A 557,929-nucleotide genomic window follows, 5' to 3' on the forward strand; every position below is an offset into this window, starting at 1 on the left:
ATGGCAGTCCTACAAAATGATAATTTTATATATTTTATATTAATCCATATATTTTATATCACACTCACACACAAAGTCTAACTGGTCTCTCTAGCACAAGTGTAAAACTAGGGTAACAGAGTGGAAAATCAGACCTATTGTCTTTTAAATACTCCCTGTAATTATAATGGATGTAGTCATCCATTTCAGCTATTAAGGCTATTCATAGGGAATTATGGTTCTTATTGTGCAAGACCCTGATTTCTCAATCATCCAGGAGTTTCAGTGGAATCCATCATCACAGTGAGTGGATTTGTCTGCTCCAGTGATGGCACCCAGCAGTTTATCAACAGCATGCTTCATTTAGTTTCAGGACTCAGCTATGCCAATATCAGTTTCTGTTCAGGATGAGTAAACCTCAAAAGATTTCAGTAGTTTGGATGACTTCCCAGGACTTATTTGAACTGTAATAATGCAAGCCGAGGAGGAAACAGTGTGTGAATAGGCTCTTGTCAGATCTCTACTAGATGTTGCTTCTGCATGGTTCATCACTAGAAAATCTAGAGGCTCGCAAACATGTTCACTACTCACCAGATCCAGTGATAAGATACCTGCTGTGCACCAGAGGTGGAACAATGAATGGTTCAGAGACTTTGTGATTTTGTTGAGTGATTCAGCTTAGAAAAGAGATTCTCCCTTTGAAAGGCTCTGATTTTAAATTCGTTACCTTAATACAGTGGGAAGAACTGCTTCCCCTGCTCTAGTCTACTTTGTACACCTCGGCATCAGGGTTCCTTTTCGGGAGTCATTTAATATTTAATAGAATATCACTTCCTTTCCATTGCTTTTTCATATGAAAAGAGAATGTATTTAGAATGCTTAGGGCCTGAATGTGAAATTCTTGGCACCAATGCACCGTAAGTACTCCAGATGAAGTCAAAAGGCCTCACCTCATTTCCATTGCTAGAGTGAGATCCTAAAACAAAGGCTTCAGAGGCACGAAAATTCATGGTCCCCATCTCAGAACTCCTTCCATTTGTTTCTATTGCTAGAGTCAGATTTGTTTTCTTACAGAACAGACTATGGGCCATATCCACAAATATCAGGGAGTGCACACTAGTGGAGACTCCTGCTTTCACCGCTACCTTCTACAAGGTACAAGAAAGCAGAAAAAGCAATATGCCTAAGGTGGAGAAAACAGCATGCTTCCTCTCAAGTTTGCCTCTACCCAGGGGAGAGCCACTTATCCTTCACTCAGTAACCTATTCAGTCCCTGCTGTCTGGCTCCCAGCCTCACAAACGGTGTGTAGATCAGGGTGATCAAAGTACTTGCATAAGTAAATTTACTTGCACATTAATTACTAGCCTACAAGGCCTGCGAGGCTCTTCAACTACAAGGTGCTATAAAGAATGATTGATCTGTAGGACGTATGTTGCTACATGGCATATATAATAAAAGATGTATGAATGGGCTGTAGAACAATGACAAATGCACAACAAACAACCACAAGTGACAAAGAATCTGTCTTTTTGATAGCTTCGATGCATTTTGCCTTTTGGTGTCAGTTATATCTTTATATCCAGTTAAAATGATGCACCTCCAAAGGAAAAGATGTCTTAAATGAGAGGGCCTGTTAGGCTATCTGATTCATTTGATGAACTGCATCTGGCCAGGGATAATTATGTATGGAGTAGGGTTTTGTCAGCTATATTACTTCATTTTAATTGATCTTTTCTAGACCTGGTGAATTAAACATAGAATTAAACGTATAATAATACATGGTTATCTACCATAATTATTCAAATGGAGGTTTCTCTCCATTCTAAATGGTGGGAAAAGACTGTCATCTTGGATTCAAGTACAAGGCAGAGGGGATAGTAGGGCAGGTGGCTCCTGTGCTCTGGCATCCACTGGGGCTCAAAGTCAGAGCTGCTGCCCCTGCCCCTCTACTGCCTCTGACCCCCACCACCTCCAACTCCCCTAAGACTCTGCCTCAAGCTACCTCTGCTCTGGCCTGCCACCTCCTCTCCGTACCAACTCTGCCCTTCCATGCCACCTGCCTTCCTGCCCTCCCTTTCCCCCACCTCCCACTGAGTCCCAGTCCCAGGTCCAGCCCTGCTCTGGCCTAGGGCACAGAGTACATGCTGTCTTTGGTGCTCACCTGGTGCAGTGGCAGTGGTGGCACCACTCTTGCCCTAACCCAATTCTGGCTCCAAGCTGGTACCAGGGCTAGGACAAGAGCTGCCATTGTCACTGCCAGTGCTGCTGGGCTGAGCAGGGCCCAGGGCTGAAGCCAGAGCTGGAGATGAAGCCATGACTTGGGCACAGGCACTGCAGGGGGGGCTGGCCTAGGCACAGCAGGTGCAGGCAACATGGTGGGCAAGCTGTGGGGTGGACAGGCAGCAGGGGGCAAGGGGCAGGGGTCAAGCTAATTGACTCCCCTACCACCTGCCCCCCAACCACTACTTTCTCTGTCAGAGTGGGGGGGGGACAAATTTAAGATGTCCTTCCAATAATGATAAAAAATTACAATTGGTTTGTTGTCTTAAATTCGGAGTTATCTTGGATTCAGGTAAATACAGTACCTTTTTCTTTTTCATTCTTATGAGGCCTGTGTAGGAGGAACCTTTCAAAGATCTGACGCTACTCAGTTCTTTAATGCTTGGCTCTCTGAACTGTTTTGAAGCACAGATCATAAAGAGAACTTGTAAACTGTTGTTGGCTAAAGAGGTAAGGAGAGAAAATATTCTAAAGCCTCTGGTTTTTTGCTTGCAGGTACAGCTCAAGCAGGCAGTGAATCAGTATTGCCATTTGTGGTTAAAGGTGAATCTGAGGAGGGTTACAGTCTTGGGTTTACACAGAAAAAGAGGGTTGGAATGTACCTATACTTTGGGGTGCTCAGGAAGACATAATTATACAAAAAAACCCAAATGTGTTAAGACTGCATGGAACAGAAATGAATAGGCTTGAGGCTTCTGCTTGGAGAGCAATGTCAGCCCTTTCAGCTGCTGGCAAAGGTGTTTAATATTTCTTGATTTCTAGCAAAAGCTTGTTGGGATATGTCGGATTGCTAGTTATATGACATTGGAAAGTGACAGATATTGATGTACGTAATTTGACAGCTGCAAGTACCAGGTACTAGAAAGTGTCATTTCTCATATGTACAAAGAAATAATGGGTCATTATTCCCTGACAGATTAAAAATAAGCTACTGTGAATATATGAATGGGTAATCCTGTTTACCTTGAAGAAAAAATAGCATATTGTTTTTCTTGCTCAAAAGTACAGGTGATTTCTTTTGCTCTCACCCCAACCTGCCCCATGCCATAATATATGAGAAATTCACTCCCCACCTCTAATCCATGGATGATTTGGGCTGGTTAAAAATTCCCAGTTAGGGAGTCCATACCTCTAGGTGTGGCACCTTGCATTTTTAGCTCCGCTAATCCATGGGTTGTTGGCTAAAATGGCAACCATGGTGAGGATACTTCAAAACTTCTCAGCCTATGTTGCAGATAAGCTTTGTCTTCTGTTTCTTTAACATGACATAAGGATTTGTGTCATGGGTTATTGCTACAACTGACTGGAAAAAAAATCCAACAATGTAGATTTGTTGTCAGGATTTGCAATTGGTTGAACCTGTAACATTCCACAGAAACTATTTCATTTCAATTAAGTTCTTATGGGACCCACACCGGTACATAATGTTATAAACTTGCCTACCAGGAACTGTATCTAAACAGTACTTCACAAGACGTGGTTCCAATCCCATAAGAAGCCTCTAGGTATTACAACAAGATGGAAAATAATTGACAGGTGGGGAAGAAAAATGATCTCTGAAGCTGTTTTGTGGTAAATTGTTTATGATAAGTAGGCTCAGTAATTGAGCTGTGCTCCACATAGCTCAGGACAGAGAGGACAGAGAAAAAGGGTATGAATATGGCTGTAAGCCACCTTCAATACTTAACATACCACCTAGAGTCTGTCTATCTTTAAGGGATGTTCCCAGAATAAATTAATTTACACTAGATTCCAAGACACTGGGGCTCATACTCAGGGTGTAAATAAAATCCAGACATACCTCCATTGCTTTGGCCTGATGCATCTAGAAGTGGGCCAGTGGTCAGGACAGGAGTAAATGGCTTTCTAGTACCTGAGGATTGCCCTGAATAAAGGGAATGTTCAAATAGCCAGGTAAACAGTTATAAAAAGAATTTTAAAAGAATTATAAAAATTATTTATTCATTTATTTCAGCATCTTTTTAAATATTCATGTATTAGAGTTGAGGTCAGACAGCATAATGGTTATGTCTGACTTCCTGCAAAATAAAGGCAATAACATTTCACCCAGTAATTCCACCAATAATAGAGGAGAAAACTATCTTCCTTTCTACACAAATGCAATTCAAAAGGTCAAAGGCCAAAAGTTGGGTCAATTTGGGGGTATCCTGTGGAGCAGAGCTTGAATTCATACCTCCAGCAAAATACCTTAACAGCTCTGCCACCGTGTATGCATTAAAACTGAATTGCTTTGGGTTTTGTTAACATTTAGTATATTCCTATTGATTGACATTCTTTTTCATTCTGCATTAACAAAATAATTTATAGCATTCTGATGTTTAAATGCTAGGTTTTGCATTCAGTTTTCCTGAGTTAGTAGTTATAGATCTAAGGCAATTAAAAAACAAGAAAGGCTGTTGGACAAGCTACTAGTGTCCTCTAGGGAAGAAAACGTGTTTGTTACATTTGGAGTACAATCAGCACAGTAGCCTCTTGATTTCCCACTGGGTCTCCTAGGTATTACAGGAATACTAGATGAACATCCGAGACAGTACCAGCACAACAGTACTGGCATCATATACTAGCAATTACCATGTGGTAACTGAAAGGAGGGGAAGCAGTAGTGATTACTTGTTTACTTGATCCTAAACAAAGGCACACATACACATGGATGCAGGTACACCATGTGCACATGAGAAGAAACAAGAGGCCAGAATTTCTCTTAAATGCACAGATTAAGGGTGAGGTTACAAATTAGAATTAGCACGTGCTAACTCTAAGGAACGTTAGGCTGTCTTTAAGGTAGCAAAATGAGTGTGAAGGGGCCAGTCGGAGGATGGGGGTGTGATTCTGAGTCCAGTGGGAAGCAGAGGGGGTAACCCAAGCAGTCAGAAAGTACTGAAGTGGCAGAGGGACAATCCAAAAGTGTAAGGGGCAGTTTATGGGATGGAGAAGGAAGCAACCCAGCAGTTACCCAGTCCCTCTCCCTCTTCCCCTCTCCACTCCTGCCCCCTCCCTCTAGTCCCTCTTTCACCTCTTTCCCCTTCCTCCCTACTCACCTAGCGGACCCCCGCTGTCAGTCTAGGGCCACAGAGTCCTGGATGATAGCTAGTCAGCCTGGGAGCAGTGCCTCCTGGGATACTAGAGGACCAAAAACTGATGGTTTTAGCTCACTTGAACAGTCAAAAGTAAACTTAGGTAAAGCTAAGTAGCATAGCTCATGGATAATCCTTACCCCAAATGGCTTTAAAATGCCAGGAGGACACTTTGCACTTGTTAACAAGCCTTAATGTGTGATAGTTCAGATTTGAAGTGTACTTACCATGGTCTGATTATAACGTGTACTCTTATTCTCTGAATGCCTTACTACACAGGGATAGTAGTCATTTAGATCAAGGAAGGAACGAAACTCTTTCCCTCCAACGGCCAGTCTCCCGTGTTTGTCAATTAGCAATTGTTCAGATTTGCAGGTTTGCTTTTGTAATGTTTTTCTGTCTCTGTCATACCTGTCATCAAGCTAGATTGATAAAGCTGGATTTTTCTTACATCCTTAGGTATTTGTCATCAGCTTAGAGCTTAGTCTTTGTAAACTGTGTCATGCTATCTATGGATTTATACAGTGCTAGCCTTGTTTGGAAAAAAAAATTCTTCTTTGACAGTTGGTCCTTTATGTACTATAATTTTAGCTGCAATAGACTTTGTGAGCAAGCTGTTGGGAAGTGTTTACCCAGTCTACAGATGACTTAGGGGATCATTGAGGCAAGATATGAAGATCATTGAGGTGGTGGGTAAGCTGGTACAGATGGTTCGAGTGACTGTACAAACCTTCTACACGCTCTTAAACTCCACCGTAAGCCAAGCAAAGTGTGAAGTAGCTATTCAATATTTATATGGCAGTTACTATTATTTATTATATTTTATTACAGAATGCCCAAACTTCTCTAGACACGATGCCTCTGCCATGAAGACCTTACTGGCTAAATAATTTGTGAGTTCCCAGAGAACAGAAGTCAACATGCTCTGAAACAATCCTAATGCAAGCAGGACAACAAATGAATCATTCTCCTATCTTGGACCCAGTTTTTATAGTAGCCTGCTAGTTCCATAGTTCAGCAACCAAAATGCTGATCACCACAGTCTTCCAGCATGCCTAAATGTGGACTTTGAACCCTAACATGAATTTTCCTTTTTATTAAGTAAAACATGGCACACCAGTAAATTTCAGTCGCTCCTTTAAGGTCTTGTCTCAAAACAATTTTCCATTGCGATAAACTTGTTCAAACAAGAAGTACCTCTGATATGGGTTCCCTAATAAAGCGTTCTGATGGTTTATTCTCAACACTGGGAGCATCTACACATTCATTAATATGCAGTGATTACCGCGCATTTAATTTAGATCTTGTATAATCAAGAACTAAACAAACGTGCCGTAACCGGAGTTACCACACAGTAGCACCAGCAAATGCTTTTTAAGTGATGCTACTGCGCAGTATCCTAATGATACTGTGCAGTAGCATATTAGCACTGTTGTTGTGTGACACAGTATGGTGCAGTATTATTAAGCTACCGCACTGTTAACATCTCATGTAGATTTGCCCACTGATATACAACAGTGTTGTAGCAGCGGTTTACTTTGTGTAAGGCAGAAAGAATCTGTAAAGAAATAACTCAAAATATTATATATAGAGTACCAGTGAAAGGACTTAGATTGTGTTGGCAGTGGCAGCCTAGTAGGAGACTATCATACCATAATGAAAATAGCTGTCTGCCAGCACCATAAAACTTTAGGAAATGCTGTGGATGATGAGTTGTTACACTTAATGTGTGAAAGTTGGCCTGTCTGAGTCTGGGCAAAGTAAACCTTTTTACTTATTGCTACTCATGTGGAGAAACTACAGGACATTGTGGGACTGATTAAAACTCATAAAAGCCAGAAAGTTCAGAGCTGGAGCTAGAACTGTGGCAGTGACTGTCTCTTTCTGTTTGGGTGTCATTGTGTGAACAGCTGAAGTCAAATGAAAAGGACCAGGAAGCAAAGTGTAGACTGAGAATGGGAGAAAACTAATGGGAAAAGCAATTTAGTCAGGAAGGAACACTCAAGCATATATTATAAGGCACCTGGGCTCTTAGAGATTTGTTTTAACTTATTTTTCTTTCACATAGTTTTTAAAACCTTGCTGGCCCCTGAACAATAACAATGGAATGGTCCATTGAGCAGACATTCTGCAGCACACCATAATGTCATCTTCCCAAAAACAAGCGTCTGATTTCTACTTCTCCAGCACTAACCTATGTGGCTGAACATCCTCCAGCTTTATAATGCCTTTTAAAACAAAAAGTAAAGCTGAATAATAGCTGAGAGGATATGCTAATTTTTCTGATCCTGAAACACTCTATATTCATCCAGAACTAGGTGTTCAAGATAGACATTTGAAACCAAATCAACCGTGACTGTAAATCTGAGGGTTTGACAAGGATTAAAACCACCCTCGTGATATCTAGTAGAGCAGTTTAAAAGTTGTCTTTGTGTGAAGGGTTTTTCTTAATGCATTGTCTGTGAAGTAGATTTGAAAGCCAAGGAAGGTGGAGGGGGGTTGTTTTGTTTAAAATTTTATAATTTTAAGCCTACTGCTTTCAGCAAGCATAGCAAAGATAAATATTTATATAGCGCCTGTCAACCAAAGTTCTGAAATCACTTAAAAAACTCGAACTATATATACCGTGAATACTTTGCAAAGGAATGACAAAAGAGCTCTAGGGTGAAAAGTAGCTTCTAGCCTATAACAACACTACAAAACAGAAAGAAAAGATGATCTCATCCAGTTGAACCTAAAAAGAACATTTAATTAGGAGGAAAAATGAATTATTCAGATGGAATTCTGGCTGGGATGGGGGGCTTAATATCTTCACCGTTGCAATGTGTCAGGACTTTCAGATCCCAATTTTGAAACCTTTCACAGCCAGGGTGGAAATCCTGGATCTATTGAAGTCAAACAGGAGTTTTATCAGTCATCTCAATAGGGGGGGAGGCACAGTTTCAGTACCAAAACTGTGGGATTTACACTTGAACAGAACTTGGTAGAATCTCTAAATGACCATAGGTGACTAAAAGTAAGGCTATGAAAATCACTGGGTTTTTTTTCGCAGCAGCCAAAAGAAAAGAAAAAAACTTCAGCATCCTTCAGTCTTAATTAAAAATGGAATTCCTAAAATGAAAAGCTAAAAAATAATATTTAATTCTACATAAAATTCTTCATTTTCTGGAGTCTTAAAAAATAAAAAAAATGAAGGGCTTTTGCTGCTGCTAGATTCCTGACCCAGAGTATGAGATAAAGTGGGTTCAGTCCCACAGTTCCCTGCTTCATCCTTTTGGAAACAGCCTTAACCATCTGCTATAAGAAAAAGTGCTTTAGCTCCTTTAGATGCTCCTCCACTTATTACAAATAAGTGTGACAGACTTACCCAATAGAGCTCCAACGTGTCCAGGGGCTCAAGAATCCTCTGTTCCAATTGGTGGACCCAATCCACCGATCAGAAACAACCTGGGGGAAAGCAGGCACTGCCCCTTTCCTGAAGGGAGGGGGAGGAGCTCTCCGACTGGACTGCGGACTGCAACATGGCAGGTCCGCCAGGCTTCAGGGGTGGAAGCCTCAAAGTGTATAAAAGGAAAGCGTGCTTGGCATGCTGAGGGGCAGATGTGAGGGGTGGTAAGGAGAGAGGAGCTCCAGAGAAGACTGTCATCAGGACCCCACCTGAGCTTCAATGGTGAGCGGATAGGCCCACGGCACTCAGGTTCTGGGAGCTGCTCAGAGAGAACCTGGCAAGCGGCTGCGTGGGCAGTACGTGGATTGGTGTACAGAGAGATGGCCCTGGGAGCAGCTTGAGGCTGCTCGGGTCCCACATGGTGTGCAGGTTGGTGCAGGGAGAGTTTACCTCGAGACCAGCTCGCGGCTGCTCAAGTTAGCCCCAGCTCTAGGCCAGGTAACCGGAGCCCGTCAGTGTTGCTCAGCATTAAACTAAAAGAGCCCCTGTGCCCAGAGCAGGGCCTGGGAAGGGGAAAGACCCTTGGCATGAGGCAGGGGAACCAGAGCCAGTAAGGTCTCAGCTCCTATAGGAGTGCCCTGGGGCACCAGGCCATCGAGAGGAGCCAGAGGTCCTTGTGGGACTGGCCACCAGGGGATGAGCCTTGTCTGCTTCAGAGCAGGAGCATGAGCTGCTAAGGAAATGGGTCCTACAGGGGAGGCGGGCTTGGGAGAGGAGAGTGTGCAGCCTCTACCCTCCTCCATTGTGGGAGGCATGTCCACATCCTGGGGCTCTAATGGGGAGGGGCTCCAGCAAACATCCCGTGGGGTGCTGAGTGCACCCCATATTTTGTGATTGATGCTTGCTTCATACTATAGATGTTAATATAGTTATGGGTACTCCTTAAGGGGGTTTATATGGGTTTACCTGTCTTCATTACCTATATATGTTTACTGCCTATTATCTGAACCTACCTGTATTGTTGCCTGTGTAAATCTATTGCTTTGCTACCTCAACTTACCTGGGTTTATCTGAGTTGATGTTTATATGTGTTTATTGTGTTGATGCCTTGACTTACCTGTTCCAGGGTGTTAATCTTCATCTGTGCAGGGAGTTTAATTATTGCTCACACTGTGGATTACCTGTACTGAGTTCCCAGTTTCCTGTTCTATGTTTTGCTGTCCCTCAAAGTTGTGCAATGTGTTAACTGCAGGTTATCGTATATGGTGTCGCATACCAATTCTACTGTAAATATTTAATGTCTCTTATTCATATTTATTTTTGTATAGCAATACATTTGTATAGAGTTAAATACTTTGTCCCAGCCTGGCTCTATAGAGGAAAGAGGGACCTGCTCCCTGGTGGCAGGCACCTCTCACAGCACTCTTGCCTGACCACCCCATCCCTTCCACTTGTGTACAAGGCACACCCCTGGGTGTACGTGGGCTACATAAGAAAGAATTAACTTGAGCAGGGAGTGGAGCCCAGCTGTCCTGCCTCACAGGGGAGTGTCCTAACTACGAAGCTAGAGTCATTTGAACTCCCTAAGGGCTTTGTTACCCAGAGCAGTTAATGTGTGTTAAATCAGTGCTGTTTTAAAGTTAGAATATGTTCTGAGCAGTCTCAGGGGGCACGTATATGCATCCTATTAATTTGCAGTAAACTGCACCTCAGAAGGGGCTACATGTGCTCTCAGCAGGAGCAGTTGAGACCAGGGGTGCTTCTGCTCTCCTGCAAAGCCAGGGGCAGCTCCAGGCTCTGCAGGGGCAAAGGGCCTGTTCATATGATCCTTATCCCCATGTTGGGGGGAGAGCTGTCCCAGCAGCCAGAACTGCTATCCCAGGACTGCTGTCTCAGCTGCCTGGCAGCCATGTGGGGATCAGCATCCCCAGTGAGTGGGGAGGCCTCTCCCAGCCACATGGGGATTGTGATCCTCCTGATCCCCATGTGGCTGGGGTATAGAAGACCCTGCTACAGAACAGCTCTCCCAAGCATGTGGGGATCAGGATGGACCAGATCCCCACGTCACTGCCAGGGATGCCTCACTAGGTATGTGGGGGTTGGGAGGATCCCAATCCCTACATGGCTGCCAAGCAGCATCCCCAGCAGCAGAGATGCCTCTCCCTGCCAGGTGGGGATCCCCAGCTACCAGGGCAGCTCTCACATGCATGTGGGGATCAAGACAATCCTGATCCCCATGTGGCAGGGGCACAGCTTCCCCTTCAGCCAACACAGCTCCCCCCCCTGCAAGTCAGGGCTTAGCCAGGCAGCAGTTGGTTTCCTGCTGCCATGGCTGACCAGGAGCAAATTGTTCCCAGTGAGCATCTGCACAGTAGCTAATGTGCAGTTAATCCACTACCTATTTTTACAGGTAGCAGAAAACTGCTCATTAGCCTAATTTACTGTGCAGTACATGGTAACCTGCCTTACTGTGCAGTAAATTAATCTACTGTGCAGTAAAGCATCTTGTATAGATGCACCCAAGGTAACATTTACTATACTCCTTAACTGGTACAGCTTGCTGACTGTCATTCCCACCCCCCGCACCATATCAGATTCTTGAACCAGTCTTGATTGACAGGCCCAGGCCCAGGACCCTGTAGGACTGTGGGCACCTGGCTTTCAACTTGATCCTGGAGGAATCTGACAAGTGAAAGATCCAAAATTATTCCTCCTGACGTGTGAGTTTCCTCTTTCTACCTGGAGGGTTGGTACAGCAGAGGGGTCCCTGGTTGATGTCATGGGTGGGTGAGGACCGCAAATTGCATATTATCTCCATAGATAGCTGAACATGTATAATGTAATACAATCTGGAGATGCTCCTTTCACATAAAGACATAATTTGCTATAATACAAGTATGCTTATGTGTTTTACTGCTTGAATCATAGAATCATAGAAAATTAGGGTTGGAAGGGACACCATTTTGAATGCACAGTAGCTCTCATTTTAGGTGCATTTAACATATGCTAAGTATAACACATGGCATAGCCCTAACCAAAACATTCAAGTGTTCCATGAAGAGTGCAAGAGCTCTTCCTGGATGGATTGAGGAAGTCCTGCTTCTGAAATATCCAGCATCAGGAGAGGAACTTCATTTTAGAAACAAAAGACAAATACTGACATTGTTCTGGAAATGTATATGACAATAAAATTAAACTTAATTCTTTTCCATTCCCCTCTTTTTTTCCTTTGGACGAAGAGATGTTTCCATTTTCAGGGGAAGGCAATTTTGTTAAACACCTTAGAGCTGATAGCTCTGTATAGTAAATGATGTATACAATATATTGTATACATTCTCAAAACAAACTCTGAAGGTGTTTTCAGGGCTCCTATTTCCGTAAAAAAAAAAAATCAACTGCACAAACATTATTGGAGATTCTGAAAGATGCGTTGCAATAATTGTAGAGAGTCATGCCTCTTTTTCCAGAGTTAAGAGGTGTGCCCAGATCCACAGGAGCATGTAGACCTAAGTTCAATTTAGGCAGAAGTTAGGCACTTAAGTCCAAGTGAGCAATACACAAAAACCCTGACTAAACTCCTTAGGTACCTATGGACTCTTGGAACCTTACTTTGGTCAGTAACGTTACTCACTGCAATTCCCCAAAAAAGGCAGCATCATGAGCGCGTAGCTCTTGAGAGCTATCCTGCACCAAAACAAAGGACATTGACAGAAGTGACATTTATTGTGTGATTGGCCCCCTGAAAGCACTCTACAGCCATACCCTGACAGAAATGCATGGCTGCAGATAGCTTTAAAGTGCCTGACTGCATGACAAATTAACCCTCATATAATGAGGGTTCAGATGAAGGGATTCCAAAGTGGAGCTCCTTGCTAGTCCCTGTGTATGATGCAGCCCAACCTCCCCCAATGCTGTCTGCAGGATGGGAGAGGAGAGAAGAGAGGCAGAGGGAGCTCTGGGCTGGGGTTTGCCCAGGGTGAGCTGAAGCAGGGGTAGGTGGGATTGAAGTCCTCTGCCTTGTGGCCCCCACCAGGTCCCTCTCTTCCCTGCTCCCTCCCCTCCCTTCTCATCCCACAGACAGCACCAGAGCAGGGAGGGGGTGCACAGCTAGGCAAGAGAGGCTGCAGGCAGAATCCTTTGCTCAACTGGCCCCCAATCCTGATTATGATGCATTTAGTACCTGTCATTACAGGTACTAAACTTAATGCACCATAATTACAGCACATTAATGAACATGTAGATGCACCCGCTGACATTCATTCAGATGTGTACAAAGCACAGCAAACATGGTCATTTTCATGCCAAAAAAAAAGGCTGAAGGAGAAATTGCTTTTGCCTTGCTTTTATAAACTAGCTTAACAGTTAATACAGTTGCCATAGCAGGAAGAAAGCACAATTTGGTTCCTCCTCAAGCAGAGTCAATTAACACTCGCATGTTCCCAACTCTCGAGTGTTCAAACTACCAGGCTAGCAGCTTAGCTGGGGTAGTGGTACTAATCCTTTTTTGAACTTGGACCACTCTACAGCAAGGAATACAAAAGTCAGGTGCCAGAGAAAGAGCGCATGGGAGGCCAAGTGGCAGACTATTATACAGGGATGGGCAAGGATAGGTGGCAGCAGCCCCCAAATTCTTCTCTTCCTCCAGCCATCTTTTAAAAGAGCAATGTGAACTAGCCATCCATATCCAAATGGATGAGTTTAAGCACCTAAATTTAGGAGGAATTTTCGATGGTAAATGCCAGACTCATATAGGCACCTCAGTTTAAGGGAGAGGTTGGATGTAACATTTGGCTAACTTAAGTATTTCCCTCCCAACCGTACTCTTAACATGCTGCTGTTGTGAACCCCCTTCCTAGATACCTAATTCTCCCTATACATTGTTCTAGGAATGGAGGTGCCTAATTTGTGTTTGAATTACAGTCCAGGAAAAAGATGTCTAAAAGTCAGACAGGAAAGCACTGAACATTGCTAGGCTGAGGTTGCTTTGTGGATTCCTTAGTGTATTACAAGGTAAGGCCTTTACTCAGTGTTCTCACAGAGTTAATGTTACAGAAGAAATGCATGTTGCTCCTAAAAAAAAAAATTCTGGCACAGATTTTGACGGGCTAGTGAAAATGTTTCATTACTGAAAACAGAAATGGAGTTAAAGAAAATAAAAGTGAAAAAAAATTGTCTTAAGCTCAAAATAAACCTGCTTTTCTTCTAACGTAATCAGGCTGGACATGTTTGTTTCCTGACAGCTACTTTGAAATGGGAAAGAAATGTTTTCTTCAGACTCTTTCTGTGAACCAAATGTTTTATTGATGCAAATGTATCAGTTACATGAAAACCTTGCCAAAAATCACCATGCAGGAGGTGGTGGTGCAGGTTCCCCCCCCCTCTTTTTGCCACTATGTTTTTACAGATGTGATGTATGGTTTAACAAGCCAAAGCAGACAAACATACTTTGATTCTGCTGAATAATCCAAATGTGAAACGATTCCTGCTCCCCCAACACCATTCCTCAAGTCACTGACACACATGCACATGGACACAAAGAATCTCCAAAAGCTATCAGGCTACAAATAAAAATTCATGGATCCAATTCCATAGTTAAAACTATTAATAATCATAAAAAATCCTTCCCTTGCAAAGGTTAGAAGTAGAAAACAGTTCCATTTGTTGTTACCATACATGACTTGCTAGCATTTTGAGATGCTAACCCTTGCGATATTGGGTATTTGTATGCCACCTAGTGGATGTAGCTAACCTCTTCTCTTTGGGAAAATGTGGTTATTTCATGTTCACTGTTTATGTGGAATTTTGCACGTTGTATCAACATCTACATTAAAGAACAATATCTAACATAGGGCATATCCTGTAATGTTATCCAACTAGTGTTAACTTGAGTTATAGCCAAATTTAGGAAGACTAATCCACTGCTAGTATTCCTGAGTAAAAATGTGTAAGCTTTCTACCAATAAGGAAAAATGTTTTCGCTCGATCTGTTGGAAGTTTTATTCCTTTGAAGATAGGACAGGACATGGGTGAGTCAGGTCATACATTTTGTTACTTGAATGATCAGTGAGCAACTACCTGAAACAGATTAGCCCTTTTTTAAAGCTTGTGATACCTCTCTCGCAAGTATGAGGATAAGTACTCGTTCCAGCTTTACCTTGCTTTTCAGAACTGAGAATTGACTATTGCCGGCTATTCAGATAAAATATCAACACAGACAGAGCTACGCTACTTGAAATGAAAGACTTGGTTTTCGTTGTATATTGCTTCTGTGTGTACACAGGACAATTAAGCTGACAGCAATTCCTAATATGGCTATTCCTAGTGACTGACTAGCTCTGTACTTGTCCCCTAGCATGTCATGGGGTGAACAGGAAAGAATGGCAGGAAGGAAATTACACTTGGCCAATCAGCATATTTAAAAAGTCAGGCCCTGAATGCAGGATTCTCTGCCAAGTACCGCAGTTCTCCACCTTTTCCTCTTGACATTTGTCATCCTAGGGATCCTCAGAGAACCTGGAGTAACAGAAGTGGGTGGAATTCTGGGTCTGGGCCAGAAGAACAAGGGTTTCAAGCTCAAGAAATGTTTCTAAGCAGAAAAATCTTTATGTATCTATCAGGAAAGAGAGTTCCTGAACTACTGGACAGGTTGGGGGATGGCAAAGAAGTGTCTGAGATGAAGCGGTCCTGGCCTGTGCGCTGGGGGGGATGAATTCTACTGGTCAATGAGAATGTGAATGAATGGGTAGATTGCGGGGAGAAGAGAGGATGGTATGAAAGATCTACACCAGCGGGAGAGAAGTTGAGATGGGAACAGCAGGGGAGAAGAGCTCTTGCCAGCTCAGGCTAGCAAGGAGTCAGGGCTTGAGGCCATGCCCAGTAGTCCCAGGGCTGAGAGAGCCAGTGAGTGGGGAGATAGCAAGGCAGTGGTACAATGGCCCAGAGGGGGACTTCGAGTATTTGAGTTTGAAATGGTTGCTTGCATTTTTGTTTTAAGGGTAAAAGGAGGCCACAGGAGTGCCTGAGGGGCATGAGAGGCTTTGAGTCCTGTAAGAGGCGGGGACACAAAACAGAAGCAGGTTGAAGCTGTGGAGCCTGACCCTGAGAGTGAACCACAGGCAAACCGAGTCCAAGAACATCAGGGCCTGCCCCTGAGAGTGCAGTGACAGAAGAAGCCATAGTCCAAGCCCAGAGGAGACAGCTGAGGTAGCTGAGGCCAGTGAGAGGCTGAGACTGAAAGGCCAGGCCAGAGCCGGTGGGCCTAAGCTACCAGTCTTTAGCCTCAGTATCCTGTAGACTAAAGCTAGGGAAAACAGCAACAGAGCGACACCCATGAGGCATGGGCATGACTATGGGGTGGTTAGAGGCCACAGTTAAGGCCCCTAAGGCTTAATTAGGGTTAGTAGGTCCACGGGTGGTAACCACTGGCTCACAGTTCCAGCCAGGGATGAGTAGGTCCACCGATGCACGTGAAATACCCATGGAGAACTGGGTAGTTCTGGCTAGTGGGTAGAGGGCACAGAAACCATATGTCAGGCACTGGTAAGAGGTACTCAGAGGCAGCCCCCTTCCCAATCAATATCAGAAGAACATCAAGGCATGGTAGGCAAGATAAACAGAGGAGGTTATATAGAGGACTAGGAGTGCAAGCAGGATTAGGGCAGTGCTCTAGGAGATGCCACAGCTGCTCCAGGGCCCATCTTACCACAGTCCCCTTTCCATGACCAATATAAATGCAGCATTTTCATTTTAGAAAATACTCAGCAGTCAACCTGCAGAGGAGGACAGGTGCTATAGCGAGAGATGGGAGAAAAGAATGCAGACATGGAACCCTAATCTTAATGAAGTAGAGATTTTTTTTTAATGATATGGAGCTCTACTATTCCAATGTGTGTAACAGAGAAGTAAACTGAGATAGAGAGAAGAGAGTCTGGTCTTGGTTTTGCCACTGTTTGCCATGTCACTTACGGAACAATTATAATTTATTTGTATTATGTGCAATGTACACATCTTCATTTGTATTATCTGCAATGTGCCAGATACTGCTAATTCATATACAAGTTATACCTTATGCAGGAGATAACATTAGATGATCACAGTAGTCCCCTATGGCCTTTAGTACCTGAAATCCCTCAGGACCAGGACCACCAAGGAGATTTAGGCTCAGTACTGCAGCATGTTATTTTCCCTCACTGCCTTCCAGGCCAGGCTCCCTGTACAGTATGTGGGAAAATTTCAGGCATCTAAGAATGGGACCCACAGAACCAGACACTGAGCAGGGAACTAGTGAAGCTAGTCAATAGAAATGCTGAGAAGTTATGCTTCAAGTTCAACTCTTATTCAGGAGCTAAGTACCTAACCCAAGCTAAAAGATAACTCCGCTCTCTCATCAGGATTCACAATGCTGAAACAGCTCTTGGCATTGGGTTTTTATGCCAGTCCTCCCTTACAAAACACAGCTACTACTGCTGTTGCCCATTACCAAGTACCTAAGTGGCTTATGTACCTGCTCAGAATGCAGAAAACTGGGGTTCAGTTGGAGAAATATGTAATTGCATGAGGTCCCTTCCAGCCCTTAACTTCTGTATCTATGCAGAATGAGGGGGGCAAAAGAGAATGGAAATGCTCAGTGGTGTCAAGACTGAGCCATTTCTGGACATGGGCAGAAGCAGAATCGTAGATGCCTGACAAACTTTCTGTGGGAAACATATATCCCTAAGGTCAGTAGTGCCTTTGGACTGAGGCGGCAGATTTTGTGTTCTAAATTTTGAAGCTGGGTTCTTAAATCTCTTTGTACACCTAGCCATAAATTCTTACTCTCTCTGAGGAATTATGCTTGCCCTCATTCCTAAAGTGATTTAAAAGTTGCTTTTATACAATTGGTATGTGGTCTTTAATCAATGATTATTTTTTTCTTATATTGCCACCGTAACCAAACGCTCCAGTCAAGCCAGTCTTATTGTGCAAATTGCTGTATAAAAGCCTAGGAAAACAGATGTAAGGGTGTAGGAAATAAGTCACAGCCTTGTGACCTGTGTGTTGTGGTAGCATTACTGAAAATTTGAGAAGAGGCCCGCTCATAGTCTAAACACTTAATGTTGAATACCTGGGACACTGAAAATTGCCAACCAGATTTTAACATTCTGCCCTAATGATAGCACTATTTCAAGTACTTAAATAAAGAGGCGGTGAGTAGAATAGGTGCCTAGCAGTCTGTAGCTGCTGGTAGTGGAGAAAAATTGTGGATTACAATGGCCAGGTTTGTGTTTGATAAGATGAGATAGATTTCATAGACATTACGGCTGGAAGGGACCTCGGGAGATCATCGGGTCCAGCCCCCTGCCCAAAGGGCAGGAAGTCAGCTGGGGTCATAGGATCCCAGCAAGATAAGCATCCAATTTACTCTTGAAGGTGTTCAATGTAGGTGCTTGAACCACCTCCGCTGGCAGACTGTTCCAGACCTTGGGGGCTCAGACAGTAAAGAAATTCTTCCTTATGTCCAGCCTGAAACGGTCTTGCAGGAGTTTGTGACCGTTCGACCTCGTCATCCCTTGGGGCGCTCTGGAGAACAAACGTTCCCCCAGATCCTGGTGGTCACCCCTGATAAACTTATAGGTGGCCATCAGATCATCCTTGAGCCTACGCTTTTCCAGGCTAAAGAGTCCCATGTCTCTCAGCCTATCATCGTAAGATCTGTTTTCCTGACCTCTGATCATGCGCGTGGCTCTCCTCTGGACTCTCTCAAGCTTCTCCACATCCTTTTTGAACTGTGGAGCCTAAAACTGGATGCCGTACTCCAGCTGCGGCCTCACCAAGGCCGAGTACAAGGGGAGAATGACGTCCCGGGATTTGCTCGAGAAGCATCTATGGATGCAAGCCAGCGTTTTGGTCGCTTTACTAGCCGCAGCATCGCATTGCAGGCTCATGTTATATTCTGGTCAATGACAGACAGAAGTATCAGAGAGACCCTCCCAAATGGGGATTTTATAAATGAAGTAAAATTCAGCCTCTGTTATCTAGTCTTCTCTGTTATGGCTGTATATGCATGCTTATTAAATAAAATGGAGCTGTATAGCAGAGATCCTTGGAGGCAGAGGAACAATAATAGCCTATGTGGGGTTTATGCTTCCTTTGCTCTCCACAGCCTTGATGTTTCTGCTTTCTATGCTTCCATTTTTCAATTTGTAAAATGAAGTTAAAAGTACTTTACAAATGAGATATTAGAATTCATAGTATTTCTTGAAAATGCAGTCATTAAAATATTTGTAATGGAAGCCACTGTGAAGTTTGATGTTTTATTATCTAGGCAGAGTTTCCCTCCTATTTTCATAAGCATGAAAAAATACTAAAAATACACAGAAATTGAAAGTTTGTTCTTGATTTTATAAATCACAAGTCTTCATCAAAAGAAGGTCAGGAAATAGCTTCTTTGATGACTAGCAAACTTTCTGTGGCTGACCTCAGAAATATGGAATTACAGCCATGTTTAGCCAAATTCATCACCCTAATTATTTGGGATGGTATCTTTCCATGGTACAATTACACCAGCCTGACCACTAATTTCTACTGTCTTTTTAAAAAAAGCTTCACTTAAACCACTTAGCAATCACTTGAAGCTACCAACCTACTGTACTGTACATCAGCACTTTGTGTAAAAGACTGGCTCGTTAGCAATTTAACCTACATTGGCAACTATATATGGAAAGGAATTATTCTTGATGGAAAAAAATGTAGCAGCTTAGGAAATGGCAGGAAAGGAAAACTATAACAGTGTCTTTAGTCCACACAAGCACACACATAATTTCAGTTTCCTTTGCAGAGTAATATGGGACTTAGTAAAGGGACCTAGCCAACAATCACTGAACAGGTGACAAACCTCTTGGGTGTTATATGCATCTATAAAAAATGTATTTAACACAATAAGGCAGCTTTCCTTATCAATCTGATCTAAAGCAGTTGATTCCCTCAAGCCTATTAAGCAATCTGAGGAGAGAAAATTTGTTTTGGGGGGTTTTTTGTTCACCTTGTTGAAACTGTTTGGACTAAGACAGGTTGTGTAATCTTTAAATGATGTGTTCCATAGCAAAAGTTGGATCATGAATAAATTGTTCCTCTCACTGTGCAAGCCAGGAACTTATGGCAGAGATAGAAATCCCCGCAAGGTGCTACATGCTTATTATTCATTCTCCAGAAGTATTTCCCTAATGAAATACAGTGTAGAAGAGTTACCAAAAATTGACTGTCCTCTACTAATGTTCACATATGTCAGTGTCTTGCCAGCCAATTAACCACCTGGGAAGGAGATGCAGAGCATTCATACTCCTACTGTCTTGGTTGGCTTATACCATATATACGTTCAGATCCTAGGCTAGGGCCAAACTGCAATTGCAAGTAAGATAGGCTGTGTCTATAGGCCAATGGCCCCTTACCAAGTGTTGCTCGCAGGCTCCTAACTTATACTGGTTGCTAATGATTCTAGGCAACCAACAATAAAATTGAGTCAAGTGCAGAGTGCCCAGCCACAACATTTTTCTTTCACCCAAGTTCCCCCTGTCCTGTTATGCCAGTATGTAGATGATACTAAGCCTTAAGTTGATTAATGGTGATATGGTATAGCATTTGCTTGGCCAAAGTCGGGTTAAGAGAAGAAGAGGTAAAAGAAATGATCAGGCCAGAGGATGTCACAACATGCGAGCCATTTTAGAAAATTCAAGAAGGATGGAAAGGAACAAAACCCCAACTAGGATAAAGGTCTCACTGGAGGTTGCCTAAAATACATTTGGTGATTAAACAAGGCTAATTTTAGAAAAGCTGTAGCTTAGAGAATGAATAAGAATAGGCATATGAATATTAATTAAAGTAATACCTGTTAGGGATGCTTTTTACCTTATTTAATAAGTTTTTTTTTATAAATATTTAAGCTAAAACCGTATTAAAATCTGGGTTGATCTAGGAATCTTTGCCTTGAACTACAGTTCTTGCTGAATAGTCCATTGGCAGATGAACTAAGATAAGAGCTTTTTTAAAAGCAATTTGAAACCTATGTGAAAAGTGTTTTTCCCTAACAGGCGGCTACCTATTAAAGGCTTTAGGAAGTAGAAATTTTAAGATGAATTTGCTTCCAAATATCAAGAAGATTGTTATGCATTTAGATACATTTTTAAAAGTGTAATCAGCTGTGTGATAGGCCTTATCTGTACTGTTTAGTCATGTATGTCTTTTGCATTTCATTATTAGATTTGATATTAACACTTACCTACATTTATATTTGTGGGTATTTAATTTTTGCAGGACTGGCTCTTTGTACTCTTCTTGGTTCTCAGACTATATCCGATGGTCAAGAACCTATATGTCACTATGAATCCCTGGGACTCTGGAATGATTTCCTGGGAGAGACTACCTATTTTTTTTGAGAGAGAGTGTGTTTGTGTGCGCGTGCGTGCATGTGTGTGGAAGCTGGACTACTATGAGTGGAGTAGAGCTATGAAGAGACCATACCAAACAGTATTTGATGCTAAGGTGGGAGAGAGCAAGGCAGAACTTGGGCATAGACATGGTGGTGTCTGGTGTTTTGTAGCAGAGTTGTGGGAGGAAGAAGTCGTCAGTATTTGAGTGGGAGAACAGAAAGGAACAGAGCTGCCACCAAGCCCATTGGGAGATGATAGCTGGTCTGGGTCCTGGAGAAGGAGAGCCTTGTGTCAGAGAGGAATCACAGATGTAAGAATACAGCACCAATTGTTATCTTTCTAGGTCCTGATTTTAAGCTTGCTGCAAAGATACTTCAAAGCTTCAAGGGCCTGTGGTGGCCAGGCTCAGTCATGGATCCTGGTCTAGATTTTTATACAGGCTGCTGCTATCTGGCTCCCAGGCACAGATTTATATGTGCTTACACCTGTAAGGGGAGGGGCTGACCACACTACAAGGTCTGCAGCAAATCATGGGCTACTAGGCCTTCTTTCACTTGCTTGTGAACACTTTAAAGGTGTTTAATAGTACACAGTTGACCTGTGCAAAAATGGGAGAGGAAATGAAAAATACTGTGTCCATGAAGACTGAAGGGAAATTCTGAAGTAGGCAGAGAGTAATTACTTTAATTGGAATGTGGCCAAGACATCAGGCTTATTTTTTTAGAGTGTTTCATGGGAACTGTAATGACTTGCATGGTCAAACCCTTGAATTTGCATAAAAACATGGTTCCATTCCTTTCGCTTCGCAGCATGTTAACCAGGAAGAATCTACATTATTTACACTCACTGAAAGCAATTCTGAAATACAGAATTAATTGGTGTTTTGCCTTAGTTAAGTATGCAGGATTGCACCTACTATTTTCATTCAGTGAGCCAGCTCTAATCTAAAAATGTAATCATTAAACCACAAACAAACTAAAATCCATGCTGGACTTATTTGGCATTAGCTGCCTTACAGCTCCTTAAGGAAGACAGCCAGCAGAACTACCTTGCAGGGGAAACAAATTTCCAGTTCTGAGAATTCTTTAGTAAAGAGTTTATGATACTAAAATAATGTGCTGCAACATTCTTCTTCAAAAACAATGCAGAACTACTTGGTAGATCCTACACTGGACTTCAAATGCCATATCTCAGCTGTGACTGGTAAAGTTACATATCTCAAATCATTCACTAGTGACCCTTAAGAGTTAAATGGTAAACTTATGATCATATACAATATAATAAAATCATTGGCATTGTACAACATGTCCATCTAGTTTTTATGGTACTGTAAGTGTGTTTTATTTTAAAAATAGAGTCCAAACTTCATTTTTAATAAGGTACAACATATGTATACCATTTTTTACAATTAAAAACAAGTCAAAACAATATTTATTACTATTCACTCAATATATAGGGGTCTTGTACACTTCCTGAAGAGTATTGTTGTCTGCTTCATTCCACCATAAAAATTAGCTGTTATTACAGTGACAGTCAGAGAAAGGTCTGGTGAATATTACCCATGTTTTGCACAGTAACAAAGGCCTCCTGGTGCAAATCAGTGCACTTACAAATCACAAGTTGGGTATAACTGAGCACAGTTCACACATAACAATAGTATAATACTAGACTTCTGGTATTTGAAGATTGTATTTATCTACTCAGTTCAACATCATCTTAGTCCAATAACTGGAAAGCCAACATTGAACTGTAGTTGCATATATTGAACATTATGGCTAGGTATAGCTGTTCGCAAAGATAAGGGGAAGGTTAGATCATGTTAAAAATGGCCACCTGATCTAAATTCACTCAGGTTCAGACTTTACACTTAGATCCCTAGTTAGGTCAACCAAAGTTCAAACCGTACATAAGTTTTGGAAGTTTAGACTGGTTTAGAAATGGCCAACTCAATCTAAGTTAACCCTAACTTAGAGGTAGTCTAACTTAGATCAGGTCTAGCAAGACTGATCTAATTAATGTTCTGTATAGTTCCTGGACCAGTTCCAGGGCTGAGAAAGCCCAGCTGCTGGCCCAAGCACCAGGGCTGCATTTTTATGGCCCTCCCCGCCTCTGGCACTAAGCTATTTTTAGCGCCCAAGCCCCTTGCCCTACCCCCAGAGAGATAACTCCATATGCAGACCAGCCAACCCCTCCCAAGCCTGCCAACCCCCCATTCCAGAAGCTGCTCTCAAAGCCAGTTTTCCTGACATTTGCTGGTGCTGGGAGTCAATGGAAGTAAGTCAGGGTGGGTGGAGGGTCAGGCGGGATTGAGGGGGTTGGGTTGTAGGGACAGGGGGTTGTTCATCTGGGGATGGAGAGGGTTGGGGGTTAAAAACAGACCCTGGTCTCAGGGGAGAAAGAGCCACCCATCATGTTAACCACTCCAGAGTCACCATTTCCCCCAGTTGTCTGCCCACCCACCCCAACTTACTTCCATCAGCCCCCTGAGATCAGTGAATGCTAGTAAAACAAGCCCTGGGGGCTATTTTCAGGATTGAAAGAAGTGTGGCAGCATCAGGGGGGAGGGGGGTGGGATGGGGGACTGAGGGGACCCATAGTGGGTTGGTGGGATCAGAAAGCCTCTCCAATCCTGCCAACCCTACCCCCAAATCCTCCCAGACCTCCTCAATGGACCCTGGTAGCCTCTCCAATCCCACCAAACCCTCCTGGATCCTACCAAGCCCTGAGCGGACCCCACTTGCCCTCCTGATCCCCCAAGCCCCTCAGTGGACAATGCATGCCTCCTCACTTTTTGCCAACCCCCCAGACCTCAAAAGCCCCCCAATCCCTTTCCAACCCTCCCTGCAGACCCTACTTGCCCCCCTAATCCCCTCAAGCCCTCCCCAATTTACCTTAGATTGGGTGGCCATTTTTAAATTGAATCTATCCTCCCCCTAACCTCCCTGGATATCTGTATATACCCAAATGTTGAAATGACTACCAGACTCTATGACTACATCTTCAGATCAAAGGAATTTGGTTAAATATGTATGACTGAGATCTATATCTGTACCCATTACTCCTGAAATGCATTTTGAGCATACTATATATTGATAGAAAACACTGACTGAGAATAGTGTGGTAAAGGGCTTGTGAAGGGAATTAGGTAAGATGTAATTTATAACTCCAGAGATGGCTACACTGCAAGAAAGTGTGTTCTTACCTCAGTTAAAATAGCAGTGAAGACAAGGTAATCTGGGGATAGGTGATCCCTCAATACTTGGAGTGCAGCCCTGGCTCTGAGCACAGCCCAGGTGAGCAGAGCCCAGTAGTGGGAGACTCCGCAGCCCCACGGAGCTGAGTCTGGCAGTGGGAGGTGGGGCAGAGCCACTTGCCAGGGCTGTGCTCTCAGTGGCTCCTCCACTGGCTCTCCCGCTACCTCCCACTGCTGGGCTGACTTCCACAGGGCTGGTGGAGCCGCTCGGAGCACAGCCCTGGCTCTCCCCCACCTCCCGCCACTGAGATGTACTCTGAGTGGCTTCACCAGGCCCACAGAGCTGAGCCTGGTGGCAGAGTTAGTGGGAGGCAGGGGAGATCCACTGGCCAGGGCTGTACTCCGAGCAGCTCCGCCACAGGCTCTCTACCACCTCCCACTACCAGGCTCAGCTTAATGGGACTGTGGAGCCTCCAGCAGCTGGGCTGCGGTCAGAGCCAAGGCTGCACTCCAAGAACCAGGACTCTCCTGCTTTTCTTTTCCTCTGGCTTCATATATCCCTCTGGTTGGCCAGCTTTTATGAGTTAGATGAAGGACACAATTGGCCCTTTCTAGCCCACAGCCTAGTGTTTAGGGCACTCTCCTGAAAAGTGGGGAGCATGAATTCAGATCTCCTCAGGGTGATGGGCACCTTTCTCTGGGCTAGTGCCCTAACCACTAGGGCTAATGGATGGTGAAAGGTATGAGAGAGAATCCAATCCCCTTCCCTCCCCACTACCCATCCCATTTGTTTTTCTCTGACCATACTTTTAGGGCCTTTTACTGAGATACATACTTTCCCAGTTGAAAATGTTTAACCATAGAGTATAAATGGCTTTAAAGAATCCCTTCCACACATGCCCATAAGGAAAAATTTAGTCCCACAGGTGGGAATAGGATCTTATATCTGTGCAATTGGCAGTTAAATGTCTTTAGGCAAAATAGGATTTTTGAGCCAAAATGCCAACATTTTGCATCTACCCTGACATCAAATTTGGAAGGTTTAGCACTGCCACCTGAATGCACTCAGATCTCTTTTCTACCATGAGCTTTTAAACCTACATTTATGTGAAGTTAATTGAAAAAGAGGATAACGACAACAGCAAAAGCAAAATATTAACTGCTTTTCTGACCCCTTGTCCAAAGAGGGTGCTGTGGAGGGTTGCAACTGGGATTCTATACATGGCACAAGCTGCCTTAAAAAGTGGCAATTTTAGTCCTGTTAGGGTAAAGTAACCTGTTAGCAAATGCAGACAGTTGCCAATTAAAGGATAAGAAATTAAATGGGAGACAGAAAACACTGCAGAGTTTCTCTTGTCTGTGGAAAAAATGTTTCTTTTGTTGACATTGTGGAGAAACACCCGACTCTCATTTAGAGTCAGTGGAAGCTGGGTTTCTTTCCTCTGTGCTTTTACACATTTCTCCCATGGACTTTTGAAGTCTCTCCAGGGTAATAGTAAATTACATAATACTAAATACAGTACCAAAAAATGCAAAACCTGCATAGAGAAATAATGAATCTTTACAAATCAATTAGTTGCTGCATTTCAAACACTAGGTACAGAGAACTGAGTGACAGAATTGCTGAACTACTGGTATGTAAGTAGAATGGCTTCAAGCAGGGGGCAAAGGACAAGAGGGTAACAGGGTGGTGAACTAAAGTGCATTCTTGCAGCTTTAATTCCACCTGAATTTCATATTAATTTTTACAAAAATAGATGGAAATGACAAATTTTTCCATAAATAGGATGATCTTTTTTCTCATGAAAATACTTCCGTATAATTCTGTAGCAAATAAATAACCATGACTTCAGTAACAAAACAATCAACACGACTCCTACACACTTAGTTCTCTAGTTTAGACCTCAAAGCTTGCTTACGTATAAATATGTTTTCGAGTCTTCACCTCTGTCTAGTGAGTTGTTGTGAATGTTGGTGTACTCCTCTGGTGCCCCTGGCTGGTTGTTGCCACACACCATATTACTTACACCTCCTCCATCCATGCCAAGTCAGCTGTTAGGAAACTCATTAAGGAAACACAGCTTGATTTTTGCAGCTGTATAGTTTCAGAATTGCCTACCTGATTAAATTAAGTGCCATCCTGCATTCACTCCCCTGTCATGACTTGGGCCTGTCCTTACACACTTTTTTTTCTCTTTAAACAAAATGAAATGCCATTCGTAGCCTTTACATTACTCTGGAAGAGATTCCTTCAAAGTTATTTCTTTCCATCTCCTCTTACCAGCCTAGTTAAACATGATAGATTCAGGGTCCTGATTTGCCATTTGAGCCATATGTCTCAAGACATCCTTTTTAGTTATAATGCCCAGCAGCCTCCTGCAAGAAGAAAGAAATGAAAGAAAAGGTTGCAGTTATCCATTTTTCCTGTCCTGCTGTAGGTGCATTTTTAAGAGCTTCGATACATCTCATATGAACCTGCACAGCTGTCATTGCTCAAAAAGAATGATAATATGTAAAAAACAAAATCCTAAATAATATGTTTTTCACTATTTTGGTTATCATTGTATATTATAAAAATGAACTGTCATCAGTTTCATACATTTTTGTATGAGAAATTATATGGGGTAAAAATCACACCATTCACTCCCCACCTGCATACCCTGGTGCAGAGGGTGAGCAGCACAAGATGCCATACAGAAGTATCACTTACATTGTTTAAGTGGTGCCTAAGACATTTAGCCTGGCCCAGAATGCCACCATGTATTCTGTTTTAAAATTCTGAGAGCCTTACTCTCACTCAGGAGTATCTTACTATTCAGGGAGGTACTCTGACTATTGTGAAACTAAATAAGAAGTTGCTACTCAACAAGAGGTATCAAGTTTTGGAATTTGGCCCTTAATAGTCCTTAATTAGCAGGGCAGAGGCTGCCAGTATCTTCATGAATCTTGAGGGGCCAGAAAACTTCCTAGCTTTTCACACTTCCAGGAAGCAATCTTTCCCAGCTCATGAACCTTACTAGAATTGGAGCTTGGAACCACATCATTCTGATAGCAATCTTGCCTTTCACTTCAGTCACAGAACATGTGGTTAATGCTTTAAGACTTGCTAGAGATAAAAACCAAGAATGAGTTTTTTCCAGAATCGTGAGTCCCCAGCGAAACACTTTAGACCTTATTTTGACAGCTACTGGGCACACGCAGTCAACTAACAGACACCGATATTTGGCACTTCTGAAAGCAGCACTTATTATTCTGCTGCCTAAACTTTAGGCACCCAAGTTTGAAAATGATAGCTCAAAACTTGATAGCCTATTTGCAGAAAAGGGTAATCACTAGATCCTGAATTGCAGTGTGTCTCTGGGAGGTTTTAAGCATGTCCACACAGGGCATCTGTTCATGTGCTCTGGGGGGAGGGGGGTGTTTTTACTTAGAGCAGTCCTGAGAGCTACTCTAATAAAAATGCCTGCAGTGTCTCATGTATACAGCACCCCATGTTTCAAGATGGCAGCAGGGGCACTGTTGAACAAGCTTTAGTTAAAGTGTCCCTGCTGCCATCTTGAAACACAGGACACTGAATACATGAGACGCCGCAGCATCTAATCAGAATGCTCCAGCAGACTCGATAGATTGAGTCTGCTCTGACACATCCTGTTTACAAATCACCAGAGCACCTGCAAAAGTCTCCAAAGTCTCTGTCTGGACCTAAACTAAGCCCCACCCACTGATTCTTATTTGGGTGCCCCAGAGACCAGAAATTACATGAGCAGAGGCTATTGGAGCGTGCAACCCAGGGCCCAGCTTGACAATTTAGCCACAAACAGGCCTTCATATCTAGCAGAAGAAATAGAACATCCAACTCTAGAAATGTTTCTGGGAGAGGGAGCAGTTTCAGCCTGAAACTCTTCCCCTCTCTTCGTGCCCCCCTGACACTGAGGTGATCCTGGTCTGAGGGAAGCACAGGGCGTAGGACTTGCTTTTGGTCTGCAGAGTGAGCAAGGAACAACACGGAGTTGGTCTTCCACTTGACTTCACCACCTTCATGATACATCTTTGCCACCCCTAGGTAGGAAGCAGCAGTGGCCAAGGGAAACCAACTGGGACCAGGAACCAGACTTGGGGACACAGCTTCCCCATGTCAGATTATCAGTCCCCAGGTTTTGCAGTCCCTACCACACTCCCTGGCTGTCCTTGCTGCTCAGCTGAGCAAAGCCAGAGGGAGGTGCTCCCACCATCTTTTCCCCATATCAGAGACTGCCTGGTTTGAGAAGGAGACAGGGAGCAATGGGGAAAATGACCCAGCCCATTCCCCAAACATAGTCCCCAGCTGAGGAACAGTCTGGGAGCAGCTGTTGCAGATCCCCTCTCTTCCTGGACCAGACCAAAAAGGCAGCATACAAGTTGCTTTGCAAACTATCTTGAAACCTTCCAGATTAAGAACTCAGGAGAAATTCAATTAATACTTTCATATTTCTCATTTGTACCAGAAGAATGGTGATTCTCCTAATAGAAATGTAATATGGCTTCTGTTTTAAGAGGGTGTAAGAGTAGTACAAAAAGGAAGCGAAGGGTCAGGGGGACTTGTCTACTGAAAGCTGCTCTGGGCTGCTACAGGTCATGTACCCAAACAGAAGCAAATGCGCTGTCCTAAGGTTGGGAGGAAGGCTGTATAGATCTCTAAAACCAGCTTGATTTATTTGAGAGAACTTCCCTAATGCAGACAAAACCATTTTTTCACCCATTTGATTCTATTATTGCGCCTAATCTTTTTCCCTCATGTGCTTTTTCTGGACTTTTAACTCAAGGACTTCTATTTTCACCACAATCAAACTGGACAGATTTATTTTCCTTTGTTGCCATCCACATTGTGATAAGTACTTCGTACCCATCTTAGCTTGCCTGGGAATCTAGGAGCAAACAAAGTATTTGCAAGCAATGCCTCCAAAAAAATTAAATAATATTTACCCGACTGATTTCTTAGGTGATGGTTTAATTAGTTACTGTCTATAAATTACTTTGAACAGAGAAAACACTATGTTATTAGTGCTTATTATTATAGCAAATTGGCTATTACCCTTTCCTCCACTTTTAAGGGTACTTGATCATTCTGGCTCGCGTGTACATGCACTTACCCACTGCGAGTGACAAGACACTGTCGGAGTCCAAGTTTCCGAAAGATGTCCACCACTGTCTCCATCGGTGTGTGGTCAGTGACGGTGAAAGGACTCAGGTTGAGAATGCGCCGTAGTTTCAGAGGATGAGGACTGTTGGGTGGGAGCTCTGGGGGATCTTCTGTGAAATGCACAATGGAATTGCTCACTACTCCATCCTGACGCTGTCGTGCATTCTCTGTATGACAAAGAAAGAAGGCAAAAGCTAAACCAAAGTCAGTAATAACTGGCACATCCCCTCTTTGCTCTTCACATGCCAAGGTGCTAGAATAAGGAAATACAGAACAATCTTTTGCATCCCATGGGACCACTGTTGTAATTGGATTAATATTATGATGCAAATGGAATTGGAGTCATTAACATGCCCCTTTTTATTCTGCTGGACTTTCTCTTTTCCAGTGTGTTATTTCTTGTGTTAGGGCAGACCTGTCCAAATGGAAGCCCATGTGGCCCATGGGCCCCTGCAGCCACTTCTCCTGCTGCTTCTCCCACTGAAGCCCACACAGTGGGGAGCCTTGTGCTGCTGGCTGTGTCCAGCAGGCAGGGGAGCCATGCACCACCATTGCTTCCTGGGAGCCACTGGCATTACCTGCACAGTTAGGGGCCATGTGCCACTAATGCACCCCAGGTGGCAGGGAGGTATTCTGCCCCTGCAGCATGTGCTCTGTAGGGTCTGGCCCCCAGCTATGCTAAAGTTAGACAGCCCTGTAGAGGGTATTGGTCATTGTTTGAAAATTCAAGATTTTGACACTATTAGATTTACCAAGCTACACAGTGCAACCCCAATGTACAAAATTCACTCAGGGCATCCAGGTAGGGGGGGCTCTGACATGGCAGAAATGTGGAACTTGTTGAATACTTAGTGAGCAGTGTCTAATGTGCACCTGATTCAGACTGACGTGGAAGGGAGGGAGTAGCCAGTGGGCCTAGACCACTATACAATAATGTGGCAATGAACAACCATTCAAAGAGTGTGTAGGAGACAAGGCTATTATAACTAAGCTGCCATTTGCCCTGCCCGTAAGATATGGAACAGATTCTGCTTGCCTCAAAACTCTTCATATGAAGCTTAGGCATCTAGGCTTAGTGTGGGAAAAGTGAGGGGAGATTGTATTCCTGCTTTTAAAACAGAGTAGCAATAGTAGGAAAAATGAATTCAAATACATTATGTATTTTACCATATTGCAATTCAAAATCTATTGCTGGCACCTTGATCCAACTACAAAGCGAAACTGGCAGCATGCTAGGCTTTTATGACTGTTCTGTGCCTTTCACTTTAATGTATGCCTTTAACAATTGTTGTTAGAGTAGAAACGACTGATCTTCTTCGTACTTTTCTCCTCACTGGCTGCTCACTTCCTGTTCAGCTACATGTGGTGCTAACAACATGAGAGATGAAATCCCAGGGATGATGATAGACACCACCTAAAACATATCTTATGGGTCTTTTTTTCATCCCAAATCTTAGAAAATGGTTAGAATGATCCCCTTTGATTGATTCAGGTTGCTTCTACTCTTGAGCAGTACAGCAGCTCATACTCGATGCAAATGTATATATTCTCAGAGCTCATTTCCATCAATCAAAGTGCAGAAACCTACTTCTTTGACTTGTAATATGCGGACAGTAATGATTTCCAACATATTCAGCTGCATTATTTTTCCTTTAAAGATCATTCTGTTGTAATATTGTTGAAAGCAGAACTTCTCTGGTTCAAATCTAATATCACTGTAGCATGTGACTTTCAACCATCTCACCCTACATATTACACATCCAACTGCAATTTACAGGAACAACGTTAACTTTGCCTTGTCTTGTTTTGATTTATTCATCTCATTTTCAAGAGTGGATGTGTCTGCACGGGTCTTTGTCATATTATGTCATGGTAACAAGTTTTGCATTCACCTAACTGAAGATGGTTTATCTGACCCAAATAAGAATTGTTCCTTATGTAAGGAAGTTTGAATAAACCAGCAAGTTGCTTACCCTCCTTGATCTACACTCAAAGCAAATAACACAGGGATTTCAGTTACCATTTCTTTAGAACCAGTACCTCCTGCTTGCGAGCTAGCTGTGACAACAGTATGAATGACATTGAATGACCAACGTCCTGATTTTCCACCTGGAAGTAAAATTTCTATCTAGATAAAGTGTTTCTGTAAATAACAGAGTAAGACTGAACCAAATTGAGTACTACCACAACAGTGGCAATATTTATACAGTTTAAAAGACTTGGGAAGTCAGAGAAGTGGTAAAATGGAATAATTGCACCTATTCTTGCAGTTAGTGCATATGCAAAGCAAACCTAACATAGCCTAAGCAGCAAAGCAACCTCAGTTCTAGTGACTCTACTAAAATGGAGAGATTTATAGGAAAAGACTCTCGTCTAGAAAGCAAATGAATTCCTTTAAATATGGAAATAAACCAAGTCGTAATCACATAAGCCTCAAACATCACCCTACCAGATCTAGGTTATTCTCAGATTGTACACTGACATATTCTCAGCAGCCAAAAAAAATGTACTGCACTAAAAAGACATGCTTCCAAAAGTAAAGGCAATCACATTTAAGACATATTACCTGGTCATGGCCAGGTAGTGTGATTACACTGATGTTGATAGTAAGAAAATGGGAATAGCCTCTTCACTTCTTTTGCAACCAGAAAAAAATCTGTTTCTTTCATAACTAGTATGATATCAGATATTATGTCCGTGGTGTGGAAAAGACCAGTCATGTATATGTGTTGTTTAGTTGGTTATAACTGAGGTGGCTAATGAGATCCTAAATGAGGGAATACATGGGGCCATGATTGAAAATGGCTTGAAATCCTTCAAAATACCCACTGCCCTAGAAGTCACATTTGTAGAATCCGTTTTTTAGCTAATTTGTTCATCTGCAGCCTTGGAGACTTCAAAAGAGATCACAAGCTAAAATGCTAGTACTGTACTGTGCAGGTGACCCACAGCTTTCTCTGTCCTTTGCATAATCATCCAGGTAACATTTCAACTTAAATCAGAATTTCGATATACAAAGAGACAAACCTTATGCATAGAGCAGCACCTAGAATCAGTGTAGTGTGAACATGAACCTGACAGCAAGTTTCTGATACAAATGGTGTGATGTGAGATCAACTGTGTGGTTTCCAAATAGCTGCATTTGCTCCCCATTGAGGTCATCATTCAGCAAAAGAGGAAAGGAAAGTATCACAATTAGACAAGTCCTGGGTATTTTAGGAAAGCGAAATCTCTGAAGAAAAGATTGATAAGAAACTCTTATTTGGTACATCTGCACTTTCCCAGGGCATTAGGATTTGTCTAGCTCAGGATGGCTCAACTTCTAGCCCACGAGTCAAATGTGACCAGCAGAGCCATCACATTGGGCCCATGGGTCTTCCTATGGATAAGGAAGTTTGGTGGCAGGGGAGTGGTAACCATTAATACAGCCACCTTCCCCTCTGCCAAAATCCCAGACTCCAAGCCCCATGTGCCCAGTTGGAGCCTGACTATGCACCATTCCCCTATGGGGCCAGGTCGTCACCCCCCACCCCTTTGATTCTGGATTAGAGCTGGGCCATACCCCTTCACCACTCAGGGGCCAGGCTAGGGCAAGGCTATGTCCCTTTCCACCCATGGGGCCAGGATGGGGCCAAGCTATGCCTCCTTACCCTGCAGGGCTGAGTTGGAGCCAGGTCATGTCCCCTCCACTCACAGCACTGGGTTAAGAAATTAAGTATAACTATTCAGGAGAAACCAGGTGGAAAAGTATGTCCCCTATGATGCTTATTGAATCAACTTTTTCATAATTAAAATACTGTAAGGGGATATCTAACAATGGGTTTGGAAATGCTAATGATCAATAAGAGAATGTAGGAAGGGTGACAACCCAGCGACTCTCCCCTGAAGTGGTGGGTAAGAGCCTCTGCTGCTCTACCGGTGAAACTGATTTGTTTGTCTACATGTAGGAGACTTTAGGGGCCTGAACGTTCTGCCTCCAATAAAGATTTGAATAACAAATCTCTGGGCAAGGCTCTGTTTTCTTGCCATTGGTGAGGGTGGGGGTTCTCATGTAATAATTCTTAATTGATTTTTAATTCTTGATTCTGCCTCAGACCTGTCAGGCACTCTTTTTCATGGAGCTGATCAGAAAGCATTTTTTTTTACTTATGGACAATTTGGGGATCAAAGTAAGCAATTTCCAGTGGGGAAATAGTTTGGCTCGCTTTGTGCCCTAAGCTATGGGGTGGGATACCATATCAAAGGCCTTCCTGAAGTCCAAGTATACGACATCCACCCCTCCTCCTGCGTCGAGGCGTTTTGTGACCTGGTCATAAAAAGAGACTAGATTGGTCAGGCACGATCTACCTGCCACGAACCCGTGCTGGTTTCCCCTCAGCATAATTTGTCCTGCCGGGCTCTCACAAATGTGAGCCTTGATGATTTTCTCAAAGATTTTGCCAAGGATGGAGGTGAGACTGACTGGCCTATAGTTACCCGGGTCCTCCTTCCTCCCCTTCTTGAAAATGGGAACCACATTGGCCCTTTTCCAGTCCTCCGGGACTTGACCCGTGCGCCACGAGCATTCAAATATTCCCGCCAGTGGCTCTGCAATGATGTCGGCCAGTGCCTTCAGTACCCTCGGATGGAGCACATCCGGGCCTGCCGACTTAAAGGCATCCAGTTCCTCCAAGTGACCCTGCACCACCTCAGGGTCCACGCATGGAAGTCTGGTGCCTTGCTGCTGCCTCCCTACACTCCCAGTGAGAGATTTGTCATGCCTCTCGCTTAGGAACACTGAGGCGAAGAACTCGTTGAGGAGTTCAGCCTTGTCCCCTCTGTCCGTCACCAATTGTTTCTGCCCATTTAGCAGGGGTCCTATTCCTCCCTGGGCCTTCCTTTTACTCCCTATATATCTAAAAAACAATTTCTTATTGTCTTTTACTTGGGTTGCCATCCTCAGCTCCATGGTAGCTTTGGCCTGTCTAACTGCCTCCCTACAAGCACGAGCAGAAGAGGTATATTCCTCTTTGGTGATCTCTCCCTGTTTCCACTTTTTATGTGCTCCCCTTTTGGCCCTTAGTCTGCCCTGGATTTCTCTGGTCAGCCAGGGAAGCCTCCTGGCCCCTTTCCCTCTTTTACCTCGCACGGGGATCGTCTCGCTTTGTGCGAGAAGGATAGCTTCCTTAAGGCACAGCCACCCTTCTTGGGCTCCCATCATTTCAAAACTACTACTCTGCAGTGCATCCTTCACTAATCGCCTGAGTTCGCTGAAATCAGCTTTCCTAAAGTCCAGCACGTTCACCCTACTGGTTACCTTACCCACTCGACGCCTTATGTTGAATTGTACTTTTAGGTGATCACTGTCCCCCAGATGGCTACCGATCTGTAGGTCCCCTACTATGTCATCCCCCGTTGCCAATACCAGATCCAGTAAGGCATTCCCCCTAGTGGGACCATGTACCTCCTGCGTCAGGTGGAGGTCCTGTACACAGGTTAGAAACCTGCGTGAGCGGTGGGACTTTGCTGTCTGTGTCTCCCAGCAGATGTCCGGGTAGTTTAGGTCCCCCATGACCACCGCCTCTTTAGCTTTTATGGTCTCTGAGAGTTGCCTCAGGAGCCCCAAATCTATTTCTTCCCCTTGATGTGGGGGTCTGTAGCAGACCCCTACCACCAATTCCTTTTCTCCTTGCCCCCCATGTAGCCTAACCCACAGTCCTTCTACTTCCTCATCCTTTGATTCTGTCTTGATGAGGGTTGATGTATATTGCTCCTTAACATAGAGCGCAACCCCTCCCCCACCTTTTCCCCACTCTGTCCTTTCTGTACAATCTATAGCCCTCAATATGTACCGCCCAGTCATGGGATGGATCCCACCAGGTTTCCGTCAGCCCCACTAAGTCGTAGTCATTTAGGGCAACCAGGAGCGCTAGTTCATCCTGCTTGTTCCCCATGCTCCTAGCATTAGTATATAGGCACTTGAGCCCTGTGACTGGTGCTTTTGCTACCCCCTCGCTCCAAGTCCTAAAGGGCTTTTTGTCTCTAACCTTCCCGTTCCTTACCTGTGCCGTATTGCTGTCCACCCCCTGTCTTTCACGTTCCCAAAGCTCTCTTTCTTCAGGCTGGGCTGTCCTTGTGGGTGCCACCTGGTTTGGTGGTCCACAGCCTCCCCCACCCTCATCTTCCCCTCCCCCCGACGAGCCTAGTTTAAAGCCCGCCGGAGGAGATCCGCCAACCTGGAAGAAAACACACGCTTACCTCTGAGGCCTCCACCCAGACCGAGCCCATGGGGGAGCTGATGTCCCCCTACCTCCCGGCCTGCGGGGGATCCCCAGCAGGGCCGGGGGGGGCAGAGATTGGGAGCCCCCACACCTGTCCGGCAGGTGCCCGGCTTAGGGCTCTGGAGGCACAGGTGAGGGAACTCCGGGAGGAGGTTAGCAGGCTGAGGGGAATCAGGGAGGCGGAGGAGGAAATTGACAGTTATTTCCTTTCCCTGCAGGACCAGGCACCCAAGGAAGAAGCAGCCCAGGGAAGGACCTCCACAGCAGAGTGGCAGACGGTCACAGCCAGGACCGGAGCGGCTCGCAGCGAGCAGGTACAAGCTTCTCCAGTCCGACTGGAGAACAGGTACAAGGCCTTGGCGACTCTGCAGGAGATGGAAAGGGAGGAGGAAACCCTTGGGCAGGAAGAAATGCCACATTCTTCACACTCCAAACAGATCAAGAGATCCGAGAGGACCCAGAAGAGGAGGAGACGCGTGCTCGTCATAGGCGATTCCATCCTGAGAGGTACGGAAGGGCCCATTTGTCGCCAGGACCCTTCAGCACGAGAGGTCTACTGCTTGCCTGGAGCTAAGATTCAGGATGTGACGGAGGTAATCCAGGCCAGGATCAAGCCCACCGATTACTACCCCATGGTCCTTGTCCATGTGGGTACTAATGATGCGGCCAGGAGAACCCCCGATCACCTGATGGCGGACTACCAGGCTCTGGGTGGCGTGCTGAGGGAATTTGGTGCACAGGTGGTATTCTCTTCCATCCTACCAGTGAACGGACGCGGAAGACGGCATGAGAACTGCATCCGAGAGACCAACTGGCGGCTTCGGAATTGGTGTCTCGAGGCAGGCTTCGGCTTCCTGGACAATGACCCACACATTACAACGAGGGACATGCTCAGCTGGGATGGGCTTCACCTGTCCCCCAAAGGTAAGCGTGTGTTTTTTGTTGTATAATGTCGTATACTTGGACTTCAGGAAGGCCTTTGATATGGTATCCCACCCCATACTGGTGAACAAGTTAAGGGGCTGTGACTTGGATTACTGCACAGTCCGGTGGGTGGAGAATTGGCTGGAGGGTCGCACCCAGAGAGTTGTGGTGGATGGGTCGGTTTCGACCTGGAAGAGTGTGGGCAGTGGGGTCCCGCAGGGCTCGGTGCTTGGACCGATACTCTTTAATGTCTTCATCAGCGACTTGGACGAGGGGGTGAAATGTACTCTGTCCAAGTTTGCAGATGACACTAAGCTATGGGGCGAAGTGGACACGCCGGAGGGCAGGGAGCAGCTGCAAGTAGACCTGGACAGGTTAGACAAGTGGGCAGAAAACAACAGAATGCAGTTCAACAAGGAGAAATGCAAAGTGCTGCATCTAGGGAGGAAAAATGTCCAGCACACCTACAGCCTAGGAAATGACCTGCTGGGTGGCACGGAAGTGGAAAGGGATCTTGGAGTCCTAGTGGACTCCAAGATGAACATGAGTCGGCAGTGTGACGAAACCATCAGAAAAGCCAATGGCACTTTATCGTGCATCAGCAGATGCATGACAAATAGGTCCAAGGAGGTGATACTTCCCCTCTATCGGGCGCTGGTCAGACCGCAGCTGGAGTACTGCGTGCAATTCTGGGCGCCGCACTTCAAGAAGGATGCGGATAACCTGGAGAGGGTCCAGAGAAGGGCCACTCGTATGGTTAAGGGCCTGCAGGCCAAGCCCTACGAGGAGAGATTAGAGAAACTGGACCTTTTCAGCCTCCGCAAGAGAAGGTTGAGAGGCGACCTGGTGGCTGCCTATAAGTTCGTCAGGGGGGCACAGAAGGGAATTGGTGAGTATTTATTCACCAAGGCGCCCCCGGGGGTTACAAGAAATAATGGCCACAAGCTAGAGGAGAGCAGATTTAGATTGGATATTAGGAGGAACTTCTTCACAGTTCGAGTGGCCAAGGTCTGGAACGGGCTCCCAAGGGAGGTGGTGCTCTCCCCTACCCTGGGGGTCTTCAAGAGAAGGCTGGATGTGTATCTAGCTGGGGTAATGTAGGCCCAGCACTCTTTCGTGCTTATGCAGGGGGTCGGACTCGATGATCTATTGAGGTCCCTTCCGACCCTAGCATCTATGAATCTATGAATCTATGAATCTATGAAAAAATGTTGGCAGCTTTACTTTTGATTAATTTCTTAATTAATGGTGCAGAATTAGACAGGACCACACATTCACCTCTCCCAGCATACAAAGCAGTCAGATTGCTTGTTCAGCAGCAGTTTCAAAAGGTTTTACTCCTGACATTTCAAACCCATTTTAGAGGATCCTTTTAAAATAATCATACAGCTTTTCTACTCACTGGCATGATTGCAAAATAAATGGAAAAGAATACCAAATCACAATGGCAGCTAGTGTAACACGCATTACATGGCTACACAGGCTAAGTACAGGCAGTCAAAAAACCTGAAGCTGAATTGATTCAGTCTTTACCAGTTAGTCTAAGCTGCATAAGCAAGTGAGCAGATATTTATTTTGATTCTGGAAATGCAGCCATATGCCTGCAGGGGCTCAGAACAGAAGCTGAGGGGTGCTAGAGCATGCCTCTGCTTGGCTGGAGCAGACAGCCTGGGCCAAGCCTAGCCTGCCCACCCTCTGAGGGAAGGTTTGTGGAAGAGGTGCAAAGTATCCAGGGACACTGGGGGACTGTGAGTTAACTTGAATCTGGAAGGCACTTGCCAATAAACCAATTTAACTTAAATCAATTAAGTCTGATACTGCATCCATCCAGGTTTATCTGAAACCTGTTTTGGCCATTTTGAAAGTGGTTTATGTGCACTTAACTTTTGTTCTGTTACAGATGTGAACTGGTTTCTGATTATTTATACCAATTTGTGTGTAATGTCTGTCCCTAGCTACAAAGTGCAAGAAAGCCACAGAAAAGGCTCTGTGTATCCTAGACTTGTACTAAGGTTCTGTAAGAGAGTACAGAAGACATTTTTTAAATATTTAGAAAGAAAACAATAAGATGCAAACTTTAGGCATATTATAATGTATATAGAATTATTAAACTCACAGCAGTAAAATGATGTCCAAATGAGATACAGAGTTTTTCCCTCCCTAATACTTTATATTTTTGGTATCACAGCAATGATAATAGCTTTTCTGGGAGGGGGAAGTGTGGGAATCAAATGACTGAAGGATACTTATTAACAATCAATTTAATTTTAAGGTCTAATCATTTAGGCAATATCCCTTTAAGTACAGAAGAACATTTGAAAAAAAAGCATTTGTCTTTCAGATCATGTGTGCTATCAAGTTTTATTCTAGCTTTGGAAAAAGTACTTGTACATAGGAATGAATGCCAATTATCAAAATAGCTCATATTTTCTATTTACAGATTCTTTTTTTCCTAAAGAGCTCAAGAACTTCCCCTGCTCCATTCTTTTGAGTGCACAGGGTCTACAGGGTCACAGCCTCTGCAAGATTTAAATAGACCTATTTAAAGGGTAATCTCATTTCAAGATTTCGATACGTTGCGATTTGGTTTAATTCCAAATTGAAATGAAATGAAATCCAAAAACATCAGCATCCCTGAGAAAGGGAAAGCCTTTGTGTCCAACTCCTGCAAAGTTTTCCTGGCTTGTCTCCACTGCTGCTATACACCTGGGAAGCCTTGATGGTCCTGAATTGGGAGCAAACTACCAAGGTAACTGGACCAGACCTATGGAACATGGAACACCTGAGGACTCAGGCTACTGAGGAGATGGTAGCTTGGAAGCCAGAACTCACATTATCCCTATCAGGCAGGGTCCTGAAAATCTGGGCACCTGGAAACCTGTGCTTCAGAGGAACCAGGCAGCAAACTTACCTTAAAACAAGAGAGGTTTCCATTAGACCTCTGCCTGCTACATCAGAACCATCCCTTCTAAAAGTGTAGACTTTGATGAATCAGCATTTTCTGATAGACAAGCTTTCTGCTGGAAAGTTTCTAACCAGCATTGAATGCTTCCAACTAAAAATAAATGTGACCTGATGTGATAACAGAAACTAATGCACCATGGCACCAATGCCTTGCATGTAGTAGCTAGGCTCACAGCTACCTCTGGACTCCCACTACAGAAGTCACTAGATACTTTATATAGCTGGAGAGTAGAGATTCTGTTAGTCAGGTTCTGATTTAATTTACACCATCCTGATACTGGTTCAACTCCATCAAATGATCCCAGGTTCATACCAGTGTAACGAAGTGCAAAATCAGGCCCTGGAGATCTGCCAACAGGTATGTTGTAACAGAGAAGCTACTAAGCATGTTTCTACATAAGGACTCATATAGCATTCCTCATCCTGGGAGGAAAAGTTTGGTTTGACTTTTTATTTAGCCATTGCTAAGGGTTACATAACTTCACTAACCTCCTGTTCATTCCCATTCAAATATGTATTGCATCAATACTGATACATTTTACTCACTTATTGCCAGAATCAATTCTCGTCTCTGTGCAAATCCAATGAGGCGCTCTGAGTCTTTTGAAACCACCACTGGGAAGCCATTGTAATCAGTCTCTTTGATTAATGTCTCCACATCCTCCACTGTCATGCTATCCTGTGTCAAAACAGAGAGGGCAGGCTCACCACGCCGAGGCCTCATGACATCTGTTGCCAGTGTTCGGTGTGTGAACTCATCTTTAACATCCAGAAATGGGTAACCATTCAGGTGGATATGTGCCTCATAGATCCCTTCCTTTCCAAATGCATCTGCTACCCACTTGCTGGTTACAGCGGCAGCCATTAGAGGAACAATGTATTCCAGACCTCCAGTTAACTCAAACATAATCACCACCAGGGAGACGGTCATTCTTGTAACTCCACCTGCCAAAAGAAAGATCATTCAGGCTCCCCCTCAAAAATAAGTCACATTTTGGTGTTTTAGTCTCTTGTATTCATAAGGGTATAAAATGATCCAACCCCTTCCCTTTACAGTGTAAGTAATGTTGTCTTTTTCACTTGCTGGAATTTCATCTGCTGGAATTTTGATTAGAAATGGCTTCCAATAGGAATGCTCAGCCCAAACTCTCTTAGTATTAGAAAGGCAGGTAATAAATACTTGGAGATCATTTGAATTAAATAGTCTAACACACCATCAGAGCATGCAAGCCTAAACTCCTAACTCATACAAGCGTAACTAGGAGAGGACCAGAGGGGACCCAGCCTTAGATTCTAACTTAGAGGGGTAAACAGAATGATGCCAACCCTTCATTTTGGCTGCGGCATAAACAGCCCTTCATTGCCCAGTTAGAGCAACTAGACTGGAGCAGCCTGTATTACCTGACCAAAAAGGTGGGCTTAAGCAGCCTGCACTGCCTGACTATACAAGTCAGGCAGATTCATAGATTGTAAGGGGATGGAAGGAACCTTGCAAGATTGTCGGGCCCAGCACCCCTGCACTAGGCAGCAAAGACAACTAAAATCAGGTGACCCCAGCAAGGTGACTGTCCCATCTCCTCTTGAAGATTTTCAGGGTAGGCAATTGCACTACCTCTGGAAGAAGCTTATTCCACAGTCTGGACATCCTGTGTGAAGAAGTTTTTTCTAGTGTTAAGCCTGAAATGGTCTTCTAAGAGTCTGTGACCATTACTCCTGGTTTTCCTCAAGGGTGCCTTGGTGAACACTTGTTCGCTGAGCCCTTGATGTAATTCCCCTGATGTAGTGGTAAGCTGCTACCAGTCTCTCTCAGCCTTCTCTATTTTAGGCTGAAGAGTCCCAAGTCCCTCAGCCTTTCCTCATATGGCTTGCCTTGCAAGGCTCTGATCATATGGGTGGCTCTTCTCTGGACTCTCTCAAGCTTTTCCATATCCTTGTTGAAGTACGGTGCTGAGAACTGGATGCAGTACTCCAGCTGTGGTCTCACCAATGCTAAATAAAGTGGAAGAATCACTTCCTTGGTTTTGCTTGAGAGGCATCGGTTGATACATGCCAGATGATTGTTTGCCCCGCTGGCTACAGCATTGCACTGATGGCTCATATTTATACTATGGTCTATTATTACCCCTAGGTCCCTTTCAGTCATGGTGATAGTCCGTTTGGCACCACTGAGCCTGTAAGTATCTTGGGGATTGTTCATCCCCAGATTGAGCACTTTACACTTCTCAATGTTGAACTTCATCTGGTTCCAATCTGCCCAACTTGCCAGCTTGTCTAGGTCCACCTGTATCTGCGGCCTATCTTCAAGCATGACCAAGCATGATAACTTGGTGTCATCCACAAACTTGATACAGCCCTGCACCATGTGGCCAAAGAAGCTGGGCAGATAAAACCTGAACCACCTAGCTGGAGGAGCGGGGTACAGGAACCTGGGGCGGATAAGACAGCCCTCCCTATCCCCACTGCTTCGGGGGCAAGGAATTTTTTCCCGGGGTGCAAAAGTAATTAATTATACTTCTGATACAAAAGGTTCTACACATAAACTACTTATCCTTTCTTTTTTTTCTAAACTGGAGATAACATGCAAACACAGATGCTATTTATTTCATTATTAACTTTTTCACTAATGTACAATGGTCAACAGGCATGTTTGCTAATTTGAAAATAAAATGTTTAAAATGAATATCAAGAAAATGGAAAACTCAAACAAATTATGTTAATGTAGTTGAAGTGCATTATGATACATTATGATAATGTAGTTCTTTCCTTGTATGACCTATGCAACTTGGCTGTCATCATGTAAGTGGCTTCCACAAAAGACATTTGTGAAGCTTTGTGTAACTTAGCTATGAATCCCTGTATAAGAAAATCAGTCCTACTTATGCCATCTTTCATTCTAGTCTCTTTGGCTTCCTATGCATGTGCTCCAATGCATTCTAATTAGAATGTGTCAGAGCTAGAACTCTGCAACGTTGCCACAGCATCAGATATGTTTAAAAATGGCTATGGGACTCTAACTAAACCTCATCAAAAGAGGTTTAGATAAAACATCCTGTGGCCATTTTTAAATGCACTGGGGCTCAATACATGTGACACAGTGGCATTTCAATTAGAGTGACTGCCCGGAAACCACTCTAATTAAAATGCCCCTCCCTTCACCCCCAACACACACAAACACCTCCAAGCACATGTTTAGGCAGTTTTTGTGGTCATTTTATAAGTAATTTGCTTCCTGATTCAATTTATGATATAAAATAAAAATAATGTTGTAACCACAGTTTATTAACAACTGTGTAGGTTTCTCTGTATTGTTAAGTGATGTTGCTGCATCAGCTCAAAAGATAATTGTAAGGATTTGCTACTTTAAGCCTCAAAATACTTCACCATTTTAAGGACGAAAAAATATATCATTAAAAGCTGCTTTTTATATATTGGTACAGATACGGCAATGTAGCTATAGGGTGCTGACAGGTGGGCAGCTCCCCATTATAACTCATAGTACTTCACAGAAAGTGCCATGAGTTACAGCAACCCCCCCACCCCAACCCAAAAGACATTCGCTCCACTTTGGAGTCATCCAGCAGAGAGTGGCTACATGTCTGCAGCCTCTCTTCCTTTGCCCTGCCCCTCCCCTCCCAGCCTGGGACCTGTCTTCAGGGTGGGAGAGGAGAGAAGGCAAGCACATGAGGTGGGGGTGAATTGAAGCCCCCCCCCAGTCACCACCAAGTGCAGGCTGGGCAAACCCCAGACTGGAGCTTCCTTCCCTGCCTTCTTCCCACTCCTGTCCTGAAGATAGCACCATGGGGGGTGGAGGCTGGGATGATGCAGCCCAGCCCTGCTTGCATGCAGGGGAAAACAGAAGTTAATGACAGTGCTCTGCTTTGGAACACCTTCATCTGAACACTTACTAAATGTGGATTAATGCCTTCATGCAATCAGACACTTTTGAAGTGCTCTGAAGCCGTGCACTTTTGTCAGGGCATGGCTGTAGAACACTTTCAGGGGGCCAATAGTGCAACAAATATCACTTCTGTCAGCACCCATAGTTGTTACCTGGTAGTTGGTGGCATTATAAAAAAAAGAAAATGACTGCTTGCTAATGGATGAACAAGTAAAGAGTTTTTGATTATTGATACTGAAGAAAAATGTTTCCACTCTAAAATTAAATCTATTAGAAGATGACATATGCTTATTGACCAGTTCTGATATTAGCATCCTTTGTTCCTGATGTCACATAATATCTTAATTGGCTATAGGAAACAAACTGGAATTTTCAGGCTTGTGCTCTGAGCTCAGTTTTCATTTCAGTGCATTAATCCTAATTCATACATCTTTCTGTCACAAGTCTAAATATCAAATAGAAGTAGAATTTGTAGGAGATACAGGACATGAAAGACTTGAAAAGCGAAATAATGTGATCAGGGTTGATGTTCACACATTTCCATCAAAGTGAGCAATGTTTTTGGGATGGATTCAAATTCTGTTTTTATTATGACCTTCTCCCTAAGATGTTAAAATTAGGATTCTTTTTGGCCAGTTTATTAGAGAGTACTAAGTGTGAATAGGCATGGAAAACTAACTACCTTCTCTCCTGCAGAACATCTGTTAAAGTATTTTCATATACCCGGTCACGTGATTTTTTCCCCCTAGGATTGTCAGCACAGAACCTACCAAGAGCATGAAATTCTATTAACAATTTTAAAAAGCTAACAAGATGTCTGGATGTCAGCTTTTTTACTGCATAAAACAAAGTCTACCACATGCTATACCTAGGCATGCCGCAGCTCCCACCATAGCATAAAGTCCTGGAGTGACACAATCTGCTCCTGGCCTGCACCAATTCCTGAAGATGATCCAGTCATGATGGTGATAGGCCACCTGCTCCACTCCAATTCCAACCATTCTTCCAGCCATAGCTCCTACCGCCATACTAGGAATGAAAAGGCCTGAAGGGATCTAGAATGAAATACAGTAAAAATTTGACAAAAAATGTCTCAGCTGTGTACTGGGGTTCCTTGCTGGAGACAGTACTATACACCACAATTTCCTCAAGCCATGTTGCCATTGGTCTGAGCTAGCCCTCAATAAAAACTACTAAATATTTTTTCCCCTCTAAGTTTTGCTTTTTAGAATGAAATTATAAAGAAATAAAATACATTAAAAGGCATGTACTGATAAAATATTACAGATAAGCTTTTGGTTTTTTTCAAAATGCTGCCCATGTTTGTAGCTTCATAAACTTTTAATTGTATTAAACAGTAAACTCAAAGTTATGATTCTCCTAACAAGTGTAACTTAACTATACTGTATTATTTCAAAACCTGAATTTAATAGTATAGACATAAAAACAAGATGCCAATTATTTCTAAGTGAACTAAGGTACAGTGGCAACAGAGATCTCATTTATAAAGCTGCATGAGGACAACTGAAAGTTACAATTTGAATTTTGCAACATGAATTAACCATATTTTTCTTCAGTGAAGAAATCAAACAAATCTACAAGATGCACCAAAGACCCTATCCCTGTAACATTAGCATTGTAACCAATGCAAGTTTATGAGGGTTTTAGGAACATCTTGCATTTCAAAATTAGTGCATTATCATGGACATCACTGGCCTCATTCCAGGTGTCTATAACCTCCATGGGAGAGACTGTAGGCTCTAAGCTAAAGTTCAAATTTGACACTAAATATGGATTGCAACAATGAACTTTATATCAGTCTTTAGTTTACCTTCATGCCAAAAGTAAATATTGTGATGATGATTTTAAAAATCAGAGCCAGGGCCAGCTGCCACATTGCAGTGTAGACTCCAGGACCTGCAGGTCTGTCAGGAATGTCATCTACAGGTCTGGTCATATTTGGGTCATTGATATAATCACAGAGTTGTGAGGACTCCAGAGCACCACAGTCATTGAAAAGCTCAGAGATCAGCTCACTGGTACTTCTCCTGGTGTACGGATTAGGATAGGCGATGATGGCAGTGATGGCAGTTACCACAATGACCTCTAGCACTGGATACTTCCCAAGTCTGGTGGTCTTGCGCCTCCTGCACCAGGCAATGTTGCAACGGATAAAGAGTGTCCCCCACAGCCCTCCAAACACTCCGAGAAGAATGAATGGGAAAAGTTCAGCCATATACCAGGGGGTATGGTATTCCACATAAAAAAGGACCAGTCGACTGTTTCCAAATGGATTGATGGACCTCAGTGTAAAGGCAGCCACAAGAGCAGCGAAAAATGACCTCCAGAGGGTTTTCAGGGGAAAGTAATAGCTAACCTAAAACAAACAGAAACAGTAAATACTTAACTTAGTGGAACTTAAAATGTTTGCTTTATTACCCACTTTTATGGTGCACTGTAGGCAACCATAGTTTGTTTAGTCTGTAATGATACACTTGATGTTAATGGGGCTCCATAAGTGTGTCTCCAAAAAGAATGTGGTCATCTGTGTGTAAGGCAAGGCATTTTCAAACGTCAGAAGGGGACTGTTAAAAGTGAAAAATGAACATAACTCTATAAGCAAGCCATTGAACAATGCTGGTTTACCTGGATATGTTGGCGTTCTAATTGTTACACATGCAACAGCATGGTTTTGCAGTCTTTGTTTACAAATTTCAAGGAACACAGCTGTTTGCTTTGTGATTATATTCTGAACACACACACACACACACACACACACACACACACAATTGTTTGGTTGACTCTGGAAGACTCCTCTTCTTCCAGAACGCTGGTAAGAAAAAATACCAAATTACTTCTAGTAACAATTAAAGATTTCGTGTATTTCAGTAAACACTAAAATAAAAAATATTGAGAAAATTTTAAAAGGAAGTCAATGAAAGTGGGGTTTTCCTGTTGATGAAGAATATTGATAATGGATATTGTGATAACAGAACAGTTGCCTCTTACCTCTTCCAAACTAAAAAGGACACCGCCAATTGGAGCACCAAAGGCAACAGAAACTCCTGCAGCAGCTGCAGCTGAAAGCACCTACAGAACACAAATATTTGTTAGACCAGGCATATGTCCTTTGAGGGGAAGAGTATATTTAAAGTGTAAAATGCCAATTTGAACCCATGCTTACCTCTCTCCTCTTTCCTTCATTCTTGCTGTACTTTGAGAAAAGGCTGCTGAAGAAATTACCACAGCAACAAGCCACATGTACTAATGGACCTTCTTTTCCAAGGCTGAGGCCAGAAGACACCACCAGCACCAAGGTAACAGTTTTGATTAAGAGTGTCCACTTCCCCAAGTAGCCCCTAATAATGAAACCACTCAGGATGGTTTTTATCTGGAAGGCAGGAAGAATAAGTTGAAGAACTAAATACACTTCTTCAACTCTGATTTTGCAAAACTGATTTAAAAGCTGTAATAGTAAATCATTCATTGCTTGACTGAAGCCAATGGGAGAATGAGCAAAAATTAAAGTGACTTTCCTGCAGGGATATCTAAGGCTATAGACATGTGCATGAAGAAGCAACAGCTTAAATGCATAGACATGGGGCAACTCACACCACAACACCCGTGCACAAATGAGCAGGTTGTGAATTTAAAATAAAGAAAAACAAACAAGTTGTGCACTGAAACGCAGGCATTTGAAAGCATAAGAAAATAGCCCCTGCATCACCTTTCCATAACTTTTTACAATTGAGGCAGCTTGACTTGCCACAACTCATTTGTGGATCCATAGCCTGTGTAGATATTACCAGACACAACTTTACAAGCTAAGTATTGCTAGCAGATTGCTATACCCATGCAGGTGTCTCATGGATGTCAATAGGTGTCTGCAATTCATATGGACAGTTTATAGAGCTAGTGTTAGTGAGATGCAACTGGGTGTTCCTTCCCTAACAAACTATCAATCCTTTATTTCCAACCATCATCAAAATACAGAAATGCTATGAAATTGACTTACTAAAGTGTTATTTTTAAGATAAAATTTAGATTTGCCACAGGCAAAAAAGTGATTTGGAATTTATCCCTCAAAACCTGCCTAAAACCCTCTTGTATATGCACCCCCAGCCAACAGTCTTAGAGCATTTATACACATACTTTTTTTCCAGTGACACGCCGGAGATCCGCTGCTTCAGAGCAGACTCAATTAATTCAGTCTGCTCAGCACACGAGCTGAGGCCAACTGCACTGCACTGCGTGCAGTTGTATAAGTGACAAAATTCATGTCAGCACACAGAAAATTGCAGCGATGCACTTTTTGAACTAAAGCACTTCCAAGATATTTTAGTTCAAAAGTGCACCACCGCCATTTTCTCAGCCTTGGCGCACATTTCATCACTTGTACAATTCTGTGTGTTGCAGCAGCGGGCACTTTTCAAAACACCCAGTGCTGTGATGCATACATATGTAAAAATGTCCTTAGCTTTTAGTTATTTATTTATTGTCATCTGAAGAGGCACAGCTTTTCGTGGGTACTCTTTGGCTGGCTGCAATGAAAAAGAATTGACTGAGAATGTTCAAGTGAAACCAGATTTAAGCCAAGTCTATGCTGCATCCCTGTTGAGTCTGAGACTGCTGCTAAGAAACAGGGCCTACCCACTCAGCTCTGCTCTCGCTCCAGAGTGCAGCAACTAGAGTAGTAGGTACGGATCCACACCATTCTCAAGCTTTCAGTGTCATGCATCCAAACTTGAGCTTTTTACCCCCTGACTTAACCAGTGAGTTTGGGTGTAGGTAGAATGTCTGTGATCATCAGTAATCTCCAGGCCTACTAGGCAGGAGTACAGATGTAGCCTTAGAGTGCTGTGTAGGCTTGAAGCCCCTGGAAGCACAGTCTGTAATTTAAAATGTATTTATACAGTAAACTTTATGACTTGGTTAAAAGTCATAATATTAATAAAAAGAAAGGAATGATTAGATATATACTGGACACATCTACACAAGATGCTTTACTTAAGATTAGAGCAAATTACTCTGCAGTAAGCATCACCATTTACATGTCTAGATGCTCACTATGCAGTAATTTGTTTTAATCATGAGTAAACTTGCTACCTGTAAATACAAGTAGCAAATTTACTCACAGTTAGTTACTGCGCAGTACAGCATGTTTACATGGCTGACTGAGAGCAAACTTGCTTCCGGTCAGCTGGGCAGTATGGGGTGGGAGATTGCTCCCTGACCCCAGGAGCTGCCTACTGCTGGGGCAGGCTCTGCCACTGGAGCCCAGGTGGGGACAATGTTCCTCTGCCGTGGTACCAGGCAGGCTCCCAGCTCCCAGGCCTGGCTCCCCAGTCACAAAGTGGGGGCTGGGAGCTTGTTCCTAGCCCCTGTTTCACAATCTTGATCATGGAGCTGAGGCTGGGAAAAAGCTGGGAGCTTGTTCCCAGCTCCTGCTCCATGATCATGGAGTGGGGGCTGGGAACAAGCTCCCAGCCCTGCTCTGCTATTGCAATTATGGAGCAGGGACTAGGAGCTCCCTGCATAGAGAGAGTTACCTGCTAAGACTGGAGCTGGCTGTGACCTGTCCCTGATCAGGACAGTTCCCAGCCAGCCCTAGGTTGAATGGGAAAGTCTGCACATGCAGCCTGGAGGTGGCTGAGGACTGTCCCATTTCAGGTAATCCCCAGCCAACTCCAGGCTGCACTTGCAGACTTCCCTGCACAGCTCATGGCTGGCTGGCAACTGTCCCAGTCAGGGGCATGTCAGCCTCATGCTCCAATTGGGTGATTGAGGTGTGGGCTTAGAAAGAGCTGTGGGGAGGGGGCAGGTCCCAGCCCCCAGGTGAGTGGGTAATCCCTGCCTAGTCGAGGGCTCACTGCTAGCTGCCCCACTGGAGGATCAGGGTAGAGGGCTAAGACCTGCCCCTCCCCTGCAGCTCCTTCCAAGCATCCTTCCCCCAGTTGCCAGGGCAGGGGGACATTATCCCTGCCCGGGCTCTGCTGATGGAGCCCGCCCCAGCAGCAGGCAGCTCCTGAGGGCAGGGAGCACTCTCCCAGCACCCACCGGAAGATGGTTGTCTCCTGGCCCTGTGATCCCTGCCAGCCCCTAGAGCTCCCCCTGGTTGCTGCAGGGAACCAGTGCAGGGCTAGAGGTGATGGGAGCAGACTGCTGCTAGGAGCTGCAAATCTGCTCCTACATCCCCACACATGTAGACACCTGTCCAGGGTGGGTTTACTCTAAAGTAATTTACTCTAGAGTAAACCCACCCCACAGCATTTGCACATGTTGATGCACCCACTTTTTATAAATGATCCGTCTAAAAACTAAGGCTAAGATTTTCAAAGACTGAAACTTACATTTATGCTCCTAAATCTTAAGTAGTATATAGATCTTATATAAAGATTTTTAAAAGCAAATGCCTAATTTCCAAAAGTACTGAATAATTTTGCATTACCTCTTGATTAGAAGATCATACAACTGTAGACTTAAATGGCCAGCTTGAAACACTATATGGGGACCTGATTTTGAATGGTTGGGTGCTCAGTAAATGGAGCTTTAAGGCATCCCAATCACTGGATACACAAAAACTCCAAAAAGGTTGTTCTTGTGGAGCCCCAACTTTTTATTTCTTTTATTCTTGGCTTCTAAAATGTTATCTATTTCCTTAAAACTGGATCAAGTAATTGCATCTGCTGGATTTCTAGGCACATGTTTGTGTAACTGTCTCAGAAGCATGTATAACAAGTCTCTCAGTCTACAGAGGACTGGAGTCTCCTGCAACCCCCATCTGAGAACCTGGCCACTACTTCAAGCTGTACCATTTCAGAGATCATTGTTTCACCCATCAGTTTTTAAACATACATCATCTAAAAGAAACTCACCTCTGGGATTCCAGAACCACAGGCATAAGGTGCAAACACCCTTACCAGGGAGACTGCCAGGAAAGCAAAACATAGAGCCCACATAATGTAGAGAAAATAGTTTAGGATGTAAGCACTTGCGCCCTAGAAAAATATAGTGAGAAACATTATTAGATAAATGTAACACAAATAAACCTCCTGGGTAGAATTCTATTTTACATAGGAGATGACCAAAGCATAACCTGGGACCAGCTCTGAATTAAATTGCTATAGTATACGAGTGATTCTCTTACCTGCTCTTGGCATATATATGCCCCCATTATAGGAATAGACAGACATCTGCTTCTATAATAGGGCCATTTATGTGTCTGAATAGGTAATAGTATCACTCCTGCACTATAGTCAGGTAACTCAGAGTTGGTCCCAACCTACACTTTGGTTTTCTACTAGGTGAAATAAAATTCTGTCCTATACTTCTACTAGGACTAGCCAGAGAAATGGAGCCACTTCTGCTCACTGACCACAGTACTAGTAGTATGTTTGATACTGGTTTGGCTTCAGTAAACATGAACATTTCTATTATATGTGTTCCAACCATTCTATTGTATATGAAAAGATAGACTGCTTTGGCTCCTTAACGTATTTAAATAACGTTATCTTTTATAAGGAACTCAACTACTGCACAAAAACTATTATAAAACAAACACTAAAGGGTAGAGGGAGGACAGAGAGAAGATAACCACGCACGTAATTCAAACCATATCAAAGTAATCCATCACAAAGGCACACCAAATTACCATAAGAAAAATATACCTTCAAAATGGATTTCCAGTGTACTTTAAAGCCAAGCAGCAAAAGACTCTGAAGGCCTGTCTGGGAAACTATTGAGATTATCAAAGTTGTATAGGGGATGTGGCAGTACATTCTGCTCATTTAAATGTTAGACCATTACTAAAAACAGATTAATCCCAACTATTTGTACTTGTCAGGCAGGAAGAGATCATAAGAAGTGATCAGTCAAGTTCTAAGGGTTTAGATTACAAAGGGGTTTTCATACTAATTTTGCTACTTAGATTATATCCTTTGGTGTATTAATATCCAGTTCAGTTTGCAGAGGACATGCATAATTGAATCCTTCACTCTATCTGATACAAAAATACATACATTTCTCATTCTGCAATTGTTGCAGCCTCTACAGGAATTTTGGAAGGAGTCTGGTTGAGAACCCTTTAGAATTATTCACTTTGATTTCCTGAAAGCAGAAGTGATCTTAGTGAGGTGTATGAATATGAATATACAGATGGATTTTCCCGATAGCAGAGAGTTGGTGTTCCCTGTTATAATACTGGCTTCCATTATGAGAAAGGAGTCAAGGGTGACCAGTGACCCTATACTGCCAGTGAAGCCATATTTCCCGGCTAATGAACTTTCAAAACTACTAAAGTTTTCCTTGAAACATTTCTCCCTATTTTTAAACCTGACCATAATCTTTTGCTCCTGAAACAAGCAAAGCTACTTGACAGCCATACTACTCTGTCCACTGGTCCATTTGTACTGACTCTCTAGTCACTCACACCTCATGGTGAATGTTATCAGTGGCTTCTTAATTAATAAGGATTTTTTTTTCCTTTACATGAATAAGAGGAAATTGCCAAATGGAACCAAATGTATTTAGACCATGGAGACAATGACTATGGAGACTGACTGTACATAGCCACCATGTACTGGCAGTATTCACCTCAGAATAATGCTACATCTAATAAGAAACTGCTTGTTCTGTCACCCAGGTATAACACTGACACCTGCAGAAAAACATATAAAAGGGGTTTTTAAGCATTACAAGTTTCAGAGGTTACTGGGTTTATGATCCTGGCACAATATTTAAAACACCCTTAAACATCTACCATACTATATGACGTAAAATACATGTTGCATCTAATGTGGATGGTGGTAACAGGTAATTCTTTTTACAATGAAGTAGTGAAACAAGGGTGGGGCACCAACTCTGGGTACCAATTTAGAGGGGATGGCCATGCAGTGGCAACAGCAGCCAGAGTGTGAAATTGTTAGCTATGCCTCTGTTAAAATATATTATGCAGAACACTTTTAAGCCAGTCTCAGATAATGTTAAATTAAAGACCTATTGAGCTAAAAATGATCCTTGTGTCCTATGTCTTTATTATTTGAAAGCAGAATAGACTTTGATGAGACCCTGAGACTCAGAGCTACCATCCAAAAGATAAAGGAATTGGGACTGAAAACTGTCAAATGTTATTGCTGAGCACACAATATCTATCCATATAAGAAGACCCTTTGGATAAAGAAAGCTGTCAGGTCTCAGAGATGAAGAGCTGATTTATATCAAGAGAGAAGCAATGACAAAGAGAAATTCTGGATACACACCAGGGCAAGGGACAGACAGTCAAAAAGTCTGAGCCTGAATTGATTCAATCTTTGCAGGTTAGTCTAATCTAACTAGCCTAAACCTAGTAGTTTGTAACTGCACAGATATCCCAGCACATGCCTGCAGTGGCTCAGACTAGAAGCTGAGGAGTGCTAGAACAGCCCACTCATCTCTTCCACAGGGCTGATTAGCCCAGCAGGGAATTGATAACAGTGTTTATCACCCCCTAACTCAGTATTATCACCCCATTAAGAAACAAACAGAAGGACATTACCAGCTACCTGTTGATTCTGCCTCTTGATTCAGCATAGACCATAGCCAGCATGTGCTCTGATAGCCAATACATGGACACCTCCTCAGCAAGCCAGAGGGGAGTGGCAGGGAATTCCTGCTTAGCAGGGAGTGGTGAGGGGGGAGGGGGAGCACTCTGCAAGTCTCTGCCTGAGCTGCAGCCAGGGATCAGAAGGGAGGGACCAGCCCTGCTTGAAGCAGAGAGCTCTGCCCAGCCCAGAGAGCATACTGGGATGCTGGGAGTGTCTGGTTTATCTTAAACCAGCAAGCCATCTGGAACAGATGTTGCATAAACTGGTTTAAGACAAATCAGTTAAGTCTCATACTACATTCAACCAGGTTTATCTCAAACTGTTTTCAGTCAAACTGGTTTATGTGCCTTGAACATCTGTTCTGTTACAGGTTTAAATCAGTTTCTGATCACTTAAACTGGTTAATGTGTAATGTCTGTCCCTAGCCCAGAAGGTCAGAGCAACTATTGTTGATGTCACAGAAGTTTGAAAACTCTACTAAAGAAAGCCAGATAACCTGAAAGCCTGGTAATGTTTCAAGAATTACAAGGAACTGCTTTGACTATCTGTTGGCTTCATGAAATTTAGTGCTTTTTATGTGCCTTCTGCAGCTAATTTATGTAACATCTTTAATTGGAGAAAACACAGGACCTAGGTGCACCTCTCACTTCTGTCCTGGCTTCAATAAATAGACATTCTGGCTTCAATAAATAGAGGTTATGGATGGGAAGTCAGTGCATGTAGATTTGTATTCCTTTATAAACTTTTCACAAACATCTACGTACAAAAACTCTGACCTGAAACTGTATTTAGTTACTCTATAAGGTTCACATAGGCTCATGACTACCTCAAACTGCAAGGCATTGAAAGGGAAAGGCGAGGAGAGGCAGTTGCTATGGGTGATTCGTTGCTTTTAATCTGAAGTAGAGGATGAAAATGGTGACATAGTGTTCCATGTGTGACAACCAAGGAAGTATCTCTTAACCATTCCCACGTTCTTCTAATTCCCAGTGCTGACAAACCCATTTTCCAACCTTCTGAAAGGGTAAAGCAAGCCTGGCTCCCTGCTTGCCAAGTAGGTAATGACAGGCTTTTAACAACATTTACTAGCTCCAACATCACTCCCCAGGCTTCTATCCAAATAAAGAGTAGAGAATGCTGCACCAACTTTGTGCTACTTGTCTTGAAGAATGTATCTGGGGGAAGGAAAATTCACTGATTTCTCCTTGTGCCCTCAAATGTCAGCAACTGGTCATGCTGATAACAGCAAAGAAGCAGCCTGATATCAGCCCCCATGACCCAAAGACTAAGAAGTCACGGATTCCATAATTACCATGACTGACACCCATCTATATTCATAATGGATCTTTGTTGCTACAGCTGAAGTGTATTTGTTTCATTTCCTCATGAATGTCTTTTAGTGCTTTCAATTAGAGACAGCTATGGCAATATTCACTACTCCCCTAGAGGATAGTCTGAATTTGCTGCCCTAGGGCCAGATTCTTCTCTCAGTATGAATCTGGATTAGCTCCAAAGACCACAATTACTAGCAAACCCAATGAGAATTTGGCCATAAAACTTCAGGTTTAAAGCTGTGATTTTGCTTCTTAATTCAATAGACAGAGTATAATAAAGTCATTTCTTTGTCTATCTTCCTTGTTGAGATGTAAACTGAAAATGCTGTCATTATTTGCTACGTTACACAAACTCTTCACTCTCACTGGTTGGAATCAGTGATGAAATTAAAGTTTTGGAAATTTCCCATGAATTAGAAACATAAGTTGTTTCCTAAACATGATATATTCCACAAGATGCTGGTAGCATACTGAAGCTGACATTCTAAAAAGATTATCTCAGTGATACTGAACCAGGATGCCATGGCACCCTGAGGTGCTTTGAGATGCTTTTGTGATGCTGCAGGATGCCACACAATGCTAGTACTCAGAGATTTCAAATAGGAAACCATAGTGTTAAAAATGTTTTGATGTATCATGGTCTTTCTGAATTCTCTGAAACAAGAATTGCTCTATTATTTTTCTGTATGCAAAAAATGAGTGAAAATTAAGAGTTGGCATTTTTTTGAGGGTGCCTACAGTCTAATGAAGGATGTCTTCAGTCTAATGAAATTGAGAACTATTGCACTAGATGGACTCTGTTTAGAGTGGAGATGCCAAGGTTTTTGAGCTCTGTGGCTGGGAGATCAGATTCTCAAATCTCCCTGCCTACTTCATCTAGGTACTAGTGCAGGTTCTCAAAGGGCTTTCAGGAATGCAAATCTCCATGCCAGATAGCTGAAGGCTGAGCTCCAGTCAGAACAAAGACTCACAAGTCTTTCAAATTCCCAGCTCCCTGACCACAGGCAAGCCAGACCCTCCAGCCAGGGGGCAGTCTGCATGGCAGGGCAGGGCAGCATTGGAATCCCAGGGTGTTCAGCATCCTGGCAGAAAATGAAGCTGTTTCCTACATGAAACCTGCATGTGATTAGATAAAAATTCCTGGAGCCAGAGATGTTTTGGGGGGAAATTTCAGGTCTAATAAATGGACATTTTCTGATGAAACTCTCATGCATCAGAAAAAGGTACAATCAATATAATTGGCCTCCCTACAGGGAGTAGGAAAGAAATCATAATATGGTGTATGCCTGGCTGGCGTTCATGTTTTCACATATCATTTAAATCATGAATTGGCTTTTGGAGGAGTTCTATAGAAAGATGATAATTAAAACACCGTTGATGGATTTCATAAGCTGTATCCAGATTCTCATGGCCAACTTACTTAAGCTGAAAGCAGCCATAATGCTGTCAGCAGGGTCCATCTAGCTTCTATAGTTATTGTTGTTGAGTTTCTGTTGTTATAAAAGACACAAACATCCTGGAGGATATTCTCTGTTTACATTTTCTCCCACTGTACTTGGCCCTGGTGAGGCCGCATCTGGAGTACTGCATCCAATTCTGAGCTCCACAACTCAAGAAGGATGTGGAGAAGCTTGAGAGAGTCTCGAGGAGGGCTACGCACATGATCATAAGGGCAAATGGGCCTTATAAAGAGAGGCTGAGTGCCATGGGACTCTTCAGCCTGGAAAAGCGCAGGTTCGGGGTGACCTGGTGACTTCCTATAAGTACATAAGGGGTGCACATCAGGATCTGGGGGAATACCTGTTCACCAGAGCACCCCAAGGGATGACAAGGTCCCATGGTCACAAACTCCTCCAAGACCGTTTTAGGCTGGGCATTAGGAAAAACTTCTTTACTGTCTGAGTCCCCAAGGCTGGAATAGACTCACTCCAGAGGTGTGCAAGCACCTACTCTGGACTCCTTTAAGAAGTGTTTGGATGCTTATCTTGCTGGGATCCTTTGACCCCAGCTGACTTCCTGCTCTTGGGGCAGGGGGTTGGACTCGATGATCTTCCAAGATCCCTTCCAGCCCAAATGTCTATGAAATCTATGAAAATTTCAGGCTAAGAATGTTCCAGGGACTTGCTGATGGTCCCCCATACAGTACCTAAAATAATAAAACTTTTTTCATCTCTTCTCCCTTCCTACCTCTTCTCCAGCTGTGCAGTTTCTAATAAATTACAACTTCTTTACAGCTTGGCCCTTGTTACTGGGACAATGTTTGCTTTGATTGTTACAAAGAAACAACTCTCGATTTAGGACCTCTGTCACGGCACTTGAATTTGACACGGTTCCAAGTGCCATATACAGTAAAGCTTAGCGTTGTGCATCTTTAGCTGTACACTGGAAGTTCCTGCTTGGCATCCAACAGGATAAACTTTCAGAAATACTGATCAGCTCACAGTTCCTGTTGTTGTCAGTCACAGCTGGTCCAGCTTGGCATATCTGGAAAACTGGGCCATAAACATCTACAGATAATGTAATCCAGCATCAACAGCTTTGAAGTTAATGTGAAGAATTATTAAACTACTTCTGTATAGTAATGAAGTGGCTCTTAAAGTCGCCAGAGCGCCAGAACTCTACTGCTAAACTGAAGGAAGAGCTGGGGGAGGTCTCACTGACTGATCAGTAACAATCCCTTCTCTGAACCCTGACTCCCCATGTAAAACACAGATGACTAAGCCCTGTAGCCCATAAAAGTGCCTCAACCCCATGCTACTTCCAATACCACCACCACTTGTTTTTTTCTATTTTGAAAGGATCAAATATTATCAAATGTTAGATATTTTTAAAACAAATTGCTGGTGGAAAATAATCCCACCATTTTAGTCAATCCAGTTTCTCTCCATATATACCATTCTTACCCCACAATTAAGTTGTGACTAATAACACTAGGCAAAAATTTTTGACAAATAGTAAATTTGCCAAGAGAATGTGGCTTTGGCAAGACCCAGGTTATTCACAAATTTGGAACAAAGTCGGCACAGAGGACTAAATTAAAGGAATCATTTCATTTTGAGTTGAGCAAAAAGTCTTCGGTTGAACAAAAATGCATTTTTTAAAATTTATTTCATTGAAAAATTCCATCTTTTCCAAGATGAATGCTGAACTATGTCCATGATGCTAATCAGTAACTGAATCCTGGATTGTCATAAGAAGGTGATTTTCCAAAGCCGAAAAAGCATCTTGTATCCAGCTCCAACTTATTCTTTTGTGCCCTTTTCATAGCTCTGAGGATTCCCCTCTCATGTAATTTCCAGAAACATGCTATATTTTATTCCAGAAAAATGCTTTTAAAAGGGAAAGTTTGGTTGCCAAGTGGAGTCGCCTGCTTTCTTGGTCATGGATTGCTTTTTTAGTAAGTATACAGAAGACAGACATTTCCATTCCTGTGGGCCTCCCTTCTGCCATGCATGCATCACTGAGACATGGTTCTTAGCCAGGCTAACCAGCAAACGTTTGTGGGAATGCCTTTTTAACATATTGGCAGCTCATTACTGTCTGAATTGGAAGAATAGCTTGGAGAGATTGTCAGAACAAAGGAAAAAGAGTAGGAAAAAAATAAATGTTTCTAAGGTTGTTTAGTTTTTCCCATTCCAATCCTAAGTGGTTTACCTCAGACTGATTAACTAGAAGCTCAGACCATTTCTGCCACTGGGGACATTTGACCCTGTCTTCAAATGTGGTTTCATTAGATGTCCAGCAGCATTGCTCATGGCTGTACCAAAACGCGGATAAGCAGACACCTTCTTTCAGGTCTGTCATCCAGTCCACAGCTAAATCTATAACTCCAGCTAAAGTGCCTGAGGAAAAAAAAATCAGGAAATAAATAATGACAGGAACACCACAGCTAAGTAGAAAATACATCCAACTAATTATAGTATGTGAAATGTTTGATCTGGAGGCCCATTACAAGGTAAATGTAAATACATCAGATACCTATGGTTAGTAGATACCTAGCAAGTTAGTAGGGGAACTCAGCCAAACCAAAATGTCTGTTTCTATATTTTATTTAGCAATGTTTCTTTTTGATACCATGATACACACCTTATCTCAGCACCTGACAAAAGGGAAATCATGTTGCATATACAAACATAAGACCCAATGCTGCAATTTGATCCATGCAGGTGTGCTGATTGGCCTACCACAGCTCTAGAGAGGTCAGTAGTACTCACACAAACAGAAGGGTGCACATGTTCATATCAGATTGCAAGATCAGGGAAACAGTTCTGCACTGCAGATGGTGGGTGGGTGGTGGTTGCACATACACCCATTAGACTTTCTATGTACATGCTGATATACAAAGAGAGTGACCCAAGTAGTAAAATGAATACTAGGGGAGAAATCCTGCTTTACTAAATCTGTTGCAGAAAAGCCAGTCACTCCAAAGGGACCCAAACATCGTCACTTGTGTATATCTTGAACAGTAACTTAATTACCAAGAATAAATATTTTCAGAAAATCCTCTCTTCATGTGGGGCAAGGTTCTTTGGGCAGATGCGATATCTTTTATTTGACCAACCAAGTAGTTGGAACAAAGTTCTTTGCAAGCTTTCAGGCACAAGTTCCCTTCTTCAGGCATAGGGAGACTCTGTTGTTGTTCTGAGATCTCCAAGGATCTCTTTATGAGACTTATTTTTCATCCCACAGACAGCTCTTCTAAATAATTATACAGAGTAACAGTGACATCCAGTGGCCAACTGACACGACTACATAGAGGCTTGTTACATGGTAATTTGTGGCAGCTCCTAGTGCTCTTAACACCTGGATGGTCCACATGTTAACACCTGAAATTAGTCTGAAATACTCATTAGGAAGCTCAAAGTTATGCCACTCCAGGGCAGGATTGTCTCTGATCCATGTTACTCAGCTTGTGTTATACCAAGGTGTAGCTGCTCTAGACTACACATTAGTGTAAACACTTCAACTGCACCCCTACCCTGCTAGCCTGGATTAAACCCACTGCCCCTACCCCACCACCCTCCCTGCTCACTGCCCCCTTCCTGACTTACTTGTAAGCAGGAAGGAGTGGAAGGAGCCCCAAGGGTGGGGGAACCAGGAGAGGCCCAGGGAACAGGGGGCTGGAGGGAAGCCCAGAACTGGTGAGAAACAGGGATTCTTACCTTTCAGTCCTACGGGCCAGGCTCCTGCTGGCCTGAACCTCTGACTGCTGCAAACCTGACCCAATACTCCCCCACCACAGCCACTCTATGCCCCCTCCCCCTTGCTCCAGGTCTGATCCCGCTCCACCATTGCCTGGCCGCTCCGGGTCCTGCCCTGCTCTACCCCACCTACCCACCCACCCACTGCTCTGCATCTGCCTGGCCCGCACTGCCACCATGATCCCTGGCTTTGTCCTCAGCCAGGGAGGCGTGGGGAAGCCCCGCTGCTCAGGCAGCTGGGGCATGTTCGTCACTGCCACGTATCGTGGGGTAGCAACTCAGACTTGGGCCCATGCAGCCCGAGCCATACAGCTAAGCACTGCCCACCCTTTTGGTGGCAGACACATACAGACAGACTAAGCCTTTTATTATATCAGATATTTAGCTAATCATTTATTCAAAGAAAAATGCCATTTCAGGTTATCCAATCACATTGGTGAACGAGGGTCAAATTAACTGAATAATTTCAATAGAAATTAAATGAACAGAATGTTTAGAAAATCTCAAAATGTTTGCTCCGACAGTTCCAAACTGCTTAGTTTTCATACACTGGTAATAAGCTAACATGGAAACCTGAGGCTGGTGATAGTTTCCTTTTACCAAATAGTCCTCTGGTTACAGCTGTCAGCTGACTTCAATTCTGAATTCATTTGATTCAAGACATTTTTTTTCAGTTTCTGTTTCAACAAAAAAAGAAAATGAAAAATTACTCAGGTGGTAATGCAACTTTTTTTTTTTTATCAGTTTGGTTGCTGCCAGCCTTAATCAGAGAAACATTTTATAATTTTAGCAAGAGCACTAATGCTTATTACCATGGTAGCAAAAAATGACAATACTAGAGAACTGCTGCCTCCAGTCTATAGGAAAGCACAGATATGCTAGTCAGAGTCGCATGAAATCGCTAGAGTTGTGTAGTGGGGGAATGGAGTTGCAAAGTGCCTACTTTTGTAAAGAGCTTGGGTTTTTGCTGTGTGCCCTTTCCAGTTGCTTGAATTTTAGTCGAAACTCTGAGCCACGTCCAAGATTGCTGTAAATCAGTGTGATACTGTTGATCTTAACGTATTTGACTAATTGCATTTTGCAGGAGATTATAATTCTTTAAATAATGCCCAAATGATCAAAATTGCCCAAATGTAAGAGCTGAGACTGACACAAGGGACCTTCTGTATTTGTCCAAAATGTGCACAGTTCTGGTCTTACCCCATCTACTAATGGACAATCAAGACTCCCTAAAAGCTTCACTTAGAAATGCCTTCCAACATGGTGTAGCTGGTAAGTCAATAGCTGTGACACTTTTGGAGGGGGTAAATGAAGGCAGGCTATCAGATTGTTTTGCCTGATAAAGTGACTCTTGCAGGTCACAAAGGGAGTTTGTGGCAGGATTGAAGGCAGACGTTCATATCTCTGAATGATAGGCTCACCTTTCATTAATTACACTATAATGCTGCTCAGAAAATGTGTTTAATGGTGCTATCTGCAAAATTAAGGTACTCACATTTAACCACTTCTATCTGTCTGTAAAACTCAAAGCCCCGACGTCACACAAGTTAAAATTATTATTTATCAGATAAGAAAAATGAAACACAGAAGGCCTAAATAAGCCACCTGAGCAGCATTTTGGGGGTAACAAGTTAGTTATAGGTCTATGTGCCCTTCTGGCCTCAAACATCTGGTCACGTGCCGCTCAGGCCCAGAGGTTTGGAGGTGTTCGCCTGTCCGTCCCCACTGTTACGCCTAGTGGGTGTCTCCTCCCAGTGTAGTCTTTCCCCAATCTTGCCTGCCACGACTTCAGATCTTGCTTCAGTGGTTGGTGTCTGACTACTGGGGTTCTCTTGACTACGGGACAGTTGCCAGGTGATCTTCTTTGAGGCTCCACCTCCCCTATACCTCACCCTTACACCCAGCCTTGAGGGGTCAGTTGCCCTTCAGGCCAAACTCCCGACCGTTGAGCCCCTGACCCCCCTTTTTTGAGGCCGATGCAATCTGCCCTGCCTGCTGTATGGGCCACCTGGGGCACCTACTGAGACTACGAGACCACCGCCTTCCCCCCAAAAGCTAACAACACTTGTAAGGACTTAATAATGCCCAGGCTGCCTGCTCCAACCCTCAACCCCTCCTAAAGTGGGAAACACAAAACTCTAAACCAAAAAGGAAAAACTGCAGATACAATCTGGGGGGAGGGCCTCCATCCCCTCTGTCTGGCTCCTCACAACTCTCCCAGACCCTAAGGTCTATTTTCGGCTTGGTAGGTGGTCGGTGTCTTTTGCAGGCTCTGCCAGCATTCCTCTCTCTTGTCATCCCGCCTTGGGCTTCTTTGGGCCACCGGTGATCCTCCACTGGGCGTCTGTCTACCCAACCCTCGCTGAAACCCCACCACATCACCAGAGGCCATCCTTTGCAGCCTCTCCCAGTGCCCTTGCCTCTAGTCTCCCGCCGGGTGTGCCTCTTTGGCTTCCCCGGTGCCCTCTATGGTCCCACCTGGATTGGTGTCATCAATCACGTCGGTCTCTGTAGCCCCTCTGCTGTAGCAGCTGACATCGGAGCCTGTCTGTGCCCCTTTAATCTCTTTTCCGGGTCCCCGGACCCACGGAGTTATCTTTGGCCCTAGGCTCTCCCTGCGGCAACCAGCAGTCTCTGGCTTGCCGCGTACTCTGCCGTGTTCTTCCCCGCTGGGGGAATCAGCTTCTGGCTCCCCTCAGCCCTGCAGGGACTCTGGAGCAACACCTCCTGCTGGAGCTCTGGCCAGCGTCCATCCTCCCTCTCCTTGCCAGCAGCACCTTTTATTCTCGCTGGCCGGCTCCTGCCACTGATGTCACCTGCCAGCCACAACTTTATAAAGCCACACAGGCCCCGCCTCTAGCTATGCTGTGGATCCTGCTGCAGGTAAGCAGTTTTTCTTTTCTTTTCTTTCATTTTCATTTCCTTCCATGGGTTCCTGACCCCAGGGCTCCCTTTGGGCTCTTCCCCTTCGTTTGTCCCCATGACAGCCTATATACTAAAAGACTATAGGGCAGATTTTAATAGGTGCTGATAACCACTCACAACTGCAAGTAAAAGTCAAAAGGAAGATGCAGCTGATCTCTTTAGATCAGTAGTGCTAAAATCTTTCAGCCCTGTAGGAAAATTAAGATCCCTTAAATCTTCCAGGCTAGAAGAGCAGCACAGGGCTGGTCTGCAGACTGGATCCCATGTACAAGGTTGGTCTGAAGGTGCAATGCAGCATGCCAGTTGGGTCACACACTGGCCCAACTCTGCATATCAGATCCAACCACATACCAGTCCAATCCCACACCTTGAATCTGGTCACAGACTGACCCCATGCACCGGCCCCCACCATACACAGGCACAATCACAGGGCCACAACATCCAACCCCAAAAATTTGGCAGCTGGGAGTGGCTATTAATTTTGAAACTGGTCCCCAAATTTTGGGACCCATGGGAAGGCCTGCAGGCCAGATGACATGGCCTTCTGGGCAGGATCTGGCTTATGGGCTGGGCTCTGAGCACCACTGGTTTAGACAGCTCTGCATAAAAAGGGGGAAGACAATATATTTATCTCCACACACCTCCAAGAGAGAGGTGGAGTCCAACTGCATATGCTGATATAGTCCTCTGGAAATATACAACTGTATGTAACTTGTCCTTTAGATCTGAACTCACAAAGCGAAAAAGCTCAGAATATTGAATACAAGAAAAAAGACACCTTCTTGTAAATACTCCAGATATCCTGCCATGAATAATAAATGAAGATATTGTACAAATCACTCCAAACTCAGGAAATTCTAGAATTCAGATGTCATCCTTCTGTTACCTGAAAATGCCCCAAACTGTCCCTTCACAACCTCTGATCAGAACACTAAATGACTAAATGTATGCTTTTAAAATGTATTTTTCCATAAACATTTGGAAATGGCTTGCTATGAACTGGATTGGTGAAATAACACAAGAAATAAATTGGGAAAAAATGTGATTTCAGCTGAGATGAATTCATTTAAACATTGAACGTTAAAATATTTTCATACATCTTAGGAAAAAAAACACTTTCTTGTTGGGTTTCTCATCTCTACATAAAATATACCTTCAGCTGGTATATTTTATGTAGACAGTTTTTGCTTGTCACCAGGTTGGCTTAACCACAATAGAAAACAGGGGTGAGCCAGAGAAAATATACTAATACTTAGAAAGCAATATATCAGTATTTAGTTCATCACCTATGCCCAAGGTCCTTTAGGACCATTTTCCTTTCCTCCCATGTAACATTACTACATGGGACTACCATTCCATTTTATACATGGAGAACTGAAACAGAAAGAGATTTTGAAAGGTGCTAAGGAGGTACCAACCCTAAATGAGTTAGATGGGATTTAGACCTAAATAAAACAAAGCCCAAGTACTTTTAAAAATCTGGACCTAAGTAACTTGCTCTAAGTCACACAGGAAGTCTATGACAGAGTCTTCAAACTCTACCATACCCACTGGCTTATCTTCCTCCCCTTTTTTTACATCAAACCATGCCTAATAAGGATGGCAGGGATAAGTACATCCGGAGCACAACTGCCAGTGTTACTTCGGTATGTTTGGAGTTGGCATCTTGCTAAAGAGAATATTAGAAGGCTGACACCCCTATAGGGAAAGGTTGCAATGTGTGGTCAGTGGCATACCAGTCATCGAAATGGAGTGGGGGTGTTATTGAGTAGTTAATAGGTGATAACTAATGCCAACCCTGTAAGACCTGTCCTGAAGAGGCTTCTGGGAGGAGGCTAAATTGATGTCCTGCAGGGGGGGTCAGACCAGCGGAACCCGGAGGCCATGGGATAATGACCTAACGCATCTGCGGAGCCTGCTGAAATATAGAAAAGTGACCTGCACTTAAGTAATCTAATGGTTCTGGAAAAATACCTAAACTAACATCTCAGAATAGAGGAACTGCGGCACTGCCTAAGTATCTCTGCCTATCACTCAGAAAAAGGGGGAACTGCAGGGGGGTCCAAGGTGACCCCTCTTGCTTTGCAGCATATGAGGCTTGCTCTAATCCATAAAAGGTGATAAGGCTAAAAGCTTTGTGTGATTGGAGGAACCCAGGGGGATGGGGGGCAGAAAGGTATAAAGGTCATAAGAACAAAGCCTTGGGTGGTACTACTTCAGGGAGGACAAGGCTCAGGACCCCATAAAGGAGGTAGTCTCACCACCCTGGACACAGGGTGGGGTTCCCAAGATCCATCAGGTAATAGCACAGGGGTGGGGTAGGGTGGGGAGTGCCTTTCTGCCAGCCCAATGCGCTTGCGAATTTAAAGCATTGATTATATGTTGATTTAGTAAAATTTGAATCTATCATCCAATAAAGAACTATAACTGGGTTTTACCTTGATGTGTGACTTGTGGGTTACTCACCTTCTTCCTTGGGAAGGGAGGGAGCCCCTAACAAATCTAATTACAATTGGGTTACAATTACAATTGTGAGCAGAGTCATCCCAGTGCCTGAAGAAGGTTGTGTCTGAAAGCTTACAAAGAAGTTTTTTCCAACTCTTTAGTTGGTCTAACAAAAGAGATCACATTTACCCAAAAACCCTTGACTGCCCATGGTCTTAGACCAACATAGCTACAACCAACAACCTTGCAACCTAATTGCAATATTTTCCTGAGTTTAGTTCCATCAATTTAACTGTTTAAGGTAAAGGGTGTTAAACTGTAGCCGTGCTGTGGAAAAGGGTGAATTTATCTAATAAATGATACAACTTACTCTCAACCTCTTTTCTTAGCCTAGATGTACCACAACTAAAGCTAGCAGAAGACTTTTTATAGCAACTTTCAAGGATTCAGGATTAATTTTCATTCTACTTTGGAATAAAAGAGATCTTTCTAAGTACTTTTATAGAAATAGGAATAAGTACAAAAATACCTCTGTATGAGTGCATCCAGATGAGAAAGCACATGCATTTCCCTGGGGACAAATAGCAGTGGCATATAGCTGTGATGCTGCTACTTGTTCCTGGAGAACACTTGTGCACACACCCCCTGGTGTGCAGCAATTGTCGCAGGTGGTGCAGAGGAAGCTGGCGCCAGGACCTGGGCTGGCCCCAACAGCTTTACCTGAAGTCCTGGGGGCTTCACAGGACTCTAGCAGTAGCCAGGATTATTTGGGTGGCCCCGCTCTGCTGCCACAAGCATCCTCCTTCCTGCTCCACTTTTTTTCAGGCACAGGTTTTCTTGACTTGGTGTCAACCCCCGCCACCCCCACTGTGCTGCAAATTAGTAGCATGGCAAACATCTACCTGTGCAGTACATGTGGTTTGTAGCACCACCATGGGTGACTGCTGCCTCCTGAGTCGGGGGGGCACCAAATTACCAATGGGGGGGGCAGGGGAGAGGGTCCCCCAGTGGCCGATCGCTAAGCCAGTGGCAAAACCAGAAGTGCACTTCTGGTTTCATGGCTGGTGCTTCCAGGGGGTGCATAGCTGATCTCAGGGGGTGTACATGCACCCACTATGCATTGCCACTGGGCACCACAGATAGGTTTGCAGTGCTATAAACTGCAAATGCATGCTCATCTAGATGTACCCTATGGCTGCACCCACACATGCATGGACTGTTTCCCTGGGGACAAGAAGCAGAGTCACACCTTGTGCCACTGTTACTTGTCTCCAAGGAACGCCTGTGCCATACGCCCTCTAATGTGCAGCAGATTACCCCAAGTGGGATAGAAGAGGCTAGGGTCAGCAATTGTGCTGGCCCCAGCAGCTTTACTTAGGAACCTGGGGGCCTTCTGGGGCTGCAGCAGTGGCAATCCTGCCACTCAGAGCCTGGCTGGCAGCCATAGCATGGATCTGGCTGACCAGCTCTGGTTTTGAGTGGCATGCACTGTTTCTGCATGCGCTGCCTTGCTTTTTTTTGGATGGGTGTTTTTGACCCCGGGATCTCCCAGGGTCAAAAAAACCCCTACCTGCACTGCTACCTTGCACTGTGCAGAACACCTGAATGTGCAGTGCATGGTGCCACAGAAGGGTCTGTGGTGCCACATACTGCACGGCTGCTTTCATCTGGATGTTGCCTATGTGGCTAATTTTGCATGTTAAAGCGAAGTAGTCACACTAGCTTTTGCAGGAACATTGAATCATTCTGTTACTGAGAGGGCTGATGCAGGATCACACTGACATAATTGAAACATCATTAGAAAATGTTAGAGGCAGCTGTTTCAACTTGATAATGTGAGTGCAGCCTTCCAAACTGGAAGTCATACTAAACTGAGCAGGAGACAGGGCAACTCAGGAAATCAATGAATTTCCCATCCAAGTTTGAGCAGGTTGTTAAATATGTAATGTCTGACTGGTTTGGGAGCAGATCTGAAATTTAGTCAGAAACTCTGTTTTCCTTTCATGTACATCTAAAGAGATAACTCTCGGTCTACAACGAATCTAGTGTATTACAGAGCTATGTTTCACCAGTATACTGCCAAATATTCTCCATCCTGCATCAAAATATCTATTCATAGAATTAAAGTAACCAGGGTCAAGAATAAAAGAACATATGATTCAGGGTTTGAGAGTCAAAACCATTCCTCAAGGACAAGGCACATTCACTCAGCTTGTATTCAGAAGTAACACAGAAATCACATTACTCGTTAATAGCCTTTTTTCTAGGTCAGCACTCAGCGGGAGACTTTCTAAGTGAATTTTTCGTTAAGCACTGTAGATGCATGGATGCACAACTGTCTTTTTTATCTCATCTGTCTTTAAACACTGGGGACTGGAGAAAGTTAGTGAAACATAAGCAGATGTCAGTTATAAAGCTACAAGACAGACATTTAGACACACCACTTTGGCTAATAGGCACAGACCTGCCAGGAGTCCTATCTTAAGCATCACCACCCATCCTGACCAGGCATCCAACAAGCTCTTGATGAACTCCCATATGGATTCCTTACTTCTGCTTGTAATCTGAAAGATATACATATAGAGGCTAATTCAGACAAACTTAAATTTTGTTGTATCATGTTCATAAGGCAAGGCAGTTATTAAACAACTCATCAGTATCCCCATCAAATCAATCAGGTTTTCTTTTCTTTTCTTTTTTTTTTTTTGGTCTCCAGTGCATTTGTTAGCCAGTGAAACAGTTGTTTAAGGTGAATTTGTCAGCCAAAACAATTACTCAGTTTAGCTCTGAATCTTCACATTCAGTAGGTTTTTTCCCTCTCTTTTACTGGTATTGATAGATGAAATTATGAATTCCAAAAGGTAAATTATTCCCACCTTTTTGTATATCCAACTCAAAATATTTTTTAACAATGCTGGAAATATCATTTTTCTGCTTTAGGGATAAATATTACCAAGGCTTTTGTTGGTATGTTCATGTGTGTGTTTATGCCTACGTCTCTTACTTTTCTATGTCTGTCGGTGTCACGGGACTTCTCTCTTAGCCAGTCAATGGTGTGGAAGTCTTCATAAGTCCCAACATCAGGGAAAGGTTCATCCAGAAAATCCATCAGATTGCCAGAACCATTCATGTCTCCTGCATTAACCATATTAGTATCTGTAGAAGGGAAAAGCAAAAATTGTAGTAAGTCCTCATATCTTTTCCATGTTACTGAGCATATTTCCAGGAACCCTTCAAAACCTTCCCCTAAGCACTACATGATGAATACATGAGACATGGTTTCTCTGACAATGGACACACACTACATGTGTACCAGTGGAAAAAAGAGAAACAGATGATGTGCCATCCTACACCTCTGTAACTTAATTAAGTCTGGTGTACAACAATCCCGGGAGAAATCAAGGAACACAATATATATGTTGTATGGCTGAAGCTTACCCCAGGGTGGCTGTTTTGCTCAAAAATACAAGCTTATTACCAGCTGCCCTGCCACCAAGTTGCAAAGCACTGTAAGAGTCACTACTGCAAGCAGTTGTACCAGGATAGCTTGTTAACTCTCCACTCTACATCCCAGTATAATTTATACTGAGTAAATATGGCAGGTGCCTAGGATGTTAGAAGCACTTTCATTTTTAAATGAGTTTATCATGCATGAAAAATAAGTTTTTAAAGCCAACTTCAACAGCTAAATGTATCATCCTATCTTTCCTTTTTCATGTCCTTGTGACACAGTATTGAGCAGAATTCACAGATTTGTTGGAATCTGACAGGCTGGGGCATAAAACACTTCTACTATGGCCACAAACGTGCAATCTCTGGCCTATCAACCCTACACCTTAGTGCCCATGACGCCCCATCCCTCAACCACTCTATCTAAAAAAGTACATTAACATGACTAAAAAGATTATGAATTCCCAGCGCATTTAAACACATATACCCAGCCAAAACAGGATGGTTTCAGGATTCTATTCTGATGGTGCCCATTGGCCAACATCTAAAAAAGAATCCATAGTCTTAGCAACTACATGAAAGGACACTAAATAGTTGAAAGGCCAGACTGGAAAACAAATAGGGGGTAATACCTCCCTGCTCTTGCTAAATCCACTCACAAGTGGCAAAACAACGCACATAATGCATTGTGCAAATATTCATAACATGAAAATTACTATTTAGACCTGCATATTTCGAATGCCAATGAAATAGCTAACAATTTTGATATTTGTGGGGTGATTGAAGGGATTCAGATTACCCGAGCACTGAGGACATGATGTCTCCTTTGGAATGTTAGTTTTAAGGCCTCTGCAGCCTCCAGCAAACCTCACAGCATTAGTTTATATAGTCACATCTTAAAGCATTCTTTAAGGACCGGGGATCTTCTAAACTTAGATTTTGTATCACAGGGTGTGGATATGGTGTTCACCTTATACAACGGATTGTAAAGGCTATATCTTCTCCAAGTGTTTTACTCAGCACCTAGCAGCAGAACCAGGACTGCTTTGCTCCTGCCTCTTTGGGAACGCAATGAATTGCCTTCTATCTCACTGGAATAACTTTTTAAGTTGCTTCTGAGACCTTTGGAGATGAGCAGTAGCCAAATACCCCATTGATTTTCTAGAGAAATTTCAGAGAGGTCTCTCTGCCCCAGGATAAAGATGATAGCCCTCAATTTCCAGAAGGCATTTAATAGAAAATACAGGGCTTGGAAGTAGGCATGGTGAACTTCAGGCCACCTCCACAGAACATTCAAGGACCTGGGCTGACATATATATAGCTGCATTAGAAAGTAGAAAAACCAAGGTGGTTTGTAGAACATCAAGTTCTAAACACATTATTGCCAAGCTCTGGAAGCCATATCTGGTTTAGGTAATTCACACAAACTGAGCATAAAAGAGTTCAGACATCACTGCTGCACATCACTCTGGATGATAAACTTCAGCAGTGACACTCTAGATGGGCCTGTGCACATATGGCTCAGGTTCCACTAATATGGCAAGTTGTTATTGTGACCACTAAGATAGCAGACCAAAAAAAGAAATAAAGAAATTAAAAAGGTTCCACTACTTTTGAGAAGTTCTTTGTAGAGCGCAACAGCACTCTGGCTCCAGATGCTGCCTGTATGCATGCTTGAGACACATTCCCAGGACAGTTCTACACCAGGGGTGAGCAATTATTTCAGCTGGTGGACCACTCAATAAGTTTTGGTGAGCTGTTGAGGGCCATGTACAAAAAAATCTTTCAGAAATATCATTTTAACAAATTACAGAGAAAAAAGAAATCATATACTAAAAATCAAACATCTACTATAACATTTTAATTTTATTGCAAAAAATATTCTGTCTCGATTTATGTATTTTTGAGTAGTATATATAAAGGCAATTGCATAATAGCTCAAAATAAAGTCTTACTTTTTTATATTGTATGTGGGGGGGGTGAGGTGTGTGGGTGGTGTGGGGAGTAGGGACGGTGGAGAGGTATGAGGGGTGGAGGGGAGCAGGGCTGGGCATGCGAGTTGGGGTGGGTCATACACAGGCCATATTTTGCCCACTACTGTTCTACACCAGGGCTGCTGTGACCCAGCTCATTGGGCAGTGCAATGGGTGCACATGTAAAATGCAGGCCCAGGACCTTCCCAGGAGCAATAAACTGTGAAGCAATAAGCTTCCCAATGGCACATGCAGATGCACCCACACTCACGAACATTTGTTCAGCTCAGAGGGTGTCATAAGGCCCTAATTCTCAGCTATTGTCTCTTGTAAGTGTGAACAGTCAGAAGCCGCTCAAGTCAATCACTGCCTTACTAAAACAGACATGGTGTAATGTAAAGACATATCAAAATTATATTTATAGCCAATTTAATATAATAAATATATTTATATCCAATACATATAGATATGAAAGTGACTAAACTTAACCTACTTGCCCACCGGCTACAAATAGAGACTAAACACCACAGGTTTAAAACTGATCTAGGAGATTACCCATGCATGTCACACAGTGAACCCTAAAGGTTCTGGGGTGAATCCATGACATAGGGTAAGAACCACTAGACAATTGTAATTTACAAGAAAAATTTGGACACAGGGAATGAACTTCAGGTTCTGTAACTATCCTGACTGTAGCAGTTCTACATCTACAAATTCCTTTAAAGATAGTAAGTACTTTTAGGGCAAACTGATAAAGGTAATAAATCCTAAATATCTTCTTTCAGATTGTTACACTTGAACAGCAAGTAGATTTGAGGTGGCTTGGACAACAATAATAAATGAGATCTCAGACCATTCCAGTCATATAGAATACTAAAGCAAAATGAAATAATCAGATACATTACATATGGGATGAGTAGTCTATTGCTCAATGACACTGCTGGCCAGATTAAGTTGTCAGGCAAGGGGGCTTCAGCGCATCTGCATAGTGGTGTCTTTGTTGTTATGTACTCAAGTTGCTTTCCATATAACCTCTTCTTTTATACCTCACAGTTCCTTGTTTGCCGTTAACCAATCAAATTCTACCATCTCTTCAGTTGTTGATCCTTGTTCATGTTCAATTTCCATGCGTCTTGCGGCTGTCTCCTTTTATTTCTCTTTTTTTCCCTCTTGCCCTTATGCAGTCAACAAGCCAATAAACTTATAACAATTATATGCAAGTTATTTCCAGATCACAAAGGGGACCCATTATGGTCAGCCTAGATTTGTACTATTTTAAATGCAGATATTTCCTTCTTTTGTGGCCAGCCTAGACATTCACATAATACCCACTGAGCACGTCTACATGTGATGCTACGTTGCCATAGCAATGTGCTACAGCAACACAGTGACCACGTGCATTGACATGTGACCAGCAGCTACTTCATCATAGTGGCGCGTTCCCTCATTATAGTGCACACTACAGTGAAGCAGTGCCTAAAAATAACCGTGAGCCCAGCGTACATCGCAGTACTCCCAAAAGGTCACATGTAGATGCACCCAATGGGTATTATATTATATTATAGTCATGATGGGTGCATCAACATGTGCCCATGAAGTGGGCATGCAGTAAGGCAGCGGCCCTAGATTTTAGGAGGGCAAACTTCAGCGAGCCAAGGAGGATAGTTGGAGAAGCACTGAGGACCTGGAAGGGGGGGAGCCAGGTATCCAAGGAGAGTGGTCGCTCCTTAAGGAGACGATCCTCCAAGCCCAAAGAGAGGTAATCCCAACAAAATTCCCCACGAAATGACGTACCCAACTATAGAAGGCTGAGGGGGGATCTCGTGGCCTGTTATAAACTAGTCAGGGGGGATCAGCAGGCATTGGGGGAGTCACTGTTCCCCCAAGCACCACCAGGAGTGACCAGGAATAACGGTCACAAGCTGGCAGAGGGTAGGTTTAGGTTAGATATCAGGAGGCGCTACTTCACAGTCAGGGCGGCTAGGGTCTGGAACCAGCTTCCAAGAGAAGTGGTGCAGGCTCCTACCCTGGGGGTGTTTAAGAGGAGGCTAGATGAACACCTTGCTGGGGTTGTTTGACCCCAGTACTCTTTCCTGCCATGGCAGGGGGTCGGACTAGATGATCTGCTCAGGTCCCTTCCGACCCTAGAAACTATGAAACTATAAGTGGTTATTTTTAGCCACTACTTCATCAAAAAGAAGTACTAAAGCAGGGGTTGTCAACTGGAGGTACGTGTACTCCTGGGGCTACTTGGGAAAGCCCCAGGGGGTATGCAGCAACAGCACAGAAAAACAGGGGGTGGGGCTGCCAACACGTTGTGCTGCTGTGCACTGCCGGCACTTTTTTCACCAGCATTTCCATCGCTGGCACTTAAGGTTTTACCGCTATGGGCACACGAGGGACCCTCCTGTCCAGTTGTTGATTGGGTACGAGACCCCCCCCCACTCATTGATTGGCCACTGCAGAATACACCCCCACCACCACCACTTGTCGACCAGTTGCACACTGACCAAAAAGGTTGAAACCTCTGTACTAAAGCATGGTGCAATAGCAGCATGTATTGCACCATAGTGTCATATGTCACCGTATGGGCATGTGCAGACACATCCATCATGACTTTAACTTATTAAAGACACATTAGTCTATGACCAATCTTAACTGTGATATTATAATTTCTTCTATATATATTTTCCTCACTCTTCCTTTTTGTAGAGTCCAGACATATTCTGTCTGTGTTAGTACTCAATGCTGCCTATAGTTAATGGTTAGTCTTGTTTCACATCCTACAAGGGTTTTCAGAAGGTTACTGCTTTGCCAAAAAAAAGCAGCAAAAAGCAGGCTCTGCTCTCCCAGAAGCCTTTTAGCCTTGACATATCTTTCAAGAGCCTATAGTTACTTGCAAAATAAGGAGCATAGCCTACAAAATAATAGTGGCTATTAACAGTGAAGAGAGGATTTTGCCCCTTGTATTTTTCAGGACATTCCCTAATTATCTCATTAAAGCAGGCAAAAAAGTAGTTTAAGTACTCAGCTGCCTATGTGCTTTTACCTGGTATGATCCTTCACACCTCAGACTACTTACCTATAAATTGGAACTAGTATTATTTTAATCTTTCTTTTTCCTATTCATTTTTTCCTATTGTAACTACCAGTATTCAACTAGCAGACAGGTAGTTTTCAATTGTCCTGTCTGCTAGTAACATGGATCTTTGGGGTCTACATAAAAAAGTCATAACATACCCCCAAGCATGACATTAGTAACTGTTTACTGGAAGTTGTATTCCCTGGCTAGATACAGACAGTCAAAAAGCCTGAGGCTGAATATCTTTGCAGGTTAGTTTAAGATGCACAGATTAAATTGAAACAGGAGTGAACAGACATTTACCCTCGATTCAGGAAATGCAGCCACATGCTTGCAGTGGCTCAGGCCAGAAGCAGGGCAGGGTGGGGTGGGGTGAGACAGGCAGGGAGGAGAACTAGAGCATGGCTCTCTGGCTGTATGTTCAGTTCCTAATCTTGCTGCCCTCAAGGGATCTGGGATTTGCACTGCAGAATTAACAAGGCAGGACTCTGCAGGGTTGCTCATCTCTTCCTTTTCCTGATTCCAGATGCCTCTGGGATTTTAGGTCCACAGTTTCAGCCAGCAATAAGTTTGAGTGGGGGAAGGGGTGTAATGTGGGGCCCTTGCAGGATGCCACAGGAAACTTGGTCGTCACACCAGACAGCAAAGCTAACATGTTTAACAATTTCTTTGCCTCCGTCTTCCTAAGTAGTGACCAGAACAGCCACCTCCCTGCTGGGCCCCCTCGGGCCCTGGGGGAGGCACACCTGGGCCACGGGTTAGCAAGAATTTAGTTAGGGAGCTTTTGGAGGGGTTGGACGTGGTCAAGTCAGGTGGCCCGGATGATCTCCACCCTAGAGTTCTAAAGGAACTGGCCGAGGTCATTGCAAGTCTCCTGGCACAACTTTATGAGCACTCGTGGTGCTCTGGTGAGGTACCGGAGGACTGGAAGAGGGCCAACGTGGTCCCCATCTTCAAAAAAGGCAGGAAGGAGGACCCGGGAAACTATAGGCCAGTTAGTCTCACCTCGATCCTAGGCAAGCTGTTCGAGAAAATTATGCTGGCACACATCCAGGAAGGGCCAGCAGGAGATTGCATGCTGAAGGGCAACCAACATGGGTTCATCAGTGGCAGGTCCTGTCAGACCAACCTGGTGGCCTTTTACAATCAGATCACCAGATCATTAGATGCAGGGGTAGCAGTGGATATAATCTTCCTGGACTTCCAGAAGGCTTTTGACACTGTCTCTCACCCCGTTCTCATTAAGAAACTGGGGGGCTGTGGTGTAGACACCCACACAGTCAAATGGGTCGCCAACTGGCTGGAGGGCCGCACCCAGAGGGTGGTAGTGGATGGGTCCTTCTCAACCTGGAAGGACGTGGGCAGTGGGGTTCCGCAGGGCTTGGTCCTCGGGCCCGCACTGTTCAACATCTTTATCAGCGATTTGGATGAGGGGGTAAAAAGCACCCTGTTCAAATATGCTGATAACACTAAGATGAGGGGGGACGTGGGCACGCTGGAAGGATGCAACAGGCTACAATCAGACCTAGACAGGTTACAAGGGTAGGCAGACGAGAATAGGATGGGTTTCAACACAGACAAGTGCAAGGTGATGCACCTGGGGAGGAACAACCGGCACCATACCTACAGTTTAGGGAACTCCCCTCTTGTCAGCACGGAGGCGGAAAGGGACCTGGGGGTCACCATTGACTCCAAGATGAACATGGGCCAGCAGTGTGGGGAGGCAGTCAGGAAGGCTAACCACACCTTGGCATGCATCCACAGATGCATCTCGAGCAGGTCCAAGCAGGTGATCCTCCCCCTCTATGTGGCACTGGTCAGGCCGCAGCTGGAGTATTGCGTCCAGTTCTGGGCACCACACTTCATGAGGGATGTCGACAGCATGGAGAGGGTCCAGAGGAGGGCCATTCGTATGATCAGGGGACAACAGGGCAGGCCCTATGAGGAGAGGCTACAGGACCTGAACCTGTTCAGCCTCCAAAAGAGAGGGCTGAGTGGGGATCTTGTGGCCTGTTATAAACCAGTCAGGGGGGAATCAGCAGGCATTGGGGAAGTCACTGTTCCCCCGAGCACCGCCAGGAGTGACCAGGAATAACAGTCACAAGCTGGCAGAGGGTAGGTTTAGGTTAGATATCAGGAGGCGTTACTTCACGGTCAGGGCGGCTAGGGTCTGGAACCAGCTTCCAAGAGAAGTGGTGCAGGCTCCTACCCTGGGGGTGTTTAAGAGGAGGTTAGATGAACATCTTGCTGGGGTCGTTTGACCCCCGTATTCTTTCCTGCCATGGCAGGGGGTCGGACTAGATGATCTGCTCAGGTCCCTTCCAACCCTAGAAACTATGAAACTGTCCTGACTGGGCTGCATCCCCCACCAGGCTTGCCACCCCCTCATCTCCATGTCAGCCAGCCCTCACTGCTCCAACTAAGGAGCAGAGGGGCAGGGTCAGCACTGCTTTCTGCACCAGATAGCACAGTCCAGCCCAAGGCTGCAAAATGCTGGAGGACTCTGATTTAACTAGAACTAGGAAGGGGTCTGGAACAGAAGTTTTATAAACCAGTTTGACCCAGATCAGTTAAATCTGATACTACATTCAACCAGGTTTATCTTAAATCAGTTTCAGCCATTTTGAAACTGGTTTACGTATGTTGAGCTTTTGTTCTGTTACAAGTTTAAACCAGCTTCTGATCACTTTAATTGGTTTATGTGTAGCTTCTGTCCCTAGCCCCAGTGTTTCCCATATATTTTCTAAATTTGAATATTTTTACCATGTTGTGGTAGTAATCACGTGATGTTGGTAGCCATAATGGTCTAAGAAGTATACAAGAGGCAAGGAATTTGTGTGTGTGATATCTTTTATTGGACCAACTGCATGGTTGGGTTAGACAAGCTTTTGAATGTAATGCACTGCATTCAAAAACTTGTCCAAGTCTTCTATAAATGTATCACTGACAAAAATTCTCCCCTCTTGACTATTTTAAATTATTTTTTAAAACACTAACAAAGCAAAGTGGACTTATGTGAAGTTGACAGAGTCCAGTGTTAACAAACAAGCCAAAAGAATTCAAGATACCACAATAGGCACGTATATTCTGGGGGGTGACATGCACATGACCACAGCAGACCAATGAACACAAAGATTGTTCTTATCATGTGCCAATTTCAATTTTTGGGGGTTCTGAGGTGCTCAATGGCTAAATTTAAAGAAAAGTTCTATAAATGAGTAATAAACTGCTTAGAATTAAAACAAACTGGTTTTTTTTGTATTGATATAATTTGTGCTAGAAACTAGAAGGTTTGTATCAGTGAAATGAAGTTCTAGGTAGCATATGGATTGATACTATGTGAAATGTATTTCATGTAGCAAGCACAGACTAAAATTAGAAAACAGAGCAAGCTGAAAAGCATACTGGCTGTAGAAATTAGCTGAATAGCTGTCAAAGGAAAGTGCCTAGTTCCAGCACATAAAAAAAAAGTTAGTTCCCTGGTACATTCTCTTCATCCTGTTTTCTGTTTTAATTGGACACATGAGAGAGCAGCAGACGTATTTTTATTTTATGAAATTTCAACAAGTTTCAAGTTACTTTCAATATATCAGAGTTATTCAATGACTTCTATACCTATAATATTTCTATCAACAAAAAAAATCAATGATGTGATTACATTTTTATTCTATTTTCCTTGAGGGAAAAAAGTCTCAATTTAACTCTATGGAATTTGCTCTTCTGCAGATTTCAAGCAATTAGGCCTAAAATAATCCTTTGCTTTAAAAAGTAGGAAATGCAAGGGGCTGGACCTGATGATCTTGCAAGGTCCCTTCCAGCCCTAATGTCTATGAATCTATGAAATGAGACTGAAGAATGAAGGGGCAGGACTGAGGAAGCTGAGGTGGCATTGTAGGCTTATGCAATTCGTATTTGTTTAGACCAGGGGTTCTTAACCTTTTTTGTGCCCTGGACCCCTTTGGCAGTCTGGTGAAGCCTATGGACCCCTTCCCAGAATAATGTTTTTAAATGCATAAAATAAAATACAAAGAGGTTAGTGAAAATAAAGATGTAATTTTTTTCGCATCCAAGTTCACGGACCCCCTGAAATCTATCCACAGAGCCCTTGGGGGTCCGTGGACCCCAGGTTAAGAACCCCTGGTTTAGACCTTCTTCAAGGCATAGAGAGCCACCATATAAAACAAATGTGGCAGTATTTGGCTGTTACAAATCAGAACAGAGCAAAGGATGCCTTGGGATTTTTTCCTGATACAGTGCCAACAATTACACAATAGTTTATTATAGTCAAAGCTCTATTAAAAGCAAACTCCCTTGAACCACTGCTACACAATCAGGATTTTAAATGACCTCTGGGTAGTTGTGACTTAATCCGTATTAATTTACTGGATGGCAAATATCACAAAGCATTTTGCATGTTGATGGATGACTGTCATTCTGAATTTGTTGAGGAGATCCTTTATGCTTCAACTCTACTATTTTTAGGCTCAGAATCTTAATGAAGAGGCCACATATTATGCTCTGTCACCTCCACCTCCTCCCCACCCCCCTGCTACACATGGCAAAGTTTCCTGCATGTGAGCCACAGGCTGTTGATAGTGATCTGCTTTAGCCATTATAACATTCTTTGGCAAAAATTCAGGAATCTGTCAAGGAAAAGCATCTTTCATTTCTGCGTATTTATAAGTTGTTCTTTCAAGGGAAACAGTCTTAGTCCTGCACTGAGTCTTGTAATATTTTCAGTCTCTGTGGTACATGCCCACATTCACCAGATACAAAATATTCACTTGGGAATTTCTTTAGCAGGAAACCTATGAGGGGCATCCAACTCAAGATCAAATCAATGCACCTTACATATACAGCTAAAACTGAAGTAGGAACTCATCAATAAATAGGACCAGGACACTACGGCTAGGGACAGAAGTTACACATAAACCAATATAAGTTATTAGAAACTGATTCAGATCTGTAACACAACTGAAGCTCAGTGCACACAAACTGCTTTCAAAATGGCTGAAGCTGGTTTCAGATAAACCTGGATGGATATAGTACCAGACTTAACTGATTTAGGTTAAATCAGTTTATTGACCTTTTGTCCCAGATGCCCTCCAAATTCAAGTTAACTCACAGCCCTCCAGCATCCCAGGATGCTTAGCACCTCCCCTGTAAACCCCCCCCCCCAAGCTGGGCGGGCTAGCTTTGGTTCAAGCTGTCTGCTTCAGCCAAGCAGGAGGTGTGCTCTAGACCTCCCCAGCTTGTGGCCTGGATCACTGGAGGCATGTGGATACATTTCTGGGATCAAAAGTGAATATCTGTTCATTTGCATATTGGTTCAGTCTACACAGCTTAGACCAACCGGCAAAAATTGAATCAACTCAACCTCACTTTATGACTGTCCATACTTAGCCTATAACAACAGTAATGACAAGAGGTAATTAGCTATTTTAGTTGAAGGCAGGCAGAAGGCAGGGCAGCATCTAATAGGTACAATAGCATCTAATAAGGTAAGCAATCACCTATGAAAGTTTATGCCTCTCTAAACCAACAGAAATGGATTCAAAGAGATGATGCTTGGTTTGGCTACCGGGAGGATTGTGTGTGTGGAATCAGGAATCAAATAAATTCCTCCTTTGCTTTCTCCTGTTAGGAACTCTCATCTGGTTCTAGCATGGGCAGCTAACAGTATCTTTATAGGGTGGGTTTACCATGTGTTTCTAGAAATCTGGGAGAGGGAGTTCCTCTTAAACACAGGTGTGTTTCTGGAGATGCTTTCTTTACTGGGTTTACTTGTGCATATAGTATGAAGCTTGTTGCCAGATCTCTTGTTCCCCTATGCCATTCCAAGCTGACCCAGAACTCAGTTACACCATTTTTTGAATGATCTCCAGATCATTCATATTTGGCCACGTTTCCTTTCATGTTTGAACATGTTTGGAACTCCTAAACAGTTCCCAGGTGAGCTGCTGTTGCCACATGTGCTCTGCCCACCCCAGCTGTTCCTCTTAATGCAGTATCAGCAGCAGCAGCTGCCAGGAATAATTTTGGAGTTCCTGGCTTGAGTATGTTCCTGGGGTACAGACTCTGTGGGGGTAAGGGGGTGATTCAGCACCTGTCCTAACTTGGCACCCAGAGAATGTGCCCCTTTTACCCACCTTTAGTTATGTTACAGCTGTTGAGAATCATTGTCAGAGATGGACACAGGTACTGGTTTTATTGAACAGGGTGATGATGTTAGGAGCCTGTGCAGGACTGGGGCTACAGCATCTAAGCTCTAGGACTAGGAAACTGCTCTAGACCTGTAAGAGAACAGAAATTTGACACACAAACCAGTCTATACCCATAACAACGGAAGTGTGGCAGAAATAGACTGGTTTAAAAATGGTGGAACCCAAAGATTTGCTCCCTCCACCAAAGGGCAAATGTGTGTTCTGTTTACTACTCATCTAAACTATACTGCTTACACAAAATCATGTAAATTAGATCAATTGTGTCTCAGGCTTTAGCATAAGTACTAAGGTGTCTGGTGTTACCAGTATTGAGGTGGTTGGCATCAGTTCTTCAGGCCTTCATGATACTGCCTGACTGCAGGTATAATGTGTGCTCAAACAAATGTTAGCCAAAAGGCTTCTCTAGCTTCTCTGTGATAGGGATTGTTATTTTTTTGGTTGGAAGTTGCTCTCACAGAGTGGTCTAGCAGATGTAGCTTGAGATGAGCAGCCTTAAATTGTAGGTCCTTGAAGAAAATGACTGACAGAAAAAGCACCTGTATTGGAAGAAACCCTTATGCTGGATTAAAAAGGCACTAGGGATGGCGACCAGTCTGCTGCAGCTTCTATAAACACTTCTCAAACTTGTTAGATATTTTGATTAACTTCAATCTCAAAGTGGCATGAAGATTATTATCTGACCATAACTTTTAAGAAAAACTAGTCTTTTTAACAAAAACTCCCATATCATGCACATGCACACACTCATGTATAAGAGATAAAGTAATAACAGCTGCTTGACACCTCATTACATAGAGCATTTTGAACATAAAAGTTTATAAAACATGTTTCTAAATATAAAGAAAAATGACACTGAATAATGATTTGCAAGACATCTTTTGAGAAGGCAAGTGTGCTGAATCACTGACAAGTTAAATTGCATTTTAATCGGTTTGAAAAGTACTCATGGGCAATGTAAGACTATTTGATTAATTTATTGACCTTCTGTCTAAACAATGCTGTTCAAAAATGTTTAAAGGCTCTTTATAACTAAAGCAGTGAGTTGCCACCTCAAAAAAACCTATAGTCATTTACAATTGTGATATAGCATAAAAAGTAAAGACCAGTTAGGTTTGGGGAATCCAGGGGAAAATCAAGAGATTTAAACTAACAGTACTCCTAAGAATAGAGAGGGAGGTAGTGGTGTTTGTCTAAAAGTAGCCAGATGGTAGAAGAGGTTAGTGCCTTATAAACTCATTCAGAGAGGCTTGAGGTTTCATGAACTACAACCTACTTTGTGAGATGCTATGAAACGTCACAGAAAATTTTATAAGATCAATTTTTAGATCTATGGAACTGATTTTTAGCCCACAAAAGCTCATGCTTCTCTGAATGAGTTAGTCTATAACAGGGGTGGGCAAAATGTGGCCCATGGGCCAGATGTGGCCCACCAGGCCATTCTATCTGGCCCACGGGGCCCCTAAAAAATTGAGAAAATTAACATTTATCTGCCCCTGGATGCCTGCCATGCAGCCCTTGATGGCTTGCCAAAACTCAGTAAGTGGCCCTCCGTCCCAAATAATTGCCCAGCCCTGGTCTATAACATGGGTTTTCAACCTTTTTGGGTCAGTGTATCCCCAGTGGCCGGATGGCGTGTCACCCACCCTTAGTATCCAGGGCTGCAGGCAGATGCTTCTCTCCCATCAGGGTTCACAAACCCTCCCTGAGGTTCTGCTGTCTGTGTTTTCTTTTAAAACAGCTGACAGAGAAGACAGAAGTTTCTGTCTTTCCTTACTTCAAATCCCTTGTTAGGACACTCACCACTATGTGGAAGACTCAGGTTCAATTCCTGCCTTGACCTGCAAGGATTCAAACTCACTTTAGTCCATGTCTATTTAAAATAAAATGTATAAGCAGTCCTTGAAGCATGGCCCAGGCCTCAAGAACACCCTTTTAAAAGTGAGTGCCTTACCCACTAGACTACATAACTTACTCTCATTTGTTCCCTCTCTGGCCCAGTGAACCTTGCATTCTTTTTTGCAAAGTGAAATAGGGCTGTGGAGGGCCTCCCACCCAAGCACTTATACAGCCTAGTGGTCAGAAGACTGCCAGGAAGTGAGAGATGTGGATTTGGAATCGTCCGAGACAGAGGATGGAATCGAACCCAGAAGTATATTATTTACTATTAGTTTAAAATTAATTTTGACATGGAAATAAATAACAATTCTAGAGAGAGATGGACACCTGTAATTACTTGTTTCCGTAAGGCAGAAGATTGGGAATATATCCTCCCCTCCTTCAAGTCATGGTTGACTGTGTGACATTAAGTCATCCTGGGAATAGAGTATCTAGGAAGTGTGCCATGCCAGGAGAGCCCGGGTGAGGCCGCAGGAATCTCCACACTAGGAAATTTCTGGTACCAGCTGCCTCAGCCAGACTGCCTCCTGGGATGCCATGCTTCCTGGAAACTTTATGCTCTCAAAATTACTTATTCCATGTAACACAAGTTTAGGCCCTATCCCTTTGCAAAAGTAAGACTATTAGTTCTTTATTACAAGTAATTCTTTATATAAAAGTTCCTGTAAATAAAGAGCTACTTCCACATCAAAAGCCTCATCAGGATACTACCAGGACTTCTCTTGCTCCTTCAGGCACAAGCTACAGTGCCCAGTCAATAGCTACAGCTGAAAGAGAGTTAACACAAGACTCTACCCCTTTAAGCTTGTTGAGCCAGACAAGTGGCAGCTGCATGTCATGCACATCTCCAGGCATGCTTCTGTTCCAGCAAAGACAACAGCTTCTTGCTTAACCCCAATTTGGAAGGGCTGATTTTGAGAGAAAATGATGCAAGTGTACACAAACAAATATAGTACTTTGTAAGGGGTAATAGAAAGCTATTAGTAATAGCCAAGTTAGCTATTATACCTCCAATTTTACATAGCCAGCTTTATTTCTTCCTTCTCTTGGTGTTTTAAAAGACAGCTGCCCCTGCCCTTCATGTGAAGGCTGATCCATGAGTACGCTCAGAAAAAGAACACCATTCGGAACATGCAAAAGCAAGCCTAGGTTCTGAATTTTGAATGGGCTTCGGAGTGAGAGAATCACTCCCTGGAAAGACTAAGATGCTTTTGGGCATGCATAGAAACAGACTGTAGGATTAGGAGCTTTAAAGGCAGTTACAGAATTTAGGTGCCTCAGACTCAGATGGGCTGGGTGGGGATTTAAGATAGCAGTTCTTTACTTATGCACCCCAATTCCACCCATTTTCCCCTTTAGAAGCCTAACTGAAAACAGAAGTTTTCTTTCCTTCTTTCCTTTTTAAAATCCAGTTGAGCATATAATTCGCTTGATACCTTGTCTTGTCATTCTGGTGCAGAAAAAATGCCTGGCTTAGATCTGCTGGGAGAACTTTTGTTCCCAGTAGATGTCATTAATTAATTCAAATATGGCCACAGAGGGGGCAAGAAATTACATTTCTCTTTTAAATTGTGGGGCATCTTTTAAATTTGGCAAAAAGCCATAGTAGTGGGTGACAAGCACTCTGGCATTTTTGAACAGGAATATAATTAGCAGTTTAAGTGAGAGAGAGAGAATTCACACAACTCTCTCAAATTTCAGAAAGGGCTGGAAAAAATAAATCAAATGTCGGTAAGACTGGAATATACACTGGAATATAGTGTGATCTCAATAATATAGCAGTTGAAAATTTGTTCATGTTGGTTTTATCCTGAAGTGCTGCAGATGAAAGATCTCTTTGGAAATTAAATAGAAGAGCTTTTCTCTATCAGATTTGCTGTTAAGAGTTTTCTGAAAGGCATATGGAGCCCAAATCCCTTGTACTTCAGGTTTTTAATACTTTACAGGATATTAGTTTAAAAAATGAGTGATAGTGTATGGATACTTTTCTATTTACTTTGAAATGTAAATTACCTCTTTCACTAGGACATAGAATACATTTAAAGACATAAGAAAGCTATATTTCCCACATTGGGGTATATGTACACAGCATCAGTCCTGTAATGCTTTATGTGCACTGTACATGGTCAAAACATTGCATGACCAAATAACGTGAATTTGAAGGGCCAAAAAAACTTCTCATCTACTGACTAGAAAGTCACCTGATCATTTGCCTGCTGCGGCTGTGGCTGAGTCATCCTCCATTCTCTGGCAAAGACAAGCTTCTTAAAAATGCATGAACACAGGTTTATTTTACTCCTGATCATCGTGCACTTCAGAGTGATTTTTGATTTCTTGCATCTTAAAACTCCCAGCAACTGCAATTTTAGTTAAATAAATTTTTTAATGAAGTACAAACACCGTAAAACAGCAGTCACCTCATTCTATCAAACAGTCTTCATATATTTGTATTCTCTATGTATTTAAGAGAAGATAAAAAAGATGGAGTTAGTTTTTTTCTGCAATTTTTAAACATACAATTGCCAAAAAAAATCTATTTAGGCTTAACAATCTGCTTATTATTAGCACGTGTTTAACTAGCAACACACTACTTGTTTACTTGTGTTTTTCCTGAGGATTTATTTTCATTGCTTATACTATTAGACAAAAGCTTTGTCAGCAAAAACTACTTGACAATATGCAAATGGTTCATGCCAGAAAACTGCTGGACTAGGTACTTAAAAGTGGGTCATCAAAAAATAACAATAGAATTCTCTCCTCCATTATGTACCAGCTGAAACCCTCTCCCTGCCCCCGCAGTTCAGATTAGTCTTTTTTTTTTAAGGGACTAAACAAATTTATCTCTACTAAATTGTTTAAAGTGTCAGAAAAAAAAAGGGGGGGGGAAATAGCTAACATGCTATTTTTTCCTCCATACCATAGAGAGAAGCTGCTATAATAAATACACAATTTGACATGTACAAGAAGCATCCACATCAGAATACAGAGACAATGGGCTTTCTTCAGCTTTAAAGCTCCATCTGGCAGCATTTCTGTTAGAGATGGCAGCCGGAAGATCTATCAAGTACCAGCAAAGCAGCTTCTGCCACTGCAAACCGATGCCTACACAGAGACTGCTCTGTTTTATTTTCTGTGTAAGGCCTTACTGGTAAGAGAGAGAGAAACAAAGAAAGAGAGACACTGGTAACTTAGCTTTTTGAGAATTGGGTCTCTTACCTGCAATGCAACATCATTTAGCCCAATCCCACAGATTTGGTAGCATCCTTTCTTTACTGCTATGGCTGCAACACCAATGATGTCATGGGGAGGAAGCAGTAAGTGTCACATGACTGCATTCTCCCTCTATAGGATATCTGATAGGGAGAGGGAAAGGGAGAAAGACTGGCTTGTAACCCTGCAACATTCAGTTGAGGCAGTGCAAGCATACTCAGCCTTTTCATATAGTGTTGCAATTTAAAAAATCTCTAGTCACCAAAATGGAATACAGCTTTTTCAGATCTAGAAAGGGGGCTATGATTTGTTGTTACAGCAATAATAAATCACATTGGTAATATGGAAAAACTGAAGTGGCTATGAAATCTCTGTGCCCATATGTTATATTATTAATATATCACAGAAATCCTCAGATGCACTATTACATATTTCATAAAATGACAGGGTGTAATAAACACGTTAGTTTGAAAATGGCACAAGCCACAATTTCATAATGGCTCTGCAATATTCTGACATGCCTGATTCTCACCTTACTCTTTCTTTCCTTCATCTACCCAAAACTTCTCAAAAACATTCTTTTTTTCAAAATCCATTTTGTATTCTTGGAACACTTACGCGGACTTTCTTCTATCTTCTGCATCAGTTCTGCTTACCTTCACTTTTAAGACTCGGCACCTCACTATCTCTACTCTTTTCTTCATCAATTTTGCTCTGTCCATAACTGATATGGATCCTATTTAGTGATCCTCCCTTCTCCAGACAGTCCCTTGCGTTTGAAATAGTCCTGTACATGTGTACAAATCTATTACTGCTCCTTCAGTCAAATCCCTCCCTAACATTTTTCTATTCGATCCTTCCTTACTTTTTTCCATGAAGTATTTCACAAGCATTACATCCTTAAAGATACTATATATTCTCACATACAACATAAAACCCTCCCCACAATAATATAATACACGCATCTAGTTTTTGAAAGGCAGAACAAAGAAAAAAAAATCTTTATTTGAAAATATTGGTAACTAACTCACTCAATCGCAGCAGCTAGGGAGCCCAGGGTGCTCACTATTCTTCTCCCTGTAGAGTATGAGTAGTCTTACTTCTGCTTTCCCTGTCAAAAACTTAGGCAGCAGAAACTACTATTTCTGTATTTCCCCATTTATAAGCAGGGATCCTGGTTTTCTCTGATAAAAAAATCCCCAATTTGGGGGTTAAAAAAAACAACCCGAAATCCAAATTTTTCCATGATTAAAATGAAATGTCACTATTGCATAGACTTTTGTACTTTTGAAACTCTCACCCTACTACAACAGTAGTTTCAATGCAGATTATTAGCTGACAGTTCAGATTTTAGCTGAAATTGAGATTAGCACCATTTAATTTATCAGTTGTCCAGGTGCCTCATTTCAGGAATTTCTGTGCAACTTGACAGATAATGTAAACATTAACAAGGTTAATAAGATAGTAAATTAATGTTTTAATTAAATGAGTATGAACACAGGAAATTATTTTTACTGTACAAAAGTTTCTAAATTAATGGTTTTCTTCTCCCATTTGTATTGGTTATTTCCACTGAACTCACCCTGAAGTTTAGTTTTCTCCCCAACACATGCTTCAGGTATATTTTTAGTGTGACGATCTCATTACTACTACACTGAAGGAACACTGCTGGCATGCTACCTGACCGCAGAAAATGAAATTATAACATCCAGACACTTACATGCAACTTCTGTATTTTACAGAAACATATGCAACTAAAAATATCCTCTAAAAGGTTTTAACCCCACAAATGCTGGTTATTTTCTAGCATTTCAGCTATACAAATGGTTTGAAATGCATAATTTATGTTCACCATTTCCAAATATTTAACAAAAATTCCTTTCAAGAAATCCAGTCAATTTATACTCTTATAATGAATATTGAAAAAGAAGCTATATTTAACATGATGTTTTGAAAAAGACTGTGCTAAGGAAAGCAAAAGAATTTCATGAGCCTCTGAAATATTCTCCCTGCAAGTGAAACTTCTCACATAATATTTTCTATTTGTAGTTTTCCTCTGAACTTAAAAGTACACTAGATGTATAAGAAGCATGGTCTTCACTCAGAATAAAATTCTGTATGTTATATCGTACACAACAAGATCTGCAGTTAACACTGATATATATGATTAGCTGAGCCCAAGAGGTAAAACATTATAGAAGCAAAACATTTATGTAACACTTACTTTAAAGTACCATCTTGTAATATATGCAGCATAGCAGCAGTAGAAAGGACTGTAAGATTTTTGTTTTTATAATGTAGTGTTCTATTAACGTACGCATTTTGTTGTTTATGATGGCAGTGAATGAGTGAAAGCTAAAATGTTCAGACTCTTTCTAGAGGATGGTTTAAAAATAGTTCTAACTACTGTATCCACTTGTAAACACTGAAATGAGAACAGCATCATATGTTTAGTCCTATCATCTCGTCTGTGCTTATGCTGTCTAGAGCTGTACAGCTAAAAATGTAATCCATCATTTCTCCACACATATTGCATATCCATTTTCAGATATCTCCTGTAAAGAAAGTGGTCTGGTCTGGCTCAGCAACAGAAAATGAGACTAAAATTCATATAACGGTACATATCTTTATTCTGTGCAATTTTGAGAACCCTACTGTGCAGTAAATTCATAAACAGGAAGAAATATGAAAAAGCCATCTGCAGCACATCTATGCAAAATACAAATTAAACCTTAGTTGGGAAATCTTGATCACCTTTTTCCAAGGGCAACTGTTCATCATAGCAAAAAATATATAAAAATAAGTCCAGAAATAACTTAATTATGAGCATCTGGCATAGATGTCACCTTTATTTTCAATAGAGTGGTAGTGGGAGAATATTTCCATGCCTGGCACTGCATCCCTTTCACGGCTCAAGGGTAATCTGTTAAAACTGTTTGGTTTTACAAGCTCCCTAACCTTGCCTGTTAGTTTGAAACATGACTACATTGAACTAAACAACAATGCTCAACAATACAAAATTACTTTGTAAAGGGTATTATTACAGTACACTTAATGTAAACTATTTCAACCATCATCTTATAAGGTGGTAATCAACAAAGATTTGTTCACATTTTTGGCAAATTATTTTATTTTGTAGAAGAAATACTTTTCAAATAATACAAATGACATAATCATACAGAGTCATGACAAAAACAAGAGAGATGAATACTGAATATGATGACTCATTACCACATCAAAATAGGACTTATTACAACAGTCAAAAACTTAGACTGGCAAGGTATATGGATGCTGTACAGTGGTTACCATGTAAAATGAGCAAGATATACCATCAGATACTTCATTTTTATTTCCTATTCTAAGTTTACAATAAGTTTGTGATATCTCAGATACCACTGCATAGCAACCGTTGGTAAACAGTGCCATTTTAATGGCAACCGCTGTAAGCAACATGCATGAATTCCCTCTAGTGTACTGAGCTCTTCAAGTAACGAGCAATGAAAAAGGTGCTGTTCTTAGACTTTTATCCCAACACTGACATGTCCTTCAATTGTCTTTCTTTATTTGTTTTGGGTTGATGTACTGTGCATTTTCATATCTCTCTTATCTAGATACAAGAACCATAGTCCACAGCTATCTAAATCCACTGCCAAGAAGAGACACATGAGGGTTCTTACTGTGACAAAGCCAATATTCCTCAATTTTGCATACTCTTTTTGGCAAGTCAAATGATGGGATGGTTCGAACTTCATGGACAATGCCAGGCAAAAGGGGATAGAATTAATTTTATACTTTCCATCCCTGGAATCAAGTAGTACTTGCTTACTTATTTAGCATTTTTAATTTAAAATATTTATCACAACTTACATTCCACTTTCTTTTTGCCTCATTTTGGGCAATGAAAAGAGACTCAGTTTGACTTTCAGGTTCTCGTGCTATTACAGAATGCTACAATGAACGCGTTTCAAACATTAAGGGAATGTTGACTTGTGTATAACAAAATAATAACAATATTCTATTGGTCATCAGTCTAGCATATTTATTTGTTTTTTTTATGAAACCCAAATTCAGGGCCAAATTTGACCTGATGCCCTCCCATTAACAAAGAGAAAGCTATATTTTTGATCTGGTTGTTCCAGCAATTTAGCTGAATAAGCCTTGAACATGGCACTCTTTTCGGCTGTTAACATATAATTAGAAAAAAATATTAGAAATTGCATATAGTAGCTTAGTAAGAAGTATTTTTACATACTTGCAAGATGCAAGGACACAAAACTGGCATTCTCGGGAATTTAGGGTGACAGTCCTATATTAAAGCAATTGGTAACACGTAAAGCTACTCCTTACCAAGTCCTAGCAGGCCCAACTGACAATCGAGTGAGCTCTTTATTCTAGGGCCAGATGGTTCCTAGGAAGCATTTCTATTCAAGAAAGCACTCATTCATGTGCTTTTGACAGCCTTCTTGAAGAGAGGTGCTTTACAGAATTGGGTCTCAAATGGTTTTCTGCATCAGGCCATGATCTTGAAAACTGTTCAAATGCTATATTCATTTAATGATTATATTAATATGACAAACTTACAATCCCCCTTTAGCTCCATTTATAAAAACAGCAAAAACAAAGACCTGCCACCCTTCTTCTTCCCCCGTTTAAATTGAGAATCAAGAATATAAAGATACATAGACACAACTGAAATGAAAACAATTGATTAGCGCACAGTAAGAACATGCAAATGAATTCTGCAATGTTTACTGGCATTTTAATCAGTATTAAAAACACTGCAGGAGATAATATTTTTCTATAACACAGACAGTGCTAAAGGATATAATGTACATAATAAGATACAGAGAGTAAAGCTGATGAAAGTGACAAAATTTAGAACATAGTATTTTCATTTCAGGTATCAGAAACAAAACCAGCTCAATGTTTCCATTCTACTGTATGACAAATACTGAAGAACAAAAATTTCAGTCTTAAAATACATCTTAAAAGTAGGTATTTTCCTTCAAGGAAAAAAGACACTATAAATAAATTACACTACAGTGAATTTGCCTGAACTCACTTTGTTTCTGTCTTCCAGCCTTTAAGTCAAATAAAACAGCATAAAAACTGTACACGCTCTCTTAAACAGGATAGTTGATCTTTTATAAAATAAGTTGTCTTCAGAGATGTCAATTTCACAACAAGGAAAAACCAAGCCTTGTTGCAGTCACTATTATAAAATATATATATGTATATATATATTTATATATATGTTTTTGTTTACTTTTACTTTTTATTTTTTACAAAATGTGTATATTAGCTTTTGCACAAACTTTGTTTTAAAGAAACAGCTAGTGTAATAACTTCATTAAAATAAAAGAGATAAATACTTCATGTTTACAATGCAACATGTCATACATCATCAGCTGGCAGAGGAGGTATGTTTATCCTTGGTCTTGTAAAAAAAGCTATCTTCTCTCTGTATTTGAAAACACACAGATAAAAAGGAGGTGAATCAAATATATACACAGTTTTTATTTAAGAAAAATTCAATATTTATTTAGCATAAGGACCACTTTAAATCAAATACTTAATGAGAGAGATTTATCAGAGAATCATAGAAATGTAGGGCTTGAAGGGACCTCAGGAAATCATTTAGTCCAGTGGTTCTCAAGCTTGCTTTTTTTTTTTTTTTTTAATACCAGGATTCATTTGTAAACACTGATGGCCAGCCCTGAACCAGTGCCCCTCACTCCTGACCACTCCTCTGCCCTCAGGTCCCAGCCCTCCAGTGTGGGAGGCAGGGGGTGGGTATGGAGGGCAGTGGGAGCCCCAAGCAGCCCCTTGCAGGCTGGAACTCTGCCAGCGTGCAAGGGAAAAGCTATTGTTTCCCATGTTTTTCTCCTTTAAAGGAGAATCTATTTTTAAAATTTGTTGATCCATTTTCAAAGTTTATTCATGACCCTTTAATATATTTTTGTTACTCACTTTTGGGTTGCAACCAACGGGTTGAGAAATGCTGATGAAGTCTAACGCCATGCCTGAGGCAGGATCATCCTTATTTAAAGCATCCCATACAAATCTTTGTCTAACCTATTACTAGCCCTACAGAGTCAACCCTGCTGCACAACTACAAGGCACAGCACCCTAACCCACCGCAGGTAAAGCAGGGGGACAATGCTGGTCAGTGCCCTGCTGCTGCAAAGTTGTTAAAGCGTGCTCAGGAGATCAGGGGAATACATCAAAGGCTTGGTGAATAACTGTTCACCAGGGCACCCTTGGGGAAAACCAGGCATAATGGTCACAAACTCCTGGAAGACCATTTCAGGCTCAACTGTAGGGAAAACATCATAGTCAGGGTGTCCAGACCGTGAAATAAACTCCCTCCAGAGGTGATACAATCACCTACCCTGGAAATCTTCAAGAGCAGACTGGACAGTCACCTTGCTGGGGTCACCTGACCTCAGTTGTCTTTTCTGCTGGGTGCAGGGGGGCTGGACCTGATGATCTTGAGAGGTCCCTTCCAGCCCCTTACAATCTACAAATCAACAGAAAGGACCATGCACCCTGCTGGAGACCAAGTCAAAATCTCCCACAGTCCATAATAAACCAAGTCCAATTTATAGTTTTAGAATCATTATTCTTTTGGATATAAGAGGAAAGGAACACATACAAGAATAAATTAAAATAGGTGCCATATTTATGGATTAATAGATTTAAAGGAATAGGGAAATTCTTATTCATATTTTTCCTTTTTTTTCCTTGAACAACCAACATACACACTAGAATAAGTTTGAAAATAAATTGTGTACATGTAGATCACATGCATTACGGAACAGCTTTGTATTACCTTTGTATACCAGCCCTTTCATTTGATTTATTCCCCCCTTGCTTTGTGTTTCCTAATATATAGGTGTGATAGCCAAAACCAAAAGGGTTAATGAGCAACTTGTAGCAAAAAACATCTGCTTTTTAACGTATCTGAAAATATTGGCTAAAATAGACCTTATGAAACTGCTTCCTGTAAACGTTTCCTGCCTGTCTGAAGTATAACTGTAAAGAATATACACGCATATTATTATATACACATATATATAACTGTTTGTACTGGTCATAAGACAGACATAAGTTTTAAAAAGTGGAACAGAAGTGAAACTGCGAACTTAGCTGATTTAATACATTTTTGCTTGGCATCAGTAAGATTAACAAACCTAACCACAAGGTATAATTAACATATCTTAAAAAATTATTATTAGTGGGTTGAACTTCAGGCAGAAACATGTTAATCTTAAGCCCCAAAGTGATGTGGTGTGATTTGCTTATTGGGTTAACCCAAGCTTGGACAGTAACCTATTATAATAATTTCTAACACCTTTTAACCCCATAGGGTAACAGCTATAGGGTAAGATTGTGAGTGGCTCCAAAGCAAACAGATTAACATAGAACACGCACGTTAAGTGACCAGCAGGAAGGACGGAACAGCATGGTTATTGCTGTTCCATGCCCCCAGATCCTTTACTTCCAGTGTGAGCAAGGACCAGATCCTAACTGAGGGACCTTCCTCAGTGCTCCTCCAACACTGTGGATCAGGGACGCCCGACTTCGCTGAATCAACTTGATGTGTACCTGACACTAAAGGAACTATTGATAAGTTGCTAACCAAGTGGGAACTCTTTGTTAATTTGTCTGTTTTTATTATCACTGCCAATTTTTAATTTTTATTGTTATGTTGTCTGTTTATTAGCTTAACCTCTGTACTAACTGTTATATGTATAAACTATATCTTTTTGCTGTTATAAGTAAAATTCATTTTTACTCTTAAGTGGAACTTGTCATTGCCTCCCTCCCAACTTCACCTCCTTGATCCTGAACCAAACAGCCCAGTGGTTGATACAGCTGCAGCACTCAGTCAGCCCATAACTAAAGTGATACACTCAGTGCCCAGCTGGCCTGTGACAATAGGATTCATGTAATCTGCTATTTTAAAAATGAAAAATATCAAACCAAACTTACAACAATTCTCTCTCTTTAGTTGCTGCCTAAAGGGGTTTGTCCCCTTCTTATCATACTCTAATCAGGAGCAACAATATACATCCCCGGCCCTTGGACCTGAGGATCTTCAGCTGTGTTCAGTTGCATGAGGCTTTGTCCACACTGCACTGCAGCTGGGCACTGGGGAGGTTTTCCTATGCTGCAGTTAGTCTGCAGTAAGAAGCAGTGGCAGCAGTGTTGGAGATAGTAGGCAGGTCCTAGTACTGTCCTATATCATACCTGAGTCAGGTCATTCCAACCTGCTGCAGCACAAAGACTGCCTATCAATGTCTTAACTAGAAAATGAACTGAGTTTGGAGTCGTGTTGATTTTATTGAAGCCTTCCCAGCGCTTCTAACACAAATTCAAGTAAACAGGTTTTAACAGCCAAATATGAAGCTACAGTCAAATATGAAGATGTAACTATTTTTGCCTGTCCAGTCACTTCACTGCAGCATTTACTCATTGTTAAAGCTCTTCATGTCTTGGCATCTGTAGAGTAGCTTATATATGAAACAAACGGCTATTTTTGTCTCAATAATGTGTGTTAATGTTTAACAATGTCACTGACAAGCAAAGTGAACACTGAATTTGGCAAAAGAAAGAGAGCAGCAACTATAGAGGAGGAGGGGATTGGAAAGGAAAATGCACACAGAGAAGACAATGAAAGGGAGGAGGACAGTAATTGGAACAATACGGAAAAGCCATTACAGGAACAGCATTCATAGATTTCATAGACATTATGGGACCTTGGAAGATCATCGAGTCCAGCCCCTCGCCCGAAGGGCAGGAAGTCAGCTGGGGTCATAGGATCCCAGCAAGATAAGCATCCAATTTACTGCAATTGTAAATATATAATGTTAAATGATCTAATTTTGCTTACAGGGATGTAACTGGCACTTGGAAGAATTTGGCAAATCCTACAAGCTCCATTTCCCAATGCCCTACAGAGGCCTTAATATCAATCTATGGATTTACAGCCCAAGATAGATGCACACAATGTACAGATTTTTTTTTGTATTAGAACCTAGTTTTATTTGCTTTCTGAGAGATACTGCAGCTCTTCTTTCATTATTATTCCTTGTACTATAAATTGTTGCAAGGAAAGGCTCATTCAAATCAAGCAAATAATGAAAGGGCTCTGATACAGTACCCATCCCAGATGATTTGAATCCACCAAATTAGTAACTACAACATGTTAGTCCATTTAGAGTCATGTAGAGCAGTGATTCTTAGCCAGGGTGCCATGGGGTGACACACAATATTAGTACTGTATGTTGTGCAAACATGAGTCACAAGATCAACCAAGAAATTTCAAATAGGATTCCATAGCATCAAAAAACATTCTGACCTGTTGTGATCAAAGCTCTTTGCAACAAAAAAACTGCTGTATTATTCTTCTGTCATCAAAAATTAGTGAAAAAAGAGCTGGTATTTTCTGAAGGATGCCTTGACCTAACAATGGAGTCTTAATTCCAAAAAGATTAAGAACCACTGGCTTAGAGACATAAGCATGCACCACTTCCCATGTATGTTACTGCTTACCTAAAAGTCTGCACCTGAATAGGCTCCTTCTGATTTTGTCCACGTAGCTGGTATATTTCTTTGGATGCTTTCTTCAGCATTTTTTCAGCTGCTTGTTCTTGATGATGTTCAAATTTGGTCTGTCTTGTCTGAAAATTAATATTAAAACAAAACTATATACTCATTTTGGAAACAGAGATGAAGGCTCCTGGAGATTCCTAATAGGCTCTTTGACTTCTAAAACACAACTGCCCAAACCTGTGGTCTTAAAAAAACTTAAATTGCCCGAAGTCACAGGTTCAATTTTGATAAGACTGTTTCAGAAGCAATAAGGGCTGAAACATACATATTAAACCTCTTCTAGTTCACTGTGTTTGGAATTTCAAAGAAGAGAGAGGTTATATCAACTCTGTGGGTGTTCTGAAGATCCTATGACAACTTCTGCAGTGGTTTGTAGGCTTGTGGCCTTGGCTACAATTTACCATTATTAGGAATTAATAAGCATGTGCCCCAAGAAGAGAGCACATGGAACAATACATAAATCAGCATATAGTCTTACAGAGGCCAAGTAGAAGAAACAATGCACAGAAATAATAATACGATTCTAATAGTAAATATCAGAAAGCATATTTTAAACTACTGCTACATTCAAATTCTTAGGGGAGTTCTGAACTTTTCAGACAGATTAGACAATGCCATCCTCCTAGTCATCACAAGAAAATCACTAGGAATCAGTGCAGTGGTGTTTTGACAGCAGTAGGGAGAGACAATAAGACAATGGTGAAGAAACAAAACACTGAAATCTTGTTATAACGTCAGAAGGTTCCATTCCCTTAACTTAAGCACTCTGAAGGTGCATTTGCACTGAAGTAGATTTCATGAAGTTTGTGAACATGCCCAACTTACAGCCCAGCATATCATACCTGCCTCTCTGCTTCCCTCAGCAAGTTTCGGAATCGCTCATCCCGAAGCACCCAGTGGGGTAGATCTGTCTGCCCTCTGAGTTGGGCATCTTCCAGACGTTGCCTCAACTCTCTCAAAGTACATATCTCCTCATTCAGCTGTCTTTGTCTAGTTCTGGATGCCTGGAGATCCAGCTCCAGGTCTAAGGATGTCCTTGCCATAAGCTCAGCCAAAGAAGATCTACAGGATTGCTGAATTATAATATAAATAAAAAGCATTATAATATAAATTATAAATATAAATAAAAAAATGGAGAGGTTACTCTCAACACGATACATTACTATGTTCTGATAAAGCATATTTTTCAGGTATTCACTTAACTTTTTTATCATAGGATTTAAAAAAAAATAAAGTAACTGATATCCTCTTGTAAAATATTGTGTTAATTTAGAAACACAGTAGGATCATAGGAAAGAAGGGCTGTAGGGATCTCAGTGAATCATTTAGTCCAGCCTCCTCCTCAAGGGAGGATCATCCCCTGACTAAACTATGCCAGCCAACTATCTGTCAGACCTGCTCATGAAAACTGCCAGGAGTAGAGATTCCACAACATTTCTAAGTAACCTGTTCAAATGCTTAACCAGACTAATGGTCAGCATAATCTCCAGCCTAAAGTTCCCTTGTTGCCAGTTGAGGACACTACTTCTAGTCCTGTCTAATAACTGTAGTTCTTTCAGCCTTTCCTCATAAGTCCCAGGCCCCTAAATTTTCATCGTTCTTCACTGGACTCTTTCCAGTCTATCCACATCTTTCTCAAAAGTATTTCTAGTATTTCCAGTATTTCTAATCTCATTCATTCACTTTTGTTGGCACGCTCCCCAGGTCACTATCTAACCTTTAGTGTTTTGAGAGAGAAGGTAATTAAACCAATATATAATTTGTATCTATTTAACTGGGCATTAGTTGCCATAAGTTTTTACAATTGTCCATTACTATTTTAAATCTCGGTATGGACCCCTTATCCTACAAACAATAAGATGACTTTATTATATAACAGAAGTATAATTACATTAAAGTACATTAAAGTCAAAGTTGCGCAATAAAAAAACCCTAAAAACTGAATGAAATAAAGATCTTTATATTCTTAACATACCTGCTTATAGCGCAAGGTACGCCTTTCCAATGTATTTCGGATGAAAGGTGATTTTCTTGGCAGGGTTGAACTATCACTGTCACTGCGGTACAGCTGATTAGAAAAGATAGTGAACATAAGAGACATTAACTACTAACTCATAATTAGGAATAAAGTCCTTGCTTTCTTTCAGACAATCAAATGTTTTTCTAGTTCACTGCAGATTTAAGTTATATCAATACACAAAAGTTTGCATGCTACATGATAAACTACCATTTGTCTCCACATTCCAGTGCTATTGTGCAATTTTTGAACAATGTCTATTTGTTAAAAGATGGCAAATAAGCTTCTGTTAAATTACGAACATTTTTAGTGATATGTTCAAATATCTTCATTATTTCTAACAAGCCAGTATGACTAAATTGCTATTTTTTCAGGTACAGTCAGATGCCCATGGTAAACAATGCATAATAATACAGTTTATTTTACAAATGACTTTTGAGGATCGATTATTCAAAGAAATGAATTAAGCTCAATTATATGGAGTTTCTTCTTTTGAGGACATTTGATTATGTCACTTTATTAAATATGCAATTAAAAAAAAGAATTAAAAAAAAGAGTAAGAGGATAATATTATTTTAATTTGGCTACTGTTAGTGACAAAGAAATACAAAATGAAAATGTACTGGGTACAGAGATGCTGTCTCTCTTTTTTGCTTAATTATGAATAAAGACTAACTTGATCAAAACCTGAAGGTGGCAGTGTATCACTTAAAACTGTCGTTTGGCTATCTCTGCTGTAATAACAAAAGGCTATATTCTCCATTTATAACAAAAAGGTATGCAACAAGCAATGGTGTGGGACAAATATTTAAACTATAATCTGAGCTGTGTAAATTAAGAAGTATCATATCCTCTCATCATTTGGAAGGATAAATGATAAGGAGAGTGGAAAATAAACAACATACAATGAAAAGATCTAAACTGTAGTTTTGTGGGGTTTTTTTGTTTTTTTTTAAGGGAAAACCTGTAATACAGTAATGCTACATACTCTACAAGGAAAAAATATACCATATTTTTCTTGTATACAACACCCCCCCAAAGAACCTCGTTTTTGAAAGAAAGCATGAACAAAGACGTCCTTGAAAATACTGGTAGGTAGCATTTAGTAACCAAGTAGCAACTTCAGCAACAGAAGCCTTGAAGGAGGGATTCAGGGAGAGAAAGTGTCCACAGCTAGTAGCTAGTGAGTCCCACCTACACCACTACAACATTACTTTCATCTTCCCCTTTCCCCAGCAGAAGTGGAAATTGTCACTGCCGTATTTCCTTGTAATAATGCACACCCAAATTTCCAGCAGCAGAATTAAGGGAAAGGGGGCAAGAAAATATGGTAGTCAAAATTAATCACTTTATTTATAAAGTCAAACTTGCGAAAGCTAGAAATGGCCACATTTAAGGACGTCCCCATTTCTGTTCTGCCTACAGTATGCTGAATTTCTAATAAAAGATACTTTTTACAGAAATGTTCAGCAACTTTATGCAAATGTTCTAATCTAAAATGCTTAACATACCTGGAAATTTATTATGTGAATTCTTAAGGATTTGTATTATGTCAGCATCTAGAATCACAAACGGGGCCTCTTTGTACTAGACACTAGGGCTGTGCAAAAGGGCTACATCTCATTTTGATTTTGGATTTGGCCGTTTCAGAGGACAGTGATTCATTTTGTTGTTTTGGATCACTGCTCTGTTTCGATTCAGTCGAATCTGTTTAGGAGTTTTGACGCTGTTTCAGAGATTCAGATCGGCCAGAAAGAGCCGTAGGAGAAGCCCCCATGGCTGCCCTGCCCGACCCCATCCACAGCCTGGCCTGCCCCAACTAGTCTTGGCACTTAAAAAAGCCCTGCACTCATGGGCTCTATCAGCAGCGATTAGGGACTCTGAGGCCTTATGGCAGAGCCCTGCCACACAACACAGGGCAGCAGGGATTGCCCTCCCCAACTGGCACCCATGCCACAGCTGTCACATTGCACAGGTGCAGTGGGACTTGACAGGGCACCACACACTGCCTGGAAGCTGGGGCAGCTACACCTGTCAGCTAGAGCCCAGCACCACTTAGCCCCAGCTCCCAGACAGCGTGCGGCATCTCGCCAAGCTTCACTGCACCCATGCCATGGGGCAGCTGCCGTGTGGGAGCCAAGCAGGGAGAGCGATCACTGCTGTCCCCATTGCCCCGTGCTATGCAGGGGGGGCTCTGCCACAAACCCCCAAAGGTCCTGATCCCCGCTGCTGCAGTTGGTGAGTATGGGAGCTTTTTGTTTGTTTGTTTTTTTTAAAGTGCTGGGAGGCTGGAGCTGGGCGTGTGGGGAGACGAGATATCAGGGAGCAGAGGCTGCATGGGGGTGCTCTGCCACATGGCCCCAGAGCCCCCACAGCCCCTGCTACAGCCAGTGAGTGCGAGGCCTTTAAGCGCTGGGAGGCAAGGCTGGGTGGGGGATGGGGCCAGGCAAGGCAGGGCAGCTATGGGGGCTTCTCCCACTGCTCCCCCAGCAGTACTCAGCATGGGCTGCACCGAGTTGACTTGGGTGTTGGCACTGGCTCCAGCCAGCACGGTAACCTGCTGTCATCCTGTACACAGATCCAGGGGCAGTGCCCCCTGGGAGGGTTGTGGGGCTCTGCCATACTCTTTCTGATGGGTGTGGAACCAGGGATTAGCGTGTGGGATGACAGCAAGCTGCCATCCCTCCCCCAGAGCACTGGGATTGGAAGGGACCTCACAGACACCTTGCAGACACTGGCCAGCTACAGATGTCAGTATCAGAGCAGTCCTTTCCCACCCCTACCTCCCCTTCCCTCTTAGTTTCTGTTTCCCTGCAAGCTAGGCTCAGAAACATCCGAAACATTTCTGATGGTTTTGTTTCATTCTGTTGCCTTCCATTTTATTCTGGATTCGGCATTTTGGGTGCTAAAACAGGCCAGAACACCTCCAAAACGAAATGGCAGCCGAAATTTCGCACAGCCCTACTAGACACCGTGTAGACAGAAGGAAAAGTTATGTAATAGAAGTGACCTGTATCTAACAACCTGTAAGACTCTAAAAGACTATACTATGTTTTAATTATTAATGCTCTTATAGAGCTAAATTCCTGCCTATGTACTCCTTCTTACAGGAATATTTCAATACTGTTTAGGATTATTAGTTAGAACTAATATACACTGTCAAATGAACCTTTCAACTTCACCTTCCTGCAGGTGGAATCACAAAGAAAAATACTGTACTCACTCTGCACACGTACTGACTTCGTGCTCCAGGCGAAAAGGTTTGTGAACGAACAATAGTGCTACTACGAACAAAAGCAGAACCACGGGGCCTACGGCTGTTTCTCTCTTTTGGAAGAACAGCAACTTCCTCTGGAAAAAGATCTTCTGTATTCGTCTCTTTATCCACCTAAAATCATAGCCAAAACAGTAACTTTATTCCAATGATCTCCTCAAAGGAAAAGCAGAAAAGTTTGCTAGTTAAGTTCTGATTGGGCTTAAATGAAACCTTCAGAGCATGGACCATTTCATTTATGAAAACCTGAGCATTCAAGATTCTGGAACTAGTTTCCAAATACTAATAGAGTTTGCTGTCTTCCAAGTGATTAGGAGATTAATATTACAACCCAATAACACAGTAAATTTTTATGTAGTGGTAGTACTGCTGATGTTAATTTAACAGCAGGCCAACTGCCTAACCCCCTACCTCAGTGGAAAGAAAGAACCGAATCACTTTCCAGAAAATCAACAAGTGTTAGTCATAGGGAATGGGGAGACTGTCAAGGTGATGACAGGAGCCTCAACAAATATGGAGATCCTGAATGTCAGAAACCTGTCTGAGAGACTCTCAGAGACTCAAGTTTCTCCCTCCTATGTTTCTATTTGCTCAAAAAAACAAACAAACCAGACCAAGGTTGCCCTGGGATTGCTCTCTAGCCTTATACTAAACCCTGCAGCTGAAATGTGGAAATCTGCCAGCCCTTCTGTAGCGCTCCCATTGGGTTATGAAAGAAATTTTAGGTCCCCCCTTACATGGAGTAGCCTGGAGTATCATTTGCCCAGCAATCATTCTTCCCTTAGGCATCACTAAGGAGATGAACAACAAAAATATTTATGATGTAGGAAAAAAGACTCATACAAGCAAAACACAGTATAGGTTTGGAGACAGAAAAGCAAAATAAGTCAAGTTCCTTCCTTCTCATCTGGCTGCTCCCTAGCCCTTCTTGACACACCTGCCAGTACACCAAGAATTCAGCTTTCCTGCTGATTCTGCCAGCACTGGCCACTCCAGTCACTGGACCACCAAAGCATGGGATTCAAAGACATATTCTATCCTACCTAGATTTCAAAAAGCCTCCAAGATCAGCCCTCCTCATCATCATTATTCTTAATGCTCTTGAGCATACAAAATCCTTCAAAAAGTTCTGATCTCCCTAAGAAACCTGGAGCCCCTCTGGATAAAGGGCCATTACTTTCAAATATCGTTGCTTAGACAGAGGAGTTGATTTTCCCATTACATGCAGACAGTGCCTTGGGACCCAACCTGTTCTGCCTGTGTCTGGGAGTGGCAATTAGTCTCAACCTAGACGGCACAGAACAAGAGAGATTTACCAATTCTTCCCATTCTCTTTCCTTGACTAAACCATATTCAAAACTATATACATATATACATACACACACGCGCGTGCACAGATAACGTAATATATGATGTTATGTGATAAAAGTTACATAAATGGATACAGCATCATATGGGCTTTCCATCAAGATCACATATGCTATATGAGTAAAATAAAACATTCCTGACATACCATGAACCCCCAAAACATAAATGGGTTCATAACACTACACCTGGAAATAAACAACCCAGCCTCCTGACTCTTAAGGTAATATTGATACCACTTCCATGGTGCTGTTTAGAAGTACTAGCCATCTATCACCTTTGACTCTGCAGGGAGCAAATTTGAAAATGAAGTAGGTGAAGTTACTCCTAAGCATCTCTCCCCATCATTGTCAAACACTTTGGCGTTTGATGTATGTGGACTAGGTGGAGGTAAGCAGAGCTGTGCTACTTCTCAGAACTCACAAGGGTACTCTTAGATCAGGGACAGGCAATTATTTGGGCCCGTGGGCCACACAGACAATTTCAGGGAGCTGTCAAGGGCCAGTCAGCCCCTCCCCCCACAAAAGCCCAGACCCTTCATGCCCTCTGGCTCCTCCCTGCCACTGCCACCACTGCCCAGCAGCAGATGAGTGCACAGCCCTGGCCCAGCCTGGCCAGCACCCACTCTGGACTTAACCCAGCTGGAGCAGATTGGCTGGGACCAATGTGCACAGCCCTGACTCTGGCCCACCCCACACCTGCTCCAGACTGCCCACTCACACTGAGCAGCAGAAGCAGCAGGAGCAGGCACAGGGCACGCTGGGGCTGGAGCTATGAACATAAGTCCCAGCGAGTCCAGACAGCCCTCAACCAGTCAGTGACTAGGGGTGGGGCCGTATGGACAGCTCTCTCTACCAATCAGTGGCAGGGGGCAGGAGCACTGGATCCCCAGAGGTGTGGGGGTCCCTGCCATGAAAAGCCCTTGTAAAGGTTGGCCAGCTCTGTGATCTGTCCACAAAATAGGCTGGCTGCCACCTTGAGTTGGGTAGACCCCTACTCATACATAAATATGTATGATCCTGCATTACTGTCTCACAGACTACAGGCATTTTTACATGTGCTGAGAGCCACTCTTATTAAAGTACCCACAGCTTCCCTTGTACAAGCGTCCCCATACTTCAAAATGGTGGTGGGGGTGCGTTAACTAAAACTCATCAAACAAGCTTTAGTTAAAGCGCCCCCACCACCACTGAAGTGCAGGGATGCTGATACATGAGATGCTGAGGCTGCTGGACACACTAATTAGCATACTCCAGCATTCTTGATTGATCAAGTCTGCTCCAACACGCTCTAATTACAGTGCATTGGAGCAGCTTCCCTATGGTAACAAGATCTTAGGCTAAAAACACACAACTGGTTTAATGAGGCCCTGATTAGGCAGGGATATGACATTAAAACAGCCATTTACACACTAGGCTTAAATAGCAATTAACTTGAATTAGACACAATTTTGAGGCAAAGTCTTAATTTGAATTATTCACAGGTATTTAATGTGGGATACGGGCTTGTCTGTTTTTAGCCTTAGAGCCAGATCCTCAACTTGTGCAGACACAGGTAGCTCTACTCACTTAACTGTAATTTACACAAGCTGAAATTATACAATTTCTCTTACATTATCTCAACTCCCTGATTAAAAAAACAACAAATAACTTTTTCTTATATAGTTTCAGCATGCCAAAGTTGGACTGAAAAATCAGCTACATTTACTTTAATATAGGGTGAGTAAATTAATCAAATTAAAGTTTCAGCTTTTATCTCTTAAAATTTTTCCAAGAATGTTATTTCTATAAGGACTGGCATTTTAGGATGGCCTTATCCACAACAGTACTAGAAGAACACGCTTACTGATTGCAAGTGTGCATTCACACATACAGTTTAAATACAGAAACCAATATCTATCACTATACAACTGAGAAAATGAGTCCTTTCAGAACAGATTCAGTTTCATCAAAGCAGTAACTGAATACAACAAGTTTAAAATGCACATGATGATTTTCAAGGCACTGTGGGTACAACTGATATGTCAGTCTTGTCAGTGCATTTCTGATTTCATTTGCAGACCAGGTGACATGCAAATTCAACTGGAACTAGCAATGGACTGTAACAGATGTTTTCAAACTTCCTGAAGTCCTGTAAGTATAAGACTGATGTAGCTATGATGGTCCAGAAATTATCTGACAAGCAAGTATTTCTTAGGGTGGTTGGTATCTTTTACTTATTTTGGCTGGAGGGCCACTTTATGACTTTGGGTGAGCTGCTGAGGGCTGCAAGCATAGCTCTGCCCTCTGACATGTGCCCGGTCTCTGATTGCAATCTTAAGACTAAAAGTCCTACCCCTAACCCCTGACTTGTGCCACCAGAAGCCCCCCACAACCTCCCTTGCTCCTGGAAGTACCCCTTTCGGGAACAGGGTTTCCCATCTCAGAACCTGAAAAAAAACAAATTATATACTAAAATTAAACATCTATTATAACATTTTAATTTTATTTCAAAAATTATTTTTGTCCTGATTTATCTGTGTTTCTATAATATATATTGAGATGATTGTATAAAAACTGAAAATAAAATCTTATTTTTGTATATTGTGCGTGTGTGTGAGGGGGGCTTTTGGAGAGGGCTGTGACAGGGTGGCAGTGGGTTTTGGGCCCCCGCCACACGGTCCCCTGTCCCTTCCATGGAGCAGAGACCACGCTGACGGTGGCAGCAGGACCAGCAGCAGGCAGCAGACCCTTGGGACACTTCTGACCCGCCAGAGGCAGAGCCACCCAGCAGCGCGTGGCTCTGGCTGAAGTCTGGGAGGTGCATGTGGTGGCACAGAGTCCACCAGCCCAGCCCCTCAGGCACGCATTTTCAAACCAAACCAGGCTGGCTCCATGCCAGCATGTGGGGCTCCCAGCACTACAGGCAGGAGCCACGTGCCATCAGGAGCCAGTTCTGTGCCTCCATGTGGGGCTTCCAGCCCTCCAGCAGGGAGCCACGTGTGGAGCCTGCACAGCCTGATGGTACATGGACCAGGAGCTACAGAAAGTTGCATGCCATCAGGCCAGGCAGGCTCCATGCCACTATGTGTGGCTCCCCCCTGGAATGCTGAAAGCCCCACATGGAGGCATAGAGCCAGCCTGGCCCAGCCCGATGGTACACAGCTCCCTCCTCCAGTGCCAGAAGCCCTGTATGCTGGCATAGAGTCAGCTTGGTTTGGTTTCAAGGCATGCATCAGCATGTAATGACACATGCATTTCCCAGGAATAATAGTTTCATAGTTTCTAGGGTCGGAAGGGACCTGACCAGATCATGTAGTCCGACCCCCTGCCATGGCAGGAAAGAGTACTGGGGTCAAACAACCCCAGCAAGATGTGCATCTAACCTCCTCTTGAACACCCCCAGGGTAGAAGCCTATACCACTTATAGCCAGAGCGTGTACTGCCAGGGGGCTTTGCCTGTAGCGGGTCAGAAGTGCCCTGAGGGCCCACCACCTGCTGCTGCCGCTGGTGGCAGGGGCTGCACACCATGGCAGGGGGCCCACACCCACCCACAAACACCATGCCCCTCCCCCGCACTGCGGGCCGGAAGTCCCATCCCCACTTACCAGCTGTCCAGCTGGGAGACATTCCATTTGGTGCCTCCACATGGGGCTTCCAAATGCAGTGCCAGGAGCCTCACAGAGGTGGAATCACAGAGCCTGCCCAGTCCAATGGCACGCAATCTCTGAAAGCCTGCCTCCCACCAACTTTCAGAGGGGCAGCTGCAGGCTGGTAATAATTTTTTTTTTGAAGTGGTCCTGAAGGCAGGATAGAATGGCTTGGCAGGCTGAATCCAGCCCACAGACCATATTTTGCCACCCCTGCCCTAAAGACTGACATGGAGCCAAGAGACTGGCCCAGCAATGGCAGTGCATGACCTCCCAGCCTACTCTGCCATTACCCCCAGTCTCTTTGTAGAACCCCTGATGACCTATGGAGAAACCACAGAGTTCACTGGACAAGTGCAAAGTCCTGCATTTAGAATGGAATAATCCCATTCATCAGTACAGGCTGGGGGCTCATTGGCTGGGCAGCAGCTCTGAAGATAAGGACCTGGGGGTTACAGTGGACAATAAGCTGAATTTGAGCCAGCAGTGTGCCCTTGTTGCCAAGGCGGCTAAAGGCATCTTGGGCTGCACTGGTAGGTGTGGGTAGGTATTGGCCAACAGGTCAAGGGAAGTGATTATTCCTCTCTGTTCGGCATTGGCGAGGCCATATCTAGAGTACTGGGTTCAGTTTTGGCCCCCTCCCCCCCCACTATAGCCAGGACGTGGACAAATTGGAGAGAGTCCAGGGGACGACAACAAAAATGGTGAGGGGGCTGAGGGACATGGCTTATGAGAACAGGCTGAGAGAACTGGACTTATTTAATTTACAGAAGAGAAGACTGATGGGATTTAATAGCAGCCTTCAACTACCTGAAGGGATGTTCAAAAGAGGATGGAGCTAGACTGTTCCCAGTGGTAGCAGATGACAGAACAAGGAGCAATGGTCTCAAGTTGCAGCAAGGAAAGTTTAGGTTAGACATTAGGAAGAATTTTCTCACTTGGAGGGTAGTAAAATACTGGAACACGTTATCCAGAGAGGTGGTGGAAGCTCCTTTGTTGGGGGGTTTCAAAACCCAGCTAGACAAAGCTTTGGCTGGGATGATCTAGTCGGAGATGGTCCTGCTTTGAACAGGAGATGAACAGGAGATTGGACTAGATGACCTCCTAACCCTAATTCCCTTCTAACCCTAATTTTCTATGATTCTAACTCAGTTTGAAAACCACTGCACTACGGGATAAACTTATTTCACCTTTCCATGCTTAATGTACACATTGTATTCTGTTTCCAACCCTAGCAGAATAGGGTCACCCAGGGCAGCGTCCATCTCACTGAGCTGCCCTCTGTCTAACTGATTTTTCTTCCCAGCCTCACATATTTTCCGCATCTGGCTGTCCAGTTGGCCAGCTTCAAGAGGAGGGCTGGAGCATGCTCTAGCTTGCTGGTTAGAGAACTTTGTTGGAAGACAGGGGATGTAAATTTAAAATACCTCTGGGTGAAGGGGACCCTAGAACCTGGCTCCTTCTTTGGCCACTAAGTTACATGGGTAAAATGCAGAAAGATCCTTCTCCCACTTCTCTTCCATGATTAAACTCTTGTTAGTTGTGGCTTCTGTGACCAAAGCTTTGGAACTTGTTTGACATTATGCAAGTGCTTGGGCAATTCTATTCTGCCCTAGAGCCTCTGCAGCTCGCATACAGCCTTCTCAGCATGCTAAGAAAGGAAGTTCAGGACAAGCTGTGCATCAGTGCCAAAAATTACACTTATGTGGCTACAAAAGTGCCAATTGGGCACATCAAAGGGAAACATATAGCGAGTCTTATGTGCACAAGGCTTTTTGGCAATATCTTCTTTACTTACCTTTATAGGTGGGGGCTGCACTTTTCCAGAATTGTACTGGCCTGCTTGAGCTGGAAATGTATGTCCATGCAGTGAGTCACCACAACATGCCTCTGGATAGGGAGGACTGGTCTGCGTGCAATTACTACATCCACTGTCAACAGATTCTGCTTGCCAACTCCTAAAGATACAATATTTTGAGACACTAGTAGATTTGTACTGGAACTGCAAGAAATCACATGCCTTAATTTCTGTTTCCAATCAAGGTTTTATTATTTGTAAGATTTTATTCCTACAGATCAGATGCACATTTTCTGAATGAGGTCTTAACCTAGATGGATCGCTAAGATACACAGCCAAAGTTAAATTAGTCCAGGGCAAAATCAGCTTTTCTAATTTTCTCATAAAGTCACTTCATGGTTTTGGAGCAAAACAGAACAAAACACCTCTAATAAAGTACTACAATGATCTATCAGTATTCAAGAATAAGTATGGTATGAAGTAGAATTATCACACAAGTAAAAAATTGCAAGTATTAGTATATTTTGACTACAAAAGAGAAAAGAATAAGTTTAACACTAATTAAGGTATTCAGTAGCTTACTTTTTTTTCTAAATGTCTCTCATGATACTAGAAGAAGGGGGTGGTACATAACTACAAGACAGAAGAATGTGGATAAAAAAGGTATGATTTGCTTTACCAAATATAAGGGTATTTTCTGATGTCATAATCAAATTATCAAAATTATGTGGGTTTTCCTGACTGAGAGGGCAGCATGGCATCTTGCTGTTTTTTGTCCTGTTGAATGCTGCTATTGGTGCCAAGAAACACAGAAAGTAATTACAGTTTTGCTTTTAATGGCTGAGTCCACTTTTGTTGAAAATGCCCCTTTTCTTACTAACAGGGACAGCCGTGTTAGTTAGGCTCATAGTACAGATAATTTAATATCATGATACCAATACTATATCCTAAGCCACTTGGAGGTGGCCCACTTAACTTTCTGAAGGAAAAATAGTAATGTTTGTGTTTGGTGAAACTGTTAAAGTTGTATCTTTATAAGAATCAGTACCTAAAAAAAACTTATTTCATGGGTCTTATCTCACAGACCAACCACATGCCTGGTTTCCTACAGGAATTCCAGCAGTGTTATAACAAATTTAAAAAATAGACAACCTGGAACTTATACGACTTACCCACTCTGGTCATTAATTACAAAGAAAAAGAGAAAGTCAAAGCATCATGGTTTGAAAAGCCAAGTCAAATTGCTGATAAAGCTTTCTTTCAAAGGATTGGAATGGCAAAAGGGTGCTAAAAACCTCCATTCTTGAATACAATTGCTAAAGGCATCTTATCAATCAATACAGAGGAATAGGAATCGCCAGTCTCATCACTTTTCAAAGTATCTTGAGAACACAACATCTTTGTGTTGAATTTTTCTATGGTTAAGTATTCAAAAATGGGTACCATCAAAACCAACAAATGCTTTAGTTTGAAATGCTAACGACTGAAAAGCCTTGGGGCCTCACTGCATGATCCTATGAGTTTGCATTTTAACATAAACATGTAATGGGTTCAAAAATTGCTGCAGCTGAGCACCTGGCAAGTTTTGCCTTGTTAGTAAACTAGGTTCTGCTAATACATGTTACTATGTCTATTTCTAAAATTGCTCATCTTTAATAACTGCTCAGGTCATCTGGGTGTCAGACACCCCCTAATTAAAGGACAATTAAATGCACTTTGACTTTGTTTTCCCATTATCTTGTCATTCTCCTGTTCCACAAGTAAAAAGCATAAATTTTGCCCTCAACTCAGGCCCTGACAAAATCTTACCACTTTTTGAGCTGTGAAGGGTCTTCAGAACCAGACCTGTGTGGACCTGTCTATTTCTCAAGTGTCCTGGGCAGATGACAGAACAAGGGGCAATGGTGTCAAGTTGCAGGAAGGGAAGTTTAGGTTGGAGACTAGGAAAAACTCTCTCACATAAGGAGGGTAGGTGAAATACTGGAACGGATCACCAAGAGAGGTGATGGAATCTCCTTTCTTGGAAGTTTTTAAGACCCGTCTTGAGAAAGCCCTTCAAGCACCTTCTCTGGACTCCTTTAAGAGTCAACTGGATGTTTATCTTGCTGGGATCCTGTGACCCTAGCTGACTTCCTGCTCTGGGGCAGGGGGCTGGACTCTATGATCTTCTAAGGTCCCTTTCAGTCCTAATGTCTGTAAAATCTATGACTGGAATGATCTAGATGGGGATGGTCCTGTTTTGAGGAGAGGGTTGGACTAGATGACTTTGAGGTTCCTTCCAACCCTAATTATCTATGATTTTAACTACGAAAGAACAATATCATACAGTTTACCCCCTACATGTATAGAGAGGGCAGAGGAAAAAAAGATTTAACTGTGAGGATAAAGTTTACTTTGTAGCAATCTAGCTTTTCCTAGGAGGTAGACTGTTATCTAATCAGGAGAAGAACCAAATTAAATACACACACCTACAATGATAAAACAGGAGAACAGAGTTGAATACAAACAGGATCCACAGATCTCCCTTTTTTTGTAGTCATGTTTGAGAAAATAGCCAAAAGCTTCAGCCAAGACCTTACAAATTATATGTGCTCCATCTTTTAACTAATATTTTTACCTCTCTGATATAGCTTCTGCCTGATCTTCCTTTCTTTCCATCTCTAGGATTTCTTCCTCTGTGTACTCCAATTTCACACACTCCTCTGCCAATTCTCTCTCCACTGCTTCCAGCTGGGCTGTGGTCCTTGCTAAAAGGACTGTCACTGCATCCTGAAAGTAAAACTAGACTTCAAATGACACTGCTTTAACTAAAACTTAATTTTTGTGTATTATACAGAGTGATAGAACTGTCACCATATGGCTCAGAACAAGTATGTGTCCTAAATTATGACTTTGTTACTAAGTGACTACTCAGTTACTGAAACTTCCACAAGGAGATGTAAGACTTCCACCAGAAAAGAATGAATGTTTCACATTTATTTTTAAAATGAAATAACATATACTTAACAGGATTAGTTGAAGTTAAGCACAAACATATGTATTAAGCCATATACAAAACCCTTACTTTTAATGGGCTATGAAAAGTTGCATAAGACTTATCATTTATTTCCAGGACAAAAATTTTCTGATTTTTGATGATTAGTTTGCTCAGCTAAAGCAAATCACAAAATAGCATTCATTCTTTTTCAGAGCCAATTCAATGCAGCAACATTTATGGTAAAAGTAACTATACTTTACTGCAAAATGCAATATGCAATATTGCAAAATGCTTACATTGAATTTCATGGTATACAGCACAATGATTCCTTCAGTATTAGAAAGCATTCAGTGGTTCTTAACCCCATTTTGATTTTTTTTACTGTAGTATGAATCAGTGGGGATCAACTTAACCGACCCTGCAGACCAGATTCCACACATGGGATCAGGCCACAGGCCTGATCCAGGTCGTGGCTGGTGTGCAGGGTCAGTCTGAAGGTGCTATCTGGTGTGCTGGCTTAGCTCCACATGCCAGATGCAGAGGCTGAAGAATTCTGTGCTCTGGTGTGCACAGACCATTTCATTTGGCTTGCAGGGCTCTCCAGATATCCAGAAATTTGGTGGCTGGGGAGAGGCAATTAATGCTGCCACTGCTTCCCCGCCAATCAAATTTCCAGACTGTTGGGCAGCCCCATGGGCTGGATGACATGCCTCTGTGGGCTGAATCTGGACCAAAGGCTGGAGGTTAAGCACCAATGATGTAAATGATAAGATTATTTAAACAATTTCTGAGTTAAAAAACATCTTTCTTCAAGACTCAATATAACCATGCAGCTTTGCCCACATATAATGGGGGCAAGTTATGTTTTGGGTATTGCTTGGAGTACCGTTTGGGACACAGATGATCAACTGGCAGACTGCAGGTTTCTGCAGCTGCCTATTCCACATAGTGGGAGAGGGGGCCTGGAAATTGGGGGCTGTGCACTGCTGGGGCTGCCTGCGTGGTGAGGAGTAGGGGGGGCCACTAGGGGACCAAACACTTCTGTGGCAGCAGGAGAGAAGAGGGTATGAGGAAAGGTGGCCCTCAGACGCACTGAAAATGGACACCCCTGGTTTAGGTAATCTGTTTTTGTGATTTATTTTTTACTGTGAGTCCCCCTCAGCCTTTTTTATGGAGAGTGGTACATAAATCAAATAACCACTTAAATTAATGATTGCTATAATAGGCGATACACATTTTTCATTCAAATGTCAGAGACTCAAACAAAAAACAAACTTAAAATGTGAGTCTCTGCAGTTAATTTTGCACAGAAACAAAAGCAAACAAGTTTACAGCAAGTGAACATCTGTACAGTATTTAAAAAAACAAAAACAATAAAAACATTTCTTCATAGCCATACCGTTTTCACTGTAGCTGTATTTCCAGAACACTGGGGAGTATTTTCTTCACACTGGCTTTTGTCCTTTGCCCCTTGTGGGTCTGAACCAGTGAATATCTGGACAGAGTACCAGTGAAGCTGCATCTCCCTGGAACTCTCATAATCAGCCAGGCTGATCTGAGCAATGCCCTGTAAAAACATTATATCAGCTGAAGTGAACCAATCAAAAACCAGACACTTTCAAACCTAGTCCATTCAACTGAAATACTTTGTCAAAAATAATACATAAACCTTGCAGAAGTGGTGAGCAGAGGGTGGCAGGAGATTCTTGCTTTTCTCTGCTTCTTTAGCGTTAGTAAAACAAACACGTCTTATTTTCTTCTTAACTTCCTTCCCATCTGATAGGGGTCTCCAGCATTTTAATTCATACTACTAAAACTGAGGTCCTTGATACAGAGCAGAGATGGTGCTATTATCACCTTCAGCTCTTGATAATTTATATCAAATCTCTGCACACACACATACACACACACACACACACACACACACACTTGAGCTAAACTGTCATTAAGTGGAAAAAAAGTCAAGCCATTAAATAAAAAAAAAAAATCAATTGATCGTGTTTTACTTGAAAGGTCTCTCTGATGTAATTCTAACAGCTATCCAGGCCTAAAGACTGTCTTCCAGGCAGGTGGAAAAAGGGTAGGGACATATGCTGGAAGACTGGAATTGCAAGGTAAGTACCAAGAAATAGCATTTTCCAGATTTCCTCATACATTGTAAAGCCAAACAGGCCACCAACACAACATTTTTCTAAAGCATCTTTAGAGCTATCAAAATCTAAAGTGACCTACTCTATTATATGGGTCCATATGGCATGTCTGTCCAGTACTACATTAGATACAGAACTGAGGTGACTGAACATATACAATTTTCTTTCATTTCCTTCTCTGTACATAAGTTTAAAAATTGTAGAGCCTGTAATTCACCTACCTACAATTTATACCCTCATTCAGTTCTCAGTGGAACAGTTTTATTCCTATACTAGTGACCTAGCAGCTAGATATATGATTTAACTGGAAGAGGAGTTTTATTATTATTGAAAAGATCAATTATGATAAAGTACAATGTCTTTAACAATACAGAAGGATATGAGCATATATAGAGACTGTATTCAAATAAAAAACGGGTTCATCAGAAAATATGTAAAATACTTATTTTATTTTGCTAGCATGCTGTCAGTTCCCTGGGGCTGTGTTTAAACAGGTGAAAAGGGGACAATGGACAAACGCTTTTGAAATGAACAAAGAATAATGTCACATTAGAAACGTAATAGAATATATAATTATTGTGTCAATATACTGTGTACCAAAAGGAAGACGCTATCATTTTTTTATATTTGTTGACTGTTCAAAAAAGTGTGTCTTGTCTTGTTCCACCAATTATATTTAATTTGGCATAATTCGAAAACCAAAGCCACATTATCTAAATTATGTCACCCTTCCATCAACGGTGGAGAGTTTTAACTTGTTTTTTCTGTTTAGGCACAAACGTTCTTTTGGAGACAGCTCTGACAAACACAGGTGATTAGTTGAGTCTAACTGTAAGGTGGAAGCAGTCCAGTAACTTTAATACATTTATTTCCTTTCTCCATAAATGAAGTATCGGACAAGCCGATACAGCATTTCATATTTCCCCCCCTAATCTGTACAAATGTTTTTTGCACTTAGTCTTGACTATTTTCATTGAGAGAATCATTAACCAGCACTGTCTAAGTGCAGAGAAGGCCACCCTCACAAATGGCAGAGAAAGGTGAGCCTGACATTTGAATCAAAGGCATGCAGAAGGCTGTTATTTTACTGGACTGGATGTTGGAACTGTGCTACAGAAAGTCACCACTCTGGGCAAAGAAAAATGGAGGAGGAACAAACAACTAAAACAGCATAATGTATTTCCATTACTTAATTTTCAAGTCAACACAGAAAGACAACTGTAATATTTAGCTAGAAATAAGGCTGCATGCAGATTAGAGAAGTGTGGAATCCTTAGCAAACTTTATTTAGTATTTGTTCACATGCCTTCAAATGCCATTTTATAGCCACTGCAGGAACAGATATTTCTGTATCAGGCCAGGCTTGTATGTAAAATTGTATTATAACTCAATAGGGGCAGGATTTTTTCTAATGCAGATGTACCAGTAAAAGCCCTATGCTAGATACAATTAAGCTAGCATAATGGTGCCTAAATCTATACCTTAGGGTACAGACTGTTTTAGATCCAAGGCACTCCTGGATAGACTTTGTGGCAGCTCTTAGTTTTCACTTTTTGACTACAGAACAATTTAAAAAGCAGTTTTTCTGTTTCAAATAACTCAGAAAGACCCCAGCTATGGATTTCTATTTGAAATCTCTGGGTTTCTCTCTTGAATCATCTTTGCAAACCTAACAGTGCTAATATTGTGTGTCATCCTGAGGCACTCTTGAAAGGACCTTGAGATACCCCATGTTCTCATGACACCTTGTTTGAGAATCACTGGCCTAGACAAACAATCAAGTTACTTGACTACAAACAAATGAAATGCCTGTACCTTGTACAAACCAAGGGTAAACTATCTTGTTTAGCTTTTACCAACCCTAGAACAACTGCACGCGCATCAACAGTTACTGTGCATTGGTTATGCTATGTTAAGCCCCCACTTTGTTCATACCCATACTGATAAAACTTATTTTGGATTCTGAATCAGAATAAGCTATATCAGTGTACTAGTGCACACTAACAGGAGTGGTTTGCTGCTTTCACTATATAAGAACACTCAGTGACAAAAATTTCCAGCACAGAAAATCCTTGTTTTGTTCTGGCCCTCTCCATACTTAGAAAACATCCCCTTACAAGAACATGACACACTTCTGAAATGTAGTTAAACTGTGTTAGTTATCATATTTGTTTAAAAAAAACTAAACTTTATTTTCATAGCTTAGGCAGGACCAGAGAAAACTGTGCAACTGGATCAAATAAATTTTAAATCAAGTTAACTAAATGAGTAGAAATCCTCAGGATTTCAACGCTATGACTCTTAATTTTTAGCTTATTTCTTTAAACATTTTGCATGGAGATTTTCACAGACAACTGAATAGGAAAAACTGAAAATTGAAAATCCTGTCCCTTTCAGATAAAAAAATCATTTCTTATTTATTAGTAAAGACCTACTTAATTTGCAGTTTTACAGAAACTGAAATTGGGAATTTTCCACAAAATCAACAAAAACATTTTTTTGATAAGAATAAAAAGCTGACTCCCCAATGGGAGCCAGCAGTCCTTACTGCTGGGAGGGAAAGCAGAGAAGGGCAGCAGAGGAGATGGCAACTGCCCCTTCATCCCTCCTTTCCCTGCCAGGGCCTCTCTGCTAATCCACACTGAGGGACAAGACCTCTCTACCAATCAGGACCAAGCTACTGGGACCACCACAAAATGCCTGTAAAATCAGCTCTGTGCTCCACAAACGAGCCGTGAAAAACCCTTTGCCTTCCCATGATTTAAGTAGGTCCCTATTTATTAGACAAGTATCAAACAGGCAATGGATGCTTACCTGCAAGGAAAAATAGTCATAAGTGCATTTAATTAATAAAGAAGTTCCTTTATGAACCCATCATTTTTAATATTCTGTACTTCTATGCTCCTAACTCTCTCTCGCGTCTTTAAACAAGGAGTGTCAACCATATAGCCCATGGGGCTGTCTCCTCTAACTTCCACAGCTTCTGGTAGGCCTGAGAATTCAGAGGTGGGGAGAACGGGGGACGAAGCCTGCTGCAGATCTCCAGGCTATGGGGCTGTGACAGAAAAGACCTTCTGCAGCAACAACTGTGCCAATGCAGTGCTGCCATGTGCACAGCTCCCTGCTCCATCACTGCTGGGTCCAGACCAAGCCAGGGAGGAGCTCCATGGTCCACATGCACCCTGAGGGGATGGAGTGAGTTGGACGCTAGTGGTTCTCAACCTTTTTCGTACTGGGACCCATTAACATAACCATCAGCTTGCTGTGAACCACTCAGTTTCTGACCCACAGAGTCTCTCTCTCTCCCTCCTTCCCCTCCAGCTGCTGCATCCAGCCCCACCCCCTCCCTCAGTCAATGCTTTATGCTGCCTGGCTGTCCTCACCACACCCCGACACTGTGTGCTGGCTCCATGCAGCCTTGCAGTGCTTCCCTTAGACTGCCCTGCAACTCTTTAAAATCTCCTTGAGACCCACTTTTGGGTCACGAACCCACAAGATGAGATACACTGCTTTCAGCTACATGGAATATGCCACATTTTTTCACATACACAGCTTGCTTTTAAAGGCACAATGATAAAAAAAATAGATCTTTTTCTGTAGTGAGTAAGTAGCAGCAGCTAGAGAGCCAAACCTACCCAGCGTTCTGCTCCCTGTGGATCACTGCAGATTTTACTTGCAGTTTCACCTGGAGTGGCAGAAACTGATTTTACTCTATTTCGTGCATACAATGAACAGTCCAATTTCCAGGAGCTGCTTTTTGGGGAAAAGGGGAGTTTGTGTTATGTGATGAAATTCAGTAGTTTTGCTAAAGAACATTTAACAAAGCATTCCAAGACTGTACTTCAGGCAAAATGGAACTACTTACCAACAATTCTTCTTGTTGCTGATGGTCGACTGAACAGATATACAGCTGCAGCGATTTTAATTTCAACACACTTGAGGGCACAGGGATTCGGAAAACTTCATTAAAAATTAACGGAGACTGGAATTCCAAAACTCTGGAGCAGTATGTAGTTGGTGTGCCTGACTCCAGTGGTGGCAAGTAAACTCTAACATGACTAGGAACAGCAGGTGAAACAAAGAAACTCAGGGTCACAGTTTTTATTTTGGAGGTTTTTTTTAATGTTGCTAAAACTCAAACTCTACAATAACAATAAATAGGGGTGCACTGATCAAGTTTCTTTGGACTGATACTGGCCAATATCTACCCAATTTGCAGCCCAGCAGCTTGGATAGCAGCGTCTGGCTGGTAAGGGGGAAGGAAGGGACATGGGAGGGAAGAGGGCAGATAGAGGCCCCTGCAGTGAAGGAGCAGTGCTGGGGCAGAGACAGACACTGCCCAGTCGGGTCAATGCATGGGACAGAGCCGTGAGTAGTTCACTGTGGGGCAGACCCCTCTACTGTGTGCACCCCTGGGGGAGGCATGGAGGGTGTGAGCCTCCCAGACCTGTGATTAGGGCAATGCCAGGCTGCTACTGCCCACTCGGGGCTAGGGGCTGTGCTGGGCTTGTCTTGGCGCAAGGGGCTAGGCCAGGGCTGTACTTGTGCTGGGCGGCGACAGCACTGGGTGGGGAGCACCCCATAGCCCTGTTACTCTGTGACCATACACGCATTTGTGTAGCTTTAGGACACAAATTATTTAGGACATAAATTATATTTAACTGGACCTCCAGTGGGTAGAAAACAATTCCAATGATCAGAAAAAACACTCTCACTCAGTAGGGTTTATGCTAGTTTAACAACTGCATTGGGAAAAAAATATTTTACAACAAAGTGATGAATTTTCATAAATTTTTCATACCGACACAGCTAATTTCTCTGTCGAAATCAATTTCACAATCTGGGTTTTATTTCAAACAGGATTTGCGGTCACAAAACCCAGAGAAATAAACCATTTTTCTGGGTATTAACCAAAGTTATTGTGACGATACGTTTAAAAAGTTGTGAAAACTACAAGACTTTTATCTTGTAGATCTTAAGCTAAAGAGAAGGTATATTTTAGGGGTAACAAATACAATAAATATCTTATCATACTGTAAGACTGGGTATTTGGGAGAAGGGAGGGGTACAGGAGGGTAACAGAAAAGTAGTTATAAATTTTTTCTTATTTCTGATGATGAAGATGCTGGAACTAGACATGGATTATTAGAGCTCCCAACAGCATGTCCTTGCATAAGTAGAATGTTGCCATGATAAATAAAGAGGTTTCCATAACAGTTACTTCTTCACATTTAGAAACATTATTACAACAACAAGACAGACCTAACAGCAATGAAAATGTTTTGCATACCTTCCAAAACGCTGTCTCATTTTACATTAAAAGCACCTGGCTATATTAATTACATATTTAGGAACGGGGCAAAAAAAATAAGCAATAATCATGCCTGTGGTGTAATATGAGCTTACATTTTGCAGCCTTCTTTCACAACAAGACCAGTAAAATTCTTCAGCTGTAACACATGGACTAGAAGACACTCACTTTCACTATCATGCCTGGAAAATAAATTGCTCAATTAAGTTACCCACACTTCATTATTTAGCTGGACAAATTTACTGCATTTACTCAAATCCAAGACAAGGTTTTTTCCACCATCCAAAATGCCTCGGGCTGGAGCCTTGTCTTGGCTCCAGCCCAGGGCACACAGTAGGTGTGGCCCCATACCTGATCCCAAGCTACCCTGGGGGCTGGTATTACCATGTGCTCCATGACCCAAATCAAAGCAGCGTTGGAACTAGAGCCACAATTGAGGGTAAATGGTGGCAGGGGAGGAGGAAGCAGCAGACAAGCCAAGCAGGGGAGCAAGTGGGTGGAGGGCAGATGCCAGTTTGTGCAGCACCGTGGGGGTGGGAACCAGGAACCAAAGAAGGTAGCAAGGGCAGCAAAGGGGTCAGGCTGCTTGACTTTTCCCACTTCCTGTCTCCCATGTTGCCTGCTCCCCTGCTGCTACTTGCCTCCCTGGTGTTACTTTCCCCACTGCAGTGGTGCTAGGGATAAATTTCAGACAACCTCCAATACTTAGATTCTATACATACAAAACTGTAACAAATTTAAATTTTCTATGTACCGAATTCAGTTTCTTTGGGGGTGGGGGTGCTGTTCTAAAATTTAAAGTAATCTTGGAATCAGGTAAATATAGTAGATGGAAGGATAGAAAGAAGGAAAGAGGAAAGAAAGGGAAAGCAAGGAAAAAAGTACTCTGTGTGCAGTCCAACAGATCTTTTCTGTACATACAGTTAAATTAAGTTTGCATCCTAAATGATTACAGCTATCAAAGTAATAGGAAGTACATTATAAAACTGCATCAGCTAGACTGATGTTGCTGACATATGTAACAATTGAAACGTTTCCAAGTTAAATGCATTTAGATCTGCTTCAAAAGGAACTGTTCCAGCCACATACACTCATTCCTATGCCATTCTGATGGAAACATTTCAATGCTGTAGTCACCTTTAGCAGTGGCAATGATTCAAATATAACAAAACCACTACAACTTTTGCCCCTGGATCAAATAATGTTAAACAGTTTTGGATCATTAGAATAATAGAACATTAGGGTCGGAAGGGACCTCAGAAGGTCATCTAGTCCAACCTCCTGCTCAAAGTGAGACCATCCCCAACTAGATCGACCCAGCCAAGGCTTTGTCTAGCCGGGCCTTAAAAACCTCCAACAATGGAAATTCAAACGGGCCCGTGCAAAGCAACAAGTATTCATTTCGGATTCAGCTGATTTGAGGGACAGTGATTCAATTCAGTGATTTGAATCACTGTTCCGACTTGATTCAGCCAATTCAGATTTGGAGGCTCGGCCACCGAATTGGCTACCAAAGCTTCAGACAGCCTTAACAGATAGGGGTACATTCCCAGATGGTGAGGGAGGGAAGGAATGAGGTTGGGACTAGGGAAGGGGTGAGGTGGGGGGGTTGCTGTTCCCGGGGCTGCACCAGGGATGCGTTACCTTGAATCTGCGTACCGGATGTCAGCAGGCTGCCGCTGCAGGCTGGGGCCAGTGGCGGCACCAAGCCAATTCTTCCTGGCATTCGGGGTGAGTGCATTAAGTGCCAGGAACAGTCTCGTGCTGCGACCACAGCCCCAGCCTGCAGCAGCAGTCTGCTGTCATCCCATGTCCAGATCCGGGGGCACTGGGCTCTTTCTGGTGCTCGGCACACCTCCCCCTGCCCTAGTCCCAGCCTCGCTCCTTCCCTCACCACCCTGGGAACCTATCCCTATTTGTTATATTATAAAGTGGGTTTGCTTTATGTGAGGGAAACCTGTATAGCCTATGGCCGAATCTCCAAATCAGCCCCGTATCACTCCAAATCAATTCAGAAGCTTCCAATTCGATTTGGACCTCTTAATGAATCTCCCAATTTTATTTGGATTCGGAGATCTGGCTGCATCTGCTCCAAATCGAATCAGCTTTGCACAGAACTTACTCTCTAGGTAACCTGGCTCCAGTGATTTACTACCCTCCTAGTCAGGAAGTTGTTCATAATATCTAACCTAAACTTTCCCTACTGCAACTTGAGACCATTGCTCCTTGTTCTGTCGTCTGCCACCACTAAGAACACTCTAGTTCCATCCTCTTTGGAACCAGCCTTCAGGTAGCTATTAAATCCCCTCTCAGTCTGTTCTTCTCCGGACTAAATAAGCCTACTTCCCTCAGCCTCTCCTCTTAATTCATCTGTCCTACCCCCCACTAACCACTTCCATTGCCCTCAGCAACAGAGACTCTCTCCAATTTGTCTAAATTCTTTGGGGGGGAGGGGCAAAGCTGGACACAGTAATTTCAGATGTGGACTGGACACAGTACTCTCAGCTTGTTCACAGTAACAGTTAGAACATAACAGCTTCCCTTTTTGAAAAGACTCCAATATATACTAACAGCTTTATCTTAGCTGGTCTAATAAATATCATCTCTTAACGAAGAGTTTTAGAGTTTTGCATTTCTTTTTGTCTCAGACCAACATGGCTACCAATACATCCTTGCAATATTATCTATGAAATTCAAGCAATAAATGCAGATGAACTTGAATTAACAGGCGCACTTTAAGCTATTTTCATAAAAGAAGGGGAATAAGTTGTACTGACATAAGGCACATTTGTTATGCTATAACTTTGTCCACAGTAGCCAAATAATAATTATTTTGAAACTGAAATATTGATAGTTTAACTGGTACAAGACCCGAGTGTAGGGCTGACTTCAGAAAACATATTCCTTACTTTACATGGGGCATCATCTACAGTTTACTTGGGTCTACACTCTTGAATAGAATTCATAACCGTACAAGGCATTAATTTCTTTTGCATCATCATGAATTTGAAAGCTGAACAAAAATGTTGACACATAGTAAGTGAGATTCTGTGTTGTGCTCATCAGGATGCAGAAGAGAACTTGCAAACCATGGGGAAACACTTTCTGAAGACTGGAGGGAGGCTGCAGCAAAACTTTGGTCAGCTTTATGTGCCTGTTTAAAGTTATGACAGGCTCTCTGAGCTACTCACAAACAAACAGCACTTGCCTAGAACCTCTAAAGCATTGTATGCTGTGACCTACCCCTGGCACACCCAACCCACCAGCTGGACCTGTACAGTAAAAGGGAAACATGAGGGGGAAAGCCTAATGTCTACCTTTTACTGTGATCGCACAGGTGATGGCCTCAAACACAGATGCCCTCTCATCTCTTTATTCAAAGAAGCAGTGCAAACAATCAAAAGTACACTGGAAACACAGCAGGAAAAATAACTGTCAAAAGGAAAATTAATAGGAAGAGAGAAAGAGGCAGCATATACACCCTGCATGGGATAGTCCACGTCATCTAGCAAAGGGCCTGGCTTAACTGCATAACCTTCTACTGCGGTTCTTCAACAAGATGTACTGAAAGTTAAGAGTCAGGGATGAGAATCCTGGTAGGCAGGATCTAATGAGAATTACATGCTGTCATTACTTACAGAAATCCAACATGTATTTGTGGCTCTTCACTACTGGTAGCATCACCATAAACAGGTTCTTCAACATCCTCATTCCTAAAGAAAGAAATAAAATAAAAGACGACAGCTGTAAATCACACACTGATTTATAGCAGGACTTTATTTTATGATTAAAACTTATACAGAATCTGCATAATGCAAAACATAATTTGTTTTGTGACTTGCACTATTTAACAAGTCCTATCAAAAAGTCTGACTTGCTAGTTTAAAAAAAATTACTATCAATTTAATTTTTTTCTTCTCAGCTGATGAAATGCTTATGACTAAAATAATAACGTTAAAGGCTAACAGCTTTATTTAAATTTTGTAAACTACTCACAAAGTAAAACAGGAACACATACTTGATATGAAATTATATCTAATAAAGGAACAAGTGTAACTTTCTTAAAGTACTTAAAACTGAAATTTCTGTATCCAAAATATTTATTCTTGGTATACCCTGTTTCAAATGAAAGAAAATATTCCTTATTTTAAGTACTGGCAGTTGAAAGAGAAAGGAATCTCATTAGGGATGCCTAAGGAAACCACATCATCTATGGAGGAGTGGATAAAAACTGAAACGGGACCTCCAATGTCTGTCAGGCAGAGCATGGTCTCTCTTGGTTGGGAAAAGATACAGCTAGAAGCAGTTTGGGTAGCCAAGGTGAATAAGAGGCCATAATAGGGTCCCATTAATCATCTATCCTCTCTACTCTCAAAGTATCTATAAGTGTTCTGAGCTCTGGATATCTTCTGACACTGATGAGGAGGCTAACAAGAGTGAACATGCTATATCCTCTGGCTGTTCTGATGGCCTCAGTGCCAAAGAGAGGATTCTCAGGGAACTCTGTAGAAAAAACACCGGGGGCCCATTTCTGTCAGTGAAATGGAGATAGAGAAAACAGTACAGAATTAGACTCTGTAATATATGCCTGTAAACCACCAATCCAGGCCATTATGGGTTTGAGGAACAGGCGTGGTTTGTTTTCTTAATAAAAAAATTAACAGGGTTGCCAACAGGAAAACTATATTTAGAGAAAAGTTAAAGATGCTACAGATTTACTGTGGTCTTTAAAGTGACAGCAAGAAGCTTCAACTGAAACCAAACAAAGGCTGAACACTGAAAACACAGTAGGCATATTCTACCTTTTATGTTCTTATTGCACAACACAAAAATGTCAAGGTACGTGCAAATTGCACCAGCAATACTATCCAAAAATCCAAGTTTGAATATGCAAAACTCACTTGCACTCAAAGTGGAGCATGCAATGGACAATCACTTGATGGAAAAATATTAGATTTTGCTTTGCTCTACAGCTATCAATAGTTTTCATGCTCAACATGAAGCAAAATACTGAAAATCGGAATCCAGCTATTGAAAAGGTTATTAGTTCATTTAATCCACGTTCCTGGATTACGTTACATTGGTAATTGATAACTGATTAAGAAAGGGCCTCCTACTGCCCCTTCTCCATAGTACAGTGGATATCAATTTTAGATATTTTCCCTGATATTTCCCCAAAAGACTTTAAAATTATTCTTCCTCAGTTTCCATTATTAATAGAATGTTCCCCTCAGAACTCTCTTAGCCTACTTTTTCCAGCTGCTCTTTTACAAAATGTTCAAATACTGTGAAGCTTACTCAAATAATTAAGGGAAACTAAAATACATTTTAGTTTTAAACTGTTTCCACGTTAAAGTCAATTATTTATTCTCTTAATTGTTGCTGTAAACCTTTAAGTACCTAAACTGTAAAGTATATTTTCAGAATATCATTTTTATATTGATTCACCTGAAGTGAAATAGGTGAGTATACACACCTAAATCACAAACATGTCATAAAAAGCCAAGGAAGCCAAACTAATAATTCAGGAGAGAAAGGAGGAACAATTTTCATGGATGTCCATAAAGATACAAAAAACAAACTGGAAGCAACAAATACTTGTGAAAATGACAGTGGAATTGCATGTAGAAACAATTCCTTTCTAAAAGTTTTTAATTTAACCTAATATTTTTACATTTCTAAATGTTAGCAATTACCATTTATCCATTATCAACAGGATCTGATCCATTTCAGAAATTGATATTTTTGCAGATTGGTAGAAAAAAGTATATTTCCAGTTTATTATGCATTTATACACCTGACCTTTTGCTTAAAGCTTCAAACACGCCACTGTCACTAGCCAGTGAATAATCGGATAGACATGCTGAAACTCGCCTGGCTCTCCTCTCCGACCTTCTAGCACTGTCTTCACGCAGAGTTACAGCTATAACAGAAAAAAGCAAAGAAAGGTCAAATTAAGGAAATCTCTCATAAAATACTATATACAGAGTGAATTCAAATCTCTCAAACTACATTTAGAACAGTTCATGAAAATACAGGTGCACATTTTTAGAATACCACCTCACCTTTGAAAAACACATACAGTAGATTTGAGTTCTTTTGTTGGAGAATTTCAAAAGGAAGTATGCGCCTAATTTCTTCATGAAAAGAATGAATAAGCTGATTTTCTATTTGTAGCAGTCCTTATTTTTTCTAGAGAACTATCATTGGGCAAACCTTAAATTACTTTAACCCCAGCCTATACACGCATAGCCACTTTAGTAGCTTTATTTTTAGTATTTATCAACTAACCATCCCTTAATGAACAAGTAATAAATAGGAAACCTCCATAAAGCGTAAGTCTTTTAAACTGGCTAAAAAAAAAAAAACAATTTAAGAAGTAATCTGACACTGACGGTGTTTTTGTGGGGCTTTTTCATTCTTAAATATTAATTCTAAAAGTATAAATATTGTTTGTATCATACCAGAATAGCCTCTTATTTTTTTTAAACAATCTGAGGTGCACTGTCATGATCATTGTGAAATTTTTGACTTTTAAAACAAATGTTGGAAACTAGTGAATTGAAATTACTCAAATGTAAGATGAACCCCCAACCCACCATCAGCATGGGGAAAAAAGCCCCTGAACTTATATTTGCATACAAAGAAGAGGGGAGCAGGCAGCTGTTCTAGTTCTGACTGGCCCTGAACCCAGGTCAAGGCCAGAGTCTGACCCAAAGCAGCCTCCTGCCTGCCCCCGCCAACCTTCCACCTATTTCTCTCCCCCTTTACTGTCAGGCGCAGCTGGGCTCCAGCTTGGACACGGTTCTCTCTTGGACATGGAGCACATGGAAACTCCTTCCCCTGCCTAGCCAATTAGGAGTGCCAACACTGCTGCATGGCAGGCAAGGGCTGAGCTTCCAGTGCTGTGCTCTAGGACAGAGCAGCCATGGCAGTGTCTGACAGCAAGAAGGGGACGAGGCAGAGACAGGGGGAAGCAGGGGTGGATGAGGCAGAGACTAGAGGGAAAGGCAGAGACTGTGTGGTGCTAGGGGATGGGAAATGTAGGTGGGGGGGAGGCAGGGCAGCTGCATGAGGAAAAAGTAAGACAGAAGGCAAGGGGGCCACCTGACCTCTCCCCCCAGCCACTGTTTTTCCTGCTGTAGCAGTGGGGGCCAGGGATTCAAGACAACCCTCCAGTACTTAGATTCTACAGCTGGAAAATTATAACATTTATTCATTTTCCATATATAGAATCTAGTTAGTGGGGAGGGGTCATCTTCTATTTGCTTAAATATGGTCAATTCTCTCTCTGGTCAATTCTCTCTCTTCCCATTGAATCATAGATAATGAAGGCTGGAATGGACCTCAGGAGGTCATCTAGTCCAACCCCTTGCTCAAAGCAGGACCAGCCCCAACTATATCATCCCAGCCACGGCTTTGTCTAGCCATGTCTTCAAAACTTCTAAGAATGGAGATTCCACAAACTCTCTTGGTTCCCTCCTAAGAACAACTTCAGGTACAAAAGTTATATTTACTATCACTATCAATCACAGACAGAAGTGATGACAATTGATGAATAATACTCCGTATAGTTTTGCACACACAAATAGATATTGCAATGGTTAAATCTCTCATGTGCATATACCAATGACAGCACTCAAATTGTACACCCAATGTTTTGCAAAGTCAAACAGCCTACATTTTGAAATATTGTCCATAGTGTCTCCAAGATAGACTTCCAACTGATTTAATTAAAACGTTTCCTTATTGCAAGAACAACTAATATAATACCCACCCCCCTCCACCTCTCAAAGGCAGATTTTAAAAGAGAAACTGGGAGAGCAAGTCAAAATGTTTCAAAGATGGAAGGTAGCAAATGACAGCACTATAAAAGAAGAAAAAAAATAGGAAGAAAATTATACCCATTCCTGTCCAAGCTGAGATGCTTTACTGTGCCTTAACCTGCAACAAGTAATCCTACGTGTGCTCCGGGATGGTGCTTTAATTAGCATGACCACAGTGCTACATTTATTTAGTGTCCCGTGCTTCCAAATGATGGCCGGGGTGCTTGAACTAAAGCTTGGTCAATGAGCTTTAGTTAGTGTCCCTGCTGCCATTCTGAAGCATGGGGACACTAAATAGACATGACGAGGAGCTGTTGGAGCATGTTAATTAACATGCTACAGCAGACTCAATTAACAGAGTCTGCTCCAATGCATGTTAATTAGCATGCATCAGAGCAGATGTCTGGCATATATACAGGCTGGCTTTGCAACTGGCTTTTACATGAAAGTTAGCATCGATTACATTCCAGACTTATGCACCACTGATTTTAAGGATGTACAGGACTTAACCCTGTGCTCTTGGATGAACTTCTTGCCTTTCTGAATGCAATGTTAACTGGACGTTGTGTTTACTTAATATCATGCCTTCACAACAACCCTCAGGTTACAGCATATGTATAGCCTACTTTTTTAAAATATCAATGGCAAACATTTTGGTTGGGATTACATTCATTATATTGTTTCCACTATATTGTTTCCACTTCCACAGGACTTGAACACAGAATTTTATTTTTAACTAGACAACCTACCTCACTGCAATTCTCAGAGATATTAAAATGTTAAAAGCAAATTAAGAAAATAAGACATTGTGAAAATAGCACAATCTGGTCTGAAACTAGCATTCCAATTATTAAGAAGAGAAAGTTATCTTTTGCCTTCACAGATGAAAAACTAGACATATTAACACTTCATCCCAACCCAATTAAATTCCTAGCTTTATCTTTCTAGTAAATTTATGTCAGTGACCAGAATGTCCTATTCAAGCCCCTTTTAAATCAGCAGCAGTGTCTTTGATTCTACAGAAAGAACTAAGCTCTTGGATCACTACTTCCCAACTTAATGGTCCAGTAGAGATCATGTAAATTTCACTGTCACCAGACGGACAACAATTTTTCAGCTCCAGCCAATTCATGGTGATGTGTAGCAGAAAAATAAGGAAATTATATTCCAAAGATGCAAAAGCTACTGAGAAAATCAGAAGTCACCTGAGAAAATCATCTGAGACAGGATATTTAATACTACTTGTTTCCTTTATGGACTGATCTATGTAAGAAAGCTGCACTAGCATAAGATCTGAATTTATATATTTAAACCAGTGCATTTCTTATTTTACCTTAAGGGGAACAGGTGCAACAAAACCAAAATAAGTGACTCATACTGAAATAAGTGTTCAAACAGACTTTTAACTATATCAATTGAAAGGTCATCTTAAGTTACACTAACACAAGTATTCCCTGTAGGCACAAACCTTTTGTCTCCTACTGTTAGATAGACAATTTGTGCAGATTCAGGAGACAAAAGTGAGGGCTATAACCATAAGCAGAACATTGCAGGCTCTTTCCTTTGGGGCTTCATGTTTCGGAAATTGTTCACACGGAAATACTAGACTCAAGAAGCCACGTGGTGATGTCATAAAAAAGTGACACGTTATAGAAATGTTGCTTTTATGTCTGCAGGCATAGAAAACACCTGATAATATCAGCATAGCACAACCCAAAGAATATGGGAGGTGGCAAATAGATCTTTGAAAAGAAAAGAAAATAAACATGAAAAGAGAAACTAACATTTCATTTAAGATATTGTGGCTTTATCAGAGTTAGTATTTCAAATTTGTTCAAGCTGTAAAATTTCATTCACAATGAAAAAAAAGTATATGCTTCTACTACAAGTAAGAAAGCAAGCCTAATTTTTCTCTCCAATGTTATAAGATTTCACTCCCTAGACAAAAAATATTGAACACAATTTTACAATAGCTACTAGTGATATGGTTTCTCCAATGTTTGCATGACCAGCATGAGCTACCTTAAATAGGCCTAATTTTCAGAAAGTTGTAAGAAGTTACTTGAAAAAATGTGTCTTAATATAGGTGCCCAAAATCTAAGAAACCACAATCATTAGCTACTTTAAAAAAAAAAATCTAGGCCACGGTTAGAGATATATATACATATGTTTTGCATAACAAAACATATTTTAATAACAACAACACAACTTCAAAAAGGAAGCTTACAGTGGAGGCACAAAGAGATCCTCACATACCACAGTGTTGTTAGGCATTAACAAGATATAATAAAGCTGAAACAAAGCTTTACCATAAAGCTTTCAAAACAGGTCTCCAAGAATTTAATAATAGCCAAGAATATGTTTAGTTGTTATAGCAAAAAAACTTAAGTGTGCCTTGATGCTTAAACATTATAGCATGATATCAAGCAAAATAAAAATTAGCACACCTTCACTTTTCTTCACATGCAAGTTGCAGAGAACACAGAACACTACACACGCAAAAAGACACACACTTGAGTGACAGGCAAATATAGCAAAATAAGTAATAATTTTAGGTTCACTTACAGCAATTTTTCTGTTGTGCCGCATGAGAAACAAGATACAAAATTAAAGTACACAGTGATAAATTATTTTTATATAGGCCATTTAATTTTTAAATATTCCACACACCACAATTCCCCAAAAATGCATTAAAGCATCTACTTTTGTGACAATCACCATCTTATCCTTAAGATAGCGTCGCAAAAAAAAAATATCAAGGAGGAATCACCCACCTTTCTGTTAACAGCTTTACAGGGACTCGAGAAAGATGAAACAGAATTGCACTTAAGCACTTTAAATATTTAACAGGGGCAGAACAGAATCCGGCCCCAAAAGAAGATAAACATTTAAAAATTCAGTGTTCTAGTTAAGTGATAGTTTTCTTCCTCTCCACCAAATTTTTTAGATCCTCCACAAGTGGCATGAATGTCATAGCTCACACTTTTTTGTCCATGTCACTCTACCACTGCATATTTCAGCAGAATGTATAGTATGCTTTCAGGAGAAGTACAAAACATGTACTAGCAGCAGAGCTTCAAGTCAAGATGAAATCACAGACACAGGAGCCTGTAAGACTGCGACTGCATGCACTATGCATGGCTCACTTGCAACTTTTGCATCTTCTCCCACTTCCATGAGTCACAATTACTAAACATTTTGTTCGACTAAATACTTTAGAACGTTGCCAGAACTACACATTGTTCATTTCCAACTTTTTATTAAGAGACCAAACCGTTAGGTGGCAGCAACTAAGCACACTACATACCAACTTACTTAAAAGCCACAAAATAGCTCTAAAGGAGAGGCTCCCCAAGCTGGGGTTATGTGAGCTTGATATGCTATCAGTTCACTTCATAACATTAAGAAGGTAGCACGTGGACCAGCAAAGCCTGGGAACCTGGAACTGCTTCTTGAAAGCAACTGCTGTAAAAGCAAACCAGCTTTGGGGGACATAATCTAGGAACAGGCCCACATGCTCGACAGACCTCTAGAATTGGAACTGGTCCATACAGCACTTCTGGATCTGGTTAGTATAGCCAGTTAGGGAAGCACTGTGCCCAGTCCAAACAGCTCTGGCTCTAAGTAGAGGTAATTAGAACAGATGAGTTTGGGTGGTGCTATGCCTGGCCAATTAGCTCTACTGAGAAGCAAGGCTAATTAGTACATCTGAGTGCTGCATATATTTTCAATTCAGCAGGCTCCTCGGGAACTGATTTTTCAAACTCAGGATGAATGTCCTGTTTCAGGGAGTCCCTAAGGTAACCAAGACACAGCTCCAAAATTCAAGGCTGTCCCAGAAAATGTGTGACAATTAATCAGTTTAGCTGTAATATACAATACAAACTAATGGAACCAGTGTATTTCCAGAGTTCAAAGTAGCAACCACCTCATTTTTCCCAACTCACTTCTAAATTTGAAACATTAAAAGGGAAGTCAAAAGAACAACAAGGTAACTATTTGGCCTTGCACTGTTGATTTTTTTTATACCCAGTGTAAGTGTTCCATACTATACACAGAGAAGAGCTGAAACCAGAAGAACAGGAAGGCAATCTAGTGACAAAAGCAGAGCGACTTGCTGCCAGAACTTTTAAATAAAAGGAAGGAATGGAAGTTGACGTAGAATGGGTAGAGAGCAAGACTGAAGCAGCACCCTAATCCTTCTTATCCTTACTCTCCTTATCCGTCTTAACCTTCCCCATTTCAGCATTCATATCAGGCCTTCACATTTACATTTCCTTGCTATACTGCAGAACTTTCCTCCCAAAAATCAGCTACCTCAAAATTGGGTTGTGTGTATGAAGCTGGGAAATTACTCTCCTGCCTCAGATAGAAGCATCCTGCTTTGACTCCTGCTTTGTAGTGCAGCAGTTGTGGTATTACTAATCAGGAAGCTGAAGCGATCAACTGACTTAGGGCCCTGTCACATGTTCACTTGAAACGGTTGCAATCATGGGAATGTAATAATCTATTCAAGTTAGTAGCTGTTAGGAAAGGGGTGGGCAAAATGCAGCCTACCAGGCCATTCTATCCAGCCTGCAGGGCCCCTAAAAATTTTAGAAAAGTAATATTAATCTGCCTTGGGCTGCCTTTCACGCAGCCCTCGATGGCTTGCCAAAACTCAGTAAACGGCCCTCCGTCCAAAATAATTGCCCGCCCCTGTGATAGGAGATCACCCTCCCCTGAAAGGAGATGGCTCTGCAACTCCAAGAGGGCACTTAACACATGATATTCTGCTTGTGTTTTAACTGCACTTAAATGTTAAGGTGCATACAGGATACCACTCTTAATGGCTCATTGTTCTTCATTCCACCGGTGTTAATGATCATCTCTCCTTTTTAAATAGCCCTCATGTTCCACTAATAAAGTTAAAAACAAATTTACTGCATGCTAGCTGCTCAATTCTTCAGCTCTTTCAAAATCATAGATCCATTCATGGAGACCTGCCCCTTCATTCTACCTTTCAAAAACAAGGTATTCCTTATAGTATGAAGCATATTATATGTGAGAAAATATGGTACATTGGAAATGTGTTTGCTTTACTGCAATGGGTGAATTTATAATGTGGTTTTCTGATCTAAAACGGTCGTCTGTGTTTTTACAGAAAGCCTCTGCATGGTACTCACTTAAGCATATAACCTATAAGCTGTTGTTCAGAACTGTGCTTATTTTGGTCCAAATACAGTAATATGGGCATTGGCAATGTTTTCACATAGCAGATGTACATCTCACAGCCACATCTTCTGGAAGTATTTCTTGTGTTAAGAAAAGTAACGAGTCTGCACCAAAGTACTGGGGCTGAACAAGCTATTTAGATCAAAATGCTTTAAGTCAGTTCCTTCCCTTTCTTGAGTCATGTGAATGAAGCTCCTGTTAACTGACTGCAAAAAAGTGGCAATTATCAATTACAAGCATGTTTTCTATTTTATATGATATATTCTCTTTTGCCATATCTTTATAATGCTGTTTTGACAAATCATACCAAAATTCATGTTCCTTTCAGCCATTAGTGTAAAATTTGGTTGAGGCCTTTAAATATAATAAATACTGAATACATTTGCTTTACTAGAACAGCATTATCATGTATTGATTAATTAACCCACAAAATATTGTCTGAATAGGGCAAAAGCCTTTTGTATTCTATTAGCAGCTCCTAGTTTGGTTACACAAAATGGGAATTGGAAAGAAAATATTATATAAATACTGAAATTTTGAAATGTTACATGCTACATTTTGAAATGTTCATCTTTTGTTGATCTTTAATATTTATATATTTCTAACAAACTTTTTCATTTTCAGAAATCTACCCAGTTAAACTCCCACAAGTCCCTAGATCAACCAACAGTGGTTTCAGTCAATAAGCATAACCAGCAGCCCTGCTGTCACTAGGGAAGCCAGAGATCCTAAGCCAATTCAAATGAATCCTGCCAGTTCAGGATGGTTAAGTCAACCTGCTCCTGCTTGGTTTGAGAATTATAATGACCAACATAACAAGGAACTTCATCAACTTGAAGTGACTGTGGTTCAGAATACAAACAATACACTATTTTGGTCTTCAACCTATTTCAGGTTGATAAACCAGAAGGACATATTGTATTTGATTGGGAGCAAAAAGAAATAAATAAAAGCCATTTCAAACTGGCTTTAAACAGCCTGGCCATATCCCCTCCTTGATAATACCCTTTTTGATTAATGATGTAGTAAATACCTGGTCAGAATCCTGGTGATGTGTACAGCACTGGGAGACTCCTCTTTACTTATATAATGATTTTTTAAACTACTGAACTTGCATTAAGTAGTGTAAATCAAAAACTAGGATCTTATGGCAACATAAATCTGCAAGTGTGTGCAGTAAGAGTCTAAGCTTGTCTGTTCTTTCTGCCTACATTGTTTTTCTACATTTGAGATAATCCATAGCAACTAATGACATAATATTACAATACCACCACCACATAATAATAATAATATAAGAGAAATAGCACCAATTCTAATATAATATTCAAACATATTATTTTCAATAAATCAGATTATTCTCCCCACTCCTCCTCCATACCCCGCCCCAGTCATTGCTTGCTCTGTTGTTTCTTTCCCCAGCACAGCACTGGGGGCACAAATGTTGACAGCCCTTCAAATCAGATTCTATACATGGAAACAAATGTATAACTTTCCATACATAAAATCTACTTCTGGTGGGATGGGAGGCGAGTTAAATTCAAAATCATCTTGGATTTGGGTAAGTCCAGGAGTTTTCTTCCTAGACTGTTGTATACATGGTAGTTCATAGAAACAGCACCTGTAATGAATCACCCCAGTTCTGGCCCACGTAACAGAGGGCAGATATAAATACCATGTCTTCTAAAAATTAAAATAGCTAGTAGCATTATAAACTTGCAACTTCCTGCCTGTCTTATACCATACAAAGGAAAAAGAAATGATTTGTTTGAACCAGTCAGATTAGTGACTACTAAGAACATGCTCTTTCAGTGGTCCTCTCTTTTTTGTGAGGGCTAAGTATCCATTAAGGGGTAACGGATGGTTACTGCTGTAACTTGTGTTTACTTTTCTCGTTAGGTTCTAGTGAGGATCTTCTGTCCATCAAATTTCCTATTATTAATTATGCATGTTTGGCATACAAATAAAAGTGACATGAGTCCAGCACAGCCTAAAACTGTTTTTATTCAGTATATTTCCCAAGAAGAACCAAACACTCTATTTTTATTAATGAAATTAAAATTACTGAAATAATACTGAAGTAAATTTCCAAACTGAATGCATCAAAAATCAAAAGGGGCATAGGTTGTAGCCATGTTGGTCTAAGGAGATAGGCAGACAAGGTTCTTCAGTTGAATCTGGTATCTTTTATTAGACGGGCTTAAGTAGTTGGGGGGGAAAAAATTTCCTGCTAAAAATTCCCGCCCCCCAACTACTTAAGTTGGTCTAATAAAATGTATCAGATTCACCCAAAGAACCTCAAAAGTCTAACGCACCAAAACATCTCTAATGTATCAAAGAGCCACGACCCACAAACATTATCCTTCTGATTTACCTTTAACCACAAATCTATTTTACTAGCTAACATCTACTTACATAATTGCTTTAAATTAAATTGATGGGGGATAGATACCCTCTATTGTACTAGCATGCTTAGATTTTTATTTTATTTTTCATTATCCCTTATAAAGTCAGCCACATGAAATAATAATAAGGAAACAAACTAACCTCCACCAGTCTGGATATTTGCAAATTGTAGCCCCATTTCTCGCATTCCTTCATTGTCCATAGGGTAACTTGGAGTCTGAGATGAAGTTGTTCCTTGTGTATCATCATCACCCAATGCTGAGGCTTGAGCTCTAAGCATTTCTAGGGCTCCTATGCCAGCCATTTCCTCAAACCCTTCAGACATCTGAGCCAGTGGAGAATCCCGAGAAGCAGAAAGAAAGGGGGTATCTAGTGGAGAGCTTGGAGGAGACAGTGATGACAAGGAGGACCGTGAGGATAGGGATGCCAGAGACTGAGGTGTATCCAAGGATCTCCTTTGCTTATTGAAGTTAGAATGTCCAACAGAATCAGAGTACTGCACATCTTTAGTGAGAGATTCAAATGGAATTATGTCAAAGCGCAGATGCTGTCCAAAATCTGTGACATTATCTGATTTGTCATACTGTGGAAGGCCATAGATATCCGTAAAGCTGACTGAGCTGAGAGAACCCCTGCTGGATGCCAGCGATCCTCGGCTAGATGCCAGTGATCCCCTACTGCTGCCGGAGGACATTGTGAGGGTGCTAGCAGACAAACTTTAAAAAGGCAAGAGAGAGAAAAGTGACCCATTTATACACAACTAAAAACACAATATAGATACAAATACAATGACTCACATTAGGTAGATGATTTTACATACACACAGGGTGTATCTACATGTGTTGCTAGGGTGCCATTGTTACCTGCTTTTGGAAGTATTAAAAGACAGCACAGTAATAGACTATACTGCGCTGTGCGCACTGCACACAGTTATTTTTGTGCACTATATCTCTGTAGCAATGCGCTATAACAAGGGAGCGTGTCACTACAGCTTTTGCCTGTGGATGCTACATTGCCGTAGCATCATAGCCCACAGCGTCATAATACATGGATACTATTTGGCAAGTTAGACTTGTCTCCCTCTTCTCCTCCCTTATCCTCAGGCACAATGGTGACTAAAACAGTATGAAAGATAGCCAGAACAGGTCAGCACATCTGAAAAGGACTGGAAAAGAGGGATTATCACCCTTTCCTCAAATCCAGCTGGGGTTCCATGGGTTTTGATGGCCAGAGAGGTCTGGTGGGATGAATTCATAAAGCTGAGGGCCAGAAGCACCCATTGGATCACTTAATCTCAACTCATGTGTATATCACAGGGCATTAAATTTCACCTGGTAATGCCTGCACTAAGCTCAATAACTGTTTTTTTGGCTAAAGTATAATGTGTTTGGGAGAAATAAGCAGTCAATGAAACAAGGAAATAGTCACTTTACATAGCATGATACCCTAGCAAACTCAGAGTTTCCACTGAAAAATCCCATGGGAGCTTGCAACAATGCCAGCATTAGTCCTATTCCTTCCACTATTCTCAAAGTACTGTAGAGAGAAAAAGCATGGTGTCGGGGGGAAGAGTGAACCAACCACAGCCCAACTTTGGAAGCTGGTGTCCTGAAGAAAAAAAGGATCCTGAAAAGCTAGTCCTATTAGTATATAGGTTAGTTTCTATATACTAATATTCTCAGACCTGTAGGGTTTCCCTGAGGATCTCATGACATTTTTACCTTTACCGGGAAATTTCATGTCTCCTCCCTGAAAATCCCTGCTTGGTGAGTATGTTGTCTTTAGATGTTAGAGTGGTGAATCTAAGTACATTTTACCCTCATGAACTTTCTTCCTATCCTCTAAATTTCTGCACAGCTATAGCCTGTCTTCATCTCTGTTCTCATTTCCAACCACTACCTCCCCTTTCATAACACAACAAACATTGCCATCACTTCTGTCTTTAGCTCTTAGGATTTTTTTTCAGCTCTGTTGCAGATACAGTACTTGAGTTTCTCCACCCACTTAAAATTTTTAGTTTAGTTGTACATTTATCCTTATAGTAACACCCTATGAAGACCAATGAATTTTAAGTGGTCAAATACTTTGCTAGACTGCAAGCAGTGTATGTATTTCAGTACACAGGCTGTGCTTACAGAAAACAGATGAACTAAAAGACCACTAACCATCTTTCATTTACACTACCAATCCACTGTAAAGGGTGTAAAAATAAACTGTCGTATTCCATTTGCATGTTCTTCTCTTCTGATGCAAATTTTAAAATGTAATTAAGACCCTCCTTAACATGTTAAACATGACATAAATGGGTGGCAGAGTGCTACACATGCAGCAGAATAAGCCACCACATAATGAGAAACATGCAAAAAAAACGTTCCATAAAATAGAACATTTTGTATGGCTGGGCCGAAAATCAGCTGATTATCAGCCCTGCAGCCAGGACCACACCAGAGTCTGGAACAGCTCCAGGACTGAGAATCAGCTGATTGTCAGCCTCAGCAGGAGGCTCCTGGGGACTTTAAACCCAGTGCCTGACAGCTCTGATTTAAAGTGCCCAAAAAGTGAAACCCTTCATCTCCCTCCCCAACCCAGCTGGGAGCTTCTGATCCCCTGCACCTAGCAGACCAGCTAGAACTACCAGGTATGGGGCCAACAACTTCCAAGGAATGCACCAGTGCCAGTTTAAGACCCAAGTCAGAGCTGAAAATCACCTAATTCTCAATCATGATCAGTATCATGATCCCAGGCTCCCCCTGCAGCAACAAGTAGTAATGGTGTGACTAGGGTTTGATCACCAATTCTAAAACTGGACTTCCTGCCATGAATGTGTGCCATGGGACAGGAGGTATGACTGTTAGGACAGAGGATCAGGTCCCATCATACCATTAATGAACATGTACTAAGGGCCTAGATTTACTTAAAGAAAACAAAGCTTTTTCCAACTCACCTTTTTAACTGGGAGTGTAAATAGGAAGTTAAACGAGTTGCTTCTTCCAGCTGCATAAGCAAACAGTTCCTCTTTTCCTGCAACAGTATTCTATAATTTAAAAACATACATATATTATTCGCATTGCAATTGTACTTGAAATGGGCTAGGAGTATTCCAATCACAGAAGAACCACTTCTTGTTGCACTTCAGATATGTTGCAATACAAAACTGAATCCTTGTAGATTATCTTTTAGGGTCATATGCAGCGCGCAGGGGTGCACTGTTAAGAGATTTTTTGGGCTGATACCTATAGTCAATTTTTAAGGAAGCATACCAGACGATATCGATTTCCAATACACAGCCGGGCAGCTTGAAGAGCAGCGTCTGGCTGGTAAATCTGTTGTGGTGGAAGGGTTGTGGGGGGTGCTGGGCAGATTGAGGCCCCTGTGGTGAGGGAGGAAGGGAGTGGGGCTGGGGGAGGCACTGCCCAGGCTGGGGAGGCACTGCCCAGCCGGGGCAGGGCAGGGTGCAGGACATAGTCACGGCTCATCTGAGAGGTGCGGGGATGTACCCCAGGAGGGCATGAGGGGGTGTGTGTTCCCAGATTTGCGCAGGGTGAGGCGGGTAGCTGTGCAAGGCTCTTCCCTGGTGGGAGCTGGGCCAGGCTGCGCTCAGGGCAGGCAATGGCAGTGCTGGGAGGGGGCTACAGGGGGGCTGCAGCCATCCCAAAATTCTCCATAGCCCCCCCGCACAACCCCCCCCCACCAGCACCACTAACCGCCCCATCCTGAGCGCAGCCTGGCCTAGCCCTCTGCTGGGAAAAGCCAGGGGCAGCGCCAGCCCCAGCCCACAGTGGCAGCCCACCCCATCCTGTGCAGATCTGGACAGCACATACCCCCATGCCCTCTCAGGGTATACGCTGCTCCCGCTCCCTATGCCCCCCCAGGCAAGCTGCAGCTCTGTCCCACATCCTACCCTGCTTTGGCTGGGCAGCTCCTACTCCTGCCCCTGCCCCTGCCCTAGCCCCACTTCCTCCCTCACTGTGGGCACCTCTGCCCACCTCCATGCCTTTTCCCTTCCCTTCCACCACAGACTTACTAGCTGGACCCAGCTCTCCAAGCTGCAAGACTGTGCTCCTCGTTGCCTATGTGCTGCGCTGCAGCTGCATGCATGCACGGGGCATTTATTGGCCATATCAGGCAAAAAAAGCCTATTTCCAATACAGTTAATTTTCTTTATATCAGCCCCAATCCACTACTGGACTTACATATCGGTGCACCTCTAGCCGTGAGGGAATTCTCACTAATAGCACTGGAAACCAGGAGCTTTACAAGGTACTGTGAGAACTAGAGTAACTAAACCACAAGGAATCAAATGACAATACAAACTCATGGTGGTGAAGGTATACAAATACAATATCAAGGTCTTATATTAAAGTATCCAAGATAACATATAAAAAAGAAAAAAATCCTTAAAAGATAAACTTTGTTTCTTCCAAGCATCAACAATGTAGCTCAATCAAAATGCAGGACTCTGTCACAATATACTTGAAAATGTTCCTGAAAGTTGCCCAATCACCTTGACAGTCTGAGAGGAAAATTTAAAAGGGAAAAAACTGAAGAATGTTTTCCTACTAAGCAATTCAGAAGCAGTCTACATTCCTGGCCTTCATTCAACTAGAGTATATGCAAGGCGAGGAATGAGGAACCACTGGGAAAACACGTAGGAATTAATCTGAATTTAAAAATAATGTCCCAAGAGCTATATGGTAAACTGGAAAACTAGTTTTTGAATTTTGCTACTTATGTTTTCTTGAATTTTTCTCTTTTAAACAAAAGTTATGGCATAAAAACGCTTCCCCATTCACCACCCCCAAAAAAAGAAAACGTGACAATTCACTCAACACTCAAAAGTTTCAGTGTTTTATTTTTTCTTAAATCTATAAAAGAAAAAAATCTTCTAAAAAATTAAAGACAGGGTGATAATCTTCTAATCTTTTTTGTTTCTATCTTAGTATGCAGGAGCCTAGAGAAGTTAATACCTCAGTGCTGCGGTCACAAGTCAGCTGGTAACTAGAATGCTATAAAGTCACTTGGAGCCCATTTCAGGCTGGACATAAGGAAGAATTTCTTTACTGTCTGAGCCCCCAAGGTCTGGAACAGTCTGCCAGCGGAGGTGGTTCAAGCACCTACATTGAACACCTTCAAGACTAAATTGGATGCTTATCTTGCTGGGATCCTATGACCCCAGCTGACTTCCTGCCCTTTGGGCAGGGGGCTGGACTCGATGATCTCCCGAGGTCCCTTCCAGCCCTAATGTCTATGAAATCTATGAAACTGGAGACACTATATTTACCAACTTGTCTACTAGGAACTGAGGAATACCTCATTCCAAAAATCACACATTCTGCCCTCCATGTCTGGAATGGCGGCAGTATGCCCAATTCCTGCAATTGGGCATAACATTTCTCAGATCTCAATTCTACATGTATATTAATTTATGTCTGAGGCCTTGGGACATCAGTTTGAAGACCTGTCCACAGAAAGTCCCAACAAAGTCTCTCACAACTGCTAAAATAATGATGCAGAGGTCTTGATGGGAACATAGTAAAGAGGAAATGAAAGGGAAATGTTTGGGATAAATGAAATTAAGCTGTTAATGTACTAGGGAAATTCCAGAAAAACAAAAAAGCAGTATCCTCCAAAAAACTTCAATTAAAAGTTAACATGTACTTGTACTTTACTGTACAAGTAAAGAATTATTCAGCTGTTTAATACTACATTTTAAATAGCAATAGATAGCCATTACATATACTTAAACAAGAACCAGAACTCTTTTGGATGTGGAGTAGAGAGTGGAATTTGGAAAGAGAATTTTTGAGTCAAATATTTTCTATCACTAACAGGCTTAAAAATAAAATCTGACAAACTACAAGAGTTAAACTAGACTTTGGTGTTATACATACTTTTTTATATATATATACAAAAATAGAGCTCTTAACATACATTATTTTAACTGTTTTAACTCAAGTTCTTGCTAGCATTTGAAATATCAAATATCACACTGGAATGCTGGTTTCCACAGCACAGATTACACCATGGAAAAATAACTTGCTTTTCCTGCCAGCACAGTATGCTCTACTAACATGAGACTCCCAAAACAACCAATAAAAATTTACTACACTACACTGTAAAGCGAACTCCCTTCTCTGTCAATTTTTAAGCTGAACTATCAACATAAAGCTATTACAAAAATCACAAATAATGTCATACAAAACATTAAACACTTATGCTATGAATCGTCTATTATCTTTTTGATTTACTGCCTAAAATAAATATTCAAGGGAAATAAAATTCTGCAAGCCTGTATGAAGTAGTCATGTTCAGTTACATAATAAGAGTACTTAAAAAAAAAAGTTCTACTATTTACATAATATGGCACTGAAGTTGTAAGCGTAGTTTTCTTCAAGTGTCATAGTTGGCATTTTACCATTAATTCATGCTTCAACATGTTCCAAAAATCAAAAAAAAGAATGCCTTAGAAAATCTCATTTGGGGATGCAGGGGGACAATGACTTTAAGACATGGAAAAATATACTAGATAGAAGTATTTCTGCTGAAGTGAAAAGCTTCACCATCAATAAAGTTCAGCAATATTATCTAAATATTAATTTTTTCATGAAACTCAAGTATTAATTATTCAGGATATGCAAGTTTGACAGAGAAGCTCTCTCTATACATTTGAAACAGTTTATAAATAGGGACAGTTGACTGAAATACAAAAAAATCAGACTTTTCTTGGTTCCTTGAATTAGGGTGAAAATTTGTGGCACCTTAAAATAAATCACCTAAAATGTTTTTTGTTTTCATTAAGAACAGAACTTCATATTGATTTTAACTATAAAAATACCTACAGTGAAGACAACATTTTAGGAGCATATCTGGAATCCAACCAAACTGTATATAGGTAAAAGTAATGGGAAAGGCATGTACACAAATGTATCATAAAGCTCATCTTTGATGGGGACAAGTGCTGAGTATGGGAGAAGTCTCTATAACTAATACTAATCCTATTTCTAACTCTAGAATCCTATCAACTTCTCTCTCTCCCCATGTCTATTTTGGTGTCCCCAACCATTCTGCAAAGTCCAGTGGCATGCCCTGCAGGTCAGAGTTTTTCCAAGCAAACTTAAAATTTAACTTGATTTAATTCTGATCAATTTCACTGTCACTAGAATCTGAACAGAAAAAAAAAGAATCTGAATTCAGCTGATTTCACTCTAATGCTACTGCAGAAGCCCTGTGAAGTGTGTTTTGAAATACAGGTGCAGTCAGTAAGTGCTGACTGGAGCTCTAGCCTTTCTCTAAGCAAAGTGCACTAATTATCCTGACAAGAATTACATTTACAGCACAATTAACATGTTAACTGCACCACAAATTGTAACATGACACACTCAACCAACTTACTGTGTGATACAACAGCAAACCGGCTGTAAAAACTTCATATTTCATGTGCCATATTTAATACAGAGCAGCTTTGTGGCTGGTTTATATCACACTTCAAATTCAATGCGTGGCATGTGTCCCAGACCTATGCTGCTCTGTGCCCCACCCTGAGAATCCACTGACTGACATCAAGGGGTCAGCCATAGGGTCTGAGACAGTCACCTCAGGTCCAATCCCTGGGATTACGCAGAAGGCAGAACCCGAGTCCTGGACCTGAATGTCTCCTGTCCAACCACCAAAAGTATCCCCATGCCTGGCTTTTAGAGATGTTCCCCCACCTAAACAACCCCCCTGTGTGCCTGTTAAAAGACACCCTGGTGCAGCCCATCACTGAGAAACTGATACCTCAATGGTAGACCGCACTGGTGTTGCCAGTATCTGGGGAGCCCAGCTTACAGAATCCTGTCCTCCTAAACTGATCTCCTGGCACAGGCGATCTAGCAACTGGGATCTGAGGAATTTTATCCTTGATCCTCAAAACTGTGCATTTGATTTTGCACAACTGGCATGACAGGATATGTGATTTTTGGGATCAGACATAAAATTCCTTAGAAACCAATAGCATGATCAAATGCCAAGGGCCTAATAGACACCACAACATTTACATCTCTCAGAAATCTGATGAAATTCCTCATTCATTTCAATTGAATGCACTCATATCCTGTGACAGACAAGAAAATTATTTGATTATTTCCAAACCTTTCAGTGGCTCCATGAGCAGAAGTAGCCCGAGCACACCGAATTTCATCCTCCAAGCGCCGTTTTTCTTCCTCCAAACGTGCTAAATCTTCTGGAGATCGTCTCTGCTGACTGATAAGCTGTAATTCTTGAAGAAGAGCCTCTTTCTCTTTTATGAGCTGAAGACGGTCCCTGTCCGCCTCAGCCATTCCTGGCCAAGATTCATTATCTAGCAAGGCCAGCTGCTGCTGTATATTGGAAACCCTTGAAAATAAAAAAAAGAGCAGAAAAGACAAAGATGTAGATCAATAATAGGAGAAGAAAAACAACAGATTCTGGTAAGCAGAATCATTCCCAGTTTACTTTCCACTTCCTTACTTCAACTTAGACTCTAAGCAACATCTGAATTTAATAGTGCCAAATCAAGAGGTAACAAACTTAAACTTGACATCTACCATCTGTAAGTTTAATTAAGCAATATTTAAACTGTATTAACACTAGAATGGACAGGGTTATGATAGTAATTTTGCATTATGTTAATTCATATTCCAGAGCTGTTGCAATTACGATGCATCAAAACTCCCATAATGGGAGAAGGGGATGGGGAAAGAGGGGCTACTGCCCTGACTGCCAACCTGGGGAAAGGAGAGGGGAAAAGAAAGAAGTACCACTGCTGTCAGTTGCATGTTCACATTCACTAACAAGAAGTTACTCCTTACTAGGCCTGTGCGAATAGGGGAGTTTTCAATTCGGATTCAGCCAATTCGGAGGACAGCGATTCAATTCGGCGATTCGAATCACTGTCCCCATTCAATCTGGCTGAATCAGAGTTGAAGATTTGGCACAGATTCAAATCAGCCAGAGAAACGAAGGCACAGCTGGGTGGCTGCAAGTTCTCCCCCAGGTGGGGGAACCACAGGAGAAGCCACCATGCTGCCCTGCACAGCCCCAACCCCTGCCCAGTCCCAGCATAGTCCCAGCACTTAAAAAAAATAAAAAGAAAAGAAAAGCCCCACACTCACTGGCTGCAGTAGCTGTGACTGGGGCCTCTAGGCACTCATGGAAGAGCTCCCCGGCACAGCACAGGGCACTGGAGGACAGTAGGGATCGCCCCCCGCCTGGCACCCGTGCAGCAGTTGTTGCATTGTGTGGGTGCAAAGCGCATGGCATCCTGCCAAGCCACAATCTGGGAGCTGGGGTTGCTGGGGCTGAGTGGTGCCGGGTTCTGGCTGACAGGCGGAGTTGCCCCAGCTCCCAAACAGCACATGGCACCTGCCTAGCCACACTGCACCCACACCATGGGACAGCTCTTGTGCTGGTGCCAAGCAGGGTGGGAGGGCAATCCCCACTGACCCCCATTGCGTGGGGGGGGACACTCTGCCATGAGCCCTCAGAGGCGCTGATCAGCGCTGCCAGAGCCGGTGAGCACCGGGCTTTTATTTATTTATTTAAAGTGCCAGGAGGCAGTTGGGCAGGGTAGTCATGGAAGTTTCTCCCATGGCTCCTCTGGCTGTGCCCACCTTTGCCCCAGTGGAGGGAGCTGTGGACGCTATCCCCTGCTGCCACTTGCCCAGCCAGTGTGGTGGAGGGGCGGCACAATGCAGGCACAGCTTGCTCTGGGTGGCAGCACAGCATAGCCCCTGCTCTTGCTGCTACTGTGCCTGCATCAGCGCTGGGAGCAGGGGCTCTGCCCTGCTGCCACTTGCCCCCTTCCGCCTGGAGCAAGCCATACCCACATCCCGCCCCCCCCCCCCCTCCGTCCCAACAAGTTGGAGCAGGGCAGAGACCCCACTCCCGAGCGCTGCCACTCCCCCACCCCCAAGTAGCTCACTCTCCCACCGCAGCTGGGCAGCTTGTCCCAGTCCTAGCTTCAATCCCTCCCTCTCACATCCCTTTCCTTCCCTCCCCTCTTACCCAACCCCAACAGACTTACTGGTTGATGGCAACTGTGTCACCTGCCTGTTTAGCCTATGGCCGAATCTCCGAAGTAGCCAAATCTTTCCCAAATTAATTTGGATGCTTTTAATCATTTTGGAGCTTTTAATTGGTCTCCCAATTTGATTTGGATTCAGGGATTCAGTCCCTGAATCAGGTCGAATCTCCTTGGAATTGAATCAGCAACCAAAGCTTCACACAGCCCTACCGCTTACCCTCCTCCCCCCCCCAAATTCCAGCTCTGTACCTATGCTGCTGTGAATCAAGGTAGTTAGTATGAAAGTTGGGGTTGGCTATTCCAAGGAAGATTTGAGTGTGCTGTCTGTGAAGCTTAAGAAACTACCTTTTGTTTTGAAAGGGAAGATCCATCCCCTTTAGTTTTCCTTCACCCAATATCACCTCCCCAGTTATGATTTTGGGAATGCTTTAAGTAACTTATTTGTCAATGAGTGCCACAGTGCCTAAAGCCAAACTCTTCTTCAGTGATACATAATCAGCTAGGGAAAAAATTGTATGGGGGCTGCAAAAATTTGGAAGCCCCTGACTGACAACTCAAAGATAGAAATAAATAATTCAAGAATCTAAAAAGAAAACTAAGGATGAAGCAAGTCAGTTTTTGTTAAGGAAAACTACTACACACACACACTAATGTAGAGAAGCCAAGTTATCTACGTGCCACACCTCCACCAACTTGTTAACTCTGTTCAAACAAAATAAAAATAAAGTCACAAAACTCCATCTACAACACGTAGGTAGAATTACCTCGGTCCAGAGTTATAAACTGATGGCTGACAGAGAAGAAAGGAAAGAACCATAGTAAGAATAGCAGCATCAGGTTCTGATTTTATGAACACAAACAGTTCAGGCAAGCAACTACAAGTTTTGGGATCTGAACAGAATTGGATGTTTTGAGGTTCAAAAGACTTCTAAGTTTACACAGATGAAAACATAACTGCATCTGAATTTTCAAAAGGTTTCAACGAGGTCCTTCACCAAAGGCTCTTAAAAATATTAAGTTGCCATGGGATTGGAAAGAAGTTCCTTTTATCGTTTGAAAGCTGGTTAAAAGATAGGAAATAAAAGATAGAGCTAGATGGTCATTTTTCAGGATGGAAGGAGGTCAAGAGTGAGGTCCTTCAAGAATTCGTGCTGAGCTCAGTTTTGTTCAACATTTCATAAATGACCTGAAAAGGGGTACGTATGGTGAAATATCAAGGTTTTCAGAGTATACTAAATTATTCTGGGTAGTCATATCCCAAACTGATGGTGAGGAACTGCGCAAAGATTTCATAAAACTGAGTGAGTGGGCAAAAAAGGGGCAGATGCATTTGTCAGCAGTGAAGTTCAAGTACTGCACACAGCGGAAAAATAACCTCAACTGTACATACACAATCCTGAGCTCTGAACTAGATATTATAACTCAGTAAAGAGAGCTTGGGATCATAGTAGATCAGGGGTGGGCAATTATTTCGAGCAAAGGGCTGCTTAACAAGTTGTGGCAAGCTGTCAAGGGCCAGATGGGGAGCCCCACTCCTTGACAGGTTCATAGATTTCACAGACATTTGGGCTAGAAGGGACTCCAGAGGATCATTAAGTCCAGCCCCCCCACCCCAGGGGCAGGAAGTCAGCAGGGATCATAGGATCCCAGCAAGATAAGCATCCAAAGTGGGTGCTTGAACCGCCTCAGGTGGCAGTCTGTTCCAAACCTTGGGGGCTCGGGCAGTAAGGAAGTTCTTTCTTGTGTCCAGCCTGAACCAGTCAGTGGAGTTTGTGACCGTTCGATCTTGTCATCCCTTGGGGGGCCCTGGTGAACAGCTGTTTCCCCAGATCCTGATGAGCACCTTTGACAGGAATCAAGGACAGATAAATTTTAATTTTCTAAATTTTTTTAGGGGTCCCACCACCCCATCCAGAATTGCATTGAATACTCTATGCAATTCTGGTCTTCACATGTCACAACATGGACATAGTAGAATAAAAGAGGCACAGAGAGGCAATCAAGATGATCAGGTGTATGGAGGAACTGCCATACCAACAGCAAATGAAAATGCTAAAACTCTTCTGTTTTGAAAGGAGAAGATTGAAGAGGGATATGATAGAAGTCTATAAAACGATGAAGCATCTGGATAAAGTAAAGAGAACTGTTATTCACCAAGTCCCAGAATACAAGAACTAGGGTGGACCCACTGAAATTAACAAGAGAAGGCTTAAAACAAAGGGAAGCACATTTTTATACAGCACACAGTTCATTTATGGAATTAATTGCCACAGGAAGTTGTAGAGGCAGACACTGTAACTAGATTGAAAAATGTATTAGACAAATCAATGGAGGACAGGTCCACTGAGACACATTAAATAGAACAATCAGGGATGGATCTTCTACTACTGATAGGAGAGGATGGCTTATACTACACATGCCCTGTACATATACTCTCCCTCATATTTTATGCTTTATGTTAAGCCAATTTCAGAGAATAACCGTAGCTACTGAATTGCGAGAAGGAATTCCTGATCATTTTTAGAAGGTCAGGTTGTACTTATGAAAAGAATTCTGGTTGCATCCTACAGCTGGCTCCTCTTGACTCAAATATGGCAATTAGGACATTTACCTTGGCTCTTAGAAAGCTTTATGAGACAAAGTAATGTCCATATCTCCATATGTTGAAAAATATATATTAGCAGTATTGTGCAGTCACTGTGGTGACTACAGCATTGAGGTTGCAAGAAACATTCCACTATAAAGCAAGTCTGAGCTCTGTTAAATATCACAACAAATTATCTGTTAGTTTGAAATTTCACAAATGTGGTGTCCCTGCCAAAGTGTTGTGTGGCAGTCTGAAACATGTAAGGTATGCCATTTAGGAGATGCATAACTTAGGAAAGAGAAGAATATCTCTCTTTTAACGAAAACTTCTATGTATTTTTGCCATCTAAAAAATGGCTTGATCTTCTAGATTTTTAAATCATTCTAGATTTTCTGACATTTAAATCTGATTTGAACAACAGCCCTCAAACATCTACTGTTTTGTTGCAACTCTAAAACATCAGTGCAAATACACATTAAAGCAGATGCTACATGTTTTTCATACTTTTATTTTAATGCAAGTAATAATCAAACTGAAACACCGAAGTATATTTTAGTGTCAAAATATAATTTTCTGCTTTAAGCCTGCAGGATCCAAAGACTGAGCTTAGGGGCTGCTCATCACAACAGAAAGTGATGAGCCACCCTCAGGAGTCATGTAAGGCTGCCCGCTATCAGAACAGAATAGCCATACTGCTGCAGCAAAGAAAAGGACCTGCCTCTGGAAGCATACCAGTTGCTCAGCAAAAGAATCAGATGGCAATGAGCATTTCCAGGTGGCATAGGATCACCTTTCCTGGGCCAGACATGTATTTTAGAGACAAACAAATGCTATGTCCTTCTACACTTACTGGAAGAGAATCTGTGCCTAAAAATGGTCAATTTTTATACTGAATTAACATGCATGTATGCGTTACATTTTTTGGCTTTTACGGAGAGAAGCAGACATTATCTATTTACATCTCAGTTGGTTACAGAAACATTTAACTTTATTATTAAGAGTTGAGCAGAACTGCAGAAGGGTGAAAAGCAGTGGCAGCTTCTGCAAGGCCAGCATAAGAGGTTAGAAACACAGCTGTTTACATGGTGATGGCTACATCTTTGCAACATTTCCTTTTATGACCAGGTGACTTATCACCTGGACAAGGGGGAAAGAGATCAACGTTGTATACCTCGACTTCAAAAAAGCCTTCGATCTGGTATCCCACGATCACCTCTTGGCTAAACTGGCTTACTGTGGTCTTGACATCACCACGATCCATTGGCTGGGTAACTGGCTCCGCAGTAGGACCCAGAGGCTGGTGGTCGACAGGAGCCAATTGTCTTGGTGCGCTGTGACCAGTGGGGTCTCGCAAGGCTCTGTCCTAGGGCCTCTACTATTTAACATCTTCATCAATGATGTGGACACTGGTGTCTGAAGCAGACTGGCCAAACTCTGGGGTAAAGCATCCACACCTGATGGTGGACGAGAACCTGATGGTGGACGAGAACACTGAAAAATGCAAGGTTCTCCACCTTGGGAGGAAAAACCTGTACCATGCTTATAGGCATGGTTAGCACTACAGATAAAAGGGACTTGGGGGTCATGGTTGACCACAAGATGAACATGAGCTGTCAGTGTGATGCTGCAGCTAGTAAAGTGAGCAAAATGCAGATTTGCATCCACAGATGCTTATCAAGCAGATCCCGAGACGTCATTCTCCTGCTGTACTTGGCCTTGGTGAGGCCGCAGCTGGAGTACTGCATCCAGTTTTGGGCTCCGCAATTCAAAAAGGAAGCGGAGAAGCTTGACAGGGTCCAGAGAAGAGCCACGCGCATGATCAGAGGTCAGGAAAATATAATATAAATATAATGAGAGGCTGAGAGCAATGGGGCTATTCAGCCTGGAAAAGTGCAGGCTCAGGGGTGATCTGGTGGCCACCTATAAGTTTATCAGGGGTGCTTATCAGGATCTGGGGGAACGTCTGTTCACCAGAGCACCCCAAGGGATGACAAGATGGAACGGTCATAAACTCCGCTGTGACCGATTCAGGCTGGACATAAGAAAGAAATTCTTCACTGTCTAAGCCCCCAAGGTTTGGAACAGATTGACACACCTGAGGCGGTTCAAGCATCCATTTTGAACACCTTCAAGACACATTTGGATGCTTATCTTGCTGGGATCCTATGATTCCTGCTGACTTCCTGCCCCTGGGGCAGGCGGCTGGACTTGATGATCCCCTGGGGTCCCTTCCAGCCCAAATGTCTATGAAACATATAAGAAAATGCATGCATTGCAAGGTTCTAACGTTTTGTTTTTTTTTTGTTTTTTTTTTAAAACAGAAAATCTGTGCAAGAGGCATGGTTTGCACTCTACCTCCTCTCCATTTCCTCACGACTGGTCTCCTTTCCTAAAAGGACCAGCAACAGTAGCCTTACTCTCTCTGTTGCCTCCATCCCCTCCTACCACAAGGATGCAGCTTAGAAGAGAACGCGCTGCCCATACCTGCCAGAAATGAAGTGGCTTCTGGAATTGGAAAGCTGGGCTAGAACCGACAGGATGAAGTTCAATGCAGAAAAATACAAGGTGCTACACCTCAGGAAGAATAATCAGAAGCACAAATACAAAACGGGGGACACACATGGCTGTATGGCAGCACTATAGAAAGGAATGTGGGAGTCTTGGTAGACCACAAGTCCAGTGTGATGCAGTTGCACAAAAAGTGAATATGGTATTAGGTGCAAGACATGGGCGGTGATAGTGCTTCTCTACTTGACACTGGTTAAACCTCATACTGTGCGAAGTTCTAGGCTACACATTTTTTAAAGAATTTGGAGAGGGTGGGCAATTATTTCAGGTGGAGGGCTGCTTACCCAGTTTTGGCAGGCTGTCAAGGACCGCATGGGTAGCCGTGCCTCCTGTCAGGTGCCCCGCCCCCTGGTCACCATCTTGGGACCAATTTCCCAATGTCTTTGGTCCCAAGACATTAGGACACTGGTCCCATGTCCCAGGGCCAGCACTGGTGGGGCCCAAAGCAGGGCACAGGCTGGCAGGGTTCTATGGAGCTGGGCTGGACTGCACCAGCAGGGAGAGGGGGGAGCTGGCCCGGCTCCATAGAGCCCCTGCCAGCTGGGACCCCGCACTCCTGCCACCCTGCTCTGGGCCCCAGCCTGCACTGGACCTGGGACACCAGTATGGGCCCCGTGTTCCTGCTGGCTCCCTGCCCACTCACTCCTAGTGCCCCCCAGCCCCGCGGTACAGGTGGCAGGGCAGCGCACAGTCCCAACCCCCTGCTCACTGGTAGGGAAGAAGCTGGTGGTGAGTGTGGGGAAAAGCGGGCCTTTGCCCACCCCATGGCTGGCACTCCTTGCTGCAGCCACTCACAGCCCAAGCGGGGCTGTCCTGAGCAGGCACAGGCAGCCCTACATGGGCTGCGAGCAGCTACAGCATGGGGCACTGGCCACGGGGCGAGCAAGGGGCCACTTTTCCCTGCGCTCAGCACCATTTTGTAACCCGGCCCCACTGCCAGCCTGGGCTCCATGCCAACCGCAGGCTCGTCTGTCGGGGCTGCGTATGACAGCAGCAGCTGTGACACCCCCACCACCACCACCACCACTTGCTGTGCCAGGAAGTGTTGGCTGCTGCTGCCCTCCCGGAGCACACACCTCACAGCCCACAGGTGGCAGTGGCAAACACTGCCCAGAGCAGCACGTTGCGGGGGGGGGGGGGCCGTAGCTGCTGGCGCCAAGCGCAGCCCTGACAGGCAAGCCTGGAGCTGGCGGGGCCCAGGAGAGCATACAAGGTGGTGTGGGGAAAGCAGCTCCTTGCCCGCCCTGTGGTTGGCACCCCGCACTGCAGCTGCTTGCAGCCTGCCTAGGGTTGCCTGCACCTGCTCCAGACAGCCCCATGGATTGTGAGCGGCTGCAGTGCGGGGAGCCGGCCACGAGGCGGGGATGGGTCGCTTTCCTTCATGCAGGGAAGGAGCCTGGGGAAAAGCAGAGCGTGGAGCAGGGAAAAGTGGCCCTTCCCCCGTCCCATGGACAGGGCTCCCTGCTGGGCTGTCTAGAGCAGGCACAGGCAGCCCCAGACATGCTGCGAGCGGCTGAAGCACGCAGTGCCAGCCACAGGGTGGGGGAAGGGCCACTTTTCCCCCCGCTCAGCTTTTCTCCGGGCTCCTTCCCTGCCCGGGGTCCTCCCCTGCCTTTCCCCCTCCCCCGTTACCTGCGGTTCCGGGGTGGGGCAGCCACATGGTCCTAGGCTAGAAACCCTGGCTAGGGCTTCCAGCTGTGGCGGCAGGGCTGGGTAGGCCCTGCTGGGGCTTCCCCTGAGTCCTACTGCCCTTGGTTCCTTTCATTTTTGACAGGAACCAAAGGCAGAGAAATATTAGTTTTCTATATTTTTTAGGGGCCCCATGGGCTGGACAGAATGGCCTCACAGGCCGGATCCGGCCCATGGGCCGTATTTTGCCTACCCCGATCTAGGCATAGGTATGCCTATTTTGTACCATTGGTATTTCCCATGCTTCTGGCCTTTGCTGGTTGCTCACACCCCTCTCCCTCTTTTTCTTCTGCTATATACGTCAGAGAGTTTTTAAGCCTCCCTAGAGGCACTAGGTATTGACTAGCACAAAGGCTGGGGACTTCAACTGGGGTATGCCAACTCTCCTGCTGGCAGCAAGGCTAGAGGTTCACAGCTACAAGGTCTTACCCCTTTGCTCAGGATCAGACCAATCATAATATTTGGGGTCAGAAAATAATTGTACTCCATCATCAGATTGGTATGGACTGTGGGGGTTTTTGCCTTCCTCTGTAGCTGTGGCTCTCTAACCAGGACCTCTTGAAGCATGACATTAGCTGCCATGGTTCCTCTAATTTATATGTGGCAGGTTAGGGGGCTAGGTCTATATTCTTTCAGGGCTGACAGCAGTCTTGTGTAGAGTTTAGGTTATGGTTGTATGGAATGACCTCTGGAGATCCTACAGCCCTACTTCTCTGAGACTGTATCTAGCCAGGAGCTACTGAAGAAAATGCAATTCTTCCTAACCTGCTGCTGTGCAGAAGGTTGCCTTAGGCTCAGCTTAGCCTAGCCCTTCCATCTCTATTAACTAATAACCTTAGAGGCACCAATTGATTCTGTCTGATAATCCATATCAAAGTTTGGGACACCAGCCTTTCTGTGGCCACTTAGGAACAACTGACAAACCTATCTCTCTGCTACTGCTCCAAGGATAGTCTACTTATGATTTCTGCAGATCTGGGCAGCAGTTCTGCAGAAAAGGACTTGGGGGTTACAGTGCACAATAAGCTGAATATGAGCCAGCAGTGTGCCCTTGTTGCCAAGAAGGTTAACAGCATCCTGGACTGCATCGGCAGGTGTGTTGCCAGTAGGTCAAGGGAAGTGATTATTCCCCTCTATTCAGCACTGGTGAGGCCACATCTGGAGTACTGTGTTTAGTTTAGGTCTCCCCACCCCCCCCAACTATAGAAAGGATGTGGACAAATTGAAGAGAGTCCAGTGGAGGACAAGAGAAATGGTAAGGGGGCTGGGGGACATGACCTATGAGGACAGGGGAATTGGGCTGAGGGAATTGGGTTTATTTAGTCTAGAGAACAGAAGACAGAGGAGGGATTTAATATCAACCTTCAACCTGAATGGGGGTTCAAAAGAGGATGGAGCTAGACTGTTCTCAGTGGTGGCAGATGACAGAATAGATGCATTCAAGTTGCAGCAAGGGATGTTTAGGTTAGATATTAGGAAGAATTTTCCTCCTCTTACATCTGCATACACAGCAATCTCATTAAATATGCTGTCTATCCTTAAACTGCTGCCAAAAGCAGCATGTACTCACTAATAGAAACCAGCTATGAAGTTGATTAAATGCAGCCGACACTAAGTAGGACTATAAAATGTATGACCCATACTGAGCATCCTGATGGGACCCTTTTATTTTTTCATCCTTAAAAAAAAAAATGAACAAAAAACTGGGTGCGTGTTCTTTCGATGGGAAACTGCCAGAGCCAGCCTTGACACCCTCCCCTTGGTGCCAAAAATGCTTGATCTTAGCCAAAAGGCTGAGGTGCAGCCCATGTGAATAAAATACATGGAGGCTCCCAAGTGCTGGCTCTTTTTCAAGTCATGGTGTGCCACTACACTGAATAATTTCCATTTCCTCTTTACCCCATAGCAGAGTTGTGCCAATTAATCCTGTTTCTTTACCAGTCTTAAATGTCTGGTAAACATCACTAAACAGAGACTCAAGCAGTTCACCCAGAAACCCTTTACTGTCCCCTCTCTCAGTCTGGCGTATATGATTAGTGTAGTCCCATGCTCCATGAGGCAGAGACGGACTAGATTACCCTGCCCTTCATCTGCACATAAATTTTTGGAGGATCCCAGGACTTGTAACAAAAATACCCAGTTCCAGTCATGAATGTAAGACACACGGATCCTGGAGAGGTATTTGGAGCGGATTGGAGGCATACTGCTCAACATTCTCCAGGATTGAGCTCTTAAAAACATGCAGGTTTCCTATGAGAATCAGGGGATTATCTAAAACAGGGAAAAGAAAAAACATGAAGTTCACCATTACCATCCATAAAAATGCCATTAGACCTCTGGAGAGGTATTTGGAGTACTCACACAAACTGAGCAGTACTGAGCTACAGGGTCTGCTTATTGGGATGCCTTTTGGCTTTTAAGGCATCTGCTTCAAGCAGGGTCTGCTTATGGGGATGCCTTCTGGCTTTGAAGTAATATCATGCATAGTTTGTACTATATATAAATTGGTACAAAAATGGTGCTTCAAAATGTATTTATGGAGTACATGTGCTAAAATTTGCAACAGTTTCAAAAAATCTAAAATGCATCCTTTCTGGATGAACTAAATCTATGACTTAGTGTTTGCAGTCTTGGTTCATGACTAATGACTACAGGCATGTTTATTTCAAGGTCAGAGTTTCAGATTCGTTCCTTAATTCCATGTGCTCAGGGAGAGCAGGGTCTGACAGTGAAGGGGGGAGGGATGCAGCGGGAAGAAGGTCAGGAGGGTAGAGAGCAAGAGGGTGATTTGACCCCCCAGATTTATTTTCCCTGCTGTAGCAGTAAAAGAGGAGGAGAGGCTAATTACTGCTTATTTAAATATCAAAATCAACTTTGAAAAAATGTGGTATAACTGCTATTTTTAAGGGGAACAGAAGAGATAGCCAAACTTACACTAAACTTAAGCTCCTAAACTGGAGCTTATAAGTGAGTACAGATATAACATGGCAGCATCTGTTTTCCAACACAGTAACTGCTATTCACTTCACTGTACAGAAATTCACTGACATGTTGCTCCTTCAGCATACATCTAGCCTTTATTTAACTGACTAGACATGTCAAAATATTTTATGCCACATTAAGGACAACAGAAGGAATTTCACTAAGTAATATAAATGATTTTAAAATCCAATTACAGGCTTGTCTAGACTGAAGAAAATCTGCAATGAAGTAATGACAATGCTGCTTTTTTATTCTGGTACAACTCCAATGACAGTACGGGCCTGGTTCATAATGGGGCAGCCAGTGGTACCATGCGCCAGCCTAACTACATCTATGTAACAACATAAAAATCTGCCACAATACAGGACCCACAATACAGGTTCCAACAAGATTTTTTTTGATCATTACAAATACAAGACTAGAGGAGCAAATTATCCAACTTCCTTACAGTGGGAAATTGAAGAAAAACTCAGTGCATGTCTTCATTCACTTAAATATCAAGTCATTCAGTATGGTTTAGGATTGAGTATTTTTAGAGAGAAATTTCAAATCAGATTGCCTTCAACAGGGAATGGGGGGAGAGATGTAGAAAGTATTAACCAGGAAAAAATTTTAATTGCCACTAATGTTTTTCCCCTTAACTAGATAGCAAAGACATAGGTCACTGCTATCTGAAACTACTCTAACCCCTGAGAGTTAGAACACGTGCCCAATTAAAGCTTCCAGTGTGTTTTTGTTCTCATTAAAAACTGTATTCCTTTTAGAAATAAACAAGGGCACTGTATTGATTCAGTCTGCACTTTTAGCATAACATATTGATTCCATGTTCTCTTTGGCAGACAGAATCCTGGTAAAACATCTTACAGTTAATATACACTGCAGCATTTCAGTTTTTTAGTTTGTAGGTTTTAATCCAGCACAGCACATTCCATCACCCACACTGTGCAGCTACAGTAGATATTTCACCAGCCAAGCAGGGCTGAACGCAAAAATATTTAGTGGAGACAAAAGCTCTACAGAAATGCCACCAAGCGAAGGGAAAGGAATGCATGATAAATGAAGAATGTGACCACAGAGATAACTGGTAGGGGCAATGAGCTTTGTGCAGTTTCACTTGAAAGTTAAAAAGCTGATTACTACTATGTATTATACAGGGAAAAATAATGCTACCCTTTTAAAGGAACTAACATGGTTTTGTAGAACAACAAGCCATTGTCAAAGCTGTTATTCCTGGACAGCAAAACTGTATCCTTATTGTAATGAAAAAAGTTATTTTTAATAAAGAGAGCCTTTTTAATAAATTGTTTAAAAATCTATATTTAATCCGCTATTTACTAAGTCATTACTGATATTCAAATAACACAAGTATTTGATACTTGGCTATATGCTCATAATTTCTACTCGTGTGTTTATGCTACAAGCAATAACCAAAAAAAAAAAAGCAAACAATAGACTTTTCCCTATACCAGAACACAATAATTATTCTGGGAAAGGCAAAGAAAGTCCCCAGAGAAATTCAAATAAAAAGTGACCTACACAGCAAGACACAGGTAAGCCTGGCAACATATATGGCCTTTCATTACTGTCCAAGCCAAGACCCTTATCAATTCCTACGGCCTCCACCTCTAGACTTAGTAAGACACTGACCATGCTCTGTAGGGAGATAGGGAGGCTGCAGTGGTTAGCAAGAAGTGTGTTAAAATGGTGCTTTATTCTATGAATCATATTTCAGTCATATCTTCCCAATTATATGAAAGACAATATCTAGTGACTCATATTCCAGTTCTTTCCTTCCCCGTGGCTCATGATACATTAACCTGATCTAACTCAGAACTAAAGCCATGGACAGGCATTACATTTGAAGCACTAGAAATGCCCTTGTAGAACTGCAAAATGAGAGTCTATAGCCATTCCAATGGTTTATAGGAGGGGTGCACCAATAAAGATTTTCTTGGCTGATACTGATAGCCAATTAACTAGCCATATTGGCCAATAACGAACCGATATCCGATTCACAGGAATGCAGCCAGTCAGCCTGGAGAGCAGTGTCCTGCTGTTAAGTCTATTGGCGGGGAAGGGTGTGTGGGGGAGGGCAGATCAAAGCCCCATGGTGAAGGAGGGAGGAAGGGAGTAGGGAAGGGGCAGGTACTGCTGAGCCAGGGTAGTGAATAGGAACCCGGGTCAGGATGGAGCTGTAGGCAGCTCCCTGCTGCTGTGCAGACCACCCACAGAAGCATGGGGGGGCATGTGCCTCCCCCCCGGATATGCGTGCAGGGTGGAGGCAGGCTCCCCACTGAGGGTTCGGGGCCACGGGCTGCACCAGCCTCTTTCTGGTGGGGAGGCTAGGCCAAGGCTGGGGTCAGAGCAGGCAGGAGCCAACCAAGCAGTGGTAGCAGTGCTGGGAGGGGTGGCTAGGGATAATTTGGGGCTATAGCTTCCCAAGCCCCTCTCCCCCCCAGCACCACCCCTGCTCAAGGCATTCTGCTCTGCTGCCTTTTCCTCAGGAGCCCTTCACTGGCCATATGTCTCCTGCCCGCCCCACAGTGCAGGACTCCTGAGGAAAAGGCAGCAGAGCAGAGTACCCCAAGCATGGAGTCTTGTGGGGGGCTATAGCCACTATACATTTCCCCATAGCCACCCCTTGCAGTGTGACCACTGCTGCCAGCTCCGCGCAGCTGAGCCCACCCTTTTTCAAGCCCAACCACAGCCCAGCCCCGCTACCGGGAAGAGACTAGCACTGCCTTTGACCCCAAGAACACAGTGGGCAGCCCACCTCCACCCTGCACAAAAGTCTAAGGGGGCACATGCCCCCCCATGCCTCTCCTGGGAACATGCATGGGGCAGCAGAGAGATACCCCCTCTCCTCATCCCTCCACACCTTCTGGACAAGCCGCCTATGCCTCCATCCCACTCCTGGCCCCGGGGTTCCAGTCACTGCCCTGGCTGGGCAGCACCTGCCCCTTCCCCACTCACTCTCTCACCATGGGGACCTCAATCTGCCCCCCTGCACACTCTTTCCCTCCCCCACGCCCTTACTAGCAGAATGCTGCTCTCCAAGCTGTCAGGCTGCATTCCTGGCCACATGCATTCACACAGCATTTATTGGTAACATTATCGCCTACACCAGCCAAGAAAAGTCGATAGCCGATAACATTAATTTTCCTTTTATTGGTGTTGATCTGATATGCGACCGATATATCGGTGCACCTCGTCTGTAGCACTTAAACCATGGCAAAACCTCCACAAATATTACCTCTTTCAAAGAGGAGCTTCTTGGCAGTGCAATGTTTTCATCACTATGTGGAATGCCTGTACAATTACACATAGCACTCCAGCATCCGAGGCTTTGTTCCTCACAGCTCCAGGGAGTCTCTGACAGCCTGAATAAAGTACACAGATGACCTGCCAGCACTGCTGTATCAGGAGCAGCAAGACGTAAGGGTGGAAGGTTCCAATCTGACCTGGGAGAAAAAATTATGAGCCTTTGGGCCTGGAAACTTTAAGGCAATCCTAGAATAAGGGGGAAGGTTGGGAGGGAAAGCTTTTGGGTGGATATGGTCCCCAGGTGGCCTGCCAATTGGTGCTTTCCTCTGTGCTCAGGTGTCCTTGAGAAACTCCAGAGATGATGGCCCTATAACAGAGAGCCAGAGGGCTCCTGTTACTTTAAGGTAGAAACTGCAGCAGAAAGAGCCCCACACAGTGAAACAGGGGTCAGCTGCAGGGGGAAGGTAGAAGGAGAGCAACTGCAGCCTAGGCAGTAAGCTGCTGCTTAAGGAGCACATTTATACCAGTTATTTACTGCAGAGCAGCCTACTCAGCTCCACAGTAAAACCTTCACATCTACACATGCAGCACTATTAAGCTGCAGTAAACTAATAATTGCCGCCATAGGTTAGTACTTGTAAATACAAGTACTATCCTACTGCAGTTATTTCCTGTGCAGTAACACATGTGTAGACACTGACGGGAGCCTGCCAGCTAGCTCTGCACTGAAGCACCCTCGTGCCCCAGCCACCCTACCATAGCACACTGAGCCAGGTCTGAGCAACCCCAGGCTAGCAGGCTGACCCCCCAGGTTCCCTGCCAGCCTCAGCTGTTGTGACTTAGCTTTTGTGTTGTGGTCCTGGGCACACACTTAAATGCGGTGCCCAGTAGCAATAAACTCCAGTAGTACCAGAGTTTATTGCTATGAATTAACTGCACATGTAGACATGTCCAAGGGTCTGGCCACACCTGCAGCCAGTCAGGAGAACATTTGACAGAATGGGGGAAGGGCCCAGGGGATATAAACCTAGGTTTCTGAGGCAGGAAGAGGATGTAGCTCTGGGCCTTGCCAAGAGAGGAGCTCCTGCCAGCTCAGTCTGGTGAGGGGAGAACTGCAAGCAGGCCATGCACTACTAGGACAGAGAGAATCAGAGTCAGGGATGGCCTGGCAGTGCTGTAACCTGGAGAGGGGGAACAGTGAGTTAAAGTGGTTGCTGGGATGTTTTGTCTCTTAGACCAGTCGTTTGGGAGTGGCTGCAAGGCTGGGGTGGGCAAAATATAGCCTGTGGCTCGAAAATGATCAGGCCAGTCTATCCAGCCTTTGAGACCACTAAAAAAATTAGAAAATATTTATCTGTTCCTGGTTTCCTGTCAAAGACGAAAAGATCCAGGAACAGTAGGATCCAGGGGGAGCTGGCAACAGAAGTCAGGAGCCCAACATCCCACCCTCAGCCATTTCCCTGCCTTCCTGCCCCTGTCCTGCTACACACCATGTGGCTCACGATGTGTGTGTGCATGTTCACGTTCATAGGGCAAGTCCCACACAGACACCCCACCATACATGTATACCCACAGCACCTCACACTGCCATACATGCAGACCCCCACACCCCCTCATACTCCAGCCACCTTCCCCCCTACACACAGCTCCCATACCACATATCCACACACACACACAGCCCCCACACCTATCTACACCCAACAGACACCCACACCCAACATACCCACACACCCACAGCCCCCCACAAACCTATCCCCGTACAAGGGTAAGACTTCATGTTAAGCTATTATATATAATAACATATTATATTAATATACAATCACCTCTCTGTACACTACAGAAACACATGTAAACCAGGGCAAAAATATTTTTTAAATCAAATTAATGGATGTTTTAAATGTTCGCTTTTTAGAATATAATTTGGTACTCTTCTGGTTCTGAGATGGCAAAACCCCTTGCTGAAATGAGTACTTCCAGGGCAAGGGGAGGGATTTCTGGTGGCAAAGGTCATGGGTTACAGGGCAGAACTTCCCGTCCCAGGATGGCAACAAGGGGGCAGAGCACCTGTCAAGGGGAAGAGCTACCTATGCGGCCCTCACACAATATAATGAAGAGCTGTAAACAAAATATATAAAAACACTGAATAAGGACTGCACAGGCATTTCTATTAAATAGGCTTAATCATTTTCCAATTACCGATTACTTTACAACTTGAAAAATGTTCTTTGAATACAATGGTCTGTTTAACGCCCTAGGTTTTAAAAAAATAAAATAGGTAGGAAAAGTCCATCATGTGGCATCATGTGGCCCATTGATCTGATATATTATGGAACCTCAACATGGGTCACTGGCATGGTTGGACTGTTAGATCCCTCAAGTGTCTAGAAAGCATGTGACAACTATGATTACTATACCCTTATAACTCTGCAGATTTCACAAGGATAGCAAAAGATGCTCTCTAACACAAAGACAGCCTCCCTTACCAAATTTTATATGCTTAATTCAAAGCATGAGGTAAGTACAGCTTCTTAAAAAAAGCTAGAATTCTTCAACAAATGAGGAAAGCAATTATTTTTCTCTAACCTCATTCTTATAAATAACAGGGTCTTATAACTGTCAAAAGCCATAACAGAGATCCACCAGCTCCGGCTTCTCAAATGAACAGATACACAATAGCATCCTCAATCACTGACAATTGTGTTTCATTCAAGTTGCAGAGCTGTAACTGAGCACGCAATCTGAGTACACTGAAGTTGCAAGTCTGGCACTAAAAACTCAAATTAGTTAACAATTATCTTGATAATATATAATCCAGGAAAGATTCCAGTTTATTTTTATAGAGCCAAAGCCTAATCAAATCATTAAAACAAATAGATTAAAGGAATTAATGAAGGATGAACCAATTTTAAAATATTTTAAAACAAAAATGTCCCTTGTTAATGAACATAATTTCATTTTTATAAGCCTTGTCATTCAGCTATAAAACTGATTTGCATTCATCTTATTGCGTTACAAGACTTACACCATTTTTACTATAGATTTGGCATGTCACTGTTATTTACTTACACACACTGGAGAGATAAGTTAGGTTTAAATTGTTTTATGACACTTAACACATCAACAAAATCAATTTAAAACATCTTTAGTTGAACTATTATGATTCCTTGTTTATCTACGGCTACTGATACATCTGGATTTTCTTCTGCAAACTAATTTTAATGATAGCATCAACATAAAATTAAGCCTCCACTGCCAAAAAAAATTCAGTTAATTAACCTTTCTAAAACTGCTTCAACATAAGTCCTGAAATGAATATAGATGCCTGGATCGAAATACACATCTAAACCTCAGTTACAAAGAATACAAACAAAAGCTTAAATTTACTTACCTCTTTTTGGCTTCTTCGTATTGCCAGTTCAGTCTTACTTTGTCCACAAGCCTTGTTTTATCATCCAAACCAAACTTTTGGGGTGTTGAGGACCGGGAAGAGAAAGAAATGGGGTGAGGAAGCAGCATTTAAATACAAAAAAAATGTAAAAGACAAAAAGTCTTCCCAACTCCCCAATTTACTAAAAATAGTCAATATTTTTAATACTTCTTCAAAAGAACCTTTCAGATTCTTAACTTACAAAAATCAGGTTTTGATAAAATACCTAAAGGTACTGTCTATGTAAAACTACTGTGCTCAGTAAATTTCCTTCCTGGAAATTAAAAGCTCAGAGTTTGTAAAAAAATAAACTAGTTTGACTGCCAAGGTTCCCTTTAGTCCAAGTCGAAAATGTAAAGAATTTGATGCATCAAAAGACTGCAATATATAAAATTGCTTAATGTGGCTAGTTTATGGAAAGGTCAATAAAACCTTATTGGGTTTTCATCTTTTAAAAACAATGTTCTCTGAATGTTGAGCTGTTAGCCAACATCTTAGCACCTGAAATCAAAACTTGATTTAAAAATGTACCTAGATATAAATTACAGTCAAAAGTTTTATTCAATGAGCTGTACCTACAACCTAAGATGAAGCAATCTCTTCTGTAAACCCCACCCCCTCTCCCTGTCATGTTTGACTTAATGACTAGAGTCTATGCACACCCTCAAATCCATTAAGCTTTAGACCCTTTGTCCACTGCTTGTCAGTGTCCACCATCGCACGTGTATTAGATACAATCCGCATGCATCTCACACATTATTCCTATATAATTATACATAAAGTTTCTTAACAAAAACTCTAACAGAAACTTAAGAATAGAGTTTTCAAGAATAGCCTGGGATGATATTCAATGAGTATTCCCAAGGACAGAAATACCTACTTACCTATGGATATATAAGGATTATGTGGCTTCCCAACTCCCCCCTATGACTATTCCATTCATTCATGTGATATGTGGTTTACCGGAAGCTCAATTTTCTCAAATTCCTCATGGTCCAATAGGAATATTTTCTTTACAAATCTCTATCTTTCTTTCTAGTCATCAGTTTTATCAAACTGATAATGGTAAGTGAAAGGGGACACAAAGAATGAACCAAAATAAGAAGAATAATGAATACTGTTAATGCAACCTATAGACTTAGCAGGCTTGTGAACACTTCTTGGAGAAGTATTCCCCAGTCAACTCTGCAATGTGTCCCTCAAACATGATGGTGGTGGGAAAGTGATCCTCTGAACCCAAGTTGAGTAAACCAAGAAATTGATTCCTTTCTACACTGATCTGCGAGCACATTTCAGAGGCCTTTATCATCCTCAAGTATAGGAACCAAACACATGTCACTACTGAATGTTATCTGCACATTGTTAAACCAAAATGGATTTCTTTGAGCAGGGTAAAGTCTTTTCCCTTCAGTGTTCTTCTAAACATACAGCTAAAAATTCTTCAGATTACAATGGAAAATGAGCCATAGTCATATGCCAAGATAAAAGCAGCCTATTTTTTACAACTAACATCTTACATTGGAACACATACCTCTCCAGTAATGTCAGTCTGAGAACAAGCATCATAGTGCTGTTGAGGTAAACAGGAGTCACTGAGCGAACTAGAATTCTGCTGGAGGTCCTGCAGACAGTCCGTAATACAACAGCTATTTCGGAATCCATCTGTTAGCTTAGCCAAGCTCTAAAAAAGAACATTAAGCAAAAAAAAAAAAAGTGAGTAATAGCAGAATATAAATGTTGGTTGTACTACTTTTTTGTTTTTTAATGCCGATTTATTTTTAACTGAAGCATGACAGGACTTCAATGGAGAAGGAATCCGTGAAAAGTAAAATTGATTGTAATTTTTTTCTGCGACAGTTTTTATTAAAGGAAAACTTTTGGCACAGATAAGCATATATTAAAACAACTTAAATCCAAGATGACTGCATACTGGGGGGGCGGGGGGAACCTATGGAAGCTTCAATTTCCATGTGGGTAACTCTGATCTTCAATTTGTCAGCAGCCATACTGAAAGAGACAGCAGATCAGGCTGTGCTTCATTTGCCCCTTTTCACCTTTCAAAGGGAGTTGCATTCCATGGTGATGGCCAATCCTCTACCACACCTGAAAAACATTTCCCATTGTTTCAACCTAAATCACAGCTGGTTTAATCCCTGGCCTTCACTATCCACAGTTCATACATGCAGAAAGGTTTCATAATTTAGGCTGAGGAAGAAGCAACATTGTGAAATATGTGGACAGAGCAGATAGTGAAAGTAAAGGTTCAAATAAAATGCTATCTGCCAAAGGTTTAACTTTCATAAATGTTAATTAATGGAAGAAAGCTACTGCCGTGATCATTCAGACTTGAAACTTTGGCGTTTTAGGGTTGTTGACTTTGTTTAAAAGAAAAATCCATTTTACAGACTCTAAAATGATCTGTTTTGAATTTTGTAATTTGTTTCTTAGATTACAGATCTTCTCCTGCAAGCAATCTTTGCCATACTAAAAAGTAACATTGTGTAATCTGATATGCATGAGGGAAGCCACAGCCTCCTTCACTGTGATTACATTAGAAGTAAATAGTTTTCCTAAATATTACCAAAAGATAACTTATCAACAAATTTTATTAAAAATTAAGGTTAATAGATTCATAAATATTAGGGTTGGAAGGGACCTCAGCATATCATTGAGTCTGACCCCCTTCCCCGAGCAGGAAAGATCTTGCGCTGGGGCAGAGGGTCAAACCATAGCGAGGTAACTCACTATGATCTTAAAGATCATGGTAACTGACTGCAACCTAACAAAGTATTATTCTAAAATGTAAATACTTAGTGCCAGTGAAAATCACTCTACTCATATGAGGTTTCTGAATACAGTCTCAAGATGTTCCACACGAAATACGCTAATTTGAAATTGCTGATCCTTTGGGATCTGTATGATTCAAGGGATTACAACAACCTAGTTTTTGTACATGAAAAATTAGAGAACTAAAATGATATATTTCTCAGTTCTCAAACTGCAGTTCACATGCCGAAAAATAACAGCACTGCTGGCATTTCCCTCTTGCTTACAAGTGAAGCAAGAACAACCATGGAACCTGAGAGAAGCCTACATAACTGCCAGGTTCACTGTGAGGAGAAGTAAATACAACTGCACTATGAAGCTTTTTAGCCATTCCAGCCTTTTCTCTACTTTGCTTCATACTTAGCCTCAAATCACCACATGGGTCAACAAACTAGCACCAGTAGAGTATGCTGCCAGAGAGTCATCCTAGTGATGACTGTAAATGGAAAAGTCTAGAGTTTTACCTACCCCTTAAAGAACTGGAAATAATTCTCTCCCTGGGCATCCACTGAAAGTCCCCACTTTCATCAGTCTCCCAGCTGAGACAATAAGGAAACTGCATCATGGCCAGAGCTTCATCCCAACCTCAAGCTTCAGGAATGCATAACATGAATACAATATCCAACCTGCTGATTTCTAACCTGAACTCAGAACACCAGAAGTCCGTGTGACCATCCACATATATCTGTATAACTGCTGAGATTGAAGATTAAATAGTGAGGCTTTATGTAAATAAAGTATAATCTATTTTGTACATATGATTCATTCATACTATATTATTTGCAAAAGTTCCAACAAAAGTCCAAACTACCATAACTTAAGAATGGAACAGCTGCAGTGTAAAAACAAGCTTTAGGAACTGTTCTACCCCTAACTGCTCTTAGCAAGTCTCTAGATTAGACATGGGGCTTTCACTGTTTTTGGCTCCCTACATGAGTACAGGGGTCTAGACATTGGCTTTATTTCCTGGGCACTACCTACAGACCTAAGGGGCCAGGCCAAGAAGGCTATCAGTGCCTGGTATCACTCTGAGCCATAGTCTGTGGCCATGTATGGCAATGCTCCAGGCTCTGTGTTTATGGTGCAAGTCTTGGTGAGATCTCCATAAAGTCAAAAGTGGTCCTACCTATAACAGTCAAACCTAAAATCATTTACTCAGCACTCCTAAGTGGTAGACGTGTACCAATCCGTCTTCAGTCCGATATCAGATCAGTACCGATATAAAGAAACTGGCTATATCGGATATCAGCCTGATAGGGCCGATATTTTGGCCGATAAATGCCCATGCTGGGCACAGCCATAGTGCAGCACTCAGGCAGCAAGAAGCAGAGCCAGCAGCAGAGAGCTGCCTCCAGCTGGTAAATCTAGTGTAGTGGAAAGGGACGGAGGAGGGAAGGGGTGTGGGAGGGAGGCAGATCAATGTCCCCCACAGTGGTGGAGGGGGCAGGGACCCAGGCGGGGGGGAGGGGGAAGGGACAAGGCAGGCATGGGTCAAAGTCATAGGTCATTGGGGGGTGAGGCGGGGGTGGCCTCTCACTGCTGCTTACACCCCAGGGGGGTCTCCCCCAGATCTGCACAGGACTCTTCTTGGTGGGGGCTGGGCTCAGAGCAAGTGCCAGCAGCGCTGGGAGGATGCTGCATCCCTCCAGCACCACCAGCACGTACTCCAAGCCCAGCCCCACTAAGAAGAGCTCTGCACAGCCCTGGCTGTAGCCCACCCAATGCAATCCAGAGTTTGCAAGCAGTGGCGTGAACTGCCCCAGAAGCCATGGCTCTGTCCCCCTCTCCCCTGCCTGGGCAACACCTGCCCCTGCACCCTCCCTCACCATAGGGGGCATTGATCTGTCCCCCCCATGTCCCTTCCCACCCAACACACTGAACTACAGCTAGAGATACCTGTATCGGAAATCAAATTGGTACCAATTCATATACCTCCTTAAATATTGGCTATCACTATTGGCCTCAAAAACCTCTATCAGTGCACTCCTACTAACTGGTTGAACTGCTTACTAAAAATATTTTAGGAAGTATCAAGAGCTTCACAACAGACAATTCACTGTGCACCTGTATCCACACAATCCCCTGGTTGGTGTAAGGCCAGGTAGTCCTAAATGAATCCTAGATAAATTACAAAAAATCATTTCTGAGGTTAAATCTGAAATCACAAATTGCCGAGGAACTGAAAGCCAAAGAAATTAATTCTGATGCTTTATTGCTAATCTACTCTTAGCTTTACCTTGGGAGTGTGTATCTATTTGGTATGAGTCAATCACATAAAAATTCTACATTTTAGGACAGATGCAAAACAGAGCTTCCACAAAATTGCTTAATAGATCCCCCACCTACATTAAGCAAATGCTTTCTTGCTCCCAAAGATGACAATAATATTAATACATGTGCAGGAACAGATATTAAAATCAGGAAAAGGGGAAAAAGCATGCTTGTGCATTCTCAGCAGCCTAACCACACACCTTGATTTCTCAAACTTGTATGAACATTCAAGTATCTTGCTGGAGCAGTGACACCATATATTTGGCATTTTTTGTAACCACAGCACCCAGTTTAATCCTGACCACTTCTTCCTTCCTCAAACTCATCTCCCACGTATATCTTGATCCAATTACCATATTCTACAAAAGCTACAATTTTTCCAAGCACCTACACAAGACTGAGTCACCTCTATGTTTAGGTCTACTGCCTACGCCAGACAGATTTAGATTAAAGCAACAGTACAAAATTTCCTTTCCTTTTTTTGGAATGATCTGCCAAGTGTTTACACAATATTTCCAAAACCTCTAAATTGCAGTTTTTCTAAAAATGGTTTCCAGTAACACAAACAAATATTTTTTTTCTCTTGTCCTGTTATAAGTAATTTTAAATTTTAACGGTTGCATGGTCAAGCCGACTCTACAACTCCTAGGTCCGTAAACACAATCAAACTCTGACCTATTTAGGGAAACATTTAAATAGACTTTATACTGGCTCTATGTTAAGTGAATAGAGATGATACAAGAAGCATCAGGGAAAAAAAACAGAAAGAAGGATTTGTAACTAAACTGCTGGAAATGTATAGAATATATCTACCAGTTAAAGGATGAAAATCCTTTGGATTTTCGTTGGAATTGTGAAGGTATATAGAAAGATGGATGGCATAACAAATAAATGTAGAATACATTAACATTAAATACTATGAAATGAAAAAAACAAACTGGCAATAATATAAAACTGTAACAATATAAATTCCTGTCCATCACAGACCCCCAAGAAAAAAGGACAAGTATCTCTCTAAATCTCTCATTCATTTTGTGTGTTTTCTATTCCAGGCTTGCCAAATGAGTCATTTCAGTCCATGGTGCTTGATCCTGCACAGACTACATTTCTGGAAATACCCCTTTGGGGCCACCACTATTGTTCTTCAAACTTCTTTAAAATATGGAATTCTAAAGACTTTAAAAGTCTTCAGCTGGACATAGTGTTGCTAGGTTTAGACTGAAAATAAAAAAATTCTAGTTGGTAGAATTAGGTTAAAACAACTTCAGTAGTTGAAATTATCCAAGACCATTTTCACACATAAGTTTGTAGATTACCATTTAGTTTCCCAAAATGTGCATCAATGCATCCAGGAAGAACTGCCTTAATAATTTTTTTTAACTAGCAAGGCCTGTGGAAGGTCCATTTTAAAAACTGGCAAACACAAAATACCAAATATGTTGAAAGTTGCCAGGACTGAAAGTTTTAATAGACTCCACTGTTCTTTCTAGCTGAACAAGGTTTTGTAGTCCATCAACCGACCTTTGGGTAATACTTCAGAGACTGAATAACTGTATAACTATGGGAATGCATGATAATGTAAATTACAAACTACCCACAATATTTAACAAAAGAGTTAGCAGAACACCACCATGAGGCTACTTCTGAGAGACAGAAAAAACACATTGGAAAAATCATTTTAATTTATTAGCTCCTAACTGTTAGACAACCAAGACACTGTCTTTTACCTCTAACGGTTCTAACACTAATTTAACAGACAGCCTTGTCATTTCTCCAGGTTTACACAAATTTAAGTCTATGCTTCAGTCACTGCTGTGACTGACGCTCATGCAGGCATTCCTGTGCCAGCTGTGAACTAACTAGCCCAAGAACCAATAGTAATAGCCACAGCAGCACAGAATGCAGGGCAGGCTGTAAAACACACTCAAGAAGCTGGATAAAAACTCAGGCAGTTAAGCTCAAGTGGAGCCCCAGTCTGTCCCATTTTAACAAGGGAGGCTGTGACAGACTACATTTCTTGCTGTAATATTTATGGTTTAAATGTGTTCATGCTGCAATAATTTTGAATGCTTCAGGTTTCCCGGACTAGCTCGTACATGGGGAAAGAAAGATCAATGGAATCCTTGTTGGGTCCCAGAGTTGCCAGAGGTGAAAAGAGGGGCCTTCAGCAAAGAACTGAATAGCTCTGAATAGGAACTGCTGAAGTTTTAGGTGGGCTTGATACTCATTCCTAGAAGGAAACACTCTATGGGCATTAAGGTAAGGAGATCGAGATAAGCATCTCACATAAAAAGCAGGTGCTGGCCTGTGAGCTAGACAGTCTAAAGCAAGGGGATGGCAGGCTACTTCGGTATACTTTGGGCTGTGTGGACTGGGGAAGGAACAGTTAAGTTATCCTTGAGGTATTTAGGGTTCTGTGCACTGGACTGGGTTGGGGGCACTGCTTAACCCTTTTAAGGGAACAGGGGGTTTTCTTGTTGGGTGACCTATGCCTCAACTACTGAAGAGAATCTGGCTGCTTTGATGCTTAAAACTTGAAGTGTACTCCTTTCCCTATTGAAAAGGTAAAGTCCCTCTCCAAGGAGTAAACTAGAAGGTAGTTCTCTGAGAAAGGGCTGCAAGAGAGCTGGGGAGGGTCAGCAACCAAATGGCCAGGATCTCCGATTTGGAAGGACTTGGGGCTCTCCCCTACTCTAGAAGCTGTGCCTGGCCTGGATTCAGGGGTACTCAGAGAAACCAGACAAAGCCAGAAGTGTGGAGAAAGCACTTCCCTGGAGGAATCTGTGACACGGGAATAAGCCATCGTTATCAGATTACATTCCAGCTACATAAACTAGTACAACATAGAACCAGCATGGCACCTCTAGCTGCTACGATAAAACAGAAGATGGATCAATCTGACTTAAAAAGGTAAAGCGAAACAGGAAAGTTTTAGAGAAGGTCTACTGTGTCTGACATTGGCAAACTAAATCAGAACAACATGGAAATTCTTCTGCTGCCAACAAACAAACAAAAAAATAGGGGAATCAAGGAAGACACCTACCTTTCTACAGCTATTTGTCCAGAAGCAAGTTTCTTACCTGCATGAGGTCCTGCCTTTCTTTTTCACCCATACATATAGCTTTCTTTATGCTTCGGAGTTCATTCATTATAGCTTGGGCTTCATCCAATTTATAGTTTGTATGAGCACTTGACATCTTCCGGTCAATTCTATTAACAAAAGGTAGGCAAATTCGTAAGTTAATTACACAACTATGCCTAAAAAAAATTAAAAAAATACTCAGGCTTTATTCCCTACTCTTGCTAATGTGTCCCTTTATTTGTATGAATAAGATGATAAATTGCTTTGAACTAGCAAAACATTCAATATTCAAAATAGGAAAGGTAGCCACATAATCAAGTTATCATGAGGTAAGCCAGTTTACTGCCCATGAGCAGGCTCTGACCCTGCAGCAAATGTGGGATACGAGTGTGATGATAAATTCTTGCATTTACCATGGTGTTAAGAGTGGGTATCAGGGCAGTTTCCACAGAAGAACTGACATGCTATAAGTTCATATACTAGTTTCCTCCCAGTGACTTGTTTGGATGCCTATACACTAAGAACTATAAAACTGACTAGAAAATGGGCTCTCCAGAACTGACAAGTTTCAGGATTTTAATCTGCTGATACAGAGCTCATCCACCATAAACATGAACTTTAAACAGTATGTGGATGCAATAAAAATAGCCTTAACTTTAAAACCAACTTAGATAACAATATCACACATGGTAAAGGTGAATTAGGGGGCAGTGGCAACTAGACAAATGTAGCATTGCTTTTAACAACAAATTTTTAGGACTCTGTTCTTGTCTTGGAAGCTTCTAGTGAAGGGACTCTCAGTTCTCCTAGGACAATATTTCTGTAGTCTGAAGTTTTATTGTTAGGAAGCTCTAATATATATCCAGCTTAAAACCAGCACCATCACGGCATTCTTTCTGTTAGATATTAATGTCCATGGCAAGAGTGCTTTTTCTCCATTAACATACAGATCTCAATGCTAGTCTGAAACCAGGCAACTGTCCCAGGATATTTCAAAATCATCTAACATATTCTAAATCTTTGGGTCTGAAATTGGGAAAGCAAAAGTTGCATCCTATACCAAGATCAGATAATATTTCTCTCCAACTTAAAAAGAGTAGCTAGCTCAACTTCCTTCAAGTGGAAATCTATTTATAGATGGCTCACCTTGATGCCTCAGAGCCAATCCAGAAGGATTTAGGTGCTTCATCTCTAAAACTACTGTCAGCTTGACAGCATATCTGGAGGCTTGTTACCAGAAAACACTGAGAAAAGCACTTAGAAACTACGAATTGTACTGATATTGCAAGTCTCATTATATCTGGTGTTTCTTCCCAATAGCCCCAGCTCCAGAAGTCAAAAATAAGAAACTCAGTTTCAGTTTTAAAAAGTTTAACATGCACTTTCTCGATTGTCAGGAAGTGAAAAGTATGACTTTTTAAACTACAAACAATAAAAAGCACTCAAAAGTTATTATGCTTAACGGTTATTCACTCATTGAATGTTAAGGATTGGAAGCACTGGTTTAAGGTTCTGATATGATTAGACTAAATGACAGAAGGAAAATGACTGTGTTCACTAAGAAAAGATACAGCTCTCACAATTCACAGTTTGATTTTTCTACCTTTCTGTACTACAGCAGTCTAATTGACCTATGTCAATAACTTCTGCTTGGAGCAGCTATATCTTCCCAAAGAGGGAATGCATCATAAGTTGGAAACTTATATTGCCTTATTTTCTTGTATATAGCCTATACATTTTTCAAAAAAAACATATAGTGAAATTTGGAGCTTACATCATACATGAGAAAACTAGATTTCCACAGCTGGATGGCTTTGCCCTATGGGTCGGATATGGTCAGTGCCCAGGGCTGGTCAATGACCAGGGCAAGTGCACAGGGTCAGCACGTAGGATACAATGCATGTAGGATACAAGGCAAGGGACTGCATGCAGACAGAAAAATCTCATGGCCATTTCATAGGTGGTCAGAGTGTTTCTCATTTTCTTGATGTTTGATCCAAGGAAGCACTAATGACACACAACTGCAACCACAGTCAATGGAGACTCTGTTTTCAACGAAGAAAATGTTATATACAATGCTCTGAAAAATCAAGTCCTAGACATTTTAAGTTAAGCGTATAAAATTGATGGAAACTTCAGCCTTTAATCTCTGTGCCAGAGTTCTCTACCTGGGGATAAATGGGGATAACACTAGTCAAATGTATGTCACTGGAAGGCTATGAAGATAAATCAATTAATATTGCTGAATGTCACCGAAGAGGCTATGAAAAAATTAGTAATTTTGTCTCCACAGCTGGGTTTGAATAATGTGTAATAAACAAGATGCTGGGCTATGTATTAAAACAATGAGGAGAAAGTGCGCTCCATCCCTCATGCTGTGTACTGTATGTAGTCATCATCATGGGCAATCCTTTGCAGTCAAGGATGATTGTCTTCCATGTCTTATTTGTGGGTCTGAAGAAGGCTGACAATGCCAATCCAGGATTCACAGGTTCTACTGAAACTCAGACACATTTCCACAGGTGATTCTGGATTCTAGGTTGGTCCATGATGCACAATTTCTGCCACTCCAACTCTTCCTTCTTCTGTTGTTGCAAGGCTTCAAAGTACTGAAATTCTTGCAACAGACTCTTCTTCCATTTGGGGCAGCCCTGAATGATAGTCTCCCAACACTTGATGGTGATGTTGTATTTTTTTCAAGTTAGCCTTGAGGATGTCCTTGAAGCACTTTCTCTGCCCTCCTCTTGAACTTCCACCTTGATTAAGCTTGGAAAATAAAACTTGCTTTGGAAGTCTGGAGTCAGATATCTAGATGAGGCATAAAGCCCAGAGAAGCTGATGTCAGATGATCATTGCCTCGACACTTGTAGCATTTGTTTACAACATTATGCTAATGTTGGTACATCTGTCTTCCCACCGGATTCAAAGGCTCTTCCACAGGTATCGTTGATGGTACTTCTCCACCAACCTGAGGCATCTCTTGTCCATTGTCCACATTAGCTCTGTACAGTAAGGGAGAGATCACAACTACTTGATAAACCATGAGCTTGTTTTTGAATCTGATATTGTGATCTTTAAACACCCATTTCCTCTGGCATCTGAAGGCTGGACTTGCACATCTGAAGTGATGCTGGATTTCTTCATCAACATCAGCATTCTGCAAGAGATGGCTTCCAAGGTACAGGAAATACTCAACCTTGTCCTGAATACCACCATGAATCTGAATTACTGAAGCTAGGGACTGCTCATTAGGAGTTTGCTGGTGGAGGACCTCAGTCTTCTGAATGTTAAGCACCAGTCCCATTTTCTTGTATGCCTTGGTAAAGATGCCAATAGTTGCCTAAAGATCTCCTTCTGTGAGCACATATGCTACAGCATCACTAGTGTACTGGAGCTCAATGATTGAGGTCGGGTTGGTCTTGGTTTTGGCTCAGACTTGGCTGAGATTAAACAGTTTACCTTCCATTTGCTAATTTAGCTCCACTCTTACTGGAAGTTTGTTGGTTATATGTAGCATCACAGTAAAGAATATTGAGAAGAGTGTTAGAGCAATGATGCAGCGGTGTTTAACGTCAGTTCTAACTTCAAAAAGATTTGTGATAGATCCATTACTGAGAACCACTGCTAGCATAGTCAGAGAGCAAGTAACAAATGGTAACACATTTTGGGGGACATTCATACCTCAGAAGGATCCTCCACAGCACTTCCCGGCTGACAAAGTTGAAGAGTTCCGTGAAGTCAAAGAAGGCCATATAGAGAGGTTTATGTTGTACCCAGCATTTCTCCTGCAGCTGGCAAGCTGTGAATATTCTGTCAGTTGTGCCTCTGATGCCCTAACCCACACTGAGGTTCCAGGAGAAGCTCTTCAGCAAATAAAAGGAGACTGCAGGAGGGTTCCTGCAATGACAGACAGACAGACAGACAATCCCTGTGTAATTCACAGTCAAACCTGAATCCTTTCTTGAATCCTGTCACAATCATGGTGTTCCTGAGATTATCTGGGATTTCTTCATCATTTTAGATCCTTAAAATGAGGGCACGGATCTGTGATGCAAGTTCCTCTCCCCCCTGCTTGAAGATTTCAGCAGGAATTCCATCTACGCCAGATGCCACGTCATTCTTCATCTGCTTGATGGCTTTCCTCACCTCATCAAGGGTTGGAGAGATTCCAAGATAGTCTCTGACTGGGTGTTACAGGATGGAATTGAGAATACTCATCAACAACAGAGTCTTGAGTGAAAATATCTTCAACATGCTCCTTTCAACAGATCTTGATCAGGTCTTCTTAGGTCTCAAGGGGGTTGACCACATATGGATTTGGTGGCACTAAAGAAATCATGCATATCATGGACATCAGCAAGTTGTTGAATCTTCTTTGCCTTGTCTTCTCACTGTCTGCTCTTCATATTGCAGGCTCTCTTTTGGGTCTTTGCCTTATTCTCTGTCTCTTGATGATTCAATTGCTTTTGCTTGGAACTGGTGGCATTCTGCCAAGCACAAAAAGCATGAAGCCTGCAGCTGATCAACGCTTGGATCTCCCAGTCATGTTCATCAAACAATCTCTTTGCAGGTGATGACAGTGGACTTTAAGGCACCCAAAGCGCTGCCAACATTCTCCCATTGTTGTTGAATGGAATTCACTGGTTTTTCATTGAGGCACTGGTGGAAAAGCTCTCACTCAATTGGGTCCTTAAGCCTTTCAACACTGAACTTCCGTTGATATTGCTTGTGCTGCAGTCGTTGTATGGGAGGCAGTTTGAGTGACATAATCAAGCAGATGAGTGCGTGATCAGTCCAGCAATCATCAGCTACAAGCATTACCTCGACTGATGCGGAAATCTTTGCAATCCCAGGCACAAATGATGATGTAGCCAATCAAGTGTTAATGCTGAAATCATGGGGACTGCCATGATGTCTTGTACCTGTTTTTCTGGCAGAACAGGGTGTTGGTGATCGTAAGTGCATGTTCCATGCATTTGGTCATTTTTCTAATAGCTTCCACAGATATTTGCTGGCATCAATGACATTCCAATGACATTGGGTTCCATTCCAAGCTCAGAGGAAAGTCTTTCTAGCACAGACTCCCTTGACCCATTTTACCTCACTGCTTCTAACCTGCCACTTCCTCACCCCTGGCTCCTCAGCACAGTCTCAGTCTCCTTGCCTAGCTAATCTTAAGGGTCTATTATTCAGGTTTCTCTCCTTCCAACGAGTCCCAGTCTCCACCAATGGACTTGATGTCTCGGCATCAATCTTGCCCTCCTCCCCACACCTTGTCCCAGACTTTGATCATCCAGTCACACTTCTACTCCACCCCTTTGGTCCTTATCTCTTTCCCTCACTGCCCCCACAACTCTAGCATCTAGTCTGCCTCTCTCAATACCTCATCCAATCTGTTTCCACTCCTGGCCCCCTACAAGGTTAGTCTCCTTACCAGGCTACACTGCATTATTTCTCTGCCCTACATTTCAAGCTCCTTGTCAGATCCGTCTTGTTTTTACTCTCATCCCACTGATCTGGCCCCGGTCCCATTTTCCTTGTCCAGTCAGGTCAAGTATGAAGAGCTTTTATCTCTTATCAAATATGAAGAGATTTTATCTCAGTGTCCCCCTTTCTGCCCACAGACAACTGGTCAGGCTTTTGTTCCCTCTGCTTAAATCAAACTGCTTCTTCACTCTATGCTAGCAGAGACTGAATGTTTGTTCCCTCCCCCTGCCCAGTGCTGAGCCCAACCCAACTGGGAACAGGGATTAGAGCACCGGTTATCCACCTTTTTGGACTCAGGGCACTCTCACTACACCAGAGGGACCCCTCCATAACATTGAGTGGCATTGATTAACTGTCACGAATTTCAACCCCCTCCCCTTCCCTCCCCCCCCCCCGGCAGTGGGTGGGGGAAGGAGGAAGGAATCATTCAGGAAGGGGAAGCCGAAGCCTGTGATTCTCTACTTAACTTATCAGCTTATCTCCTGCAAGTTCACAGCACCATTCAAAGGACCTGGTGGCACCCCAGGATGCCCCAGTACCCTGACGGAGAATCAGTGCATTGGAGAGGAAATCCAGCGTTGCCGCTGTAATTTTGGGCTGCAGCATAATCAGTCACTCAATGGTGGGGGGAGGCATGTTGGTACATGTGTAGCTGTGGAAGTAGTATTAACTTTAATGAGACAGAGACTGTTCTTTTGTTCTGTGGGGGATGACATCTGCATAGTCCAGTTAGCACTGGGAGCTGTAAGAGGCTCAGGCATGCTCAATGAGACACACTCTTTCTAGAATCTAGTTGTTAAGCTCTAGCAAGTCTGTACTAAACAAATGTGGACTGCAGTATTCTAAAGCTTTGCCAAATCTGGATGGATTTTCCTAGGGGTAGCAAAATAAACAAAAACAAATAAACAAAAACCTTGCCAAATGTGAAGTGCTGACACCTAAAACTCAAAGATTGGGTGAAGGGGAGAAGACATGTCACCAGAACAGATGTGGTGGGCTAAACAAAAAAGCAAACCCTGTTCTCAGAAATGACTGAAAATTTTCCAGTGAAATTTTCAAAAACAAATTAAAAAAAGAGTCAGCCTAGAACAGATATCATTGGAAATTTCACAATAAATGGTTTTAATTTAGCAAAGGCATAAGCAATTAAAAAACAAAGGCTTATAATGAAAGTACTGGACAACCTTAATAATAAACAGGGTTAGTCAAACTCCTCCAATAACAAAATCCATTCCTACTCTCCTAGGCCAAGATCAAGACTATTGAATCCAGATAAAATATTATTACTGACTTTCATTAAAGTTGGTTTTCACCCTTAACTGCTCATAAAGCCATTCTATACAAAAAGGTTGTTTAAGACCAGATACACACTGGGTGTGTCTACACATTCATTAATGTGCAGTAGTTAAGGAATGTTTAGTTTAGTATTTGCTTAATTACTAACTAAATGCACAGTAACCACAATTACTGCGCAGTAGAGCCTGCACACTTTTTTGTGATGCTTACCATGCTGTAGCTTATTAGCAGTTTTTGACTGGCATGCTACTGCACAGTAAGCGTCTCATATAGACGCACCCACTAGATGTAAACCCCCAAATGAAATGATTCCTAATGTTGCCTAAGACTCACTTAAAGCTAAATAAAGAACATGACAGAAAAGGCAAAAGCTGGATGAGACTCCTGCCATTTTAGATCTGGTAATCCTGTGAAAATGAAATTTAAAAATACTTTTGACTTGACCAAGAGAAGACAGAAAGTAGTCTTGGAAGACAAAGTTTTTAAGAAATGTAACACAAAGATAGGAATTTATAAGATGACTAAGTTTAAAGAATCTGCCAAAAAATAGAAGTTTTCATTTAAAAGGGGGGAAATAAACTTGTATTATTTTCTGACAATGCACTTGCTCTGTAAGAACTGATGAAACAAATTATCAGACTTGCATATAAGTAGAAAGAAAATATTCAAAACAAAGTAAAAAAAACACTTCCCTGCAAGGCTTTTTTTTTATAACACAAACCCTGTGGCTCATAAACCAAGAAGCCACAGTGAAATACACTGCTCAACAAGCAAGTGTACACAAGAGACAATCTTGAAGAAAATGCTAGGCCTGTGGGAAGCAGCTAGTATTTGCTTCGGATTCAGCCAATTCAGGGGACAATGATTCCATTTGGTGACTCAAATCAGTGTCCCAAATCTATTAATCCCAATCTGATTCAGAGATTCCCACTGCCCCACACTACCCCATGCTATGTGGGGGCTCTGCTACAAGCCCCCAAAAGCCCCAACAGCCGCTGCAGCAGCCAGTGAGTGTGGAGCTTTTCTTTCTTTTTTTAAAGAACCGGGAGCTGAGGCCAGGTGGGGCACCTATCAAATGGGGCTGGGACAGCAGGCAGGGGATGGGGGCTTGTGAGAGAGACCCCCACGCAGCCCAGGGCAGTGAGGGACAGCGGGGCTCATCCCCCTACCTGGCAGCAGCTGGTGAATGCAGGGATTTTTTTTTTTTTTTTTAAAGAACCGGGAGCTGGGGCTGGGGGACCAGGCAGGGGATGGGGTCTGGTGGAGTTCCACCCCCCCACCTCCTCCAGCCCCCTAGTTACCGGCACAGAGTCCAGATTCAGCTCCAGCTCCCTGAGGCGACAAGCGGGGGGGGAGGGTGTGTGTGTGTGTGTGTGTGTGTGTGTGTGTGTGTGTGTGTGTGTGTGTGTCTGTGTGTGTGTGTGTGTGTGTGTGTGTGTGTGTCTGTGTCTGTGTCTGTGTGTGTGTGTGCGCACGCAAAAAGCAGGACAGAGTGAGCACAGTATCACAACGTCATCAACAATGAGAATTCACTAGCACAGAAAGAATACTCGTGTTTGTGCTAGAAGTGCTAGAAGTGCTGGTTGATCAGATTCCCAAAGTATCAATTCTTAGTAGCAACTGAACTATCACCTTCGCACCCCAAAGTGAGCAATTTAATCTGGGTTAAGATCACAAACATTAACACTGAGATTCATAATTTTATCTCCCTGAAGGTCATATAAAATATGTAGTTTTAAGGTATATGTAGAGTTGCCTTTAAGCCCCACCTTTTTTGATCTTGGCTTTTTCCTATATAGTGACTAGTCCATCAGAAAGAAAAACAAACAATTGAATGGATCCCTAAATTAGAATCTCATTGCTCTCCTTTTAAACTAACCTCATTTTCATAGGAAAGAAAGGAAAGAAAAGCCGGAATTTATATTTAGTTCAAAGTTATTATTCACAGAGAGAATATTAAGTAACCATGTAAGGTATAAATATTTGTGTGTACGATACAAGCTAACTCTTGCATGACTACTGCAGCATTGTATGATACTGCCTGTTTTGAAGCAGCCATTATTTTTCAATTTAAACATTTACCTTTTACCTTGTGACTTCTCTTATTACTACAATACATTGCCAATTGGTCTTGAGGATGCTATATACATCTATTTGCTTCTAGGTGTAAGGATTACTCTTACGTAGTCTTTTTAAATATATTTAGACTAAGAATGACTAGCTTTTCTTGTCAGTGAAGTCCCCGGCCATGCTACCCTGTTCTGTATGCTTTAAAGCAAAAAAACCCTAATGAGATAAGTATTTATATATTATTAGGTGTGTACTGTTTATAGTCATTTTCCCCTTACTTGTATATCTGTTATTGATTATATAGTACCATATTTAGCCAGCAGAAAAAAGATGAAGAAAGCAAGCTTCCATCTATTGGATTGCCGTATGAAAGTCAGCAATTAATAAAGAAAACTCAAAGTTGTAATAATAGTTGTAATATTAGGGCAGAACTAAATCTGCATAGACCTCCAAATGAAATTACTATAGGGTTTTTTTAAATATTTTAGATGTTATGACTGTTCTGAACTTACTAGTTTCCATATTTTGCATAATTCAAGACTACATTCTGGTTAATATGTGAGCATGATACTTGCTCACACAATAGCTAATGGAATAATAACCTAAACTAATCTGAAACAGTCTTGAATACATAGTTTTGCCTTATCAAAGAGAAAACATTGTAAAGCAGAATAATTCTGATTTTAAAATGTATAGCAGCAGGTTATGTATTAACTAAAGTCCTGAAACATTTCCAATTCAGTAACAAAAATTTCATACAAGAGAAATAAAACCCCTTTGACTCACTCTTGCAATGTTTCCACTCCTCTCTCTTTATACTGCAATTCTTGTTTCATCTGTGCCAACTCTCGTTTTAACCTAGAAAGCTTGAAACAAAAAAAAATTAGGCAAAAACTGTAATAGCACCTCACTAAATAGCTAGAATTGTTCTATAAAAATACAAAAACTTGAGTTAGAGTGTACTGTTCAAACTAAAAAAGTGATTGCATTTAATATTTTTTAAATCTATGAACAACGAAATCAAAAACTTTGTAGAAACATTAATAAAATCCAATCCAACATCCACACCACTAACATATTTAGAGAACAGCAGTTTGCTTGTATTGTCTATTCTTACGCTATCTGCAATCACTTGTACTAACGACCAGCCAGTCCCAGTCCACAGGCAATTTCCCCAAGTCTTCTTGTAGTTGTAGACAAGCGCCCATAGACCTCCCAGGCTATACTTGAAGTATTTTGCAAGAACCAGCTCCAGCAGCTGGAAAGGGGAAGAGGTTCAATTTTATGGATTTTTCACGTGGGAAGAATATTAATGTTTCTAGGAAGAACATTTAACTATTGTCGCATTTTTTTTTTTAATTATAAAACTCACACAAAGGCAAAATGAAACTTGCCTAAATGATCATTTGCATCACAGTACAACAAGCAGCTGCTTATTATAGTGCTCCAAAGATTCAGGTACATGCCTGGGGAGATAAACTAGCAGTTTTTACTACCTTAATTGTCATTCATTAATCTGTGTTCATTTTAATACATATACAAGAAAGACACGGTATGTTGAGGATAGATGTGGTTTTGCATACCTGTTTTGAAAATTTAGTTTGAAAAGTAGGTTTACGGGAGAGACACTGTACTACAATGATTACTATGCTGCCACAAGAAAAGAGTCTAAAAATAAACACTACTATATTCGTTCAAGTATAAGATGCACTTAAAACAAAGATTAAAACAAAAATATTTCCTCCAGAAATAACCTATCTTAAATGGGAGTAAAATAAAAAAGTAAAACTCTCACAAATGTTTCTGTATTCAGAAATTTATTTTTCCTAAAGTGCATTTTAAATTCAAAGCTGTTTTATGTGAAAAAAAAAGGTAAATAAACAGGATTTAGGGTGCCATATATAACTTATCAGGCCACTGATACAGTTTCTATGTAAATCAGTAGATGACAAAATGATTAACATGACTTAATGATTAACATAACACTAAGATGCGGGGAGAAGTGGGCACGCTAGAAGGGAGGAATAGGTTGCAATCGCACCTAGACAGGTTACAAGGGTGGGCAGATAAGAACAGGATGGGATTCAACACTGACAAGTGCAAGGTGATGCACCTGGGGATGAAGAACCAGCACCATACCTACAGGCTGGGGAACTCCCTTCTTGTCAGTGCAGAGGCAGAAAAGGATCTTGGAATCTTCATCGATGTCAAAATGAACACGGGCCAACAGTGTGGGGATGTAGTCAGGAAGGACAACCGCACCAAGTCATGCATCCACAGATGCATCTCGAGCAGGTCCAAGGAGGTGATCCTCCTCCTCTATGCGGCACTGGTCAGGCCACAGCTGGAGTACTGAGTCCAGTTCTGGGCGCCGCACTTCAAGAAGGATGTGGACAACATGGAGAGGGTCCAGAGGAGGGCCACTCCCATGATCAGGGCCAGCAGGGCAGGCCCTATGAGGAGAGGCTACGGGACCCGAATCTATTCAGCCTCCACAAGAGAAGGTTGACGGGGGATCTAGTGACCTGTTACAAACTAGTCGGGGGGGATCACAAGACACTGGGGGAGTCCCTGTTCCCCCAAGCAATACCAGGAGTGACTAGAAATAATGGCCACAAGCTGGCAGAGCGTAGATTCAGAATAGACATCAGGAGGCGCTACTTCACAGTCAGGGCGGCTAGGATCTGGAATCAACTTCCAAGTGAAGCGGTGCTGGCTCATACCCTGGGGGTCTTTAAGATAAGGCTAGACAATCACCTTGCTGGGGTCATTTGACCCCAGTACTCTTTCCTACCATGGCAGGGGGTCAGACTTGATGATCTGCTCAGGTCCCTCCTGACCCTACTAACTATGAAACTATGAAACGTTTCCCTCATCCTTCATCAAACACAGTGAAAAATCACTGTATCATCAAACCTCATCAGATAATACATAGTTAACATTTGGCTTGTCTTATTTTTATGAGAAACCATATAGCTAATATCTTATCCATAAATGTTCTTAGTGTCCAGTATGTTGCATTCTTTATATTAATTCAACATGCACTGGTGTGTGCAACTCAAAAGTTCACCTAACACACATGGAATACATTAGTGACATACAGGCATTCTTTCTACCCTGAGAGTCACTGCTACAACAATACAAGCATTCATCCAATTTCTCCCAGGGCAAACATCCCTTCTAGGAGGAAAGATCTTCCAGGTGACAACCTGGAAGGGAGGAAATGTTGAAAATCTCTCACAAGAAAGAACACTTGTATGTTCCTCTCCCAGTCTGGTCCAGGAGACAAGTGGAACAGTGAGTCAAAGCCCCCAACCCATGCCCTAAACCAGGGACTCTGGTCTGGGAAGAGAGTGGAGAGATTGTTCTCCCATCACCAGGAACAGAGTAGAGGAGCAGCTGTTCCTTGTTTGTCTTCCAACCTTAGTCTGGGAAATGGGAAGAGGGCTTTGACTCACTGCTCCATTCCCCTTCTGGACCAGACTAGGAGTGTTTTTTCTTGCAAGAGACTTGCTCCATCCCTTCCAGGAAACTTCCCAGAAATTTCCACCACTAGAAATGAACACCTGTTCAGGGCCATGTCACTTTGCTAATGAATCAGAGGAGACAATGAAGCATAATCTATACATACATGGAAAACCCTCTTTAAACAAACTGGGTCAATTTATCTGAGACAAATCAAACGCAATTTTCTTGTTGGATTCTTTTCTCTTTTTTTGCACATTAAGTCAACTACATACTGTTTTGTAAACACATACAGATAGATTAAATGCCTTTGATGGGTGGCAACTAGGATTTATTTACAGAAACACTTAAGTGGAAAGTTGATCAGTATGTGATAAAAACAAAAACAGGAACACCACCCATCAGAGATATGCATTTTATTTATTTCATGTGCTGAGTGTCTAGCATGCTAAGCTCCCCTTTATGTATTAATAAAAGAAACACTCAATTCAGAAAGATTTTGGGGAACTTTAAGTTATACACTACATTTTGTAATTGCTGAAATCTACTGCACAGTTACACATGAAGATTTATCCTGTTTTCTATTAAGAGTGTTATGGCTTTTAGAAAGCCACCCATAATGCATCTCTGCCACTTCCATCTACTTAGAAAAGACAGCATCCTGAAGTGTGCTTCTGCTCTCAAAAATCACATAAAAATGGCACCTTATGACAGAAAGACATTCTATGTACTTAGAATTATATATTATTACTGTGGGGTGCTTTTGCTTTTATTCCTTTATAAAACAGCTCTGGTCAAGCGAGATAAAATTCATCCTGGCTTGTGCTCCCACTGAATTATTAATGATGTTCCAAATACAAATGATAGCCTCAGTTACACCCCGGGAGCCTAATGAAAATAACTGTAAAATAAGATGATAATTGTTTCGAATAAGTGTTAAATGGAAATACTATATGGACTGCAAAATATTTACTCCTGGTGACAAAACTGAGACAAAATTTTTTTTCAAAATTCAAGTTGTACAAGGTGTCATTCATATCAGAAAATTCTATATGCTTGTAAAATGACCTAGTTTGCTTTGCAAGTCACTGTGACATAGTAAACATTACATTTTTTTATTATTAAACTGCTTAGAATAGCAACATTTTAAAAGCATTCAATTTTAGAAAGCATGTCCACACAACTTAGCTTAACATTAACAAAATAAGCAGAAGCACAACTAACCAGGACTGTGCCCTGCGTAGCAGGCTGGGGAGCTGGGGGAGGAAGCAGGAGTCTTACCTGCTCTGGGGACTTAAGAAGGCCTCAGCTGGTGCTGTTCATTCTGGTTGTTGCTGATACAGCTGCAGCATGGTATTCCAGCACCCAGCTGCTGCTGCAACAGTAGCAGCACAGGGCTGCAGTTATTGCTAGAATAGTGGCAGGGTGGGAAGACAGGGGTGGGATGGGGAGAGGAACCATTCTGGTACCCCAATGTTGGCACCTGAGGCAGGTGCCCTCCTCACCTACCACAAATTACATTACTGAAAAAAAATTAAGTTTGTATGCACACATATCACTATATATACATACTCCTTGCTCCTTTAAACTTTGTAATGCTATTGAAAAAAGATTACTCACTCTGTCACGACGGCTTGCTATTTCTGCTTTAATCTGATATGGATCATACTTGGTATTAGTTGAAAATCCAGAAAATGCTAAAAAGATGGAAAACAATGGTACAATAAAATATTCACTCTTCAGTGCATTAAGTATATGCACATAGTATGCCACTGCAGATAGACTGACCAATTCAATACATTTCTAAAACTCCATGATCCTGTTCATATCATGTAACCACATGCGCAGAAGTCAAGCATACGCTTAAATGTTTATTATATCCGGACAATAAATAAGTAAAAAAAAAAAGGAGGTCTTCAAATCATTTCAGGTTCCCAAGACAAATCTCTCTTACTCTAGGAGGAAACAAATTTATTTGCAAACAGATTCCAAACTGCTCTCTTTAAGCAGGAGTGGGAGGAACTATAATCCCTTAGTTAAAAAAAAATGCATGCAGCAACTGTTTGGAACAAAATGCCTGCACCCAAATTATTTATTTTTTACAGCAAAAAAGTGGAAAGAGTATGTTCAATGATTTTTTTTTATTTTTCTTTACTGTAAATACCTTCATAACAATGTAACAAATGTAATCTCTCCAAATCAAATCGGAACCCTCTGAATCGATCTGGAGAGATTTGGACATAGACACGGCTTTAAATGTTTTTTCTACACACCTCAAGTTACCAGGTGCAGCTCATGAACACTGAGATGGTGGGGCGTATGGAGCATCCCACAGGAGCACAGGAAGGTCCTCACCGCACTCAGCAACAGATCCAGAAGTGCACCAGAAGCACTTCCAGTCCACTTTTGGGTCTGCTGGGGAGCATGTGGCGGCCCCCATGCACCCCCTGCCAGCTTGGCTACTGGTGCCTCCTGGATCTGGGGGCGGGCACCTGGGGTGCCCCCACAGCCGCTGAGCCAGGGAGGCACTGGGGGGGCAGCGCCAGCGTGCTCAGCAGCAGACCCAGAAGTTGACTGGAAGTACTTCTGGTCCACTTCTGGTTTAGCTGCCAAGCACGCGGGGGGGGGGGGGCCCTCCACGCTCCCGTGAGACACTCTATTCGTCCCACCATTGCAGCATTTACGAGCTACACCTGGTACCTCAAGGTATGTAGAAAAAACATTTAAAGCTGTGTCTGTGGCCAAATCACTGATTCTCTAAATCAGCACTGAATCTTCAGATTTGGATTCAGCTGAATCAAAACGGGACAGTCATCTGAATCAACTATTCGAATCACCGTCCCTGATCTGGGCTGAACCCTTCTAAATCAAATACGGCCCATTTCACACACCACTAATGATCCTATGATAACATACTTTATTTATCACCTCTTTTGACCCACATTTCACAAATAACAGGCAAAAATGACTTAACTGTTGAGTGACTAACACAATAAATATAAAAACTGTATCACTGGTTAAAGTTTGGGCCACTTCATTAAATAAGAATCAATCTGGTACCAAATGGGTATAAAGCACATAAAAACACAGCATCATACATTTCAGAAACCTTGAAGAATTATTTTTTTAATCAAAAAAAATCAATTGGTTTCAGTATTAATCATCACTGATTATACCCGACTTGCTAGCATCTCAATACATTCAGTGACATGCCACGCTGCAATTCAGAATTTTCCTTCCTCTCAGAGTTGCAACTTCTAAATGGAAGGGAGGGAATTTAATCATAGGTTTTCATTACAGTTTCTGTTTAAAGACACCTCTCTATTTTCTTAGAGGCCTTGACTGGGTTAGCTAAGGCCATTTCATATGCCAACATGTTCTTTATAGTAAACGTGCAAGTTTTCAAGTCACCCAGTAATATATTCCAACTGGTAGATTATCTTGATGCAAATAACTGTAAAAAAAAAAAAGGTTAAGTGTATGCAAAGTTGACTTTTAAGTGTTTTGAAACTGTTGGATAAAATTAACTGTTAATAACCATCAGTTAATGGAATTATCAGGAAAAAGCTTAACCATGCAAATAGGAAGTTAGCTCCCAAAGCATGAATAGTGGGGGGGAGGTATGACGTACACAGAGATGGCTTAGGAAGGGGTCAGGACAGACAGTCACAGTGCAGTGACTCCAGGATGAGTCAAGAAGCAACTAGGAGAGTAAGAGTGTGGACAGATGCAACAGAACATCTTAAATCCACTTTAAACGCCACAAGTCTAGACGGGCAGGCCACTTAAAACCTATTTAAGCTTCCTGGAACATTTTAAAAGTACAATGGGAAAATCAAGTGCAGTTTTGAACCAGTCCTCCATGAACCAAAAAAAGACATGAGAACACAGCATTTCATGCCTAGTGTCTGCTCGGTCCTTCAGGCACCCCAAACTGCACTTCTCTTCATCCTTCCCAAACAAGGGGCAAGGGGCTGTTCTGGAATGCAGCCAGGACTCTACAACCTACCTAGTACAGAAGCAGAAAACCTCTGTGTCAGTTTTACTTCCTTCTTAGAGACCCTGGGTGTGGGTCCCAGGGTCATTTGGGGCAGACAATAGTGGGAATGAAAGGGTTGCAAGATGCTGGGTGTGTATTTGGCCCCCTGCTCATGGTTCACTGGAGGATGGGTACTTTGGGGTACCCCAAAAACTCTCCAACTTTTCCAACCGTGCTTGGAAAGCTACCTTCTCAATCTCAGATCCCTGCTACAGACCCTGGGCACTTCAGCCCCCAGACCTACACATACTACAAGCAGGGGCAAAATACATCTGCCCTCCTCCACAGCTTTTGGCTACCCCTCAATTCTCACCACCACCACAAACAAGTTTGGGAGCCAACAACTCAAGTGAATGCAGTTGGAAGGTGAAATAAACAAAATAGCTTTTTAGGGCAGATGTTGAAAAGCCCTAGAGTTATTTGGTGAGGGCAGGGGGGAAGGTCAGAGCACCTATGCCCCCCTGCCATCCCCCAACACCATGAGCATCAGGGTCACACAGCATTCCAAGAACCTGGAAATCCCCTACCCCAAGTGAGCTTACAACTTTGCAACATAGGGTATATTTATTCAGGGCACTGAAACTGACAAAATGCTTTGGTAAGTGGACAACAAAACAGAGTTGGGGGGGGGATGTTGGGGCCCTCCAGAGCATGTAGCACCTCCCCAGCCCTACATGCAGAGGGAAGTCTGCCCCCCCCCCACCTGGCAACCCCTCCATTCCCACCCCCTACCCAATAGAGCCTGGGATCCGCAGCACAGGCCCCGTACAGAGAAGTGACATTGACAAAATGCATTCCAATGCAAGTCTTGCAAAAAGCAAAACAGTGGAGATCTTGGAGAGCCTGTGGAGAACCCAAGCCCCTGGGCAACACATGCAGGGAGTCACAGCCCCCGACAGCAATCAGCAACCTGTCCATATACTCCACATACCCATCTCCCCACCTCAAATGAGCCTGGGACTCGCAGCTGCAGAGGCCACAGAAGAAATATGAAATTGACAAACTAGCTTTCAGGACAGGTAAGGAAAAGCCACAGAGTTCATGGAGGCCCTCAGAGTCTGTAGCCCCCTGGGAACCAGGAGCAGGGCATCAGAGCACCACCCCTGTCCCCCCACAAGCACCTGGTAGCCCTTCCACCCTCCTGACCCAAATGAGCCTGGGACCCACCAAGTGGGGCCCAATATCTGTGCTGGGGTCTAAGCTATTCACCCCAAGCCACACCTGTGCATCCCCAGTGAACCGCAAAGTGTTCTTTATTCAATTCAGTCTTTTTAACTCAATGGTTTGAGATGAGGAAGCAGAAATTTTCAATTGAGGGTGGCATCCAACCAATCTAGGTCTTCCTCCCCATCTAGGGAAATCCTCAGGAAACTGCAGCACTGCGTCCTGGAAGGCACAATGGTACAAGTACTCTACCTCCCCTAGGGGCTTTCTGACAGCAGTGTAATCTCCAGAGGTAAGGATTCAACTTAGAATCTTAGCAGCGTACTTGTGGACACTTCTGCCCAGGGGAAATTGTGAACTGGCTCCAAATCAGTGACATTCTTGGAACAGTTCAACTGCTATATCTGTCTGCATCCCAAGAGTCCAAGATGTTGGACTGGAAAGGGCCAACCATGATTTACTGGTTTTATTGCTTGAAGAATGAGGACCTCCTTCCACTTTGTTGTGGAAGTTGCAGCCTGCTGCTTCACAACCATCCCTTGTTTTCATTCATCCATATATCATGATGAAAAGGGGAAAAAAAAGAGATCACTTAAAACCATGCACTAATTTGCCAAAAAAAAATTAACAACAACTGCTATCGATATGTGAACTGAAATTCTCTAATTTCAGACATCTTAAGCTTTTTCATAGCACTGATCACAACTTAAAAGTGAGACTGTTCCATGGATACCTCCCATCCAACCCACAAGCATGTGGACCATGTCTCCTCTCACAGAAAACAAGCATTTTAGGACTTTTAGCTGTCTTTTAATGCAACTTGACAGATAGAAACAAGGAGAATTACACGAAAACCAGGGTTTCAGGTGTTCTGCTTACCACAGAAAAACGAGGTGGGGCAGGGGACAACATGGATTTTCCTTCTTAATAGAGAAATACAGAGATTTCTTATTTTAATGGAGAAGCGTGATTGATCATTTTAATGAAGAAATGTAGATTTTCCATTTTTGCAAAGAGCTCTTTTCAGGCTTGCAGAGTTCCAGCCTGCAAAGGGCATGGGGAAGTGGGAGGAGGGCAGTCAAGCAGGGAGTGCCATGCGCATGTGTGTACATACAGGCAGCCATGTTGGGGAGGGAAGGGAGCCCCGCTTTGGCCTGCTGCACCAGTTCTTGCCCACTGGGTTGCAGACTCCCCAGGGGGAAGGCAGCAGGGCAGGGAGCACAAGCCCACAGAAGAGACCTCCACCCACCCAGCCCACAGGCTCCATTCTTGTGGTGCTGCCCATGGGAAAGGGAGAGCTGGGATCTGCGTTCTGCTCTCCCATGGCAGCCACCACCTTCCATGGGCAGCAGCCAGAGTTTGCGTGCTGCTCCAGGGGGCAGGAGGCTCTGGACCTAGGTCCCTGGCCCCACAGCCCTGGCAGCTGGGGGCCCACACAGGCAGGACGGGGGGGGGGGGGGGCACTGGTAGGCTTCCAAATTGCTTAAAAATTGTCAATATAACAATAAAACATTGTGTTCAATTGATTCATGATTTCATTTTAATCATGGATTCTGGGGTTTTTAGTCAGAGGATTTGCTCTTTTTAAACAAAGAAAACCAGGATCCCTGGCGATCACTATTTGATCAACCAGGCCTCTGCATTTTTCAGAATTGCTTGATCCAGTCCAAAACCGAAGTTTTAGAAATATTTACTAACCCTGAACACATCAATACTGGTACATATTTTTATAAAGCTTTACACATTTTTATAAGGCTAAGTGAATAAATTAAAGATTTATTAAAATAGTTTTCAAATATTTTGCTAGGTTATTGAGTTTTAATCTATATTAGGAGGAAAAAAAATAGTAAATCCAGAAATTATTTGCACTATTGCTCCAATAATCTCAGAGCGAAGTCTGAATTGTTATTTGTATCCTACTCGGTTTCTATTATTAAGTTTGTATTTTTTTAAAGAAATGGTTGGGGCTATTGTAGCTTATCTATACTGACAAAATAAAAACAGAACCTTTTCTCCGCATATATGTAACAAAAATTTCTGTATAAAATGACTTGCTATAGCTCCACAAAATTAATTTTCAATAGCTCCATAAGACTTATGAAAACTGTGGGGGAAAAAAATTAATAGCCTGATGTTCCTGTTTCAAACTAATTTAAATTGGTATTTTCTCTCATCCCAATTCTGAAGTGATGTTAGCAACCAATATCACACCGCAAAAGATAAATTTAGTTTTTGTGTACACTAGTGTTTGCAATTGCAGTGACTATGGTTATGCCAAAATTTAAGTGAGAAGAAATATGGTAATCTAATTGCTGCAATTTCTATGTCTAGTATTGTACAAAATAAAAAAAAAAGACTTACAGAACCAAAAACATTAAGTTCCTATCTTCTGAACAACAAACAGATTTTTTTTTTTATAATGCTGGTGGTTTGCAATACTGGATCTTGCCACTGAAGTCTTAGACCAATAGAGGGGTTTTTGGCATAGATTCTAAAAGTACATGTGGTGGACTTCTGATATCTCCTGGGTAATTTCAATCTTATTCAGATAAAAGTACCACAAAACGTAAGGGAGGAATTAGGGGACACTGATCACCTATGATCATGGGCTAGGTCTTCTACTCCTGACATTAAGAATACTGGATCCAGGATAATTTACAAGACTTCCCGTCATGGCATAGGGTCCTGCAGGAGAGCCATGTTCTCCCAAAGGCCCCCTTCCCATGTCAAGTTGGCCCAAAGGGCACCCTCAACTGTCGCCCACCATGTCTTTGATGGTAAAATATATAATAGGGAGGCTGCCTTACGCACTCTTGGACACGGTTTGCTGTACACTCCGACCCTGTGGATTCCTGGTACCCCTGGTGGGTCCCGCTCCAAGCTAAATGACACAACGGGTGTTTCGGAGCACCCTAGCCTTATGGGCTATGCATGGCTCCAACCACCCCATTACTACGCCCCAAGCCTCACAGATGGAACTGATATTGTTCGGTCTGGGCCTTGTTATAATTTGGCCCCCTTGTCCTCCCTGGGCTCTCCGTGGCCCTGTCTTGCACTGCACCCTCTCTGGCGCTCGGGTTCGGTGCAACCCCAATGCCACACCCTCTCTAGCTCTGGGGTCCCCATGCTGCTTTGGACCCACTATGAGGCCTCCTCCATCCCCTAACAATAAAACAAACAAAAGCCCCCGGGCTGTAACAAACTCAAGCCACCCGCTTGTAATGTCATTCAAATCTTACCAGGGAACACTGCATCCCACCACAGTATTAGGAGCTGCTCATGCAGTCAGTCTCCCCTTTGCTTGCTCAGGCAGAGCTCTCTCCCCCTTGGCTGCCAGCAGGGAACCTGCCTGCCTAGCCTCAGCCCTGGGGTTTAATGTGAGCCAGGCCCTGCCCCTTCTGGTCAGCTGACCACTGGCATGTGTGGGTCACTAGCTAACTCTGGTTGCCCTGGCAACCAGCAACTGGGGCTCCTCACTCACTGCTAGGGCTCTTTCCCTAGCAGCTGCCCCTCTTTAAAAGGAGCAGGGCACTTAAGTGCTCTGCAACACTTCCATTTGAGGGGATAGGGTTTTTTAGCAAGTGAACAGTTATCTGAAGGACTTCAGAGTCACTCTAAATTTACTAAGATCTATACAATTACCCACTACAAGTACCATCTCTAACGAAACTGGCATAGTCCTAAACCCATGTATCCAGAGAAAATAGAGGGAGTATGCATTGCAGAAATGATCAGCGTCTGCGGGAGCTTTGTCTCCTCTATTATCCAGATGCATATGCAACCTCAGATATAGGGGTGGTGGTTATTTCTATTATTTCTATCTCCTCTGTCTTGAATTGAATCACAATTTTTTAGGACATCAGAGTTTTTCAACACAGAAACATATGATATAATGAATGTACCAACATAAATGTAAACATAATATTGAGTAGAGGAAAAAAGGCTGGAAAGAAAAAAAAAATCTTTTTCTTTAATAAACGTGCCAGCAGCATCTATTTTAAATACAAATAAATACATTTGTTTGAATGTTTCCTCAGTGCATATATTCCTTGTATTTCAAAATAAAATAATTATTTGCCATTTTCTTTGTTAACTATTTTAGTTTCTTTTTAGCGTATAGTTTATGAATACTTTTTACACCGTATGGCCTTTGTTTTTTTGTGTTTTTTTTTTTAAATAAAGCCTTTTTTGTAGCTGTTGTACAGGGAGCTGTAATATGTTCTTTCTGCTGTTAGTTTCCATAGTTATTTTAAAATTTCTTTACTGAACTTAACAATCAGCTAATAAGCAAAACTGAGTTCCTTCAGGTATTGTAATCATAAGAAATCTCTTGAGTTGTCTAGTCTTTCTCTTATACAGGTTAGTAGTAGCAGGTTTCTACAGAATCCATATTAATTATCTGAATGAGACTGGAATTACTCAGGAGATTGTCAGGAGTCCACCACATGTACCCCAAGGAATTCCTAATCTGTCATAATGTATTGTATAAATCTATGTCCACAACATGTACCCAAAGGAATTCCTAATCTGTCATAATGTTATTGTATAAATCTATGGAACACCAACACCTTGAATAATGCATGTAATTATGGTGTGCCCCCGCTACCAAAGGATAAAACCAAAAAAAAAAATATAAAAAAGGGCAAAAAGAATGATCCAGGGTATGAAGAACTAAATTATCTCTCCATGCCTCTGTTAATCCTTGTTGATGCTAAGAGGCATTAAGCCAGCCAGCCACCAAGGATGCAGACAGAAGTGACAATTTTTGCCCAATCTGGCCATAGAAAGCACTTTATCGATGTGACTAAACACAAGTGCACGGCGGCAAACAGCTTCAAAAATGGCCAATCGGATGAAAATCTGACCCCTTGTTGCATGAAATATCAAATAAAGACATTTCAAAATGCAGCAACTTCTGTAACTTGGGTCTGCAAAGCTTCCAGCCTGTTGCTGTTTTCAGAATGGGAGGGGGAGAAAGGCAACAGAGGGAGTTCAGTCTGGGCTTTTTCAGCCTCCACCCCCTCGAAGAGGGTGGGGCAGGTGTATTGGAGCCCCACACCCATATGTCCAATTCATCCATGCCATCCTTAAGCACTATCTGGGGAACCCCAAGAACAAGTTCCCTCTGCTGCCTCTCTCCCCTCCCATTCTGAAAACCGCCAGTGCCCAGTACTTGCTAAGAGCCATGGCCACTGCTATGGGAACCTGACTGCAGACTCCCAGCAGGCAGCTAGATTCCTCTCCCCACTAAAACCAACACTGAACTTCTGTTTGATCTGGGGTAATATTGTAACTCAGAACTCTTTGCAGTAATCATTCTGAGTTACAGCGAGGAGCAGCAATTCTGTCTGCACCTTTAATGTTACTTCACACTGTTTCTTTTTCTCCCCTGCAACATCCAGCAGGTTCCTTGTCCAACTGATATACCATGAGCCAGAACCCAATCCTCCACTTCTCTTGTTCTCCTTTAACTGCTTCTTGTCTGGAACCCCGGAACTTTTTATTTAAGTATCAAAAGGTATGGGAAATCTTGGGTATAGTTTAGCCAAAACTGAACTATGTAGGTCATAGCATGACAGATTTTAAAAGCCAAGGCAGATCAGTCCTGCAACATATCTGAAAATGTACAAGGCAGCAGCACATAAAAGCAGTCTGAAAGTGGAAGTTTACTGGACACCTGCAAGTAAAGGAAGTAAAATAGCATGTGGATAGAGAAAAAAAACTAGCAAGGATAAATGGATTAGTGGGGAAATAAAAGGAAGGAACTAATTTTAAGGTAAAAGAAGCTTTTCAGTCTTCCAAGACTTAGTTTAAAGGCTGTTAGATTTGCCACCTGCTGATATACCGTGCTGTTGATTAATATAATAAGTTGATATTAGTGTCTTTTCAAGTATGAGCAAACTGAAGCAAATCCATGTTATCATGTCCAAATGTACCTTAAAATATTTGAATCAAGGAGGTATTTTTCACTAAAGCAATCTATGGCTTTCTTATTCAGAAGCAGAAAGTAAGACTGTCTACTTAATTACTACACTAATACCTGCAATACTCTGCACACAGATAAAAAGAGCAGTCTTCTGTCCTAAGAAACCACCCTGCAAAAAAGCAAGTTCAAATGAAATTTCTAGTTATATCAAAGAAAAATGCCTTTTGAGGGGCCTTCCCCCCACCTGTTAAAGTACAACTCCTCTAAGAATTTAATATGAGCTTCTTCATGAGTAATTTAAATTTGTTTACATCACCAAAAAATAAAGTAATGGGTACAAGTTCTCAAATAAATTTGTGAAAGCTAAATAGCGAGAAAAGTGTATTAACAGAAGAACAAACTCACAGCTGGCATAGGAACGGCTGTCATCCTCACACATTTTATGCAGATGCTGATACTCTTCTTGAGCCAGCTCAAAACGCTGCTGTTTAATTTGGTAAATTTCTTTCTTGGCATTAAGTGCCTCTTGGGCAACAATTAAATATTCCTTTAGCATGCGTTCCTGCTCTCTTCTCCACTGCTCTCTTGGGTCCTCAATTTGTGTAAGCTCTGAGGAAAAAAAATGTGAAAAAATGCATGAGTCCTTTTATTCCACAAATCAAACTACTTTTGTGGTATCCAACTTGCATACCTGTGCTGACAGATACTAAACAAGAGAAAAGTTTAGTATGAAAGCATCTAATTCACTAAATGTCCACTGTAAGCACAGGTTTATACTTGATTCTTTTCCTTACAGAGCTAAGATGAAAAATAATATTTTATCACAAAATAACCACTCTCACAGACAACTTGTTTTAAAATGGTACCTTAAAGACAAACTCAGAAAAACAAACACAGTTACACATATCTAGTTTAAAATGATGGACATGGTAATACTCTCCACAAGCAGTGTCATTCCCCTCCTGGTAATAAATCTATAATATGCATTGTACTTGAGAAAAAAGATTGGTCAACATGATGATAAAAAGGCCTATACCCTATCTATGATATTTACTTGAATCCAAGACAAGATTTTATTTCCCCATTCAACACTGGGGAGCTGGGGGGAGAATATTTTCATCAATTTGACTGCAAGCCAGGGTGGGGACAGGGCTGCTGTGGCTCAAACTCCAGCCCTGACATAGGTTCAGGGTCAGAGAGGCAGAAGTTGCCCTCCCCACCCTTGTCCACTCCATCTGGTGTCCCAGGGCTTGGTGCTGCCATGGCCACAAACACTGCTGCATGGCTAGGCCAGAGCCAGAGCTACCCTGTGCTCCGTGTCTCAAACTAAAATGGGGCCAGAGCCACACCTGCTGGCCCAGAGGGGGCAGAAACTAGAGGTGGGAGAAAGAATGGAAGAGCCCCCACCTGCTGCTGCTTTCCCCACTGTAGCAGTGGAAGAGATGCATTTAAGATGACCCCCCCCGCCAGTAATTAGATGAAATATTCGATGCAAAATGTAGTAGTTTTCCATGTACAGAATCTAATTATTGTGGGGGAGTCATCTTAAATTCAAAGCCATTTTGGATTCAGGTGAATAAAGTATATTGCAAGTATCACTATTGATACCACATACCTTAAATGATAAAAATGTATTTATGTCATTATCTTATTTTTAGTTGTAATAATTAACAGTGATAACAATCATTAACTGTCATTACCTTAAGGCAAGGGTGTCAAAGGCATAGCCCATGGGGCTGGAAATTTTGCAGTGGGGTAAACAGTGGCAGTGTTGTCACAGCTCCCAGAAACCCAGTAACTAATGCTGCTGCTCATCTCTGAGCCAAATTCTAAGCCCTGTGGGTCAGATATCTGGTGACCGGATGAGCAGCAGCTGCTGTGGCTTTGGAAACAGCTGCAATTAATACTGGTGCTGATTTCCCCACCACCAAATTTTCAGTCCTGTGGGCTAGATAAAATGGTTCCATACTCTGGATCTGGCCCACAGACCTGCTCCACACTACTCATCTGGCCCATGACTCCAGATGAGATGACACCCCTGTCTTAAAGGTATACAGCAGCTGTCATAACTTGAGGAGACTTGGGGAGAGGTTAAACTTCAGTCACAATAAGTTTCTGCAGGTTACATATACCACACAATGTATTTCTATTATGGATTCCCAAATCATTAATAAACGCTCTCTTTGGGACATCACGTAAACTGTTTCTTTGGGATATAAGGCAAGTCATGTGACAGATGAGTGTAATTTTAAGGAAGGTATTTTCCTTTTTTTTCCCCCCTTTCAAACTTTTCTTTCATTGTAAATACTATAGTAGAAATAAAAGACAACTCTTGGTAGTACCGATAACTGTGCGGAATGACACTAAGCAGATCAGAAGCAACTATGAGGCTCTTGGAAAGAGGATTAAGGAGCTTAGAGCACAAGTGGTATTCTCATCAATTCTTCCTATGGAAGGCAAGGGTTCAGACACAGACCATCATATCCCGGAAGTAAATGCATGGCTGAGACGGTAGTGTTGACCTAAATGTTTTGGCTTCCACAACAGCAGGGAAAATAACTGTTTAACTCTGTTGGCTAGAGTGTGGTGCTAATAACACCAAGGTCGCAGGTTTGATTCCCAGTTAGACTAGATGATCTTATGAGGTCCCTTCCAGCTTTACTTCTCTATGAAATGATCTTGGGATCCATCTGACAACAGCATCATTACATGGAGCCTGGTCAAGCTAGTAAGGAGGGCTTTAAACTAAGTTCCAGAGAGGATGGTGATCAAAACCCTCCAGGAACAAAGCACACAGTCCTGAGGGGAAAGACTCAAAACAGCAGTTCAACTCTGGGAAAGGGCCAGAGAGCTACAGAACTGCAACAACTGGCTCAAGAATGAAGTGAGAAGGTCAAAATGCAAAATACATCCAATGCATGTATACAAATGCAAGAAGTATGGGAAATAAACAAGATGAACTGGAAGCCTTAGCCTGTGAGAAGAACTATGATCTGACTGGCATCACTGAGGCCTGGTAGGACAGCTCTTATAACTGGAGGATTGCACTCTGTTTTGGAAGGACAGGGTTGGGAGAAAAGGAGGTGGTGTTGCCTTGTATCTCATAAACTTGCACTTGTTTTCTAGTTCAGAAGGAAGCAAACAGAATATATTTAGATGAAGATAAAAAGGTGAAAAATGCAGCACCTACATAATGGTGGCGATTTATTATAGACCACCTAATCAGGAAGAGGAGGTAGACGAGGCTCTCCTAAAGCAGGTGACAAAGCTATCCAAAAGCTATGGGACAGTACTGATGGGAGACTTCAATTTTCCAGAGACCTGCTAGAAGAACAATGCAGCCAAACACAAAACATCAAGCCAGTTCCTAACTTGCATTAAGGACAACCTTCTGTTCCAGAAAGTAAAGGATACAACTAGGGATCACCTATCTTGGATCTCGTTCTAACCAACGGGGAAGAATTAGTGGAGGATGTCAAGGTGATAGGCATCTGGGAAAGAAGCAATCACTATATGCTAGAACTCCAGATCCTGAGACAGGGAAAGCATGAGGTCAGCAAAATTAGAATCCAGATTTCAAAATGCAGATTTCATCCAACTCAAGTAGCTAATAGGCAAGGTGTCATGGGAAGACAGACTGAAGGATCAAGGCACCTGAGGGGGCTGGGAGCTTCTAAAAGGCGCAGTGTTGGAAGCCCAACAAGAAAGTGTCCCAACACAGTGGAAATATAAGAAGAACGGCAAGAGACCAATGTGGCTGCACAACAAGCTTCCAAAATGCTTCAAATGCAAAAGGAAAGCATACAGGCAATGGAAGAATGGGCTGGTCACCAAGGACTCATACAAGGAACAACCAAGAACCTGCAGGGACAAAAATCAGGAAAGCAAAGATAAAGAATGAGTTGAACCTCACAAAAGAGGTTAAGGACAACAAGAAGAGGTTCTATAAGTAGGCTGCCCAGAAAAGAAGGATCAAGGAAGCTGTGGGTACTTTGTAACAAGCCAAGGTAAACTAACTGAAGATGGAGGGAAGGTGGACCTAGAACAGCTATTTTGCCTCAGTCTTCACAAAAAAATTAGGCTGCAGACACACACACCTAATATGAGTTATCTGGATAAGGAAGGAGGCAAGCTAAGGGAGGAGATAACAAGAGTTGGTCAGAGAGCTTTTGTTGTGTCTGAATGAATTCAAGTCAGCAGGGCTGGATGAACTTCATCCCCGAATCCTGAAGGAACTGGCAGAGATCTGGGTAACCTTGGCAATGATCTTCATGAAGTCGTGGGAGATGGGTCAGGTACCAGAGGACTAGAAAAGGACCAGTGTAGTGCCCCCTCTTTAAAAAAGGCAAAAAGGAGGACCTGGGGAAATACAGACCAGTTGGCTTTACCTCACTACCTGGGACGTACTGCAGCATATCCTAAGGAAGGTTATTTGCAAGCATCTGGAGGAAAAAAGATTGAACAAGCACCCAACATGGATTTATGAAAAACCAACGGTGCCAAACAACCCTGATATACTTCTTTAACCAACTAACTACTTGGGTAGATAAAGGGAACACCATGAATATAACTTATCTGGCCTTCAGCAAGGTTTTTGACAAGGTCCTGCACGACCTTCTCATAAACAAATTGGAGAAACATGGTTTAGATAAAAATACTACAAGGTGGATAGCTAACTGGGTCAATAGCCGCAAGCAAAGGGTAACGATTAATAGTTCTGTAGCAAGCTGCACATAGTAGAGGCAGCTGTCCGAAGCAGGCAGTGTTGGCTGAGATACCGTAGCATCCCCTGGCCAGGATAGTGTTTACTTAGGTTAAGTGAAGTGCGTAAGGTGGCATATGCTCGAAGTGAGGTGAATGCCAAAGGTTCAGGTCAGGTTGAACTCCTGAACCCTGATTACCTCACTACCCACTTTCCAGATCTGAACATGTTCAGATGAAAGGAAAGCTCTGGGTTGATTGGGCAAGCAGAGTGGATTTGATTTAAATTAAATCAACTTAAAATCACTGGACAGGAAGCCTTAACTTCATTACTATTTTCTATAAAAAGTATATTCTCATTGTTTGATGTAGCCTTCATTAAAATAGTCCCAAACAGGGTCTCTTTTACAGCCTAGCAAATCTACTGCCATGATAGGTTTTCCCTTCTATCATTCCATTCCCTCACTGGAACTCAAGTCAGTGGAGAGGCTATACTCAGAAACTTTTCCCTCAAGACTTCTGGAATAATCTGCTCAAAATGTTTCTCTTTTGTTTTTACTGCTCCTCCCTGCCTGCATTTATCTCCAGACTCCTCCTCCTTGCCCAGATCTACTCCACCCCCAACAATCCTATATTCATTTAATTTCTTGAAACTCTGCACTGTTAGAAAAAGGTAAGGGCTTCACTCTGTGTACACAAACTTGCATGGAGACAATAGCGCTGATGAGCAGGAAATCAGGTCTATTATCTCTCGTCTCCATAAAGTGCTATTAACAAGGTTATTCTCTGGAGATGAAACCTCAGTTTGAGAACTGAAACTAAGCACCACAGAAATGCTTAATGAGATCTTCTGCACTGAGCAGGGATGATCTAGGCATAGTTATGCTCATGTTCTACTATGAATATCTCCCATGCTTCTGGGCTCTACTGGTTGTCCCTAGACCCCGCCCTCCCTGCCCCACCACCACCACCACCACTTCTCTGCTGTGGCAGGGTATTTTCAGACCTTCCCAGAGGCACTGAGCATTAGCTACAGCCAAGGTTGGGGACTTTGACTGGGGTGTGCCAATGTTCCTGCTGGGACCAAAATTGGAGGTTCCTAGCTAAGGGGTCTTGCTCCTCTGCTCAGGATCAGACTAATCACCACATTTGGGGACAGGAAGGAATTTTACCCTATGGTCAAATTGGTATGGACTGTGGGGGATTTTGCCTCCCTCTATAGCAGGGTTCATAGCCCTCTACCTGGGATCTCTTAAGCATGTACTGACAACATTTCGTAGAAGTAGGACATTGGCTGCCATGGTTCCCTGCTTTATCTGTGGCATATTAGTGTGTTAGGCCTATGTTGTGTCAGGGTTGACAGCAGTCTTATGAGGAGTTTAAGTTATAATTTATATGGGATGGTTTGGATAGGACTGATCCCTCCTCAGGCCTCTGGGGGTCCCTTCCAACCCTAATTTCTCTATGCCTATGATTTTAATGACAGGAACAAGAAATTAAAAACTACAGTTTCCTCCTCTAACTAATCATAACAATTGTCATAAAGAAAACAGGAGCTGTATTATTTAAGAATGACTTGAAATATAATTTTAAAAAACTAGAAGATATCCATGAATTAAAAAAGAAAGAAAATGTTTAAGATGGCACAGAAATCAATAAATTACTCTTCCTAGAGTTCAACCTAGAGAACAGATCCCAAGAGGAGGCTCCAAATTAAGAAGGTGCTTCACCATCTGCCACATGCTTAGAAAAGGCTTTGTCAGCATATAGCATCTTTCAGACAGAAAAGCTTCTTCTTTGTATAATGCTGACATACTTCTATGGATTGTGAAAGTATAGGCTACTCTTGCCTGGCATAAGACTATGGAGAATAGACTGTAGTACTTACCATATAGAAACTGAAAAGGGAAAATAGTACTGTCTATTCAGTCTAGAGGTAGAGTCACTAATTTAGTTCCTTCTTAAGTGCTTGAAACTGCTGTAATCATTCAAGACAGCCTAAAGCACGGAATAAGTTTTTCCCACAACTGGTTACAGGTGATGTCAAAGGCTCTCAAAGACATTGAGGAAGAGGGAAGGAATTTTGTGGTGGAAAGCCAATGACACTTTTTACGCAGTGGTTGAACAAGAGTCAAGCCTGCTTATGCCCACATCAACAAAATCCAAAAGTAACAGGACAAGATACAGGTCAGGACTAGTACATAGGTGCAGGTAACAAAAGGAGTTGGGACCTACATAGTGTGAAAGGTTCCTGCATAATTTTAAACACCTCTGATTTGATGCTGGTCTTGCATCTTATTCCAGTATTTCTTGTAACTCTTACATACAATTCTACTATTTTGCCCACTAATAATCTAAATTCCAGCTGATATGCAGGACATAACTAGGAATCAGTAAGTAAGGATGGAAAAGGTCTAAGCAGCCAGTCTTGTTCTCCCACTGGATAACAATTCCCCAAAAGTTACTGTGACTTTTTTTAGGGTCTATCTCAGAACTTTTGACTAACAGATTCTTTCAAAAAAACCCTGTCATTGTCTATGTCTATGCTCAATGTAGGTGCATTACCCCCATTTTAATATCCTATTTTCCCCTAAAAGAATGCATCAATACAAGCTTTTCAACATTTTGTGGTATCCACAGTTTAAAACTAGATAAAGTTTTCTTGTAGCAAGTTTCATGAATGTTATATACTAATAAAGCACCACCTCAACATTTCTACAGTGTTATTTCCTTTGGATATCCAAGGATTGCATTATTCTAGGGAGCAAACTCTGTAGCAAATTCTGTAGCAAACACCCAGTCACCATTTAAGATACCAATCTGTGGTTCACAAATAATTAGTTATTAAGCAAGAGGCCAATTCTGCAGCTTACTTAACGGCACTGAGTCTTTCTAAGTAAGGAAATATATTCCATAAAGATTTTCTCAATATAAACCTTTATGAAATCTCCATTTCTCTAGCTTTACTTTTCTGCTTACTTCCCTTCTACAATTAACTCTAACCTACTCTGGCCAAAATTCCCTCTCTCCCCTCTTCACCTATTAGCTCACTAAGGCAATTTTTCTAGTATACCACTTGGGAAATTCTGCCCCATATTATTTCTCATTGTGAAGAGCTCTTCAAATACCCCTTTGATCTTTACCACTCCGCAACCCATTTGGAGAAAATCTCATCTTCCCCTCTCTACAACAGAGCTCAGCAGTAGCAGAAATGATAGGGAGAGGGAGAAGTAGCTACCCCCCTGACTTATAGCTTAGAACAGGGATTGGTAACCAATAGCCTATGAACCCCTGGATCCAGCCCATGGATATGGGACTTCAGCAGCATTCTCAATTTCTTAATTTTCTTAATTTGATCTTATACATAGACTGTATTTTCATTACCTTTGCTCCACTTCCTAACACTAGTAGGAACAAAGAAAAAGAAGTTTGAAAATCTAAATTAAGAAATTTTATTCTATAGGGCAATGACTACTATTCCTATCAAAACTCATTATCCCTGTCTTATTTACCTGCATACCACATGCACTCCACATAAATTAGCCCTCCAAAATTGGGGTACATGTCTTAAGTTGGAAGCTGATTTTTCTGAGCAGAATAGAAGCATGAAGAAGCTATAAAATGGCTCCTGTTTCTTTTCCTTGTCTCCTCATACCCCCAGAAGCTGCTTATAGTTTTCAACAGCAGATACAGCTTTAACCCTTTCATAGTTGAATTGGAGCAGGGACAGATGTAACCTTCAGCTCACTCACCCTCCCTTTCCTGTTCCGGCAAAAGCAGTCAATTAAGCTGTGAAAAGGTTTTCCTGAACAGGAAAGGGAGGGTGAGTGAGCTGAAGATTAGGAGCAAGGACAGAGCCATATGGCAATAGGTCTGGAATTTTTTTTTAACTCCTACATTCTGCCGCCTTCCTTAAAACTAAGATGTGTCTTATTTGGGGGTGTTGGGTATGTTAGAAATACAATGGTAGGGTTTTATTAGCCCTTTTAACCATGGGTTCACTTAGTTCACTATGATTTAAGTCCTTTACAAAAAAAAAAAAAGATTAATGGGAACGTCCTGAATTAAGTATCTTACATGTATATACAGAATGCATGTTGATGGTTGTGACTAGAATAAGCATGTGGGCATCACATTCACTATTAGTCTGATGAAAAGTTTCTCTTTTATTATTTTTCAGCAGTAATAAATAAAAGCGTCCAGGACAGCCTAAGTGAAAATTATTAAAAATATTCTTTAATACCTGACTTTTGATTTTTCCCTTGAACTGTTGGCCAAGTTATTTATACTTACAGTGACTGTATTAATGACTGTTTAAAGATTTTTAAAATTTGGGTCTTTGTTTTAAATGGAGGAAAGGTGGGGAGGGGAGAAGTCTTCCATACAACAGCAAAATTGTATTTTTATTTAACAATCACCCTGAAAAAACCCTCAAAAATATGCAAAGCAATTCTGAAGTTTGCCTCACAGATGAAATATTTTTTTTAAATTTAATACTGACTAGCAAACAGTATTGAAGTCATTTTTGTAGTGAGGACCATTGCTTTTACTGCTTGTATTGCTACCTCCTCCTCTTCTGTCCACACGCTAGCTGCCAGTTCCCACAATACTGAAAGCATTCATTCAGTGATAAGAAGCTTAATGATGGCAGCACTGCAGAAACAGCAGCAATAGTACAAAGCTGTAAAGATAAGACATATACTTTAAAAGTACAATTGACAAGTATGCCAGACATGATATGAAGCTCAGCAAAGGTCCAACAGCAACAATGATGGAAATATTTTCTCCTCCTTTCTCTAAAATTGTAATGTCAGTATCCAGTTGTCTGTCTCACTGTACTGTTTAGCTATGCATAAGCACAGAATATTCAGTGCTTAGAAGGGGACTAGAATTCTGATTTAAATAAAAAGCTACAATAAATTTATCCTTGAATAACGTAAAAAAATTGAGAGGAAAAGGTTTTTTGTGATATCTTTTATTAGACCAACTGTATAGTTGAGAAAGATGTTGGACAACATTTCAGGAAAGGAATTTTACAAACAGCTTGCCTAACATCTCTCCAATATACACTTGGTCCAATACAAGATGCCACAAAACCCCTTTGCCTCGTGTACATTTCCCAAACCCTCATGGTTACAACATTCTCAGCATAGTAGACAAAAAATTGCTAAGTAGCTACTACTGTACAGTGAAACAATGCCACATGCACTCTCGGGCTGTTTTGTTTGTTTTTTTCAAAGGCATGAGAATCAACTATCGGTACTGAAAAGATACAAGACGGGCTAGGATAGCACAGGCACTAAGGCAGCCCAGAGGTCAAAGTTCAAGGACACATCAGGAGCGCTCATGGTGTTGCCCTGTCAGATTCCAAAGAATTCATTAAATCTGCTGAATACTTTGCCAAAAGGACATGAAAAAGGAAAGGAAAGGTTCAACACATACACAAAACTGAGTATGAAAACACTAACACCTGGAGTATCACACAGCTCCTCAATACTTTTCTACGAAAACAAGGATTTTTAGTATTGATTGGGAATGTCCATGTTGAAAATTCTTTCTGAAAAAATATTTTTTCTGAGATAAAGTTATGAACATTGCATGTCACCTAGCCATAGTAACACCATTTCCCACCCACAGATGTTAAAACATTTTATAAGAGGAAAGTATTATCCCCACTTGAAAGATGGGGAAACAGACATGGCAAGAAGAGACTTGCTCAAATTCTCAGAGTGACTTGAAATTCAAATTAGTATCATCATAAACGTAGCTGGTGTTACTGCTAACATCTGCTTGTGAATATTCATAAAAGTAATCAAACTTCTACTCACGATTTATGTGGTCCATATAATAAACTCCAATCTGTTGATCATAAACAGTTTCCCATCCTAAAGGAAGCTCATCGCCAACACAGTCAGCAAATGTTAATGGCTTTGTAATCCTGTAAAAGCATACATGTAAATAAATTCAGGATGTGCAATGAAGGCTACTAAGTTTTCTTATTATTATTTATTTATTGTCCCACAGAATAGGTAACAATAACTTAGACAACCTGTACAATTTGACTCAAGTTATATAAATTGCTAGGGTGACACTGACAATAAACTACAAATGAAAATTTCATTGTAAAAATGTGTGCTGAGAGATACTCCCCAAACAGGTAAGACAACTTTTCCCTTTAAGTTCTGTGTTTAATGATTTAATTATGATGGTATGTAGCCCTGCCAGTTTTCCCAATATGGCAGTAACAATGTAAAAGCAGAGCTGGAATTCACCACTCCTGACAACTGTTAGGAATTTACGGCTTCCAAGTTTTCAGAACGTCAAAAAAGTAGAATTTGCAATCCACAGAAGCTCCAATGTAAACATACATTTCTGCCTTTTTCAAATTTGCCCATATACAACTATTTGTGAAGTACTATAATTTCAAAACAGGACAACCTATTCCACCACACTCCCTGGCAAAAGGGAAGGGATGAAGGGAAGAGGGTAAATCACTGAAGATGTTAAATGTGTTTTGATATTCATGGATTAAAGGATATAAATATCTCTATTATTGGTAAAAGCAATACTAACAAAATATTTTGAATATCATACCACATCTATAGCTACTACTTTACAGATCAACAGTAATAAATAAAATAAAGAATTTTTAGCATTTATTTGAGTACTGGTAGTGTCATTTTCCTAATATTCCATACACAACAGATTCTACATTTGTTCTGCTCTCAAAAATCAAACCTATAGAAAAAATTAAGACAAACAATGGAAAAGAAAAAGATGGACAGAATCAAATGCCTGAGACTTGTACCATATTTATTTTCTAAAGAATCATTCCACTAACAAGTTAATCAATCACTTTACTTGAGTTTCTAGGTAAAGGTTTGGCTTTTTTAAATGAGCTAACTATTCAATGAACTCAACTACAAAGGGGAAAAAAAATCTATGCTTTATTATAAACAAAATACATGACAATTCATCATTTTTTCAGACTTTTACAGAATTCAGTTCAATAGTCAATTTCATAAATATAAGTATTCAATAGACAGGTCAGTTCTAACTTAACGTACTTTAAATGAAGCATACTCACCACATCTTGCATAAGAGCAATTTCTAGATTAGTATATAAACATGCAATAGCCAATTACGCTCCCCTATCAAACATGAGGATTTGGACCACATGGCTAGGGATAGATATTACAAATAAACCAGTTTAAGTGATCAGAAACTGGTTTAAGCCCGTAACAGAACATATGTTCAGTGAACATAAACCAGTTTGAAAAAGGCTGAAACTAGTTTGAGATAAACCTGGTTGAATGTAGTATCAGACAACTGATTTACCTCAAACTGGTTTATACAATGTCTGTCCCAGACCCCTTGCTAGTTTAAGATAAACCAGACACCCCCAACATCCCAGCATGCTCTCTGGGCTAGGTAGGCCTCTCTGTTACACAGCAGGGCTGGCCCTTCCCCTCTGCTCCCTGGTGGCAGCTACCCCTGCCCCCTCACCACTCCCTGCTAAGCAGGAATTCCCCCCCCCCACCCCCACCCCGCCGAGGAGATGTCTGTGTATTAGCAACAGAGATATGGGTGTTCTGTAAAATTTTTAATTAAAAAATTTTCTGGAAAATTTTTCAATGCCGTAAATAGAACGTGATCTGATTTAGCATGTTTCTTTGACATATATTTAGTAAACAATACTAAAAGAGTACCCCATGTTAAGTTTATGTCCCAATAGCCACAAGTACCGTATTTTTCGGACCATAAGACACACCTGACCATAAGACGCACCCAGTTTTTAGAGCAGGAAAACAAGAAAAAAAAATATTCTGAACCAAATAGTACCGGTATACTAAAATATTTATTAAAATAAAGCAAAATACGGTAATATTTAACAGCGTAAACTCAACAGTGGTGTTAAGAACCATCATCACTTCCATTAACAAATGAGGAAAGACTTAGAGGCTCAAGCACTTTTCTAGTTTTCTGGAAACCCTAAAAACTCATCATCACTAGTGTCAGAATTTATGAAGCTCTGTTGCTCTCTGTGTCTCTCTCCTGCCATGACGGGCTCCTTGCCTGCCTGTCAGGGCACTGTGCTGCATCACATAGTCCCGGCCGGGACGTTACCTGGTACCGTACCTAGCTGCCTCCTGTCTCAACGTTCTAATCCTGTCAGTCTGTCAGTGTCACACACACAAATGCAGGGGAGGCGTGCGCTGTGCTGATCATGTGACCTGACTGACTGACTGACATTGAGACTCCAGGAGGCGGGACTTCCCCCACACACACAGCAATCCACAGCATGGGAACGGCAGCGGACAGCGGACAGTAAGCGGGCGCATGGGACCGCAAACAAATGTTCTGGGGTACCACACCTTCAGACCATAAGACGCACCCTCGTTTTCCCCCCACTTTTGGGGGGAAAAAAGTGCGTCTTATGGTCCGAAAAATACGGTAATCGTTTCCATCTTCTCTAAAATAGTATTTTCACCACTGCTAAAACAATAGTTTTAGAAACTCCGGATATAAAAACGGATATGCAACCTGAAAAGTCACACACAGCTATTCTTAAATGTATAAAGTACTTTATCATTTATTTAGTAATTTATGGTTTAAATAGTTAATCCTACTTAGTATCTCAGCTATGATTTCCAAATGTCCTTTGTACAATAGTAAGTGATATGCATAATTAATACTAATGTTTCCTTTTGCTTTTAAAAATTAGGATACAGAATTTGATGCTTTTTACGCATATCAAAGCACATGTTTCTGAACCTGCTGGGACAGTAACCCACAACATTATCACTTAAAGTTATAACAACAACACATGTTATGTAGACTCTAAACTACATGCTACCTCCTCCGCAAAAGGAAAAGCAACGATAAACAGGAAGTCTTAAGAATTTTAGGTTCTACAGAAGTAAACTATTTACACTAAGTAATTAGAGTTTAACAACTCTAATTGAGGGGAGGTGCTGATTTTGAATGTTCTATAAGAAGTTAAAATCTAATAAAATAAGAAACTTTTACAGATTAACAGATTACATTCACAGCATTTTAACATAAAATGCTCTCTAGGACTACCACTACTTTTAAAATTTCTCATTACCAGTAGATATGTTACTTCATATAGCTCTACCCTTTCTAGCAAAAATGGTCTACCCATTTTCAGCATTCCCTAAGAAAAACTGTCATTATGGAACAGCATAGATATTCTTTCAGTAATCTAATCTGTCTGAAACTTGAGAAGGCAAAATACTGTCAAAATAGCTGATTTCTCAGGAATTCAGTTCAATTATGAGTTATAGTCATTAATTCATTAATGACTATAATTAAATCAACTACCATTGATAGTTTTGTTCTAGAGAGACCATGTTTACAGCTACACAAGCAAGTCTAGACATTGGTTCCCAAAGTATCAGGCTATAGACAAGATTTCTTTTTAAACAGGTTTTGAGATATGCACACTTATACATACTATACCTTATTCATAAAGAAAACCTACAGATGGTATTCTACCCTTCCCATAGTATAACAGCCTTAATCCATAGATCTTAAAACTTCAGGAAGGTGTACTTTAAATCACTGTCACAGAATAAAGCAGTAATCCTCAACCAGGTTGACATGAGATCCTTAAGAGTTATGTGCAATATTAGCACTGTTAGGTATGAAAACATCTATACATGATTCACAAAATAAGCCCAGAGATTTTAAATAGGAATCCACAGCGCCAATAATTCTGACCTATTGTGGCCTTTTCAACTGTTTGCAATAGAAGAATGCTCTATTATTTTTCCAAAGCCAAATATTAATGATTCAACTAAGAGCTAGCATTTGCGGGGGGCGGGGGGGGGCAGAGGGGAGGGGCTTCAAGGGCTGAAAACCACTGTAATGGAGGATGGGTAACAATGAAAGAAAGGGAATGACTTAGCTGTAATAACTTTTTGTTAAAAGGGTTTGTTTGTTTTTTTTAAAAAAATCTATGTGAACAGTTACTGTCTGAAGGAAAACTTAAGTCTGTTGAGAATTAAAGCTATTCTCCAGAAAGAAAAAGAGGAAATGTAGAAAGGTTTCCTTTGGAAGCCAACCAAAATCACAGTCAACAATTTGGTAAAAATGTACATGCAATTAATTGGGGGAAAAATAGTCAAAGTTGTACCACCCTGATGTACTTAAATGAAGGCACAACATTATGGACCATTAATTGATATAAACCTCGTATAAATCAATGCATCATGAAGATTCCCAACTAAATTAACACAAATCAAAACAAACTATGTTTATATCAACTTAAGTTTCATACCGTGTTCTTCACTGGTTTAAGTAAATCAGTTTAAGAAGAACACCTTCAGTTAAACTGGCAAAACTCTGAACAAAGCACAGGAAAATTTTTTTCCTCAGCTAAGCAAACTCCAAGTTCCCAGAGTAATAAAAAAGTAAAACTGTAAAACTGTTTCTATGTTACAGATATGGATGCAGCAAGTCAGCCAAAAAAATACAGCAAAAGCCTACTGGAATTAAATGTACTCTGGAAGTACCACACCCCTCTTTCCAATTTCTGATTAGCTTAAATACTACAAAATGGGAGAGGTCTCCCTTCCTGCTTCTATACAAGGAATTGTACAAAGGATGAGTACATCTGTAAAAAATACTTTAAAACATTTAAACTAGGAACTAGGCAGCAAAAGAATAAATGTTCTTACCTTTTACCAAGCAATTATTTCTTATTTATAGTCACAAGTAAAATCAACTTAGGCTTTCCTATTTTTCCATCTGATCACAATATTAAACCACATTACCATTAGGCACAATTAGTGATCTCTATTTAGAAGAAAGTGGACGTTAAATGACTCAGTACAATGAAAGGTCTACTGGAAGAAACATTCAGAGATGTATGGAGTTTAAGACCAGAAGAAAATACCAGACCATTTATTCTGACCTCTTCTGCATCACAGGTCATTGCATTTCACCCAGTTACCTCTGAATTGAGACCAATACCTTGGGTTTCGTTAAACCATACCTTCTAAAAAAGGTATCTCATTTTGATCCAAAGGAAAACACAAAATTAAAAATCTCTATCATTTTCCTTGGAATTTGTCCCAAGGAGCTGAAGTGGAAGTTTCTGTTAGTTCATTCTAGCTTCACTGTTTAAAAAAAAAGATGCTATTTAAACTGTATTGGAATAATCTTGGTTCAGCTTTCAGTCATTCATTACAAAACGAGTATGGTGCCTGGCTGCATTATTCTGTAATAATGTGGAGATGACCCCTAACATCTTGTCAAGTTTAATTCTAGTGCCAGGTAAAAGTTATTATATCAATCACATCTCACTCACTTGTTCTGTTCCCCATATGCCTTTGGCAAACAAGATGTCAGGCATTTTATTTTACTGATAAAATGGTGACAATTAAAAATCATCCAGTACACAATAAACTGCCATAATAGCATTTTCTGGTACCATTCTTGATACTATGACATGAAATCAAGATTAAGGTTTTCTCACTTCTGATTTAACACAATACTCTCCTGACATTGCATCTACTTCTTTTTTGTCGTCTTAAAACCTTCAGAAACTTGCACCTTGAAGCTCATTAGAAAGCCTCTGGAATCTGAATCCCACTGGCTTAAACACTGATAGCATCTTTAAGAACCAAGATGCTTTGCTGATTGGGATGGCTACCCACTGTTGCCAGCTGCTTAGGTGCGTCAAATTCACCCAGCTTCCCCCTCAAATCCACACTCCCTACAGGTCAGATGTGAATTGCAGGGCTCCTCAGAGGCTGCATCCAGACCACAAAAGTCCAGAGTCTGGATCCAAACCCACTTCTGAAAGCAAGACAAGTAGCAGTAGGGCATTCAGCAGCATCAGCTCCAAAAGACACAAGGATTAAAAAACACCGTTACTCACACTGCTCCCTCCACACCTGCTGCTGAAACATGTTCCCATGGGGCATCATACCCTGGATTTCAGTGGCAAGCAGTATCACACTCCCTCTGCTCCCAAATTCTCAGCATGCCCAAGAGCCCCACTGGCCAAATGAAACTGCTTCACAGACCATAGCTGGTCCATGAGCTGCATCTGTCACCACTGCTTTAGGTCTAAGACTCATACATATGTGCAATAAAGCAAATATTCCTGTAAATCCTGGTTTCAATAATCTGTAGTCTGCCAATTACAAAACCAAACTAACTATAAGAATGCAGAAATGCAACTATAAGACAAGAGACTCAACATGAACATTGCATGGGGCTGCAAAGTGAGTAGTTTCTAACTTAATCAGAAGAGATTTCCTCCCACACACTCATTTGTTCATGTTAACATGTGCGCTGGATAAATGACAGGCTCTCCTCCACAACAGCAGTCAGCAACCTTTTCAGGCTGTAGGCCAGAGTGACCCAGAAGCAATGCCAGATGGTGGGTGCTAGGACTCAGCTGCCACCACTGCTTTTCCCCATGGAGGCATGGGGAGAGGTCCTGAAGTCAGCAGTTCTCCCAGAGGTGGCAAGGGAAAGTGACTACTGCTGAAGCCCCCCACTGCTGAATGCTAACAAACCCTCATATGAGAAAGCTGGGTTAACTGGCTCTGAGGGCCACATACAGCCCAAAGGCTGTAGGTAGTTAACCCCTACTCTAAACAATAAATGCTTTCAACTATAATCACTCTAATACCATTACAAAAGTGAATGTAATAAATGTTCTCTAAAAAAAGTGTAGGTTGTCAATAAAGGGGTAGGGGGAGAATAACCCTGTAAATGAATTTCTGTATAATCTCTTGCATCAAAATTTAATCCACTTTATAAAAAAAGAAACTTAATTTTTATTTTAAAAAATGGAAATTTCAGTTTATAGCAAGAACAGACTCAATCACATCAAAAGCTACAAAATGCCTATTACTAAAATGATTCTGAGTTCAGAATCAGATGTCAGCTAATGATTTCTTCTGCCTCTCCCCAGCCTCAAAATCCAGTTTGGTTGTTGTTATACACCAAATATATCAAAGTTATTTCTTTGCAACACCTTGATCAGAAACTAAGGTAAACAATGAGGAAAACAAAAAGCTGGAACACAGTGAAGACCATTATCTGTTCCTTTAAACCCCTGATCTGGAAAAAAGCCAGAAATTCAACTGGTGGAGAGCTGATTAAGACAATCCTAAGTTTTTGTCCAAAGACTTTCCTTCAAGATCGTGTATAAGGAATCTAATAGGTTTTAAGGATGGAGCAAGAGTGTGCAGTGCTACAGAGCTTCTGGGCAAATACATCAACTACATAAATTATGACAGTCATGCAGAAGCAGCCCACAATTAATAAGATTCAGCATTTTCCAAAAGAAGGAAGACATTTTGAATGAAAAACAGGGAAAGAGAGACTATTAGCTACAAGGTTTTTTGGATGTACTAATGGCAAAAGGAGAAGAAAATTCTACTGTCCGTTTCTCACTGAGCAACTAGAAAAAATGTTTGCTGATCCTATTCTGAAAAGGAGATTGAGATAGATGCTTTTACCTTATCAATAAGAACTAAGCAAAATATTAAAGTTTACTCCTAGCACTGCCCAAGTCACAGGAAACTGAAAACAACTACAGGCAATTCAAAACAGGAAAAGGTTAAGATGATGCTGAAGTTATGAATTCAGCTCAAGCTGATTCACTAAAAGTAAACATACTGCTGTAGCTACTGGCTACAGCTGATTAGGATAAAGTGGATGGTGAAATGGGTGCAGGGATGAAATGAGAGGACATGCCACATAATTAGTGTCAACCTGAATTTTGTCCTAATTAAATTTGTTACTTTTCATATTTTACATAGAATTATGTAAAAAATAGCCATCGTCACAAACTTAAGTTTGCTTGTGAGCCTGATATTTGAATTATCTCCCCCATCACCACCACATATAAAACTATGGAAATGAAATGTGGAAGAGGGCTTTTTTGTTGTTTCAAAGTCATTCACAGGAAAAGCTGGTGGGGGGGGAGGGGGAGGGGGAGTTTAGTCACATTCCAATCCAAAAGGAACTATAATGACTTCCTTCACCTTTATAGCTACAGCCTGGCTAAAAGTACATTCCAAGGCCCACAGGAACTTCTTTGAAGAAAGCCAGTTTGTGGCCACTGAACTGTTCAGCTGTATCCCTCCTGCAGCCCTCACCCTCAAACACTCCTCCAAACAAACTAATCCAAAGAGAACTTGCACACTCCATGCCTAAGAAATCCCCTGCTCCTTCCCAGCAGGACAGGACAGTATTGAACAAATAATGAAAACACTCCACTGGTCCTGCAGGAATGTGCTTTCTCAGCAATTTGTCAAAAATATATTCTTAAAAAAAATGCTAGCATATCTTTAACAACATGGCAGCAACCATGCCAAAAACACATTTTCATACACGATCAAAAAAAATGCATCACAAGCAACAAGACGCACATTGTACTACTTTCAGATATATTATGTTACTGTGCTGTCCATCCTATGTAATAGACTCCACTGTAACATTTCAGAATATGTTAAATGTTCAAATCATAAGGTAGGTATTATGATGGAAGCTCCACCCTTGGAGGGTTTCAAAACTCAACTAGACAAAACTTTGGCTGGGATGATCTAGTTGGGGATGGTCCTGCTTTGAGCAGGGGGTTGGACTAGATCAGTGGTACTCAACCTTTCTGGTGCCAGGATACATTTGTAAACATCAACAGCCAGTCCCAACCCAGTGTCCCTCACTCCTGACCCACTGCTCCCTGCCCCAGCCCTCCAGTGTGTGGGGCAAAGGGGTGGGTGCATGGGGCAGCCCCTTCCAGGCTGGAGCTCTGCCAGCCAGCAAGGGAAAGGCCATAGTTTCCCAAGGTTTTTCACCTTTGAAGGAGAACCTATTTTTTAGAGTTTGTGGATCCATTTTTTGTTCACAACCCTTTTATTTATTCTTGTGACCCACTTTTGGGTCTCGAGCCATGAGTTGAAAAATGCTGGACTAGATGGCCTCCTGAGGTCCCTTCTAACCCTAACTTTCTATGATTCTATACATACCTATAAAGGTGAACTCTTGAACAAAAAACTAAATGCTAGTGATGGATTTCCCTTGAGCAGGAAGATAGCGAGGTCAAAAGAAATGGGTTGGTTCTATGAAAAAAAATGTACTCTGTGTGTTTCTGTCCTTTTAAGTTTTTTCTGTAGAAGTTCATTCTGGTATGTAGTTGTCAGTTAGTTTCACTGGCATATTTACCATGAGGGGATCTGGTACATTGGATCAGATAGATTACATTTTGAAAAAGGCATGCGTAGGGTTACCATACATCTGTGTTTTCCCCAACATGTCCTCTTATTTGGCCCCCTGTCCAGGTGGGTTTTTAAAATGCAAGCAAGTGTCCAGGTTTTTGCTCTGCCTCTGGCTTTCCTCCAGCACTTCTAGCTTGGTTGTTTGGGGCTGGGAGCAGCAAGGCAAGGTGACTGGCTGTCAGGGGATCATGTGCTCTGAGCTTGGGCCCTGGTAGCTCCTCACAAATAAGAGGCACGGAGACTGTGTGCATATGCGCTACATGGACAGCACGGCTAGGGGGGACAGGGGGCTGTGGGTCAGGAATGAGGAGCACCAGCAGGGTGGGAGGAGGCAGGCAGCTACAGTTCGGGAAAGGCACTGGCAGGGCTGATGCACAGGGGTCTGTGAGTTGTGAGTGAGGGGCACTGGCAGGGCTGGGGGGACAGGAGGCTGTGGATAGAAGTGAGAAGCACTGGCAGGGCTGGGAGAAGGACAGGGGATGCAGGTCAGAAGTAAGAGGCACCGGCAGGTCTGGGGGGCAGGGTACAGTCATTCAGGAGCAAAAGCAGCAGCAGGGCTGCAGGTACTGTGGCTTAGGAGTGAGAAGCAGAAGCAGGGCACAGGCATATACCACTGCCCTTCCCCCCCTTGCAATCATATACCCTTTCCCTCTCCTCCACCCTACAAGTTTCCTTTTTTGATACGGGAAATATGGTAACCCTAGACATGCATAGGAACCATGGATTCCAATGAGTCTATTATGGGAGATTAAGCATCTAAGTTGCAAAGTCAAGGCTGTGTCCCATTTGATGTCTGTTGAGCAGTGGGGAGTTTGCTTCTGATAAGCTAGGCAAGGCTTGGGGCTTGTTTGAAAGCCAGGAGCAGAGGGGCTGGGAACATTTCTCTCAAGGCTTGATCTTCATTGAGCAGTCTTGTCCAACATGTGGCCCTCCAAGCCATTTTCTGAGGCCCGAGGTGCTGCAACAGGAAACAAAAGTAAACACTGTACTTTTGTTGGGGGGGGGGGGGGTTACTTTTGTGATACTGCTTCCTGTGAGGTCTTTGAATATGGCTCACCGGTCCACTGGGTGATAAAAAGTTTATGATCCGGCCCCACATGCAAAAAGGCTGGACACCCCTGCCATAGAGTATAAGCTGTAGCTGCTTGATGATTCTTTTAAATCAGTTTTAGTGTATGGTGACAGGGGATCAACAGAGGTGTGCAGTCATGGATGGGTGTGGGAGGGAGGGTTTCTATTACAGAAGGTTACTATGGAGTATTCAGGTGGCTCTTTCAAAATAAGGTTAGGGTCTCTCTCTCAACTGAAGTATCTTTGTGGTATGAAAGCAGATTTTAAGTATATGGTCAGATGAACACCATATACTTTATTGTTCTTTTAAGGAAAAAAAAAGAATGCATGTAGAATAGTATTGCTGAGAGGAACCAAATACACATACTTGATTTTAGCAGCATTAGGCTGGTATAAATTGTAACTGGTATAAGACAGAAGCAGAACACAATAACAACTCAAAGCTGATTGCATTTGAACAGGTAATAATATTTTTATGAACTATCAAACCTATACTTTAAGTGTGAATGTTATTCATCTCTGAAAATGTGATTCTACAATTTACCCTATATTGAGAAACACCTGTAACTACCTATGACTAGTTGCAGAAATTGCACCACACACAGCACACAAGCATCAATCCTGAAATTTGACCCATGTGGAGAGATTTCCATGAATGGGGAAAGTCAACGACAGTCTGCTGACAAGGGTAAGATTGCAAGAATGGGACATTACAATCTTCTCTCACCAACAAATTATTTGATACTATTTAGACTTTGGTGACTACTATGCAAGTGTAGTGAACTAATTTGATTCACATTGTTTACAATGCTGCAAAATGAAGAAAAACATCAAAATAGTAATGGTATCAGAAACCGTCACTACACAAAGCAAATAAGTAAAGAACAATTTGTTCTGGCATCTGAAAACTGTATACCAATTTTGTTGCCCAAATTTTACAGATTCTTATGCTCTGTACTATGGGACATACTGTATCAATTCAGAGACTGCCAAGACAACAAGACTTCACTTCTTATTCAGGATTGTAAGGGGCTGGAAGAGACCACAGAAGATCATCGGGTCTGGCCCCCCTATACCACGCAGGAAAGACAACCAGGGTCAGATGACCCCAGCAAGGTGACCGTCCAGTCTCCTCTTGAAGATTTCCAGGGTAGGCTATTCCACTACCTCTGGAGGGAGCTAATTCCAGTCTGGACACCCTGTGAAGAAGTGTTTCCTGATGTTGAGCTTGAAACAGTCTTCCAGGAGTTTGTGGCCATTACTCCTGGTTTTCCACAAGGGTGCCCTGGTGTAGAGTTGTTCATCGAGCCCTTGATGCAAATCCCCTGATGTAGCAGTAAGCTGCTACCAGGTCCCCTCTCAGCCTTCTCTTTTTCAGGCTGAAGAGTCCCAGGTCCCTCAGCCTTTCCTCATATGACTTGCTGTGCAAGTCTCTGATCATATGGGTGGCTCTTCTCTGGACTCTCTCAAGCTTTTCCACGTCCTTGTTGAAGTGCGGTGCCCAGAACTGGATGCAGTACTCCAGCTGCGGTCTCACCAATGCTGACTAGAGTGGAAGAATCACTTCCTTGGTTTTGCTGGAAATGCATCGATTGATGCATGCCAGATTATTATTTCAGCCTGTGCATTCTCTTTTTACATCTCATCATCCGTCTGTGATAATCTGCCAACCAGGAAGTTATTACCAAATACACCACAAACACTGTAATACAGTAACATACTCCAAGTATTTTCTGCTACCTTACGTAATCCATATGAAGAAAATATGCATATGTAACATGAAAAGCTGTTATCTGTATTAAGCTTTTGTTTCTGCATGGAAATAACCTATCTGAAAAGGATATAGCCTCCATGTCTGCATAAGTCAAGAGAGGAGAACCTAATCAAAATGGTAGCTATCTGTTGGATTTGGGCTATTTCGAACTTAATATCCATTAAAAATTATTCTGTTTATCATCAATCTGAGAAGGAATTATAGTACTTCATATTAATCATCTTCAGCATCTGCATACCATTGTGCTGAAACTAATAAAGCTAAACCTGAAAGTCTTCCACACCCATATCTGTTCCTACTGCCTCTTACCTACCATGTAAGCCTACAAGCAATGAAAGTTAAATAATGTATTATTATTCTTCCTGATTGTATTCTGAAGAGGGAGAAGGGGCTACAAAATGTTTTATTCCATTAAAACTTAGAAACCATACTTTTGACTCAACTCTCCCATGTAAGCAATATATGCAGCAGCAGAGGAACTCCTGCAGTATGTCACGAATAACAAACGAATAAAAAATCCTTTCAAACAGCCACAACTTTAAAAGGTGATTCCAATGCACAGCATAAACAGTGTACAGATATACACCCAAAAACATGTGCCTGCAAGAAACTGTACACCACTAAATCAAAAGGACTCAAGCTACATTTTATAAAATCCGGACCCCAGTTAGAGGTCAACAAGGTGTAGAAGAAACACAGCATACACACAGTCACTCTCCCAGGAGAACCTCTCCAGGAAATGATTTAATCCTGGTTGCTTCCAGGTTATTTTTCTCCTGGAGCAGCCGTTTTTACCCTGAGAAGGGGGAGAAAAAGCCTGAGCATCTGTACACTTGTGGCTTCTCCTGGGAAAGCAGCGACTGCCAAAAGAAACGGAATATCTATATGAGGCCTAAGAAGAGCAGAAGAGGAAGGAGACCTTAGCAGGGGGTCTGTCTGATAGCAGCTTAGAATATGGGACTGAGGATCTGGAATTAGGCAAAAACACACCCTGTCACTGCTACAAAGCCAGCAAAAGGTGGCACAGGTCACTGGACAATGAGGTAAAAGAGCTAGGTGACTACTAGGTTTAGTATCCCTGTATACTAGAGACTTTCAGTGGGTGCTGGCTTAGTAACTGCCAGTTAGATCTTTAGTGCTGGAACATAAAAGTAAACGTTGCCTCAGGTATTTGCACTATTTTGCCAATCCTGAAAAAGCATTCTTCTGTTACTCAAGATCTTTTAATGTTTCTGGGAACTTCCCACAGCTAATGAGTTCAGAGCCTGCAATGCTCGCCTCCACATAGACGTGGCTCATAGGAAACATTAAACGTTTAGTAAGGACCAATACCACACAACTCTCACAGTGGGGTCAGTAACAGTACTGTTACAAGAGCTTTTTGTACAAGTGAACTGGAGATGCCAAAGTTTCTATTTGGCCAAATGCTAAATACTGGCCAGAAACTGAATAATTACAAGAAAGTAAACTCAAAAGTTCAGACTGAATGACTATGGTATTTTGAGTAGGGGGTTGGAATTTAAACCCAGAATGAAAACTTTTCAGTGGAGGCCCATCACTACATAAAACAGCATCAACCATTAGAAGTGCTTTAACTTGGACCATATTTATATTAATAATTAAGAAAGAGACAAATGGACTGATTAAACTGTTTTGTTATTGTACACATTCAAAGCTGTAACATTCTTTTAAACATTCATGTGTATGCTTCAGCCAGCAAAAGTCACAAAAGCTAAACAAACAGCAATAGGCATGGCTCTCAGTCACTACAGTTCAAAAAACTGCAAACTACTTTATTTACAGTTCAACTGATGTACCATTGCTGCGACTGGTTTCTCAAAAAATATTTTATTTAAACCTCATTTTTCATTGGCAATTTAGCAGCATGTTAACATTTGTTCAATCTGAGGGCATCTCTTAACATCATAATGACCAGTACCTGAGCTGATGTGATGCAACCTTAAGATTCACAAGTAAATCCATATTCCTGTTTCAGTATTTCTGCTTTTTTCAGTAACTTCTGGGTCAGAGTATATTTTTATTGTGTGTAATTGGTAGTACATGTTCCAGTGACTCAGTTTTACTAAACACTCTCTGCAATGCTCTCTTGGAAAGGAGTCAGTGATGTGCAGCGATCCTGGTTTTCTCCAATTGAAAAAAATCCACAATTTTCAGTTAAAAAAAAAAGTAACCCCACATACAGTTTTTTTCTGTGATTATTATGAAACACGTGTTTCATTTTAAAATATTAGTGGTGTTTCATTTCAGTAATGGAAAAGTTTGAATTTGGGCTTGCTTTTTTTTTTTAAAACCAAATATAGGGAATTTTTTTAAATTGGAGAAAACCAGGATCCCTGGTGATGTGGCAGTGTTGGGTTCCTTAGTTCTCAGCACACATTAAAGCTGACTTACTAAAGCATGACTTTCTAAACATCTGACCAAAAACAAGGTTGCACTCAATTTTGTGAAGGTACCTGTAATTGTTTGTGCACCGAGTTCTACCGTGAAATATTCAGGTTGGATGTTTATATTTCTGGCTAGCTTCCCATGCCAGCTTTTGTGTACTACACAGATCACTGGTTAAATAAGTTATCCAGTAGTTGCCTGTATGGTGCCATGATAGACAGACATATAATCCCAACTCATCCAGCTAACATTTTACTATACTTCTCAACATGAAAGTGGTAAGAAAACAGGTTTCTCCCTGAACATTCACAAGTTTCATCTAATGGCATTACACCATATTTACTCCAAAAGAGGATGAGGCTTTATTTCCCAATCAGCACAGGGAAAAATTGCCCCTCGCCTACAAGGAAACTTCATTAGATACACTATCTATCATTAAACTGCTACCAAAAAGCAGCATGTGCTCAGTAATGGAAATTTCATAGATTTCATAGACATTAGGGCTGGAAGGGACCTCGGAAGATCATCGAGTCCAGCCCCCTGCCCAAAGGGCAGGAAGTCAGCTGGGGTCATAGGATCCCAGCAAGATAAGCATCCAATTTACTCTTGAAGGTGTTCAATGTAGGCGCTTGAACCACCTCCGCTGGCAGACTGTTCCAGACCTTGGGGGCTCGGACAGTAAAGAAATTCTTCCTTATGTCCAGCCTGAAACGGTCTTGCAGGAGTTTGTGACCGTTCGACCTCGTCATCCCTTGGGGCGCTCTGGTGAACAGACGTTCCCCCAGATCCTGGTGGTCACCCCTGATAAACTTGTAGGTGGCCATCAGATCACCCCTGAGCCTGCCCTTTTCCAGGCTAAAGAGTCCCATGGCTCTCAGCCTATCATCGTAAGATCTGTTTTCCTGACCTCTGATCATGCGCGTGGCTCTCCTCTGGACTCTCTCAAGCTTCTCCACATCCTTTTTGAATTGTGACGCCCAAAACTGGACGCAGTACTCCAGCTGCGGCCTCACCAAGGCCGAGTACAAGGGGAGAATGACGTCCCGGGATTTGCTCGAGAAGCATCTATGGATGCACGCCAGCATTTTGGTCGCTTTACTAGCTGCAGCATCGCATTGGAGGCTCATGTTCATCTTGTGGTCAATGATGACCCCCAAGTCTTTTTCTTCTGTAGTGCTAACCAACGTAGCACTGCCGAGCCTATAAGGGTGCTGCAGGTTTTTCCTCCCAAGGTGGAGAACCTTGCATTTTTTGGTGTTAAACACCATGAGGTTCTCGTCTGCCCATTTGCTGAGCTTGTCCAGGTCAGCCTGGATCACCCGCCTATCTTCTGGTGTGGATGCTTTGCCCCAAAGTTTGGTGTCATCGGCGAACTTGGCCAGTCCACTCCTGACTCCAATGTCCACATCGTTAATGAAGATGTTGAACAATATGGGTCCCAGGACAGAGCCTTGAGGGACCCCACTGGTCACAGGGCACCACGATGAGTGACTGCCATCAATCACAACCCTCTGGGTCCGACCACGAAGCCAATTTCCCAGCCAGCGGATCGTGGTGGAGCCAAGGCCACAACTGGGCAGTTTGGCCAAGAGGTGATCGTGGGATACCAGATCAAAGGCTTTTTTGAAGTCAAGATATATGACATCAATCTCTTCTCCCTTGTCCAGGTGATGGGTCACCTGGTCATAGAAGGAAATAAGATTGGTCAAACAAGACCTACCCGCAACAAACCCATGCTGGCTGTCCCTTAGAATGTTAGCCTGGGCCAGTCCCTCAAGGATGGCCTCCTTAATAAACTTTTCTAAGATCTTCCCCAGGATAGAAGTCAGGCTAATGGGCCTGTAGTTAGCCGGATCCACTCTCCTCCCTTTCTTGAAGATCGGCACCACATTGGCCTTCTTCCAGTCTTCTGGCACTACACCAGATATAAACTATATACATAACTATATATAAACACCAGAAATAAACTATGACGTTGATTAAAAGCATCAAACATTGAGCACGACTGCAAAACTCATGGCCCATGCTGATGAGAACTTAATTTGGGGTGGGGGGGGTTATGGAAAATCTTCAGTGTCTCAAATCAAATTGGCCAAATCAACTCAACTCCATGCAAGTCTTTCAAAAACCATATATGACCTGGCTACCGGCTAGCATCCTCCAACCCTGCCTGGGGTTTCAGATACTTCCAAATCCTTTGGCAGGCATCCTACATGCAGGCCCAAGCCTGGAGGCTTTGGGTTCGGATGCCCCCAAGTTTCACTTGCCCTCAGCCATATGGCCACAGGAGCAAGCTAAGGAGGAGTCTCCCATTTCCATCAAGTCAGAATGTAGCTGAGATCCTCCCAATGGAAGTCGAAACAGGAGGCTAACTATGAAGCTCTTGTAGGGAGTCCTGTCTGCAATCAGGCAAGGGTGCAACCCCTTCCACTACACAGTAGCATCTGAATTGCATTACCTTGGTCAGGGTACTGCCCCCTGCCAAGGAAGTGGTTTTCCCCTGCAACTAGGAAAACCACTTAGTGGTCATGATAGGTTAGTGCATCTGAATAAGTTATATGGTAGTAGCCATTGAACTCAGTCCCCCTCAGCATTAACTCTTTTTGAAGTTATGATGAGCAACTAAATTAAATACATTTTGACATTCTCTTCACACATCACTCAGCTGTGCCCTTCTGCCCCATTCCCAATCATTCCTGTTTCTTCACTAGCATCAGATGTCTGACAAACATCACCAAACAGTTCACCCAGAATCCTTCTGTCACCCCCTCTCTCAGCCTGGCACATGCGATTAGTGTGGCCCCACCTCTCCATGAGATGGATCAGACTGTCCTGCGTCTCATTTGCATATAAACTTTTTGGAGGATCCCAGGACTTAGGCAAGAACACCCAGTTCCAGTCATGAGTCGGGGGCTAATTACCACATGGATTCTTTGTGGGGACTATGTGGAGCATGCAGCTATTGATCAATGCTGAGCTGTGCAGTCACTATGGCTTGAAATGCTGCTGACACTGCTGGGGCCCAGCCCAATAAACTATATGGTAAATCATGAGCCTGTTAGTTTTATACTAATGCCATATAGAAGGAGGTACAAAAGTGCTGCTTAAATGTATGTTTATGGAGTACCTGTGCTAAAACTTGGAGCTGTTTCAAAAAAGGTAAAAATGTATCAACTCTGGATGAAATTTATGAAATCTATTAATTAAATCTATGGGTATCTGTAATAATTTGCCTACATGGTAAATTATGTTCATTTCAAGCTCAGTGTTTTCAGATTTTCTTCTCACTTCAATGTGCTCAGGGAGAACAGGGTCTGACAGTAAGGAAGGAGGGAAGGGAGTGCAGGGGGAAGACATGGCAGGGAAGTGAGGGAAGGGAAGGGGGCTACCTGATACCCACCCAAATTTATTTTCCTCTATGTAGCAATGGGAAGGAGACAAATTGAAGGCAACCTCCAATACTTGGATCAGGGGTAGGCAAAATGCGGCCTGGGGGCTGGACGCAGCCCACCAGGCCATTCTATCCGGCCCATGGGGTCCCTAAAAATTTAGAAAATTAATATTAATCTGCCCTGGGCTGCTTGTCATGTGGCCCTCAATGGCTTGCCATAACTTATTAAGCAGCCCTCTGCCCAAAATAATTGCCCACCTCTGACTTAGATTCTATACCTGAAAAATTTTAACAAATCTATGAATTTTCCATATATAGAATCTAATTGTTGGCTAGTCCTCTTATAGTCAGGGTCACCTTATATTTATGTAATTACAGTAAAAGTAAAAAAATATATATTAAAAGTAACAGATAAATGTTTTGCAAAGCCTGATAATAATCTGCATATTTAAAAGGACTAGAATCTTCAAACATTTGTACAGAAGCTTACAAAACAAATACTGTTTCTATTATCAGATTGTTTTCTATTTTTTAGGTGTGTATGTTGTCCTTTCTGTCAAATGCTCATTTATATAATCATGCTATTTACATATTAGTCTACTTTATGTAATTACAACAGTCTCTAAAACATCTGTAGAAATTACAAATATGCATATTCACATATTAGATATTCATAAAACAGTTCTCAAAAACAAGCCTCAAATCTTAAATCCAAAATTTGTTACAGCTACTTATAAAACCCAAAGCATCTTTCTACAAGGCCTTTTAAAAGCTGCCCCTGCATATTAGTGGACTAAAAAAACAGCAGCAGATTGAAATACATTTTTCAATCTATTTAATAAGCTTTATCATCTATTTAATAAACTCCAAATGTTAAAAATAGTAAAATTCAGGAGCAACAAGATGTATGGCACAACTAGGGTATATGAACATCTGAAGATATAGCCAGTGTTTTAAACACAAATTTAATGTTACTGAATACTTGGCATCCAGAAGGGAACTGGTGATAGTGAAAAAACATAGTTTCATAGATGTTAGAAGTTGGAATGGACCTAACAGATCATCAGTTTCAGGCCCATTGCACTTGGGCAGGAAAGACTGCTGGGATCAGATGACCCCAGCAAGATGGGCCTATCAGTAAAGCTGAATTTACACAGGTAACATGGTAATTGAAGCTTGAACATTAGACAAGATACCTCTCATCCCCCTATTCCCCTTATAAAAATTTAATAAAGTTAAAAATGAATACGTATTTCCTTAGATTATTTTATTCAAATTTCAGTGCTTTAGAAAAGTATATTTGGTTTCTCGACTTCTTATGCTTGTGTTCAAATAGGAGGAGTGTTAAAAACACACTTCATCCACTATAGCTCTGGAAACTGACTTACATGCCCTGTATTATATGCATATAGAAACTTACTGGCATTTCCCTCAGAAAACTCTGCCTTTGTGCCATGCACTGAGGCACAGTGAGTGTTATGTATTGTTATTGTCCAGCACCATCACACTTCTATTGAAACACTCCTTTATAGGCAGCAAAAGCAGAAATAAATGTCATTTCAGTGATTAATTCCCAGACTTTAATTTACCAAAACACCAGAAGTAGTGGAAGGTGAGAGCTGCAAAACTCAGCTAAAGTTCCCTCATTCATGATCCGCAGTCCTGGAGAAAAGCCTGAGCAGCAGAAAGCCAACTCCAGCTTTCATCATTAGGTCCACAATGGTACAGAGAGGCTTGTGTGGCTAGAGCAGGGGTGGGCAAAATGCAGCCTGTGGGCCAGATGCAGCCCACCAGGTCATTCTATTTGGCCCACAGGGCCCCTAAAAAATTTAGAAAATTAATATTATTAAAATAATTATTAAAATAAATTCCCCTGACTGCCTGTCATGAGGCCCTCGATGGATAAAACTCAGTAAGTGGCCCTCCACCCAAAATAATTGCCCACCCTTGGGCTAGAGAATGTAGTTCAGATTTTAAAGGGATCAGAAGAGACCAGTGATCTTCTACAGCTGACCTCCCCATAATATAGGCTATACAATTTCAGTTGGTAACTGGTAGTTGAGCTAGAGTGTATGTGCCAAGTTAAGAGCAGTGTTCATCTACAATGGAAAATATGTACATAGGCTACAACTGAATCAACTATTTACCTGAAAATATTCTCTACCAACATTCAAATGGAACAGCAGATATATTTGAAGATAATCCATACAATGGTCTGGCATAAAGAAATCTGACTCTTTACAGCACCATTAGTATAAAAATGGTTAGTAGTTAAATCAATATATGTTTGCCCAGTGTTTCTCACAGCAAGTCTCAGTTTCCAATTACTTACAACTTCACCAAACAAACTGTTCTTGCTGAAGTTTTCTATGTTGGATGTCTGCCTCAGGATATTTTTTTCTGGAAAGTTTCAGCTAAAATGTTTCAGCCATTTCAAAGAATAAAATGAAGGGGAAACATGCTGCTTTGCAGACATTAAGGCAGGGTAGTCACTGCATGGAAGATCCTGTGTGTTCCTCTACCTAATCTTGAGGCCTTTCTCCATTTCCATGAAAATAAAGTAATTCAATTTGGTGTAGGTACAAGCCTCTAAAAAATACCAGATTGTACATGCTGAGTAGAGCCCTCTCCAAGTTTGACAGCTAAACTCTCTGCTGATTCCATCCACACAGCCCAATTGCCACAAGGTTGTGTGATCAGTGCATACAACCCTGAGCTGCAGTGTCTGAGCAGTACTCTCCTGCAACTGCTTTCCCATTCTATTTGGGCTGCTGTGGCATCGTCATTGGTGTGGCAAATTCAACCGTCTCTTCCTTTTCTCTAAGTGCTCCCCTTGTTGGAAGGCAAACAGCACTGAAGAAAAGAAGAACGCAGGCATACTGAAGTGCAGGGGGCAGAATATAGGGAAGGTTGCAAAAGCCCGAGGTGGAGCACACAGGCAGAGAATGAGAGGAGGAGCAGAAGCATACAAAGGCCATTTCACACAGAACATTTAGCACATGTTAACTGCCCTTAAAACATCAGTATCCATGTGTTCAAGGTAAGTACTCATGTATGATAGCATACCGTAGCCTTTTTGAGCAAGAAATATCTCCAGATGATATTAAGCAGCATAGGCTAAGCTAATACAGGACTGCTCCAGGGAGTTAGTACAATTAATTGAGGTCCTGGGATGACTGATGGGACCCAGCCCCAAGATCTCATGGGACTCTCCATATGGCTCTGTTACAGTGCTGGGACCAAGACCCAAAACAAGCTGATTGTAGGTTCCAGTCCAGAGACCACATAGGAGTCTCCAACTGGCTCTGGTGAGGTCACGGCTGAGATGGAAAATAATCAGCCCCAGGACAACACCAAAGCCAGCTGGAGACTCCCACTGGGGTGGGGGAGAAACAGGAGGTGGAGTTAGGACTGAAATCAGCTGATTGTCAGCCCCAGCACTGTATCAGAGATGGTTCAAACTGCAGGGTGGTATGGTATAGTAAGCATCATTGTACAAACCGCTCAGAATACAGTCTAACTTTTAATACAGCATGGTAATGCCCACTATGATCTCAGATAAGCCATGTCCTAAGTAACCCATGCAACAAAGCCAAATGAGGGCAGGAGAAGGGAAGGGAGGGACAGAGGTAAAAAGATACAATTATTAAATACTAAAGAACTGAACCCAATATTTCTGTGTCTACTCAGCAAAACAACTGTAAAATATACCTGTGGGATCTGTGTTCTTCCTCTCTCATCCTCCACTTACTCCCCATTTAGAAATCAATGCACAAAGAGAATAAATATCCTAGTATTGTCAGCAGTTAGTCCCTTAGCAGAATACAGACCTCTCTCAGCCTCAAAGATGGTGGTGGGGGGAGTGGGGCTGGATACAGGCCACTGTCCCCAGCCACCCCCATCATCTTTTACAGGCAACTGGCTACTAATACTAGAATACTCAAAACATATTTATGTGGGTTTTTTTCTTAAATGCAATGCTGTGAAATTTTGAAAAGTTTTAGGAGGGGTGAGAAGAAGTTGAGAATCACCAAGTTAGTTTCTCTAACTTTCACAGCCTCTTGATTCTTACAAGCAAATTGCAACTCCCTAACTATTCTATAGCTCACCATTAACTTCTTTGCCCAGGTCTCACCTCCTCACAAACATATCCAAATGAATAGCAGTGCTGCTGTGCATTGGTTTCTCTGGCAGACAGACTTAAATCCACATACCTCTTCTTTACAGGATATGACCAGCAGTTCTACAACTCACCATTTGCCAATTTCAGCTGGTATGACTTAGGAAACCAAAGTAGCAGCAGAGGCACTGGAATTACATCTGCAAACTCAGGGGAACATCTACACATTGGTTCATACAGCTAAACATGTATTTGCACCCTGCTCACTAAGTTCAATAAAAGCAAACATAAGCCACTATTGTTAAAAAACGTACTGTCATAAAGAAAGTCCATATATAATGGCTTCCCCAAAGGAATTACCATCAGCAGTGCACCCTCTTCCACCTCTCAAAGATTCTATAACTAAGGAACAAAACAAACATTTAAATAACCATTCAGTAAGACTGCTTTTCACTTTTTTCACTGTTTTCCATTCTCTTGCATGTTATTTGCTCAGATTACAAACTTGGTGTGCTAAGGAAGCCCTCGTCTTACAAGTGAGTAAGAGGTGGCATGGGGCAGGTGGCAGCTGCAGCTCCAGCCCCAACCACAGGTCAGGCCTGGAACCACAGCTGCTGCCTGCTTCAGCCCCCATAACCCCTGCCATTCCTCACCTGCAGCCTCAAAACCCACTGCCCCATGCCCCTGCACTGCTTCTTCTCTCCTCCCCTCTACTGTACTCCCCTCAACTTTGTTCTGTCTGGTGCTGGCAAGCTCCATCTCCACTACAGCCTGGAGCATAGCCCAGGCCTGCAGCAACAGTCCCAGCTCCCTGATACAGCTATGGGGCTGGGCTGGAGTGGTGCTTGCTTTGTGCAGTGGGGGTGCACAGTAGGGCAGGAAAAGATGGGTGGTGGCCTGAGGCTATGGGGGGAGGGGCGAGTCAGGGATACAAGGGTGTAGTGGGGAGAAGCAGCATGGAAGGGGGAAGAGGGAGGGAAGGAAGGAAGGAAGTCAAGGGCCTGGGGCTGCCCAGGAGGCAGACACAAGGAAGTAAGTGGGGAGGGGGAGACACATGTAGCAGGCGGCAAGCTGCCTGCTTCCCCCACCACCTGCCCTCTTATTGCCTCCTTTACTGCATGCCCCATTATGGCCCCCCCACCACCTGCCCTCCCACATACCCACCTACGTCCCCCACTGTCTGTCCCCCAACCACCTACCCCATTATTGTCCCCCTCATCACTTGTCCCCCCACCAAATGTAGTGGTATGCAGGACAAATTTAAGACAAGCCTCTAATCAGATTCTATACATGGAAAATGATACCAAGATTTCCATGAACTGAATCTAATTATTGGAAGGTCATCTTATATTTAGCTATTTTACTGTCTACAAGCTTGATATTTATATAAAAACCAGAGAACCAGAGAAAGACAAGATAGTTAAACAAACACATAAAACTACATGTGGCTGAAGGGTAAATAGTGAAAGATTTGGGAATTATCTAAAAAAATGTTTATCCTTGGTGAATTAGGACCAAAAGGTTTACTAAGGGTACTTTACCCAGTCACCATTATTATTTATCCTAACACCACATTTAGGAGACAAATAACTTTTGATACAGAGAGGCACAGTGAAGTGGGATGCTCAAGGACACAAATCTGTAGCAGAACACTGGCCGGAACCCAAGGGAGCAGACAGAAGTGACAATTTTCACCCAATCTGGCCACAGAAAGCAGTTTAGAACTGTGACCAAACACAAGTACATTGCTGCAAACAGCTTCAAAAATGGCTGATCGGATGAAAATCTGACTTTTCATTGTATGAGGCATCAGATTAATATGTTTAAAAATAAAGCACCTTTTGTAACTTGCATCTGCAGAGCTCCCAGCCTCTCACTGTTTTCAGAATGGAAGGGAGAGTAGAGGGAGTTCGGTCTGGGGTTTTTTCCAGCCTCCCCCAGAGGCTGGGGAAGGTGTATTGGAGTCCACCCACAATGTGGGGAGGCTCCAATTCACCTACCCCACCCTTCAGCACCAGCTGGGGAGCCCCCAGAACAAGCTCCTTCAGCTGCCTTCCCCCTCCTCCCCCCTCTAACTCCAATTCTGAAAACAGCAAGCACTGGGCAGTGACAGAGCTGTGGCCACTGCTAAGGGAACCTGGCTACAGGCTCCTAGTCTGCAGCTAGATTCCTTTCCCCCTGAAACCAACAGTGAACTTCTGTCTGGTCTGGGGTAATGTTGAAATTCAGAAGACTTTGCAGGAAATATTTCAAGTTACAGATGGAAGCTCCACTTCTGTCTGCACCCCAAGTCTTCCAAGCCCAAAGTTAATGCCATCCCCACTCAATAATCCTTCCTCTGTACACGTGGCACAGCAAAAATAGTAGGGAATCTATATTTTACACCTTCACCACAGCATATAGACCAGGAAGGCCACGCTGAGACCTAAGGAAGATACAGAGGTTGCAGTACTAGAGCTAAGCAACGATTCAAAGGGCTCTGAAGTGTAAATTCAGAAAACTGTTTCATTGGAAGCTTACAGCAGGCATTTAAAATCCTAAAAAGTACAATCTTCTAAGCACTTTCAATCATCTACCTTTAAAAGTCTTAATCCTTCACAATGGTCATCAGAACTAAACTGTCAGTACTGAAAAACTTCCAGATGTCATCCTTTTTGCTTCCATGATCCTTGCTTTAAGTCAGTTTAAGAGCATTGTAACAACATATTATGTATGCAGTGAACTATCAGTTTCCAGTTCATTGCTGCTTATTTGTTCATTTACTAAAGAGTACTAGATACTGTTAATATACCCATTTAATTAACGCTAACCCAAAACCATTCACTGGTAGTGCACACACCCATTACTCTTATACACATGCACGGAAATAAAGCATTTCATTTTAAAAAAATTTTAAAAATAGAATAAAAAAGTAAGAGATTACCACAGAATGAAAAGTCCAGCTTCATTTAAAGGCTCATCTACACTGTAAAGCCACAGTGCAAGTGAACTATGATGTGAATGTAGAATACAGTAGCTGCTTGACAATATGCAAAGAATAGGTATTTTGTGTTATTTCACACTTACTGCATAAGAGATAATGTACTATAAATGTAAACCTTACTTTGCTACACTCTTTCTTACATTTTTTTAAATGTAATCCAGTGAATCAAATATGGGTTAATTGAAGTTAGCAGAGCAATGTGGAGAGACTTTTTTCATAGCAAAGAATAAAGCATTGTTTGACTCAACGATTCTTGCCAGAGCTCCCAGAACTTCTTAAGAACACATCTCTACATATAATAACGACAGATTTCAAATTGCTGGAGAAGATCAATAAACAAGTTAATTTCTATTCACTGTTCTGTAAAGCACCAGAATTTTTAATATAAAAAGTATACTAAATTATTTTTCAATTTAGTTACACATGTAATGACTAGGTATTTAAAATATTACTTTACACAAATTAAGTCAGGACAGTAAAGATGGTAGAGTCTGAAATTTATATTAAAAGGTCAAGGGTCTCCAACTGTTTCCTTCTGTTCTGATGATAATGGATGGAAGTCCACCAACACAGTATGATTATGGTAATATATTTACCCTAAAAGTTCAAAACATGAAGTAATACCATCACAAGATTTAGCTTTTTTATCATTACCTGTTTAAAACAGCAGTTAAAAGATTTGGTATTTTAAAAATGAATTTCTGGTTTTTGGGAACTAGCTAGTAAAAACCTGGCAAATGGCAAAAAAATTGCATTAAACTGAGGCACTGATATAAAAAGAGCAGTCATATTTTTCATGTAACCTCTGCCATGCCTCTTTAAAAATTATGCAAGTAAAGCAAGATGTCAAGCTCAGTGATCTGCAAAGTACCTCCTCATTCTATCCTAGACACTCACGTGCAAGCTACCCAAATATTTTCCCTACCAAATGTTATTTTCTTTAAAAATACATTAAATATTTCCTTTAAAAATCCACAGCAGGCCCTATTTATGTGAGTATTTGCTGGGTGGAACAGAGTTAGATGCTAAGCTGGAAGCACTGTAACAGCTGAGTATTTTAACTGGCAACACCCTTGTAATGACATGCCTGCATGTCATATCAGCTATGGAATCTACATTTTAAAAATACAAAATCTCCCAAGTTGAAATTTAAATTCACTTGGTATGTATGTACAATTTATTTACACAGATACCCTTGTGCTTAAAACAACAAAAACATTAGGTTACTGTACAAGGGTTTTTCCCCCCTTGCAGGTGGCCAACTTGTGAATATAACGTGACAATCCCAATGAGCACTTTAGATAGGCTGTCTCACCTTTTATGAACTGCACCACATATTTCATAAGAGCCTTATTTGTTATTTTAAGAATGGTTCAGAGGGTTTCTTTGGTTCCTTACATGGAGCTTTCTATTACGTTCTTCCCCTATAAAAAACAGGTGCATAGTTACGAGGAAAAATTCATCATTTTTCTCTATATTGATGGGTACGTACATGTACCTGGTGTGTCAAAAAATTGGCTTAAATACGGAGGCTTTACAAATATGTTACAAGATACTATATTTGTTTGCCCACCTACAGTTGTACCTTTTTTGTTTTATTATTTCACATGTATGTGATGATGACACAAGAGAAGGCTATCCTAGTGTATCCATGGCAGGCACCATGGTACTTGAGAACATAAAACAGTGTCATCCAGAATTTTGGTATTTTTTGGCACTTTAGTGCTACACTTTAACTTTGTATTAAAGGGTGGAGGTTGCATTTAATATATAGTTACAAGGAAAGGAGTGGAAATACTGCTGGTAATCCTGAGTCGGATTTGTCAAAAGACAGAAAATCTTGATTAAAAATAGCTGTCTTGATTCAAAATGAGCTGCCCTGGAAAAAAAAAAAAAATCAAAGGACTAGAATTTGGAGACCTGCCAGTTCATACAATAACTGTGTTTATTTGTCCTAATAAATATTTTTGAAACATCAATTATGGCATTTGATATTACAGAGTCCACTGTAGTAAAAACCCCTTCTTCATGACATAAGCAAAGACAACCTCTCCTCCTTATTTGTTATATTTCTCTTCAATGTTCAAGGCTAATCTAGTTTTAGGTCAGGAAAAAGACTGTAGTCTATCATTTTAAACAAACCATTGTAGTAAAATGTGAACAGGAAATTCCTAACTATGTTGCTCAAAAAACACAATGATTAAAAAAAAAACAAAAAAAAAACCACACACACACACACACCACAAACTTACAAAGTACAAGGAACCCACAAGTGTCTCCCAAATTTAAATGGCAAACAAACAAAAGTGTATAATTACCTGTCAATGTTCCTTTCCTGCCCACCTCCCACTCCCAGTTGGGCAAGGGCGCTTCATGGGTGTGCTCAGGGAAAAATATTCATATTTGGAGAGAGAGGGAGAGCAACATATACAACTCTGTCTGATTCTTTGGGAATACCCAGCCTGCAGGAGTTAGTGCAGGCATACCATTCATTCCACAACATATAAATGCCTCTCAGAGCCTCCTCTGAGTAGCAGTTCCATTTGGATTTTGAGGCACAGGTCTGACTGTATTTCAGTATTTAAAAAATAAATAAATAAAAATGAAAGAAAAAGAAAAACAGCTTGCTGCTTTATTAAAAAAAAGGTTTTTCAACACACTGCTCCAATAACCATATAAATACTGAAGTAAAACTTGGACCCAAGGGTCTAACCAAAATCACATTTATTAAAATTGTATATACATCAGGCATGCTTTTTTCCAGAAACTTGGGCTTACAAAAAACTATACATACGGTAGGAATGGCATGTAATAGATGATGGGATATTTTATCAGATTCAAACATGACAACCTAAGAATCCATGAATTGAGAGAGAAACATATGGTCAAATAAGACAATCACCCAGTAAAAATAAAGTCCTTACAGAGCAGTGCTAGTCTCAGGGCAGGAGGTACCAGCCCAGCATGCAGGATGCTGTCCCTGGAAAATATAGAGCAGATGGGCAGAGAAAGTTTCACTGGTACATGGTAACAGACAGAAAAATGTGCGAGACATTTCCAGCTACGATGCAATGTGAAATCTTGGAGTATAAAGTAGAACAAGAGACAGGACTCATCTGCAGGAGCCAGCCAGCATGGGACAACTAGAATCTTCCTTACTAGCCCAGTTGTAAGTACTGTAATCAAATGCTTGCAACTGTAATTATTGTGTAGGTACAGTTATTAAGTGTAGTAATGTTGCTAATGCATAATTATTTTGTTATAGAATTTTAGAATATTAAAAGTAACTGCAACTGTAACTGCTATGAGCCTTTCGATTTAATAGAAATATTTTAGTTCAATTGTGTACTGGGTCACTCAAATTACACAATGCATACTGTAATACTACTTTTAGATTATAATGCAAGATATTAAAAATAATTGGTATAAACATTTTAACCAAGATGGTTCTACGAATCTGACCTACAGGAGTTTCTCCCCACTAAGTTAAAAAAGTCCTTATCTTGAGTCTACTCATTTGAGGTAAAAATCGTAAGGGAACTCAAGTTAGTAGGTCATGTGAAACCTAGCAAAAAAACTAAAGGGAAGGGGTAAGATTTACCTTGACCTACCAATTCATGTTTTAAAATGGGAATATGCGTTTTTCCTAATGACATCATAACCAATTAGAGAAATTAATTATTAGGTTTTTACTCAACACGAAGAGATACCACAGAGCTCAGGCAAAATTATTTTTCAGATTTGAAACATCGTTGTCTTACCACATGACCTACAATATATGATTATATGACCTACAAAAGCTCAGTCTGAAGGACTCCATTCACAGACCAGAGGGTGGAATAAATTTTTCAGGGCCAGGCACATTTTCCACAGTTCTTTAAATGAAACTAGAGTTTTTGGATACTCAGTCGTTTATTTTTAAAGGTATAGAGAGCCCTTATTAGAATCCATAACTACTTTGCTTTGACCACAGACAAGACTTCTCTTTCCAAACATTATATACATTTCACTGCTTCTCCCTAATAATAGTAAGAGACTTTGAGAGGTATAAGAAGAAATTTATATTCAGACATTTGATTAAGAAGTTTAAAAATACCCAAATGTGCAAAACCTTTAAAAAATGCACACTTGTTCATGTACTGTACATGATATATATAGCAGGAATGTCAACAATATTTTACCAAAAGAATGATGCGGGATTTTTTTTTTAAAATGGGGTACTGAAAGTTATATTAACAAGTGGAGTGGGGGGGGGTGGAAAAATCTGCTAGATTGTGTGGTTGGGGGGGGGGGGGGAGGGAAAAGAGTCATATGCAGCTAAGCGAACTTGTAAAGGAGGCTGAATTCTTTAGTTCACAGAACTGAATTCAGTCCAGGCCAGCAATGACCAAAAGTATTTACAATTTGAAAGCTGTTTAGTTGATTGTGTGAAATAAAGTGGAAGACTTCGCTAGATCCTAAAAAATAAACATCCAGAAAACAGAAACCAAAGCCAAAATGCAAACAAACATGCATGCAACTACAGGCTCAGTCCTAGAGGCAGTCCATCTAACAAAAGTGGGTTAAACCGTGATACAAGGCTTAGACAGTGGATGCCCTTGTTGCATCTGTTCAATGGATGAGGCATTTCATTTTTTAGTCCTACAAACATTCTCTCTCTCAGCTAATAAAAGCAGATCAAAATCTCATATTTACCAAAATCCAAGATGACTTTGATTTTAAGATACCCCCGCAAGTAATTAGATTCTATACATGGCAAATGTAAAAATGTTATGTTATAGTTTTCCATGTACAGAATCAAATTACTGGTGGGGTGTTTAGAGGGGGGCCAGGCAGCAGCTGCAGCTCTGTTACAAACCCAGGGTTCAAGCTCGAACTCGGAGCAGGAGCTGGAGCAGCTGCCTGCCCCCACACACCTCACACCCAACTCCAAGACGAGCCCCCCCACCATGTTAAACAGGGGGAAAAGACCTCATTTTGAAATCAAGTAAATACAGTACTGACATAAAGGGACTTGGGGGTCATGATTGACCACAAGATGAACATGAGTCTTCAGTGTGATGCTGCAGCTAGTAAAGCGAGCAAAACGCTGGCTTGCATCCATACATGCTTCTCAAGTAAATCCCGGGACATCACTCTCCCGTTGTACTCAGCTTTGGTGGGGCCGCAACTGGAGTACTGCATCCAGTTTTGGGCTCCACAATTCAAAAAGGATGTGGAAAAGCTTGAGAGGGTGCAGAGAAGAGCCACGCACATGATTAGAGGTCAGGAAAACAGACATTACAATGACAGGCTGAGAGCCATGGGGCTCTTCAGCCTGGTAAAGCACAGGCTCAGGGGTGATCTGGTGGCCACCTATAGATTTATATGGGGTGCTCATCAGGATCTGGGGGAACAGCGCCCCAAGGGATGAGAACATCGAATGGTCACAAACTCCACCACGACCAATACAGGCTGGACATAAGAAAGAACTTCTTCACTATCCAAGCCCCACAAGGTTTGGAATAGACTGCCACCGGAGGTGGTTCAAGCACCCGCTTTGAATGCCTTCGGGACACATTTGGATGCTTATCTTGCTGGGTTCCTATGATCCCTGCTGACTTCCTGCCCCTGGGGCAGGGGGCTGGACTTGATGATCCTCCAGGATCCCTTCCAGCCCAAATGTCTATGAAATCTATGAAATAATTGGGGTTCAGTTATTTGTTTCTATAACAATCATTTTAATTATAAAAAAGGAAAATGAAAGGTTTGAAAAATTCTGTATCATTTGAATCATATCTATCTGTGTATGAAGATAGCCAACTAGGATCATATAAACAAGCATCCCTGTTTTTTTGTGTTTCTAAAATCTCAGTGCATTTTGTATAACCTTCCACTGTAAGCAAACAACTTACAAACACTGTACACATCAAACTAAAGTTACATCATCTGTGAAAGAAAAAATAGGAAGTCCACAGAAAAATTAAGCTTTTCCGTTCTATGTTAAGCAAAAGCAGTGCATAAGATACTTTTACAGCCCATTTTTTAATCCCTGGGAATGTGGCTAGATAAAGAGGAAAAGCATGTCAGTATTACAGGACAGCCTGGACCATAATCAATGCAAGCCACAAAAAATTAGCTGGGCAAACAAGCCTTCACATCTCACATGACCATGGGGTTTGGTTGCCCTGCACAATTAAAATAAGTGACTTAAAATTCGATTTAGAATTAAAGAAATACCATCTTTGTAGTTAGAATGGCAACAGGCAATAATGCTCTGTGTGGTCAATACCAAAAGGCACGGACATTTCAAGGCCCTCTTCAGACCCTGGATTCAACTCCCAGCTCCTGACCCTTGGCTTCTATCCTGGCTGAAGACTGTAGCCATGCTCAGAAGTACTGTCAAGAAACACATCCCACCATTATGTGTCCAATTCCAGAAGTGAGGCAATGTAACTGCTTTAATATGGCCCTGAGATCACACCAAAATTTAACCCTACAAAATACAGTTTATGAGCTACTCTAAACACATGCTTGGGGTCATTCTGTGACAGTTACACTGCCTCCCTTTGGGAAGCTGACGTACAAAATGGGAGCAAGTATTGTATATACTCAAATATAAAGACAACCCTAACTGTAACATGACCCCCTCAATAATTAAATTCTATATATGGAAGATGTATGCGTTTGTTATGTTTTTCCAAGTATAGAACCTAATTATTGGAAGTTTACCCTGAATTTTCCCCTTCCACTGCTATATCAGGGAAAATAAATCTGGAGGGAACCCTTGCTTTTCCCCTCACCCTATCTGCCAGCAACTTCTTTCCCCTGAAGCCCCTTCCCCCCTTCCTTATTGTCAAACCCTATTCTCCCTTAGCACATTGTGCATATTTCAAAGTCATTTTAATTGCTTGAAATTTGGGGTAATTTAAAGTATACTAAAAGTTGGACTCATTCCATTTTTTTAAATAATGCTTAAAGTGTATCATCAATAAAAAAGCTACTTTTGAGAATATGAAGTGCGACTCATTTTACAGCGAGACAGATCTTTTGTTACTGGAGAAAACTGCATCTTTGTAAAATAAGAAATGTTTATCAGAGTATAGGAGTCAGAATGTCCATAAAGAAATCTTGACAACCTTCTCCTAAAAAAAAAGTCTCAATGTACTTTTTAATCAATCACATTGTAATTTTTTTTCCAAAAACACCTTTCTGAATATTTAAATATTTAAATTGAAGGTTCTGATCTGCAGGAAAAAATTCAGAGAGCACTACTGCCTTTTCTTGCTTATTGGACAGTTCTCACTTCAGCTATGTTTTAGAACAACTTTGGCGGGGGGGGGTGCAGGGAGGGCAGGGCTCATCATCTGTCCCAATCATCCTCTCTTATCAGAAGCTATATCTTTTTTTTTTTTTCCAACCACTATCTTCTTCCAGGACAGAAGCTACTACACCTAATACATTCTTGAAGAATAAGAATAGCAACATGGATTTTCCCATGTATCATTGCCTGAATTAAAAAAAAAAAAAAATGGATGATAAGAAAGTTGCTTATATTTCTCAACAGTCCAGTGAAAAGAAAACAATGAAATGTGCTAGAATTCAATACACAGTTATTACAGGAACATAGCAGAAATCCAGAAATACTTTTTAAAAAATCTTAACAAATATATTGCCTAATCTGTGCTTGAGTATTTTGTTACATAGCTGTGACTTACTCCAACAGACTAGAATGGTCCAGCCACTGAACCATTCACAATTCCTTCAACAAACTTTGCCAGGTTGCATGTGGCTTCTTATGATGATTAAGAGAAATACTCGGTATAGATGCAGATCTCTGTGGAGGCCCAGTGGAGCTACTGAGTAATGCATAGGGGCATTTACTCAGACAAAACACATATGTAAAACTCTGGACCTCACAGCAGACCACAAATGACAATTGTTGATGGCTTATAGCCAAAACAGCTGGAAAGATTTTCACCTGAACAGTAGAGAGCAATACTCTGGTGCTAAAACACTGCTAACTGACAAATTTTTAAGTCCCTTCCCCACAAAGGAAAGATGTCAGAACTATTCACAAAGGCTGGATTTTTGTAACTGAAAGCATTAAAGAATTTTAATATTGAGATCTCTAACACTGCCCCTAGACAGTCCAGACAGCTATAGCTGGACCCACACCCTGGTAAGGGGCAGGGAGAGCTCTGATTTCCCATGATAAAAAAATATCAAAATCAAACACCAAAATATATAGGTATTTAGAATTTATTTTATTATAATGTTTGCGGCACTGGTAGCCAAATTACTTTAAAACTGTACATATATCAATAAAACAGTGTGTTCGACTGATACCTACACATAGTGGCATTTCATTTTAATTGCAGAAAAACATGGATTTGGGGGTTTTAATCAGAGAATTTGGGATTTTTAAACACAGAAAACCAGGATCCCTGGTGATGTGTATACATACAAGCTTGAGCTAAATATTATAATTAATGAAGAACTATCAAATTCTGGTTCAAGTCACACTCTCCAGAGATGCTTCACCTTGAAAATAACTGAAAGCTACCTCTTTTTTTATTCTGATTCTGGTTGGAGGATGTTGAGATCACAGTATATTTTTCATTTTTTGTCCTATCATCAACAAAATGTACTAAAATGTAATAGGCATATTTATTAAGAACAGTAACTTTGGTCTTTCATATTCACCAGTGCAGACTTCACAGTAAACCAGCTTCTTCACCTAGCAAACTCAAAGCAACAGTACAGAACATCTTCTATCATGTAATCAACAGGACTTGAATCCACTTATTTAATACATTCCTACAGTCCCCAAGTAAAGCAAAACACTCATCAAATGGACTCTGTTAATAATGCAGACAAGTACTCCAAATTAAACCATTCAACATACACCCAGAACTAATTTCAATAGTGAGGGAGTGCAAACACGGGTAACTGAAATAACATACTGGGCCATTAAAAATTAGATGTATTGTGACCCTTAGAAACCAGCTCGTTATACTTTCATTATACTTTTGTCAAGGCCACACTAAAATTGCTTATCTAGAATCAGATCACATGACTATAACAGTCCCTCCTGGCATAGCAAGGCCAAGACCTAAACTGAGGTCTTGGTTACGTCAGTACTGCGTGGCCAGCTATTCTAAGATTGCAGGCATACTCTTCCCCACAAAATGTTCCCATTAATCAACCACAAAGCACAGAAACAATACCACAGATGCAACCTACATTCCCCCATCCAGTGCTCACATCTGTCATCTCTTTTCAACATTACATAACATTTTCTTCCACCAGTTTATCTTCTCCTACTCTTATCCACAAGTCCACAAAAAGTCCCCCTTTTCCCACCCAGACCTCAAAAGTTAGGGGAGTCCTAGGCTATTGCCAAAAATCATTTCTCACACACACTTAAGTACTTCAACTACCTCTATTTCCCCTTCTGCATCAAAACTTGTCAACCTCCTGGACTGTCACAATTTAGCTCCCTCCCACTTGCCTGATCTACTTTCAAACTCTTTTACACAATTCCTTTACTCTGCCAATGTTTACCTCTAATGCTCACCTGAAAACTTCAGACATTTTCCATAAGTAGAAATACAGACTTGGAAGAGGCCTCGTGGCCCAACAGGTCCAGAACCTTGCATTTAGAAGCAATTAATTTTCCATAAGGGAGCACAAGAACATCTACTCCCTTGACAATACCACAACCAGAGTGCATTGCACCTTATTTAAAAGCTATAACATACCACAAGGGAAGAGCAGAAGAGAAAAAGGAACCATCAATGTCTTACTACGACACTGACAGAAAAGTTATGCTTGTACAGCCAGAGAAAGAGGATCACACCCTGCACAACACAGGAAAGCAAATCCATATCAATCTGACCCGAGCAAAAATTCATTCCTGATCACAAATTTGGTCGCTTAATCCTAGAGGAAATGTGATCAGGAACCACACCTACAAAATAGACTGCAGCTCCTGTGAGAAGGAACTCCCTCCCTAAAATTATTCCCACTACCATCTTCCTTCAAATTTAATAGCAAAGAGTCACCTGTAAAATACTGAACTATACAATGATAATGGTTAGTTGTACAGCTTATTAGTGATTCACAATTCTCTGCTGTACATAGTTCAACTTTAAACAACTGAAACTGCCATATTAAACTTGAATCAAACTTATCTAGATATAACCCTGATCTATTTATTTAGTAGTTAATTTTAAAGATCACTTAACGTAAACACAGGGCTTTTTATTCATAAATTACTATTCATTGATTTAGCTGAAGTTAATTCCTTACTAACTTAAGCTTTAACAGAGGACAAATTTTAAAGTGATTTAGGAATATCCATAAAGGAGTAAGTTCCAATTTTTCTGCATAGTTAAAGAAAGACAAACACCATTACTTAATATCAACACACATCTGTGCTTAGGTAAATCTTGAATATGAACTCCTGTGTGCCTATTACAGGTTTCCCCCGCTTTATGCGGGTTCTGTACGTGCAAATTCACTCTGATGCGATGACCCCTTTTATACCAAAAATTTGTTATATGCGAGGTAATTTCACTCTTACGTGATTGGTGTGGTGGAAGCTCGCAAATCAGCTGTTTTGTGCAGTGCGTTGTGGGAGTGACATGCACCAAAATATAGTCTCCTGTGTGGATCTGTGCTCCTCACTCATTGTCTGCAACCTGTTTCTGTAGTTGCCATCCCCTGTGCTTGCGTGTACTGTCTGCTGTTGATGAGTACCAAAATTATTTTGTAAAAAAGTGGTAAAAATGGGTCTGGGGGTCAGTACAGTCAAGGTGTTGGAATATATCCCTACTTGTTACATTGTAAAGTGAGTTCCCTTTATGCAAATCTGAGTTATGCGCCATTTTCCAGGAATGTGTGTACAGCATAAAGCAAAGAAAACCTGTATTTCACCTTCTTCCCCACCATCTGCCTCCTCTGTCTTTCTACATTCCTCCATTCTCTTGCCCATATTTAGACTGTAAAGGTTACAGGACATCTTAATTGGATATCAAATATCCTGCATAGTAGATCCAAATGTTGTTTAGCACCTCTGGAAATTAATGCAATACACCAGACTCCTTCTGTAGAAACAGAAGTAATACCATTTCCCATCACGGATTTTTTTTTTTTTTTTAATTCAGGAAACCTTATTTTTTCATTGCATTTCTTCAAAACAAATTCAAATAACTTTTTATGTAGCTATATGCGAGTCTGTATAGGAAAGTGCTTCCCCCACTCCAAAGTTAAGATCAAGCAGTGTATTCAATAGTTTATGTAGGCAAGAAATTCATCAACTTATAATGGAGCTTATCAACAGGTTTAATGTGATATAGGTAAATTCCTGTAACTGTTTATTTTTTTAATAGCCTGCAAGTTATTTGTTCTTATGTTTGCATAAAGCTATTATTTGGGAGAGAAGTAACAATTCCTGTTTCAATTAATGCAAACCAAACTGATATCAACTACTGTTAAAAAAGCTAACATTTAAGTGACTGTTCAGCAACAAAGAGATATTCTTTCCACAGCACCTCCAATCTATATTTATCTTCACATGTTTACAAAACAGAGCCTCCCTGCTCCTTGCAGCTTACAGTTTTGACAGCATCTGATGTGCAATCATTACTAGACATGGTTAATATTAAAACTAACTGCCTTACATTGAGAAATACAAGGCAGCAGTAAATCACAAATTATCAAGAACATAAGACAATTGTTTTCCAAAAAGAAATCCTCCTTTGCAGAGGTGAGATGCTCAGGCAAGCTGAGCATCTGCATTTATGTCAAACTTCAGGGTGCTCAGCACCTTTCAGGACCATCCAAGACAGAACTCTCATCATTCCTTTACACAGAATACTACTATCTTTTTTATTAGACCATAAGAAAAGGTCCACCCCCTTCAATCAGTACAGGGGAGAAGCTCCTCATTTTATATTTGCACACTAAGTAGAAGGGGGAGCAGGCAGGTCTGCTACAGGTCTGACTCTGCTGCCCACCCCTCCCCACAATTCCCCACTGCAGCAGAGCCTGAGGAACTTAGGAGAAAAGGCAGAGACTGAGGAAAGCTGGGGATGGTGGGGGCAGGTGGCAGGGGGGACAAGAAATCTGTAGGGGGAAGAAGTAGGCAGGATAGAGGCAAGGGGGCCACCTGACCCCCATCCCCCCAGCCAATGCTTTACCTGCTGTACCTTTTTTTTTAGCGGGGGGAGGATTCAAGACAACCTTCCAATACTTAAGATTCTATACCTGGAAAATTATAACGATTTTATAAATTTTCTATATAGAGAATCTAATTTTTCAACGGTTGTCATACATTTGAGTAAACAAGGTATTCTAGTTGCAAAAATGTTGTGCACCTTCTAAGCACACGTCTTCGATGATTTTTAAAGTAAACATTAAGAAGCCTAACACATTTTCTAGTTTTTTAAATACAAAAAATATTGTCTGGCCTAATCAAAGTTCTGTGCTACCCATCTTAAATTAAAATACATTTTATTTGTAATAAAAAAAAATCAAAAATTACCTAACCACTGTACCCTATCATTCTGACTATGCTAGAGGAAATATGTCTTTGCCTTCGGGGAGATCAACATCCATGAGCTAATGAATGTCTTCCATCACTGCCATCTATGATTCAGCACTACTACCCTCAATATATTCGAGGCCTGTACTACTTTGAATCTTCAGTCACACAGGAAATCCAGCCTTTATGTTTAACAAAGCAATTCATGAGGAAACATGTGGATATGGAATTAAGACAGGCAATGCTTTTCCCAAACAAGAGACACGTAATTTGGCAAAAACAAAAGCCTAGTATTTGTTTCAAAGTAGCCATACCACATAGTACTGAAAGTTAGTAAAATAAACAGCAATCCCACTTATCAATAACAAACAGACAATCATCTATTAGGGAACACTACTTTTGAATAAAGTGTGCCAAACCACAGAGCGGGGCCTAGGAGCTTCCTGCTGCCAAGGCATGGGGACACTGTCCCTACCCCAGCTCCTGCCCCTTGCTGCCCAGGAGCAAACGTGAAGTCAGATAGCAGAGTCCTGTAAACATTTTGTGCCCATAGTTGTATTTAATTATATGAGTTGTTCTACTCCTGACATTCATAAGCAGGGATGGGATCCTGGGTTTTTTACATTAAAAAAATCCCCAATTTTCAGGTTAAAAAACTAACCCAAAATCCACATTTTTACATGATCAAAATGAAACATCACTATCTGCTAGTGGTGTTTCATTTTAAATCAGAAAAAACCAGGATCCCTGCTCATAAGTGTAAAAGTTAAACATGTAAAGGGTCAGGGTCCTACTAGCCAGGGGGGAAAAGGTCTGTAATCTCTTGCATTTAAAATATACTGATTCATATAGTTTAAAACCAGAAAGGCCTGCAATAATTACTTAATCAGATCATCTCAGTAACAGAAGCCTTGGTACTTCTTCCAGTAACTTAAAAAATCTGTAGTAAAATAAAGGCAGACCTCCAGTCTTAGTTTAGAGAATTTTAGGACAATTCACCCTATAACTTGGTAATTTATTCCAATAACATTTTAACCATGAGACAAATTAATACCTTATTTTCTTCTAGCTTCAACCTCTAGCTACCAGATTTTGTTACAACACTATAACCTTGAGTATCCCAAGCATCTTCTCTTTGTGTAAGTACCTGACAAATCACCTTTTAACCTTTCACTGTTAAAAGGTTCCCACTGGCTTCAGCTTGGAAGAGTTAGCGCTTCTTCATATCAACCTCACCACAGGCTCAAATCAGTCACCCCAAAAATAAGGAGCATACAAGTTGTGACAATCTTTGAAAAGTGTGGTTTGAATGATTTGATTTGCATCGCGTACCAGCTTGCAGACACCAAGAATTAAATCCAGTTTCCCCAACAGTATTCTAATTCCCTTAACTATGAGACAATCCTGTGTCCCCTAGCGCACTCTAAGCACCTTCAAATTTGTGCAATAATTGAAGTAAAAATAATCCAGACAACAGACTTCTTCATCACACAATCCTAATGCAACCTCTGAGCAGCTCTATCCTGTGCACTAAAAGATGCAAGAGATACTATGAAAAAACAGTATAGGATCACTCAAAGTCTATACAGGCATACCTCGGAGATATTGCGGGTTTGGTTCCAGACCACTGCAATAAAGCGAATATCGCAATAAAGCGAGTCACACAAATTTTTTGGTTTCCCAGTGCACATAAAAGTTATGTTTACACTATACTGTAGTCTATTAAGTGTGCAATAGCATTATGTCTAAAAAAACAATGTACATACCTTAATTAAAAAATACTTTATTGCTAAAAAAAAGCTACCAACATCTGAGCCTTCAGCAAGTCATAATCTTTTTGCTGGTGGAGGGTCTTGCCTCAATGTTGATGGCTGCTGACTGATCAGGGTGGTGGTTGCTGAAGGTTGAAATATTGCGAGAATTACCAAAATGTGACACAGAGACACGAAGTGAGCAAATGTTGTTGGAAAAATGGCGCCGATAGACTTCTCGATGCAGGGTTGCCACAAACCTTCAATTTGTAAAAAACCCAATATCTGCGAAGCGCAATAAAGCGAAGCACAATAAAACAAGGTATGCCTGTAATATAATATAAGCGCTAAAGAAAGCTGAATTAAGGTTGCACAGGCAACTAAATCTGCCATTTCCTAACTGCCAGGTGGTTGCCTTTGCAAACTTCATAATTATTTCCTTTTAAATATATTTTTCTGTTTTCATGCAGGTTTCTAGACTTTTAAAAAAAAAAAGCAAACAAGGAAACAAATTCTACCATTTGGCATTTTATTGACTCACATATCACACAGCAGCAGGGTGGGAACATTTAGAGCCGCAAAGCTTTGATGCTTGAGGTATTGGAGTAACTAAGAGTAGTCAAGGTTGTCATCCTCTCCATGAACAAGAGTTAGAAGGGAATAAGGCACATTACTTGACAGTGAGCTTCACAGATATTTGCTAACAAAAACACTGTGAGATTCACGAATCTCAAGTTCAACTCCAGAGTCCAGAGAAAAATATTTTCTTGTAAACACAGAAGCTTCTGCACGTTTCTCTCACACTTGAACCTTTCTGCTCCAGCCCCTAAAGCCTATCCACATCTCGTCTCTTCCTCATCCTTGCTCATTATTCCAGGCACGCGCAGTCCCAGCCTCCTTGTCCAGCCAGTCCTCCCAACTCCTCACCTGTCTCCTTCCATCTACTCCCAGTCCCTGTCCCCATACTTCACCGCTTACCCAATCTTATTTCCTCACCTTGGTCTCCAGACACTGCTTCACATCACACTGCTAAATCCAGCTGGCTCCCAAATTCAGTCTCACCATTGTTTCTGCTTCTTCCTGCCCCAGGCTCTCAATATAGCCAGTTCCAGACTTCCAGTCACATCTCAGCTACTCAGATCCATCTCCCCCTATTTTCTTCCCCCTTTCCTAAAGGTCTCCAAGTCAGGTCCCTCCTTACCCCCTATTTTCCTTCCTGGCTCCCAGTTCCCAATCTCCTTGCTCCATTAGACCCAGTCCCTTCTCTTTGGCAGCCTCCAACTCCCCCCATAGGCACCTGGTCTCCAACCTACTCCCCCACAGTCCCAATTTCCATCCCCTCTGTATTCAAGTCAGGCAGCCTCCTCCTCCATGATGTCAGGGGCTAAATCAAAGGTAACAATGAACACATAGGAGCTTGGATCTCTGTTCAGAAGCCCTGACCAGGCTTGACCTTCAGCAGTCCAAGCCTGCTCAGCTCTGGCTGGAGTACAGTACGCTCATGACAGACAGAACCTTTAGCTGTTAAAATCTAAGTCTCTGCCTAACACAAGCAAAATTATTTTTAAAGGCTTATTATACCTCAGCCAAATTTGGATGGGTTTAATGCACAGGCTTTCCTGCACCCTTAAGTAAACCTCTGTTCTAAAATAAGGGGGAAAGGGTGCTACAGTACCTCAAAGATCAGATTGCTATAATTTCTTAATGCAAGCAAGCCAACATATTTTCCCAGCCTTATTTTCAGAAATGTTTTGATATTATTGGCTGAAGTTGTTTGTTTTTTTTTCGGGGGGGGGGGGGGGGGGGGGGGCGCAAGCCTGAGACAGCCTGGAAAAACGTTGGCTGAAACCTTTAAACTTCTAAGACACTGAAAATATGGTCTCATAATGGGACATACCTAGCAACTTTAAAATAGAGGAGGCCAGTCACCCCACCTATAACAACTTACTGCTTGTCATCATAGTGCCTAGAGGGGCCCGGTCAATGACTAGGGCTCCTGTGTTAAGTGCCACTGGAATACAGAACAAAAAGGCAGCCCTTGTCCTGAACAGCTTGATCTAAGAATAAGACAGGGAGCAATAAATTGATCTCTGACCTGTTGATTATCCATTAACAATTACTCGTTCAGATTTAGCAACTAGTTTGTACCCCAAGGATTATGTCTGTAGTGATTTTCTAGTGCTAAGACACCTAAATACCTCCCACAAATCAGCTCACAAAACTGCTCAGCTCATCTGTCTTGTATTATTCCTTTTTTCTTCTCTTCCTGACCTCATTCCACTTTTCCTCACTGCAACAGATCATAAGGTATCTATTTCTGAGTTATCTTCACTTTCCATCTCCCTCCTCTGGCTCTTTTTCCACTTTGAATTCTCTCCCTTTTTCCTTATCCTTGCCATCTCCTGTTTTTTTACACCAAATCCCAGAAATCTTTATAGTATACTTTTCTTCTTGACTTTTCTTATCAGCCTCTCCCTTCTTCTGCCCGCTGCCACTTGGATTTTAATCACTGTAAACTAATCTATTTGATTAACAGGTTCAGACTTCTGTTGAAAAGTGTAGGAGTGCAAAACTAACCGTGAGAAACAGCAGTACCCAAGGGCAATGGCCGAAAGAGCTGACCCACCAAGACCCTGCTGCTGGGAAAGGAAAGCAACCCAGCACCTTAAGAGGGTTATCCCTGGAGCATGTTTGGGTAACTCCATCCTTCTCAGAGGCCTGAGCATTCACCCCTTCTTGTTCCCTTTTTTGCTAAGTGAAAAGCATCCCATGTCCCCCAACCCACCTCAATCTCTTCCTATGAGCAGCTTCAGGACCTCCGCTGCTTTTCTTCATCACCAAAAGGCTGAGAGAAATGTGAGGTGGCTATGTAACTAGTGCTTTACCATTTCCTTTAATGAACAACACTACTGTCTACTTTTCCTTCCTGGGCAGATCTTTCCCAAGCATTCACAAAGAGGGACTGACCTGATTCTCACCTGTTGCCCTTGGGCTCTAAATAACTACAGCTTGAAAGGAACCTCTAATCAGGGGGAGACAAGGGAGATGTCTCTCTGCATGCTTAAGACAACTGCTGTTGTGCTTACTCCAAATTTGCATTTGGAAGGTTGTCCTCCCAAAACAAGACTAGAAAGAAACTTGGAATTCTGAAAGTGGGGATGAGTCTTGGAAGGGAGGTGGCATAGCATCTTCTATGCACAGGTCTCAAAATTAAAATGTTCCAATTTCTGCTAAGCAGACTGGGCAGATTAAACGAAATGAATCTAAATAAATACTATGCTGAATCTTCACCCAAAATATTCTAAATTAGAGTTAAATGCATAAATTAGGTCACACAATATTTAAGCACAACAAACTAAATTCATACCCACCTCTGACAGCATTATACCAAAACTGAATTTAAGATGCTACAGTAAGCTCCTTAATGCTTTCCTCCACACTCTACATATAATGCAACATACCACAGAAAGCCATACTCCAAACCTGGTATTTAATAAAAGTATAAGGTATGGGAAGAGAAACCGCTGAGGCATATTTTCATGCCTTCCAACACCATTAAAGGTAGTATGTTTTAAAAAGGCAAAAGTAGCACTAACATATATAAAACATCACAGAAAACTGAGTCAACTGCATATAAAGACAGATGTGAAATACACCCACAAGCACACCCATATAAATGTACATGTAACGTGCACAGATAATATGAAGATTAAACACATTTTTTCAAACAATAAAACAGTTTCCTGTATTTTCTAAAGGCAAATATTTAGGCTACTTAAACAGTTATATATAACTGTGCAAAAAAAAAAGAATTGTACAGATTATTATTACAGTCTTTAATGCAGACTCTGCTTAAATGTTTCTGTGGCCTGCTTAGCATTCCAAGCATATTTCTGGCAAGGTAGCTCTGGCTGAAGTTCAAACTGTCCTTGTCCAACTTTCACTTACTATAAAAACATTGTTCAATATAGAAAAAGTATACAGAGACATATGTTTCTTATTTTACAGACACCTAAAATACAGACACTTGTGTTCAGTAACTGCGTGGAAACTTCTCAAAGTGGGATTGTATGAAGCAGACAGCACTCACTGTAAGTGTTAAACACTTTTTTAATCTTTAAACTGTAATGTACTCTTGATTTAATTTTTTTTAACACACACACTTGAAACCTGTATGTTTCACCCTCTTTAACAAACTACTTAATCTGACTATACTTTTGCCAATTCTCCAAGACATAAAGAAATTATTCTATAACTATATTACAGAACCATTTGTAGCATATCATATGTGCCGAGCTGATGTGCAGTATTTCCTACCTTGCTTGCTTCCACACTAAACATTATCATTTCATGATGAGGCAATCTGCTAAATTATTTCAGAACATCTCAAAAGTCCCAAACTGCTGTGTTGCCCCTTAGTTCATCCCAGCTAATAAAAAGTCAACACAACTAGGCTATAAAGATCCAAAGGCTATTAAGAATTCAGTGCTCTACATGAGCGTTTGGAAAAAAAAAATACATGCCTGCTTGTAGCTGTACATCATCAGCAAAACTACACAGGCCCACTGACCAGGGACAGCAAAGCTTTGTTTATTTGTCGAATAAAATGGGTTTGGGCTATTCAAACAGTCATACTGGCAACAGACTGGAAGTAGAGAGACAGTCATCGTCATACAAGATAGAAAGAGAGAAACTCGGTAAGTAAATAAATAAGGCCCAGAGCCTGCAAACACTAACAGCGTCTATGTTACAAAATTTGAGCTGGCCTACTGAAGCTAGATAAATAAAAACCAAGGATGTACACCATTTCTGCAGGATCTGGGGCTCAGTCAAATGACCAATTTCAAACCCATTCTTCCCTCTGCCAGAGCTGCCATCCTGCTTAAAACCCAGCCATGTTTAAAAATTATGTGGGTCAATACGATTTTTTTTTTTGTTCGTGCTGAATTACTTGAGGTAGGTTACTTGCATGGGATATGCTGCCCACAAAGAAGAGCTGGAAACCTCCCTCTGAAAGAGACCCCACTGAGAAAGCAGCAGCTCATTGCTTGGGACAAAAGAGGGGCAAAGCCGGGACTGATGGTCAGAGGTTCCTCGAACAGGAGACAAGGGGCCAGAGCAGCCAGGTGGGGCCCTTAGAAGAGTCTCTCCTGGCTCTTTACAATCCTAGAAAGCCAGGGCTGGAAGGGCCCTCAGGAGACTACCTAGTCTAGTGTTTCTCAACCCATGGATCATGACACAAAAGTGGGCCACAAGCATATCTGGAAGGGTTGTGAACAAATTTTAAAAGAGCAGAGCAACAAACTTTGAAAACAGATCCTCCCTGCAAGGAGGAAAACGTGGGAAAAGGTGAGCTCTAGCCTGCAAGGGCTCCCCCCTACCCCACACTGGGGGGGGGGGGGGGGACGGGGGACACAGGAGAGCAAAGGGGTTGGGGCCAACCACAGATTTCATTGATATTTTTAGAGTCAAAAGGGACCTCAACAGATCATTAAGTCCGACCCCCAGCCCTGGGCAGAAAAGAGCGCTAGGGCCAGACGACCCCAGCTAGGTGCTTGTGACAGATGTTTACAAATGGGTCCCGGTCCAAAAAAGCCGGAGAACCACTGCCCGAAGTCCAGCCCCCTACTCAAAGCAACACCCTCCCCACCTCACATCGCCCCGCAAGGGACCCATACAGGTTTTTTTTAGGGAAGAAAAACCTTAGGCCAGGCTTAACCTAGGAGGCCTTCCCAGCGGGCCCTGGCCCCAAAGCCCCCCCAGCCCACACGCAAGCGGCGGAGCCGCAGCCCCAGGCCCAGCCCTACCTGTCGCGGGGGTCGATCCACGAGGTCTGCCGCGTGTTGTGGTCGATATAGAAGACGCGGCCGTCGAAGTCTCGCGCCTCCTCCCAGCCCGCGGGCAGCGGCAGCTCCGCGCTCTCCCGGCCCCGCGGGCCCGGCCCCGGCCCCGGCCCCGGCTCCGCTGCCGCCTGCTGCCCCTGCCCCTGCCGCCTCCGCCCGCTCAGCCACGGCATGGCCGCCCCGCCGCTGCCGGGCCGCCGCCGCCGCGGCCAGCCCGCCTCGGGCCCCGGGCCGCGGCCGCCCCGCGCCGCCTCCAGCCCTACCACGCGGCGCGGCTCGGGCGGCTCCGGCAGCGCCGCGCCGGACTCCGGACCATCCTCCGCCTCCGCCTGCTCACGGCGCCGTTGGCTCCCCCCGCTGCACCCCGGCGGCGCCTGCCCCGGCCATCTTCCTCCCTCCCTCAGCCGCCTCCTCCCCTGCCGCTGCCGCTGCCCCGGCCCCTTCCCTCAGCCTCCGCCTCGGCCGGACACGTCCCGGCTCCTCCCGCCGCCTCCAGCCCGCCCCTGCTAGGGGCTGAGCCTGAGCCCCTCTCCTCTCGTGAGGGGCTAGGGCTGAATCCTGCCCCTCACTCCTCCCTCAAGGGCTACGCATTTCGGTGCAAAGCCGGGAGGAAACTGAGCTCTCCCCCCTTCCCACCAGCTGATGGGCTGACTCGGCTGGGAGAAGGGGGGATCCTGGTTGTGTTTCCTGTGTAGGCTTCCCCGCAGTGGGGAAAGGGGCCTGGGCTGTTTTGTTGTGGAGCAGGACTTCCCTGCTGCTGCGACAGGGGAGGAGGAGGGCTGGGAGGGGGCTCCAGCCATCCCCTGGCCCAAACCCACCCCTGCCTGAAGCAGAATTATCCCCCGTGTGCCATACATCCCTGTAGAAGCACCCCTCACCCAATTTTAGTGAGCTGTAGTGGCAAAACCCAACCCTGCACCAGCAGAAACCAAGCACTCCAAATAGGATCCAGGGACCAAGGCATCAGGCTGGGGAGCAGCTGCTGTCAAGGGGAGGCAGCAAAATTTAACCACAGACTTGCCCCGCCTCAGAAAAGGGTCTCAGGCCCAGCCCTGTAGAGCCAGACTGTCTTGCAGAGAAAGAGCCACGGTGACTGGCATGAGGGGAGGCTGCTGGGACCACAGTGCAGAGGCCTAACCGTTCTGTCCTTAAATGCCTGCGTCCAAAAACTCAGTTACCGCAGGGTTAAGGTAATCCAGTGGTGCTTTGTACCTTTCCAAAATGAGGAATTTAGCCAAACTCACACTTTTGACCTTGAAGAAAGGAGGAGTGGACAAGACTCCTGTTGTATGCCCACAGGTCCTGCAACTCCAGAAACTCCCCCAAATCAGAAAACGCCAAGCTGAAATGTATATCAACACAACCTTAACTCTGCCCTCTTCCCTCCACTCCCCAGTAGCTACTGGGCACTCCAGCACACCCTCCAGGTTAGCTGTGAATGCAGCTGCAACGAATGGCAGAACAATTAGATGACAGAGCACACACCCTACTCGCCATATGGTGTGCTACTGCCACATAGCGATCACATGAGTCTATACGTGCAAGGCAGCTACAGCGCTGTAGCAGCATGCCCCCCTCCACCCCTTTTAGTGTGCTGCTATGGTGACATAGTGGCAAAATCTAACCATGAGCACAGCACAATACTGCAGTTACCAAAAGGAAGTACTAAAGCACAGCACCGTGGCAACAGCACCGTATGGCGACATGTAGACTCACCCAGAGATGTGATTGTAAACTGAAGAAGTTGGGGGAGCGCCTTTCTAGGAGACTGCAACCAGGGCTTGTAATAGAGATGATATCTTTTATTAGACCAACAAAATTTTTGCAAAAAAAAAATTCTTTAATTGCAAACTTTGGGGCACAAACACCCTTTGTCAGGCATTGGAGAAAAGATTGTAAAAGTTTTCGTGGGTAGAAATGAAAATTCACAACCTGGATACCTTTCTAGGAGATCTGCAGTGCTTCCTTCCTTCCCTGCCCCAAAATGTAATGAAGGAAAGAGGTGACCGTGTGCTTTGAGGGATGTGGTGCATGTGTGCTGTGTGCCATAGCAGCCAATGGGCCTCCTTGTCACTGGGAATCTTAGCAGTAAGGTAGGTGTTGAGATAATCATGTGAAGAGGGCAAAGTCAGTGTTGTATGCATGTCTACAGCAGCTTTGTCTTTCAGATTTAGGTTTAGCAGAGCTAGATGTTTTTCAAGCATGCAAATCACCATTAAGCAACCTTACTTCTGCTTCAACAAAGTTTCTGACCATTTCATTACCTGACTTAAAAATTTTTTTCTCTCTACCAGTCTCTCCTGTTGAGACTGCTTCGTTTCACACAAATAAATCTTCATTGGTATACACACTTGAATGTAATTCTCCTGCACTGCAGTTGAGTGCAATAGCCCAGGTCTCCCTATCCACCTTCCTCATCTCCTTTGCAATAATAAACCCGGATGCAGAATGAGCTGGTTGCATGTTAGACCTTCCCAGGCCTCTGCATCATCCACTCATCTCCCTCTCTTTGCCTGTCTAGCACACCCTTGTTCTTCTTCCTTAACCATCCTACCAGCAACAAGGCAGACATCAAAATAGGATTAAGGGTGAGCCTGGAGGTTCTGGGATCATTTCTGGAAAAGCAGAGACAGTCATTGTGGAGGGTGTAAAAGAAAGCATGTCCCAGCTGCTTAAAGCCTGGGCTTGGGTATAGTTCCTTGCCTCTTGTGGGAGCCATTTAGGGTTAGATCCAAAAAATGACCTAAGGCTCAGAAAAAGGGTTTTCATCAGGGTAAATTACATTGTACCAGTTTCTGAAATCTACTAAATGAAATCTATGGATGGAAAGAATGGATGAGGCAAACCCCCTAGCCTAGGGTAACTTCTCCCTTTCTTGTGGACAATTACCCCTGAAAGCAAGACTGAACTTTGCCAATGTAAGTTATGCTGACTAAGGTACTGTGTGTCCACATCCGTTGGGGAATAGCTGTTTGCTAAAGGTGCCAAAAATAGGATATGCAGAACCTGGCAAAACAGGGAGCTGCTTAAGATAGTCAGCGGGAGACACTGAGAAAGGAGAGGGACTGTGGACCTGTCACTTATTAATGGTTCTCAGTAGTGAACCATTGCCAGTGGTTCTTAGCAGTTAGGTCCCTAACTCATCTGGAGTTGGGGGCCTAAACCAGATGAAGCATTTCTCCTAAAAAATGAGTGTATCCAGTAACCCATCATACACAGTATGCCAGTCATCTGAATATACAGCCAAAGGATCTGTTTCCTGTCTGCATATTTGGAGTAGACACTCTCAACTCCTAGGAAAGTCTCTAAACCACCAGACTATAAGGTATTCTGGATTAAGTTTCTCCTGCTGAGGCTGTTCCACTTTACACAAATATTTATAGGCATACATACTTGAACTTAACTTTCCCTCATGGCAGTTAAGTTCAATCTCATATGTCTCCTCTCCCTTGACTTAGTAGCATTTCTTTCACAGGGTTTAACTTCTGCTTGCTGTAGGAAAGAAGCAGAGAGATGCAACCATTTCTGCACATTCAGATGAACTGCAGTAACCTACCAATTTAAAGTGATATAATTTTTTTCCAGGCCTTCTGAGGAGCAAGACAAAAGAGTAGAAGTGCAGGATTAGGTAGAGCCTATAATTTTAATAGGAGGGGAGAAGCTGGCATAGTAAGCTCTTGGTTGCTGAACATTATGCTCTTCCACCTTTTACTGGAGGAGAAATGTGGCCTTTGCTGTCCACCCCTTCACAGTGAGCTTCTTTGTTCCTTATCAGGAAAAAAGGAGGAAAACAGGGGAATAAGGGACCCAATGCACTTTGGAGTTTCTCCGTAGCTGATAGATCAGCAGGTACAACCAAACCTGAGTGTTCTGTGCAATATGGAACATTTAAGTCTGCTCTGGTTTTGGTTTGCAGTACAGACCATACCATATCTAAAACATGGATTGGCAAATCTGCATACATCCTAACTTTTGCAAATAGGAAAAGGTGCGGTGTATTAATATAAACATTCATCTATTTACATGAATTTGCATCAACCTACTGTCTCTCTCGCAGGCATCCACTCCATATTTTTAATACATATGTCTCAACTGTCATTTATTTCACACACCCTCATCCACACCCACTTTCATTCCACATCCAGTCTTTCCACTCACAAACATGCTCAGATTCACTCAACCCCCAGGCACAACTCACTCTGCAACTACCCCAATTCATTCCACCTTTACACACCCATTTTTCATCATGCACACACCCCTCACTGCCATTCTCAATAAATGTGGTTGCTCATTCTGCTCAACTTTCCGTTCACCTAAACCCTGTCCTTTCTTCCCTCTCTCATAACTCCCAACCTTGTTGACTAAGGATTCAATTTTTTTTTTATAGATCTACAAAGAATAGAGGCAGGGAAATTGCTACCTTATTGTCTGTTCTTTTACATACGCCTACTTCTTGGGAAATAGCAACCCATCATAAAGTATATCAAGTGTAGCCAGCACCTTCCAATTCTGAACTGACTTACCATTCTACTTCATTTTCTCCATACTATTTTCCTTACCCCCAGTGCAGACATGAACTGCAACTTATGTGTTACCACTAGTGTCCTTTGGAAGGAGGGGAAAGCTGGTGCATGCCTCCTATACCAATGTCTTCACCATGGCCAGCTTAAACGCATCACCAGGGATCCTGGTTTTCTCCTATTTAAAAAAATCCCAAATTTTTGGATATAAAATAATAATCCCAAATCCACATTTGTCCCTGATTAAAATGAAACTGTATATATTAGTGGTGTTTCATTTTAATCATGGAAAAATGTGGATTTTGGGTTACTTTTTTAATCTGAAAATTGGGGATTTTTTTTTAAATCAGAGAAAACCAGGATCCATTCTCAATACCCTTTAGTTTTCAGAGGGCTACCATCCTGTAACTCAATAGAGAACAGGGATCTTAAAGAAAAAGGATGTACTCTCATTTAATACACAGACCCAAAAGTACACCAGGAGGGCTTGCCTTTACAAGCCAACTGAGATCTACCAGCTCTATCTCCTATGAGCTTCAGTCCATATGATGGGAAAACCTCACTGACATTGTCACTGAAAAACCCCTCCTGTGGGAATGGAACTTCACTTGTCCTGCTTTCAGGAGACCCTGGTACTTTCTATTGGTTTAATGGCCAGAGATCCTCTTCGTTGTCCTCCTCAAAATTTGGGAGTCAGGGGAGTTGGTTGATTGCATCTGAAACCAATGGGTTTAAAGAAGAATATTGACGTTTCTCTAAACAAGGACTGTGCTAAGGTAGGAGCCAATGTTTGGATTTAGGGGTGAGGACAAGATAGAATAGTGAGATGGCATTAGTGGCTTGGAGAAAGAAAGGGAGAGGCAGGCAGTCCATGGAGATAACACATTGAAACAGGGTGCCACATAAAGAAGGAATCAGGGACAGCATAGCAGCACATAGGGACATGGGTATATAATGGGAGTCTTGTGCATCTGTCATCAGCAACAGAGAAGTTGAGGACTACAGAAGTCTTATCTCTGCTTTAGCCTCAGTAGCCAAGAGCAAAGTTCTCTAGATGGATGGCTGATCAGTATCAGCATCTTCACTCCATGGCCTGAAGGGTGGGCAGACAGGAAGCTGAAAAGTTGTCTAGGAGAATAAAATTGCCATCTAGGCATCAGGGTGTCCTTTAAATGTTCTAGGCAACCAGACTTTCCATCAGCATATGGAGCAGCTATGATATGTTTCTCTTCCCCTTCAGAGAGCAATTTTCCCCTACAGGGAAAACATATATGTTTGGCAGAACTGAATTCTTGTTGCAAAATTGTTTTTTTTAATTGTACTTTTTAAAGACCTTCTGGCAAGTCTGTAGATAATCATGATGAAAAAAAATTGAATCCTTAGTCAACAAGGTTGGGAGTTATGAGAGAGGGAAGAAAGGACACACCCCCATTCATTACCATAGTGGGAGATCTGAAGTCAACATCAGCTATATAATAATGTTCTTCTGCTCTTTTTCCGCCACATGTATAGTTCTAAGTAAATGACTAATGTCTATCTAATGTGGCTAATGTAATCTGCCTGAAAGTAGCATTCCTCTGGGGCTAAGAGAAAGAGAATTCCAGCACTGTCATGGGTAAAGCATTGAAGCTGTAGTCACCCTTGCAAGAATGCAAGTCAGGTACCTGGATATCCAAGTGCAATAAAATGCCTCCACAATGATTTGTTCTCACTTAATTGTGCCTAGAAATATTTGGCAATGCAGAATCTTAGGCAGCTTCTTAAGCAGGCCTTAAATATATCACGCTTTCCTGCCAACATGTGTCTGAAAGGTTGTGCTATTAAATACAATGTTATAAGAAAAAATCTTAATTTATGGCTTTGGTTAGTGGTAATATAAAAGAGAAAGCTATTGCACACAGCATTAAAAAACATACATAGAAACCATGACATATGATCTCTCTCTAGGCTCACTTGCTCAATAAGAGTGCAATAACTGCAATTAGTAAAGTTGTGAAATATACAGCAGTTAGTAAAGTTCATCCTGCAAGAATCATAGCAGCCTTTTTGTGTGGATTAGTTCCTGTGAGCTGCTGGCATGCCTGGAGGCTGCCTGTGTGTCCCCCTTTTTAATCCTCGCTCATTCATTCCTAAGAGAACTGTGATGAAGGCAGTCTCAGTCCCTGGTTACAGCACCAGTTGGCCATCTCCAAACTGCTTCATGAACCAGGTAACATATAAATCCATGGAAAACAGTTTAAACTGCTCTTACTAAAGAAATCATACAGTCCAGTTTTCCCTGGCTAATACCAGTTTTACAGATATATCAAGTGCTTTACATGTCCTCATTTTTCATTTAAACAATTCAAACATTTCAGATTTTTTATAACCGTGGATGGTTTACTTGTGACTTCTTGTTATACTGGGCACATCTACACATGCCCCTATGACACTGTTGGAAGTACTAAATGATGGCGCAGTAACAGCCTATACTGCACCATGCCAGTGGCATGCAATTATTTTTAGCTCCTATGTCACCATAGCAATGTGCTGTACTGAGAGAGTGCATCACTACGGCGGTGTAGCTGTGACATCATGGTTTGTGCCTGCTGCTGACACTACATTGCCATGGCGATGTAGCATCATGTGTAGATGCACCCACTGACATACAAAGTTTCTTACACGCCTGTTTCATTCCCATTACATAGTCAACGTACATTTCATGCCAACCATTATTTAGGGGCAAAGATCCCAATAACCTGCCAGACAACATGTAGGAAGATGAAGCTGAGCAAGCAATGGACTAGTCTGATCCATCCCAAACTACTGCTCTGAAAGAGTATAGCAGAGACAGTAACAACTAGTACCCAGGCCAAGCCCACTGGGAAAGCAGGGGAGCAAATAAGTCTGAGAGCAGGTGGGGCTCACAGCAGCATTTTGAGACGTGTAAATCAGCTGGAATTCTTGCTCAGTCCTCAAAAAAACCCAAAAATGAAAACAAAACAAAAAACTCCAAAACCATGAAATAGACACTAGGGAAATAAAGGTAAGACTTAACTAAGGATCTGGAGGATAGAAGATCTGAGGTTGAGTGAGGTGCTGACAGAAATGACATTTGTCACATGATCAGCCCCTTGAAGATGCTCTACAGCTCTGCCCTGACAGAAGTGTATAGTTGCAGGGTGCTTTAAAAGTCCCCAGTCACATGACAAATTAACCCTCATTACATGAGGGTGCAGATGAAGGCACTCCAAAGTACAGTGACTTCATTAACTTCTGTCTAATCAGGGTTGGGCTGATGTGGGTGGACTGCATCCCCCACCTCAGAGGGTAGGAAGGAGGGGGCTATAATGCATGCCCCCCTCCAATGAAGGCTAGGCAAACCCCAACCCAGAGCTCCATCCCCTCTCTTCTCCCCCTCCCATCATGCAGACAGCACCAGAGCTGGGATGCTGGGGTGAGGGTAGGGAATGGGACTAGGGCAGAGAGGCTGCAGCCATACAGCTCCTCCTGAATCATCTCCAAAGTGAACCTCAATTTCATCAACAGCAAACATCTGTTGGGTCAGGGGGGTCACTGTAACTTATGGTGCTTTCTGTGAAGTGCCATGACTTACAGCGGGGAGCTGCACATCTGTCAGCATCCACAGAGGCCCACATGGGAAAAGAAGGTTAAGGTAGCATCAAACTAAAAGTAAACAAAAAGTGCTAAAACTGACTCAAATTTACCTGATGATAATCAAGTACTATCTGCAATAAATTTATATCATTGTGATTTCAAGGACTGTGATGACAAACATTGGCTTGCTTTTGTAATTGTAATGAATTGAAATAAGAAACAATGTTTTTTCTTTGAAAAAATTACATGTAAGTTGTTTGACTTGCTATGAAAATGAAAAATGTCATGCAGCCTGGGGGAAAATATTTCCTTTCCAAAATGCTTGTCTATTTTATAGAAGTGGGAGAGGTTCTTAACTGTTTGGATGTGTCTATACATTCACTTTAATGTGCGTTAGCTTTTTTTAATGCACATTAAAGCATCACTGTGATCTTTAGGTAATGCACACTAATATAAGCTAATACGCATTCTTCTAGTACTTCACAATGGAAGTGCTAGGTTTAAAGTGCATTAATGAATGTGTAGATGTGCTCTTTAATACTTAAAAAACCTATCAGAAGCCATGTAAGAGCTTAGCAAATTTTAATGAATGAAGAGCACCATGTTTCAAGCAGGATCTCAATTTTTCTTTTTTCATTGGGTAAGGCACACTAACACTATCACGCAGTGGTCAGGAAGTTCCATTATTACCAAATTCCTATTGTTCTCTATCTGTTACATGGGGTCACCTTAGTTTAGTTTACATTTAAAGGCATAAAGACTGGTTGGTTTTTAAAGTTAATCTAAAAAATTGTAAAATCATTCTTTTTTCTGCTTAAGAATGTCCTATAACACAAATAGGCACCTTCCTAGGTAAAGGACCTCATACAGATCCTGCAGAAAATCCAGTATAATTCTAATTTACTTAGGCTAGGGACAGAAGTTGCACATAAAGCAGTTTAAGTCATCAAATACTGGTGTAAACCTGTAACAGAACAGACGTTCAGTGCACATAAATCAGTTTCAAAAAGGCTGAAACTGGTTTAAAATAAACCTGGTTGAATGTAGTATCAGACTTAACTGATTTGGGACAAACCAGTTTATGAAACTTTTGTCCCATTCCCCTTCCTGGTTCATATCAAATCAGTCCTCCATCATCCCACCATGCTTTCCAGCCCCAGGCTGGGGTGTGCTATCTGCTCCAGCAGAGAAGGGTTGGGGGCAGGGAAACTCTGGCTGGGGTCTGGGTCCAGGGATAAGGGTTAAACTTCTCTTCCCATGCCCCCTTAAAACTTACTGCTGACTGCTACTTTGGACTACAAATTCCAGAAGTACCTGGAAGCAGGAAGAGCAAGTGATGAACATGAATCCTGGTTTTCTCTGATTTAAAAAAATCCCCAATTTTTGGTTTAAAAAAAAAGTAACCCCCAAATCCACATTTTTCTTCATTTAAATGACAAGTGGTGTTTCATTTTGATCATGGAAAAATGTGGATTTGGGATTACTTTTTTAACCAAAAATTGGGGATTTTTTTAAATCAGAGAAAACCAGGATCCCTGGTGATGAGGAACCTAATAGAGTCCTACTGTTGTGATTCTGGACTGCAAATCCCAGAGAACTCAGGGGCATCAGGAAAAGGAAGTTAACACACAGCCCATGCTGTCTATATGCCAGAGAGCCAAGCTCTAGTGCCCCCTGGCTTCTGGCCTTAGCCACTGCAGGCATGTGGCTGCATTTCCTGAATCAAAAGTGAATCTGTCCAGTTGTTTCTTAGTTTAATCTCTGCATTGTAGACTAATCTGCAAAGACTGAAATGATTCAGCCTTGAGCTTTTTGACTGTCTGTACTTAGCCCTAATGACTTCTGTTTACTTCAACAAGACTGTGCTGCTTGTTCTCAGACTGACATGACTAGAGAGGTATATGTTGCAATTCAAAATGCTTGCTGCAGAAAATATACTGCTTTTGTACTACAGTAACACATGATTATGGCTCATTTTCCATTTCAAGATAAAAAATATTTTGGTTGGGGTATAATGAATGCTCAGAAAAAATATTCTTTTTCTGTTTAACAACATTGAGTTTGGTTTAATAGATTACAAGTAACATTCAGTAGTAAGAACATATTTGTTCTTGATAAAACATGATAAAAGTCCTCTTGTGTTCATTGATTGACAGAGGGAAGAATCTGTCCCTGAGTTTTATCATGACTCATGGACAGAATGTCAGGGTAGGCTATAGGTAATAGCTCTTCACAGGAGTGTCCACAAACCTGCCCATTCAATAGGTCTGTCTTTTTATACTGTCATGGTCAGCAGCAATTTTCATCAAGCATCAAACTGTTACTGGTATTTGCAGAAGGAAGGGAAATAAAGGGTTGCAAATGCCTAGTTTGAAGTTTCCCCTCTAGGACCTGTTCCCATTTAGGTATCATGTTTCCTTTTACCATGATGTGTTTCTCCTTTCAACTAGCTCCAAAGAGTCGAAATCTAAGATTATCTCTATTCCTTTTCTCTAAAGCAGAAGGAATTTTACAATCTAATAGCTTGGTTGTGCCTCATGGGTACATTCCTTTGTGCCTGTATCTTGGGAAGTATGGGGTGTAACTGCATCATCCCAAAAAGACTTCCAAGGAATATTTCACTAAGTAGAGACAGATTTCCTTCCAGAACTCCCCAGTGTGGATGGGTAAGAATAACAACAGTCTCTTATTTTTACAGAGCCGTTAAATTCATACACTATACATCAAATGGTTTCTCCTATCTGGTGTTCCATTTTGTTCTGTTTTTTATTTTAAACAACACTGTCTCATCAGCTGCTCCTCAGGTACCAAGTTGATTCTTGGTGCCAGGGGTTGTAGCACAGCTCTTTGCCAGAAACAAAATGCATTCAAGGGACTTCTAACACCCAGTGATTAAGGATGTCTGTGCTGTGCAGCTTCTAAGCATCACTCTCCCTTAGCAAACATGATTTGTCCCATGGAAAATAAGTAACTCATGCAGATGTTATGAGGGCTGGTAATAACACCATTAAAAAAATAATTCCAGGACCAATCACAGCCTTTTTGTGTGGGAAATCACAACCTTATCCTGATGCTGTGTTTTTAACACAGAAAGTTTGTTCCAAGCAGGTTTCTGTAATCCTTTCAGATTTCAGGAGAATCTAAGGACCACAACATATTTCTTCTTAATATGGCTCTGATATAGGCTAAATGGAGAAGGACCTGGGGAATTCTCCACTACTAATTTAGATGAGCAGCCAATAGTCAGTCATTGTAATCTGACTGGCATAATATTTCATAATTTGGTAAAAACCTAGTTGGACTGGTACTTTAAGCCTAATATGGCCTCCCATGGACCAATACTTCAAGTACACTAAAGAAATCCTGAAGTTACTAGCTTGGCATGTTGTGTCATTGCTGCCAATACTAAGAAGGTACTCAGTACTGGACATGGGCATAATTCCTACTTTTTCTAGTGGCGCAGCAACACAAAGTAGCTCCTCAGCTAGAACTCAGTTTAACCAACAGGCAAAATCTTAGCTGCTCCAAATTAGTTTAGTGCCATTGTTTTGTTTGGTTTGCTTTTTTTCTAGTTTACACTAATTGGAGATTGGACCCTTTGCTGATTGGAGTCTTTGCTAATTGCATCTAGAAATATTAAAATATTTAATCCACACAGTCTCTGAAGGAGGTCACTTCTGTCACCAGCTCCTGGGGGTTGACAGTTTTTAATCCCTTTTAGTTGAGACTTCATTAAATCCTTTTTTAGCAATTCACATTATGCATTTCATTCCATCTTTATCTTAGAAATGTATACACCCATACTTACACATACACATACAAAACCACATTAACTGAATATTAAGCACTCAAAATGTAGGAAAAGCCAGTTATGGATGCTCACCAAATGGTATGCAAATTTATTTGTATACTCAGAACTCATTGTGTGGCCTCCAGCATTATTTCTACCCCATACCACTTACTCTAAATCCTGGCTGAGGACCACTGCCCTAATCCAGATGATGAATTTGAGAAATGGTACTTGCTCTACAAAAGCTTGTCTATATCCCTCCCAACTATACGGTTGGTGCAATAAATGATACTACCCACAAAAATCCTTGTCTCTTGAATACAGAATTAGTATTTCCTCACAGGCTTTTCTATCATGTTTTCACCTTATTATCTGGGTACTTCACAGGTATTAATTAATTTATCTTCATAACACTATGCTCCTGCAAAGTTTTAAGATGGGAATAACAGTTTAATGATGGGTAAATATAGGCACTGAAAAATTCAAATTAAAATTGTCAGAAATATTCACTGAAACACATCCATGATTTTGTGTTTTTAAAATTTGAAGACTTCTTTGGAACTTTGGGTATTCAAAGTACAATCCCCATTGACTTAAGTTGCAACTATGAGTGCTCCACACATCTGCTGATCTGACTTTGTGCATCTCAACTGGACACCCAGGAAGTGAAGAATGCATAATTAATAGTGGCCATCTATCAAAATGTTGCTTTATATGACTTTACTTTAAGTGATCATTGCAAAAGAACTCTGGCAGAGGTAGGGATATAAACCAGTTCTTTATGGCACCATTCACCTATCTTTTCTATGCAATTATTCTGGTTGATTATGCTTAACCTTGCCCCTCTAACATTTTTCCCATAATTGTTTTTTTTCAATCAAATCTCACCAGGTTTTTTTTAAAACAAACTTATAAAATAATCATGCTGAGAGCACTGGGAGCATGGGACAGAAACTTTCTCTCTGTTCAAATCCAGTGCCTGGTGCCACAGTAGCCTTTGCCTGATGGGAGGGGCAGTTACTAAGGAAGTTTTGCCTCCCGCTGCTCTTCTCAGGCCACACCCTTCTAGTATACTCAGACACTCACTGAGCATGTGGAAATGAAGATATCTTACTTTTAAATCTTAGCCATATTTGGGCAGATTTTCCTTCACAGGGAAAGCTAAAATAATATACCTGATATATTATTATAATAAGGCATTTAAACAGCATTTTTGTTACAGTGTGGAAATCTTATAAGGCAACAATAAAATAATCTTATAATGGAAAATGTTGAACAAACTTAATATAAAATAACCCTATAATGTATTTCCAGGAACATGTGGAATAGGGCACCTGTCTGTGCAGAGGTACAAAGCTGTTTAACCCTTCCCCTGAAAATAAAGGGTAATAAATTCTTTCAATGCCTTTTCTCAGCCACAGGAGAAATTTTGGTTTTGAAACTCTCCCTGAGGGCATACATAGAGACTGGCATTTCCTTTATCTAGAAAAGACCCCGTGCCTTGTCCCATACAATCTTCTCTGTCTGCAGTATCTTCTCTGATTCTGCTGCAGTGCACTCTGCCTTTTCAAAACCTTTCCAAGAGCACTTTCCAGTTTTCTGTTATTTAATCTGTAAGCTCATCCTTCACTTTGAATGCTGTCCACACCTTAACTTTCTTTTTAAAAAATGTGTCCAGACAGGAACTTACTAAGCACATTTTGTGCTCTTTCACTGTTATAAACCATTTTCCTGCACACTTCCTTTATTGTTGCCTGTCATTAAACAGTAATTTCAATTTGGACAGGAACTTGTCATTTTGTTTGTCCTTAACACAACTTGGTCACCAGTGGCATTATATAAAAACAATAGAACAATAGCAAACTGATTGTAATAACAACCCCAAAACACAAGGAATTATTATATAGCAGATGCTTTCTCACACTATTCCATTAAATGAACAGCAAACATTTATAGCACCTGGGGGTTTTTTCAAAATTCTTTAATATACAATTAAAGTGATCAATTACAGAATGAAACACTGTTGATATCATTTTGATATTCTTGGAAATGCTTCTTTGGCAATTAATATGCATAGCTGTTTTGTATTTGTGACCTCTAATTACCAACTTACTGAAACACAATTACATAGATCTTGGATTCACAGGGTTTACCCTGATTAATGTTACAGAGTATCTTATAAGGAAGATAAAGATCCCACTTATTAGCAACAGGACACCAGACATGAACCCAATTGGAATAGCAGTCCCCATTTGTTGTGCCATTGGGACAGGTGGCAGATGGAAAGAAGAAGGAAAAGGGATAGTGTTATGGGTTGCCACTGAATAGCCATTCCAGGTCACTGGCACTAAGACACAAATACCAGCAAATACATACAAGATTCCACCAGCTAAATGCAAGAATTTAATCCAGGTTTTGTTTCTTGGACCTAAATAAAGTTGCCATGATGGTAAGAAAGTGAAAAATATTGCTAATCCTCCGGAAAAACCAGCAATAAGCAGGAGTATCTGGGCAAGAAGCATTTCCAAAGGGAAGAAGGTTTCATTGAAACTGAATTTATGACAACACACAATTGTATAGTTATCAGGGGCTTTTAAGTTTGGGGGGAAACATATTTTCCAGATTCCAATGTAAGTGATGCCAGAGGAAAAGACAGGGCTGCTCTTCACAAGCCACAGCCTCCATTCTGTGTGATTCATTGTGATAAAGGATAAAAGCCAGCCTAGACAACCCAAAGAAAAGCTAGCTAGTTTCAGGTGAACTCTTTTAACATGGGAGAACATTGTCTTGAACTCTTCAGCTGTCTTCTAGCAAGCAAATTAGCAAACCAGATTGTTGAAGGAACACTGAAAAGAAACCCAACATATTAGTGTTTTTTTTAATTAGTCTTTTGTATCAAGGAACCTATATATAATTGATGGTAAAAATCTTACATCAATGAACTGCACAGTCTTGCAACTGTGAAATTGCACAGTCTTGCAACTTATACATACATAAAGCTATAAGGATCTGAAGAGGAATGTCTTGCATTTGGAAGTTTGTCTAACTCTATCCAAACTATGGTTCCATAAAAGATATCACCGTAAGAAATCCTTTCCTCTTTCATTGAGGCCTTTCTTTTATGCCTTACCCATAGAAATCCTTGCCTCTCTATCATACTTATTTGTATGATATAGCTTGTTTTTTAAATTCTTAGATGAAGAATGGAAGTTTCATCTTGTTCCTCAAAATGTTAATTTGATTGCTGCTTGAGCTCAGTATTTCCTATGGTATTTCAGATGATCCCATGAAAAGTGTCATTTCTCACATGATTTGTACTCTTGCTAACATTTGTGTGTATGCACAAGCACACACGCATGCTACACATGTAATATATAATCTTTTCTCAAAAAATATTTTTTTCTCAGAGTTGAAAATAACTAGGGCTTTTCCCTACTCTAAAAATCACATCTGGGTTGACTTTAGGCAGGAAGTACTCATAGAACATTTAAGACCACAGTGGCCCCAAGCAAGCAAACTCATAGAGCGATCTGTGACAGTGGCAACAGGAGGCATGAGAGGTACCATTCGGATGGCCAGACACTTAGGGACTGTCTGCCATATGATATAAGGCAAGTAATACTACATCTCCTCTAAACTATACCAAATCAAGACAGACCTGGCCAGAATCAGAGTGTTTTTTTACCAGGTTGCTTAACAGCCTCCTCTCTCAGCTGCAATACAGAGTCTGGTCTATCATTCTCAACTTGATAATTTACTCATTAAAATAAGACTATACCATTAAATTCCACTCAATTATTAATCTTCAGGGCCTTGACTTATATGCTAGTGGGACTATTAATAATCTTTACACTTGTATGATGAATCATTTTTCTGAACCAGCAGGAGAAAAACATTTTCATATTTAAAATATTTGTTGCTATAAGACAATGTCATAGGGGTTGAAATTGACAAATCAAATTCTAAAAACATTCAGTTTCACTATGTTTTAGCTTTATTAACAAATCTAACTTATTTCATTTTCAGTGCTTCTAATGTTGATGTGTATTTTGTAATAATTATTTTAAGTCTTTAGATGTGAAAATATTTACAACTAGATTTGTAATTCTATAGATTTTTATAAGAAATCAGATTTATGAACAAAACCTATGGAATGTATTTATCTAGAGAAGAAATGTCATGAGTATAGACAAAATAAATCAGATATAGCATTTCTGAATCTTGCAGTTTCAGTGAAATTGTTTAAATGCTTATGTTACATTGCTGCTGTCTCCTGGAGACATTCCTTTCTGCTAAAATGCCTTTTTAATTTTTAATTCTTTAAAAAAAAAGTAAAGGCTGGAAATTAGGTACTCAAATAGTCATTTGAGATCAGTAGGAGTTGGGCCCTTAATTCCTTGAACCCTTTTTGAAAATCCCAGCTGAAAGTTGTACTCATTGTGTACAATTCAGTCACTCTGTTTCCTAACTTGCTTTAACCTATTTGGCTAGGTACAGAAATTACACATAAACCAGGATGAGTGACTTTAAACAGGTTCAAATGTGTAACACAACAGGGATAGGGACAGACATTCAAAAAGCCTGAGCCTGAACTGATTCAATCTTTGCAGGTTAGCCTAACCTGGCTAAACTAAATCAGTTTTGTAACCAGACAGACATCCCAGAAATGCAGGCACATGCCTGCAGTGGTACAGGCTAGACGCCAGGGGGCGCTAGAGCAGCCCTCCCTCAGATTCCACAGGGCTGAGCAGAGGGGGCATGGACCCTCTGATTATTCCCCACCCCCACCAAGCTGCCCAGAAGGGAATGTTTATCACCCCATACTCAGTATTTATCAACCCATTAAGAAAACAAAGCCTTTCTCCGTTAAGTAATGGAGCTTTTCTTAAACAGCATTTCCAAGTAAGGACATTAAGTTACTTGTTGATTATCTCCAAAAAGCCCATCTGCCTGTCATTTCCCACAGCACAGACGGTAGCCAGCATGTGATCTGCTAGCTAATGCTGAGGTGCCTGTGTAAGGCAGAGGGGAGTGGGAATAATCCCTACTTAGCAGTGGGAAGCCAGGCAGATGCTCTGTGCCTGCAAGTCTCTGCCAGGGCTCTGGCTAGGGAGCAGAGGGGAGGGGCCAGCCCTGCTGTGGAATAGAGAGCCCTGCCCAGCCCAGAGAGCATTCTGGGATGCTGCGGGTGTTTGGCTTATCTTAAACCAGCAAGGGGTCTGGGACAGCCATTGCATAAACCGATTTGACCCAAATCAGTTAAGTCTGATACTACATTCAACTGGGTTTATCTCAAACCAGTTTTAGCCATTTTCAAACTGGTTTATGTTCTCTGAACATTTGTTCTGTTAAGGTTTAAACCTGTATCTGATCACATAAACTAGTTTATGTGTAATGTCTGTCCCAACCCCTTAGAAGTACAACGCATATAAATTGCTTTCAAAATGGCCAAAACTGGCTTAAGATAAACCTGGATGGATGTAGTACCAGACTTAACTGATGTAAGTTAAATTGTTTTATTGAACAATTCTGTCCCAGTTCCCCTCCAGTTTCAAGTTAACGCACAGTCCCCCAAAATCCCAGGATGCTTTGTACCTCCCAACAAATCTTCCCTCACAAGGTGGGCAGGCTAGCCTTGGCCCATGTTGTCTGCTCCTGCTGAGCAGGGAGGCATGTTCTAGTGTCCCCTGGTGTCTGGCCCAAGCCAAAGCAGGCACGTGGCTCCATTTCTGGAATCAAAAGTGACTGTCTATTCACTTGTTTATTTGTTCAATCTGTGCAGCTTAAACTAACCTGTGACGATTGAATCAGCTCGGCATTGTGCTTTTTGACTCCTTGAAATTATGTAGGTTTAAATAAAATGCAATATGGATGGCAGAAACCAGAGTGATTTATTATCTGTTTGATATTGCTAAGATTTCCATCATATTGTTATCTAAACTCTGTTGCTCCCACTCCTGGGTATTGATCAGTCACTGCACCAAAATATTATGGTACGCGCATACTAAATCAAATGGAATATTTTAAAAGTTAACTGTTCCTACCTGGCCAGGTCTCTTCCATCTGAATAAAAAGTTTTTCCCTGAAGGTTCAGAATTATTCAGAAATTCCTCTTAGGAATTCTCCATCAGAAGTATGCTCCCCCTTTTCACAGATATAGGAAGGACTCGCCCAAACTGTTAGCTTTAAAATTCAAATTAAACATTCTCATTATTACTCTATGGATTATGCGTTTCCACAGTAACTTTTCCTTTGAGCATTCCAAAAGAACTCAGAAAATTCTTAGAACCTTACCACATTCTTCCCTGAGCCATCAGAAAGGGATGAAAGAGTCAAAACCAGGAGGAGAAACTGAGATATCTGCAAGACAAAAACTGTCCCACTATCACTGAAACTGAAAAAAAAAAAATTCAATAAAGCACAATGGGTTGGTCTCAGCTCAGTCTGGTGTAGGCAGAGTATTGCATTATGGTACCATGATTTATTATATTTGGAAGAAGGACCTAAGACTAAGCTAGTGGGCAAAGAGAGTGAATGGCCATAGTCCTACACTATTCCACTATGGTCCAGTGTTTTCAACGTACATTTGTAATAAAACAATAAAAAGGGACCACTCAGAAGCTGACAATGCAGTGTATAAACTTAAATTTACCACTTTAATGTATGTATTATGATAGACTTTTGTTACATAACCACATTTATTTTTTCAAATCATGAAGTAATATCCACTTTCTGCTTAAAGTGCAGACAAGTTGCATCATGGAAAGGTAGGACAGCTCAAGAATTCTAAGGGTGCATTTGGATTTACTTCATGCCAGAAGCCAATGGTATTCAAAGTTCATAGTCTTTAAGGCCTCAGTCCTATGCAATCAAAGCCAATGGAAGCTTTGAAGTTGACTTCTCTGTATATGTCAGTTCTGTATATGTTTGGAATTCTTAAAAACCAATAAATTAGAGCAGCTGGGGTTGAAAGAGCAGGAGTAAAATTGAAGGGGAAGTATTTTAGTGCCAGGCCTTGTAAATCCTGACTGAGTCCCTGTTTACTAGAACAGCAATTTGTGAACAACTATAAATAGTAAATCATTCTTTAGAGGCCCAAAGGATAAAAGCTATGGTCACATGTTAGAAATAAATTAAGCTATGTAGATTAATTTAGGGGAAAATATGAAAAGTCAAAGGTACTAGTATATGCTGTACTATGTACTGTAATTAACTTAGCACAGGGGATAAAAATAGGAACCTTTCCATTTAAATTAAATTAATCAACTCACTGACATGCAGGAGCAAAGAGTGGATGATGCATGCATGTCTGCTGGCCTGCCCCTCCAGCTGACTCAGCTAAACTCCACTGTCTCTCCCTGTATGGACCCTGCTCTGCAAGGCCCAAAGGGAGAGGTGTCTTCAGTCATTCCTGACAGAGCTCAGCACTTCCAAGCGTCAGACTCTTTAGGTACATCTTTAAGTATCACATTTAGAAGCCTAATTTCAAGCACTTACCTCTGAAAAGCTCCTCTTCCCTCTTTACACTAGGAGGAGGGGATAGAAGTGTCTGAAGGGAGCTTACCGCACAGTGTTGGGATACAGGTCTAGAATACCAAAATCTCTGTCTTGTCAGGTCAATTATGAATATCTGGCTTGCTCCAAAACACCCAAAACAGCCAACAGCAATGCAAAGGACTCTCAATATCAAATCTCTACAAGATTCCACAGTCTGTAAGGATCTCCAACAGTATCTTCATGAAAAGCCTCCTGCCCTGTCCACAAATGAAGGCAACTTTAAGAAACTCTGGAGAGTTTAAAATCACCATTCATATGGCCTGTGCAGAATCCATTGGCTATACCACCCATTGACACCAATACTGGTTCAATGAGAATAACACCAAGACCCAAGCCCCCCTTGAATAAGCCCTGCAAAAGAAGGGCTCATTTTGCATGGCAAGATGACATCTCATCTCAACAGAAGGAAACATATCAACTCCTCAAAGCTGAAGTTCAAAGGAGAAAGCTATTTATGGCCCAACTTCCCACGGTCCTACTTTCCTGTGATTGCAGGATGCCTCGATGTTCCTCAAAGACAATGAATCTATCCAAGCTGGAAAGAATGCTTTGAGGCACTCCTGAACTGTAAGTCAACTGTGGGAGATAGTACCATCAAGTTCATCCCCTAACACGCTTAAAGGGGATCCCTTGCGAACCCTCCCATCCTAGATGTCTGGCATGCCATCAAGGAAACCAAGAACAAAAAAGCTACTGGACTAGATGGCATACCTGCTGAAATCTACAAGGCTGAAGGTGAGGAACTGGTACTGACACTCTGCACATTTATTCTAGGAATTTGGAACAATGAAGAGATCCCTGGGCACTTGAAGATAGTCATGATGTTAGCATTCCACAAAAAAGGAGATAAGTCTGTGTGTGGGAACTATTGAACTATCACTCTTCTTTCCACAGCAGGGAAAATCCTCACCCATATCCTCCTGAGGAAAGGCGAGTCATGGAGTAGGCAGGGGGAAAGTAGAAGGGAAAACACAGGCAGGGGTAGGTGGGGGATGGAGGGAGTGGGGGTGGAAAGAAGGGATGGGAAGAAGGCAGGGGGAAAGCAGGGGTGGGGGAGAGGTGAAGGGAAACCAGCAGCCTGCCTCTTCCTCTTACTCCTTTAGTGCCTGGCCCTGCCACCACTTTCCTACCCCTTGCCTCCCCACCTACCTCTCCTTGGTGCTGCTTTCCCCACTGATCTGGGCACAGTGGGTGCTCCAGAGCTACTCGTGCCCTGTGAATCAGGGAGCCTGCAGCCAAAGGTTCTCCTTTCCTGCATGGCCCCTTTCCCATCTCCTCAGTCTCTCATGCTGACCAGGAGCTTGCTTGAAGGATCTGTATACTGCAGAGCTGGCCTCCCTGCATAGCTGCTCTCTTCAGCATGGGGCAGGGCCAGCTCTGGAGCTCCCCTGAGCCTGCCACAGCTGAGTCAAACTCTAGCTAGAAGCTCTGAGAAGCTGTTTCTCAAAGAACCGATCTTACTAGAAACCACAGCAGCAGCATGAAAATTCATCTCTCTCTGACTGAATCCTTGCTAGCAAGGGTAGCAGACAAGGGGAGGAGGGTGGGGAGATGCTGAAAACAGGAATCAGCATGCTGCTGCTGCTGTCCCTGCACTAGCTGGGCTCCCTGCAGAGCCACTTCTCTCAGTTCCCAGCTATGTTACTTCATTCTAAGATGAGGCTCTCTTTTTTCCTATGATGAATTTGGCGGGGGGGGCTTGTCTTGGAATCAAATAGATACAGCAGTTAGTCTTCCTGTCTCCTGTACTTACTGCTACAAATACAACTTGTTATTTTTCTTCCATGCTCTCTGCTGGCTCTTCAGTTGTATAAGACAGAACCCAGTAGATTCAATCTTCACAGTGACTTATTTGTCTTCATGCAAGTTTGGAAGTTTTTATTTTAAAAATGACCTGTTTATGAAATTGCTGATACCACTCTTTGAAAGTTTTTCAGTTCATTCCTAGTTTCATGCAGATGGATACCATAGGCCAGTTAGTCTCATCTCTATCCTTGGGAAAACCTTTGAAAAAATTATCAGGGACCACATTTGTGGGACCCCAGCAGGAAAAATAATGCAGAAGGGCAATCACCATGCGTTCATAGCAGGTAGATCCTGCATGACTAACTTAATTTTTTTTTTTATGACCAGGTCACAAAATGCTCAGATGCAGGAGTCAAGGTAGATGTCATCTACTTGGATTTTAAGAAGACCTTCAATACAGTATCTCATCCTGTTCTCATAAACAAACAGAGCAGCTGTGACATAGATGATTACACAGTCAGGTGGGTAGGAAATTGGCTTACCACACAGAGTGGTGCTGGATGGGTCAGTATTAACTTGGAAAGATGTGGGCAATGGAGTCCCCCAAGGCTCAGTCCTTGGACCTGTGCTGTTCAATATTTTTATCAGCGACTTGGATGAGGGCATGGACAGCACACTGCCCATATTTGCAGGTGACACAAAATTATGGGGTAAAGTAAACACACTAGTGGGAAGGGATTGAATCCAGGTGGACCTGGGCAGGTTGGAAAAGTGGGCAGAAAAGAATAGGATGCAGTTCAACAAACACAAGTGCAAAGTGCTGCATTTAGGGAGAAGGAATCACCAACACACCTATAGGCTATGGGGTGACCTTCTCAGCAGGACAGCGGCAGAAAGGGATCTCAGAGTCATAGTTGATTCCAAGATGAATGAGCCATCAATGTGACGAAATAATCAGTAAAGCTAACCATGCTCTATCATGCATTAGCAGGTGCATCATGAACAGGTCCAGGGAGGTGATACTTCCTCTCTATTTGGCATTAATCAGGCCATAGTTGGAGAACTGAGTCCAGTTCTGGGTGCTGCACTTCAAGAGGGATGTGAATAAACCTTCAGAGGAGGGCCGCTTGTATGGTTAGGGGCCTGCAGGTAAGGCCCTATGAGGAGAAACTGAGGGATCTGAATCTCTTCAGCCTCCACAAGAGAAGGCTGAGAGGTGATCTTGTGGCTATTTACAAATTCATTGGGGGAGGTGGGGGGAGCAAGAAATAGGAGATGCTCTGTTTACTAGGGCACCCCTTGGAATAACTAAGAACAATGGCCACAAACTGACATAGAACAGATTTAGGCTGGACATCGGGAAAAACTTTATGGTAAGGGTTGCCAGAATCTGGAATGGGCTTCCAGTGAGGTGGTGCTCTCCTCTATCTTGGGAATCTTTAAGAGGAGACTGGACAAGCACCTGGCTGGGGTCATATGACCCCAGCACTCTTTCCTGCCCAGGGCATGGGTCAGACTTGATGTTCTATTGAGGTCCTTTCTGATCCTAACAACTATGAAACTATTGTGTAGCAGATGGATAACATTGTGTAGCAAGTATTGTTAAGATCATGGGGTGGGAGGATTCCATAGGATCAACATCACAACTCTAGCTCAGTTGCTAAGAGAAGGGAGAATAGGGTGGCATCTTACAGACTAACTTGTTCAGAAACACATAAAAGCTATTGTAGCCTTTCAGTCTAAACTGTGTCACCCTGCCCTGCCTTCTGCCTGACTTCAGATTAACATGGGTATCTACCCTCCCAGTAGCTAAAAGTGAGGGTTATAAAAGACACACACTTTCTGGCAGATTGAAACACATACACAAACACGTAATACTCTTAAAATCTTTTCTCTTCCAAGACTGAGCCAATATCATCTGTTAATTCCCTGAGGAAAGTCAGTCATATCAACCAACCACCATCACAATAATAAACACCAGACTTTTTTTCAATTTTAATAGAAGAATAAACCTGGCAGTAAAGGTCACAATTGACAGCAGTCAGCAACTGTAGAATGAAACAGCCATTTTCCTCAGTTACATGTTCTTGCAAATAAATGTTTGGCATTTAAGAAGAACCATTCTCTATTCAAAAAACAAGCCAGTGAGATACTGTTTGCCTCCTAAGGTGTACAGGATGCTCCCAACTCTATTAGTTTTCAAGGTGTTGAAGGCTTTCAGTACCCCATATTCTCTGAGTTGTAGGGATAGAAAGCTCACCAAGGACACAGGGCGAAGTTCTATTCCCAGTTACACAAGAGCGACACTCATGTAGCTGGGAACAGAATTTGGCCCTAATGGTAAAATCCTGCTTTCAGAACTGTACTTGTCAGCAGTATAGATCTGTCTTGCAAACTGTGCAACATATGGAGCCCCAGTGAAAGCTTCTGAAGAGGGGTTGAACAGATATGGCCTCAGTTTTGCCAGTTCCTCGTTTGATGTAACATACAAAGCACCTGTCAGATTTCTGTCAAGCAGGGTGCCCTTCCCATTTCATACCTGGTTTCTGGAGACTTTGTCCCTTTCTACTAGGATCTGACAGTCACTTTACTGTGTAAGAAATTAAGCTAGTTATCCAAACTAAAAATAAGGCAGCTCTCCACCAAATATGAATGTACTAGACTTAGATTTTACAAATCTGGTTGGTCGTTGTGGAAAAGGTCCAATAGGTATCTGAAAGGAGGTAATGTTTCTTGTTTGCCTGGTTTCGGTTTTGCCACCAGCACAGGGCCTCTCTCTGGATATGTCCCAGAACAACTGTCCCTGCCAAAGGCTTTCCGTGGGCCCCATAAGTCAATTTGCAAGCAAGATCCACAGTGTGGATAAGTTAGACTCGATCTGACAGCAGTACTTTCCTTTGAATCTTTGGATTTTATTTCACTCCAGCTAAATGATACCCGATTAAATTTTATCTTTCTAGGATGGACCTGATTGATTAATTTAAGAGTCCTGTCAAAGAGTAATAAGAGGCCACTCAACAGCAATAACAGACCAGATACAAACCCTACGGGAACACCAGTCCCAATATGCTGAGAATTTGGAGACGGCACGAAGTAGCTAGAAGGGAAATTGATAGGACTGTTACTCATTATGGAATATAAATTCCAGATTACTGAAATTAAAATAGCAATACTTCAAATGATGTTCAAGAATACCCCGATCACGAAAACAGCTAAAATGTAATTGCTACTAAGTTCCCTCCTATAATCACTCCACCAAGCAAAGATGATAAATACTACAGCTAGTGCTTCCAGGACAGTCGCTAAACCAAGAAGGTCTTGGGAAACGGAAATTTCTATGGGAACAAAATGATTCCAGATATCGAGTTTTTGACAGTGCATGTTACCCCTGGCAAAAGATTTAAGTGTAAAGCAGACATCCCATATTCCAATCCAGACAATCCCAGAAGAAATGTCAGGACTATTATCCACACGCCACACTCTCCATTTTACAAATCCTACTGCAACTATACACAGAACCCAGCCAATAATGGAAAAAAAGATGGTAGCTATTTGGAAGTGAGAAATGAAGGCTAGGAAGCTCGCAGGACGCTGCTCTTCAGCTTGTGTCACAGTTCTGTTAGTTGTAGTGTCAGCCATTCAGGTGATTTCTGGTTCAGTGAAAGACACAACATATATTATAGACATATATACATGGTCATGTAGTATGCAAAGTTCTCCCTCTAAACCTATATACTATGTTCATCACTCTATTAACCAAAAGCACAAACATAATTTGGAATCAGTTCAACATTGAACCACATTTCTTCATAATGCTGCATTGATTCATATCAGTTGTGGTTCAAAAGTTCAGTCTTTTACATGCCAGCTTCCCTAGTCAGGCTACATGACACATGGTTTATCATCCAGCATTCATGTAACTACCATGAAACACAATGGAAATGCCAGATAGGCAATGTGGTCTTCCAAGGAAGTCCTGTCCAAAGAGGAAAAAAACGGGAGCCAAAACTATAGCTCCTAGAAGCAGTGTGTCAGCATAGGAAAAAAATATGGGTTAATATTGAACTTGCTTCTGAAAAAATATTTTGGCTAGTCGCATCATGTGTTACAGTAGACCAATGGTTCTCAATGTTTTAGACTTAGGCATCTCTTTGAAAATGCCAGCTCTTAGCTTTCACTTGATTTTAAACTGCAGAAAAATAATAGAACAATTGTTCCATTGCAAAGAACTCAGAAAAACTATGACAGGTCAGAATGCTTTTGACAGTATGGATTCCCCTGTAAAATCTTTGGGTTTAATTTGTTAATCATGTCTACACACCTAATAGTGCAAACATTGCATGTCACCTTAGAAAAGATCTCAAGACACCCCAGGAAAAAAATCACTGCATTAGCCCAAAAGCTGAATGTAAGCCAACAGTATGGTCTTGTTGCAAAAAAGGCAAAAAGTATACTGGTATGTATTCACAGAGGTGTCACTTGCAAATCAAGGGAAGTGATTCTTCCATTCTAATCAGCACTGGTGGGGCTTCACCTGGAATGCTGTATCCAGTTTTGGGCCCCACAGTTCAAGATGGACATGGACAGTTTTGGAAGGAGTCCAGAACAGAGCAACAGAAATGATCAGGGGCTTGGGAGGCAGATTTTGGAGGAAAGCCTGAAAGAACCTGGGTATTCTGAAAGAACCTCTAGCTGTGTTGGTCTAGGGACATAGGCAGACAAAGTTCTTTCAGTAAATCTGATATCTATTATTAGACCAATGCAAATAGTGGAAATATATATATTTGCAAGCTTTCGGGCACAAATAGCCTTTGTCAGGTAGAGGAAGCATCTGCCTTTAGTGTGTGCTTTTCCTGGATGGAATAAATAGTAAAGAAGCCAGAGGCTGGTATGCATGTAAGAAAGTCAGTCATTAAAGATGTAAATTGAGGAGTCATAGACTCACCCACTGAATCCTCAATATACATCCTCACTGACTGGCTTTTTTGCATGCATACCAGGCTCTGTCTTCTTTACTATTCATTCCATCCTGGAAGAGCACAGACCAACAGCAGATGCTTCTTCAGCCTGATGCAGAGTATTTGTGCCTGAAAGTGTGCAAAGACGAATTTTTCCAACTATCTGAGTTGGTCTAATAAAAGATATCAGATTTACCCAAACAAACTTGTCTGAAAGAACCTGCGTTATTTAGTCTGGGAAGAAGTCTGATGCAAGGGACCAGAGTGTAGGTGGTCTTGTCAAATGGTTAGATCACTGAGGAAAAGCAGGGGCCTGGGACTGGGTCAGACCATGGGATCCAAAATCTAGTAGTTCTCAACACAGTCCAGGGTCAATGTAACAAGCCACTGAGGTGTGCTCTTTTAAGGGTCATGCAGGGGGCTAATGAGAGACTTACCTGACCAGAAGAGGGCTCAGGTTGGAGCTACATAAGCCCAGAAAATGCATGGGTCATGCAGTCTCTCCCCAATAACCATAAAGTTAGGAGCTCTGGGCTGCAGGGCTCCTGAAGGGGCCTGGATTTAGCTAAGCAACTCTGCAGAACCAGAACAGAAGCAAGTTCCCTGGGCTGAGAGAGACTGGGTTTACAAGCAAGTGGTATTTGTTTTATGTTAACCCCCTACCACAGGGCTTTGATGCTTCTTGTTTTTTTAAATTACACTGGTAGTTTAGCCTTGAACCCTGCAGTGGCAGATTCAAAGCCTGTTTAGAGAACTGGTGACCCAGGAGTCTAGTAAGGGGTCCAGGAGCCTAGGAAAAGGCTAAGACCTGGACCAGAGGGTCCACGTGCCCAGGAAAGGGCTGAGTTGGGCCAAGAGGTCCATAAGCCCAGAGCAGGCTAAACTGAACTAGAGGGAGGAGGCGCTGCATGCTGGACCACAGGTCTGAGGCCTGTGTGTGGGACCTGGGGTCTGAGAGGTTAGAAGGAGGTTGTGTAAGGAACCAGAGAGTCCAAGGATGCAAAGGGGCTGAGTGTACAGATAGTTAACATTAAAGACAGAGAAAACCCATGCAGCTTGGGGCATGGTGTAGGGGAGGAAATGGAGCCATGCATTGAGCCCTTAAGGCTACAGGTGCCCTGGATGGGCATAGATATGCATATAACCCTTGAAGCTACAGGGGCCCTCCAGGGGGCACAAGTCAGCTGAGATGGCCCATTGAGCTTAAGGGTAAAATCGAGGTTGTTGAGGGGCCAGGAGAGACCCAGTGGTACCACAAATGGACTAAGATTCACTTTAAGGCCTGTGGGCAGCCCTCCTTACTGTATAAGAACACAGCATGGTGGGTAATTAAGAGAGGGCTGTAACAGACACTGAGCTGGGCAGGAGTCATATGGCCACCATACAGCCGCCCCAGGGCACGAACCTGACACTTAGGATCTGGGGATCAGATGTCAATCCAATAGTACCAATCTAAGAGATAATCCACAAGGCAAAGTCCAAAAACAGAACCAAACTGGTCTTAGGAGCCAGGGAACATCTCTGTAGGGACATCCAAAGCTTAAATCCAGAAATAAACCAAAAATGAAATTCAGGAGCTGGGAAAACCAGAGTGAAGGAACCAGAAGCTTGCCACAGTAGAACTGTTGACTGGCCTGCAGAACTAGGGCCTTAGCTGGTGCTAAGTGGAGAGGGGCAGCACTCCCAGCAGGTGATCAGGGTGCTTTTAGGCTGGCCTGCCTGCTCAGAGTCCATGACAACTAAGGGCAGGATTTGATAACCTTCAAATACTTGAAATGTGATTACAGAGAGGATGGAGATGGGCTTTTCTCCCTAAGCAAAGGGGACAGGACTAGGAGCAATGGTCTCAAACTTCAGCAGGGAATATTTGGGCTGGAAACAATGAGGGTGGTTCAGCATTGGAACAGGCAATCTAGAGAAACTTTGGACTCTCCATTCCTGGGAGTTTTCAAGACCAAGTTACCCAGACACTTGACTTAGGGCGGTGTAGTCAGGGATGATCGTGCCTTGAGCAGGGGGCTGGACTAAATGACCTTATGAGGTCCTTTCCAGCCCTACTTTCCAATGACCCTATGCATGCTAAACAAGCTACGTTTTATTTTTGCCATATAGCAAATCAAAGTTTTCAACAACACTTTTCCCTGTCTTGTACTAAAATATCATTTTGATGGAAAATTCCTGAGAATTCTACTTAAAAATTTAATGTAATTCTAGCTCTATCTTTTTCTGTATGGTTTATGAAGTACTCATCTAATTTTAACTCATTATTTAGATTAACACAGTGCTGCTCTTTCCTATACAGAGATATTCTATTCTTAAAGTAAGGGGAAACAAGGAAACTAACTGGACTAGACCAGGAGAACTAGTTCCTTGTTGACCAGTAGAACAAGGAAAAAAGTTAGGTATCAAGTCCACCAATCAATCCCTGAACTACATGAGAAGTCATCTGAAAACATACACAAAGGCATTTTCTTCCTCATACAGAGTACCAGCTGCATGTTGTACAGAAATTAATGCTCTTGCAGTACCTCAGTATTAATGGACATACTTATGAAAAGGAAGTGCTTGAAATATTTTCTATTTACAAGCAGATACAGCACTCTTAAATATGATCTGAGTTTCTCACACCAATTCATCCTATTCAGCTGCAATATGATAGGCTTCCAATTTCCTGCGGCAAGAAGAGAAAATATACACTGTGGCAAGAAGAGAAAATGTACAGATTGTCATGGGGGGAGGGGAATTTATATGTCTTCTTGCAATTTTCCATGCTACACAGAAATGAAGGGCTTTTAATATGACGCTGTGTTCATAGCTGAAAAAATCAAAAATATATTTACTACTGACCACATTAGTACTGTTTATCAATAGAATCCATATTGGGATAGTCTGTAAAATTTTCTTAAATTGACATTTACAAATTGCTGTAGAACTTATGAAATGGAACATTCTTCTGTTTCTTATAGATATTATAGATAGATATATAGATATCATGTAGTCTATTAGTCAATTACCTTATAGCAGATCAATAAAAAACAGTGTTTTGGCATATCAGTGCCTTGCTTTACAGTCCTTAGATATACAGGTAATGTGAATTTTCTCTACAGTTGTTTCAGCCTTGACCATCTCATTCTTGCCCTCCAGTAGGAGAAATTAATTTCCTATGAGAATTTGCATCTCATGTCTAAATTAATTCTGACTATTATAGTAATCGCTTCAGGATACATCTAGGCATGACAAACTATTTATAATCTCCATTAAACAGGACAACCTAAACTTTTATCAATAAACAAGATAAGGCTTGAAAACAAAGCTATAAACTGGGAGGAAAGCAGAAGTACAGGATTACTTCTTAATTTTCCGTTAATACAGAAAACATTAGAAGAGCATTCCAGCTCATCTTTCTCACATCCATCTTCAGCATCCATCTTCATCATCAAGGAGTTTAGATCAAAGCAGTAACATAATGCAAATAATAGATGTACTAATTGTGCCAGAACAGACATCTAATTTAAACACCTTTTTAGGGAATCTTGGAACACTGTTAAATACATAAAATGTATTAATTGTAGAGTACAGGCCCTGGCATTGAAATGCACTAAACAGCCAGGACTCAGGTTCCTGTGTTTGATGGTGAAAGGTGACCAGTGGTGTCCCTCAGGGTACAGTACTCAGACCAGTGCTTTTCAACATGTTCACAAATGATTTGGATTCAAGTATTAAAAGCAAACTGGCAAAGTTCATGCACAACACTAAATAATAGGGGAGCACAGTTACGCTTGAGGACAGGCTGATAATACAGACCAAACTGGACAGGCTTGAGAGATGGGCAGATCTCAACCTGATGACATTTAATATGGAGAAATGTAAAGTGCTCCATCTGGGGGGAAATAATTCACAGAAAATTTAACAGGCTTGCAAGTGTTATGCTTGAAAGAGACCTGGGTGTCATGATAGACCACAGAATGAACATGAGCCACCAATGCGATGCCGTAGCTGGCGGAGTAAATCAAACACTGGCTTGCATCTATTGATGCATCTCAAGCAAGACTAAGGGTGAAATCCTCCTGCTCTGCTCGGCCTTGGTGAGACTGCAGCTGGAGTACTGCATCCACTTTTGGGCACCATACTTGAGGAAGGATGTGGAGTAGTTTGAGAGAGTCCAAAGGAGGGCCAAGCATGTGATTAGAGGGCTGGAGAGCAGGTCATATAAGGAGAGGATGAAAGACTTGGAACTGTTCAATCTGGAGAACAGAAGACTCAGAGGAGACTTGGTAGCAGCCTATATTAGAGGTGTACATCAGTGGGGGAACATCTGTTCACCAAGGCACCCCAGGGGAAGACAAGGAACAATGCGCACAAACTGATTGAAGATCACTTCAGAGTGGATGTAAGGAAAAACTTCTTTATAAGTTGCGTGCTGAAGGTCTGGAACAGGCTCCCCCCAGAAGTGGCACAGTCATCCACCCTGGAGATCTTCAAAAAAGTGTCCTGATACCCATCTTGCTGGGGTCATTTGACCCCAGCAATCTTTCCTGCCCAAGTGTAGGGAGGCTGGACCCTATGATCTTGTAAGGTCCTTCCAGCCCCTAACATCTATGAATCTATACCAGGACCCTTTAGTGCATCAGAACAATACACTGAATGTGAACTATTAAAAAAAAAAATTCTAAATCTAAAGTTGGTCTTCTTCTGTCCTGGAATCCACAGGACTTTGCTGTTGGTAATATTTGGATAGAATTAATTGAAGGACTAAGGCAAATTAAGGTCAAGCTTGAGACTTAATGGCTGCATCTACATGAGACACTGATTGCACAAAAGCCTGATACTACTGAGCAGTCGCGTCAAGTGGCAACAACTGTGACGTGATGCTAGTGTGCAGTAGTATTAGGCTACCGTGCAGTAGTGTCATGAAAAAGAAGTTAGTCCATGCTACTGGGCAGTAACTTGGGTTACAGCACAGTCATGTAGGTAGTACTTGTATAAACATTCACATCCAGTGTATTGTTTAGATACACCGAAGGGTCCTGGTATCAAACACAGGAAGCAGAGTCCTGGCTGTTTAGTGCATTTCAGTGCCAGGGCTTGCACTTTACAATTAATACATTTTATGTATTTAACAGTGTTCCAAGATTCCTTAAAAAAAGTGTCTCATGTATAAACAAGTACTAAATGACTGCGCAGTAACCACTGCACAGTCAGCATCTCATGTAGATGTGGCTAGTGTGGCAGAAAGATGCATATACCAGTGCTCTAAAGGTACTGGAACTTCATAGCAACATTTAGCTATCACAGGGTGGGCAAGTATTTGGGCTGGAGGGCCACTTAACAAGCTTTGGTGAGCTGAGGGCTGGGGTGGGAGATGAGGGGTGGGGAGATGCCAGTTAATCGTATCTGGCCTGCCAGCTGCTGCCAGAAACCCAAGGAGTGAGGGCAGCACCCTACACTACTCTGCTCTGCCATAGTGAAGGCTGGGCCAGGTCACATAGTGTGCATACTCCTTCGCCCCTCAGCATCCATGCCCCTCCTCATCCAAACTGTTGGCATTGTGCAGTCCTGGCACCACAACTGCTGGCAGCTGGGTTCAAACAGGTAGCCATACCGCTACCTGCTGCAATGAGCTGGGACAGCCAGCGGGATGGCTACTTGGTGACCTGCATTGGACCCCACTCCGTGCGGGCTCGGTTGCCAGCAGCCACAGTGCCAGGATTGTGCAGCTGCTGTGCCAGTAGGAAGCCAGGCAGTGGGGAGATGGATGAAGGGAAGGGAGGGAAGCAGAGGAGTCTGTGTGCTGCACAGCCTGGTCTGGCCCTGCTCCAGCTGCAGCAGTGGGGTGCAGCCCTCCATCGCCAAGCTCCCAGAGGCAGCCAGCAGGCCAGATACAGCTCAGAGGCCATATTCTGTCCAACCCTGAACTATCATGAGCCCTCTGTTGTATTCACACATTCAGAGCACCTCTCTTTCTCACACGCAATAGCATTTCACTGAGAGCACTTCACTCCTTTTCACTGCCTACCTGCAGCACTTCAGTATTTTGTAGTGAGGGGAAATGTCAGATATTCTTCCTGCGATTTCTGAAAATGTCATTTGCAGTCCAGCCAGGCCAGTTCACTTCAGGACATATCAGATATCTTCAGTGTATACAAAAATTAAAGTAAAGTGATGCTGAAGATGGAGCACAACTACAAAAACAGGAAGAGAAAACACCTCCGCTTTCCCCTAACAGAAATAATAAACACTTACAGCAGTATACAGAGCACCTTATGAAAACTTGCACTGGCTAAAGAAAGGAAAGAAAGAAAGAATAATAAAACAGTGAGATGTGACAAAACCACTAAAGGTGAAATAAGATCTATAAGGAAGTGTGTATCAGTAATGCTCTCATACTACACAAAATCCTCCAGGCAAACAGGCTTTTGAACAACTCTCCCCCTCCGCCGCCCCACAAATAAAACACACTGGAGAAGAGGGGGGTTTGTACTATGATGACAACTTCACATGAAATGAAAACTTCACATGAAACCCACATGACATAACTAAAAGCAGAAGACCAAAGAAAGAAAAAAAGGGCAACCTACTTCCCTGGCAGCAGGAAGGCAGGAAACAAATTACTTCAGCCATGTTAGCATATGCTGCCCTCTGCTGGGCACCGACATTCTAAGCTAATAAACTGAAATTCCAGTTACATTTCAGGAATTAAGCATATTAACAGCTAACATAGATTCACCAGTTGGAAGGGGCTGAAAGGGACCTCGGAAGATGGTCGGGTCCAGCCCCCTACACCACGCAGGAAAGACAACTGGGGTCAGGTGACGCCAGCAAGGTGACCGTCCAGTCTCCTCTTGAAGATTGTTCGCCAGTTCCTTGATGCGACTCCCCTGATGTAGCAGTAAGCTGCTACCAGGTCCCCTCTCAGCCTTCTCTCTTTCAGGCTGAAGAGTCCCAGGTCCCTTAGCCTTTCCTCGTATGACTTGCTGTGCAAGTCTCTGATCATATGGGTGGCTCTTCTCTGGACTCTCTCAAGCTTTTCCACGTCCTCGTTGAAGTGCGGTGCCCAGAACTGGATGCAGTACTCCAGCTGCGGTCTCACCAATGCTGAGTAGAGTGGAAGAATCACTTCCTTGGTTTTGCTGGAAATGCATCGATTGATGCATGCCAGATTATTATTTCAGCCTGTGAGTTCTCTTTTTACATCTCATCATCCGTCTGTGATAATCTGCCAACCAGGAAGTTATTACCAAATACATCACAAATATTGTAATACAGTAACGTGTTCCAAGTATTTCTGCTACTGTATGTAGTCCAGATGAAGAATATAACATGATAACTATTGATAACACTTCAGATTCCTATGCTTATGGCCTAGCTGATAGCTCACTGAACCAGGCCTTAGGAGACCTCTGTTCTAGTCTTGACTTTGTTACTGGCGTGTCGGATTTGAATAATTTTGGACAAGTAACTTCCCTTCTCTGTGCCTCTGACTCCCCATCTTTAAAAGGGGAATTATATTTTTGTCTTCTATTGAAAAGCAGCAAGTTTATTTTTATATCTTTGTATACCTTTTATATAGTTGGGAGGGATGTTAGACAGTTTTTCAGGCACAAAGTGCCCTTCCTCAGGTCTGAACTAGATCTGAAAAAGGGTATTTTGTGCCTAAAATATTGTCTAATTATATATAACTTGCAACTGCACAGGGGTCCAACAATATATATCACAAAAACCTCTTACTTCTTGTGCATTTCCTGCACCATCATAGCTACAACAACACTCTGATCCTCCTTTATAAAGCACTTTCTGCCCTATGGATGAAAACCACTGTATAAGCTATCGATGTTATTAGTATTATGAACTCAAATATACTAGTTGCTTTCCCAACCAGATAGGAAAGGCATTTTCTATCCCAAAGAGCATGAAGCCTTAAGTTAGAAATGTTGGGGTGTGGGAGAATAACTGTAGGAATCAACTTATTACATTTAAAAAGAACAACCAAAACATAGGTACAGTGGTGATTAGCCATGTTAGTCTGGCAGTAGGCAGAAGGTAGCAAGTAGGGTAGAGGCAAACTGATTCAGAGAGGCATGAGCTTTCCTAGGCAACAACATATGAAAGCTCATACCTCTCTCAACCAATTAGTCTGTAAGGTGCTAGCCTGCTCTGCTTTCTGCCAATGCATTGGTAATATACTTTACAACTACCACTAAATTAGACGGTATAATAATAGCCAATTTCTACATCTAAGAGCATACAGCAGTCTAGCAGATTTTCCAGCTGGTCAGCAATACTCCTGGAGCATCTCAGAGGCAAAACGAACAAATACTGGAAACACACAGGACAATCCTAAGCTGTTAGTTCTAGAATTGAAAGCCATCTCATTCCAAAAACAGTGTCCATGGCTACTGTTCTTATCGGTTCCTCTGATAATTCTATAACATACACAAAACGTTCAGTATGTTTGCAAACCAGGCAGCTCTTTCTCTGACATTCACCAATCTAATTTTTTTTTAATAGTTACAAGATGGACAATGAAACTCATAAATGAGTAGTTACAATTGGGTCTTTTCATCCCCAGTAAAAGTTGCAGATGCATGGAAAACAAAATGGTATACTGAAACTCAAGTCATGGATCTGGAACATATAACTTACATGCAAATAGGCAAAACAATTTTTTGCCTGGATCTCTGGCAGCTTGCTAATGCTGTCCAGGTTCTTCAGAAAGCCCTTTGGTGTTACACATATTTTATTCATTTAGTCTAATCAAGCCTGTAACGAATGTCCTTGCCTGTTCAGTGACAATAACAAGGGTTGTTAGCAGGGTCTGAACACAAGATCTTCCACATCATAGGACAGATCTTTATTACAGTACTTGAGCCAAAGGAGTAGCAACTCCCTTAGCTTGTAGTGCTAGTAGATTGTTATCTATCTTTCTGACAGCATGTCAGATCTACAAAACAGTAAACATAGTGTGCACCAAAACTTCAACTCAGACATTTAACTAGAAAATGAAAAATGGTCCTTTCTTTTCTCACTGTTTGAACTATAACCAAGTTTTAAAACCTTTTGTCAAGGTACCTTCTTAAACAATTTTACTCCAAATAATGAAAAACAAATTTCCTACTCACTGACTGTGTCTACACGAGACACTACTGCACAGTGGTTACTACATTTTTATTTAGTACTTGTATAAACAAGTACTTAAATAAATGTGCAGTAACCCAAGTTGCTGTGCAGTAGCACTGGTGAATACCTTTTTTCTGACACTACTGCACTGTAGCCTAATACTACTGCGCAGTAGTATCCCATCACAGTTTTTGCCATGTGACAATACTGCACAGTAGTCGGCATCCCATGTACTACTGAGCAATCAGTGTCCTGTGTAGATGCAGCCATAACTTACCTGATGGTAGAAAATTCCTTAGTCAAAAGTGTTCTCTGGACAAATCCCTTTTTGTTCCCATACTTTCACAACAGTCCCTGTTCAAGAACAAATTATTTATTTTTTTATTTCCCTTTCTTTTTTTATTAACCAACTAAATTGTACAGGATTGGATTTTCCCTTCCCTCAAAATAGTCTATCCCCCGCAAAATAGGGGCTGAAAGGGGTAGAGAGGGGAAAGATCCCCTAACTACACAGTAAGACTTACATTCCTTTACTAGTGATGAGCAAACAATATAAGCAAACAACTAACCAGAATTCACAAACGTCAGAGAATGTTTTGGGAGTTTTTTTGTTGTTGTTTGCTTTAATAGGAAAGTAATTCAACGTAGGCTAATTTAGGGTGTTCTTTATATATAGGAAATTGCAAACTGTGAAGATAAAACTAGTTCTTCTGCACCGGTTCTTTCTTGTTTCTGGTTTAGCTACTGCAAGTAGCTAAATGAGTAGTATGCTAGAGTTGTTGAGCTATGTACAAACCACTAGCTGTGATGCCATAGAACCCTATAGTTAGTACTTAGAAACAGTGAAGCACTTTGCACCCCTATTGCAAGAGTTTAATGTCAAGTATTTTAAAGGCTGCAGGTTTTAGTGGAATCCTTAGAATGCATATCACGTTCAGCATTTTCCAAGCACTTTACAAACAGTAATGAACCACGCAATGAACCTTCTCTGCCCAAAGTAAGCATTATTGTCATTTCAAAGATGGGGATCTGGAGACACAGAAGGTTTTAATGACATATGAAGGAACATATAGCAGGCTAGTGGCAGTCACCCAAACCAACCCATCCTAGTGGCATAAAATCCTTGTTACTTGTGAAGCCACTTCCAGAGACTGAGCAAAACATGTTAATTTGTCTTTTTTTCATTTGGTCATATTAGTTGAATTTGGTGTTAGCTGTAAAGACTAATCTTTTTTTTTTTCTTGGGATTTGTAGCTTTCTTGTTTGCTCACTTTTTAGGACAGTAATTCTCAACCAGGGTGCTGTGACACCCCGGAGATGCTGTGAGATACTTTTAAGGATGTCATGTGTTACTACACAATAGGAGTGCTGTTAGATTTGCAAACACCAACACGATTCACAAGATAATCCAGAGATTTCAAATATGAATCCCTAGTATCAAACACATTCTCATTGCTGTGGTCTTTCTGAGTTATTTGCAATGAAGGAATTGCTCTATTATTTTTCTGTAGTCAAGAAATGTGTGAAAGCTAAGAGCTGATATTTTTCGAGAGGTGCTTTGCATCTAAAACAAGTTGACAGTCACTGCTCTAGGATTAAAAGATGTATTCATGAGTACTCCCCCTGCTGGTTCTTCAGGAGCAGAACACAAAATATAAAAGATCTTTCATTAGCAATGAATTACATTTTTATTGCTACAAAACTGAGCATTAGGCTTCTGCATGAAAGATAGTATAGTCAGCTGGAAGCCAGTTAAATGAAATCATATTTTCAGGGAGAAAAAGAAGTGCCAGGGCAAGCATAGGATCATCCACTTAAAAAATAAAAATCCCTAAGGACCAAAGACAAGTTTCAAAGAGAGGTTTCCATTAGCAGTGACCATCTAAGACCATAGTGCAGCCAGTAGGGAAAAATACACTAGTAGAAGCACAGGGAGTAATAAAGCTCATCTGTTTTGTAAAATATTTAATGTATGTTGTAAAAGAGGCATGCAGGTGTCATAGACACAAATCTACTGTTACATATACTTTCAACAGTGTGGAGGCTTGGGGTGGGCGAGAGGGCACCAACTTGGAAGGGGCAATTGAATTACCCTCCACTTCTGCGGAGTCAGCATGTTGGCACCAAAGTAGCCCCACATAGCTGCTCTTGCAGCAGTAATAACTGGTATGTGGATACCACCTCCTGCTAGGAGCAACAATGGAGGAGGTGGCTGTAGTGGTAGTACTGGTGTCAGTAGCAACAACAGCAGGGAACTGCTTTGAGCCCCAGCATAGGTAAGATTCCTGTGACACCTTCCCTACCAACCCCACTCTCAGACCTCCTGCGTCTCCATAGGGTTTGCCCAAGGCACAAGCCCTGCTTGTTACACATTTGATTTTCTCTATCGTGTAATGCCACCCCAAGCATTCCAATTAAATACTGTAATAAAAATTAAATTAGCCACTAAGTTAATTAAAATCTCATTGTATGTACCTTTCATGTTATATTTGCTTTTGGTTTGTGAACACTTAAGGAGAAGCTGTCCCTCCACAACCTGAGCAATCATTTCAAGGTCAACATTCAATCCTAAATGCATACACAAAACTGTGAGGCTCTAGATAGGTTGCATTGTCTCAAACTCCAGGATGAAAGAACTGCCAGTCTCTCCCTTCCAGTCCCCATCCCCATCCTTATTTATATCATCTTCCTCGCAGATCCTTCTTACCCATCACCTTTCCATTTCCTTTTCTGTACCACATTCACCTTCTCTTTCCATTCCCCTTCATGGTCTCCTGTTCCCACTGGTGCTTTATGACCTCCTTTCCTGGCAAACTTTTATCCCTCAAATTCTCCCTGTCTACCCTTGGTTCTTGCCTGAATGCTCTAGCCTCTGTCCTTCACCCCACGTTCCTCTGAATACTGCTCTATCTCAAGGTTGTTCAGCCTCCAGCCTGTGGGCCAAATGTAGCCACATCTAGCTCATGGGACCACATCTACTCTTGGGATGATAAATTTGGTGGTAGGGGAGCCATTAATATGGTCACCCCACCAAATTCCCAAACCCCAAGCCCTATGTGCCTGGTCAGGGCCAGGCATCTCTCCTCCCCTGCATCTGAATCAGAGCATGGCCATGCCCTCCCTCTCTTCCTCCTCCCTACAGGGCTGGTTTGGGGGCAGGCCATGCCCGGTCCCCTGTGAGGTCAAGCCACATCCCCTTTCCCTGTGGAGCTGGGCCATGCCTCTTCCCCACACAGGGTCGGGTTGGTGCTGGGCATGACCCCTTGCTCCACAGGGCCAAGCCACGTGCTCTTTCCCCTGTGGAGCTGGGACATGCTCCTTTACCCCACAGGACCAGGTTGGGGCCCGGCCCTGTCCCTTCCCCTGTGGTGCTGGGGTGTTCCTGGACTGTTTTCTCTTCACCCCCTATGTATGGCTGGATGGCACTCAGCATGCCCACCGTGGTGCCGGATTGGGACCACTGGCAGCTTCTGGCCCACAGACAGACAGGGCACTGCCCATTTGGCCTGTGGCATGGTGGGGGGAAGGTTGAGCACCACTATGCTTAATATGTTGTATTTTCACTTTAGCAGTCACGTTTTCCTTATTTGCAAAAGGCAGCATATTTACAAATGGCACATATATATTGCACGGGTTAAAAAAATATTTGTTTATGTTAAAAATATCCCCACCTTGTGGTATACATTCTTCTGTACAGGCTATTCTCTGTGTTTACCTTTTCCTTGCCTCATTTCTGCTCAGGATAAATAAAGACAAATTCTGCCCGCAGCTCATACCGTTCCACTGAAACAACTTCACTGCATATTCAAGAGCGTCAGGACTTTTCAGTCTAATCTTAGGGGCACCATCCTCATTTCCTACTGCTCTCAGGCATTTGAGGAATCTCCTTACTTTTAGGCCCAGGCCTTCAGCTTTCTTTTTCTTGTTCAGGATCATTTGTGGACATATAACACTTCAGGGACTTGGGATTAGAGCCAGAAAGGGACTTTTGACTGGCCTTTAGGATGTGTCTCTGGTGTGGGAGTGCCACTGTGCTTGGCCTTGCATCGGGTGTCATGGCAACTATCCCACCATGTTCTGTGCCCATTGGGGGTGCAGAGAGAAGTCAGTTGTAGGGAGCTGGGACCCCAGCAGCCATACCAAAATCTCTTGTCCAACCTCTTGCAATATCGCTGTTCTTTATTTTTGGTACTGCTATAGCACCCAGGTGTCTGTTGTCTCTTCCCCTCCATTCCCTTTCGTCTCTGCTCCTCTTTTAACTGTCTACAGTCCTCTCCTGTATTTGTGGTTCACTACTATTGGTAAACATAGCATAGTGCTTTCCATATAGAAACCAATCTTCATCACTTAGCTTGGCTTTGGGGTGATAAGGGATGGCCAGTATAGATCCTACAGATTGGTCTTAATGACTTTCAAGGCTCCCATTACAACCTGAGCTCCAAATAGCCTTTCATGGAGATACCCTTACAACACTCTGTGAGATGGGGAAGTGACATCCTTCTCATTGTACAGCTAAGAAACCAAAGTCCTGGTGTCAAGGTTTCAAATTTCAAAGGTGTAGGCACCTAGTAGGTGCCTAGCAGCCTCTTCACATCCTTAAATAACTGTTAACAATTCAGCATGCTGCCCTAGTTCACACAGGAAGTCAGTAGAGACACAGGAAAGTTCATTTAGATCTGCAAGTCCACAGCTAGCAATCTAACCACCAAAATATTCCACTTGCAGGTTTGGACTAGATGACACTTGAGGTCCCAACCAATTCTATGTCTGATGCTCAGAAGTAAGAAGCATAGGATTAGACCCGTCTAGCAGAAGAACGGGAATATCTTTTCATTTAGAAAAAATGGCTTCATGGGTTGATGCTGGTCCAGCAGTATTGTTGTGGATATTAATGGAAAAATACCCAGCCATTTTTTTTTTAAAAGTATATTGTCTTATAAAATATGACTCTACTGGTTGTCTTTAATATTCATATGCTGTGGTTTGTATTTTAAGAGAACACGTTTCCTCAGACACATTATTCTAATATCAAATTACAGATAAAGACTAAAGGAGGTAGATGTTTTAAAAGTAAATCTCTTTATAAGGAATATTTTTAAAACTTGCATATGGCATTTCAAGTCTTCCTTGAAAAGGAAACCCTGGATTAAGCCCTAAGAATAGTCCCATAACTTTTTTTTTAAAGTCCTTATGTAAGGATCGTGCTGTAATATGTTAAGGGAATATAATATCTAATGGTAAGTTTCAGTATCTCTTACATACAATCATGGATCTACATGGCTTCAGCAAAGAGAAAGACAAAGAGACCATTAAAATGCTATATCATGGCAGAAGATACTAAGAATTAGACAAAGACAAGAAGATGTCAACCCCTTGGTTCCAGTATGTCTAGATGAGGTGGAGTTTGTTAATCACTGCTCTGGCAAGAATGGATTATGAGTAAACAAAGAAAGCTGAGGAGGTTTGAGTTTGTGGAAAAATAAGATAGGCATGTATATGGACGTTTCGAGCTAGAGCTTATCAGTTTCTGGAAAGCAGATGCCTCAGGCTAAAAATGAGAAATCTGATGGGCTAAAACAGAGCAAGAGAGAATGGTTTTTTGCCTTGGATCTACCAACGCATGGTTCTGCTAGAATTTCTCCCTCCCTAGCCCAGGTGTATGCATTCTGATCAGCTGCTTAGAGCTGTAACTACCGTGTGGATGCAATAACCTATATAAATGCTGTAACATTGCCATATATAATTAACATTATAATTGACACATATATTTGACATTGTTATAGCATTCTAAAACACCCATTTCAAGTAACATCATGGATTCAGCATCACTCAACACTACAATATAGATGTTACTACCCTCTGGATTGAATTAATAAAGAAATTTTAGGTGAATTTCTGATGGGGTGAATCAAATGCCTACACTGCAACAAATGCTTTCTAAGTTTCTATGGAGTTCATATTACCAAAGAGCAGCAGGAAAAATAGAACAACAGAGACAGAAGAACAGAAGCAGCCTCAGAAAATGGCAGGAAGCAGAAGCTGGAGGCAGGGGGAGAGGCTGCAGACCCCAGCTGCTGTAGCAACAGGGGGAAAAGGGAGAAGCGGGAACAGTAGCCAACATGTTAACGCCTGGAGGCCACATTAACTCCACTCAGGCCACCATGGCTGCAAGTTGGATAGCTTTGTTCTATGAAACTTCTGCTATCAAGAACAGCTTCCAGAACAACTGCAGTACACAAATGTACCACCGTCTGGGTGAGAGCAAAGAAATGTCTTCCTCGGACTGTATGAAATCAGAGTACTGATGGTTATCAGCAGGGAAAGTAGACCTAGTGGAAAAACTGTTGACTCAAATATGTTTTTATTACCTAATGTCAGTGGCCCTAACAGACAGCCCAGCCCGGAGGGACAAAGGCTGCAGACAGAAGTGCAGCTTCCAGCTGTAACTCAGAATGATTTTTGCAAAGAATTCTGCCCATGCCCAGTGCTCACTGTTTTCAGAATGGGAGCTGGGGGGAAAAGGCAACTGAGGGAGCTCCCCAGCTGGTGCTGAAGGTGAATGGGAGCCCCCTGCATGTCAAGAGGGCTCCAGTATACCTGCCTTACCCTTCAGGGGGAGCAGAAAACCTCCCAGACTGAACTCTCTCCACTTCCTTTCCCCTGTCCCATTCTGAAAACAGTGACAGGCTGGGAGCTCCACAAACACAAGTTATGAAAGATGCTACATTCTGAAATGTCTTTATCTGATACCTCATGCAACGAGGGGTCAGATTTTCACCTGATCAGCCTTTTTTAAAGCTGTTTGCACCCATGCACTTGTGTTTGGTCACATCTATAAATTGCTTTCTGTGGCCAGATCATGCAAAAATTGTCACTTCTGTCTGCACCCTAAATACCTAGCTGGCCAAACCTGCTAGACACCCTAACAGGCATCCCCACCCTGGTTGATAAAACAAATGGCTGCTGCTGTAGCTTCCTGATGGGCTGCTGGGGATAGCAAGAGAGCTCCACATTTAAGTCAGATAACAGCAGACTGGAGTAGCCAGTACTTCCACCTGAAAGCCTGCTGTGGTAAATATTTTGGGATCTTGTGCTCTCTGTTTTTCTACTTTCTGACCTCTCTCAGGTCTGCTACTGAACTGTCTGACTTCCAGACTCCAAGAACTCTGACTTGGGCCATGACCTGGCCTCTAACCCTGGGATTCCCTGCCTTGGTTTTGGTAACTTGGACCGCAGCTCCTGTTTGTAGCCCCGCCCCCTGTTGGCCCACCCACCAGGCAAGCCTACCAATTCCCCAGTACTTACACCAAGAGCAGGGGTGGGGAAAATATGGCCCATAGGCCAGATTTGGCTTCCAGAGGGATTTTGCCCAGCTCGTAGTGGGCCTCTTGGTCCTGCCTGGCTCAGGCACCATCCAGCCTGTAGCACATCCCACCACCCCCAGACGCGTAGCAAGGCTGGGGCAGCTCTGCAACTGGACTCCATTTCTAGGGAGCCCAGGGGGCAGTGGCTCCTTCCAGCTGCCACTAGTGGTGGCCCCAGCCTCATGGAGTCTAATGGGGACCTGTGCGCATAGCTCCAGCCCAGGCTTACCCTACCCTGCACCCACTCTGACCAGAGTGGACCAGCTGGAATTTGCATGTACAGCCCCAGCTCTGGGCCACCCTGGGCCTGCTCTGGACCTGCCAGCCCATGATGAATGGTGGTGCAAGCTGTGGTGGTGCCCAAGCAGAAGCTGTTGCTGGATGTGGGAGAAAAGTGGCCACCTCCCCATCACTGCTGCCAGGCCCATCTTGCTGCAACCACTTGGAACTTGTGCTCTGGCTGCCCTACAGCCCCTCTCCACTACCATCACCAATGCCACCTGTGCCACCTCCCAGCTGCCCAACGAGGCAGGGGTGGCAGCAAAGAGAAACCACAGGGCAGCCTGGGTGCAGACTCTAGGAAGTCACAGTAAAAGGGGCCTGGCAGTGGCAAGAGGGCTGCTTTCCCCCTGTGCCCAGTAGCACCCTCTGCCTGGCCACCACCTCTGCTCATTATGGGGCAGGCTGGTCCAGAGGAGGCAGGGGGAAGGTCAGGGCTGGGGTCAGAGATGTGTGCATGAGTCCCAGCTGGTCTGCACCAACCAGGGCAAGTCTCGAGTGAGCACAGGGTGGACCAGGGGTAGGGCTGTGCGCTTAGCTACTGATAGGCACTGGTGTCAGCAGTGGTGGGGAGGAACCATAGGGCACATAGGCTCTGGGTTTGGTGAGCTATTATGGGAGGGAGGATGCCAACCAGCCTGCAACAACTTCCCAAAAGTGCCTATGTGGCCCATGGGTGAAAATAATTGCCCACCCATGACCTAGAGCAAATCCAGGCTACCATTCTACCTCCGCAGTTCAGATACAGGTTGGAATGGCTCTTGTTTTCTTTTAGAACAAGATAATTTCCAAGAATACAACTGGAATCAGTCGGACATTAATCCTAGAAGAAAATCTCAGCATGATCCCATAACACATAATGGTTTCTAAATATGATCCATTTTTGAACACTCACTGCTGAGATATTAGTAATTGGCATCTTTCTATAAAACTATGTTATGAATTGGTAAATAGTCAGCTGAGGCAAATGTTGCAGACAAATCAGTATCATAAAATGTTAGCTTATTATCTGTGTAAAAGGGAGATTATTCATCATCTTTATTTGTATGTATATAAAGATGTAATTTATTATGCATTTAAAAGAAAATCTCTAGAATTCCCATAAACAAACATTAAACAATGAAAACTTAAGACAGATGAGCCAATCACAAGCCACAATTCACAAAAAGCTCAGAAAAATAAACAGGACTGGACATGAGCATAAACCAAGACAAGGAGGAGACCATTTTTAGACATGCTGGAACCTATAGCTCATTGCTGAGTTCAGTAGAAATATTAAAGTTTACACTGTAGTTGAGATAGCTTCATTAATTAATTAAGAACAAGGGTTTCAATGTCCACCAATACCAAACTCTTAAACTTAATGAACACACATCCTTTTTCCAAAATTTCGGGTGAAAAGCCTGGCCTCATTGAAGCCAATGGAAGTCAGTACTTCATTTAACAGTTTCAGTTATGGGAAGAATTGAAAATCTTGACACCATATGGTATTTGACTAGAGACATACACATTAACGTATATAAAAGGGCAGTAACACTAGTGTTGCTATTACTGTATTTACTCAAATATAAACAATCCTGATCATAAGGTGACACCTCAATAATTAGATTCTATATAGGGAAAATTTATAAATTGGTTAAAATTTTCCGGGTAGAGAATCTAATTATTGGCAGTTTGCCTTGAATTTACCCCCTTCCCACTGCTGCAGCAGGAAAAATAAACCTGGGCTAGGGTTAGGTTCCACACTTGCCCTCTGCCTCCTCATCTTCTTCTCCCTGCAGCCCCTTCCCCTCAGTCCTTAGTGTCAGACTGCTTTCCCTGAGCACATGAAAGTGAGGAGCAAATCTGAAAACACTGATTTTGAAATAAACATGCCTATTTGTGTATAGACATATTACTATGGATACTCATACTTAGTTCATCCAGAATTGATGCATTTTAGCTTTTTAAAAGCTTTTAGAACAGGTACCGCAAACATACAGTTGCCAGGCAGGCAGGGGGCACCCTGCTAAGGCAATGTGGCTGGCGCAGGACTCCTGACAGTGGCAGCACTGAGCCTTCCAACCCCACTCCACTCTCCCACACTGGGTTTCTCCTGCAGAGCTGCAGAGGCCCTCAGGGGCAAGGCAGGAGGGCAGGGAGCCTAGATCCCCTCAGTGGGCAGCCCACAACTTTCCCTGCCCCAGACACAAATTGCGGGGGGCATGTGTTCCCCATACTCCCCTCCCCGGGAGTGCATGCAGTGGTAGGGAGCAAGCCTCCCCACCGACCCCCCAGATAAGCCACCCATGGTTCCCTCTTCTCCACACCTTCCCCTTTCCGCTGCCTGGCCCTTGTGGCTAGAGACAGCAGTTACACATAAACCAGTTTAAGTGATCAGAAATTAGAACACTGCACTCAACACAGTTTGCATTAGAGTTTATTTTTACTTTTCAAGTTCTAAGATATTTTTCATCAGGTGTTCATGTTTTACTGACTGCATGAAAAACAATGCACATGTTAGTGAATGGGACATGGGCAGTTGGGGAAGGTCACCTGATCATCCGGCAAAGGCCAGGGACAGGGTTCACAGGGAGCCAGGAGTCAAGTAATCCCAGAGTCAAGACCAGAATTCCAGGTAAACCAGGTTCCTAAACCAAAGTTAGGAGGAGCCAGGACTCAGAGTCAGAGATCCAGTGACAAGGCGAGGAAGCACACAGGGGTCAGGAGTAATCACCAGGGCCTTTGCCCAGACAATGTACGATTGACTAGCATCAGCTTTTGAAAGCTGGAGCAGATGTGGTCTTATGGAATTGGTTCCTTTGATTTCTCAGTTAGGACTGGCTGAGCCCAGGGAACTGCTTAAAGCTTGTTGTAGGTGGGACCCATTTCCCTGCAGCTTTGGGTTAGGCTACCCTGATTATTCATTTGGGCCCTGAGCCTTGATTGTAGCTCATCACAGCACATAGATGAACATAGTTTCCTTTGTTATATTTACAATGAAATAAATACAACTCTGTTGGTTAGAACATTTAACAGTAGATGAGACGAGGAACTACAAAATCACCTTGTATATCTGTTTCACCTCCAATTTTCAATTTCATGCAACCTCCATCTATAAGTCCTTTATAGAGTCAAATACTATTATAGCATAAATAATAAATAATTGCAGACAGTGAATGAAACTGAAAGTTTGAGACAAGGGAGGTATACTACTATAGGAGAAACAAAATAGAAAGAAAAAAGTATGCTGTAGAGATACCACCAATAAAGATAATACCAGGTAGTGTTTAAGTTACAGAGCAGAAGGCTTTGCTGACTAGAACAGCAGGATGGTAAAGTGGTACCAGAAAAAATCCTGTTTCTAGCAGTAGAGGAGATGGACATTAAGTTCCTAGGACAGGCTAAGCCAGACAAAGAACCTAATTCTTTCCTACTTAAAACCTAGCCTAATGAATTCAGTGATGTTTGCATGCTTAAAACTGAGGCAGACCTTGCCAAATAGAGGTAACATCTAGAAGAAACTTGAAGCAACAGGGAGGCAGGAAGCTTAGGCAGGGTGGGAAAGGTGGATACTGTTACACTTTTTCCTTGAAGGAGGATATAGGAAGGTTTGCAAAAGGTTGGATTTGCATTTGTCATTTTTACTTTTCTACCTAGGAAATGTGGAGTGAGATGCAAAGCAGAGCTACTTCCCCCCCATAATAACCACCATCAGGAAGAACTGGTCTGTTGGCATTCTATGTCTTTTACTGTTGACTGCATGAGTGTTTTACAAAATGCGGGGTAATTAAAACTGTGAACTCACAGTCCCTGGACTGTTGCAACAGTTATTTGAAAATTCAGTGCTCCTCTTGGGTTTTCGCTCAATAATAGTTCTCTTCCTATTCTACTTAGCCATTCATCCCAAGCCCTGATTTCTTCCACGCATCTTTGATTTATTATCAGGTTTTGGACAGTTTTCTTTATGTTTTTTCCTTTAGCTTTGTTGAGTTAGGATGATTTCAGGCTACCGAGACTTTTGTATTCCAGTTCCTGAAGGAAGAAGACTGATGTGGCCATCAGAGAAATTTTAGTACCATAATAGTAACTGAAGTTTCCTTCTTTTGCATTCCGTTTGGTGTCAGTGAAGTCAATGTGCAAGAAGCACATCTTTTCAGACTGTTTTGATCAGCTGTTTTCACACAGAGTTTGGCACAAAGTTGCTTCCAGGTGCACACATGCAGCAATGTATGGTCATGCAAATAAATAAACAGAAAACTGCAGCTATAGAAATGCACTCCACAGAGAAAGAAGACCAAGTACTAAGATCCCTTTGGGACAATGCATTGGAGACTCATTTGATACAACTGTAATGGTATTCAAATTGAGTTTGACTTCCTGGTGAATTAGAATTCTTGCCATGTGACAGAATGCACGGGTAGTTATAAAACTTTCCTGTGCTGGAGACTTTCACTCTTAAAAGACGTGTAGTTTCACAAAGTGCCTTATGATGACAGGAGATAATTTAGTGGGCCAACACCAGCTATTTGTACATATTAAACATTTCACTATTTCACTATTTTTAAAAATAAATTAATCTAATATAAAGTTCACACAGACAGAAGATAATACATTGTAAGATGCTCTGAGCCTTTCTGGATAGTGTGGGATATCTATCTAATAAAATATTAGATAGATAGATAGATAGATGAAAATATTAGATTGCTCAATCTAATATTTTTGTTTTATACTGGTTGAAAATAGATAAGCATTCACATCGCATCAACCATCAGTACCTGGTCCACACCAAGGAAATAATGATCCTTCTAGTGAACCAAATTCTGCAAACTTTTTGAGGAATCCTGGTGTCATTGCCACTGACCACCCATCTTCTATTTATAATATCCCCTTGTTTTATGAAGTATTCACCTTTCTTCTATCAAGACTCCTCTCTAATGTTTGCAGTCACAGGAAATCTGTAGGAGAGAGAAAAAGTCCCACTCATCATTAGCAGGATGGCAGATATGATCCCAACAGGAATAGCAGCACCAACTTCCTGTGCCTCTGGGCTAGAAGGCATGTAGTAAGAAGGAGGAAATGGGATACTCTGGTTATGTGTGACAGCATAGAAATTCCAGCTCACTGGAACTAAAACACAAAGACTAGCAACTATGTACAAGAATCCACCTGCTAGAAAAAAACTGGAGATTTTACTTTTGTAAACTATTCCCATATAAATATTCCTCAGAGCAATTACAGTAAAGCCCAGTGCTAGTGCGCCTATGACCATGGCAGTCAGCAAGAGGCCCTGAGCAACATAAATTTCATGGGGAATGAAGGCCTCAGAATTGTTGAATTTATGGCAGAACTGTTCTTTAAGACCAGGGGAGATGTGGAGGTAACTGATAAAGCAGACTTTCCAAATTCCTACCCATGCAACACCAGAGGTGATGATGGTGGTGTTGTTCACGTGCCACACTCTCCATTCCACAAGTCCCATTGAAATTGTGCATAAGATCCAGCCTACTGTACCAAAAGCAAAGCCAGCTAGTTGCAGGTGAGAACTGCTGACCAAGGAGGTCATGGTCTGGAGGTCTTCAACAAACGTCACAATTCTGTTGCAGGCATATTAGTCGAATACAATGATTGCACAGGCACTGAAAAAAAAACAGTATACAGTTACAAAAGTGATAATTCATGTCTGTACTTGTGTACGAGGGTGTAGACATATGAGGAAGGACTTATACTGAAGGATGATGCTAATCACCTTTTCATAACTGGTACATTGTTTTAAAGTTAACATATGAAGCAGAATAGCACCTAGATCAGTGGTTCTCCACTGGGATGCCACAAGATTTTTTGAAGGGTGCCACAAGGTGTGAGTAGATAATCAAGGTGTGAGGCTTAAGCTCTTTCCTTCTAGGCTATTACCCAAACCCCCACTTGGGGGCCTCTACAAAGAAGTAATTATTCACTCCTCCCAGCTCAGCTGCTCTTCTCCACACCTTCCCCTTTCCGCTGCCTGGCCCTTGTGGCTAGAGACAGCAGTTACACATAAACCAGTTTAAGTGATCAGAAATTGGTTTAAACCTGTAACAGAACAAAAGTTCAGTGCAAGTAAACCAGTTTCAAAAGGGCCAAAACTGGTTTAACACAAACCTGGTTAAATGTAGTACCAGACGGAACTGATTTGGGTCAAACTGGTTTATGCAACTTCTATCCCAGACCTCTTCCTGGTTTAAGTTAAATCAGAGTCCCTCAGCATCCAAGATGCTTTGCAGCCCTGGGCAGGGCTGTGTTGACTGCTTCAGAGTGCAGGGCTGGCCCCTCCCCTCTCCTCTCTACCCTGAGCAGGGGCCAGGGCATGGCCAGATGGATGGCCTCCTGAGGCAAAGAGAGCAGGAAGGGGATTTATTCCTTCACCCCGCCCATTGTGTAACCATGACTCCTGTCAGTCATTCCCTCCTCCTCACTCCAATGGCACAGAAGGGAGCATAGCTAGAGCCAACTGGCATAATCACTGTCATCCACCTGCCTCGCCAGTGGCTGGGGCTGCAGGCCTGAGTCAAACTGCCCTGTGAATGCGCCTGAGTGTGGAGGCAGAGGACCAGCTCAGGCTCGGCATCCGGGGCTGGGTCCTTCCTAACGGGATGCAGCTCAGGCTGGGCCTGCACAGCTCCCTGTGCTTAAGCTGGCTGGGGCTGCCATCGAGTGCCAGCCAGCTGGGAAGGACCCTGTGGGGCCAGCCCACAGAAGCAGGGCCCACAGCTGTGGCTGTGTGATAGCCCGACCCAGCAGCATGGGCGAGGGCTAGCTGGGAAGCAGGTTTCCTGGGCCAGCTCAGAGGTGCCAATGGACCGGCTGCCACACCCTTGCCCTGTGTATCACTCAGGGCTGCGGGCACACAACCAGCTGTGGGTTGGCCAGTGTGTGGGGGGCGCTGTTCTGCCCTCCTTGCCTCCAGCTGGCACTGCCATGGCTGTGCCACAACATGCCTCTCTGGTTGGTGTGGGACAGTGGGAAGCTTCAGCCCCATGGCTTCTGCCCACACATGGAGCTCCAACTCCAGCTCCTGGATGTCTTGGGAGGTGTGCTGTGTGGTGTGACAGGAACAGGAGCCACAGCTGGAGGTGGGGGGAGAAAAACTGAGCCCAGTGGCTTTTGCCCAGTGCATGGAGCTCTGGCTGCAGCCCCTGGACACCATCCAAAATGTCTGGGAGATGGAACTCCATGCACTGGGCAGAAGCTTCAGAGCTGAAGCTTCCTGCCCTCCCACCCCACCCAGAGAGGCACATTGCTGCACAGCCGCAGCAGTACCACTTGGAGGCTAGGCGGGCAGAACAGCCCCCAGCCCTGACCAACCCACAGCTGATTGTGTGCCCACAGCCTTGGGTGCCACACAGAGCAGGGGTGTGGCAGCAGCTGTCAGGCTCATGGTCCGTCGGTGCCTCTGAGCTGGCCCATCCCTCCCACCCCAACTCAGAGCAGCACAGTATGGCTGTGGCAGCAGCAGTGGTAGATGGTGGCAAGAGGAGCAGAATGGCCCTTCTTGCTTCAGCCAGCCTGCAGCTGGTTGTGTGCCTGCAGCTCCAGGTGCTGCACAGGACAGGAAGTGTGGCAGTGGCTGCCAGACTCAGGGCCCATCAGCACCTCTGAGCTGGTCAGGGAAGCCCACTCCTCAGCCAGCCCCTGCCCATGCTGCTGGTCTGGGCTGTCATGCAGCTGCAGCAGGCTGGGAAGAGCCCTTCCCCAGTGGGCTGACCCTGCAGGGCCCTTCCCAGCCAACTGGGACATGACAGCCCACCCAGCTTGTGCACAGGGAGCAATCTGGCCACGTAGCCCCATGGCCCCAGCTCAGGCTGCCCCTCAGCCTTTGTCCTCAGCACCATCTGCAAGCTGGCTGGGCTAAGCCGCACAGCCCAGCTGCAGCTGTAGTTGCACCCCCAGCCCTGGATGGATAATAGAGCCATGCCAGCCAGCTCTGGCCAAGCCCCCTGCCACCTGAGCAAGAGGAGGAGGGAAATTTGGGCAGAACCTGACTGGAGTCCCATATTTGCCCTGAGACAGGGAGTTTAATCCCTACCCCCTGCCCCGCTTTGCCTGAGGCACTACTCCAGACAGTGTCTGGCCTTGGGGACAAGCCTGGCAAGGGCTGCTTCCCCACTATTTCTCCAGGCACAGCCTGGCTGGGGAATCTACAGGCCATGTTGGGGGTTTGAACCCTTCCACAATAACCCTGTGGAGGCCTGGCCATGCCCTCCAGATCAGCTTCCCTCCAGGCTTGCAGCTGCTGCAAAGGGAAGGGAGGACTGCTCTAGCATCCCCTGGCTTCTAGCCTGAGCCAAAGCAGGCATGTGCCTGCATTTCCAGAACTAAACATGAACATCTGGTACACTTGCAAATCAGTTCAAACTTAGCAGGTTAGACTATATCCAGCCCAGCAGGCCATTCTTTGCAGCTTGCAGGGCCCCTAAAAAATTAATACAGGAAACCCTCAGTATTTGTGGGTTCAGCGTTTGCAGTTTCAAATATTTGCGAATGCTGAAACCACATTTTAAATACACTTTAAACACTTACCGGAGTTCCTCAGGAGCTCCATGCTTGCTTCTACCAGGCTCCCATCTCCGCCGCTGGAGCTGTGCCCCAGCCATTGGTCATACTGCATTCATGAATAGAGTGCCCTATTCACGGATTTCACCATTTGCGGGGATCACAGGAATGTATCCCCTGAGAATGGCAAGGGTCGCCGGTTATTAATATTAATTTGTTCCTGGCTGCCTGTCAAAGCTGACAGGAGCCAGGTGCAGTAGGACCCAGGGGGAGCCCTCAGCAGGACTAAGCAGCCCAGCCCTGTCCCAACCCCAGCCTTTTCACTCTTTTCTTGCCCCTGCCTGCTCCAGCACCATGTGGCTCCCAGTTGCATCAATAAGCTGGGGAGCATGGAGCCATGCTGGTACATATGTATGTGTGTGCATGTGCATGCATGCAGGCAGGGGTAGAGAGAGAGAGAGAGAGAGAGAGAGAGAGAGTGTGTGTGGAGACAGGGGCAGGCTGTATGTGTGTGTGTTCATAGGGTGAGTCTCACATGCATACTCCAACATACACATGCACCCCCCCCTTGCACTGCCATACACACAAACTCCCATACCCACACCCCCTCACACACTCCAGTGACCCCCCCACACACATAGCCCCCACAAACTTATATGCATCCCCCACAATATACAAGAGTAAGACTTTATTTTAAGCTATTGTGCAATCACCTCTGTGTATACTACATAAATACATGTAAATCAGGGCAAATATATTTTTTGAAATCAAATTAATGAATGTTGTAGAGTTTCACTTTTTAGAATATAATTTAGTATTTTTCCGGTTCCAAGATGGCAACACTCTTTGCTGAAAGAAGTACTTTTGCGGGCAAGGGGAGGGACTTCTGGTGTCAAAGGTCAGGGGTTAGGGGGCAGGACTTCTGGTCACAAGATGGCAATCAGGGGCAGAGCACCTGGCACGGGTCAGGGCTACCCATGTGACCCTTAACAGCTTGCCAAAACTTTGTAAGTGGCCCTCCACCCAAAATAATTGCCCGTTCCTGCCCTAGTCTGTGTGAGACTGTAAGTACTGTAATAAATGGATTAGCTTTTGAAATGGGGTACCATTCACTTCACAAATGTTATGGAGGGGTGCCTTGAGACTAAACAGGTTAAGAATCACAGACTTAAATTTTCTTTCAATACACTCCCTTGTGCTGTGGTGTCAACAGTCTCACATTGGCAAGTATTACTTATAAGGCAAAAAAGAAAAGCTTCAGGTCTCTCCTTGGATTACTTCCTGACTGCTATTTTTAACTACAAAGTTCCAAGACTCAGAACTGGAAGGTTTTATGCATCTTTACATGTCATAATCCATCATGTCATCTACTGCTTTTATAATAATAGCTAGGATATATTTAAATTAGTACTGAGAGTTTGATCTGAAAAAAAAACTGAGCAGAGTTCTTCACTCACAAAAACAAGTGCATCTACAGTGATGCCTTTGAATGCTAACAAATCAATACCTTTTTATTTCCTTAACTTTTTTAGTATTTAGCATGCCTAGTGATATTTAATTATCTACTGTTCCTTCCAGAAAGTGAATCTGTGGAAATCTTATAAAAATTCATGAGTCAGGCCCTGTACCCAATAATATATAATAGACCCAAACAAAGACTTCCCTTTTCAATGTACGTTATATACTTACTTCAGCACCAAAGCTGATATGAGAGAAAAGAACAGGGCTAAGATACTTTCTCTAGCTACCAGTCAAATTGTCAGTCTTCAGTTTGATTATTCCAGCTTTCCACTGTATTTCTTCATTTTAAACAGAACTTAGGATGTCCATTTACTGTAGAAGAAAAAGATAACCCCGATTATTGCAAAAGAACTTACTTTAGAAAATCTCCCTATGTTTTTACTGACTCCAAATGTTGTAACCTAATAAAGGTTCTTCTATCTGGGTATTTGAACATCTATTTTAGAGAAATCAGTAGTATTCTTCATTCCTTATAAATTAGAGGGTGTTGTCAGACCTGACCTCATTATCAGGAGCAGCTTAGTTTTATCAAAGTGAAAAGTACAAACACTTTTGGTCTGGGCAATGAAATACAAGTAAATTGATATTGATTGCCTTTGTCTTATGTGGGCCACCTGACAGAACCAGAGGTCTATGGACACTTGGTACTAAGATGTGACAAGAAAAAGAACAAAACACTGAAAGCAATTGATGTTAGACAATTGGTTGGCTAAAAAAAGGGAAATAAAAAAATGTTTTGATTTGGTATTTTTCTGTCACAAAGATAATCTGACTTGAAATTATTGACACAACCATTTATTTTTAAGGGAAGGATGGTTTGAGTTCTGGGGATAAGAATGACTTTAGCCACAGATATCCTCCATTAATACCAACAATATAACCCCCATATTGCTTTAATAAAGTATTTTAAAATTCAACTTTCTTGTTTTAACCTCATTTGGTTAGTTTCATCATTATCTGAAATTTTTTACTCCAGGGGCTAACATTTATCATATCAAATATCAGCATTCTAACACAAATCTTCAGACTTTCTTTTTTTTTTTTAAATCACTTGTTTCTTGGTTTGGATAGTAAATATTTTTTCCCCTTAGGTATTCTAGCAGAGCTGAAACATGAGGGAGTCCAGTCTTGAGAAGTTAGCTAGGTTTACCTGAGGTGGATTCCATAGATTTCATAGACATTTGGGCTGGAAGGGATCCTGGAGGATCATCAAGTCCAGCCCCCTGCCCCAGGGGCAGGGATTCAGCAGGGGTCATAGGATCCCAGCAAGATAAACATCCAATTTACTCTTGAAGGTGTTCAGTGTAGGTGCTTGAACCGTCTATTCCAAAACTTGGGTGCTCGGACAGTGAAGAAGTTCTTTCTTATGTCCAGCCTGAACCGGTCACAGTGGAGTTCGTAACTCTTCAATCTTGTCATCCCTTGGGGCACTCTGGTGAACAGACGTTACCCCAGATCCTGATGAGCACCCCTGATAAATTTATAGATGGCCACCAGATCTCCCCTGAGCCTGCGCTTTTCCAGGCTGAAGAGCCCCATTGCTCTCAGCCTCTCATCATAAGGTCTGTTTTCCCGACCTCTGATCATGAACGTGGTTCTCCTCTGCGCCCTCTCAAGCTTCTTCACATCCCTTTTGAGTTGCGGAGTCCAAAACTGGACACAGTATTCCAGCTGTGGCCTCACTAAGGCCGAGTACAGCGGGAGAATGACGTCTTGGGATCTGTTTGAGAAGCATCTATGGATGCAAACCAGCATTTTGCTCCCTTTACTAGCCGCAGCATCACACTGAAGGCTCATATTCATTTTGTGGTCAACCATGATAAGAGCTGGTTAGCAAAAATCATCACTAAAAAAGCTTTCATCCAATAAAGCAATGCAACTTCATTTTTCAAGACTATTGCATTAACACAAATAGTCATTATTTGTCCAGTTAAAATATAATTGACCTGTAGAGGGCACTTCACTTCAAGATTTCACAAGCTAGCTTAATGACTCAGCAGACTTGTCTTGCAGGAAACACAAATAATGAAATGCTGTACTGTACTGCATTTCACTAATGCTACTACCAGTTTGGGATTTGTCAGGCTATTAAAAAATTATGCAACAAAGTTCTGACAGAGCACTCAGACCAGCATAAAAGCAGCACGCAAACAAAGCAGCACCCTGTACAATTCATCCACCTCAAGTGCCTCATATCATGGGCCAGCTTTAACCCCAGTATATGCAGAAACTAGTTTCATAAGCTTCAATGCGAGATCATATAATCATAGAAAATGAGAGTTGGAAGGGACCTTAGGAGGTCATCTAGTCCAACCCCTGCTCAAAGGACTATCACCCAACTGGATCATCCCAGCCAAGGCTTTGTCTAAAAAAACCTTCAACCCTTTGGCTATCCTGTTCCAGTGTTTCACCACCTCTGTGAGAAAATTTTTCCCAGTATCTAACCTAAACTTCCCTTGCTGCAACTTGAGGCCATTGTTCCTTGTTCTGTCATCTGCCACCACTGAGAATGGTCTAGTTCAATGGTTTTCAACCTTTTTAAGTTTGCAAATCCCTAAAAAAATATGAATGGAGGTGCAAACCCCTTTTGAAATTACAAATGGAGGTACAGACCCCTTTGAATTGTAAGTGTAGGTATTCACATACTTTTCATTGATCACAGTAATCATGGACCCTTTAGGCATAATCCATGGACCCTTCTGTGGACCACAGGTTGAAAACCACTGGTCTAGCTCCATGGTCTTTGGAACCACCCTTCTGGTAGTTGAAGGCCGCTATCAAATCCCCCCTCAGTCTTCTCTTCTGCAGACTAAATGAGCCCAGTTTCCCTCAGCCTCTCCTCATAAGTCAACCCAACTTGAGGAGGTGGCTGGCCAGTTTCACAGGGAGATCACAGAAATGGCCACCATTTTTGTGTGCTGATCACAGAAGGGCATGTCCACACCTCTGATTGGCCAAGGGGCCCCAGTAGCCCCACCCTTCATTGCTGATTGGTTGTGAGGGGTGTCTGTTATACAGCTCCACCCATCACCACTGAACGGTTATGAGGGCTATTCATCATGTGGCCCCACCCTTTACCCTTTACCAGCAGCTGTCGTGTGCGCCCCTTTCTGGCAGCAGCCCCACTTCCCCATCCGCCTTTGGCAGGCTGCACAGCTAGGCTGTAGTGCCTTCATAGATTCATAGACATCAGGGCTGGAAGGGACCTCGGGAGATCATCGAGTCCAGCCCCCCGCCCAAAGGGCAGGAAGTCAGCTGGGGTCATAGGATCCCAGCAAGATAAGCATCCAATTTGCTCTTGAAAGTGTTCAGTGTAGGTGCTTGAACCACCTCTGATGGCAGGCTGTTCAAGACCTTGGGGGCTCGGACAGTAAAGAAATTCTTCCTTATGTCCAGCCTGAAACGGTCTTGCAGGAGTTTGTGACCGTACGACCTCATCATCCCTTGGGGCGCTCTGGTGAACAGACATTCCCCCAGATCCTGGTGGTCACCCCTGATAAACTTACAGGTGGCCATCAGATCTCCCCTGAGCCTGCGCTTTTCCAGGCTAAAGAGCCCCATGGCTCTCAGCCTGTCGTAGTAAGGTCTGGTTTCCTGACCTCTAATCATGCATGTGGCTCTTCTCTGGACTCTCTCAAGCTTCTCCACCTTGAGGATTGTTATGTTGTTATTTTCAGCAAGTTTTTTTTTTTTTTTGCCAGTTTTACAAGGCATTGCCTGATTTTGAGGGGATAAGCAATCCCATGGATGGGTTTTATTTCCCCTAGAACTCCTATTCGGTGCCTATGTGGGGTTTTATCCCCAAGACTCACCGCTCTGGGGTTCCACCAACACCATTCTGAGAGGAACTGTGTGTAGCAGAAAAGTGCCCTATGCCCATAACTCTCCTATTGCCAAATGCCGAGTTAGACCCTGACTGCCAGGGAAAGAATGTAGGTTACTTTTTGTTTGCAACACTGGCCACTGCTTCTGTGAAGGACAGAAAGAAACCCCATTGTCACCTATAACATAACCAGTTCCAACCTTACTATGAGACCACCTTGAAAATTCTGTGAAATGTTGGACACTTTCAATGTATGACACCTGTGAGGATTATATTAAGAGATGGACTCTACAGAAGAAGGGAGAAGAAAGATATCAAATTTCTATGGAAAAGAGGTATCAAATTTATACAGGCTAGGAGCTATTTCTCAAGATCAAGTTAGTAAAATCAAAGCTTCAATTTCAGAGTTCTTGGTGGAGATTTTCAAAGAAAAAAGAACAGCAAGATTAAATGTGCACTGCATGTTGAAAAGTTTACCTGAATAAAGAATCCCATTTAATCTTGCTGTCTAATTACTTATTTTAGTGACAACATTGCATAGCAACTAATGGCATAGAGAAAAGGGGAGATAGGCAAAGTTGTACCCCATACACCAGAGAGAGATACTGGAACACAGTTTGTTCCTCATCAGTTATAAAAATATACTAGAAGATCTAGATTTGCAGTGAAATTACTCCAGTTCTGGACTTGCAACTTTCAAGAATAAAATAGAAGGGAATAACCTGTAAACTGCTACTTCCTTGTGGTGTTTCATATTGGTTCTTTTTCAAATGATCAAAAAAGTGCTGTGGTTTGGTGGAATGAATGCATCTTCACAAAACTCCTCAGTGTCGCAGACTATAAATATTATCCCAAAAGAAAAAAAAGTTTCATATGAAAAAATGATCTCATGCTTAGGAGGGCACAAGGCAAAGCATGCGAGAAGGGGGCTGTGGAACAATAAACAGTAAGCTTGCCTATCTGACTGGAAGCGTTAGAATGGCTCCTTTGACCCTAGGCTTTTGAATACTGGGAGCAGCCCAAATACAACAGCTACAGGAAAAATGTGGTTGTTGGAAACCAAGAGCTCAAAAGTAGTCACAAAAAAAGAACAGGTTAATTAACATATTCCCAGGTTTGAGCCTGCCTGAATACTTCTTTGTGTTGGGCATTCTCACCCCTCTAGGGCCAAAACCTAACACTGTAGCAGTGTGGACAAGCCCTCCATTGCCTGCTCATGGAAGGAGAGTAAGATGACAAACTGCTTTGATGACAGAGCCTGTTTCTTTAAGGGTGGGCCACATGGTCACTTAGGAGGGTAGAATAAGTGAAATCCATCAGTCTTTAGACATGGGGTGCTCCAAGGCCAAGAGCTTCGTTGTAGTCAGTCTAGTTCTTACCTTCTCTGTCAGCTCTAATCACTCCATGTGCAACCACAAACCTCTCCTGCTGCAGAAGCAGTTCCTCATTCTGCCCAAAGCTGAATACTGTCAGGATGTTTTTTCCCCAGAGAAGCATCTCAGACTCCACCTTACGTCATTACCTTATGTGGTAAGAAGGAAATTGTGTTTGTGGGTAACATGTTGTTCCCTCTTTATTGCATCCTTTAAAATCTTGGTAGGGGCAGTTAATTCCAGCAGTTTAGCTGTGGTTCAGTTTCCATTACACCACCAGTAGGTTGGTGCAAACCACAGTTGGCAAATATGTCTTCTTTGGTTTATCCCAGAGGATAGACCTTTATTAGCCTTTCTTTTTCAGTAAAGGTTAGCTTCTATCTAGACACTCCAAATCCTCCCCAAAACCCTGTGTCCTAAATTAGGACCTAAATTACAAGGATCCGTGTATTCCAGGACAGCAGGGACATGGGAAGTTTTGGTGGCAGAGAAAGGAGATAATTGGGGCTTTTAACACCCATGAAAATAGTAATGTTGACTTTGTTTTTTGGCAACCTGGAAGCAGTTGACTTGGGAAAGACAGGTGCAACTTTTTTCCTTTCTGTATCTTTAAGGTAGGGGCTAAGAACATTTCAGATTTGAGGGAGAGACTTTGAATTCCTAAACCAGCATCTCAGCAGATGTCAATAGCTACCTCACATTCACCTGCACCTTGTTCAGTCATTGCCATAACAGGGAACAATGAATAGCCTCTTGTGCTAAAGGTAATGAAGGTGTACTGCCATGGGACAAAGCGGTCTAAGAGCTGGACTTTGACGTGAACCATTTAGCTCTTGCACAGGGATTCAAAGACCCATGAAAGTTGTATCTGAGTCTTGGGATAATTATAGGGGGCACTTACACACACACAGGGAGGCTGCTTCAACATGCTCTAAATCCAGCAGGCTGGAGCATTTGATTAGTCAAGTCTGCTGGAGCACGGAAATGGCTGTGCTCCGGCAGTGCCCAGCGTCACTTGTATTATCAGTGTCTCCACGCTGAAAAAGGTAGCAGGACATTTTGAACTAAAGCTCATTGAAGGAACTTTAGCTCAAAGCACCCCACCATTATTTTATCAGTGCAGGGATGCTGATGCATGTGACACTCTGGTGCTTTTAATTAGTCCAGCTCACTAATTAAAGCAACCCCCCTACCTCCTGGAGCACCTTTTTAAATGCCCAGGGTAGTTCCTTTGGACAGATGTTCTCCAAAAGGATGGGAATCAATTCAAGTAAAAGTATGACGTGATGTAGATGAAATACTCAAGATAATAGAACAGTATATGTAATTTGATTTTCCCTACTGGTAGTCTCTCTGTCTATTAAAAGGTTTTTGCTACTGCAGTTTTTAATTACTTTGGAGAGAATGTCCTCAACCTAAATAAAATCACTACATTACAATCATATAAAATATTTTCCCCCCTTCTCCATTAAAACAGGAATTCACTTATTTTGTTCCATTTTAGTTATTTTTTAGAAAAAAAATGTTTATAAGTAGGTTTGGCACTTCCCTGTCCTTTTTAATTAATATTCAAGTAACACTTTAAAAAGTTTTATTACCTATATAGAGTGTTGTTTACAGGCACACAGCTTACTCATCACATCCTCTGTTTGACGCAACTCTTTCTGCAAAAAGTGAGTTTCAAACACAAGATAGGTCTCTTCTAAGCAATATCCCTATGATTTCACGGTTGAAAACTCAGTTCTTTAGTTCCCAGTTGAGAGAACATTCTTTTTAGGAAACAAATATTTAAGTCTCTCGGCATCTGTTCTCTATCAGCACCTTACAAAATAAGGAGTAAAAAAATTGGAGACTTACTTTGGGTCAGTTTGCGAGTGGCCTGAAGCTTTGAAGTCGAGTCAGCTGGATGAAACCATTCTTGGAAAGAGAAGGGAAAGAAGTGCCTATGTGGAATTGTCTGACTTTTTGCACTATAAAATAGGTACCTTACAGTTCCTTGTCACTCTCCCATTAAGTCAACAGAGAGGTAATAAGGCAGTTAATCATTAACATATTATAAAAAAAAAAAAAAGATGTAAGCTTTACTGTATGATTTTTTTAAAATTGCACTAAAATGATTGCCAAAATATACAAGTAACATGTTGAAAATATAGTTTTCTCTTAAGTCACACTGCAGAAATGCTGTCATTGTGCTTCAAAGATTTTCAGGCCACAAGGGACTGTTCTGATGTAGTTTGACATCCTGAAGAACACAAGGCACAATTTGAAATACTAGAGAGATGGTGCCATAATTCCTTTTCTCCTGTTAAAGTCTCTCTCTCCTGTTCTTCCTGTGGCCCTAAAATTTACAGGCAAATTTTCATGGGTTGAACAAATGTAGAGTTGAGCCCCACTGTAAGATGTTGAATAAATTATTTGGCTCACACAGGACAAGGGAGTGAAAGATAAGGCTTATGGCCAGATTTGGCCTGCATAACCCCAGCATCCAGCCCTTGGTGCTGCTTCTGGGTCAGAGTTGTCCCACACATGGCATGGGTCATTGGTTATGGCAAGATTTTGAATTTTGTTATTTCATTGCAAAAGCACAATTGGTGGTAGGCTTTGCAATCACGTGTCTGAATATGGGCTAAAGGTTGTTTTCATAGCTGGATCTCAGGTAAAGCCCTTCTACCTGGATGCTGTTTCTCTGCCAATTGACAAGACCACATTTGTGGGCCATCGGTCACAGCAGCTGAGAGAGAAATTCCCTTTCTTATGTCTAGGAATAATACAGGACATGTATGGGGGGTAAGGATCAAATAATACAGATAATAATACAGATAGTTTGGGGGGTAAGGATCAAATGCCCTTTCTGCAAAAGGCATCAGGTTCTCTCCTCACTGAGGACTAGAGTAGGTGCCTTGGAGATTCATCAAAGCTTCCTGTATAGTAACAGATCTATCACCTCTCACCTGCTAGGCTTAAAATACGAAGGTTCATAGAGCTTCAACTGAAGTACCTATAACGTGACTAAAATCATTCAAATATTCTGGAGAAGAGGTCAGCAATGGCCATGAGCTGCCCTTCTTTACTACCAGGACATGTTATTGCTCAGGAACCTGCTATTGAGTAACTCACTTGTTTAAAAGTGGGCAGTTGAATGACGGCATATTCATTTGGTCCAACATTGTAGTCATTGCTGCCCATTTGCAAAAACCCACTGTAATGCTTCAAAGATTAAATTGGACATAAAAATAAAATTCTAATATTTTATCAACTGCCCCTGCAGGAAAATGCACACAACATTGCAGGGCATGTTCTGTCATGTAAGTGGTAACATAAGCATGAAAATATAACATTTCTAGGGGCAGAAAATGTTATCTGGCCAAGGAAATGGGACATAAAAATTGGCAACAGCACTCCTTCATCCTCATTGAATTAAACCTTTATATGCACACAGTATATTTTCCTGATATCACAGGAAAAGTATTAGGAAGGAAACAGAAACAAGAGGAAATCTGTGTCTCCCCTCTACACTACTCACAGTAGTTGTACCTGAAAACTTTGTTTGGCTCTAAATGGTTAATACTTTCTGAGGCAAGAAATATGTTTTATTGTTCTTCCCATAAGCTTGATTCAAAGCCCACTGAAGTCAATGGAAATCTTTTCACTGACTTCAAAGGGATTTACATGAGGCCCTGCACTTTCTGTGGTTTCCAGTATCATTGGTTACATACCACCACAGAACTGGAATGTTTGTTGTAGATGAATTTTCACCATATTTGTCAAGTTAAAAGCAGTCTGGAATCAAGATTCAATACTACATAGTAACTTTATGGTTGGACCAGAGTATGCAGCAGTGCACAGCCTCAGGAACGGGTCAGAGAAAAAAATGTCACTCATGCACAGTCCTTCTCTGTTCCCCCTTGCTCTGGGACAAGAGGGATAAGTTTCTTTCAGAAATCACCTTACTGATCACAATGAACCCAGCTAACTAGGTTGGACAATGTTACTTTCCTGCCCCCATCCCTGCAGCAGTGAGCATCTAGCTATAGGCCCTGCTCTCTCCACCACAACCAACAAGTCATAATCCCAGCAATAGAGTAAGCAGGTGGAGGGTAGTCGTGCGGGGGGGGGGAGGGGAATATCCCATCCCACTTCCCAGTGTAGCTCAGACAATTCAGTGGCTGTGACAATCCAGCCAGCTATGGTTTTGACCAGCAATAGTTTAAATGACAGCACCTACTTGCAGATGTTCTCCAAGAAAAGAAAAGTAAGGGAACACAAATGCGGAGAGGTTCTTTATGTATTAAAGCCAAGAGTTTGGCAATCTCCTATAACATGGTCTTGATCCAAAACGTAAACCTTTTACCGACGCTCAGTTCCACTCGAAGAAATCAATGCGTAGCACTTCCACTTTACAAACTAATGTTAATGTTTAGAAGAATAGAGCCAAAACTCAAAGTGTCTGAGAGAAAACTGAGATCCATTTTAGTACAATAGTTTCCTACTTGAATCAACTAAAATTGTTCTGTTGATGTCAACATGACACCTGACTTGTTACTGAGCCTGGCCCTGAGATTTTGAGCTAGTTCAAACCCAACATTGACAGCAATTCCTGATGCCAGGGACCACAGATTAAAACACATATTCATACAAATACCTTTCAAAAACAATTATTTTTATACCCAATCTCAGTTAACCCCCAACAGAAATATCTGAGAAATATCTAGCTAAGATTGAAACTGCCTCACCTGAAAACAAAGGTTACACGGTAGAATGCTTTTTTAGTAGACAAGAAGCAGCAGGACTGCTCTCTGCATTCTCCATTTCACTCCAGCTTTGGTCCCAGATGCTTTCCTAAGTAGGCATTCAATGAAGTCACAAGGCAAGAAATTTGATAAAACAAAACACTTGTCCCCCTTCCCCCCCAAAATAATGCATAATTAGCTTGTGGAACTCATTGGCACAAGGCGTCATTGGGGTCAAGAGTACAGGTCATCTGAAACAAAAGATTAGACATTTATACAGATACCATCCATGGAAGTTACAATAGTAAGGATTTTGAAAATAATTGTATTTGGAAGGGAAAAACCCCATCATGCTTCTGTGTTCCTAACTGGGGGCTGGAGGAAACTTTCCCAAGCAGGCAATCTCATAATTTCCTACTGGAGTTGGCCTCTGTTTGAAACAAGATACTGGACCAGGGAGCCACTGGTCTGATTCAGACTCAGCGTTCCTAAGCCTTGGTGTACAAGGAACATTTCGTGTGGCAAGGAACTAGAGGCAGTTGCTAAATAAAGCTTGACTTTTGCTCCTAGTATATTTATAGCTCAGAGTCACTTCAACATTTCCTGCTACCTTTAAACTACTAACTTGAAAATTCTCCCAGGTGTTCCCTAGTTTTGCCTATACAGAAAAGCATCTGCTCCTAAAGCCATGGCAGATTATATTCATTTTCAAATAGGAAAAGTATAAAATGTTTACTACTTAAAGCAATTTCGAACCCTATTTCCTTCATTCTTATCCTACCTAGTATACTGTGTACATAATAGGGACTGATTGTCTAGGTGGAAATCTCATTAGAGTCTAGTAGAGTAGATGAAGCCATAAAATGGTATGAATGAGTATGTATTTAGGCTAATACATAATACTTCAAAGGCTAATACTTCAGTTAGTGTAAATGGAACCAAGCTATACTGACATAAAAAAAATCTACAATTGATGTAGCAGGTGAGGATCAGTTGGCTGGTTCTTTTAATTGTTATTAGCTTTCTTTTAGAAAACCATATACACCTCTGGATTTCGCAGTGCATGTTTCACATGTGCCAAAGTGGCGCCTGGACAAGGTGCATGTTTGCTGACAATCTGTCATTCCAGTATCCCAACTGCCTAGCCATTAGCACACTCTGGGTATGTCTACACAAGATGCTTTACTGCACAGTAGACTAATCCACTGAGTAGTAAAGTGTCACTGTCTACATGTGTGTACCATTTACTACGCAGTAAATAAGTCTATTGTGCAGTTAGTTACTACCTGTAAGCTCACGTGTAGATGTTGGCCAGAAGCAAATTTGCTCTCAGTCAGCCAGGGGGCCACAAGGGATGGAGAACTCCCCCAGTCCTGGTGCTGCCCAGTTCCTGGCTCCCCACAGAAGCTGGGAGCTGAGCAGCATCAAGACAAGGTAGCTCTCTACTCCCCACCCCACTGTCCCAGTGCTGCTCAGTTCCTGGCTTACACAGGAGTCAGGAGCTGAGCAGTGCCAGGACTGGGTAGCTCTCTCCTTCCTTGTGCAGCTGGGGGCTGATAGAGAGGTGTCCCACCTCTCGGCAGTTCCCAGCCAGCCTCCAGCCGGGAGAGATTTCCCCAAGCAACTGGCAGCTGGCTGGGAGCTCCCCATAGGACAGCTCCCAGCCAGCCCCTGGCTATTTGGCCAAATCCCCATCCAGCCTCCAGCTGCTCAAGTCCCCACCAGCACCCAGTTGCTCAAGTCCTGGTGCTGCTTAGAAATCCCCAACTATCTGGGGCTGGCTGGGAGCCGCCCCAGAAACAGGACAGCTCCTGGCCAGCCCCCAGCTGCATGGCGAAGCCCCGCTGGGCATGAGGCTTGTCTCCATGTGCAAGGGGCCAGGACAGCTCTGCAATGGCAGATCTCTCTCAGCTCTCTGACCATCAGAACCTCTCCCAATGTGTACAGGGCAAGGAGACAGCTGCCACTGCAGCTGGCAGCACTCTCCTGGCCCTGTGCGCATGGGGACCAGCCCTGTGCTCCCTGCTAGCCCCTGGGCTAGCACCCTGGGGAAGCCTGGAGCTCCCCCTGGCTGCTGCAGGGGCTAGAGCAGGGTGGGATCAGCCCTGTACAAGGCTGCTCCCAACAGGCAGCATGTATAGACGTGCTCCCAGGGAAGGCTTACTGTGCATTGAACCTTTATAGCATGAATAGCATGCATAGATGTGCCTTCTGAAAAGGTTTTTATTTAGGGTCCATTGGGCTGTAAAATACATGTATTTGTGAATACAGGCAAATTAATGAATATATTCCTTTCTATAAGTATGTAACTGTGTCATTGCCTACTCTTATACCTTCTTACATTTCTCTATTAGTCTAATGATCAGAGGCCCATTACACATTGTACGCTAAATGACTGTGCTTTCCATGGCTGACTGGTGCCTCCTGAGTCAGGGGGGGCACTTGCTCCCCCCCAGTGGCCAGTCAGCAACTGGGACGGGGGTAGGAGATTTGGGTCCCCTTATGGCTGGTCACACGCACTGACTCAGAAGCAGTGTTCCCTCTAAGCTGGGTCTAAGAAGGAATGCAGCCCAGAACTGCCAGCGGCACTTCTCCTGGCACCCCCACTCTGCAGCTAGTGCTCTCAGGGGGGGCACCAGTGCTCCCGCCTGCCTCCCCTGCCTGCTGCCAAAGTGGGGAACACTACTGTGATGGGGTGCACCGGCGCTTTCAGGGGGTGCATGTGCAACCCTGTGCATTCCCTACACATTGCCACTGGTGCTTTCCTTGCATACTGTACACACTCGTAAAGTAGGTAGTTACCTTAATACTTGCCTGCAGATAACTGAATGTGGGAATTTTGTGAACCATGTCATACCCAGAATCTTACCTCTCCAAAAATACATGGCATAATATGAATATTTTACCTTCAGCATATAAATCTGGACAACCCTTTTTTTCAGATCCCCAGGGCTACTGGCTGCCAGATGCATTAGGATCTTTGCATTCTTATAAACCAGGTAGAGGTATTTCCAGTCACCAGCCCTTCCTGAGAGGTTGGCATTATGGATGAAAGGGGTACAGGGGACCACACCTAAGCCTTTTGTTAACACATCTAACTTTTCATTAAAGGAAAACTGGAAATTTTCTTTCAGAAAAGGTTGCTAGCTTTATGGATGTTACTGGAAAGGGCGCTACAAAGGACCATGAGTAATATCTTTAGATTAACCTCAGGAGATTAGGCCCATCTTTGAGACATAATACATATTAAGCATTGATTATGGACTGAATTTTCAAGCTTGGGCAATATCAGTCGTTAGAAAGTGCTCAGCATTTCTGAACATCCAGTTCCTTTGAGAGGTGAGGCTTCAGGCACTTAGACATTAAACATTTGCATATCATTTCTCTTTTTGTATATATTCAAGTGCTGTCATACCAGAATAAAACTTGCCAAGATAGAAAATGACCAGCCTAAAAGAATGTAAATAGCAGATTGAGGTATTTGCTGAGTCTAAGTACTATGGACAAATCTTTGTTCTCAGTCATCAGATCTTTGGAGGAAGGATGTTATCTAGATGTGTCCCCTGCACTAACTGCTCCTGAAATAAGTTTGGACATGTTCTAGCCAGTTATTTCATGAAAGTAACCCCAGCTGCTGCTCCTAATTATAGGATCTATCAAAAACTAGTAAATTTTGTTAATTGGCTTAGCAAGAAATTGGCCGCAAATAATAGATCAGAGGATATCCACACCTACTCACACATTCACACAAAAGATTTCTAAGATCAGATACAAGCTTTTTCAATATTAAGCAGATTTCTAGACAATGCAACACTGCCTGCAGATTTACTAGAGCAAGCTGACAATCCAAGCCTACAGAAGGATAGTATCAACATCACATCTCAGTTGTCATTATGTATGATCAAGTCATTTTTCTACATTTCAGTATCTTACCTCTTACAGTGTGTTTTTCACTACATGGGCATGGACATAAGGTTTGTTATTCACTGCCAACAACAGTTATAAGAAAAGCGGGAACAGGAAGGAATAAATAGAAAACTCTGCCTGGAAAAAAAAAATTCTCTCAAGATTTCAACCCTCTATGGTTTTATAAAGCAAGGTTATAGCTGGATTGGGGGCAATGTCAATGTGCCATTCCAATAGGAAACCTATGTGAAACCAGGCAAATTAAAATTAGAAATGAGGCAAAAAAGTGTAATGGTCAGGGTATAGAAATGTATGCACCATTCCAGTTGGATTTTAAGCCCTTCAGAGCTAGGAATTGCATGATTAAAGTGTATGAACATTAAGTACATGGAAATTACTGTAGATCAAAACTCACCAAATACGAGCAGCATGCTTTATTTTATACGTGCCAAAATGCAACACCTGTTATTTACAAAGCTCATAAAGGCTGGTTGGAAGATAACACCGTCAATCTTGTGGAGGGTGTGTAGCTCTCTGTTATTCCCTTATGGCAATGCTTCCTGGATGGCAAAGTTCGGAGGACTTGAAGCAAAATTATATTTGCACAGGGCAATTTTAAAGCAGTAGCTGGGGTTACAATAACGCTTTCACAAAGATACAAGTCTGACACAAGTCCACAGAACAGTTTCAGGGGTTGAGAGTCAGTGCTAGTAACCAAATGTCCTTTCTAGCTCTAACTACTGTGCTTTAAACAACGAAGGAACAGTTTAGAAAGCCTAGGCTGGGCTTGAAATGTCGGAGTTGTATCAAGCTTGTCTCCTTCTGAAATCATGCTGGAAGTTATTTTTTACCTGTTGCTCTACTCAGGCTTAGTGTCAACTATGACTTTCTATCATGTACTTATTTAATATTACAAAGTAAAGTCAAAATTAGTAATACAAATGTTTGTCAGAGGTCAAACCTTGCACATGTATATGTGTTCATAAATGAAAGTCCTTGCATCCAGTCAGATGCAGGAAGAGAGTTATGATAAGCACAGACACTTTAATCATGCAATCCCAAACTTCGGTGGTATTCAAATCCAACCCTGTGGGAAAGAGTTGTACTTCTACCCAGTGCATCCCCAGGTGGTGAATAGTGGAATGACCTTCAGGGAAGTTTAGCTATGAAATAAGCAGGGGTAACACTGATGAATAAGCAGTTGTGGACCAAGCACTGGCAGCATCACCAGGATGTGATAAAGACAGCAGATGGCAATGGTTTCCCTCCTGAAAAGCCACATATATTCTTTGACTGTGCTGTGACATGGTGAATACAGGTTGCCACTACAATACACCTGCCCAGCCCTAAGCTATGCAGCTGAATGAGATCCCCAGTTGTCTTGGTCTCCATGCCATCCCCAGTTGTCTTGGATCAAGGTCCCGTTCTGTCCAAAGCGGTGTGGAAGCTGATGTGCAGCAGCTTCTTTACAATAAAAGAACTCATGCACAGATGTCTTCAATGCCAACACAAAATGCAATCTGAAAGGTGCACACATTCCTGCATTAGTTCTTTCCAATGAATACCACCCTCACTGTTACACTTTTATGGCCTGATTTCTAATTTTAAATTTGCCTGGTTTCAGTTTTCAGCGATTTGTTCTTTTTATACCTTCCTGTTTGAAATTAGAGAATCTCTAAGTGCCTGGCATTTTCTCCCTCTGAAGGTACTTATACACTATAATTCAGTCACCTCTATCTTCAGTTTGATTGACTAAGAACATTGAATCTGTTAATTCTGTCCTGGGGAGGCATTCCCTCTACCACCTCCTATCATGTAATGGTCTTTTCTGTACCCTCTCCAAATTTTCAAGAATATTTACAACATCAATACCAGAACGAGAAGTTGTATTCTATTATTAGTTTGTATAGAAAACTCTAGTCCACCTTAGCACTTATCATTTTATGTTCATTTGCTTGTCTACTATGACTGCTAAATGCTTTTCAAAGTCTTTAGAAAACTGCATACCAGAATTCATGCACATGGAAATCTATCGGACAAGAATATTCATTTACCTGTGGGGGCACATCTCTCACAAGAAAACCACTCTCTCTCCAATCTCTCAGTTCTAATCCTCAAAGGGAATTTACAAAACACCTTTCACAGATGTGCCTACAAACTTCACTTCATCAACCTACTGAATACAAAAAAACATGGACTAAATATAGACATTGATTTATGACACAGTATAACCTGCCTAACATTCGACTCCCCAGGTACCTCTCCACTACTTACCAACTACATTCATTCCTCTCCCTACACCCAACCTATCTTTCACCCACTGGCTCCTCAATTTACCTCTTCACTGACTGGCTATCTTGCATCCACACCAGCCTCCAGCTTCTTTACTATTCATTCCATCAAGGAAGAACGCACACTAACTGCAGATGCTTCCTCAGCCTGACAAAGGATATTTATACCCAAAACCTTGCACAGAAGAAATTTTCCAATTATCTGAGTTGGTCTAATAAAAGATATCAGATTAACCCAAAGCACCTTGCTTTCTGAAGTCTTCAGTTTCCAAGATACAACTCCTTCCCCTACATCCTGTAGGTACTGCCTTTGGATCTGGCCTGCAGATGTGGGGCTTTGGCAGCTCAGGAGTTGCTGGCTGTGTGCACTCTCCCCATGTTGCCATAGGGACAAGTATCAGCTGTGATAATAATATGCATTATTGGTATTTCATTTTAATCTTGGAAAAATGTGGCTTTTGGGTTACTTTTTTAAACTTGAAAAATTGGGATTTTTTTTTTAATCGGAGAAAACCAGAATTCCTGGTTATATGTGATAATGTACCATGTCATCCGCACCCTCCTTTTCAAGATCCTAGATCTTCCCATGGATATACGTAGTATTGGAGTAGTGCTACAGATAGCTTTCTCATTATTAGGACTGTCATGGTAAAAAACAGGTGGACAGAGCTGCTTCCTAGGTTGGTGAATTTTGAAAACTTTGCAAAGCTCTGGCTATGCTCACACCTGTGTTTGGGATCCAGATGCAATTTGAAGATACAAATAAAGACATGCTGGTAATTTGGTGAGTTACCCACATTAATCTAAAGTCAGGCAGAAGGTAGGATAACCAACATGCATATGGCTGTGATGTTGTTAATCATTTAAGATCTATATGATAAATGAGGAGGAGACAGTAGCCCTTAGACCAGAATAGGTAACCTTTTCTGGCTGCAGGCCAGCATGACCTACCCTGGGTCAGAATTTGTAGGACCTGCCACTTCTGCTGCTTGAGAAGTGCTCACAGCTGATGCTTGTTCCTATGGCAACATGGGGAGAGTGCACACAGCCAGCAACCCCTGAGCTGCCAAAGCCCCACATCTGCAGGCCAGATCCAAAGGCAGTACCTACAGGATGCAGAGGAAGGAGCTGTATCTTGGAAACCAAAGACTTTGGAAGACAAGGTTCCACACCCAAGTTACTGCTTTTTTTTAGCTACGGGTAAAAACAGTCTGCAAGACTGTGAAATTGTAGCTACATTATTCAGAGCTCCTAATGGACAGCAGAATTGCAGAAGAAAGGTTAGGTTGCTTGATGGGACATCAAGACAATTAAAAAGGGGACAGCGTTGTTAACATGGTGGAATGAAGAGTTTAGAAGGAATTGGGTAGGTTATAATTAACCATGAAGTCAATTGACTCTCTCACTGCTAACTCAATAGAAATGCTGCTGCCACTGCCAGGCAGTTGGTTTTAAACTTTCATTGGAGCAGGAATTGAACAGGGTGGGGAGTGCGACTGCCTTGGATCCATCTCTGTCTATAACTCTTTCTCTCTCTGTATATATATATTTATACATACCAGCTCACCAGCAAAGACTAGTTAGATAGAGTTTTGCAAGGCAGCTCTAATAACAAAGTGTCATGATGTATGGATGGAGAAGCTTAAAATTACACGGTATAGAGTAGAGTATTTTTTTCCCTTTTTCATGTACACATGAAGACAGAGAAGGGGAGTGAGGGCAATGATGAAATGTATTTTTTTCTCCATTGCATCAATAAAGCATCCCTTGAAGATCATTGAGTATTCCCTCTATGTTTTCCCCTTCTTTAGTGTCAGATGTCATCCTTCTATTGGCTGAGGAAGAATTTAACCACTTTCATCATATTATTTGATTATCTTCTACATCTTGGTGGAACTAGTTCTGAATATCAGGGTTCCTGGAACAGCCACTCTTAGGCGTGGTTACAAGTTCACTTTCATTGACCTGTATCTACACAAGTAAACACCCAAGGTAAATTATGTTATCTTCCATTGCTTATTCCAGTAATCAATTAACAGCCTGTTCCATTTGTATTTCTGGAAGCCTAAATGCTAGTAAAAGAAACACGCTGTGTTGCAACCTAATGCTTGAGTCATAGACAAAGACTCTAAAATGAAGATAAATCACAAAACATCCATGCCAGAAACTATGCGTTTTGTGAGGTATTTTTTGTGTAACCCATTTTAAATTAGGTAACTCTAAGGTGATAAAATCAGTGAAAACTTTCATTTTCTGAAGCATTAATTGAAACGGATGTCAATGTTATAGTAATTTACTTGCATTATCATTACGTATTACTATTATATATGTACAGCTGACTGTATGAGACATAGATAGATTAAAAAATATCCCTGTCTCGCTGACCTTAAAGTTCAAGAGCCTGATTATGCAAAGATGGGTGTAGGCACAGAACCTTACTGCTTAAGATTATTACAACCGTAATTTGGTTGACCTCTGTGCCATAAGAAGTAATGCTATATTTTGTGCTCTTAAGATGCAATGGGGGAAACAGAACAACATGATGGGGCAAAATAAAAATGGAGACGCCTGAGGAAAAGGAGATGAACATAAGCAGTTCATTCATGCTTACTTAAACATAAATGAGTGTCCATTTAAACAATGCTTGTAACAAAACTTCACCCAATACACAGGATGGACTGTATTTACTCAATACTCTCTTAACTCTATATTAGCCTGAGGTCAGGCAGATGACAGGGCAGAGTGGGGCTCCTTAGGGACTACCTGGTACAGAGAGGCACAAGCTTTTGTAGGCAACTGCCTGCTTCAAAACTTCTAACAAAGTAGGCTGTCACAAAATCTTATATGCCCTTCTGAACCAGTTTGTCTCTAACATCTCTCCCTGCCCCCCCGCCTTCTGCCTAACTTAATGAGCAACTACTCTATTATATCCTCATGGATCAATGTATGGCCCCATATTTACTACACACTATTCAACCCTTGCTTTGAAGACAGAAATATGACTGTATTTACTCGATTTCAAGAGGAGGCTTCCCACGCCCCCATTTAGAGTATGAGGGCAGTGGGAGGAGGCAGGCATGTGGGGGGCAACTGGTGCCTCTGTACCCCACCATCTCTCTGAAGCCTCTTCTCAACTCCCCCCCACCTCCCCCATGCAGCTTCTGATCCCCTGCCTGGCTCTCTCCCTCCTCCTGATGGCTCCACCTACACTGCTGCCTGGGGCACAGAGCAGGGCCCCAGCCTAGCCCCACAGCAGCAACACACAGCCTGCACAACTGCTATGGGGGCTGGACTGTGGCTGTGCTCAGTGCCCCAGGCTAGAAGAGGGATGTAGTCTGCCAGCATGGAGCAGAAGTTGGAGAGGGGAGGGAGGAAGCAGATGCTTGACCTGCCCACACCACCTGCCTTCCTGTAGCAGTGCAGGGCATGAATTAAAGATCACCCCACAGTAATTAGATTTTATACATGGAAAATTATAACAAATATATAAACTTTTAATGTATAGAATCTAATTATGGGGAGGTCATCTTAAATTCAGGGTCATCTTTGATTCAAGTAAATACTGTAATTTCCTTGTAGGTTGTTCTATGATTTTCATCTCTTGTTTTATCAAAAGTCTTTACAAATGTTCATTACATTCAAAGTTCCTGGGATCTGCAGGGTTGTTATTACCCCCAAGGAAAAGGGGATTGGAATATTATCCCTAAAGGGAAAGGGGAAAGGAAACTGAGGCCTGTGGAGATTCAGGCCAAAAGTAAATTCTAATTCTGGGCGGCACATTTGCACAAGCTTCTGGAGGGGTTGGACGTATTCATGTCAGCCAGTCCAGATGATCTCCACCCTAGAGTTCTAAAGGAATTGGCCGAGGTCATTGCAAGTCCTCTGGCACAACTTTATGAGCACTCGTGGTGCTCTGGTGAGGTACCGGAGGACTGGAAGAGGGCCAACGTGGTCCCCATCTTCAAAAAAGGCAGGAAGGAGGACCCAGGAAACTATAGGCTGGTTAGTCTCACCTTGATCCTAGGCAAGCTGTTCGACAAAATTATGCTGGCACACATCCAGGAGGGGCCAGCAGGGGACTGCATGTTTAGGGGCAACCAACATGGGTTCATCAGCGGCAGGTCCTGTCAGACCAACCTGGTGGCCTTTTACAATCAGATCACCAGATCATTAGATGCAGGGGTAGCAGTGGATATAATCTTCCTGGACTTCCGGAAGGCTTTTGACACTGTCTCACCCCGTTCTCATTAAGAAACTGGGGGGCTGTGGTGTAGACACCCATGCAGTCAATTGGGTCGCCAACTGGCTGGTGGGCCGCACCCAAGGGGTGGTAGTAGATGGGTCCTTCTCAACCTGGAAGGACGTGGGCAGTGGGGTTCCACAGGACTCAGTCCTCGGGCCCGCACTGTTCAACATCTTCATCAGCGATTTGGATGAGGGGATAAAAAGCACCCTGTTCAAATTTGCTGATGACACTAAGATGTGGGGGGACGTGGGCACGCTGGAAGGATGCAACAGGCTACAATCAGACCTAGACAGGTTACAAGGGTGGGCGGACGAGAATAGGATGGGCTTCAACACAGACAAGTGCAAGGTGATGCACCTTGGGAGGAACAACCGGCACCATACCTACAGGTTGGGGAACTCCCCTCTTGTCAGCACGGAGGCAGAAAGGGATCTGGGGGTCATCATTGACTCCAAGATGAACGTGGGCCGGCAGTGTGGGGAGGCAGTCAGGAAGGCCAACCGTACCTTGTCATGCATCCACAGATGCATCTCGAGCAGGTCCAAGGAGGTTATCCTCCCCCTCTATGCGGCACTGGTCAGGTCGCAGCTGGAGTATTGCGTCCAGTTCTGGGCGCCATACTTCAAGAGGGATGTCAACAGCATGGAGACGGTCCAGAGGAGGGCCACTCGTATGATCAGGGGGCAGCAGGGCAGGCCCTATGAGGACAGGCTGTGGGACCTGAACCTGTTCAGCCTCCAGAAGAGAAGGCTGAGCGGGGATCTTGTGGCCTGTTATAAACTAGTCAGGGGGGATCAGCAGGCATTGGGGGAGTCACTGTTCCCCCGAGCACCACCAGGAGTGACCAGGAATAACCGTCACAAGCTGGCAGACGGTAGGTTTAGGTTAGATATCAGGAGGCGCTACTTCACAGTCAGGGCGGCTAGGGTCTGGAACCAGCTTCCAAGAGAAGTGGTGCAGGCTCCTACCCTGTGGGGTGTTTAAGAGGAGGTTAGATGAACATCTTGCTGGGGTCGTTTGACCCCAGTATTCTTTCCTGCCATGGCAGGGTGTCGGACTAGATGATCTGCTCAGGTCCCTTCTGACCCTAGAAACTATGAAACTATGAAACAATACGTGGCACTCAATAGCACGTTCAAATCCCAGGTCCCACTGTGTTCAGTTTCTCTGGAGACTGCTTAGTACTTCTATGACCCGCAAGCATCATTCAGACATGCAGAAAATGAGGAACACACAATTAGTGACAACCAGTGAAAAGTTTTGGTGGCCCTTCATTATATACCAAACTGGCTCCAAAGAGGGTCTTAGGAACTTAGGTGCCTAAGTCTTAAATTGTGACCCCTCAAGCCCCTACTCAGCTGCTGTGTAACACTGGAGTCAATTTGTCCAAACTGCATTAGTTTTTAATAGCCTAAAGTTCCTCAATAGCTTAAAATTCTTTGCAAGCCCATAAGTGCCTCAAGTCTTCATAGTGCTGAGCAACAAGCCAGATATGAACTCCATTCTAAGCTCCTATGAAGATTTACAAATAAGGCATTCATCAACCTATCTTGTCTTAGAGGCTAAATAGTTGTTTGCACAGTAAAGCTAGCAGCAATAGTTCCATAGAAAAGCAAACTTTTTCATAACAATGGTATATGCAATGGCTCAGTGGTTAGACCACTCATCCACTGTGCGGGAGACCCGAGTCCAGAACTTCCCTTAGTCTCAGGTGGTTCAAATCCACATCTTCCACCAACTAGGAGAGGCCCCTCAGCTGCAGAAATGACCAGGATTCCAGCTCAGCACACTAGTTTTTATGAATTTTATTCTGAGATTTCTTTTTATGCATTGTACAAGGAGCCTAGGTGCCTAAAAGTTAGGTATTGCAACAATCCTCAGGCATGCCTCATCGCATGCCCTGAATGAAGGAGTGGGCCTTTTGAAAAAATTGTATATGATTATGCAAGTTAAAGACTACCATAATGCAAACACGCAAGGGAAACTGAAGTAAGAATACACAGCAGCCCCAATTCTGGCATTTCCTAGTCATTGAGTGCTGTACTCTGTAACTTTAAAGATGGACTTTTTATGCGGTTTTGTGTGACTTTTTTAAGGCTAGGAAGTTGAACAAACAAACAAAACAGCACATTTGGAAAGACAAATCCCTAACATGTAGCATCATATTAGCACCTACCTAGGATGTCAACAGGGTTGATTCTCCATTCAGACCTGTGTCACTTGAATTAATGGCATAGACAATAGCAGTTGTAGGTTATTTTCCATTGTGGATTGCCACTAGGGAAATTGAGACACTTTGCTAGCGGGTTTTATATATTAGTTGAAGACTGAGACTTGGAAAGCCTGGGTTCCCATAGCAGGGCCTTGGGTGGAATGTTTTCTGCTGGCACAAGCTCTTCCAGCCATTACTGTGGCCTCTTCTCCACCTCCCACTCCCAGGATTCTTACCCAGCCAGTCATACCCCCATCCTGGCTTCTTGCCCTATTCTCTCTCCTTCCCCCTTAGCTTGCAGCAATTTACCTAGAGGGCAATGTTCCTGTTGCCATTCCTAGCAGCTCTCAGCTCACACCTCCGTTCCAAGGCTCCTTGCATGAATGATGTGTGCTCCTGACGGCTGGGGGGGAGTGCAGCAGCTGTGGGAGTGTGGCGGCAGCAGGAGCACAGTGACGGTAAGTGGGGGAGTTCCTGCAGACACCATCAGTGCTGTCGTTGGCAGGAGGGAAGGGAGTTGTGAGTGCTGACCAGGGTTTGGCGTCTACCCGCAGATGCCACTAGCAGCATCGGCAGCGGCCAGCAGGTATTGCAGACTACCTGCAGGCACTGCCAACTGTGTTGGCAGCACCTTTTTGTAGGGGGTGCACTGCCGCATTTAGGGGGTGCACATGCACCCCCTATGCATCACCCCTGGTTCTTTGTAATCTCTTTCCCATTGCTTTTTCAGCCAGTTCCAGTTTCCTATGAGGTAAAACTAGATGACCCAGTGGTCCCTTCTGGCCTGAAGAACCTAGAACTCCTTTGTTGCTTTAGCTTTTAGTTCTGCATTGCCTCATCTGATTCCCATTTCCTTCTTGGCTCCTGGTTCTTGGCCCAGTGGCAATGTGTAGAGGGTGCACGTGCGCGCCCTGAGAGCACTAGTGCACCCCCTGACAGGCCACGTTCCCCACTTAGGCGATGGGCGGGGGGGGCAGACAGGAGCACTGGTGCTCCCCCTGAAAGTGCTGGCCGAGGAGTGGGGGGTGCCACATGAAGTGCCGCTGGCACTTCTGGGAGCACTACTGGCACCTCTCCTCCTGGTCAGCATGATTGATTGTAAGGGGACCTCCCCCACATTACTCAGGTGGCACCAGTTGCCTATGGCTTGGCCCTTACCTGGATACTCCTAGTCTCTAGTTCCCAGAGCCACACCAGCAACCAGCCCTTCCCCAACCTCCTGTCCAAATACTTTAGAATCAGACAGTTTTGTGTGGGTAGTGGGGAAGATGCCTTGACAGTACAAGACTGGGTCCATGTTCTCAGTTCCTATACCCAGACCTCAACTACAGAGGCAGGGAGCAACAGCATGAGGAAAAGTCCTTCATGATCAAGATGGCCTCTTATGCTGCATCCTGACATGCAGGCATGTGCAGCTTACAGCACCATAAAGCGTTTCTGGTGGCACAGACTGCATGCCTGGAACGTTAAAACATGCCTTGTGCTGCAAATTTGTGGCACAGGGCAAAAATAGATACCAGAATTTTCTGGTAGCAAACAAAAGACACCAAGAAAAAAAGCAGCGCAGTGCATGCTACAATAGTGTGCGCTGGAACAAATGGAGCCTTGGTTCCCCAAGGAGATGCTCTGGTTACTGGCCAGAGCGTCTCTATTCTTTCATTTGTGCCCTGGTTGCTTCAGCATGCTGGGAGCTGGGGGCTGGGAGGAGCAGGGAAAGGCCAGTTTGCCTGAGGCAAGATAATTTGCCCCTCACAAAAGTGCACATGCAGTAGCATGCGCTGCAGCACAAAGTAACAGCACAAATTTGTACTGTTACTCCTACTATTGTGCTGCTGTAAGCACACACCCCTGCACATCTGAACATGGCTTTAGTGATTAATCTTGCTTATCTAGAAGCATGTGCAAAAAACCAAGTCAAAGTCTCATGACATGCTCAACTTTGTGCAGACTTCTTGGTTGTGGATGTTTGTGCTTGCTGAAGTGACAGACTGGGAGTATGGTAGAAGAATGAGATGGTTTCCTTTACTATGATGCCAATTATATGTCAGCTATCCAGTACAGTAGTTTTGGCTGCAATTTTAAACCAGGGTAGTAGCCACAGCATAGTCAGATCTGACCAGACGTGTAACAATGGCACAATTTATTACCTAAAAGACCTCTATTTGAAAACCCCTCAATTATCTTAATCCCAGGAACTTCTTTAACACATGACGCCACTCTACAAAGCAAGAGGCAGTGTTTTACTGAAAGACATTACAAGGCCCTGCTGGCTATGGACAGTTACTAGAAGACCGCATCTATAATGAGAAAACAGGGTCAAGTTTAAAATCTGAGGCCAGGGCAGAAGTATGTACAAAATAATCAGAAAGTATTGCTCAGGCAAAAGGGAGCAGTGCATGGTACTCGGCAGCACAGATGACCTCTTGATATGCTCAGTCACCTAAACAGACATTATAAAGCCTATTTTCATTTGGCAGAAGATATTTGGAAAAAAAGTACATTTCTAGTGGAGTGGACTGATAGTCTCCTGTATTTGCCAACCTGAGCCTTAAGTGTGTGTGTGGGGAGGGGGGAGGGAGGGTGGAGACGGACCCAGACAGAGACAAAAAATAAAGGAGAGGAGTAAGATATCATTAGGGAGAGAAGTAAGATATTGTTAAGGAAGGAAGGATGGACCCCTCCCACTCCTTGGAACACCTCCTTCCCTCTCCTTACCTTTACTACTGGTATTTCACATTGTTTCCACACCTAGGATTACATGGACAAATAGAGTTTAAGGCTACCACAAACTGCTGGCTGTTCACAACAAAAGTTAGTCAACCTGACATTTCCACATGAGATAATATTCTAAACATAAAATAAAGGAGGACAAGTTAACTCAACTGTCCATGCTGAGTTCTCTATGCTTCCTTTCTATGCGTCTCCTTTAGGGGCAGGAATGGAAAAAAGGAGAACAGGGGAAGGGAGAAACATAAAAGCATGCACTTTCAAGATTAAACAGCAAAAGGGACAGAATGGTTTCCTTCAACTTTTTGACAGGTCTTTCTTCTTACCTTTTTTTATTGATATACAGTATTTCATCCACATAACAGAGAAAGCAGCCATATCTGTACTGCTGCTGTTCAAGATGTAGGACAGATTCATCAATTCATCTAAATTGAAAGTAATTTGCAACAAAAAAAATCCTATTTTTGACCAACAGTTAATTAACCTGGCATAATATATGTTCCAGCTTTCCTTCTTAGAAGTTAAATGGCAAGTGCAGGATAAAACCTACATGGCAAATTACAGAAAATGAATGATAAACACAGTATCTTGAAATATACAGTTTATTTTCCCCAAAGTCAACCAATACCATTTGTCAGTAGGTAAGTGTTAAGTATCAATCAGGAAAACTGTACATATTTTTACTCTGGGCTGCAGAAACCAAACAACAACTGGAGAAACCTGACAGTAATTGTTCACTCTACAAAGAGGTCTAAAATTGGGAAGGATGCAAGGTGTAGAAACAACCATCACCTAAAGAAGTCAAAGGCAAAACATTAGCACCAGATTTTTTAAAAGCAACAGTACAGCTATTTACAGATGTATATATAACATTTGGTGGCAACCATCTTTTGGTCCCAACCGAAAAAGATTTTCAGCACAATTTAAAAAGAGGAAAGAGGAGGAAACTGTGACTATATACTGCATTATGAAAAGGATAATACATAAGACTCTCAGTATTGCTATTTTCATAAGAAAAATCTAAATCAAAGTACTGTATACACGCACATTGGAATTATATTATTATTCACATTTCACATATGCACTTCAGAGTAACCACAATATGTATTTTTTTTAAAAAGCCACAGGTAAAACAATGCATGCTACTCTTGACTAAAGAGAAACATAATTTATTTGGGAATTATTTAGCTTTGGGTTTGTTATGGCGGAGAAATGGGTCCGTGGACAAAAAGAATCACCTGCCTAGCATGAATTAACATAGCAGCAAATATTAATGGTGGGAGGATGTCAAACATCTACATTTTTTCACCTGGGTGAAGAAAAAGAAGCCAGATCCTCAGCTCAGGTGAGTCAGTAGGGCCATTTGACTACAACAGAGATGTGCTGATTTACACCAACTGCAGACCTGGCCTGGGGTATATGAATTAGTGTATTATAAAAGAGAAATTAGTGTATTATAAAAGAAATACTATATAGTTCTTTTAGTATTTTATCTGTCTGTAAGGGGCTTGGTTTTCAAGGGAAGGTCTTGAGCCAACTCTCTGACTTGCAAGTAATTCACTGATCAATACTTCTCTGGCCCTTTGCGCCCTGGAAGATGGGGATTCTGATAAGATGTCAGAGCCTCTTGTAAATGGTGATAATACAAGGACGGTATAAGAAGTTGACTGGTCTCATTCTTTTTATGCCCCGCCACTTTTACTGTTCAAAGAGTTTGCCTGGTAGTCACATAAGCCTTAAAAATGGTTTCTAGTTTGGGAATCTATTTGTTTGCCTAAAAACAGAGATAAAAGGTTTCCTTTATATAACTTAAATGGTATATACATGAAGCTAAGATTTCCCTTTGCTCATAAAACTGTATCTTAATATAGATAATAACACATACGCAGAGATCAGTCCTATAGTGCTCACAGAAGAGCAAATCAACTAATCCTATCACTGTGTTCAGACAGAACAGCTGTGGATGCTTCAGTTACTGGAAATTATCAGAGTTTCCACTGGACGGCAGCGTTACTAACACTCCCAGTATCAAAGAATCATGTCCTATCATTAAAGTGTATTTGTCCTCATGTGAAGTGAAAAAAATAACTACGTTCACAGTTACAAACCAGAGTTACTCTGAATACTGCACAGTATTTACATGGCCTAAGATTTTTATATATCATTTAGTGAAGGAAGGAATGGGGAAGAAGGAATCACTGCATGGGTCATAACTGGATATAACTTAATCATTTACATAAAAATGTAAAATATGAGGCAAATGGAAGGTAAATAAAAAGGTAGTGCAGAGGATCCATTAACTTAGTTACTAATTTCACAAATGATAGCTGTACAGTGGAAAACCCAAAACAGCAAGCAGATTTTCCAGCTACTTTTAAGTGACAAATGAAGTGACCCAAAACTAGCAAAATATTTTCAATATTTTGGAATATATACTACCATTTTGGAAGTCAAATAATTTGGTAACAATTGAAAAGGGCTTACAGCTAATTCTGTGTCTAGCCAAAAAAGGATGTTTCCTTTCTTGATATGATGGGGAAAAAAATCTGCTGACATTAGAGTTCCCAGATGTTTATCTATTCATTTGCTTTTGAGCTTCCCAACAGTCTGTACAGCATCTGAAGGTAACAGACAGCATTTGCACCTTATTCTAATAACCATTATTGTTTGCATGCACTATTGCAAGACTTCACAATATATTGAGTTTGAAGCTTAGAATCTACTTGTTCTGCCTTCTGCAGAACTTTCTATAGGCTGAGTAATAACAAATAAGTTGAAGAGTCTGGCATTAAAAAGGTCTAAAAAATTAAATACATCATCCAAAGAAGAGTGTTATTGCTATCGTCAGCTGTTTTTCCTCTGTCTGGCTCCTACTGGACAAGCCAGGGCTTGTACTTGCATATTTGGAAACTTTGCCAAACCCTCCAGCCTTTGAGTTCCTGTTCAGGCCGCCTCCTCTTATTTGAGCCTTTCAGGTTGGAGGCTGTCAGTCAGACACTTGAGTTGCTCCTCCCCCAGCTTGATCTTGTCTTCAAGTTCTCTCTGCTCAATGATGAGAGCTGACTTCATCTTCACAAAGTGCTCATAATCTGCTAAACTCTCCTCGCTCAGGTAGTTGGCCAAAATGTCAAAGACGATGCGCTCCCTTCGGTCCAGGTTTTCCTTCAGCTCTTTTGCATCTTCGTGCTGTCGTGTCAACAGCTTCTGCTTCTCTACCAGCGTCCGCTTAAGAAAGAGAAACATAATAAAAATACCAAGTCTACCAGCCCAAGACAAACAATTTTTCTCTTAACCTTTTAGCCAGTATTATTTTTAGGTATAAGATTTTGCAGAACTGTACATAAGGGATTGAGATTGGGACGGAGTGTAATGGTGAACTTTATCTCCATACAGACATCATTAATAGAAGGGAATTAAGCCTTACACTGAGTCAGTGAAGAATTTAGGAATATTTTTTTACTAGCTGGAGTAGGGTTAATAGTGGGAATAACTGCTTCTTTATTATTGGTTTAGAATGAATTTTAACAAGTCAAGGTACCTGTGGAAAGCAGCAGCATAAGTAATATGCATACCATCTTGATTTTATGAAACAGTGATGAATTAATGCATTAAACCTAATTTATATTCCTGAAACAAATTTTCAGATCTTTACATTTTGAAAATCAAACAGCTTGGGAGCTCAGAGGAGCTGACAGAGAGCCTTTGATTGCTGGTGTACTACATACTAGCACAATATATAAACTCATTCATAAGGGTTTTCAAGCTTTATTGTGATGTGCACAGTTTTCCCATTGTAAATGCAGACATGTGATCATGGGGGATGAGTGTGGGCGAGAGCACGGGTATAAGATTTGAAAGGATAGTGCAGTCCCTTCCAGAAGAACAAGGATGTCACGTTGAGTTCACATGTCTGTCCTGTTGATAACCTTGTGCCCTGCTCTCACGCAATTCAGCTGGATGCTCACTATCTCAAGGCAGAGGATGCTATGTCCAGGCCAATGCTGCTTTGATGCAGCGAGATAAAATAATAGGGGAAAAAAGGCAAACATATTTAGGAGAGGGGATAATGTCAAGAAGTTTACAGATGATGAATGTTAAACTCATATGCAAGCACATAGATAAAAAAGGAGTCATCACATTTCAAATTGAGCAATGTGATGTAAATATATATTTCCTATGAGTGTGCCTTCAAGTGATTAATGGTACTTTTAATTCTGTGAAGTAATTCATGAAAGTTGCACTGTATCTGTCTAGACCCCAATTAGTAAACAATACAGACTATAATAAGGCTATGCAGGATTCACAACCTAGTGCAATAACCATGGCTGTGTGAGCTGTGGCAGCCGCTACAGATCCTGCTGCAAATGCCTGATGCTTCTGAGCTCAAAATCTTTTCAACAGCTCTGTTGGTCAAAGTTGGCAAGTGCCCAGTGCTTCTTTATGCTCCTCTGTGGGGGCATGAAGGCTGAAGAGGGCATGAACCTTTTTCAGTTCGGCTGCTTACCAGAAACAGACACAGGGAAGAGTCTGAAAGATTCAGTCCTTTTGATGATGTTCTATAGAGCTTGGAATAAATTCAGAGTATGCGGTTACTACTTGTGCCTGACTGCAGATTAGGGAAGAACATGGGTAAGCTTATTTGTTGGTTTCATGCTTGCATTGTTTGGAATACTAACTTGGCAATGAACCTCCGCAAGCAGAAGCTGCTCAGTTGGTGACAGACCGACCACTCAAGAAATCTATCAAATTGTTGCCTGTTTCTGCCAGGTGCAAGGCTACTGGGCCTTACAATGTATAGACAGCACCAGTTCCAACTCATCTTCATCACCTTTTTACAGAAGGGGAAGCAAGACCTCTCCAACTGCTTACACAGCAACATTGCTGCTGTCACCTGCAATGGGCTGGTCTAAAGGATGCTGAAAGACAGGGAGGAATGCTAAATAAACCAACCTGATGGTTTTGATTTCAAAGACATATATGAAGCCTTGTCTCCACTGGGGAGCAATGTTGGCCATTCTACCCTGTTGTGAATAAGTTTGTACACCAAATACTTTTGGATGACAACAGTATCAGCTGTTTCTGGGTGTTGCTGAAGTGAGATCACTAGGTCAGCGCCGTGAGGACATGACAGGAAATCAAAACAGTTTTGCTTATCTGACAGTTTGCAGGGACTGAAGGTAGAATGACCTGAACCAAAGTTGTACAGGCTGCAGGTGAAATCTGGCAGTAGACTGATAATGTGAGGCCAGTCCATACTGCCTTCTTTATCAGTAAGCGACATGAAAAGAATTTCTTTAGGTAAACATGCTCTTGGTGTCATGGTATCCTGGATCTCCTGAGCTCAACTTTCTTTCCCTTGGCATGCCAGGCAGCCTGTCTGGCCAAGAGGAGATAAGGTTGTTGGAGTTTTTTGGTGAGCTGGTCCGATCCTGATCAGCTCAGCCATCTAGGCAGAGGTAGATAGGTGTTGCTACTGTGAGGAGGCAGTCAGTCAAGATTGCTTCCCTTTGTGCTGTGCACCACTTGAAAGGGATATACATACAGTATATGTCTGATAAATATTTGGCTGCATTACAAATCTAAGGTGCTTCCTATGAGTTGGGTGGAAGGATATGTGGAAGAATATGTTCAGCATTCAGGATGGGATGCATACAGAAATGCCTGAAGCTCTTGGACAGGGATACATAGCACTGCCCATTTACTGCGTGGTTGGGGAAAGCAAAGCCAGGGTGAGGCAAAGACCTTTGGCAGGGTTCATTGGTGGGCAATTTTGGTGGGCATTGTGAAGCTGGGGGTATCAATCAATTCTTCATGTTCCCTTGGACTCCTGTTTTGTGACCCAGGGCATCTGCCATCCAAGAAAAGAGCAAGACCTGGCAGACTCAGTATGCTTAGCAGACTACTGAGTCTTGGCCAGATAGTGGGTGTCCTGTGGTAGTGGGTTCAGCACTGGGTACTTTTTGGATACCATTCACAGGAGTGTTCCCATTTCCCAGGAGAGAACTTCCTATTACAGCTGTGACTGGGGGCGTGGTCTGGGAGGAAAGGAAAAACTACTGTCAGGATAGTTCTGGTGATGACAGTGGTTCTGAGAATAAGGTGGAGGCAGGATCAAAACACATATCTCTGCATTAGTAAGGAATCACCCATCAGTGATGAAGATGCTACTGTTGTTGGTTGGTGTTTTTTCCTACCATCAGTACCATGTTACTAACCCTTAGAAACTGAAGGAGGGTTGGAAAACAGACTTCAAATCCTCTTTATGCAGTTGGTACAACAGCTGCTCCAAAATCTTGTTTCTATTTGGTATGGGTGTGTTATTTGATATCCAAAGCAGATTCCAAGGGGTTTCTTCATTACAAGATTGATGCTGATGATGTTGTTTTTGATGTCCTCAGTGCTAAAGATGAAGCTTGTGGTGCCTTATGGGCATTCTCTGACATTTCTTCTCCTTGCTGCTGCCAAGTATACCTGATTGCTGGGGCCCTTTCTGAGGATAGTCTTAATCGGTTGTAGTTTGGATGAGGCGACGTCTTTAGTGCTGGAAGTTATCTTCATTGGCAGCCCATAAAGGTGTCATTTAAGCTTTATTTCCAAATATGGGAGGAGGAAGATTGGAACATTTATGTGAATGTGATCTTCCCTAAAGCAAAAAAGGGACATCTGATGTACTTATCATTTAGAGGCCTTTACAGAAACTGTAGGGTAAACCCTAAGGTTTAGATTCTGCCAGATCTAATAGACTTCAACATGTTGTCTGTCACAGTCCAGGTATCATTTTATTGCCAGGAGTGGTAAGAGTGAATTGAGAATAAACCGGGACTGCTCAGCCACTTTTACCACTGTGAGGGAACAGGGTACACATGCAGCCTTAAGAAACTTGGAAGATTCTGAGCTTGTGAACTTTACGTGCTGCTCCACAATAGCCACATTCACAATGAAGAGCTGTGCATTAATGTGAAGAACTCCTGTTCATGTAAAAGAAATCACACGCTAAAAAGAATTTCCCTACAAAAAATAATCCAGTAAAACGGAATTAAATTCAGAATGACTTAAGCCCAAAAGTGAGCATTCAGAAGCAAAACCAGAAGAGCAGTGTAAAAAGAAAAGAAGTTTCAGCTAAGGACCCACTTCAAAGTGACCACTGTAAGAGCAGGTACTTGTGAGGTTGGGGCAAAAAGAAAACATTACTGATGCCAGTTTCCTTTGATGGGATATAGGAGGAAAGGGGAGATATGAAGTGCAGGTAATAGAGTTATAGTCCATTTGTCTGTTGGTGGTAGTGGGGAGAAAACAGCCAAGAAGCACATTAACAAGGTCTAAAAATGTCATGTCTTGCCCTAGAAGGGTGAATCAAAATCAAGAGGATTAGGTATCAACATGACAAACTAAATTTCCCTCAGCTGCATAATGACATTTAAAAGTCCATCATTCTGTGCAAAGTTTAGCTTGTAAGCTTTTCAGGAAAGGAACTACCTTCTTTGTTACTTGTCTTTACAGTGGCTAATGTAATGGGCACTAACACTCATAGGAGTTCTAGGGTTACCACAACACAAATTATTCATAGTTACAGGTAATCTGCCTGGAGCAGTGTGTGACACCAGAACTCTAATACAACTTGCTCATTTTTAAACCATCAAAATCATTGCACCAGAAAGTAACTGTTAACTTGCTTTTTCCCCATGGAAACAGGAAGCTACTGATAATAAAATCGCTCCCTTTCAGTCACAAAAGCACTTGCCATTTACTATTATTGAGAAAAAGAGATGCCGATACTTTTAAATAACTTGCTCTCCTGAACACTAAGTGGCATACATGCTTTAAAGCTAAGTCATTTGAAATGAATGGGTGTTTATAGATGTGTTCCAGGAGGTTGCGGGGAGGGAGGGGAAGGCGCTTTAATTAGCAAGCCATGCTAATTATAAGTGCCTGATTGTCAAGTGTATCAGCATTCAATGAGCTTTAGTTCAAAGCGCTCCACTGCCATTTTTCAGCATGGGGACACTGATACATGTGACGCTGGAGGCTGATAGAGCATCTTAATTTCCGCGCTCCAGCAGACTCGATTAATCAAGTCTGCTCCGATGTGCTGGATTTACAGTGTGTTGGAGCAGCCTCCTGGCATGTGTGTAAATGCCCAGTGATTCTAAAGCTAGGGCAAGGGTAAGAGTACTAGTGAGATGTAACAGAAGTGGCTTTAAGCTTAATCATCAATAAAGAAATCCCCCCATCCTCTCACTACAGCTCCCATTTTTTGCTACTTAACTATCAAATTTTAAAAAGCCTATTGCAGAAGCTCTTGAAATACAATGATTAAACTATTGATATTTTGCACCCTGCCTTACCCGTTCTTCAGGGGAGGTGTTTTCATCCAGGTTATTCAGGGCATTTTCTACCCGGGCCAGACGACCTGACAGGGAGAGTAGTAGGTTGACCACTTTGTCGAGGTCCCCAATAAACATCCTGAACTTGTCAAATTCATTTGGCTTGCAGACTTCTTTCACAATGGCTTCTACCTCTTCCCCTAGCATATTGTTGGCTTGGATGTCTTCCAGAAGCGTCTCTCTAGCTTCTCTCAGCACCTGTAGCTTCCTACTGATGCTGTCAATGAGCTCTTGCTGTTGAGAACAAAATGAGGCAAGGATTTATTAGTGGCACGTGGCATCTTCCACTTCTACTGTAGCAAAACCCCCAGTTTTTCTTTTTAAAATACATTCCCTCCCCTTCCCCAACCATTTCTGACTTTGTCTCTCCCTCTCTATTCCCTATAGGTAAGTATAAGTGAGCTAAGACATAGGATAAGCTTCAGCATTGTATTTTGGTAGCAAGTTGTATTTGTTTTGTTTTTTCTTCTTCTTTATATTGTATAATTATTATGTTTATATTGATTTTTACTGCTTTACTGGTATGATATGATTTAGGCCTACATATGTAAGTTAGCATAAGTCATGTCAAGTTTCCATTTTGTTTGTCAAGTCTCCATCCTGTCCCCAGGCCCGGTTGTGTAACGCATGACTCACACCTACCCCTCCTACGTAACTTGGTTCCTGAATGAGTGGGGATGAATGAGGGTGCTTGAGAGACAGTGGCAGGAGGTCTAAAAATAGCTCCCTCCAAATGACTGAACCATCAACACCAACACCTGGACCAACAACCCAGCCCTTGGAACCACCCTCAGCATTCAAGCAACAAAAGATGAGGCAACCCACCATTGTGCCAGGCTGCACATGCTCAGTAAGAACACCTGGATCCCTCTGGTGCAGGACTGACCTTGCCTGGACAGGCCCTCCCCATAGGAGATCAGAGGTAGTCTGCCCCATAAAAGGGGTACTGAAGACTGACTCCTTGGGACACCTTCTCCATCTGGACCAGCACCATGCCACACCACTTATCCACCCAGATGCCCTGTCAGTGACCGCCCTCCGGACAACACCTGCTGGACAAAAAACACTTTCCAGCCTGGATAGGTAGCCAGCACCCCCCACTCCCTCTTCAACCAAGGACTTGGACTCTGCTTCTCTTCTCCACCTGGACTCCAGCCCTTCCACTGAGTCTCTTTCTCCTGCTGCCATTGTGAGTGCTTGTGTGAACCAATAATTTCATGGGGCTGTGTAGTGTGTTGTCTGTTTAATAAACTTGTTATTTTGAAACCCTGAGTTGGGTTTTTGTCTGTTTCCTGATTGTTTCCTCCTTGCCACCACTTATTTGTCCCCCCCCCAGCAAATCTCTAAGCTGCCAGCCTCAGTTTCCAGCCCCAAGCTCCCAGGTTTCTGCTTCTCTCTCTTTCCTGGCTGTTTCCTCCTTGCCACCACTTATCTGCCACCCCGCGCCCAATATCTCAGCTGTCTGCCTTAGCTTCCAGCCCCAGTCTACCTTAAGTAACCCCAAGCCTCAGTTCCTCAGCCAGATTCTCTGTAGTCCACTGGTTCTAATCCTGGTTCTGGCAACTTTCACTCCTTACACTCTAACTCTCTCTCTCTCTCTCACCTTAACCTTCCCCCAAGTATTCCAGGTACCCCAAGCACACACATACACACTGTACCATCCAAGTTAGGAACTTACCTGTGTGTATGTGTAGGTAGGTTGTATGCATGTAAACTGGTGAGTGTGTGTGTGTGTGTCACTGTGTGCATGATATACGAATTAGTGATCTGTGTATGTGTACTGAGTGTACGGGTATGGACACTTGATTTGTCTAACTTTTGGGGTGTATAGTGTATGTGCTTGAATTGGCGATAGGTATGCATGTGCCTAGGCTGGTTTGGATGTGTATGTGCCTGAGTGTGTGTGTGTGTGTATGCACCTAATTGATTTGTGTGTGTTTGTATATGTGCACTTGTGTCACACCCTCCTGTCTAGTGCCATATTGAGACCCTGAGAGTTGGCCTGACCCCACAGGGCAACACTGCTGTTAAAACTTATACCAAAAATAGCGTACTGAAATTCTGTATACTTAAGGAATGACTCTGCACATAACCACACACATTTTATGCATTCATGTTGCATGTTGTATCTTATTTTTGGGCCTTGTTAGACATTACTGATATAAGAAGTATGTTTGGAATGCTGATGAACTTTCATCTGTGCTACCCATAATCAGCACATGGCGACAAACCACTATTGTGGCAGAAGTTTTAGTGACCATTATTTCTTCTCTGTTAAGCAGCTTTCAAAGCCTGTTGTTTTCCATAAGACAATAAAAGGTTTAGCTAGACAACATCACTGGCACAATACTGAGCCCAAGAGTCCATCCTCAGAATATTCTGAAGTGTAATGATTCTTAGGGTGGAGAAACAAAATCTGGGAATAAATTTCTGCGTTTTACACAGAAGGATAATACTAACACAGAGCTTACTATACTACTGTATTTTGTTTATTCTATTTAATTCTTCCCCCCTTCTTTTCCTTAATAATACTAATGATCAAAAGAAGGTGCTATTGAAGCATTATCAGAGGATCTCTGGTCAGCTCCAAAAACTGATTAACGCTAAAACATCTAAGTATTATTCCTATTACTGTAAATAGAAAGGAAAACTAAAGACATGGACACAAATGCATTTTAGTTGCTTTAAAAAGGGGAACTTCTTCTCAGGAACACACATCAAGTGCACATGCAGACAGACCGCTCTAACCCAGAACGAAACAGGGTTAAAGTTGGAACAGTTTTGCTACACTTGTGTATTGCTACAGAATCATGCCAACGAAGAGTTGTGTTCTAAAAGGTTCTTTTAGCGTCCTCTGATATTAAAACAACTGTTAAAAATGTCTATATTCTCGGATGTCTGTGTTCCCCAACCAACAGTTCATAGGCAACATTCCTCTGTTATTCTTTGCAGCCACAGGAAACTAATAAGTTAAACTAAAGTTTTGAAAAAGTTAAAACTTTGGTGGACAGAATGAATAGAGTAGGACACTGCCTGCAGCTCAGTACTGTTGCCTAAGGGCCAGTGAAGGCTGAGGACCACTGCTTCAGGTCATTCAGTGAGTCACTAGGACCTGAAACCAGGTCTGCTGTTTTACCCTAAAACATGTTTACATCACACATTTTTAACATCTCCCAGCAGGAACTCTCCCAAGGACACCCTGCTCAACTGCTGCTGCTTGCATGCACCCAACCAACAAAACACAGTACAATCATACTGCAGGTTGGCCCTCTGCAGCTGCTCTCGAGACCTCAGTCTCCAGGCTATTGAGAGCATCCACTTAGGAAAACCAGGGGGCAGCTTTAGCACCACATTTCTGGGTCTGGTGTAAGTGGGGGAAGTGGGCAACATGTACCGGGGAGCTCCTCTACCAGGACAGACCAGAGAAGTGAGGCAGAAGCACCTTTAATGTGTTTGGCTCTACATGTGTGTGTCTGGTGCTTTGTTGACAAGTGTTTCATAAATATGACTGGATTTACTTGAATCCAAGACAAAGTTATTTGTCAACATAGGCACAAAAGCCCCTTATTTTGCTTGGGGGTGGGGAGGTGGGCAATGCCAGGCAGTATAGGCACAGCATACAGGCATGTACTGATGTCAACAGCTTAGTTCAGGAAATTCATACAACTCAGCCACCCTGCCAGGGCCAATTGTATGTTGAAAATATTACCGAGTTTTTTTGAAGGTATGAATTGAAATATTCCGATTATCTGGGCTGGTTCGCTTTTTTTTTTTATTTGATAAACTCAAGGCAGGTCAATAAGGATTCACGTTATCTGTTTGGGTGTCCAAAAGATTAAGTTAGTAAGCAGTTTTACAGATGCATGCTCTACTTTCTGATTAATCTGACAGATTTCTTTTTTTTATCTAAATACAAAGAGGGTTTGATTTGGATTAACTGGGTCAGCCTGCTGCACTCATTTCTTAGGATGACATGCAAATTTAATGACCTTACTGTTTTAGCATCTGACACATGGCTGTATTCTGTGCCTTTATCATAGCTTTGCAGTTCTGCAGCTGTGCTATGGTTTCCCCTGCCAAAAATAAATGTCTGTAGCTTGCCAAATGTTCTAGAGTGACAATATGAAGGCAAAAATCTTGTTTTCCACCAAAAATGCACAAGGCCAGGAAGCTTGCCAACTGTGTTCTGTTAAAATGTTTGAGGTCAATATTGCTGAGTTTTTGGTTGTAACCGTGATGGTCTAAGGACATAGGCAGGCAAGGTTCTTTGGTTAGACGTGGTATATTTTATTAGACCAGCTGAATAGTTGGAAAAAAGTTCTTAGCAAGCTTTTGGGTGCAGTCACCCTTCATCAGGCATATGGAGTATATGCTGGTCTGAGACTCCAAGGAATGAGAGAAGCTAAAAGTGTAGTAGGATGTCAGTGAAAACGTAAATGGGTAGAGATAAGCAAGACAAAAGGTAAAGCAGGGGAAGGGAGGGAGAAGAGAGCAGGGGGAAAGAAAAAAAAGGGTCAGAGGGAGACAACTGTGATAAAATACAAGGTGGAAAAGAGGCTGTCTGTGAAAAAGGGAATAGTTGGAGATCAGGAAATTTGGAGTGAGAGAAGCTAAAAATGTGACAGGATGTCAGTGAAAATGGCAGAAATTAGAAAAGCAAAAGGTAAAGCAGGGAAGGGAGCGCAAAGAAAAAACATGGGGCAAAAAAGGCCAAAAGGAAAACACTACAAGTGGTAATAGTAATGTAAAAAAGAGACTATAAATAAAAAGGAAACGGTAGGGAACCAGGAAGAAAAAGGGCAGAAAATAGGGGCAGGGGAGGGGATTTCATATCAGATTCATGTCTGAAAAGGCTAGAAACTTAGGGCCAGCTTCTGTTCTACCTACTGGGTACCCAAGTACAATCTTAGTTCACCCTTACATCCCTAAAAACATTAATGCACCTATTTTTGTAATAATACATCAATTAACCTTACAACTAACTTACAAAAAGCAGTGAGCAAGAGGAGAATCCATCTATTTTTAGTATTAATTATTCCTTAAGGACTTGAGGAGAAAGGAACCAGGATCACACATGGGTGCTTATTTTTTCTAAAATGAAAGGTTAGATTCTTCAGAAGTTGCTAGCAGTTGCCCACAAAACATTTTGTGCATCATGAATAGGCTTTTCAAATATAGTAATACATCAAAGTCCCCTGTCATGTCCTGCTGCATCTGTTCAAATCCATTCATTTGTGGTAATCCTACTTCAGCTCAGTATATAATGTATTTACATCATCCCAGCATTTTCTCCATTATGATTGTCTAAAATCATGTAAAATGCACTTGCTCCAATTTCTCTGTATAACATTCTCACACCCGTCCGAAGTGCACAGCACCATTTTAGACGCTTAAGAAAAATAATGAGGACAACCAGTGCATTGCTGCATTGACTTCATCAGTGCAATAAATAGAATGGTAAGTTTAAGAACATCCTGGAAAATCCAGAATCATTAATCTGAGCTTTAATTAAAATGGTGATTTCCTGTATGAGAACTGGTATTATTCCAGGAATCAAAAACAAGGTCTCAAATACATAGTGTTTCTCTTCAGAGAACAACAAAAAAGGGAACTTTCAAGCTTGCAAGACCTAAAAGCTTTCCTTCTTTAATTTTATGTCACTGGCCATATTTATATTTACATAATTTGTTTTTACTGGGGTGTATGTGTGAACACGTGTGTGTGTATGGCATATGTAAGCCCAAAAGAACATTTGGGCTTGAAAAACTGTGCATTGTGGTTGACTGATTGAGCCAGTGCAAAAGGCCTTATTTTCTAACTTCTGCATTTTTCTAGTCAAAATGGCTAGAATTTTAATTAAAATTCAATAAAAAACAAACTAAAAACACTGATTTTGCTTCACTATTACATAGACCACGTAAAGTGTTGCAAGAATAATTACAGCCTCTCTCTACTCTAGTAAAAAATACTTCAAACTGCAGTGTCTAATAATTAGACAGTTATGAGAAAAATAAATTGCTTGTCAGCCTCAAGAAATCTCTCTTTCTTAAAAAAGGATCCTCTTTTTATGCCAGTTAAAGACATTTCTACCAGTTTTGATCACTAAGTGCACACTGGAAGTTGATGGTTATGCTAACTGAAAGGCTATACTGTCCCTTGTATTGATACCTTAGTAAATAGAGTTAAATTAGATCACCCTGGAGAAAAAGAAAGCTAAAGGCGCAGCTTTCTTGCCCAATTTCTCAGTAATAGGAAGGAAGGTTAAAATCTGTTTGTGCCAAATCTCAAACAAAATGAACTTGATGATATCAACATAGCTCCACTGATACTTTCATAAACCACAGAATTACCACACCAGACAGGATTCCTGGACCGAAATACAGTGTCAGAACACCATAAGGAAGTACTGCAGAGGACTGTGGTTAGTGGTAGTCACTGAGCTTAACGCAGTACCTACTGAACTCTGTATCTAGGTTCAAACCAATGCTACAAGTCTGTTTATTTAATGACCACTGAAAGCTGAACAATGGTTTAATTTTTCAGAAGTATGGAGCAGCTCTCGAAGCCATAATTTTCAAAGGATTTTGGGGTGCACATGCACAGACACACAGGTACACGCATGCACATACTTCTATTAAAAAAAAGAGCATCTTACTTTAGGTTCCTAAGTCACTAGGGGACAACTAAAAAGTGGCCTGATATTTTCAACAACCCCAAACAATCAGAAGCTCCCCATGGCTTAAAGCAAGCATCCTAAAGGAGAGGTCTAAACCAGTGTTTCTCAACCCGTGGGTTGCAACCCAAAAGTGGGTTGCAAGAAAGGTTCACAAACAAACTTTAAAAATGGATTCTCCTTTAAAGGAGAAAAATGTGGGAAACTGTGGCTTTTCCCTTGATGGTTGCATAGTGACGTTGGGGGGGTTGGGACCTGGGCGAGAGGGGGAGGTCAGCAGGTCAGAAGTGAGGGCACTGGCCATCGATGTTTATAACTGGGTCCTGGTACAAAAAAGGTTGAGAACCACTCGTCTAAACTACGGATTTAGCTACAAAACTGTAGGTTTGTAAATCCTATTATATAAAATTCAACTGCAAAATATTTTGTTACCTTTTTTTCTGACAAGTCATGATCCAGCTCATCTTCAGAATCCTCCTCACTCTGCTGCTGTTGCTGTTGCTCCTGCATATCCTTCATTTTAATCAGCAACTCTGCCTTGGGTGCAGATGTACTGTAGTAAGTGGAACTGGTTGTCAGGGAGATGGCAGAAGGCACGTTCTGCTCCTCTTTCCTGGTAAAAAATCAAAACTTCAAATAACTGCCTGACAACGTGATCACTGAAAAAGAAAAAGCATTCTTTGAAACTTATCATTTTGTCAAGTAAATGGGGAGGTTAATGGAAAAAAAAAGATAACTCGGGAAACAATGCAGGGTCAAATGTATGAAGAAAGTGGCATTGCTACACTGAAGTCAAAAAAGTTATCAACAAAGGCAAGTACTAAAGCACTAGATTTTCAAGATGCATTACATGAACATGTTTAGAGTAAAATACCATATATACTCTAATAGAAGATGACCCTTACAATAATTAGATTCTATATATGGAAAATTATACATTTGTTATTATTTTCTAGGTATAGAATCTAATTATTGGAGGTTTGCTTTGAATTTGTCCCCCCCCTCCCACTGTTACACCAGGAACAATAAATTGCGGGGGGGGCATCAGGTAGCCTCCTTGCCTTCTGCCACCCCAATTTCTTTCTTCTGCAGCCCCTTCTACCCTTCTTTACCGTCAGACACTTCTCTCCCTTAGTATATGGAAGTGAGAAGTGAATTTGAAAACAATGGCCTAAGAATAAACATACCTGTAGTAACTTGCATACAGGGAAATTACTATAGTTAAGCATAGACTTAAACTCATCCAGAACTAATACATTTCACTTCTTGAAACTGATGCAAGTTTTAGCACAGGTACTCCATAAACATTTTAAGTCGCACTTTTGTACCAACTTGTAAGAGGGGTGATCAAAAAGTTCTAAGACTCAGCCTTTATTTTAAAGAACAGTGTACAAACAACATTTTTATGAGCTGTCCCCTTCAAAGTAATCTCGCCCAGATGATATGCACTTATTCCAACGTTCCTGCCACTTTCGGAAGCAATGCCGGAAGTTTTCAGCTGTGAGTTTCTTGAGTTCTGCTTTCACATTCTTAGAGGTGGTTGGAATGTCATCAAATCTCCTTCCTTCTAACTTCATTTTGATTTTCGGGAACATAAAAAAAGTCACACGGGGCAAGGTCAGGTGAATATGGAGGGTGTGGTATCACAGGAATGTTTTTTTACAGCTAAAAATTCTTGAATGGAGACAGCAGTGTGTGAAGAAGTGTTGTCATGGTGCAGAAACCATCAACCATTTTCACACAGCTCGCAGTGGTTTCTTCTAACTTTATCCCTCAATCAAATCAAAGCCTCTTTATAGAAGGCCTGACTGATTGATTGACCAATCGGTACAAATTCCTGATGAACAACACCCCGAACATCAAGTCTTAGAACTTTTTGATCAAACCTCATACATATAGTAAAATCCCCGTTAGCTAACCTGAGTAGGGAATGTGGGTGCTGGGTATCTAAAAATGCCAGTTAGCTAAGGAGTATGGGTCTCCAGACAGACACGGAGCAAGTGGGAAGAGGTGGTGGTGGTGGCTGCACGCAGGGGGGGGGACGGGAAGGGGTAACAGCAGCTGCGTACAGAGTGGGGGCAGCATGCAAGCTTTTCCCCCTCACTGCGTCTGGCCACTCAGCTGGAAATTCTGGTTAGCAGTGTTCCAGATAGTAGAAAGCCAGATAACAGGGAACAGTACAAACTATGCATGATATTAGTCCAAAGCCAAAAGGCTCATGATTTACCATACAATTCATTGGTCTGGGTCCCAACAGAAACAACAGCGTTTCAAGCCATGGTGACCCCAGAGCTCAGTATGTGTATGTACTCCAGATACCCCCCACAAAGGTTCCATGTGTTAATTGGCCACCCACTCATGATCAAAACTGGGTGCTTTTATAATGAGTCCTAGGATCCTGCAAAAATTTATATACAGTGAGGCACAGGGCAACCCAATCCATCTCTATCCCATGACAGTCTGAGGGGGTGACAGAGGGATTCTGGCTGAACTGTTTGGGGCTTTGCTTGGTGATGTTTGCCAGACATCTAAGGCTGGCGAAGAAACAGAAATCATTGCAAATGGGAAAGAAAGGCACAGCTGAGCTATGGGAGTGAAGAGAAAATTGAAATGTATTCAATGTGGGGGCTTACGATGACATGAAAGGGAGTCAGTGCTGAGTGGGACTAAGCACAATGGGCACTAATATAGATCTCACTTACAGTGGTTACACTAACCAATCTTTGTGGTAGGTTCCCAAGAGTATGCTTGCACCATATGGAGCATGTGTTTTATAGTCATACTCAATGTTGGCTGCATTTAATCAGCTTTATCATTGTTTTCCATTACTGAGCGCATGTTGCAGTAATTTAATCACAGAATGTATTTAGTGAACTTTCCTTGTATGCAAATACAAGACAAGGGGCTCCCCCCACAAAGTTGATGGAGGGCGGGGAACCTCATCCTATATTTGAGTAAATATGGTAACTAGTAAACTTCTAAGCAAACTGGGCAGGGCACTGTGTGTCTGTGTATATGCACACACAAGCCCATGCTACAAGGGAGCTCTACTGCCCATGTGAGTGAGTGTGTACAAAAGGGAGTTGTCAGCACCACCTGATTCCATCGGGGCCTGTGAGGCCAGAGATGGAAGTGGCTGCAGGAAGAGGGGGTGACAGCCCAGCTCAAGTCTCTCTTACATTTCATTATTGCAATGTTATGGTTATTCATGCATGTTTTTCCAGTTTGTTTAAAAACGTATTTCCAGTCCTTTTTTTTCCTTTCCTTTCTCTCTCTCTTTTTTTTAAATGCACTGTACCACATACATTAGCTTTTGAAACAGAGTGCCACTAAATTCAGAAAAGTTCTGGAGGGCTGCCTTGAGAAAAGATTGAGAACCACTGGTTTAGGGAACAGTTGGGCAGCAACAAGGAAAAGGTTGCTGGATTATGGAAAAAACTCTACTCACTTCTCCTCTGCAAGTTTTGGGGATGGAACTTTTGGAAGGAGCTTCCTGCGCTGCTGAGCTTCCTCTAAGAGATGTTCATCCTTAGGGAAGATCCCTACCATTAAATCCATCGTAGTTTTTATTTTCACATTGGGATCTAAAATATCTGCTAAAGATTTATCTTTGCCCACAATTTCTCTGGCTAGTTCCTCTGATTTCCAGTCTTCCAAGGTCTTCTCTTTAGCTTTCACATAACTGACTGCAGGAACAGCAGCATCACTGCCCTTCACGTTGTTTCCAAATGCTTCAGCTGGTTGGGTATCAGGCAGTTTGGTTCTGCTCTCATGCTCCGGTTCAACACTTTGCCTTGTGTAAGCACAGAAGCGTGAGTATGACTGCTCAGAAGTGCTAAGTGTTTTAATTTGGTCCTTCTCCAAACCACTAGGCAAGGCAGGAGGCTCCATGGTAGTTGTGAGGTTCTGTCGACTCTCCTTCTCTGCACTGCTCTCAGAATGAACTATCTTGATGGGAACCATTTTTACAGTGGTGTTGTTATCTATTACTCTCTCGATTCTGCAACAAGAGGAGAACATTAATTGTTTCAAATGCAAGCAAGAGCTTTTCCTCCTGATTCTTAACCACAAATTGGGAAGAAGTCTGCATACCAAAAGAACTATTTATTAATAAATGAGCTGTACAATGGAAAAAGTTCTGAAACCCAAGTTTATGGATTTGCTTTTTTCATGCAATTTAAAATTAATATATTATTTTACTTATCTAAAATAAGTGCATATTTTACTTGCTTATCAGCATCACTCTACACAAAACTTTTCTGTAAGCTGAGACAGAGTACCATTAGAACTAAGCTGAAGCCTACAAAGCTTACAAAAGATTTTTTTTTAATGATATAAAATACAGAAGTTTCATAAATAGAACTGATTTAACTTCACTGCAAGAAACATTTATAATAGGGAAAGAATAAAGGACGGGGAAACTCAACTACTTAAAGAATTTTGTACATAATTCTACACTGCTTTGTAAGAGGGAGCTTATAGCAGGGAACCTTTGACAGACCAATGACCAACCTATGCTTAAAACAAGATATTCAAATCAAGAAAATGGCTTTTCTGTAAAAAGAGAATTTAGATTCTAAATTAGAACATGTTGAAAACTACGACAAGCACATTTGTGCAGTATGCACAGCCTAAGATTAAAGACAGGGTGGTTTCAAGTTTAGAGAACATTTAAAATTATTGTTGTAACGTTGTGGGTTTGGAAGGTATACTGAAGCCAAAGGACCACAGCCTACTAGCTAAAGTATCTTGTTTCTGATGGCTTTCTTTCTTTCTTTCAGATTAGTGGCTAAGAGAGAGGCTACAGCTGTTTTGCTACAAAGAATTTTATGTATTTTCATGATGAACAAGAAAAAATATATATTGGACTACTATTCCCGCTGCAATACAGTGTATATATTAGTAAGTATATTTTGTTCTTATGGATGCAAAGACTTTGTATTATGCACATTCTCTCACCTCTCTACCAAGCTTCTGATCTGGTATCCCATGATCACCTCTTGGCCAAACTGCCCAGTTGTGGCCTTGGCTCCACCACGATCCGCTGGCTGGGAAATTGGCTTCGTGGTCGGACCCAGAGGGTTGTGATTGATGGCAGTCACTCATCATGGTGCCCTGTGACCAGTGGGGTCCCTCAAGGCTCTGTCCTTGGACCCATACTGTTCAACATCTTCATTAACGATGTGGACATTGGAGTCAGGAGTGGACTGGCCAAGTTCGCCGATGACACCAAACTTTGGGGCAAAGCATCCACGCCAGAAGATAGGCGGGTGATCCAGGCTGACCTGGACAAGCTCAGCAAATGGGCAGACGAGAACCTCATGGTGTTTAACACCAAAAAATGCAAGGTTCTCCACCTTGGGAGGAAAAACCTGCAGCACCCTTATAGGCTCGGCAGCGCTACGTTGGTTAGCACTACAGAAGAAAAAGACTTGGGGGTCATCATTGACCACAAGATGAACATGAGCCTCCAATGCGATGCTGCGGCTAGTAAAGCGACCAAAATGCTGGCGTGCATCCATAGATGCTTCTCGAGCAAATCCCGGGACGTCATTCTCCCCTTGTACTCGGCCTTGGTGAGGCCGCAGCTGGAGTACTGCGTCCAGTTTTGGGCTCCACAATTCAAAAAGGATGTGGAGAAGCTTGAGAGAGTCCAGAGGAGAGCCACGCGCATGATCAGAGGTCAGGAAAACAGATCTTACGATGATAGGCTGAGAGCCATGGGACTCTTTAGCCTGGAAAAGGGCAGGCTCAGGGGTGATCTGATGGCCACCTATAAGTTTATCAGGGGTGACCACCAGGATCTGGGGGAACGTCTGTTCACCAGAGCGCCCCAAGGGATGACGAGGTCGAACGGTCACAAACTCCTGCATGACCGTTTCAGGCTGGACATAAGGAAGAATTTCTTTACTGTCCGAGCCCCCAAGGTCTGGAACAGTCTGCCAGCAGAGGTGGTTCAAGCACCTACATTGAACACCTTCAAGAGTAAATTGGATGCTTATCTTGCTGGGATCCTATGACCCCAGCTGACTTCCTGCCCTTTGGGCAGGGTGCTGGACTCGATGATCTTCCGAGGTCCCTTCCAGCCCTAATGTCTATGAAATATGTGGTACATTAAATAAAACTACTTTAGATATGGTGGATGCATAAAACAAGAGATTATCAAATACATACATGACTTATTAAACATAGGCAGTGTTACCTGTAGTTAAAGAGAGAGTCAACCATGTTAGTCTGAAGACAGGTAGAAAGTAGGGGTACACTGATAGATAACTTTTGGACTGATGGCGGATTTTTAACCAAGTCATATTGGCCAATTTCAATCCGATTCCAATATGCAGCTGGGCACCACAGAGAGCAACGTTTGGCTGGTAAGTCTGTTGTGTGAGAAGAGGCGGGGGGGGGCAGGGGCTGGGGCAGGTGCTGCACAGCCAGGGTAGAGCAGGGGACAGACCTGTGAACAGCTTGTCTGGGGGGCTGCTCCTGCTACTGCATGCACTCCAGGGGAGGCAAGGGATACTTGTGCCCTTGGATCTTTGTGCCCACCTTGTGTAGCCCTGGTGGGCTGCTGCTGTGGGGTGGGGCTGGGGAGGTGCCAAGCTCTTCCTGGCAGGGGGTTGGGTCAGGGATGAGCTCAAGGTGGGCAGCAGCAGAGCTGGGAGAGGTCTGGGAGGTGGGCTACAGCCACCTGAAAATTCACTGTAGGCGTCCCACCCCTGTCCATAGCCTCCGCTCCCAGCGCCGCTGCTGTTAGGCAGGGCCAGGGACAGAAGTTACAGATAAACCAGTTTAAGTGATGGGAAACTAGTTTAAACCTGTAACAGAACATAAGTTCAGTGCACATAAACCAGTTTCAAAATGGCCAAAAATGGTTTAAGGTAAACCTGGTTGAATGTAGTATCAGACTTAACTGATTTGAGTCAAACCAGTTTATGGAATTTCTGTCCCAGACCCCTTCCTGGTTTAAGTTAAACCACAGTCCCCCCAGAATGCTTTTCAGCCCTGGGCTGGTCTGTGCTGTCTGTTCCCTAAAGCAGGGCTAGCCCCACCCCTTGCTTTCTAGTGGAGCAGTGGTGGGTAGGTGGCCAAGCATGGCCCCCTAAGGCTAAGGGGGCATGGAGGGGGCTTATTCTCCTCTCCCTCCCCTCTTCGTCTGGGGGCTTCAGCCAGGGTCTGCCTGGCTGAGCGAAGCAGCCCCTGTCAGGTTAACACTCCCTTTACCATGGCCAGCTAGCATGGCCCTGCCATCTGCCTGCCATGCCTATGGCTGGGGCTGGCGAGCTGAGCCAGGCTAGCTCATAGGTACTGCTGAGGGCTGGTGTGGAAAAACTGGCCCAGGATGGGCTGTGGGGGCAGGGCCCTTCCCAGCAGGCTGCAGTTTGGGCTCAGGCCATGGGAGATGTGTGGCTGGATTGCTCCTGGCTCCCTGCACCCAGGCCAGGCCAGGCTGTCATGGAGCCACAGCCGACTGGGAAGAGCCTGGTAGGGCTGGGCCACAGGGGTGGGGTGCTTCCCAACCAGCTGCACCTCTATGGGCAGCTGGCTGGGCAATGGCGTGGAGGTAACATAGCTGCAGCTATGGGTGGGCGCCTTGACCATTTGACTGGTCACATGGGACGTGTTAATCATGCTTGTGGCTACCCAGGATGGCTTGGAAGTGCCGGCAGGCCCAGAGCCCAGCAGCTGCCTGTCATAGGGGCTTGTGTGCTTGCAGCTACTGCCATGCCCTCTGTCCACCACTGTGCAGCACCCAGCCAGCTGTAGCTACACCAGAAGCTAAACACTGGCCAGGGCCATTGAGACTGTTCTGCCTCCCTTGACTCCAGCTGCTGCGGCTGCTCCTGCCCCTGCCACACCACCCCGAGTGGGTGGGCAGGAAGCTTCAGCCCAGTGCCTTCTGCGCAGTGCATGGAGCTTATGCTCCAGCTCCTAGCTTCCTTGCATTGACTCCTAGCCTCCTGGTGTGATGAACAGCCCCTGCAGGTGGATGGAGTGGGTGGAAGGTGGCTGGGAGCTAGAGCTGGATCTTCATGCAGTGTGGCAATCCCAGAAAGAAGGAAGTGAAGGGACTGGTACAGGCAGCAGAGATGCAGTTGAGTACAACTTGTTTTTGGCAGTGTTTTCATGTATGTCATGGAAAGGGTACAGCACGCCCTTGGTATCTTGAGAAGCTCATGTGATGAAAGCTTCTTTATCTTCTTCTCCAATCGCTTTCAAATACCACCTTGGTATCACATGTCATTTCTCACACCCATTCTACGGACTTGGTAAAATCTACAGAGAGATAGTTCTGTTCACTGCGTCTCAAAAGAGAGCCTGTCTGTTACAACAAAGATTCCTGACCTCTTCTCGCATCCCAATCTAACAGAAATGTTGGTGCTCATTAGCAGGATAATTAGCATACATACCTACATAAAGGCTTCAGGTGAAAACTGATTCTGAATCGAGTCCAGTTAAGGCCTTCCTGTACCCTAAATAATACCCTTTTTACAAAAAATTCTACATTTGTTAGCAACTAAGATGTACACGCAAGGAAAAGAGCCTTTCCCTTATCACTACATAATCCACCCAAATTCAACTTTTCACCCTTGTTCTTCTTTGCACTGAAATACAGTGTGGGGTGCATACAACTGATTTTAAATACTGAGATTGGCAGTTCCCTTAGGGATTTGGTCACCTAGTTGTCATTAAAATTAGTGAAAGCTGGGTATTGAAATCCCCATGGAAACTTTTAACTATGTTTAAGTGTGTATTGCAGACTTATGAAGGAAAATAATTCAAGGGCACAGGAGTCAGTTGGCTCAATGCTGGGAAAACTGAAGGAACATTATGGCCTGCAAAGAGGCTAGATGAGCTGATCTCATGGTTCAGTCTGACTGCAATCTGTGAACCTGCATGAACTTGGCCATGAACGTTCTCACATTGTGTGTTGGTGCACTAGAAAAATGGCCATACAATTCCAGATTAAATTTCCGCATGTACTAATGATTGCAGGGGGGTTTGTTTTGAAGAATATATAATACAAGTGTTTTATTTCCTCACACAACAAAATCCCAACTATAATGGGGCAGGGATGTTTACCTACAACACCTTGTCATCAGCAAGATGTACAATCTCAGAGAAGAGCAACCAGTTGCATGTTAATGATCAGACAGGATGAGATGCATCTGAAAACCATCATGCAAGGAATCAGAAAAAGTTTCAAACACAATTGTTCAAATATCAGAGTAAATGTATTAATGCCAATCTACTCATTGCATTCCATTTACATGAAATAACAAAGAGCATGGTGTCACTGTCTACATTTCCCTTACGAGTTACACTAGCTGTTTCACTAGGCAAGTATTTACAAGAATAACAATTTGTGTACATACGTATCTAGACTATCTTTGGTGAGATTTTTAAAGTATTATTAAAAGACGTGCCACTAAAATCCTGTACTGTTTTCAAAATATCTCATCTTAAATGCAAAACCTGTCAACGCATCTCAGCACCACAATCACCACCCCCTCCCAAAATGAAGCCACTAGAACCAACAAATTCTGTACATGTCTATCACAGAACGTCCTCACAGAAATGATGTGGATGAGACAAAACAACCACGATGCTCCAGAAGAGACTCACAGAAAAATGATGAGGGAGAGAAATACACAATCACCACTAGGTGATTTGGACAGAACAACCACTCCTTACAGTCCTTGTACTCAAGGGAACTCTACAAAACACCTTTATAAAGGCAAGCCTTGAAAAAAATCCATAACCTTACTGAACAGTGAAAACCATGGACTAAATACAGACAATGGCTTTATAGCTCTTTACAAGCTACCTGCTATCTCTGCTAGCCTCGCTACACTCCACAGATAACAACCACCCTTTCCCCCTGTTCTTCTACAGATTTATGTTATCTGTTCAGCTGCATTTCTCTGGTTTTGAAGATACTCCCATCAAATTCTCTTTGGCTCCCAGTTTACAAATCTCCTCTGGTCCTTTAAGTGACTGTTTTCATTTGGAGTTAAATCATTTTTTCATCTATAATTTAGCTTAGACTGTATCTGCTTCTTTCCAGACCTGAAAAAGGGTTCTTAACATTCAAAAGCTTGTCTAATATCTCTCCCAACTATAAAGTTGGTCCATTAAAAGACATGTCACCAAAAAACGTTGCTTCTCATGTATTTGCTGGGCCACTGTGGCTATAACACTCCAACCCACTCCAACCCTCAGAATATCATTTTTTTTTAAACTTGAAAAAACTGAAGATAGCATGGTTAAATCTGTATGACTCCTTTGGAAAACAACTGAGCTTGCATACACAAAATACTTCATGGATAAAACTGAAAAAATAGTGTTTACCTTTAAAGAAAACTCATGTCTTTCTTGCTCAGCATAGCAACCTCACAATTCATTGAGTAAGAATCATTTATTTCTTCTTTCATTCCTGAATTATAACATCAAATTAAGTGTTTAATGAAAAAGATATTCCTATACCTCCTGGAGCATGTTATAATCCTATAGGAAAACAGCTGGGAGTTGGATGCCACCCACCTAGAATACAACGTAACTTAAAATCTATTTGACCATCAGACACAGACAATATACACTAAAATAGGAAGGGCTTACATTACAACTGACTCTGTAGCCAATGCCACTTAATAACAAGCATAAGCAGGCAGCATACTTCAACATGAGGTTTTGTTATGGATGCCATCAAAATAGATGTCATTTTCTTTCAAAATAATTTTTTAGTTCTCTGCCTGTAATGGATCAGAAACCACCCATGGCTCAGAAAAAAAATCTCACTTAGTTGATTTCTGTAAAAAAAAAGAAAAGGCCTTTTCTTTCATTTAAAAAAAGATATTCTTGTTTCTAATTGGCCAGTAGATATTAAAACACAGCAGCACCTCTATCTACAGGTTTTCCAGAAGAAACAAGAGATCAGCTGAAGTAATGTAACAGAGTTAACTGGAAGTTTCAAATTAGTAAAAGTCTTTGTTGCACTTACTATTGCCTCAAAGCACACATTCCCTAATGAGACAGACCAGAAAGGGCAACTTTGCATGAACCTAAAAAGATTGTTTTTACCTCTTTGCTGAAAGCAATTCCCAAATAACAATGTACTTTAATATAGGGGAAAAGATTATAATTGCTACAATACCATAATGTCACAATACCTTGTTGGATTCTCATCTAGCACAGATACAGGAGGCTTATCGGTCAACTTCTGCGGTGCAAACTGAGGCGAGGGTGACCTTGATGTCTCCATTCTGGGTCTCTGAAGATAGCGATACTTCAAAGATAATGCAGCTTCAGATTTAAGGTGAGTCTTCTCTTCTAAGTGCTGATAAACATTCTCTGTGGACAATGCTTGCTGGAGTTCCTGTGAGTGAGCACTTTTTAGTTTTCCATTTAATGTTGCAGGACTCTGAGATAAAGATGAGTGACCCGTAAACACCTCACCAGAACTAGGGGAAAAGGATTGAATGGGCCTGCTGGGTACCGTCAGCAAAGACTCTGAAGAGGTACCAAGCAATGAGGTGGAATGGTCCTGATGCCTGTGTTTGTTATCTCGTTTTGGTGGGGGAGGCCTTTGAGGGGCAGGTCCACGTTTCTTATTTAGCAATGTTGGCTCTATCCTCTGATTTTCTTCTCCTTTGCCTTGAGGGAGACAGGAGTGGCTTCTTGCATTTGATGTCTGCACCTCAGAACCAGGGAGAAGAGGCAAGCTGCAATCCTTATGGTTCTTTATCACATTTTCCTGCGAGTATCTGTAATCACTGGGCAATGTTCCTGACCTCCCCCTGCTCTCCTGAGACAAAGCAGTAGGCTCTCTTGTGTTAAACTGTCTAGTAGATGCCTTCCATTTGTGTCCTGAACTTTGGTCTAATTGAGCCTTTTGTCCTCCTGGACTGTCTTCTGGGGTCCGTATATCAGCTTGTCTACAAAGAAAATAAATTCATTAGCCAGCTACTGTCTTATTTCCTTCTGTGAATCACTCTACATGTATTAGGAAGCTTGGAAACCAAGGTTACATTGGCCATAAAAGACCTACTAACTGTTCCAACCTGCTTTAAGTAATACTTGTTTCTTTTGTATTTATAATGTAATCTGATGAATCAAAGTGCACCATCAGACTATATTAGGTTATGTTGTGACATGCAATGTGACATAACCTTGAACTAACCTGAGGCTCTACAACGTACATGGCATATCTGAATATACAGGAAATCTGATAAACTCTAATATAGATGGCATATCCAAATGTGCTAGAATAATTTCTTCTACAATGTGTGTGAATTAAAGGAGGAGGTCTCTTTTGCAGAATTTATCAGTTAGCTTAATTCTATTTTAATTTCACACTAAACAGTGGTGGCAGTGTCTGCAACTGAAAGTAGATTACTTAAATACTCTCTCTCTCTCTCAAAATGGCAGAAAGAGATGAAAGTCCGCTGTGTTTCATTCTCATGGCAAAATTAACATGAGCCTAGAGCTTGAATTTGCAGATATAAGTTATTGATGGAAAATTAATGAGTACTGAACCTATTAACTGATGTTGAAAGAGAGATCTTTATTTTCTGTTTCAACATTAACTGATGTTGAAACAGAAAACAAAAGTACAGCAACATTTTATAATAAGGTTTATTTTACTATGAAATAAAAAACAGATGGGTCCTTTTTGTCCCTACAGCATGACCTACTGCTTGTGGTAGAAAAGGTCTTTTGTTTTACACATGTACTGTACTTTTCTTTTTTACTCCAATTCTGTTTGTTTTTATGCTGAAGCAACTCCAAGCTGGTGACCAGACACATGAAGTATAGCTAAGTTCTGTTTACTTAATGACAAATAAGGAAAGAAAGCATGTAAAAGTACCTCAGAGAGCCTGAAAGAAGGCAGGTTTGCTCTGTGCTTAGAGGAGGCTGGAGAGACACTGTAAGCTTAGAAAAGAAGCTGTAACAAGAAAGTAAAAGGCTTCAGAGTACTATTATTTCACTTGTGCAACTGGCAGTTTTATTATCTGTATTTTGAAATATGGCTGGGCAAGTCTAAATCACAAACTGTCTTTTAAAAATGGGTGTTTTAATAATTTAAACAAAACAACATGAAATATAACATCAAACAGCATGTTACATTTTACAGGCTCAATCTCATTCCATTGAAGAGAATGGGAAATTCCCATTGAACATGAGAACAACAAGGATTGGATCCTACAGGACAAAGAAATAGAATAGTAGATTCACATCTACGTACAATAAAAGACAACCTACACTCAACAACACAAATCTTGTTTGTGTTTCTTACTCTGGAGGAATACTAAGTATCTACAGCTCCTATTGATATTAGGGGGAAGAATGGGATGCTAATATATCTCAGAATATGGCCCTAAATTTCTGTTATAGATTATCTTTTATTATCTTTTTGACCTGACTTTATGCAAAGATTGATCTGAACAAGATTTGACGGTAGAAAACTTTCTTTACCTACTGCAGGTATTATTCCACAAGCATTATTAAAATAGTGTGTATTCATTTTTAATTACTTTGAAAAGCAACTAAAAATTGTGTTTAATTCTATTTTAACTTCAAAATGTTAGTGTGCTCACTTCATCCTTCAGCCAAAGCATCTTATTTAAAAAAAAGGCACCTAGAAAACCTACAACACATCATTTAAATTCCAACTGTTACTAAACCTTCTTTTGATTTCTTTGAGGTTCAAATCTACTTTCTTCTGGCTGGTACCCTGATTTAATCCTTTGCATCAAGTACATTGTAAAGGAAATAGTACTGTAACAAAAGGTGTGTCATAAAGATTTGATCGCTGTGACAAATCATAATTATTTCTACATGGGTGCCATTACTCATCTTGCTCAATTGCCTAAGACACAGTTTTAACAGGAAGGTCATAGTAGGTAGATAAAACAATGAATCATTTACCTAATACTGCCATTGTTAATAGGTGTAGTACTATAATTTTGTTTCTGAATGTACCATGTTTCCTTCTTTTAAGGCTGGTTATCCTAAGTTCAAACACAAAATGCCAGATAATATTGACATTTATTTTTCTATCATATACAAATCTTTTTGTGTGAATGACCATTTTGACAGTCTTTTTTTATATACCATAATTTTTAGTCCTGAACTAACAATCCCTGTCAGGTTTTGAGAAGAAAACTATAGATCACCTCATCAGTTACTGCAAATCAGTGCAACTTTACTGAAGTCAACAGCTTTTATATCAAATTTCAGTTATTAAGGTGATTTATGGTGTTTATCACTAATTGGGCACAGTCCATATTTTTATTTTATCCTACTTAGATAAATGTCTTACCTAGAAACTCCTACCAGTATAAAAAATACATTAAAAGAACATTGAAAGTAACTCCCTCCCAGATGAACATCAAATTACTCAAAGCTGTGGCAACATACACTAGTTTTAGGGCTACTGTACCAATTTTGAATGCATCTTTAAAGTATACAACTACTTAGACAGAAGATCTATAATTGGGGAAAAGCTAGCAAAGTAATTAGTAACAGTCCAGGAAAGTCCTTTACAAATACAAAAAATAAACAAAAATTTCTTGCACAACAAAATATGGTGGCAATTATGCTCGTACAACTATTCATTTGTGCAGTTAAAGGTTAATACTTTAAAATTAAATAATGTAGTAATATTTTAAAATAATGTACAAAAAGCTGATGAGGTTTGGATGGATGTCATTTTACAGAGGTGTGCAAAATGGGCCATATTCAATTCAGATTTGGCCCAAATCAGGGACAGTGATTTGATTTGTTGATTTGGATCACTGTCCCAATTCGATTCTGCTGAATCCAAAGCTGAAGATTTGATGCTGATTCAGAGAATCAGCAATTCGGCCATAGACACAGCTTTAAGTGTTTTTTCTACATACCTCAAAGTACCAAGAACTCATGAACGCTGTGATGGTGGAGCATCGGTGTATGCTCGGCGGTGGACCTGGAAGTGGACCAGAAGCTATTCCAGTCCACTTCTGAGTCCGCTGCTGAACACATGGGGGACCATCCCCACATCCCAGGCTCAGCAATTGGCTAAAGGGAGACCCTCAGTGCCCCCACAGACCCAGGAGGCACCAGTCCCCAAGCCAGGAGGGAAGGGTCCTCTGCAGTCCCCCGGCAGATGTGGAAGTGGACTGGAAGTGCTTCTGGTCCACTTCTGGGTCTGCTGCCAAGCGCGCTGGGGACCCCACTGTGCTTCCATGGGATGCCCCATCCACCCCAGCATCTCAGCATTCACGAGCCGCCTGGTATCTTGAGGTACGTAGAAAAAACATTTAAAGCTGTGTCTATGGGCAAATCATTGAATCTGTCCAAATTGATTCAGAGAGTTTAAAGGATTTACTGATTCGATTCAGATATTCAGCCACCGAATCAGGCCAAATCTTCACTGAATCAAATCAGCAACTGAAGCTTTGCACAGACCTATCATTTTACTATCTGCATGACTTACAAATGATTTTTGTTACACAGGTGTAACAATTGTATCGATATCCAAGGACAGCAATATAAGCTAATATGATGCAACTGTCACATTTACATGACTCTGTAGTGAGACAAGTATAGCAAATCCACTCCAACTTTAATTCTGCTTCATTCAGGGTCAAACTTATGCTGATTTAGCTCACTTGCATTGCTACAGGACCATGCAGATGCAAGAATTATAGCTTAAGAGCTGATGGATTTAAAGTCCATAAATATACATTTATCCATATCTTGAGATTTTTTTTTTACCTATATGTCTGTAGTAACTTTAGCATTTAAAGAAAATCCTTTTGAAAAATTGGACCGTGTTATGTTTTTACAAGTGCTAAATTTCTACACTTGAAATTGATTTTTATATGAAAATTAATCCACACTAGTAATAAAAATATTTCAAGATACTCGTGAAACAGTCATTGTTACTTATAACGGTAAATCTCTCTCAATCCTTTGAGAAGTGTTTCTCTCTTCTGGATTCTCTAAGTATTAAAAATGCAAAAGCCCATTTTACTAGAAAGGGTATCAAGTTGATCAAATCCAATGAATTTCAACATTCTGGTACTGTTCAGGTACACAGAAAATCAAGGCCCAGGCGTAAAAGGATGCAAAGATGCAAATAACATGCACTGCTGCACCCACTCTTCAAAACATATATTGAACTTGAGATGCGAATCAGAAGTGGGTCCAGAAGGGGAAGCTAACAGGAGAGTGTGTGCCATTAATCTGATATGTTTATACGTCCAAAAAATATTTGTTTTTTATGATCTCTTGACTTTCTCATGGTTTGGGCCACAACAAAATCTTTTGATAATACTGTCAACCTCTACAGTAACAAAAAAGCAAATAGTTAAATACATGTCATGGCATAGATTACTTTAAGGATGCATTATTTGCAAAGGGTGGGATAGCCCATGCACTTTTATACACTGTTTCTATAAAAAGAAAAGAAAAGAAAAGAAAAAATTAACAAACATTTACAGTGGCAGATAAATGGTTTTGGGGAAACATGGTTACATTTAGCAGTAGGTATAATTTACATTCAAGGTAGGTGGGTTCTCATGCAGAGCATGCTAATCATGTTACCCTGAAACGATTTGGTCTTACTGTTCAGAAAGGAGGAAGAAAAGAAAGAAAGCTTCAAGCACCAGAAGAACCCAGGGGGAAGAACCTGCAAAGTGTTATATTAGTATAAGAAACAAGAAGTCCACTAAGAACCAGTTCATTCTAACTTTAATTGCTTTGAAGAATGACATACACACACACACATACACACACAACACAGTTTGAAAAGGTTCATTTCAGAAACTTGTGAAAGAAATGTTTTAACTGCTCCTGAAAAATTCATCTTCCATAAATGCAAACACAAGACTAGACAAAAATAAATATCCTACAGCTGCCCTGTGATGCAGCGAGAGAGATGCGGCATTTTAGAATTTTTTACATAGTGTAAGTTTAAGACCTCTGCTTTACTGGTCGATGACAATAAAGTCTATGCAGTCATCATACATTTTGACTGGTTTGGCATAAATAAAATCCCAAGAATTTCACCCTGCTCCCTTTGCTCACCAGGACACAGGTCCAGCTGCAGCTGTCCACCCCTACTGCTGTGTATCACCAAACAGCCCTGATATTCCAGTGCTCTGCCCATGCCACTGTCTCTCAGTACTGGCTCACAGCCTCCCCCCCACTGCCATGCTGGTGCCCCTCACTCCCCACCCACAACCTCCTGTCATCCCAGTGCTGCCAGAGGGGACCCCCAGCTGCCAGGGTTATGGGACCAGGGTTTGCAGCGTCCTGCCCCCCATGCCTGCTGTGGTGGAGCAGAGCTCAGCTCCCCCTCTATCATGGGTGGAATGGCCAGAGTGGAGCCTGTGGGGGGAGGGTGCAGGCTGGGGGCTCCTCGCCCTGCTGCTCTCCCACTGGCGCGTCCGCATTCCAGCAGATGGGACCCAGTGTGGCAGGGCAGAGTGGGGCTGGACAGGAAAGCTTGTTGCCACTACGGGGAGCTCTACACTGCCATGTGCCAACACTGGGCCACCACTCCCACTGCTGCCAGGCGGGCAGGGGGCGCCTTGCCATGATGACGCAGATCTCTCAGAGGTGGCAGCAAGCTTCCCTGCTCTGTTCTGCCCTGCCATGCTGGGTCCTGCCCACTGGGCTGTGGAGGCCCAGGGGGGAGGTCAGCTGGGCGGGAAACCTGCAGTGCCCCCATGCACAAATCTGGGGGCATATGCCCCCAATGCCTCCCCCCTGGGAGATCATGCGGCTGTGGGGAGCCAGCCCCAGACAAGCCTCCCCCAGCCCCATCCCACTTGCCATCCGGGCCTGGCAGCTGCTCATTCTGGCCTTAAGCCCCATGCAACACCCCAGCTGGGCAGTAGCCCTAGCCCTGCCCAACTTTCCCCCGCTCTTACTATGGAGACCTCAATCTCCTCCCCCTACACACTGACTTACCTGTAGGAAGCTGCTCTCTAGTCTGCCTGGCAGTCATGTACACGTATACATGCACACATGCACATGGCGTCGCCTACTTGATCACCCTTCTCTCACTCCCATCAGCCCCTTGCAAGTTGAAACTCTGCCAGTCTGGAAGGGGAAACCCACTCTACCCCACATTTTTCTCCTTAAATTGAGAAAATCTGTTTTTCTCCTTAAAATACCATGGAATTGTCTAGCCCTCAGTTTAAAGGTATGCTGTTCTATCAAATTACCTAGCTCAACAAGCAAGAGCAATTAAAATAGTTTAGCATGATCTAAACTGGAGTGTTAAAGAGATTTATTAGATCAAGTTAGGTTACTTGGTCTAACACCACACTAAAACAGTCTAAATACAGCTGAAGTTAAAATATGTTAACTAATATATCTTTTATCCTATGTTGCATCTACATGGGCAGATACATAGGAACAGTTATATAGGTATGAATGCAAACCCTATCCAGCCCATAGATGCACTTATTCTCTTTTGAATTGCTTTTTTCAATTTAACTTAAACTAATGCTTCATCAACATAAGCTAAATTAAAAAGACAGTTATATGTGGATAAGAATATCCACGGAAGTGAATGACTACAGCAATTTGGAAATCACAGCTTAGGTTAGCTGGAAAAATCTTTCCCTTGTAGACAAAGCCCTAGTCTAGACACTGACTTTCAGACTGTAAGCTTTTTTTTTTATTTGCTGGAATCATCTTTTGATTGTGTTTGCATAGTATTTAATACAATGGAGTCCCAAATATTATCTGAAGGTGCTACTACAATACAAAAAAAAAAAAAGAAATACACAATGAAGTTCTGCTTCTGGCTAGATTTACAATTGCTGATTGAATGAAATACATTCTACATCCAAAAAGTGCAGAACGTGAACAGTATAGGGCTTTATCCTATGGTTAAAGCAATAGGAACTTTGCCTTTGTAGAAGACCAGATTCAAGTTCATGGTATTTTTGTAACTGGTTGGGAATATATATAGAACTATATCAAGAAAAACATTGGTTATATTTCTAGCTCTAAGGACTGAAACATTAAGAACACAACTGTTCAGAACACAATTGTTAAGAACAGACCTGCTTTATAACTTCCCAAATTTTCTCATTTACATATAAGATTTTGAGGGCATTTGATGTACATAAGAGAGACAATATAATTTAGATACAGTGGAGGATCCAAATTCCAAGCAGTGCAGATATGGAGTTTTTCCTCCCAAATGCTCTTCTTTGGTGGTATCATCACCCATGGACTTGTTAGTAAATTAATATTTTAAAAGAGGGGAAAAAAGTGGGTAGTCTTTTGGGGTGCTTATACATGAACAGGGAGTAATTACAGCATGTCAGAGCAGACTCAATTAATTAAGTCTGTTGGAACGTGATAAATTAGTTTGGCTCCAGCAGCCTCCCACATCTCATCTTTCAGCATCCCTGTACTTCAAAATAGCAGTGGGAGCGCTTTAAAGCTTGTTCGACAACCTATAAAGCACTTCGCCATCATTTTGAAGTTCAGGGATGCTGATATATGGGTCACTCCAGGCGCTTTAATTAGAGCAGCTTTCACAGCTACTCTAATTGAAGCCCCCCACCTCCCAGAACACATGTATAAATGTTCTTTGAGTTCAAGATGTAGCAGGTAATTCCCTAATCTCTAATTATTCTGAACACATTAATCTCTGAGCGACTGGGGAATATAAAATGAAAGTTTAGGAGGATAGGTTGAGAAGAAGCAGCAAAGGAACAAAAGGTGAGGATATGAAACAAAGTTAAATGAGAAGGTGTTGGGAAGGCAACTCATAGTGCAGCGATGTGGTCAGAATCAGAGATGGGAGAGGAATAGGGTTTTTGAATGTTGATAAATGAAATGGACCAAAATGAAATTACTGGTGGTCTAGAAAGGAGGAGGTCACACAGAAAACAGATCTGCCCTAATGTAGGATACTTAAACATTATTCTAAAGTTAGCTTGTGTCCTGTATTTGCACTGTGACCAAACAAAGCTTTTAAAATATGGGTTGGGAGAGACCTCTAAAATGAGGGCGCTTGCAGCACTTTCCATATACAGTATCTTGCATTACACAAAGGTTTCTTACACAACCGGTTTAAACCCCCTAACAAAACTTAGAGCACATCATTTGACTAATTTAATTCACGCCCTAAATGACACAGATCCCAAGGTTAGGACTTATGATCGGCCTTAAGCATGTCTATCTGGCTTGATTTAGCAGTAGGGTTTTTCAGAGAAAGATCAGAGAATGCAATAAATTCATTCTGCTACAAGTTCACCTTTTTATTCATCCCCTTACTGCTTTTGTTCTTCCATACCAAGCAGATGTTCCTCTGTTAAACATTAACAGACAGCTAGCATACAGTAAAGCACACCATACCCACGATTGGACAGTAGGCATTGAGGGCTACAGGCTGTACTGATGAGATAGAGTGGGAAAAAAGGGTGAGGGGGGCATTGCTGTCTATGTTATGGAGAAATGAATGTTTTCCATAATCAAGATGGGATCAGAAGAGGGGCAAATTGAGGTTCTGTGGGTCAGAATACAAGGGGGTCGGGGTGAAAGGTACTTGGTAGTGAGGGTTTATTATAGACTGCTACACCATGTAGATGAAGAGCTAGATCTGGAATTCTCAAGGCAGCTCTCAGAGGCAGTACACTCAATGGACATGGGTGACCTAACTCACCCTGACATTTGCTGGGAGGAGCAATCAGCTAGATCTGATCATTCATGTAGGTTCTTAACCTGCATACAGGACCTTCACCTAATGCAGGAAGGATAGGGGCCTACTAGGGGAAATGCCTTACTGGACTTAGTGGTAGCTGTCGGGGATGACCTGTTGGGAGATCTGCAGATACAGGGTAACCTAGGGGATAGTGACCACCTGTTGTTAGAATTCACTATCTGGGGAAAGGTGGGAAAGATAACCAGCAGGGCAGAAGTACTAGACTTCAGAAAGACCAACTTCAATGAGCTCAGGAGATTAGTAAGAGAGACACTGAAGGACAGGGGCATTGATGAGATGGAAGTCCAGGAAAGGTGGTCATTCCTCAAGGGAATGATCCCTCGGACACAGAAGAGAACAATCCCATCGCATATAAAGGAGGACAAAGGGGCCAAAAACCCTCTTGGCTGAACAGGGAAATCCAGAAAGTCTAGGGGCAAAAAAAGAGGCATACAGACTGTGGAACACAAGGGTAGCCACCAAGGAGAAGTATACCTACTTGGCTTGCACTTGCAGGGAGTCAGTTAGAAAGGCCAAAGCAGCAATGGAACTAGCATTGCTAGCATCAAAAATTAAAGACAACAACAAGTACTTTTTCAGGTATATGGGGAGCAAAAAGAAGGTGCACAACAACACAAGACGCCTACAGGACAGACTAGGGCAATTGGTGACAGATAGGAGCAACAAAGCTGAGCTGTTCAATGCGTTTTTCGCATCCGTATTCCTGAACACGGATATAGAGACATCTCCCAGTTGGATTATAGACAGGCACAAGAGGGACACGAGCCCACCAACGTTTTGCACTGACCTAGCGAAGGGACACTTGGAGGGCTGGTTGTGTTTAAGTCAGCAGGCCCAGATGATCTTCATCCAAGGGTGCTGAAGTAATTGGCCACTGTCATAGCAGAACCACTAGTTTGACTGTTTGAGCATTCGTGGTGCTCAGGACAGTCCCAGATGACTGGAAAAGGATCAGTGTGGTCCCTATTTTCAAGAAAGGAAGGAAGAAGGATCTGGGTAACTACAGGCTGGTTAGTCTCACCTCTATCCTTGGGAAAACCTTTGAAAAAAATTATTAAGGAACACATTTGTGGGAGTCCAGCAGGAAATACAATGCTGAAGGGCAACCAGCATGGTTTAACAGCAGGAAGATTCTGCCTGACTAACTTTGTTTCTTTTTATGACCAGGTCACAAAATGTTTAGATGCAGGAGTCGAGGTAGATGTCATTTACTTGGATTTTAAAGAGCCTTCAATACGGTGTCTCATCTCATTCTTATAAATAAACAAAGATGTGACATAGATGATTACAAAGTCAGTAGGTGGTGAATTGGCTCATGGGATACACCCAGAAAGTGGTGGTGGACAGGTCGGTATCGACCTGGAAAGATGTGGACAGTGGGGTCCCTGAAGGTTCGGTCCTTGGACCAGTGCTATTCAATATCTTCATCAACGACTTGGATAAGGGCATGGAAAACACTTTGTCCAAATTTGTGAACAACACCAAATTATGGGGCAAAGTAAACACACAGGTGAACAGGGAATGGATTCAGGCAGATTTGGAAGGGTTGGAAAAGTGGGCAGAACAGAACAGGATGCAGTTTAACAAAGATAAGTGAAATGTGCTGCACTTAGGGAGAAAGAATTGCCAACACACATACAGATCATGAGATGACCTTCTAAGTAGCACAGCGGCAGAAAGGGATCTCGGTGTCATAGTAGACTCCGAGATGAACACGAGTTGTCAATGTGATGAAGTGATAAGTAAAGTTAATCACATGTTATCATGCATTAGGAGGTGCATCACAAACAGGTCTAAGGAGGTGATACTTCCCCTGATGCGGTACTGGTAAGGCTGCAGCTGGAATACTGCATCCAGTTTTGGGTACCACACTTCAAGAAGGATGTGGATAACCTTGAAAAGGTCCAAAGGAGGGCTGCTCAGAAGGTTAGGAGCCTGCAGGTAAGGCCCTACATGGAAAGACTGAGGGACCTGGATCTCTTCAGCCTCTGCAAGAGAAGGCTGAGAGGTGATCTTGTGGCTGTCTATAAATTCATGGGTGGGGAGGGGGACAGTCAGCAAGGAATAGGAGATACTTTGTTTACCAGGGTGCCCGTTGGGGCAACTAGAAACAATGGCCACAAACTGACAGAGAGTAGATTTAGATTGTACCTCAGGAAGAACTTGATCATGGTAAGGGTCACCCAAATCGGAATGGGTTTCCCAGGGAGGTGGCGCTCTCCCCTACCCTGGAGGTCTTTAAGAGAAGACTGGACAAGCACCTGGCTGGGCTCATCTGATCCCCAGTGCTCTTTCCTGCTCAGGGCAGGGGGCTGGACAGTCTCATGTAAGTTATTACAAGACTTTGAATTTGACCCTCAGTGTCTTAGTTTTAGCAATAAGAGTACACAAATAGTGTTTTTGTTTTCCCCCAGAACCTAAGATACTGGTAAATCCTGAAACAACAGTCCCCTACAGAGTCAGCTGTCCACCTGTGTTAAGCTAAATACACTTTTCTGTGTGTACTGACCTAATCAATGTTCAGAGCCTTTTGGAACTATTACAATTTGCTATGTAAACTGTTTCCCTGTCTGTTTTCTAAGAGCCTTTTTCCCAGGATCCAATAGTCTCTAATTTAGCGCCTAGCAGTATTTTCCCATTTTCAATAACTCTTATGACATAAACAAGACAAAAAGCCCAACAGCACTTCATACGGTGCAGAAGTTTTCAAAATCTCTTGAGCATCAGGTATAACAAATGCAAGTGCAGTAAAATCTACGTTAAGTGGCATTTTGGTAACTGGCAGTTCTATTAACTGGAATTTCTGGCTGACTGGCCATACACGGCGGGGGGAGCTTGCATGTGGCTGTTGCTGCCACCCACCACCCTGTGCTGCTGCCTCTCCACATCCAGCCACTGCCAACTCTTCCCTCCTCACATCTGGCTGAAAACCCCTGCCTCACATAACTGGTATTTTTATATAACCAGCACACCACGTTCCCCACTTATGCTGGTTAACACAGCTTTTACTGTACACTGTATTAGAAAGTAATCATTAATTATGTTACCTCTCACACTGAAAGAATGGGTGTGGGCAGACAACAATATATAAAATAGCACTTTGCTGTTCAATAGCCTGCATAGTTAGAGTTATATTTACTCTATTCAGGTTCAGTAAAGCTGGAGGGAAGAGGACTGGACTCTCTGGGAGTGCCTAGATAAGATGTTGACTGTGGTAGTCAACAAATACTGGGCAGTAGTACATCACAGCACAGAGAGTGCTAATACACTACTGTGCAGTATTGTTAGCCTACTGCACAGTAGTGTCACTTAAAAGATATTTGCCAGTGATACTGCACAGTAACTCCAGTTACTGAACATTTATTTATTTAGTACTTGTATTAGTAAATACTAAATGCGCAGTAGCATCTTGTGTAGACACATCCTATTTTTTCTATTATTATGACAGATAATCCCATGACAATGCAACCGATCCTGGGGAAGCCATTAGGTGCCTGAGGGATAGTACTATGTCATCATCAAAAAAGTATACTAACTTTGGTGCTTCCTCTGAGATGCCTATGGCTTGATTTTTCAGAGAACTTAACATTTGCTATCATCTTTTTATTCATGTCTCCCACTGGCCTTTAAGCAAATGCTCAACACACTTTCAAATCACACTGGATATTTCAAGCTGGACACAGAAAGTAAGCCTTCATTCAGTGGCCATCTATGAAAAGTAGAGTATAAGTGACCCTTCTAGCATCACTTCAGAACTGTCAGCTGGACAGGTAGAAACCAGTCCTGCAGGCCACCATTCAACTGCTATAACCATAACACTGTCCTTTCTTTTCTACAGTTCCCTGCCTAATTCATTACACACCTTCCAGCTTCTGCAGGAAATGAAACAGTGATTCCATAGACCACAGCTTCTTCTGTAGCATAACCTAAATTTACCCCTAGACTCCCATCCATCCTATGCACTAGCGAAGTCAAGGGTTCTGCGTAAATAAAGTATGACATCATGTAATTAAAGACTATCATAATGCACATGTACAAACAACCTTAAATTTTGGCATTCCTAACCTCTCAGCAATTGACTTTGAAAACACACTGTTCTTTTAATATGGTTTTGTATGAATGAATGTAGCACACATGCAATAAAACACTTCAATAAAATTATATATGTAATTTGCATAATTATTTAGCTTTGTCTGGGGTACTTGGAAAGTTTCAAATCCTAAACATGATGCAAGCCCAAATATATGGTTAAAAAACCTGTGAGAAAGCCCAAGTCATGTATGGAAAAAAAATTACGAAAAAAATTTATTTAACCATCATGACTGCCTCATGAGGTTTATTCAAGGAGAAATGTCTCAGTATACATAGCACATTAAATCACTGGAGCGGGAGCAGGGCTGGCCATAGTTTTTGTAATGTGGGTCTCAAGTCATGAGTGGCAAGTAAGTGTCCCAGGCAAGCTACTGAAATCAAATGATCTTAAAAACAAATTTAAGTCTCAAGAAAACCAGTTCTTAAAAAGGAAGAGCACAACAGGCACTATTCTTTTAAAGAAGAACACCCACTATGTTTAATATTATATAGCCACAGACAATAGGGACAAAAGCATCAAGATACTCTCAGAAACATCCCAGAGCACGTGGCTGTTACATTTTGACCCACATACCAGCATATTAAATACCTTGTTTTCTACAGCCATTCAAAATGCCCACTAGCTATTGTACCATTAAACAGGCAAAAACAGAGGATGTTATCTGTGCAATCACAATGCATCCAACAGCCACCCTGCATTTAATGCGGAAGAAAACTGTCATTCTAGCTAAATAACCCTGTAGAATCACGTAACACCATCATAATGACAAAATGGTCGGTAGTAATGGATATTTTTGGTCAGTCTATTTTATTAGAGTATTTTACTCGTGTTCCATCTAGATACCCCATGACCAAAAATTGCTTCTGACCTTGTACATTTTTGTTTTACAAATGGTACTTAGCTCTGCAAAAGAATAAATAACAAAGATCTTTGATTTATTTCCAATTTCATTCTGCAATTAATAATTAAACATATGTTGGGAGACAACATATGGACCAGTTAATCACAGCCATCTATAAAACAAACCATAATTTCTGAAGAAAATTGATTCAAATTGTAATTATATTTTTGCAAAACTGTGGGAGTGGGAAGAGCCCTTATTCTTTTTTCCTTCATTTGGGAGAAAAATCCCTCCTCCTTCCTGCCATTGTGTGCACATTAAATCAACGACAGAATAAATTTATGGCTGATCTCTTACTTGCTTTTTCCATTTCACATCTTTCTTTGCATGTAGCAGGCTGCATGCAAAGATTTAAAAAGACTGGTGCCCACTGGAGTTGGTCAGTTGATAGGCACTATACTTGTGCATAGAATTTAATCAACAATAACTTAATGTAAAAAAGAACCAACATGTTCTATAAATGGCAACCACTGCAGGGACAAAAGGCAATATTACCAAACACTGCCAGCAAGGAAATCTCACTCACTGAAAAAGGCTGAATCAAAATTCACTCTGAATATTGCCTTTTCAGGAGGTAGTCTTGAAAGGATAAATATAGACAGATTAAAAAAAAAAAATCTAGAATTAGGAGAAAAACCAAGACCGTGGACTAGAATGTATCCATTCTCTAAATACCAGCAGCTGGACTGAATTCAATAACAAAACAGATTAGATGGAAAAAAGGCAACAATACTTTGTTAGAAATAACAAGCTTCACCTGGGCTTCTCAAGCTAGCCCTGAAATGACTGTCTCTCTCCCCTAGTTAATCTCTAAAGAATTCGCAAATAGCTTATTTAATCAATTAGCATGCACACATGCACACCCTCTACTTTTTAATATCATTTTTTCACTCAGACCACACTCTTCACTCACCAATTGCTTCCAATAGTCACATCCAATTCTTCTACACTCCAAGCTTGTATTGCTTGCTGTTATGGAAAGGGTCTTCATCTGAACCTGTGCTCAGGAAGCAGTTTTGCCAGGAAACGAACAATATAAAATCTATTTTACAACATGAAACCATGAAGAACACTGAGGCTTGCAGTCATAGTCAGAACAACAGCACTGCAGACTTCAGCCCAGAAAGCAAACATTTTTGAAAAGCACTGCCTTCTAATTCCAGTGTGCATTATGCCAACTGTGAAAACAAAAGCTGCTAAAAACAGCGCATGCACAACCAAAGCATCTAGCTGGAATTAACTAGCATCATTTTTTCCTAAAACCTCAGGGACTAGAACAAACATACACACACACACACACACACACACACACACACACACACACACACACACACAAAAATACAGATGATTCCATATCGTGCACTGCCTTGCTCCTAATTTGTTACTGTAGCTTGTACAAATATAAATGGGAAAAGACAGCTTACATTTAAAGATTTGGAGAACAAAGGAAACACTGTGTTGAATGAATACTGCAAAAATCAGTTAAGAAGTAACAGTGGATAATTAAGACTCATGCAACCCTTTATTATTCTAGCACTTAAAAACTAAATACAGGGCAACCTTACCAGGATTTATAGGCGTTTGTCCCTATTCACTGGATACATGAGCTTTGCATCTTTGCAAATGCGCCAGCCAGTTTCAAAGACTTACAGAGCTGATTCTGCCTCAACCTCTGTATCTCATTTACTGTAACAGAGGATTTTCAAAGCCATGCCTCACAACAGCTGGCTTGTTTTTGCCTGCTTCTATGTGATTGACAAGTTCATACAAGCTCTGTCAACTTTAACCTTGATAAGTAAAGGCTTGGTTTGTATTATGTTACGTCATCAAAAACTTCTGACCTCAGGGAGAAAAGCTCACAGACTTCAAAGCTTATTTTTTCTTTTTCTTTTCTTTTCTTTTTTTTTTTGCGGGGGGCAGTCAGGGTGGATGTGAAAAGGGTTCTGAATGTCCTATTTTTGTATTTAATTCAAGAAAATTATTTCCGGGCTTTAGCAATAGCTATTCTCTATTGGACAGAAAAAAACCCTAAAAAATATTTATTACATGCCTTACCTTATTAGTCTCATTCAAATAATTGTGCCAATTAAAGAGAAAGATAATGAGTATGTTTATTCACAGCCCTCTTAACTTGAAAAAAGATTGCGTCTATAAATGCTTGAAGAGGATTCTCGAGAGAGAGTTGTATGATAAACATACCAATGCTATAAACTCACTCTCTCAGCCCTTATCTATATGCATCCTTGCCATCACAGGGGTGACGTTTAATTTAATTTTGTGGCCAGAAGAACACATTAATGCTTTATCCACAGTGTCTTGTGTATGTTTATATTGAATATGATGACTTTAAAACAAAACACGTATCTTAAAAGGAAAAAGCTATTAGTAAAATTGCCACAAAATATCTTCATACAAGTGGTTTGACACCTCAGTAACTGGTACTATAGAAATACTAGGCAGAAAAAGTAATGTTTGCTATTTTTAATAGAATTTGTTTCTAGAACAAACCTGGGAAAAAAACCTAATTTTTTATTGTCTTTTATACCCTTGAAACTGTCACAAAAGTCCCATGTACAACATCACTGGTTTTTATTTCTGTGCTAAAAATATATTGTATAATCTACTAAAATGGACAAACTAAAAAACAAGGAAGCTGATGGGCTAATCAGCCATTCAAGTCCTGACAGTCTATTGAAAAGTGTGTAGAAAAATTATAAAACAAAAACTCACCATTGCGCTATTTTTTCATGTCAGATTCAGTGCAAGTATAAAACGCTCACTAGTTTATGTGATATTTTGACAGACACCTAATTCAATCTTTAGTTTACATAATACAATATAGTTGGTAAGCAGGCTACAAGAGGTCAGTCTGGGTGCTTCACACTCTGAGATGGAGATTATGGCTGTGAATTGACTGTTGTATGATAAATGTACCAATATAGTATCACCAATGTGCACTTAACTTCTGTAACAGAACACTTTCAAAATGGCCAAAACTGGTTTAAGACAAACCTGGTTGAATGGTGGACGTCAACATCCCCTTTGAGAACCGGCGCCAAACCTTCACCGACGCCTGGGTTCGCAAGCAGGAGAAGTATGCCCCGCTGGCCGACACCCTGAGAGGCCGCGGCTACGACATGACAGTGGACGCGGTCATCGTGGGGACGCTCAGAGCCTGGGACCCCAGCAACGAGAGCGTCCTCCGCGCCTGCCACATTTCCCGCCGCTACGCCAATCTGATGCGCTGCCTCATGGTGTCCGACACCATCCGCTGGTCACGCGACATCTACGTGGAGCACATCACGGGCCACCGCCAGTACATCGACCCCTCCAGACCAGCCGCTGCCGGACCGGACCCAGAGGACACTGCTGCCTGAACCACCCCCGCCTTCGCTTCGCGTTGAGAGGACTTTGCCGCCACGGACGACCCTGCCCCACCTGAAGAGGACCCCCGTGATCGGACTTTATGGACTGAGACGCTCTCTCCGAGCCACTTCCTCCAACATTGCGGACCACTGTAACAGGTATGTGTGTATCTATCTCCTTTCCCTCTCAGCATCGTGACCCCCGCTCTCCTTCCCCCTTCCACATCCCCCCACCCCCGGACTTAGTTGGCTAACATTGTATGGTATGTAACCTAGTCGTGTCCCCCTCCTCTCCCCCATCCCTCGATTGTTAGCCCCTCGCTTGGGCGCTTTGTATTTCTATCTCAGCTTTGTCATCTTTTTCCTGGATTCCCCATCCAAAACATTTACTGTGGTGGGTGGGGCCACCCTCAGGGGCTGGAAGTGCCAGGGAGAGACCCTATTGCTCCTGGAGGAAGGCCCAGGGACCCTGGTGCCATAGGAAACTTACCTGAGAGGCAGACAGGGACAGGGATGGAACTGTGCGAGCCGGCGCTGCACTGGCTTTTCAAGCAGCTGTCCATCAAGCTGGGTGGTGGCCAGCTGATGACTTCAGCTGTGGCTGCTGCTGCAGGAGATTTAAAAACCTTGGCAGAAGCTGGGTGCAAGGGGGAAGGTAGGATGCAAGATGCAGAGCTTGCCGAGATGCAACTCAGCAGAGCAGACCCCTGCAACAATGCTGCCCTGCTGGGGACAAGCGAGGGCAGTAGTGGGGAACCAAATGAGGCTTCCTGACCCTGAGCTCCATGGGAAGGGGTTTAGGGTTGGTCACCAGCTCTAGGGCCTGGGCCAGGCACAGCCGACTCAGAGTCTGTGGTGGACATCACAGATACAGAACCAGCACAGGGACAGAGCAGGGCCAAGGACTGGGAGTGGGCTGCAACCACAAGCCTGCACTTCAAGCAGAGGCTGAAAAGGCCAAGACCCAGTGGGAGGCTGTAAGAGGCCGGAGCCAGGAGTTGGTGTGGTAGCACTATGGCCCTCATGGTTGGCAAGTGGACGAGGTGTAGGGGAGGCGGAGCCCCAGGACCAACCACAACAAGCCAGTGAATATTACTCTCTCTGGGCCAGGGGCAAGAGCACCAATGAATCTCTCCTTTCAGTTACAGTTCCATCAAGTTGTGGCAGGGGAGTTGGGGCCCGGCCCAGGGAGTGGGGAGATACTCACAGTGTCAACTGAGGGTGCCACAATTACACTAAGGTGATTTAGGCCAAACTGGTTTAAGGAACTTTTGTCACAGTTCCTTTCCTGCTGGTGGCAGACTGTGGGTATCTGGTGCCCAAGGGCTAATGCTTGCATTTCCATCCCTGCCCCGGGGACGATCTGAGTAGGGTGTAGGGCCACCTCTCCTGTCCCATGGCACTTTCATGGGGAAATTAACATCACAGCACACCACACATGGAGGGAGGGGTGATGGTCAGAATTTCCAACCAGAACAAGTAAGGAAACCTACAACCAACCAGGTGCATTGGTGGGCCCCACACCAAATGTGGGAGGCACTGAGGCCTCTCTGCCTGGCTCTGAATGACCTGGCCAATGCCCTGCCCTGGCAGTACCCAGGGGCCATAGCCCCCACCTGCCTCCCCTCCCTTGTCAGTCCACCAGTGCCTCCTGCTTTAAGTTAAAACTCTCAGTCTCCCAGCATCCTAGGATACTTTGCAGACCTGGATAGCTGTTCTGTCTGCTCCAGCAGAGCAGGGTTGGCCCTGCCCCTCTGCCCCCAAGAAGGGGTAGGGGTGGGAAACCCTGCTCAGCACTGCAGCAGCCCCTCCCAGACTTTTCCCTATTCAGGGATCAAGGGGCACGACCAGACCTCAGCCAACACACTAAGCCGGAAGGGAGGAAGGAGGGATTTAACCCCCTTCCTCCCCTGTCTTAATGGCAAGGGACCCAAGCCTTCCCCCACCCCTTGCCTGGTTTAAACCCCACTCCCTCACCCCACCTTTGCCTCAGCAGGCCTGGGGCCTCATGGCCCCTGTTCTCTTCGCTTGAGCTGTGCCCCTGCCAGGGAGACCCCAGCTGGGGTCTTGTGTTGGCAAGAGAGGGGAGGGAGGGGAGATTAAACTCCTGCCTCCCTCTCCCCTCATTCAACTCAAGTTGCTGGCCCAGGGGTGGCATCTGGCCACACCCCTGTCCCCATGGCTTGAGCGTCGAGCGGGGGGAAGCCTGGCAGTGGCTTATGTTCCCCTGCAAGGAAGATCCTGGCTGCCCTTGGGAGAGGGGAAGGAGGGGGTTTTAAACTTTCCTCCCCCCCGCCTCCTTTGCCTCAGGCTGCTGACCTGGGGCTGACATCTGGACATGCCCCTGCCCCAGCTACTTGAGCAGGGTGGAAAAGCCTGGCAGGGGCTGCTGCGCCCCTGTCAGGCAAACCTCCACTGGGGTCCTATGCCAGTGCGTGAGAGGAATTTTAAACCACCCCTATCCTTCCTCCTTTCACCTTAGTGTGCAAGCCAGGGGCCAGCGTCCGGCCATGTCCTCTGCTCCCACCAATCAAGTGGTAACCAGGGAAAAGCCTGGCATTGGCTGCTTCCCCCTTCTACGCATACCCCAGCTGGGGACTGTGGAGGCTAGAGTAGGGGTTTAAATCCTGCCCTAATCATAATCAGTGGCTTTGCAAGATGTGTTCCGAGTTACAATGATCCCTTGGAACAAACAGAAATTCACTGCTGGCTCCAGGAGGGAAGGGAACCCAGCTGCTGGCTGTGAACCTGCAGTCAGTTTCCCGTAACAACAGCCCTTCCTTTCTCCCAGCCTGTCCATATTTAAAAATGGGAGTGGGGAAAAGGAAGAAGGAGCTTGTTCTAGGGGTTCCTTAGCTGGCCTCAGATGTTGGCTTAATTGAAGCATGTAACGAGGGGTCAGAATTGACCCAACCTCCCATTTTTAAGTGGTCTGAAACTGTGCACTTGTGTTTGGTCATGGCTATAAGCCATTTTCTGTAGCCAAATCAGGTGAAAATGGTCACTTCTGTCTGTGCCCTATATAAATTATTTGTGGCTATTTTCAATTCTTTCTGTACACTTTCTTATAACACTTTGTTGTAGTAACTTCGGGTCTTTTTACACATGCTCTGGGGGTGGAGGAGGGTGGGGATGAGATGGTTTAATCAAAATGGCTACGAGAACCACTCTACTTAAAGCACCCATACAGCCTCGTGTATCAGCATCCCCACATTTCAAAATGGTGGTGGGGCATGCTTATCTAAAGCTCATCAAATAAGCTTTAGTTAAAGGGCCTCTGCTGCCATTTTGAACCACAGGGACACTGATACATGAGACTCAAAGACTGGTTGGAGCAAGCTAATTAGCATGCTCCAGCAGATTCAATTAATCAAGTCTGCTCCAGCACTTGTACAGGCACCCATAAAGCCTACCCGTAATGCATGAAGTTATGTAATTAACACCTCTCATGTGTAGTTTTCTCTCATTTTCTTTCCAGGAAGAAAATTCCATGTGCAAAGCAGCATTTTACTTAGGATGTTTCTTTTTTTTTTTTAATGTACCCACAATGATCTATGTCTCTATGATGCCAAATACTTTGCTTGCTTGCTCACTTCTTCCAGTTACTTTCCACAGAAACAGCTTTAGAACAGTCCCATAACCTCTCCCAGCTTTTTAGTATTGGAGTAGCATAAGCCATTAGAAAGTTGCATTGTAGGAAGCAGCAGGTCCTTTGTTGGGCATTACACTCCTCTTTTTAGACTGTCTGTACTGTGCAGCTTTATATACCCTAGCTGGCAAGGTACATAAAATTGAGACTGGAGGCACAAATAGCAATCAAGAAAAAAAAGCATATTCATCCTGTACAATATTTAATGGATAATGAGGAGGAACTGGAGGCCAGGAGACAAAAAGGACTTCCCCACCAAGCCCGGAGACAGGGATTGTGTGCGTGTCATGGAGAGGTAGAAATTGGACTGTAGTCAGCAGAAGTCATGGTTAACTTACAACAATCTACTACAAACCAAATGCTTTGGAGGTAGTCCAGCATCCCTTCAAATCAGATACAGTAGCTACTAGCAACTCATAGCAGAACTTTAAAACAATTGATGGGAGAAGTTCCTGAGAGGTACTTCATGTCGTCTGTCTGTTCACTCCTAGGAGAAATATCGCTGGAGGAGGATGTGGGAAGTAGAAGATGAATATGACTAGACTGCTAGGGTTGGGAGGACAATCTGTCTGGGTTCGGAGAAGTACACTGCTACAACAAGTAGACAAAGAAGAAGCAAATATCTGTTTGTATGGTGGGGAAACAGAGGGAAACAGTGGTAGGAAGAGTCATTCTGGGCTTTCTTGAATTAGTGAAATCAGATGCTATTTAGTTATGTTCAAAACTATGAACAGAATCTAAGATGAGAATGCAGGAAAGCGTACCTAGAACAGTGATTGTCAACATTTTTAGGCTCAAGGTGCCCCTCAAAAATGCCAGCTCTTAGTTTTTATTTATTTTTTGATTAGGGAAAATACATTTGTTTATCATAAAGGAAGACCACAATTGATCAGATTTTTTTTAACATTATGGATTCTTATTTGAAATCTCTGGGTTTATCTTGTGAATCATGTTTGCACACTTAACAGTGCTGCCGTTGTTGGCATCTTGCGGCACCCATGAAAAGGTATCAAGAATCACTGATCTAGAAATTTACTACAGGATTTCGATTCTGTTAGCCCAAACATGACTGCAAAGTTTAGTTACATCTGAAGAATGAGTTAGGGGTCCGGCAGATACTAATGTGGTTTAAGAACTGTTTCATTTATTTAGTTCTGACATTAATATTTATTATAATAGTCCAGCCATTTTAACAAAGACGTGAAACTGTACCATGCTAGTGGGTGCCTTTACACAGGCGGGGAGGCTGCTTTGACATGCTGGAATTCTAACGCGTTGGAGCAGACTCCATTAATTGAGTTTGCTGGAGTACGGTAATTACCATACTCCAGTAGCCTCCTGCGTCTTATGCGCCAGCATCCCCATGCTTAAAAATGGTGGCAGGTGAACTACAGGTAGTTGAATGAGCTTTAGTTCAAGTGTTCCTGCTTCCATTTTTAAGTGCAGGGATGCTGATATATGAGATGCGGTGGTGCTTTAATTAGAACAGCTCTCAGAGCCACTCTAATTAAAGTGCTGTCCCCCTTCTACCACTGCAGCACATGTAAGAGTGCCCAGTGATTTCAGTTTTTCACTAACCTAATAGAAGACCACAGTTATTCAGCCAACTGAATCAGTTATCTAACTAAAAACACATATGGTGAAAGGTAGAAGACTGTCTGATCACTGTTGACTGTGGCACTTTTTATACTGAAGAAGGCTTATATATTGAATAATGCCTGTAGTTTACAGCAGTTCAAGTACAGGGAGAGCATTTGCGGGAGATATAAAACTGGGTAATACTGTTGCAGCTCTTTTCTTTGTTAGTACAAGTGCCTTATGTAGTCTCTTTCTGTAAGACAGGAACCACAGAAATCTTTCTAGCTTCAGATAAACTAGTTGCTTCTCAGCAAACTTAGACAGTGTGCTGGATCATATATTAGTCTATATATTATATCTGATTGGAAGCCATCACTGAGAAAACAGTGTCTGACAGATGCATTAACAATCTGTATCTTACTGATGCATTAACAATCTGTATCTTGATAAAGAAATGCTAATGTAAATACATAGGACTTCAGCAACTCACATTCTTTAAGACTTTGCTAATAGCTATGAGACTGTGCGAATAAGCATGTATCCCCTGCACTTCCTCCAGATGACAACTAAGAGCTACTACTCAACACCACAGTACTACTACTAGGAACAACTTCCAGCTGGTCACAATAAAATAAGGCATCTTTCCATGTAAAGGCAAACTTATAAACAGCAATACAGATATCTGCAGCATTCTTGGCTGTCTGACAAGCTCTCTTCCTATTAGTTTCCTTGCAAGTCTATACTCAACCATTTTTCTGTGATTATTTAATAATTCCTTCATAATATTTAACTATAATTAAACAAAAAGGCATTTATAGGAAGATAATAAACTTTCTCAGAGGAACTAGAGCTGTGTAAAGCAGAAACAGTTGTCACACCCCTGCATAGAAGTAGGAGAAAAAAATCTCCTCAAACTTTATAATTGGATTAATTACTTTACTTCCATTGCAGAATACATGCTGTTTGTTAATCCCTATATTCTGATCAAAGGGTCAAGAGGTATTTTTTCCTCGAAAGAGCTACTGTGCAAAGTGACAGGTTTTGGTATATAAGGTATGCAATTCGGAGATATTGTGTATCATAAAAAGTGAAGCAAGTTATTATGAGATGTTTGCCACCATCCTTTCCCCCCCTCTAAATATTATAAGGAAGGAAGACTCAGTAATCCCCTCTGCAAAAGCAATAAGAAAATGAGAAATTGTGACATCTCATCTGATACTGTATTGAATGATTATCACCAATGCTAGGTAAGCTTTACTGGCCAGGTATAGACATTACACTTTTACTGGTATAAGTGATCAGAAACTCACCTATACCCATAACAGAACAGCAATGTGGTGAAGAGACTGGTTTAAAATGGTGGAACCTGGTCTAGGATTTGCCCCCACACTGAAGGGTTAATGTGTGTTATGTTCACTACTGAACTACGCTGCTTACAGAAAACTGCAGAACTAAATTGCACCTTGGTCTTTTTTGAATGTTTGTATCTATTCGCTAAGGATAAATAAAGACATTTGGGGAGGTTAAATCAGGTTCAAAATGGCCACCCAATTTAAACTTTGCTTGTCCTGGAGCTGAACGTACACATACAGACCCTGTCTCAGTGACCGGCAATCAGTCTAAACCTGCAACTATACAGAAATTCCATGTACACAAACCAGTCTAAAAATTGCAGAACCTGATTCTATTGCAAACCTGAATCTATATAGCGTCAAACTTACTCAATTTAGGTCAAACTGGAGCATGGAACTTCTTTACACTTTCTCTGTGCAGCCCTGGGGCTGGGAAAACCTGGTTCCAGCCCTGGGGCTGCTCTTTTCACCCCTTTTCACCCTTGCACCCCCGCTTTTTTCACCCACATTCACTCCACTGTTTTTTGCCTGCCCCCAGGCTCGTTTCCCACCCTCCCCCACCAGCCAGCTCTCTCAACCTTCATCCCACAAGTCATTCGGAGTGCAGCTGCTTTGATCAGTGTTCACCACTGCTGGAAGCTGAGCAAGTAAGTCTCTGTTGAGGAAGGGCCAGGAGAGATGGGGGTTTAGGTTCACTGTGGGGGATGCCACCTCACTCACAGGTTGTGCCAGCCCCCACATGGGTCACGCCTGCTCCCCATCCCCCAGCAGCCCTCCATTCTGACTTATCTGATATTGGGATGCCATTTTGAATCATTTTCACCTTCCCTCAATGCCCCCAAAATGTCTGTACTTAGCCTTTATATCACAGTCTCTGGCCTAGAAGAATAATATCCATAACTTGTAAAACAGTTCCAGTTTTATTACATATGATTTAAAAAAAAGATAGTTCCTTCTATTCATCAAGCACAACAATGATTATAAGTAGATACCTAAACACGTTTTTTTGCCAGATACACCAAGAAAGAAATTTAGTTTCAAGTATTCTTCGCATTTTCCATACACAAAGCTTCCTGTTATCTTAGTATATGCTACCACTGCAATTCTGACAGCATAATATACTGTATATACATCACACTCTAGAGAGAAAATTACAAAAATAAACAAAAATTGTGCAAACTCAGTGAGAACTACTCAAAAAATATCAGCAATATTTTAAAAGAAATTTCATTATGAAATAGCTATTCTTGTAGCAAATACTGTTCATTGTTGAAACCCGAGCTCAATGACAGACCAGAATTTCAAAATGCACCACTTCTTTTTCCTACTGTTCCCCCCCCCGTTTGTTTTTTGTTGTTGTTCTTCTAGTTCAATTATAGTGAGTACAAAACGGAATCAAGCTCAGAGCAATAATCAGGGAAACATAAAAACAGGTTTAAAGAGCAACAGCCTTGCACATTCCTAACTCACTTACTATAAAGACTGAAAATTATTACTTTCTACTTGTAAAAGATACCTCATTTTCCCATGTATCAATTTGTTGCATTGTCTGGTCAGTGGAAGTTTCTGGCTACTCCATACTTTGAAAAAGGCAAATCAGTGATCACTTATTCAGATGCCTAGTCTCCTATTTGGGAAAACTGATTTGGGGTCTTGCTCCTGTGTCTAAAAGGGCACTAGTCCCTTAGTTTGAGAATTATTTTTTATTCTGTGTGTTGTAGTATAGTAAAGTCTGTGGTGGTCATCTCTGTCAAACTGGATCTAAACAGTAATGTTCTGATCTAAGACTCCCATTGGCTTTGACTAGAACTGGGTCAGGCTATATGCAATACCTCTTAAATACCGAAAAATTACCCCTCTTTCAAACTATGATCTAATAACCACACCCTAATTTTCTGAACTATAGAGTTTCTGCTTTCAAAGCAAAGACAAACTGATGAAGAGATGCATGCAAAATATTATTACACTTTAAATAAAAATTAAATTTAAATAAAATTGTAGAGCTTTTAGTTTCTCTGAAATACGCATCATGAACTGAGCATAAATTGTACGGTGAAGCATGCTGACCTGTGCAGGGCACTACATAACCTATATTATACACATTCATATACCATAGTCCAAATTCTAGATCTGCACTGTTTAAATGTCTACAACACTCCTTAAATACCTAGTTGGTTATATCTTTTCAGAGGGTATGAGATTTCTAATGGAACATTATGTCACATGTATTTGTTCACATCATGCCGCAAAATCAGAAATAGATCATTTTAATAAATACAAACCCTGAATAATCTATGCATATTGCTACAAATCAAAGCTATTATTATTTTCTATTGCTCTCTGAATTTTGCCAAGTAGTTTCAATGGAAACCAGTATCCTTAAATAAATCTGCACATACTGCACATCTTCGCTTTGCAAAATCAACAACGTTGCTTCAAACATGTCTTTGTCCTGAAAGATGAGAACAGTTCTTGACTTTAAGCCACAGAACACAAACAACAGCATCCAGTGCATGCATGTGACAGTTGGCATGTTCAAATTTTATACCGGTAGGTCTTTCTGAATCGGAAGCTGTAATAATACCTAGAAAAGGCGTATTGCTCCCTTTTCATACAAACAGAGAACTAAGTGCTAAAATTCAGAAGCACACCGCCTGGCTTCAAACATTTTGCTGCTTTTATCATGTCAGAGACCAGGCAAGAGGAAGACTCATAAATATACCACCACTTCTGAAAGCACATATGATACATAATAAATCAGGTCAATACAGTATATAGATTCATTTAAAACAGGAATGTCAAAGATATGGCCTGTGGGCTGGATTCTGCACATGGACTCACACCATCTGGCACCCAGTGCTACCCATATCTCAAAGCAATATGCAGGCACTATGTGGGGCACACCGGATACCCCTGTGTGCAGCACCTGTGTGCAGCACCTGCTCCAGCTTGCCTCCTAGAACAACACAGCAGCCACCAAATGCAGCACAGCCCCAGAGAAGCTGCAGGCTACTCCAAGGCCATGCTACATGCTTCAGGGCCAGGCAGTACAGCTTGGGAGTGCCAATGGCAGCTCTAGGGCAATGTAGCCCAGTCCTGGAGATGACAGAACACGCTTTGGCTGCTTAAAAATGTGTGCTGGAATGTGGGGCTGGGATGGTCCATGGACCAGTCCAACACTATCTGTCTGGCCCTCAAGGCCAGATGCTTTTCGCACTCCTAATTTAAAACAACAAATAATTTATTACTTAAGAAGGCTTCCAATAGGAGGCCGCTATTTTTCTATTAGTTTATGCAACACAGAATATTTCAGTACTGATCCCTGTCCCTCCCCCCAATAAAAATTTACCAGATGTTCCGGTCACCCAAAATCTAAGCCATTTAAAGATTTAGTACTTGGTCCCATGTCTACTAAAGTGAATAATAAAGCTTTGTCTTTTACTTCAGTGACAAAGGATCAGGTCCATAACAAGTGAAATTTTTACAAGTAGAACATAAATTATTAAATAAGCCAATTAGCTACCTATTTTTCTATAGTTAATATGGTTAATATTAATGTTCTGTAATTTAGTAAGCATTAGCCAAAGCAGCAAAACATATTTGCAAAGTGCAAATCTGGGAAAAATACTAAATCAATTTCTTTAGATTGAACTCAACACAACACTGAATCATGCTAAATAAGTTTAATTCCCTTTTCTGTTAGGATTCAACTCCATTTAAAACAGGCATACAACACACGTGCATGTGCATGGTTTCAACATTACAGTCATTCATTATCATTAAGTGGCCATACGCAGCACAGGAATTAAGCGTCTAAATGAGGGGTATTTATATAAAACCCATACACATCCTTTGCATACTTTAAATAGCCTTGATATCAGACCAAAGACCATGAAACAAACCACTTCACAAAACTTTTTCCTGCAACATGGTGAAATGGCCAAATAATGTATTTGCAATGGCATGTGAAAACAGACTACAGCTTTAAAACAAAAGTATTACAGCTGCTGCCCAGTCATGTGATTTTCATAGATTCCACAGCTATAAAGCTGGGATTGTGCTGCACAGACACTGTTAAAATGTGGACGTAGGTGTATTATTCACATGCTTTTGTGACTATGATTAAAGTGATGCTAGATGGAAATCATTTCAGTTGCACAGAGATACTGCCTGCCTACACAGGCATATCTGCTCCAGGCTTCCTCTCCTACTTTCCCCTTTCTTCTCTTATAGCATACATGCTTGTTCATTTTGAAATCAACTGTATAATACAAAGAATCAGCTGTATAATAGCAAAGACTACACAGAATCTAAACAACATAGCAGATTATTTAAAACAGTAGAATGGTTAAGAAGAAAAATTTACAAGAATAAGCATTTAATAAATGCTTTAAATTAATTACTGAATATTTTAAGCATGATATATTCTAAGTATTATTGCAATAATTTGAATCCTTCAGAATGGGAGATCATTTCTGCCAATTACAGATTTCTTTTTTAAATACATACAATAAGGAAAACCAGTAGAAATGTTTTTAAAAATTCACTTTTATTCTTAACATGCAACCCCCCCCCCAAAAAAACCCCCAAAACAACAAACCTTCCTCCCCACCCACCAAAAAAAACCTCATTAGGCAAAGCCTGTTGATAAAAGTATGTGGTTAATCTAAATTTAACTACTAAGTGCATTTCAACAGATGTGGTTTCAATTATTATTATTTATTTGCTTTATTACAATACCATCCAGAAACTCCACATCAAAATTAGGGGACTTTGTCCTAGACAGACAAGGGTTGTAGTTACACTGTGTAAACACAAATGATCAATATTTGAAGAAGTTTAAAAGAAATGGTAGAGTTTCTCTCTTATTAATTCATTTAATAATTAAAAGTGGAATTGACTGATGAACAAATAGTATTTTTTCTGAATTATATTTAGTTCTTTGATGCTTAAAGACAGTCTGATTTATTGTAATACTGTGTTCCAGTTACATACAGTAGTCGCCAAGTGTAATGTTGAAACACTCCTTTGGGAAACCTCAGACATCTCCTTCTTGTTACAAGCAATTTAATTGATGAATAATATTAAAACTCAGTCTTTCCCTGCAGTCGGTTACTAGGAATTTGTTGACTCTAAAGAATAAGTAATAAATGAAGAACTAGAGTTTCTTCAGAAAGTCGATCCAATAGTCCTTTATAGAAATCTCAGCGGGAAGAGAACGAGGAAGAAAAGGCATTGCACAACCTTCTGTAAGATCAACATGGCATTCCTTCAACTGAGAGAGGTAGTTAGCCATTACTTCAACTTACATTTCGGGTTAGGCAAAAGCTCAGATCATTGTAGCCCTCATATGAAAAAGGTCAGATTTGGGAAGCCAGAAACAAAAACACACCTACCTTACAGTGCAGTTCTGTTCATCAGTGTTATTTCTAGAGGAAACACACTCCTCATCTTCCTTCAAATCCTCAGCTTGCCTCCTTATTTCAACTGAGACTTCCTGCCAAGGGTTTATAACAAGTAAGACACAAAGTCATCAAGTTTCAGTTTCCAAAAAGTCTATCATTATGGAACCTCTTATTTGTGGGTTTGCTCTGCTTGAATATACATGAAGTCAATAATATATCATGTTTTATGTTGTTTTGACTCCAAGTATTGTAGTATGCTATGTGACCTCTTATATATCACTACAAATCTCTCTAGGCTCAAGTTACCAATTTAGTTTACTGAAAACAAGAAAAACTTAAATGTTACATTTGTAAACCTTTGCAAGTTCCATCTGGCAAAAACAAATTAAGGCAAGACATTTACTGGAGACTTGTTAGTGTTTTAGCTTTTGGATGCCTGTGTATGTTTCACTTCAAAATTGCTGTAACTTCAGCCACACCCAAAGTGCAAAACTGTATTAGACACTTTGACCCCACAGGAAATAAAAGTGCGTTCTAGCACTAAAACCTTGAATCTTACATGCAAAGAACGTAAAAATGGCTTTGAAATAATATATCTTCTTTTGTCTGCAAATCCTAAATCAACATGCTATCAGATGGTACTTAAACAGGATTTTTTCTTGTAAAGCACTCATTTACACTATATTTCACTATACTGTTTAATGAAAGAGAAATATAAATGCATATTACAGAATCATCTGAATAATTCATTACTTCTGATTTTTTCAAAATAAAATCTCTACACGTAAAAAATATTTTTCTTGGAACTGACAGTTCAGTAGCTTATCTACACAGTTAACTCCATAGCTCAATCTATATAAAAAGAAGTTTTGTTAAACTTAAGATTTAAATAGTCCCTCACCTGAAGTATAATTCAGTTTGTACTAAAGAGCCGTATAATAAAAGCATGATTTTTGTCTCTATTGTAATGGTTTTACCGTAACTGGAATACAGGAAATGAGAGCAAGAAAAGGAGGAAGAGCAATATTATAAATCTCTTATGGTTTGATAATTCTTACATAGCCCAAGCAATTGTATTTGCAAAACCAGAAGTTTAAGTCAAGTCAATCCTATGTTATCTGCTGAATCCATTATATGCCTAGCAATCTTTCAGCAGCATAAACATGCCTTTAAAATATAGATCTCATGATAACTGGTTATTGTACTGATCTCACCTGCCACTTGTACCTTCTCCCTGTATTTTAAAGTTAAAAATTAACTGACTTCCTGCTTTTGGACTGAACGAACCTTTGACTTCTTTCAGGAGATTGATTGATTTTTTTTTTAATAAAGCAAACACAGTCATGTACGATGTTAAAGAAGTTCCACCCACGTTTTCCAGGGCTAGGGACAGACATTACACATAAACTGGCTTAAGTGATCAGAAACTGGTTTATGTTCTGTTACAAGTTTAAGTGCACATAAAGCAGTTTCAAAATGTTGAAACAGGTTTAAGATATACCTGGTTAAATGCAGTATCAGATTTAACGGATTTGGGACAAATCAGTTTATGGAATGTCTGTCCCAGACACCTTCCTAGTTCAAGTTAAACCAGAACCCCCAGCATCCCAGATGCTTTGCAGCCCTATGATGTGCTGTCTGCTCCAGAGAACAGGGCTGGCCCTGCCCTTCTGCTCCCTAGCCAGAGCTCCGGAGGAGACGGCAGGCACAGCAGGGTCTGTCTCGCTTCCCCCTGCCCCACCACCAGGATTCCACCCCGTCCCTCCCTCCCATCTCCCACAGCATGGACCCCAGCCCCACGGACCCTAGGCATGTGTATGCTAGCTAATGAGAGGTGTCTCTGTGTGTGCGTCTCCAATTTCACTGGGACAGGCAGACAAAACTATCCACTTAGGGCTTTTTGGCTCTAATCAACAGATCAGCTGGTAATGTCCCTATGTTTCTTCCTTGGAAAAAGCTGTTTAAGAGTTTGAACTAATAAGAGAGGCTTTTGTTTTGTTGATGAGCTGATAAACACCGTGTTATTCAGCCCCCCTGCTGGCTCCCTCATCTGTCAGGTTTGCAAACAGTATGAAGAAGCAGGGAGAAGGAGATTGAAAAGGTCAGTATTATCAACAGACGTATGTACTGCACATCTCTGCTTTGCGTTGGAGTGCAATCTGGAGTCTGGCAAATCTGGGGTCTGGCAACATTCCCACCCCTTGAGCAGCAAGTGGGAAAAAGCCTGGGATGGTGCAGGCAGGGTGGGGATTTACACCCCTCCCTAATCAGGGTGTCCTGCCAGGGGTTGGCCATGCCCCCCCGCCTCAGCACTGTCAAAGGGAAGGAAGGGATGCTATAGTGCCTCCCTGGCTTCTAGCCTAAGCCACTGAAGGCATGTTCCTGCATTTCCTCAGTCCAGAGGGAATGTCTGTGCACTTGCAAATTGGTTCAATCTATGCAGGTTAGAGTAGCCTGCAAAGATTGAATCAATTCAGGCTCAAGCTTTTCAAATGTCTGTCCATGTCCCAGGTGGTATGAATAATTTTTTAAACCTTGATTTTTGAGCTAGTATAATAGAAGTTAGAGTAACTGCCTCCTGGATCAAATCAATTTAAAAGAAAGGAGAGTGACACTGGAAACCAGTAGTTTATCAGTCTATTTCCTTTGTAAGAAATTAGCTCCCAATTTCCTTGGAGCACCACTTCAGTTTTACAGTACCATAGGACGGTACATTTTCTGAAAGGAGGCCATCAGTAAAATAACTGCTGTACTGATGAGTATCTGTCAGTTTGGGTGAGGAATTACCACCTTCAATCAGCTCTCACGCCTACTATAAAGTATGGGATATAGACTGCTAACATGATCAAAATGATCTTGTCTTTTCTCTTCACTCATGTTGGCTACAAAATAGAAGCAACTAATTTAGCTTATTGCTCTTTGTTCTATACTGAACTCTCATTCTACCCTCCCATCCTTTTTATATTTCCTATATCCTTGGATATCCTTTTTACCTTGCTTATGAGAGCTACCTGTAATAAGGATTTCATTGTTAACAGCTGGCAAACATTTGTTTCTACTCTGACTCTGTGTACAATTGCATGTATGATTTTTCCCCACTTCTGTCACTCTGTAAGACAAATATGAAAATACAAGTCTCTTACCTGCTTGTAGAAATCAGTAGAAGGCGATGATCTGGATCGCTCATGCGAGTACTGGGATTTCTCACGTTGCTCATGACTTGCATCAAGGATGTTATCAGCAGAATGGTACCTTCCTGAACTCCTTGACTCTAGAGGTTTCCTCTGCTCTTTCCAGGATGCCTGATATTCTGCAAAAGTTCCCAGTCTCTGAGGCTGTTCAGATTTTGTGAGTTTGTCAGTTATCTTACGGGGACTACAATGGGTATTATTTTTTGCAATTTGCATAGTTTCAATTCCAAAAGAGGCTGCCCGAGATCTTCTTTCATACCGTAATTCCTCACACTCATGTTCATAAGCTTTTCTATCAGGCTTCCCAGGCTGTTCCTCAAAGAGATTGTGGGGAGCTTGTTTCTGGGCAGACTTCCGGTGTGTGGGCTTGCTCGTTTCTTCAAAGAATTTCCACCTATCTGCAAAAGAGGCAAGGGCTTCCTCACATGTATTTGAACGGCGCTGAGGATGGCAGTTATCCTCCGACATCCCCACTTCATTCATTTTCTCTGGTTCGGAGTAAGACTTTAGTTTTTGTTCTGCTGTGAACCTCTTCCTGGCTCCAATGCGTGAAATATGATGTGTGCCACTCCCTGAAGAGTGTGGTTTAACTTGTGCAGCCTCAAGGAAGTCAGAGGCATCTTCAGAAACCAAAGCCAACGAGGAAGAGTTGTAGTTGTTTGCCTTCCGTTCTGGTGACCTGGGGAGATAGTCAGCAGGGCTAGGGTCCAAGTCCCGCCGTTTGAAGGAAGTAGCCCGCAGGACTCTAGCCTGGGCCTCCTTTAGGTGATCCTTGTAGGTACTGGTAAAAGATCTATCTGAAGAAGTGTTCAATGTCTCTGCTGATTCTGGTTTCCAGTTCTCACTATACTCCTCTGGTTCATTTGACCCTATTAAGGCAGCAGTGCTTTTGCTCTTTTGCAGCTTTGCTCGCCTCATCTGGATCTCATTTCTCAGGGTTGTTGCAAAGCGATCACTCCTTCGTGCCTGTTTAGTCAAGTGAGTATCAAATGGAAGCCCCCTATCGATTCCAGGTCCTGGGCAGTTGTCAGACTGTTTTTTCCCTTCCTGAGCTAAGGAATGCAACATAGGGGTCTTCTGAGGAGAAATCTTACTATTCTCTTCTTTTCCCCACCTGAAATCTTTCTGGGCAGCCCTGTTTTCAGTGGTAAGAACACAGCTTTTTGTATATTCCTGCTGATTGTAGCTATTGTCATTTTCCTTGCAACTGCCCTCCAAGGTTTTATTCTGTCCAGCCCTTTCAGGATAGCTATTTTTTCTAGCATCTTCAGGTCTAATATCCCCTCCTCTGTCCACTGAATAGGGAACGCTCTTCTCGCACCCTTCTATAGAAGACTCGACAGGTTGTTGAGGTAGATAGTATTTTGGTTTCTGGACCGCTGTGACTATTGCAGGATTGTCATGTGGTCCAGAACAGGCTTCAGGTTTCCAACATTCATCCTTTAGCTGTAGCGGCTTTGAGCTTCCCTGAGCAGGCTGTTTTGCTGTTACACAGTAATAACGACTCTGTCCAGCGTTGTCCATTTTCTGTTCAGTGGCACTGTTCATACAGGAGGAAGTACTGAGTAATCTGGATTGGTTTGGACTGTAACAATGGAAATGGTTAGCAGGTAGATCTTGGGCACCACTGTAAGAGGAAAAATGTTGCTGGTCCTTAGGCAAAGCTGAGGCTCTTGCATTATGAAAAAAAGTGCTTTCATCACTGTATTGGCGCTGGTGGTGGTAACTGTAAGCAGACTGTGCAAACCGAACATCTGTGCTGGACAGAGAGGACTGAAGTCTGTTAGCATTATTGTTGTACCTGTCACCAGCAGAAGATAAAGTATAGTCCAGATCAATATCAGATTTATAGCTGGAACTACTGATCCTCCTTCCCTCTGTGCTCTTTTCACTGGCTCTAGCAGATCTTCTTTGTTGTTCTGCAGTTTCTGAGCTCCAGTCACTTCTGGGCTGAGATCGGTTCAGAACTGTAAAGTGCTGGGTGCTGGTGCTTTCTGAGTATACAGGACCATGAGCCTTGTCATGGCCTTTGGTAGCAGCAAAGCTGTCACTACGAAGAGGTGGAGGTGGTGGGGGAGGGGAGGATGACTTCTTCTTATCAGGCACATACCAGACAGGTCCAATATTTGACTTTCCACAGCCTGAAAGCTTAGAATCAGGATATTCCTCTATTCTGGGGCTCCTGCTATTTTCAAACTGATTGGGAGCTACCAAGTATCCAGATTTGTCCTCTAGTACACAGTTATCATTCAGAAATTGGCCAGCACTGCTGTTTCCATACTTTGCAATGTCCCAGTGGCCTACTCTGTAGAGCATGTTCTCTGTTGAAGATGCATCTGTGTTGGACAATGTATGGTCAGGGGTACTGGAACTTGTAGAGAAAGAGCCATAAGCAGAATCCCGTTTGCTTTGGTTCGCTAAGTGATCAATGCTACTGTTAGACTTTGCAGAGGAAAGCCGTCCATAATGAGACATTTGGGGAGTGTGGTCCCAGCTGTCCATACTTCCTAGGGAGCTGAACTGGTCAGAAGTGCGATGTAGATTTGACTGATCCCATGAATGTGACAAATCATGAGAAGAGGAGCTATAACAGAAAAACATAAGCTAGCATCAACAATAAGTCAAGATTAACACTGCTTTTAAAGGCATTTTGGTAAAATGCATCTCTATAACAAATACCAGAGACGGCTAATGTCTTCTAGTGGTCCAGGCAACAAGAAACAGGGCTCTTGTCTCACTCTGCCATTAATTCAATGCCTAAGTTTTGACAATTGTAACTCAAATCGCTCATTCTGTACAATGGAAATACAGGTGCGTGTGGCATGGGTGTGTGTGCATGCATGTCCATTTATGCATGTCCATTTCCTGTCTCTGCTGTTGCACATCCTTCCCACCATGCTGGCCTATACCTTGGGCTCACTTTCAATGTTGCTTTCTCACTAGTTCCTTTACTCTGTCTGTCTTCTAATCTTGCTGCTGCTTTCTCCATAATTTTTCTCTCTGTCCACAGCCAAAACTTTTACCACGGTTCTTATGTCCCATCCCAGCCACTGTTATCTCTTCTGGCCTCCTGACACCGACCCCCAGTTCATACCCAGAAACGCTAGAAACCTTCTAACACAAGACATTTTGTATGTGTTAAATCTGTATACTATTAAAGTTAGAACATGTTTTGGGCAGGCTCAGGGTATCATTTACCATAATCTCTACTATGCACAGCTTGCCGATTGTCAGTCCCAGCCCTGGCAGCACATCAGAGTATTAAACTAGCTCTGGTGCAGTGCTGCAGCTTGGACTGACAATCAGTGATTGCCAGTGGCAGGCCTGGGACCTTTGGGGGCTGAAGGCATCTAGCTTTCAACTTGATCCTGGAGGAATCTGACATGTGAAAGATCCAGAATCCTTCCTCCCCCTATGTTTCATAGTTTCTAAGGTTGGAAGAAATCTGAATAGATCTTCAAGTCTGACTCCCTGCCCTGGGCAGGAATGACTGCTGGGATCATAATACCCCAGCCATATATCTATCCAACCTCCTCTTGAAGACTCCCAAGGTAGGGGAGAGCACCACTTCCCTTGGGAGCCCATTCCAGAGCCTGGCAGCCCTAACCATAACGTAATGCCTCCTGATATCAAGCCTGAACCTGCTCTCAATCAATTTGTGGCCGTTATTCTTTCTTATCCCAGGTGGTGCTTGGGGGAATACAGCCTCACTTATTTTCCACTGGTCCCCCCGGTGAGTTTATAGACTGCCACCAGATCCACTATGTGTGGTTTATCCTACCTAGTAGTCTGGTAGAGCAGAGGGGTCCCTGACAGATGTTACGGCTGGCTGAGGACCACAAATTGCTCATATTATCTCCATGGAGCTGACTGATGATAGCTGAAACATGGGTTGCTTAATACAATTTGGAGATGCTCCTTGCATGAAAAGTCGTAATTCTGCTATGATATGAGTACACTTAGTATGTGTTTTACTGCTTAATCATGTGGGTCACTCATGTTTTAAGTGTATTTAACGTACACTAGATGTAACATGAGACATAGTTAAAAAATAATCTTCCCTGTGGTGATCCTGACCACATCTCTCCCTTTCTAATCCCAGGGATAGCTCCCCCTGCTTTGCCCCACCAATTTCAAACTTTTTGTCCTCACATTTAAAATTTGTGAATCATTTTCTTGTAGCTAAATTATATGAAGTGTCTATCAAAGTTTTGCAGTAAAGAATCACTATGAAAGTCAATAATTAAATTATATTTCAATTTATTATTATGTCCTATCAAACTATAGAACACTGAGAGAGATCCTTTTTTGTCAAAAATACACCTCTCTAGTGCTTGGCTCTACACTGTAGTCGTTACAACGGTGAAAGAAAATTGCCTTTTAACATTTATACTTTTACAAAACACAGTCATAAGTACTCAGGGTCAGCTCCTCTTCCACCTATTAAGGATCTAAGTGGTACTTAGGTGTCTAAATGCAATCCTATTCCACCCTGCTCAAAGCCATAAAAAAACACTAATGGAAAATGTAGGTGGCAGTCTTCCTTGCTGCTGCCTGTAGCTTAATTTTTATGCTAAGTTGAAGGCTTTATTTTTTGAAGGCTGAAATGTTTTATTCAGTGACTCCAGAAGGTATTGTTCTTAGATGTTCAATTGACTTAAATGCTTAATAGGTGGGGAACAATTCTGTCCTTGGTGTTTAATTATAGAAAGGTGGTAAGACATGAGAAACAGTTCACATAAAGCACGAAAAATGTATATAATAGTATCAGTTTTTCTTTTCTAAAACAATTTTAATGATAGGACATGCTGTCATATATACACACACACACACACACACACACACATATAATAATATATATATGACAGTGGAATGCCATATATGGAATACCATATATATATATATATATACACACACACACACACACACACACACACACACACACACACACATATATGGTATTCCATGTATTCATTAAGGAATTAAAATAATTTTGATAATAGTAAAGAAAGCAAACAGAGTGCTCACACAGGCTGTATACACATGTTCAAATGACCTGGGAAAATTATTCTGGGTTTGTTTTCCTGGTTAAAAAACTTACCCAGAGACCCCTGAACAGACATTTAAATGCTGACCCACTATGCATCCAGGGCCACCCCCTGGGCACACATCTCAGCCTGCAACATGGGCTCCCAGTCTGCCTACCAACAAAGTGAGAGTAGTGCACAGGGCAGCCCTAACTGGCTGACCCAGACTGTCTCCCTGAAATGTAATGAGGGGATTGGGAAGAGGCTCCCTGCTCAGCTGGAGCACTGCTCAACCCAAGTGCTCTCTGGACTGACTCTCTGGACTTGTCAGGGAGAGGGGAGGGGGAGAAGCGAGGGATCGGGCAAAGTACTGCCAGAGGACTGTTCTACAGCTTCTCAGAAGAAAATATGTATGGAAATCTACTTTCCCATGCCTGATTTAATGCTGGTTGTTCTAAGGGTTTTTTCCTCTATTTTTGCTCTCGGAGTAAAATCTTGAATACCTGTACACTAGTTGCTTCTATTGGGTGAGCAGCAACTGAATATCTGTACGTGGCCACAAAGAATATCTTGGGCTTTAGAATTCTCTTTACTGATAGAAAGCATAGGCCAGGACACTGGGCCTGGCTGCTAAATTTTATCAATGTGCTTGGCTCTGATCAGAATCAAGAGACTGGCATTCTTTGTGCTAATTCAAATCTGGATCCAAACTGGAACTGCTAGTGGTAAACAGTAACATTGAGTGGATTCCCTAACCTTGCCAAAACAAAGTTGAGTAGGAAAATGCTGATATATCAACACCAAGAAGTTTCATAGAAGTGTTCCAGATTAGTGCATGTTCACTGACTCCAAAATCACAGGCAGGCTTCTGTAGTTTCTGCCTGGATTCTTGGCAGTCTCTTGAGAAGCCTGTGCTTTCAGGGTCTTTGGCTTGGGTGATGTTGGGGCTGGGGGATGGGAAGATGCTTTTATGGATCTGAGAACCTAAAAGTCACGGGCACCTATAAATATATCCAATGCCTGCTCCAAAGAGTGCTAATTAGCACACGTCAAAGCAGACTTCATGAATTGAGTCTGATGGAGCATGCTAAACAGCACACTCCAGCAGCCTCAGCCTCATGCATATTCTGCATCCCTGTGCTTCAAAATGGTGGTGGGGGCACTTTAATTAAAGCTCACTGAATGAGCTTTACATTGCTCTCCCTGCCATTTTCATGCAAGGGACACTGAATACACAAGATGCTGTGGGCGGTTAATTAAAGCAGTTCCTAACAGCTGCTCTAATCAAAGTGCCCCCCAACCCTGAAGCACATGTAAAGACACCCCATCATTCCAAGTGGGCTCTCAAGGCTCCCAGCCATGGAATCCAGAAGTTCTGAAGATCCTAATGCAGCTCTTGCAATCTAGGGCAGTGGTTCTCAACCATTTTATGGTTAAGGCCCCTTTCAGAAAATGCCAACTCTTAGTTTTCACTCATTTTTTGATTACAGAAAAAAATAATAGAGCAATTCGTCTGTTGCATACAGCTCGGAAAGACCGCAACAGGGCAGAATATTCTGACACTATAGAGTCCTATTTGAAATCACTCGGATTATCTTGCAAAACATATTTGTATACCTACCTGTGCTAGCGCTGTGAAACACCCTTGAAAAGATCTCAAACCACCCCATGGTGCTGTAGCACTCTGGTTGAATTGCTGCCCTATAGTCTCTGGCCTGTGAGAGGGCTCTCTCAGAGCTGTAGTTACTGAAAGCCCACCTCAGTACTTCCAGCTTGCCAGGTCTGTGACTGCTCAGCTCAAGATAGGGTCCAGAGGATTTGAGGAATGCCTTTTGCAAACTCAAAAATTTAGACCAATGATTCTGGTGGAATCAACTTTCCAAGAGAGTGAAAGTCTGGGGTAGTTCACATTATGGGGCTACCTGGGAGCCCCAAATGCTAGCATTTTTGCCATTTTCATTGCTGTAAATGTCAGTCAAAGCACTGGGGGTCCCAGGGAGCATTATTTTGTTTTGATACACTATGCCTTGGTATTTTAAAAAAAAAAAAAAAAAAAAAAAAATTTTACTTTCCAATTGGGAAGAGTGGAAAAACAAACAGGATTCTATTCCAAATCAGAGCTAAATCAAATTTCGGAAATCCTGAGTTTCAGCCAGCTCTCATCAGAAGGTCTCCAGATCATGTTCTAAATGTTCTCAGAGTAGAGAAATATGTCCTGGGATCTCTACATTATACTTGAATGGCCACCAGAGAAACACAGAAAGCACAAACCAAGGTAATATTTGAGCTGAAAGATACAGCAATGATTTCTAAAATAGCATGATATAAAACTAATATAATAAATGAGAATTAAAATTCTTAAGTTAAAGCTGTTACTGGACTTCTCTCTGTGGTGTGTTCCTATCTTCAGCAATGTAAACAGAATTCAGACTGTTTATGTGTTATTAAAGTACATGGCACAATTCTACATAAACTGAGAGGAAGAGTTATCAAGAGGTAGGGAAATACAATATGCAAATACTCTTTCGGCAGTAACATGTTACAAAGGGAAGACAGAGCAGGGAGATCAAAATGGGGATTTTTTTTCTTTTATAAAATTAATACAATATTACTGTTTATGGACTGTCCAAATTATTTAAAAATAGCAGGGAATTCCTAAAAAGAGCAAATTATTAAAGTTTCATAAAACTAAATAATTCAAAGGCTTTTTTGATATGAAATATTAACAAAAGGAAGCTATGCTGAAGAATGTATAGAAAGATTTTGTAAATTAGGACTGTATTCCAGAGTGATTTCCCCAAACTTAACTGTGTCCCAAATGGGAGTTAAATTGGAGAAAAACAGCAATAAATTCCATGAAAATGCTATAGAATTAATTTATAAGCAGGAGATAAGAGCCTCTAATCAGATCCTAATATACTATATCAAATGAAGAATAAAGTGCTACATAACCCAAACTCCAAATATCTTAGTCTTCCTTCCATAGTGCGGGAAGAGACTAATAAATAAATGTTTTAAATAAGGAGGGAGACGAGAACTGTCTGTAGCAGTTCATAAAAGGCCAAGCACTAACATGTACTGTTGTGATGATCAGGTTACAGAAAGTAATTTCACTAATGAAACGGACAATATCTTAATGTCTAAGAGGAAAATGCAGTTAGCCCTCTTAGGGATAATTAATATTGCTTTTCAAGGAATAATGCTTTCAAGAAATACCATAGGAAGTTAGTGCATTTAGTACACCCCTTCCTTCTGTAGATAGAAAAAAAATTAAGATACCAAAGTTGAAAGGAAATGCAAGAAGAAAACTGCATTCAAAACCATTATTCTTATCTTTATTTACACACATACATATACCAAAATATTTCTGAACTATATTTACCAGCCTTCACCCATCTTGAAGTTCTCAGTATACACCTCTATATTTTAAGAATGATAACAAAAAACAAGAAAAGCATAATTCCATATTTATGGGTTAAAAACATGAATGTGAGCCACATTATTATTTTCTTACCGTTGGAGCTTGGTGCATGTAACTTAAACAGAAACTCACCTAGCATGATACCGGGAGTGCCATGAAGTGCAGAGATTGGTTGAGGAGAGCTGTGACGTGGCTGTCTCAGGCTGACTCTCTGTGAATTTGGTTGCGTGCCAAGAGTGAGGCCTGCAGGCTAGATCATTTCTTCTGAAATGAGAAAGGTAGAGCACATACTTTTAATGCAGATCTCTTAATAAGGTGGCATGAAGTGAAAAACGTCTACTAATCAAATTAACTTTGGACGAGCAGCACAGATGCAAAAGAAACTTAAACTACACTACATGCTATGCAATGTTCTACATGCCGGTTTTGAAAAGATGCCAGCTTTCTTTTAAAACACTTGAGACACAGACAATAGAACATTAATACTGTAACAGGGATTTGTGGGTTTATTTTAGGACAGGTAAATATAAATTTTAAGCACCTTGAATTTAACCATTCAAAGGACTGGTGAGGTTTGTGACTTCTTTTACAACACAGCAGCTATTCAATAAGGTTTTTGTAAGGTTTTATGTAGGTACACAGGTGGAACAGGGGAGGTGGGGAGAAAATGGGTTAAAGGCTGAAGTAGGGATAAAACCACAAATATTTTTATGATTCCAAATTAGCAAGGTTAGAGAAGCAGGACTTAACACCAATGCAACTCTGCCATAGTGGTCTTACTGCATGGCACACCTAAAAGAAATTAAGGGTTGAATTTGTGTGCCTGAATTAGGCACTGAAAGAATATCATCTTCTTTTCAAATCTGCTGAAGACAGAGAGTTCCCAAATAATGTAATAGGAAATGGTAGGTGTGCTTTGACAGTTCCACCAGAATCACTAGTCTGAATCACTTTTCATATTCAAGTGATAATTTATAACATCACTTAAATACTGCTTTGTGTGTCCACCCTTAGATCTTCAAGTATATTTTTTTCTTCTAAGGAATTCAAGAGACATCTCCTTACAAATACAAAGTGTAAGTTTCTAGATTTTGTCTTACAGAATCATCGTTCTCTGGAATTGATTTCAGTGCTTCCACCCTATCCTAGCTTAAAAATGAATAATTTGCACTTCCATTCAAGGACTCTGTCAACATTAATTATTGCTTCTGTAAAATATGCAAGTCTCTTGTCCAAAAGTGATTTAGGTACTTCAAAGACAAAGGGCCAGACCCTTTCCCACCTATTATATGTCTAAGGACAATCCTATTCCAAGCTGCGTGAGCCCAGAAAAACTTAATACTTCTTATCGCTGTCTTTTTCCTGCATCTTAGTTATAGATGACAGCATGTTACAAAAGTGGATACTTTTAATAGAATTTTAAGGGACTTAAAAAAGGCAGAATAGGGTCTAGTCCTAAGGCCCCGGCAGATGTAAAAGGCATGATGGAATCTGATGCACAATCCCTGTAATTGTGCTAGCTACCATGCCACACATGCATGGCAGATGTGACTGTGGGACTGAGCTCCAGATTCCATTACGCCTTAATGCAGGGGGATCATGATCGCAAGCTCCCTCTGCACTGGCTAGCAGCAAGCTCCCGTGACTGGAAGCCCTGTCAGCTGATTGGGGAACCCAGCTCTGGGGGTACACCATGTACCCCTGTGGCTGGGAGCCATCAGCTAATGGGACTCCCAACTGCAGAACTGTACTCCGCACCACTATGGCTGGGTGATCAGCTGATGGCTCCCATCCACCAGGGTGCGTGGTGTACTCATGCACCTGGGAGCCCCAACTTGGCCACACGTTCAATTAATGGCACGATACCAACCAGCCACAAAGTTATTGCACATTTTTGGTGTAATAAACTTTGTGGCTTGTTCCTTGTTTTATTATGCCAGTAAGTGCATGAACATGTGGCCAGGTAACAACTTAAAGAAGAGATTAACTGGTTAACCATGTCTTACTCACTCTCACGAAAACAGGAATCAGGCTCCTACATTACTTCTATACTGCTGAAAATTTTACCCAGCATGGTTAAGTAACCAGTTCAAGCTCACAAAGACAATGGCAGTGCTGAGTCGAGAGTTCAGAACTCACGATTACCAATCTGGTACACACAGACACCTTTGTCATTCATTTTCACTTTCATTTGACTGGATCACTAACTAGTTACTGAATTGTAAAACAATCCAGACTAAAACTGCCTACAAACTCATCAGGGGAGATCAACAGCAAATAGGTAGAGCGCTTTTCTCCCCAGCACCACCTGGGGTGACAAAGATCAATGGTAATAAGCTGATGGAGAATAGGTTTAGGTTAGAGATCAGAAGGCAATATTTTACAGTTAGGGTGGCCAAAATCTGGAACCAACTTCCCAGGGAAGTGGTCCTCGCCCCTACCTTGGGCAAATTCAAGAGGAGGTTGGATGATCACCTGTCTGGGGTCTTGTGAACCCAGCATTCATTCCTGCCTGTGTCAGGGGGTCAGGCTAGATGATCTGTTCAGGTCCCTCCTGACCCTAGCTACTATGAAAACAATCCATTGCAAAACTAGCACCCCGCAAAAAATAGAGAAAAGTTTTTGAGAAAATTTGTCGCAATCATCAGTACAGGAAGATGCCAGCTACCTTAAAATCCCCACCCTTCTTCCCCGCTCCAGTCTGCTCACTTCAGACATTCCATATATTTTCTTATGGTTATTGGCCTTGTACTCAAATATTAGACAAATGTGGACTTCTTTTTAGCTGGTAGCACCAGCCACCACGAATTCTGCTACTACCTCAGTTTATTCTTGTACTGATGTTTCTGACATAGGATAACTAACCAAAAGCTGTCTTTTTGGATAAATTCATGACACCATATAATTGGTGCTTCAGCTTCTTTTCTGCATAGATGGCAGAACTAAAGTCTCCATATTATGAGAAAATACTGTTTCTAACATTCACCACAAATGAAACACGAAACTAGTACAAAACAGACACTATTTGGAAGTATGAGGAAATGAAGGTTTGAGGGAAGAGGACTTTCACAATGGTTTCCTATGGGTTTGTCAAGGGGTATGAGAGATTCTGCCAATGAAAAGGAATGGAAAAGTTGTACTTGCAAAACCAGTACTGTACCTCATGGAACTTCTCAAGATCTTCATAAGATAGCTCCTGGCCACATGAACGTCATTTTCAGATGGCATTTTCTGTGCTATCATATCCACCACCACTTTCATCTTCCTGAGCAGCCAAGCAAGGAGAGGAACAGACTGTGCTGAGTTGGGATACGAGGCAAACCAAGTGGAGAATTTTAGGCTTTCTTTCACATTATTCATGTGTGTGTGCATGTGTGCACATGTATGCTTTCTTGAAGATTCTTCTAGCCATGTACTTAGATTTAATTCAATTGGTCTAAGAATAAAATAGCCTCAGTGATCTAAGCGCATTAAAGTGGGTTCTTCTTTAGGATGTATCGTATACCTTCACAAAAAGTATGATTAGGAATGAATCTATTACATATAGCCAAAAACCAACTCTTATTCAAGCCTTTCACTGTTTCACTATTCAGTTATATTTACCACTTCCTGTACTCCAAAAAAACAAGCTCTCTACCAACAAATTCAAAGTCTACAAATTCATCAGGGGAGGGGTGAGGAGGGAAGCAGCAAGGAATAGGGGATACTCTGTTTACCAGGTTGCCCCTGGGGGTTACTAGAACAACAGCTATAAACTGACAGAGAGCAGATTTAGATTAGACATTAGGAAAAAATTCTTCATGGTGAGGGTTGCCAAAATCTGGAATGGGCTTCCAAAGAAGGTGGTGCTCTCCCCTACCCTGGAGGTCTTTACAAGGAGACTGGACAAGCACCTAGCTGGGGTCATCTGACCCCAGCACTCTTTCCTGCCCAGGGCAGGGGGTCGGGTTCGTTGACCTACTGAGGTCCCTTCCAACCCTAAAAATCTATGAAATCTATAACAAACAACAATGCACTATGAATGAATTCCAAAACCTTCAGTATAAATAGGCAAGAGGGATAGCAAGAGAAAAGATTAAAAACCAGTATTAAAAGACAGAACATTTTGCAGGCAGCTCAAGATACATGAAATCTATGTTCTAATACAAGGCTGCTGTATTAACTCCGAGTGACAGAATGAGAACACCTGAATATGTAATCCAGGAAACCAGAACAGAGTTAATGGAAGCATTAATAAAGGCATTTAACTGAGAGCTCTATCAGTGCTTTGAGGGGAAAAAAGAGCTGCTGCTATCAGCTGCCTTTCAGGACAGCTGAAAGGAGGAAAGAACTGATAAGCTTTGATGATGCACAATACAAGAGAAAAAACAATTGTCCATTGACTATAAACATTTTAATTTCCATTAGTGAACTCAAATTACATATATATGAAAACTGAATTACACCAAAATAGCTTCTCGCATTCAACTTGTACAGCAGAATCTACCTTATTAATATCACTTCAATTGCTCTACAGAATTAACCATTGGGAGACATAAACCTTGAATCTCAGAAGTTAGGAGCTTAGGATTTCAGAATTATTGCACTTAGACTACCAAAAAGGAGAATAAGATGCAAACCATACATAAAAAGATGGACAAATATTTCCTAAGCTAAAAACCAAAACTAAACAGACATCCACCTTTAGCTTCCTCTGTGCAAAATGAAGTTTATATTCAACCTCTGGGGACTTTTATCTTTAATTTTCCCTCAGCCTGAAGAAGGGTGCATGTACCTGAAAGCTTGCAATGAAAGATTTTTTTTTTGTGATTTTTTTTGGTCTAATAAAAGGTATCATCTCTGAACCAAGAGTTTTAGAGTTTTGCCTTTCTAAATCAGACTAACAAATGTATTTGTAAATAGCAACAAGATATGCCTACAAATCACCTAGCTACTCAAGAAGAGCTGAAGTTTCAGATAAACTGAACTCTGACTAAATTTGCCAATTCTGGCCTTAGCCATGCTGTTGTAGCTTTATTGACACTTTTATAGCACTTCACAAAACTGAGTGTTTATACAAAAACAAGCGCTACAAAGATGGTGGATCTGCCACAAAAAAACAGTTTTAAACAAACAAGGACTTCCTTATAGTGCTACTTTCTGTAGTAATCCCTGTAATGTGTGTAGGCTGCAGATCGCAGCTCTGCCTTCGGTATGGATCACTCTGCCACCGCCATAAGATCCCAGCCCAGCTCCAGAGTAGCTTCCTGCCCTGCCACATGCCCTGCCAATAGGGGTAGCACTGGGGGAGGGAGGGGACTATAGCCACCCCAAAATTCCCCATAGCCCCCCTCCTAGCAGCACTGCTACCGCTCACACTGCCCAGGCAGCAGCAGCTGAGCCTGCCCTGCTCCTTCCCACAGCACAGTCCCCTGCCACCAGGAAGGGGCTAGCACCACTGATGCCTGCCAGCGCTGCTGGGGCCAGTCTCCACAGAAACCCTGGCCCCACACTATCACGGCATGCCTGCGGCTGGGGTCTCCATGGAAATCGGTTCCAGCAACGCGGGCAGGGGCTGCTGGGAAATAAGAGTCCACTGCTGGCCAGATCCGGCCTGCAGGCGGGACTTTGCCAGTCCCCGTATTAATGTGTACTAATAGCAGTAGGTCACTACATTCCAATGATTTGCAACTGTTGTAAGTGAACATGTGACAAGGCTCAAAGACAAAATATGTTGACCTACTGAGTGCTGCCCAATCAAAACGACCATTGCTGGGATTTAATTTATGTTACCACCTCACTCAATTCCTTTGCTGAATCAACAAAGAACTAAAGCCTCTCTGCTGACTTGCATTGATCATGTAGTGTCCAAGTGAACCTGCAGGTTTTTTAAGCATAAGTAGTAACAGTTATGTACAATGCTCCTAAGACTGAGTCATGGAAAGAAAGCCTAGCTTTGTATGTTAATCAACTAATTACCAGATTTTCGTTCAGTGTTTCTATACTTCAATGCTAGTACTGACACACTTGTATTAACCATATGAAGTCACCACAGCACTGATCTAGCCCAGTGATTCTCAAGCAGGGTGCCCTGGCATCTTAGGGTGCTTTGAAATCCTTTCAAGGATTTCATGGGGAATCACGCAATGTCAGCTGTATAAACATGATTCACAAGATAAAGCCAGAGACTTCAAGTAGGAATGCACAGTGTTAAAACCACTCTGACCTGCTGTAGTCTTTCAAAGTTGTTTGCGAGAGAAGAATGGCTCTATCATTTTCCTACAGTAAAAAAATGAATGAAAACTTACAAACTAGCATTTTCTGAGGGGCGTGTCAACTCTAACAAGGTTGAAAACCACTAATCTACCCCAAAAGCAGACGGACAAAATGAAATTTGGTAAGAATGGTCAGTTACTAGAGGATTTCAAAAGTATAACACTGGAAAGGGCACTTTGCACAGAAATTACATGAATGGAGATATAGTAATGCATTTGAGAGTATATATTGAGAACATCAAGATTCTGTCTCATCAAACCCACTCGATTTCTTTTGGAAAGCAGTAGAATTCTACTGTCAGTATGATGCAATTAGATAAATCTGCTCCAATTTTTTTATTCCAAAAGGGTATATTCTGTTGCATATCATTTTGCCAAAATTTACCTTGTTGACTACCATCTGATGAGTTTGTCTTCAGCGTATGATTTAAGAACAGTGTCAGGAAAAACAACTCAGCAATTTTCAAGTGACGAGGGATTCAGGGGGAAAAAACAGTATGCAATATAAAAGAAATTCTGCATTTAAAAAACATCCCAGGAAACACAATTCTTCCACCTCAGAGAAAGATATTAGAAACCAGTGATAAGTGCTATTTAAAGCACTACATATACATGGACTAAAGAAAGATGATAGTACACATAACCATAAGTACCTACAATAAAATAAAGTGTCAATGCAACACATATGCAGGGAAGAGGGAATCGATGTTCATGTCTTTATAAACTAAGAAATGAAGGAAAACTCTCTCTTTTCGAGGCTGACTTAAAAGGGAGAGGCCAGTGGCAGCTTTTGAAATGAAATTTCTCCCTCTACTGGCTTTTAAACAGCAGTAGCATATTCTAAAGCATGTATTTTCAAAGGCTAGGTATAGATGCCAAAAAAAGCAGATCATCTGTGCCATGATGTGTTGCAACACAGCTAATCCACTTCATTCAGTGCCCCATGTTCTGCCTACTGATGTTGTGGGACAAGGGGCTGTGTGTTTTCCCAGGGCTTGAGGGGCCGGGTCCTGCATGTCCTGGGAATTCCCAGGCAGGATCACTACCATTAAATCTTGAGAGCACCTGCTCAGCTTTCCACACTTACCCAGATGCATCACTGGAGAGCCTATGGGGCAGGTCTGGTAAGTGGGGAAAGTCTGGGTTTCCTTGCTTACTCAGATCTGCCCCTTTGATCTCCAGGGACCCATCTGGGTAAGTGGAGAAAGTGGTGCTTTCCTTGCTCACCCAGATCTGCTCCTCTGGGGCAGGTCTCGATAAACAGGGTCCCACATGGAGGCATAGGACATCGGAGATTCCCTGGGTCCTTTACTACTCTGGGACCTGCATAGGACATCCCCACTTAAGGAAACTGCCCCTAAAAATCACAGGTGGGGCTTTGTAAGGGGGAAACCCTGACTTCCCTGCTTAGAGGCACCTCAAGATTCCCCAGGGTTTCCCCTGTCAGCACAGAAAACTAGTCAGGTGGTCTACGGGATTGAGGGGCTCTCATGCTACCCAGAGCACCTGCCAGGACTGGAGAGTGTGGGCAGCTCAGACTGCCTGCAGTCTTCCACTACAGAGCTAATAGATGTCCACCACAATAAAGTAGAATAATATATTATTACCTTTTATTGTGCCACTGATTTTCCTTTGATGTGACGCAACAAAGAGTAGGGATGGCTATATTTGCTCAATTTTTTACGGCAGCACAAATGATACATTGGGCAATATCTATTTCTATCCAAGGGGTCATGTTGTTTGCCATCCTAGCCAGTATAAGCAAGAACAGATGACTGTTGTACACTTAGGGACAGATTTAAGTGGCATCTTTAGGCATGCCTACACAAGATGCTCAATGTGCAGTAGCTAAAAAATACTGCGTAGTAGCATGTCACAGCATGGAAAGTGTAATATGCTACTGCACAGTATTATTAGGTTACTGTGCAATAGTGGCACCTAAAAGACATTTGCTGATGCTACCATGCAGTAATTCAATACTTGCTAGTACAAGTACTAAATAAATGTGCAGTAATGACTGCACAGTAGTGTCTTGTGTTGACATACCATTTAAGTGCTTTTCAGAGTTGAGGATGCTACGTGTACACACACACACACACACACACACACACACACACACACACACACAGACGCACGTGCTTACTTTGCCTAGCATGAGGGTCCTTAATCTTAGCCCAGTTTCAGCACTGCTCGAATACAAATAAACAAGACCACCATCTGCAGCTCTTCTCCCTAATGCAGAACTCAAATGTTTAATAATAAAACCACCAATGTGAACCATAAAAAGGAATATTCAGACGAGTCAATATCATCCTTGAAAATTATTCAGACAAAAGAATTCCTTATGAGAAAAATAATCACAATAATCTTATCTATCATATTCACGCCGTACTGCAAATTTAAGATTTCATGATTTATGGTGTTAGAGGGGTGACATTCTTTCCTGTTCCCTCAAACTGCAACAAATAATTTCATATTGACAAATGGATTCTGTCTCTTTTACTCCTCCTCTCTGACCCACTTTTAAAATATACCCATCTGTCATACAGATACATTGTTCCGAACATGCAAAAACTGTCATATTTTGCAAACCTTTAGGTAGCAAAAACCACCTTCCAAACATTACTTTTTCATTGTTATCAGTTCATCCCTGCCTTGCGTTTAGTAGATGAAGATGGAATGGTAGACGATATAATGACAATGTCCCAAAGAGTACAATTACAAGTACGTGGGAAACAAAATCTTGACAGTACCTAATTATCTACAAGTTATTTATTCTTACAAACTATAATACTATAAATTGGTGTTTTAGCCTTTTGTCTACTTAAAACTAACAGATGCAATTATTTATTGCATTTATTTATAAGTACTTTAGATATGTTAGAAAGCAAAGCTTTCCCATTTCTATCCAAAATCCTTAGTGGTGCAATCAGCTGCCCTGATAAGGACAGGATTCCCTGATAGGAATCACCTGCCCTGATGATAAGGAATGAAAAAAATGCTATCTGTTATTTCAGAACTGAAAATGGCTCCTACCTCAGTGGTATATACACATGATTGTAACAATACACAGGCAGATCATATTGGCAGACTAGAAGAAGTGAGTTTTGTAAGATGAAGCTAAACTTTACTAATGAAGATTTCTAGAACTGAATTATCAACAACTATTATTCTCCAGAGTAAGTATGTGAAAGATGACAAACAGGAATTTGGCATGCTACTAACATCCTTCAGACTTGAATGGAAGGCAGCTAGTTCACACCTCAGCTTTTGTTTCAAACCTCTAGTTCAGGGGCAGGCAAAATATGGTCTGCAGGCTAGATCTGGCTCATGGGAAGTCTCTGTAAACCCTCTATATACCCTAGCCCTCATTGCCCCTCTGCAAGCCAGCTCTTCCATGGAGGAAGTGCAGCTCTGATTGCTAAGCAGTGCCACCCCCACCCCAGCCTGTCCTGACTTGCCCCAGGTCCAACCTGGGGGTGCTAGAGACAAGAAGCCTCTGCCTGGGAGAAGCCACCCCATGGCTGTTCCCCGCCCTCCCTGCCTGTGAGCCTGGAAATACAGGTAAGTGCCCCACTGGGCAGGGACTAGGGACTCCCACTAGGGGAAATGGGGTGGGAGTGTGGGGAGGCTTGCACTGTGGGGCTGGGCTGGGCTGGCCCCACACTCTGTAGGAGCGCAGAAGTCTTGTGCTATGGGGCCTGGGAAGGGTTGGCTCTGCACCCTGCCACCACCTGTGGATAGAGACTGGGGTGGTAGCACAGGGAGCTGTGCACTATGGGGTCAGGCAGGGCTGCTCCCTCTTGCTGCCACCACATGCAGTTTCAAGGACTGTGAGGCTGTCTGCCCCCCACCCCCCGCCACACACCCCAACCCCCAAACACACACAATATGCAAGTGTAAGACTATTTCGAATTATTATATAATTGCCTCCAGATATACTAGGCAAATGCACATAAATCAGGACAAAAATAGTTTAAAAAATAAAATTAAAATAAGTTATAGCAGACGTTTGATTTTTAATATATGATTTGGTTTTCTTTTTCCAGTTTCAAGATGGCAACCCCTCCCCTCCCAAAAGGAGTACTTCTCGGGCAAGAGGAAGGACTTCCAGCAACCACGGTCAGGGCAGAACTTCTGAGCCCAAGATGATGACCAAGTGGCAGGGCACCTGTCAAGGTGCAGGGCTACCCCTGCAGCCTTCAGTAGCTCACGCAAACTTAAGTGGCCTTACAGCTGAAATAATTACCCACCCCTGCTCTAGTTCTTACAACTAGTCACAGCACAAAACCCATTCACTTACCAGAACATAACCTTCTCTTGTGGATAGCACTGCCTTCCCCTTTTTATATTTTGGAAATACTTCATACAGTGCACTTCTCTAAAATGTGATAAACTATGCATGAAAACTAATCACTGTCTACTTTTATAAGAAAACTACATTCCGACTCAGACAGCTGAGTCCTGCTGAATAAATCCATTTCTTTAGTGACAGATGTGTTAGTCATAGACACCCCCCCAAAGAAAAACAAAAACACCCCAGAAGACAATAAATAAGAACAAAACAAACAAACAGATGAGACCTCCAAAGGAGGAGTACAGAACCACCCATCCTAGCCTTTAAACAGGTATTGAACCTTGCCAACCTTGTCACAACTTCCTATGGCCCAAGGCATGTAGTCCAGACCACGCCAAAACCTGCCAACACATCTCCATCACTCCCACAACAATTACACCCCACAACAGACCATCACTATTCCTGGATCTTACACCTACACCTTCCGGAAATGTAATATATCTCATCCAATGCACTAAATGCCCTGATGGAAAATACGTAGGAGAAACCGAAAAACAACTGTGTACCTGAATGAATGCACACTAAAAATCTACTATCAAAGAAAAAAATACCCAATCACCTATAGAGGCACAGTTCTCATGGGACAACCACTCTCTTTCCAGTGTCTCATTTCTAATCCTCAAAGGAAATTTATAAAACACCTTTTGTAGATAAGCCTATGAACTTCACTTCATAGATTAGTTAGCTGTTGCCTGGACCATTGGGCCGGTGGACCTCGAAAAGCCCAAGAACTGCATTCCAGGGTCCTTCATAAATCTGCTGGATACAAAACATCACAGACTAAAAATAGATATTGGATATATGGCTCATTAAAACCTGCCTGCCAACTGATAACCCCAGGTAACCTCTCTACATTTTACCAGTTACGTCCTATCACGAGGTCAACATTCGCCCCTTCTCCACCCCCCACTAACCTGTCTTACACCTATTAACTCATGTCCCCTTTGATCTTCCCTGCCACACATTTACATTTTCACAGACCTGTATTTTGCATATTGGCTTAAGTTTATACTCCACACAGGAGAGCACATAAACATCAGCAAACTCTCCCCTATGCCTGAAGAAAGGTATTTGTGCCCAAAAGCTTGTAAAGAGAATTTTTCAATTCCATCTATTTAGTTGGTCTAATAAAAGATATCACATTTACCCAAAGAGCCTTGTCTGTACACACACCTATGCACATACTTAATAGTTAACCGTGGCAGCTGAACACAAGCTGGAGATCTCAAAAGGCAGCAACAGCAGGGAAATCTAAAATGTGGCCCTCAAAGTTATGAATATTATCTTCACTTTTAATTAAACCAAACCAAACCAAACCAAACCAAACAGATCCCTGCCCCATAAAGGTAACACAGTAGTAAGGTTGTAAAATAAAACTTAGTTATGTTGTTCAACCTGCATATTTTATATTAAACCTACATAGAGGAAAGACTAAATAGTTAAAATTTAACATGGAAAGCGAAAGGAAAACACAATATATGCACAACATTACTAAGATAATGTTGCTGGAAGAACTTTAATTTCTTACATTTTCTGAGTCATGAGAGTTTGACATCAAACCTCATTCTTGCACAAGGCTGAAAATTTACTGTTTCAGCTGCCTGTGGAGGGTTTAGATTGAGAGTGTGGTCAGGGGTAGAAAGGTAAGAAAGATTTATTGACTTAACAAAAACACAACTACCCGTAGTAACAAGACAAATGTTGACAGACAAAAGCAATTGACTTCGGCAACTTATCAGCAGTCCCTCTGATGCCTGATACACAGCAAGTTCCTCTTTTCACAAAGCTCAGTGAAGTCAAGCGTCCCTGAGCAACGCTGTCCGAGGGGTACCTGGAAGGACCCTGGAATGCAGTTCTTGGGCTTCTCGAGGTCCACGGGCCCAATGGTCCAGGCAACAGCTAACTAATCGTTTTCACAGAGCTGCATCTTTCTTTTGAATGGTATCCAGATATTCTAGCTAATTTATAGCTTCTGAAGGACACTGATAAAGTACGACCACTCAGATTCCTTTTACTTCAACTGTCCTTAGACTGACCAATAGCAGTACAAGCCATGCATTCCTTTGATAAGGTAATTTTAACTATGCTACAGGGCCTTACTACTTTAAGGCTTTGTTAAATTTACTAGGCCTTATTTATACAAGGCCTCACTACATCTTAAACTATAATTAGGCTTTTAGCAACAACTTATAGCTTAATATCTAAACAAATACAGAAAAATACTTGGTCTAATCTTCATAGAGCCTTCAGCAAGTTTTATCACACAGACATACTTTTCAGCTGCCACATTTACCATTTTTAAAAAGGGAAACTTACTCATTTTTGAACCTCATCAAGGCTGAAGAGATTCACTATTTTAGGCTTTTCAATAGTTCTGACCATAATATCTAATTTTCTTAATCTCACCTTCACTACCTGCAAGCTAATACCACCAAACACATTGGGTACAGACCACATTAGAGGTTAGGGCTCTGAAAGTTATGAAGAGATAGCAACAGCAAGAGATTTTTTAAACCTTTATAATACATATATTAAAAACAAAAAGGTGAAGGTGCAAAAGTGTGTGGCCCTCTTAGGAGCCGAGTATGAAATACCTGTCAGAAAAAAACCACACTCATATCACCAGAGACTGAAATCTCCTTCCCCAAAAGTCCTTCATGGTGTTGCACATTTATAACTAGCTGGCCATCTTCCATCTTGCAGAGAACACCTCAATAGTCCAGCATGGCACAAATTGGGCCACATTTTGTTGCATGGTAAAATGTACAAACTCAAATGAAATGGAAGCCCAGAGAAGGAAGTCGAAGAGTTGGAGGGTGTCATCAAAACTGGCCACTGTAAACTGATTTTTGTGACTGTTTAAGGTCACCTATCTTGGCCTGGTGCAGTACGAAATTGGCTAGACAGATCATGCACTCCTTGGCTGCTCAGTACAGGACACAGAAAAGGTACATGGGCTCAGAGAAGTCCAAGTCCAGTACACTTAAGAGGGTGTTGACTGGAACAAAAGCCAGCAGGTAGTACAGAAAGGCAGACTGCCTCCTCCTCGCAAAAAGGACAGGGTACCGACACCACTGGATCTCAATGGTAGACAAAAAAGGTGCCAAGGGATAGAACCTTGTGCAGGAGCTGCCACTGGAGGTCACCAGTTCTCTTGGCAATGGCAGTTTGTAAGGTGTGCCAGGCAGGGTAGGTTTGCTCCAGCATTCCTGTAGCTAGGCACTGCCTCCAGGTCATGTCAGGGTGAGTGGTGAGGACATGGGTGTGATGCGCTATGACTGTTCACATATACAGTGCCATTCCAGACAGGAAGGACCTGAAAGCAGATCCCACCACTGTTCTTGCTGGCCACAGTGTGTGCGGGGCCCCAGCGCGCGCGTGTGGGGGGGATGGGATGTGAGGTGGAAAGAAAGTAGTAAGGTACTGTGCCAGGGAAATAGACAGCAAAGGGGATGGCCTGTCTAGTAAGCTGCCATTAGAGAGAGCTCACTGTGCATGGAGATGGTCCTCCATGGCAGCAACACCATCTGTGGAGAGGACAACCTTCTTTAGTCAACAAGCAGGAAATAAATTGGCCATAGCACAGGTCCAGCGAGAAGCCAAAGCCAGAGCATTTGGCCATGGCACTACACTTTGGAATTACAACTAGTCAGAATTCCAAAGTGGTCTCCAGTCCAACTTTTGTCCATGCCTAGATATTGGTTAACTTCCCATATTAGAGCCAAATATTTAGGGAGGTAGAGGAATTATCACTGCATAGAAGAATGAGCTAAATAGACATTAGGTAGAATAACAAGAATGCCCTGGATTCACCTCACCAAAGTAAAATATCAGTGATTTGATGGGAGATGAAAAGATACTAAACCAGTTTCAGGAGATTCAGCGATGAAACCCACTGTGTTAAAAAATGCAGTTAACTCATTTTTAATAGCTTGTTTTTTAAACCCACTCTAATTCATAATATAAGCTCTTTTTCAGTTTTCCCAACTACTTTAAAAGGGCAGATTCTTTTTCTTCCCTGCCTGATTTATGAAGGCATAATAATAAAGTTAATGGGAGGGGAAATTAAGCAAAAGATAAATCATTCCAGGATCACTAAAGGGTGGTAAACAAAGCATTTCTTATGTATTGTGTGTGTGAGAAAGAGGCCTGTTCCCTGTCAAATTCTGCCATTATCTCTAGATCTGTTCCATGGGTCTGTGTTATAACAGTAAGCACTTCACCTTAAAATGCAGACACTGAATCCAGAGCCTTGAGAAAGCCACAAAATTTGAATAATTTTGGCTGTTAAGTGCACTCATATTACAATCAAAATTAACATGGCTATACAATAACCAATTGCCTTGAAATTACTGCACCAACAGAATGTGTAAACCTGGGTTCAATGCCTCCCTCTGCCACTAAAACATTTTAGAAATAAAACTGAAAAGCAAAATCAGTTCAGAACACCACCTCAGATACCTAATGCAATACCCTAAGCCACCATGCTTTGGCAGGTCTTGCAGTAAGTTTTTTTGAGTCTGGCAAAATAAATTTAGAAAGCTAAAATTGAAACCTTTGCCAGGATAAAGTAAAAGGTTCTAAGTGACAGAAACAGCCAGAAATTATCTAAGTAATTTCCCAAGGCCAGTTTGACTGTATCAGCTGATGGAGTACAGAAAGAAGCTGTGATAAATAATGCAAGCAGTAGGAGTGTTGTCTAAAAGAAGCAACAGTGTTTAGCAGCATTCCCTGTGAATGAGCAGTTCAGTCAATAAAAGGGCAGAAGTCATCCTGAGCCTAGATCAGGGTGTGTTGGTTTCTGAAGCCAATGGAACACACAAGGTAGCCAGTAGCACTCCCAGCAACCTTTGGCTCTCCAGCCCAACGACCAGGTGCCCATTTACAGTTGGGCCATCTTAGTGTGCCCCTGCAACCAGACCAAGACACCTTAGCCATTCTGCGAACAGGCCCCATGAGTAATTTAGTAACTGATTTTATTCTAATCACCGTATCCTTTTCAAAGATTATTTATGTATTTTTTCATTCAGTTTATATGCTGTCCTTCCCAACAAAGGCTCAGAGTCATTTAATATAAAAAAAACAGAATAATGTATAAAACAAGAAAATAAAACAACTGTCTTTTCTACCAGTGCATATTCTGGATGGTCAGTAAAGCATCTGTGAGTAGTCTGACTGTAGGGCAGTATACTATGTCAACAGTGGCTTAGCTATACTCCAAAAACTAGGGCTGTAATGGAATTTCAGTGGCCATTTTGTTTAGTTTCATATTCAGAAGTTTTGGTGGTCGAAACACTGAATCCAAAATGAAATGCCACACTCGAAAACAGCTCTGAATCAGAATAGGCCATCCGAAACATTTCTGAAATTTTCTGAACGAGATCACCCAGAGCATCGGGGAGATGCTTGCTCTGAATGGCCATCCCTTCTCCCTAGTTGAGCAGCCAGGGTTCAGGTGGCTTATGGTGCTCGTGGCCCCATCCTACCATATGCCCACATGCACCAACTTCAGCAGGATAATGGTGCCCTCCCTGTACGAGGCACGCAGGGAGTATTTGAGGGAGGAACTGCACAAGGCAGGTCCGCAGGTGGTCTTGCACTTCACCTCAGAGATCTGGAGCAGCTGGGGTGGAGATCATGCCTACCTCTCCCTCACAGGGCAATCAGTCAGGCTGTTGGTGGGTTCTCCTTCAAACCAAGGTGATGGATGAGTCTCACATGGCAACTCACAGGTTCATAGTCACTGACAACTGGGCAAATATATGGTCAAGGCAGTCCATCTCCATTTTCACGGACTGGCTTTCTTGCCTGCATTGCACGCCAGCCTCTGGCTTCTTTACTATTCCTTCTATCCAGGAAGAGCATACACACTCACACCAACTAGGTGCTTCCTCAGCCTGACAAAGGGTTTTTAAATCCAAAAGCTTGCAAAGAAGAATTTCTCCAACTGTTCAATCGGTCTAACAAAAGATCACACAAGTCACAAGAGTTCTGCTTTCAGCAGTTTGAGGTGCAGTTTCATGGACACCCCTGCACCACTCTGCCTGAAACCTGGCAGGCCTCCCTCATGCCCGCACAAGGGGCTCTGTATGTGGCAGGACAGGTGCTAATGAGGACAGCCATTTAATGCCCTGCTCTCAAAGCCGGAGGCAGAAGTTTAGTTTCTCACAAGCAGAGCAAGAACATCTCTCTGCTGAGCTCTTATGCCAGGAAGAACTTGGAGGTATAAGGGCTGGGGGAATATGGGGAGGAGGAGGCCCCACATCATCCTGGGCATGACCTAAAACTGCACTCTTCCAGGGTAGGGAGGTCTGGGTGGGACTGCCGGTGGTTTGGCAGCCCCAGGAAATGCCAGGCCTGCAAATCTCCCTAGTAACAGGCAGGTAAGAGCAGGAGGCACCTGATAACCTCTAGCCATTGCACAGTCCTAGCTGAGGAAAGCTCTGTAAGATCTTTGAGACACCTGGGGCCTAGCTGGGGAAAGTCCTGTAAGATCTTTGAGAGGCCTGAGGCTTACTGGTTGCAGTGGAGTTGTGAGGGTGAGAACAGGGGCTACCATTCCTGCAGTTTTCATCCAATTGCACCTTAACACACACACACACACACACACGTTTTGCTTGTCAGCACCTTGAGGTGCAGTTTCCCAGAAAACCCTGCAGGCCTATCTCCTTGAAACTTGGCAGGCTTCATAGTCTCTGAAGGGGCTAGCATCCCTGCAAGCTTCATCCAAATCAGGCAAGAAATAACAAAGTTATAGGTAGCTCTGTGATTCCCCATTATAGCCTATGGCCGAAACACCATAGAAATTCTGAAACAGGTCTGAAACAGTTTCGGCCTAAATGAAATGGAACAGTAATCTGAAACACCACAATGAATCACTGTCCCTCTGAAACGCCAAATCCCAAACGAAACAAAGCATAGGTGTTTCACACACCCCTACCAGAAACATAAGTGAGCGTCACAAGAAACCACTGGATTTAAAACTGTATTTACTTGAATCTAAGACAAGGATTTTCCCCCTGAAATAACATGAAGAAAAAAAGCCTTTCATCTTGGATTCCAGCAAAATGGGTGGAGGGGGGAAGAGACTGAGACCCAGCTGCTGCATCTCTGGCCCTGGCTCCCACCCGGGTTCAGGGATGCAGATATTGACCCCACCCACCCTATCTTTTCCACCTTTGCTCACTGCTTACCTACTAGCTCTGGCAGGTCTTCAGCTTAGGACAGAGCACCTGGCCCTGTCTAGTAACACCACAATAGGCATACTGTGGAAGTGGCAGTTCCAGCCAGACCCCAGAAATGGAGCCCCAGATAGAGCTGCCACCACCATGGCTGCTCCCAGCCCACACTGGGGCTGGAGCAACCACATGTTCCATGCCCAGGTTGGAGTGTGGCAAGAGCCCTGTCAGAGCCAGAGAGTAAGTGGTGAGCAAAGGAGGAAAGGTGGGGAGAACAGATGGGGGAGAGGGGGGGCAAGTAACAGGAGGGGGCAGGGGGAAGATGCTGGGGACAGGCAAGCAGCAAGAGAGTCAGGCTGCTCAACTGTCTTACTACCTGCCCCCCACCCTTCTAATCTCCCTTACCATCTAACCTATTCCCCTGCCACTACTTTCCCTACTAACCTAATCCCCAATTATTAGATTTTATACATGGAAAAATCTAACACATTTTCTATACATTTTCCATGCATAGAATATAATTATTGGGGTGGGGTGATCTTAAATTCAGTTATCTTGGACTTGGCTAAATGCAATAGATATTTCTACTCGTAATCTGTAGAGTTCCCATAATTTCTTAGGAAAGTGTCTATTCCTTAATGTGTGTTCTGTAGAGTTCCATATATATTCCATGTACAAACACACATACACGTATGTACATACTGGTGTATATGTGTGTGCACATGTTCCATAGAACTCCTATAACTATTAAAATATATATAGCATGTATTAAGATATCTATATAGCCTTTCAGTAACAGACAACTGCATGGATAACAAACAGAAATGTCCATTTATATAAAAAGGCAAACACTTTTCCCTAGAATAGGGCAAAGCTACTATTTTTTTTTTTTTTATCTGGTTACCCTTCCCAAAATGAATTCTCTCCTGCTTTCATTGTATACTGTACTGCCCCATTACAATGGTATACACTTGAGCCCTCCTTAGGCTAGAAACAATTTTATGAGGGGTACTATCAACATATGAAAGATATCCAAGGGTGGAACAGAACGCTGCTCCCCATAAAGCAGAATGAAAGATTTCTTACACAACTGTCTTAGAAAGGACACCACTTGATTAGGTGACTGACTCAAAGACATGCACCTATAGTGCACAAAAGCTGCAGTCACGAACAAAGATGAAGAGGGAAGGAAAATACTACAACTGAAAAGCACTATATATTAATCACAAAATTAGAGAAATAGGACTGGAAGGGACCTTGAGAGGTCATCAAGTCCAACCCCCTGCCAGTGATCATCCCTACCTACACCATCCTATACAAATCCATAATCTAACCTTTTAGTAAAACTATAGTCAACCCCGACACAACACAAGACATAATACCTAACCTGCCACAGGTAAAGCAAGGGAACCATGGTAAGCAATGTCCTGCTTCCGTAAAACGTTGTCAATATATGCTTAAGAAATCCCAAGGAGAGGCCTATATACCTCTTGGTACAGAGGAAGCCAGTATCCCCCACAGTCCATATCAATCTGACCATGGGGTAAAACCTCTTCCTGACCCCAAACAGTGAGCTGAGGGACAAGCCCTTCTAGCCAGAAAACACAGGCTTGGAGTCTCAGCAGAAACATTGGCACACCTCAGTCACAATCCCCAGTCTTGGCTTCTGCCGATACCCGAAGCCTCTGAGGAAGATTTAAAAGAAAAATCCTGATACATGTAGCAACAAGGGGGAGGGCAGGAGGGAGAGGGTGGAATTTTCCCCCAGGCCCATCTAGCAACCAGCAAAGCCCAGAAACATTGGATATACCCATAGAAGAGCACAAGCATAGCTGTGCCTAGAACAAATTGGAGACTAATGACAAATATGACTGTTTTTAACTTAATCAAAAGCCTACTAAAGTCAATAAAAACACTCAATGCACTTCGGGATCACACCCCATTCTACATTTCATTTATTAGATTCCTACTTCGCCCTTCCCAAGAAAGCCTCAGGAAAGCTTTCAGTAAGAGACAGAATTCACACATAATGTATATGGATAACATAGTACTATATTATATTAACATTATATATAGTGTTCTGCATTTTTGGTTTTTATTGTTAAAATAACTCTGGGAATTTTTCAGGGTTTATCTTCCAAACATAAAAACCAGGCTGAAATAGGGATAAAAGGAAAGAAAGAAAAAAATCAGTTTAAATTGGGGAAAATAATATGTTCCACAGGGGTGAGGGAGGGACTGGAGTAAGCCTAGGACTAGGGAAGGGGCAGGGGAAGTGGTGCTGTGCAGCCCATCAGCTGCTTCTAGGGCTGCAGCAGGGAGTAAAGTGGTGGGGAACTGTCAGTGGATGTGGGGGCATGGCTCTTGCACTGTGGGCTGGGGGCCTATGCCTGTGCCAGGCTCTTCGCGGGGGGCTCGTGCCCCAGATTGGCGTGCAGGACCAGAGCAGGATGCCACTGCAGGCTGGGGCCGGTGGCAGCATCAGGCTCTTCCCAGTGCTTGCCAGCTTGTTCTTGCTGGAGCCTGCTGTTGCAGGCTAAGGCCGGTGGTGGCACAGGGTTCTTCCTGGTGCTTGGGGCAGGTAGCAGCCTGCTCTTGTTCCGGGGGCAGATCTGGGGGCACGCACCCCCCCGGAAGAGGCTGGTGCAGCCCCACAGCCCTCCCGGGGTTCATGTAGTACCAAAACCATGCTCCCTTGCCCTGCACCCACTGATAGTTCCCCCTGCTTTGCTTCCTGCTGCAGGGGGACCGTCTGATGGGCTACACTGGTGCCTCTCCCCCCTGCTGCAGCAGCTTGTTACCAGGCTATTTTGGCATTTTGGGGGGAGGGAGGAGTGGCACATGGTCAGATGTGTGCGTGTGGGGGTGAACACCTGACCCTGGCACCAGCATCTCCTGCCCTGCCCAAGGTCAAAGACCGGAGCCCTGTGCCCCCAGGCAGTAGCTCCAGCCCCATGGGAATTTATTGCTGAAAATTGGTAAAAACCTAAAATGCGAAACACTAATTATATACATATTGCATAATAAGTATATAATATACATGTTGCTTATATACATACTAACCTAGCAAGCTGACTGTAAATAATATGGGTTCACAAATAAACAAGAAACAACTTCTTCAAAAATGTATCTTCAGCTAAGATAAATTTATCATTAGCTCTCGTCAGAAGGAAGTTTCAGTTAACTTTACTAAAGCAGGGATATTTCTAACAGCATGCCAGCTCTGTCTCATCACCAGTCAGCAGATACACAGTCATCCTCAGCCACTGCCCTGCCTCAGCAGCATATGTTCTAGCAGGAAAGAAAGAGGTGATGACATTGTTGCGTAGGAAGAGACATTATCTTGTCAAGCTTACAACCTTTGCCCTCTAAAAGAACTGCCTGACACGCAAGCATTTAAGAGGTGACCAAAATGTCTTTTCATTTTTTTACCCTCCACAGCAGATACTTATCTTTCAAAAGCAGTATTTCCTTTTTGGAATGTTAACATAAAAAGGAAAAACAAAGTTTTGGGGGGGGTTTGTTGTTGATGGGTTTTTTTACTTTATTTCTGGTTGGAACCAAATTTGGCAGCACAACCACCAGCAACATACTCATTACCTGTCACACTGCTCTTAAAAAATCCTGTTGAGACTTTGTATAAACTCTTGATTCTTCCGAGACTCTTTCAAGTGCCAGGGAAACCCTTCCTATGGGCAACATTATTATATCAAAATATTCTGGGAGACCAAACCGTTTCCATGGCTTAGCAGTTTACATTTCACAAACCTAATAACCCTCCTCCTCAAATTATAGTGAGAATCAGTTATCACATTAGCATCTGTGCACTGGATTAGAAAACGAGCTAAAATCCTTTGCTATCTGCAGAGTTTAAAAAATATAAGCACCTGTAAACTATTTCAACATACTCCCTTGTCAAACAGGAAATGCTTTATTAACAGCATAAAGAAAACTAAGGTCAGATCACAATGATTGGAGGGAAACATATTTGCAAACAGTAATAAAGAAAAGACTCACTTCATTTCCAAATCCTGCATGTTTCTCTTTTCATTACACCTGTTGAATTCATTTGAACAATTTTGTTGATTTAATATGAACAACTACATAATCAAACAAAATAATATCTTAACCAAAAAAAGTCCTGGTTACAAAAAGCCTAGGCGGCACTGCATGGCACTTCTTTCATAAAAAAGCCAATAATAAACACAACAACAAAACGCTACCATTAAAAAGCACACAATTTATCAACAATCTATTACAACACTGAAAAGGCTCTAAAGGTAATCCAGAGTCTTTGCTTTTGAGGCCTTTGCAAACTAGCAGAAGAGAATCCGCCCAGGTATAGATTTCAAATGTACAGGTACATACCCTCTATCAGAACCAAGATATCATTTCTGCCAGTCTAGAGTTGCCTAGGTGAAAATACATGGCACGTTAGTGCACTTCTTCAATCATTTCCCAAACATCTATGCCTTTGATTAAGGATGTAACATGGCTCCCTGGAACATCTGTGCTAATCAATTCTGTTGGCTTTGGGACTACCTTGTTATGGAATATTCCAAAAAGCTAATTCTGGAAGGGGGGAATGGCAGTAGGGAAGCTTGGTGTTTAATTATGGAAGAATCTATTAAAAAAAGTCAACAAACATGGTTAAAAATATTGTGTTTATCATTAAACTTCTTGATTATGTCATCACTGATATTATGGGGATGCAAAATGTAATTTTGTTCTCTATAAAAAGACAGGCCACATTACATCTTAAGAGAAGAAAACCCCTGCGGCCTTATAAACAAAAGGCTATCCTCCTCTTCCTGTGTTAATCTGTGCCTGTGTGCAAGCTTAGTGGATATAATTAGATTCACAAAGAAGTCTCATTACTGTAAAAACTAAGAGGCTAGCAACAGTTGTGATTAGTCATACATAAGATTCTGCTGAACAATTCCTTAAGGATAGTGCTTCTTCAGCACTTGAGAAAAGCTGACAAAAGCCTGGAAAAAAAAATTGGACCACTGCTCTGGGGGAAAATATGCATTACCAGTTTAAACTGTGATGCATTTTCAGGGACACTTTTAAAACTAGTTTTTGACTGTATCGTTACACATTTGTAATACATTCCTTCTTTTTGCAGTTCTCCAGCTGGAAAAAAGGTAAAACTACATCAGCAACCCACTTTGGTTCCGGCTCTGGCTCAAGAAGCATGGGCATAAGCCTTTTGCGGCCCCATGAGCCCAGGGACCCCCAACAAGACCCCCAGGACACCTGACAACCCCCAGCCTGCTGGAGATAAGCGGGACCCTGGTGGGAGGGACCTAGCACAGCTGCAGGGAGGCAGCTGAGAGGAGCAGAGGAGGGTCACCCCCCACCCCAGTTCCTACTTGGCCCAGCTCCAGTGGTGCCCAGTGCATGAGGCAGGGGAAGAGGGAGGCACTCGCCTATCCCATTCTCTGGTGGAGGAGGGACACCCCCCAGCCCTCTGACAGCAGCACAGTACCAGCAGGCCCTACTATGCATGCACAGAGTTTAAAAGGGCCTGCCAACAGCAGAAGCTGCACTTTAATGCTGGCTTTGGAGTAAGCCCGCTGCACCCCAGTGAGCTCCGGGACCCCCAACAGCTTGCCAGAGGTAAGCGGAGCTGTGGTGGGAGGGACCTAGCACAGCTGCAGGGAGAAATACGTATGTACATGTTTAATTTTTGTACATACTTAAATCTTATTTGCCGTACACTTAGGTTTGTTTCTGAAAAGGGGTACTAGCTTGAATCTCAACTTTAGTCAGTCAAAAACTATTGTATTTTAGATCAAGTGAGTTTGCGTATGCAAAAACAAAATATTGCCGTTAGTTCATGAAACTAATTTTTTTGCTGCTACAAGCATATCCAGAGAAGTTGATTTCATTATGTAGAAAGTTCTGGGATGAGTTAAATGTTTTTATTTTTTCTGCAAGCAGTGAATAGGCAGGTCAAAAAAAGAAAAGACAAGATGCTGGAAAGATTTTCTAGTTTTTATGTGCAAGATCACTATATGATAAGCCACGGCACAACTGGGATTTTTAAAACATTTTTTCTTATTAATTAAAAGCAACCACCAAAATGATGGTAAAGCTATGGTCATGTCCCCCCGCCCCCCGGAGCTCCTACTTGGCCCAGCCCCATAAGGAGCTACACAACTAGAGCCTCACAAACAGAATGTGCAAACAGGTACACATCTAGGCCCGGCACATGAGTTAGCGTGGGAGTTTGCGGGAGGGCCACGAGGCCCTAGGCAGAGAACCTCAAGGGAGCAGTTGGCACAATAGTAGCCAGACTACTACCCGTGCAATGGTGGGTGGGACATGCTGCACCCTGAGGTTCCCCCCTGTGGCTGGATCACTCCCCTCTGGTACTTCTGAGGCCTCCACCCAGATGGAACCCATGGTTCCGGCCTCCATTCAGACGGAGCCCCTGGCATGACTCCAGGCACACAGGATCAGGAGCATTACAACCTCCCCTTGTGAGGTTTGCTTTGTACTGGAGTCTCTAGAATCCCAGACAGTGGAGCTCCAGACTGAGGTGCAGAGGCTATGTGCCATCAGAGATGGCGAACAAGAGATTGATTCCTGCTGCCAGGCCCTTCACCCCAGGAAAGAAGAGGGAAGACCTAAGTCACCTGACAGGACCAGGGAGGCCAAAAAGTACTCCCATACTCCCTGGACAAAGGTTGTCTGCAGTCCCCAGGCTCACTGTACCAGGGTCACCACCCCCATGGATCTCTGCAACAGGTATGAACTTCTTGCAGCACCCCAGAGCTGCCAGCTACTGCAAGTGAGGAAGAAACATGACCAGTTATCATCCGTAAGATGAAACACAGAGTGGTCGTTGTGGGAGACTCCCTCCTGAAGAAGACAGGGAGCAATCTGTCACCCTGACCCCTTAGCCCAGGAGGCCAGGATTTTGCTGAGAGAATGCCAAAACTTATTTGGCCCTCCAACCACTACCCTATGCTCCTTATCCATCTGGGCACAAATGACATGGCTCAGAGCAATCCCAGCTGGGTACAGGGCTCTGGGAGCAGGGCTGGGGGCACAGATTTTTTTTCCTTTTTCCTTGCAGTTACAGGTCATGAGCAGAGGAGGGAGAGATGAACTGAGGCAGTAAACAGAAGATTGCGGTACTGGTGCCACTGTGAAGGCTTCAGCTTCTAGGACCACAGTCTGCTCTTTAGAGAGCCTCCACCTCACTCTACTGGGGAAGAAACTCTTCTCACCCAGAATGGCTGACCTGCTCAACCGGGCTTTAAATTAAGCTCACCGGGTATGAGCAGACCACCACCAAAGCAAGCTCACCAAGCATGAATCACAAAACCAGAAGATTAGGATGCTCAAAGGAACCCACTCCTACCCCAGCCCAGGAACAGAACTGCTCCATGAATACAAGGAAGCCTAGGGCCTCCAACAGCACACACATCTGCCTGTACACTAATGCCAGGAGTTTAGGAAATAACTAGGAGGAACTGGTCCCTCTGCTAAACAAAATGATGACAACCTTATAGGGATCACAAAGAACTGGTGAGAATCCTCCTGTGACTGGACTACTGGTATAAATGGCTATACCCTATACAGGAGAGATTGTGCTGAAGAGAGGGGTGGGAGTGTAGCTACCTATGTGGAGGAGAGTTACACATCCCTACAAACTGAGACTGGCACCCAAGGAGAATGACTGGAGACCCTTTGGGTTAGAATACGATGGGAACATAGTGAAGGGGATACAATGGTAGGAGTCTACTACAGACCTACAAACCAGGAACAAGTGCTTGACCAAGAATTCACCAGGGAACTGGCCGAGGCTGCATGCTCTCAGTGCATGGTCATCATGGGAGACTGCAACTGCCAAATCTGATCACTCACAAAACTTCTTTACATGTGTGGATGAGCTGTACCTGTCTCAAGAAGTTTATGGGCTGATAAGAGGCAAGGCGCTGCTGGAGCTGGTACTGGCTAAAGGTGATGATTTAATCAGTGACCTAAGAATTGAAGGGAAGCTGGGTGACAGTGACCATGAGTTGATCACTTTCACCATCCATCGCAAAGCTGGCAAGTCAGCCAGCAATCCAGTAGTCCTTGACTTTGGGAAAGCTGACTTTCATAAGCTTTGGATGCTTGTTCTTGATGCCCTAAGAGACCGTAATTTCACAGGGGAGTTCAGGATGAGTGGTTGCTCCTTAAGGAAGCAATCCTAGACGTAACAAGGGGAGTCCATTCCAACCCATAGGAAAGGTGGTAAAAAGGGATCAACAATCCCCATGGCTCAAGAGGGAACTCATGGATGTCCTATGTTTAAAAAGAGAGGTGTATGAAGGATGGAAGACAGGAAACACCACGAAGGAGGAGTATACTGTACTTGTCTGCACCTGCAGGGAGTAAACTAGCAAAGCCAAGGCTGCAGCTGAATTCCATCTGGCTACACAAATCAAGGACAATAAAAAGTCCTTCTTCAGATATGTGGGGAGTCGAAAGAAAAACAAAGGCAACAATGGACCCCTACTTAACCAGCTGGGGCAGCTGACTATTGACACCCAGGAAAAAGCCAATCTGCTTAATGATTACTTTAAATCTGTTTTTCACCATCCCAAAGGAACCACCCTGCCTAACATGATGTGGGATGACCAGGGTGAAGGTAAATATATACCCACTATTGATGTAGATCTTGTGAGGGAGCATCTTGAGAGTCTGGACCCCCATAAATCAGCTGGTTCAGATAGGTTGCACCCAGGAGTGTTAAAGTAACTGGCAGACATCATAGTGCAGCCACTGGCAAGGTTATTAAAAAAACTCGTGGTGCTCAGGCAAAGTACCCAAAGATTGGAAGAGGGCCAATGTGGTGCCCATCTTCAAGAAAGGGAGGAAAGACGAGTGGGGAAACTACAGGCCAATCAGTTTGACCTTAAACCCTGGGAAGGTTTTGGAAAAAATTATCAAAAAAACCATTCTCAACAGGCTAAAAGAAGGCAACATTCTGAGGGAAAGCCAGCACTGGTTTGCTGTGGGTAGGTCTTGCTTGACCAATCTCATTTCCTTCCCTGAGCAGGTGACATATCATCTGGACAAAAGGGAAGAGATTGATGTCATATATTTGGACTGAAAAAAAAGCCTTTGACCTGGTGTCCCATGATGTCCTCATGGAAAAATTGGGCAACTGTGACTGGCCTCAACTAACTATATCAACATGGCACTCAGTGACCAGTGGCATCCTGCAAGGCTTAATTCTTAGACCTATACTCTTTAATGTCTTCATAAACAATCTGGACACTGGTGTATAAGGGGACTGGCCAAGTTTGCTGACAACACCAAACTTTTGGGAAGAGTGTCCATACTTGAGGATAGGCTGGTGATCCAGGCCGACCTCAATAGGCTTGCAAGGTGGGTGGATGAAAATCTGATAGCATTCAATACAGAGAAATGCAAAGTGCTTCACCTGGGGAATAAAAACCCACATCACATTTATAGGCTTGGAAATGCTACACTCACTAGCAACATGACCGAAAGAGACTTGGGGTCATGATTGACCACCAGAAGAATATGAGCCACCAGTGCGATACCACAGCTGTCAAAGCGAATAAAACTCTGGCATGCATTTACCAATGCATCTCGAACAAGATCCAGGATGCCATCCTCCCACTGTACTGGGCCTTGGGGAGGCCGCAGCTGGAGTACTGCACCCAATTCTGGGCTCCACAATTAGGAAGAACTTGGAGAAGCTTGAAAGAGTCCATGTGCATGAGGCTGGGGCAAGAGAACAGCCCTCATGAAGACAGGCTGAGAGCTATGGGACTCTTTAGCCTGAAGCTCAGGCTCAGGGATGACATGGTGGCTGCCTATAAGTACATAAGGGGTATGATCTGGGAGAACACCTGTTCACCAGAGCACCCCAAGGGATGACAAGGTTCAATGGTCACAAACTCCTGCAAGACCACTTTAGACTGGACATAGGGAAAAACTTGTTTACTGTCTGAGCCCCCAAGTCCTGGAACAGACTTCCCCCAGAGGTGGTGCAAGCAACTAATCTGGACACTTTCAAGAAACATTTGGACGCTTATCTTGCTGGTATCCTTTGACCCTAGCTGACTTCCTGACCCTTGGGCAGGGGGTTGGACCCAACGAGGTCCCTTCCAGCCTTAATGTCTATGAAATCTATGAATTTATGAAAGTAATCTATAAAAGGAGCCAGTAGGACCTGCCTTAAGAGACTCAGTTTCTATCCACTTTAGTCCAGCATTCAGCAACCTTTCTAGGTTGCAGGCCAGAGTGACCCAGTTCAGGTCACGGTGGGTGGTGGAAGGGCAAGCACTAGGACCCAGACATCAGTGCTGCCTTCCTGAACAGGTGCATAGGGAGAGCACTCACAGGCAGTGCTTCTCCTTGCAGTGGCATGAGAAAGTGACTGCTGCTAAAATCTCCCACTGCAAAATGCTGTCCAACCCCACGCCCATGGGTCAGATCAAATGGTTCTATGAGCCAGAGCATTAATTGAAGCACTGTATGCTAGACAAGAGAGATGACAGTACCAGTATATTTGGTGCCAGTTAGGAATCCTATGCAATTTGGGGCCTATGCTTTAAGAACAGGGATGGGTGAATTACAGCATGCAGGTCAGCTCCAGCCCATCAGTTGATTGATCTTGCCCATGGCTGCCCCTGTGGTGCTCTGCATTGAGCTGAATCCTGCCTGCGGCAGCCTGTATAATGCTCCAGCCCACACCCAGCCTATGCTCACCAACAGCACTGTCCCAGCCCTAGCCAGAACTCACAGCTTCCCAGTGGGGCTGCTCCTGCTGCTGCTCCAACTGGCCAGGTACTATGGAGGGCCACACATGTAAGTGCTCTCTCTGGATGTGTTGGGTGCACAGTGCTCTGGGCTGGTATAGTGTGGTGACTTTCACAGAGTACGGTTCAGCTGGTGTGGAGGAACATTTGGGGCCATGACTTCCTTCCCCCTCTGAAAAACATAGCAGAGGCAGTGGTGCTAGCCTCCCATGAGCTCAGAGGGGTATAAATTTGCCACACCAGTTGGCCCTTTAATACAGGGCAAAGCAGCCAGAGACTAAGCAAATTCTTGCACTGAATTTCTGATCTGAGATGCACCATGAAGCATCATGAAGCAATGTTCAGATTGCTTTCTTTGCTGATTATTAATGAAAAGAACTGTACTGCAAACGCAACTTCTGGAGGTGGGGGTACCAGCTGCTGGTGGACCTATTGTGCAACTTACTGCAGGTTGCTTGGCTCTCCTGTAGTCCTTTCGCAGGCAAAGCTCCAGTGCATGCAACATACCCATAAGGACAGGACGAGATGGCAAATAAAAACAGACAATATGCTTGCTTTACTTTTTCTGGTATTTAGTAAATTGGAAGAAAGCCTACAGACCACATTATTTACATTTAAATATAAATAAAAGTTGAATCAACTATTAAAAAGAAAAATGTTATTGGAGTCCCAGCTTTGTGAAGGATACTGCCCTGCCATAAGGCAGAATTCCAAGTGTTTGTGCTGACTATAAATATAACTGTTTTTTTGAAGAGGTAGATTCTAAGACATTCTTTGGACTTTTTTGCATAATGTGTGCTTGTGTTTTCATTGTATGTTTTGATTAAGTATTTACAAGCTTCTTCAATAAACAGGATACCGGTGCAAAACGCTTCTAACATTGCCTTTGTTGCCAAAAATGTAGGCACAGAGCAGGAAAACAAACTAAGGTCTAATACTGAAATTTGCCCTTTTAGAAAGACACAGAGGTGACTGTTTCATTTTAGAAACTGCCCAATGATAGGCTTCTAGCAAAAAGAAAAAGTCCATACTGGATCAGACAACAAGTCCATCTGGTGCAGTATCTTCGCTTTACAGTGGCAGAGAATGGAAGCTAAGGGAAAGAGTATGTATGCAGTGCCCATCTAGACTAATCCTCTTCCTTCACAGCTTTTAGTACAGAAACCTAGGAAATTCTACTCTGGAGGTTGCATCCCTCCAGCAATAGAATAAAGGTTCACACAAAGCCACTGGATCACAATGGGTTCTAACATTTTCAGAAAAAACAAGTAAACACACATATAACCCATCACAAATCATAAGAAAAGTGATTAGTGCAGATCTTTTACAGTGGTGAGCTGGGTGTTTGCAACCTGGCTGCACCATAGGCCACCATTGCTCTTCGGTAGGGAAGGAAGTGGCTGCTAATGTTGGGGGTGGGGGGGACAGAGGAAGAGGAGGAGAGCAGAGCAGGGAGGACTGCCAAGGGGATCAGCAGCATAGTGTAGGGCCAGAAAAAGAACACAACAGTTTGAGCTGCTTCTGTCCCTCATCCTCTGTGCCATGGGGACAGTCACTTCAGGGGCCAGATTGAGGCCACATGCCATAGGCTGAGTAGACATTAGTTGATGTTTCATCAAGGATTAAAAATCAAGTGAGGCATTAAAAAGTCTCAGGTATACCAGGTGGATCTAGGGCCTAGGACAGGTAAGACTTAGGTGTCTTCAGGTTAGGCACTACAAAGCCTAAATATTAAGTACTCAGTCTCTAAATCAGAATCCCAAACCAAAGTTAGGTGCCTAGATTCCCTATGCACTACATGGAGAGAACCAGGTACCTCAGAAGGGTGATCCTGCATGTTAAATCCTGCATGTTGACTCTACAGCAAGGAAGTGCTTATCATGGGGTTTCCCTGAAATGTAACTCTTTTTTTTAGCTTGGGAGTCAGTGATACAAGGGAAGTGCTTCTGCTTCCTTGGGATCCATTACCCAAAGATCTCTCTGAGGATAGGCACTTACATTAGACTTGCAGGTAGCCTATTGCAAGAGGGCACTGACACTGCTCTGGGGTCATCTGGAATGGAAGCACCCAGGGTTGCTGTACTTCGGGCTGGACTTATCAAAAAGGGAGCTACTAGCATATTTAGGCAGTTGGTAAGCAGGGGTTTCTTTGGGTCACAGTTTTAGGTCCGGGTACTTAATCAAATATTAAGTCTTGCTTTAGGCATCTAAGAGTTTATTGGATCTGACTTTAAATGTTATAAATATTCTTCTGTTAAAGAAAATACTTACTACTACTATGGGCTTTACAGGGACAATTACCAAAGACAGTTGGGGTTGTTCAGGCAATATTTTTTCTTCCATCAGAATATACTCATTTAGCACAACTAGCACTTTTTGCAAGAAAAGTATCAATTTCAGCAAATCTCCAAATTCAAAAAGATTTTGAAAAAAAGTTTTAAAATATCCTCAGTACTGCATGTTAGTATTTGTTAATTAATTTTTTGGGAGAGTAAACACAGCTTTTCATTTTGAAATATGGGCCCAATTCCAAATTTTAGGTTAATTAATTTTGGAAAATGTATTATGGTCTTTACTTTTTGCTCTAATTTAGGATGGGAGACAGAGAAGCGTTCAAAATCTTGAAAATTCTTGAGGTCAGGAAAATTGTTTCCCACTGAACTTTTGCAATTGCAAAGCTCTGGAGTCTGCATAATAAGATTGTATTACAATTGTCTATATCATTCAGAGTTTTTCAATAGGAATTATACAGTCCATTACTGTATCAAGTAAAACACCTTACATCATGCATGGCATATGTTTCCTTAAAGAGAGTGCTTGATCTTTTCTTCTTCCTTCCTTTTTGACCCTTAAATCCTCTCCAACCTCCTTCCTCTTCTTTTTTTTTTTTCATTTAAGCTAATGGATGACAGGAAGACTTCACAAGCCAGCTTACTAGGCACTATGCTGCTGCTTGGTGAAATCATAGGCTTTTGAATTTACAGTGACAAAGAACTGTACGGGAGGGTAGGGATGAATGCACATCAGCCGCTTTAAAAAGAGCAGAGAAGGTCATGCTAGTTAGGAGTGGGGAACAGAACTATTCCACTGATGCTGCAGCAACAGACACAAGTGAACTAAATCCATCCAGACCAATGGTCTGGCTGCCAGCCAGGCTCCATGCTGCCAGATCTGCACCCCTGCTGCACCAGGACACCAGGTAATAATACCACTGGGGCCAGCACCTCTCTCCCCTACCCAAGACAACGTGCTGCTTGCCAAAATGAGTTTTTTGCTTCCGTGTTCCTGAACGGGGTCAGGATAAGTCTCCTAATGGGTTCTTAGATGGGCATCAGAGGGATGCCAGCTCACCAATTGCTGATGCTGACTTGGTGCAGAGTCACTTGGATGGACTGGATGTGTTTAAGTCAGCAGGCCCGGCTGAGCTTCATCTAAGAGTACTGAAGGAATAGGCCGCTGTCATAGCAGAACCACTGGCACAGCTGTTTGAGTGCTCGTGGAGCTCAGGTCAGGTCCCAGAGGACTGGAACAGGGCCAGTGTGGTGCCTATTTTCAAGACGGGAAGGAAGAAGGATCCGAGTAATTATAGGCCAGTCAGTCTCACCTCCATCCTTGGAAAGGTCTTTTAAAAGATTATGAAGGATCATATTTGTGGGAGTTCAGTGGGAAAAATAATGCATCAGGGAAACCACAGGTAGATCATGCCTGACCAATCTGGTTTCATTTTATGACAGGATCACAAAATACTTAGGGGTACAAGTAGACATGGATGTCATTTTCTTGGATTTTAGCATGGCCTTTGATACGGTATCTCATCCCATTCTCATAAATAAATTAAGAGGCTGTGACAGATGCTTACACAGTCTGTGGATGGCAAACTGGCTTAGCGATTGCACCCAGAGAGCGGTAATAGATGGGTCAGTATTGACCTGGAAGGATATGGATAGCGGGGTCCCACAGGATTCGGTCCTTGGACGTATACTCCTCAATATCTTCATCAGTGACTTGGATGTGGGTGTGAAGTGTAATCTGTTCAAGTTTGCAGACGATGCTAAATTGTGGGGTGAACTGCACACTTCGGAGGGTAGGCAGACCTGGACAGGTTAGAAAAGTGGGCACAATACAATAGGATGTAGTACAGCAAGGACGAGTGCAGAGTGTTGCACCTAGGATGCAAAAATATTTAGCACACCTACTGGCTGGGAAGTGACCCTCTCAACAGCACAGAAGTGGAAAGGGATCTCAGAGTCGTAGTGGACTCCAAGATGAACATGAGCTGTCATCAGCAAAGCTAACAGCACTTCATCATGCATCAGCAGATGCATGACAGATAGATCCAAGGAGGTGATACTTTCCCTCTATGCGGCATTGGTCAGACTGCAGTTGAAGTACTGTGTCCAGTTATGGGCATTGTACTGCAAAAAGGATGTTGATAGACTCAAGAGAGTCCAGAGGAGGGCCACTCATATGGCTAGGGGCTCACCGGACAAGCCCTATGAAGAGAGACTGAGGTACATGGACCTCTTCAGCTCCACAAGAAAAGGCTGAGAGGTGATCTTGTGGTTGCCTACGAATTCATTAGGGGGATGCAGCAAGGGATTGGAGATGCTGTGTTCACTAGGGCGCCTCTTGGAGTAACAAGGAACAATGGTCACAAGCTGACAGAGCAGAGTTAGGCTAGATATCAGGAAAAACTTCTTCATGGTAAAGGTGGCCAAAATTTAGAATAGGTTTCCAAGGGTGCTCTCCCCTACCTTGGGGGTCTTTAAGTGAAGGCTGGATAGGCATCTGGATGGGGTCATCTGACCCAGCACTCTTTTCTGCCTAGGCAGGGGGTCAGGTTCGAAGACCTGCTGACATCCCTTCCAACCCTGGCATCTATGAATCTATGAAATGCATGGCACAAAGCAGTGGCATATATTTGTGCTGGTGCCATTTCTGGCTCCACAACTGCATGTCCCCGCACGCTGGGGACCTGTTCTTTGAGTCTAAATGAAGCAAGGTTAAAGTTGGAGAGGTTTTGCTATACTTGTATCATTAAAGAAGCATGCAAACTTAACAGCTGTATGGTAACAGCTTGCATCATTACCCTTTGATATCGTTAGAATTGTTCTGTATGTTTATATATAGGGTTACCATAAAGAAAACTGGGACATCCAGGACACTGACTGCCAGGCTACCACCCCAAGTCAGCAGCACTGCTGCAGGTAGCGGCAGAGGCTGACAGGCAGGGGTGCAGGTGCAGTCTGGCAGAGACTGGTGCACCATATTGCTCTGCCTTCTCGCCAGACTGCGCCTGATGCCCCTGTGGTTCCAGGACACTCATTTCAGTTTTCTCCAATCAGCCTTCGAAATCCAGAACTGTCCTGGAGAAACCAAGACATATGATCAAGCTATTTATATGGGGAGTCACCTCTGTTTTGAATCCCTACTACTACCCATCTCAGAGATGGCAGTGGAGGGAGGGTCCTCATAGCTTGGGACAAACACTGACTGAAGCACATGATGATCTAGGCTCCATGACATACTATAAAAACAGATGATGAAAATCAATTATTACTGCTCTTGCATTATTACATGGCAGACTGATTACCATAAGAACTTTACAGATGACTCACCACAGCTTCCTCACCACCAAACTGACCCACACCCTGTATACAATGAACAAACAGCTTTCTTCAGGACATAAAAGGTTGCATACATAATCACACAGGAAAAGCTAAAAGCAATATCAACAATCTTTCCAAACATCCAAAGGAAAAAATAGGCAAGAGACACAAGGAACAAAAGGGGGCTGTAAACACACACTGTACGTATGTACTGAGTAGTAAAGTGTCACCATCTACACATGCACAACATGTACTGTGCAGTACATTAGCCTACTGTGGGGTTTCCTACTACCTTTAAATAGACAGTAGTTACTGCACAGTAGCGCACATGTATACTGCTGACTGGGAGCAATTTAGCCAAGACAGCGGGCGGGGGTGGGAAATGTGCATCTGTTTTAAAAAAAACCATATGTGGTTGAATAGGCCAGATTGATACAACAAAGCTGTATCACTCCAGTCTATGAACCTGAGACCCACTGGTTACATTGTCCAAGCCATGCTTTAAACTATGAAGAACTAAGCTAGCTAGCTTTGACACTCAAAGTCCTTGTTTATGCAGGGGGACCTGAGGAACAGAGAGACTGGCCAGAGGTCACACTGAAAAGTCTGTGGAACCTTTGGCAGTGTAGACAAATCCATGGCCAAACTGTGCTGTCAATAGGTGCATTAAAGCTAGTACAAACAGTCATCCTGATAGGGAATTTAAATAATAACAATTTGCATGATCCCTTGGTTATCAACACTGCACAAAACAAATCAATTCTACCTTAATTTATAAATATAAAACATATATGCTGGGTGCTGACTTAAACACATCCAGTCCATATATATAAGAGAAAGAGAGATGTATGTTGCCTTTGATGGATTATTTTCCTGGCATCATTTCTAAAAGATTCAAAAGACACAGCTGCTCAGTGTTGTTAGCACTCTCATGAAATAGAGTTGTATTACTAATGCAAATATAATAATCCAAATGTAATCAACCAAGTGCAATTCTACCCTTAACATCTGTCCAGAAAAAATAGAGAAAAAACAGACTAGTGATCCAGGCTGACTTGGATAAGCTTAGTAAGTGGGTGGACACAAACCTGATGACGTTCAATACTGATAAATGCAAGGTATTCCACCTCAGGGAAAAAAAGCCCCGCACCATACTTCTAGGTTTGGCAGTGCTACGCTTGCTAGCACCACTGCTGAAAGAGACTTTGGGGTCATTACTGACCACAAGATGAGCCACCAATGTGATGTTGCAGCTGGCAAAGCAAAGAAAACCCGGGCTTGCATTTATAGATGCTTCTCAGGTAAATCCTAGGATGTCATCCTCCCGCTGTACTTGGCCTTGGCGAGGCCGCAGCTGGAGTACTACATCCAATTCTGGGCTCTGCAATTAGGAAGGACGTGAAGAAGCTTGAAAGAGTCCAGGGGAGAGACACGTGCATGAAGCTGGGGCAAGAGAACAGTCCTCATGAAGACAGGCTGAGAGCTATGGAACTCTTTAGCCTGAAGAAGCTCAGGCTCAGGGGTGACATGTGGCAGCCTATAAGTACTTAAGGGGTATGTATCAAGATCTGGGGGAACACCTGTTCACCAGAGCACCCCAAGGAAAAACAAGGACCAACAATCATAAACTCCTACATGACTGTTTTAGGCTGGGCATAAGAAAAAATGTCTTTATTGTCCAAGCCCTCAAGACCAATAGACTCCCTCCAGATGTGGTGCAGGCACCCGCTCTGGACTTATTCAAGAAATGCTAAGATGCTTATCTTGCTGGGGTCCTTTGACCCCAGCTGACTTCCTGCCCTTGGGGCAGGGGGCTGGACTTGATGATCTTTGAGGTCCCTTCCAGCCCTAACATTTATGAAATCTATGAGAAAATGCTGCTGTACATAAGAAAACCTTTTTTTTTTTTGGCAATAAATCTCTACCTATACAGTCTAACATAAAACTAAAAATTCATCACTAAATTAAACTGAGCATAATTCCAACAAAACTTATGTCTGGTTTAAAACAAGTTAGGTGTTTTTTTTTCCCAGGGCATATTGGCTTAGGAGATCATGGTACTAAAATTTCATTACTGTACTATTACAGAAAAAAACATCACTGCCTCTTTTTTTAAAGGCTATTTAGATAGGGGGTGGTGAATATGAAATTTGGTTGCCCAATAAAAAATATTTTTGTTTTTTGTAGACAAATAAATAATTATTTTAAAAATCATCATAAAATTATGACCACACTTAATACAATTTTACCAATTACTATGATGACCCCAGCTGCTACTAAAATTTTCTTAGAATGTTACCCAACTTGATCAAAAACGGAGAAAGAAAAATGCCCAATTTAATTTGATAGTAAAACAAAACAGGTATGCATACCTGTTACAGAAACCAATAGTACATATTTAATCATAACAGTCTATAAACATGTCAAACGATTAACTAATTTAAATTTCTGAACACTCTTGTTAGGGAGGGAAGCACATTATTGTCCTCATGTTACACAGGCAGAATTGTAGAACAGAGATATTAGAAGATCAGTCAAGATCACATGGGAAATATGCTACAGAGCTGAAAACAGAACTCAAATCTCAGCTCAGTGCCTAACCCACAAGATGTCCTCTCTATTACTCACAAAGTGAAGAGTGTACACCAGGGACAGTACAACTGGGTAAACAGATGGGATTGTTTTGCCTCCCTGGTTGTGTGCATCGACAATGAAACTGAAGCAAAAGGCCACTTCACACATTGGTCTTAGGTGAGAGAAGCGAGCAAAGTCAATGCATGCTGGATTTTTAAATGGAAGATAACATTTCAGGTAGCAGGTAGTAATACATTTTTCAATTCTAACTGCTTCTCTTATTATGGAAGTTGTAGGTTCCAGCATACAGTGCTTCCCACCACCTGGTTCAGAGAAAATAATGTGCACCAAGACCCACACATTATGACCTTGTTATTAAAGCAAAGGCTGGGTGATGTTCAGTTGACCTGAAATTGGTTGAGACAATGAAAAATGTTGATTCATAAAATTGAAAATGTTTCTCTTGAATGGATGTAGCAGTTTCAGTAGGAAGGTTTATCGGATGGAATTTGAAATATACCCCACAACACCCAAATAGCCAGTGATAGCAACCCCCTCACTCTGCAATAGCCAGTAGTTCTGGGGTTAAGGCATTTACTTGATGTATGCCAAATACAGAACAGGAACATGAAATTCACTCTTTTGCTTTGGAGATGAGGTTCCCAAGATCAAGACTACTGGCTGTGCTCAGGTAAGTACCTCCTGTTTAAAAAGAAAATCTCTTAGGTTGATCCTGGTACAGGATAAATATTTAAATTTTCCCTTCTTTTGGAGGATGAAAAACCATTCTCCATCTCAGGGTTACTTGCAAGCTGCATTTCAGACACCCCACTTCTAGGTCATCTACTCTACACTATTATGTTTCCTTAAAGGGTTGGTTACCTTAATGAGGGGTGTGTGATCATTTGTAGATATCAGACACTTACACAAATCACAGGTAAGCAGCAAAGACTGGTTGTTTGTTTGCTTGCAGTTCAGTTGTTTAGTGAAATAATCCCCACCAGAGAGCGCTAACAGCAAAGGATTGAGATTAGGGAGGAACTTCAGGAGTTTGTTGTCATTCTGAATAAACTGCACATATAATGGTCTAGATATTCTGTTTATATGATTGACCAACTATTTAAAAGCAGCCCTTAGCCCACATTTAAAGCAGGCCACATATGATGGCAGGAGCCAAGACTTTCAAAATAAATTAATGATTTGGGATGCCTCCAATTTTGAATATGGAGTCCCTTTAAGACAGGTCACATTCAACACTCAAAATGCAAAGCACCTAAAAACTAGAATCATTTCCAGAAATCTTTCCCTATAATTCTGACACTAACATTTCCAGTGCAAAGTGTAAGCCACTAAAAGCCACAATAAACCAAAGTTCCAATCTTTCTAAACACAGCTGAGGGAAAGGTATCTCTCTCTGCTCTTGCTAGGTTGAACTCCTTTTCTTTCCTTATTAATTATCCAAAGGCAGGTGTTGCTACAGTCCAACAGAAAGCTTATTAAACAAGTTTAGTTTTTCCAGGAGCTGCAAATGGAAGAGAAAGTATTTTCTAAGCTATTCAGAGTGGGAATTCCTGTTTTTGTGTTTTTCAGCTTCAAGCGTCTTATCAAAAAGGAAGTGACATCTGAAAAGATTTCTAAAAATAGAACTGCCTTGAAATTTGAAAAGGGGAGGAAAAAGTTCTGGCCATGTGTTAAATTTCCTCTGTAAGAGCCATAAATATCTAAATGTTCAAGAAAATATCCTACATAGTCCAGAGTTACTCATTTAAAACATGCCAATATTCAGAGGGCTACAGTGAACCAGTGATTTGGTCCCTATTAAGCCACCAAGGAAAACTTAGTTACTTGATTTGTATCCCTAAAAACAACATTTCAGTGCAAGGGAAGATGGCCAAGACACCCTCCTACACAGGCTCCTTTTATAATCACTTTATGATCAATTCTATATAGACAAGGTAGTAGTCAGAAGCTAAGAGCGAAATCTTTGCCCCACTGAAGACAATGGAAGTTTTACCACTAATGTCAGTGGACCACAATTTCACACAAAGGATTTCTTATGAGGGAAACAGACTCACTTTCCCTGCACCTCAGCCCCAGTTATGTATGCTGGAAGGGGAAAATAATTTGCAAGAGATATGCATTTTCTATAAGGAAGCACTTAGCCAAGGGCGAGCAATTATTTTGGGCAGAGGGACGCTTACTAAGTTTTGGCAAGCCATTGAGGGTAGCCCCACCCCTTGACAGGTGCCCCACCCCGATCACCATCTTGCAATCAGAAGTCCTGCCCCCTAACCCTTGACCACTGCCACCAGAAGTCCCTTTGACCCCCCCCCCCCAAAATTACTCCTTTCAGCAAGGGGCTTTGCTATATCTGAACCAAAAAAATACGAAAATATATTCTAAAAATCAATGTACATTTATTAATTTCATTTCAAAAATATTTTTTTCCTGATTTACGTATGTTTGTGTAGTCTACACAGAGGTGACAGTATAACAGCTTCAAATGAAGTATATTGTGGAAGAGTGAGAATAGGAGGGTGGATATAGGGGTGTGGGTATGGGTGGGTATGAGTTTTGTGGTGGGGGCTGTGAGTGTGTGACAGGAGGGTGGCTGGGGAGGGTTATGGCTTACATAAAGGGGGAGGGTTTGTAAACAGCCTGCCCCCTGCAGCAGGTAGAGCCCCCGTCAGCACTCCTGCAAGCCCAGCCTCTGTGCTCCTGCCACTCCTGGTCCTGGGGCACTGGCATGGGCTCTGTACTCCCGCTTGCTGCCACTTGCCCCCCTGCCACTGCTGCCCTTCTGCCACTTCCCTATTCCCCCCCTCCCGCTCCAAGCTGTCCAAGCTGCTCCTGTGGTCCTGGTGCTGCAGCTGGGAACCACATGATGCTGGAGTGCATCAGGCAGCATGGGGGACATGGGGGGAGGGAAAAGCAGGGAAATGGCCGTGGCAGACAGGGGGAAGGGGCGGCAAGTGGGTGCACAGAGCACAGCAACAGCCAGGAGGGAGCACAGGGCCCACGCCAGCAGGGCCCAGAGCAGGGCAGCAGGAGCATGGGGTCTGTGCTGCTCGAGCAGGGTGAAGAGGGAGCTGGCCTGGCTCCATAGAGCCCCTGGCAGCCCAGGCCCCATGTCCCTGCCACCCCACTATAGGCCTCACCAGTCCTGGCCTGAGCGTACCAGCACGGGCTTCATACTCCCACCCAGCTGTCACTGCACTCTGCATGTCTGCTTGCTTTCCCTTCCCCCCACACCTGCCCCATCCATCCACCAGCTGGCATCCCATGGTTTCCAGCTGCAGCACCGGGACCACAGAAGCCAGCCCAGTTGGCCCTGAAGATTGAGGTGATTGCCCATGGTCTTCTCCTGCCTGCCTGCCCCCCTTCTCCTTATCTGTATTTCCCTTGGTGCAGAGAGGCAGAAACAGTCCCAGACCACAGGCCTCCAGAAGCCCCTGCTAGGCAGAGGCTTCCAGTTGGGGCTTGGGGTAGCTGACTTGCAGCTGCAACTGTTTAGTTCTGCCATCCGCTCTCCCTGGTCCCTACTGCCCCTGGCTCCAGTCATCTTTGACAGGCAGCTAGGGGCAGATAAATATTAATTTTCTAACTTTTTTAGGGGGCCCACAGGCCAGATAGAGTGGCCTGGTGATCTGAATCCAGCCCGCAAGCCATATTTTGCCTGCCTCTGCACTAAGCCATCAGTCTTTCTGCTTGCCAAGCTCACAGTAGCCCATCAGGATACAACTTTCATATTCTGGAACTCTCTCCAAGTTCTGCTTCAGAGAAATAGACACATCTGGATGACTCCAATAATAATGCCAATTCCAGGACTTGCTTTTTTAAAAAAAAAATATATTATTACAGTAAAGACTTTTTGTGCAGTTAAGTAATTTTAAATGGCTAGACTGACTTAAAATATGTGGACTAGATGACCTCCTGAGGTCCCTTTCAACCCTAATTTTCTATGTCAAACTTTCTTACAGAGACACAAGCAGGGCTATTGTAACATTTATAAAAGAATAACAGCTTCTTTCTTATTACTGCAGTTTTTATTCTAAAATATCCCATCTTCAGGGCCTCAACCTGGAACTCTGGATCAAACATTTCCAATTAAATTAATAGAAATCATCATACATGTTCAGAATTGCAGAATGTAGCCTTAACACAGTTGCAGCTTTTTCACTTCCCCCTATCCAAGTTCTATTCCTGTTGAAGGAACAGCTTTTTTCTCCTCCCTCTGACTGAACCCTATTCCCAGAGACAGAGCAGCCCCTCTAAGACCTTGCAATACAACAGGGCAAGCTTTCTAGATGGCTCTGACAACACCAGGTCTTTGCAGTTAGCTTAGACTAGTAGAGAATCAGCTCAACCAACTCAAGTTACAATAGCACCTCTCTCTGTTAAATTCATTATTAATCCATTTGCATGTTTTGCATTATGTTAAAATTAATACTAACTTCTTTAAACTTGGTTACCAACAGCACCACCTGATTTCACTGTTAAGTTCTTATTCTGCTTTTATTTTTCATCCCCAGCAGTTATGTTGACATTGTTTCAAATATTACTCAACTACCATTCTTGCCAGTTTGTGCCACTGGTGCTCATTATCACCCCTCCTATACTTTGCCTCTACTTCTAGGATGTGTACAAACATAAATACTTAAATTGTTTCTTCCGGGATAAAAATGCAGTTGTCTAAAGTGGAACATGGCATCTGTTTAACAGCATACAACACACCTACTCAACAATAAGAAGGACAACTGGAGTGTAGGTAAAAAGGACCACGTTAGATTTGAGTCACCTTTCTGCTGTATGGGTTCTGGGCTTTAAGACCAAGGTAGTACTCAGTGGGCACATCTACATGTGCGGGGGCGGGGGGGGGGGGGGGGGCGGGGAGGAGGAGGGCAATAAACTCTGGTACATATTGCACCAGAGTTTATTGCTCCTGAACACCGTGTTTACACGTACACCTAGGCCCACAGCACATTGAGCCAGGTTGGAGCAGCCTCAGCTAGCAGGGGGCTCAGGAGGTCAGCATGGCCATCTAGGGCTGCTCTGACCCACCTCAACATGTCACAGAGCAGCTGGTTGGGACATGAAGGGGCTCCAGTGTGGGGCTAGCCAGCAGGTAGCCCCTCACTGAAGTACCCTCAAGCCCCAGCCAGCCAGATCAGCATCTACACATGCCACGCTGTGCATGAAAAAAACTCCGCAGTAGGATAGTACTTGCATTTACTAATACTGACCTGCTGCAGGGTATATTAGTTTCCAGAGGTCTAACAGGGCCATGCATGTAGATGCTGAGACATTTACTGCAGAGCTAATTAGGCAACTCCACAGTAAGTGTCTTGTGTAGATATACCTAGTGTTATCTATAGAACCTGGAGTTGGTGCTGAGTCACCAGAGACTCCTAGTTCTGTCTAGGGCTTACAAAAGAAATCAAAATAGAAAAAGTGGCTCAGATCCTCCTATGAAATGGGTTGCAAGGCCACCATAAGGCTGCCTCTGCCTCTCCATAGACTACCTTCAATGGGAGAAAACTTGCTGTCTTTTCAGTGTTATAAGGGATTATTTTGCATCTTATACATCAAGGGATCAATTAAACAATTATGTGGATAGTGGTAGTGGTTTCTTATGCATTGGCAAGGTAGTACAAATGCTATCTTTCAGCCTCTAGTCAGCTGTTTTTTTATGATACGTAACAAGAAAACAGGAAGATTAGGCTGTAAAATTCTACTAATGTCACGTACAGAGCATTTGCACAGAATGGCAAATGCACTAGAGGTTAGGTGAAGTTCAAAAGATGCCTTGTTTTATTTAACACATCAGTGAAAGCATATTACTTTATCATAATCATCAGCAATTGCATCTGGCCTGCATTCAGTGGCAGTTAGGGTGGGGAGCCTTTCACAGTGGACTCTCTGTCCATGCTACTGCAGGGATAAGACACAGCATCTGAGTCTTAGTGCCCACCCTCCAGTCACGCTGTGGGGTGGGTCATTCCAGCCTGCAGCCAGAAATGGTCTCTCATCCCTGTCTTAAAATATTTTAAAGCAAAGGGGCTTTTTAAAACAAAAACAAACAAACAAACAACCTAGAGTAGACCATGCCTCACTGATACAGGTCAATTGAAAAAAGAGCTGTGATGTCACAAAGAGTCATAAGAGAGATTCCCCTACATACTGATTGCTAGTACCATTTATAGGCATATCTTAGGGTGCTTTTTTGTTTGTTTGTTTTTTAAGAGTTGCACTGATACATCATTCTGATATCAGATCAGTACAGATATAAAGAAAATGATCTATATCGGATATCCACCTTATGTGGCCAATAATTGGGCTGATAAATGCCTGTGTTACGCACAGCTGCAATGCATGTAGGCAATTGAAGACACAGCCCAGCGGCATGGAGAGCTGCCTCCAGCTGGTAAGTCTGGGGTGGAGGGAGGGGAGGGCTGGGCCGGGCCATGGGGGGGACAAATCAAGGCACTGACGTGCGGGAGGGAGAGAGGGAGGCATGGGTTGGAGCTAGGGCAGGGCAAGTGCTGCCCAGTTGGGGCGGGCAGGCAGGGAATGCTCAGCACATCCCGGGGCACAGGATGGAACAGAGCTCATCTGGGGGGCGCAGGGGAGGGGGAGGCAGAGGCAGCTCCTCCTGCCATGCATGCCTCATCCACCAGCACTCACAGCTGCTTCTGTCACTTGCTTGGGAGAGCACAGTGGGGCGTATGTCACTGGATCTGCATGGGGCAGGGCAGGCTAGGGCTGGGACTGTATCCAGCAGAGCCTGGGCTGGGTGGAGCGCAGGGCAGGGGGTGGCACTTCTGGGAGGGAGCTACGGGGGGGGGGGCTGAAGCCACCCCAAAATTCACCATAACCCCCTCATAGCTCCCCACTCCCAGCAGTGCCACCACCTGCCCCACACCCAAGCCGTGTGGCCCAGGCTGTACAGGGAACAGCTCTGGCCCCAGCCTGCCGTGCCTGGCACAAATCCAGAGACATGCACCCCCTGTGCCCTCCTGAATGAGTGACAGTAGTAGCTGTGGGAGCCACCAGACCAGCCACATTCAGTGGCAGGAGCCATCTCTGCCTCCCCCTCCTCCCCCCCAGCACCTCCTGGATGAGCCCAGCTCCATCCCATGCCCCCCAGACAAGCTGCAGCTTCATCCCCGGCCTGCCCTTCCAACTGGGCAGCACTTGCCCCTACCCAAACCCCTGCCTCCCTCCCTCACGATGGGGCATTGATCTGTCCTTCACCCCACCCCTTCTCCTACCACACCAGACTTACCTGCTGCAGGCAGTGCATCAGATATCAAATCAGTATCGGCTGATATGCCTCCTTAAATATCAGCTCTTAGTATCAAATCTCAAAAATCCCTGTTGGTGCAACCCTAGTCTTTTTTCGGATGGGTTGGTGCTGGGTAGGGAGGCTGCTGTAACAATCAGTAACCTGGCTTCATCCAAGTTATCTTAAAGAGCTCATTGCCAAAGCTGACATGGAAACAGTATTTATGGGCTCTAGGGAATGTCAACAATCCATGTTTTCCATAGAGTGTAGGAAACAAAAAGATTTTAATAATTATATTCAGTAATTAAATGTAAACATATTTGATCAATAATGCGAAGTTAAACATAATCCTCAAGATACTAAAATCAGAGCAAGTTATTTAAAAATGCTTGCTGTAAATGTACAGCTGCTATGGTATTGTGTCCATATTTTAGTTTTTCAAACCCACAATGATACTTTCTTGTGAAATGGAAAAAGATTTTTTGTGTGTTAGGTAGAAACTAGAGGTGCACCTAAAATAATTGTGACTTGTTATAGCACAACATATGAAGAGAACTGGAATTATATCCCACAAATCAAATAGGATGATTTGATGATTCTACAAGGTGAAATTACTTTTAAGACTAGTATTCAGTAACTGCCAACATTAGTAAAAACAGTTATAGTGCCTAATCTCAACAGTACACCAGAATACACAAGCATACAAATTTTCTCCAATTTCAGTTTTGTTTTTTTAAGGACTTAATCTAGGTCCTTAGCTTGCACCACTGCAGCTCCAGGTACTTGGTTCTCACACTGCAGCAACAAAAAAAAACTCCTAGGTATTTAACAAAACAGGCACACACAAATCACTGCTTTCTTTCCTCCTAGCCTGATGATTTTGCTTCACTGTTTATGTTAGTATAAAAGAGAGAGCCGGGTGTGTTGGGTGTCCGGACTAGCTGGCATAATGGGTTTGTTGGTTTACAGCTGTCCGGAGTGAACTGCATGCATGTCATTAATACCTCCATTTTAAATGTTGGCTGTCTGCATACAGAGGTAAAGCATTTCCAAACCAGCTCCAGGTCTGACTTATCTAGAGCACTGGAAAGGTGAGCCAATGATGAGAAAAAAACAAGTTCCTTCAGTCTCAGGAATTAGGTGTTTTCATTTAGCAGCTAACTGAGGTGCAGTGATTACAGCAAGGAGCCAGGAGCCAAAACTGAAATGTTCTTTTTTAAGTTCTGTCACTGAGTCACTCCTTAACCTTTTTGTATCTCATTTTTATCACCCTGATAGGTATATTGAAAAGCTTAATGTTTGTAAAGCTCTTCAAGTTTGCAAAAAGTTATGCTATTTCCACCATACACACTGCTCATCATGAAAATATTTCACAGGGCTACAAGTCCTCCATATAGTCTCATGCAGGGTTACCATATTTCCAATATCAAAAAAGATGACACCTGTGGGGGGAGGGGGGGGGAGAGAGAGGGGGCAGGGGTATGATTGTGAAGGGAGGGCAGTGATATGCCTGTGCCCTGCCACTCAACTTGCACATGTGCATGTGCACGGTCTCTGCGTCTTTCTTACCTGCCAGCAGCTGCCAGGGCCATGCACAGAGCACATGATCCCCCAAAAGCCAATCACCTTCCTCTGCTGCTCCCAGCCCCAAGCAGCCAAGCTACAAGTGCTAGGGAAAAACAGAGGCAGAGGAAAAACCTGGACATTTGCTTGGATTTTAAAATCCTGGCTGGACAGGAGGACAGGGGACCAAAAAAGAGGACGTGTCTGGGAAAACCCAGCCGCATGGTAACCCTAGTCTCATTTACTCTGCTGAAGGCCAAGTATGTATTGTAAATAAGTTTTCACCATTTCATGGTGAACTGAAACTAAAGGAAACATTGCTGCAGTCTTGGGTGGAGAGGGTGTGCACGCACATACATACCCTCGTACACACACACGCACCCCCCAACCCATGTACATGTCCTACATGGCTAAAGACAGACATTACACATAAACCAGTATAAGTAATCAGAAACTGGTTTAAAAACCTGTAACAGAACAGACACACAAACCAGTTTGAAAATGATTGAAACTGGTTTGATATAAACCTGGTTGAATATACTATCAGACTAGCTGGCTACAGTTGGAGAGTGGAGTACAGGCAGGATGCCTATCTGAGCAGTGACTGTTGGGGAGGCAGACAGGGGAAGCCAGGCAGACGCTGCTGTGCCTGCAGTCTCTGCTGCAGCTCCAGCTAGGGAGCAGAGGGGAGGGGCCAGCCCTGCTGTGGAGCAGAGCCCCACCCCGGGCTGCAAAGCTTCTGGGATGCTGGGGGACTCTGGTTTAAGTTAAACCAGGAAGGGGTCTGGGACAGACATTGCATAAGCCACTTTGACTCCAATCAGTTAAGTCTGATACTACTGCAGACACTGCAAGTACAGCAGCATCTGCTTGGCTTCTTCCTTCCCCCCCATCTCCCACTCAAGCAGGGATTCTCACCTCCCCTCTGCCTTAAAGACACCTCTTGGCATTAGCTAGCATACCATGTGCTGGCTACAGTCTGGGCTGTGGAAAATGGAACAAAAGCAGACAGGACAATGTCGGCTTAGGGCTTTTAGAGCTAATCAACAGATCAGCTGGTAATGTCCCTCCATTCCTTCCTCAGAAAAAGTTGTTTAAGAAGAGCTTGAGCTAATGACAAAGGACTCCATCAAGAAAACAAAAGCCTAAGTGCTGTGTTATCAACTCCCTGCTGGCTCCCCCCCACCCGGTCAGGAGCAGTTTGGGGGCAGGGAACCCCTCCCTAATCAGAGTGTCTTGCCAGGACCTGGCCATACCTTCCTCAGCTCAGCACTATGAAAGGGAAGGGAAGGCCTCTCTATCACCCCCTAGCTTCCAGCCTGAGCCACTGCAGGCATGTGTTGGCATTTTCTCAGTCCAGAGAGAATGTCCGTGCACTTGCAAACTGGTTCAGCCTGTCCAGGTTAAACTAACCTGCAACGATTGAATCAATACAGGCTCAGGCTTTTTGAATGTCTGTTGATAGCCCATTAGTGTTAGAGGAGCGAGATCTAGACTACATAATGCCACAGAAAGAGATACTGTGGTGTGCGCTCACACACAGTATTTGCTCACTTAAATGAACAAGCTTTCAGGCTCTTGACAGACATTATACTTAAGATGCAATTGTTTTTCAAACAGAGAACAAAGCTGAATGTAAACTGAAAGCTACTGGGAAAAGGAGGTATGAGTTTGAATCCAATTTAAGGCTTATTTAAAAACCTGGTTAAAAAAAACTCACATGCACATATGCAAATATTTATTTTTAGTCCCAAGTATCCCCTTGAAAGTCAGTGGAACTACTCGGTGCTCAAAATGAAGTATATGTGAATTAACTCTTTCCAGGATTGAGACCTAAATCAATGTAGTGATTTCTTCACAATGCCAAGTAAAATTAGCACTAGTTGACAAAGCAGAAAAGAAGTGGATTTGGAGAATGAGTTATCGTATCTTAAAAGGCCCTGCCCTAAGCTTATTGCTGACAGTGGGCATTACTGGTGAATGGAAGTTGATCTGATGATGATAACCTTTGTTAGTAACGGGTATAGATACTTTCTGTAATGCAGACATATCTTTAGATGTGATCCTTCCTGGAAAGGGCCATGTACAGGCATTCAGGTGTTAATAGGAAAAATCACCACTCTCCCAATAGAAACCATCAGTGTGCAAATGTTTCAGCTTTTTCTTCTAGTGCAAAAATGGTGTTCTGGGAGAAAAATAATGCAACTACCACTAGAAAGAAATCACTCCTGAGTGAAGTTTTCCTGGGAGACTGACCATTCGCACACTTTCCCATGGCTTAACCCATCCCAGGGACCAAAAGGAGGGAACCACAGAGAAAGGCTCACATTCCTTCCAGACACCAGCATCACCCCAGTCAGAAGAAGGCACAAGGGGCAGCTGCTCCCACCCCTGCAGTAGAGTAGGAGGGGAGGAGATGATGATAGCTGCTCCCCATCTGCTTCTCATTCCAGAGTCCCTGGAGTGAAAAGCGAGCAAGGGACTTTGCCTCCTGCTCCCTCCAGTTGGCTCTTGGCACCCAGAGCAAAGCAGAGGGAATGGAGCTGAGAGCTCCCTGCCTGCCTCTCATTCCTGAGTCCCTGGTGTGAGAAGCAGACAGGGAGATTTATGCTTTCTTCAGTACCTCACAGAATGGGAGGACTAGAGCAGCGCACGTTTTTTCCAGACCAGATTCACTCCAGTTTCAGGAACAAGGAGCAGGGGAGATGGGACAGTTGCAGACTGAATATCTGTACTGCTCCCTCTGCTGGAATAATTTCTAGTGGTGGTAAAGAAATGTTTTTTTGTACACAGCCAAAGTTGAAGCATGCTGGGGTCCTTCTGTGCATACTAAATATATACACAAAAATAGGAATAGTTGAAACAAAACCCGGGAGAGAACTTGAATCCCTGGGAGTTTCTGTCCATTTCATATTGAAATACGAAGTGAAACACTCCATTTTATTGATTGAAAATACTTTTAATTACATATTGGCTTCCAAATTGCAGCCACAGGAACTGTGGAATAACTGGTTTGTGTCTTCTCCACAATTTTTTTTTAAACAGTGGGACTGTTGATTCAATTTTAGTTCCCTAAATAACAAGATTCCTAAAATGAGGATTTACAGCCCAGATTTCACTAGGCAGTATACAGCAGCTTAAACCACAGCTACAATACTGGATATGGTTTAGCATGTGATTACATTAATAAACTGGAAGTGGTTCTGAAAGAAAAGAAGAATACAGAGTTAATTAAGAAACTGAAGCACTAGCTTCAAGGGAAAGATTTAAACAAACAAGTTCATCTGCATAACTTCGTGAGCACAAAGAGCTGCATATAAAAAGCAATAAAGAGAAAGCCATTTACAGTATACAGCAAATTGTCACTGGCCCTATAAAACAAAGCAATTTGGCAGCATTTTTGCACACCATCTACTGGCACCTTGGCTATTAGCTATCCACATAAACAGAGAGCTTTGTATAGCACACTTCTGCAATAGCAAATATAGGGTCTAAGAGTGGGAAACAATTTCATTTCATAGACATTATAATATAATTCACATATGAAGTAGACACCGTGTTTCAACATCTGTCAAGAAAGAGAGAAATAATAGTTTTCCCTCCATAAAAAGAAATGGTAGACATCTTTTAGGAGATTAAACAAAACATAATTAAAGGTGATACTCCAACAGAGGGAGAACTTGGTTTGAATTCAAGGATTTCGACTATGAAACTCTCTCAAGAGAAGTAGCACAACACAAATCTGAATACGACTTGAGAAAATGCAAGAAAAAACACCCAAAATGAACTTAGTGATTATCTTTTGTGTCTGTAATTCTGTGACTGAAGTAGTACTTCCAGTCTTATCTAATATGTCAACTTGTCAACTTGTCATTTCCTCCAATTCAAAAAATTTAAAAAAAGTTTTTTAAGTAAAGATTTTGAAATCAGTGATTTAACTTGAAAAAAAAATGAGGAAAGAAACGCATGAATAATGGGAATGACGGTTGGGCTGACTGAAGTGACTGATTTATTCATTGCTAGCCTGAGCACAGCACCTAGTATGAAGAAAGGAATGCTCCCAGCAAAAAAAAATATATATATTCTGTGCTGTTTGCTCAAACAGACTGAGACTGGAATATTTTAAATCCTTCTATTAAGCTTAGTCTTACGAGTAACTTCATAAATTGCAAAAACAAATCTTTCAGTTCACTCAAAATTTCAAGTGGCATTTTTAAAATGGGGACTCAAATTGAGGTTTTCAGATCCACAGCTAAGCCGCAAATAAGTGGCCATATATAACACTATATTGTGTGTGTGTGTGTGTGTGTGTGTGTGTGTGTGTGTGTGTGTGTAAAACCATTTATTGTGGTTTAATTATAAATCCATATATAAAAAAAGATGTTATTATCTGAAATCAGTGGGTAATTCAGGGGCTCAGAAACTGAAAATTATTGCAAATTTAATCTTCTTTTGTGTCTAAATGAGGACTACAGTTTTATCAAGTTTTCAAGTGCAATGTTTTATTCAACCAAAAAATTATCAGTTTTAGAATGTTTCATAGATTTCATAGACATCAGGGCTGGAAGGGACCTCGGGAGATCATCGAGTCCAGCCCCCTGCCCAAAGGGCAGGATGTCAGCTGGGGTCATAGGATCCCAGCAAGATAAGCATCCAATTTACTCTTGAAGGTGTTCAATGTAGGTGCTTGAACCACCTCCGCTGGCAGACTGTTCCAGACCTTGGGGGCTCGGACAGTAAAGAAATTCTTCCTTGTGTCCAGCCTGAAACGGTCTTGCAGGAGTTTGTGACCGTTCAACCTCGTCATCCCTTGGGGCACTCTGGTGAACAGACGTTCCCCCAGATCCTGGTGGTCACCCCTGATAAACTTATAGGTGGCCATCAGATCACCCCTGAGCCTGCCCTTTTCCAGGCTAAAGAGTCCCATGGCTCTCAGCCTGTCATCGTAAGATCTGTTTTCCTGACCTCTGATCATGCGCATGGCTCTCCTCTGGACTCTCTCAAGCTTCTCCACATCCTTTTTGAATTGTGGAGCCCAAAACTGGACGCAGTACTCCAGCTGCGGCCTCACCAAGGCCGAGTACAAGGGGAGAATGACGCCCCGGGATTTGCTCGAGAAGCATCTATGGATGCACGCCAGCATTTTGGTCACTTTACTAGCCGCAGCATCGCATTGGAGGCTCATGTTCATCTTGTGGTCAATGATGACCCCCAAGTCTTTTTCTTCTGTAGTGCTAACCAATGTAGCACTGCCGAGCCTATAAGGGTGCTGCAGGTTTTTCCTCCCAAGGTGGAGAACCTTGCATTTTTTGGTGTTAAACACCATGAGGTTCTCGTCTGCCCATTTGCTGAGCTTGTCCAGGTCAGCCTGGATCACCCGCCTATCTTCTGGCATGGATGCTTTGCCCCAAAGTTTGGTGTCATCGGCGAACTTGGCCAGTCCACTCCTGACTCCAATGTCCACATCGTTAATGAAGATGTTGAACAGTATGGGTCCAAGGACAGAGCCTTGAGGGACCCCACTGGTCACAGGGCACCATGATGAGTGACTGCCATCAATCACAACCCTCTGGGTCCGACCACGAAGCCAATTTCCCAGCCAGCGGATCGTGGTGGAGCCAAGGCCACAACTGGGCAGTTTGGCCAAGAGGTGATCATGGGATGTTTTAAAGAAGAAAGTGTTTTTCAACCAAAACCAACCATGAAAAATTTGAGACATCTATCTGCCTTCTCATCCTTTTTACATGCCAAAGATGGGAAAGACATCAGGAAAGACAGAAGGGTGAAAAGGATTTTTTTTAAAAAAGTAATGAAAATATGGTTCCTTTCTTATATTTTAAACTAGTATTTTAAAACAGAGCTAACTTCTGGACAGCCATGGGCCACATGCCATGTGGACCACAGAGCAAGACCCTACCACTTGGGTTCTACCCTGCCATGTGGGCAGTCCAGCTACCCGGTTCCTCTCTAGCCACATGTACAGCCTGGCTCTCCACTCCTCCCAGCTGCGCATGCCCACTGCATGTGCAGCTCCACCCCACCACATGACAGGCAGCTGAGTTTCTCCCCACTATACACAACACCCACTTACACCCCAGCCATGTGCCCATCTGCAGTAAGGTAGCCCAGCTTCTGTTTTTTCTCATGTGCAGCATGAACAGCCTGGCTCCCCCCACCACCATATGACCTGTATGGGCACTCTGCCCCCGCAACACATGTGCAGCCTTGACTCAATCCCACTCTGCTGCCCCACCCCATAGAGCATTGTAGGAAGCAGAAACCAGAGACACAGAGCAGTCTAAACAACCTGGCTGCTGTGGCAGAAGCAATAGTGGAAAGAGGTAATAGTGGCTGTGCTGGGAGCCCATGGACTGTTTTATGTATCTGTAGGGTTCTTGTCCCCGTAATATCACGCTGGGAGGAACTGGGGAGCCATCTTTATTGTCAGCAACTAACAACTCCCTAACACTATATGATAAAAGCAGAACAGCAACACAAGGTAATGCAGTTCAGGCAGCATTCTATACAGATACAGTGCAAAACATAACATACAGCCACTCAGTACGGGCAGTCCTCAGACTTATGACACAATTGGTTCCTGAAAACCATGTCTTAAGTAGAAATGTTGCAACTCGGAACCAATTTTCCCATAGGAAACAATGTTATAAATGGGGGATTGGTTCCTGACCCAAAGCCCGATACCCTATTTTCACCAAAAATAATGCATAATTTTGTAGTCAATCAATTCTAGATGAGTAATATAGCTACATTTATGTATTTATATTGTAATTAGCAATTACACTGATTTGGAAGGACTTCTTTGATGTGACTTTGCTGGACTTTTTGAAGGGTTCTTGACTGGAGTCTTCTCAGGAGTCTTGGCTGCAGGTTTTTCTGGAGTCTTGTCTGCCGTCTTAAAGAAAGCGTCTAAGGAAGGTTGCACATGTTTTCCAGGGAGATGGGAGATGCAGTGAATGTGTTCACTGGCTGGCATCACATCGGATCAAGCGTTTTAAAGTCTAAACTGACATTATAAAGTTGAAACAGGATGTCAATTTATAAACATTGTAAGTGCGAAAGGTAACTTGAAATGTTGCAAGTCAAGGACTGCCTGTACACAATAGGCTGTATGCCAACCTTTCAGGGGACATGTGCAGCCCACAGGCCACCAGTTGGACAGCCCTGTTTTTAAAAGAAACTAATGTTATTTCAAGCAGATTTGATACAACTGTTACACTCCAACTCCTACAAGCCTATAGGGGTACAAGTAAACTAAGTCACCTCACTTTAACCCTGTATAAAAGCAGGTTTAAATTTGGAGTGGGTTTGCTACATTTGCATTACTATGGACTTTGCCCCTCCCTTTGGAAAGTGCTCCAAGGGAATGTTTGTCCATGACCTTAACAAAGATTTTATTCCCTTCCATAAAAACATTCCCTGCCAAAATACAAACCATTTGGGCTTTAATCCAAGAGACTGCTTTGAGACTCAATGGAAAAAATTATTCCTCTCAAGCTAAAAGGGGAATTTTGACATCTTTCAAGTAGAAATTTGACTATGCAATTTAGCTATTTCTGACTGGACATACAATTCTTGCTGGATGTAGTTGCAGTAGCTTCAAAAAGGACCGCTTCTCATTGGCCAGACTAACTGCCTTAGTTTAATAAACTCTCCACAAAATACTAACAAGCCTAGGAAGAAAATAATTGTTTTGTAGCTCCCACGCTACCTATTAAATTAAGTGCTGAGACATTATTTTCTATAAGAATCCTATTCAGTAGGAGTACACAGATGATATCAGACTCTCTCATCCACGAAGAAATTTCTCTCCACTACCCAAAACATGCCCAGAAAAGAGTTCACTTGGTAAAAACATTATGGCCTGTACCATGCAAGTCATCCACTATGAAACTGGATTTAGAAAAGCACACCTTTTTAAACATGCCAGTTGTAACATCAGTGACATACTGAAACATTTCCACAATCAAAATGTGCTTTTAAACAAATATACAGAACAGGTTCCAAAGTACCACATCACAATCCCATCTTGGAAACACAATTGGAACAAAACAATTTTGTTTGTGGTTTCCTCTGAGGTAGAAATTCCAAATATGGTGTTTTATAAAACAACTATGCATGATGTTTCTGGAAGGAAATATGCTCCCCAATAAAGCTAGGAACAGTGAAAGTGATGTGTTTACTGTCAACTTCACTTCTGAATAACAGTAATGAAACTATCAGTCATGCCAATTACATGCAGCAGCTGCTGGAACTTCCAGAGTGTCTGACTCTTGATCGGGGCGGGCAATTATTTTGGGCAGAGGGCCACTTGCTGAGTTTTGGCAGGCCATTGAGGGGGGCATGACAGGCAGCCCAGGGCAGATAAATATTAATTTTCTAAATTTTTTAGGGGCCCTGCAGGCCAAATAAAATGGCCTGGTGGGCCGGATCTGGCCCTCGGGCCTCATTTTGCCCACCCCTGCTCTAGATAAATCTCAAAGCCTGGGGTGCCTGCAGAGCATGATGGGAGATCGCCTTGAAGCTTTGGATGCTGAAAGCCCAGCCTTAGATTTCCAGACTTTGAGACCTAGAAGAAATGCTAGTCCAAAAATTACGTTGCTGGAAAATTTCCTGCCAGCCTATCACCACCCTCATTAATTGAGTCTGGACACTCTTAGTCCTAGTATAATAATGGCTTAACCATTTTCTCAGCCATATAAACATCAGAGCATAGAACCATTCAGCTGTATTATGTACTCCCTGCAAACATCCATTTGCAAGAGGAAATCTTCACACCCAGAGACAAGCAATCACCACCCCCTACCCACTCAACCATAATTGATGGGAAGTAGGCAGGGTGGGATATTAGGCTGCTAAGGTACTACCCACATTTTGAAGCTAGGATTGGTGTGTGTGATATTAGTATACATACTACCTTATAGTAAAATAACTGGAATGAGGAGGAAGGTGGAAGGGTGGGGTAGAAGAGAAATGAGTTGGAAAACATTTGTCTAAACTTTGATTCCTGAGATATTGCAAAAGCCTAGCTGAAAAAGTAAAAATTGGAAGAAGGATTGTTCTTGGTCAGTGCAGACTATAGATGTGCATCAAAGAAAGTAAATGTACAGGGCAAGAAAAGAAAAAGCTACTGTTACAACTTGGTCTTTCCCTATTGTATAAGTAAGCCAAGTTTCAAGAAAATACAGGTTATACCAAAATAACCTTGCACCTTGTTCCTACAGATAGGCACTCTGTGAATAAAGTTAGCATATTGTGCAATGCTCTTTAACAATAACATGAACTAAGTGCTTAGGAGATATAGGCTTAAAGCATCTTAGCTACACACATTTTCTACTACTCTTTGTTCTTCAGGCCAAACATTTTGTTCATTAAACTACAGCTATCAAGCGCTCCATGCTGTATAAACACTACTGAATTCAGTCCTAGATCCTAGATTTCCACTTTCCAGTTGTAAGAAAAAACAAAAACAAAACAGAACCATTCCATAAATAAAAACATTCAATGTCCAGAGGGATTACAATGCTACTTTGAAGCATGCACAGCTAGCTCAGGGGGTTACTGAATGGCTAGTGATTTGATTCCCTAGATAGGCTACATTTAAGCAAAATACAGAATATGGAAGAGTTACCACTGGCTTTGAGCATATTTCCTATCAGTATAGGAAAAACAAACAATACCCATATGAAAAATTCACTGAATGTGGCACAAAACATGTTTGCAATTTTAAATTTGGTCCCATACAGTAATGCAGCATGTACCACATAGCATGGGCAGGTAGACCACAAGGGCAGGCACAGAACTGCTGTGTCCCTGCAGTGAAAGGATGGATTCTTCAACAAAGGAACACACAAATAAATATGATGCCAAATTTTCTTGTGTTCTGTTTACCATTCAATTATATTTCTGGCTTGAGCCTTGCTATGATTTTATTGCACATATTTTAATGTTCACAATGCCTTTGGGAGGCTGAATGTTTCTAATTTCTCTCTTCTTATTTGTAAAAGAATAAGACTATCCAACATTCCAAGCATTTTTACAATATAGAGAGAGAGAAAGAGGATGAAAATGAAACTTATTTTTAAGGGGGGGAGGGGTAGAAAAATCACCTGATCACATGCTGCTGTCCAATTTCAGTCAGTGTTTTAGGATAGTCCAATGTGTCTGAATTTGTGGCCCAAGCCCTAGGGAACCAGATGAATTAATAAGAAATTCTAGCCTTGGGCCACCAAAATCCACTGGGAGGAAGAGATGGCCATGCCTACTTCCCTTTCCCCAACAGCAATGCAACAGCCCTAGATTTCAGGAGGGCGGACTTCAGTGAGGTAGGAGAATAGCTGGGGAGGCACTAAGATCCTGGAGGGGAGAGGAGTTAGGTGTCCAAGAAGAGTGGTTGTTCTTTAAGGAAACAATCCTCCAAGCCCAAAGAGAGGTAATCCCAACACAGATGAAAGGGGGCAAGAGGGCACAAAAGCCCCCATGGCTCACCAAAAGCATACGGGAACGTCTCCTAGCTAAAAAAGGAGGTGTATACCCAATAGAAGGGAGGGGCCATCACCAGGGAGGACTATACCTTGGTTGCTCGGGCTGCAGGGGGGCCATCAGGAAGGCCAAGGCGGAAATGGAACTGGGACTAGCTACTCGGACAAAAAGTCTTTTTTTAAATACAAAGGGGGTAAAAAGAAGGTACCGGGTAACATGGGACCTCACAAGACACGCTAGGAAATCTGGTCATCGCACCAGACAACAAAGCTAACCTATTTAACAATTTCTTTCCTGAGCAGGGACCGGGTCACCCCCCCCACTGGGACCCCAGTGGCTTCAGGGGAGGCACACCCAGGCCTAGGGTTAGTGAGGATCTAATCAGGGAACTTCAGGAGGGACTGAACATATTTAAATCAGCTGGTCCTGATGATCTCCACACCACAGTGCTGAGGGAATTAGCAGAGGTCATTGCAGGACCCCTGGCACAGCTTTACGAGCACTTGTGGTGCTATGGTGTGGTGCCAGAAGACTGGAAAAGGGTCAATGTGGTTCCCATTTTCAAAAAAGGGAGGAAGGAGGACCAAGGAAACTATAGGCCAGTTAGTCTTACCTCGATCCTGGGGAAGCTTTCTGAGAGAATTATTTTGGCGCATGTCCATGAGGGGCTAGCAGGGGAGATTATGCTTAGGGGCAACCAACATGGGTTCATTAGAGGCAGATCCTGTCAGACCAACCTAGTGGCCTTCTATGACCAGGTCACAAAAATCCTTAGATGCAGAGGTAGCAGTGGACATAGTCTTTCTGGACTTTAGGAAGGCTTTTGACACAGTCTCTCACCCCGTTCTCATTAAAAAACTAGGGGACTGTAGTGTCGACACCTACACAGTCAAATGTGTCACTAACTGGCTGGAGGGCCACACCCAGAGAGTGGTGGGGGACGGGTCATTTTCGACCTGGAGGGATGTGAGCAGTAGGGTCCCCCAGGCTTCCATCTCCATCCTCGGGCCCGCACTGTTCAACATCTTTATCAGTGATTTGGATGAGAGGGTAAAAAGCACCCTGTTCAAATTCACAGATGACACTAAGATGTGGAGGGAAGTGGGAAGCTAGAAGGGAGGAATAGGCTGCAATCAGACCTAGACAGGTTACAGGGGTGGGAGGATGAGAACAGGATGGGTTTCAACACTGACAATTGCAAGGTGATGCACCTGGGAAGGAAGAACCAGCAGCACACCTACAGGCTGGGGAACTCCCTTCTCATCAGAGTAGAGGCAGAAAAGGATCTTGGAGTCATCATTGATGCCAAAATGAACATGGGCTGACAGTGTGGGGACGCGGTCAGGAAGGTCAACCATACCTTGTCGTGCATCCACAGATGCATCACAAGCAGGTCCAAGGAGGTGATCCTCCCCCTCTATGCGACACTGGTCAGGCCGCAGTTGGAGTACTGCGTCCAGTTCTTGGCACCACACTTCAGGAGGGATGTGGCCAGCATCGAGCGGTCCAGAGGAAGGCCACTCACATGATCAGAGGCAGCAGGGCAGACCCTATGAGGAGAGGCTACAGGACCTGAACCTGTCCAGCTTCCACAAGAGAAGGCTGAGGGGGGATCTAGTGGCTGTTAACAAACTAGTCAAAGGGGACCAGCAGGCATTGGGGGAGTCCCTGTTCCCCTGAGCAGGAGTGACTAGAAATAACGGTCACAAGCTGGCAGAGGGTAGATTCACGCTAGACATCAGGAGGCGCAACTTCACTGTCAGGGCAGCTAAGATCTGGAAGCAACTTCCAAAGAGGTGGTGCTGGCTCCTACCCCGGGGGCCTTTAAGAGAAGGCTAGACGAACACCTTGCTGGGGTCGTTTGACCCTAAAACTCTTTCCTGCCCATGGCAGGGGGTTGGACTTGATGATCTGCTTAGGTCCTTTCCAACCCTACTAACTATGAAACTATGAAACTTCAGATGCTCTGCCTTCTACCAAGGGCTCTAGGAGTTCAATCAGACAGCAGCAGGGTAACTGGGGTACATGGTCATAGATAAAAGGAGTAGTTGCTTTTCATCCTCAGCTCCCTTAATCTAAGTGACAGCACATAGGTCTTGTTAAAAAGAAACACAGAAGGGCTGACTTTTTTCCTTGTGGCCCAATGTCTATCCTAGATACAAGGGGATGGAATAGGAGGGGATGGAAATCCCAGTATACATGGGCACTTTTACACATGCTCTGGGGGGGGAGGAGAAGCACTTTAATTAGAGCCACTCTAATTAAGGTGCTGTTGCATCACATGCATCAGAGTCCCCCTAATAAAAAATGGTGGCAGGGGCGCTGAACCTAGAGCTCGTTCAATGAGCTTTAGATCAAGCACTCCTGCCACCATTTTTAAGTGCAGGGTCACTGATGCATAAGATGCAGCAAGCTGCTAGAATGAGGCAATTGCCATGCTCCACCAGACTCTATTAATCTAGTCAGCTCGAAACACCTGGAATTCCAGGGCACTGAAATAGCCTCTGAGCTTGTGTATAGGCACCTCAAGAGACAAACAGGGATAAGAGAGAAGAAGATGCAAATTACCAAAGGACTAGGAGGATTAACACTCAAGGACACAAGAAGAGTGGGATACGGTGGTAAAATAATATTTCAGTCCAACCTGCAAACTCTTAGATCTGTTTTGAAGCTACTTTATCATTCCTATTCTCTATATGCAAACAAAAATTCAGAGTCCAACTGGGAAAAGCTGATTTACAAACCATAATTATTTAGTAGTTTTTGGAATCATCTCGTTATTCCATAACAACTTCCTCCCTCCCCTGTCATTTTTAATAGCATCAAAATAATAATTTCTCTATTCTATATTAAATGCAAGTGCCACAAGCCCATTACAGTAAATAAAATGAAATCGTTATTAAAGAAATAATGAAAAGCCATTATGCTCACAAACTTTTATCATGCACATATACACACACTTTTAGTAATATAGCTACAACACTATTTTATTTATGTGTATATACGGACTTCTGTCTGCAGGTCTTCCAAGAGAAATCAAACAGTTCCTGCATGAAATACGCACTTTATGGATTTTTTCCTATTTTTCTCAAGAAAGGAACCCACATAGAAATGATTCAACATAACACTGGATAACAAAAGCACATAACTGACGTGTGTTGTTTCAACAAAGCTTTGCATATTCACTAGAGTCCTCCTTTAACCCAAAACAAAAGAAATATTGCACTTGTTCAATCATCAGTATTTGTAAATTTCTTATAAACATTGTTATTCAACTGACTTGGGGAAATATTTATGCAAGGTTATATATTTATGTCTCAACTCTGCTGAGTTTCCAAGACAGAAATATATAAAAACATACTGGTGACCTGCAGATCTATGCTGAAATTTTGTACCAAAACAGAGTTTTACTTTGACATCAGCAACTTCCTTTTTTCTGAACACTTCAGACATTTGATTATTTAAAGATAACTGGTAGAACTGATAATGCCATGGTAACTAATTGACCCTAGTAAGCTATACCAAATGAGAAGTACACCAGGAGGAAGCCTGAGAAAACAAGACGTCATTCATCATGGCTGCGAATGAAGGACACCAATTATCATGGCAAAAATCTTTTCACTTGAGCTGTGACTCCAGATACACCTTGGCCAAGGTTTGGACTTTTAAACTGCAAAGTAAGTTGTGTTGCTTCCTAGATGCAAAGCAACTAAGCCTAACCTCAGATCATGAATGAGTTATTCCTTACCACTGCATGAGGATAAAAAGGGACATGCAAAAGAGTAAGGTAGATGGACTAACATGTTTTTTTTGAAAAAGGTTTCCATGTGAAACTTTAACAACATATTTTCTTTTGCTTTGTTTCAGACTAACCCTTCCAGAAGGGGGAACACACATCTGACATCACGTAACTGGTAAAAATAACCTTTATTCTCTGAAATGCAGATTTTAGCCTTCCAGTTACCACCCCAAACTTGCCTATCAAGAACAAATATAATTCACTAGAGATACAAATATGACCAAATGCTGCATCTAACTACTGAATTAAAGAGACTCCCACTGTTTACAAAGAATGTATGGTTTGTTTTGTTTAAAAAGCATTGTTTTAACATACTCAGAGAATAAAGTGTTCAAAATTACATTACAGGAAAAGGTCAGTGTGGATGGACAGGTGATGCACAGTAATGGACAACAATACAGAAATCCTCTAGGGTGTCAGTCAGTATCTAAGAAATGAAATTAATAACAGATCATTTGCATGTGAAGACTTTATTTATTTCAACAATTAAAGCCAGTCCACACTGAATGGGGTTTGTCTTTCTGTCCAATCGATAGAGACAGACAAGGGGGGAATCTAAAGAAAACGCAACTAGTCTGAAATCTCTGTACCTTCAGGATGGCTGCAATGGGGGGACTTAGGGAAGGGAGAAAAAACTGCTCATTTTGTAACATCTGGTAGAAAGTAAGCAATGTGTATTGATAGATATCAGCAAAACCTGAGCTTTTACCAGGAAAGGAGAAGAGCTGTTTAAGACAAAAGAGAATGCTGGCACAAGAACAGAGTTAAACTGGCCATGGATAAATCTAAGCTGGCATTGAGAAGCAAGTTCTTAAATATCAGAGCAGTGAGGTTCTGGAACAGCCTCAAAATCTAACCTTCCTAAAATGGCACTTGATAAGCTTATAACAGATTACAGGATGTAGCTTTTGTAACAGCAGGCAACTGGATTCAGTAACTATTATGCTCCTTCAAATCCTATGTTCTGTATGTTCTTCTAGATTAGGAGGCAATTTTTCCTGCATAGCTACTATTCCACTTACCTGTTACTAGGGTAGCAAGCACATTGTTTAGGTCTACTGCACATATGCTGGGCAAAGTAGGATAAGGGAAAAAGAAAAGAATGGGGAAGGGAGTAACTGGAGAATTCACCTCCAACCAACTGCATGTAGACATACCTAAGAACCTGGTCCATAGCTTGAAACGCATGTCTATCCTCTGCGCCGATTTATAAATCCATGAGTATCAAATCTATTCTTGATTGGCTACAAGAAAGCCCTCCAATACCATATGGGGAGGAGGAGGGGATTGCACAAGAGAGATGAGATGAATACAGGCAATTCACAACTACATAATGTGAATGCTCTAGTTGTATCTAAACAAGGATACCCCAAAACAACAAAAAAGCCTATCTATAGGAGTAGTAAAGAACAGAAGTCACAGATTTTGTATAGTAAATTAATAATTACAGTAGTATTTAAGAGTACCTGGAAATTTAAGAGTGCTTGAGACAGTAGAAAATTATATTCAGTGCTTATGCTCTGCTTTCTTAACATATTTTAAAGCACCAGATCAAAGTTAGCAGTTTCTCCCTTATCTAGAGAAGGAATAGCTGACAATTTTTTTCCAGCGGGAAAGCCAGGTTAAGATCAAAATGATGAACATAAAAACAATTTACAATAGAGTCCACACAATTTTTTATTTTTTATTTATTAGCTCTGGTGCTGTATAAATGTTGGTAGAATGCCCTGAATCTGTTATTAATAGGGATATATTATTATTAAATCATCTGTTTGGGTGGTAGATTCAGCAGCTTGGGTACTCACAAAAATGCCTTCCACCCAGAAAAAAAGTTGCTCAGTTGCATTCCCTATTAGTACTAAATCTCCAATAACGAAAGTATACCATCTAAGGCAACATTAGTATTTAAGCCTATCTAAATTTGTATGGTTTTACTACTCAAAGATCATACAGCACACTGGAATTCTCTTCCTTGACACCCCAATAACAAACACCTACAATGCGTAATCTTTTAGAGAATTTTCCAACACTTGTTTTTTTAAAATTAGAACGATTATTGACCCAAAGAGAAGAATCAGTAGACCCAAAGAGAAGAATCAGAAGAATCATAAGGAAGAATCAGTTCCATGAATATTCTGATTTAGAAAACACTTACAAAATCATCAAAATATTTTGACATTTAGAACAAATAGAAGTTCAAATTGGAGGACCAAAATGACCTTGAAATGCATTTTACAAGAAGTCAGAAATAAATTTTAAAAATGTAAAAATGAAAAAAATTATAATGAAATGTTTTAAAATCATCAATACTAAACAAACACCTCCTCCCCATTTGACCACATTTTTCCTGATTTTTAGTGTGAAAAATGTTTTCACAAATTAAATTAAGAAAAATATTTGAAATCTACAAAAAATTCTTTCAGGATGGGGAAACAGTTTTCTGGACAGCTTTGCTTACAACCCATTCCTCATAACCAAATACATGAAAAATGTACCTAAAACAGTTATCACTCCCAGAAGACTAAGACTAGCATCTCATTTCCCTTTCTTTCTAGATTAGAAACTGAAGCTGCGGAATAATTTTCTTTGTAGCACCCCAGAGCTAATTCTTTACAAATGACTCCTATTGGACTCAGGACCCTTTTCATTTGTTTGACCCATGCATTTCATCATGGTCTTTGGTGAAGGAGAGGTACATGTAATAAATGTGCATACACCTATAAATGAACCCTAATGAGACTTCTGGGGAAAAACATGAAAACACCAAACCATCACGGTCACTTCTTGCCAGGTTTTATTTGTTCATCAGATTTGAAAAGCAGACTCCAATTGTATGTTACATGCTTACCTTTTCACTATAAGCTTCAGCATCTTATGTGACCCTTTCACCAGACAAATAGCCTCTTGTCTGAACCCAGAGAGGCCCACATCATTGATGCCAACAATTTCATCTCCAGCCAGTAACTTGTCAACAGCTGCAGCTTTGCTCCCTTCTTCAATCTGAAAAAAAGAAAGAAAAAGAAGTCAAAAGTAGAATGACTGAGATCACGTAAGAGCTTGATTTATAAGCAACTTTTATTTATTAGTACTTCATAATATTTGGGTAAGTACTAATACATTGATAAACAGTTAAAATAGAGTAAAATTGTGCATTTATACAGTACAGAAAAAGTTTTAGAGTTAAAACTAATGATAGTGAAATAAACTTTATCAGGAGGAGAAAAATGAAGGAAGATCTTCCTGAAGAGAAGACTAGAACTCTACTAACTGAGGACCGAGTCAAGGGCATTGTAATTCTGATTAACAAATCTCAGCTCTACCTTAAGCTTGAATCAAACATGCACAAGAGAGCCCTGCACATTCATTTTAAAATCTGGTAATCTAGATAAACTAGCCAATAATAATTACAATAACTTTACTAGTACATTCATCTCAAAAGATTTCTGACCTGCTACAGTAACCACAGTATTGTAAAACAAGTTGCATCTGCACAGTGATCTAATCTACTCAATCAGGCATGTAACTGAACTAATATCTAGGGAGAGTAGCAAGTATTTTCTTATGGGAAACAACTGAGCATTTCACAATATCTGGCACAACTATCAAACAATTTTGGGTAGCAGAAAGAAGGGAAGTCCAAGAACCAATAATGACCATGTCACATGCCAAGAGTAATGTGGTTATTTAGAAGTCCACCAGTAGAACACCCGTATGACTGCAGCTGCTGCCAGCATTTTTCACTGATCACAGAAAACGTGAGATTAACCTTTTCTTCAAACTACTCAAATTTTCCTGAAAAAACAGATTACTTTAAAGTAGTCATTTTTTGCCAATCCCCCCATATAGGCAGGCAAGAGACAGACGTACATTGTTAAATCTCTATAACAATTTGCAAATATGACTTGCAGAATTACTGAGTACCTGTAGCTTCCATTGACTTCAGCTACATTTGGATGCTGAATTGACTCGGGCATCATTTGGTCATAATGTGATGCCCGAGTGCCCAGGCCAACAGTGCAGCTGCTTCTATTTTTTCAGACATACCCCGTTTCTGCATCTGAGGCTAGTACTCCAGTTGCCTCATCTTCATTAAACTACTGAGGTTCTTAGTACTTCTGCAAATTAGAACTTTGCCTTCTTTAACTTCTGTTCTCTTCTGCTGTAGACAAAACCATCCTCCTCCTTGCCGTTACTTAGGCTCACTATCTAGGGCCTATTTTTGATTTCTAGTTCTTATATTCTGATACTTCATACTCAAATCCTACCTCTTCTTATTCCCACAAATCAGCCATTTTCTTTTTATCCTCAGAGCTAATCATTTCATGCATGTCCTCATTGACATCCTACACTGAATACTGCAAAAATGCTGGCCTCTCAAGTTCACACTGTCCCCTTCAGATCCATACAAAATGTAATAATCAGAATAACTTTTCTTGTTTACCAGTTTTTGGCATCCTGCCCCTTTTCTAAACCTCTCCATTGCTTTGCCATCCACTATTGCATCAAAGCTTCATATATATCCTCTCTTCTATCATTCCTCATCAAGCTTTATATCATGCCTTCCTCACCCCAGCAGTCCCCAGAATCATCTGCTGCTTGCACAATCATCCCCATGCCTTCTTTTATGCAGCTCTTTATACTTATAATGGCTCCAAATTAGTCGTTGTAAACCTTTTAAGCTGCAGGACAAAATGACCCAGACACAGCTACCACCACCAGTTTTCCCTGTCCCCCACTGCTTCTACTCAAGGGGACTGCTGCCGAAGTCCTCCCCCCACAATTCCTGCTGTAGCTCCAGGTCCACAAGCTGGAGGTTGCTGGCCACTGGGCTAAATTAATCTGGAAGACCACTAACTTTGACATGATCAAGTCCTTCTCAAAACCCATTTTCACCATATTACCTACAATAAATCTACTTGTCCTGTACAGAAATGCCTTACTTCTCATTTCCCTTTCCCTAACTTTGGAGCTTCCCATGAGCTGGATCTTTTTTCTCTTTAAATTGGAGGAGAGCACTAGTACAAATAAAGAACTAAAATAAACGTTTACATTTTATTTCATGTAAAATGAATTCAAATAGTTTATAAGATAATTAACTTAACTCTTAAAAGAAAAACAGAAAAGATTCACAACTGTGTAGGAAATTTCTCTTCAAACAGCACAATCTGCAATAAGGCATCAGACAGATCTGGTATAACTGAAGACTGCTTATGAACAGGGCTTTTCTTTTTTTAGACAGATGCTTCAAGAATGCAAGCATAAATAAAGCAACATAAAGAGAATTATTTCTTGATGAAAACTACATGAAAATGATTTTTTCACCACTCATCTCTCACAAATTAAAGCCCTGTATAAACACTGTTGGAATAGTACCGGTCTTACATCCACACCAAAAAATGCACTGAATAGTTGTTGCTATAGACCCTTTTATAGACCTACATATATTTCAACAACTTAGATAATTAAAATCCAGCAGTTTCCCCATTGTGTAGCAACTACTGCACAACTCATGGCCTTCATATCTGACCTGCTGAGGTTTTATCTAAACCTCAAAAGTTTACTCAAAAATTAAAATCCCACATCAGCTACATGTAGAACTAGAGGGAGCAGAGGTGGAAATCATACTTCTTTGCAAGCAAATGGGTTAGGGAGCTAGAGATCAAGGGTAGAAAACTAAATGTCTTGATAGACAGCCAGAGATGGTCTGAAGTCAATCATAGCTAAGAGAGGAAACACAAGCACCTAGGGACACATGAATCTTGACCCTCTGCACAAGTGCTCTTCAGTCCTTCAAGTACTTAGATGCATTTCTGGATTACCTCTAAATAAACTGCATTTTAAGCCTGAAATGAAACCCAGTGGGACAGAAAATATTAATGAAAAGCATTTGCTTGAATCACTAGGCTTGTGAGTTTATACTGGGGGGAGAATGAAGGTCACACAAGGGTGACTAAAAATTAAGGGGGATAGTATATTATGGTTTTGCAGGCTTTAAACAATAAACCTACATGCAAATTAGCTGTGGCCATTCAGCTGCTGGCAAGGTACCAACCAATTCACCCTGGGGGCTGAAAAGCCTGTGCCACTTGATTATAAACAGTTTGGAAGTTTGAGCCTAAAGACCTTGACAGTGTCTTTTTTTTTTTTTAAGTCCCGTCTCCTAGGGTTTCAAGGAATTTTCATTGTTCTCAGCAAGCCTATTTGTTTTTCCTTCAGGCTGGCAATACACTGACTGAAGAGAGTATTCGGTTACCCCCTCCGAGTTTTCATTTCAGCAAGGGGACTCTGCATTCCACATGGTGTAAGCTTTCCAAAGAGATTGAGTACATATATCCAAAACAACATTAATCACAACTGAAAAACAAGAATAAAGTGAAGCATTCTTTACATATGTCGAGCGAATGATTCTTGGAAATCATGGAAAAGGATAATAAAATCTATAAAATCGCCAATAGTAAAAAGCCTTTAGACTAAAAGGATTAGTGCATATATCTCCCCTGCTGGTTCTAACAAAGGTCCATGAATGATTATGTAAATAACAATTCCATTTCTCTGTGAGTTTGAGATCCAAATATATTCACTAGGGGGAAAAGTGCAATCCCTTTTAATTACACTAACAATAAAATGTTAACCAACAAATTTCTAATGCAAACCTTCCTAAAATAAAGGTTTCACAAGCAACAGTAATAAACACATCTGTAATTCAGTGATTCTCAATCAGGGGCTATGTAGGGTGACCATATTACTTTTATAGAAATCTGGGACACTGCCCCACCCCCAGCAGTGGCGCTCTACCGTGATGTCTGCCCGCCCACCTGCCTGGAGCACCATGCCACTCCTTTTCCCAGCCAACTGCACCCCATACCCCACCCCTGCACCCCTGTGATCCCAGGACTTCTGTTTTAATTTTCACCAACTGGCCAGGACTGGCATATGAAATCTGGGATTGTCCAGGTCAAACTGGGCCGTATGGTGGCCCCCGTGCTGTGGCACCCTGGGGTGCCGTGCAATATTTGCACTATTAGCAGTGAAAACGTGATTCCAAAGTTAAACCTAAGGATTTCAAATTGGAAACCATAGCACTAAAAAAATTCTGCCCTGTTAGTCTTTCTGAGTTCTTTGCAACAGAAAAATTAGCTCTTACATTACTCTTGTCAAAAAAAGAAAAAAAAAAGAAAACAGAGCTGGCATTTTCTGAAGAGTTTCTTGAGCGTCTACTGAGAAGTGCCTCATGCCTATTGAGGGATGCCCTGAGTCTAAATAAGGAGAAGATTCTGATATTATAAAAGCCTTAGTTTCTCAGGGCATAATGCTTTATGTGCACTCTGGTTGCCTCAGTACCAGAGTGCTCTGGACAGACAGATGCATGGTGAAGCGCTGCCATGACAGTGGGGACTGAGGGGCTGGAGCAAGTGGAGGAAGAGGAGGACAGCAGGCACCAGAGCTCCACCATGACACAGGGAATGGAGTGTGGGGTTAGGGTTGAGGTTAGGGTTGGAGGCAGCAGGGGGTGGGGTGCTGGCTGCACAGCACTGGCCTCACCTTGCCCCACATGGCAAAGCGCCACCATGATAGCAGGGACTGGGGCCAGAGCCGGGGACACCAGCCTCACCTCCTCCCCGCCCTGCTCCTTGGAGCCAGGGGCCAGAGGCCCCCACCCTCCCTCCCACAAAAACAGCCAACAGAGAGGAAGCGGCTGCTGGGAAGAGGGGAAGAAGGCAGGGAGGCGAGTGGGAATGGGCAGGGGGATTACCGGTGGCTGCACCCCACTGCATCCACCACTGCTGCCGTGACCTCCGCCACAATTGCCACGGACCCCAGTGCCAGCCCAAATAGGATGTGGAGGGAGGGAGCGGCCTCGGCCCTAGCCCTGGCCTCAGCCCAAAGTGGCAGGGGTGAGGTGGCGAGTGGCTGTGGCCACAACCCAAGGCAGGGGGGAAGGGCCGGACGCAGGTTTCTGTCCCCACGTGGCCCTCTCTCATTCTTGATGGGCAATTTGCTAGTACTTCCATAAAAGACAGAGTACAGAGGCCCTTATAGCCCTTTCCATTCCCTCTCAAATCCTTATTTCATTTCTACATTCATATATTTTTATTTTATTGATTTCATAATATAGCCTATGTATGGATAGTACATCCAGACATATCAAAACTTTGTTAGAGCTACAAACCCTGAAACAGACAAATTTCAACCTCTCTCATCACTGCTAAATATCCAAATGAAAGTTATTGTGTAATTACTTTTCATCCCTCAGGAACAAATACATACACAACAACCACCTCAGCCATGACCGGCACATCGTGATGAGAGACATGCTGGGATGGGATGGGCTCCACCTTTCCCCTAAAGGTAAGCGTGTGTTCTCTTCCAGGTTGGTGAACCTCCTTTGGCGGGCTTTAAACTAGGCTCGTCGGGGGAGGGGGAAGATGAGGGCGGAGGAGACGATGAACTACCAGGCCCAGCAACAGCCAGCGAGCCCAGACCAATGGTCAAAAGGGAGAAACAGGTAAGCGATGGGGGACGGGGCATTGCTGAGACTAGGGGGTCAGTGGGCACAACCGTTGGAGGCCTCAAATGCCTCTACACGAATGCTCGAAGTATGGGGAAGAAGCAGGAGGAACTCGCCCTCCTCCTAGCTGTCACCAGCCCTGACATAGTAGGGATCACAGAAACGTGGTGGGACTCATCGCATGACTGGGCGGTGAGTGTCAAGGGCTATAGGCTATACAGGAGGGACAGGATAGGAAGGAAAGGTGGAGGAGTAGCACTCTACATCAAGGAGGAATATACTTCCTCGTTAATTAGCAAGGGGGTAGAGGGGGGGCACTCTGAGGTGCTCTGGGTTAGAGTAAAAGGCAGTCCAGGGGAGAGAGACTTAACGGTGGGAGTCTACTATAGACGTCCCAACCAGGGAGAAGAGCTCAACCAGGAATTCTTAGGTCAGCTTACAGAGGCAGTGAGGGCTAAGGATGTGGTCATCATGGGGGACCTGAACTTCCCAGACATCTGCTGGGAGGAGCAGTCAGCCAAGTCTGATCGCTCACGTCGGTTCTTAGCCAGAGTGCAGGACCTCCATCTAACCCAGGAGGTGCACAGTCCCACCAGGGGAGACGCCTTGTTGGACCTGGTGCTGGCCACGGGTGATGACCTGGTGAGGGGGCTGCGGGTGATGGGCCACCTGGGAGACAGTGATCATCGCTTGCTGGAATTCACCATCCAGCGTAAGGTGGCAAAGGGCTGCAGCAAGGCAACAGCCCTAGACTTTAGGAGGGCTGACTTCAACAAGCTAAGGAGGATCGTTGGGGAAGCGCTGAGGACCCAGAGGGGAAGGGAATCAGATGTCGAAGGGGAGTGGCTGCTCCTTAAGGAGACGATCCTCCATGCCCAAAGGGAGGTAATCCCAACAAGGGTCAAAGGGAGCAGGAGGGCACATAAACCCCCATGGCTCACTAAGAGCATCCGGGAATGTCTCCTTGCTAAAAGGGAGGCATATACCCAATGGAGAGATGGGGTCATCACCAAGAAGGACTATGTTACAGTCGCCCGAGGATGTAGGGGGGCAGTCAGGAGGGCCAAGGCAGAGATGGAGATAGGACTAGCTTCCCGGATTAAGGACAATAAGAAGTCCTTCTTCAAATACATAGGGGGTAAAAAGAGGGTCCCGGGTAATGTGGGGCCCCTGCAGGACACGATGGGCAACTTAGTCATCACGCCAGATGACAAAGCTAACATATTTAACGATTTCTTTGCCTCTGTCTTCCTAAGTAGGGACCAGTTCAGCCACCTCCCTGCTGGGCCCCCCTCGGGCCCCGAGAGAGACACGCCTGGGCCAGGGGTTAGCGAGGAGTTAGTTAGGGTACTTCTGGAGAGGCTGGACATGTTCAAGTCCGCTGGTCCGGACGATCTTCACCCTAGGGTTCTACAGGAACTGGCCGAGGTCATTGCGGGACCCCTATAGGCGCGGCTCTATGAGCACTCGTGGTGCTCTGGCGAGGTGCCGGAGGACTGGAAGAGGGCCAATGTGGTCCCTATCTTCAAAAAGGGAAAAAAAGAGGACCCGGGAAATTACAGGCCAGTTAGTCTTACCTCAATCCCGGCTAAGCTCTTTGAAAAAATTATCCTGGCACACATCCAGGAGGGCCTTGCGGGGGAATGCATGCTCAGGGGCAACCAACATGGGTTCATCAGTGGCAGGTCTTGTCAGACCAACCTAGTGGCCTTTTACGATCAGGTCACCAAATCATTAGACGCAGGGGTTGCTGTGGATGTAGTCTTTTTGGACTTCCGGAAGGCTTTCGACACTGTCTCTCACCCTGTCCTCATCAAAAAGCTGGGAGACTGTGGTGTCGATGCCCACACAGTCAAATGGGTCGCTAACTGGTTGGAGGGCCGCACCCAGAGGGTGGTAGTGGATGGGTTCTTCTCGACCTGGAAGGACGTGGGCAGTGGGGTTCCGCAGGGCTCGGTCCTCGGGCCCGCACTGTTCAACATCTTCATCAGTGACTTGGATGACGGGGTAGAAAGCACCCTGTTCAAGTTTGCTGATGACACTAAGATGTGGGGGGATGTGGGTGCACTAGAAGGGTGCAATAGGCTACAAGCTGACCTTGACAGGTTGCAACGGTGGGCGGATGAGAATAGGATGGGGTTTAACACTGATAAGTGCAAGGTGTTGCACATGGGGAGGAAGAACCGGCACCACACTTACAGGTTGGGGAACTCCCCTCTTGCCAGCACGGAGACGGAAAAGGATCTTGGAGTCGTCATTGACTCCACGATGAACATGGGCCGGCAGTGTGGGGAGGCAGTCAAGAAGGCCAACCGTACCCTGTCATGCATCCACAGATGCATCTCGAGCAGGTCCAGGGAGGTGATCCTCCCCCTCTATGCGGCACTGGTCAGGCCGCAGCTGGAGTACTGCGTCCAGTTCTGGGCGCCACACTTCAAGAGGGACGTGGACAATATGGAAAGAGTTCAGAGGAGGGCCACTCGTATGATCAGGGGTCAGCAGGGCAGGCCTTATGAGGAGAGGCTACGGGACCTGAACCTGTTTAGCCTCCACAAGAGAAGGTTAAGGGGGGACCTTGTGGCCTGCTACAAACTGGTCAGGGGGGATCAGCAGGTATTGGGGGAGTCCCTGTTCCCCCGTGCGCTGCCAGGAGTGACCAGGAATAACGGTCACAAGCTGGCGGAGGGTAAGTTTAGATTAGATATTAGGAGGCGCTACTTCACAGTCAGGGCGGCTAGGGCCTGGAACCAGCTTCCAGGGGAAGTGGTGCAGGCTCCTAGCCTGGGGATTTTTAAAAGGAAGTTAGATGAGCACCTTGCCGGGGTCATCTGACCCCGGTGCTCTTTCCTGCTAAGGCAGGGGGTCGGACTAGATGATCTACCTAGGTCCCTTCCAACCCTAGCTACTATGAAACTATGAAACTATGAAACCGTAATAAAATAGCTTTTACATATATCTATATACATTCTGATCAATACTGAAAACATCTGGACAGAAAGGCCATTGGAATCATTTCTAATTTACACATGGTACAGAAAGTGGTGTTTTGTGTTCTTCACTATACATTAATATTTCTCAACCTGTGGGTCACCTGGATATATGAAAGGGCCATGCAGAAAAATGTGGAAAATCATGGATTTTCTCCTTTAAAGGAAAAAACTGTGGGAAACCTCAGGATTCCCCTTGCAGGCTTGAAGAGTTCCAGCCTGCAAGAGGCTGCTTCCTTGGGGCTGGGAGTATTGGGAGGAGGGTGATCAGGCAGGGGGTGTCACATGCATGTGCACACACACACACACGCACGTGGCAGCCAAGCACCAGAGAGAGCAGTTCCAACAGCTCCGCCCAGTAAGTCTATGGGATGGTGCACAGACCACACATCAGGCAGACATGTGCCCTCCAGATTTGTGTGCCCACAGTGGACATGGGGCTGCAGCCTAGCCAGACTAGCACAGGCAGGAGCCTCCTCCATGGCCCAGCAAGCAGGACAAAGAGGGGTGGAGAGACTGCACAAGGAGTAATGGACTCACCTTCTCCTGCTGCCACCACTCCCCTCAGGACACAGCTCTACTCTGCAAGGGAGGTAGAGTTGTGGGCAGCGTAGGCAGCCTGAGGGAAGTGGTGACCAGGCCAGCCCATCGCAGTGAGGTAGAGCTGCGGCCCAGTGTGCAAGTGGCTCGTGGCAGGAAGAGGTGAGGACTACACAGATCCAACCAGGTTGCAACCCCATGCCTGATGTGGGCACCCCCCTCCCCCTGCTTCCAACCCCTGCCCCACACACTGGTGGGCTGGGACATGGGGGGCAGTGGGTCAAGAGTAAGGGGCATCAGCAGGCCGGGGGGACGGAGTTGAGGGGCTATGGGTTGGGAGCGAGGGGCACCAGTGATTTTCACTGTACAAATTGCACAGTGATATATGTCACTTAGGACTAATGGAGGACTGCATGTTGATATTGCCATTAATGTTTTCTGTTGGTGTTGATTTCTGTCTTAATTTTAAAGACAGTTGAGCTGCTTTAACTTGTAGTGTGCAATAAGTATTTGGGGGACAAAACACTTGTGCATTTTCTACATCAAATATTCACTGTTTACAAATGGGTCCTGGTACAAAAAAGGTTGAGAACCACTGACCTAGGCAAATTGGAGGATTGGGCCTAAAGAATCTCATGTAGTTTGACAAGGACAAGTACACAGTCCTGCACTTAAGACGGAGCAATCCCATGCACCACTACAACCTGGGGGCTGATTGGCTGGGCAACAGCTCTCCAGAAAAGGACTTGAGGGTTACAGTGGAAAATAAGCTGAATATGAGCCAGCAGTGGGCCCTTGTTGCAAAGAAGGCTAACAGCATACTGGGCTGTATTGGTAGGTGTGTTGCCAGTAGGTCAAGGGAAGTGATTATTTCCCTCTATTCAGCACTGGTGAGGCCACATCTGGAGTACTGTATTCAGTTTTGCGCCCCCCACTACAGAAAGGATGTGGACAAATTGAAGAGAGTCCAGCAGAGGGCAACAAAAGTGATGAGGTGGCTGGGGGACATGACTTCTGAGGAAAGGCTGAGGGAACTGGGCTTATTTAGTCTAGAGAAGAGGAAACAGAGAAGGGACTTAATAGCAGCTTTCAACTACCTGAAGTGGGGTTCAAAAGTGGATGGAGCTAGACTGTTCTGTGATGGCAGATGACAGAACAAGGAGCAATGATCTCAAGCTGAAGCAAGGGAAGTTTAGGTTAGACACTAGGAAAAATTTTCTCACTATGAGGGTAGTAAAACACTTGAACTAGTTACCCAGAGAGGTGGTGGAAGCTCCATTCTTGGAGGTTTTCAAAACCTGGGATGATCTAGTTGGGGATGGCTCTGCTTTGAGCAGGGGGTTGAATTGATGACCTCCTGCAGTCCCTTCTAACCTTAACTTGTTATGATTCTATGATTTTTACTCAGAAACTTTAAAAAAAAGCCTCTTTCTAAATTTCTATCATTTCACAGCCATTTCCCCCTCTCCATTTTAACCTCATTGTTCTTTGTAAACAAGCCATGCCCTTCTATTCCAGTCTTTCAGTTTGTCCCATAATACACAATTTGTATCACAGTTTTGATCTAATTTGATCTAGTTTTAGTTTTTTGTTTATTCTTCATTCTACTGGTACTTGGGCATAAACAGCTCAAATGTTTGGAAGCATGCCCCATTATTCTCACTTCTCTCTCCTTTACGGCACTATTGCCATTTCCCAATTTCCAGCCTTATGACTATAATTTTTTTGCTCACCTATGGGGTTCTTATCACTCAACTAATGCAATTTAAAGCTGTTGCTTCATGGTAAAGGTGCTTTATATTGATACAGATATGGACATGTTTTATAATAACAATCATCATAATCTGTCTACACTAGAGGTTACATCAGTATAATTAGGCTGGTTAAAAAAAAAAAAAAGCACAGCCTAAAAATAGAGTTATCCAAATTGTGTGCATAAACCAACCTTAAGATGCAAAAAAGAATGTCAAGGTATGAGCACAGTTGTCCTGACAACATATTTCAAAATATCTTTCCATGTGCATTTCCTTCAGCTATCAGTAAACACTTTTTAATCTGAACATGTGGGATGGGAATAAGAAAATTTACTCAAAAAATCTTTCAGTAAAACAATGTTTGCTTAAGCCCAATATAGTATCTGTTCCTAAGAAATAGGAGGTATCAATTACATTTCAGGAAGTAAGAAACAAAATATAGGCAATGCCTGCATGTTACAGGATGAACGGACTTTTCATGAAATGTGGTGAAGGTTTCCAGATAAGGGAGACTCGAGAAAAACAAAAGGAAGATTTCACAGGGAGATATGCAGCACATTCAAACGATAATTTCAAATCTACCTCTCAGGCTTGCAAACCTAAGTGGGGGAGTGAGTGAAAAGTGAGTCATGTTTGTAGATCTAAAACTGACAAAGGTTGATAGAGATGCAACAGTTCTAGACTGTGACCCATTAACTTGTGTGTTTATCAGCTTTAACTTTAAATATCCACATTCCTGTATGGACACCTATATAAACAAGTGGAGGGAGGTTGGGAAAGTACAGTGTCACATACGGTATCTAGTTTCATTTAGAATGAAAACATGATATTAGGTTCTTGTCCTTGGAGACTCCTTTCTTTAAAGGGGGGTGGGGGGAAAAGGAGAGAGAAACAGCAGGAAAACAGCTACTTTTGCCATCATTCTGCTATCAGGAGCAACCCCATAAATATATACTTTATCATTCAGACAAAAAGAAAAGCTTTGTGCAGGTTGGGATGTTGATGGTCTGTAAAATCCATTCTATGTTCACAGTAGAGCTACCCTAATAAAAAGTAGTAAGTAAACAAGCCATTAAACTAATTCTCTCAAGGCAAGTAAAATGAAGCAGTAATAAATCAACTGACTCAACATAGTTCAGAATGGGGGGAGGGAAAATCCTTTATAATTAAAGCTTAGCATGAACATAATAGGCTGAGACCCACAATACACAAAAATAACTCCACATGCTGCTATTGCATTTAATTCCACAGGAAACACAGAGTACAGGTTAAGTCCAGACCACCTACAAGCGAAGCTGAAACTCGAAAGGAACAAATGGATATCGGAGATTGTGCATTATGGTAAGATGGTGGACTGCAACATTATTTTTGGCAAGCTGTGAGTATGCTGCACTATAGAAACAGTGCAACATACGTGGCCACACATGCACAAACCCCTGCCTGAAGCATGAAAACGTTACCACAAAGGTGTGCTCTCCAGCAAGGGTGGGGGAAGCACAGTGATAGGGAGCTGATGAGCAAGACATGACCAATGACACTTGGCTGCTCACCTCTGGTTGCCATTGCAAGCTCTGTTGGGGCTTCCTACAAGCCACCAGTGGGAACAATCTCTGCTACCCAATCAACCCTTGCGGGAGCTGGTGAAAAAGATTAAAGCACTGGCAACCTTACAGTTTAAAAATTGCTGGTGCTTTAATGAGCTGCTAGTGCCCAAGCTTTAAAGCTCATAGGCAGTTCTGTCCCATTGCTGCTAGAGACGGGACCGATGTATAGGATCAGCACCAATATATGGAAAATTGAGAACATCGGCAATGGCTTTTTTTCTCTGATGTGGCCGATAAATGCCACATGCATGTGTGCAGCCACAACACAGCATGCAGGCGATAAGGAGCACTGCCTGACAGCATGGAGAGCAGCCAGGTCTGGCTGGTAAGTTTATTGTGGGGAAGGGGTAAGAGGGGAGGGAAGGGCATGGGGGGGAGGCAGATCGAGGGTCCCTCTATAAGGGAGGGACTGGGGCAGGGCCAGGAGCTTCTGCCAACAATGTTGTTACTGCCTGAACATGAGAAGTTGAACAACTTTTTTTGATCCCGAGGAAGGCCTCGGGTTCCTAGACAACAACCTGCGTTTTCACACAGGGGGCATACTCAGGTGGAATGGACTTCACCTCTCCCCTAAAGGCAAGTGTGTCGTTTCTTCCAGATTGGCTGATCTTGTATGGCATGCTTTAAACTAGCTTCACCAAGGGATGGAGCCATAGGAGGACATGAGGACACCTCCCAGCCAAAACAGGTGACAGGCACAAGAAGTACCCAGGTAAGTAACAAAGGTCCAGATAGTCCTAGGAATCGGGGGGGAAGAGGGTGCATGCACCAATAGGAGGCCTTAAATGCCTTTACATTTATGCTCAAAGTATGGGGAATAAGCAGAAGGAACTTGCCTTCTGGATAGCTAGTGCAAAACCAGACTCACTGAAACCTGGTGGGATTCAACCCACAACTGGGTGGTAAACATTAGGGGCTACAGACTATGCAGGCAGAACAGAACAGGGAGGAAAGGCAGGGGCATGGCGCTCTACGTCAAAGAGCAATACATGTCCTCAAGTAACAGGATGGGGTCAGAGGAAGGGCAAACTGAAGTGCTCTGGGTCAGAATACAAGGGGGTCGGGGGGAAAGGGCCTTAACAGCGGGGGTCTACTACAGACCACCCAACCAGGGGGAAGAGCTGGACCAGGAATTCTCTGTTCTGCTCGCAGAGACAGTTAAGTCAAGGGATGTGGTCATCATGGGTGATCTAAACTACCTGGACATTTGCTGAGAGGAGCAGTCAGCCAGGTCTGACCGCTCATGTAGGTTCCTTGCTGCGATACAAGACCTCCCCCTAACCCAGGAGGTACACAGTCCCACCAGGGGGAGTGCCTTGCTAGACCTGGTCCTGGCCATTGTGGTCACCATTTTCATAAAACTGAGGACCCAGGCAACTATAGGCCATTAATTTTAATTCAGTCCTGGGGAAGCTCCTTGAGAAAATTATTGGGGATCACATCTGTGAGGGACCAGCAGCGGGGCTGATGCTCAAGGGCAACCAGCATGGGTACATTAGGTTCATTAGTCAGACCAACCTGATTGCCTTCTACGATCAGATCACAAAATCATTGAACACAGATGTGGTGGATGTAGCCTTTCTGGACTTCAGGAAGGCCTTTGACATGGTCTCCCATCCCATTCTCATTAAAAACCTAAGCAACTGTGGCATTGATGCCTATAGTCAGACCGGTTGCAAATTGGCTAGGGGGCCACACCCAGAGACTGGTGGCAGATAGGTCATATTCGACCTGGAGGGATGTGGGCAGTGGAGTCCCCCAGGGCTTGGGCCTGTACTGTTCAGTTTATTAGTGACTTGGACAAGGGGGTGAAAAGCACCCTGTTCAAATGTGCTGATGACACTAAGATTTGGGGTGAGGTGGGCAAGCTAGAAAGGATGGACAGGATACAACTGGACCTGGACAGGTTACAGGGGTGGGTGAATGTGAATAGGATGGAATTCAGTACTGACAAGTACAGGGTACTGCACTTGGGCATAAAGAACCAGCAGCATACCTACGGGTTGGGGAACTCCCTTCTCGAAAGCACAGTGGCAGAAAGAGATCTTGGAGTCATTATTGATTCTAAAATGATCACTATTGATTCTAAAATGAACATGGGCTGCCAATGTGAGGACAACAGGGGTCATCATTGACTACAAGATGAACATGAGCCTGCAATGCGATGCTGCGGCTAATAAAGCGACCAAAACGCTGCCTTGCATCCATAGATGCTTCTCGAGCAAATCCCGGGACGTCATTTTCCCCTTGTACTCGGCCTTGGTGAGGCCGCAGCTGGAGTACTGCGTCCAGTTTTGGGCTCCACAATTCAAAAAGGATGTGGAGAAGCTTGAGAGAGTCCAGAGGAGAGCCACGCGCATGATCAGAGGTCAGGAAAACAGATCTTACGATGATAGGCTGAGACACATGGGACTCTTCAGCCTGGAAAAGCGCAGGCTCAGGGGTGATCTGATGGCCACCTATAAGTTTATCAGGGGTGACCACCAGGATCTGGGGGAACGTTTGTTCACCAGAGCGCCCCAAGGGATGACGAGGTTGAACGGTCACAAACTCCTGCAAGACCATTTCAGGCTGGACATAAGGAAGAATTTCTTTATTGTCCGAGCCCCCAAGGTCTGGAACAGTCTGCCAGCAGAGGTGGTTCAAGCACCTACATTGAACACCTTCAAGAGTAAATTGGATGCTTATCTTGCTGGGATCCTATGACCCCAGCTGACTTCCTGCCCTTTGGGCAGGGGGCTGGACTCGATGATCTCCCGAGGTCCCTTCCAGCCCTGATGTCTATGAAATCTAAGAACAGTAAGGCAGTCAGTAAGGCATGTATCCAGCAGATGCATCATAAGCAGATCCAAGGAGGTGGTCCTCCCCCTCTATGCGACACTGCTCAGGCCACAGTTGGAGTACTGCATCCAGTTCTTGGCACCATACTTCAGAACTGATGTGGCCAGCATTGAGAGGTCAAGAGGAGGGCCACTCACATGATCAGAGGCAGCAGGGCAGACCCCATGAAGAGAGGCTACAGGACCTGAACCTGTTCAGCCTTCACAAGAGAAGGCTGAGCGGGGATCTAGTGGCCATCTATAAACTTACCAGGGGGGCCAGAGCGAAACGGGTGAGACCCTGTTCCCCGAGCACCTCCCCGAGTAACAAGGAATAACGTCCACAAGTTGATTGAGAGTAGGTTCAGGATAGATATCAGGAGGCACTACTTCACAGTCAGGGTAGCCAGGATCTGGAACCAGCTTCCAAGGGAAGTACTGCTGGCTCCTACCTTAGGGGTCTTTAAAAGGAGGCTTGATAATTACCTAGCTTGGGTCATATGAGCTTAAATTTACCAGGGGTCATATAAGCGCAGTATTCATTCCTCCCCAGGGCAGGGGGTCAGACCTGATGATCTGCTTAGGTCCCTTCTGACCCTACGTCTATGAACCTATAATACAGACCCACCATTTGCGTGTCTGATCAGCCATTTTTTTAGTGGAATAAACAAGGTGAATATTTAGCAGTTTGCTTTTTTGGCCTTGTAAACTCACTTGTAATGTATGATAGATGTAACATCTGCAAGAGGGGTCATTGCATCAATTCTACATACTTATATAACCTCCTTTCCTTTACTGTCATATCTGAGAGTGAGTTCACATACACACACGTGCACAAAAAAGAACTGAGTCTTAAATTGGACATATGCACCGAAATTTAACCTAAGTTAAAGGCAGTGATTTAGAGAAACTCCACTTAGCTCAGACTTACTTCTGGGTACATACATTTTCACTGGAAAAGCTACTTAGATGCCAGTTACTCTGTTCTGCATTCCTAGAAGTCACCATTGTAGCATCTTGGCACCTATCTCTGGCTGTTGAGCTCACAAATTAGGAGCCATCAAACTTAACTTCTCAGAGGGGTCATATTTGGTAGTCAACACAAATGCAAGCCAACAGCTTGAAGGTCAGTTAAGTTACATTAAGCCCCTTCCAGTGACCTCAGCTTCAACAGATTTTGCCTTCAACCCATCTTAGCCCCTGGCCTGGTGATTATAAAACTGTCCTTGGGCTAAAGAAGAACTAGAACTGGTTCTTCAACTTCCTAAGCAAGTCCTCTAATCACTAGGCTACCAGGCAAAAAGTGTCCACCTCTACCATTCCCCTTTTCTCTTCCTCTAACTGTACTACAAAAGAATGAGCTAGTTGCCTTTACATGAAGAAACCACTTAGATGACAAAGTTCAGGTACACATTTCAGGTTGTGACAATCCAAGTTTCACACTCGTGCCTAAAAAAAAGGGTACAGATTAGGGGTGCTGACAGATATGAAACAAAACAAAAACAAAAAACCCCCAGCACTTTACTGGAAGAGGCAGCTTTGACCCGGCTCCACAGCATGTGTATAGATCGGATGCTTCAACAGGGCTTTTTGGTGGCTTTATCTAAACCTGATTGAATCGTCTATTAGATAAAACTGCCAAGTCGTCCCACTGAAGCACCTGATCTATACAGATATTGGGCAAGTCAGGTCAAACTTATGTGAGGCCCTTCTGGGCATCCACTGTGCTTGGCGCAGGGGTGTGCCAAGCTTAAAGCACCATTTGTTTGTTTTTTGTCACATAATCAAGCAGCCTAGGAGATGATTAAAGCTAATTACTAATGCTGTTCTTAGCTCTGGTGGCAATAGTTGCTAACAGTTATAGCCTCTAGAAAGGTGCCAACAAGCTCTGTCCTAGCTTCAGTATAAATGGTATGCAAACGGAAGATTCATAGATGTCTAGAGTCGAAAGGGACCTGATAGATCATCAGGTCCGACCCCCTGCTCCAGGCAGGAAAGAGCACTGGAGTTAGGTAACCCCAGCCAGATGCCTATCTAATCGCCTCTTGAACAGGCTAGGGGAAAGCACCACCTCCCTTGGAAGCCCATTCCATACTCTGGAACTCCTATTTTAATGTCAGACCCTGATAATGCCTTCATCTACCCTCTCCAGACAGTCTCACCTAAACCCTTTATACATTTTCTTTAATGAGCTCTCATGGTCTTAATCTGACCCAGCAAACTTCTACCTCAAAAAGATACGGGAGGCAGAGGAGGGACTCACTGGCATCTTTAAAGCATCACAGGGCAGAGATGGGAACCCAGGAAGGAGAAATTCTTTTAGAAAAAAAACTGTCCAACATTATGACACGGAAAATCAGATCCAAAATGCCCCAAATAGATAGAAAAATTGATAGAAAAACAGGTATGCATCAGTAAGTGTCCTTGACTAGTGAATTCAGAGCTATCTCCTACATGCAATTATGCTGTGGATTCTTAGTGTTTAGAAAGCAGTCTTTTGGAGTTCTGTCATTCGATATGGCCTTTTAAGTATTTATCCATTTTTATAATATTCCACCACTCTTCCTGTTTTGATTAAAGACCTAGTGTCATTTCCATTGTAAGAGTCCATTTTTCTGTGGGATTTATTACAACAATAAAAATGGACTCCAAAAAGAAACACATTCAGAGTTTCTAAAACCAGGAGCAAGAATTCTGAAGATATGGCAAAAAATAGTCATTTCCATTTTACAAGCTGAAATGCACAGCGGATGGTGCTTTATTCTAAAGATAATATTGTAGTGTAAGGCCCGGCCCCCTCTGCACATTACAGGTATCACACAATTAACTGGTCAACTGCACAACTACCTTGAGGCCAGCCACATGTGCAAAGTACCTATCACCCTATAAAAAGTTCCAACCAGCTATAAAGTTAGACTTCAAAAATGTGTACTAACTTTAGAGCTGGTTGCTATCAAACTTTAATTTGCACATATAGCAGGGTCTCCCCTGAGGTTGGGAGACCTGTAGCAGATGGGCCTGTAGTATATATCATGCCCAACCCTGGCCGGGAAGTCCTGCAACAAAGGGAACTCTCAGCCCCAGCAGCTGCTGACTCTGGGTCTTGCAGCTTCAGATGCTGGAACCCAGCTGCGTCCCATTAGCCAACCAGAGTGTAGCTACTTTATGGGTGCATGAAACCCCCAAGGCTGCAGGGTCATGGCTGCCACAATCCCCCCCAGCCCTAGGGGTATGTGAAACACCTGAAGGTGAGGGATCACAGAAGCCCCAGGGGTGCACAAACCCCACAGTTGTGGGGTATGATCCCCCAGCCTTCGGGGTGTATGGAGTGCCTCCGTGGCTGGAAGACCCTCAAATGAGGGGGCTCCCAGCCATGGGAGCTTGCTTCTTGCCAGTGCATGTTTCCTGCCATGCATGTATGGCATGACAGGTGGCGTGACTGTGTATCATGTGTGAGGTCCCATCATGTTGACCTTTCTTAATGTTAAGTACTTACTAGTGTCTGTCTGTCCATCCATCTGTCCCACCAGGACATTGTTAACATAGTTCACTCAGCTCATATAATGCAAGTAAAAGTATGACACGATATAACAAACTCCAAATTTAAGAGACCAGACTAAAATAATTTAAGCTGTTCAAAAAATAAAGTGATCCCTGACCCAAATAGCTAATGATCAAAGATCAAAGATGAAACAAACTTATTGATAATACACATGGGTGTCCACTATGATACCATGCAGCAATATGGAAGAATTTCCATGTTGCAGTTTTTAACCTTAAATCTTAATGATCAAGAGGCTGAAGGACAAACCTTACAAGGAAAAACTAAGGAAAGACTAAGGGATCTGGGACTGTTCAGCCTGGGGAAGAGAAGACTGAGAGGGGACTTCTATAAGTATGTCAGGGTAAATATCAGGAGCCGGGAGAAAAGAAAAACAAACAAACAAAAACTATTCACTAGGTGTGCCTCAGGGGAGGACAAGGAGCAATGGCAGGCCATTAACTGTTAGAGGGTGGTTTCATATTAGATGCAAAGAAGAACTTCTTTATGGTAAGGGTAACCAGAATCTGGAATAGACTTCACAAGGAGGTGGTGCAGTCCCCAACCTTGGAGGTCCCTCACAAGGAGACCTGAATGATCCCAGCAAGGTGTCTTTCCATCTCAGCATTATTCTTGCCCAGAGCAGGGGGGTTGGAGTCAATGATCTTTCAAGGTCCCTTCCAGCCCTTAATTTCTATTGTTCTATGTGCCTTCATTTCTTATCTGCCAAGTAGTAATTAAATACTTCCTTTCAAAGGTGTTCATTAATGCTTATAAAATACTCAGATACTGTGGGAATGAATCATAAAAAAGTGATGAGAAGTTTCCATTGTCAGTGAACATGTTTTTCTAAAGCTGTATTGTCTTTGGCTAGAACATACAACAACTACTTCATCACATGAGTAGTCTCACTGATTTCACTGTAACTAGACGTGTTGTCATCATCCTAGAGTACCCCGTAGTCAAGGATAGTAGTGAAAGGAGTTGGATCAAGAGCCGTGCAAAGGACAGTACAAGTTTATGAATAGTAAGCACTTCTGTCACAATTTGCAGCACCACTCAAAATGTAAGCCAGTTTGGTGCTGCTGGTGCATCCTTAACTTTTCACAACTTTCCTGCCCAAGGGCACACTACTGCTATCCCAAAAGGGCTATACTTCCCCTCAACTTAGCACTCCATACCTCAAATACTTTGGAGCTAACTGCTCAAAAGAGTTATCTATTATGTTGTTACCCACTTAAGTACAGCTATCAGATACCCCTGGAAAGATCTTGGAGAAAATTATTAAGGGATCCATCTGCAACAGGCTAACTGAAGGTAACCTCCTGAATGACAGCCAACATGGTTTTTTTACTGGAAGGTCTTGCCTGACCAACATCATCTCCTTCTATGACCAGGTGATGCACTGCCTGGACAAGGGAAATGAGGTTGATGTCATTTATCTGGACTTCAAGAAGGCCTTTGACTTGGTCTCCTATGATGTCCTTATGATAAAGCTGGGGAACTGTGGCCTCAACCATCTCACGGTCCGATGACTGGGGAACTGGCTCCGGAGTCAGACCCAAAGGGTACTGGCTGATGGTAAAAAATAAACATGGCGCAAATTTACAAGTGAAGTCCCCCAGGGCTCAGTGCTCAGGCTGATACTCATCAATATCTTCATTAATAACCTGGATTCGGGCATCAGATACAGACTGGTAAAGTTCATGGATGACACTAAACTATGGAGGAAGGCAGTCACACTGGAGGACAGGTTGGGGATACAGGCTGACCTGGACACACTTACCAAGTGGGAAGACCAAAAACTGATGGCATTCAACATAAAGAAACGCAAGGTACTCCACCTTGAGAGAAAAACCAGCATCATACTCGGCAGTGCTACGCTCGCTAGCACCATGACCAAAAGGGATTGGGAGAGGGGGTCCTTGACTGACCACAAGATGAACATGAGCCCCCAATGCGATGCTGTGGCAAGCAAAGCAAACCAAAAACTCTGGCATGCATCTACTGATGCATCTCAAGAAATAACTAGGGACATCATTCTCCTGCTTTACTTGGCCTTAGTGAGGCTACAGCTGGAGTACTGCATCCAGTTTTAAGCTCCCCACTTCAGGAGGGGTGTGGATAAGTTTGAGAGAGCCCAGAGGAGAGCCATCCATATGATCAAAGGCCAAGAGAGCAAGCCTTACAAGGAGAGGCTGAGGGACATACGACTCCTCAGCCTGGTGAAGAGAAAGCTCAGGGGGGACTTGGTGGTTCCCTATAAGTATATAAAGGCATCAGAATCTGGGAGAACAGTTGTTCACCAGGGCTCCCCAAGGGATAAGTAGGTCTAACGGCCATGAACTTCTAGAAGGCCAATTCAGATTCTACGTAAGGAAGAACTTCTTTCAGCCCGAGTATCCAAGGTCTGGAACAGACTCTCCCCAGAGGTGGTGCAAGCACCTAATCTGGACTTATTCAAAAGGCATTTGGATGTTTATCTTGGTGGAATCGTTTCATCCCTGCAGACTTCCCTCCTATGGCAGTGGGGCTGGACTCAATGATCTCATGAGGTCCTTTCCAGCCCCTAAAGTCTATGAAATCTATATCTATAATGTCTATGAACACCATTCACAAGCAAGTTATAAAATTCAAGGGAAATACTGGTTAAATTAAACGATGCTAATGCTTGGAATACATTTTAAATGAACTACTGACGTTTTCAGTCATGTACATTTTTTAGCTATTTTTGTACATCTCAGCAGCAGATTTAAGTATAACTAAGTGCTTAGTCTTTTTTCTTTCATTGCTTGCTGTTTTTTAAGCCAAGTTAAAATAAACCTACTTTGTTGTTTAATTCCCCCCACCTATTTTATAATAGAAAATTCTAAACAAGCTATAAAATGGTAGGTTAGTTTAGACAATTCTGTAATCTTATTTGCCAATAAGACAACTAGTTCAAATTGTATGAGTATAAATATCTTCAATTATAACTACAACAGAAAATTCAGTTTAGATACGTCCTCACATTTATCCCTTCTTTCTAAAAAAAAAAAAAAAAAAAAAAAAAGAGGGGGGAAGGAAGGAATTTGTTAACTATATTTTCTTAAAACAGAGCACATTAATAACATAATTGTAGACAGAGAACCATAAGAATGCACATTGTACAGAAACAAGGCAAAGGTCACTTCAGAGTCACTTTACCTTTGCCCATAAAAATTCAAAAAGATGCAAGCAAACACTAAAGGCAGTGTTAATTGTGCCTCATTATGGTTAATTTTAGAAACAGCTGCAACATGCACATGTTTTTCCAACCATTTATAAGTGATTAATTTTGTATTTCTGAACTCTCTTGCATGGCTGCAGGCACTAAGAAAGCAGGGGATCAGGGGCTGCTCATATGGAGATTAACATGATCAGCACAGACCCAAAAAATGGATGCATTCCAAATATTTAAGGAGTTGGTTTACAAATATGAAAAACTCTCTACCTACTGAAGTCATGTTTAAGTGCTGAGCCAAACAGAATAAGCATAACTGACATGTTTAAAATTAAGTACCTCCTTAAGTACTTTGCTAAATCAGGTCTTGAATCATTCTAGGAATAAAAAGGTGCTACATAGCAATGGGTTCAGTTTACCACACTTACATCACTGTGATACTAAAGTCAGCCATATATATACAAATGATACATAATCAGTCAAAGTTACTGGTAGGGTTATTCAATTAGCTATTTAACTGAGGGGTTCAGGCCCTGAATTATCATTTAACATTTTAAAAGGAATGGAAATTCATGCTAACCATACAAAAAGAAACAAAAAAACCCAAAAACACTTCATTTGAATTTGGGCTGCCCCCTTATGTGATGGTACACATTTTATTAAGAAAAAAATTAAGAAAAAATCAGAAAAACTATGCAAATAGAAGCACTTTAATTGGCTAAGAGCAACTGTCAGACAAAACAAGTCTTGCAACTCATATTTATGAGGAACTTACCCTAATTATCCAAACCAGACTGAGCATAAAGAATAGTGCAACTAGAATGGGGGAGAGGGGACTCCATTTACATAAATCATTAACTTTACAAGATCCTTACACTTCAAAACTAGGCATCCATATGGTTGCATCTACCTAAGGATTGAGAAAGGTCATTGTATTATGCATATAGTTATATGTAAGCCAAATCAGGTTATATAAAATTAATAGTAAAATAATTATATATAATCCAGATTACGCATATATTATACATATAATACAAACCTTTATAAAAACAGAATACACATATAGTTAATAAAAGTTTTCACGTTAAGCATAAAGTGGTGACTACTTCATTTCTTGTCCAGTGCAGGTAATACAGCATGCAAAAGGAAACCACCACATTTAAAAAGCCAAATGGAATCATGCTTTAACACTTTGTCCGAGTAGCTCGGACAAAGAAGTCATTACGTTTGTCAACGTTTAACAAGCTTAAAGTATTTCTGGAGAGGTTTAAAATCAAGACTACCTCTACATATTTATAAAGTCACCAAAGAACAGAATTTTCCCCTTGGCACACTTGAAAATAATATTCTGTATTTAATTATACAATGACACCCTCTCAAAACTACTTTTACATCAATGTTTAAATATCTCACTAGAAGCCAGTGAATCTCCTTCAGCGTTGCGTCAATAGCAGTGCTGCCAGGGAACTGACTGTATGAAGTTCAAATACTGCACCAAACAGGAAATTCTCAAGTTGCATAGCTTGACAATTGATAGATACCTAAAAAACTGCATATCTTCTGTTAGAAAATTCTGAAACACTTACACACAATATTGCTAAAACAACTCTGAAGTCAACAAGATACAGTGTATCTGTTTAAAATGTGAGTACCTAGACTTCACCTATACTCTCAGAGGGGTGCCTACATGTGCTCCTGACTGTGCAGTAAGAACTGGGCACATCTATATGAGATACTATGTCGCCATAGCAATGAGCTACAGCGACAGCTCATTGCTACAGCACACCTGAACCATGATGCTGCCGCTACTGTGCAGTAGCAACAAGCTACTGCACAGTAGGGTCAGAAACAACCTGTGCGGCACCGGTACTGCACAGTGCTGATGGTTACTGCACAGTCATTTAGTACTTGCTTTAGTACTAAATGACTGCACTACATCACTGTATCTCATTGATATGGTGATGTAGCATCTCATGTACATGCACCCAGTGATGAGCAGAGATTATAATGAAGTGGAAGACATGTGAGAGAGGAGGGGACAAAGCATTGTCAATTCCCTGGCCAGATCCCCTTTAGTACTTCAGCCAGTAGTAAGCAACTGTGTAGTTGGGCGCACATGTAGACACGTTCCCTGAGTGTGTGGCTGATGCCTAGGTACACACATTTTAAACAGAGACATTGTATTTTGTTAACTTCAGAGTTTCCTTAGCAATACCATGTTTTAGAATTTTCTAACGGAAGGTGTGGAGCTTTTACCCTGCCTTTTTCCAATGCTTTGCCCCCTCCTCTCTCACATTTCTTCCACTTCCTTGTGATCTGTGTTCATCCCTGGGCATGTCTACACAAGATGCTATGTCACCACAGCAATGGCCTACAGTTCCAGCAGTTATTGAGCAGTCCAGAGATGTGGGTTTTCTGGAAAATTTTGAATTGGAAATTTTCCTGGAAAATTTTTCAATGCCCTAAATAGAGTGTGATCTGATTTAGCATGTTTTTTTCTTTTTTAACTTGTATTTAGTAGCAAAACTAAAAAAGTACCCCATGTTAATTTTATATGTACCAATAGCCACAAGTATTCAAACAGAAATATTTGATTAGGAAAAAAATTAAATACAGAGAACACTTAATGTAGTTTACATGTTATATTCAAACAAATTCAGTTTTATGTGGAAATAAATTACTTTTATTGGAATACTTTAAAAATGTAAAGACAATAAAAAATAGCATGCATTGTTTGTTTAAATTTAAGGGAAAAAATGAAGGCACTTAAAACTGTCCACTCATCTACTGCCACAGAGTTTAACCCTCTTCCACTGAGGTCACTGTGGCACCTCCAGGTCCAGTGTCACTATGTGTAGAATCACTTGCACTGCTTATTAGTGCCATTGCAGAATCAGATTGAGGCAACTCTGATTCAGAATGATTTGAACCGCATTGTCTTTTGCTAAACGATGGTTTTACCAATGAGTCCATGGGCAAGGGCAACTTATCATCACAGTGCATCTTCTTCACCAATTGTGCTTCTGACTGATACTCCAGGAGTAAGAGATTTTTAGAAACAGAAACAAGCTTAGCGGTGCTTTTATTTGTTAGTCTATTCCTCTTTTTTGTCATTGAATTGAACTGAAAGCCTTTCAGTTCCATTCACAAGAAGCTGCTGTTGGTGGAAAGCTTAGGATTCTTAGAGCAATCCTGGACAACAGTTGGGTATTACAGTGTCCCTTCCACCATGTGAAGAGAAATAGTCTCTTCTGCCTGCCAAATGATGTCTTTGCGCCCAAGTTTTTCTTTTGCACAATACTCAGCATGTCTGTCATCACAGCTATTTCGATGTTGGTGATGTTCTTAGGTACTTCCATAATTGTACCAAGAGTAGTAGATAATTCACCTTCTGATTGTTATCCTCTGTGTTCAGGATCCAAAAGGTTTGCTGCCAGATGAATTGGTTGAGAGCAAAACTCAGACCTCTTAGTAAACATTTGTTTCACTAGTACTTCTTTTTTTGGATAGAAGTGAAGGCAAAATCTCAATTAGATTTTCATTCCGTTGTCTGAATATCTTTGGAATATTTGAAAGTCTTTGTGTATCTCCTTCATGTTTCTTGATAGCCACTGAAACCAGTAGTAGCAAATTGAATGCTTCTTGAACTCGAACCCAGAACACATTGTTGAGAATCTACTTCCAAATGTTCAGGGGAACAATCTGGGATACTGTGTCATCTATTGAAGCACGCTGCAAACAGTTCTTTGTGCACAACAAGCTACGTAAACACTTCGTAGCCAAGCCCCATCTAGTTTTTCCTGGCAATAAATGTGCACTTTCCTTCCCCTGCTTCTCTTTCTGTAATTTCTTCCAAGTCTGATTACCAACATGATGATCACTGAATACCTTCACAATCACTTTACAGGTTACCAATATTGTCTTCATTGTATTCACACTTACTATGTCCTTTGCCAACCCATGAGCAAGACAGCCAAATACTATTAAATGAGGATAGTTTGCCTTTTTTACCAGGCAGCTTTCACGGTATTTGCATTATCAGTTACAAGGGCTTGTACCCTGGAGGGACCTGCACTTTCAATCTCTTCACTCAGTAACTTGGCTATGTATTAACCTGTATGATAAGAAGATTTGGTAGCAACTGTTTTCGGGAATATTGGTTCAGGTGTTGCTAAAAATGTTCAATAAAGGATTTCCTTGCATATCAGTCCATTCATCTGACATCAGAGTCAGTGATTCGGCTTGATCAATCCTTTGAATAACCATTGTTTGAACTCTGTCATACTCTCTATCAAAGAGAGAATGTGATAAGCAATAATGTAATGGTAACTTATATGATGGACAAATTAGTTTGTAATGTCCCTTCCAGTATTGATGTTCAGTTATGGAAAGAGGTGTACCACTTGCAAGTATAGTTTGACCTTATGTCTCATCTGCTTTTTCATGATCTTCTTTTAACATTTTGTCCATGAAGCTTGATAAAATGCTTGACTATCTTGAACAGCTACTCATGGTGGATTGTATATCTGGTGACACTAATGTTGAAAGCGAGGAACCACCTTCTTCCATCAAGACTGGCAGCTCAAGATTTTCATTTTCCATTTTTTGTAAATCTATTTCGTTTGAGCTACCAAATTCTTTCAACAAAAAGGAGAAAAGATTTTTATTTTAGCCTATTCTATTCTGGCCTTATCCATTAGAAGGAAGAGATGCTTGCTTCCCTGCTCCCTGCCAGAAGGGACACTCTGCTGCTCAACCTACTGCTCAGTTGCCCTGGGACTGCAGAGCCAAAAGGAAGTGTAGTCTGGCCTTTGCCATTGGCCAGAGAACTATGCTTGCTCTGCTGGGTTGAAATAGTTAACTATTTATCTATTATGTAATTTTCCTTAAAAAATGTTTTTAAGCCTAAGCCACTTTGGGTGCTTAGTGCAAGCAGAAAAGCAGGATACAAATATTTTAAATAAATAATAGTCCGGAGTTGCATTAACAACTTGTAAAATTATAATGTTTTAAAACAATATGAACGCTAGTCTATTCTGTGTTTAACATATTAGTTTGTTTACTTACATAAGATTCCCGAGTAGACTTTTCGCAGATGATGTTCCACTTTGTTATATTAGCTTTCTGTACATGGCTTGTACTCTTTCAGGACAGTTTCTACATGTTATTACATGTTTCTTCATTCTTGTTCTGTTGTTAACGTACTCCTGCCCCAAATATTTACAGTCTACCAACTTCCTTCCTTCCTTCCGTGGCTTGAACTTCACTATAATGATGCCACACCCTTTTTTCCCCCTGATTAGGCATTATTCTGACTACTTCAAATCCAAAGCACTAACAAACTAACAGATCTTATGCAAACACTTCCAACTTCCCCAACTCAAGAAAAGAAATAAGATACTGCTCTGTGTGTTTGCTTTACAGAAAGTGAAACAAAAAATAATCACAGTTTTAGTTTTGTTTTTGCTTTCACTTGCAGTCTGAGATGAAGAAAGAATTTTGGCTTTGGTTTTGATTGACCTGCACAGCCAATTAGGTGAATTCATAACTTGATTTTTGGTTTGGATTATTATGTGAGTGTATTTACCCTCCTGTTTACAAATCAATAAAACATATAAGTACTCTCTCTCACAGACTTCCTATGGATAATCACCTGAAAAACATTATTACAACTTTGAAACTGCCAAGTGTGCCTAATATTGTATTGGCATCCATTCATTGTTACTAATGACTTTTATGAAACAATGATTTGTTAGAAATGGAAAATTTTCCACAGAAAAATAAAGCACTGTAAAATTTTCTGAAAAATGTTCTGTTTTTGAAAATTTTCCGTAGAAAGTTTTCTGTCCCACATTTCTGGCTCAGTCATTTAGTACTTGCTAAAGTAACTACTGATACTGCATAGTAATGGTGCCACACAGGCCATTTACGAACCTCATTGCTATAGCACAGTAGCATCAGCGGCACAGTTCATGCCTGCTGGCAATATGTCGCTGTAGCAATGGGCTACATCGCTGTAGCTTATTGTTATGGTGACACAGCATCTCGTGTCAGTTCCATGTCACATCCCCTTAATGATATCCCAGAGGAGATGAAGCAAATCCAGGAAAAGTTGGGAGACATCTCTTGTTGAGAAATCTTTCCACCATAAACAGTGCAATCTCCTCACCACTCCCTGTACCCCCATTATCACCACAAATCCTTCCTCAACTGCCTCCCAAAGAAGAGTATATCCAGGACAGAAATCTAATTCCACAAAAGGAGAAGGGCCAAGGCTTCCATCAAGTTCACTAGGCAGGCACAATCTTTATGTTTTTAATTTGTAGTACCATGACAACAATAACAGTGTCTTGGTTCCAAAATATTAATGAATAAATAATAGACTTTCCTATTTATTTTACACAGATAACAATCCTTGAGTTAGCAACACACAGCTCACAGTTTATAAAGTCAGTCAAAGAAAAGAAAATTAATTACCCATTTGGCCTTTAGGAACCTCTGATGCATGTTGTATATTTAAATTCCCTGATTTAGCGTGCAGATCCTTTGGAGCAGGGGCAACATGTGCCTTTGTGTCCAAGCTGGGCAACATCTTCAGTTACATCACTGTGTGCAAAGTTTTAGTCGTTTCAAAATGTAATGCATCCTGTAAAGTTCTCCTTTTAGGAAACTTTATCATAATCTCAATGCATCTTGGACTTCAAAAACATGCTGGCTAGGACTGAAGAAGGGAAGCTGTGTCTGCAAGTATGGTACTCAAAAAAAGGAAAGCTGCACTGAACTGCTGTGCCCAGGACCACTGAGAAATACCCTGTCTACTTGCTTCTGCTCAAGACTTCTTTTGGGATTTGTCACAGGACACTACAGCTGTTTAGAAAGGCCCTAACTGAGCAACCTCGCACAACTATCAAGCTCCCTGTCTTGCTCATGCTTACTGCTATGTACTCAGGGCTGAATTACACTGAATTACATTATTACTGCAAAATCTGGGGATTTTGCTCACATTGAGCAGGACAGCATGGGTGAACCATGCTTCTCAGAAGTGATTCCAGGCACAGTACAAACATGCCCTAGGAATCCACTGCAACACGCAGCTGAACCCAAAATAAATCAGACATTTTAAAACAACAGATTTTGAATAGATTCAAAGCAATAGCTTCATATGTTTCCACCTCAAAAAAATTAGCAAGAGCTTACCAGTTCTTACAATATATGTTCAGATATAATAGTATCCAACAATTGACCCCAAAGCAAAACTTTAAAACCTTACTCATTCTCACAAAAAAACTTTGAAATGGTTAAGTGACTCGTCAAAGGCAGTACATACTTCATCCAAGCTATGTTGCTCTTAAGTGTTTGTAAAGAGTTCTAAAGAGAAGAGAAAGGGTGCCAAGCACTGTCACACAGAATAATATGAAAGGCACTAATTTTTAAATGGAAAATGTCTTGTATAGCCCTCAGTTTTAGGAAGAAAGCAATTTTGTTAAAGAAGTATTAAAAGCTTTCCCTAACAAAGAAATGCTACATGTTATAAATCAAGAGCATTACAGTACCTAGCTAAAATACTTTTGGTACACACCTAGAAACTGACTCAAGATACTTGTAGTATGCAAAGCTTAGGACTCAAAGAGACTGAGGTTTGTATTCCTCTGGGCACACACATATCCAGAGGAATACAAACCTTAGTCTCCTTTATATATACATAAATGCAATGCTAATAGTTTTTCAGCTCCAGATAAAACCACAGAACATGCAGCAAGTCTACCTCAGTTCTGGATCTCTGACAAGTCTGGCTGAGGCTTGAATGGTATGTATATAGCTGAATAGGCTGAAGCAGATTCCTTTTAAAATACTTGAGAGGTAGGGGGATGGGAAGGGAACAGTTTTACATTCACAATCTTATCCTGGTTCCCAGCTCTACAAGAGTCCTGCTTCATCCTAATTGTTCTGCAATTGTTCAGCCCCCCTGACAGGTGTTTTTTATTCTGGAAAGGCTTCTTTATACCCATCAATAAACCAAATACCTTTTCAAGACTGTCTCTGTCTCTCCTTTAATCCTTGTATTAGTAGAACAGAATGTAACATGGCTCAGTACATAAAGATACTTTTCATTAGTGAGTCTTGTCCAAGCCGTCTGAAAGTTTTCAAATAAAGGGATAAGCAGGTTTCTCAATATCCGGTTCTTAAAATCATTCTGGGTGCAGCCTGATTCAGTCTTACAGGAGAAATTTGTGGTTACATTTTCTAGTAGAAGGGCTGCTTTCCAAAGCTTCCATTGTAGACAAACTCATGCAAGCATTTGCGTTTGAATTTAAAGGGGACTATCTTGTGAAGTGATCAGAGGTAAACCCTGTTCAAGGTTACTGGCCAGCTTTTTAGGCAGCCAATGCTCAGTTACAGAGAATAGAAGGAAAAGTATAAGCTATACTGGTATAAATTAGCAAGTTTCCCTTCAAAATCTTACGCACATTTTCTGGCTCTGTACAGAAAATTCAATTATTTTGAATAGTAATTCTGTTTTTGGAGGGCCAATTTGACAGCTTTCAACACTAGTAAGACTTATGAATTATGTCCTAGTGACCTCTATATCTGAGCATGGAAAGGGAGAGGAAAATGGTTGAAAATTTAAGGGACCAGTGGTGCCCAAACTGAGCTAGCCTACACTAAAGATCAGTTGTGCTAGCAGCTACGGGGTTGCACCAACCAGAGCTTTGACTGACGCTGTCTGATGGGACAGCCAACTTGAGCTAAAAACATTGCTGCCCTTAAGTTCAAGGATTCTAACTACAAATGGAATGCAAGTTAGGGAGGTTACATTAACTATGCAGTGAAAACCTAAGTTAACCATTTCAGACTTTAAAAAAGCTAGAGGACTATTTTAAAAAAAGCAGTATTTTACTGGATTCTGGATGGATTTGTACACTGCCATCAACCTAGACAAATTAAGTGACTGCAGAAGAGAGGAAGATTACAGGGTATTTCTTGAAGGGGTTGCCAATGACTGACTAAATACATAGGAAAATCCAGCAAGTCCAGGGAAATTGCTATTTTGTTAGGAGATGAATGTGTTGAGTCTCCTAGATGCTCACTTCTCTTATCTTATTCTCTAACCTGTCAACTGCTGCTTCTGTACAGGAGAGAATATCTGCCCTGTCTAGGACATTAGTTATGTAGGTCTGAAAAAGTTGGCTGGCTGTATTCAGGGTTTTATGGTTTTGCTGGAACACTCTGTTTATTACTTAAGGGCCTGCTCTCCTCTGAACATCATCCAGTTCAAGCTCAAGAATAAATCTTGCACTCTTCCATCTGGTTATCTAAATTCAAGTTTTGCCATCTGTCTGTCCATTCAGTACCTGTTGTTCTTAAATGTAAAATACATTTTTTCAATTAGTTTTTGGGTATTTGGGTTTTTTTTTTATTTCTCTCTTTCTTTGGGTTTTTTTTTTTTTTTTTTTTTTTACATTTTATGCATTTTCAAGTTTTCATAATCTTTATTCAAAATATTTTTTCTATGAAGCACTTTGATTCTTTTAGTTCATTATTTAACTTTTAAAGCTGAGAATTCTGTACTATGGCTTCTTCCATCAAGTGTAAAGCCTTCCTGAGGAGGTCAGAAGTGGTCTCTCCAAGCTGTCGTTGCAATATTATTGTATTATTGTATAGTGAAGATACACCAATATAACAGAAATTTACATTATTGTCTATTGGCTTTTTTTGGCCATTGTAGCTGACAATACTTACTGATAATTATGCCTTCTGGCCAAGGCCCTGGACACATGGGTTCCCTCTCCCCTGCCCTGCCAGGCCCCCAGATGCCTGGGCTCTCTCAGAAAATGGTGGGTTTCCCCTTGTAGGTGGGCAGCATTCTAGCCTGCAAGCAGTCCTGCTTGGGGCTGCCAGGAGCGAGGTGCAGGGCATGCCGCATGCATGTGCATGGCTGCATGCATGCACAGGGCCAGGAATACTGCCAGGCAGCCAATACAGCAGCTCCCTACAGGTAAAGTCTATGGAGGGGAAAGGGCATGGTGGAGGGAAGGGGTGTGGAGGACACAGATTGAGGCCTCCCATGGTGAGGGAGGGAGTGAGGCAGGCACAAGGACTGGGGGCACTGCCCAGCCAGGACGGTGCACAAGACCGGGGTGGAGAGCAGAACGGAGCCACAGGTGGCTCATCCAGGGCGCATGGGGTGGGGAGCGGGGGAAGGCAGCTCCCTGCCACTGTGAACACTCTCTGGAGGAGGCATTAGGGGGCATGTTTCCCACCCCCCCCACCCCAGACATGTGTGCAGGGCAGATGTGGGCTGTTCACTGTGGGTTCAGGCTTTCCACTCCAGGCCTTTCTCTTTGGAGCTCCCCACTGGCCACATGCCCCCTGCCTGCCCAGATACAGCAGGGGCAGCCAGCTGTGCCTCCTGCTGACGGGCAGGGGGCACATGGCTGGAGTGGGCTCCCGGGGCAAAGGCAGCAGGGCAGAGAGCCCCAAGCCCACAGCGAGCAGCCAGCATCCGCCCCTTCTCTGCTCAGCTCTGCTTAAAAACGGTGGCAGTGGCACTTTTTCCCCTACAGTTTCAGGCTGGAAGGGACCTCCTGAGATCATCAGGTCCATCCCCCTTGCTCTGGGCAAGAAAGACAGCTGGGGTCAAATGGCCCCAGCAAGGTATGCGTCCAGTGGGTTCTCACAGTTGTTACAACTTGTGTCATTTCACTCACAGAGTAAGACTAGGTTGTCTTAGATTTAAGTATGTCTCATTCTAAACCTGTAAGCATCCCAAGTTCTATATACCAAACGGGCCTCTTCACTACTCTGCTCCCACATAATGGCTCAGCTCCATTTGTGTGGAACCGAAGCGACATCCATTTGAACAAAAGCTCATTAACTCTGGGCTCAGGGCTCTACACCCTGCTGCCTTTGGCCAATGCAGGGCTCCTGAGGGAAAGGCAACAGAGTGGAGAGCCCCGAGCCCACAGTGAGCAGCCTATATCTGCCTCACGCACACATCTGGGGGGTACATATCCCCCATGCCACCCGGGGGGGGAGGGGGTGTGCAGTGGCAGGGAGCTGCCCTCCTCCCACCTCCTCCACGAGTTGCCCATGGCTCCATCCTGCTCCCTGACCCACCAATTTAACTAGAATAAATCAGTTACAGATCACCATCGGCTGATATGGTTGGTTAATAATCAGCTATCAACCAAGAAAATCTTTATCAGTGCATCCCTATATCTTAGTTTTTATTAGAATTCCATATTTACTGTCATTAATTAGTAGAGTACAATATTTTAAAGGAAAGATCTATTTTAGATAGGTGGTCTAGGATCAACTGTAACAGGAAGTGACTGAGCCAAATCTTACATAGCTGGCCCATGCATTAATCCACCTATACTTTGGATTTACTCTGCCACATTTAAAAAAAGATGATCAAGGACAACAAATTGGACTCAAGAGTAACAGCCTACAAACAACTGAGGATGTATTAGGAAAAAACTAAAAGGGGCAGCATAACAGATTTGAGTATCTAATTTCAAAGGACTCAGTGTAAAATGGTGAGAAATCAAGATTTCTTTTAAAAATTATAAAAGGTACACTGATACCAACTTTATACAAACACCAAAGCTATCAACTGAGGACTTAAATCCACAAGCACACAATTAAAAATGTGTGAAGAATATATCCTATTTTTTACTAAATATAAACAAACATTTTAGGTATGCTTATAAAAATGAGGGAGTTTGGGTTCAGTTTTTTTTTATCATATGCATGTAACAAACAATTGTTTCAGTTTTAAAATGTATGCAGCTTTAAAAACCTTCCTTCTGCTGCTAGAATTATAAATTAGTAATACTGCTCTTCTATTCTGGTTTTGTGTTACACTCAAGCCTTTCATTCTTCCAGTGGACGATTAACTAGATTGAAAATTGATGCGTGATGATAATCATTCATGCGTGTGCGCACGTGTGTGCTTGTGCGCACACATGCATGTACATGCTCAGGTTATCAGGAAGATTTAAACTACAACGAGACAGAAAGTAGCAAACAGTGTACCTGGAGTGGCCAGTTTACAAGTAAAGAGCTGGAGCTCATAAACCAATAGATCCAACACTGCATTTCTTTATAGCACACATCATTTATAAAAAGTATCTAATTTAACATGCAAATATGATACATTTAAGATGTATCATTTTATTTTTGCCATATGGAATCTTTCAACCTTTTGGCATACTGACATTACATGGCTATTTTTTAATCACATAACTGTACAAAAAGAATTGATCAGTCATAGAGTTGGTCACGTACTTCCTTCCATACTCTCAACATCTTCTACACTAAATTTTACACATACAACTGTTAGATATCCAAAGATGTCCTCCTAAGAAGGATTTACAAGGAGTTATGGGTCAGCCCCACTCTGAGTTCTTAGATGCTGAAATGAATATATTAATATCTTAAATAACAATAAAGTATTACACTTCAAAAAACTCCTAAAAATCTGGTCAGACACGTGTTTCACCAGAATGGATATATAACAAGACAGTTCTGTTCACTGACAAAAGTGTCTTACAATTCAATATTCTTGGGCACATGTGAAAATACATAGTATTGTACACTATACCAGTCTGTCCTGGGGCAAGGGGAGGACATGGACCCTGAAGGGTTAAGGAGGGACTCTGGGGGACAATACACCCCAGGGAAAATGAAAAGAAAGGGAGAATGAGCAAAAACGCCCTACCTGCTGCAGGAACCGCGGCGGGACTGGAAGTGGCAGTGGGACCCACACAGCTCGTTAGCCGCGGTTTTTTTAAAGTGAAAGCAGCTGGGGAGAAGGGGGAGGAGAGCCAGCATGGAAGTATAAGAAGGGGAGACAGCAGGATGGAAGGGGAGGAGAGGTAGAGAAAGAGCAAAGGCTCAGGAGCTAGAGGGCCTAGTTTTACTTGGCGTTCAACCCAGATTCAAGCAGGAGCCAGAAAGACTTCACGCATAGAGAGGGTCGGCCGCCGACAACAACATAAGCACGCCATCGGGGCTGGGTATAGGGCGAGGTACAGGGGAGGTTGGAGCCTCGCGAAGAACATCACGCCTCAGCCTGGGACAATCGAACCCAGACGGTTAGACCCCTTCACCACTGATAAGATCATCAAAGTCATGGCAGGCAGGATTAGGAGGGGATAAGGCTGTCCGAGGTGAGAGACCGTGGCCCCATACCTTTTAGGGATGGAGTGGAAGACCACTATCAAAATCCAGAGCCAGGCGGCAAGGGACCAGATGATCGAGGCCCGGCGGGTGCACAGTCTTACAACCATTCCATTTTAAATGTCTGTCACAAAGGCCGAGGAAGAGGCAGAGGATTATAAATTTGCAGTCACGCATCACTGCATTGGGGATAAAGCCCTAGAAATTTACAACACTGTGCAAGGGGTGTTTGCAGACCCTAGTAACAAAAACTTTACAGAGGTGCTTGCAGCATTCAAGAGCTACTGTGAACCCAGAAAAAAATCTTGTTTTCAAAAGGTATCCGTTCTGGCAACTTAGATACAATCTATGCCTGAGGCTGCAGGCATAGATTATTTTGTTACAGAGCTCAGAAGTAGAACACAGCATTGTGAATTTGGATCTGCTGAGGATGTTATGTTGAGGAACAAAACTGTTTTCAGCATAACTGACTGCAAACTCAAGGAAAGGATTCTGGAAAACCCATCCCTCACCCTAGCACAGGCTGTGGATATTTGCAGAGCAAAGGCTCTCACAAGTGCTCAGACTCATATTATGTCTGCCAAAGCAAGCTTGCATACAGTTGAGCAAAAGCAATGATGTTTGCTCCACAGGAGGGCCATCAAACTGCACAGGGCAAAGTTTGCAAACTGCAGAAGTATACACAAGCCTAGATCCTGCCCAACTTTTGGAGAAACTTGTTACAAATGCTCTGGGGTGAACCATTTTGCCAAAATGTGCAAATCAAAGGGAAAGGCTCCGAAGTCTGCAAAAAGAATCAGTACCCTATATACGGGCTCAATGTCTGCAAAGCAGCACCCACAGATCTTTCATAACCAGAATGCCTGGTATAGCACAATGATCATTGCTGGCTTGCCGGTTTATTTTAAATTAGATACTGGAGCGGAAGCAAACACTATTCCAGTAGATGTAGCAAAGGATTTGCAAGGAAAAGTAGGCAAGACTCAAACTCATGTTACATTAGTTGTACTTGGCAGTGCACACATCAAACCAAAAGGTACAATCGTTGTAGGCTGCAAATCTGGTGCTAATGAATCCGATTAATTTTTTATTTAACCGACAATAATGACCCACCAATACTTGGTAGGGTGGCATGCACCACCTTAGACCTCATCAGAAGAGTCCATGGAATGGCCTTTACAATACCTGCAACCAAGGCGGACCTTCTCAAACTATACCTGGATGTTTTCAAAGGGTTGGGCCAATTTCCTGGTACCCACTACATCTATGTTGACCCAGCGGTACCACCAGTGGTGCATGGCTGCAGAAAAATTCCTTATGCAACCATGGGCAAACTGCAGACTGCCCTCAAAACACTGGAAGCTATGAGAGCCATTAAGAAGGTGACTAAGTCCACACCCTGAGTCAATAGCCTTGTGATCACACAAAAGAAGGATGGTTTGCTACAGCTTTGTTTAGACCCACAAGGCGTCAACAAGGTAGTATTGAGGCAGCACTTCAATTCCCACTGTAGAGGATGTACAAAAGAGCTTATCAGGTAAAAAGCTGTTCACCATTCTTGATGAAAAGGATAGCTACTGGCAAGTCAAATTGGACAAGGAATTGTCAGGGCTGTGTACCTTTAACATCCCATGGGGACAGTTCCACTTCAACCACCTTCCCTTTGGCATTAAGTCAGCTAGCGAAGTATTTCAACAGAAGAATCACAAATGCTCTGGTGACTTTTCAGGAATCCACATAATCAAGGATAACATGCTCATTGCAGCCACTACCAAAAAGGAGCATGATACTATCCTGAAACAAGTCCTGGAGAGAGCATGTCTGAAAGCAGTAAAGTTTAATAAGGACAAAATACAATTTTTAGTTGACAGCGTTAGGTATATGGATCATATCTTCTCAAAAGATGATGTCAAACCAGATGATGACAAAGTGGAAGCCATCAACAGGATGCCCCCTCCAACAGACAAAAAAGGCTTTCAGAGACTCCTTGGACCCATTCCGTATTTAGCGCAATACATTAGGTATAAGTCCAGCCTGACAGCCCCAACTGAGAGCACGTCTCAGGAATGACGTTATCTGGCAATGGGGACTCAAACATCAGGGAGCCCTAGATGGTGCCTGTGCTCAGGTACTTTAACCTGGCAGAGCACCTGGAAATCAAAGCGGATGCATCCAGAGCATGTCTGTTTCCACAGAATCAACCAATTGCATATACTTCAAGGGCTCTAACACAATCTGAGAGAAATTATGCTCAGATTGAAAAAGAACTTCTGGCAATTGTTTTCGCCAGGACAAAGTGCTACCAATATGTGTATGGCACCCAGGTAAGGGTCCAGTCAGACCACAAACCCCTGGAAATGATTTTTTGCAAAGCCCATAGGAAAGGCTCCAGCACAGCTACAGAGGATGCTATTGCAACTCCAAAAGTATGACATCCAGATTCTCTGTACCTTCTAGAACCACAACCCTCACTCCTCCTCCTGAACCTGATCTTTCCACTCAGAAAAGGTAGTTCATGGTCTGATGGAAACAGAGCCAGTGACCAGTTACTCCAGCAGTTATAGGGGCACACCAAAGCTGACAAGAACTACAAGCCCTTAGACCCCGGCATCTTAATGAATGGCTGAGCAGGCAAAAACAAATTAAGCCTGAAGAAAAGCCTTACTGGCCTCCCAAAGACCAAATCCTGATTCAGGCTGACTTGTTCATGATCAGACCAAAAATAATCATTCCACATGGTATGAGAACCAACATGCTGACATTGCTTCACTCGCCCCATCAAGGCATACAAAGGTCAGAAGCACGGGCTTGACAAATCATGTACTGGCCCAAGAGGAATGCCCACACTGAGCAATAGATTGCAAATTGCACACCTTGTTAAGAGCTCCAACCCAGTACTCAGAAAGAGCCCATGATCTCACATAAGATCCCAGACCTGCCTTGGCTAAACCTGGCAACAGATATTTTTGACCTACAGGGACAGTCTTATTTGATAATAACTGACTATTACTCTAAGTACCCTGAAGTTTTGCACTTGCCAGACAAGACAGCTGTCATGGTAGTAGCCAAAATGAAGTCTGTGTTTGCTCCCCATGGCATACATAAAGAAATTGTTTGTGATCCCATGCCATTTGCAAGTTGCACGATGAAACAATTTGCAAGTGAGTAGGCATAACCATCACCCACTCTAGTCCAGGTTATCCAGAATCCAGTGTTCAGGCTGAACACACAGTTCAGATCATCAAATCTATGTTTAAAACGACGTTGCAGGATGGCTCAGATCTATACCTGGCTTTACTCAATCTGTGGAACACAGCCTTTAAGGGTCTTGAGTACGCTCCAATGCAGCTTCTGATGGGGAGACTTTTGCGCAATACCCTCCCTGCTACAACAGTGGTTCTGACTCCTAGGCTATGGACGAACGCCTCCCACAAGTTGCAGAAACTTCAAAGGCACCAAAAGAAGCACTATGACTGCACAGCTGCATTCTTGCCACCTCTATGAGAGGGGGAAAAAGTAAGGATGCAAACAGGTACAGGTTGGATACCAGTGTCCATTATGGCAAAAAGGGATGAATGTTCCTACGTGGTAAAAACCCCCTGTGGTAATGTCTACAGGAGAAACAGAAGACATGCAACCAAAGATTACTCATCAGTACCAGCAGAACAAGTCGATGCACCTCAAGATGCATCAGCAGAACAAGCATCAGAAGTAAAATCAGACCACCAAGAACAAGAGTTTCATTACATTTCAGAGGATCCACCAGTACCCACAGAGATACCCGATGGCACCACGCAAACTAAGAGTGGACTTGTGGTGAAGTTGTCTGTGAAGTACAAGGACAGTAAAGACTAGACCACATCAATGAGCCAAGTGCTAGCAACCTCTGACTCCATGATCCTGAAATGTTCCAAATTAAATTAGCGACTGATAAACATTCAACTACTAAAGAAGGAGCTCCCAGAGTAAAGAAGGGGGATGTGGTATATTGAATGTACCTTTAAGGGGCCAGCAGTGGTATGGTCTAGTCCTTCCCCCTGAGCATCCCCTGTGATGCCGTTTGTTGGTGATGGGTTGTTGTTCTCCCCGCAAGCTCTGAGTGTGTGTTGCTGAATCCTGTTCCTAATAAAGATAAAGCTGTTTGTCAACCCACCGGTCTCTGCTGAATGCTGACTTGAGGACAGAACCCCCAGGGCATGGAGTCTAAGTACCCCATTCCCTGGAACCTAGTGGCCAAGGGCAAACACTATAGATAAGGCATGTTAATCACTGTTTGAGAGATTCTGTGATTCAACCAGCAGAACGCCTGTTCCCCTTTTAGAAAACAACATATCCATTTGGTATTTTAAAACAAGCAAAACAACCACCCAGCACCTGTAACATGAAAAGCCTATATAATCTGTGCATTAAAAAAATGACAAAAAGAATGATGAGTAAACAAAAAGTGCTACAGAATACATTTCATACTGTAGCACAAATTCTGATACTATACAAATATTTGTCTTAGCATCAAAACTGTACTTACTTGTGTTCCACTGTAGCGCTGTTGACTCGAACAGCCAAACAATAATTTCTACAGTATTTAAAACAAAGAGTACATTTCTATTTAAAATAAGTTAACAGCTTGCTTAGACTTAAAGTCTGTATTGATAAATATGATTTCCCAGAGTTGAGACATAACAATACTGTACTAGCTCATTTCACAAGAGCTAAGGACACCTTTGGTGTACAGCCTTCAGAACAACCAAGTAAGTTAAAGAATTGTCTATACCCAGTTTCTGCACTGGAAGGTGTTAAAACTATCTAGGTTTGGAAGAATTATTTTAAAAAAAAATCTATCTAACTGGAGTGTTAGCAATCCAAAGTGGCCCTGATATTTTTTATTAGTTTAGCAAAAAAATATTTTCAAGTTTAACAGAATATAGGAATGAAAAAGGAGGGAAAATAAAATGTGGCATATATCTAGAAGTCCACCTTAAATTCAAGGTTAGTGGACAATCGACCCCACGCAGAGATACTTGAATATGTGCCAAATCTAGGCAATAAGTTAGTGAATTTCATGCTCTGCTAAGAACTATTTTCACATTCTTCATTGCCTTCATTTCAGATCAAAAGCACTAAAAACAGTGGAGAGAATTTGACTGCAGATGACTTTTACGGATACATACCAAAGAAGATTAAGGACAAAACAAGGTCATACCCTTGCCTTTATTTTAATATTCTATACACACACCCATACGCATGCATATTTTATCACACGTGCATGTGTGCATGCATATTTTTGTGATGTGCACATATATGTGCACATGCGCAGACACACACACTGCAAAAAAGCATGTGCTCACTGTCATTATACCAATAATGAAGTTTTGTTTTCTTATTTAAGCATCATAGCTTAAATTAGGTCACTAGAGCCCCAGTAGGGTTACATGCATATTTTATCTCTGCTTGAACATGGTTAGTCTTGAACACTTTCTTTCTGTACTGTTGACTGTCTTGTAAATAACAAGAAATTAGATGCTTCCTGCCTATAAATTATTAATTCTATTACAGCAAGGCTCAGAGGCCCTGATCAGGGCTCAGGCTTCACCATACTAAGATCTATACATTCAGCTCTTATGATCTAATATATATATGATAAGATGACCTGCAGAGAAGAGTTAAACTAGATCACAAAGGTAACAGTGCTGATTTCTCTCTCCAAGTACAAGGGCTTGTTTACACAGGAAACTAGTGCCAAGTAACTACTCTGCAACAGCTTCCCATATAAACCTTATTCCATTTTTATCTCAACTACTTCAAAAGACTAAATTAAAACACTGAATCCCCTTCTACACATTACATACATTACACAATTAATGTGGGCAGGAGGATTGGAAGCATGGTGCATACACATGCTGCCAGCATGTATCCAGGCAGGGGGTGACAGCAGCCAGGCAGCTGGATGCAGGTAAGTCTATGAGGGACAGGGGTTGTTTGTGAGTTTGCATGTGTGTGTAGAGGGAGGGGAAGTGGGCCTGGGGCTGCAGCAGGGTGGGGGAGACGTATGCCCTTCCAGCAGGGGACGGGGTGGAAGGGGCAAGGAGGGAGCAGCAGGGAGCTGCATGGCTGGCCCAGCCATACTGGGGCTGGTGCCTGTGCTCACAAGTACAGGGCTGGGGAGAGCAAGGGGCTGTGGGTCAGGACTTGGGACCACCAGTAGGGCTGCAGTGGCTATGGCTTCTAAGTGAGGGGCATGGTGGGGGGGAGCTGTGGCTTGGGAGTGAGGGGCAACAGAATAGGCAGGGTGCTGCCATATCATGTCACAGTCTTTTACCTCCCCCTCACATGACACGTGGCTTCTTTTTTTGAACTAGAAATATGGTAACCCTAGGAAAAGGGAGCCTTGGCCCATCCTTCATGCAGGGTCCAACAGATAGGGAGAAGTTAAACATTACTTTTTTCCCCCTGCATGCAGTTTCTCATATTACCAGCTTGCTTTGTTGCATAGCCATGACACTGATGAAATTTGCACAGAAATACTCATTATGACATACCTATGCTAGATTTGATTTTTAGTATGAAACAGTGCTTGAAAATAATTTTATCTTTTTTTAAATATATTTTGCAACTACAAAAATGTACACCTATTACGGTGGACTGAAAACTGCTAGTACTTTTACACAGGATGTTCAAGCAAAACTGAAAATAAAAAGCTTTATCTTTGAAAATAGGAAGCCAAAAAAGGGTATGCGAGTTTAATTACCTTTTCTCTGTTTTTCTCTCCATCAGTGCCAGTAGCTAAATAGATAAGTGTGTGCATAAGAGAGAGAGAGAGAGAGAGAGACACTAAAACAATTCTGATTTTCATTTCTTCAGTTAAAAAAAAAAACCCCCACTAAGTTTTCTATGAAAATATTTTCAAAGGAAACATTTCAACCAGTTCTAAACAATTATTCTCTATAACAGTGCAGTGAAATGAATTCCTTCGAGCTCTGATTTGAAATATCACAGAAAGACTACCGAGACTCATCTGGCCCTCTGACTACTATCCCCATCTGCCAGGGGAGATTAAAAGTGACGGTAGGGCTCTGAGTTCAAGGGTAAAGGTAACAGGGGCTCAGATGGTGTTCTTGATCCTTCTGATCAAGGGAAAAGGCCCAGGAAGGAGGGGACGCATCCTATAGATCAATGTATGGCTGCGCAGATGGTATCACCAGCAGTCCTTTGGCTTCTTCGACCACGGGTTGTTGTTCCAAGAAGGACGATTGCTAGAAAGAGATGGGACCCACCTAATGAAGACAGGGAAGAGAATCTTTGCAAACAGGCTTGCTAAACTAATGAGGAGGGCTTCAAACTAGGTTTGCCAGGGGATGGAAACCAAAGCCCTGAGCAGGTGACCTGGAGGAAGGATAAGCAGAAATGGGCAACAGGGAAATCCTTCTGATTCTTCCCGAGAAAGCGGGGCAATCAGCTAGTTACTGCAGATGTCATTGGTACACATATATAAGGAGCCTGGGAAACGAGCAGAAAGAACCGGAAGTCGTCTCACAGCCACGGAACTATGACACAATTGGAATAACACACTTGGTGGGATAGCTCTCATGACTGGAGTTTCAGACACTTGACAGGCCCACTCTTGGACCCTCTCATGATTGCACTAAGGAGATGCAATCAGTATTTCCAACTCCATCAATTCCCAATTGCCACAGGTGCCAGTTCAAGCAAACTAGGCCTATTTTATTAAGGTTTCAGCTATCAGAGTGAAAATTATGCTTTGTTCTCTCAGTCAGTTATCAGGGGTGTCTAAAAAGGCACTCCTGTACAAGTACTAAATTTTTATGCAACCTCCAGCCCCCCCTCACCCTCTCCACCCCAAGGGAAAAATATTCAAAAGTTCCTTTGCCAAATAAGCATCTCCTACATAGCACAGCCACCAGAATTTTTTTATAGGAAGGCTATTTTTTTGTGGGGAGGAGGGAAGATGGAGAAGGAGTAGACTAAGCCAAAGCAATTTGGCAGATGAAATATTAAATGTATTTCAAGTCTGCAACATACCTGTTAAGAAATGGCAAGGGAGGAACCTGGATACCTTATTTACTGGGTCAATTTGGAGAGTTCTGAATAAATTGACTGAATAATCATCACTGTACAATCTAATTCATACAATAGTTGGCAGCTGTCCAAGAGTAACTTGCTAAAAGAAAAAAGAAATGACTTAAAAAGGTTGAAAAAATTGATCTAAACAGAAAGGTGTATTGCATTTTAGAATTCTGATAACAGTGAATATTCCTTCATGTTCAACTATTAGTATGATCAAGACAGGGGAGTTTATTATGTACCTCTCAATGATCCAACCAGTGCAAATGGTATAAAGTCCTTGGTACATCCACAGAAAGGTACAAGATTCACGTATTTCTAAATTCCCAACATAAATGCCCATTTTTATGCATTTATTGATGAAGTAAAATTGAGCAACTTGGTTTGGTAAAAAATAATAATAATAATAATTAATAAATAAATAAATAAATAAAAGCACCTCACCTCTCTAATGGCATTTTTACACATGCAAGCACCACTTTTTCAAAGCATCTGGTGCTGTGGCACTTGCAGGTGTATAAGTGGTGAAATGTGAATCAGCGCTGAGAAAGTGGAGGCAGTATGCTTTTCAACTAAAACACATAGATAGTGCTTTAGTTCAAAAGCACAACACTGCCATTTTCTGTGCACTGAAGTGCATTTTGCTACTTATACAACTGCATGCAGTGCATCAGCTCACATGCAGAGCAGACTCAATTAATCAAGTCTGCTCCAAAGTGGAGGATCTCCAGCGAGTCACGGGACAAAAAGGTATGTGTATAAATGCTCCCAGTGTTTTACTTTCCTGCCATTGTGCCCTTGTGAGTCACAAGTCCTAGTTCTGAAAAAATAGAAGAAATGGCACTTGATCCACTCTAGCCAATTTGATCCATCTCAAAATGTAACAGATAAAGATGACATTTAATATATTTCTTTACATGAAAAGATGAAACAGAAACTCAGGAGAGTTTGATGACTTAAATCAATGTCAAACTCTCCCTGCCCCTTGGGCCAGATCCAGACTGCAGGGCTCCTCACAGGCCAGATGCAGACCCGGCAATGGCAGGGCAAAACGAGCTTGCACCTTACTGCTGAAGGCTGTCCTCAACGGGGCTCCATAGCCTTGAATTATGTTGCAGGCCCTGCCACCAAATTCCCAAGGCCCACCATGATTCCCACAAACCACATATAACCCATAGACTGACCATATGTTTAACACCTCTTATTTAAAATAAAACCAAAACCATCCCTCAGGAAGAGCAAAAAATCACCTGAAAACAAAAACAATAAAAACCCCCAAACCTCTTAAATTTTCTAGTTAAATGTTTATAGCAATATTTTCATCACCTTTCGGCTGTTCAGGGCAGCCAGCATCAGTCGCATGATGCAAGCTGAAGAAACAGAAGAAGGAATTGAAGGACAGATACATAGCCATATGATACCAGTTTGACTACACTGCCTACACAAATGTTTCCTGCATTTGCCTTTTTTTTAAAATTTAAATTAGAGGACTGTAGCTAGGAGTAAAGAAGACATTTTCCCCCCAACCACAGCCCAAATCCTATTGACGTGAAATCTTGGGGGGGGGGAGGGGCTTCCAACACAGAAGTTTGCCTTAATCTTAAATGAACAAGTAGCTGAACCTAACCACACCCTGTTCTCTACTATTTTTCAAACAAGTGCAGTTCTAGAAATTCCTAGTATGTAGACCAGAATATCAACAAAATATCAGCAACTTGGAGTATATTTAAAGTAAACAGTCACTCAAACTTTAGCAAAGTAACTGACCATCTCGAAAGGGAACCAAGCAACATAAAATCAGGTGAATGTTGCAGCTTCCTCAGGAATAAACAAATTCAAACTCTTTACAAATGTCAAAACATCTGAATTGCAGCTGAGTTGTTAAAAAATAAAAGCTGCATGCATTTAATTAAGTTAAAATCTAAACCAGATGGCACGTACTGCTGTTCTAATAGACTTAATGCTGTCATAAGAGGCACTGCTTAAACATTCCTTAAGGATTCCTTGCACCACTGGTTACAAAAATCTCAGATCTCTTCTCACCATGTACCCCTTCCTTTTCCCATCACCAAGACATTAAAAAGAGGGTGGGGAAAAGGAAAAAGCCCCTAAGATAAATTGGCTCAGTATGTGGAATGCAAGGAGGACATTCCTGTGCAAATTCAGTGATTTATTTTCTGTAGAAACCTCCAGCTGCAAAAGAAACCCCAAATGTTGGTTTTTGCTTCAGATCCCCTTAGGTCCATCATTTGTCTTCTGCAGGAGGAAAAAATAGATGAAGAAACAGACAAGGCAATGTACAAAGGGGATATCTAGATACTGTAGAAGGAAAGAAAAAAGAGCCAAAAATGCAAGTGTTAGGTTTGGAAAGGCCTCAAAACATTTAAAATACAAGTTGAAGAAAAGTGACTGAGCGACCACTAACACAGAGTTAACCTCTGAAAAATAAATCAGTACTTTTTATACATATATACATACACGCACGCACGCGTGCTGCAAAACCCCCCACTTCCATACCAGCCTGACCCAAAAATATGTCAAGTTTCAGTCAATAAAACTGATTCTAATCAACCAAACAACTGCCAGTCAGACCTGAACTAGGTGGTAATATTTTGCCTCCGATAGATTTTAAATGTCTGAATGTATAATACAAAAAAGACACATAAGCCACAATACAGAACACTTCCTGTTTTTGAGCTGGGACAAGGACTCTAAGGACAAATGCTCGTAACCGGGAAGAACAATGATCATAGCAGTTTGAAAAAAAACAAAATGAAAATATGCATACAAATGTGAAATCCAAACAGATTAGCACAAGGAAAATGCTACAAATGCAATACATCACTTTGATTTTACTTTGGACAGTTTTCTATTTTGTATATATATAACTAGAGATCTATGACCCGATGTTACCAGGATCTACTGCTTCCTTATGGAACTATTTGCTACGTCTACAGTTGAACATTCAAATCTCGAATTGGCCTCCTCAGTCATCTATAGACTTAACAATAACAGCTCTAGTTACTAGAATACTGTCAGCCTCATATTGAGGGACTGCTAACAACAATTTAACCTGTTGCAATGAGACTTATGAGAAGTTTAGCACAAAGGTTTTCGAGTTACAGGTCAGGAAAAAAAACGCAGTCTCCGAGTACTTGCACACAGAGACTGCCGAGGTGGCTGGTAATATGCTGAAGGTTCTCTTCCTTTCTTTCTATTCATGTTCAGGCTCCACTCTGGAAAAGGGAGACTGAAAGTCTGGAAATGAGGTGAAAGAGTCTGTCTTTCTCCTTGTAAGAGCAAAGGAGAGGGCAATTGAGAAAAATATTTAAGGAAACAAAGCTCAGTGGCTCAAACAGCTTGTTCAGGCAAGCAGAGGAGAATGGAACAAGCAGGAAGAACAGAGAAAGAGCATCACTTCCTCCTTCCATATTAAATAGACTACCAAAAGAGAGAATGCACTTAATTTTTCTTCCAAAGAAGGACAAAAACAAAAAGGACCTATTGCCCTTTCAATTCATTGGTTGTTTTCTAATATATCCCCCAGTCTATTTCCATTCACCCTAACTAAATTAGCTCTAGACTTTCTCAGGCTTACGAGTGCTCATTTCCTGCATGAGTGATGTGGCCAGCCCTCTCTGAGGATCATCAGCTTGTCATGGTGGAGAGGCTTGCATGTTCCAGTGACCCTACGAGTGATGCCATCTAGAGCTCATGCTCCTGGTAGGGCCATCCATGGCAGCAAGGTCGAGGGGGGAGGTTCCAGACAAAGAATGATCCAAGAAGTCCTCAACAGCAGAGCAGGTGGAAGAAGACTGCGGCCCCAACAGCTGTGAAGGTGAAAAAAGGCTGCAACAGAGAAGTGCCCTTAGTCATTGTGGTTCACCCTGCCACTGAACCTGGCCACCAGCCGCCAAGACCATGTGGGCCCGACTGTGCATCAGAGTCCCCACACTAACCATGTCATGCATGGGCTTCTGTCAGGTCCAAAAGCCCTGTGGCAATGGAGGATTGGTGATGGGGGCAGGGCTGTGATACCTGGAGGCTCCCAGCCAAGAATCTGCAGACAGGCTGCAGGTGCACGATGGTTGTCAGGCACCTGTGTCAGGACAGGGGTGTCCTTTGGCAGCTGCATTTACGACTGAGCAGTCCTTTTTAGGATACCCTCTGTTCACCCCAATGGTGAGGGGGCTAAAAAAAGTGCCCCAAAAATTGGCTGTCCCATCTCTCCTGGGTGGGAAACTGCACCCAACAGGATCACCATTCCTGCAGTTGAAATAAGCAAAAGCTAAACTTTGGAACCTGTATTGTAAAAATGCTCAGCCAACAACCCAAAGAGTGACTGCTCACAAAGATGAGTTGTCATTGTGGTTCAGGAGCTAGTGAGGCATAACACTGACATCAGTGCTCTCAGTGAAACCCGGCTCACTGGGAAGAGACAGCTGATGGAGGTCAGCAGAGGGTACACCATCTTCTGGAAAGGGAAACCAGACCCTGACCCCTTTATCCACGGACTCGGTTTTGCCATCAGGAACAAGATCGCCAGCACACTCCCCAAACTCCCTTTGGGCTTCAATGAAAGGCTAATGACCCTTTGCCTGAACCTCAGCTAAAACCACCACACCACTGTCATCAGCACATACGCTCCAACTCTGGATTCTGATGAGAAAGTCAAGGAAAGGTTCTAATCTGATCCTGACAACGCCCTTGCCTCCATTCCCAGGAATGACAAGGTCATTCTCCTGGGTGACTTCAATGTCCGGATTGGACATGATCAAGAAATCTGGAGCAAAACCATCAGCAAGAATGATGTGGGGAAGGTCAATGCCAATGGTATCCTGCTCCTGACCAAATGTGACCAACGCGGCCTGATCATGATGAATGCCATCTTCAGCCAGAAAGACCGGCTCAAGACCACGTGGAGGCATCTGAGGTCAGAGCACTGGCACCTCTTGGACTACGTCATTGTCTGAGGTAGAGACCTGAGTGATGTGCTCGTCATAAGGGCCACGAAGGGATCTGAGGACTGCTGGACAGACCACCAACTTGTGCACTCAGTGATGAAAATCTACCTGGCACCAAGACACCGGAAGACCACCCAGAGATGGCTGAACATCACAGGTTTAAAGGACGCTGGACAGCGGGAGGAGTTCCAGGCCCAGTTGTAGAGTGCACTGGAGCAATTCCCTACTGCTGATGACATCTCCATCCAGGCACATTGGGAGCAACTCAAGTCCACTGTCCAAAATGCCTGTGCCCAAACTATTGGGTTCACATCGCAACAGAACCAAGACTGGCTCAACACCAATGACGCTCAGATTCAAGATCTTGAGCGCAAGCATGCAGCCTTCATCACCTGGCAAAGCCATCCACAAACTTGGCAAAAGATGGCAGTGTGCCACCATCTGAAGGCTGAGGTCCAGCAATGCATCCGTGACATGAAGAACAACTAGTGGGTGGAGAAGGTGTGCGTGATCCAGGGCTACACTGACCAACATTACATGCTTAACTTCTTCCAGGCTACCAAGGCAACCTATGGACCCTGCTCCATTGGACAAAACACCCCTCTGATCACAGGATGGCTCCCAGCTCCTCAAGGATGATGATGCCATCTGTCTGTTGGAAGAAGCATTTTGAACTCTTCCTTAACTGGAAGTCCACCATACCAGAGAAGACCCTTCAAGCTGTGCCGCAACACCCCGTGGTGGATTCCCTTGGCCATCCACCAACCATCAGAGAGCTGAAGCGAGCTATACAACAGATGAAAACCAAGAAAGCCTGCAGGCCAGATGGTATACCCAAAGAGGTCTACCATGCTGGCAGCTTATGGCTCACATCACAACTCCGCCAGCTTATCCTCTGCCTTTGGGATGAAGGGGACATCCCTGGGGATGTCAAGAATATAACCATCATGACCATCTTCAAGAAGGGGGAAAAATCTGACTGTGGGGATTTCCCTCCTGTCCATTGTGGGTAAGATCCTGGCCTGCATCCTCCTAAACTGCCTTTGTCCCGTTGCCAAAGAGATCCTTCCAGAAATCCAGTTCAGCTTCTGACCATCCCGGGGCACTGCGGGCATGGTTTTGCCAGGCAGATGCAACAAAAATGTTGGGAGCAAAATCAAGAATTGTTCCTCACCTTCATTGACCTGACAAAGGTGGTCAGTTCCTTAAATCGTGAAGTTCTGTGGACCATCCTCCAATGCCACAGTTGCCCACTGAAGTCTGTCACCATGCTGAGGCTCCTGCATGATGGATAACTGCCACTGTTCCGAGTGGAAGATCTGAAACTGATGCCTTCCACATCTGGATCGGGGGTCAAACAAGGTTGCATGATCACCCCCATGCTGTTCATCATCTACCTAACCATCATCTTCCACCTCATCTGAGATGATCTACCATCCAGTGTCAGTATCCAGTATCAACTAGACGGGAAGCTTTTCAATCTTGGGTACTTCCAGGCAAAAATGAAACTCACAACGAAGGACATCCATAATCTTCAGTCTGAGAACAATTTGCTGCATGATGGTTCACTCTGCACAAGATGTACAAACAAACTTAGATCTCTTCACCACTCTGTATAAGAGTCTTGGCTTGTCCTTGAATGTCGTGAAGACAAATGTTCTCCACCAACCCTCCCCTGGCCAGCTGAACATCCCTTGTGCTATCTACATAGACAGGGAGGCTCTGGAGTACGTGGAGCACTTTTCATATCTCGGTATCCACCCCCCTCAATGGGCTACCATCAATGAAGAAGTCCATCTGTGCCAATGTCACCTTCTTCAAGCTGCAACAATGCATCTTCAAAATTAGAGATCTTCAGAAGTCAACTAAGGTTTACAAGGCTGTCATGCTGATCACCCTACTTTACTGCAGAGAAACCTGGACTGTCTACCAACACCACATTAAGACCCTCAAGGGCTTTCACCAGTGGTGCTTGCATTGAATCCTGGGGATCAAATTGGAGAACCACCAGACCAGCGTCCTCCACGAAGCTGCGTCCACCAGCATCGAAGCCTTGCTCTTGAGAAATCCACTCCGATGGACGGGCCACTGCATCCGGATGTCTGAGAACTGCCTCCCTCACCAGATTCTCTTTTCCCAGCTCTCTGTTGGCCAACACTCAAAGGGCAGCCAAGGAAACAGTACAAAGACACACTCAAGGCTGCACTCAAGCATAGAGGCATCAACACCAATGGCTGGGAGGAGCAAGCTGCTGACCATTTGGTGTGGCGCCACCTGATCCACCAAGGAGCACACCACTTCGAGGCCCAATGACTCGATACTAAGGCAGAATGGCAGCAGTGGAGGATGGAGAAGGAGACCAACCCGAAGCTGTGAATCCCATTCCCCTGCACACAACATGCCCCCATTGCCGAACAATGTGTGTATCCAGAATTGGCCTCCTCAGTCACCCGAGGACCCACCAAGCCTGACAGACGTCATCCTCGACTCCAAGGGACTGCCGACGACTGTGGCCAGCGAGTGCCTGGATGAGAGGAGGACACTATATAATTCTCCATAGTTCTGAATGCAAGTCATCTCAGCTACTGCCTGTGCTGTGGCTGAACATTGCCCTAGTTGATGTATGTGCTGAGACAAGCATGTGCAAGATTCTATAGTGGTGCAAGTTAACTAAACTGCCCTAATATTTATCATGAATAAAGCAGGAAAAACTAGATTGGTTCTACTACTCTTATATCACTACACTATCACGAAAATATGTGGAAGCCATCTCCAAATTATATGTTGAGTGACTCAGTAAAAACCTTAATTCAGCATCAGTTTTGAGAGTTGCTTCACCTTGCTGCTTCAGCTGCTTTAACTTGTCACCCACAGCACCCACATCTCCACAGGAAAAAGGGGAGGTGTTCCCTGTCCCCATTCCAGCATGCACTTATGCCTTAGTTTCTCAATCCTAGTTATGCTACCAATTCCACTTCAGTCCTTTCATGGATCTACATGTATGTAAAAAAAAGTAACTACAGGGCTCTGGGTGCAACAGTGAAGGGTACAGGGGCTCAGGTGGTGTTCTCCCTGATCCTTCTGGTACAGGAGAAGAGCCCAGGCAGAAGTGGACACATCATGCAGATCAGTGCACAGTGTGCAGATAGTGTTACCAGCAGAGTTTTGGTTTCTTTGACCACAGGATGTTGTTCCAAGAAGAATTGCTAGGAAGAAATGCCATCCCCTTGATGAAGAGAATAAGAGACAAGCTTGCTAACCTAGTAAGGAGGGCTTTAAACTAATATTGTCAAGGGCTGGAGATGAAAGCCCTGAGGTAAATGGGGAAGCAGGTGACTTAGAAGAAGCACACACAGGAAGGGGCAACAGGGGAGGCCTTAATGGAACTATGACATAATTGGAATAACAGAGACTTGGTGGGATAGCTCTCATGAACGGAGCACTCTTATGGATGGGTATAAACTGTTCAGGAAGGACAGGCAAGGGAGAAGAGGAGGTGGCACTGAGCTTTATGTAAAAGAACTGTATGTCTGCTCATAGCTCTAGTATGAAACTGGAGATAGGCCTGTTGGAAGTCTCTTGGTTAAGGGAGTGCAGAAGGGAAAGCAACAAGGGTGATGTCATGGTGAGTGTCTGCTATAGACCACCAGATGAGGAGGATGAGGTATATGAGGCTTTCTTCAAACACCTAGCTCTAGCTTCCAGATCACAGGCCCTGGTTTTCCCTGCTATTTGCTGGGAGGGTAATACAACAGTGAACAGGTAATCCAGGAAGTTTTTGGAGACTTCCTGGTGCAAATGTTGGACAGGCCAACTAGGAGCCATGCTCTTCTTGATTTGCTGCTCACAAACAGGGAAGAATTGGAGGGGAGTGTAGACATGGATGGCAACTTTGGCAGAACAGACCCCAAGATAACTGAGTAGGATCCTGAGGAAAGGAAGGAAGGAGAGCAAAATAAAGACCCTGACCTTTGGAAAAGCAGACTTCAATTTGCTCAGGAAATTGATGGGCAGAATCCTCGGGGAGGCCACTCTGAGGGGGAAAGGAGTCCAAGAGAGCTGGCTATACTTTAAAAGATACCTTACTGGAGGGTGCAGAAACAAATCAAACCAATACACAGGAAGACTAACAAGTATGGCAGAAGACCAGCTTGGCTTAGCAGCCGAATCTTCAGTGAGCTAGAACACAAAAAAGAAGCCTACAAGTGGAAGCTTGCAGAGATGACTAGGGAGCAGTACAAGAATATTTCGCGGGCATGCAGAGATGAAATCAGGAAGCCCAAAGCACAACTGGAGCTGCAGCTAGCAAGGAACATGAAGGATAATAAGAAGGGTTTCTACAAGTATGTCAGCAACAAGAGGAAGATCAGGGAAAGCGTGGGTCCCTTACTGAATGGGGGAGGCAACCTAGTGATAGATGATATGGAAAAGCCTAAAGTATTCAATGGCTTTTTTACCTCAGTCTTCACAAGCAAGGTCAGCTCCCAGACTACTGTGCCAGGCAGCACAGTTTGGGGAAGAGGTGAGCAGTTAACAATGGTGAAAAAACAAGTTAAGGACTATTTAGAAAAACTGGATGTGTACAAGTCCATGGGACCAAACAATGCACCCAAGGGTTCTGAGGGAGTAAGCTGATGTGATTACAGAGCCGCTGGCCATTATCTTTATCTTTGTGGTGATTAGAAAAGGTCCAGGCTCATTGCAAAAGGGCTTATATAGTGTCCATCTTGAAGAAAGGGAAGACGGAAGATCCAAGGAACTACAGACCAGTCAGCTTCACCTCAGTCCTTGGAAAAACCATGGAGCAGGTCCTCAAGGAATCCATTTCTACACACTTGGAGGAGAAGATGGTGACTGGTAAGAGTCGTCACAGATTCACCAGGGACAAATCATGCCTGACCAACCTAATTGCCTTCTATGAGGAGATGACTGACTCTGTGGATGAGGAGAGAGCAGAGACTTTGATGTCAGAAGGCTTTTGATATGGTCACTCATAGCACTGTCACAAGCAAGCTAAGATTGGATGAATGGACTGTAAGGTGGATAGAAAACTGGCTGGATCACTGGAATGATAGGATACATACATATGTACTAACTTTCTGGCAGTTAAGCCAAGCTAACTTTTTTAACCAAACTTAAGAACCTAACTGTCAGAGTGTACACATATGTGGAGCAGAGTAACTTAATGCAGAGCAAAATAACACACTTAAGAGGTATATTTTCTTAAGTTGCATTAGTTACATCAACTTAGCTCACAAGACGGCTGCTACCATGTCAAGAAGCTGTACATGTGTATGCTCCGATGTGGTTTCACTTAAGTTGATTTAGCTAAGTTACCTTATTTTAAGTTGACTCAGTACTTGTGTACGCACCAAAATCAACGGCTCAGTGTATAGTTGGCAGCTGGTATCAAGTAGAATGCCCCAAGGGGTGGTCCTGTGGCCAGTTTTGTTCAATATCTTCACCAGTGATCTGGAAGATGGGGTGGAGTGCACCCTTAGCCAGTTTGCAGATGACCAAACTGCAAGGAGTAGTAGATACACTGAAGCATAGGGCTAAGATTTGAGACATCTAGACAAATTGGAGGATGGACAACTGTGGAGACCTGCACTTAGGACAGAACAAATCCCATGTACCAGTACAGGCTGGGGACTGACTGGCTAAGCTGCAGCTCTGCAGAAAAGGACTTGGGTTTTACAGTAGAGAATAAACTGAATATATGCCAACAATGGCCTTCTTCGCAACGAGAGCAAATGGCATACTTGTTTGCATTAGTGGAAGTGTTGCCAGCAGATCAAGGGAAGTGATTCTTCCCCTTTATTTGGCACTGGTGACATTTTGCCCACCCCATTAAAGAAACAATGTGCACCAAATGGAAAAAATCCAGCGAAAGACAACAAAAATGATTAGAGGGCTGGGGCACATTACTTCTGAGGAATGGATGAGAGAACTGGTCTTATTTCATCTGGAGAAGAGTAGATCGAGGGAGGACTTAATAACAGCCTTCAACTACCTGAAGGGTGCTTCCAAAGAGGATTGAGCTAGATTGCCTTCAGAAAACAAGGAGCAATGGTCTCAAGCTGCAGTAAGGGAAGTTTAGGTTAGATAGTAGGAAAAAGCTCTAATTTGGAGGGTAGTAAAAAACATACTACCCAGAGAGGTTGTGGAATCTCCATCCTTAGAGATTTTTCAGGCTTGGCTAGACAAAACCTTGGCTGGGACGATATAGTTAGTGAGGTCCTTCTTTGAGCAAGGTTGGCCTAGTTTCCTTCCAACCCTAATTTTCTATGATTCTCTGTATACTCAGTGATCTCATATAGGATGCAAGAAACTGACCATGATTTTATGGGACAGCTCTTAAAAATAAGTGGGAACATTAAGGTAGAGGTAGTGCACAGAGAATTGCTGAATAAGATATTAGTATTTAGAGCCAAGGAGATGCAAAGTCTAGTTTTCTTCTCTAAATATTTAAAATAAACATGCATCATCTCAAGACATACAATTCAAATTATGCCTTTATTCTCTGGAAGAACCTAGAAGGCATATCCTTGTAGTCTGCACAAATTTTTCTAGGTTGCAACCCTAGAACATGTCGCAAAACAAATCCACTCTAATTGTTAGCTTTGTGAGACCTTCCATCAGCAACATTGTGCATTCAATAGGCCTTCTATCTGTCATTTCCCCATGTCTAATAAAACTATGTTCTCCACTCCACACCAAATACATGTCCATTTTTTCAGTATCTGCTTGTTAGGGAAATAACACACTGCATCTCCTTTATACATGTTAAAGGACACTCTCAGGGTTTCTACTTCTGCCTCTCCCCTCTCCTGACTTAACATGGATACCATACATTAGCAAAGGTGAGAATGGCAGTTATTATGCTCAGCATCCTCTCTACGTTATTACTTCATCTTGAACACACAGTCTTACACAGATGCAACTGTTTAGGATTTTTGCATGAAATACAGCTGCATGCACAGGTTATTTTTAAGCATTAAAAGAACTTATTTCTATCCCTACTGTACCAAGAATCAGTCCATCTGCTAAAATATGTGCACATGTTTAACAATCTCAGCAGATCAATCCCCCTATCCTGGTTCATTTAAGCTCCATTAATCTTAATGCAAAACAAAACAGTTTCCTTTAACAGCCAGATTCTTGACCTTGAGCTGTTCCGGTGTCAGAGTGGGGGCTGGGGTGGGAAAGCTGACCAACCAGAACTCAGAACTGCAGAACGAAAACATACAAATAGCCAACAGAAAAGATCGTTCCCCTGAAACACCACCATCTCATCTTGCTGCCATGGAAACTGGGACAGATCACACACATTTTTCTTTTACCTTCTTCAACCATTCTAGTAACTCATTTAAAAAAAAATAGTTAAGAACAAAAATCAGTAATGGTTGAGACCATCAAGAAAACAGTGAGAATATATATGTTAACTACATCTAAATCTGACCAGCTAAGCACTGACCTAAAACATCTAGCTTTTAGAATATTAACAATTAGCAAACATGGAATAATCAAATCTGGTAAAGGTGCAATACAAGCGATCTGAAAATGAAATCCTACAAATTCCTTCTCTTCCCCCTCAGCAATGCAGAATGCATACCATTTGAAAAGTATTAGTTTTACTGATCTTTCACAGTCACTTGGAAACTTAGATCTAAAGGCTTTTTTGTCACTAAATGGCTAAGGCAAACAGACAAAAATTACTATCTGATAAAATAATGACTGTTAATTTTAAAAAGAGAGCAATCTGCAAGATTTACAGGACTTTGCACTCATTTCATATTGGAGAATGAGTCCAATTGGAAAGGGACCCTAGCATACCTTATTTGTATTCTTTATTATTTAAATGCCAACAATGTGCTCAGTGTAGGGCAAAAGGAGGCCAAATCCCTGTGCCCAGGCCTTCCTAACAAGGGCCAGACTCCAGTGAGATGAGCACTAGTAAGGCCAGGAGGAAAAGTGCTTGAACTTAAGTCCTCTTCTTCAAGGCCACATGGATCAGTACTACGTTGACGCCTTACAATATATTAAACAATGTTTTTCAGCCACTTATCTAGCCCTTTAGAGAATATATTTCTCATCACTGTTTTTAAATATTATAAACTAAAAAGTTAAATTGTCCTTTTATAGTGTAAAAGAAACTGTAATCATTGCATTCGTCCAGGTAGAGCAAAGTAATGAGAGCAAAATGCCACAAATGAAATTGCCTGTGCAAATTTAAAAAGCAAATTTGTTCAAAATATGACTATGTAATGCATAACCTTGTCTTTTTTGTCATGACTGCCAAAGATAATCCTCAAAGCCCCCACACAGGTACTTCTGATTTTCATACAGGCCTCTTATTTCCATTGAAATGTTTTTAAGAAGTGGAGAATGTATTATTCTGAATGACTTGGTGATTAATCAGCGCTTGTGCTGTTGCCATAACAGCAGTAACAACCAAAATTAACTTCACATGCCCACTTTCAAAAAACTGCTTCAGTGTTCAGGTACGAAAACATGTAATTGCTGATAACTGCAGATCACAACATTGAAAATTCATTAATTGAATAGCTAGGGGTCAGTCTCGAGAATCTTAGCATAAACTCAACTCTACCTTCAGAAAAATCTCACCTGTGCTTGTCACTTTTTTGAAGACCCATTTCAACCTAACATATTTACAAAGAACTTTGTTCTCCTCCAAGAGCAGAAAGTTAAAAACTAAGTTAAACAATTAACAGTAAGTAGTTTTTCCTTGAACAGCCTCCTCCTCTTTCCACAACCAAGAAGAAATCTAGAGCCCTTGTAAGCTAGTAACATAACAAACACAGCAAACGTGGCAGTTTATCCTTAAATGGGTTGATCTCTACCAGAGGCATAAAGGTTGTCAGATTATTACATTTAAAATCAACTATGCACCGATCCAAATACAATACACATTTGTCTTCTCTCCCTTTAGAACGAAGATACTAAGTAGGGTGGCCATAATATTTTAAGGAAATCCGAGATATGGAGGGGGGGAAGGATGAACCGGGAGCTACACATATGCATTCACACGTACTGGAGAATGTGTGGCAGCAAGCAGGGCCGTAGTAGGTGCTGGGAGCACACTGCCTTTGTCACCCAAGCTGGGGTGGTGGGCTGGGATATGCTGGGGAGCATGGTGCCCCTCTCACCAGAGCTAGGGCTGTGGCCTGGGCCAGGGACAGGGCACCAGCTGGGCTAGGGGAACAGTGCAGGCTCTGTCTGATTCACAGCTCTGGCTGTGTCCTGGCACTTGCAGCCACATCCTAGCTGGGCACTGCTGGGCCAGGCAGATGTAGCCATCCTCAGTTTCACACCCCACTACCCAGTTAGGACAGGGCAGGGCACAGCCAGGCTGGGCTGTGCTTTCCACATGGGGGCTGTGATATAGCTGGCCCAGTCCAACTCAGAGGCATGTGGCCAGGACGTGGCTGTAGCTGCTTGGATGGGGTCAGAACTGTGAGTCAGCGTGGAGCAGACAGAGCCCATGTAGCACTCCCAGCCTGGCTGGCACCCTGACAACCCCAGCTCCAGGGACCATGGCACCACGCTCCCCAGCATTTCTCGACAGCTGCTCTGGCTCTGCCACACAGAGACAGAGAGCCTTGACCCCATGGCTCCCACCAATCCAGGGCTTTTTCTTAAAATATCTGTTACCTGGAATGGAATAGGTTTTGCCCACTGCCTGAATCCTATCTACTTGGGAGTGACACAAGATCACACACTTCTATGTAAAGAACATGTAGAAAAGACCAAGTGCAAAATTAGCTCCTAGAACAACATATTAAACAGATTCATCAAGTCTAAATGAGGGGCAATCCAACAAAGTTATAAACTACTGTGCTTGCACTTTGTTATTCAGCAGCTGAATGCACATGCCCTGTTTGGGAAAGATTGGCCCACGCAAAGAAGCTAGACACTGTGCTGAACGAAAGTTGCAGGTGCATTACTGGACACCTTAAACCAACAAATATCAGCAGTCTCCACTTACTAGCCAGAGTTGCCCCACCAGGCACCAACAACCAGGAGGTCAGATTGAAGATAAAAAGCATCCACTACATGGAGACACTGCAGCTCCCAGTGGACTAAATTCACAGATAAGCTTCCTGTCCACAATGCAGCCACTGAATGAAACACCAATAGTCATACAAATGGGGCAATCCTGACTCAGAAGGAAGTTAGGATGAATATCAAAATTGTTGAACATCTCCATGCAGGCACAGTTTGATTGGCCAACCAGGAGAAGCTTGAACCGCCTCTAAACAGGGGTCGGAAAGACGAATGCAACTGTGGGGATACTCTAATGACACAAACACCACATATGAATGTGGAGGAAGCTTTGAGACTACAGAACACCTATCTGCCTGCCCACATATGAGAGAACTATGCACCAATGCGGCGTCACTATAGCTACAGATTGAGCCATACTATGTGTAATGATGCATCCAGGAGCCTGAGATAGCTATCACACACAGGAACAGTGGCAATTTCTGGGTACTGCCATGCAACTGGCGTGGCTGCACAGCTGCAATGACTGCTGTTTCTCCCTACTACCCCAAAGTTGGCGCCCAGGGCGATTGTCCCAGTTGTCCTGCCCTAGTTACACTACTGATGTCTATCAATGCATTTTGATTTGTTCTAATGTTTTACACTTGCTCATTCTGATATGCACACAAAAGTAACAGGCAAAAGTAAACTAAACATTTAGAAACTACAAACGCTATTATTTTGAAGGAACTTTCCTGTGATTATACAGACATTCCTGCCCTATTTCATTTGGCTGCTATTGTGCTCACTTGTGTTTGTCTGCATCTGTTTCATATAAACAAACAACAGTTCTCTTGCATTACAAGTATTTTAAAGAGCTTTTTGTTGGCAAGATTAGTGCTTGTGCAAGATGGCAGATTAACAGTTCTGGCCAAAGTCTTCTGTTATTCTCAGAACAGATGGGCAGTACAAGTATGTAATTATGGAAGAAGCTCAGTTGTCACAAGACACCTCTGTCCTATTCAGAAAAGAGCACAGGAGATGCCCATTTAATGATCTATCAGATGACACTGCCAAATAGGATGCCAGTTACAGAAGGAAAAGACTTCATGGTTTTAAACCCCTTCCACTATCCAAAATACATCTGCCTGTACAGTGGTCATTGTTTGAGAAAAACTTGCATTTACCAATAGTTACCATACAATGACTCAGCCACTCAATTCTCCTATCAAGTGCAGGGAAAACTTTAATAGACCAAGTATGACTTCATGGTAAGTGTTTGTAGAGGAAAGCCTTTATTGTGATGGTCACAGATTCACCCCAGAACCAAGCTGCCTTTGGGGTTCCTGGATGTGGCAGTCATGGACATTATCCCAAATTAGATGTAGGGACTACACCTATACCATAGGAGTACTTCCAGCTAGTCTGAAGCCAGGTTCAATTTTGTCATTTTCATATCTGTATGTATGTATTATATTATTTGATATAAATGTTCTTCTCTAATTTTATGATGCAACTGGAAGTGATGTATTTAGCACACACCCAAGGCATTGTCTGCTTGTAGTAGGGGAAATCAACTCCTTTATACAAAAAGCATCTGAGAGAAATGGCTTTTCAGCCAGAAGAATTCAGGTACCCCACCCAGAGTGACCAAAGATGTCTAGAGCATTCTGGTGACTCATGAGAATGCTGGTTGGAAGCAATTTAGTAAGCTAGGTGGAGGATATGCTTTGTCTTTGAATGATCCCAAGCCTGGAGAGAGTCTAGGGTCCCCAGCTGCCAGAGCTGGTAAAATCAGCAGGAAGGCTGATCTCTAAAACCACTGGTAAGACTTTCAGGAGAGCTAGGGTATAGCCAACTGAAAGGGTAAGAAGCTTGAGTTTTTTGATTTCTGTCTACAAACCTATGGTCAGTTTTGCTTGTGTAATTCTTTTCTCCTGAGTTTGCCCAGAGAACTCCTTAACTCAGCAGGCAGTAGAGCTGAGCCTTGCTGAGTTAAGGAGTTCTCTGGGCAAACGCAGCCTTGTGTAAACAGCAGCACAGGGGTGAGAAACTGAGGGCCTGGCCCCCTTCCTTTCCACCCCCCTCCATCACTCCTTGCTCCCCAATGGATGGGTTTGTGACAGTGACCACTCTTAAGATTTAGAAGAAGGTAACAGCATGTTTGTTAGGCACAATTCACATTTATTCATTATTTTATGGAGCGGTGTTCAAGATGACATTTACTGTCATTTGAGAAGACCGGGCCATGTCCAACACAAACTGTGCACCTCAAAAGGACAAGTTCTTGTTCTATCTGTTTTTCTACATTTTATTTTGAGTTTTGTGAGGTTAGTGTTATCTCACTGTGTTTATAGTAAACAGAAGGATGGAAAAATTCCATCTAAAAACAAGTTGCAACTTATACTCAATACAACTTGTTTTGTAAAAAAGGAAAAAAAAACAGTAAGTCATCTTAAAGTCAATAAGGTTCATTTACACATAACAGCAGCTGATGTAGCCAACATATCAAAGAATTGGCTCGCCTGTTGTAGCTTCCTATAAAATTTAGCCCACATACTGTTTTGGGAGTGGTGATATTTTTCTGGATACAACATTTGTGAATACGCGCACATTTAGAGAAGACCAGCATGTCACAAAGTAATAAAGCAAGGATGGTTCAGAGCACATCTCTGAACCTCAATCGGGATGTCTGTTTTACTTAGTGGTATATGAGATTCCATATGGACACAACAATCCATACAAGCAGATCCTGAAGCTGAATCAGTCTTTGGCTACAACCTAATTCTTGAACTCCAGAAGTTTTCAAGGGTCTCAGAAGTATATGTGGTCTTACAAGTGGACTGAGGTGGCTCAGATTGCAAAAAACATGCCATGGAAGATGCACATAATTCAGCTTTTCTGTAGAGGAGTTGATATCCCCGACTACAGGCAGCACATTGGTGTATTAACCATTTCAGAATACACCAACATATACCAGTTTCCTTCTAGCTACAAGGAAAGTGAAGAAAAAAAAATACAAGCAAAAGAAATGGTTTATACAAAAAAACTTCGTTTGTATTTGTAGATGCTTTTAGGCACTATACCTCCTTCATTTAAAAAAAAGCCATGCTTCATTGAAACTCTAAACAGGGTTAAAAAAAAGTCTGGTACAGGGGAAAAAAAAAAAAAAAAACTAGCAGGGCTGCAGAAATCCTTCAAGCATGTAATAAATATCACAACACTCCAAAATAAGCAATTTTGCAAAGGTACCAGAAGAGGAATTATTTAAGCGTACCAAAGAAGAGTGCCAGTCCAATGGTTAAAATATCAGGTATTCTTAAAGCTATCGCTTACTCTAATGAGCTTACTTCATAAGTACTATATACACTTTTGCATTTGCTAATATGGTATGAAATCAAAGCAAAGCAAAGTAGCTGCTAGCCCTGAATGAAGATGGCCCAATAGGATCAAGTATATGAGGATGATGAAGTGAGAAATGCAACTGTTTGCAATGGTTGCCTGTGCGCAGGGGTCAATGCAGTCAGGAACATCACTCATATTTCAAGGCCCTTTCTGCAAACTTCAAATCAAAGTATTTACAGTTAGTATAACAGCTGCTATTTAAGTGATCACCCAAAACTGAACTAGAGATTTTCAGATTTTTAGGAAGAAGTCCTTTCAGTTTGATCTCGAGTGCCAAGATCTACATAGCTTGGGAACTATAACAGACTTGCATCTTTTGTGAACCGGGCACAGGAAGGATGTGTAACACATGCTGAACAATATACTGTATTATAATAATATAGGAAAGGTGAGATTATCTATTGCAATGCTAGACAGTTTCAAAGAGGGAGAATAAAAAAAAAAAAGTATCAGATACACCTGCCTGAACTCCTAGTGAGTCAATATATACTTTTCCATTTTCCCATACTGTATTGCTATGCAAAACACAGACACCCTTGCAAAAAAAGCCTGACTTTCAGCAGTCCAGCTGTCTGCATGGGCGTAGCTGCTTGCTGATAAACATTAATCTTCAGTTTTCAGCAGGACAGATGCTTTCCTGACTAGCCCTTGTTCCTGGTTTCTCCGTCTTCCAGTTTCTGTTGGCACCTTTGCTGCAGACCTGCTGTCTCTTGACCTTGCTTCTCACTCCATTCCAGACCCCTGTCTTGTGGTAACTGGCTCCTGGCTTTATCACTCACATCCCAGTCCTGTACAGCTGCAGCTGTCTGTCCGAGATCTACTAGCCACTGAGTAGTTCAGGTCCCTGCTTCCTGTCCTGGCCCCCCTGGCTTGTGAAACCATCCATTTATTGGTCCTTTACAGAACTTGGTCTCCAGACCCATTTATTCCTGATCCCATAATTTATGATTCAGGTTGGTACTTCCTTGTCTGTTCCTGATCCCCTGGGTTGTGACAAGACCCAACTATCGATATTCCTGTCATACCCCTGACAAAGGCATCATTTGCAGCTCCACTGATAATGTTACTGTCATTGATGAAGGGATAAAATTCAGGCTGTGAATTTCAAATATACCATGGTGATGTGTGCACCAAATTTCCATTCAATTTAATGGCCAGACAGCTCCCAAAGACTCAACCTCACTGTGCTGTGTTCTTATCATATCACTCATTTAAGAAAGTAGAAACTCTTCTCTCGGTTTTCATTTATTACTATTTTGTTGTATACATGTTGCCTACATTGGCTTCACAAGTGGCCTTTTAAACAAAAAGGAACACATTAATATACTTTAAGAAAGTTATAGATGGTATTTGAACCTAGTTTCTTCATAAACTTTCCAAGGAAGCAGACCTACCTTCCTGCAGGTCAAGGCTCCTACTCATAGTGCTTTGCAGGAAGCACTATGAGTGGCAATAATCCCCTAGACCCAACAAAAGTTCACTGTTGGGTTTGGGAGCTGGGGATTCCAGCTGCTGGTCTCCATAACAATGCCATTCCTCTCTCCCAGCCTGGTTACTATTTTCAGAATGGGAGGGGAGAAAGAGAGAAGAGGGAGCTAAATCTAGGAGCTCCTCACCCTGGGAGGGCTCCAATCCACTCATCCCAACCTCCAGCACTGACTGATAAAACCCAGATCAAATTCCTTCTGCTCCCTTTTCCCTATTCCAGTCTGAAAACAGATACAGGCTGCAAACTTCACAGACGCATGTTATAGAACATGCTCCATTTTGGAGTATGTTCATCTGAACCCCCATGCAAAAAGGGTTCCCATTTTTGCAAGACCAGGCCCTTTTAAAGCAGTCTGCCACCATGCACTTCTGTTTGGTCATGACTATTGACTGCTTTCTGGGGCCAGATCAGGCAAAAATTGTCACTTCTTTCTGAGCCCAAAGTGACTAACATTTTCACTGTGAACTGCAGTGTTTTACAACTCTCTAGTTTAGCATGCTGGTTCCTAGTGAATAGGATTTATACCTTTTATTTAAAAAAAAACCTGTCTTTTTCTGTGAATGATGCAGATGAAGTATCATATTAGAATAAGAGCATGGGAAACTATCCCTGTAAAACAATCATAAATGATTTTGAGACGACTGTGCTGTGAATAGGAGTGACTGCATAGACAGGATAAATCAATATGATACTAACCTGCATGTTAAAAGCTTATATATTTTAAGATCAAATCGTGGAAACTAATCCACACAGAAACAGCTTATACTCAAATGGACCCTTACTGACTGCAGTGCAACTATGAGCAGGTCCAGATGTCCTGCTGTCCAAACCAAATTGTAATACACAATGGTACCTATGCCAATAATGATGTATTCCTACTCCTAAAATCACCTAAACCTAAGTCATCAAGATGAACACCAAATTCCACCCCTCAGTATTCAGGATATGCCATGGCAGATGCTTGTGAGCTAGCAGCACAACACAACTAACTTTTTTCATTATCACAGCGTGAATTACAATGTACATATTACATTACAAATGGGTCCCATAGTTTGAACTCTACTAATGCTCTCAATCTGTTCAGGTGCCTTGAAGTAATTTATTATTTGTACCATCCTATGAGAAGCTATAAAAATGTCTCTAACTGTCCATTAGTTAAAAGGCAAGAGAACCCTAAAGACATTTTCCCTTTATCATATATGGTCTTGAGCAAGAAAAAAATATATTTATGAAATCTTATAGTTGAGACTGAGTATACAAATGCCAAGTTTTTTTTCTAATAGACTCAACTGTTGTGTAAATTATTCACTGTAGTTTTTCTTTAGCTTGTTTTTGAGTGAAATACACAATATGCTTAATATACTTCTATTCATCTACTTGAAGTATGTTTTGATATGTTGTCTGCACATTGCTACTTGTAGTATTAAGTTTATTTGCCAACATGATGCAAGAAAACAAGAATAAAAACACTCTTCTACAGTTATGTTTAGGGTTAGGCACAATATTATTCACATACATATTCATTCTTCTGTTTCTTACAAGAATTTCTTATCCTTGTTAAAATAATTTTAGTTTTCCCATAAGCAGAAGCAGAAACAAAAAAGATGGATTCTACAGACTAATAAAAAATACAGTGTATAAAGCCTAAATGTGGGACAGATCTTTCAAAGGAACAAGGGAGTTAGGTGCCTCAGCTGAAATGAAAGCCAAGTCAACAGCAATTTTTGAAATCCTTCCCTTTTTGGTACCTCAAAAGATATTAGACATTACAAAGTGCATCATATCCCTTTAAAAGTATTTGGCTAAGGGATAGATATCTTTGTGTTTGGGGAACACCGTGGAGCAGTAACAGAGGATGCTAAACCCCCTATTCTATTCCATGTGGATTTCATGGCAAAATTCCTTATTCCACTTCAATGGAAGTAGTGGCCTGAATTACTTAAGCATAATTAGAGGCAGTGTGTTCAAGATTTTACCCAGTGCCATAAACTGCCTATTAAGAAATAAGAAAATTGAACTGAGTGCATCTAATTTAGATTTGGGAAATGAATTGATTTCTGTTTTACAAACCAAACCATTATATTTAATCAGGTTTTTAAAGAAAGGGTTTCTTTTTACTACAGAAATAGACCTATTAAAGAAGGGATAAGTGTGCTTAACAATTTTTTAGTGCATTAGAAATGGTTTTTATAACTGTCTGTGAATAATTTTTAAATATATGTTGAAAACTTCACTAGAAACAATGAAAAATACAGAAAAATTGAATGGCTTCAGATATGTAAATTACATTTAAGCTTTACTACACTGGTCTAGTATTACATAGGAAACTATTATCTTTTCTAATAAAAGATGAAAATAGTGTACCAATGAAAGTTGAAAATATAGTCAGCTTAAAAAGCACCCAAACTGCCTCTTCAATCTGAGAAATTACATATACAACTACTGAAAACACTGTACAATTTCAGTCCGGCTCATTTATGTAAGATTGTGGCAGTGCACTTTTGGGTGCTTGCCACTTTGAGGGCTGAAGGCAGGCAGCTGGCAGGTGCCTGATTAGGCGGCCATTTTAGGACCCAGCCTTTACAGAGAGAGGCAGTAGTTTGCTGCCAGCGGCCATGAGGGAAACATCAGCTGGCTGAGCTATGGCTCAGGAACATCCCTGAAGGTAAGGACAGGAGCTGTAGGGGATGGTTTGGAGGCTCCTGGTTCTCTGCATGACCTAAAACTACACCCTACTGGGTAAGGTGGGTCTGGCGGGGCCACCTGTGGGAGGACAGGTCCCAAGAAATACCAGACTGATTACTCCCCCATCCTGGTGAAAAGCGGGTACGGGTGCCTTAACCCTGGCCCCTACCATTTGGTGGGTACTTGAGAGCTGTGGGAGTAGTGGGGCCAACTACGCCCATTAGTAGGCACCTGAGTCCAGCAGGGACAAAGGTCCCAGAGTGGGCAGTGTTGTTGGGAAGAGTTATGGTGAGGGCCCACACAGAGTAGGGTGCAAAAAGGGGCATTTCAAGGACTGTATGTATGGGATACAGAGCAGAGCTTCTGAGGGAAGCTTGAAGGGCTGCACCAGGGAGATACTGAGTAGGGCTGCAAGAGTGGCCTGAAGGTCAGTACATGGGCCAACCACTACAAGTGAAAACAGAGTCAAGGGGCCTGGTGAGGAGCCCAGGGTGGAGTCAGCCTAGTATCTGGCATAAAGCCAGGCCATGTAGAGTAGGGGGCCTCAAGGGAAGTGAAGGACTACGTATATCCTACCAGAGTAGCGAAGCCCAAAAGGAGTTGTTCAAGGGGAGCTAAGGCAGTGGAGTGTGACCTAATGATGGGCAGTATGTAAAAGGCCCCTATGAGATGGGATGGAGTGCAAGAGGCCCCCTGTGAGAGAGGGGGCAGAGTGAGTGTGATAGTGGACTGAGTTTGCTTTTGCTCCCTGGTCTGGGGCCAGAGCAATGTGGATACCATCTGAGAAGCATGGGTCACAGCGTGGGGGAGATGCAGAGCTATGGATAGCCCCCATGGCATCGGGGTAACGTAAGAGCAGCCTCCCACTTACTATAACATTCAAGTCATGGCAGGCAACTCAGGGCAGACTGCCCAAGGCAGGTGACCAGGCTTCAAGTTTGCCCTGTCACAAAGTTTATAAGAAGAAAGTAAATTTATAATCATAGAAATGTATAATTTATAAGCACAATCACAAATGTAAAGCTATAATTTAACTTACCAAAAAGCTACATTTTTTTTTTCAAACAAGATATAACACAAAGAACATCTAATCAATTCCTCTTCTAACTTTTAGCTCAAAAGTTGGAAAAAAAGTTGCAATACTTATAGCGGCAGCTAATCAATGTGATTTTTACAGACTATGCACTATTTTGTTTCAAATCTAAGATATTTAACTTCAAGGATTTGAGAACATTTAACTTGTGAAATCCTACAGCTATAGATTTTCCAGCTAGCCTTGCATCACTATTGGGATGTGCCACCACTTATTCCATCCTTTACATTTAAAAGGCTTAGAAATAACCACAATATTATACCGCAATTATGCATTACACTAAATAAATGCACCCACCAAAAAAGTAAACACACAGAAAACATACCTACCCTGTGCCCCCTTGGCATCCCCTTCCCTTGCAAAACTACAGCCAAACACAAACGAACAACAATTCACCCACAAAGAACAAATTCCCTGTTCCTCCGAGCACTGCCAGGAGTGACCAGCAATAACAGTCACAAGCTGGCAGAGGGTAGATTTAGGCTAGATATCAGGAGGCGCTACTTCACAGTCAGGGTGGCTAGGATCTGGAACCAACTTCCAAGAGAAGTGGTGCTGGCTCCTACCCTGGGGGTCTTTAAGAGGAGGTCAGATATACACCTTGCTGGGGTCGTTTGACTCCAGTACTCTTTCCTACCATGGCAGGGGGTCAGACTAGATGATCTGCTCAGGTCCCTTCTGACCCTGGAAACTATGAAACAGATCTGTAAAGTGCCACATATCTGAAGCCTATGTAAATATTTTTCTTAGCAAGCTTTCGGACACAAACACTCTTCGTCAGGACACTTCTTCAACCTGACAAAGGGTCTTTGTGCCTGAAAGCTTGCTAAGAAGAATTTTTCCAACTATTTGAGTTGGTCTAATAAGATATCAAATTTACCCAAAGAACTTTGTCAGTCTATGTCCTTAGACAAACAGAGCTACAACCTACACCCATATAAATATTTTTCTTTCCAGCTGTGGAATTTTACATTCTATTTTTAAAAAAGAATGAACACCAATTATGATATCACAATGAACGCTAATTGTGACAAATATCTATAAGAGTCTACTGATGTGCTAAATAAGTGTGTTCTGCATTACTGGACTAAGCTCTTGTTCACTTCTTGCTGGCACTCTCATGTCTCACGACATCCCCCAATGGTTTAACAACACCCCTCTAAGCTATACAAAATAACCACGAATCCAATAAAACCCCTGTTTAGTTCAATTCAACTTATAAGCCTGTAGAACAGGGATAGGCAAGCCCCCGGCATGCATGCCAATTAATGGCATGCAGAGACCTTTTCCTCTGCATGCCAGGTGGTGTGCAATTAAATTGTTTAAAAAAAAATTTAAGTTGCTTTTCCGGAGCAGGCACTGGGGCCATAGTCAGAACACAGGCAGGGATGCTGTCTGTGTTCTGCTGACACAGGCCCCTGGGCTGTACCCTCCATCCGGGTCCAGGCTCTGGAGGGGAACTGCAGGTAAGCAAGGCAGGCACTGCAGAGGGCTGCAGTAAGCAAGGTTCCTGGCCAACTTGACCCTGAGCTCTGCCCACAGTGGCCGCTTCCGTGACCTGGTGGGGGGACTCCTGCCCTGAGCACCTAGCCCTGGCACATGGTGCCCCTGTACTGCTTCCACTCTGGTGGGCTGGGGCATCCATCTTCCCAAGCACCAGCCCCTCCTTCCAGCCCTGGACCTGGGCCCCCCCCACTCCAGGACAGTTGGGGTAGTCTGTGCACCTCAGCCCTGGTGGCTGCTGCTGGGATGTTGCTGCTTCTGTCTGCAGCCAGTAGCAGTGGGAGATGTAGGCAGTGAGGGGCGCACCCTTTCTCTCCTCCCTCTCGCTCTTCTCATTCTCCTTTTTTCTCTCTCCCCACTTTTTCTGTTCTCTTTCTTTACCTTTCTCTCTCTCTCCTCTCCTTTTTATTCCTCATTGCCTACCCTCCCACCACTTGCCCCACTAGTGCCTATCCCCTACTGTTCTTCCCACTACCTCCCCTACTGTCTTACCCTCGCACGCACTGCTTTCCCTATTGTGGGAGTGGGAATGAATTCAAAATGACTCTCCAATAATTAGATTCTATATATGGTAAATTGTAACAACTTATAAATTTTCCATGCGTAGAATCTAATTATTGAGGGGTTGTCTTAAATTAGGATAGTTTTGGATTTGGGTAAATTTGGTGGCTTGCTCCACATACAAATCAAAAAAGTAATAAATAAAGAAATGCTTAATATTTACTTTTCATTCCATCTGGGAAGAACAGACACTAACTCCTGAAATTTCCTCAACCTGACTAAGGGTTTTTGAACCCGAAAGCTTGCTTAAAATTTTTTTTCCCCCAACTATGTGGGCAGCATCGAGAGGGTCCAGAGGATGATCAGGGGACAGCAGGGCAGACCCTACAAGGAGAGGCTGAACCTGTTCAGCTTCCACAAGAGAAGGCTGAGAGGGGATCTGATGGTAGTCTATAAATCTACCAAGGGGGACCAGCAGGGAATGGGAGAGACCCTGTTCCCCCAAGCACCACCATGAGTAACTAGAAATATTGGCCATAAATTAACTGAGAGTAGATTCAGGCTGGACATCAGGAGGCTACTTCACTGTCAGGGCGGCTAGGATCTGGAACCAACTTCCAAGGGAAGTGGTGCTTGATCCTACCCTGGGGGTCTTCAAAAGGAGGCTAGATAAAACACCCTGCCGGGATCATTTGACCTTAGCATCCTTTCCTGCCTGTGGCAGGGGCTCGGACTTGATGATCTGCTCAGGTCCCTTCCGACTCTACCAACTATGAAACTATTTAAGTTGGTCTAATAAAAGATACCGGATTCACCCAAAGAACCTTGTCTGCCTATGTCCTTAGACTAACACAGCTACAACCTACACCCCTGTAATATTAGCAGAGACATTCTGAATAAATATTAATTTGCTTTTTAATCATTATTACTTTGTACTAATTCCTTGCAATGTATTCCTTTAGTGTCTTCATTTCTCTACAGAAAAATATAAGAAATCAACAGAGAAATCAACACTGTCTAAAGCACAACCTAATAGTCAAAATGACCCTAATGCCCCAGATGCAGTTTTACACACTAATTAGATGCAACCTTCAGGTTACTGGAAAGTTACTATTGTCTCTTTATATCACAAGTTTTGCATGTCTCATATAAATACAGTACCAAACTCTTTATGTCAAGGTCCCCATGGGAGAAAAGTTCATTAAAAGAGGGTGCTCTCTATAATAGGGTTAGGCAATTTCCTGTACTATAACGCTACTAATAATAAGTTCCTTCTGTTGGGTTTGTTAAAAGTGGTGGCTTTCAATAAACAGGCTTTGTAATAACAACGTTGTAATGTCTAAGAGAGAAGTAGGGGGAAATGGAAATATTTAACACCTGCACATTGCCAGATGACAATGCATTAAAGACTTTGAAATGCAATCCATAAGCATTGTATCGACTGGGTGCATTCATCACAAAAAAGAGTTTTTAAAATCAAAGATAAGCAATGACTACCAAAGAATCCTTTTGCAACAGTTATGTTTTTTAACATGGCAGTAACCATGCACCAGGCTTAGGTTAAAAGTTAAAAAGAGGTTTTGTTTTGTTTTTTAACTACATGACTTTGATATTACTATCATTACCTTGTCATTGAAATTGTGTACACAGGGAAAGTGCTCACCAGAAAACAGAAATCCAGGAAGCATAGATCACAATGGTAACATGCAATCTTCTACATGTATGTAACAACTCATCAGCCAAACTTACTGACAGGCCATTCTTTTCTATGGGATCAGAAATTCCTTGCAAACTGGAGGTCAAAAATGTGAAGCCTTGAAGGCAAGCCCAATGGCCCATCAATTTCTTTATTAAATAAAAAAAGGATTTGAAAAGCTTGCATCTGATCAGGTAACATCCTATGGGTCACAGCCTTCCACTGGAAGTATATTCTGCAAGTGACCCTCAACAGAAGTTTGAGTTGAGTACTCCTGCTTTGGACAGAATAACCCATTTCCTGGACCGCTTGTCAGCTCTCTGTTAAGAGTAGGCTGTTGCACACCATTTTGCCCACTAAAGCACTTTCCTACTACATTCAAATAACAGAGAAACAGCCACCAGCTGAGGGAAGTGTGCACAAGAGGAAGGGAACTATTAGTAAAGACATGGAGCTGCTGCTTGGAAACTTTAAGAAACAGTTCAAGAAGCTGGAAAATAAAACTGAAGGAAGGGGAGGAGAATTCTGTAGGTCTGGCATACAATCCTATTTCTCCACAGAAATCTCTATGTTTGGCTGTATTAAAATGAATTTTATTGAATAAACCCTATTTACCAGATCACTCCTCCATATTTGTATCAACCATAAGTTTTATCAGAAATAAATTTTATATTTACTAGAGCTAGATCTAGTAGGTACTCATGCAGAATCTCACTCAAAATACCTCCATTAGAGGCTAATTCCTATTGCTCTCTCAGACAAAGGCGGTCAAAATGTTCTGCATAGTACCTTAAGTTTTTAAAGATTCACTGTCCATGTTTTCATTCCACTGTGGGATGAGCATACACCTTACATAGCTGAGCTTGAAATGTTTTTTTCCATGCCATGCTGTGGATCCTGCCCCTCTTCATCATCCACACCATTAGCACACATGGCAGAGACTGCTACCCACTCCTTTGTTTCCTCTCAACTACCAAACCCCAGGATTCATAAGATACTAAAGACGAGATGGAGGACAGACCTCAAAGAGCACCAGCTGCTATGGTCATAGGTTTCCCTCTTGGAGCCCACAGATTCAGGATCTCAGAGTCTCAGTAAACAGCAACTGCAGGACCACTTCCCCAAAGATCAATCAATACGTAAGCTTCAGTGAGTGTTTAAGGCTTTGGAAAAGGTGTGGAAAGTACTTCAGGAAGCTTTCTTGCAAATTTCTAGAATAGGGATGTGTCTGAGGGATGCCACAGATGTCACTAGAGCTCAGGTGATATGTGCTCTAACCAATGCTTATAGCCCCACTGTCAATTTTATAACAAGCCTTTGAGCAGTTTAAGAATCACTTAGATATCCTCTGGGTAGATGGAGATCTTTACTATGGCTATAAATAACTTTAGAGATCAGGTGAATGGTCTAGTCCAGGGCTAGTCCTCACAGCTCACAAGGGTTAAGTTGTGGCCCCAGGCACCCCTTTCCCTGCCATCACTCAGCTAGAGCCTCTGGATTCTCCCTCCATCCTCTCTAGCTGCTGTTTCCTGCCCCTGCCCCAGTGCAGCACACAGTGCTGGGAGCCAAGGGTGACTCTGGGGCTGTGCCAGCATGCAGTGCAATAGAGGGATGAGGGTAGAAATAGCACTCGTATGGTGTGCAATGGGGCGCACCCTGTCCATCACTGAGGAGGGCACCCAAATAGGCACACCGTGCAGCAGGGGCGGGAAGTGCTGAGGCATGCAGCCTTGGGGCCTGTGGCTTGCCCAGGAGCAGGTGGCGTAGCACTCAACCTCCGCTTAAAGCTCTCATCTCATTCTCTAGGAAAGCAAGAGCCCTTCTAATGTCATGTGAGTTTATTACTGCCTCTGCCCTGTAGAAATGGGGGCTTAAGAAGAATATGGTCAGAGGCAACTGCTGAATCAGGTGGAACCCCTTCATTACTGTTTGCAGCAACTTGGATTGTGTCCACAAAGAGACCTTATCCAGAGTGAACACAGGATAAGATGGAACTGATGATAATGTTTGGATCTCTCTCACCCTTCTCACTGAAATGACAACTACCAAGAAAGCTACCTTCTTGGACACAAGACAGAACTAACAATTTGCCATGGATTCAAATGGCAGGCTCCTGGAAGATCAGTTACTTGAGGGCCTGCCTTAGTCCTGACTTTCAGCAACTTCAGCACTGCTGAATGAAAAAGGACTACCTGGTCTTTGAAAGATGGATGATGGGCAGAGACAGCAGCTAGGTCACCAAGCACAAAAAGAGGTAAGCATACTGCATCTCCAGAATATAGTAAAAAATAAGCAGAAAACTTGAATGTGGAATTTCTCCTGACAGTTCAGTTGAAAGTCTTACTTGTTGCCCAGGCAATGGTGGGGCTGATGGGTTGCTTTTTCATATGAAACAGTGCCTCCACCAGCCTATAATAAATTTTCCCCCGCATAAGTTGAGAGGGGAATTGCCTGTCCTGAATATAATTGGTGCTTATTTTTCCCTTGGAGAGATGCTATTGCTTACACCTCTGGAGTGGAGGGTTGACCTTGAGTCTTAGAGTTCAGTCTTAAAGCTAAAGCATCCTGTTCCCTCAAATGGGAAATCCTCCAATGTATTTCATACTTCCTGAGGAAAAAAACAAAACAAAACAAAAACAGGGCTGTGGAACCACAAGAATCACCTCATCACTAAATCTAAAGCCAACAAATGGGAGAATGTGCATGTCACATTCTTTCTAGAGATCTCTGCAATTAAGTGACCCGATGTAATGAGAACCATAAATTACTACAAGACTCCCAAGAAGCATTTGTCTTTCCAAGAGACTGACTCTTCATATGCTCTGAAATCAGAGTCGACACATCCTGGCACTTTACCACCCCAAACTGGAAGAGGGATGACTAGAAGACTTTTTCTTCCCTAGCAGATCCAACTTCTTAGCTCCTCGTCGTTAGGAACGTTCCTAAACTGTTTGACCTTCTTGTTAGCAGAAGTAGGGTGACCACCTTTTCAAAAGGGAAACTGGGAAACATGCCTGACTACCCCTCCCAACCTTTCCCGCATCAGTCCGTGCCCCTGCTGCAGGGAGCACAGGCCAGTGTGAGCCTCCCAAGGGAAAGGCAGCAACATGGGGAGCCCTGAGCCCATAGCAGGCAGTCTGCATCCCCTCCCCACCCTGTTGCCCTTCCCCTGGGAGCCATCACCACCAGACTCAAAAGCCAAGCAGAGCAGGGAGTGGATGCAGGCTGCCCACTGCAGGCTCAGAGCTCCATGCTCTGCTGCCTTTCCCTTGGGAGTCCTGCACTGGTCCATGCCCCCTGCCCACCCAGCAGCAGCAAGGGGCACAGCTTCACGCCACCGCCACCCCTGCTGCTGATGGATGGGCAAGGAGCACATTAGTACAGCGGGGCAGGGCTCCTAGAGGAAGGGCAGCAGGGGGGGAACCCCAAGCCCACACTGGCCAGCCTGCCTACTTGCCCCACGCACAAATCATAGCAGCTGGGAGCCACCCATGGCTATATCCCACTTCCCACCCCAGAGCCACATGCATCTCATGAAGCTTGAGAGAGTCCAGAGAAGAGCCACGCACATGATCAGAGGTCAGGAAAACAGACCTTACGATGACAGGCTGAGAGCCATGGGGCTCTTTAGGGAAAAGCATAGGCTCAGGGGTGATCTGATGGCCACCTATAAGTTTATCAGGGGTGACCACCAGGATCTGGGGGAACGTTTGTTCACCAGAGCACCCAAGGGATGACAACGTTGAATTGTCATAAACTGCTACAAGATTGTTTCAGGCTGGACATAAGGAAGAATTTCTTTACTGACCGAGCCCCCAAGGTCTGGAACAGCCTGCCAGCGGAAGTGGTTCAAGCACCTACATTGAACACCTTCAAGAGCAAACTGGATGCTTATCTTGCTGGGATCCTATGACCCCAGCTGACTTCCTGCCCTTTGGGCGGGGGGGCTGGACTCGATGATCTTCCGAGGTCCCTTCCAGGCCTAATGTCTATGAAATCTATGAAATCTCCCTAGCTCGGCAGCACCCTCAGACCCTGTCCTTGCCCCAATCCATCCCTCACCATGAGGGCCATGATCTGATCCGACCATTTCTATCCCTCATAGATTTACCTGCAGGGAGCTGTCCTCCACACTGCCCAGCTCTTTCCCGGCCATGTGCACATGTGCGGGTGCACATGTGGCGCGCTCTCCATCTCACTCCTGGCAGTCACAAGCAGCTGCTTGCAGGCTCATATGCTGCCAGCCTGGAAAGGGAAACCCAGATCCCTGCACAAAGCTGCAAATCCAGGACAACTGCTGTCCCAGAACTGTGCAGCCCAGAACCGGGGCTTGATGATCCCATCCTGGGACTGTCCTGCCCAATTATGGACGGGTAGTCACCCTAGGCAGAAGCCACAATGTGTGAGGATTGCAACAGGTGGGTATAAAAGAATCCTACTCCAATGAAAAGAATTTGACTGCATTTTTTATGGCCACAGGAGCCAATGTTGGTGGAATCTGCCATATCACTCTGGCCAGATCCATAACAGCCTCATAAATAAGTGGACCACCTTGCTGGACACAAACTAATGGGCGATATCCAGAATCTCATGCAAAGGCTCCCCAACCTCTTCTATAGGAATTTGGAAGCCAAACCATAAGTTCCTGCAAACCCTTTAAAATAGTCTGGCTGAGGCAGTTTCAGGGATCAGGAAGACAAAAGGACAGGGTCATAAGATGGGCATTGGAATCTGGAAAATTCTCATAGTCTGGTAACAGTGAAGACAGAAGGATGGTTTAGAAAGAGACTGAGGCCCATAGTAGACATTCAAGAGAGTAAACTAGACAGTAGCAACTAATTATAGATTGGTGTTAAGTGCCGTAAAAGATCCATCTTGAGTCACAGGTGCAAGAAATGTGCATTGCCCTATACACCCTTAGCGCTGGGCATGGGAAAGAAAAGGGCTCCTACATGCTTTATGAATACTGCCAAGTCAAAAAGTCTCCAAGCTTAGGCATGTGTGTAACCCAGTGTATTAATTTATTTGTTTTTTATTTATATGTGTACGCAGACAAACCAAAGACAACTGACAATCTATCAGTTAAAGATGCGCTTTACTGAGTGTGTAATGCTGAGTTTTTAAATCAGAACATCATGTGATGCTTAGACTTTTGCAAAGCATATGGCTACACTCCATATAGTTAGTTACCTTTATCAACCAAGCTCATAATCTCAAAGAATGAAATCAACACTGCCATTCAAACTAAAAGCTTCACATATGCTAATTACAGAAAAGAAAATGATAGGCTCAACTCTGCACCAATACATAGGATCAAATTAATACAATTAAGGGAAGCCACAGACTGGTAAACCAGGGGTATTCATTTCATTCTGTGTTTGATGCATTCTGATAAATTCCTGGCAACTTGTAGAAGTCGGCACCTCCTCAAAAAACTACAGTCATAAAGGCACAACTCCACAGAAATCTTAGAACAGGAGCGGGCAAAATATGGCTTGCAGGCCAGATGTGGCCCACCAGACCATTCTATCCAGTCCGCAGAACCACTAAAAAGTTTAGTAAATCAATATTTATTCACCCCAACTCCCTGTCAAAGCTGTCTGGAGCCAGGGGCAATAGGACCCAGAGGGAGCTCTCAGCAGGCTGACAGGTTTGAGAAGCCCAGCCCTGCCCACCCCCAGCCAGTTCCCTGCTTTCCTGCCCCTGCCCTGTTCCAGCACCACCTGGCTATGGCTCCCAGCTGCATCCCCAGACCACAGAACATGTGACCACGCTGGTAGGGGGTGTGTGCGCGCATGTGCGTTGCTTACTGAGTTTTGGCAAGCCATCGAGGGCCGCATGACAGGCAGCCCAGAGCAGATAAATATTAATTTTCTAAGTTTTTTAGGGGCCCTGCGGGCTGGATAAAGTGGCCTAGCGGACCACATCTGGCCCCTGGGCCACATTTTGCCCACCACTGGTATAGGCACGGGGCAGAGTGTGCGCGTGCGCAGGCACAGGAGCAGAGTGTGCATATGTGTTCATAGGGTGAGTCACACACACATATAAACACACGCCTCTATACACATGCACCTGCACCTCCCTTTGCACTGCCATACACAAACCCCAGTCACCCTCACCCACATACCCATACACCCACAGCCCCCACAAACCTATACCCACCCGGCCAAAATATACAAGAATAAGACTTCATTTTAAGCTATTGTGCAATCACCTCTGCGTACACTAATACAAACGCAAGTAAATCAGGACAAAAATATTTTTTTAAATCAAATTAATGAATGTTATAGATGATCAATTTTTAGAATATAATTTGGTATTTTTCTGGTTCTGAGATGGCAAAACCCCTTGCTGAACCCCTTACTTTAAGGGGCAAGTGGAGGGACTTCTGGTGGCAAAGGTGAGGGGTTAGGGGGTGGGACTTCTGGTCACAAGATGACAACCAGGGGGTGGGGTACCTGTCAAGGGGCAGGGCTACCCATGCGACCCTTGACAGCTTGCAAAAACTTGGTAAGCATCCCTCTACCCAAAATAATTGCCCACCCCTGCTTTAGAAATGCCCAAAAACCATGAATCAGTGGGAGTTCAATGTAATCAGTACATAACAGAAACAGACCGTTTGTTCCCTGCATTCATTTAGAGAAACAACAGAAGAAACTCTACAATTGCCAGATGTTGCTGGACTTTAGCAGAAGTTTAAGGCCATGTTCTCCAAGAAGTCCAGCTCTCATGTAGTAATTGAATGCTCATTTGTACTCAGCATCCAGTTGTTCCCACTGAGATCTGTCCATTTTCAGCATAAATATTGAATGTGGGTTTTTTGCAAATGTTGTTCTTAGTAATTAGACATCCTAGCACAATGTACAACAGGAAGGACTGTATTTTTAGAGATACAGATTGATTTTCTTTAGATAGGAATCTCTCTTAATAAAAAGCAGTGTTAGGATGAAAGTATATACACTTTTTCATAGGTTCATTTTCACTGACAAATATGAGGGCCTTGAAGAAATAAATATTTTCCTTTTATGATCACAACTTCGATCAATGCAGGGAAATTCCAATCAGATACAGCTACAGCAAAACAGAACATTCAAAGGCATTCTCAGCACTTGACAGATTAAAAAAAAGTCATAAATACAAAATACTGGTATGTGCTTGAGGTCATAAAGAATCCCTGACGTTCCTTCCAAGACTGCAGGGCTTGAATAATAAACTGCTAGGAAAAGAAAATTCTGTTCCTGTCATTATATATTAGATGCAAGTCTGCTTGTTAAAATGCACAACTGGTTCTTCATTCCCCCTCCTTTCTCAACTCAGATCCTAGGAACAACCAGAAAGGGGATTTTGGTCTAACTAAAAGCAAGTTTCTCCACCTTTCTGGTACTTAGCTAGAACAAGAATAGTAGCTTCACCTAGAGTTGTGCTTGCACACATCAAGTATCCTAAAATATTAATTGGCAAAACCCCAGTGCTATTAATAATAAAAAGCTAAAGAACTTAAAAAAAAAATCACAGTAGAAAAAACTGATGTGCTTGCTCAGTTGCATACCAATAACCAAAATACTTTTTCAGGTTCTTTTATGCATGCTTTGGCTCCGAATCCAGGAGGCAAAATGAAAGATTTCATGCAGTCATGTGCACTGAGTCTTTACTCTGTCACCCAAATTTTGAATGACTTCACTTCCCGGTCACTACATCAATGCAGACATATTTACTTAATGCACTGCTCTATTTAATTTTCAGGTACCATGCTTTTTCATGTGTACGAAACAGAATCTAAACCATAATAAAGAACCCCCTCCCTTTATGCTACTCTAAGACCTGCTTACACAATAGCAAATGTCTTTGAAACCCAGGGGCAAAGCTTCCCATCCCTGCCTAGTGCTGGTTCCCAGAGAGCAGCAGTTCTCAACTTTTTTTTTAGACTCAGAGCACCCCTGACAGACTGAAGGCACTCCATGGAAAAATGTCACCTCTTTGCTTTCACTCCATTTTTGATGACAGAAAAATAAATAATTTTTTTTGTTGCAACCAACTCAGAAACAACATCAGGTCAGAATGTTTTTAATACTATGGAGTTCTGTTTGAACTCCATGGGCATTTTTACATTTGTTCCTGATGCAGCACCAGGCACTTTTAATTAGCAAGCCACGCTAATTAAAAGCACCCATGCGTCACATGCATCAGCAGCACAGCACGTTCTCCAGCTCAGAAAATGATGGTGGGTCACTTTCAACTAAAGCACATCAAACGTTTTATTTCAAACCACACCACTGCCATTTTCTCAGCACGGAACTGTGCTGTGTCACAAATACATGTGACATGCGAGCCTACTGTACACTGATACATGTCACATGCAACACTGATGTCAAAGCAGGCTCCTGCATGTGTGCAAGTACCCTCTGACTTTATCTTGTAAATCATGTTTGCATACCTAGGAGTTCTTAATATTGTATAGTACCCTGCAACACCCCTAAAAAGATCTCAAGGCACCTTGGTTAAGGAGTGCTGAAGAGAATCAAACATCTATTATTTACCAGTTAAACCAGGGTGCTCAATCACCAGCCTGTTGCACCATGTCATCCAGGCCACTGGACTGTTCATGGAAATTTGGCAGTGGTGACACCACTCCCCTGATGCCAAATTTCTAGACCCAGAGGACCCTGCACATTAGATTGAACACCCGATCCTAGCATGTAGCACTGGGTGGAGGCAATGCTGGTCCTCAGAGTCCATATCTCAGGACAAAGATGCAGGCCCCTGGGAACCAATCCTGGCACTCAGGGGCAGGGAGAGGGTAGAACTAGGCCCCAGGGTCTGATCCACTCCACAGACTGGCCCCACACTGCTAACCTGGCCCATGAGGTCAAAAGATTGAGCAACACTGTGTTAAACCATCAGTTCAGCTGTGATAAATCTTAACGTTACAACCCAGTTCATGAACCACGTCAATGAAAATGTGATGCCACATTGTAAAATTTCTGGGGTTTGGTTTGTCTTTTCTTTAAAAACAAAAAATAAGTAAGTTATATTGATGAGAAACAGAAGAAAATTACTAAGAAGGCAAAGGCAACTGCTAAAAAGGTAATAAATTCAATAATTAAAGTTGTCTATGTAACATTAATTCAGCCAAATTCCGAGTATGCATCATGCTACTTTAATTACACAAATGACAGAAGAAACAGGAATCCATACGTTGCCTGCTTTACTTTGTGCATTCAGTTTGAAGGTGTGGAGAAAAAAGAAAGGGATATTCTCATAGTTAAGGCAGCTGGAGAATTCAATTCCTGAAGATTTTGCAAAGTAAAATTGCAACCAGATTGCAGTTAATTCCTACTGACTTCTTCCCAGTTATGTCTTCCTAAGTACCAAGATCCCTGCTACAATCAAGGGAAAATGCCAACAAAAATATCCAATTTTTCCTTTAAAAATTAAATCAGTAAGTAGTGATCATTAATAGTAGGCCCATACCAATTTCTTTTTTTCAAAATGCAATATGGGGGGGGGGGGTTGGTTTCTTACCAAAAACAAAACAAAAAAAACCCATAAAAAAAGTCAAATAGTCAGAAAGATCTGAAAAAACGTGTTCAGAGCTAAAAGATTAAAAAATGACTTATAAAGTGAAAAAAAATAACTAATGGAATAAGTTGTTTTTAAATCAGAGACAATTTCAGACACTTGAAAGAAGCAAGACAGAGCAGAGGTCCTGTGGGCAAAGTAATAAGTATGGAACCATACATTTGACTGAGGTCAATGATTTAAACAGTGATTTACTTCTGGAATGATGTGTGTCCTTATGTAATTATGTGCATTTAATTAATGTGCTTTTCTTAAACTTGACATTTAAAGTAGTTTACACATTAAAAGAACAAAACTTCTGATTAGTTTATTGCTTGGCAATAATACTGTGATTTCTCTTTCCTTGTACACTGCTTTATATACATCCTTGCACAGCATCTGATGAAGTCCATGAAAGTTTGTGCTGCAGGCAGACAAGACACTTCGGTTATTTTATACAGTGAGCATCTACCCTGCCTCATACTAGAATATTATAATAAGGTTTAATTAAGGGCTATGCTATGAAAGAAGGATAAACGTGTCCTCGGAACTTGCAAGGCTTTCCTTGATTTCACAGCTTAGAAAAATTAAAATGAATACAGAGCATGTATAGCACTGAGTGGGCGCCAATATGCACTCCTGGGAAAAAACCAAACCCTTACTGGTACATGCCTCATTCCACATTCAGGTGACTACATAGCATCCAAATGTAGCAGTCACATAACAAAGGGAGTTTGTGATGTTCCCTAGCACAGACCTTAGGGTTCCATTGTTGGCATTTAGGATCTTGAAGTTCCTAAAAAATTTAGTTTTGTTAATGTTATCCTATATTACCATCCAAAAGGCCAGCTACAAATCATGTTCTTGTCCCCACAGCAGCTCTACCATCAGTATTTTAGCTGTGGGTAACATGTTTCAGTTTGGGAAGTATAAATATTCCAGTGGCACACCTTGCAGAGGTTCAAGAGGTCAGTGAGGCTGTATGTTTTGACTGCACACTTTCCATTTATTTAGGAAGTATAATTAAGACCAAATGTAGGAACGTTTTAAATGCTGGCACCTCTCAGACGCAGATATATGCCTCAACTTTCAGATTACTTCTTTTTCTTTTTATTATTATTTATTTCAGTGCTGACAGGCTCTCACTCCCTTAATCTTTTCTACTTTTCAGAAGGGTTGAGAGCATCACTTCTGCATAGGTGCTGGCATTTCAGGAATGCCTTGAGCCCTGCAAAGAGGAATGTAATTGCTCAGACAGGATATTTTACCATATTTAGTCAAATCCAAGACGAGATTTTTATCCTCCCCTTAATGGCGGGGGGGAAGGAGGGGAAGCTCATCTTAAATTTGAGTACAAGGTAGGAGGGTAGCTGCTGCAGCTCCAACTCAGGCCCCATCCCAGGGTCAGAGTCGGAGCCACAGCTGCAGCCTTCCCTCCACAGACTCTGCCCTACCACCATTTACCCTCCAACTCTGGCTCCAATCCAAGGCATGTAGCACATGGTTGCTCTGCCCCCAGCTGAAGCTGCCACCACAACAGCTATTGCATGGCTGAGCTAGGGCCAGACCAACCACGAGCTCCATGCCCCAGGCTGGAGCAGGGTCAGAGCCCTGCCCAAGGGCAAGCAGTGGCAGGAGGGCAGAGGCAGTGGAGTGGGGAGGTCAGAGCTTCACCTCCCCCACTACCTGTTCTCCTGCTGCAGAGGTGAGCAAAATACAGCCTGCAGTTCAGATCCAACCCATCACGAGATTTCATCTGGCCCACAAGTAGGTGCCTACCAATTAACTGCATTCAGCATAGCCTGAAGCTGCCCCTGCTGTGATCTGCATGAAGCCAAGCCCTTCCTACTCCCATTGGGGCAGATGCTGCACACCCACCCTTTTCCCCAGCCCTGGCCCCAGCCAGCACGCAGCTTCAGCTTGGCTCCCTTGGCCACCTCCTCCTGTCACTGCTGCAGTACTCCAGGCAGCAGGTAGGGAAGTGGCAGTGGGTGTGTTGAATCTGCAGCTGGTTTGGAGCCTGGAGCATGAGGCCAGGGCTGGCAGGAGTGCAGAGCCCATGCCCAGAGGGTCAGCAGGAGCACAGAGCCTAAGCCATCCTGGTTTCATCATGTGGACTTTCCCATGGCTCATGTGCAGCTCCTGGGACTCATGCACACCTGGGGGAAGTCCCGTGCAATGGAGCCAGCAGCTTTCCCCACTCCCTGCTGCCATGTGCAGCTCCTGGGACTCCACCGGGAGTAAAGGGAACTCGTGCAATGCAGCCAGGTGGGCTCGGCCCTGCTCCCTGCTTCTCAGTCAAGTCCCAGGAGCTGCACATGGTAGCAGGGAGTGGGACCAGGCAACTGGCTCCATCACACAGGTCTTCCTCCAATGGTGCACAACTCTGGCCATGTTCTGGAAGCTACATGGGAGCCACAGGGAGGACTGTGTGATGAATCTGGGCTGGCCTGGCCTCGCTCCCTGCCACCATGTGCAATTCCTAGGACTTAGCTGGAACTATACACCATTGGCAAGCTCTGCCTGTGCCAGCCATAAGCACCCTGAAGATCCACTGCCTGCTGCTTCTGCTGCCACTGGTGATGGGGGTTGTGCACCATGGGAGGTTCAAGGGGAGACTCCCCCCCATTCACACCCCACCATACCCACCCACACCCCCCCACACCCTGCCCCAAATCCCAAACTCTTCCACACGTACACCCAGACCTCCCCACACACACACACCCATCCATGCACACACCCCCAACCACACCCTGCCACAATATGCAAGAGTAAGACTTTATTTTGAACTACTACACACTTGCTTCTATACACACTATGCCAACATACATACATCTGGACATTTTTTTTTCAAACCTTCTCCCCCTCTCAAAAGGAATAGTTCTCAGACTAAGGGGAGGGACTTCTGTTAACAAAGGTCAGGGGTTAGGGGCAAGACTTCCAGTCCCAAGACGGCAACCAAAGGGCAGGGCACCTGTCAAGGTGCAAAGCTACTTTTGCAGCCCCCGACACCTCACCAAAACTCATTAAGCAGCCATCCAGCTGAAATTATTGCTCACCCCTGCTGTACTGCCTACCGTCTTGCAACATGGGGGTGGGGGATAAATTTAAAATGACCACTCAAATAATTTTCCATGCATGGAATCTGATTATAACACATTTATAAATGAGGCATGGGACTCTTCAGCCCAGAGAAGCAATGGCTCAGGGATGACTTGGTGGCAGCCTATAATTATAATGGGTGTGCATTAGGAGTTGGGAGAACATCTGTTCACCACCACACCCCAAGGGAAGACAAGGTCTACTGGTCACAAACTGCTGGAAACCTGTTTTAGACTGGACATAAGGAAAAACTTCTTTACCATCAAAGTCTCCAGAGTCTGAAATAGACTCCACCTAGAAGTGGTGCAAGTACCTACTCTGGATACTGCTAAGAAATGCTTGGACGCTTATCTTGCTGGAGTCATCTGACCCCAGCTGACTTCCTGCCCCTTGGGGAGGGGGCTGGACCCAATGATCTCGCAAGGTCCCTTCCAGAACTACTGTCTATGAACTCGATCTATAAATTTTCCAGGTACAGAAACTAATTAGTAGGGGGTCATCTTAAATTCAAATGTGTCTTGGATCTGGGTAAATATGGTATTGGCTACTTTGTATGAAGTGCATATCCTTACTGACTGGCTTTCTTGCATGCATACCAGCCTCTGGCTTCTTTACTATTCATTTCATCCAGGAAGAGCACACACCAACAGTAGATGCTTTCATCAGCCTGATGAAGGGTATTTAAACCTGAAAGCTTGCAAAAATTCTCCCAACTATTTGAGTTGGTCTAATAAAAGATATCGGATTTACCCAAAGAACCTTGTCTGCCTATGTCCTTAGACCAACATGGCTACAACCTACCCCCCTATAAATCTTACAAAGCATTAAACACTATCTTGTGTGTAAAAATCAATGCCTTTCTGGCTCAGTTATACCATTGCATAGTTCTTTCACTTTCCTTCCTTGTCACTAGTAAAAGAGATGTTTTTAAAAAAATAATTAGACAGCTAATGAAAGGATTGTAATATGAAGCTAACTTAGCTAGTAATATTATTTCTACCAGTGCAGTAACTAGGTAACTAAAATCGCTAATGTATTTTTCCTCAAAGCACCTCTATGAGGGATAAAAGTGCTCTAATCACCAAAGTATGTGTGGGGAATGGAGACACAGAAAGATCTTATGATGGCCCAAGGCTGCACAAGATGTCTGAAGGAAAACAGGGAGTTGAACCTCAGGTCACCCAAGTCCCACGTTAATGCTCTACCTTTGGGTCACCACTCCTCTCTATACTAACGTCATTACAGCAAAAAACAAAAACATAGTACAGACTCATCTTTAACCTAGCGTTAACTTCATGGCTGTGGTGCATGGAGGATAGGAGGGGAAATAAAAGAACACCCTCAAATTATAACCTCCCACACCTCTGGCATGCTGTATCATGGCAAAGACCTTTTTTAAATGATGAGCTTCTTACTCAGAAGAGGTTCTCTTTTTATACCCCTCCCCCAGAACATTGAGCAACTGTGGAAACTGATCTCAAGTCCCTGATGAGGCAACAGAGCGCTAATTACCTTCCTTTCTTCCCTGCTTTTATACTGCATTTTTGTTCTCCTCAGAGTCCAAACATAAATTCTTTTTCCTCCCACTAAATATTACCAGAGAAGGCATGCACCTTGCAGAAGATACAGCTTGCAAACATGTTATTAGGCCTTTACAGAGGTGATGTAGACTACTTAAATGCTTAAGCAGTTAATTCAGTATTCCTATCTGAATATTTAGAGTAAACATGCATGATTAACATTTTGAATGACTAGATATTGTATTTTTGCATACTGCACACCCCTAAATAAGACATGCACTGTGTTTTGGGAAGGCAAAATGAACACAAAGATTCTCCCAGGACTGAACGCTGTACTCTCATGGAGCAGAAGTCCCATCATCAGCATCACTCCCTCTTCCACTGCAGCCGTAAGAGGGTTAAACTTGTAGCTCTTGGGCCTGCAGCACAAGCAGTGATGGTGACAACAGGGATGACAAGGGGTGATGCTGACAACAGGACTGCTCCATGTAGCCAGAGCTGCTCTGGGTTCAACCCTGGGTGAGCCAATACCGAGCACATCACCTTGCTGCTATTCCAACATTCCTCTGCCTCTGTTCCAGTGCAGGATTAGGTTTCCACACACCCCAATTTTGGATGGTTAACTTTTATGAACAGGATGTAGGTACTATATGGATAAATAGGATATTAAAAGAAACACAAAATAAATCAGGACAATTAAAATGCTGCCCTGGCAATCTTAGAAAACAGAAATTGTCATATTAGAAAAGGATTTTAAAATGTGAAAACATAAATTAGATTGTTTTTAGATGCTGTAACAATTAACTAGATTTTAAATTTTATCAGTTTAATTTTATATATTTTAAATAGCATATAAACTCATCAAAATAGCTATTTAATTAGTGAGCAAAGATGTTCGTACATGGCATGGTAGAGATTCCCAATCTCATTCCAAATACTCATTATGACTTGGCATACAGGTTGTGACAGATAATACTTAGTAGTGGATATCTATAAACTCTTTTTTGCATCTCATTAGTATATAATAATGAGAACAATGATACATGTGATACTGTACAAAAAGATTACTGTTCCTCTTTACTATGAAACCAGTTCTGCAATACCACCCTGCAGGGACATAGGTTTTGGTTTTAGAAGACTTATGATTAACTCCTTAATCCAGCGATTCTCAACCACAGCACCTTGGGTTGCCCTGAGATTCTTTCAGGGGTGCCATGCGTGTCACGCATTATTAGTACTGTTAGGTGTGCAAATAATGATTCACAAGATAAACCCAGATTTTAAATAGCAACCCATAGTGTCAGAAGCCCTGTTGTAGTCTTTCTGAGTTCTTTTCAACAAAAGAATAGCTCTATTTTCTGTTATCAAAAAGTGAGTGAAAACTATGAGCTCACATTTTTAAAGGGGTGCCTCAAGTTTAAAAACGGTTGAGTACAGTTGCCCTAACTGATAATTAAAGAATGTGGCCATAAAATTAGTATTAGTACCATGTTATGCATTTTTAATCATTAATCACACCAGTAGTAGTGGTACAATTAATGTATGTCAGAAGGAATATTACATTGTTTTACATAGATCTAGCTATGAATATAAGAAAAATAACTGAGGGCTCTCCAGGGACCCTATGCTTGTTCAGCTGGACACAGCCAAAGCAAAACTGCACCTAACAAATCATTCTATATGGTATCTACATAACAAGGTAGAAAAAGCAAGAGCATCTGTGGTTTTCAAAATTCATGAAACAATCTCTTTCCTCTTCAGTGGAAAGATGGGTAATCTTGAGTAGAGTAGTAGGTACTACATTTCCATTTAGAATAAGTGCATCTTTTTCTGCTACTCCCCAATGTAGGAATGCATTCCTATTTGGATCATTCAGTTATCTAGTTCCACTAAATCCAGAATAGTAATACTGCAGCTGAACTCCTAAAAGGAAAAGTTACCTTAAAACTAACACTTGCTTACCTTGATCAATAATTATGATTTTCCTGCAAATGTAATGACTAGGTTGCAATGACAAATTGAAAAATAATTCAGAAAAAAAAGCACTGAAAACCTCTCTGAACATGTAGCACAGAGGAAACAAAAAACAGTTTGAATTTTCTAAAAAAGTATTTATTTGTTCTTAATATATGCTGCAGAAACAGAGAAAATAAACTTGCTTTCAAAGACAAAGCTTGGAATTTGTATCCATTAGGGTACATAAAATTAACCAAAGGTTTTTCTTTCACTCATTCACTGTACAAAATGAAGCAAAGTTGGATAATAATTTCTGCATTTCAAAACTGATGAAATTTTGGTTAGATTTAAGTTTCAAAATGTTTTTGTAAACCACCCTCAATCAACCTTTATGGATATCTAATATAACTCCATCTTTATGACAACTGTTTTTTCAAGTTCTAAAAGAGGAAATTTTGCTCCCTACAGAACTGCTAAAAAAACACAACAAACCTAAGTCCTAGTTTGTTACCTTTTGTGCAACCTTTAGAAGGCAAAAAAAAATTCTCTATTTGATTTCTACTCTGCCTTTCCCAGAGAAAGGGTTCAGGACAGCTTGCAGTATAAACGACATAAGTTACAAAAAGAGATAAAACATTAAAATAACATATGTAATAAAGCAATTCCCCAAACTATACCCCAGAACTTAAACTTGCCTGCTAAAAACTTGCCCAAATAAAAAGATTTTACAATACTTCCAAAAGACATCTAAGCTCATGCTTTAGCAGACCTCAAGAGGAGGGAGCTTCAAAGCTGATGAGCCACTATCAAAAATGACCTTGTGTATTTTCATCGAATAAGCTTGCCATACCGATTGCACTTACAGGAGATTGCTCTGAGATGACCTTTGGAATGATGATGGAGCATAAGGGAAGAGTAAGACTTTTAAATAGGTAGCACCATTTAGGGCTTTATAGGCATCCTGGGCCCACTGAAATCAAAAGCAAGACTGGTCACAAGCTTCAATGGGGCCAAGGTTTCAACCTATAAAATGGTAACATAACATCACAAACTGGTTCAAAATACTATGCAGAGGTGGATTAATGCATGGGCCCATAGGGCCCAGGCTCCCTGGGGCTCCAGGGGCAGCACGGCCCAGGTGGGCATCCTGGCCACAGGCAACCAGGGTGGGCAGTGAGCACGTCCTCCCCTCTGGCCAGGCCAGACAGGGCTGGAGTGGTTGCAGGGCTTCCTGCAGGTAGGAGTGGCTTCCTGGTGTCATTTGCTGCCAGGAGACCCCCATGGGCAGCCCCACTCCTACTCTCCACTGTTGGTGGATGGTTGCTGCCACCACAGCCCCTGGGACAGCACAGGGTGGGACAGCCCCACCCTGCTGGGCCCGGCAGAGGGGCAGATGACCAGCAAGGGTGGCATGGAGCCCATGTCCCCACAGTTGCACAACATCCACTGGGCAGGGTGGCCGAGTCAGGGCCAGGGTCGTCTTCACCTCAGTGGCACTCTTGGTTTGCCCAGTCCCAGCCCCCTGGCAGGAGCAGAGGGAACCTGCCCTTGCCTAGTGGGAGGTCTCCAATTTTCTGTTTGCCCAGGGCCCAGTTAATCTTAAATTTACCACTGACACAATGAGAACAAGTCCAAAGAAAGACAAAACTAATTTCTTCAGAGTACAGTCGTATAAAACAACTGGAAGTCAGTACTAGAACTCTTTTTACTTTATACTTTTAAAAAGATATTGCAGTTTCATTAATTGGACAATGAGTAAGGAGTTCTACTTAACTGCTAAGGCCTGTCTCAAGTTTCTGTAACAAATGAGCCACAGGTCTTGGTTCATATCCACATTGACATAAAGCACACCGTGGCAAAAGCACATGCAGAAATGAGTATCCCACAAAAGAAACACACCTAATGACTTAAGCTGCAAGAGTTGAAGTTAGAGTGAAGTAATACTGGCACAGTGACAGCAAGCTGGCTGTTTCCTTCTACTCTATTCATGAGCAACATTCATTTCCTATTTGTTCATTCCTCACACCCAGATTTTAAACATGTCAAGAAACACACAGTGAATCACTTGTAAGAGACACAAACATAAAATAATATTGGGTTAAAAAATAAAATAAAGGCACAAACCTACACTATACCTACACAAAGCACAACAAAACAGGACATACAGCTAATTACCATATTTAAGCAAATCCAAGAGGACTTTGGATTTAAGAATACTGCCCTAGTAACTAGATTCTATGCATAGAAAATTAAAACAAATTTATAATTGTCCATGTATAGAACCTAATACTGGAGTGTCAGCCTCAGTTTGTTGCTAACCACAGAGGCAGGCAGATAACCTGACCCCTGCACCTTGTTCCCCAGCCACTTGCCCCCCCCCCCCCCCACACACACACACACCTGAGCCCCTACTGCCCGTCTCCCCTCCCCCCTGCCATCTGTCCCCCAGCCCAATCTCCTGTGTGTGCTGCTGCCCCATCCCCTAATCTGCACTACTACTGAGCATACCAACAGAGATTTTGGGGGCCAGTATCAATAGCTGATTTTTAAGGAGGCATATCAGCTAATAACAAACCAATTTCCAATACAGCTATTTGCAGCTGGTAAGTTTCTTATGGTGGACAGGGGGAGGGATGCAGCGGGGCAGATCAATACCCCCACAGTGAGGGAGGGAGTGGGGCTGGGGTAGGCGCTGCCCAGACAGGGCAGGGTGGGATGGGACAGAGCTGCAGCTTATCTGGGGGGTGCAGCTCTCACCGTTGCATGCACCCCAGGAGTGCATGGGGGGTGGGGGTGCCCTGGATCTGCACAAGAAGGGGCAGAAGGGGCTTCAGCTGCACCGGGCTCTTCCTGGCATGTGGAGGCTGTGCCTCGGGTTGCGGGTCTGCACTCTGGGCATGAGGGCTGCACTCAGGGTGGGCAGCAGTGGTACTGGGAGGGGACTATGGGGGGGGGAGCTACATAGAAATCTGGAGTAGCTGCAGTCCTCCCCATAACCTCTCTCCCAGCACCACCGCCACCTGCCCCAAGCACAGCTTCCATGCGCTGGGAGCACAGCCCCAAGCACAGCCCCCACACACCAAGAGCCAAGCGCAATCCTGGCCCCAGCTTGCAGCTGCAGCTCTCCCCCCCCCCACCTCCCTCCCCTCTGCACAGATCCAGGGATACCCCCCCATACCCTCCTGGGGTGCACACAGTGGTGGGAACTGCCCCCCGACCCCACCTCCCAACAAGCCGCAGCTCCATCCCATGCCTCACCCTGCCCCGGCTGAGCACCGCTTGCCCCAGCCCCAGCTCCTGCCTCACTCATCGTGGGAGGGCATTGATCTGCCTTCCCATCCCCCTTCCCTTTCCCCTCCCCTTCCACCACAACAGACTTATCAGTTGCACGCAGCTCTCCAAGCTGCCAGGCTGTGTGTCTCACCGCCTATGTGCTGTGCTGTGGCTGCACTCATGCACAGGCATTTATTGGCCAAATTATTGGCTACATCAGGCTGATTTCTGATGCAATCAATTTTCTTTATATTGGTGCCAATCTGATATTGGACCAATGTATCGGTGCATCTGTAGCTGCTACCCAATTAGCAGCAGTGTGTTGGGGGACAGAGAAGCAGCATGAGTCAGGGGATGGAGCAGAGTATGTGGGGGATCAGGTAGCAGTACACAGACTGACTGGGCAGCAATATATGCTACTGCCCCATTCCCTGACCCATGCTGCTGCCTGATCCCCCACCTGATCCTTCACCCCATCCTTGAGCCACACTGCTGCCCACAATCTCCCACCCAATCCTGCTGCTCTATTCCTTACCTGATCCCTGAACCCCTAGCCCAACCCCCATTCTCCACAACCCCTAGCCCTAGGCCCAACCTACACTCACCACACTGCTGCTGACTCCAATCAGCAGCCCCTCTTCAGCTCCAGACCCAGGTCATGACCAGAGCAGAGCAGGAGCTGGTGCTCAAATCCAAGATAAAGCTTATTTTTCCCCATATTGACTAAGAGGGGGCAAAGCTTGCCTTGGATTCAAGTGAATACAGTACTTACCATGATAGTGTACTTTAGGCACATTGGTTCTCAACCTTCTTTGTACCACAAGGACTCACTAGTAAACTATTCACTGGGTCAGGACTGGAAATGTTTAAGTAGACAACAGTCCCCTGGCCCTGCTGGCCCTCACTCCTGACCTCAGTGTGTGGGGCAACAAGGGGTGGGTGCATGTAGAGCTGGGGATGGGTGCATGTGGGGCACAGAGGGCCCCAAGCAGCACCTCACAGGCTGGAACTTTGCCAGCCTGCAAGGGAAAATCCATAGTTTCCCATGTTTTTCTCCTTTAAAAGAGAATCCATTTTTAAAGTTTGTTCACAGCCCTTTTATCTATTCTTGCAACCCACTTTTGGATTGTGACCCATGAGTGGAGAAATGCTGCGTTAGCAAACCTGACAGCAGCAAGAAATTATCAGAGGTTTGCTGCTGGTTGTTAATTCTTATGAAGTTTTACTGTTTTTTTAATACATTCAAAGATATTATTGGAGTAGTGCCAGACATACGCAGTAAAATATGTTTCTATTACATGTATTGAAAACATTATCAACTGAGATGCTCAAAACTGACTGGATGTTCAAATTCAAGTGGGAACCACATGGATAATTTCCCTTGGCTGGCTTTGCATTTTCATCTTTATTTTTTCAAAAAGAATACACAGTCGATGGGAACAGACAGCAACAAATGAATTGAAAGTACAGGGTAAAAGGATATAAGCATATTAAAAGTCTTTCTTTATCCTGACGCCCTACATTTTGCCAATGTCCAACAGAGTTCTTCTACACGAGTTCCAATGCATCATGTAAAGGCAATAGCAAATGCAGTGAACACAAACACTAAATGTCTTCACAGTATAACGCAACACATGCTGTTTGTAGAACTGTTTACCTGTCCATAGCCCATCTACAACACAACCCTAGGATTTTTTGTGGAGAAAATTTTTATACTCCTTTGTGATCCAAATTTAACACCTGTCAGTCACATGCAGTTCAGTTCATTCACTCTCAATCCTGCTTCTAGTACACAGTAAAGAATGATAACGTATTTCTAGTGATTGATTTCTACCCTGTGATTTCTACCCCAACCCACATCACAGGGTAATGCCTTATGAAAGTTTTCCTTCTTGTTACCAAGACCTAGAGCTCTGTAAGAAAGCTTTTTGCAAGCTATGTTTATTTGAGGCTGCAGGCAGACAAATGAATTCTGTTTAACATAGGATAGATAACCTGCTCTTTTCTATCTCCACCCACAAATGAGAGTTCCCTCCTGACTATCCCAAAGTCATCTCTCACTGGAACATTATAGGACAGGGGTAACAACTCAGCTCCTTTTAACTCTTCTCAGCCCAGCCCACAGACAAGTTTGCAACATGGCAGGTACAAACTGTATTTTCACTTTGCTTTCTCCTTTGTGCTGGAGAATCCCTCTGTGGGGTAGGGGGAGCACCCATAGGAACCAAGCTTAGAGAGACAGCAATGTGATAGAAAAGACAATGTGCAGATATTTCTTGCTTTTTGATGATTACCCCTACTAAACACCATATCATTATCAGGCAAAAATCTATGGATTCCTCCATGGAAAGATAAAAAAGCGAGAACTGCATTCCTTCCCCACTTCAAAGATAATAGAGTTTCTCCTTTCAGTTGTTTCAGTATAGGGGATACGGGTGTTTCATGGTGTCATATACAATCTGGATTGACTGGTGACAGACAATAAAAGACCAACTGAAACAGGTTAAAACTTTTAACAAAAAAAGTTGTTACCGAAACTTCCATGTTTGTGGGACAAGGCCTCAAGACAAAAGGAATACAGGAAAATAATACTGAAAACTGCATTATTGGAATTAATCTGTGTAACAGTGTCTAATCTTTCTGGATTACCCAGAAGTTCATACATTTTGTTGTTGTTATTATAATGAGGCTGGTGGAGGGGTCAGTAAGAGTTTTGAGGAGTGGAGTTAAGTAGAAAAGAAGAATCATTGCACCTGTGGAAAATACTGTATACACAAATTCTATTATTGCCAAATACAATTCAGTTTTTAGATAATTCTTTACAACCTAAACTTCTAGTCCCTCACACATTTAAGCACATGGTTTGCTTTACAACTGGTTGAACTATTCACAGCAAAAGTAAACAGGTACATTAGTGTCTGAAGAACTGAGACCAAAGTTAATGGTCATGAACCTCTGAGGTATGCCTAAGAATTCTGCCAAGTGTCTGCACTGCAGAATTAGGAGCATTCCCTTTGTCAATCAGTTTAGAAGAAAAATACAAATGTTAATGGTATCAAAGCAACTGTATACTTAACATCCAAGCAAGTCACACCCAGGTGTCAACACTGACACCCAAACAGTGCAAAGCACTAAAAACTTGAACTGTTCTCAAGATACAAGTGAAAAAACCACCGTCAGTGGCAGATTTCTGTCCACTAAGAATGAAACACATCGATGAAAAAAGTAAACAACAAAACAAAGCTACTCCATACTACCTACTTGTACAGATCTCCTAACACATAGCACTTTCGGGGAATGTTTAACTGAAGAGTAGGACATAACACAACGTAATTTTAAGGATGGTTTTGTTTAGCTATAACTATTCCTTTCAGAATAGATGAGCAGCAGATACAGTTCAAAGAACCTATGAGGTATGAAGTATTTCAGATGGAAGTTCACGCATTCAAGAAGCAGTTTTAAAAATTAACTGCTTTTCTCAGAGATGGGATTACTTGAATGAACAGTGCAAATGACGATCATCAGAAAAAAAATGAGCTTGGGCATCAGTCCTCCATGCCAATAATTCACTAATTAGCAAGAGCATATTAGAACTACTGCCATGGCTGAGCTAGAGTTCCACATTAATAATCTGAGAATCAGCTATTCATACCTTTTTCTGCATAAAAGCAGCAATCTACCTACCAAGATAGTTATAGTCATTGTTTCTGACAAATCTACAACTTTATTTTAGAAAAGGATTGCTGGCAGATAATGATTTTGACAAGAAACCTTAGCCTTGAAAAAGACAGTTTCTTAAGCCTCTCACCTAGATGTAAGAACTGCAGGTTAATCAATGAGCCATTTAGTTATCCTCCCTAATGACTAATTGTACAAAATGTATAAATGTATAAGAACAAATCCTTATATGCCAGCAAACAGAAAAGTCATTCTACAGATTTCTTTATAAATGGACAGTTATTCATAGATTCATAGATGCTAGGGTCGGAAGGGACCTCAATAGATCATCGAGTCCAACCCCCTGCATAAGCAGGAAAGAGTTACTAAAACATTTTAAAATAAATGCTGTTTAGGTACCGCAAATTCATATATAGCTACAAGTAATTATTTCCTTTGATAGAATAATTCTACTGCCAAATGACTAGAAAATATTTTACAAAAATTGATCTCATTTTGCCCATAGTAGAAATGCTATTGTTATTTTTAAAAGAAATAGCGCTGTGTAACATTTTTGAATAGGCAATATGAAAGAATGATATAACTAAAAAGCAGGGGGGGGAGGATTCTAGCCCAATGGGAGTTATAAACGTTGTTTTGATATCATGGGCAAATTTATAAAGTACACCACACTCCACTTTTTAAATAAATCATGGAATGCTTAATTGAAACAAGCCATCAGGAGAAGAGTTTGTTTCTTATCTGAAAGCAGCACTTCCAGCTGGAGCTTTAATTCACTAATAATTCAGAGTTTCACCTGGTAAATCAGTAATGTAACATTCTTGCAAGAAACTGGCTTTCACTTATAGGTCTTTCATCAAAACACCATCCTGACCCAACCTTGATTAGCTTTCTACAGTATCAGAGTGTAAGGAGGTATAGCTGCAGGCACTCAAAATCCTGATACTACTGAAAAGTACTCTCTTTTAAAAAAATGCATCATCCTCTCCAAAAATTCCAAATGTTTCGCATTCATTATCAGTAAATGTAGTTCAATCAGGGTAATTGCAGGATAATTTAATTATTTGCATGTTGTTAGTGTTGTAAGTGAACTGAATTCCACACAGATTTCTCTACCCAATCTCTACAACCAAACCTGAATGGCAGGAGAATTGTACCCTTCCCCTCCTCCTCCTCCAGACCTTACCATCAGAGTCATTAACACAAAAGTGAACTACATTTTAAAAATAAGTTGATTCCAATAGAGTTTGTTTTGGTTTTTTTTAATGATTCATATATGATCATACTGACTTCTAAGTTTTGGCAATTAAACCACCAAATCCAAATCCAATGTTAGTTTCCCTTCTTTAGAGATGAGAAAGTGAGATTGCTAATATCCACACTGATACTGAAAACAAAGGTCCTAGCGAAGCAGAAGGTCTGAACATTGTTTTAAAAAGTCAGACTCCTCCTTTTAAGGTTTACAGTTACCAGATTAGGCAATAACAAGTTGCCTTTTGGGCAACTCTTTGGAATGCTATGGAAGCCACAGGCACAAAAACATCGAGCACAATGAATATTACTATCTTATTTTGGAAGTCTGCATATTAGACTGAAAAGTCCTTATATGATTCCATTCTTGAAGGAAATCACGAAGAAGTATGATAATACCAACAGGCACCTAGTTTTCTTCATTATTAGCACAGCATTACTAGCATATTAGTTGCATATGGGTGGGGTGAGTTTCAGGAAACTGATTACCAATTTAAGAAGTTGAGCAAGCTGTATCTCGTACCATTTTTCATCACATCTGTTACAGCCAAAAAAAACCTGAACATAGTGGGCGAACTGAGAAGTCTGCTTGTGAGCCAGGTAGTTAGGATTTCTAAGCCTTGTTTCATTAGCAAAAGTGACATGTTGCAATGGGCTAGTTAATAACCCAGTTAGTGGGATACTCTTTTACCACCGCCATTGGGTATTAGTAGGTTGACTCTAGCTTGACCTTTCACTGCACACTGGATGAGTAAACGTTGCTTTTTTTTTCCCCACCCGACATTCCAGTGTAGGAACACACGCTTATCTCCCTGCTGAGAATTAAAACACAATTTTTCTTCTGTTTAGCATGCCTTTCCTTCCATTCATACTGGTTAGTGGATTAAAAGAATATTAACTTGAAATCCAATCAATTAAAACAAGATCATAAAAGTAGCTTTTAAAAAGTATACTTAAACTTACACTGCACACAATAACAGGGAAAGGAATACGTACAAAGAGACTGATAGATTTACATACTGAGTGTTGTCATATACATAACAAAAATAAAGTGGTGCTTTTTTTTTTTTAAAAAGGTGGTAGATTTCAAAAAAATACTGCTCTAAGTCGCTAGCCACCTTTAAGTGGCTGTCCTGCATATGGTACAGAAAAGAGATCCTTTTATCATAAAAAAAATTTCTCCACCTTATAAATAGGGGCAACTGCCATTAAAGCTTGGTGTTTGTTTAGATCCTCTACCCCCGCCCCCCCCCCAATCCCTCCCCTCCTCAAAAAAAAGGATTCAGGAAGAATACCGGGACCCTAATCCAAAACTATGGTCCTGAAAAACTCATGATCAGATGCCACCTAAACTCTGCTTTAAAGTTCCCTAGACACAAAGTGTTGAACAGATGCCCAGAATTATTCTTGACAGTATTGGGCAGCCAAGACCTAGCTGACTCGCTACAAAGCCAAATCAGGATCCAGAAAAGTAGGTGTTGCTCTGCCCAAGTCCCCAGAGAGGGCACAATCCAGTCAGCATTCCCAAAGCACACACTGACAGGATCAAGCATGACATAAAAAAATGCAGCTGTGACTGCCAATTTCTTTTATAGCATTAATCTGGGGAGACAGGTCCTGATCCTAAGACCATTTCTGTACTTTTACATTAAACAGTCAAGAGATAAAATGCAGAGACAGCACTGGAAGTGAGCGACAGGAACGAACCCAGGATGCCATGTGAGCTCCCTAACCACTAGATCCCAGCACCACGTTCCCTCTCTTTGGACCAATCAGTCTTACATTCCCTTCTGCCCAATGACACAGCTTCCTCAAGAGGGATCAAGAGAGCCCCATAGAACAACCCACAGCCTGATGATTAGGGCATTTTCTCAGGACGGGAGAGATGCAGGATTGAAGCCCCTGAGGCTGAAGAATTGAACCCACTTCCTGGGCATGTGCCTTCACTACAAGGTTATTCTGTAAAACATGTAAACAACCACTTCTTCTGGCTGCAATTTTTTATAAAGAGCAAGTTCTACTTATTTTTGAGCGGGGAGAGGGGGAGACAGGCACCGATCTTCAGGAGAGAGTTCAGAGCTGTGGATCCTAAAGTGAACAAAAGCACCTAAGCTCCAGAAAAGAACAGGATTTTACAGGCACACCGCATTCCCTATTGGCTAATTTTAGATGGCTTTCCACTAAGCATGCTGACTTTAGCCAGTTCTCTGCCTAGCACGCCCCATTTTAAGGCTATTACTCTACCTACCAAATTTATAAGACACTAGATCTCTAAAATATAGTCCTGGGCTTCACCCCAGAGGTTGAGAATGTTAGGCATGTTAGTACTTCATTGGAGCTATCCTTAGGTCTCAAAGCCAAAGGTACTGGGGATGTATTGGGGCATATAGACCATGACCCCACAAAGGCTTAAATATACGTGTAACTTCACTTACATTAATTGTCCCATTATTCACGAGTGAAGTTATATATATGAATCTTTGCAGGATCAGGCCCTGATGTGTAGCACAATGCTAGCTACTATTACTAGAGGGGAACTAGTTCACCTGCCAAGTCTCAAAATCAAATATACGTACTAAGCGGTTCCCTATAGAATCTGAAATCTCCAGATTCTGAGGCCTTAAAACTCAAGGTAGCTGGTAGGAGACAAGGTACACTGATGATACACAATCACTTCTCAATGGAAAACTCAGAGGCAGATACAAGTCTGGAAAGTGAAAGGTGGTGCAAGGAAACTGACACAAAAATTCACAGCTATTTAGATAAGCCCTAAATTAGCAAGTCCAATTATAGGGTGGAGAAGGGGGAAGGAAGGTTAGAGGGAGAAGAATGAAGAGAGATACAGAGAGCTGAAACTGCTCAAAATAAGAATAAGAGTGTTACTATGGGTGGTTTAGGATCTGACCTTTTCCATTCTTCATTTACTTCTAAAATGAAGACAGACAATATGTAAGTTTGCAGATCAAGGGCTGTATTCTCTATACCAGTGGTCTCCAAACTTTTTTGATTGTGCACCCCTATCAGTAAAAGATTTTTGAGCACACACCCCCAATATATGCATATTTATTTATTTATAAATTACATACATGTACCTCGTACACGACACGTGACCGTCTGACATACAGACCAAGTGAGGGTTCCAGTGTCAATCCATATATTAAATATTAGTAAAGCTTAATTTCTTTATTTTTTTAGATAAAAAATAAATATAAATAGAAGTTCTAATATTTTATTCCCACACCCCAATGGATCATCTTGCACACCCCACTTTGGAGACCACTGCTCTATACCACAACTTGAGGAAAATGAATTTGGCTGGTCTTGATTTTCCTCTCAAGGAATACAAAAGCAGAGCCTGTGTGTTTATATGCCTCAAAGGAGGAAAAAACAAGAGGACTGACTTACAAAAACAACAGCATTTGCAAGCTGTTGAACCAAAACATGCACCATTATCCCCACATTTTCTAGGAAACACATACTTGTGTGACAGAACACATCATTAACCTTTGGTGTGTTACATATTTACAGCAAAATAATGAAATGCAACATACACAGTGCACAGTTATCTAAGCACCCTTTTTCTTTCACCAACATGTACAACATGATCACAGCAAAAGTTGGATCCAGGTGACCCTTGTGGTCCTTTCCAATCCTATCCTTCTTTGATTAAAGAGGAAATCGATACAAACCATTATGTAAATTATTTTGATTTACCAAGTTTAACATTAACAAAATCCAGCAAGAAAAAAGTCAGAACAATAAGTCGGAGTCTTTCCTTTGTGTTTCCCTGCCCAGTGTCAGACCCTGGATACAGTCTGCACAAACTTCTCCTGTGGGGAACAGGAACTACTGCTCTGTCACTCCACTCATTCTCTCAACATTTCAGTGATTTTAGATGTTTTGGGGATGTAATAAATTACTGAAGCAGAAAACGCCTTCTAGAATTTTAATGTTTAGAAGCAATTTGTAAGTCAGAAAAGCGACTGCCCCATGGCGTACTGTAGCCAAACCCGGAACACCCAATTTTTATGCGTGTCCAGAGAAATGTTATTAACATGCACTACAGTGCCAATCATTAGCTACAACATATACATATTTGCTAAAAATTAGGAAAAATACGACTTGCCATATATAAAATAAAGGACATAAAATGATTCCACAAAAGGACAAGTACAACACATCTGCCTGGAGATTCGCTTTTGCTTTTAGGGGATCAGCTACACAATACAAAGGCCTAACTGCTAAGGGAGCTGATTAGTGTTGAGGTACATCCTCCTCCTCCTCTGTGAGTCCAAACAGCAATATTTTTTTCCTGTTACAGGTACAAGCTGAAGTGAAGAAGGAGAAGTGACACTGCAGAACCAGCTGTACCCTAGTATGGAAAGGAAGTGGGGGAGGGAATATTTGGGAAAGGGAGGATCAAGAGAAACTAACATGACCCCTCCTGCCATCCAGCAGGAACCTCTACCAACAGGCAAACGTCTCCCAGCAAAGCTGAAGAAATGCACAGGACTAACTCTCCCTTAAGTACACACGTGCACACACATGCACACACACAAATCACATGGAAACAAAGTGCACGCACACACCCCCAGTTCACATGGGGACAAAAAACACACTTGTGTGCACACACACACAGTTCACATAGGGACACAGTGCATGTGTACACATAGACACACACACACACACACACACTCCAATTCACGTGGGGACAAAGTGTGCGTGCACACCTCCCCCCCCAATTCATGTAGGGACAAAGCACATGCCTCCCACCAATTCACATAGGGACAAAGTACTCACACACAAACATGCATGCACACACACACCTCAGTTCACATGGGGACAAAGTGCACACACACATATCTGTTCACACAGGGACACAGTGCACAAACACCCCCCCCCCAATTCACATGGGGACAAAGTGCACACACACACCCCTAATTCACACGGGGACAAAGTGCACACACCCCTCCCCCCAATTCACACGGGGACAAAGTGCACACACCCCTCCCCCCAATTCACACGGGGACAAAGTACACCCCCGCCCCCCAGTTCACACGGGGACGAAGCGCACACACACAGCCGGGGACAAAGGAGCCAGCAGCAGGAGCCGCACGCTCGCCCGGCCGGCCGGCCCGGGGGCCGAGCACCGCTCGGAGCCACCTGCCCCCGCGGCCCACTGTCCGCGCCCGCCGCGACCGGGCACAAAGTGCAGCCTGCAGCGTGAGGAGCCCCCGGGCCGGTTAGCGGCGCCCCCCGCGCCCCGCACCTTGGTGATGATGAGGGGCTCGCCGTGCTCGCGGCCGCCCTTGAGGGTGAAGCCCCAGGGCGCGCCGCCGCTGAGCACCACCTCCACCAGGCGCTGCCCGTCGCCCGGCGCCCGCTCTTTGTCGGGGCCGCCACGGAGCTCCACGTTGCCGCTCTCCATGGCCCGGCTCCCTCCTAGCGCGGCGCAGCGAGCAGCCACATACCTACCAGCCGCCGCCAGGGGCAGGGCTCGGGCCGCAGCTCGCCCCGCCCCCGGCCCGGCCCGGCCAGGCCCTGGGCTGCCCCCGCCTGCGCAGGTGAGGGCGCCCGGCTGCCCCGCCTCACCCTGCCGGGCTGGGCAGGGCTGTAGCAGCGAGGGGTTTAAGGCCCTGAAGGTAGATACGATATCTTCTAGTAGACCAACAAGTTGGACAAAAAAGTTCGTGGCAAGTTTTGGGGCGCAAGCCCCCTTCTTGAGGCGGAGTCTCCCAATGCCCGGGGAAGGGGGTTTGTACCTCAAAGCTGCAAAGAACCTTTTTTGGCGACTTTAGTTGGTCTAAAAGATAAAAGGTATCGCATAAACCCAAAGGACTTTGCCTGGCAGGGGGCCGCAGCATTTCTGGTGCCCAGGAAGTCAGTGCCAGGAGGCTCAGTGGTCTCCAGTCACAGCCAGGGGAGGGTTGGAAAAACCAGGGTTGGAAGGGACCTGTGGGGAGTTTAGCCTGGATCACTGGCAACACGTAGGGCGCACGCAGGAGCAAGGGCACCCCCGAAAGCACCAGCCATGAAACCAGAAGTGCTGTGTTCACCCCCCTCCACGCCCCTGTCAGCAATCTGGAGCCCCCCCAGACTCAGGAGGCACCAGTCACCCATGGATTGGATACTGGGCAACATTTTTCTCACCAGGGAGTAGTGAAGCACTGAAACAGGTTTTTTGTTTGTTTTTTTTGTTTTATTAAGATATGTCAAGTCAAATCAGTTCCAAATCATATCCAGGACTGAGTTAAGGCAAACTAGGCACATGCCTAGAGCCCTGAGCTACAGGGGCCCCAGGCCTTCCCAAGCGGCAGTGCTAATGGCTGCATCCACCACCCTTCCCTTCCCTTTCCCTTTCCTCCTCTGGCCTTGTCACGGTGGCGGCGCCCAGCTCCCCATGGGTGGCAGTGCCCGGGCGGGGAGAAGGATCTTGACCAGCCCATGGCCCACAAATGTGTTTGTTTAGGGTCCACTACAGAATTAATCCAGCCCTGATCATATCGATTGGGTTCCAAAAACCATATTGATTGAGCAGGCAGAACTCAATCATGCTAAACACTGTGTATGGAACTACAACCAGGAAGCATCCTCCATCCCAGCCTCTCACCCTGGGACTTCACATACTCCCAGATCCATTGGCAGGCATCCTACGTGCAGGCCCAAGCCCAGAGATCTTGGGTTTCGGATAACCCCACTTAATCCTAGCCAAAAGAACAGGTCTACACTTGATCGGAGCCAAAAGGCCAGAAGCTCCCTGCTTCATGCGGAGTTTAAAGAGACTGCCTGGGTGTTTCAGTGGTCTCTAGTGGCAGCCAGGGAAGTTTAAGTTGGACACTGAAAAACAGCTCTCTTACCAGGAGGATGGTTATCCGAAGAGGTTGGAGGTTTTTAAGTCCTGGGTAGACAGACCCTTGGCTGGGATGATCTAGCTGGGGATGGTCCTGCTTTGAGCATGGGGCTGGACTAGATCAGCTTCTCTCAACCTGTGGGTCACAAGAACACATGAAAGGGTCGCAAACAAACTTTAAAAAGGGATCAACAAACTTCAAACATGGGTTCTCTTTGAAATGAGAAAAACAGGGGAAACCATGGCTTTTCCCTTGTAGGCTGGCAGAGTTCCCTCTGTGCCACACACATACACACACACTGTGGGGCTTGAGCCTGGGGATGGGGGGCAGTGGATCAGGAGTGAGGAGCACTGGGTCAAGACTGGCCATTGATGTTTACAGAAGGGTCCTGGTACAAAAAAGGTTGAGAACCACTAGACTAGATGGCCATCTGAGGTCCCTTACAACACTCATTTTTCTAGGAGTCTATGAGTCACTTGACTTCAGGGTTGACTGGTGCCTCCTGAGTCTGGGGGACACAATTTGTGGGTGGGCCTGGGGGCAGGCCAAAAGCCCCACATCCACTGCTATTCTTCGGTGCCACAGCTTAGTGCTCCCCCACCCCCAACACTGCGTGGCAAAAAAACTGCCCCATCCTAAGCAGGGCTGAGTCTGAGGCCAATCTTGGGGGAAGGGGGCACGTGCCCCCTCATGCCCCACCTACCAGTTGCCTGTGCTTGACTTCATGGCTCTT

General features: G+C 42.6%; 4 protein-coding genes across 9 annotated transcripts; all 4 read right to left on the reverse strand.

Annotated features, from left to right (window-relative positions):
- Window positions 1-22,466: 22,466 nt before the first annotated feature.
- CLCN4 (Cl-/H+ antiporter 4) lies at window positions 22,467-84,987 on the reverse strand. The gene is made up of 12 exons (XM_090063934.1): window positions 84,893-84,987; window positions 68,056-68,207; window positions 67,516-67,615; window positions 58,135-58,322; window positions 50,441-50,563; window positions 46,750-46,956; window positions 46,575-46,655; window positions 45,397-45,942; window positions 44,434-44,620; window positions 40,214-40,612; window positions 29,470-29,686; window positions 22,467-26,716 (listed from the first exon to the last, which is right to left on the reverse strand). Exons 2-12 carry the CDS (start codon window positions 68,197-68,199, stop codon window positions 26,626-26,628), a joined length of 2,283 nt encoding a protein of 760 aa, XP_089920060.1. The 5' UTR covers window positions 68,200-68,207; window positions 84,893-84,987; the 3' UTR covers window positions 22,467-26,625.
- A 2,511-nt stretch (window positions 84,988-87,498) lies between these two features.
- On the reverse strand, window positions 87,499-246,800 carry WWC3 (WWC family member 3). Of its 2 annotated transcripts, none has more exons than XM_090063951.1 (23): window positions 246,452-246,800; window positions 201,182-201,291; window positions 191,058-191,261; window positions 181,144-181,220; window positions 176,845-176,924; window positions 167,204-167,333; window positions 160,558-160,707; window positions 158,988-159,061; window positions 140,598-140,840; window positions 135,412-135,501; window positions 132,609-133,183; window positions 122,899-122,947; window positions 120,663-120,737; window positions 117,120-117,206; window positions 115,579-115,771; window positions 110,963-111,130; window positions 109,204-109,355; window positions 106,587-106,746; window positions 99,745-99,909; window positions 96,480-96,572; window positions 95,347-95,577; window positions 94,445-94,572; window positions 87,499-90,347 (listed from the first exon to the last, which is right to left on the reverse strand). In XM_090063951.1, the coding sequence occupies exons 1-23, from the start codon at window positions 246,658-246,660 to the stop codon at window positions 90,281-90,283; spliced, it is 3,510 nt and encodes a 1,169-aa protein (XP_089920077.1). In that variant the 5' UTR covers window positions 246,661-246,800; the 3' UTR covers window positions 87,499-90,280. The 2 variants fall into 2 exon arrangements, with proteins under 2 accessions (XP_089920077.1, XP_089920072.1); XM_090063946.1 differs by having other exon boundaries at window positions 122,827-122,947.
- Window positions 246,801-294,315: 47,515 nt separating this feature from the next.
- Window positions 294,316-294,960, reverse strand: CLDN34 (claudin 34). The gene has a single exon (XM_090045657.1). It carries the CDS (start codon window positions 294,958-294,960, stop codon window positions 294,316-294,318), a length of 645 nt encoding a protein of 214 aa, XP_089901783.1.
- Window positions 294,961-327,122: 32,162 nt separating this feature from the next.
- Window positions 327,123-555,892, reverse strand: SHROOM2 (shroom family member 2). 5 transcript variants are annotated; one of them, XM_090063968.1, is made up of 11 exons: window positions 555,817-555,892; window positions 455,295-455,446; window positions 392,664-392,795; window positions 384,036-386,667; window positions 380,884-380,984; window positions 352,678-352,755; window positions 350,981-351,745; window positions 343,261-343,812; window positions 340,245-340,425; window positions 333,101-333,373; window positions 327,123-327,980 (listed from the first exon to the last, which is right to left on the reverse strand). In XM_090063968.1, exons 2-11 carry the CDS (start codon window positions 455,315-455,317, stop codon window positions 327,714-327,716), a joined length of 5,004 nt encoding a protein of 1,667 aa, XP_089920094.1. In that variant the 5' UTR covers window positions 455,318-455,446; window positions 555,817-555,892; the 3' UTR covers window positions 327,123-327,713. The 5 variants fall into 5 exon arrangements, with proteins under 5 accessions (XP_089920094.1, XP_089920083.1, XP_089920087.1 ...); XM_090063957.1 differs by lacking the exon at window positions 555,817-555,892 and adding an exon at window positions 555,615-555,806; XM_090063961.1 differs by lacking the exons at window positions 352,678-352,755; window positions 555,817-555,892 and adding an exon at window positions 555,615-555,806.
- Window positions 555,893-557,929: the final 2,037 nt, after the last annotated feature.

This window comes from Crocodylus siamensis, chromosome 1, assembly GCF_052110815.1.
Source record: "Crocodylus siamensis isolate JL-2025a chromosome 1, ASM5211081v1, whole genome shotgun sequence".
Taxonomy (NCBI): domain Eukaryota; kingdom Metazoa; phylum Chordata; order Crocodylia; family Crocodylidae; genus Crocodylus; species Crocodylus siamensis.

Bases quoted from the DNA above. Each gene is read 5' to 3' on its own strand.
- CLCN4 (XM_090063934.1), bottom strand. From the start codon at position 68,199: ATGGTTAATGCAGGAGACATGAATGGTTCTGGCAATCTGATGGATTTT. The intron at 46,957-50,440 runs GTGAGTTTCTTT...CCTGCCTTCCAG, and splicing joins GTGGTTCTGGAATCCCAGAG to ATAAAAACCATCCTGAGTGG. The intron at 45,943-46,574 runs GTAAGAGGCAAC...TGTTTGTTTTAG, and splicing joins TCCTTTTTAGTTTGGAAGAG to GTTAGCTATTACTTTCCCCT.
- WWC3 (XM_090063946.1), bottom strand. From the start codon at position 246,660: ATGCCGTGGCTGAGCGGGCGGAGGCGGCAGGGGCAGGGGCAGCAGGCG. The intron at 140,841-158,987 runs GTAAGTAAATTT...TTTATTTTCAAG, and splicing joins TACGAAGAAGCCAAAAAGAG to GGTTTCCAATATACAGCAGC. The intron at 99,910-106,586 runs GTAAGTAAAGAA...CTATGATTTTAG, and splicing joins TGCAGCCCCCACCTATAAAG to GTGGATAAAGAGACGAATAC.
- CLDN34 (XM_090045657.1), bottom strand. From the start codon at position 294,960: ATGACCTCCTTGGTCAGCAGTTCTCACCTGCAACTAGCTGGCTTTGCT.
- SHROOM2 (XM_090063957.1), bottom strand. From the start codon at position 555,773: ATGGAGAGCGGCAACGTGGAGCTCCGTGGCGGCCCCGACAAAGAGCGG. The intron at 455,447-555,614 runs GTGCGGGGCGCG...TCTTTTTTTCAG, and splicing joins AGCCCCTCATCATCACCAAG to ATTGAAGAAGGGAGCAAAGC. The intron at 340,426-343,260 runs GTGAGTAGAGTT...ATTTTTTACCAG, and splicing joins CCAAAACTTGCAGAGGAGAA to GAAAGAGGAGCAGAACGTGC.